Genomic DNA, 552,528 nt, shown 5'->3' with positions numbered 1-552,528 from the left:
CACAGAAATTAGGGCAGTAACCCCCCCTAAAATAACCTTGTGATCCCCCTGCAACTCCCTTTTGGGTCAGGACCCCCAATTTGAGAAATGCTGCTCCCCCACGCCTGTGAAATCTGTATAATATAGGGGAAAAGCACACACAAGACCAGATTTCATGGTCCGTGATGTGTTTTTCATAGCCGTGAATTTGATAGGGCCCTACCCATAATTCACAGAGAATCAAAATGCATGGGCCTTAGTGTTTCTGTCAGTCAACTACATGTGAGATTGAGGTTGTCCTTGATCAAGTCACCTTTAAAATAATATTCTTTGGTTATTCCTCTATCACTAGAGTGCACTGTACTTGAATAGTATTTACCATTGGTAAAATTCTTCTCCTATCCTGTTCCTGCCCTTGCTAACCTATATATTTTAAACAGGGGAAGAGTATTTCCTCTTAAATCCAGCTCAAAGACTACAGTAATCACAACATCTTAATTCCCCCACCCCACCTCCCATCCTATGTTTTCTCTTGTCTCTCATTAGGAGTCCCATGTTTTTAAACTCTTTTTTTTTCCCCTTAAGTTTTAAAAATTCTCCTCCCACCTTCTGCACTTGCTGCAGCCTGCCTACAATGTTCTCACATTGCACAGTTTGGTTTGGAAGTAGTAGGAGTAGAGGATCAGCTCCTAGGGCTATGATAAAGCTCTAGAGTTCCTTCTTCTATTATGGCACTTTTTGTCACAAGAGGGAGTATTATAGTCTTCTGTCAATGCATGTGCATAACTCATTAACATAAATTAGAGTTACATTTGTTCTCTGAGAGTGAAATTTATCCTAGTGCAGTAGCACACACACAAGGCACTCTGCAACTTTTAAACAATACTTCAGCGAGGAGCATATTATGAGGCCTCTGCAGTGGGATGAATTTTACCCTCAGAAGATATATCCCCAGAAATATGATTCAGATTCATTACAGTCATAGGACTTCATTGGATATTGGATAGGAAAAAGTCAATGCTTCCTAGTTTAAAAAAAAGTTGATGCTTGCAACTTATTTGCTTACATTCCTTTTTCCATTTTGTTTTATTCCCCTGTGGAGACTTTCCCACTGCAGTATGAAATGAAGCTTTGTGTCAATCAGTTAACTTCACATAGGATTACAAACTATTTCACATGATCATAAACTCTATTATTTTCATTTTGCCTGAACACTACCTGAGCTAAAACTCACCTTTACTAAAGCTCTTAGGCCCAGATCCTCTAAGATATTTAGGCACCTAACTCCCATTGATTTCAATGCCAGTTAGGTGCCTAAATACCGTTTGAGGATCTGGGCCTTAAACTTTCCTCATCCTCAACCTCCCTTAGGCACTTGTTTATTTCTTTAGCTGGAATGCATCATACAAAAATGCTCAAACTTGTTAGAAGATTTAGGAAATAGAATGAACCAGAAACTAACTGTAGTTCACTGGTCCACTCTTGAAGTTCATATTCAGGCACACTGAAGTCAAGGGGAATTTGACTGAGTAAGAACTGTGGATTTGGGTAGCAAAATAATGGGAATAATTTATTCCTCTGAGACGTGATTCTCCACTGCCTTGCACATCCTGAGTCATTTGCACCCGTGCAAAATGAGTAGTAAGTGTATGTAAAACAATATCACCTGTGTAAGTCAGGGGATCACTAATTTTACACCAATGTTACAATAGTGTAAATGGCTACACAAGGTGCAAAACTATATAAAATTAGGTCCAGGTTCATTTGCAAAAAAATTCAGAGCTGACTTTTTAGCTGAAGATGGCAATTCCTTACTCATCTAAAGATCTGTCACTGTGTATGGGCTTGTACATGCCTCATTTCTCCATACACCTGTTTTTATATTGATGGATACACTACATTGGCCCTCCTGTGTTTTGGTGCAAAAGCAGTATGCCAGTCCCAGTCCTGCAAGCCCTCTGCATTTGGAACTCAAATTACTTAAATGATGCATAGAGGCCTTCCAAGAGTGGGCTCCATGACCCCAATATTGTATGAAACTGAGAATCATAACACAGTGCCAAGCTTGTGATGTCCTGAAGATGCTTTAAAAGGATCAATAAGGATCTCTAGCTGAAGTGTACATAAATGGAATGGAAGGATGAACAGGACTGAATATTTTTAAACAACAGTTTTATGCTAAAATCTGGATGAAGATTTTTAACACTGCACATTAAGGCTTGTGTGAGATTACATTGTCAAATAATCACATTTGCATATTTCCAATATTTCATATCAATTTCCCATATTTATAAGCTCTAAAAAATTACAATATAGAAAATAAAAACAAAAGAATATATAATGTAAAAGGAAAGCAGAAAGAAAGAATGAAGCTACATTGAAAGAAAAAAATAAGACAATTTACATAATGCCTCTTAATTTAATTTAATATTTGAATGGTTGGTTGCCCTAGTGCACCATATTAAGGATTACTATTTATACTTTACTTGTGGCTAACATCCTCTTCTGGTCTTAGAATGCCTCGTACTCTTTTTTTATAGAACGACTAGGAAGTCTCTCAAACACCCAAGAAGGCAATACTATAATAATATAATTTTAATTGCACTTTCCCCCATTTTTTGGGGGTTGGTTTGGAAGCAATTAAAATACAGTATTGTTAAAATCATTCAGTGTATATCTTTGATCAGCTTATTGACTTCCACATGAATTATACTATATTTACATCAGAGCAAAATTTGTTTTTACATATGGATATATAGATATAGATATGTGTGTGTGTGTGTGTGTGTGTGTGTCTGTGTGCACGCATGTGTCATACACACACACACACACACACATCCAGAAGCCCTGATCCTGCAAACACCTATGAACATGCTTTACTTGACTTCAGCAGGACTATTCACAGTAATAAAGTTAAGCACATGATTAACAGTTTTAAGAATAAAGAAAAGGAGTACTTGTGGCACCTTAGAGACTAACAAATTTATTAGAGCATAAGCTTTCGTGAGCTACAGCTCACTTCATCAGATACATTCATCTAATGCATCTGATGAAGTGAGCTGTAGCTCACGAAAGCTTATGCTCTAATAAATTTGTTAGTCTCTAAGGTGCCACAAGTACTCCTTTTCTTTCTGCTGGGCTAGCTTATGCTCTAATAAATTTGTTAGTCTCTAAGGTGCCACAAGTACTCCTTTTCTTTTTGCAAATACAGACTAACACGGCTGCTACTCTGAAACCAGTTTTAAGAATGAGGACCATACACATTATATACTCACAATCTCATAACCAAATGCTCAAACAATGCACAAACATTTTCTCAAGTAATTTTTTACCATTCATAAAATGTGAATTTTAGATTAAGAATCTGTTTATATATATATATATATATATATATATATATATATATATATATATTCAGGCTCAGAGGTCTCTGCTTTTACTGAATGAAGTGAGACTTGTATCTACACATATTTCTATATCTACTGCCAGATTGAGTGTTTCCTACCAGACCCTTCTGGCATGATGAGATAAGCTAAAAAGTTCTGCCACCGTAATTATTTATTGAGAGATGGTGATGCATCCATTAATAGTTTAAATAATTTTGACTGGAACAATTAAAAAAAATCTAATTTTTCAAATTAAATTATTTTCTGGTGTGTTCTAAGCATGAGAAACTAATCGCCGAAATAATAATATTAGCTCACATGCAAATTAGTGGTGGACCTTGATTATTCAAGCCTTTTTGAGTGGATTTAGTATATGCTAAATGGTTGCAAATTTGGCCTGGCAAAGGTTAGTTAATCTTTTTTTTAAATAGGAGGGCCAAATGCTGATAGCTCACATAGGCCTCCTGGTGGACAATTAAATTTTTGGTTTTGATATTAGGAACAGAACAGGAAGTTGCCCCAAAACGTCTCTGATTTCTTCTCAATTCTGCATGAGTAGTGGATAGAAACAAACTATTAGCAATACTGTCTAACTATTTTTAAATATACTTTTGTGTCCTCTGATACCTCCCGTATGCTCTATTATGTACTGATGGCTTTCAATATGCATTTAATATGCTCTATTATGTACAGATGGCTTTCTCTGCATAGAAATTCCACCCAATTCCTTCAGTCGTTGCATGTTGTATAGCTATGTTTTTGTTATCCTTACATTTACATCACTTCAGTAAGAGTCCGTCATAACTACAAAACAGATAATATCTGTAATCTTTTAAAAATTTTAACATTTCAAACAAGTACCATTTTATTTAGGGACAATATAGTTGCCTTAGCATTCATATATACCCACACAGCAAATTCTGAATTTAGAGAGAGAAATGAATTTAGACTAGACTCACTAGACTCAGTTAATTTGACCATTTAAATGGTCAACTTATTTGGAAGAGGCTGTTTGTATATCTTTTTTTATCCTACCTTATTTTTTCACATGTGAAATATTTTGGATCAGTCATTATATACTGTGCCTACTTTTCTAGTGCGTAATTTGCTGTAATGGTACTAGATGGTGATTTATAAATTTATTTTTATATTGATATAAAACATGAAAACAGAATAATCTAAAGAACTGGTGAATCTTGTGTAAGTTACAAAGTATTGTATGTTACACTAGTGGATCTCAATCTTTCCAGACTGCTGTACCCCTTTCAGGAACCTGATTTGTCTTGCTTACCCCCAAATTTCACCTTACTTAAAATTTAAAAAACAACTTGCTTACAAAATCAGACATAAAAATACAAAAGTGTCACAGCACACTATTACTGAAAAATTGCTTACTTTCTAATTTTTCCTATATAATTATAAAATAAATCAATTGGAATATAAATATTGTTCTTACATTTCAGTGTATAGTATATAGAGCAGTATAAACAAGTACTTGTTTGAAATTTTAGTTTGTACTGACTTCATTAGTGCTTTTTCTGTAGTCTGTTGTAAAACTAACTAATATCTACAGGAGTTGATGTACCTCCTGAAAGACCTCTATATACCCCAGTGATACATGTACACCTGGTTGAGAGCCACTGGTTACACCATCATAATAGGTGGTAAGTCTCAGCTATGGGGTTGATTTGAGAATGGAATTTGCTGGACTTTTTCTGAGTTTGCTCCTACTTCTGTCTTCTTTGTAATTTAATACATACACAGATATCAGAAATGCTCAGAGTATTAAATGGGCACCTTTTTACTGTTAGAAATCAAGATGAATATCCTTTCAAATAAATTCTTCTAATTTGTTTGAATAAAACAACTGCCAAAATCAGTTTTCCTCAACTATATACTTTATTTTTATTTTGGCAAAAGAGTAATGCAATTATGAGGCTGTTTTTCAGAAACATTTCTTTAGGTCAATTAACTGTGGACATCATAAAAACGACCATACTGGATCAGACCAAAGGTCCATCTAGCCCAGTATCCTGTTTTCCGACAGTGGCCAATGCCAGGTGCCCCAGAGGGAATGAACAGAACAGATAATCATCAGGTGATTCATCCCTTGTTGCCCATTCCCAGCTTCTGGCAAACAAAGGCTAGGGACACCATCCCTGCCCATCCTCGCTAATAGTCATTGATAGACCTGTCCTCCATGAATTTATCTAGTTCTTTTTTGAACCCTGTTATACTCTTGGCCTTCACAACATCCTCTTGCAAGGAGTTTCACAGGTTGACTGTGCATTGTGTGAAAAAATACTTCCTTTTGTTTGTTTTAAACTTGCTGCCTATTCATTTCATTTGGTGGCCCCTAGTTCTTGTGTTATAAGAAGGAGTAAATAACTCTTCCTTATTTACTTTTTCCACACCAGTCATAATTTTATAGACCTCTATCATATCCCGTCTTAGTCGTCTCTTTTCCAAGTTGAAAAGTCCCAGTCTTTTTAATCTCTCCTCGTACAGCAGCTGTTCCATACCTCTAATCATTTTTGTTTCCCTTTTCTGAAACTTTTCCAATTCCAATATATCTTTTTTGAGATGGGGTGACCACATCTGCATGCATGCATTCAAGATGTGGGTATACCATGGATTTATATAGACGCAATATGATATTTTCTGTCTTATTATCTATCCCTTTCTTAATGATTCCCAACATTCTATTTGCTTTTTTGACTGCCGCTGCGCATTGAGTGGATGTTGTTCAGAGAACTATCCACAATGACTCCAAGATCTCTTTCTTGAGTAGTAACAGCTAATTTAGACCCCATCATTTTATATATATAGTAGGAATTATGTTTTCCAATGTGCATTACTTGGCATTTATCAACATTGAATTTCACCTGCCATTTTGTTGCCCAGTCAGCCAGTTTTCAGAGATCCTTTTGTAGCTCTTTGCAGTCTGTCTGGGAGTAGTTAACGATCTTGAGTAGTTATTATATCAGTACTATAACAGTTAATATTTAAATATCAAACTACCAGATGGCATGAAATTGTTCCCACAACTGTGGAGGCTTAAAAGAGGCTATTTTAAAAATCAGACCCACAATGTAAATTATCTTCTGGTTATACACCCTCTTGTCTAAACTGAATAGTGATTGTTTAAGAAGAACTGTTTATAATTACAGAGCATTATTCTCCAGATAGATGAGCCTGATCTAGTGTGTTCCAGTTTTATAGTTTAGCACTGTCTGTCTTCTGTGTAAATATGTGCATTGTTTTTTATAAATCTATAGCAGGAAGCCAGGCAGGAAGGACTAGGGGACATTCTAGGCAGAAGTTCTACTGTGAAGCAGATGGAAAAAGTAGATTTAGGGACAATACTATTTCCCTTATTCTAATAAAGCTCCTAAAGCAGCATCAGAAAGCTATTCTTTGTTAAAGTTTTATCTCCATATTAAAGAATTAATAGAAAGAAACATTAGCATTTTGTGTCTAGTAAGCAAATTTCACCTACATATCCAATTCTGGCAATAAATATCCCCTTTATAGATGTGGTTATAACAATTATCCTGCCTGCGTTGTGCTTGTCAGTTTAATTATTCATACATTGCTGTCTGTCAGTCCAATAATCACTTGAGCATGTGAAGAGTAGTATTTTAAGGACAGGGAGTTTACCTATTTTAGCTCTGCCTGTCAAGTTGTTATACTAGCTGAAGTCAGAATTTTTGCAGACTGTCTTTCCAATGCATTTGCCTCCCTGGGGCAGCTGCCAAGTCTTGCCAAACTTCTTTGCACAACAGACCACATTTTAGGATTGCTTGGCTGAGTGCAAAGGTTAGCTGTACTGGACTAAGTGGCTCCCTTATTACCACATAATCATCTTACTCTCAAATGAGAGCATTTCATTCATTTCATAAGCCGTAGGCTTTTCCCAGTCCAGCTTGAAAAAACTTTCTGGATGACCTGAGAGTGGCTGTTGTCAGTTTTGTCTTAGTTTTAGATTTAGTTAATGAGCAGTACAGGGTCGTGATCCTTAGGAATAAACAATTTAAAATAAACATATGTATATGCCCCCTTTGTTTTCTTCTCCCACTCCTGTTTTGGCCCAGATCTGCAAAAGGTATTTAAGCAATGAGAGTTAGACACTTAAATACCCTTGAGGATCTGTGCCTGAGGCCATGTTGTCCTCATACATGAAACAACGCGCTGTCACGCTTGTGTACTAGGACTATGTCTACACTAGCACTTGCTGCAGTATAACTTATGTTGCTCGGGGATGTGAAAAATCCACCCCCATGAGCAGGGGCGTTCCTAGGGGGGTGCATGGCCTGGGGCAAATTAGCCTGTATGGGGCCCTGCTTAACATTTGTTATACAGGTGAAATCTGGTTAGATTGAACTTCAAGGGCAGTGGCTGGCAGCAGGTTAAATATTGATAGCGCCCAGCTGTATAATTATGTTATATTATATTGTAGTTCTTTTTTATAATTATAATGTTCATATAATTTAAAAAAAACTCACCGATCACGATCAGTGTCACGCTGCTTACATTCTGAAATCCACCTTCCTGGACTTCCTTGCAGCAGACTCACTTCCCAGGTGCATATGGTCTCGTTACCCTCAGTGGATTTTTTAAAAATGTAATTACACATTCGCAACACGGAAAGCCCATGTCTCGGGAACTGGGTGGCTCTTGGAGGACCTCTATGTGCCCTGGTGCTGAGGGACCCCAAGACCCTCCAGCATGGCGGAGGGTCACTGAGATCTGTTTTCTCTGGGGGCTGGGAGGGGGAGGGGAGGCGGAAAAGCAGATGGTTGGAGGATCCCAGTCCCTGGTGGGTGGTACTGTGGGGAGGGGGACCTCAAGGCTGGAGAGCTGAAAGGCAAGCAGGACCCTGAGGTAGGGGGGTGATAAGGGCTGGCCCTAGCCTTGAGGTGGCATTGGAGGACCCCACCCAGTGCTGGGAGAGGGGAGAAAGGGCAGTGCAAGGGGGAGGTGTGGGACACCAGTGCTGGACGATGGGCGAGGGACGATGGAGACTACTGGCTGGCACTCACATGTCCTAGGGGGCCCCCTGTGCTGGTGGAGGGACCCACAAGAAAATGGAAGGGTCTATCCGAGGCAGAAGGGCGGGGTCAGCCTGCCCTGGCACTAGTGGTTGGGGGGTGCTAGGACGCTGTGGCAGCAGGCAACACCAGGAGTCAGCAGAGCGGGCTGGGGCCAGGTTGCTCGCTGCTGCTGCCAGAGACTGAGCCCGAGCCTGCAGGGCTGTGGGCAAGAAAAGGAAATAAACGCCCGGGCTGGTGAGTACAGGGCACAGGCCTGACCCCTGCTGCTGGCACCAGGCCCCTGCTAGCCCCCGGGCTGCCCTGCCCCGCCGAAGTGCAGGGGCCCCCCAAACCTATGGAGGGGAGGGCTCTGTCCATGAGTAATGTAAGTTACACCAACCTAAGCGCCAGCATGGACAGCACTATGTCAGCGGCAGAGCATCTCCTGCTAACATACCTACCGCCGCTCGCAGGGCTAGAGTAGCTAAGCTGACGAGAGAGTTCACTCCCATTGGCTTAGATCAGTTACATTTAGAGTTTGCTGCAGCTCTGCCGCTTTAAACTCTCTGGTATAGCTGTAGCCTATATCTTTACTTTGTTTAAGTTCCTTCTAAAGCAGCACTATTTTTCATTAGGACCACACACACTTTAACGGTTGAGGTTCCTGCCTGTGATTTGCTCTCTGAATCTTGTCTTACTTATCTGTAAGTTCTTCAAGGCAGAGAATGTCTTTCTGTTTGTTTTCTCTACAGTGCTGAGCACAAAGATAATGATCACTCACATATTTTATACAATTTTTCTATTCTCATTTCGTATACCCCTGTTTGTTAAGTTTTTATATATTAGAACTAAGAATAATAATTTTTACCTCTGCCAAAGCCTGCTTGAAAAAGGATTTGAGGAGAAAGGGAAGTAGCCCAATACATCCACCCTGTGACCCATTGTTTTAACAACAAAGAGGGATCAGGAAGACAGTCATTCTGATGGCAGTCTAAACAATTTTATTTTTCCTTTAAAAAGAGAAGGACCAAATCCCTGGTTGTTCACTTATATCCTCAAACAAACTCTGAATTCGGGAAAAGGAGTGAATTTAGCCCGACTGGACTCAGTTAATTGACTATTTATATGGTCATCTTATTTGGAAGGGACTTGTTACATACATGTTTATGGGTCTGCAGGAGACCATTACAAAGACATAAAATTAACAGTTTATACAATACTATAAAATACTTTGCTATGTACAAGAGGCTTGAGTCATGGCCATGACTTTGAATTTGCTGACGTTTGGGTGTTTAAAATTAAAGTCAGAATTTGCTATCATCACTATAAATTATATACAAAAACCTGGGATCATATTACATTCAGAAACATTTTGAGAAGTTTATGGCTTGTAAAATACGATTTTTCAAAGATACTTCACCACAGTGTTCAAAAACAAATTAAGAATATACTTTTCCAACAGAAAAGTGATCACAGATGAGAACCAACCTCAGTCCCAAAATGACAGCTAAGCTACTAAAACGTCCTGAATATAGATTCATAGATACTAAGGTCAGAAGGGACCATTCTGATCATCTAGTCCGACCTCCTGCACAGCGCAGGCCACAGAATGTCACCCACCCACTCCTATGAAAAACCACACCCATGTCTGAGTTATTGAAGTCCTTAAATCATGGTTCAAAACTTCAAGGAGCAGAGAAGCCTCCCTCCAGTCAACCATGCCCCATGCTACAGAGGAAGGCAAAAAAAACCTCCAGGGCCTCTCCAATTCCTTCCCGACCCCAAATATGGCAATCAGCTAAACCCTGAGCACATGGAGATGTTCTATAACTTTGCTGTGCTCTGTGTGAGAGAATATTATGTGTGACCCAAACACATAAATATAAACTTAGTATACACCATAGGCAAAATCCTGGCCCTTGTGAATTAAATGGCAAAACTCCTAGGACTTCAACAGGGCTGCAACTTCACCCAAAGTCAGCAGAGGAAGACAACATGATTGGGAGAGATTTATTTCTCTTTTTGATTTAAAGAAGGCCTAGCTCTGTAACAGGTGGACCCCTGAATGCCCTCCACCTCTCCCCTTTTTGAAACAAAACAATTACATAAAAACACTCAATGTGAATAGCAGGAATGAACCACTATTGATTTGTCATCACTGTATCAGGTATAAAACAATTTAAAAAAAACATATGAAATAAACCAAATAGAAATGATTTGCACTGCACTGTCTGTCACAGGGATGTGAATTTCAAAGGCAGGAGCCCAAGAAATGACAGCAAGTGCCTTCTAGTTGCACTTAATTGTCACAGGATGATGGAGGTCTTGGAAACAACTACATCCTAGCCTGGTTAATGCTGAATGTGAATTAATGGAAGTTAAACCTATAGGAGAGATGTACATTGGGATAAAGTTAGTATGTTACAGATAGATTTAAAAATATTGAGGGAGACGATCATCTCTAAAAGACAAAAAGTGTCCTAGAAATAAGGAATAGGCAAAGCCAAGGCAACAAGGCGCATTCCCTACACATAAAAGTGCTAAGGAAGTAACTATGGAACACCAGAGATGCCAACAGTAACAGCATCAGGTAGGAGCCTGCATATACAGAATATTATCATCTATCACCTATATTGCAGTAATGCCGAGCTGCCTTAACCAAGTCAGGGCCCATGTACAAATGTGCAGCAATATCCTGTCCCTTCCTCAAAGAACTTATTCTTTAGAATGTCAGTGGGATGCCAGAACTGAGCAGCAGCATCATGGGTGTGTTCTGCTGCAAGTCTCTCTGCTCGTAACAGTAGCACTTGATCTTGCTATCTGTTGTGCAGTGGCCTGATCCTCTAAATCAGTGGTTTTCAACCTGGTCTGTGGACCCCACTATGTCTAAGATTTCCAGAGGTCCACATCTCCACTTGACATTTTTTTTATAAGTCTCCAAATGAAAAAAGGTTGAAAACCACCGCTCTAAATTGTCCAGTAATGAAAATCCAACTTAGCCTGTTATATAAAATTGTTTTTCTATGTCAGCAAGAGTTAGAAAAATAAGACTGGATTAGTCAAAAAAAGGAGCCATCTATTGATACTACAAGGACAGCGTAAGGATCATAACTGGCAAACAAAGGGAGAATGGAATCAGAAATTAATGTGTTGCCAATTAGGACAAATTGGATGACAAAGCAACAAGGGTATGGGCTATTCCACCCATCATGCCCTTTTGGGTGGACTTTGAGAATTAAAATGGCAGTAGACGCCTGGGAAAAGGCAGGCAGATCTCCGTCCCACTCCAGAGACTGTATCCTTCATTGGGGACCCTCAGTCATCAGGACACCCAGATCTGCACACAAGTGATGAAACCCCATTATCGCTAATGGACCAGGAAGGAACCTAGTCTGATGGATGCAAGATCCTGCTGTCTTCCCTTCCCTCATGTTCCTTTCCATCCCCCTCTATGTTACTCATGTCCCCCCGCCTCGGTTTTTCACCTGATCCTGAGACCAACTGCATTGCACAGCACCAGTATGGTGGGATGAGACAGCTCATCCAGCTCTGCCCAGCCTGAGAACCACCAGTAAAGGAGAGGTACTTGACTAGACCATTAAGATGGGATCCCAGACCAGGGAAGTGAGCCTGGGTTCAGAGAAACAGCTGAGGTGGTTTATCTGACAGCTCAAAGCATCTATCTGTGACTGAGATCAATGAAAGCCATACTGTATTTCCCCTACTGTTTTGCTATCCTATTTTCTCCACTTTAGACTGTCTTGTAAAAAACAGGAAAAGTATGACCATGCAGAGTGGCCCACTTGAAACTCAACAAGACTAACCCTTTCTTCCCCACTAAAAAGGATTGCTTGACAGAATAAGAAACTAATAGTTATTCTCTGTCTGAAAAAGGACCTTTAATAGGTTTTAAGTGTTTTGCGTAACCACACAATTTCAATATGCTTTGTTTGGGTTTTTATTCTTTTTTCTCTTGTGTATCCAATAATTTTCCAAACATTTGTATTAATTTTCTAACGCGCTTGCCATGAAATGGTCAATGTTCCTGTACTCCAAACCCCAAATGATGTTTAACTCTTTAATGGTGTACAGTACCAGGATCATACCATCATCTTTGACTCTAGACCCATTTATTCCACTGAAATTAATACAACGTATCTCAGGCCTATTCCTGCTCGTCCACATTAGCTCCATCTTAGAAACAGGCTTAATAATATCCCAATGACTCTAGTGTAATAAAACTTCATTATACATAAAGGCAAAGAGTTTGATCTTGACTGCAAACAGTCCTATTTCTCCATACACCATCTTCACCCCACAAAGTCCTCACATAGAAAAAGGGTAATGAGGTAGTACACATGATACATAACAGTGATAGTATTAGCGAGGCTACTCTAATGGAACTATGAGAATGAATGTAGCCAAATGCTACCGGATAGATGCACTGTGCATGGATGGGATGTAGAAAGGAGAGAAAGAGCCAAGAATCACAGTTTGGATGTTTTGAAATTAGAAAAAAAATGGAGCTGTAAGAGATTAAGAAATCAGCCATGCTGTAAAATACTCCTGTTTGCAGCAGTGTAATATTTCCAAATGCCTACACTATTGCACATTTCCTAGCAACAGGTGCCTAGGAGGTAGAGGAGGAAACATCTGCCCTTAAACAAGTCATCATTAATATGGCATTCAATACCACAAATCTATTCCAGCCATAGGTCTCACCCTGCCAAGGCTCAAATGTACAAACAAAACCCAGAATGAGGTACACAACAATACATGAGCGAGCTGGAAATTATGTGGATTTAATTTCTTTATCATGTAAAAAGTACTCCTTAATCTCAGTTCAAGACACAATCTTCTGATGACCTATTACAGTGCTCCTAACGAAGGGGGTGAATTTCCATAACTTTAAGGACCAGGGATTTGGTGGAAAGACATGCCAAGGTTTGCATTTGACTTTCTATATTTAAACAGAACATACAAGATTAACAATTATTAGAATTGCATATAAAATGTCCCTTATTCATTCTATATAACTATTAATCCTTTAGGGAGATCCAGGTGCTCAGAAGAGATTTATGATGATAGCACAAGTACTTTTGGAGATTTCTTTCTCCCCCAAAATTTGGGCTGTATGTTAAAGCAGCTCTGAGTATCTTCTTGATGAGTGCTAGAATTGTGACATCAGAGGTAGCCGCCAATCATACAACTGACTAGTTTATATATATATATATATATATATATATATATATATATATATATATATATATAATATTCTACAAGTTAAAAGACTGCAATCATTGCCTTTTTAATTTACGTCGCTTTATGCTATTTGTAGCTATTGTACCTTCTGACATCAATCATAGGAGATGTCTTATTAGATGCAATGGAATTTTGTTACAGAACATAAAATATATAAAATACAGACACACCTATATACATGCACACATATATAAAGAGCTGAATAGATGCAAGAAAGATTTACAGGCATCACTGAGCAGCAGGGTTGACATTTATTACAGTATGTTCAAGAGGAAAAGCAGGAAGCAGTTTATTCAGGTATGTCCAAAATCACCTTAGAAGTAAAAATAAATGTCAAATGTGATAACACAGCAACTTGCTATGTGAGAGATTCTCCCCTTCCATGTAATTTTAATTCCTGAGGAGTTATAGCTTCAATGCATCTGACAATCTCAGCATTTTGGGATTTATTTATTTTTAAATCTCAACATTAGCTAAAAATCATTAACTGTGCATTGACAATCACAGCTCAGCAAGGCTTGTATTGTAAATGTTGCCAGAAGAGAGTGCACTTGTATCAAGGAATTTAATTGTCACCATGCCAATGTAAACTATACAACAATGATAATACTCATCACCTCTGACCTTTCTGGATTCTATTTTCAAGATTAATCCTGGAACACAGAGGACTGACACCCTGAGGTCCAAAATTCTATTTTTTCTAGGTTTACTACAGAACCTATACTCAATCCTGACCACAATTTTTTTACACACTTAATTCATTACAGAGGAGTTAAAACTGTATAATAAATTACAAGTGTAGAGATAGATTACTTACAATATACAGTCTGGAAAACAAAATCTTGAACACCAAACCAGTGGTTCGTTTAAAAATGAATACTTTGTGTTAACACCAGATTTCTTAAGAAGGTTCTTTAAGAGAGTTATAAGTCAAAACAGCCATTTGTTGAAAAAATATCCATGTTTCTCAAGTCTGAGTAGTTATGCTTTTAAAAGTTTAATGCAATTAATATGTTAATTCTTTACATTACAATTGATCTGCTATAGCCACATGCAGCATAATACTCTTTGCAGTAAACTAGTGAGTTTACTATTAGAATAGCTGATTAGGTACCTCACTTTACAAAGCCTGTTTCATACAAACCTGTCTCATATTGGTACAAATGTGTGATGTGTTTGATGTGTTTTGTCCCGTTTCAGTTATTAACTCCCATACACAATAGAGAAGGAAGCCGTACAAAGGAGAGAAAGCTGTCCAAACCCCGAGTGTTCAGTTCAAAATTTTCTGCCAAGAGTATAGCACTGAATTTCAGTAAGATATTACTGATTTGATATTAATTTGATTTTATCACTACTTCCATGTGGTGAGCACAGGTTTTCCTGAATCTCTTGCTCGATTTCCTTTTAGTCCAATGGATTGCCCAGAACGGCTTCTCAAATCACGATCAGCTCCATCACTTTGTGCCATCTCTTCATCATACCTAAAATATAATAATTTTTTCAGTGTCTCTGTCTCCTAATCACTGGACAGCAGAGATCATAAGAATGACCTTTCCTTACGTCTGTTTTGTTTAATATTTAGCATTCACATTTTTAAAGTATGGATCCTATTCTATAAACACTCACCCCACATGAATAGTTTGTTTTAAGATGCAACTCCTCACATAAGTTATTCATGTGGGTAAGTGTTCACAGGATTGAACCCTAGGACACTATAATAAAATGAGCCCTATTGTACTTCAGTAACTATTTATGAAAAACAGGCACATCATCATCAGAGTTTCTATTACAGCAGACACAAATAATTATAGAGCTTGTGAAACTATTTGAGGCATGTACTTCTGCATTTTTTTTCTCATCACTTCGATTAATAGACTTGTGCATAAATAGAAACATTAGCTTGCTGCTTATTCAGTCATGTCTCAATCCAGTGCATCAAACATAGAAACAACTACAACATCAGAAAAGCTGGATTGCGACATGAGTTAATAGAATTAAGCAAAAAGGGTGGGCTGATTAGATAGTCAAGATATAAGATTCAATCTGAACACAATCTATCAACATCAGAAGTACCCATCAATTTAATGTATTTTTGATAATATATATTTTGTGAAGCTTGCCACAGTGACAAGTATCTCTTTAAATGTACAAACTCAATATGGTCTGAGATAATCCCACTATCCATTGATTTAACAGTTGCTGGAGGCATCCAAAGGCAGAATTTGACTCTAAATATATAAATGTCAATAATCAAAATAGAAAGATACAGCTACTATATTTTTCAGTCAACAGGATTCCATCTGTACCTATTAAACTAATACTAAATGCAGATCATTAGTGTTCATAGCTATCACACAGCTAACATTAATTATAAAGGTATTCTCCAATCTTGCAAACACTTGTGTATGTGACTAAATTTACTCACATGCGTAAGTATTTGCAGAATTGGGGCCTTAGATAAAACAGATGGCATGAATTAGTGGGTCAGCTAACATACTGTACTACAGTACTATTAATTCCTGACCAAAGCTCAAACATTTAGCTTTTGAAACTGGTTTCAAATGGAATAGGGAATTTGATTACAAATTCAGCATCCCCCTAAATGCATAAGCCCATCTCATACATTAAAATAGGGATACTCTTTTTCTAACTTCCCCCGGCATCATACATTCATTATACCAGGTTAAAAATAATCTTGCAATTCTCTGTTTTAACATCCCATCAATGAATCACAACAGTTGGGTGACATCATTCCTATGAATTAAGAGAGTTTTAAAAATTTTCTTGGTACATATAATGCATTTAACTGTTACCCATGCCTTATACTTAGTCTAAAATACATACTATATATCTGTTAGATATATCTTTAAGAGTGAAATCCATTTCAAATTTCAAATTCATTCAAATTCCAATATACACCCTGAATAAATCAACGTTTTTGCAGGTGAAATGCAGGGGCTCACCAGGAAGGGGATATCTACCCACAACTAAGGCCCCAGGCAGGAGCGCAAACCCTTGGAAGATGCTATTCCAGCCCTAAACATGGTAAATAAGTGATACAGAGCACTTTATATTTTTCTTCCACACCTGGATGAATTTCATCACATCTACATAGTTCTAAATTAATCTTCTCTCTCAAGAAGGACATGTTCATATTTACGTAGGACATTGCTAAAACTTACAAAATCTCATAATTTCCAAGAGCTTCTTTTGGTGGAGATTTATTCCATTTACAGTCTGGAATTTCACCATTAGGCACAGCAACGTTAAGTGTGTCATTAATAAGATTATATTTGAGAATACGATCATTGGCTGTACTGGAGGTAAGAGAAGGGGAAGCATTGACCTATTAAAAACAAAGACATTTCATTTTCAGCAACTTCTTTTTGACTAAAATATGGTCACACAGACAGAATGTACAATGATAATGAATTCTACCCTATAAACTAATCATCAGCATTTCAACATAGAGCCTTTTCTTTGAACAAAACCATTGCAAGGAAACAGTGTATTTCCTACAGATTTTATTTTTGAAGTATCATTCATTCTCCTTAGGGTCTTTCCTGACCGTATTCTAATAGCTATAGATTTTTGTTGGAAGTTATGCTAATCAAGCAGCAGCTGGGGATTTATACCTTTAGTTCATACCAAATAAAGAAGAGGCAAGTTTCTCACTTGCTTTGCCCCTTCCTAGCAGTTGTTACATATGGGCCTGTGGGGCTCTTTATTTGGTGTATTGCTTTTTACCTGTATCCTTCCTCTGAACTCCCCATTTTCACACATTTATCTGGCTGGCAAAAAGGGTAAGTCATCTGACAGTTTTTTAAATGTATGCTTAAGATTATGTATAAAGATAAGATGTAGGGGAAAAGAATAGGGCAGTGATACATTAGACATGGGGTTTGGACAGGAGTTAACCATACCAGAGTTGTTTGTATAATTCGTACAATAAATGTATACAACCCTGCATTATTTCAGGCTTATTCTTCTAATATTTGTATCCCCTATTTTCTAGCTTTCCTACAATTTCAAGCTGTGTTATATATAGTATCTGAGTTTTAGCAGAGTTAGAGTTACACTGCACTGAGCCAGTGCCAATCTTCCAGCTACTGGTGCAGTAATAAGATTGCTGGCCTTCAGACAGCTCCTGGAGTCCAAGCACATCATGAATGCACCTGGATTTGATTTTTGCTCATGAGACCAGAACACAGGTTTCTCCTGAATTCTGATACCCTGCAACTTCCACAGCCCATTTTGTTGCCTGTTTTACTTTCCAACACCCTTCCCTAAACACCTTCATCTGGAAAAGGGAAAACTCAAGCTCAGGTTTGAAAGAGCAGATGTATACTGTGAAAGGAAACGGTGATGAGGGTTGTTTATAAAATGTACACAACTTTACCTCAATAAGCCATGGCTTAAGCTTGTCATCAATGATAATATCATATCCATAGCACTCAAAGCAGTGTTTATCATTGTTCATTACAGGCTGAAACAAGTTAAGAAAAAATGTATGCATATTAAAGAAGAAAGATTTACTAAGTAACTTGAAAGATTATACATTACTATATTTCTCTACTATTATTTTTCTAGGTATCATGTACAAATATAATACCAATTGTCTAAGGCAGTTTTCTTAGTACAAGTTTTCTGCTCTGACTTCCCTATACAACAACATTTTACTAATATATTTAGGACTTGTTTTTTTATAAAAATGTCATCTTCTCGAGCTGTTTCTGAGTATTATCATACTAATCAGTGTATTAACAGAACATATTCAACTACAGAGCTTTCATTCAGTTTCACCTGTGTATCTTACAGCATTTGGTGAGTATGAAGACAAGAGAGTGTTAAAGGCTTTCATGCCATACATGAAATTAGAAATACTTACATTTATAAAAATACAAATTTACCTAATCATTAACACTTTCACTTTCAAATTAAATATGACTTATCCAAAGACACTTGTTTATTATAGCATTGTAATAATGCAGCAAAGATGGAGTTCAACCCCAGTTACTGACTAGATCCTTATATTTAAAATACTTCATCTCTATATCATTATATCTATCTCAAGTCCACTATGGTCATGAAAACTAAAACAGACTAGGGACTGAGTAATGCTGGGATGGAAATTCTCAAGAAAATCACTCATTTTCCAGCATCAGCTAAGGTCTTAAAGTATGAATGCCAAGGCACCTCTTCTCCTGTGCACCACTCACCAGACCATTTAAAGCAGTGGTTCTCAACCCTGGGTACACATACCCCTGGGGGTACATAAACTCATCTTGATATTTGCCTAGTCTTACAACAGGCTACATAAAAAGCACTAGCAAAGTCAGTACAAGCTAAAATTTCATACAGACAATGACTGGTTTATACTGCTCTATATACTATACACTGAAATGCAAGTACAAAATTTATATTCCAATTGATTTATTTAATAATTATATGGTAAAAATGAGAAAGTAAGCAATTTTTCAGTAATAGTATGCAGCGACACTTTTGTATTTTTATGTCTGATTTTGTAAGCAAGTAGTTTTTAAGTGAGGTGAAATTTGGGGTACACAAGACAAATTGGATTCCTTAAAAGGGGTACAATAGTCTGGAAAAGTTGAGAACCACTGATTTAAAGAACCCTTTGTAACAAGTCAGTAGAGATGGTTTCCATAAATTAATATTGAAAGGTTTTCAGTCTTGCAGGGCATAGGAGAAGGAAGGAAAAGTATTTCTCCTGTTAAGTTTAGGAAATAGAAAGGAGCAATGAAGCTATCAGAACTCTTCCTTCTCTGTACATTATTTGTTTTCCTTCCGCTCTTCACATTGTTTCTCTTCTCTTTTACAATTCTGTTAATATTGGGATGAGCTGCCTTTTCTTCTAGCACAGGGGTGGTCAACCTGAGCCCGAGAAGGAGATAGAATTTACGAATGTATATTGCCAAAGAGCCACAGTAATACATCAGCAGCACCCCATCAGCTTCCCCCCCCCCCGCTCCAGCCCCCAGCAGCTCCCTCCCGCCTGCTGCAATCAGCTGTTTTGCATTGCAGGAGGCGGGGGCGGGGTGGGAAGCAATGAGCACATGGCAGACTCGGGGGAAGGGGAGGGGCCTGGAGCAGAGCAGGGGGTTGAGGACTGAGCATCCTTGGCACATTGGAAAGTTAATGTCTGTAGCTCCAGCCCCGGAGTCAGCACCTATGCAAGGAGCTGCATATTAACCTCTAAAGAGCCGCATGCTGCTCCGGAGCCACAGTTTGGCAACCCCTGTTCTAGCATCTAATTTGGCACTTTGGGAAACTGCCTTCTGTAAATGCCTGCTGTTACCCATATACTATAAAGCTCTGTCAAGCTATTCAGGAGGAAAGGAGAAACATGATGGTGCCACAGTTTTTTGGCATGAGTTTGGGATAACTATATTACTCACATACCAGAGAGCTGCAAATAAGTTACACAAATTCTCTAAACAAAATGGAAGAAAGAACCTTAACACCCTGGCATTTTGTTTGACAAATTGTCTTCCCAGGTTATATCCTCCTACGACAAATTTGTTACTACTGAAACATGTCATGGCTCTGGGCAGAGGTTAGGGTAATTCACAAGGGCAGTATAAAGTGACTTTAAATGAGAGTAAGAGTTTGTGATGGTTTCAGCACCCCAGATATTAATTTACTCATTTAAGATACACACAAACAGCTTGCCCACCCAATCAGGTTTCTCCAAGCACTCTCAGCTCTACAGGGACACTGAGAGGTGACACAGTTTCTAAAAAGAACAAAAAAGGAAGACAGTAGCACGAGAGCATCAGCATTCAAAACAATCCAGCAGTAGGAAATGAATTGCTTTAGGTTTTTTCTTTACTGTAAATTTGTTTTCATGTCTATTGAAAGCCTGCAGCCACGAGGGTAACACAGACAGCATTCTATTAACACTACTCACTGCAACGGCCTTCAGCGACTGCACAATTATCCAATGAATTTCATCAAACAGTTTATTAGTGACCTCCTTTCCACGAGTACTCTCTAGATACAAGCGCAAGTTACTCACTGTCCATTTGCCTCCATGGATATGATTGTAGTCATCCTATAGAGTCAAAGAGTTAATTCAGTCTCATGGAGTTTGCAATTATTCAGCAGTTGTATTCTCATCCACACAAACTGACACTTGTTTTTTACGCACAAGTTTATTTTTAAAACTATTTTTACTGTATGACATTTTGCAGGGTCTGTAAGGCCCCAATTTTTATTTTGTACTGCCTTCTGTGCAACACAGAACACATTTTAAATCACCTACATCTAATTACATAGCAAGTCACAAAAACAAGTGTTAAAACTTGTCTTGTGGTAATTACAATTACATAAGAACAACAATCAAACAGAAGTTGCATTTTGACAGTCTAAGGACACAGGAAATGCAGGTTAGGATTGGAATGACTGGGAGATCAGATTTTCAAGACTGAAAGGAAAGGGTTAGGTTTGGGGAGGGGGTTGTTTCACTGGAGAGGAAGACATGAAGAGTGGTTAATTTAACAACTGTTTCAGAGGAAACCTATGACCTTAATCTTGTGATAATTTGGGCACTCATAATAGTTTATACAAGAAGCAAGAATCTTGTTCTAGCATTTACCTATCTGATTGATTAAGATCACTTCCACAGCTACAGAGCTTTCATATAGCAGAAGAACAGATTTTGATTTGTCTGTGGGCGCTTCAGACGTGAAAAGGGTTACTTTTCACAGTCTTTGCTCATTCTTTTCAGGAAGGACCCAAAAGACGGCAAATCACGCTCAAGGACCCTTTTAGCAGTTTCCACAAAGTTCCACTACTCTTTGTGTTGCCTTCTTTATAAGTTGAAAGAAGTGTGTTTTAACCATTTCTGCTGGCCTTTCTTCTCCTAAGTAGACTTTACTACTATTATTCATTCCTCCCTCATTTCTAGGCTGGACTACTCTAATGTACACTACTGGGAGTAGAGCTAAACTTAAAAGTAATACAATCCAGCTCATAGGAAACATGGCCTACTTGCTAACTGGGACACATGTACCTATAACTTACACTCCAATCTCAATCTCATCAGTCTGTTCACTGCCAAGTGCAATGCAGGGTGTCAATTATGTATAAAGTTCTAAATTGCTTTGGACCCAGCTACCTCCAAGACCAATTCTCCTTGTCTCCCATCTTATCAGTTAGCTGGCTGGAATGTTTTTGAGAGCTAAGTTCTCAGATGACAAGGAATATTCAGTATGGGGGGGGAGCATTCATTGGTGAGTGACCTTATCTTTCAAATTTACTTCTGCTTATAGCCACTAAAGTCAGAATTTAACAATGTTTAATATTTGTATTATTATTACAGTACTGTCCAGAGGCCCTGGTCCGAATCTGAGCCCTGTTGTACTATGCACTATACAAATACAGTAGAAGAAAGACCTTGCCCTAAAGAGTTTACGATTTAAAATACTATATTTAATCTATTTTAAGACATTGTATCAAAAATGTAAAATACAAAACTATCAGGTACAATTTGATTAAGTATTTATTATTGATCGTTGGGGCAAGGATATGAGGTACAAAGCTGTCCATTTATCTATAGCCATATTTATGGCCACTTAAAAATGCTAGTGCTTAGGTACAGTTTTATAGACTTATCAATACATAGGCTTTTAACTGTTGCAATTTGAAACTGAAAATATCCACCTTATAGTGCTGCACTGAGCTCTATCTATTATCTCATGTGCTTTTGAAGTAATATGAATCAATTATATTTTGCAAATAAAATTCATAACAAATATTTAGCTCAGATGACTTAATGAGAAGGAGGGTGAAAAACAGAACAAAATACACAAGCACTTATATTCCATTTTTATGCCATTTAAAATAATCCAGTTTGCTATTAAATTAGCATTTTTAAAACTCAAACACTTACCCCATGTTTCTGAATGGCAACATTTGTGAGATGTACAAACATGTTATCTAATTCGCTTGTACTTGGTGTATATTTTACTGTGCAAAACCGGCAAAATCCAAGTTTATACCTTAAACAAAAAAGATATTTAATATGTTAAATGCAACTAGAGTTGAGGAAAACAGCATTGTAAAATACTAGATGCTTGGTAAATTTCTCTGTACAATGTGTGAAAAATCTTTTGCCTGAATTACATCTTTACTTTTTTTATTATTATTATTATTTTAAAAGCTAGAAATTAGTTTCATCTTACATGTAACACTTCAGTGGACGATACGTAGACACTAAAACATACAAGCGCAGGTCAAATTTCTTCCCACCAATCAGTAACGGATTGTTGATATAGAGAGAAATTACATAGGCTTCTTTAGAAGACTGAGATACAAACCTAGAAAAAGTACATATTGTATGTTTCAGAATGTACTGATTAAATGTTAAAATGTTTCCCTCCCTTAGAAGCAGTCTCTCAAAAGGTAATGAAGTTCTCACTTTACTAAAATCCTATATCACACTTCAATTAAGTTTTAATATTATGCTGGTTAATGTGCGCAGGGCACTTGGTTTCACTGTGTACAAAAACGTAGCTAAAACAAATGAGTGAGATTAGCTGTCCATTTAAGTTTTTTACATTTCACTGTTATGAGAAGAGAATTTAGGCTCTGACTCAGCAAACTATTTTATTTAGCAAAACCCTTAAATACAGACTTGAGTGCATCACTAATTGGGGCTTTTGCAATTATGTTTATCAGTAGTCAATACTGAGTATTTAAACCATCAAGCCACGTTAATGTCAATATCAGTTTGCCTCTTAAATTATCAGTATTTTTCAATAAGATCTGACTGTTATAAGTTCACTACTCCTCCTCTTGGAAGTGCGGTCACCAACATTTTTAAACCTGAGGGGAAAAAAGACAACTAAGAAAAAAAAGCACAAAGCAGTTCTTCAGGTTGCTTTTGTATTGGAAGGCTACTTGTCTCTCGGTTACTTTTTTAATCAGAATGGGCTAACAGAAAAGGTCAAACGATACAGATTTTTCTGTTGGTAGAGCAGCCACATTCCTTCTCTGTGTTGGGTGACAAAAACGAGTATCATGGTCCCTTTCCTCAAATTTCTTCCTCTTCTGACTTATTATGAGGATGCTTTATTCCTCCCTCTCACCTCAATTAAAGTCTTAGTTTTTATGGCTTCCGTATTCATGAGGCCCAGCTGTCAGCTTTGCTCTTTAACTCCCTAATAGGCCCCAGCTAATAGCTCCTCTCTCCAGGCCCCTTATTAAAGGCAGTCCATGCAGGCTGGGCTTTTCTACTCAGAACAGTGAAGAGATTTCATGGTTCAACTGAGGATGGGGTTGTACGATGTCACACAATCCTCCTCAGGCTGAAAATGAAGTCAGTTACTAGAAGTGAAAGACTTTCCTATAACTCACAATTCTTTAATGCTGTTAAGCAAAATCATTATTCCAGTCTGCCCATGCAATTTTATTCCTCACATAGCTGGGCATACTAACCCTGCACCTTCACAGAAAGCATATTTATATAGTGTAGCTCACTGAATTAGTGCTTGTGCCACCTGGCACCAAATGCAATAATTGGCACTAAGAGCTGTTTGAAGCAGGAAGTCATTAAATGAGAAATTGCAACTATAATGAAGTAACGCTAAGTGGTTTGGTGGACGGAAAGCGTTCTCCATTAGTGAATTGATATTAAGCATGCCAGTCTGTGATAGAATATTACAAAATACACAAAAATTGGGGGGGGGGGAGGAAGTTAAACTTACGAAGATGTTTTACTGTCTCGAGACCACTTTTTAATTTGAGAGAGTTTATTGATAAGAAATATCCCCTTCCCTTGAGCTTTCCCGCAAGGTTTCATAATCCAAGTGCTGGAAGGATTTTTTCTGAATTCTTCAACAAACAGGTTGTAATCAGCAGGGAGCATAAAGGTGACAGGCACAAAATCTAAATCAGCAAACAAAAAGCAAGATTTAGAACATTAGATCTAGCAAGGATATCAATGTATACAAGTAAAAATATCTTCGCTGGCTTTCCATTCTTCAGTACAGATTGACTCCTGTGTCCTTGTCTGATCTACCCCCTTTTGATATGAGAGAACATAAGAACCACAACATAAGAACACCCATACTGTGGAAGACCAATGGTCCATCTAACCCAGTGTCCTGTCTTCCGACTGTGGTCAGTGCCAGAACAGAACAGGGCGATTATTGAGTGATCCATCCCATTTGGTCCATTCCCAGCTTCTTGCAGTCAAAGGTTTAGGGAAACCCAGAGCATGGATTTGCCTCCCTGATCATCTTGGCCAAAAGCTATTGATGGACCTAACCTCTGAACGTATCTAATTTTTATTTTAACCCAGTTATAATTTTGGCCTTCACAACATCTTCTGGCAACAAGTTCCACAGATTGACTGTGCGTTGGGTGAAGTACATCCTTATGCTTGTTTTACATATGCTACCTATTAATTTCATGGATGACCCTGGTTTGTATTTTATCTGAAGGGGTAAATGCTTCCTTATGCAGATTCTCCGCATCATTCATGCTTTTATAGACCTCTATCATATTCCCATTTAGTCATTTCTTTTCTAAGATGAACAGTCCCAGTCTTTTAATCTCTGCTCGAAGCTATTCCATACCCAAGTCATTTTTGTTGCCCTTCTCTGTACTTTTTCCAATTCTAATATATCTTTTTTGAGATTGTGCAACCAGAACTGCATGCAGTTTTCAAGGTATGGGTGTACCATGGATTTAATTAGTGGCATTATAATATTTTAGGTCTTATTATCTATCACTTTCTCAATGGTTCCTAACATTGTTAGCCTTTTTGACTGCCACTGCATACTGATGTTTTCAGGGAACTATCCATGATGATTCCAAGATCTCTTTCTTAAGTGGTTAACAGCCAATTTAGACCCCAAAATTTTGTATGTATAGTTGGGATTATGTTTTCCTATCACTTATCAACGCTGAATTTCATCTGCCATTTTGTTTCCCAGTCAGCAGTTATTATGAGATCCCTTTGTAACTCTTCACAGTCAGCTTTGGACTTAACACAAACCTATTGAAGATAGTTATCTGCAGATGTTACCACCTCACTGATTACTCCCTTTTCTTGATCATTTATGAATAGCACTGGTTCCAGAATAGATCCTTGCAGGACCCCTCTCCACTGTGAGAAATGACCATTTATTCTTACCATTTGTTTCTTATCTTTTAACCAGTTACCAATCCGGGAGAGGACCTTCCCTCTTATTCCAGGACTACTTTTTTAGTTAAGAGCCTCTGGTATGGTACCTTGTCAAAGGCTTTCTTAATGTCCAAGTATACTATATAAACTGGATTACCCTTGTCCACATATTTGTTGACACTGTCAAAGAATTCTAATAGATTGTTGTGGCATGATTTCCCTTTACAAAAGCCATGTTGACTCTTTCCCAACATATTATGTCCATCTGTGTGTCTGATAATCCTGTTTTTCACTACAGTTTCAACAAATTTGCCTGATACTGAAGTGATGTTTACCAGCCTGTAACTGCCAGCACTGCCTTTTGGAGCCTTTTTAAAAAATTGGTCCTACATTATCTATCCTTCAGTCATCTGATACAGAGGCTGAGTTAAGCACTAGGTTACATACCACAGTTAGTAGTTCTACAATTTCATATTTTGAGTTCCTTCAGAACTCTTAGGTGAAAACCATCTGATCCTGGTGACTGCTATTTAATTTAGCAATTTGTTCCCAAACCTCCTCTATTGACACCTCAATCTGGGACAACTTGGAAAAAATGGAACTTGGTGAGTTCTAAAGTGAAAAATCTTGTAAAGGTTTTAAATATTTTGTCCCACAAATACGAGAAAGCTCTTTTAGTTATGAAATAGTTGGTAAAAAGTTCTAGAATCTCACAGCTAAGTCTCTGCATGAAACTGCAAACCTTTCCAACAGCCTCTTTCATCCTTATTCTTTTGATTCTCTAACAACACACCTCTTTCATCACATCAGGGCTGAGAATTTCTCTCTCTGCATTGAGAGGGTCAGTCCCACTCCGGAGGTTTAATATTTCACATTGGTTTATTTATAATATTTACTGTTTAGGCCTTAGGGTTGGCCCAAAGGCTTCTTTAAACAAAAACAAAAAAATTACATTTCCTAACTCCCACTGGAGTACTGCTTCTTCTTATGCTGGCTACCAATTGCCAGCCACCCTCTCTACCCACTCTGAGCCCAACTATGGGAACCAAGGCCCCCTCTCCCATATAAACACTAGATTTTCCCTTATAGGAAAAAACAGCTCTTTATCTAGAAGAAGCCTTTTCCCCTGGATAAACACAACCCTTCTGCAGCTTGAGTCTCATCCCTCTTCTCTTTTCACCATTAATGGAAGAGGTTTTTAAAGGCCGCAGACTGCCCTTAATTAGATTCAGTTGTCCATAATTAACCTGAGCTAATCTCTTCCACTTCATAGGGAAAAAGGCTTTAACTATTCTACAACTGATATACCTGCCTTCAACCACACTTCCAGAACTGTGAGGTCTAGTTCTGATTAAAAAGTGAGAAAATTCTTAACCTCAATAAAAGGGAAATAATGGCTTTTTGTGACAGTGATTCAGAGTAACTTTTAAAAGGGGCCACCCAAAGTATGTCAATTTAAAATAACATTCACTTTGTTATTAGCACCAATTTAGAAGCTTAAAACATGTGTCTGCAAATTGGATTAGTCTTCCTCCATATATCTGAGTAGTGGTATACAAGAGGGGCCTATGGTTCAGTACTCTGAGTTTTGGACAAGGAATCAGGAACGCCCAAGCATTAATCCCAATTATTAACTGCCTCTGAAGCCCTGAGCAAGTTACAGCCTCTTTGCCTCATTTTCTCTATTTGTAGAAGATTTATCCATTAACTTTCACGGCAATGTTTGAGAAGAGCTTTGAAAATGTAAGATACTATACAAAATACTAAGAATTGTGTGTGTTCTTTTTGTTAGTGTGGTGAGTGAGCCTGACATATTTTTTTTTTTTTTTTTTACTCACTTGTTCACACCAAGAACAATATCCTGACTAAGGCTACGTTTATGTCATGGAAGTCAGGAAACCATGACTTCCATGACATCTGTGATATTCTCTGCTTCAGCCCCAGAGACTGCAGGACTCTGGAGCTGGCAGCCAGCAGGACCGTGGCAGGGTTCTAGCAACAGGTGACAGCAGAGACACGGGGCTCCCTGCGAGGTTCCAGCAACAGGTGACAGACTCCTGAGGGGGCCTCATGGGGGGGGCCCTCAGGCAAGTAGCTGGGGGTGTCCCATTTTCTCTGAGAAATATGGTCATCCTGCAGCTCCAAGTCACTGTGGGCAGAGAAGGCCCCCCTGCAGCTTCCAGCTGCTGCAGGCAGAGAGGGAACCCCATAACTCCCAGCCACCTACAGTGCAGGGGAAACCATGGAGCCGCAGCAGCAAAAATCACAGACAGATCATGGGCTCCATGAATTTTTGTTTATTGTCCAGGACCTGCCCATGACTTTTACTAAAATAGCCATGACAAAATCTTAGCCTTAACCATGACCTACTGCCATCGAAATCTTCTGTGCAATTTTTTTTTGTTCTCTTCAGTGGCACAAAAAAAGTTTTTTTGGGGCTGCTATGTTTTTAGGGTTCAGAGTAGCAGGGGTTAACTAAATAAATTTAGTATACTTAATAAAATTATGCAAACATCAAAAGGCATTTAAAAACATCAGGGATTTCTTGTTTCATTTTGCAATTTTACCCACATACTAAATGTTAAATGGCCACCATTACTTGGCTCCTGACACCCCTCAAACACCAGCCATATCCCAGTCCTAAAAAAAATGCAAAGCTCCAACTGAATTACCTCCCATCTAGTGATTCAACAAACATCAAGTTTTAGATAGATCCACAAAAGCACCAGAGACCCATCCCAAACTCTGACATCATTAATCATCAACAAAATACAACATCACAGACACTGGGGTGGAGGATCAGCAGTGAAGCAGTAGAGGAGGAGAAAGTTATAGGATAAATGAACATATGATGGAGCCTTTTAACCAAGACACTGATTCAAAAATCCACCATCCAAGCCAGAGTCCTACATTTTACTCCTGGGGGGGAATTCTGCATCACTGTGGATGCACAGAATTCATGGCCCCCCCAGATTTCTTTGCTTCCCTGCAGAAAAATTACCTCTGACAGGGAAGCAAAGGGAAGCCGCAAGAGCAGTCATGCACCTCCTCCCCTGCAGTGCAGGCAGGTTGGTTTGGGCACCCAGAGCAGCTGGTAGAGACAAATCACCGGTGAGAGTGGGAGCTGGGAAGTTGTGTGTGTGAGAGAGACACTCTATCCCTCTCACTCACTACTGTGGCACACTTGGCATGGAGAGGCAGGGCTCTGGCGTGTTTCTGAAGAGGTAGGCATGGGGCAGGCTCTGTTCCTTCAGGCAGAGCAGAATGTAGCAGCCTGCCTGCTTAGTGAATTCCCCAGGTGTATAAAACAGGTGTAAAAAATGTTAAGGCTCCTTTACATTGCCACAGTGGTACAAAGGAGCCTTATTGTAAAGGACATTATGGTCTTATAAATGCTTATGGTGCTTTAGTGATTAGAACCGGTCTAAAATTTTTGGAATGAAACAATTTCCTATCAAAATGTGCTCCGTGAACTATTTGCTTCTGACATTTTCGGAGATGGTCAGTAAACAGTATAAATTGTGAGTTTGAGTCCCCAGCCCTCACTTGTTCTTCAGTAACACTGAGCATATGGCTTCATATATTTGTTGACTAATATCCAGAAGTAAAGGGGCAGTACTAACTACATTACTATTACACAAAGGGGGTTTAGTGATTTCCTCCAATGCTCCCTACTCCCATTCTCCATTTATTGTATTGTAGTTTAATTAAATTACCAAAAATAACCGAAACCACTTGATTATATTGCATTATTTTGACAAAAAAATTGCAGAATTTTAAAATATTGCACAGAATTTTTAATTTTTGGTGCAAAATTCCCCCAGGAGTATACATTTGTTATCATCTGATGGCTGTTTGAGGACACGGGAATGGGAACTCAGTTATTGGTTGCAGCCCTGCTACATCACTAGAACCACGACTATAAATGTACCGTTGGCAAGATACTAGCAAAGATGCCAAGGACTGAATGAGGACATTGAATTATGGCACTCTTAAAAATAGTCTTTAAAGAGCAGCACTAAGGCACTTTGACAGGTAATTTGGTGATGCTTGCAATTTCACTGCCCACACCAAACCTACTCTGCAGATAAAAAAAAATAATTTTTGTCTCCAAGACTTTCTGACATCTTTGAGCACTACATTTTCTGAAAGCATCATACTAAAGCTGTGACATGTAATTTATCTATCTTAGGCAAGAATCCCAAACAGATTCCAACAGCCAGTACTGCTTTTGTTTAAAGTGCATTCATCTGCAGTTTTATCCTATTACTATCACAAAATACACTTTTTTCACGTATAATCTATGTGTGGTCAATAACAAGAATGATGCTGGCAGTCAGAAATATATACCTAAATAAATATATTTTCCATTCTCATCTTTCTCTGCAAGAGGACTCCCTTCTTTTTCTAGTTCTTTTCTATATCTCTTGATATTTTTCACCATCAAGTCCTTCCTCGTCAGCTCGTAGTGGTTCGGGAAATGGTTGACGATTTGGTCATCAGAAAGTCGGTAACCAGTTTCCACACTGAAAACATTGCGGATGGTTTGTACGCTCATCCTGGAAGGTGAAACATATATCAGATGATTTCCTCCCAAGCAATAGCATTCAAAAGGACGACAATCAAGCTGTTGTCTCCTTTATTTTCTAATTCCACTTTAGTTAATGTACTGAATTTAGAAGATTAAAAGAAAAAAGGACTAAACATACCATAATGTTCAGGAATACTACTTTTAAGGGAATCTATGCCCTGTCTCTGTGTTTAACTTTTCTCTTTATTGGATGTATACTTAGGTTATGATTGAAACTTCAACACATCCTGAACCAATGTTAGTGAATCCAGATGAAACCCCACCAGACAAGACTGCAGGCCTACAGGCACTATGTACTCCTACATCAGTTCTGAAACCAGGGCAGCGACAGAAGGGAATCAACTTGTGCCCATCCTATCCTGGCACTATCGGTGACCAATCAGTCCTCAACAGGGCTTGGAAATACGCAATGCATGCTCACACACCATAGCAGCATCTCTCTGGATCTACTATCTTGCTCTTCAAAATCTCAACCTTCCTTTTCTATAAAAAAGAAAAGAAATCTAACCAATGGTTTGACGGAAACCTCAGAAATATGAATACAATTCAGACATATCTGCGAGTCTGCAAAGAGCCTGGAACAATAGTACTGGGAGGTGTGAACTGCACTATTCATTTCCGTAAGTTGTGGGTCCCACTTTGACATCCACATTGCTAACTATTTCATTCCTCACATAAGAAAGAAGAGGGAGGGTCACAGATTTGCACTTTTTACTGTGACTGACTATGACAGTCAAGGTCCAGATACTCCAAGGGGACAACAAGAGGCCTGAACTCCAAACAGGCAAATGAATCATCTGATTCTATACAATGCTGAGTAAGGTCTTTTATGAAAGTCTGTAATGTTCTAAACTTAATGGTCATTATGAGATCTATACACAGACTGTAACGACTGTAAGAATTCACATATACACAAAACTGTGCTTATGATTATAGTACCATCAGGCAGGGAGGGGCTGCCTCCCCAACCAGAAGAGACTAGCTCCAAGCACCTAATATTGTACAATCCAGGAAAAGGCAAAGGATGGGCCATTAGAGTTAGGCTATGTCTACACTGGCAACTGGACAAAACTTTTTTCTTTCAGGAGTGTTAAAACACACCCACCCCACCCCCCAGAAAGACAAAAGTTTTGCCGACGACAAGCACCAGGGTGAACAGCTCTTTATTGGCAGGAGCACTCTCCTGCTGACAACGCTGTTCGTTGGGGAGCGGGGGGGAGGGTTGTGGAAGTTTTTTGTCGGTAGGAGAGCCAACGAACAGCGGTTACACTGTGCGCTTTTTAGTGGCACAGCTGTAGCAGCACAATTTTGTCGCTAAAAGCTGTGAGGTGTAGACATAGCTTTAGTGAGAAAACACAGACATCCCAGCTAGAATTTTCCCACCCTGAATAACCAGAAGTCTCCACGACAAGAGAACAAAAGAAAAGAAAAGAAAAGAAAAGAAAAAGCCCTTTCAAATAGGAGGCTTGAAACTGAGGTCTCCATTCAGAAACTAAAAGACAGTCAATTGGCAGGTGCTGTCTGTGAAATCGTGGATCCTCTCTATGACATGGAGTACGCTGGGAAACTGTTCAGAGGCAATAGGCAACTTGTGTTAGAAAGTGAAGTTTATCTAATTTGAAAATGTAAAGCCTAAAGTTATAGCTTTATGTTTATTTTCTGTGTAACTTGAATGTGTTTGCTTCCCCCTTACAATTTCATCTTTGAATCTCTGATTTTTCTATTAAATAAACTTTTTGTTTATTTGTACCCCAAGCAGGTCTCTGGTGTGTAAACTGTGAGGAGTGTGTGTGCTAAAGCAAGCCGGTATCTGGGGGGCTGGTTTCACCCCTTTGGAGGTGATGAACCAAAGGGGAAAAGTCTGAGTGTCTGGTGATTAAGAACTCAGGATGGACGAATTTGAGGAGACTTGGAACCAGAAGGGTTGTTGGAGTCACCCTGCAATTAGGCTGGTGGAAGCCAAGGTGAGACCTTTATGCTTGAGGGTTGGCTACCAGTGTCAGAGCTCTGAGACACAGCAGCACAGCATTAAAGCACCGATAATCAGGGGCGAGGGATTCTTCCTAAAAGTGTGGCGGGGGGAGCATGAGGCATGGCCTGGGGGGCTGGCACCTGGGGGGCTGACAAGCTGCAGCTGGGACATGGTAAGAGCTGCCCGGACAGCCATAGGGAGATGTGGACCTTTGATCTGCCCTGGCAAGGAGCCTGGGGGGTGGGGACACAGGCTGGGGGCCGCTCTCAGAGGCCCTCTCCCCCCAGGCAGGTGGAAGGTCCGCAGCTCCCTGGGTTGCATGGGCCACTTTTACCTGGACCAGGCTCCAGCTCCCAGCCTGGCGGGGGGGGGGGGGGGGAGGCGGAGGCCTCATGTGTTAATGAGGGGCAGGGGGCCGGGCCCATGGCAAAAAGTGGCCCTCTGCAGTCATGGGGCAAAAAGGGGGGTTGGGGGATACAGATGGTTGTAATAAGAATCTGTAACCCACTAATCCCCCTTTTTGTCCCATGAAAGCAGAGGTGTTAATGGGCCACTCTACCTTAAATGGTCCCTTAGTATATGTGCTAACTACTTACGCTAAACAATCTGTTCCATCTTGCATTTAGCTGTGATGCTCAGAGTACCTTTTCCAGACCTGAAGAAGATCTCTGTGTGGCTCAAAAGTTTGTCTCTCTCACCAACAGAAGTTGGTCCAGTAAAACTAAAAGATATTACCTCACCTTGTCTCTCTAATATCTTGAGACTGACATAGCTAAAACTACACTGTGTTTCAGGTGGCAGCCTTTCAAAACAACACAAAAAACAAACAAACAAACAAACAAAACAAAACCCCATGAAACAATCCAAGAAAAAAAAAAACCACACCTACCTCCTAGGCCTCAATCCTGCCACTGGATTACTACAGACAGGCCCGTGCACCCATGCGGAGCCCTACTGAGTTCAATGGGGCCTGCACAGGTAGAAGGGTCTCCTCATGCAGATGTAACTGCAGGATCAAGGCCCTGCAGTGCTGCAGAAAACACTGGCAATTTAATGGAGGCATGCTTCCCTCTCAATGTTACAAGACATCAGTGAATATTAACAATAAATCATTAACACTGGTTTTAGTTATGGAAAAGTACATTTTAAAATGTGTCACAAATTGAAAATTGTGAGAATTCTTATATGTACTTACCAGTAAAAATTCCAGTCTTCATTTTCTGCCACCTGAATCCATCCTCTCTTTTCAAAGTTATTTATTAACACGGACTTTTCTATGTCAGTTACCCATTTCACTTTTCCTGCCATTATCCTAAAGAAAAATCAACTTGTAACGTTGTATAGTTTCAAGACTGTCTCTCTTTCATTTTGTACTTGATACATAAGAACGGCCATACTGGGTCAGACTAAAGGTCCATCAAGCCCAGTATCCTGTCCTCTGACAGTGGCCAACGGCAGGTGCCCCAAAGGGAATGAACAAACAGGTAATCATCAAGTGATCCATGCCCTGTCACCCAATCCCAGCTTCTGGCAAACAGAGGCTAGAGACACCATTCCTGTCCATCCTGGCTAATAGCCTTTGATGGACCTATCCTCCATTAATCTATCAAGCTCCCAATACAGACCAGATAAATCCAAATATGAAATGAAAGTGTATCCACAGGGTAATTTACCTTTAACTTTTTTAGAGGAGGAGGAAGTAAATTCATTCAGTATTTAAGAAAGATGATGGCTCCATTAGCACTAGAGACCGAAGTCCTATATGTATTCCCAGAACAGATATAGCATGGGCAGCAGTAGTTGCAACGCTCTTTTGTGCTGCCCTGACAGTGTTTCTCAAATCTCATCTAAGGGATTATATTTAGGAATGAGAACGTTATTCAAGTCTCTATGGCCTCTCCAAAACTGCTAACAAGAGTACTGATTAGCATCAACTGTGCTAGTGACTATCTGTCCACTGAACAGACCACCAACTTGCCTTTGTCTTGGATAATGTTTACAAAATAAAATTTAATGCATTGGAAATTTTATCACTCATAGTCAACACTTAAATGAAAATATGTCTTTTAAATGGCAGATATTTCATGGCCCACCTTACTCAGTAACTATGAAAACAACAATGTGAGACTATGTAAAGGATTTATGTTGGGAATCCTCTATCAGATATCCACAGTATACTGTAGGACAGAATTGTTTTTTATTTAATTTCAATATCCCCTTGTTGTTTTTCATATTATTGTTTCTTTATTTCATAGAACTGCTGGTTAGCAACTTGCTTCTGGGTACATTGACAAGCAACTCTCAAGAGAGTTAACAATATTAATCTCCCGAGTCAAGGTCTTCACAATGCTTATTGAAGAAGAGCCTTTAAAAACCACACCCTGATGAAATGGTCACTTCCTGTCATCTAGAGATCACTTCCTGTAACTCATTTCTCACATAGCTGCATAACACCCTTCCAATACACAAAAAAAAAAATCTAAGAGACATGTTACAATGAAGTCACTGAAGATCTCAGTGGGTGCAGGCATGTGGCAGAATAGAACTAATTGGAAGAGCATGGTTTAACTATTATGCAAATTAAACTGGTTAGTGGAGCCAAAGATGACCGGTCTTTGTCTTCAACAGGGTTAAGTTATGATATGCAAAACCCCAATGTTGCTATTCAATCCAAAAGTTACTTTTAAAATTGAACTCCAGAGGAGTTGCCTAGTTAGCTCGCCCCATAGCTATTTGAAAATAATGGAAAATTGCTGACTTGTAATAGGTTAAAAAACCTCCTGTAATTCTCCTCAGATCAAATGCTACTATTCTGACTGAGATAGACAAGAGTTCTCTCCTGGCTCTGCCAGGGACAACAGGCAAAGGACAAACTCCTGTCATCTGAGAGCCAGAAAAAAAAATGTAAAAAACATCTCACACAATGCTCTGCATCTATTCTGGTGTGTAAAATACAGATATCAAAAGGAGAATAACTTAATAAATGAATTGAAGTATATGATTTTCAAGTGAATCAGAAATTAAAACTTCAAACTCACATTTACTAGTGGACCCTCAATTATGCTTTTAATTTTCTACTGAAGATTAAAAAATAGTTCTGAACTGATACAAGGCAGACTTGTGTGAGAGAAAGAGTGATCTTGGGGTCAAGGCACACGGAATAGAACTCATACACATTAAGGTCAGAAAGGACCATTATGATCATCTAGTCTGACCTCCTGCATAATGCAGGCCACCGAATCTCACCCACCCTCCTATGTCCGAGCTACTGAAGTCCTCAAATCATGGTTTAAAGACTTCAAGGTGCAGAAAATCCTCCCGCAAGTGACCCGTGCCCCACCCTACAGAGGAAGGATGAATTCTGTGATTAATTCCCAGCTTTGCTACAGACTTCCTATGGGACCTTGGATAAATTACTTAATTTCTCTGTGGTTCAAGTTCAACCCTCACAGGAAGTATTATCTCCATTTTATATTTCTCCTATCTTTGTCTGTCTTGTCTATTCAGATTGTAAATTCTTCGGGGCAGGTGCCTCTTCTACTATCTTAGGTCCTGATACTGCAAAGGCTTTAAAGGGCTCATTTAGCTGAAGGGAAGCCTGTTTTTCACTGGCAGTAAATCTCACTGTATTATTAAAAGCGCAAGCATTCAGGGCTTCTCGCCCTTTTCTTCACTTTGAAGTAATCTATTAAAAACTAGAGGCACAATAAACTCATTTCTGAAAACCAAAATTAAATACAAAGGAAACTGGCTGCCACAGCATCTTTTCCGCAGGGCCATCTTTTTACTAAAATATTACAACACATCCTATATTTTCTTAATTAACGCATAGGAGATACTGGCCTAGCAAAACAGCTCTACACTACCATGCGGGAGAGAGAGGTTCAGTTAGTAGTTCTGGTATCTTGCTCCCAAGGAGGTCATGCACTCAGACGTGTAAGGAGGGTCTTCTAGAGATTTTTAAAACCGACTCCTCCAGTCTATTAAACCACAGCAGACTAGTTAGTCCCCTCCCCTGTTTAAACTCTGGAGATATAACCACCTTCCAGGGTAAAAGGTGAATTTCAAAGCTAGAGGAGAAATGAACTGTGTTTGTACCCTCCTTTATTGCTTCTATGTGGTGATTAAAGACTGCCACAAAGTTTCTTTTTCTACCTTTTTTTTAAAAATAATTAAAACACACACACCTACTCTATCTAGGTACTTAAACAGGCCCTCCTTACTGTAGCATCTGAGTTCTTCACAAATATAGGTGAATTTATCCTCACAACACAACGATGAGGATGGGAAATATTCCCACCAGGGCAACAGAGAGATTAGGTAACTTTTTGAAGGTGACAGAGGAAGTGTGTAGCAAAGTTAAGCACAGAATTTAACCCCCAGTGTCTAAACCATAAGACCATCCTTCGTCTCACTTAAGAACATTAAATCTTGATGTCCCTATTTTTAAAGGACTCAAGATCTAATGGGAGGTCAATATTACAAGAGACTCAAATTTAGCACTCAGGATACTTGGATGATTTGATTATCCCAGTAGGATGCATAATTAGACTGTTGAAAGCTTTGTATTTTTTATAATGTATTTACAAATAACGGCAAGCAAAAATATTTTTGTCAACAGGCTACAGTAACTCTGAAAAAGATTATAGGAAAGTAACAACATATATTCAACACTATAGGTAATACTTTAAGGCTACAATCTAGTATAAATTTAACCCAATATCTAACGCTCATTCTATAGGGATTTATATCCTATATGCCTCTCTCCCTCCTCCACTCCCCCCTCAGTGTGATTAGATCAGTGGTTACCAACTGGTAGATCGCAATTGACTGGTCAATCCTGGAGCCTCTGACAGTCGATCACGATTTCCAGATACTAAAAATCCAGCAGCACAGCGGGGCTAAGGCAGGCTCCCTGCCTGCCCTTGCCCCGCGCTGCTCCTGAACGTGGCCAGCACATCCCTGCGGCCCCGGGGGTCTCTGCAGGCACCGCCCCTGCAGTTCCCATTGGCCAGGAATGGGGAACAGCAGGAAATGGGAGCTGCGGGGGTGGTGCCTGCAAGGAGGGGCAGCACACGGAGGCCTCATGCCCTCCCCCAAGCGGATATGCTGGCCACTTCTGGGAACGGCGCAGGGCCGGAGCAGGCAGCGAGCCTGCCTTAGTCCCGCTGCTCACAGTAAGCGCTGCCCACCAGGAGCCCACACCCCAACCCCCTGCCCTGAGCCCCCTCCTGGAGCCAGCACCCAAAACCCCCTCCTGCACCCCAAACCCTTTCCTCAGCCCTGAGCCCCTTCCTGCACCCCAGCCCTGAGCCCCCCCACAGCCAGCACCCTGTACCCCATTCTGCACCCCAACACTCTGACCCAGCACTGAGCCCCCTCCCTGAGCCAGGACCCCAAACTCCCTCCTGTATCCCAAACCCTCTTCCTCAGCCCTGAGCCCCCTCCTGCACCCCAACCCCCTGTCCTAGTCCTGAGCCCTCTCCCGGAGCCAGCACCCCAAACTCCCTTCCTTAGCCCTGAGCCCCCCCACACCCCAACCCCCTGCCCCAGCCCTGAGCCCCCTCCCTGAGCCAGCACCCTGTACCCCCTTCTGCACCCCAACACTCTGCCCCAGCTCAGTCTCCTCCTGCACCCAAACTCCCTCCCAGAGCTTGCACCCCTCACCCCCTCCTGTATCCCAACCTCCTGCCCCAGGCTCAGCCCGGAGCCTCCTCCCACACTCCGAACCCCTCAGCCCCAGCCCAGAGCCCATACCCCCTCCCACATCCCTACCCCAACCCTGTGAAAGTGAGTGAGAGTGGGGGAGAGCGAGCGATGGAGGGAGACGGGGATGAATGAGCGGGGCAGACTCAATCCTGGGTTGCATTTACATTCAAAAGGTGATCTTGTGCGTAAGAGGGTTAGAGACCACTGGATTAGATGATCCAACAGGTTCTCTCCATCTTTGATGTTTAAGACTACAATTCTGAGTTTATACTCAAGCAACACCAATTAAAGTTAATATAAAAATCTCATGAAGTCAGTGGAAGCTTTGCCTGCATAAGAGAACTGCAGGCTCAGATTATCTGATACCGGGTATATTTTAAAAGTTCTTAAATATCAAATAAACAGGGGCTGAACAGTAAAAGTTGAACTGATACATAACAAATGAACTGATGAACAAAATGAACTGAAACATAACAAAATAAAAAAATAAGTAAGTTAACTGGAACTAGAGAGATCAGTAATCCAGAATGCATCCGATGAAGTGAGCTGTAGCTCATGAAAGCTTATGCTCAAATAAATTTGTTAGTCTCCAAGGTGCCACAAGTCCTCCTTTTCTTTTTTGCGAATACAGACTAACACGGCTGCTACTCTGAAACCAGAATGACTAGAAACACATCACATATAAAGTGATAAATATAAACTAGATAAATACAAACTCCATAGGCCCACTCCCACAAGTCCACCAAATGCATCCGATGAAGTGAGCTGTAGCTCACGAAAGCTTATGCTCTAATAAATTTGTTAGTCTCTAAGGTGCCACACAAGTCCTCCTTTTCTTTTTACTGAACATAGTGTTTGCTACCGAGAGTAGTCCCATTGTCACAATGGACTAAATAACGAATAAACCACCGACTAGGAACTCATGGTAGTACCAACTCACTTGCTAGTAAGCATTTACAGGGTCAGAGCCCCAAGGAGTACCAGCGTCAAGGCTATGCAGAATTAAATTCTGTGTACTTAAACCTGTATTAAAATACATAGCAGTACACCCATACAATTTTAAAAAAAATCAGGCCCAAGATACTCAAGCGAGTGGGCCCTTCAGCAGTGTCTATAGACAGACGTGTATTTCAATGTACATTTCTATCCAGGAGGCCATTTAAGATACCTCAGGAGTACAGGGTATAGAGTGGCTTGAGACACATCAGTACACAGTCAGCGTGACACGGGTTAGCACGATAGCAGCAGCGTAGATGAGCTGGGGCAGAAGCTTCCCCTTCTGGCACCCAGGGCTGGAGGGATTAGTATGCGGTGGGTTGGGGAAGGCTGAGCTGGGGGAGGCGGGTCCCCCCCCCACGTGGGCGGGGGCGGGTGTGTCGCGGCGTGAAGGGTTTTCGGGCACCGTCCCACTGCGCTGCTGCCTGGGGCGCGGGGCGTTGAACGGGAACCGCTGCCCGCCCCCGCCAGCCGCGATGGGGGGGGGGTCCCCCCCGCTGCAGGCCCCGCGGGGTCTCCGGCTCTCACCTGCCCGCGGGAGGGGGCCGTTCCCGCCGGGACTCCGGCTGAGGCTCCCCGGCGCCTCCTCACACCCCGCCAGCCGCTCCCATGGCCATGGCCGCGCCCGCCCGTCCCTCCAGTCCCGCCGGCTCCATGCGCCCCCGCCGCCGCCTGCGCTGCCGAGAGGGGCCGGCCGGGAGCCTCCCGCGGGGGGCGGGGGAAGCGGGAGCAGCCGCAGCGGGGCCGCCGCCCCTACCGCTTCCGGGGCCGCTCCCTGGTAACGGGGGACGCGGCCACCCCGCCGGGGGACACTTCCGGGGGAGGGGGGGCGGCGGCTAGAGACCCCATAACACAGACCCAGCCACCCCCAAGCACTGAGATCCCAGAGACCCCCCACAGCCACCCCCAAATTGCTGAGACCCCCCGAGCCCTGCCCCACAGCACCCCCAACCAGAGACCCCCATACCCGCACAGCCACCCGCAGAGACCCCCATGCCCCCACTGCCACCCCAATCACTAATATCCTAGAGACCCCCCGAGCCCTGCCCCACAGCACCCCCAACCAGAGACCCCCATACCCGCACAGCCACCCGCAGAGACTCCCATACCCACACTGCCACCCCCAATCACTAATATCCTAAAGACCCCCTGAGCCCTACCCCACAGCCACCCCCAACCAGAGATCCCAATACCTGCACAGCCACCACCCAAATTACTGAAACCCCAGACACTCCTTTGGCCCTCCCCACAGCCACCCCCAAATTACTGAGACCCCATAGATCGCTGCCCCGCTGAGACCCTCACACCTGAACAACCACACCCGAACCACTGAGATGACTCCCCCGCCTGCCCCCCACAACAGCTACCCTTGAACCAACGAGACTCCTGGACCTGCATAGTGACCCCTGAACCATAGAGACCCCAAAGACTCCTGCACCTCAGAGCCACCCACTGAGCCAGAGACCTCTGACATCCCAGCACTGCACAGCCACCCTTCTACACCACTAACACCCTCTGCACTGTGGAGCCCCCAGACCCATACATCCCTCACAGCCACCCACCCTATTTATTATTTATTATGGAAGCACACACAAGCCACAGTCATGGACAAGGACCCCATTGTGCTAAGCTCCATACAAATACAGAACAAAAAGACAGTCCTTGCCCCAAAGAGCTTACAATATAAGCATAAGTCATGACAACAGGTGGAGACAGACAGGCAAATGGGAGACCACAAGAAGACACTATCTGCCAGCATAATAGGCAGCAATCTCAGCACACCAGCTGCCTAATCTTGTCACATTTTTACAGGCATCAGAGCTAAGAAGAGTTTTAAGGACAGATTTGAAAGAGGAAAATGGGAGAACTCTTTCCAAGCGTGAGGGGCAGCATGTGAGAAAGAATGAAAGTATTTGCTTGTAAAATTAAAAAGCCAGTCACTGTATTACAGAGACCCCTTACAACCCTTACAGACACCTTGGCACTGTAGAGACCTCCTTCCTGCCCCCAGATATCCTCTGCAGTATATAAATCACTACTCACACACACTCTACACCCGCATCCCCAGACTTTTACAGCCCTTCCACCCCCCATGGAAAATAGCAGTATATAATAATGTAATTAAAGATTATATCACAATTACGGTTACAATTTTGTCATGGTCATTTTTAGTAAAAGTCAGAGACAGGTCATGGGCAATAAACAAAAATTCACGGAAGCCTGTGATGTAGCCTATAGGACTAGCCTGCTTGCTTGCCTATATATCTTTTCTTATGAGTTTAACCACTTGTTATATTTTAGGTTTATTATTTGTTATTATAATTAGAGTATTTTGGCTGTTTGTATTTGAGTATTTTAGCTTTAACGCAAGGAACCTACAGTCCACATCCTATATGCTGAGCTAGGGCAAATTAGCATACAGATGTTCGAGATAGGTGATGATGAGCTAGAGCATGCGGTATATATGTTTTGAACCTTTAACAGAGAAAAGTGGGCATGTTAAAGCAAGTTGGTAGGTAAGGTCACCCAAGTTCATGGCCTTTTTCAGATTTAACAGATACACTACAAAGAACATGGAAACAACCAGTTCGGACAGAAATAACAGAGGTGAGGATGAGCTAATGGTCACTAATAGTTATTAACAAATTTATTTGAGCATAAGCTTTCGTGAGCTACAGCTCACTTCATCGGATGCATTCGGTGGAAAATACAGTGGGGAGATTTATATACACACACAGAGAACATGAAACAATGGGTTTTATCATACACACTGTAAGGAGAGTGATCACTTAAGATGAGCCATCACCAGCAGGATAGGGGGCGGAGGAGGAAAACCTTTCATGGTGACAAGCAAGGTGGGCCATTTCCAGCAGTTAACAAGAACGTCTGAGGAACAGTGGGGGGTGGGGTGGGGTGGGGGGGAGAAATAACATGGGGAAATAGTTTTACTTTGTATAATGACTCATCCACTCTCAGTCTCTATTCAAGTCTAAGTTAATTGTATCCAGTTTGCAAATTAATTCCAGTTCAGCAGTCTCTCATTGGAGTCTGTTTTTGAAGTTTTTTTGTTGAAGGATAGCCACCCTCAGGTCTGTAATCGAGTGACCAGAGAGATTGAAGTGTTCTCCAACTGGCTTTTGAATGTTATAATTCTTGATGTCTGATTTGTGTCCATTTATTCTTTTGCTTAGAGACTATCTGGTTTAGTCAATGTATATGGCAGAGGGCATTGCCGGCACATAATGGCATATATCACATTGGTAGATGCGCAGGTGAATGAGCCTCTGATAGTGTGGCTGATGTGATTAGACCCTATGATGGTGTCCCCTGAATAGATATGTGGACACAGTTGGCAACGGGTTTTGTTGCAAGGATAGGTTCCTGAGTTAGTGGTTCTGTTGTGTGGTGTGTGGTTGCTGGTGAGTATTTGCTTCAGGTTAGGGGGCTGTCTGTAAGCAAGGACTGGCCTGTCTCCCAAGATCTGTGAGAGTGATGAGTCGTCCTTCAGGATAGGTTGTAGATCCTTGATGATGTGTTGGAGAGCTTTTAGTTGGGGGCTGAAGGTGATGGCTAGTGGCGTTCTGTTATTTTCTTTGTTGGGCCTGTCCTATAGTAGGTGACTTTTGGGTACTCTTCTGGCTCTGTCAATCTGTTTCTTCACTTCAGCAGGTGGGTACTGTAGTTGTAAGAATGCATGATAGAGATCTTGTAGGTGTTTGTCTCTGTCTGAGGGGTTGGAGCAAATGCGGTTATATTGTAGAGCTTGGCTGTAGACAATGGATCGTGTGGTGTGATCTGGATGAAAGCTAGAGGCATGTAGGTAGGAATAGCGGTCAGTAAGTTTCCGGTATAGGGTGGTGTTTATGTGACCATCGCTTATTAGCACCGGAGTGTCCAGGAAGTGGATCTCTTATGTGGACTGGTCCAGGCTGAGGTTGATGGTGGGATGGAAATTGTTGAAATCATGGTGGAATTCCTCAAGGGCTTCTTTTCCATGGGTCCAGATGATGAAGATGTCATCAATGTAGCGCAAGTAGAGTAGGGGCATTAGGGGACGAGAGCTGAGGAAGCGTTGTTCTAAGTCAGCCATAAAAATGTTGGCATACTGTGGGGCCATGCGGGTACCCGTCGCAGTGCCACTGATTTGAAGGTATACATTGTCCCCAAATGTGAAATAGTTATGGGTGAGGACAAAGTCACAAAGTTCAGCCACCAGGTTAGCTGTGACATTATTGGGGATAGTGTTCCTGATGGCTTGTAGTCCATCTTTGTGTGGAATGTTGGTGTAGAGGGCTTCTACATCCATAGTGGCTAGGATGGTGTTTTTAGGAAGATCACCGATGGATTGTAGTTTCCTCAGGAAGTCAGTGGTGTCTCGAAGATAGCTGGGAGTGCTGGTAACATAGGGTCTGAGGAGGGAGTCTACAGAGCTGGACAATCCTGCTGTCTGGGTTCCTCAGACGTTCTTGTTAACTGCTGGAAATGGCCCACCTTGCTTGTCACCATGAAAGGTTTTCCAAAGTAAAACTATTTCCCCATGTTATTTCTCCCCCCCCACCCCCCACTGTTCCTCAGATGTTCTTGTTAACTGCTGGAAATGGCCCACCTTGCTTGTCACCATGAAAGGTTTTCCTCCTCCCCCACCCCACTGGTGATGGCTCATCTTAAGTGATCACTCTCCTTATAGTGTGTATGATAAAACCCATTGTTTCATGTTCTCTGTGTGTGTATCTAAATCTCCCCACTGTATTTTCCACCGAATGCATCCGATGAAGTGAGCTGTAGCTCACGAAAGCTTATGCTCAAATAAATTTGTTAGTTTCTAAGGTGCCACAAGTACTCATTTTTTTCTCAGCGTGAGTTTCCTTGTCATACATCTCAAGGGTCCCTGTAAATTCAGTGTAGCCTGATTCTGGGACAAGAACCTTGTTATCTTCTGATCTGAGTAACTCGTGAGCTTATAACCCGTATTATCTAAATACTATTAGCCTCCCCAAAATCAGGCAATAGTGACCTGTCCCTGACTTTTATTAGAAATAACTGACACAAAATGGGGCTGATGGGGGATGAGAGCTAGAACCTTGCTGTGGGAGAGGAGAGGGTGGTCCAGCATCCGCTGCAGCTGCACCCTCTAGTGCCCACAGCGGCTTGGAGCTCTGGGGTGACTGCCACCTGTCGCAGCTCAGAGTTCCGGGGTTGGGGGCTGAGAGCTCCGGGGTTCCCCTGCTGCCTGCAGCGGCTGAGAGCTCTGGAGTCCCCCTGCCACCCACAGTGGCTCAGAGCTCCAGGGTCCCTGCACAGTGGCTGGCAGCTCCAGAGTCCTCCTGCCGCCTGCGGTGGCTTGGAGCTCTGGGCCGCCAGCCACCCAAGAGAGCTGTAGGGGCCCCTGCCGCCCAGGGCTGCTCAGAGCTACGGGCCCCCTGCTGTGGCCTGGAGCTGTGGGGACCTCTGGCACCTGCAGCAGCTTGGAGCTCCAGGGCTCCCACCAGCTCCAGCCCCATTTCCTAGGGTGACCAGATGTCCTGATTTTATAGGGACGGTCCTAATTTTTGGATCTTTTTCTTACATAGGCACCTACTACCGCCTACCCCCTGTCCCAATTTTTTACATTTGCTATCTAGTCACCCCACCGTTTCACCAAGGAAGGAGCAGAAAATGTTAGGGACGTCTCTGGAAGTCACAGAATCTTAATCACTGTGTATACACACATGGGGCCAAATTAAGGTTGCACAGGCAGCCTTAATGCTGGCACTTCCTAACTTTTGAGTATTTAACGTTGCACCTTTAATGGCAACTTCACAACTTTAATGTAGTCTTTTAAATGTAATTTCCTAGAGTTAAAAAAAAACAGAAAAAAAAATGAAATTCCATCATGTGGAACTATATGGACACTCACATGGTTCATCAACAGGGCTAGAACTTTCAGATCCACTGCACAGGCCTCTGCCTCTTGAGATAACAGAGTAACAGATAGCAGGTTATCATCTTTGGTGTGGGCTAGCACTAGAGAAGGACGGGATGTTTTGCCAGCGTATTTCACAGATATTTGCTGACAACAGAGGAATGGTGAGACTCAGGAATCCTGCGTTCTACTCCAGATACTGAGGGCAGTGACTAGCGGTTACAAACATTTGTGCCCCAGCCTCTCCACCTTGTCCTTGTTGCAGTCAACGACCTCATATAGACACTCTCCCAGGCCCCTCAGATTCACATCCTCATCCCACTCCCTGGCTTCCCCAAGCCCAGCTCCTAGTCCTCTGCACATTTAAGTCAGGCTGTTCATTTGCTCCTCCTCATTTTGTAGGCACCAGAAAGGAGTGGAGCACTGAAAGCATAGGAAAGACAGTCCTGTTTTTAGTTCCTGTGCCTGGAACCACACCTGTCCCTTATGGCTAGGAGGATCAATGGCAGAAAGTCCCACTGAGCCCCTGCAGACCTGGGTTGGAACATGCTCAGTACAGACAGAATCTTCAGAGATTTTAGCTGCCAAACTCAAAGAAGCTTCTACTAATCATGAGCAAACGGAGATTTTCAGAGGCTCATGATTTGGCCAAATGTGGGTACATTTTCATGGGAACAGCAACAATTACATCCCTGACACCAAAGCAACCCCAGCCAAATTTCAAGTCCCGGCTCCAAGGCATGAAGGCGCTAGAGCTTCTAAAAATAAAACAGTTTAAGAAAGATTTGAACATGAGCAAAATTATGCATGTTTTCCTTAACCTTGTTCTTAGTAATGGCTGAAGCATTTTTACTGAAATATTAAACAAATAATATCAGCTTGAGGCAGACACCCTGCATGGAAAATTTCAACCCACGTGGTCAAAGTTCAGCAAATTTAATGCAACTGAAAACATGGTTTTATACTGGAAAGAGGAAGACAAACTTTATTATAGGTGTTACTACTTGTGCCTCCTATAATATATAAATTAGATACTGCTTTGTATTATCTAGTATAGAATATTTTGCTACTTACATCCATTCTTTGACCATCTCAGAAACATATACTAATTTATATTGCTGTGTTATTCAGCAGTCTATTTCTTTGTTAAACACCTCTTTCTCCTTCTTCAAATTACTCTGGAAATAAGAAAAAGCTAGTTGCTAGAAAGTGAGAGGTTAAGTGGCCCAAGCCTGCTCCAGATGAATGTGATGGCAAAACTCTTATTGATTTTGGTGGAAGCAGGATTGGTCCCAGGGTTAGCAATTGGCACACTCAGGCATAATATAAAGAATAACACATAGACACTTGCTGACATGAATAGTCAGCTGTGCTATGAGGACCTTGAAAGAAAGATGCCAGAAGATAGGTGAGTCATGCAGTTAATAGATTAGCGGCATCAGTGCCAGCATATGGCAAGCAACAGCTATTTTAAGATTAGACACTATATAGTGGAACTCCTTGCAGAATGTCAGAGGAAGGTAAGGAATCTGACCTCCAGTGATAAGAAACTAAGTACATGTTTCGTAACAGACTGTAAAGGCCGGAAGAGTTATAGTGGAAATAAAGGGAGAAATAAATGATTAATAGTAATGGATTTAGACAACTGATCACATTTAAAAATAGAATAACCTGACCATAGGTGAAATAAGGTAAACTTTTGCAGTATGCTGGAATGAAACAGCTATCTAGATAACAGCTAAATCCATAAATCAATCTGAATATAATACTTATGTTTTGTATTCAGGTGATAAGGTCAGTTCCAGGGACGTAACTATGAAGCAATAATGGAATCTAATTATATGAATTCTTGGAAGAGACTAATAATACTCCACAGTTTTTTAGAATCTATGGGACTAAAGCCTACAAAGCCCTATATTTTCTTGCATATGTCATGTGCAGTGGAAATGACAGGATACAACAGTCATGGGCAGCGAGTATCAAAGGCCAGGGAAGGCTAAGCCTTCCGTGACTCACGCTGTGGTCCCACCCATGTTCTGCCTCCTCCTCTACCCTGAAGGTGGCGGGGGGCTCACTCACCTCCAACTGGCGGCCTGGAGCTTCAGCCTGTCAGTGGCCCAGGGTGGCAGTGGGGCCATCCCAGTACTGGGGCCAGCAGCTCGGCCCAGCACTGGGGGGGTGGGTTGGGGCTCCAGTGGGTGGGGACAGGGCCTCAGGTGGAAAAGGCAAGGCCAGTGGACTAGCCTCCCCGAAGAAGTTGGGGGAGAGGGGTCACCCACTGCCCATGACAACAGTAGCTCTAGCAAGGAGTGACAACAGTCATGGAGAGGACCTTCTTTAACTATGAAAAAATATCTACTGACACAAGTGATGAAAACTAAATGGACCTGAGGCTTTTTCCTGGCTCTACACAGTGGGGGGTCCAGAGCAGCTGCGCAGCAGGGATCCGGGGTCCAGAATCGGGGTCTGGGTTGCCACTGCCCTGCCACCGGCCCCTGCGGCCCACAATGATAAATAAGTTGAGAGCCACTGATATACATCATAGTTGCAATTTACCAATGCATTTATTCAACTTTTTATATTATATACTTTAATTTTTAAAATTATAGTTCAGAATATGGTGTAAGTAAGGCCAAACACAGCTTTACCAGGATGCTTATAATTATAAAAAAGTTCTATAGCAGGATCGATGCAATTCTGCAATCACTTATAGATATGTTTTGCTTTAAGCATGAATAGTCTCACTGGCTTGAATGGGACTACTTATATATTAAAAGTTAAGCATGTGTAAAAATGTTTGCTGGAATGAGGCCTTATGCAGTGCAAAACACAATCAAAATAAGGTTTAACTTATCAGACGATTAAGAGGAGTCTGCCTATAGAAAAAGCTCAAATAAGTTATTAACAAATTATAGTTTTAAAATAAATAAATAAAATCCCCTTTTAAAATACTTCTAAAGTACTTTGAACTTTCATAGCACTTTTTATCTGAAGATTGTACTTTGTAAACATTATATATCTCAGTCTCATAACACACTTAAGTGAGATTGAAGGTAAGTATCATACTCATTGTACAGCTGAGTTTCAGAGAAGTTAAGGCCTGATCCAAAGCTCCTTGAGTTCTTGAAGGCAATGGAAAGACCACTATCCTGTAAAAGATCCTTGGGGTCACGCACTAGGGGTAGGAAAGGAAGCATCTATTTTATATTTCTTGTTTTCTTTAACATTGAAAAAATGGTTTGTGTAATCTAAGGACAGCCTCACTTCATTTAGAATTCTGTATCTATGCCACTGTTTCGCTTTTTTATGTTGTTTACCTTCTGTGCCATAGAGATGATATCATACAATAAATAAAGGGCAAAGTCCTTTTACAAGCATGAATTGAACCAGGCTCCCTATTTGACAGGACAATAAGGCATGGAGCAGTAGTTTTGTTTTGCCTTTTTAATGTTTTTCCTCAAGTGAAACTGTTTACCCCCACTAACCTCAGTGAGAAAGGTGTGGGGAGGATATTCAGGGGTTGATAGCTGGAGTATAGCAAGTAGACTTCATCTTTCTTACACCCTCCAACAAGTAGGAGAAACATTTTAACTTTTTTACCATATACACAATAGAAGGGACTAGTTGTGGCCTTGTGTTTGGGACCCTGAATGCCTGAGTTCATCCTCTCTTTCCTGCTTAACCTGGAGGGGCAGGAAACTTGCCAACAAACTACCCATCTCCAGTGGACCATATGAAAGCGGATTGTCTCTTCCAGGCCTTCCTTTCTGTCAGTGCAACTGGAATAAGGAAGGAAACACACCACTAATACCCCTCACGGGTGAGCCTGTTACACATGAAGAAAATCACTGAGAAATGAAACCCATCAATCCATTCTCACTCTGGCAATGTGGGAGAAGGCTTATTTGGACCCCTAAAGCCAGTCCTGTAGTGACTAGCTAACACAGTGTTGAATATGACTTGTCCTTGTTTACACTGACTGCAAACTTTGGTCAGCATAAGCAGCAAAGAATCCTGTGGCACCTTATAGACTAACAGACGTATTGGAGCAAGAGCTTTTGTGGGTGAATACCCACATGCCTCCAACAAAGTGGGTATTCACCCACGAAAGCTCATGCTCTAATATGTTTATTAGTCTATAAGGTGCCACAGGACTCTTTGCCGCTTTTACAGATCCAGACTAACATGGCTACCCCTCTGAAGCTTTGATCAGCATGAGTGTTAAACTTGCTAGAGTCAAATTCTAATATAAAATTTTATAGCAAAAATAAGGCCTTTGAGTCTGTGTATTTATATACAAACACACATAATTTATGAATAATAGTAATCTTTATTACCTCAACAAATTCCACGACTTTTTTTCCACCATGAGAATCATCACCAAAGAAAATGTTAAAATATATATTCTCATGTTACTTTAATATTCCCTTCTCATGTATTCCTTGTTTCCTTATTCTAGCACAGCCTCAATCTATCACTAAGCCTTATTGATTTATTTCTGCTCTATTTCCAAAATCTTCTCTTTCCCACTACCACCATAAAAACCTTAGGAAAGTCCTTTCAGACTTTGACCTTAAAATATGACTTTCTTATCCTCTATGTGACCCATCCTCCCATACTCTCTAAGCTGTTCAGAATAAAGTTGGGAAAGTAATCAACATCTCCCGATGTTATGGCCTCCTAAAGATCAGTCAGAGACACTCTAAAATGTATCTCAATTACTTTTGCTTGACACCAGAGAAATTCTTCAGACTCCATTTTGTGCCCCTAGCTTTTATTTTGAATAAGCAAAAGTCACTCCACCATTAGAAGTTGCAGGTCAGATGATAAGGTCAGCAAATCATAGCTCTGAGGTAAACAACGGCAATGAGCATGTGCACAGTGTTTGCAATATTGGCATGTGTCCAAGAATGAGGCATTGTTGGCATGCATTCAATCTGATAAGTAGGGCCCTACCAAATACAGGGTCCATTTTGGTCAATTTCACTCTCATAGGATTTTAAAAATCATAAATGTCATGATTTCAGATATTTAAATCTGAAATTTCAGATGTTGTAATTATAGGGGTCCTGACCCCAAAAGTAGTTTTGGGGGGTGGGTAGCAAGGTTATTGTAGGGGGGTGGGGATTTGTGGTACTGCTACCCTTACTTCTGGGCTGCTGCTGATGGCAGCACCACTGCCTTCAGAGCTGGGCAGCCAGACAGCAGCAGCTGCTGGCCAGGAGCCCAGCTCTGAAGGTAAAGCCACTGCCAGCAGCTGCACAGATGTAAGGATGGCATGGTATGGTATTGCCACCTTTACGTCTGTGCTGCTGTCTGCAGAGCTGGACCCTCAGTCAGCAGCTGTTGCTATCTGGCCACCCAGCTCTGAAAGCGGCACAGAAGTGAGGGTGGCAACAATGTGACCCCCCTAAAATATCCTTGTGACCTCCCCCTGCAACTCCCTTTTGTGTCAGGACCCTCAGCTTGAGAAACACTGGTCTCCCCTATAAAATCTGTATAATATAGGGTAAAAGCACAAATAAGACCAGATTTCACGGGGGAGACCAGATTTCACTAGTCCGTGATGCATTTTCATGGCCATGAATTTGGTAGGGCCCTACTGATAAGAATGTTTGGCAGGGAACATGTGCAGAAAATCTCTGGTAAGACAATGAGCATGTGCAGTAAGGATCTGACAGCTGACAGGACAGTATAAAAGGCAAATGGTTAGGATGGCTGAGTGAGGAGTGGATGAAGAATTCAGAGAGAAGCTAAGCAGGTGAGAGCAGTTGAACTGGCAAGAGGCTTGAAGAGAGCTGACTGAGAAAGGTAGCTGCAACAACAGCACCACCAGAAAGCCAACAGGACAGAGTAAGCCTGCTAGAGTAATCATAGTTTCATATTAATATGTATGAGAATGTGTTAACTGTAATTTATATATAACACCAAGTACAATTTAAGAACAGCTGTCAGTGATCTGTTGTGGACTGGCCATCTGTAACAGAGTGCAATAACTTAGAATCACTTGGACTGTATGCAATTGCAGTTTGTATGCTCTTTAACTTTAGGGTGACCAAATAGCAAGTGTAAAAAAGAAAGGGGGGAAAAAAAATCAGGGCAGGGTGGGGGCTAATAGGTGCCTGTATGTGGGGGGGAGGGGAAACCCCAACATTGGGACTGTCCCTATAAAATTGGGACATCTGATCACCCTATTTAACTTGCAATAAGGGATGTGTTTTATTTAGGATTTTTAGATTTATTGTATTAGGGATTGTTAGTTACATTAATAAAAAGATACTTTGTTTTGGAAAGAATACTGCCTGTGTCAATCACTTATCAAAAGGCTGTATCTTTGTCTCCCAAGTTTTTCCTTAGCTACCCTGGAGATCCACACCTTAGATTAAGGGGGTGATAGGGAGGTTATTCTAGCGGCATGCTAAAGCCTGTTGGGGGGGTAACAAAACAGGTTTAAAAAGTAATCTTCCTTGAACGATCCTATGGAGTATGCATCCGATGAAGTGAGCTGTAGCTCACGAAAGCTTATGCTCTAATACATTTGTTGGTCTCTAAGGTGCCACACAAGTCCTCCTTTTCTTTATGGAGTATTGTGGAATCCTGTGAAGTGCTGAGCTCCCTCAACCACTTCTGAATTTAGCAAAAGTGCAGGACTGACAGCTGCAAGTATCCAATCCTTGGGCCATCAAAGCGCTCAAGCAGAGGCTTTACTGTAAACAAGCCGGTAGCGCCAGAGAAGTTAACCGCTCTACTCGCTCGCATGCTTTAAAATTAAGCACGTGTGTGTAAGTGTTTGGCTGGCTGGGGGGGGGGGCCTTAATGACTAGCCCTCTGGGGAAAACCAGGCTGCAGAGTCCCCTCATGTCAAGGTGCTACACTCCCACTTTTGTCGGCATCTTATTTAAAATAGGAAATCCGCTTGGAAAAGCTTCCTCCCCAGTCCCTGCTCCGCTCGTCCCTCCAGCCCCGCTCGGCTCTTCTCCGCTCAGGCATCGCTCCCGTTCGCCCTCCTGGCCTCCCAGTTCCTCATCCCTCCCCACCCGCCGAGCTCCTCGCAGCTCCGCACCCCTGGCCGCCCCTCCTCCGTGTCGCTATGGGAACACCTGGGGCAGGCTCCGTGCAAAGGGCAGCAGCTCCCGCCTGCAAGCCTGGCCGGGGGGGGGGCGGGAGCGGGAGCGGGGAGCGGTTCGCACGGCCCGGCGGCGGCTGGGCAGGCCGAGCATGGGCAGAAGCACCCAAGGCGCACGCTGGGGCCGGCCAGGCGGCTCGGCACGGTCACACCCCGGGGCGGGCCGGGGAGCCGTGGTTGGAGCGGCGGGAGCAGGGCGGGGCGGGAGAGGCGGCTGCAGGCGCAGCGCGGACAATAGGGGCCGTGCGGCCAGTGACGCTGCGGTGAGTAAAGTGCCCCCCTTAGCGGCGCGCGGGGCAGCCCCGGCCCTGGACGAGCCCGGGACAGGGGGGCTCGCGGGGCACTAAGGCTTGTGTGCGTCTCTCTCTCTGTGTGTGTGTCCGCAGGGCAGCGGCCGCTTCCACGCCGGCCGGCGACGGCAAGCGCGGCTAAGGTAGGGGCGGCGGCGGCGCACTTGTTGCGTTGGATGCTGAGGATTTCGCCTCCAAGGCGGCCGGGTGGGGCTCGGGTGCACGGAGGTGGCTGGGGAGGGGCCCCGGCCGTGCGGAGGGGCTGGCGGGCCCCCGGGGTGCGGCGAGGGAGGGGTTCAGCTGAGCGGGGTTCAGCCCCTGTTCGCGGCCCGCCGCGCCAAGCGTCTGCATCCAGGCGCTGAGAGGCGGAGGGGAGAGAGGCGCTGTAACTTGTGTGCAGAGACGAGCTCGCCCGCGGGGAGATTCCAGTCCTTTCCCCATTACTTGCTCGGAGGTCTTGCTGCTCCTCGTCCCCTGCGTCGCGTGTGCTTGTGCCGAGGTGCAGTGTGCACGCTGTAGCATTACAGGAGGCGATTTATGGTGGCGGTTTGTTTGTTTTGGTACAGTGAGAAAGGGACTAACTAGTTTTCATATACACTCATAAGCTTTCGTTTTGGTCGAACCCGGGTAGGGTTTGTTTAAAACAAAAAAACCAACCGAACTCATTCTTATTTTAGAGACACTAGAAACCACAAGGCGAAGTGTGTGTGTGGTTTTTTTTTTTTAATAAAAACATTGAAGGCAACAACAGAAAAAGCATATCACCTGCCATAAACAACTAAAAAGCGTTTAGAGCTTTGATTTTTAAAAGGAGGAAGTAGGTATGTTGACCCATATATAAGACACTATTGTTTCTCTGCTTTTAAGGATCATGTACATTTCAAAAACACTTCCTCTTGCACTAATTGAGAATCCAGTCCTGCATTTATTTAAATCAAGCGGTATTTTGCAGTTGACTGTAGTGGGTACAGAATCGGGTCTTCAGCATATGAAAAATAAATCTCTATAGGGTAAAAAAAAAAAAGTAGTGAATAACTCATTAGTTGTAACTTGAGTGGATCTACTAATTTTAAAAATGCAAAAAGGTATGGAATCCTTTTAGGTAATAAGTGTTTATTTTTAAGACCAATAGTGTATGGGGTGGAGGCCTAGATCTGATAGTGCTGTGTGGAAGGGGGGCCAGGCTGATGATTTTATTGGATTGTTTACAGCAGGGTTTTAAAAGGGACATGTAGTGTGTATTTTTTTTTTTTGAAGTGGGGGGGGGGGAGTTTCTTTGGTAGGGATAGTGGGTTTTTTTGTACTCTGCTACTATAGTCTAGATGTATTCTAAACAAATTAGTTGAGAATTTGTACTTTCTCTCTTATTAAACCAGGAAATACAATTAAAAGGGGCTTTGAAGGAAGACTAAAGTTTATAACTAAATTTGTAGGTGATACAGGTTGTCCCTAAAAATGTAAAAACATTATTCAATAGCTTTTTCCCTGCCTTCCTCCCCAATTTGTAGAAATGTTTACATATCCTGAGTGCTGAAGTTAGCGATGGCAAGGTTCTTGAGCTAGTGCTAAATTTATAAAATTGTATGGATTTATTAACTCTGTCCCTGTTATGAATACAACTAAAACAATTTTTTGAGTTAATCCAGGTGGTGACTTACTAAAGTCAGTGTAAAGAGTTCAGATAAAGTTTAGACCATATCAGAAAGTGCCATTACACAAATGTGGTGAAGACTGATAGCAGTCCTATTATAAACCAGATACACAGGAGTTTAAATTGAGACGTGACTATTAGCCTCAAGCTGAACTGTAATATTTTAGGTCTTATCAGAAACCCTCTTTCCTTTTAGAAAAACAAGACAAAAATGTTCATCTCCATTCCCTTCACACCACTGACATATGTACAAAAGTGCCATGGGTAATCTTGCATTAAAAGTTTGTGTTCCAAAAAAAAATTGACTCTATATATAACAAAAAATAAAAATTACTCAGCCTGTTAGTTGAAGGTGCTTTGTCCCTTTTTATATTAAAACACCAATTTAGATATAAGCATGATGACAAAGCAAAAATTTAAGAAGGTAGTCCACTGCAACTTGGTCAATTTGTTTCCCCAGAACTGCCCTTTAATTTTTTTTTGTACAAATAGTGTCAATGACAGTATCTAAAGGTGACAGAAAAGGCATAATTATGGTTTCAGTCCTGCAAACCCTGCTCACATTACATAGTAGCTCACTCCACTGGACAATGGGAGTGCTTGCAGAATAGGGTACTGCATAATGGGCTTGATCCTGCTCTGAATGAAATCAGTGGTAAAACTTACATTGGTTTCAGTGATACAGGATCAGACCTAAGGTGAATAAGGGTGGCAGAAATGGATCCACAGAATCACATTAAAATCCAACCCTTCCATGAATAAAGGCTGAAATATCGGGCTCTGTGTATTTACCCAAGGAATGTGAACAAATAATACGTTGTTTACCCTCATTTCCTCTTAAAAAAACAATTACAAAAAATGTTTGATAAAATGGGAGTGTCACATTAGTTGTGACAAACCCACAAAAGCGAGTGAGTTAAGGACACACTGTTATGCTCTTATTTTTCTTTCAAAAATGATTGTGACTAAAGGAGAGAACAGTAATCGTTTAAAAGTTTTGAATGATTCAGTTTCAAAAGTATTTTATAAAACAGTTTGCCTTTCATATGCTATTTCTAACACGTCCAGTCCAACTGAATAAAATGTTGTATTTTTGCCGTTTCAGTTACGGCTTACAACAATTGTGGAAGTGTTGCTTACAAGTCAATGGTAACATGACTTGACGTGGTTATGTGATGACTGTTTATTATACCATGCCTAACAAAAGTAAACACTGAAGTCTCTAAATCTATTTTTAAATACGTATGTAGCAAAATACACACTAAAAATGTTTCTACTCCATTTGCAATCTCCAGTACTTCAATGAGGAAAAAAGTCAATTATTCAAAGTTACAAAGGATTAAAGCCCTGATTCAAAAAGCATCCTTTATTTGAGGAAGGGAGCTTAAATACGTGCTTAAACACGTTTCTTTGGCTAAGTTAAGTGAAAAAGTTTACGATGTCTAAAGATGGACATGGCAACCAGCACAGTTAATATGAGGAACTCTAACACCAGATAAGATGAACAGCTGTGAATATTGTGTTTAAAACAAGGGGATACCGTAATGAAAGTCCTGACTACTTCTCTTCCTGTTTGGAAACTCAGGCTTCATTTACTTCAGTTAAGCGATCTCTGCTTGTTTGGTCTTTGGTTTAAGAACCATGTCTCGTGAGATGCTACACATGGTACTGATTTGAATACCATTAGAGAGATGCTTTGACTGGCAAAAATGTATCGCAAAGAGTTCCCCAGCAGTTACTACAACAAAAATCTATCTGTTCCTTTTAATGTGATGGTGATAAACTCAGAGCTTAGTTTGTTTAGCTTAACAGAGAGAAGGTTAAGGGGTATTTGATTAATCTACAAGAGGAACAAATATTTAATAATGGGCTCTTCAGGCTAGCAGAGAGAGGCATACATGATCCAATGGATGGAAGCTGAAGCTAGGCAAATTCAGACTAGAAATAAGGTCTACATTTTTGACAGTGAGAGCTATTAACCATTGCAACAACTTACCAAGGGTTGTGGTAGATTCTTCTTCACTGACGCTTTTTAAAATCAAGATTGGTTGGTTGTTTTTCTAAACGATCTGCTCTAGGAATTATTTTGAGGAAGTTCTATGGCTTACGGTATATGGGAGGGCAGACTAGATGGTCACAACGGTCCTTTCTGGCCTTGGAATCTATGACTGTTTTAAAAACAAACTTTAATGTGAAAGATACCACCACAATATAGCATAAGAAGGATTTCCAAGAACTAATAAACATCAATACAAGAGCATTGTGCAGTACATAAGACCCAAAAAGTGAAACTAAGACCTATTTTCATTGTGTGAACTAACGTGTAAAAAGTAAACAGCATAAATGGTGAATAAATTAAATGAGAATCTCAGTTTTAAAATCTATTTGTAAACAATTTTCTCATCATTTAAATCTAACAGCAGGAAGGGAGAATCCCACTGGATCCTATACAAGAAGACTGTCAAGGGGCTTGACTCTACAAGTTGCTGAAAGCTCCAGCTGCAATTAAATCAACGTGATTAGCTGCTTGGTTAAAGTGGGATTATTCATATATTTATATAGTTAATGGGACTACTCATTTGTTTAAAGTTAAGCACACATTTAGATGCTTTGCTGGAACCTTGTCAGCATGCTCAGCACCTTTAGGGTGAGTCTGATACTAGTAAAGGTCTGAATTCTTCAGCCCAATCAATAAAAGTGGACCCTGATGCTAGTGTCCAGCAAACAAATTCATTGTAGGCACTTAACATTTGACTGCAGGATCAGGTCCTCAAGTAGTCCAGGATAATATCTCAAATTGATTTGAAAAAATACAGATATTAGATTTTATAAGAAGCCCAGCTCTATTACATAACTGTAGTGAAAATGCAACATAACATTCACAAATATCCATCTATGAGGCAAATCTATTTCTTGCCAGTGTCATTTTTGAACTATTAGCACAAAACTAAAAACAAACACCAAAACAAAGTGTGTGTGTGTGTGTGTGTGTATGTGTATATATATAAAAATAAATTTTAGAAGGAATTTATACCCTAATAGAAGAAAATATGTTCTGCTGCTTTGTGGTCTACCAACCTATTACCAAAATACAGATGTTTTCATGCCTGCATTCTACAGCTTGCTTTAAGACAACTTTGAGGGGGTAGGTTTCAGAGTAGCAGCCGTGTTAGTCTGTATCTGCAAAAAGAAAAGGAGGACTTGTGGCACCTTAGAGACTAACAAATTTGAGCATTTTGTTAGTCTAAGATGCCACAAGTAGTCTTTTTTTTTTTTTTTTTTTTTTGAGGGAGTAGTAGTTTTTAAATCTTAAAGATTCTTTGCCTTTTGGGGGGGAAGTGGGGAAAACAAAAGTTGATTTCAAAAGTAACATACTAAAGCAAACTCTTTCTGGATGGAGATAAAGAATTATGCTAGTATTCTGAGAGCAAGTAGAACAAAGGAAATATGAAAAGATAGTGACATTTCTGTAATACATGGAATTGTCACAAAATGAAGGAAATGAATTTTTCCTAAAAAGAGGACTAAAATCCATCTTTGTAACATTTAGGAACAACCAAAAAAAAAAAGACAAATGGCAGTCTTGTCAGTGCAGGAATAGCCAATGGTTATTTGTGAGACATTTGGCAAAGTATCTTAGCTATTTCTAGGGTGGCCATAACTGTAGTATCTAAGTACAAAATCAGATAAATGAAATCCTGGCACGATTAAAGCCAGTGGGAGATTTGTCATTGACTGCAGTAGGGCCAGGGTTTCATCCTAAGGCCTCTTGCATGCTTTCAGCAGACATTGTCAACATACTTAAGACCTGCAGTTTAAAAAGCATCAGCCATTTAAAGTCTGCTGCATGGGATTTTCTTCCAGTATGCAGGTTATCAGTGTTACTTTAGGAGTGGGTTTGTCAATGTAATCAACCATTTGATTAATAAATTGAGGTAAAGGCATTTATATCAAATTTAGTTGTACAACTAATTTAATGCATCCGATGAAGTGAGCTGTAGCTCACGAAAGCTTATGCTCTAATAAATTTGTTAGTCTAAGGTGCCACAAGTACTCCTTTTCTTTTAACTAATTTAATGTAATGGAAATGAACGAATAAAGTAAATACAATGCATATATTATAGTCCTAGAAAGATGCGCCTTTAAGAACAAGTTGAGGCTGTGTTAAGAACGGTTTGCATTTAAGCTGTGGCCAGGATCACTGAAGTTAAATTGACAGACAAAATGGCAGGAAGTAAAGGATGAGCAGATTGCTGCATCTGACCTGTTAGGGAATTGAGAATTAATCCTGAAGCCTAACCAGAAAAGAATGAATACTGGTCATTTACCCCTGAGTTTTAAGCACTAATAGTACCTAGAGCTTCCTGAAACGTAATAACTTGGGATTTTACGAGTACTGTCCTACGGAGAGAAATACTAATGTACTACTTCTATCTCTTATGCTAATTAGCACTTAATCCTCTGCCATTCTACAAAAGAGGTGTCCTTGTAAAATGAATAGGATTTGTATTTGCAAAGGTGAGCATGAAGTCATGTTTTGGAATAGTAGGATATATAGTAGAGACATGTATGCAAGCAGCCAAGCCTTTATTTGTTTTCCATTTAAATTTCAGTTTGCATATGCAGCTGGTAGAATCTGAAACAGTTTGAGATATGCCTGGATACCTGAATGTAAAGGAGTAAGAGGTCCCATCCTGCAGTCCTTATTTACATGGGTAGGCACCTGGAAAAGAATTGAACTACACAAGTGAGTAAAAACTGCAGGATTGTGCTCCCAAGAGTGCAAATAGATCGGTCAGTCCTAGTATACTGTTTTCAGGGCATGTATGTTTCTTCCCCATATAACTGTCTCTAAAATGACTGCATGCTCATTATAGCATATCTTTAGTTTCACTTCGTTTTACCAAGACATGGCTCTATTAAAGACAACTTTTAAACTGTTTGGATTGAAATATCAGGGTTACTACCTTCTTAAAGGATATTACCACCAAATAATGTAGTCAAAGTAAAGAAGAGTTCAAATTAATTTCAGGTCCTAGGTTTGTCCCCAACTGCCCCTGCCACTACCACATTTTCCTATTTTTAAAAAGTGTTTTCCTGTCCCCTTTTGCTGAGTGGAAATAGCACAGAGATAACTGACTAAACACAAAGTGCTGTCGAATCTACAAAGGAAATATTTCCCCTCCTATTTCTTCTAACAATCTTAGATGTTGCCTATAACAATAGTAGGTCGAATATTTTAATCAGTGTGATTGTTTTGTTTATTTTTTAAAGTTGTGCCCCAGTAAAATTTAGAAGACAGTTCAGATACTCTCTCTGCCAAAGGTGCTATATCATCCAACCATAATTATGTTCATTCGGAGCCATTATACTTATCCTAGAATTAGGTATTAAGAATTTAAAAACAAAACAAAACTGGATTTAAGCCCTGATTCAGCAAAGCACATGTTTAACTTTAAACACATGAAGTTTAACATCCATGGTCCCATTAAAGTTAAGCATATGCTTTGCTGAATCAGGGCCATGCACAGGAGAATGACCTTTTTGGCATGTATGCTAGTTTGACCAGGTTATTGACCATATGGAGCTTCTACATCTCTCTCTCTCTCTCTCTCTCTCTGTGGAGCTGAAAAGGTTAGATAATGTTTAAAGAGATAGAGAAGTGTTAAGGTATTCACAACCTACCTACATTCTACAAGTCAAATTCAGTCTACCTCTTCCACATATATAGCTGGAAAAAAGGAGGGACAAGTGGAGCATCATAGTTATGTCAGTCGCTAGGCTCACCAGAGTCCAAATTCACACTCTGCAGGCTCTCCAGAGCAGTTTCTGGAGTGTTCTAGCAAAGGGAGATGCTCCCTTGCCCAGCTCTCTGTAGGGCTATAGTCGGGAAAGAAAACAGGCCAGAATAATGTTGCTTTTGCAGCATTAATATATATGCCATTTTGCATCCCGTTTTTACATCAATATAGGGCCTGATTTGGCCCAACATTTTCAAAACCAAAAACATTCTGTTAAACTTCTACTTTGACACTAACTGACCTATTTGTCGTGTATGTCGTCAGCATGTCAGTAGTCCTTGTAAGGCTGCCTCTGACAGGGCACTCCCAACACTATGGAATACTATTATAAATACCCCTTTTGTTAGATCTTCCTTGCTCTAACATTCAGACAAGTTGGTTGGTAAAAACAGCATACCAGGCTGCAGCTGAATTCTGAGCAGCATGACCATAATATATATATATATATATATATATATATATATATATATATATATATAAATTTTATGACAGTTTCTTTTTTAGCTTGTGGGAGGAAGGTATTATAACAGGTGTGAGGTAGCATATGTTGTGCTTTAGGCTTTTGCTATGGTATTGTATGGTTTGTTTACATGTCTGATTTCTGTGGTACATTGTCTTATTATAGGTCATTTTCAGAACTCGGTTTTCATCTCCTACAGATGTAGATATTTCCACTGTGTATCTCTGTGAATCTGAAACCAACCTCTTTCTATTCTAGAGATGGAAAAAAATTTTTTAGAGAAGTTTCCTCAATGCACTATTCAGTCCACAGACAGTTACTATAAAAATAGTGACGTGCAGTTTTAATATCAGAGTTTAATACCTGTATATTTCACTCCATATAATAATCCTTTATACCTCCACAGCACCTTTGTCAGAGAATCTAAGTGCTTTAAAAACATTAAAAAGACACTCATCTTAAATTTTCAAATGGAAGTGTGATATTTATCTTAGTATTGCAAGAAGCACCATACTTGAGAGAGAATATTTTCTAGTTTTACAATATGTTTACTTTGCACATTTGACAGCACTCTTTGGATTGTTAATCAATTTCACTATTTCCCTGTATAGTCAGTTAGTGCTGACTATTCCTGCACAGACTACTCATACAGCAACAGGGGGTAGAAACATTAAAGGTAACTGACAGGGTGATTTTAGAAACGGATATCATGTAAAACTACTTTTAACTTGACTGGTTAGGAAACTTATTTATTCTGTAAAATAGGATCAGATTTTAATAACTTATTTTCATTGAGTGATATCTTACTCCCTGAGTAGGCCCATTGAAATAAAGGAATAAGATACTGCTCTTCATGAATAAGGGTGGCAGAATCTAGCTTTAAGTGGTTTGTCCACCGTAATGCAACTCAGTAGCAGAGTCCGGGGGGGAGAGGGAGGGGGAGGGGGCAGAACCAAAGAATTCAGGACTGCTGACTGCCAGGGTCTACTTCTTACTGCCAAGCCATGCTGCCTCTTGGAAATTTGGATACATTTAAAGAAAAAGAAAAATTAGAATATGAATAGTTTGTCAAGTACAATGTAAATGATACAAATAAATTTAGCACAAGTAATTGCTATAACTGTACTCTAATTGTAGCCATGCATAATTGACCCATAAAATTCTTTATTTTATATAAAAGATGGTAATCGTATCAAGTTTTATTAACAGGAAGATTCTTTAGTTTTGTAGAGTCAAATACTATATTATCAGCTTTTCATTGGCAGCTTCCAGTTGTATTTATGGCCATTTATTTATGCAAGAATATGTATACAATAATTGTTAAATAGTTTACATTGTGGTAGTACCTATTAACTAAAAAGACATTTTCCAAATATTGAGGAAAGACATAGGCCATGTCCCAAAGAGCGTACAATCTAAAAAGCAATTGCGTATAAGCAATTCAAATGAATTTTCACATATTAGCATTATGTGAAATTCAAACACAAGTTAACATGATCAACAACATGACAGATCTTTGTCTCATTTAGTTCCGTAACTGAGTAGTCTGTGTATAGTTTTGGCCCACAGAGAGAGAGTGCCTAAAAGGACAAAGGAATTTGGCCTGGGGAAATTCATTTTCACTGCAGACCAACCAAAGGCATTAGTTATCAAACTACAGGTTTCAGAGTAGCAGCCGTGTTAGTCTGTAATCGCAAAAAGAAAAAGGAGGACTTGTGGCACCTTAGAGACTAACATTTATTTGAGCATAAGCTTTCGTGAGCTACAGCTCACTTCATCGGATGCATTTGATGGAAAAATACAGAGGGGAGATTTATATATATATATACAGAACATGAAACAATGGGTTTTATCATATACACTGTAAGGAGAGTGATCACTTAAGATGAGCCATCAGCAGCAGCAGGGAGGGAAAGAGGAAAACCTTTCATGGTGACAAGCAAGGTAGGCTATTTCCAGCAGTTAACAAGAACAACTGAGGAACAAAAAGAAAAGGAGTACTTGTGGCACCTTAGAGCCTAACTAATTTATTAGAGCATAAGCTTTCGTGAGCTACAGCTCACTTCATCGAATGCATTTGGTGGAAAAACAAACCAAATTTGTTTTTCCACCAAATGCATTCGATGAAGTGAGCTGTAGCTCACGAAAGCTTATGCTCTAATAAATTAGTTAGGCTCTAAGGTGCCACAAGTACTCCTTTTCTTTTTGCGAATACAGACTAACACGGCTGCTACTCTGAAAACTGAGGAACGGGGGGGGGGGTGGGAGGGAGAAATACCATGGGGAAATAGTTTTACTTTGTGTAATGACTCATCCATTCCCAGTCTCTATTCAAGCCTAAGTTAATTGTATCCAGTTTGCAAATTAATTCCAGTTCAGCAGTCTCTCATTAGAGTCTGTTTTTGAAGTTTTTTTGTTGAAGGATAGCCACCCTCAGGTCTGTAATCGAGTGACCAGAGAGATTGAAGTGTTCTCCAACTGGCTTTTGAATGTTATTCTTGATGTCTGATTTGTGTCCATTTATTCTTTTGCTTAGAGACTATCTGGTTTAGTCAATGTATATGGCAGAGGGCATTGCCGGCACATAATGGCATATATCACATTGGTAGATGCGCAGGTGAATGAGCCTCTGATAGTGTGGCTGATGTGATTAGACCCTATGATGGTGTCCCCTGAATAGATATGTGGGCAGAGTTGGCAACGGGCTTTGTTGCAAGGATAGGTTCCTGGGTTAGTGGTTCTGTTGTGTGGTTGCTGGTGAGTATTTGCTTCAGGTTGGGGGGGCTGTCTATAAGCAAGGACTGGCCTGTCTCCCAAGATCTGTGAGAGTGATGGGTCGTCCTTCAGGATAGGTTGTAGATCCTTGATGATGTGTTGGAGAGGTTTTAGTTGGGGGCTGAAGGTGATGGCTAGTGGCGTTCTGTTATTTTCTTTGTTGGGCCTGTCCTGTAGTAGGTGACTTCTGGGTACTCTTCTGGCTCTGTCAATCTGTTTCTTCACTTCAGCAGGTGGGTACTGTAGTTGTAGGAATGCATGATAGAGATCTTGTAGGTGTTTGTCTCTGTCTGAGGGGTTGGAGCAAATGCGGTTATATCGTAGAGCTTGGCTGTAGACAATGGATCGTGTGGTATGATCTGGATGAAAGCTAGAGGCATGTAGGTAGGAATAGTGGTCAGTAGGTTTCCGATATAGGGTGGTGTTTATGTGACCATCGCTTATTAGCACAGGAGTGTCCAGGAAGTGGATCTCTTATGTGGACTGGTCCAGACTGAGGTTGATGGTGGGATGGAAATTGTTGAAATCAGGGTGGAGTTCCTCAAGGGCTTCTTTTCCAGGGGTCCAGATGATGAAGATATCAATGTAGTGCAAGTAGAGTAGGGGCATTAGGGGACAAGAGCTGAGGAACTGTTCTAAGTCAGTCATAAAAATGTTGGTATACTGTGGGGCCATGCGGGTACCCATCACGGTGCCGCTGATTTGAAGGTATACATTGTCCCCAAATGTGAAATAATTATGGGTGAGGACAAAGTCAAAGTTCAGCCACCAGGTTAGCCGTGACATTATCAGGGATACTGTTCCTGATAGCTTGTAGTCCATCTTTATGTGGAATGTTGGTGTAGAGGACTTCTACATGCATAGTGGCTAGGATGGTGTATCAAACTAATACAAGATGAAGTAGTTAGGGATTTAAAGATAAGGGAGGGGACAAAAAACCGGGTAGTCCAAAACTATGCCATCCAAAAATGAATTATGTCCTAAAGTCAGCCAAGAAGTTCAACAGTCAGAACCCCAAGGACCAAAAGGAGAGCCATTGTAGCCACCTGTAACTACCAAGCAATGACCTAAGAGAGTGAGGTGGTTGCTCAAGTGTTTGCACACTTTCTTAAATTGTCTCGTTTTACAGCTTTGTCATCTTACTTTGTAATGGAAGCCAAGTAAAAAACCCACTAATGAACACTACAGTAGAAGCATTATATTTTACTGTAGGTTTCTTGATTTGCTGCTTAATAGATCTTCAGTGTTTTTGGTAATCTAGGTAAAGCTACTGAGAAGTACTAAGGGCTTGCTCCTGTCTTCTGAAATCCATGGAATTTTGCCATTTACTTTAATGAGAGCAGGACCACGTTCTACTGCAGGCCCTAATACTGCAAAGACTTAAACAGACCAGTAACTGTGCATACAAGTAGTCCTAGGGGATACGTCAACACTACAATTTAAAAGCCACCCATGGCTGGCCCATATGAGCTGACAGGCTGTGGGAATGTTTAACTGCAGTGTGGACAGTCAGGCTCGGTCTGGAGCCTAGGCTCTGGGACCACATGAGGTGGGAGGATCCCAGAGTTATAGCCCAAATCTGACCATCTACATTGCAATTAGACAGCCCTGTAGCCTGAGCCCCATGTGCCCGAGTCAGCTGACACAGGCCATCTGCTGGTGTTTAATTGCAGTATAGACATACCCCCGACTGCTCCTGTGCATAAAGTCACTCATATGCTTTAATCTTTGCAGTACTGAGACTCTACACTCTGATTCTGCAATGAGTTCTTTATAGCTTGGATTGCAGGATTGGAGCCTTAAATCCCAGTTCAGGAAGGTATTTAAACATGTGCCAAACTTTAAGCATGTATATAGTCCTATTAAAGTTGGGTGTGCATTTAGGTACCTTTCTGAATTGCAGCCTTAGTCAGTTGGAGTGATTTACATGTCTAGGCAGCTCCCTTTTAGTAGTGCTGCAAACATTACAGGACGGTATCTTGATGTATGTATAACTTCTTAGTAGTTTCACCTCTCATGTTCTTATTTCTAGAATATTCTGTTGCAATGAGCTGAAATAAAAAAGCAGTAAGATAAATTGCTTTCTTTAAAAATGTAAGCTACTGAACATACTGACCATTTTTTAAAAGGCTTAAACAAACCAATGGTTCCCTTAGTCTCTGCCTTGCAATGTAGAAATGCTCAAGTCTGAAAGAATAGCTAGCTATTTAAAACAGTATTTGTAACTAAAATGAACATATTGCACATTACAACACATTTGAACAGAATGTTAAGTCTATTCTTTACTTTCCTTTTTCAGAATAAAATATGTCTCAACCAAGAAGAATCCCCAGGCATTTTGTTCTCTCTCATGACCAGAATGGAGTAGCAGTACCAAATGAGGAAAGCCAGAATAGACTCTTAACAGTTCCAGACAACACAGAGCAAATGGAGTTTAATATCAGGTATCATATTGTACTAATTCTCCCCTCTCAGACCCACATACAAAATCCCCCTCTGAATAGGAATATTTTCTAAGCCAAACGATTACTCTGAAAACTCGTGAAACACAGAATAAACATGGTTGTAGTGACCTGTAGCACTTAACATTGATCACACAAGACTGTTCCGCACTAAAAGATTTCACCTTTCTATGCAGCACAAAGTTGCAGATGTGGCTGTTCATTAGAAGCCCAGCTGTTGTAACAAGCAGCTGAGGAAGCCATATTTTACAGAGTTCTCTAGCTACCTCTTGTGAGGAACTGCTTGGGGATAGAGACTTATACTTTGTTTCAGGGGGGTGTTAAGATGTCTTCCATGCTTATGAAAATTTCTATATGGTTTATTAGAATATTCTCTCTTCTCCAAAAAGCAATGGTTTACTGTTGACACAGGTGTTTAGTCTCAGTCTACCTGTTTTTCTGCCATTGATTTAAGCCTTCTTTTTGCCTTTGAAACCTCAATCCAAGTTTTACTGAGACTTTTTCCATAATTCTTCCAGTGCAACACCCTTCATAGATTAAATATACAGTAGATATTTACATACCCCAGCTAATGAATGTATACCTTTAGCAGAGGGATGTAAAACCATTTTACATATTTCCTGTCAAATTATCTTTTTAATGTCTATTCATGGATGTGCAGATGCTATTGGAGCATTAAGGGTAGCATAATTTATTTGCTAGACTACACTTGCTTTTCAGAAAACTTGTCAGTAACAGAATTTCTATCTGTGGACAGTTCTGCAAACACATTTTGTTCAGACAACACATCAAAATGCTGCACAAAATAAGTGCCTGTATTATATCTTGTTTTAAAGCTTACTGAGTTCTGATAGATCGACAAGGGAAATTAATTTGAGCCCACTGCCCACAAAGAGGTCTGCTACAGCCCCAGAAGTTGTCTCTGGAAGCTGACAGCAAGACCATCAGTCAACTTGAACTATCATGACTGGTAATAGGTCAAGAGGCAGCCTTTTTAAATGACAAAGGGTGGAACTTTCAGAACTACCTAAATGATTGAGGACTACAAGTTCCATAGACTTTCAATTGGACTTGGGCTCCTAAGTCATTTTTAGGCACTTTTGAAATTCCTACTCCAAATCCCAAACGATCATGCTTTGCACTTACATTACTTCTTACATAAAAGGTACTCAAGATGCTTTATAAACATGGATTAACAAGATACATATCCATGATTGTCTGTGTATCCAAGGACAGGAGCGATCATATGTATGCCTTTAGACCAAGATTTTTTAAAAATAGGAGCCTACTTGTAGGCACTCATCTCTATATTTAATGGGGCTGGCTGAAAGATTTCAAATGGAAATTTCTCCTGTTGGAAAATGGGGCTTCATAGACATCAAAATTTTTCCATGGCAAAAGTTGTTTAATTACCTGAAATTTTGACATGTCCAAATTAAAATTTTCTGAACTTTTTGTTCCAGATAAAGTTTAGCTATTCAACTTTTCATCCCTGTTCAGGAAATGTTGAAATATCGCAATTTCCCACAGGATAAAAAGTCTGTTTTTCAATCACCTTGGATAGTTCTACCTAAATAAGTGGCCAGATTCTCAAAACTGCTGAATACTTAGCTCAGAAAATCAGACCATTTATTTAGGCACCCAATTATGGATTTAGGAGCCCAGTTCTAGGTATCCATTTATTAAAAAAAAAAAAAAATCTTGGCGCTAAATTTTTAAGTGCTCTACTTGTATGCTTTGTTAGTGAAATAATTAAACAGGTTTGATAATCAGCACTGATATGTAGTGTTTAACATCTTCAGAGTGCTTTAATCATAATTTTATAACCATTTGTTTTCCTCTTTGACAAACTTGTGCTGAATACTTCTTACAGCTCTGCCACCCAAGTTGGCCATCAGCTGGCAGTCATTGGGGATGAATTTAACAGCACATATACTAGGAAGTTAGAGGACATGCTGTTTCATCTTGCACAGGGGTAAAACATGTTATTGGATATTTTCAGTGTTCAGATACTCATTAGTATTAGATTTTCATTAGCTAAATAGACTTGTCATACGGTACTTGATAAAGTCAGTGCACTGTAATGAATCACTTTTCTGTTGCATCAACAGATAAATGTACATCTTATTTACTAGTATTAATGTACATAGATTATCTAAAAAAGGATGTTGTTGTCTTGGATTGTTCTGCTTCTGGTATATTTCCAGGGGACTGGGTGGGGAGAGGGAGGATAAAGAGTGTAAGGGTGCCTAATGCAAGTTTTGTTTCCCTTAACTCAATCTGCCTGAATTCACAAGTTTAAAACAAATTTTTTTTTTTAAACTAGTATTTGAAATTGAGTACCACACTGGCTAGACTGTCTTTAGATACATCCTTGAGCAGGAAGAGATCTGTAAGCTGCACCACCCCAAGAAGCTTATGCCTCAGGCATCCCTCTGACACAATTCTGCCTCTTTTCCCCTCTTGTTCCATGGCGGGGAAGTAATTGACTGCAGCCCTTGAAAATATGTAGCGCACTTGCCCCTTCATGCTTGGGCAACCACTCAGCAGAGTAATTGTTAGATTGCTCAGCTATACGTTTTAGGGAGGAAGGATGGTCATGTGATTGAGGTGCTGGATTTTCTCTCCTTTGTGCCATTGCATGCTTCCTTGTGTGATCTTAAGCAAATCCCATTTTCTCTCATTTATAAAATGGAGACAGAAATACTCCCTTATGTGGGGCATAAATACATTAAGACCCAGGTGATTGGATCCTGTGGTGAAGGGGAACTAATAAGCAGATGGAAGAAGATACAAAGTACAACAAAACCAGTAACCTGGGAAGAGGGATAATAGAATTTACTATTTGTGTTAGGGACTTTCCACAGCAGAACATTGAGGGAAACCCATCCCCACCCTTTTACATATTATGGGCAGAACCTCAAGTTTAATTTGCAGAGGGTATTAGATAATACAAGTCTGGTCAGTGTGAGGGGGGAAAAAAAAAACAGCTTTTAATTCTATGTTCTGTTCACAGTTCTTCCTATTTTTTTAAAGAATGATGTGGTAGTTTAGATTTGTTTTAAAACAAATCATTCTTTGTCGTCCCCCCGTCCTCCCCGGTCATTTGTAAATTGAATCTCAATTAGCAGGATAACTCTCTTATCACACTCTTGTTTTGTGTGTTAGCAGGATGGCTGTGAATGTTTTAAAAATACTCCATATGCATGTTTGGAAAAGTATTATAAAAAGTTTCAGAAGTCTTTTGAACAATGGTTGGACTAAGAGAGTTGTTCCCTGTGGAAGCTGGGTAAGCTTTGTTTTATTTTTTTACCCTCCGAACTTTGTTTTGGGAAAGTGAGTAGTAACAAAAGCGGCAAGTGGAGTTTGACTTTGGATCCTGTCTCCTTTGCATGCCTAACTCACTGAGATGTCAGCAAGTTAAGCATGCAATGTGACTGTGTGATTGGGCCTATTTGTTTAGCCTGTGTTCTTTGCTCAGCCTTTTACTCTGAAAATCCCTTTGATATAGAAACATCTCTCTGTCTGTCTCTCTCTATATCCATCCAAGTACCTTTAAAGCACTGACTAAGTCCTGAGTTTGCAACTGGATCCATGTGGGCAGATCCTTGTGCCTGTCCAGAATCCCATTGACATCAGTAATGCTCTAGAGTTTGTCTGGATTTATTAGTTTGTATAAATAAGGGACTTCAGTGTAAAAGGGTGCAATTACTCCTATTCTAGATGAAAAGTTGAACTGTTTGTTATATTTGTCTAGTATCTTGTATCCTGAAGAATCCTCAAGTACCTTACAAATGACTGATAGTCAAAACTAAAACCCATGAGTCCAAATTCTCAGTCCCTTGCTCCAGCAGCTTGTCTGCTGTCTTACCTTAATATTAAACTTACTGTTGTGTGTGCAGGTTACCTTGTCTGTGCTACTCCTTGTGACTTTTAATTAAGCTTCTGTTTTTTCCCCCTCCCTACCATGAACAGATTTCTAGGCTTCCTCTTAAGTCCATGTGCCAGAAGTTGATGCCGGCAGCCCTGTTTGTCATCTTATTTTGGTGGACTGTCAGTTATGGATTGCAGAACTAATATAAAGAGCTGCAATAGGAGGTCATTGCTGGACATGGCCATTGTACTTAACACCCAGGAGGTGGCATTTAGTTTGTTTTTTAAAGTGTTGTTAATGAAATCCCTATTATATTTAAAACCTAGGCTAGTGCTGGGTCACTGCTGTTTCATACTTTTTTAAAGAAAAATGTTTAAAATAATATGGGGTTGTTGCTGGATAACTGCCTGAACTGCTAGTTTTGAAATGTGTAAGTCTAGGTGATTAAAGAGTCTGTTTCTGTCTCATTTATATGCAACATAAATTACCTATTACTTAAAGTTGTTGGGTGTTTTTTTTTTTTAAATGTGGTTTGGGGAAGGTAGAAGGACTGCGGGTCATCCTTTAACATTTACATTGTAAAACTTATAACCAAGATTAAAATCGTAAAGATTTTTAATTAAAATGAAAATTGTTGCTTGAAATATTTTTCCCGAGTCAACTATTTTACTTTTCAAAATGTGGAAAAGTATATATTGTTGTACAGTGGAAGACAGTCATATTATTAAGATAGTACAAAATGTCCTAAGGTCTCATAATTTGTCAGCTAAAACTAGTATGTAGAATTGACAGTTCATTAGAAAGATGAGCTAGGCTAAGGGTAAGCAACTAAATTATCAGAAGCTCTGCCTCTTCATCTTGGATCCAATCATTCCTTGGATAGTCTTTTCCCAGTGGGTCTGCAAGGATTCCCTGGTAGGACAGGAAGAGGAATTAAAAGTTTTATATAGTCCAGAGCCTATGATCTTGGAGTGAAATCCTGGGTTCTATAGAGGTCAGTGGGAAAACCTCTAACTGAGTTCAGTATGGCCAGGATTTTACCCTGCTGCGCCAAGGTCCCCAAAATAAAAAATCATGTAAAGAGATTATGAAGAATCAACTCCTGGGAATTTCTTTTGAAATGCATCCTATTTTTTTGGAAGCCACAACTGTTTTGTGAGTGCAATGTATACTAAAACCAATCCAGTTTAGCAATTTTATTTTTGTTTTCTCCTTCTTTGCAATCAGCGCACGGGTGCTATTAAGAAAATTTTACTGAAGTGAATAAAGAAAAGCATACTTACAGAATGGTGGCTGTTCAAGCTTTGATCAGTCATTTGTTACTGTGGTTCACTGAAATTCTAAAATATCTGTCTTTAAAGAGTTTACACAGCTGGTGCAGAATAGGAAATTCAATTTGTATCAGATTTCTAAGCATACCAACTCTTCTCAGTTTGAGTCCTGCTAATGCTGTAAATTGTCTAAATTGATCTGGGATCAGTGAAATTTTGGTCCATAACCACAAAGTATAGAACATTTTGTTCAGGAACTATTTGCTCTATCCTTGTCTTCAGTAAGAGGATTTTGCAGTAGATCACACAGAAAATATTTTGAAGTAAATACTCACTGGAAGATGGGGGGAGAGGGGATCCATATTGATTGTGTTGTTAGTACAGTCTATATTAGAGGAGTTCAGCCTGCAATTTGACACAGTCTTCCTGGTTGAATCATTTCAGCAATATAAAAAGAATTGCATTACTTCCTGCTCGCTCTGCACAACTTGCATGGTAGCTACTGTTTACACAGAAGCAGGGGTGTGTAGAGGGGAAACTTGTGTTTGTCTTTTTTGTGTGAAGACCGCACCTAGAGTGAATGAATTTATGGTTTTAAAACTATTGTATTACATGCGTTCTGCTGCAATCACATTAATGGAGCAGCAACAACAAGACAATTCTGTTGATTATCAAGTATGAACAATTAAAACTCACAGAAATAAGGAGAATATCTAATTAAACAGCCACAAGTGGCTGTGGTCGGCTTCCAAGAATTATGAGACTGGCTATTTTTAAGAAAAGCTTATTAGCAGCATTTTCAGGGAATTATAAACTCAAGTCATTTGGATCTTGAGTGCACCTTTTTGCATCCTGCTTGCCCTCTTCCCAGTGCTGAGGAACTACACTGGTTTTGATTCCTGTTGTGCTTTGTGTTAATGCAGGTGGAAGGATGGGAGTATACAACATTGGGAAGTGTCAATTTGGCATCACAGATTTAAGATTCTTACTTAAATATGAAAGTCTTCCATTATCCCTGTTTTCCTACCCAGCACAGAAAAATACTGACACACACACTCTTCCTTCCCTTGTTTGCTGTCTTCCAGTAAATATATGGAATGTGGGCATCCTCTTGCCTGCTTTATGTAGGCAGGCTTTTTGGAATATTTACAAAATGTGTCATGTCAGCCTAATTGATGGGGACAGAATTAAGAGTGCTGGTGCTGCTTGTTCTGTTTTTGGAAGTGCAGCAGTCAAAAACTTCTGAGATAGTTGTCTCAAGAGTGGTTTGCTATGGGCTTGACTGATTTTTTGGTCTGGTTTAAACCTACTTTACAGAAGATAGATATTAGACCAGAAAACAGTGCTTTTTCCTCCAGTTTCTGTTTCTCCCTAATTAAGCAGGAACTGCAAGAGTGCAACACGCTCAAGCTGAAGACTGCACTTCTGTTTTCTGTCTCAGATCAGGTTGTATATTCTGTTCTTGCTCTTTGCTTCTAGCATTGGGCACATTTGCTAAGGAAGAATTTTATGCTTCCCCTTGACAAGAGCATCATGTTCACATTTAAGCCTGGAGTATAAATGTACATAAACACTCATTATGATACAAACTAATATTAAAATTTGGCATTTCGGATTCCTGGAAAACTATTCAATAGAAGAAAAAAGTGATAGGACTTTAGGTGATACATCTAAAATGAGATTTGATACTATTTATGGTTTGGTTTAGAAGCACAAAAGTACTGTGCCATGTTCAGCTCTACCTATCCAGTCTGCTCTTATAAGCAGCCAGGGTGTTTGAAGCACACAAGAATTCTCTAGTAAGAAAAGAAACACCATGCACAGCCACAAACAAGACTACCATCCCAAATTTCCTCCATAACGGATGGCCTAGAACAAAGTGGAGGTGACATTTTTAACAATGATGCAGTCCACCTTTTGGAAGACATGTGGGTTTTTCAGGACTAGGCGAAATTATTTAAACTATGATTAGGAGAGGATAGTTTCACTGTAACAAACTACACTACAGTCATTTGTCTTTCAGCTGCAATACGAAGTGTTTGCTTTTAAAGTGCATTTATAGGTAGAGACTGGTGTCCTTCCCTCCCCCTCTCATTAGGAACATTCAGGTCACATATAATCTTATTTTAGAGGTGAAGACAACATGGAAACATCACAAAAGAGATGAGACATCGGGTAAAATTAGGTAGGACTCACTTTGTTAGATTGTAAAATATCTAACATTACATTTAGCATCAGAGACGTGCCTAGTATGGCATGCAAGTCAACCTTTAGAAAACACACATTTCCCCACTTCTTGACCTATTCTAGCAAATCTATTACCCCTTTAGTGATCCACTGCATGTTTTACTGAATGCTTACTGAAACCATTCGTATCTAAACATTGAATTGACAATCTACAATAGTAGAAGATAAAGTGAAGAGAGAGGCTTTGTCTGCTTTATTAGTTAATGTTTACACATGCCAAGAGTGGAATTTGTACTGAGGTCTAGGCAAAGACAGCAATTTCAGACCACAGAAACAACTTCTTAATTTACTCCAATAATCAGATTGTGGGCCTACTATTTTCAATTAATTTTGCCTTTCAGACATATTGTGCTCTTGGATTACCATTGGAATCTATTCTTTTAATCTGTATGATATTTTAATGAAGAGTTGCATAGAAATTTAATTTCTTTAACACTACTTTCTAAACTCTCTTCATATATATTTATCTAATTATAATAGACTTATTCACTGTGTGGACTCAGTTTTCTCCTATTACAAGGATGTTAAGGTTGAACCACTAAGAAACCAAATTCAAGAGAAGCTTAAATTAAGGCTGCACAGTTTTGCCTCTTTAATACAGCCTGTAGTTAAATGATCAGACTACTTCCCAATTAATACAGTGTATCCCTATACATTTTTCTACGACCTTAAAGTACATATTGTGTATGCAGAGTGAATAAGGCAAGAATTCATTCTCTGCACATTTTGCATGATGGCTGTAGACTTCCGCAACCAGTAACAGTTTATAGAATTGTATGTTATGTAATAAAATAAACTTGAAGATGAAGTCTTGCATATTGTACTCTTACATACTGAAGCTTTTTCCTTTATTACTTTATTACATTTTGTCTGCTTATTTTCTTTGTCTCTCTTCATAGATTGTAAACGTTTTGGAGCAGAGACTGTCTTCCTCTGCATTTGCCCAGAGCTTTAAACAATGGGTTTGCACTCTGGACTGGGATCTCTAAACATTACTGTATACTAGGACTGTTGATTTAATCAGTTAACTCATGCAATTATCTAAAAAATTGCAATTAAAAAAATTGTCATTAATCAGTTAAATAGAATACCAATTGAAATTTATTAAATTTTGGATATTTTTCTACATTTTCAAATATTAATTTCAGTTAGTGTACAGTGCTCATTAGTTATTAAAAGTATTTGCACTGTAAAAAACGAACAAAAGAAACAGTATTTCAGTTCATCCCATACAAGTACTGTAGTGCAATCTCTATCATGAAAGCGCAACTTACAAATGTAGATTGATTTTTTTTTTTTTGGTTACATAACTGCACTGAAAAAACAATTTAAAACTTTAGAGCCCACAAGTCCACTCAGTCCTACTTCTTGTTCAGCCAATTGCTGAGAGGAACAAGTTTGTTTACATTTATGGGAGATAATGCTGCTCGCTTTATATTTACAATGTTATCTGAAACTGAGAACAGATATTTGCATGGCACTTTTGTAGCTGGCATTTCAAGATATTTACATGCCAAACATTTGTATGCCCCTTCATGCTTTGGCCAGCATTCCAGATGACATGCTTCCATGCTGATGACACTCATTTAAAAAAAGTGTTAATTAAATTAGTGACTGAATTCCTTGAGGGAGAATTGTATGACTCCTACATTATTTACCCACATTCTGCCACATATTTCATGGTATAGCAGTATTGGATGATGACCCAGCATGTTGTTCGTTTTAAGAACACTTTCACTGCAGATTTGACAAAACACAAAGAAGTTACCAATGTGAAATTTCTAAAGATAGCTACAGCACTTGACCCAAGGTTTAAGAATCTGAAGTGCCTTCCAAAGTCTGATCAGGATGGGGTGTGGAGCATGCTTTTGGAAGTCTTAAAAAAGCAAAAAGGAGTACTTGTGGCACCTTAGAGACTAACAAATTTATTTGAGCATAAGCTTTCGTGAGCTACAGCTCACTTCATCGGATGCATCTGATGAAGTGAGCTGTAGCTCACGAAAGCTTATGCTCAAATAAATGTTAGTCTCTAAGGTGCCACAAGTACTCCTTCTTTTTGCGAATACAGACTAACATGGCTGCTACTATGAAACCTGTCATTACTTAAAAAAGCAACACTCTGATGCAGAAATTACAAACTTGAACCACCAAAAAAGAAAAATCAACCTTCTGGTGGTAGCATCTGAGTCAGATAATGAACATGTGTCAGTCCACACTGCTTTGGATCATTATCGAGCAGAACCCATCATCAGCATGGACTCATGTTCTCTGGAATGGTGGTTGAAGCATGAAGGGACTTATGAATCTTTAGTGCATCTGGCATGTAAATATCTTGCAACACAAGCTACAACAGTGCTAGGAGAAAGCCTGTTCTCACTTTCAGGTGACATTGTAAACAAGAAGCAGGCAACATTATCTCCCGTAAATTGTAACCAAATTTGTTTGTCTGAGCGATTGAATGAAGTAGGACTGAGTGGACTTGTAGGCTCTAAAGTTTTACATTGTTTTATTTCTGAATGCAGTTTTTTTGTACAATATTCTATATTCGTAAATTTAACTCATGATAAAGAAATTGCACTACCGTACTTGTATGTGAACTGAAAAATACTATTTTTACAGTGCAAATATTTATATGAAGTGAGTACTGTACAGTTTGTATTCTGTGTTGTAATTGAAATCAATATATTTGAAAATGTGGAAAACATCCAAAATATTTTATAAATAGTATACTATTATTGTTTATCATGGTTTAAAAAAAATCATGCTTAATTGCTTGACAGTCCTACTGTAGTAAGAGGCCCTGAAACATAAACCCTTGTATCAGAGTCCTGGTCTGAGGCCTAAAGCCTGAACCAAAGTACTTCCAGGCATTGCTAAGCAAAGCTGGACTGTGAGCCAGAGGCAGGCCCTAACTGCAGAACTTGGCAAGAAAAGGGCTCCTAGAAAGCACGCACTGATACAAGTAGTAATCAGAGGAACGTGTGCCAAGATGGCACCTGGACAGCCCGATATGAGGATACTTCATGGATATAACAAAGAACAGCCAGGTGCATCCCAAAGACAGGGTCAAAAGGACAGCATAATGGACAGATCTGTTTGTTTGAACCAACACGATCAAAGGAGGAGACAGCACCCTAATGAGGCAAGGGTCTATACCTCAATACGTCAGTAGGGATGAGTAATCTGTCCTGCAACTGTATAAAAGTAGGTGCGGGAGCACATATCTTTGTCCAGCCTAGGAGGCAGTGGAGTGTCCCGCCACTGACTGAGCTGTGTCCATTGCCAGGAGGCACATATTCGTATTAGGTCCTGTAGAGTCTATAGGAAACTATTACTGTGCTTCGTTTGACAATAAATCTGGCCGGGTGCCTTCGTACCTTACTAGAGTCTGTGATCTTTGGAGGTTCTCTCGGGGTCTGCTGTGTCAGCTGTCTGCACAGAGCTGGGGCAGCACACAGAGGGAACATGTACACAGCTGACTTATCATCGAACCAGAGCAGAGCACCTCACTGGTAACTACCGACAACACCTACTATATACAAATACATATAGCGGGCAGAGTAAAGTTGAAGGTTATCCAGGAACAGGTAACCACAGCAGCCCTCCAGGAATCAGTTGTTTGAATTTTTTTTAACTTTCAGAAACTTCAGTATCCAAAAGCCCTATACTAGAAGCACTTCCTGTGACAAGAAAAATGCCAGGACTTGCAGCAATCCAGCAGATAACTATCCAGGAACGTAATTGCTTTTAGGTCTCCTAAAGAGTAAGAGTTCTGAAGGGACAGAGCTGCTACAAAATTTTATCTAAGATCTCAGTCTTGATTTCTGACTAAATCTACTGAGTGCCTTGAATCCCCATTCTGTTTCAGGACCACAAAGAATATCAAGTACATTGTAGAGGATTCTTTGACTGTATTGGTTTCTGTGCAACTACTGAGAAGAAAATAAGTAATGGCATTTATTTTCCTAGGTTTTTTTTTTAAAAGGTCATCAATATCAATTTTTTGAGGGAGGGTTAAAACCCCAATCTGACCTTCCAATCAAATAAGTTGTGCTAGCAAAAAGCATGATTGAATGTGTTAGTAAAGTTTCAACTGTAGTGTACACTGGCCATCTCCTATATTTGTGCAAATCTGTGTCTTGTCTCCTATAGATGCACTACTTCCCCAGACAGAGGATCTCAGGTTAAACTATTTTAATTGCAGAACATCTGGTGGTACTGTCTGCTCTTTATGTAGGGAAAGATTTAGAATGGGAGGAAACTAGTCTCATCTCACAAATCTAGACTAGTAGCTCTGAAGAGTAGCTCCTTTTCTGCTGGTTGGTAAAAGAGAGGGACATTATCTGCCACTTCTGCTGTATAGTTTTTCCTATTTTACCATCATTACATTTGAGGTTATCAATGAGCCATTGTACCCATATATCAGTTTTCCAGCAACAAAGCAAAAAGGTTTGTACACCAGTGTACAAAGCCACTAATAAAACTGGAAATCTCAGAGTTTGTGAACAGTTCCCCCACTACATCTAACAAGATTGGAGGACATGTCTATGTCCATGTATTATAGTAATTCCTTTTTGTTTTATGAATAACATTTAAGATTGTAGTCTTCAGTGTGGATTAGAATTTTCATTTTGTAGCAGGAAGAGATTGTGTCTGAGGAGCTGAACCCGGGCCATTATAAACCACATGGCCTCCTTCTGGGTACCCTTATAGCCACAGGGCAGCCCTGCAAGTGCCCCACCACCACCTTGGTTTCCCGTGTGAGGTCCCAGCAACACCACACAAGCTTATCCTCTAGTCAGTTAAGTTTGTTAACAAATCATAGTGCAAGTAGCCCATAACAACCTTCTTAAAACATAGTCCATATAACCCCCAGTGCACAGTCCTTAAACCTCTGCTCTTTCCAGCAGGAACCCACAGAGTCCCTCTACCAGGAGATCATCCTCGCCATATTTCATCATATGCAGGCTACTTATCCAGCCTCTTCTATCCCTCTGCAAGCCACCTCAGTCCTTTCAGCTAGAGCACAACCCTGCTCTTCCTAGTTGGAACCCCCCAGAAACTTCTATCCTGGGAGAAGATCTTTACCAGGGAAGCATTCCTTTATTCCCTTTGGCCCTTTTGCTATTTCCATGCATCCAGCTCTCCAGTACTAGAGATATCAGTTTCCCGGCTGCTCCCCTGCCCTGTCAAGCTCTAGGTTATGGCCAGGAGGCAACTCCCACTGCCACTGCTACTGCTACTTCCACTTCCAACACTCTCCAGCCTAGCCTGGATGACACAAGCCAGCAAACCCCTTAGCTATTCTCTTTACCTTCAGCCTTTTCCCAGGACCCACTTCTGTCTGTAACAGCTGTCTTCTCCTGACTGACTGAATCAGGGTGCTTTGACACCCAACTGACCTTTTATACCCCCTGGGTTGCTGCACTACCCTCTTAATTGGCCCAACTGCGAGCACATGGACTGTAGCAGAGCACCGAGCCCAGTTTCATTTAAGGGGCCACCTACTCTTTTACAGCCTTCAACAATTGACTAATTCTACCCTGGGAGGCAATGGGGTTTCTATCAGGAGAGCAACTGACTTTTCATTACCCTCTGCCTAACAGCTAATAGAGTTGGAGCATGGAACAGCCCTCACGGAAGAGGAAAAAAAGTCTCGGACAGTTTTTAAGAGGAACAAGTTCTCTAAGCAAGTGAGCCAGTTCATCACAAGAAATACAAGATACCATGGAGCACTGCCTTTCCCCAAGTATGCTGACAAAAACCCAAGACCTCTCAAGAGTGGTGAGGGTGGGGATTATGTGTTCAGGCATTCATTGCTTTGCATAGCTCTGTAACTCTCCTGTGGTAGCTATGAGTAATTATACATGTGGTGAAAGAATTTCTGTGCAAACTCTGTTGCTTAGTTGACACATGTCCTGAAGAATTAAACTATAAAGCAGAGGATGCGGGGGGTGGGGGGGGTCAAGATTCTGGAGAAGGATCCATAAGTGACTTGGGACAGTTAGGAAGCCTCAGCAATGGTCTTGGGTTTCAGCACAGTTGCATGATAGACTCTCCCATCCAAAGAATGGGTTTCAGACAGGAAGCCTGCACCACGTGGGCCTCAGAGTCCAAGAGCCAAAAATAGCGACTGGATGTTATTCAGACCCAGCCAACTTAGATGCATGCGGGATCCAAAGTTTAGATCCAAATACAGCCTGGTAACCCTCTAGTACAGGGACTCAGCTAGGTTGTGATGAGAACTTCTGAAACACTATTTTTAAATTCTTGCATTTTGATGGACTCAGATTAGTCACTTCATCTGCCCATACCAGAATGGCCCTTGAAAAGCAAGATGTAGCTACAGGAAGTCAAAAGACTGATACCACCATCTTGCAGTCAGACCTGAGTACTGATTCAAATCTTCCTGTTCAGGGGCTTTTAGTAGTTCTGCCTTGGAAGAAGAGATGATGATGTCCTTAAACCTTTGCTGCAGCACTTGCCACCTTTGGTAACAAGTCTTTTTGTCCTTCAATAAGAAATAGAACTTTTTAGTCACTCCATTTGTTTGACTTCAATGGAGCATTTCTATTCTGCCTTTAATTACAAAGGCTTGCACAGCTTTTTTAATTGATAGAAATACTCACTTGTATGGAGCTCTGCATTTTTTTAAATAAAGCACCTCTAGATGTTTGGGCTGAATATCCAGAATGATGATTGTTTCAACAGTCTCAAATAGGTGCCATGGAAATAGCTTGGCTTCACCCTTCTCTTCTTCCCCCTAGTTCTGAGTCAAGGCTGTGTCATAAGAACCTCAGGGATAATTAACTAGATGAGAATTTGTTCCTTCTTCTCAGATTTTTTTTTAAACCTACGTTTTTTTCTGTGGGCAGTCTAGTACTGTCCGAGGAAGACAGACACCAACATCTTGTCTTTAATAATAAGCTTCAGAGTTGTATTTCCCTATGGCTATGAGGCTAGACTGAATGAGATGCAGCATCTAAACTCAAAATAATAATCTCTTCTGTTTTTGGATTACATTTAAAACTGCCAACAGATTTGTTGTTTGAGAGGACTGGATTCCACAGGGGAAGATTAATTCTTCGACAAAATATGCTTTATTTTAAGTGAATGCTTGTTTGAAGCTGGAGATTCATTAATACATTGAGCAACAAGAAAAGAACCTGTTTCATTTAAGGACCTAATTCATCAACCATTGGCTAGGAATGCTCCATAGAGAACCTTGGTAGGATCAGTGAGTGGCACTGCATAATCCAATATGCCTTAAGTACAACAATCATCCCATATAGTGGAATGCCGTGCAGGGCTAGAAGGAAAGTAGAGCCTGCCTCCTTAGTTATGGAGGCAAACAGCCACCACATAACTTCCATGGGCACCTCCACTAGTTGGCTGAGTATGTGGAAAGGGGGCCCAAGGCACCATTATTTCACCTAGTGTTCAGAGAGAGCCTAGCCCATATACAGTGTAAGCTTGCAGTCGTACTGATGGGCGCACAGGCTTCAGTGGGGCTGCTTCAGTTGTTTAACTTGAAAGGAAGGAACTTGCAGAAGAGGCCAGATGTTGTTTATGCTCCAGCAGCACCCAGTATGGCATAGAGGACCAATACGAACTGCTCAACCACTTAGCACACTCCAACCCACAAGTAGAATGGGAAGATAATTTTACTGTTGCTGTAGAGGGATCTAGCTCTCCTCCTGCACCTGAATTCCTCTCCTATTGCTGTGGAAAAAAACTCAAGATCCTCTATTCAGGGCTGTAGCAGGATGAAGCACAGAGAATATTTTCTAGCATTAACTTTCCAACACTCCTTGCGGCCCCTATTCTAAGCACAGGGTTAAGGAGAAGTTGCAAAGATTTAGTATAGCCATTTTTCTGCTTTCTTAAAAGAGGTTCAAAGGATCAACTTGGCCCAATAACTAACTAACTGGCTGAGCTGTATTATCTAAGAAAGTGCCACAGACAGGGAATTCAAGCCTACTATTTATACCTATCTGGTGGCAGAGCATTCTGGTAAAGCTTCTGAGAGGGGTGGCACTGGCTATAAGGTGAAAAAGGTCACATCTGCCTCTGGTAACTTAGGAAAGGAAACCCTCTACAATGATCTTGAAACACAGTGAGCACAGAGGAAGGAAAACACTTACTTGCACAGATGGTCTGTGTGTAATTACTACACGCATAGCATTAATTCATGGAGGAAGAGCTTTATAAATAATGTATTAATAATGCAACCTTAAGAAAACTGTATTTCTAATAATAATTTTCTAATTTAGCTGACTCATGGAAAAAATAAACTTTTCCTGTAGAAACAAAATTAAAAAGAAAAAAAAAAGCATTTCAGTTATTTTTCCCACTGATTAGATACCTTATAAAACAAAACATGGTAGTGACTGAAAGTTGTTATAATCCAATAGTTTATCTAAATGAATTCTTGATCCTAATAAACAGAAGTCCAAAAAAGAAAATAATATTAAAAAGGGCCTGATTCTGTAACTAGATCCAAGCAAAAAGACCTTTGCACATGGACACAACCCAACTGACTTCAACTTGACTCCACATGGGTAAAAGGGCCTGCATATGTGGATTTGCTTGCAGGACCAGGCCCAAATCTAATAGTGAACTGGCATCTTTGTTGGCTGTCTCTCAGAAATGACAGGTTGAATGGCCGAACCTTAGAAGTGATCCTTCCACATAAAGTCTGAAGCACGCTGGAGCTGTAATATGGGGAAGGAAACCTTGCATTGCAATTGTGTGTGCTGAGCTCTGCTGGGGATGAGAGGACTTTAGTCTTCAGGGTTGTCGTATCTGCCTTTCAGGAGTGATAAAAACACTTAAAATTAAGCGGGGGGGGGGGGGAATCATGTGGATTTTCCTTCAAAACTACATTTCCTCTGCTTCCTCATCTTCTGAAACATCAATATGTTTATACAGCTTCCAAGCCTTTAAATTGCAGTTTCTGAGGATTGCTCCTAGCTGCTTCCCAGGCCCCACTTCATATGTATAAGGAAACTCTACTCCTTGTTTTCTTTCATATATAGCATGCATAGTCTGTTCCCACTTAACAGGTGAAACAAGCTGCTTTACTAACAAACGCTGAATGTGTTTTGAATGCATATATTTTTTGCTGTCAACGTTCGAATACACACAGATGAATGGTTTCTGAATCTCAATGGATTTTAGAACTTCAGCCAAAGGCTCTGTTGCTGGTTCCATAAGTCTTGTGTGAAAAGCACCACTGACTGGAAGCATTTTTGTTCGCTTAAAATAATATTTTCGGGAATTCTCCTGCAAGAATTCCAAAGCCTATAAGAAAAAGAAAAAGCACTGATTAATATCACTTTGCTCTGAATTCTGTAAAGTAAATAATCTGATTTGTGTCTCTTTCAAAAACACATACTAAATTTATCTTCCCCCAGGGACCTAAATCATGCAGTTCAGAGAAAAGTACTACTTGACCACAACATACGATTGGACACGGACAGCAGAAACCAAACCATATACTTTGTTTTGACATGTTCACATTGGCCAAAGTTGTGCCAAAATTGTTCACCTTCCTACAGATCTATAGAATGGAAAACTATTATTAAAATGTATTTAGATGTTTATTTTGAAGTAATACCTGCAAATGTCCTGCAATGACTCTGCTATCTGGAAACAGGTAATTTGAAACTTCACACACAGGATTTTCTATACCCAATGATTTACAGTGTTCACGAGCTTCCAAGCAGGCAAAGTTGTAATTTGACTCACGTTGACCAATAACTGATAGCATCCCACTTGGGACAGCTTCTGAGGCCTTTTGCATAGCTTCAGCACGCACTTTCACTGCATACAAGGCTAGAGAGAGAACAAAAATTCTAAATAAGCATAAACCTTAGAAAAAAATGGTTAAGTTCATTAAAATATGTTGTATTGTAGACAATTAGCAACCTTTCAAAAAAGAACATTAATATAAATTGTGTATATCCCTCTTATATACACCTCTTTCCTTTACAGAAGTCCAACAGTGAATGCTTCACAATATTTGATTCAAAATAGTTACATATAATTTACATTTCTCAGTATTTAGAGTCAGTAATCACATGTTCTCCTAAAAATGTGTAGGTTACATTTCTGAATTTGCTGAAAGCAAGTTTAAGGCAAAAACTAAAACATTTAACATTATAGTACAAAATTTTAATTTTCACAAGTGATTAAAAATGTTATAAAAAAATTAAGAATATAATCCTCTTGTAATGTATTAAATTACAAGTTTCCTAGGCTGATAGTAAATTTAGTTTATTTATAACCAATTATAATTCTCATCAATAATAAATCTACGAAACTTTTTTTAGTGTCAATGTCTTAACAGTCTGTCACACAATGAAACAATTTCTGTATGCTACAATCCAAGTATCTAAACTAACTATTTAAGCTAGCTTTAAATGTAGGGACTGATTCTGTTCTCACAACTTCATTCCAACTGGGAAAAATGTTTCCTCCACATGCAACAAACTGCAGGATCAGGCTTAAAATATGTTTCTTTTATGACTATGTGTATATAATATGTAATGGTTTTTATTTAAATGTGAAATACTGTATTAAGTAGCTTAAGCAGAAACTGAATTTAGAAATGTATATTCAGAAGGAAAGGAGGTGAAGCAGCAAGGAAAAGTTGTCGTAGAGGGGTGTTTTGGAAGAGTCCTATGTGTGTGGAGGGGAAACCACTTTGAAATATGATTCCTAATATATTAGAAATATTCCTTTAAGTACCTTCTGTATAATCTAAGGCTCCAGCAAACACTAGGGCTGCAAACTCTCCAACACTGAACCCAGCGGCTGCAACACAGTTCTCAATGACCTGAAATAATAAACCAAAACAAATTAGACCATATCAAGATATCCTGAGAAAAAACAAAGCCCAAAATTTCAGAAGCAACCATGTCATTTTTGGATGCCCAACTTTGAACACCTTGGGCTGGTTTTCCAAGGTGCTAAGCACATACAGTTCCCACGGACTTCAACTGGAGCTGAGGTCACTCAGCATTAGTAAGAGGCACATCATGTTTTGAGTTGGACACTCAAAAAGAGAGACACCTAAAATGACGTGTCACTTCAGAAGATTTAGGCTTACACATGCAGGGCAAGCTCATGGTGACACGATGGACCTGGATGAATGTCTCACAGAGAGGTCCTCGTCAGTGCTGGATTTACATCTTCAGCTCCTCCCTCCCACTTCCCCGCTACAGCTGACCTTCGTGTTGCACACAGTTTGAGAGAAGTAAAAAGAAAAGAAGTACTACTGCATGCATCCGATGAAGTGAGCTGTAGCTAATGAAAGTTTATGCTCAAATAAATTTGTTAATCTCTAAGGTGCCACAAGTACTCCTTTTCTTTTTGCGGATACAGACTAACACAGCTGCTACTCTGAAACTTTAGAGAAGTAAGGTGCCATTAGAACTTTAGAAGGCAAGGCAAGGCAAGGTTAGCCTAGCCTAGACTTTTGGCAGGCCAAAAGTCTCCAGGAATCAGCCTCAATCTCCAAGAAGCTACTGAAACCAATCCGGGAGATTTAAATAGGCCACTAAAAGTCTGGCAGTGCAGTGGGGCTAAGGCATGCTCCCTACCTGCCCTGACTCCACATGGCTCCCAGAAGCGATAGGCACGTTGCTCTGGCTCCTAGGTGCAGGGGCAGCCAGGAGGTCTCTGCGCGCTGCCTAGGGCTGCCAGATGTCCGGTTTTTGACGGGAATGCCCAGTCAAAAAGGGACCCTGGTGACTCCTGTCAGCACCGCCAACTGGGCCGTTAAAAGTCCGAACAGTGGTACTGCAGGGCCAAGGCAGGCTACCTGTCCTGGCACTGCACTATGTCCCAGAAGTGGTCAGCAAGTCCAGCTCCTAGGTGGGGGAACCAGGAAGCTCTGTGTGCTGCCTCCGCCCCAAGCAATGGCTCTGCACTCCCACTGGCTGGGAACTGCGGCCAATGGGAGCTGGGGGAGGCAGTGCCTACAGGCGAGAGTGTCTCCTGGCCCCCTAGCCTAGGAGCCGGACTTGCTGGCTTCTTCCAGGGCGCAGCATGGAGCCAGGAGAGGCAGGGAGCCTGCCTCTGCCCCGCTGCCTGGGAGCCGCCGGAGGTAAGCCTGCACCCCAACCCTGAGCCCTGCTCCAACCCAGAGCCCTCTCCTGCACCCCAACCCCCTGCATCAACGCACACTCCCCTCCCACATTCCAAGTCCCTGACCACCCCCAGCCTGGAGCCCCCTCCTGTACCCCAAACTCCTCATCCGCAGCTCCCCCCCAGAGATCACACTCCCCAGCCGGAGCCCTGAACCTCTCCCGCATGCCAACTCCCAGCTTCAGCCAGGAGCCCCCTCCCGCACCCTGAACTGCTCATTTCTGGCCCCAACCCAGAGCCTGCACCCCCGTTAGAGCCCTCACCCCCTCCTGCACCCAAATCCGGTGAAAGTGAGTGAGGGTGGGGGAGAGCGAGCCACTGAGGAAGGGGGAACGTAGTGAGCAGGGGGCAGGACCTTGGGGAAGGGACAGGACCTTGGGGAAGGAGCGGGGCTAGGGTGTTTGGTTTTGTGTGATTAGAAAGTTAGTGTTCCGAGCTCCGACTCCGTAGCTCCCATTGGCCGGGAACCACAGCCAATGGGAGCTGCAAGGGCGGTGCCTGCAGGCAGAGGCAGTGCGCAGAGCCATATGCCAACCCTGAGCCTAGGAACTGGACATGCTGATCACTTCCGGGAGCCACCTGCGGTAAGCCCTGCCCGGCTGGAGCCTGAACCCCTCATCCCCTCCTGTACCCTCCCCACCCCAGCCCGGAGACCCCTCCTGCACCCAAACTCCCTCCCAGAGCAGCCTGATGAAAGTGAGGGAGGGAGGGGAGATAGAGTGAGCAGGGGCGGGGCCAGGGTGTTTGGGTTTGTGCGATTAGAGACCGTTGCAACCCTAAGCATCGCCGCCCCTACTAGGGTGACCGCAGGTAATAAGTGTGAGAAAGCGGGATGGGGGAGGGGATTAATTGGCACCTATATAAGGAAAAGCCCCCAATATCGGGACCGTCCCTATAAAATCAGGACATCTGGTCACCCTGCCCGAGGCATGATGTGCCTAACTGGAAATCTGGCCCTGGTCCACCCAACACGGGTGCACACCGTGGCGGTGGATGCCTCTGCCCCGAGAGCGCAGCGCGGGGCCGGACACCAGCGCGTCGAGCCCGCACCCGGCCGCGGGCCTGGGCACGCCACAGCCGAGGAGGGCGCCAGGCGCCCCCCGGCCACTCACACGGGGCTGCTGGTGGTTGAGCTTCTCGACGGCGGCCAGGGAGGCGACGAAGAGGGCCGGCTGGCAGTGCAGGGTGCGGTCCAGCTCGGCCGGCGGCCCCCGCAGGCAGAGCGAGAGCAGGTCGTAGCCCAGCACCTGCTCGGCCACCCGGAACATGTCCCTGACGTTGGGGTAGCGCAGGAGCCCCCGGCCCATCCCCACGAACTGGCTGCCCTGGCCGGGGAAGAGCAGCACCGTGCCCTCCTGGGGGGGCCGCCGCCGCCGCGCCGCCGCCGCCGCCGCCGCCTCGCCCCCCACCGAGCTCCGCAGCAGCTCGCTCAGGTTCCCGGCTCGGCCCCCGCCGGGCCACGAGCTGGCTCCGGGGAGGGCGGCGCGCGCTCGGCAGCCGCTCAGCCGCCGCCCCGCCGCGGCCCAGCTGCACATCGCGGGTCCCCCGAGGGAGGCGAAGCCCCGTCCGGCCCACACCGAAGCCCGCGTTGCTACGGCAACCGGACTCAGCCCGGCGCGGCGGCGGCGGCCCCACATGGAGCGCCTGGCGCGCGCCTGAGGCTGGCGGGAAAAGGCTTCCCCGCGCCGGGAAACAGGAGGCGAGAGAAAGGTTCCGCCCCACTAAAAAGTCCTCCCCCCCCCTCCAAGTACGCTCTACCCACCGGAGAGCCCCACCGCACACACCGGGAGCAGCCCCCCCCCCCCGTCAAGGGCCACCCGCACCCGCACCTCTCCATAACCACACCGGGGCCTGCCTTGCGCTCAGTCCCACCTCATCAGGCCCTTCCGTCCGACTTTTAGACCCCCACAACCAGTGCTTCGTGGGGGGAGGAGTCACAACTCCCGGATCAGGCAATAAAATAACATAGCAATGGCGCTGAGGGGTGCACTGCCTTAGCAAAGTCGTGCTCCCAAATTATTACAGTCCCCCTTTTCTTTTTTCAGGCCGCTTTTAAGCACTGTCTATAACACACCAAGGGCTACCCACGCACATAGAGCTGCCCACCCACTTCCTACACTAAGGGCTGGCCTTGACCTTCTTGCTCTTAAACTGTTCCTGTAAATTATTTATTGGAGCAACCTGTTTACCACCTAACTGCAGAACCTTTACAACATGATTTATTAAAATTCACACTCAGGCTTCAGGCCAGCTTGCAACACAGAGAGAGCCCTGTTGGAGGGGTTGCACAGTCTTGTTTTGGACAGAAACCACCACACCAGGCTTATACGGATTGAGATCACTGAGTGGCTCTCAGTACTGTTGACCACCAAGTGCCAATAGCATGCTATTAAGATGTCTAAGGAGTAAATGGGGCTGCACTTTTGTCTGGATCCACTTCTTCCTCTCAGATGGACAGAAAAATGGATTGTAACTGTGACCCTTAACTCAGCTTAATGTAACAGTTTAGGCAAATCTTTTAGTTGGGTTCTGTACCAAAGACATTTACAAATTGAAACAGGCCTACTAAGAGGTACATGGTTGCATACTCCATAACCTAAGGGTTCAAGTAAGCAGACAAACTAAACAGCAGAGAGATCAGCCGGAAAATGTTATTTTCAATGGGGGGCTGTTCTAATATATTTGATATTTTTTTTCCTGAGAAGAAAATGTAGCTGGAATTATATTCAAATAATTGATAGCCATTACTGAAAATGAAAGCTGAAGAGAGCTACTGTTTTGATCTTCATAATCCTCTGGGATAGTCCTATTGTTGATAGGAAATGCAAGGTAGTTTCTTTTTCTTTCCCAAGTATTTATTAAATAAGCCTTAGGTGTTGTGCCCTTAATATTGGAGGGATTGGATTAGTTTTTTATTGGTGAACTAGTGGTTTTCTTTTTTTATGTCTCCTAGGATACAGAGATGGAAGCAGGCAGGATCCCTTTCAGGTGGGCCAGCTAGTCTCTCTCAACTCCCTCTTCCCTTAATTGATAAATGGGGCTGTAGGGAAGGTATTGGATCTTGAGGGAGCAGGTATCATCCACTAGGTGCTGGAACACCACAAGTGTTATACCAGTAAAATAAAAACCATCATGATCTTATTAAAGGGGATAAGACAAAATGTCACATTTATTGTGAATACAAAAAGAATCATAGTAGGCAGTCAGTTATAGCAATAACATTTAATTCAGTTTCACATTCATTCACAGGTTCATACATACACACACAGGTTCTGCAGCTGCTTTATAGTTACCAGTCCTGAATGTAGCTTGAGTTTGTGGCTTGGGTTTGTAGCTTGTGGCGGCTAACTGGCCAGGAAAGCCAGGCACAAGGAAGAGCTGGGTCTCTGTTGGGAATGCACCGATGCCTTTCCATGTTAGCAGCAGAATGTCACTCTTCAAAGTCTTCCATCTGACCCATCCTTTTTGTAGGCTTTAGTCTGAATCCAGAGTCTATAGGTCTTGCTGTGTTACAACTGCCTCTGGGTCCGGTGTGATTGATCACCCTTCAATTGCAGACATGACTTTCAGCCTAGGATCTGGCTTTGATGTTTCTTCAATTGTACTTTTGGTCTTTTCTTTTGAGGGTGGACTTCTCTTACTTTGTCAGGGCTGTTGTCTACATCTTCAGCCGTTGGGTGTTTACACTTTATTTCATCAGGACAGGCTGGGGCTGGAGGTTGATTCCATCATCCATACGTACCTCATTCACACATCTAAACTAAACTAATAAGATTACAGCAGGGTTTTGCAAAAATGAAGGTTGCAGCAAGCTTTTACAAAATGAAGTGAGCATTTTAAAATGGAGTTTGGGACAAGTTAAAATGGAGTTTGAGTTACATCCGATGAAGTGAGCTGTAGCTCATGAAAGCTTATGCTCAAATACATTTGTTAGTCTCTAAGGTGCCACAAGTACTACTTTTCTTTTTGCGAATACAGACTAACACAGCTGCTACTCTGAAACCTGTCAATATGGACAAGTGTAAGGAATGGCAAACAGTGAACAGAAGTTACAATATAGACGCGTATAATGAATGACAAACAGTGAGCAGAAGTTACAATGTTGAAACAGTGTAAGTTTCAGCGATTTAAGCAGCAATTGGATTGAAAGTGAAACTCAATTAGCCAGTTATTGGGGTAACGGGTTTTACGAATGAATGTTGTGTCATTCATAAAACTTTGCTTATTAAGTTATATTAATAAAGCGACCTATTAAAAACAATTTCATTAATGAGTTCTACACAAGGAGATAAGTTGAGATTTACATGTGGGAGGGGGGGTTTGCACACACAAAAACACTTGTAACATTTCACAAATGTTATAAGTACCATTACAAGTACAGTAGATCCAAAAAAGTCTTCTACCCACTGCAGTCTGCACTGGTTCAGTTAGAACCATTTTTGTGCTACTCTAGACTGAAGTAAAGGTAGTGCACCGTGAGTTAAAGTGATCCTCCAAGTGCAGGTGCATGATACTACTGCCCACCCCTTAGTGACAGCTCAGTGCACTTGCTGTCTACACCTCCCAGACCATTTCCACACAGACTCAGCAGAAGTCCAGGTTGTTCTTGGCTGGTCTTGGCTCAGACTGGCGCCCTTCCCTTACATCGATAAAGACCCAGCAAATCCTATTAAAAGTAAAACGTGTATATTTTTATTATTTCGACTTTTTTAAAAACTTGGTTTTAAAAGACATTTTCTCCCCATTTTTTTAAACCACCAGGTCTCCTCCTTCTGAAATACAAAATGAAGAGAGGAGAGAACTAGGTCTGGAATAGTAGAAGAGCTACTGGTGCAATCTTCAGCCACAGCCGTCGCTGGAGGGAGTGCTGGGTGTGGACAAGCTGGACCCTTTTACCCTGGGTAGGGTGGAGCCCTCCAACTGTTTCAGAAGCAAAGGGGCTCAGTAACTTAGACCATCTAGCCTGGGAGCTAGGCGATCCTTTAGGGCAGGCCACTCCTATGAGCGCGCTGGAATTGCAAATACAGTAAACGCCTCTGCAAACTCCTCCGCCTCCTCCCGCAGCGGGGCGGACTTGAGGCAAACAACGACAACAAAAGCCTCACGGTGCATAATGGCTTCCCGCCGCCCCGCCCCGCCCCGCCCCGTGCGCGCTGGGGCCGGGCCGGGCCCGGCCGGGCCGCCCCCGCTTGTCCCGCGGCGGCAGCTCCGGCTGTTCCCGTGCGCGTGGCTGGGACGGGCCCGCTCAGGCCGCACCGCGGCTGGGGCCATAGAGCCGCGGCCGAGCTCTCCTCTGCCTCGCCGAAGCGCGGGCTGCGGCAGCGGGTGAGTCTCTCCCGGGGCGTGAGTTTGCGGCGGAGACTCTTCAGTCAGTGGCTCCGGATTACGGCGCGGGGAGGCGGCAAAGGCTCCTTTCGAAGGGAAGCCGCTCTCAGGCCGCCCACTGGCAGCAGGAGCAAGGGGAGGGTGGCACCTGCGCTCGTCGATCGGCCTGGCTGGAGGGAAATGGCACCTTCCCCCACACCTCGTGGCTTAGCCCCAGGCTGCCACCCAGCGCTGGGCATGGCAACACGGAGGCCGTCTTCGAGTGTCGCATATTGCAGCCAGCGTCGGGACGGCAGGGACAGCAGCCGCTTCTGATGTGCATTGCCTAGTAGTGATACAGCCGAGGCGTGGGATTCCTCGCCTCGGCCCAGTCACTGAACCCGTGGTTAGCTCATCGTAAAACACGGTCCTCTTGGCTGCTTCACAGCAGTGCTGGGAGGTGTATAAAGTACTTGGAGAGTCTCAGGTGAGATACACCATAGACGGCAAAGAGTCCAGTGGCACCTTATAGATTAACAGACGTATGGGAGCATAAGCTTTCCTGGGTAAATGCCCACTTCGTCGGATGCATAGATGGGGGGAGTTTAATTATTACTAGTGCTACTTTATTTGCTCCATGTCAGCATAGCTTGGTCATACAGGGTGAAAGAGAGAGAGCTGTTGTGATCCTATGCCAAATTGAACATTTACTGTGTGTTTTCTTATGGGAACTGGGGAGAGATCCTTACAATGTGTCTTGCCCTGCACTCATTCCACTGGCAGGCACACTGCTTAAATGCTGGGAGCAGTGCCCCTTTCAGGGAGGGGAAGGGTGTGTGTCCATGCTCTTACTCGCACACTATTCCCACAGTCCTCTTCATAAGGGGATTCTCTCTCCTGTTCTTTATCGATCCTACAGTATTGCCGTGCCTGTTATGTACATTTCATTTTCCTGGTTACTGAGTTACAGACCCCAGGTGGCTTCATTTCAGTGCTGGGTTAAATGATTCCGGATAGATACATAGTATAGTTTGAGGGACATGTTGATAATTATTAATACAAATGCTATAAAATACATGCTAATAATGTTCTTGTTGGATCAACAATTAATTTATAGGGGCTTGCTGTTATTTGAAGTATTACAGTTAAAATGTTCAGGAAAGTTTCCTTTTCTTTCTCTCTTCTTTATTTTTATATGAACACAACAAGAAAACAGTTGGGAAGGATCACTAGTTCTAGCCAGTGGATGGGAAATACTGCTTAGTAACCTTCCCTTATATAATACAGGCTTCCACTAGTGGAACTTGGATTGTAGCACCATGGTGGCAGAATATCTCCAGAAGGGGGGTTATAGCAGTGCATATGCCTGCTACTGTGGCACCAGGAGTTGGCCAGCAAAGCACAGAAAGCAGGTGGTGTCAAATAGGGAGAGGATGGGATCAAGGGAGCCAGGATATGCACTGATTCAGCCTTTGGTGCTAAAACCCACAGTAGTTTTAAGCTGCCCTACCACAGTAAACTTCTGGGGCAGTTTGGCTCCTGTGCCAGCAGCAATGAATCAAGCCCTAGCTAGTGGACTATTGCATGTGGTTAAACAAGAGTAATGGTGTTACTCCTCTTCCATGTCCCAGTTCCTATCTCATTTGGCTTCATGCGGGCCTTGAATTCCAGCCTCTCAAATCCAGAATTTAATATTGTCAATATCTGCTTTTCCAGGTAGGTCAAGATAGTTTGAGTATGATTTTAAACTAGTGAAGCTTTACTAGAGAGGAAATGCATTACTTAAATTGCTATATTTACTTCAAGCTTATTCTGCCTGTTACCTAAAGGGGAAAAAAAGAGGATGCTTGTTTTTGTTCTCTTGACTGATTATATGTCACGAAATGGAGTGAATTCATGAAAGGCTAAAGTGAAACACACTTTAGTAAAGTGAGCACCAAATGGAGATATTACAAGAAAAAGAAGTGAAAGTATGGAAACCTGCATTTGTGCTTGTGTAATCATTTGGCGTTGGTTTGGTGTTATGAAACATCGAACAGTGAATCATTTCATAGAGCAGTTTAATAAAAGGAATTGGGTCATTTAACTCAGTGGAGTGAAAATGAATTGGAATAGCAAGAAATGCTGCCAGATCATCTTTTCAGACCAAAGGGTCATCATTATGGGAAAATATTACTCTTCTCCCAGAACCCTCCTCCATGGAATCCCATAATGTGGAATCTCAGTCTTCCCCTTCATCTTATTCAACATCTAAGTGAAGTCATTGGAGGAGTCAGTGAGACAACATGGTAGGGTAGGGGTGGGCAAACTTTTTGGCCCAAGGGCCACATCAAGGTGCAAAACTGTATGGAGGGCAGGGTAGGGAAGGCTGCGCCTTCCCAAACAGCCTGGCTCCTGCCCCCTCCAGAACCCTGACCCATCCAACCCCTCCCCCCACTCCTTGTCCCCTGACCACCCCCTCCCCGCACTCCCACCCTTGGGACCCCACCCTCTATCTAACCCCTCCCTTCCCCTCCCCCCAGAACCTCCACCCCATCCAACCATTCCCTGTCCCCTGACTATCCTCGACATGGCTGTGGGGAGGGGGCTAGCCTCCCTGGCCGGGAAGGACGGTCCCGTGGGCTGGATGTGGCCTGCGGGCGGTAGTTTGCACACTTCTGGTATAGGGGAGCCCTAGGCCCCAGCTCTACGCTTGTTTTTTTGTGAAATATAAACAGCATCTTCTCCCTTCTTTCTCAATGCTGAGCTGAGATAAATTGGATGAAGAGCAACTGGCTAAAGCTGAACCCAAGCCCTACTGAGGCAATGCTGGTGGGAAAAGACATTTTTTGAATAACTTGCTTCTCCTATATATCCCCCATTATCAAGGGCATCTGCTCTCAGGTTGTTAAGTCAATCTGCAGCCTAGGGTTCCTTTGGACTCCTCACTGCTGTTGAATACCCAAATGTCCACAGCAGCAAGAGCTACCTATTTCTGCTTGTGGCTGCCCAAAAGATTATACTTCATCCAATCAGACAGAGTTCTGGTGATGGTGATTCACATATTAATGACTGCCAGGCCTGAATAGTACAGCTCAAATCTAGGAATGAAGTATGTCATGAAAGTGTACAGCTAGTACAAACTGTCACAGAAGTACATCTACTAAACCAGTGGTTCTCAGGGTTCTCTATAGGCTTGGGGTACACAGCAGTCTTTCAGGGGTATATCAACTCATCTAGATATTTGCCTAGTTTTACAACAGGCTACATAAAAAGCACTAGTAAAGTCAAGACGAACTACAATTTCATACAGACAATGACTTGTTTATAAATGCTCTATCTACTATACACTGAAATTTAAGTACAATATTTATCTTCCAGTTGATTTTATAATTAGACTGTAAAAATGAGAGTCAGTAAGTGGGATGTGACTTTCTTGTATTTTTGTGTCTGATTTTGTAGATTTTTAGTGAGGGGAAATTTGGAGGTACTCAAGACAAATCAGACTCCTGAAAGGGGTACTGGAGTCTGGAAAGGTTGAGTGCCTAGGCTTTACAGAATTTAAATTTATTGATATTGATGTTTAAGCTTTTTTCAATTTTTATTGATTTACATTTTGTTGTGCAAAATTATGGGTTTTCAAAATTTGTTTTTATTGATTGAAATGTTCACAGTTACAGAAAATTATGGGAAGGGGTCAGATGATTATTGAAAATGACAGATTCGAAAAGTTAAAGCATTGTAACAGTTAACACATTGTCAATATCACATGTCCAAATATATAAAGTAAATATCATTAAATCAAACTCTAAAGTTGTCAGACAGTATTTTTCTTTATCTATACATTTTGATAGATTTTTTTGTTGTTGGTTTGTGTGTGCACAGTGAAATCGATGTTTAGTATACTACCAATAAAAATCTAATCCTTCCAAACCTACACATCATATTGCACACATTTTGTCCTTACATAAATACCACCAACTTAAATTTACAGTGCTATTTCCTTCTATTGTTAGAGATAACATCTAAGGTTATTATAAGTGAAAGAAAACATTAATCTAGATTTGTTTTTTACTTTGTGCATTTTGACAACTCTCTTTGTTTAGTCAGTGTCATGGTTTCTTCTGAGGTATGACGCTGTAGTAGCCCCTCCATAATTAAAACAAACGGGATTCTCAGTACTAACCATCCACTCTTCCAGCAAACGCCCCAGAAAAAAAAAACAACACTCCCTCCTCACCCCTGAGATTTTGCATGTCACATCTCATTCCTTGGTAGAATTTCTGGTTCTGTTTTTGGGTGGTTGTTTTTTGGAGAGGGAGTGAACCAGAAAAGCAGTTATGAAATTGTGCTGTTGTAAAATATTCCCTGCTGTTGATGGTCTGAAACTAGTCCTAATATTTTTTTTTTCCTCCCTCCAACTCCTCACATCCACAAAATGGTGAGGCCTACAAACACCAAAACCATTTGTTTTGTTGGCCATGCTGCAAGAAGTGCATCTAAAGATGTTGTGATAAGGTATACATGCCCAGCACAAAGATAGATAAAGAAGGGGTTAGCAAGTAGCTCACTAAAACAGGGATTTAAAGAGGAGGCAACAAAAGTCATTCTCTTTTTCTCATCTCCCTGAGCTGGAAGGTAACTGGGTCAGGAAAACCCAGGCTAGGAAGAAAGAGGAAGTGGGAAACTGGCTCTTTTGCTTCCACAGAAAGGCTAGACAGTTTACAAAAGACTTTAAAGTTAAGAACCACAGGCACCAGCTTCTAATTTTCCCCGGAGGTGGTCAAACCTTGCTTAGCCCCAGGCCCCACCCCACTTCTTTCTGCCCCACCTCTTCCCTCCCCGTTCCTTCCAGCACCTCTTGCACCTTGCTGAACAGCTGTTCCAGGGTATGCAAGAGACACTGGGAGGGAGGGGGAGAAGTTGATAGACAGGGGCCACACGTGGGGAGGAAGTAGAGGAGCTTGGCTGCCAGTGGGTGCTAAGCACCCCCTAATTTTTTTCCATGGGTGCTCCAGCCTTGAGCACCCGCAGAGTTGGCACCTAGGTTAAGAACTATTTACTTTTCCTCTGGGCTGAAGCAAACCATCCCTTCCTTTGTGGTTTGATCCCTTTCTGCTGTCCTCCCCGCAGCCCTTACTCAGAGAGAAGGGGGAAAAGGCTGAAGAAAATCTTGAGTATGACTTCTCATGTATTAGGCCATAGGGGAGAAACACCCTGCCTTAAGTGGCAGAATGTTGTGTTTTGTTTCTTTTTCCTTATTTCTTCTGGTTCCTGTTGCGATGGCTGAGGTCACTCTAGTGCAGTTACCATGAGTACGCAAAAGAAATTTAATTATTTTAACATGTTTAAAGTATAAACTGACCTGCTGCAGTCTAAGGGTGTGCTGCTGCACCTGGCAGAGGTGGGGGGATGAGTGAGTGAGTAGGATACTGGGAGAAATGCTGAGGGGCAGAAGTGCTGGATGGGAAAAAATGGGGAGGGACATAGAATAAAAATGTGCGGTGGAAAGAGACCTTGAGAAGTCATCAAGTCCAGCCCCCTGCGCTGAGGCAGGACCAAGTAAACCTAGACCATCCCTGACCATCACATGCATTGTGTTCTTAAAAATCTCCAGTAATGGGGATTCCACAACCTTCTTCAGAAGCCTGTTCCCCTTATATTTAGTAAGTTTTTCCTTACATCTAATCCAAATCTCCCTTGCTGCAGATTAGCCCACTGCTTTTTGTTCTACCTTCAGTGGATATGGAGAACAATTGATCACAGTCCTCTTTAAAACAGCCCTTAACATATTTCAGGATTGTTTTTTTATCATGTCCCCACTCAGTCTTCTTTTCTTAAGACTAAATATGCAGGATTTTTTTAGCCTTTCCTCACAAGTCAGGTTTTCTAAACTTTCTATCATTTTTGTTGCTCTCCTTAGGCCTCTCTCTGATTTGTCCATATCTTTCCTAAAGTGTGGCATCCAGAATGGGACACAGTACACCAGCCAAGGCCTCACCAGTGCTGAGTAGAGCAGAACACATACCTCCTGTGCATTACAAACGATACTAGCCTTTTTCAGAACTGCACCACATTATTGATTCATATTCCATTTGTGATCTCCTATAACTCCCAGATTCTTTTCAGCAGTATTACCTCCTAGCCAGTTATTTCCTACTTTGTAGTTGTACATTTGAATTTCCCCTCCTAAGTGAAGTATTTTGCACTTGTCTATTGAATTTCATCTTATTGATTCCAGACCAATTCTCCAAGGTCATTTTGAATTCTAATCTTGTTCTCCAAAATGCTTGCAACCCCTCCCAGCTTGGTGTCATCAACAAATTTTATAATGGCTCTCCCCTCTAAGTCATTAAAGAAAATATTGATTAAAACCAGATCCAGGATTGACCATAGTGGGACCCCACTAGATATGTCCTCCCAGTTTGACAGTGAACAACTGATAACTACTCTTTGAGTACAGTCTTTTAACCAGTTGTGCACATGCCTTATAGTAATTTCATCTAGACTACATTTCCCTGCTTTGCTTATAAGATGTCATGTGGGATTTTGTTAAAAGCCTTACAAAAACAAGATATATTGCCTCTACTGCTTTTCCCCATCTACAAAGACAATACCCCCATCAAAGAAGGAAATTAGGTTGGTTTGGCATAATTTGTTCTTAACAAATCCATGCTGGCTATTCCTTATAACCTTATTATCCTTTAGGAGCTTACAAACTGATAGTAGTTGCTCAGGGTCCTCTTTGTTCCTCATTGTAAAGATAGGTACTATCCTTGCCCTTTTTCAGTCCTTTGGGACCCACCCATTGAGTTCTCAAAGATACTTGGCTAATGATTGCTTCAGCTAGTTCCTTAAGTACCCTAGAATGAATTTAGTCAGGCCTTGGTGACTTGAATACATCTAATTTATCTAAATATTCTTTAATCTGCTCTTTCCCTATTTTGGCTTGTATTCCTTCCCTCTTGTTGTTAATAGCAATTGTGTTTAGAATCTAAACCACCATTAATAATTTTAGTGAAGACCTGAAGCAAAATAGGCATTAACAAAACTTGGCTATTAACTGATATCAAAAAAGCTCTCTTTCCTCGCTAAGTAGCCAACCTATACTTGTCTATCTCTTGCTCCTAACGTATTTAAAGAACCGTTTCTTATTGCCTTTTCTGTCCCTTGCTAGGTGCAACTCATTTTGTTTCTTAGCCTTTCTGATTTTGTCCGTACCTGCTTGTGCTATTCTTTTGTGCTCCTCCTTAGCAATTTTCCCATGTTTTCACTTTTTGTAGGATTCCTTTTTGGGCTGGGATAGGGGATATGAAAGGGCAACATAGAGCCATGCTCCTGGTCTCAGAATGGGGAAGCTTTGGGAGAGGCTGGATAATGGTAGGGAATAGAAGATGAGGGATAAGGGCTATAGGGGACCAGGGATAGGCATGCAAGGGGAGATACAGGCAACCATGAGAGGCATTTCCCTCTAATGTCCTCTATTCCAAGGTGTACCTTTCCTCCCACCAAACTCCCCATATCTGCTTTAGACTGGCTAAAGTCTAAGGAAGGGACCCCTGTTTTGGTGATTCTCATAGGGTCCATTATAGCAGGCCTCTCCTTCTATTAACATAATACCATCCCAGGTTAAGCTTTTGACACTTATTCAAAACAGGATACGTCCCAAACAAAAAAAAAACCAACCAACCAACCAACAAAAATGTAGTATTGTTCAAGTTTAAGTGAATTCCCTTGAAACACTTTAACACCCACATATCATTTACAAAGTCCTACAACTACAAAATAATCCCCAAACATTAAGTCTAGAAAATGAATAGTTAAAAGATCCAGCCAGTTTTTCTCTACCATATAATCTTTCATCTGTCAATACCACCTCAATTAACTTACACCACCCACTGAGCCTTAGCTTTATCATCATCTAACATTTGCAAAGATATATAAAGATCAAAACAACAAATTTACTTGGAGGTTATAAAATCACTAACCCATTCTACAATATTATTTAGTAAAAAAGGTGACAAAACTTAGTTGCTACACCATAGTTAAAAGGTACATACTTTCCAGGTTTCGATACAAAGCTACAAACAGCAAATATCAGTCATTCAAATTATATTAATAAAAATACTTTATCCTACTCTGAGGTCAGATCAAATCTCTACAAGTATATTACTTTTAAAATATTTACTACACATTTAATAATTATACATCTTACTGCATATTTCCAGTACAGAACAAATAATGGGGTAAAAAGTTAAGAGTGGTTGGTATTATAGGGATTAAAAAGTTTTATATGGCAGTGTGGGAACTGGATTGATTCCTCTGTTTACTTCCAGCCTTTTGAATTTTTTTTTTTTTTAAAAAAAAGTAACATTCTAGGTGATGGATCGACTCCCTTGAAACACTTCCAGCCTTAACTTTTTATTTGTTCAACAACGTGATTTACTGGAGAATACTCACCCTGTTAGTCATTTCCCCGTTTGTGTGGGTCTTTCACACAGGAAGAAGGATGAGAAAAACATCATACAAAATAGGAAATGTGATTGTTTAACCACAAACTGGTCAGCAGACTTAAGAGCAGGTGGATTATTAGTTATTAGTATTTGTATTGTGAAGCCACCTAGGAGCCCTAGTCATGGACTAGAGCAAAGATGGGGTGTGTGGTAGGAGAACATAGAAGCCTAGAAGTGTAGGACTGGAAGAGACCTCAATAGGTCATCTAGTCCAGTCCCCTCCACTCAAATCAGGACTACATAATAACTAGATAATTCCTGACAGGTGGCTTCTTAAAAGCCTCCAATGATAGAGATTCCACAACCTCTCTAGGAAATTTTTTTCCAGTGCTTACACATCTCAGGTCTAAGCATCAGCTACTTCTTTATACTCTTATGTAACGGAAACTCCTACAACTGGAAAACTCATGTAAGGGATACACCTAAGAATAAGGTTTTCTGGAATCAGGACTTTTAATATTTTTCTCCTCTGATCACCACATTTGGATTTAATGCATTACTACTTTTTCTTATCCCCTCAGTCTTGTTGTGCATTTCTCCTCTCTTTCATCCGTGGTTAGTTATTTACCATTTTGTTTCCAGCTCTACTCTTTTTTGCAGGAACAGTGTCTCTGGGGATCCCGCCCTTCCCACTTCCCTCCTTTCACTCACTTGTTCTCATTTTAAAGGCCCACATGGAGCATTTATAGAGGGCTGGACATGGCTTCCTAAATCAATCAGTGCTGCTCTTTCACTCAGCCATTGATTTTCATTGGAGATTGGTACCAGTTGCTAATTCCCAGGGATTGAATATCTGAATTATAGTGCTCCCACATGTAGGGATGGTTGTGGTGTAGTTGACAGGGCCTGGAGCTGGGAGTTAAGACATTTAAATTCTAATCTTAATTCTGCAACTGACTTGGTGCGTGTCTTAGAGCAAGTCACAGTACTTCAGTATCCCCTCTGTAAAATAGGCAGGGCCATCCCTACGGGGGGTGCGGGGCCTGGTGACATAGGTGCCGAGTTTCTATCTGCCAGAGGGTGCTCCCCTTGGCTCTGCCCAGGTCCCGCCCCCACTCCTCCCCTTCCCCCAAGGCCCCACCTACACTCCACCTCTTCCCTGTGCAGTTCCGCCCCCTCCCCCAAGCGCACTGTGCCCTCCTCCTCTCCCCTCCCTCCCACCCCAGTTCCTCCAGCTGCTGCAAAACTGCTGAACAACAGTAGGTGCTGGGGGGGATGGGGAGGTGCTGATTGGCCGGCAGGAGGTGCTGGGGGAAAGTTGGTACAGGGGCTGTTCCTCACCCCCCCGCCCGCCTTCTCACAAAGCACAGGGCCCCCCAAAGCGCAGGGCCCAGGGTGGTTGCCCCGATTGGCTGTTCCCTAGGGACAGCTCTGAAAATAGGGATAAAGCAGCTTACTAACCCTTGCAAAAAGCTTTGAGTTCTGTTTGAAAAGTGCCATTTAATTACTAATTAGTATTATTAGCCCAAAGAGCAGGGCACCAAAAATCAATCAAATTATGTCCTGCCACTACTGCAGCGCTCCCTTCCTTCTCTCTCCTCCTCCTGTTTGTGCACATCTCTCCTCTTCCTGTTTTGTGGATATTTCCTGGTCTTGTGTCTTCCCTCATTTCCTGTTCTCCCCCATTCCACAGTGATCCCTGTATTGCTGCTCCTATACATATTGGGCCAGATTCTCCACTAACTTGTCCTTTGTGTACTCACTTACCTAGGGTGCAAAACATTACAGTTCTGATTTGATATCATTTTACATCCACTGTACAACTAACTACAAACAGCAGGGCAGTGGAGAATTGGGCCCCATGTTTCCTCAGCAATGACAATAAGAACAGCAGAGTGATAGGATCACAGTCATTTTCACCTTCTTAGTGGACTCTCTCCAAATTACTCTGTAAAACCAGCAGAGGTATGATCCTCTACAACTACTAGGAGCTCCTGTTCCCAGCAGAGCTTGTTGGTCCTGCAGATAGTCACTCCCCTGGGTCCCAGTAGAATTCGATAGTGAAAGTGAGTAGCACTGTGTCACTTTCACGTCACCAATACTCCTGAGAAGTAGTATGTGTTTCAACAGAGATACTTCTCCCACAGGGGTATTTAAAAAGAAATAATGCAGGAATGTGAGAACTTGCAATTCTTGTGCTGCATTTAAAACACGACCTGGTAAAAATAAGTTTTGAACTCTGCATATAGAATATATTAGGTAAGAGGCACGACAGCAATATTTGCAGCAACAAGCTACACAAGTTTTTAACTCTCTTCCCAGCTTTCCCTCCTCCATCAAAGACTTAATTGACACTGTCCAGCAGGATGTTTTCTTCTCCCCTCCTGTTGTGCAGACTTTGGCTCTGATTTCTTCCTTCTTTCCACCTCCAACCCTTCCACTCCCTTCTGTCTCTTATCCATTCCTGGGCATGCAAGCTCTCTCCACCTCCTCTTTTATCTTCAAAACATCCTCCCCCCTCTGGCTTCTCTCTCAGGCTAATGGCACATTCTTGTTTACCCACTCATGAAAAAATTTTCCTCTCAATCCCAGCTGCTTTTCCAATCTATCCTTCCCCCTCCCCATTGCATTTAAAATCCTTGTCTGTATGGCCTACAGCTATTGCCAGAGCTTTCCTTGATCCTCTCCAATCTGGCTTCTGCTCTCAATCATTCATATCATGTTAATCAAGGTCCCTAACAAATCAGAGACATTTCTTTGACTTGCCTCAAACAACTAATCACCCCCTGCACCTTTATTTTCTCTCCTTTTAGCACTTTCACAGTTCTTTTTCCTCTTACCTCACTGACCTTCAGTATCTTGTTATTCCTCTGTGTCCCCTCTTCCACTCTTTGTAGCCATTCTTCAGGATTAGTTTCTTATTTTGTGAGACAAGGTGGGTGAGCTAGTCTCTTTTAATGGACCAATTTCTGTGGTGAGAGAGATGAGCTTACACAGAGCTCCTCTTCAGGTCTGGGAAACATACTCAATGTCACAGCTAAATATAAAGTGGAATACGTTATTTAGCGTAAGTAGTAAACACAAAATTTCAAGGAACCATTCAAAGTGAAGCGTCCTGTTAATACCCCTCCAGTCATAGCGAGGAAAAAAAAAGGGGGGGGGGGAAGCTGCTGGAAGGGGGGTTGTTAGTGGGTTACAGATTGTTATAAAAAGCCATGAATTCAGTGTCTGCATTCAGTCCATGGTTATTAGCGTCTAGCAAAGTTGCAAATTTAAGCTCCCAGGCTCATCCTTTGAAGGTGTTGTATAGATTTCCTTTGAGAATGAGGTCTGAGACTCACGTCAGATATAGACAGGTTTCAGAGTAGCAGCCGTGTTAGTCTGTATTCGCAAAAAGAAAAGGAGTACTTGTGGCACCTTAGAGACTAACAAATTTATTAGAGCATAAGCTTTCGTGAGCTACAGCTCACTTCATCGGATGCATGTAGCTCACGAAAGCTTATGCTCTAATAAATTTGTTAGTCTCTAAGGTGCCAGATATAGAGCGATCGTTTTGTGAAAAGTGTTCACCCACAGGTGATAGGGTGTTTTTGACTTATTTTCTGGGCAAGTTCATTTGAGAGTGTAGTTGATTGTCTGGTTTCACCCGTATAGTTGTTCTGGGGCACTTAGTGCCCTGGATGAGGTACACCACACGTTGTGATAGGCACATGCACAACTCATGGATCTTGAAAGGCATGTTGTGGGAAAGGTTTCTGGCCAATGGGAGATGTAGAGCTGGCACTTGGGGTGGGGACAGCATGCGGAATCCCTGTGGTCACCCCTACGCCTAGGGGCCAGAGGGAGACACTGGCAGCATCCCAAGAGCCTTGTGGAGCTGGGTAGGCACTCTGCCTGCCCCACTGGGAGCAGCCAACCGGACTTTTAACAGCCAGAGCTGCCAGGGTCCCTTTTTGACTGGGCGTTCCGGTTGAAAACCAGATGCCTGGCAGACCTAGCTGCAGCCCGAGCTTGAATGTCTATACTGCAAATAAAACAGCCCCTTAGCCAGAGCCCTGTGAGCCTGAGGCAGCTGGTGCAGGCCAGCCAAAGGAGTTTAATAGTGCAGACATACCCTATTTAAGCTCGAAAACTTGTCTCTCTTACCAGTAGAAGTTGGTTGAATAAAACATATTACCTCACCCACCTTTCTCTCCAATATCCTGGGACCAACACAGCTACAACAACGGACTATATCTTACTCTACATCACAAAGCACTAGGCAAGATTATAGTCCTATGCAAATAATGAAAGTAAAGGGTTGCATGCACTTGGCTACTATACTTTCAAAAATCTGTCTTTTCTATTTTATCCTTTTTGGTATGTGTTTAATCCCTTATTTTGGCAACCTATATATGGATTGTATATAGCAGGTGGTTTATGGCCACAAAACTTGGGGCAGAGTGTTTCCAGCTTATTCATTTATTCTTAATGCTACCTTTGCTTTGTTAATGTAGCTAGGGCAACCAGTCGAACTTCACCCCCAATGCCTATACCCACTGTTGGTTGGAGGGCTTATATTGCTCCTAAGCCTTGTGCTGACCCTCTGCACGTGGGTGAATTTCACATACACATATTTTCATCCATGAATAAACTGAGAGATAATGCAGTTTGGCACTATGTAAATTGTACTTCTAAAATTTTTTTTTAAGGGTTCTGCATCTTGTCACCAAACCATCCATCTATGTAAAATGCTATGCCAAGAAAAACTAGTAGCATCACCAATGTACAAGCAATTGGGGTAAGAGGTGAATGACTGACATTCATCCAAATATGGGTTTGAGAGTCTTTTAGGCTGATCAGGCAAGGCACTAATGTCCAACAACTCCCATTGAGCTCAAAGGGAATTGTGGATGTTTAGCACCTGACAAGACTGAAGCCTTTTGACTGGAGAGATAAACATATAGGGGCAGATCCTCAGCTGGTGTCAATGTAACTAAAACAATTTACATTAGCTGAGGATCAGACCCAGAAAATTGGAGAGACTATTTAAGATGGATGTTTGTTTTTAAACCTGTAACCTCTGCTAAACAAGCTCAAGGAAGGGGATATGAATGAGTAAGGAAGCAGTGTATTGGGTGCAGTGATTGACGGAATAATTGATCAAGAAATCTTTGTTGTTAGAATCAAACAATGCATCAGATTAAAACTGCCTATAAAAGGAAAACTGAAAAGAATCCTTGGGGTGTCCCAGCTTGCCTGTGAGCCTGGAGTCTTTAAATTAACTTAAATGGGCTTTGGATCAGGCCCTAGAAGAGGAGTTAAGTAGTACAATAATTATTTCTTAAATAAGTCTGTTTAATCTGAAAGCATTTGGCCAGAGTTTTATTCTAAAAAAATCACTTTGCAAATAAACATTCAGGTGTTTGGGATTTGTTTCAGATTCAGCATCCATCTTGGAAATGGTACCGACGTGGGCCCCGGCTGTTGGTTTCACACTCTTGCCCCATACAGGAGGGTTTTTGGGAGGCATGATAACAAAGAGACACATCCCTATATGGTATGAATCTCTTGAGAAGCCACCCTGGTGTCCACCTAACTGGATGTTTGGCCCTGTCTGGGGAACTCTCTATACAGCAATGGGGTATGTCTTTTATATTGTGTATATACACTCACCTAGTCTGATGGTTGCTTAATGTACAGTAGCAAAGCTGGATTGTTAAAAAGAATCATACTGCATAACGTTAGTTAGCTATGTTATTGCATATATATGCTACATTAACTTACAAGAGCGACTTAATGTTGCTTCTGCAATGTTCAACAGGTAAGCATTTGCTTAGGAAACACTGCCCTTTATGTGTATGCACAAGGGAGGTGTATTAAATGCAGGAATTTTTGATTTGCTTCTGACAGCCCCAATAAGAGAAATAGAACTGTGAAGTAATGTGCTGCTTAATTGAAAGTTTTTTTAATCATCTTTTCCGCCCGTACATGTTTCCTCTTACATTTCTAGCTAAAATTAACTGTATTAGTAAATAAATGAGGGATTGATATTTGGATTGTTCCAGTAAAGAGTAAGTTTAATTTACTGGAATCTATAACCCTTGTCTTATAAAACACTAATAAAACCACTTGCTTTTAATCTGGGTCACATTATTTGGTATAATCTGCTGCCCTCTAACTGAATTAGTCTAAAATACTGATGACAGTTGAGGCTATTACTGTCAAATAAATGGGCAATGATGAAAGGGATGCAATGATGCAAGTGTGTTGGGCCAAATATCAGACCTACTGGTACTTTAAAACACCATCTCATTTTAAAAATAGCTAAACTATTTGTAAAGTAGATTTTTTTCTGGACTGTTTTGTGTGTTTTAGACAGGTATGATCTCCCTCACACAAACTGTCCTAGCAACAGCTCAGCAAGAGAAAGTGCTTTTCTCCCAGCCTCCTTAACTGATGTCACATGAGGGGAGGCCACAGTAGGCTATGAGAACTTGCACAATGACCAAGCTCCAAAGTGACTCTCAGCCCCCGCAATTTGTTTTACATCTTCTTTATGGAGGACTAGCCCTATGCCATGTTTAATGCATTTTTGTTCAGCCATAGTTGCATTATTGCGGATATCTGCAGAAAGTAATTTTTCTTTGAAGCCAAGTTGTCTCTTTCTCCACAAACCTACTACAATGCCCAACTCTTCTATAACTCAAATAGAACAGAAGAGATTTTCCTCAAATTTGCACTCTTTTTGCCTACTAAGTCTGGAAAGTTCAGCCCCAAATAGGAAAACTTTTTAGAAAATTAAGAGTAAGTTGTTATGATGGGATGCTACAGATTTCCTTAATTATAGTGCTCTCTATTGCAAAATATTGTAGTGAAGCAATATGCATAAAAACAAATGCTGAATCATGTCTCCTTGCCTTTGCCTTATCACTTAATTTCCAGTCACCTTCACTCCTTCCATTTTCTCTCCCTTTTGGTCTTTTACAGCTCAGTACATAGTGTCCTTCCCTTTCTCCCTCCCCAAGCAAACAGAAAGTATCTTTTTGTTATTCTGTTCCCTCCCATGGTTAATGTCCTAATCATACTTGTTCTTGATGACAAATCACAATGATCCTAATCCCAGGGGGAGTTAAGTGTTTCTTCTCAGAGCCTCAATCATGCTCAAAACCAGATCACTGTGTTCTCTATACATACCAGAGATTCCTCAGAGTGCCCAACAAATCCAGTTCCTCTATTTGCATTTAACACATACAAAAGCGTCTGGGGATTGTGTCATGCAATATTGATATTATCTAGCGAGCACTAGCACTCCCAAAGAGTTGTGTGACTACAGGGCTGGCCCTGAATTATACTTTACAAATTTGCTAGAAAACCTAGATCAAGAGCAGAAGCCAAAGTTATATCTGTGTACAAGTGCAATTGCTTATTAAACAACAACAGTTTCACAAATCATCTGGAAGCTGAATTGTGTCTAAGTGTTTCCTAGTGATGGAGAAATGTGAAGCCTTTTTATTTTTTTTAAAAGCATTTGTTTGACAGGTTAGTGATTAAATTGGCAGCATATCAAATTGTGCCCTTAGAAAAGCAACCTCCAACATGCAAGCTTGGGTTATTTACTTCCGCATAAAAAATAAACTTATTCATGCTACATGTGAGTGAATTTGAACTCTGGTAAAGTCATGTGGATGTCTTAGATTTTTAATTGTTTAGCTGCAGATACGCATCTATCTTGCTTAAAAACATGCTGGTAAATTTTTAAGAGTTCAATAATCATGCAGCAAAGCCTGCATATGGAGCTCCCCATTGCCCAGTTAGGTGCACAACTCAATTTGCATTCTTACCTATAATGTAGATTTCATCTCAGTATGAAACTACATTGAAACAGCTGGCAAATTACTACCACAAAGGAGCAGACTGTCTTTTGGAATACACACTCATCTGGCCCTGAAATCAAGTACCCACTAACTCTTTAAAGTAAACTACAAAACAAAAGTAAAAAAAGGAGTGGACTTCTGTGCTGAATGATCCAGCTAACCAGGTTGTGGGAGTAGGGTTGCCAACTTTCTAATGGCACAAAACCTAACACCCCTGCCCCACTCCACCCCTTCCCCGAGGCCCTTTTCCTGCTTGCTCCATCCCCCCTACCTTCACTCACTTTCACTAGGCTGGGGCAGGGGGGTCAGGTGCAGGAGCAGGGTGAGGGCTCTGGCTGGGGATGCACACTTTGGGGTGGGGCCAGGGATGAGGAGTTTGGGGTACAGGATGGGGCTCAGGGCTAAGGCAGGGTGTTGGAGTGGTGTGGGCTCCAGGAGGGACTTTGGGTGTGGGAGGGGAAGCGGGGTCCCGGCAGCCCTTACCATGGCTCCTAGAAAGCAGCCACCAGGTCCCTACAGCCCCTAGGCACATGGGAGGCTCAGCACGCTGCCCCTGCAGCTCTCATTGGTCGTGGTTCCCCAGTGCTGACCAGAGCTGCCAGGGTCCCTTTTCAACCGGGCATTCAGGTTGAAAACCGGACGCCTGGCAACCCTATGTGGGAGGCTTTCAGCACACAATAAGCTTGAGCTTCATATCCCCCACCCTTGAGTGATCCTGTCTTACCTTCAGTGAACTAAGAAGTTATCCCAGAATGCACCACCATGGCATTAAAAGGGCATGGATTGCAATGAGAATTCTGGTATGTTTGCAATTGCAAAACTGTATTCTGGAAGATCTTCTAGTAACCAGTACCAAGAGGCTTTCACTGACAGGAGAAAAGCTCCTCTCCCCTATTCTCTTCACTCTGACAACTCCTTTCTGAAATCAAATGTGGTTATGAAAATATCACTTCTATGCAGACACTACCCAAATTCACCACTGCTCTCTCTCCTCACTTTTTGTCTGTTTCAGCTTTAACTTCTGTTAACTCGTTTAAAAAAAAAATTAATACCTTAAACATGATAAGCAGTTCATTAAATAGAGGGAGGTGAAGTGACATTTAAATCCAACACTTCACTCTCCAGTTAGGAACCTACTCATTCAACTTGACCCCAGATTATCTCCCAGTTTTGAAAATTTGCAGATATAACTTCTGAAATAACAATCTTTGTACTCCACACAATGAACACTTAGTTACCAAAACTCTTATTAATGTATTCAGTTCATCTAGACTAATGCAATTGCTTTCTTTATAGTCTTCAGGTCTCATCTCAAACTTCTATTTGTCCAAAATGCAGTAGTTCATCTGCTCCCCTATATCCAAGAATGAAAGTAGCCACTGCAATTTTTTTTTTTTTTTTTTTTTACACTTCTTTTATTGGATGGTTCAGTACCATGTATTCTCTCATTTTGCCTGAATAGCTTAGGGGTGTGAAACCATGTATTGAAGGTTCCACAATAAATCAGCACTTCAATTTTGGATTCTAGCCCAAAACTATGACTTATGATAGTCCATCCTATTTTTAAAAGTCACTTGGCAGCCTAAGTCTCTTGCAAGTGAATGCACTTAGACTTTTAAGTGACTTTTGAAAATAAGATGGAGACTCCTAAGTCACAGACTTCTTTGAAAAATTTTCTTGCCTTACCTATGAAAGTCACCTAGTTTGCCAAAGTTTGTTTATAATTATCTATGTATTATATTGTATAATTTGCCAGAGTACTTGTATTGTCATGTTCATTTTATTCAGATATGGTTCTTACCTGGTATGGAAGGAGTTGGGAGGTTTCAATGAAGAGTCAATGGTTCCACTTGGGCTGTATGCAGGGCAGCTGGCATTAAATTGGGCATGGACTCCCATATTCTTTGGAGCTCACAAAATAGGATGGGTAAGTAATATTGACATTTAAAGTCATCATATCCTTACATCATCAATTACAAAGTACCGACTTCGGAATTTTTTATTCTGAAAATGAACTTTGGTACATATAGAAAGTAACAATTGGCTTAAGTAGCAGATTTTTTAAATTCCCTTATTACTCATATGAGATTATGCATAATTTAGCTGCAGTGTCATTACATTATTAGCTCTCAGCTGTGTGTTTTTCCAACCCTTTGTTAACAGAAGTTATAATTCATGTGACTAAAGTAAATACAGCTATGCCAAGGTAAAGTTCCTAGGGGTCCTTTAGACAAGTTCTTGTGAAAATTCATTTACTATGAGATGACTCGTAATTCAGTGTCAATTTTAGATAGTACTAATTATTCTCTGCTGTCCGGGGGTGGGGAAGCTAGTTTCTGACATAAACCACCCTATGAACTACTTAGCTGGTTCTTTTACTACACAGCTCTCTTAGATACTTACGTGACCCCATTACCATAGTAATGGAGTGCCTTGGAGCCTATCATATATATTTATCTGCACAGTGCCCCGGGAGGTCGGGAAGCACTATTCTCCCCATTTTACAGATGGGAACACTAACGTGTTTAAGGGGCCACACAAGAAATCTGCAGCACAGCCGGGATTTGAAGCAGTCTCCTAAATTGCAGGAGACCCACCCTCTCCCCCATCCCGGACATGCTGAAGTAAGAGAAATTCAAAAACCACAAACTGAATTTTTGGAGGTATTAATTTAGTATTACTGATAGGAATGCTATGAATTTAAAACATGACATTTCAGGCTGAGTGTTGCATTCATTTTAGCTCTTCGCATTTATTCTGTATTTGTATGAAAATGTCTCCAAAGTCAGCTCAGTCCTCTTAAGAGCAAATGATTCCTTTTCCAAACGCATCACCCCACTCTGCACAAATTCATGCCTCAGCAAGAGGCATTCTAATTTTTTTTTAAGCATGTACTTTCCACTGTGTTTCAGAACTCTTTATAAAAAAGTTTAGTCTGAATTTGTGCAAATATCGACATACTGTCTTGAACAAAAATGCAGCACGTAAAATGACACTAACCACCTTATTTTGTTTCAGGGGTTGGTCAATCTCCTGCTCACTAGTGGTGCAGCAACAGCAACAACTGTCATCTGGTACCATGTCAACAAGAGAGCAGCATATTTGATGTTCCCTTATTTAGCTTGGTTAACTTTGGCTTCTGTGCTCAATTACCGCGTCTGGAAGGACAATAAAGACAAGAAGCAATCTTAATACAGAACCTTCTGGTAGAAAATATTAAGGCGGAAGATTTTTTTATGCATTTCCTAAATAAAATTACAATCCTGTTTTACTATTGCTTGAAGTACTTACTGTATTAGACAGTTAAAAATAAGTCACGTCTAAATACAGTCAGTGATGTGACATTCAAATGCTGGCTTACTACACAATCCGAATGGAACGTGTGCATGAGTGAATTTAATAGCACAGTCAATGAAGTGGTTTAATCTGCACCCTCTCCTATTGCCCCTGCTCTTGATTACATATAAAAAAATAATTTAATGGATAGCATATTTAATTATTACTGGCAATTAATGTGAATTGGGGGCTGATTATGTCCAGAAATGAAAGTCCATTAATGACTTTCAGCCTCTTGTTCTTCACATTAATTTACTCAGTATGGGCATGATCGTTCAGCCTTATACCACTTGGCATAGTGCTTATTCCCGTCAGCTGTTGTACTGACTTCAGTGTCTTGTCTTCAAAGCACTGTGCCTAGAAAAGTTTACAATTAGGCCTTATATGGAGGAAGAATTCCCATACTTGTGCATATAAACTTCGAGAGCATAGTATAATTTGCAGCCTGGACCATTATAGTTGAGAGGTAGGGGAAGGTTTCAAATATATTAAACAATAAGTAACTTACTAGTCTTGCACCATATTTTTTTTTAAAAGGGCTAAAGCCAAAAGGATGCTGCAGCCTAGAAGAAAGCTGCCTCCCCTCTCCATTTCCTTGCCACTGCAACTAGTGTAATTTAGTTGGCTAAAAAAAAAAAAGACAACAGCAAATCCAAAGCACAGTCAGGAACTGATGACAACGCCCAAAGAGTATATCCAATGAGCACATGAAGGGGGAAGAAAGGGAAAAAAAAAAAAAAAAAATCACAGAAAGAGGAATTAGTGCCTTTAACTTGTTCTGCTTGGAACCGGGATGCTTCGCTAGCAGATTGCTAGTATTCTCATCTACTAGCAAAGCAAGCTGCCTCCCCTGGAGGGATGTCTGGCTGCTGGTGCCCCTAATCAAATATACAGGCATCTTATGACCATCTTGCTAAAATACTTACCTAAGTACCTGCTTATCTGTTCCTCCTTTAGCTGCTTGGAGACAGGTACAAGATGTTTCTGCCGCTTCAAGATTAGTGTTGCAGCCTTAGACCAGAAGGCACAGAGTTGTAAATGGCTGAACTAGAAACAGGAACTTTTTGTACACGGTACCTGGGACAGGAAGTTTTACCTTTCCTCTATTGCTAGCACATTACTACTTCTTTTACAACCATGCTTCCCAGTCCCCACTTACACTATTAGGATTTAAACCTTCCTCTTTTAAACCTGCCCCAGATCCTCGGCAATTTCCAGGAGTGACTAATTTTCACTTGCCTTGAAATTGCCTCTCTCCTTTACTGCCATGTTTCCTAGGTATATCAAGCAACTTTAAACTAAGCTTCTTAGAAATCTGAAATATTATGTGGTAGTGCTTGGCAGACAGTTCTTCAGATTGAACATTAGGAAGATCTGCTTTAAAAAAAAAGTTCTATGCATAATCAACCCTTTTCTACATGAAGATTGAAAGATAACGGGTTATATTGCTTGCTTCCTTGATATCAGGGCAAGGCTAGAAGCTATCTATGATTGCTGCAGATTAAGACTGTTTAAAATTGTATCTTTGTACACTTTGCTTAAAATCTGCAATTGATTAGTTTTTGTTACAATTTTATCAAAATAAAATTTATTACTACTTTTTAATGCTATAATACTTCAAGAAATAAATAGTGCATGTATACAATGTAAAACAGGGATCTCCAACACGTGGCCTGCGGGGTTATTTCCTGCAGCCCACCAAGCTCCCTGCACCCCCGGAGTTATTTCCTGTGGCCTGCCAGGCTCCCCTCCTCCCAGCACACCACATCCCCCCTTCTCTGCCTACCTGCAGGTGCTTCCTGCTGCCAAACAGCAGTTTGGCAGCACTTTCCAGGAGGGAGGGTGGAGAAAAGGTGGGGTAGGGGAGGGGCCTCATGGAAGGGGTGAAGTGGGGGCAATGATGTGACCCCCGGACCAATGTACTAGTCCTCATGTTGCCCTCATGGTGATTCGAGTTTGAGATCTGTGATGTAAAACATCCCTAAGGATTAGCGTAAGATGATGAAGTCTTAGAGTTTGTTAGAAGAGACCCTTATATCATCTAGGCTGAAGGCCATTAAATTTCACCCAGTTACCCCCATAGTGAGCCCAATAGCTTGTTTGAGAAAAGTGTAACTTGTGTTTAGCTAAAGCATAATGCTAATGTGAACTAACGGTTCCTCAGCACACACAAACAGTTTAATTTGGCCAGTACTACTTAGGAAGGGGTAAAATTCTGAACCATAACTCTTGATACAGACTTGCCAAAGATAAAAAGGATTCTTTGTTCTTCCATTGTTTACTCAAAATAAAACACTGTTCCAGGTCTTTTCAGACCTTTGGTAGTTGTAATGGCCCCTAACCCACCGCTCTGAAGTCCCAATTAGCTCTTTGTAGTGCAGTTCTTCATTAATTATTCATTTTGGTATCTGAGATCAAATCCTTAGATAGGCAAGACTCCCATTGACCTTAATGAGAATTTTGCCAGATGATATTCAATCTTAACTGCTGTGGCAAAGGAATGAATTGTTTGATATGTGACAGAGAAGCTACAGTTTCCATCTAATTTCAGCATTACCATACATGCTAAAGAGCTCGAAACTACTAGATTGGGATATATTCATAGACCTCATTCAACTTTAAAAAGACGACAGCTGCTCTGACTAGTTTTTGAGAAAGTATAGTGACCTTTAATTGAAAAAACTAACTCTAATATTGCTGCAATACTTTATTACAAACAGGCTTCATAAATGTTCGCTCATTGGAGTTACCAGATGCAACCCTAAAGTAAGATGCTTCACATCTATTTGTGGAATAAAGCATTTTAGTGCTTGGAAGACAATGGTATTCCACAGAGAGGAAGAGATGGTGTATGATCTCAGACATTCTGATACAGGAATTTATTATTCTAATGCAGACACAGAAAATGTGTACAACACTTCCTGCTATGCAAATAAGGTATACTAGGCTACCTAAGAAACAACAGCTGATTGCTCCAGTTACTATTATACTTTTCTGGGCTTTAATAAGACAATTAAGTCAACACAAGTTGATGATTAGAACTAAACAAGACAAGAAAACACAGATTACTGATTACAAGTACAGTATATGCCCATTCATCTGATAAAAGTTTTCCTTCATTACCATTTTAGGAAAATAGTCGCATAAACAGCTCATAGAACTGAAATATAAATATTGCTGTTAAGCATATCTGTAAAGGAAACAAGTAACCAAGTCGAGCCTTCTAGGCCTAAACAACATATGTCACATGACAATTATTTGTTTCATCCAGAAATAGGGTGCTGAAGACATCATTAAAAAAGGTAGGGTGGTATTTGCAGGCTCTGTCACAGTCAGGGTTGAAGTTCACCTCCAGGACCTGAGGCTGCATAATTCTTTTCCCTGAAAACAAAAGAAAATATTCCATTTTACTACCAGGTACACATGAGACGCTGGGAACCACCTCCCTTTGCTGTAGGGAGACCATAGAAAGAGCCTGAAGATGGTCAACTCCTACTACATACCCAGGGAGGGTTTTTTTTTTGAGGCCTACAGTATGAGGTAGTGAGACACCAAACCCATTCCCGGGGCAAATGCCATAATCTGAGGCCTTGTCCATATGAGAAAGGGGCACTGGTTTAACTAGATCAGAATTAGTGCATCTTTCTTATTTAACCACAACTTTGAGATACCCCTTCCATAAAAGACTGCTTCCCCCTTTATTTTTAGGCACCAAGCCTCCTTTGCTCTTTGTATTGCTCTATTGTTCTCTCTAGTTCACTTGCTACAGAAACAGAGCTGGGTTCCTCAGCTGCAGCACAAAAATCTCTCCCCTCCCACTTATAGATTCCAAAGTCAGAAGGGGACATTGTGATCAAGATTCTAGTCTGACCTTCTGTACAACACAGTCCCCAGAACCTCCCCACTTAGCCATCTACTTCCTCTCACCACTAAAATAAGGTCAGGAGGTTGAGTTTCCCTTTTGAATTTGAATAATGTTTGAAGAGTAAGAAAAATGCATTTTGTACAAATAAAGACAAAAAATGTAGATTCTCTTTCCTATCTGTATGATTATAGTGGAATTAAATCATAGGGTTTACAATAATTACTTTTAGTAGAGACTGCTCTCCTTGTATAGGTGTACCACCACCACTACAATAGGAAAGGGTGCTTGTCATTAGAATTAACCGATAGTTGTAAAGCATTATGCCCACCTATCTTCAAATGTTTACATCAGAATAGCAGAAACAACGGCAGACTAGAGCCAATAAAAAGAATTAGACAGATGCACGGCAGTAGCTCCACTATTATTACTACTAACAAGGAGACCAGATTCCACCCTCGCACACATACAACCTCAAAGACATCAAAACAATCTATTTAAGTATAAACACCATGGAGCCCGCCCTACTATTTTTTTTTTTTTAAAACAGCAAAAACTTTGAGCAAAAAAAACAAATTTAAAAAAGAGAGAATAAATTCAGGTCTCTCAAGGAACAGAAGCATCTTACCATCTCCGGTAGTATCCCACTTAAGCATCAGGTCAATGGCATATACTGCTCGCGACGATGGATAATCACAGATGCCAAGTGGTGCAGGTTTAGCTGAAGCAGCTTGGAATAATTCAGCAAATGCCTTAAAAATCTCTGCCTATTGCCAAAGAGAAGTCAGTTTCTGAATAAAATGCAAATAGTTGCAAGAATTCCATAAAAGTGATTTTTGTAGGTGAAAGTTTAATTTACGAGTTGTATCAAACTGTAAAATGTCATTACAAATGACAAGCCTGCAGACAACAAGAACCTTCAGCATTTCAGTAAAAGGGGTCAAGTTTCTTCAGGAATAATTTAATATTTGTTCCCTCACACCCACCCACATCCATGATTTTCAAAAATAGGGGCCTGAAATTAAGCTTCTAGATCTATATTTTATGTACCTAATAACTGGTCTGATTTTTTAAGTGCTGAGCACCCAGAATTTATCTCATTACTATATACTACAGAAAACCCTAAAAAAAAAAAGTATTATAATGCTGGAATGGAATCCATGTCTAGGTCAGTTTGTACAGCACTACACTTCTGAATCTACCTCAGCAGGTGGAGTGTAAATTAAAAAGGAAAGGAAAGTTGTTCTGTGAATACCATCAGTTACAGCTCAAAAGTTTTGGCATCCAGTTGAATCAATCCACTTTTCTCACCATTTTACAAACATACAAAGAAGATTCCAAATTTTAAAAAACTTGAATTTCCAGTCTGAACACAATGTGATGACATTTCTCAATACAATATGGAGACCAAATAAAAGGATGTCTCAGAGTTATGGCACATGGAGTTTTTAATATCCAAGCTGCATTAAAGTAAAATATACCTCCTGTAAACATAAAAAAACCGCATCTAATTCTTGGTACTTTTTCCAGAATACTCCGAGGGATACTTTGCCACTGTTTAAAAAAAGATTTTCCTTTGTGTAATTTTAAGGCTTATCCTACAACTACTCATATACCCTGAATAGCTTTACTTCCATGAGTAGTTCTAGTGAAATCAACTGAAAAACATGAGTAAGTGGCTGCAGGCTCAAGTGCTTAACCAACCACCTCTGTACTTCCTGGCTCCTGATAAATAGGAACACAAAATATTGACTAGTTACCTTTGCATTCAATTTCTTCTTTTGAGAGCCGCCCACCACCACAAAATAACCCCAGGTGACTGTTTCACAATCCACCCTCTATTCATTTTCATTTGTAGACTTATCACATTTGGAGCTTCTGCACAGCTCTATAGTTCAAACATATCTTGGCACTAGGGAACTGGCAATGTTAAAGCACTTTTGTGGTGACAGGACATTAAGGGGTCTCTGCCTTTTATATTAAGCTCTGATAACATGGAATTCTAAATTTACAAAGATTAAGAGTTAGCTTGGACAGCAACTGAAAGTTCAGCCTCAAAGGAAAAATTTTAGTTCAATATGTTTGGCTAAGGGTCTGAGTTATAAGAACAGAGACATTAGACTTTTAAACTATTCATTTGCCCTTTGTTCTCTTGTAGTAAAAAATCCAAAACGCATCCAAATGTAGGCTCTGTGCTAGCCAACCTTATAGTGGTAACCACCTCAAGAGCAGTAACCAGAAAGGTGTACTTGGTAAAAGCACTCATTTCCATCTGCTATGCCAGAGTGGCTAGCATGTGTTTCACATCCTTCGGAACAGCTTGCTTTGTACTACACTGCAAGAAGGACCTAAATTCTATAACAAGGTCCATGTTTTGTTAGAGTGCTGCAGATTACAAATTAAGCAGCAGCTTTATGTTTAAGAGACTAAATATGAAAATAAATACCAAAACCTCAATCAGTACAGTAGACTTTCTTATTTTGATATTATTTCCATATCTTGGAGAAGCAGTTTGGGGCTGAGGTCAGCAAAGTTTCTAAATAACATTGCTTAAAAGTTCAGCAGTGAAAAAAAGTTAATCGTGTTGCTATTTAAATTGTCATCTTTCAATATCAGCGTTAACCTACTGAAATGGAAGGACTGGTCCACATGTTAAGTAGTACTGTTTCAGGCTTCATGCAGATTCATGTGGATATATCATTGCAGCCACTGTCTATTTACAATCCAGGTTTTGCCAGCCTTCATAGTTGTGACAAATTAGTGTTTTAAATGAAAGCTTAGAATCTATGCACCATTCTGCAACTAGGGGTGAGTTCTCCAACAAGGTCTGCAACATTTTGGAAACATACAGCCTTCTGCTTCCACTCTCTGTCCATCAGTACCAATTTTGTTCCCAAGCACAATATATCATGACAACTTTTCATGGAGGAAAACTTAAAACCCTAATATAATAGTAACACAGATAACTGAGCATTTTGTATTTGCAGACTTTAAAATTCTGGGACTACTGGCTTTTGCTGCACTGAAGAGACATTTGCTCACTACTCACTAACCTGGTAAAAACACCTGAACCTTTGAAAAAACATTTTTGCCTAAAAGAAAAACGTAGTGAACATCTTATATGGATAAGAGGGATTGGTGACTTACTTGTACAGTTTTCCAGGAATATTCAGGATACTGCTTCTCAAACAGAGGAATAAATTCATCATAGTGAACCTAAAATAATTTAATGGCATTAGAGATTGGTTTGCTAGATTATTCCCACCAGAAGCTAGAATTTTTTTTTTTTTTTTTTTAAGGGCCGAAAAGGAAGGAGTAATGAGCTGCAGAAGCTATAGACACACATGGTACAAATCCAAATAAGGTCCTGGGGAATTTCACTGTCTAGAAAGTGCAAAAATGAGAACTATTTGTTCCAAGCTTTTCTACTAGACAGTCCTTTTTACTATGTGGTGAAAACACTACACTAAACCATCAGTTTGGGAGTGGTAAAATGTGCCTTTAAAAACTTTACATGGATTTGATTCGAGAGGCAAGATTTGTGCCATAATCTATGACTATTTGCTCTGGATCCACAATCTGGGAAAATAGCTGCATCAGAACAGATATAACCTGTCAAGTTTGTTTGGGTGGATATGCATCAGGGCATCTGGTGACAGTCACAGATAAAGGACCAGTATCTTGATTGACTGAAGACATTTGCTTTTTGTGCATCACTTGCTTACCTGTTTTAAGGTTACACCAGAAGCATAGTTCATGACAGTAAAATGCTTCTCATAGTCGTCTAAGTCATCAAGTGAAAATGCACTAACAAATAAAGGAAAGAGACACTTAATTACATAAGATCTTGGAAAAGCAAGGGATCACAATTTAACACTGCTAATTCCTTCACTCCTGGGGGGGGAAAAAAAAAAAAAAGGTTATTACCGATTTGAGAACCGTAGCCAAAAAACATCATAAGCATACAGCTTGAGTGGCTTTACGGATCGCAGAAGCACAACGTAACGAATGTCAAATTTAACCATCCCCACATCTTCCCGATGAAACAATACTGGACTCTCAATATACTTAGACACTACCTAAAACAAAAACAGAGATTGAACACAATTAAACCCTAAGGAATGAAGATGCACAGTAGGTGATGACAGAAACAAGTATCAGTGGGTTCGGACAGTCCAAGATATTCTACCAACACACATTAAGCCAAGCTTTCCTTTTTAAAAAGTTTCTCAATATAAGCAACGTAGCCTTTGTAGCCAAATAGCCTGAGTGCACTCTCTCTTATCAGGTCAGTGTACAGAACTAAAGTATACCCTCCTCATTCCATTGAAATCTTCTATTTAATTCTCTGCTTACATTATAAACCTTTTCATAAGATCCAATCCAACCCAACATTTGGTCCTCCTCAGATGACTGGACATCTTCTAATTGTCCAAGGATACTTTTCACCACCAAAAAAAATTCAGGCCCTCACTTGCAATGCAATTATATGGCCATACAAATGGCAGCATAATTGCTTTTACTCTGAAGTCACCTTTACTCCAACTTCTCAGTTCCCTCAGCCCCACGAGCTGGTGTTCATTTATCTAAGGCCGTGGTTCTCAAAGCCAGTCCGCCGCTTGTTCAGGGAAAGCTCCTGGCAGGCTGGGCCGGTTTGTTTACCTGCCGCGTCCACAGGTTCGGCTGATTGCGGCTCCCACTGGCCACGGTTTGCTGCTCCAGGCCAATGGGGGCTGCAGGAAGTGCGCGGGCCGAGGGATGTGCTGGCTGCTGCTTCCCGCAGCTCCCATTGTCCTGAAACGGCAAACCGCCGCCAGTGGGAGCCGCGATCGGCCGAACCTGTGGACGTGGCAGGTAAACAAACCGGCTAAGCCCGCCAGGGGCTTTCCCTGAACAAGTGGTGGACCGGCTTTGAGAACCACTGATCTAGGGGAAGAGGAGGTGTGACAGCTACCAATGGACAAAGCAAGCATGGACGGAGGGGAGATAGTGAGCCTTCAGGGTATGGGGAGAAGAACAAGGGCAGCTATCAAGGGATGCCATAAAAGTTAAGAATGTCCTGCAGCATATTAGACTGGATTCATAATATCTAGGTTATGTTGTTAGAAACACATTTTCCCTTTGTTTACAAGATGCTTGATAAGATACAAAACAAAAATGTTTTGACTCCTTAACTACACACTGCTTAGTTTTGGTTAACTGGTATAGAAACACCGCTCTAAGACTTTTGAAATAATGGCTAGTTTACAGAAAAACTAAACAGATTTTTTTTTAAGAAGTATTCTATTAAAAACAACCAAACAAGCCAAACAAAATAGTCTCACTTTATATATTATTAGCTTTCTTCTGAACTAAAGTGATGCTGTAATTCTTCATGCATTTTTAATTTGAGGTTGGAATTCCAAAAAAGGCACATAGTCCAAAACAGATATTCTATTAAGTCACGGGACATAAAGCTTGTGTGACAGTCTGATGTAAGACTGCATACTGTTGGCTTCCTAGAAAAAGCCATGTGATGTATCCATCATTGGTGGAAGAAGCATTTTGTGCATACGAACAGTCACAGACCAAGAGAAATGATCAACCTGAGGAAAGCAGCAATAACTTTCTTATATTTACAGCCAACAGAAGCTACATGAATGTGGGAATTCATCTTCTAGATTTCTTACTGAGTAGCATAAAAGGAGCCACACATTTAAGCATTCATTACTGTCAGAGAAAATTTTATTTCTGTCCTAAAGACAGAAATGGTCTACTACGAGCAAACAGAAAAATACTCTAACACCGCACAATGCTAAGAGATTTCAATATGAATTCATCAAGAGTTCACTCTTTTAATGTGCAAATGCTCAAACATATACCAGCTATTACAACCTCTTGAAGAAGGAAATTATTTTCCCTCTTGTTTATTCTTACAAAGAGCACCAAGTTAAAAAAACAACCACCTTGCTTCAAACCAAGTGGGAAGCCCACTTTCCTCTAACCTTCGGGCTGCTTTCCCTGTGTCTGATGATGTTGTGAAGATTGTTGGTGATGTGGGTGTCTAGGCTTCTGGCCAAGTTCCATGGTTTGCATATCCAATGATTGTCTTCTCCCCTACAATTAAAAAAAAAAAAAAATACAACTCAGTCAAGGCCACAGCACGTTAGTACACATTTATATCTTTAGATATTTTACTGACCAACCACATGCTGGTATTGACTGATGCATTACCAACCCAAATGTTCTTTTTCATGCAGCAGGGGAGGGTGCAAGAACCAAGGACACCCGGATCACAGCTGATACGAGCTAGGATTTTGGGGGCTCACTTTCTTTTTCAGCAAGGACCTACCATACTTCCACTGGTAAATCCCTTTTTCCTTCATACATACATTACTACATCATAAGTGCTTGTTTGTAGGTCAAAAGCCCATCCTGACCAGGTGATCACAAAGTTTGAGAACATTCTAGGGGGTGCTTTAAAACTTGTAAATTAGGTTCCTCACAGCCACCTCTGAGCCAACCAAGTTACATAACAGACAGCTATTCTTTTGGGGACTGAACACTGAATATAGTAACGTGAATCCCTTGCCCAAACGCACCTGTCAAGCTCAGGAGAGCATATCTTCTCCTCACTCTCTTTCCACTATCTAGATATCTGAAGAGGCTGGACTCTTCGAAAAGCTTTGGACCACGTAGGAGCGATATGCAGGTCTTTAGTCTGTTCATGCTACTGAGCAACAGCAAGGTGACCCCGGAGGTCCCGTCTTCCCCAATGAATTTGTGAAGACATGCAGAGAAGGTTCTCTAGCTAATCTGGAAGCCTGCCTATCGTTAAGTTTTAATACCAGTATGCAGTACTAGTTTTAGTGAAGGATCTGTGTTTTCACTGAAAGACTTGATTTTGAAATTCCCTCCCCAACACACACACACACACACACACACACACTCTGGCTTCATGATCACCTCTTGCACATACTTGGTGTTAACCAATGATCAGAATTCTACAGGCTAAGAACATGCATTTAAAATTTCCCCTTATGGTTAAGTCCATTCAGGAGGTAAAGAAACAGTATCTTGAGAAGAGAGGGAAGCAGCTAGATGGTTCCAGGATCATCTATCAATCACAACCCCCAGAACAATCAAGGAGCTAACTGGGAGACAAGATAGGGGTTATTTTGGAGAAAGAGCAAGACTAACTGCCCCCAGTCCCTCACTAAGGCTATGTCAACGCTTTATGGCAGCATGCCGAGTACAGGGACGTGTGCAGCTACACACTGCAGTGAAAGGCAGGTGTCCACATTTGTCACTGCAGTGTGTAGCTACATGACCCAGTGAAAGGTTCAAGTAGCCAGATCCTTTCCCCGCTGCTGGAGCCTTTCACTGTGGTGGGGAAAGGCTCTGCCAGCAGGACATTACCCTGCTAAAAATAGCAGTGCAGATGAGAGAAGTGCTGATTGGTGTGTAGAGAGCCCTGTGTACGGTATAAAACCTGGGGTTCAGGTGTGTAGGGCATTCTAATCTACTCTGTTTGCCTAAGGCATGCCTCATCATCTACATTGCTATTTTTACCCATGCCAATTGGACATGGTCTGTACTGTACACACTGCTGTAAGTGTAGACGTATCCTAAGAGACAAATTCCTTGTTACGGCCAGTTCTCCTGGATCTGGAGGAGATTGCTGTGACAGGAAGTGCTTCTGAGTAAGGTAACACAGAACGCCTAATGAAAATCTGAGTCCATTTTCTTTTAGCCTCTCTAAGGGAGTCCAAGGTTAATTCTAAATTTGACTTCCACTTGGAAATGTGTTTTAACCAAGAAAACTGGGCACAATCACTGCTCTAGTTTAAACTGCTTTAAATTGCCATTGGCTTACAGAGAAAGCTATCTGCTCACACAAAAAGCTGTGAGTCTTCGTACATTTGTTAAATTGAATTTTGACACTGACTTCAATATAGTCAATGATTCCACCCTATACATTTCACAGTATGTCACAATACATATTTTGAAGTAAAGCCCACACTTTTCAGATAAAATCCACTACAACGTAAGTGAAATGCAGCTAGTACAAATTAATGGCAGCAGAATAGCTGTTTAATCCAATTAACCCAAAACATGCACTTGCTGGTACTTGGAGAAAGTTGGTTAGGAAATTGCAAGACAAGCAACAGCAACATGGCCTACCTCCTCTCACATTGCTGAAAATAGCTGATAAACTGGGGTAATTCCGTGTGAAGGTTAAAAGTACGAGGCAGCCATTTTGGCCCCTCCGTCCCTCCAACTCGTCTAGATATGGATGCTAGACAATCCTTGACTGTCAGGAGATTCTCACATGGAAACTGATTCAACATCACATGGGGCCTCTCTTCACTTAGTTTCCTACAAGAGATAGAGGTCACTTAAAAAGACCACTCCATGGAACAGAGCTTTTCATATGGCAGCCAGACAATTTGTACTTGCAAGGAAATAGCTGTCACCTGTAATCTTTGAAGTGGGAAAAGTTGTAGAGGATGTCTGCTTCTCCCTCATCTTCGGTAAACTCAAAACGTGGGTGTTTCAAGTTGTTGAGGATTTGGGGAAGGTCTGTGTAGACCCTGGGATAAAGGAAAAGATATATACTTGCTTTGTCAATGTGAGAGCCGTTTCCCCTCTTGAAATCAAAACTAATGGCTATCTTAATAGAAAACATGCAACACAAAAGAACTATACTTGTTAATAGACTCAAAAACTTAAATTTTTTTTTTAAATTATGCAAACATACTTGATGGTAAACAGAAAGAGCTGAGCACCCTCAATTCTTATTCAGAGCATCAGGTCCTTATTTTCCACATGCAGAAAAGTCATATTCCAGTGTTTGCCTCATTGCAGCCCTGCTAAAGAGGAAGTGAACTTGATCTTATAGATTCAGAAGCAGCCCTACAGCATCAAGTAGGGTGGGACACAGCAAACCCTCAATGAAGGATGTTCACATTTAAAGCTATTTTAAAATATAGCAAAAAACAGTTACAAAGCAAACAAAAACTAAATGAGATATTTTGAGTGATACTTTAAGAGTTTCCAACAGAAAATCCCAGTTTAAGATTTGATAATTTAACAAGCGACCTTGCTATTTAGCAAGTCCAAATAACTCAGCAGCAATGCAATCTGGAGAGAATTTTATGGTGGCTTTGTGGCTTGGAAGTAAGACTAACAGTTCAAGATGTAGAGAAAAAAATATTGAAGAGAAGGAGGAGACAAACAAAATAGTCCAAAATTGCCTATGCAAACGTTTAGACAAATAGTGTCAACAACAGCTAATCACTTCCTCAGAGAACCATCACATTTCATCTCCTCCCCATTTCTACTGGTTCGTGATGCAGAGTCAGGCTATATAGGATTTTGTTCCACTTTTCTACTGCTATCTAATTAGAGGACACATCAAGGGATGCGTTTTTGCAACTGGACCCCTCATATATTCCATTACTGTTAAGGGGGAGAAAAATACATCCTTCAGAAGAGAAAAATATCAGATGTTTATACATTGCGGACAAGTTTTGTGCAACTCCAAGTGTAACATATTATACAAATTATGTTATAAAGTATTTGTACATAATGTTAATATTCAGTTTAAAAAGTTGTGTGAATTTAGTGCAGGTGAAAGGTATCAGCTTAACATCCCTGGTGAACTAAGTCATCTGTCTATAGGGCTGAAGTAGAGGAAATTTTACAAATACACCCATCCACCCACCCCCTTCCAGAAGCTTCAAACCCAATCTGGCAGATTCAGCTAGGGGTAACAGTAATAATACTCTCCCCATAGTCCTTACAGTTCTTAGCCTTTCCTCCAAGTCTGCCAATCAGTGCAAAGCATAGTGGCAAATTTAATGTGGAAGCTGGTACCAAGGCCCACCACACTCATTTCACATTATGGCCACCAAATATGCATTAGATGGGAACTGCTTCCTTACAGAGTTGGGCTGGATTCAGACTGATGGCTTAACGTTGAAAGGCTTGGTAGTACTTCAGCAATGCCACGACGCATCCAAATGCTACTTTTATATATACACATGGTATACAAAGAGCGATGTGACATTTACAGTCTAAGTCAGCATTGCCCAACCTTACTACAAAAAGGGCCACATAAACCTAAGCACAACCTTGTGTGGGCCAAACAGATTTAAAGTCACCTGTACTGATTTATATTTTAAATTCAGCTTGTTTTATACGTATTTAGATAGAGACCATTTATGTACAGTATTGTCTATTTACACACTTGTGTAAACTAAAATGATGTGAACATGACAGAATATTAATCAATTGGCCATTAGTGTTGAAGCAGGCCACAGGCCTTGTGAAATGCTCTGGTGGGACATGTGCGCTCTATGGGCTGCAGTTTGGGCACTCCTGACCTAAGTCAAGCTTTCGTAAGTTAGTAAGTGCCAGAATTGAGGTTGCCGGTGCAACCTCAGTTCAGCTGCCGTGTGCCTATCCATTGCAGAGTCTTTAATTACATGACCACAGTGTTTTCCCCCCACGTGGCTCATGAGCAAGGTTTGGACCCATGACAAGAACAGGGCCTTCAGTTCCACAGCAAAGACCTCCCTTCCTTGAACTACAGGAGTAAACGGTAGCAGTACTAGCTCATTATCCTTTATGTGAATAAGCCCCTAGAGCACAGTATGGAAACATTTTGCCAGTTTGTTACACAATTATTTGTGGAACAGTACTGGAACATTGGGCATCAAAATTCCTGGGTTCCATTTCCAGTTCTGTGAGAAGAGTGTGCTTTAGTGATTAGAGCAATGGATACAAGCAGCATAGCTAGGCACATAATTTGGTACATTCATTCTGAAAAGCAGCATGGTTGAGACTTGGGTCTGTCGTATTACATAGCTGTGGTCTAGTCACAGCTCTGCCTGAAATAAGGTAATACAGGTTGCACAAGGTTATCTGTAAGACAGGTCAATGATGGTTGCCTGCCTTGGGGTAGCAATATGAGGCCTTCATAAATAATTAGGGCTCAGATATATTAACATCAGACACTGGAAGAGCTAGGGCTAGAAACTTCATTTTATAAAGGAAGGTAGGAAGTAAGCCAGCCCTGTAGTACACATATTGGAAGGGGCAAACAAAGATCCCAATGACATAAGTGGAAGTCATTGGCTAGAGTATTTTCTGACGCCACTAGGGGAAGCTAGTACCTTCCTTTGCCCCTCCCACAGCTTGCACTCACCAGATTTAATTTAAATCTTACTTTACAAAATGGTGGGCCCATGACACTACCATCCACAGCCTCAGCATGGGCATGTGGCTAAATTCTAGCCTAACCAGCAGGAGGAACAGGCCCTAAAGCTGGGTGTATATCAGGTATGGTTTTTCTTCAAAATAAAATCCATCCTACAGCTGTAGAAGAGAACCAATGAATGGAAAAAATGGTTACCTACCTTTTCGTAACTGTTGTTCTTCGAGATGTGTTGCTCACGTGCATTCCATTTAGGTGTGTGTGCGCCCCCACATGCAGAGTCGGAGATATTTGCCTTAGTGGTATCCAGAGGGTCAGCTGTGGCGCCCCCTTGAGAGCTGCGCTCATGCATCGGTATATTAGGTGCCGCCAGCCCTACACCCTCCCAGTTCTTTCTCGCAGGAAACTCCAACAGAGGAGGTAGAAAGGGAGGTTATGGAATGGACATGAGCAACACATCTCTAAGAACAACAGTTACGAAAAGGTAGGTAACCATTTATTCTTCTTCGCGTGCTTGCTCATTCTAGGTGACTCACAAGGAGTAACTTCAGAGGCGGGCTCAGAGTTCACCATCTTGTGGCTTGCAGCACTGCTCTACTGAAGCCAACATCATCCTGGGCCTGCTGGGTAAGTGTGTAATGGGATGCAAATGTGTGGACAGATGACCAGGTGGCCGCCCTTCAGATGTCCTGGATAGGCACTTGGACTAGGAAAGTTGCTGAAGAGGCTTGTGCCCTGGTTGAATGGGTGGTAATGATCGCCCGAAGGGGCGCCTTTGCCTGATCGTAGCAGCGGCAAATACAGGGAGTGATTCAAGAAAAAATTCTTTGAGCAGATACTGGATGACCTTTCATCCTGTCGACCACTGCGACAAACAGTTGCGCCTACTTGCAGAATGGCTTAGTCCTTTCAATTTAGAAGGCTAGTGCCCTCCTCACATCTAGAGGATGCAACCTATGCTCCTTCTCTGACTTATGCAGATTTGGGAAGAAAAAAAAAAAAAAAAAAAAAAAAAAGGACAGGCAAGTAAATGTCCTGGCCCGTATGAAACTGTGAGACTACCCTGGACAGGAAAGCCGGGTGTAGCTGCAGCTGGACCTTGGCTTTGTAAAAGACCATAATGGGTGGTTTCAAGTTAAGCACCCTAATCTCAGAGACCCTGCGGGCAGATATTATTGCAACCAAGAATGGGAACTTCCAGGAAAGGAGAAGGAGAGAACAGGAAGCTAGAGGCTCTAACAGGGGGGGTCCCATGAGCTGTGACAGAACAGGTTTCAGGTCTGATGGAGGGACGGGGTCCCTGATAGGCGGATAGAGGTTCTCGAGGCCCTTGAGGAATCTGGCAGTCATGTCTTAGGCAAAAACTGACCTACTCTTGAGCAGCAGATAGAAGGCTGAGATAGTGCCTTAATAGATGAAAGGGACAGGCTGTGGAGTTTGATATGCAGAAGGTACTCCAGGATTAACTGCAGTGAGGCCCGCTCAGGCAGAATGCCTTTATCAGAGATCCAACAAGTGAACCATTTCCATTTGGCCAGGTAGGTCACTCTGGTAAGGACTTTCTGTTGCCCAGCAGGACCTGTTAGTTATTTAACCATACAGTAGCCAAGCCGTCAGGTGCAGCACCACCAGGTTTGGATGCAGAAGACTGCGGTGGTTTTGGGACGGCAGGTCTGGCCGGAGTAATAGCTGTAATGGAGCAGCCACAGAGGGTCCAGCAGCATGCTAAACCAGTGCTGGCATGGCCACACTGTCGGCATGAGAATCACATTTACCCTATCCTGCTTGATCTTCATGAGGGTTCTGAATTAACGGCACCGGAGGGAAGGCGTACATCAGAGCCCCTGACCACGGGAGCAGAAAAATGTCCTACAGGGAACCTCTGTCAATCCCAGAATCGAACAGAAAAGTAGCATTTCCTGTTCTGCCTGGATGCGAACAGGTCCATCTGGGGAGTCCCTCACCTCTGGAAGATGAGGCTGACCACTTCTGGATGAAGGGACCCCTCGTGGCGAGACGAGAAGGCCCTGCTAAGGCTATCTGCCAAACTGTTTCTGGCCCTGGGGTGGGGGTAGGGTGTGGTGTGGTGTCGTGCAGCTATGAGATGGATATCATGTTGTACACAGAAGTCCAAAAGCTTGAGGACTTCTTGGCAAAGGGCCGATGATCTGTCCCCGCCTTGCTTGTTGATATAGAACATAGCCGCTGTATTGTCCCTCCTGACCTGGACCACTGTGCTTTCTGTGTGAGGTAGGAAGGCTTGGCAGGTCAAGCGAACTGCTCTGAGCTCCCCGACGATGTGTAAGGAGCGATCGTGACTCAATCAATGACCTTGTGTGCTGAGATCGCCCAGGTGGGCTCCCCACTCCAGGTCCAAGGTATTGGAGACAAGGGTCACCGATGGGGATGGAGCAACGAAGGGAACTCCCTCCAACACCAATGCAGGATTCTGCCTACATGGTCAATGCTGTGTCTGTTGGGGATGTAGACCAATGCTAACCACACCTGCAGGGGCCTGAGATTGAGCCGCATGTGCTGGCCCATGTAAGTGCCGGCCACCAGGTGGCCCAGTTGCGGGCATGTATGAGCGGTGGTAAGAGGGTGGGCTTCCATGCACAAGATCAGGTCTGCCATGGCTCGGAACCAGGCCTCGGGGAGGAAGGCTCTGGCCTGAGTAGAGTCGAGGACCGTTCCAATTAACTCTATGCGCTGCACTGGAACTAAGGTTGACTCTCTCATTTATTAACAGCCCCAGGTTGCGACAGATGGAGCAAACCAGATCGAGATGCTGTTGCACCAGATCCCAGGACTGGCCCTTTATTAGCCAGTCATCGAGGTAAGGGTAAATTTGAACACCTCAAGTAAGTGGCCACTCGCGCTATGCACTTTGTGAACACTCTCGGGACTGACAGGAGACCGAAGGGCAGTGCTGTGAACTGGAAATGGTGCTGGCCCAACACAAGCTGGAGGAAATATCTGTGTCCCAGGAAAATGGAAATATGCATCCTTCAAGTCAAGGGAAGCGTATCAGTCTCCCAGATCCAGGGCGGGGATGATGGAGGCCAGGGAGATCATGCAAAACTTCAACTTGTTGAGGCGACTCAGGTCCTGAATGGGTCTAAAGCACTTTTTTACTTTCAAGATTAGGAAGTAGTGGGAGTAGAAGCCTTTCCCTTTCATGTCCTAAGGGACCTCCTCCACTGCCCCAAGGTGCAGGAAGTTCTCTGCCTCTTGAAGAAAAAGTTGCTCGTGAGAAGGGTCCCTGCAGAGGGACAGGGAAGGGGGATGGGAGAGAGGGTTGGCCACGAACTGCAAGGTGTAATCTGAAGATCTTATGTTGAGCATCCAACCATCCGAGGTCAGCCGTGACCAGGCCAACCGGAAGGGGTGCAGGTGGTTGAGGAAAGAGTAGGAGGGTGGATCCTGGGATGGTACTGGGGTGCCGTCCTCAAGCGCACCCTCAAAAATGCCTGGGTTTCTGGAAGGGCCAGGCTGAGCAGGCGAATGGGAAGACAACGGGTGTCTCCCATTAAACCCCTTGTCTCTATCCTCTTTCCTGTAGGTGCTCAGACAGGGAGTCCCCCAGGACCTACACTGGGGAAGCGGAGGAAGATGAAACAGCTTCTTACTCCTCAGCAGGCTAGGAAGGCCCAAGGAGTGGAGGGTGGCACGCGAGTCTTTAAGGCCGTAGAGCCTTGCAGCCATGAGCTCAGAGAAGAGCCCCACTCCCTCAACCAGGAGGTCCTGAATGCATCTCCTGGGATAATCCAGAGGACTGTAACCAAGAGCTGCGCCTCATGACCACCGCAGAGGCGACAACCCTGGCTGCTGAGTCCGTGGAACCCAAGGCCATCTGGAAGGCCCCTCTCGCACCACTGTGTCTTCCTCCTCTAAAGCGGCAAACTCCTGGGCTCGGTCATGTGGGAAGGTCTCCTCGCATTTGCTAAGGAGTCCCAGAGATTAAAATTGCATCTGCCTAAGAGGGCCTGGTGGTTAGACACCCAAAACTGCAGGTTGGCTGTTGAATAAATTTTTCTGCCGAACAAGTCCAGTTTCTTAGTGTCTTTGCTTTTCAGTGTGCCGCTAACTTGGCCCTGCCTGTCCCTTTCATTAACAGTGGACATGACCCATGACTCCACTGGAGGGTGCGTGTACAGATATTCAAATCCCTTTGCAGGGACGTAGTACTTATTTTCCACCTTTTTAGAAGAAGGCAGAATGGAAGAGGGTGTTTACAACAGCGATTGTCAATCTTAAGGACCCCTGGGTGGACGGGCAACACGACCTGGGCTGGGGTGATGGAGGATATAACATTAAAGAGGTTGGACTCCTTCACCAACTCCTCCATCTCCAAGTTCAATTTGGTAGCCACCCTTTAAAGGAGGGCCTGGTGCTCCTTGAAGTCAGTCATCGGGGGGAATGCCAATTTGGAGATGACAAAGCTGACTGTACCACCAGAGAAGGGGCAGGTTCCCCTTGCTCATCCGGGGATGGCTTCTTAGCTGTTGGAACCTGCTGCTCTGCCCACTGCATCTGTAGTGCCAGATGACCTGCTTGCTCTTTTGCCACCAGGGCTGCTTTGGGCAACAAGGACTCTAGAAGAAGCCAGGGTCCCTGGCCACTCTTAGGAGTCAGAGATGGATCCCAGGCTGGGCTAGGGGGTCATACCACAGTGGTACCCCTGTGAAGCTCTGGGGCAGGCATGTCCCCTGACAGAGGTCCTTTGCCTGAAGTCTGGTGCCGGGCACTCAAGGGGGGGCACCACAGCTGACCCTAGAGATACCGCTAAGGCAAAAATCTCCAATGACTGTGCATGTGGCCGCGCACACACCTAGAATGGAAATGACACAAGCAAACACGTGAAGAAGAAACTAGGGCTGTCAATTAATAGCAGTTAACTCACGTGATTAACTCACTACCAGATGCGCTAAAGATTCATATGCCCCTTCACGCTTGAACCACCATTCCAAAGGACATGAGTCCATGCTGATGATGGGTTCTGCTCAATAACGATTCAAAACAGGGTGGACTGACACCTGTTCATTTTCATCATCATCTGAGTCAGATGCTACCACCAAAAGGTTGATTTTTCTTTTTTGGTGGTTCAGGTTCTGTAGCTTCTGCAGAGTGTTGCTTTTCTAAGATTTTTGAAAGCCGGCTCCAGACCCTATCCGGATCAGATTTTGGAAGGCACTTCAGATTCTTAAACTTTAGGTTGAGTGCTGTAGCTATCTTTAGAAATCTCACATTGGTACCTTCTTTGCATTTTTATCAGATCTGCAGTGAAAGTGTTCTTAAAATGAACAGCATATGCTGGGTCATCTGACACTGCTATAACATGAAATATATGGCAGAATGCAGGTAAAACAGAGAAGGAGACATACATTTCTCCCCCAAGGAGTTCAGCAACAAATTTAATTATTTATTTTTATTTTTTTTAAAATGAGCCTCATCAGCATGAAAGCTTGTCCTCTGGAACCGTGGCTGAAGCATGAAGGGGCATACAAATGTTTAGCATATCTGACACGTAAATACGTTGTAATGCCAACTACAACAGTGCCATGCAAATACCTATTCCCACTTTCAAGTGACACTGTAAACAAGAAACGGGCAGCATTATCTTCTGCAAATGTAAACAAACGTGTTTCTCTGAAAGACTGGCTGAACAAGAGATGTAGGGCTGAGTGGACTTGTAAGCTCTTAAGTTTTACATTGTTTGTTTTTGGATTGAGGTTTTTTTGGAATTCTACATTTGTTAATTCAACTTTCATAATAAAGAGATTGCACTACAGTACTTGTATTAGTATTTTTCAATTCCCCTATTTCTTTTGTATTACAGTGCAAATATTTGTAATAAAAAATATAAAGTGAGCAGAATACTTTGTATTCTTTGTTGTAACTGAAATAAATATATTTTCAAATGTAGAAAACACCCAAAATATTTAAATAAATGGTATTCTGTTATCAACTGCACAATTATCATGCGATTAATCTTTGTAATCGCTTGACAGCTCTAATGGAAACCCATTTGGATCCTCCTCCTCCTCCATTCGGTGGCTAATACTGGGCCAAAAGACAAGGCATTTGGACTTCAAAAGTAAGGGGGAACAGGTGCCTGGCCCTTCCAAGTGACAGCTGATGCATTCAGTAAGTCTTCATTCCACGTCACTCCTAGACAACATTTTGCCAGGCTGGCTATTCTCCCCTACACTATTTTTTTTTTTTTTTTTTTTAAAGCATTTCCAATAAATCTTAATGGACTTCTGCTGCTAGCTGTGCATCAGACATCTGGTCTCCTCAGCAGAGGAGCTGCATGTACTTTTTGCTAATCATTAATTCAATTGACAAGTGGGTCATCTTCTCTCAGCACAGTATCATATTAATAAATCCATTTCCCATGAGCATTAATTCACATAGGAGATCTGCATAAGCTCCGCACTGTGCTGCATCACAGGGAAACGCAAGTACTGATCTACATATGGTTATTCTATACTTCTGGTTTAAAGAGTAAGCTCCCCCACCACATACACAATTTAAGAGGAGGATTAAAAAAAAATCCTCTAAGCACGAAAACTATATCCTTTAAAAAAAAAAAAAAAAAAAAAAAAAAAAAAAAAAAAAAAAAAAAAAACAACACCACAACAACTGTCCGGCTATCAAGGAACACTGTCAAGGTAGTTCTTAACACTGACCTACATTTACAGACACATAGAAGATATTGCCGTAAGGGATACTGCTAATCTAACGTTTATTTTAAAATCATTCTCGTCTCTTTCAGTGAGCACCAGGGCTACTGAACCAGCTGGGTGCTTTCACAAAGATGCTACTATTCATGAAAAAAACCCCTCTGCTTTGCCGGGGCTTAAGATTAAAAAAACACCAGGGACATTCATACCCCAGCACAATACAGTGTGTCCCCAGTTAGGGTTGGGCCAAAGGACATTCATACTACCAAGGAGTTGAAAGTTAGGCATCTAACAGTTCATACCCTCTACTCCATTACCCACAGACATATGCACCTTACAACTACCATACACTACAGACTACACAACAACCTCATCTTTAGCCTGTGTAGGGAGGACAGCTTTCCAGTATCTCCCTTCCCAAACATAAGTCAACATGGTTTTCCAGAACCATGCAGAAAGGACAGCAGGTGGAAGTCAGGGCCATTGTTGGATACACCACCACATTCACTCTTGCAGCTTTAACCTATCATTCTGGCAATGGCATGAGCTAAACCATAAGATTCATGAATATATTATCCAACCCAGGAATTACAAGTTGTTCTTAAAAGATGCATACAGCACCACAAAGTCCTGTACTACTGCTTTTCTTGTTCACTAAGCCACACAAAAGAATGGTCCACAGTGTGTTCAAGGTGACTTCTCCCTTTTGACGACAAAATTGATTTGCAGGAAGCCTACAAGAGTCAGCAAACTCAAATGAGTCTGTTTCTATTAGTTGCAAAGGAGACAATTCTGCACAAAGAGCAGGACCTTTTCACTCACTTCAAATGTGGAACAGATCAGGTTTTTAAGATACTGCAGCTCCACCCCACTCCCTAGAAGTCTGGGGACATGCAAAGAAATCGAAAGGCAAAACATTTAAGATTGAAAAGGAAACTTTTATAGGACAATACATAATTGAACTATAGAGCTCTCTGCCACAAGGTATCATTGAGGACAAGAATGTAACAGGATTTAAAAAAATTAGACATTTGTCTGATAAACAGTTTATATTACATCAGAGATAGACTTCCAGTACCTCCGGTATATTCTCTAGCTCTCTCACACCAGAAAGATTACAACCTCACAATTAATGGCATAACCAATTATTGTGGCTTGCAAGACACTTCCCAACGAGCAGGTTTTTTTTTTTTTTTTTTTTTTTTAAACAAAGGTCCACTAGGGGGTATCTAGCACCTCCCTCTGAAGCATCTGGAAATGGCCAGGGTTAGAAACAGGATACTAGACTAGACAGATCTCCATGACAGTCCTTTCTTCAAATTCAAATTGCATGCGAAGGAAGGCATTAGGATTTGCAGAACCTCTTACTAAAAATGCCCAATCTCATTTTGGAGCCTATGATACATGATAGAGTCTCTAACTGCAACTGTTTCCTACCAGCCCTACATTTTGATGATTCTAAGTTACATCTGACTGATTTAGAAGCTTTATCATTATACTTCAAAACCAATAAGGAAAGTAAGCAGCAGCATTCATTTGAGTTTTCTGAATGATTTCCTCATTACCACTACCAAAACATATCAAAGCCTGAATATTCACAACACAAATCAGGGGGTAGGGAATAAGATTGATTGCATATTATATATATATCACATCACATCACAGACCTTCATGGAGACAATTTAATTTGCCCAGTGTCAGTGTTTTGGTCCATATAATGTTGTTGTGCAAACAATGCTGGACCAAAACACTGTCTCCATGAAGGTCTGTGATGCCAAGAACGGGTCTGGAGTTGAGGGTGAATTGCTACAGCTCAAATCCGAAGAGACTGATCAAGACAAAAAAAGATTTCTTCTGATGACAGCTCTTTCAGCACTTTTGGAAGCTTTAAGGAGGACTGATAGCACTAAAGAGTAATGCTGGAAAAAGACCTTAAGACAAAGAGAAAAAGAACAGACCTAACACAAGGGTGTTTTATGTGCCAGAAATTTACGCAACAACATTGTTTCTGAAATTTGTAACTGTCTTGACAAGGAAGTAAAAAGCCAACATTAACCACCAATGAATAAAATTCTCTCTGTAGAAATAGTTTAAGCTATATAAAACAGTAATCACTAACCTCCCCTTTAGAAATATTTGTTAAGTGTTTCCTTTGTTCTACAGTTTTAGAATTTATTCTGTACATTCGTCATCTCCCCAGGCTCTGTGTCCTACCTCTACTTTGAGGCAAGGTGACGATTCATCTTTTAGAAATTCAGATTGGAAACAGATTTCAGGATCTGAACTTTACCCCTCCCTGTACAAAAGGAGCACAGAACGTAAAACTCCAAATTTGGGCTGTGCGTGTCCCTCTGCTTTTGCATGCCCACCCGATTTTCCTCACAGCAACAATCAGGGTTTACATGGATACAGAGCTGCCACTGCCTGCAGGCTCTCCAGCCCCGAGATAAACCCATTCCACAGTATATGAAAGCCACTGAGGTGGGGGGAAATGTCAATGGCTCAACAAGATATGGATTCTGATTCCTTCTTAGGCTCCCTTACCCTCAACAACATGAAGCAGAGCGCCCACATAGCAGTTCGCAGAGCGGAGAAAGTTCTCTCACATACACACCATGTAGCTGCCTGTCATGCCAACAGGCCTATCCCACCCATGAAATAAGCTGCATCCTACAATGGATTGAAATGTAGAACAACAGAGAGACTTTTCGCCTTTGATGGATTGTTATAAGTTATTTTAGATGTTATCTAATGTCAAGAAGAGACCACACCAAGGACTGTGTGTGGGGAAGATACAAGCACTGGTGATATTCCTTAAGAATGAGAAGTACCAAGGGGAGTACCAAGAATGTTTCAAGGCTTTGGATTCCTGCTGTGAATTGCATTTAACTAACGTTTACCTTGGGGAAAGAGAGGTGGTGTATGGAAGTTCTAGTAGGGAAAAGACAGCTGGTATACAGCGCAATGTTATTGTCGTCCATATCCTTGCTATACTTCATAGTCTGCCTCTCTAATTTTCACTTGCTGACATGCAGCAGCAATCCCACTGAGAAACAAACTCTTGCTTACCTCTGCAGGTTTTCCAACATGAGAATTCAACTGTGTCTGGACAACTGAACAACTGGGCGAAGCCCAACTTAAAAAATAGACTTCCTGTAATCATCTCTCCTCAGGGGAAAAAAAAAAAAAAAAAGCTAACTTATGGATCTGTATAGCAAAACCCCCCAAACAACAGGCTGGGCTTCTAACTGAAAAGATGACAATTCCCATCATTGTACTTTAGGTTAGTGCATCCCACTGTATGGCCCATAATTAATTAAGAGATATGCTTATATAACTTACTGAAAAGATCCTTTCATTCTATTGAGGTTGGGTGGCTGGTCTCAAATACTGAAATCATACAAGAAGTTTAATGGCAAATCTGTTGCAGAAGCACACGTTATACTGGAGTGGGGGCTATGGCTAAGAGCTATTCCCTCGAGCACTCAATGCCACCATACTTTTTGACCCTGTTCTAAAACCCTATTAAAACCACCTTTCAGAACCAGACCCTTCCTCCAGCCCTCCTTTGAAGGATTAGGGCCATTTCTGCCACTGTTGTACAGAAAGGCATATATCCCAAAGACAGCTGGAAAAGAGGGAGTGGGGGTGGGAATACCTGTATTCGCCCCAAAATTTTGTTGAAATAAAAAATTATATATATAAAAACTGACCAGCTTTAACGTGACACTTTTCAGTTGCCACTGCTACCAGAGATCAAAAATGGAATGTGCATGGTCTAATCCAATGAGACAGCATGGGGAAACTTTTACCACTGTTGCTGTACTTGCTCTGTGAATAGACTGAAGACTTAAAATTTTCCCCATGGACATTAAATTCACTAGTTAAAATAAAATGTAGAGATCCCCAGCACCAACATGTTGTGCTAAATTCCTTTCATCCTGAAGGTGGCATCTCTTCAAGAATCTAAAACTCAGAGTAAAAGTTATAAAGGTGGCACTATCCATTGCTCCTAGACAGATTCCAACCAAAGTCCTGCAGTCAGAATCCCAAGCATGGATCAAGCACATAGCTATATATGTCGTCACCTGTGCAGGGGTGCTGGAACAAATTTGTATAGTGGGGGTTCTGAGAGCCACTGAACCAAACTGTAAATCCTGTACATGATGGAAACCACTTCAAACCAGGGGGTGTGGTGGCAGCACCCCTAGCACCTATGCCAACCTTCCGGAAAGGCTAAGCCTCCTATTCAGGTTGTATACATTGCAACTGTCCTTGTCAGGAAGCATTTTAAAAGGCATTTTGTTTGTAGATACATACTTGAAAATTTTATTCTTGTCATAAACTGGTGGATTTGTAGCCACAGGTAGTTTCTCCTTGTTTTTGTTTAAAATAGCCTAAAAAAACAAAAGAAAAAAAACAAAACAAGTTTATGTTAAAAGAAAAGGAGGACTTGTGGCACCTTAGAGACTAACATTTATTTGAGCATAAGCTTTCGTGAGCTACAAAATAGAGTGAGCAAACTTCCATCAAACCTCACAATCTTAACATGTTAAAGGAACATGTACAGTAATCTAGGCCAAAATTGAATTATGTTTTTTTGTTAAAAAGTGCATGGAAACGGAGAAGCTGTGAAAAAGAAATAATTAAAAACAAACAAAAAGGCATTAATGCAAGAGGTAAAAAATTCAACAGGACGTAAAACAGTGCTTGGGTGTTTTATTAGTATTGGCATATAGAAGTTTCCCTGAAGCACAAACACTTCAGAGTTCATCCTTTCTCCTTTCTCCACTCCTACATTTTAAATAAATAAATAAATAAAAAAAATTAGCATCAGGTTAGATAGAAGTTTCCTTGCACACTTGGCCAATCACATTGTCTTTTAGCAAAAGATAAATTAGAGTCCTAAGGGAGTTTGAGAAATTGAATTTTTTTTTTTAAGAAGACAGCCAAGTTAAAGCTTAACTGCATAAATGATGCTTTAATGTACTGTAAACTGGGGAGGCAGCAAGAATATCAAAAGGCTGTGTTGACCTAACTCTGCTCCTATTAAAATAAATGGGAATTTTATCACTGACTTCAAAGGCATTTGTGGTAGGCTAACACTGAGTGCTTTGGAAAACCCCATCCATGATGTCATTAGCTTATTTGATTGTAAAATAAAAATTGCCACACTCCATTCATTGCAGCAACCTGCATCAAAGGAACTATGTGGGATATCTGAGATGAGAAGCAAAGGCTCTCTTATGCAACTGGAGCAGTTAAACCTATGAATTAGTTCCTTCGGATACAGTTACAGGAGCTCTTGAGAATGGAGATTATACACTGATGCTGTCCCCACATAGGACACTGCTGGGACAGGCAATCCAGTTCAGATACAGGATTCTAATCCTTAAAATTATTGTTGCTGGGGATTCAATTACTTATAATTAAAAGGTGCAAACAAAAAGCCTAAACAAGAACCCTACCCATCTATCTCCAAAACAGATTGGATTGCAGGAATATAAATTACTTCTTGTTTTCACTGCCCACTGAGAAAGAAGTCTGCACTTTAAATTGTAATCTTCTGTTCTTAAAATACTCCAAAATACTGTTACAGAAATCAAATTACTCAGTGTTAATAATATTCCAGTTTAAGTTATAGCTTTTTTGTTTACTTTGTTGTACTGTTAGTATTGGGCGAGAGTGAGATGATTAGCGATCCAGCAGCCACATTCTTCTGTGTTAGAAGCGTCAGAGACATGATGCTTCTACACAAAATATTAAAGCCTTTCAGATCAATGTAAGAGGAAGTTGGCCTTCTGATTCAAGGCAGAACAGATTACTATTGTAAATTTATGCAGCAGAATTTGAAGGAAACATCAGTTACATATTATAAGTAAAATATTTTCAAGTTGGAGAAACTGAGTGAAGTTAGTTGTAAAAATATTTTTTATGTAAAATATGAGTTGCAAATGTGCTCAGAGAGGTTTTCAGATATTTCGCACTCATCTCTAAATTTTTCTTGGCTGCATAAAATGGATGGTGTCCTATTTTGGTGTACAGGATGGCCATCAAGCACCCAGAGTTACTTTGCACTGGTATTTCATAAGTCTGAGGAAGTTCAGCAGCTAACTGATTGGTATGAAAATGCAACATGCACTCAGGCAGCTGGTGCTTCGGTCAACTATTCTTGTGACAACTCCTGTGGGTACCAGAATGAGACAGAAAAGAAAGAATAACTGGGACCTAAAGATCATCTCCCTTGTAAAGATGTACTGCATTGTCTCAGATAAAATGACAACCAGCTGCAAAAAAATGCTACTTCTCTAACTTAACCGAATAATTATAAAACAGAATTAAACTGTGCACAGAAATGGCTTATACTGGGCTCAAGGCACTTTTAGCTAAAAAAGCAAAATATTATCAAAATTAAAAGTGAAATGTTGCTCCTAGTCTCTAAACCAAGAAAATAAAGCCCTCCAAAAACAAATACTATCCCCTCATAAAAGTCTGACATATGTAATAAGAGACTGAATATTTTGGTATTTTCATTTGTTTGAGTGGAAACAGACTAATCTGGTGTCTGACTGGCTGCAGTCACTACAGTAACTGGGGTTAAACAGCTACCCCACCCCTCACCATGTGGCCCAAGAGTAGCAGACCACTGGGGGTATGGGAGGGGAGTCTTCAAAGACCCTGCCTGAATTTTGAAAGTTCTGAGCACTCAGCATGGATTTAAAAAAAAAAAAGGAAGGAATCAAACACCTATTTATTTTTTAATTAAAATTAGATTTTTAAAAGCTATTTAAAATTAGATGACATTGACAACCCAAGTTAAAGCCTAAATTATATCTATTTAAACCATTTAATTAAATTCAAAAAATAATATTAAGCAGTACATTTGCTGCCAAGTTTTAAAGAAAGTCAATACAGTGAACTGGTGGAAGTCACAGGCTAAGCACCTGGTACCAGAGTCTGATGAAGTGCTCAATCAGTTCTTGACAGCAGTAGCCTCTTCTGGAGGTGCACAGAGAATACTGTCTTAATTTCAGTTTTTTCTATTAATTCAGTTCAGTGATTAGCTCATTGAAAATTAAGATGCCAACTGGGAATTGCAAAAGCAGGACAACTTGTTTTCTTCTTCTTCCCATCTATGAATAAAAACTATGTGTAAGAGGATGAGATCTACTAGTTCAAAAATGATGACAGACACAGTGACCAGAAACAATCAGTTCAGGTCACTAGTTACCAATATTACTTCCTTTGTTTAATAAATTAGTTTTAAATGCAAAACATACTTTGATAAACTTTTTTTTCTTATCACAGAGATTACGTATCCCCCATATTTAAGATAGCTTTATTTATTGAAAAAAACCCACAAACCCAACACACACAAACACTGTTCTGTGCATTTTTAATTGATTTAGTATTTCCATCCAAACAAAACTTGAAAAAGTAAGATATTAATCTAGTAAAAAGATAAAACTACATCATTGCTTAAATAAACCTACATAGATGTAACATTTTCCTGGTTAGCAAAAAGCAGTACCAGATTTAGAGTAAAGATTATGTTTAGCTGCAAATTAACATTTTTAATTGTTATCCACCAATAAGATTCAGCTTCTGTTAAATGGGACAAGTTATTTTCTTAAAAGCAGTACAAATGCAAAACACGATTAAAATAAATTATTTCAATCAAAAGTTTCCTGACAGCTAATTTAAACCATGACTAAAATCAATCCACCCTATGAGCAATCAACAGTTTCCACGGATGCATAAAAGTCAGGCTCCTGTTTTGGAAAGCCTTGGCACATCTTTTGCAGCCCTATTGGCCAAAAGAGAAGACACCACACAACATTCACTTCATACCCTTAAAATATAACCGAGTTCTTTGTCACAGCACACAAGCTCAAAAGGGAAGTATTTGTGGGAAAGATAATTGAAAAGCAGTCATCTTGGAAATGTTGTTCCCGCTGTAGTATTTAATTGCTTTAGAATTGTAACATAATAATGAGGCTGGAAATAAGATTTTGTTCCTTGCATACAAAGATCAATCTTCCTGTATTATGGGATTGACCAAATATTCTGTAACAATAAATCCAATCCAATAGGGATGAACCCATTTAGCAATTGCTCCAACCACTGAATTAGCATGATGAATTCTATATAATTTGGGTTTATGGCATGTCAGAAGTCTTTGAACTAGACTACTTGGTGCCTCTGTTTGGATGCGAGATAGCAAAGGGAACTGCAATATGTGGCAAGTCACTAATGTTTTAGTTTTAGAACTGCTATACATTTTTATTTCTGGCTTCACTACATCTCCTTTGTCTTGTATAGAATTTAAATTTATATATGGCAATATTTTAGATTATGAAATCTTAATACTTCATATTGCAGTCAGGAATAGAAACAAAACCAAAGCAATTCCAGGTTTTAAGATATCATCCTAATAAAAGAGACCCTAAAGCAAAGACTCATTACAATTATACCTGGTAGTGATCTTCTGATGGCTCTGGGGTAGAATAGTTAACATCCAATACCTCAGTAGGCGCCCACGGCAACAATATACATTTCCGGATTAAGCGATCAGTTTCCCCATAGGCATAGTCACGAGTCACTTCCTCTACGGGGTGGGGGGGAGGGAAATGGGATATAATAATAATTGTAGGGTTGCTAGTCATTTTCCAACAACAACCTTCCCACACCACGTTCACGCAAATGACATAATTAAACCATAAATTTTATGACAACTGCAATGATTAAAAAATGTAGTTTGTTAAAACGTGTAATTTAAAATGTTACTTAGGCTGCTCCCTGTGTATACATTCTGATAGCGTTAGCTATATGTTCACATCTTAATTTTCCGACCCCCAGGAGCTCTGCCTCATTCAGTGCACAGGACAGATGAAGGGCACCAAATTAAGGCTACATGGGCAGTTTTAAATCTGTTTTTTCCTTACTTTGTGTGCTTTACTTTGCAGTTTAAATAATGTCCCTGTAATGTAGTTTGTGTAATTTTTGTATCCACTGCTGTCTAACGAAAGCACTTCAGTTGGACAATGAAGAGAAACTCTCCAATTCTTTGTTACAACAACCAACCAACCAACATTATTCCTGGGCAGACGAGGGCCTCCGCATCCTCTTTAATACAAGTCACGATGCAGTGAGAAGTAATATCTACCATATGGTTTTCCATTGAAAAGGTAGAGGTATTAGGTGTTTTAAAGTCACGCAGGATGTTGGGAGGGTGAGGATGGTTTAAGCTTATACCAGAATTGTGATGAGCTAGAATTGGTTTGGTATGTAAATTCGGCCGAGTTCCAAACTTTGTATAAAAACAGATAACTTACTTGATGTACAGACACTTACCACCAGTTTCAAGGTCCCTTAAAGGCCAGAGAACAGTGTAAGCCATTTGCTGAGGAACGTAAAACAAAGGTGCTGTTGCAAAGGTAGGCTCATCTGAATGCTGAATTCGGGATCCAAATTCATCCATAATATACCAGACAGGAACCTTCTCCTCTGCAGTCTGGGAGGGAGTGGGGAAGACAGACACCCCTTACACATCATGCTATTAAAAGAATGCCGCAAGACAGAAGGGGTTAGGGGCTGACGCTAAAGCCATATTACTGTGCTCTGTTTCAATTAACCAAGATTTAAATGATTTTCCAGTGAAGAATGAACTGATGATAGTATGAAAGTTGAGACAATTTTAGATTAGCAGAAAGTGTAGAATAGTAATAATAATACCTAGCTCTCAAATAGCGCCTTTCGTCAGTAGATCTTGAAGTGCTTTACAAAAGGAGGTCAGTATCATGACCCCCATTTTACAGATGGGGAAACTGAGGCACAGAGAGGTCAAATGACTTGCCCAAGGTCACTCAGCAGGCCAGTGGCCCAACCAAGAATAAAACCCAGATCTCCCGAGTTCCAGTCCACTGCTCTATCCTCTAGGCCACTCTGCATCCCAGAAGAGTATGTTTAAAAAAACAAAAAAACAAAAAACACAACACTTAAAGAAGCAAGTTATCCTAATATTCCCTTTCACAGCTTTGTTTGTCAGCATACTTCACCACAGTATCTATCTGAACACCTATGCACACTGTAGTTTACAAACAATGTATGATTACTGACTGCTAACAAACGCACTTAACGCAAGTTTACTTGCTTAACTGTATGTTGCCTTATTTTGTTATAATAGAGAGTTTATTCTCTTGTAAATTAAAGGAAATGTTTAAGAAAGGAAAAACAACCAACAGATTTCTCATTCTTCTAACTCCTTCTTTGCTGAATGCGCTTCCTTGTTACATGAAGCTTGTCATAGTTTAAGAGGGAAACCTTTATGGGTACCCCTTTGTTAAAAAGTTGGCAGCTTGTCACTGCTTTTTACAATTGCAAGGCACTTGCTCTCTCTCTTCTGAGCAGCAGTCCATTCTTAAATGGCTCAAAAAGGAGTGTTTTTATATTGGAGAGAGACATCTGTATTAATCATACCCATACATGGATAACTAAGTTCAGGATCCAGCAGAGCAGTTCAATATTCTTGATTAGAGAGGAGTCACTTACCCCTTGAGACAGCTGGTAGGTCTGGTTGTATTTCCACATTTCTTGCAACACCTGCTCAATAGCTCCCTCATCCGCGACCTCTCCATGAAAGTCTATTCCCATGAGGTTTGCCATTCTGTGAAGCAGACCAGGAACGTGCAACAGCTGCTGGCGTGCATGTTCAACACGGTATGTCCAGGCATGGTCGATAAGGAAAATGCTAAGGATAGAATTTTAGTAATGTTACAACAATAAGCTTCTTGTCTACACACATATAAAACAAGATGCATTTGTTGAGAAAGGCTGTACTTTCTGGCAGAAGACTCAACAGCCAAGTTATTTTTTCACCAAAATGAGTTTTTTTGCATCACTAGAAGTAGTATCTTCCTAGTAGGACCCTCGGCTGCATTAAGTGTATTACAGTAACTATGATTTCCATAAAAGGTATGGTTGAAAGTTCAAGTACAGAAAGAGAAACTCAGTTTACAATCCTGGCTCTCCTCTGAGGCCTCTAATACACCAACCTGCCTGCCCACTCTCCCCCAATCTATAAAATGGAGCCAGTAGTGCTCACCTTCCAATGAGCCTGTAAAGAGTAATTCATGTTTGAAGAAGGAAAGCGTTACATATTTAGGTTTGACAGGATTAGATTTTTATTGCTAAATGTCAATTTCACCATATATACACAAACCAACATAAAAAATTTCCATCTTAGAATAACTGAAATATACAGATAAGCAAAGAAAGAAAAATGCTGCTGAAGAACTTAGTTTGATTTAAAGATATTTATTTTGTATATGTTGACATGTGATACTGACAATCTGTGTTTTACCGGCTATAAATCTTCAACTTTGAGTCCCAGTGTCTAATGCTATTAGGTATTGGATGACCCCCTAGTGTCCGGAACATACCACAGTGTCCCATAACTGAAAATTTCAATCGCTAAAAATAGAAAAAAAATGCTTAAAAAAACTGATATTATCATTCAAAATTATTTTTAAAAAATTGAATTCTCTCAAGCCTATGCACACGACTGGAACACAATTTAATGTATTCGATTAACTGATTATGGAACTACTGGGTAAGAGCACGTTGCTCAAACAACCTCAGACACTACAGAAAGAGAAATGCAGGAGCACAACTCAATCCCACTTACTAGAAAATCTCAGTCTATTTTTATAAGCCGCTCAAGAGTCATGAGTGTCAAATTGTTGCTAGTGTTCAAGTGAATTAGGTGTCCATATCTCATTGATTGCTTTGAAAGTCTTGCTCTAACACCTCAGAAATGATGTGGCCTCACCTGACCATCAGTGCCCTCTTTTGGAATGCAGGAAGTTCATCACAAAGGGTTAGCAGAATAACTTGTTTTAAAATGGAAGATATTTACGTGCCTTTGGTTAGAATACTCTCTCACACTGATCTGGTTTGATTCCTTTCAGAGTTCTACTAAGTAAAGAGATTCTTGAGGAAAACAAACCAAACATTTAACTCTCATATATAATGCATATTATTGGCTTTATGTCTTATATTCCCTGAAAAAAACAAAAAGCTCTAGCTTTTAAATTAAAAGAAAAAAAGAGAGGTTAGAAGCGGTACTCCAATATCTCACCCTTGGAAATCTAGTTTCAAAACTCTGATTAGGTCACAAATGTGTGGATGTTCTGGACCTAATCCAGTCACACACAGTTCAACAAGTTGGTAGTTTACACTCAAGAGAAGCACAAGACTATAATAGCTGGGGGTTTGAAGATCAGAATTTAGATGTCTGAGTAGGTTTATAAATGTGATGGATTTTTAGTACCTTCCTTCATTATGCGTCTGCCTGCTTGAGCCAGTGCTAGATTTATACATACTAATTTTAGAGGACCAACAATGGCAGGTACTCCCCGACTCCAGGTTAGCGTCCCCACGTGGGTGCAGGATGGGGGCGAAGGTGCTCTCTGGCTACCGAGACAACGCTTAATTTGTGCCGGGGCTCACCTTTTTCCATACAAACCCTGCAGTGCTTAATTATCTACCTGCCCTGAATTGCGGGACTTCGTTTTAGATGTCTTCCTTGGGACAGCTGATTTTCTTTTGTTTAAAAACATTAAATCATCCAGAGTTTCTGGCTTAAGCGAAGTGCGATTCTCATTAATTGTGTGCCCAGGTATTGAAAAGGCTCTCTAGGAGGGTGCACTAGGTGCTGGGATAGAATGCACAAAACCATGCAACTCGACTGAGAAGGGGAAAGTTGTGCTTGTGTTGTCTCCACCAATCCAGCAGTTGCACATCTCCATTCTTTGTCAGCTTTTGGGGGGGGGGGGGGGGGAAATACACTTTGACACTTGCTCGTTGTCACTTCCACAATCGCTATCCAAATCCTCAAAACTCTGTATGTGATTATTTCGTTTCCTTTGGTGATGGCCTCTGTGTAGCTGATGAAAGCAGCATAAGATTAATTGCAGGAATATTTCTCTGCTATAATGAGACAAACTTCCTGTCTCTCCTCTTCAGTGAAACCTTTCATTCCCTTCATTTGTGGGTGCAGGAAAACCACTACTCTGTGCACGAGCTCCATTTCCATGAGACATTGCAAAGCTGGGTTTGAGTTGACAGACTGACTATCTACATCAGTGATAGAAAGATGGAGATGAGTTTTCGGCCTTTTGTACCAAATGGAGAGTGGGCTGTGATGACTGTTCTAGCATATCCAATGGTTCCTTGAAGGGCTGCAGGAACTCTATTAAGGTGCTTAAGGTCTTGTGGTCAATGCTATCAATGAGCTGAGAATCCCCCTTTTCTGTCAGAATTTCATATATGCTGTTCCACTGCGCCGCGATTGTCTTAAACATGAGTAGTTTGCTGTTCCATTGTGTTGCTATATCTCCTTTTGGAGACTTTTGCAGTGTGCTTTGAAGTGCAGATCTCCTGAAATAATGCGATTTCCACATGTGTGGATCAGTTCGGTTACTGCTTCATCTTTGTTGCTCAAGTACGGTATTTATAATGTGCACTGAGCAGCTAATTTACACATAGGTCTTGAGGGCTGCAACCATGTTCGCTCCCTGGGCCATAACAAAAAACCATCAGGTTGATACTGTTAATATAAAAAAAAATAAATCTTCCGAGTGCCCAAGAAACAGCAGATCTAATGTTCTCTGCAGTTTTTGGTTTCCCGCTCTCAAACCGAGTCACACAAAGCATCCGCTCCACCATGTTGTGACTGTATGTAACGAACAGTTACTCCCAAATATGCAACCTTTCTGCAATCATCCACGGATCAAGGGCAACCCCTCCACTCACCTTGCTAAGCATGTTTTTCAGCTCCGTGGAGATTTGTTTTCTTATGCCACAAGTGCAGCATGCAGGGCTAATGTTATGGAATGTGCACATGCATCCATTTGATCATATCTGGCACCCATGTTAATCAAACACTGAGAATATGCAAGGAAGCCCTTGTCACGGACTACCTCGAAAGGTCTTACGTCTGTTGCTACACACTTCAATAATTCCTGAGTCACACTTGTCTTCATGTCTCATGTGATAATGACACATTGCTTGGTAAATATCTTCAGCAAACTGGATCCTGATTCTGGTCTACATTTATGTTTAAATAATTTTGAAGTACTGGTTTAAAGTACAAATTTTTTTGCGTGACACATGCAACACATCCAGTCACAGTATCTCCCTTTTCATTAAAATGGCATCTGAATGTATTCCAAATTGGTGATTTGCCTCTCATTTCCCTTCAAACTCTATGCACCAGCACTTAATTTCTTTTCAATTTCTTTCTCCACTGGTTTTTCAAACACAGAGTGTGGAAACTTTTCTGATGGCAACTGGCAAGGAAGTGCAGAAGGGTGATGCAGTGACACTTTCAATTTGAGCTGATGAACTCACAACATGATTAAAAAAAAGAAAAAAGTGAACTTTCACCAGTATTAGCTCAATCTGAATAAATGGGGAACATAGGGTGCAAATTGCACGTTACAAGCCATAGAGTGCATGGTACAGAGTGCAGCATACAGGGTGAATTGTGTAAGATACAGAATACTATGGAGATAAAGTAGTATATATAGTACAGTAACTCCTCGCTTAATGTTGTAGTTATGTTCCTGAAAAATGTGACTAAGAGAAATGATGTTAAGCAAATCCAATTTCCCCATAAGACAATGTAAATAGGGAGGGTTAGGTTCCAGGGAAATTTTTTTCACCAGACAAAAGACTATATTTTATTACACACACACACACACACACACACACACACACACACACAGAACAAGTTTTAAACAAACAATTTAATACTGGTACACAGCGATTATCATTGTGAAGCTTGATTGAGGTGGTGAAGTCAGAGGGTGGGATACATCCTAGGGGACGGCTTACTGCTAAATGATGAACTAGCAATTGGCTGAGCCCTCAAGGGTTAAGCCATTGCTGTTATTAACCTGATATTAGCCCCCCATCCTTTCCCCTGTCCCCACTCACACACACAGCAAGCACGAGGCCCCCCAGGGAGCAGCTCCAAGGCAGAGAGCAGGAGCAGCACATGGCAGTGGGGGGGAAGGACAGCTGCACTGCCAGCAATTGGTAGCCTGCTGGATGGCTGCCACGCAGGGAACTTAGGGGAGTGGATAGAGGGCTGCTGGTCCACCCTGGTTCCAAGCCCCCACCAGCTAATTGCAATGGGCTGCTCTTCCTGCAAGCAGTGGACAAAGCAAGCAGCTGCCAAATGACATTATAAGGGAGCACTGCACAACTTTAAATGAGCATGTTCCCTCATTGATCAGTGTCAAATATAAAGGGAAGGGTAACCACCTTTCTGTATACAGTGTTATAAAATCCCTCCTGGCCAGAGGCAAAACCCTTTCACCTGTAAAGGGTTAAGAAGCTAAGAACCTCGCTGGCACCTGACCCAAAATGACCAATGAGAGGACAAGATACTTTCAAATCTGGAGGGGGGAGGGGGGAAACAAAGGGTCTGTCTGTGTGATGCTTTTGCCGGGAACAGATCAGGAAGGCAGCCTCACAACTCTTGTTAAGTTAGTAAGTAATCTAGCTAGAAATGTGTTTGATTTCCTTTTGTTTAATGGCCGGTAAAATAAACAGTGCTGGATGGAATGTATATTCCTGTTTTTGTAACTTAAGGTTTTGCCTAGAGGGTTTCTCTATGTTTTGAATCCGATTACCCTGGAAAGTATTTACCATCCTAGTTTTACCGAGGTGATTCTTTTACCTTTTCTTTAAATTAAACTTCTTTTTAAAGAACCAGATGGATCTTAAGAACAATGAAAAATCAAAGGGCTTGGGTCTATGTTCACCTGTACTAATTGGTGAGGATCATCATCAAACCTTTCCCCGGAAAGGGGGCATAGGCTTGGGAGGATATTTTGGGGGAAGACGTCTCCAAGTGGGCTCTTTCCCTGTTCTTTGTTTAAAACACTTGGTGGCGGCAGCATACGGTTCAAGGACAAAGCAAAGTTTGTACCCTGGGAAAGTTTTTAACCTAAAGCTGGTAAGAATAAGCTTAGGGGGTCTTTCATTCAGGTCCCCACATCTTTACCTGAGAGTTCAGAGTGCGGAAGGAACCTTAATGTTGTTACATTGCTGATTTGTCAACAGGGATGACTAAGTGAGGCGTTACTGTACAAAGGTGCCTCATGCAGTCATATAAGCTTTCTGTGCCTCTTGGTACTTATTCTGCTGTGCACCCCGTAAGCATCATTAAAAGGAGCCTATCCTGTCAACCTAAGGGTCAAGGGTCAGCTCTGGCTCAAATTATGCCTTCACAGATGCATAGGACAATTCGCCTAAGTGTGAGGACTAAATTTAGCCCTGAATCTCTTGTACTATGGAGATCTCTCACCAGTGGATTTCATTTCTCTTAGGAAGAAGTGGTGGAGTGGATGCTGCAATAAATGGTTTCAGAGTAGCAGCCGTGTTAGTCTGTATACGCAAAAAGAAAGAAAAAAAAAGTACTTGTGGCACCTTAGAGACTAACAAATTTGAGCATAAGCTTTTGTGAGCTACAGCTCACTTCATCGGATGCATGCAGTGGAAAAATACAGTGGGGAGATGATATATTACACACACACACACACACACACACACAACGAAACAAAGGGTGTTACCATACACATGGTAAAGACAGTGATCAAGTAAGGTGAGCTATTACCAGGAGGAGAGAAAAAAAACCTTTTGCAGTGATAATCAAGGCGGGCCATTTACAGCAGTTGACAAGAACATGCGAGAAACAGTGCGGGGGGGGGGGGGGGAGAGACAAACATGGGGAAATAGTTTTACTTTGTGTAATGACCCATCCACTCCCAGTCTTTATTCAAGCCTAAGTTAAATTGTATCCAGTTTGCAAATTAATTCCAATTCAGCAGTCTCCCGTTCGAGTCTGTTTTTGAAGTTTTTTTGTTGAAGGATAGCCACCCTCAGGTCTGTAATCGAGTGACCAGAGAGATTGAAGTGTTCTCCGACCGGTTTTTGAATGTTATAATTCTTGACGTCTGATTTGTGTCCATTTATTCTTTTATGTAGAGACTGTCCAGTTTAGCTAATGTACATGGCAGAGGGGCAGTGCTGGCACATGATGGCATACATCACATTGGTAGATGTGCAAGTGAACGAGCCTCCAATAGTGTGGGTGATGTGATTAGACCCTATGATGATGGCCCCTGAATAGATATGCGGACACAGTTGGCAACGGGCCTTGTTGCAAGGATAGGTCCCTGGGTTAGTGGTTCTGGTGTGTGGTTGTTGGTGAGTATTTGCTTCAGGTTGGGGAGCTGTCTGTAAGCAAGGACTGGCCTCTCTCCCAAGATCTGAGAGAGTGATGGGTCGTCTTTCAGGATACGTTATAGATCCTTGATGATGTGTTGGAGGTTTTAGTTAAGGGCTGAAAGCGATGGCCAGTGGTGTTCTGCTGTTTTCTCTGTTGGACCTGTCCTGTAGTAGGTGACTTCTGGGTATTCTTCTGGCTCTGTCAATCTGTTTCTTCACTTCAGCAGGTGGGTATTGTAGTTGTAAGAACTCTTAATAGAGATCTTGTAGGTGTTTGTCTCTGTCTGAGGGGTTGGAGCAAATGCTGTTGTGTATCGTAGAGCTTGGCTGTAGACAATGGATCAGGTGGTGTGGTCTGGATGAAAACTAGAGACATGTAGGTAGGCATAGCGGTCAGTAGATTTCTGGTATAGGGTGGTGTTTATGGGACCATCACTTATTAGCATCGTAGTGTCCAGGAAGTGGATCTCTTGTGTGGACTGGTCCAGGCTGAGGTTGATGGTGGGATGGAAATTCTTGAAATCAGGGTGGAATTCCTCAAGGGCTTCTTTTCCATGGGTCCAGATGATGAAGATGTCATCAATGTAGCGGAGGGGCATTAGGGGACGAGAGCCGAGGAAGCGTTGTTCTAAGTCAGCCATAAAAATGTTGGCATACTGTGGGGCCATGTGGGTACCCATCACAGTGCCACTGATTTGAAGGTATATATTGTCCCCAAATGTGAAATAGTTATGGGTGAGGACAAAGTCAAAGTTCAGCCACCAGGTTTGCTGTGACATTATTGGGGATACTGTTCCTGACGGCTTGTAGTCCATCTTTCTGTAGAATGTTGGTGTAGAGGGCTTCTACATCCATGGTGGCTAGGATGGTATTTTCTGCAAGATCACTGATGGACTGTAGTTTCCTCAGGAAGTCAGTGGTGTCTTGAAAATAGCTGGGAGTGCTGGTAGCGTAGGACCTGAGGAGGGAGTCTACATAGCCAGACAATCCTGCTGTCAGTATGCCAATGCCCGAGATGACGGGGCGTCCAGGATTTCCAGATTTATGGATCTTGGGTAGCAGATAGAATACCCCTGCTTGGGATTCTAGGGGTGTGTATGCAGATTTGTTCTTGTGCTTTTTCAGGGAGTTGCTTGAGCAGATGGTGTAGTTTCTTTTGGTAACCCTCAGTGGGATCAGAGGGTAATGACTTGTAGAATGTGGCGGAGAGCTGCCTAGTAGCCTCTTGTTCATATTGCAACCTATTCATGAGGACAACAGCACCTCCTTTGTCAGCCTTTTTGATTATGATGTCAGAGTTGTTTCTGAGGCTGTGGATGGCATTGTGTTCTGCCCGGATGAGGTTATGGGGCAAGTGATGCTGCTTTTTCACAATTTCAGCCCATGCACGTCGGCGGAAGCACTCTATGTAGAAGTCCAGTCTGCTGTTTCGACCTTCAGGAGGACTCCACCCAGAATCCTTCTTTTTGTAGTGTTGGTAGGAAGGTCTCTGTGGGTTAGTATGTTGTTTAGAGGTATGTTGGAAATATTCCTTGAGTCGGAAATGTCGAAAATAGGATTCTAGGTCACCACAGAACTGCATCATGTTTGTGGGGGTGGAGGGGCAGAAGGAGAGGCTCCGAGATAGGACAGAGACTCTTCTGTAGGGCTAAGAGTATAGCTGGATAGATTAACAATATTGCTGGGTGGGTTAAGGGAACCACTGTTGTGGCCCCTTGTGGCATGTCGTAGCTTAGTGTCCTTTTTCTTTTGTAGGAAAGAAAATAGTGTCTTGTAAATGGCTTGTCTAGTTTTTGTAAAGTCCAGCCATGAGAGAGTTTGCGTGGAGGGTTGATTTTTTTTTTTTTTAATGAGAGTATCCAGTTTTGAGAGCTCATTCTTAATCTTTCCCGTTTGCTGTATAGGATGGTGATCAGGTGGTTCCGCAGTTTTTGAGAGTGTGGGGCACAATCTTTTAGCATAGTCTGTGTGAAAAGAAAAGGAGTACTTGTGGCACCTTAGAGACTAACAAATTTATTAGAGCATAAGCTTTCGTGAGCTACAGTGATGAAGTGAGCTGTAGCTCACGAAAGCTTATGCTCTAATAAATTTGTTAGTCTCTAAGGTGCCACAAGTACTCCTTTTCTTTTTGCGAATACAGACTAACACGGCTGCTACTCTGAAACCATAGTCTGTGTGGTATGTAGATTGTAATGGATTTTTTACCTTCAATCCTTTTGGTAGGATGTCCATTTGTTGCATTTGGAAAGGAAAAAACGCATACAGATACAGACATCATCTTTATGAAGTTGATGGATTTCCACTCCATATGGCTAAATTCAGTGCCTTGCATAACGAATGACAGGTTTCAGAGTAGCAGCTATGTTAGTCTGTATCCGCAAAAAGACAAGTAATACTTGTGGCACCTTAGAGACTAACGAATTTATTTGAGCATAAGCTTCCGTGAGCTACAGCTCACTGCATCAGATGCATGCAGTGGAAAATACAGTGGGGAGATTTTATATACACAGAGAACATGAAACAATGGTGTTATCATACACACTAACAAGAGTAATCAGGTAAGGTGAGCTACAAACAAACAAACCAACCAACCACCACACCTTTTGTAGTGATCATCAAGGTGGGTCATTTCCAGCAGTTGACAAGAAGGTGTGAGGAACAGTAGGGGGAAAAAAATAAATATGGGGAAATAGTTTTACTTTGTGTAATGACACATCCACTCCCAGTCTTTATTCAATCTTAATTTGCAAACTGGACACCGTTAAATTAATTCCAATTCAGCAGTCTCTCATTGGAGTCTGTTTTTGAAGGTTTTTTGTTGAAGAATTACCATTTTAGGTACATCGAGTGATCAGAGAGATTGAATGGTTTTTGAATGTTATAATTCTTGACATCTGATTTGTGTCCATTTATTCTTGTACATAGAGAGACTGTCCAGTTTGACCTGCGCATCTACCAACGTGATATATGCCATCATGTGCCAGCAATGCCCCTCTGCCATGTACATTGGCCAAACTGGGCAGTCTCTACGTAAAAGAATGAATGGACACAAATCAGACGTCAAGAATTATAACATTCAAAAACCAGTTGGAGAACACTTCAATCTCTCTGGTCACTCGATCACAGACCTAAGAGTGGCTATCCTTCAACAAAAAAGCTTCAAAAACAGACTCCAGCGAGAGACTGCTGAACTGGAATTAATTTGCAAACTGGATACAATTAAGAAAAGGAGTACCCGTGGCACCTTAGAGACTAACAAATTTATTAGAGCGTAAGCTTTCGTGAGCTACAGCTCACTTCATCGGATGCATTTGGTGGAAAAAGCAGAGGAGAGATTTTTATATATATACACACACACACACACACACACACACACACACACAGAGAACATGAAACAATGGGTTTATCATACACACTGTAAGGAGAGTGATCACTTAAGATAAGCCATCACCAGCAGCAGGGGGGGAAAGGAGGAAAAACCTTTCATGGTGACAAGCAAGGTAGGCTAATTCCAGCAGTTAACAAGAATATCAGAGGAACAGTGGCGGGTGGGGTGGGAGGGAGAAATACCATGGGGAAATAGTTTTACTTTGTGTAATGACTCATCCATTCCCAGTCTCTATTCAAGCCCAAGTTAATTGTATCCAGTTTGCAAATTAATTCCAATTCAGCAGTCTCTCGTTGGAGTCTGTTTTTGAAGCTTTTTTGTTGAAGGATAGCTACTCTTAGGTCTGTGATCGAGTGACCAGAAAGATTGAAGTGTTCTCCAACTGGTTTTTGAATGTTATAATTCTTGACGTCTGATTTGTGTCCATTCATTCTTTTACATAGAGACTGTCCAGTTTGGCCAATGTACATGGCAGAGGGGCATTGCTGGCACATGATGGCATATATCACATTGGTAGATGTGCAGGTGAACGAGCCTCTGATAGTGTGGCTGATGTGATTAGGCCCTATGATGGTATCCCCTGAATAGATATGTGGACAGAGTTGGCAACGGGCTTTGTTGCAAGGATAGGTTCCTGGGTTAGTGGTTCTGTTGTGTGGTTGCTGGTGAGTATTTGCTTCAGACTGGGGGGCTGTCTGTAAGCAAGGACTGGTCTGTCTCCCAAGATCTGTGAGAGTAACTTAGGCTTGAATAGAGACTGGGAATGGACGAGTCATTACACAAAGTAAAACTATTTCCCCATGTTATTTCTACCCCCACCCCACCCACCACTGCTGGAAATAGTCTACCTTGCTTGTCACCATGAAAGGTTTTCCTCCCCCCCCCCCTTGCAGCTGGTGATGGCTCATCTTAAGTGATCACTCTCCTTACAGTGTGTATGATAAAACCCATTGTTTCATGTTCTCTGTGTGCGTATATAAATCTCCCCACTGTATTTTCCACCAAATGCATCCGATGAAGTGAGCTGTAGCTTACGAAAGCTTATGCTCAAATAAATTTGTTAGTCTCTAAGGTGCCACAAGTCCTCCTTTTCTTTCTGTAACTAATTATAGACAACTGTCTGCTATTCATAACAGACTAGAGACCACCAACTAGCTATCCAATAGTCTCTGCTCTCCAGTTTGTAAATACTGATTTCCGATCACGCCCTCCTGCATTCTAAAGAGAGACAACCGTGATCCTTACAACCTGCAACACCATGCTGGGAACACCCAGAGCTTTGGGCCACAGTGCTACCTCAGCAAGAGTGAGCTGTATGTCACCTCCCTGCCACACCAGTCTTCCTCACTAGAAAATTCCTCCGGACTCTACCAGTCTTAACCTTTCCTAGGTTCACAGTAACAGTCACTGAATTCCAGCCCCTGAGCTCCATAGAGATGTCTCTCTGCTGTGCATAGCCCCATCACTGCACATTCCAGAAGATATGAAGTTTGTTGCTCCTTTAAAGACTCAATACACTTCAGCTCATCAATTTAATTGGGGGTCGACAAACATTTATTTCAGTCACAGTACTGACTTAGTTTATATTAAAAGTTAGACAAGCTTATTAAACAAGAAGTCATAGGTTTCAGTGATACCAAATATAAGGAATTAAGACAGAAAGGGTTATAAAACAAGTACAAATACGTTTTCCAATAGCTAAGACCTACATTAATAAGTTACAGTCTTTGTTCGAGGTAGTTTCTTCACCACCTTCCTTTTCAAGCAACAGCTGACTAGCTCTTAGCCAGGATCCTCACACAGTCCAAGGTGCTGGCTTTCCTTGTCTCCTCGGGTGAAGGATAAAACTTAAGGATTTGTTCCCCTCTGCGTATAGTCCAGTAAACCTTTGAAATGCATCCCAAAATGAAGTTGCTTGTCCCTGCTGGGTGTGGGCACCATACTGTCTGGTGTAGACTTCATGCTGTCTCCCCAACCCCCCACTGATGATTTTTATAATGCAATGGTTTCTTTCTGCAATCTTTGATACAAATGAATAGCAAACCGAATTTGGCCACACCCTGGTGTGAGATATTAGAATTTCTCCAAAAAAAGGGAAGAGGTTATCTATCAACTCCTCCTGACATCCCTGGTTTAAACGTCTTTTGGTCAGACTTTAAAGCATAATATCCGTGACTATATATAATTCCACATATAGCATTCTTGCATACATTTCACAATGATATTACTGACTAGTGGGTTATTAAAGAATACCTCACAAAGCATATATTGTCCAGACATCATTGAAGTAGTGTGTAAGGTATGAATACATGGGTGACTAGGATCACACAATCAAATACCATTTGTGAGGCTCACTTTACACCAAGATGCCGACAGTTCATCTTTCTGAGACAATTAAATTTTTCAGTAAAGAGTAATTATGGAAAAGCAGTTAAACCAACAAGTTTCAGAACAAGTGACACATACCTCAATCACTCAGGAGTTAAGGTTATTCAAATAAGGAGATTTGGCATAAATCCTAAGACTAGAACCTACCTATTGGGATTTGCTGCTTGTAGCCCATTCTCATTTGTTACGATAACTTTGTAACAGAGTTCATTTCCGGGATTTGGTTTCTTTTTCATTTCGTCTTCAATTTCTTCATCATCATCTTCTTCCTCTTCCACCTCCTCTACTTGCATTATTCCAAAAAACTCACCAGCATCAAACACCTGAGAATGAAAGCACCATATAACCAGAAGCATTCAGTTGAAGTGGTAGCATTACAATCTATCCTGAAGTTACCTGACATACATAGTCCAACGTTTAGAGGTTCTCGCTAGTCAAGTTTGGCCTGTGATTTAATAAACATTTTGCGTTTGGAAAAGAAGTGGAAAGTCTATAGCACAACTTATTCTTTCCCATGATGGGAGGGGTTATTAAAAAGATTTCTTAGTTTACATTGGCCTGGTCTACACTACAAAGTCAAGTCAAGGTAAACAGCTTTGCATCAACCTAAGCGTGCATGCCTCCCACCGATGTAACTGCCCCATTACAGTAACACCATCTCTCCAAGCAACTTTGAGCCATGGTCTATATACTTGTGCTGCTCTGACCTCAGGATAGACACTCCATTACTTATGTCAACCCTAACAGCTCTCTAGCGCTGTCCCAGAATGCCAGGCGCTGAGTGTTCCAGTTACAGTTGTGAACTCCACTGCCCAAGGGTCATGGAAATCAGAAGGCTGCATTCCCCTTTAAAGACCCTTGCCTTTTCCCTGATTGTCCAACTTGGCGAGCACAACTAGCAAATCTCCATTGTTGTATGCAACTGCCCAGCTGATCGTGCCAGCTCCATGTTCCCAATGCACTCCAGCATGGAGAAGACAGGAGATATTGGACCTCCTGGGTCTGTGGGGAGAAGAGGCTGTGCAAACAGCTACCGACCAGCCATAGAAACATGGACATCTATGAGCAGATTGCACAGGGGAATGCAGGAGAAAAGGGTATGACAGGCATGAGCAGCAGTGCCACGTGAAAGCAAAGGAATTGCACCAGGCATATCAGAAGGTCAGGAAGGCCAACAGTCAATCTGATGCTGAGCTACAGACCAGCTGCTTTTACAAAGAGCTGTATGCCATATTTTGTGGAGACCCCACTACCATTCCACAGATCACTCCAGGAAGCCCAGGTCACAGGCCCCTTGTGTGAACAATGAGCACAAGGAGAAGGATGGGGGACATGCAACTGGGTGGTCCAGCTAGGTCATGAACCAGGATCTGTTTGAGACTCCACTGCAGTCTAGTCAAGCATGAGTGAGTCCAGTGCAGAGAAAGGAACCTCGGATAAGTGTGTAAATTTATATCCCCATTACAGTGATGGCAATCCCAATTTAACAGGACACAACTATCGACTTGCATTAATTTTCTCGTACCAGAAGAGGAAGTGATACAACAAAGAGGTAGCATAGTTATCAGCTTTTCATTCCCTGTAGAGATAGGCAAGGGGGGGGGGGACCACCCTGGGGAGCAGTTTGTTTATATCCCTTAAATCCTCCTGAGAGATCTTGATGAAATTTTCATGGATGTACACTGCAAACTTCCCCTGAAGGTTACTAGGCAGGGCTGCCTTATTTCTTCCTCCACAGCAGGACACTTTCTGTATGCGATAACTTCTGTCAGCGATAACTTCAGCAGGAACCATTGCAGTACAAAGGCTAGCAGCACATGGGCCCGGGTGGCTTTGGGATGTCAGCAGCAGCTGTACTCTCTTGTGCCTTTGTTTCCCCTCTGGAGAGGGACATCAGCTAAAAATCACCCCCACTGTGGAAAATGGTGCCAATATTCAGTGCTATTGCCCTATACTTATAGTTTCATGCATCTGAGAAATTCCCTCCTCATTTCCCTCACCCTGGGTGGGCTGTACTCACCATGGCAGGAGCTGTGAGTGGTGCCATACATAAGCACTCCAAAGCAGATATGTCAACGAGCATGTCTCGTTTAAAAACTTTGTGGGAGCCAAAGAAGGGAGTTCTGAATCTTAAGTTTTGCTTTCCATTGCATTCCACTGACAATGTTTTATCTGTGTGTTTTATCTGCAGCTGCTGCCATTGCGGCCTTGAGGGTCTTTCCCTTCACACCCATAGAACTCCTGAGCCAGACAAGGAGGAGAAAGAAGAGGCTTCAGGATGACATTTTCAATGAGATACTGCAAGACAGTGCAGCATCAGACTGTTAGCACAGGACCTGGAGGATGAACCTAACCTCCAGATAGCCTGGAGAAAGGCCCAGGGGTCCCAGCAGGAAAAGGAGAGGGAGATGCACCAGGACACAAATGGGCTTCAGCAGCAGCAAACATGGATGCTACAAACTCTTCTGGACCTACAGGTTCAACAGTCATGGTCTTGCCTCCCTTTGCAGTAAATGGTGAACTCCATTACATCACCTCCTTACACCTACCCTCAATATTCCACCTGGCTTCAGGGGTTGTATCCCTACCTCTGCCACTCCCACTCCAGCCCAGGGAACATTAAGGACCATCACAGCTTCACATACAGCAACCATGGCTCTCACAGGTCAGTGTATGTGTAAGTAAAATGGACATGAAAGTTCTTTCCCCTTGTTAAAGTCTGTTCCATTAAGGTTTTTTTTTTTTGCTTTTAAATTGCACAGATTTTTCTTTGTACTGGTTTTATTGCTGTGATGGTCTGTATCCATGTATTCAGCCCGTGCATACTATTATGATAATCTTTGTACAAACATGCCTGAGGCATCATTTGAAAACTCTTAACTCACTGGTAAATACTGTCCTGTTAAAAATGTGTGGGGCAACATTGCAAGTTATCAGATTCCACTGTATGGTGTTACTAAGACATATTCCGAGTCTGGGGAGTGGCCAAACCAATTCTTCAGAGACAAAAGACAAGCTGAAGCCTGAGCCAGGCATAAGCAGGTCAAATGGGCCAAACACATGCTTAAGTGGGTATTCCTTTTCTTGGCAGTGGACATGGATCCAAAAAAACAAACTAAATCTATATATTAAAAAGAAACAGCGTGATGTTCTCGTCCACACGGACATTTTATCTCTTGAACCTCAGCTGGAGATGCATCTCGAATAAGGGACAGAACTGTAAGAAGGGAGGGCAGACGCCCCAAATCACTCCTTCCTTTCTCTCTACCTACAGCATCCATGAGATCTGAAGAACAAAGGAAGCAGCATTGCACTGGGGGAGGGATCCTGACTGAAAGAAGTTCAACCAATAGAGCTGCTGAAACACATGGAGAGAGAGACTTGGCTTTGAATTTATTCTAGTTTGTTAAGTGAGGCATTAGTTGAGTTTTAATTTTTCATGTAACCAATTCTGACTTTTATGCCTCATTACTTGTATTCATTTAAAAAAATTTATCCTTTTGTACCTCAAACTTGTTTGATCTAAACCAATGTGTTTAAATTGAAGTGTTTGGGAAACTCCATCTGGAATAACAGGATTTGTGCATCTCATTTTCTATTAATAAAATAATGGACTTTATATGAGCTTGTGTTGTGCAGGATAGTTCTGGGCAGTACACGACGTACATTTCTGGGGAAAGTCTGGGACTGGGAATTGGCTGGTGTTGCTCTGCGGTGTAATTCGAGAGCAACTGGCTACAGCACTTGCACACTATAACTGGGAGTAACTTACATGCTGGAGGCTGTGTGTGCAGACCAGAAGTGGCAGCTCTCACAGCAAAGCAGTGTAAGAGGCACCCCGGGTTAGAGAGCTGAGGAGACATAGCTGTTCAACAGTCCAGACTGTACCTTGGGTATGCCAGTTACTGAATAAAATTATATTTTTTAAAATAAATACTTCTTTATTAGTTTTCAATATATACTGCAGAGTGCCTAGCAGTTCTGAAAAAACACTTGTTATAGTGTAACAACTCATGCAATCAGGAACAGTAAAATAATCATAAAAGTGTACAGCAAACACTGCAAAATTAATAGGTGCATGGACAGTGTTATATTCCCAGATATACACCAAGCACCACACAACTCTTAACAGGCCCCCAAGCAGCCAGGCCAGGTTGAGCACCGTATGCCACAATGCATTACTGTGGTTCACTGTTAAAGTTCTCTTTCAATGCCTCCCTGGTCCACGTAGTTGTAGTCCCTGTGTTGAGCTTTTCTAATAGCCTTTGTGTCAACCTGTTCAAACTCAGCAGATACCTGCTCCACCTCCGCCCTCCACACCAGCAGCAATTTTTCTGCCTTTGCTTCACGGATATTATGCAGGACACAGCAAGGGACTACAACCAGTGGAATGTTTTTTCCCCACTGAGATCTAATCTTGTGAGTAAATAAATGTCAGCATCCCTTCAATCTACCAAAAGCGTATTCAACTGTCATTCTGCACCTGCTGAGCAGGTAGCCGAATCTTTCCTTGGTGCTGTCGAGGTGGCCAGTGTATGGCTTCACGAGCCATGGGAAGGCTGGATCTCCCAGGATCACTACTGGCATTTCATCACCACCAATGGTAATCTGCTGGTTGGGAAAGAAAGCCCCGGCTTGTAGCTTTCTGAACAGTCCTGTGTTCTTAAAGAGGCGAGTGTCACCCACCTGCTCTTACCAGCCCACATTGATGTCAGTGAAGTGTCCCCAGTAATCCACCAATGGCTCCATAACCATAGAAAAGTAGCCCCTTCTGTTGATGTATTTTCTAGCAAGGTCGTCTGGTGCCAAAATAGAGATGTGTACCATCTATTGCCCACCACAGTTCAGAACCCCACTTCTGCAAATCCATCCACTCGGGCCTCCATATTGCGAGAATCACATCCCTAGACAGCGGGAGACTATTAATAGCCCTGCACAACTCCATGACAACAGCCCGCCCCAGTGAATTTTTCAACTTCAGAATGATTTCCCCACTGACTGGTAGCAATCTGGCATTGCAAGTTTCCATAGTGCTATTGCCACTCGCTTCTCCACTGTTAGTGCGCCTCTCATTTTGATGTCCCTGCACAGAAAGGTTGGGGTGATCTCAGCACACAGCTCCGGGAATGTGGCCTTGCACATCTGAAAGTTCTGAGCTACTGCTCGTCATCCCAAGCCTGGAGCACGATGCGATCCCTCCAGTCAGTGCTCATTTCTTGAGCCCAGAAGCGGCACTCCACCATCTGCAACTTCTCCATGAACACCACCAACCACCTTGAATTGGTTCTTACTGTGTTCCACGCTGATTTGGTTCTTCTTGGTTTAGCGAATACAGTAGGATTGTGCATCCTATGCTTGAAAAGCTTATGAGAATAGTGCAATGCCTTGCAGTCTCAATGCTTCTGTCAGAGATGGTGGCCAACGAGAAGGGCTGCATATGTTCATTGGATTTTTTTTTAAAAAAAGGTGCAAAAAGTTATGGAATATAAATGACAATATGGGATGGAGGCAGTAGCGTGCTTAGAAGTTGACCCCTGGCTCCCAGTCACGGCTGCGCTACTCGTTTGTCCCACCATGAATCGCCAAAACTTCCCAAAAAGACAGTGCATTGTACAATGGCAGGTTGGACATTGGGATATCTACCCATGGTGCACGGCACCGTGCACTGATGCAAGCACTCATGAGGATTATGCACAACACCGACAAAAGGAGCCAAGTGCACAGACACACAAGCAATACATTAACTGCTCTGGCTTTAAGCCAAAGTAACTTGCTTTGACCAAAGTTTTTAGCGTGGACATGGCCAGAGACCGGAAGTTTTTGTTCCACAGTCATTAGTAGTTCTGTCCCTTTGTTTATCCATGTCACAAAAAGTATTTTTAGAAGCTGAAAATACAGGGCCAGATTTACTTGTGGTTTAACTTCACTAAAGCCAACAGATTTAAATCTGGCAAGAACCTAGCCCTAAACTGTTTGGGTATAGGATACAAGACCAATCAATGCAATTTGCTCTCTAGGCTCGATTGCATTGATGCATATTAGGGGTCCTGATTTAGTCCAAGAGGAAATCTGTCTTTACAATCAGCTCTCAAGTGGTAAGAAACTTTTCAGCTTGGCTTCTTTTTACAAGTTATATTAAAGAAAAATGCATTGTACATTGTAGGCTAACTTGATGAAATGCACAAGTTTACTCACCCTTGGGCATTCAGAATGATTTCATGCAGTGCAGCTAGTTAATTTCTATGCACTTACCTCGATTACTATTGTCAGAGATTCTCTGGGGTTTGTTTTCAATCCTTCCTATCACAGCTGCAGGATCATGATCTAGAGTCTAGACTAATTAGATAGGTTACGAGAAGTCTTTTCTGAGATTCTAGCTGATGTGAACTTGTACATCTGTTGCATAACCATGAAATGTCTCATATATATCTGCTTTTATAGTTTCCAAGTCCAACATATACTTTTAAAAAAAAAAACATAAAAGATTTCAAATTGGACAGACACTTAGTACAAAAGCTGCTACTTCTCTAAGCCACTTAGGTCCACAATGTGACCAGACAGGATCAGGCAGATCATTAGTTCTCTCCACATTGTTTAAGAAGGCATTAGAATTACTTGCACAAAGCTAATCAGATTGAGGAAAAAAAAAAGTGGAAAAAACTGAAGAATTATTGGTTTAACATGTCAAGTCTGGAAACAAGACCAAGCCCCTAAAAGTCTCACTAATTCTAAGCACTAACAGCTTCCTACCTGGGGGAATTCACTTTAAGTAATGAGTACATGATATTTTCTCGGCACCTCACAAACCAGTGTTGCGTCAAGATAATTATTTTTATTAATCCTCCTAGCAGGAGAACTGTGGAAAATCAACTAAGCACCTGTGAAGCAAAACTAGTCAGGAACCATACTTCTACATTCTAGGGTAACCTGCTGTAGTATCAAGTTTACAGGAGAAGGAATAGTGGGTGGGCTGCTATGGAGGAAAGATGGGAAGACGAAGATGGAAAAATATCTAAGGGTTTTATAGCATAGCCCGTCACTGGAGTATCTGAACACCATCCATGCAAAAATCAATAGGAACAGCAAAGTCCCTAATGGATTTCATGGAGTCTCCAGCACTTTTGCTTTATGAGGTCAGAACTCTGCTTGGGGTAGGGTGTTAGTGATGTGTTGGCTAGAATTTACATACATACTATTGGAATAGAGTTTTTAAAGCAATATTACTGAAGTTATATTTTAATTAATTAGGAATATATTTGCTGTTACACATTCCAGTGGACACCAGGAACAGAGCGCTAGTAATTTCAGTTTCCCTTTAATGCAGATAATCATTGTTGGCGTTTGGATAGCGATGAAAAATACAGTTGTTTAGCAAGAGGTTATAACTTTGTTTGACAAGTATTAATAAAAAAGGAGGAGAAACCGCCAACTTTTTGTGTTTATGTATAGGCCAATATTTTGTAGTTCACTGTGTTACCTGGTAACTGAGAAGAGATTACATTTCACACTTAACTAAAGCTTTATTCCTCCTGCTGCAGTTTTCCTTAGACCAGCGTTTTCCTGATCTGCTCACTAGCTTACTCCTCAGCTCAATAAACTCACACAGTGTAAATTCGTTGTGAATTAAGAATGAAACCAGCTAACACCCAAAACAACTTTCTTTACGTATTTTTTAAAAATTACAAGATATTAAGATGCCTGGAAGTGAACAGTTAAGGGATCCATCCATTTCCCTGCTCTCATTACCACCATCACCTTAACTGCTTACCCAACCCACTCACAGTTAATTTTACATCTGCTTTTTGTTCTACAATTAATAGAAGCTGTTAATGTTCTATTTTGTTTCTTAAATATCAAAAAGGAAAATAACCCCAGGGTACATTAAGCAATATAAACATTTAGGTTCTTGCATAGTTGAGGCTCCATGTAACCGAAGTTCTGTGGCAATGGATGTTCCCACAGAAGCCAACCCTTGCACACCTTTGGCCACTGAAGTCCGCCACAAAAATCTAAGCTTTTTGCATTGAAAAAAGAAAAAAGTTCCTATCCCTCACAGACTTTAAGGCCAGCAGAGACCATCTTGATTACCTAGTCTGGCCTCCTGCATATCACAGGCCACAGAACTTGACCCACCTAATCCTGTAATAGATGCATAACCTCTGGCTGAGATGTGGAAGTCCTCAAATCATGATTCAAAGTTGCAGAGAATCCACCACTTACTCCAGTTAAAACCAGCAAATGACATGTGCCCCATGCTGCAGAGAACACAAGAACGGCCATACGAGGTCAGACCAATGGTCCATCTAGTCCAATATCCTGTCTTCCGATAGTGGCCAATGCCAGGAAGGCAAAAAAATAACAAAAATATCCCAGGGTCTCTGCCAATATGAGCTGGGGGAAAATTCCTTCCTGATCCCAAATATGGAGATCAGTTGGACATTGAGGATGTCAGCAAATTCCCACCACCCAAACACCTGGGAAAGAATTCACTGCAATAACTAAGAGCCCTTCCATGTAATGTCCCCTCTTTAGCCAACAGATATATTTGCTACTAGCAGTTGCAGATTGCCTACAATAGCATTTGGCCTATCTAATCATACCATCCTCCCCTCCATAAAACTTATCAAGCTCAGCCCTCGAACCAGTTAGGTTTTTTTGCCTTGACTATTCTTCTTGGAAGGCTGTTGCAGAACTTCACTCCTCGGACAGTTAGAAACCATCATCTAATTTCAAGCCTAAACTTGTTAATGGCCAGTTTATATCCAGGGTTCCCTCCCCCCTCTGAACTCTGATGTGGGGACCTGCATGAAAGACTCCCTAAGCTTATATTCTACCAGCTGAGGTTAAAAAACTTCCCCAAGGCACAAATTCCTTTCCTTGTTCTTGGATGGTATTGCTGTCACCACCAAATGATTTACACAAATTCAGGAAAGGATTACTTGGAGTCCCTATTCCCCCAAAATATCCCCCCAAACCCCTTCACTCCCTTTTCTGGGGAGGCTTGAGAATAATATATGAACCAATTGTCTTTAAAGTAAGTACAAATCAGACCCTTTATCTTTAGGACACTAAAATCAATCAAGTTCTTAAAAGAACTTTTTTTTTTTTTAAATAAAAAGTAAAAGAATCACACCTATGAAATTAGGATGGAAGGAAACTTTACAGAGTAATAAAATTTTTTTTAAAACACAGAAGACTCCCCTCTAAACTCAGTTTTATAGTTACAAAACACAAAAATAAAACTATCTTTTAGCATAGAAATAATTCACCAACTAAAACAAAAAATAATCTAATGCATTTGCTTGCCTTACTTACAATTTTTGTAATCTTAAATAAATCATTTCAGGCATGTTTAAAAAAAAAAAGTTGTTTCTGCCTGGTCTCTCTCTCTCCATCCGGAGAGGGAACAAAAACAAAAAAGCACAAACAAAACCTCCCCCCCACCCCCATTTAAATTATCTTCTTTCCTTATTGGTCCCTCTGGTCAGGTGCTAACCAGGTTATTTAAGCTTCTTAACCCCTTACAATAAAGCAATTCAGTACAGCTGCAAGGAGGGATTTTATGCTACCCTTATCTTTATGCTTATAACAGCCTTGACTACTCTCCTTGGAAAGCTGTTCTAGAACTTCACTCTTCGGATGGTTAGAAACCATCATCTAATTACAAGCCTAAACTTGTTAATGGCCAGTTTATATCCAGGGTTCCCTCCCCCCTCTGAACTCTGATGTGGGGACCTGCATGAAAGACTCCCTAAGCTTATATTCTACCAGCTGAGGTTAAAAAACTTCCCCAAGGCACAAATTCCTTTCCTTGTTCTTGGATGGTATTGCTGTCACCACCAAATGATTTACACAAATTCAGGAAAGGATTACTTGGAGTCCCTATTCCCCCAAAATATCCCCCCAAACCCCTTCACTCCCTTTTCTGGGGAGGCTTGAGAATAATATATGAACCAATTGTCTTTAAAGTAAGTACAAATCAGACCCTTTATCTTTAGGACACTAAAATCAATCAAGTTCTTAAAAGAACTTTTTTTTTTTTTTAAATAAAAAGTAAAAGAATCACACCTATGAAATTAGGATGGAAGGAAACTTTACAGAGTAATAAAATTTTTTTTAAAACACAGAAGACTCCCCTCTAAACTCAGTTTTATAGTTACAAAACACAAAAATAAAACTATCTTTTAGCATAGAAATAATTCACCAACTAAAACAAAAAATAATCTAATGCATTTGCTTGCCTTACTTACAATTTTTGTAATCTTAAATAAATCATTTCAGGCATGTTTAAAAAAAAAAAGTTGTTTCTGCCTGGTCTCTCTCTCTCCATCCGGAGAGGGAACAAAAACAAAAAAGCACAAACAAAACCTCCCCCCCACCCCCATTTAAATTATCTTCTTTCCTTATTGGTCCCTCTGGTCAGGTGCTAACCAGGTTATTTAAGCTTCTTAACCCCTTACAATAAAGCAATTCAGTACAGCTGCAAGGAGGGATTTTATGCTACCCTTATCTTTATGCTTATAACAGCCTTGACTACTCTCCTTGGAAAGCTGTTCTAGAACTTCACTCTTCGGATGGTTAGAAACCATCATCTAATTACAAGCCTAAACTTGCTGATGGCCAGTTTATATCCATTTGTTCTTGTGCCAGCATTGGCCCTCAACTTAAATAACTCCTCTCACTCCCAAGTGTTTATCTCTGATGTATTTATACAGAATAATCGCATCTCCCCATAGTCTTTGTTTGGTTAGGCTAAACAAGCCAAGCTTCTTAAGTCTCCTCTCATAAGGTAGGTTCTCAATTCCTCTGATCATCTTATTAGCCCTTCTTTGCACCTGTTCAGTCTGGATTCATCTTTCTTAAACGTGGGAGATCAGAGCTGAACACAGTATTCCAGATGAGGTCTGACCAGTGCCTTGTAACACAGAGCTAACACTTCTCCCTCTCTACTGGAATTACCTCACCTGAAGCATCCTAGGACTGTATTAGCCTTTTTTCCCCAAGGCTGCATCACACTGGCAGCTCATAGTCATCCTGTGGTCAACCAATATGCCCAGGTGTTTCTCCTTCACTGTTGCTTCCAACTAAGAAGTCCGCAGTTTATAGCAAAAATTCTTGTTGTTAGTCCCCAAGAACATGACTTGGCACTATTAGATTTCATTCCATTTCTATTACTCCAGTTTTCAAGGTCATCCAAATGCTTTTGTATGATATTCCAGTCCTCCTCCATTTTGGTAATACCTACCAACTTTATGTCCTCTGTAAATTTATTATCACAATCCCACTTTTTCATCCGCCATTAATAAAGATGTTAAATAAGATTGGCCCCAAGATGGATCCTGGAGGAACTCCACTAGTAACTTCCCTCCAGCCTGACTGTTCACCTTTCAGTATGACCCACTGTAGTCTCCACATTTGTGAAGATAGCCTTGAATATGGCTCAGAGATGTGTGAATTGCTCCCAAGTGAGGACAGCCATACTTGACTGGTTTACACTTTGTTCATATTTTCAAGGTAATCTGCATTCATGACAATTGGGTTTTTAACTTCAGAAAACTAAAGATGACACTTAAGCATTTAACTGAATATTACCTTGGCAGAAACATCTAGTTAACATACTTATCCCACAATTCCAACCTACTTCCTCACGTAAGCATGCCCCCTAACTGTCCTTTATCCAGCTGCCAAAGCTTCCAGTACCCCTGACAATTTCTATAATGTAGTTGTGCCACCAACCAACGCAGAAGTCTTCAGCCTACTGAAAATGCAGGAGCACTGTACAATACATTCAATAATATCTCAGTGACAAAGTCTGTTAGTACTGGCTGTATTGTTCTTTTTCCTACTTCATCATAGCCTCAATTTCTAGCTGAAATGAAACTACTGCAAAGATTCTGTTTGCCACAAATGAATGCCCCAAAATCTAGAGACCTTACCACAGAACTGAAGTTCAGCTTACTATAGAACACACAGGACTTCTTCACAGGGTAGCGGGTGGAGAGAACAGCAAAATGATTATAAATACAATTGGATTGCTCTGTCGGGGTTCATAGGCTTATGTAAGTCATGCAAGTCTGTACCGAACTATACGGTGTAACAACTATACATGTAATTTTTGCGAAGTACAAAAATACTGTGCATTACAATATACTAGAAATGGGATTTTATGATGTCCTAGTAATTTGTTACAGATGTATACAAGATGCAAATTTTAGGAGGGGAAAGGATGAAGTATTATATGGCAGGAGGGAGCTGGCAGACTCCCACATGGAGATGGGAAAATGGTTTATTTCCCAGAGACACTCTTATCTTTTTAGGGAATAACGTTTCGAAGTGTAGAATTTTTGTAATTAAGCGTGACATGATTTTTGGCTGTTGGCAGAGCCCACGGGAACACTTCTAAACTCTTTTTAAAGTTTTTTTTGTTTGGGAGATTTCAGGTTTTTTTAAACGAGAAAAAAACCAACAACTTAAGTCCAAATGACATGCGACTCACAGGAGAGGAAACCTGCTCCAAAACATCTTATGAAGACCATTAAAACAGAGCTCCTGCATGTTTCGGCACATCCAACAAAGGTAGGAATGTGTGCGTGTGCACACATGTTTGAGGGTTGTGTTGGGAAAGAGCTCTATTTGGGCGAGTTGTAGAGGTACTGACAGGGAGAGGGGAACTTTTATCTACATTAAAACACTCAAAATTCTATATTGCTAGAAAATTTTAGGCCTTGCTTAAGTTAACAGAGAAAAGATTCCTTCCACCCAACCAAACACAAGGGACTTTCCCCTGTTCCACTCCATGACTCGCTGGTTTTCTTTAACTTCTACCCCATGAAGACCCCACAATCCCTTTCAACCACCCTTCCCATGCCTGCCATTTCTCCTGCCTCTCCTACTCCTGCCTCTCTGAGAGCTCCCCATTTATGTAAGGAAACATAGCTCAGTGTCGCTCTTTTCCCTACATGTCTGTCCCAGTCCACCATCTCTTCACCAGAATTCCTTCTGAATTTCTAGCCCTCCCCCGATGACCCTTCGCTCTAGTTCAATGGGAGCAATAGCATCTTTAGCAGTAGATCCTGGTGTCAGCAGCAGGCCAATTTCTCTAGATACATTTATTAAAAAATAATGTTGAACATTGCTCTGTGTAAACACAAACAGAGTAACTTGGACCACAACCATGAACAAAAGGAACAGAGAAACAAGTACAGCATCCGGCTACCATATGGCAGCTCTCTGCACAAAGCATTTCTCTGCCCTGCCCTAATAGACAAGGAGTCAGGACCAGACATTCTTTAGCAAAACAAAACCAAAAAGCCACAGTCTGATTTTAACAGACGAGTCTGACAGTTTATGAGTTCCTCTTAGCTTCCTGACAAGGCAACCATTTAGCACTCAGAGCCTCTTCAGCAGTTAGTGTTTTAAAAACAAAACAAAAAACAAAACAAAACAAAAACACAAAACAAAACACACACACACACACACAGCCTCCTGTTTATATCCTTCCTCTAATAAACTCCTACTTAACTCAGTCCTCGGCCTTCCTATCTTGATGTGAGAGTATGTAAGTCCTATTCCAAGCTATTTTTATTATTCTTTCCACACTCTCTTACACACATGTATGCATTTTTGTACAGGAACAGTTTGCAATAGGGAGTGAATATGATAAAAGAATAGTAAGGCTGCAAAGTCAAGCACTCAAAAGTTAGGAGATGCCAGAATTAAGGCTGCCTTTGCAAACTTAATTCAGTCCCATTGTGCACATTTATTAGAATACAGTCTTTAATTACATGAGCACATACAATTTCCCCCCTCAAGACTATGTACTGAATGAGGCAGGGGTCTGGGAGGGTGGTGGGGAAGAGAGAGAGAGAGAGAGAGAGAGAGAATGGGATATAAAAACTGAATCATAATTAAGGCTATGTGACTGATATTTTTAGTAAAACTCATGGACAAGTCAGGGCAAAAAAATAAAGATTCACAGAAGCCATGACTTGTCCACGAGTTTTACTAAAATTATCCATGACAAAATGGGGATCTGTGGGTTCCCACACCGCCTGAAGCAGGCAGCTGTGCAGGGGCTACGACAGGGGTGGGCAAACTACAGCCCGCGAGCCACACCACGCAGCTCAGCCCGGCTCCAGTGCTCCAGCTAGGGTACTGGGTCGGGGCCACGCTGACACTCCTGCTTGACCTTTTGCTCTGTCCCCGTCCCAGTTCTCTCTCTTTCCCACTCCTGGCTCCTTGTCTCAGTTCCAATCTCCTAACCCAGCAATCCCAGTTCCTCCTCCAATCTGTCTCTCTCCTGACCCTCACCATCCCACTCTCCTTGTCCAGCCAATCCCTGTCTCCCCTTCCACTGCATCTCCTTGTCACCTCTCCTCCCCTATCCCACCCGCTGGTCCCCATCTTATCCAGTCAATCCTGGTCTCCCTTGTCCAATCTCAGTGTTGCCTCCCAGAATTCAATAAGGCCAACAACTGCCCCCATCCCCAAGTGCTCTTTCCCTCAAGCACTCCCACCCACAGCCTGCCCTCCTCCGCTTGCCCTCCCGACCACAGCTCCCAGCCTCTCCACCCAGCTCCCAGCCTCCTTGCCAAGCTAGTCTCTGTCTGTAACTCCCCAGGTTCCCCCCCCCAGCACTTCCAGACTCAGACTCCTTGTCTCAATCTACTCCTTTCACTCCTCAGGTGTGGCTTTTGTCCCCTCTGCATTAGTATCAGACAGACAGCTTCCTCCTCCATGCTGCCTGGGTCCCAGTAAGGGGGTCATCTAGAGCACAGGACAGACTCACTCCCTGCTCTCAGTTCTGGTATCCAGCCGCACCTCAAACCAGAGCAGCCACTACTGGGAAATTCCAGCTTCAGCCCTGTAGCCCTGGGCTGGAGGGAGCATGCTCAGATGGCACATGCAAAGGCAAGTCTGCACTAGGAGGTATGAGATGCTCAAGTGGGCCCAGTGGAGACAGAATCTTTAGAGATTTAGATGTTAAATTCTTACAAGTGGCTAATGAGCATGGGTGAAATGACATTTTGGGGCAGATTTTCCACAGGCACATCCCCATCATGAAGTCCCACCCCCCACGTCACGTCCCTGCTCCAAATCATGCTCCAATCATGGAAAAGTCACCTTTTTGTTGTTTTTAAACATGGGCCAAATAATAATAATAATAATAGTTCTTTGAAACAGCTGAACAGTTTTGACTAAAATGTTCCACAAAATTCAGCATGAGGCAGACACCGGCATAGAAAATTTCAGCCCAAACGTTTGAAGTTTGGCAAAATCATAAGCAATTTGAAACAGAGTCTTATAATGAGATCTGTATGGCAACTTTAACAGCAGCAGTGTTATCAGGCTTGCCTATAATATGATCACAATTTCCCCCACTAATTGCCCCTAAAACATGTAAATAAATTTCTCCCCAGCAAGGCCAACAAAACTTGCAAATGGGACTCCTAAGCATGTAGGTATGAAGTCAGTCATGTGCAAGTCGTTTCAGGACTGGGAGAGAATTTTGAGTTTTTAAGCCAACCCATTTTGGACACATGATAAAAACAAAAACAAAAAAATGACATTGTAAGGAAGTCATCAATAAGAAATTATTTAAATTGCATCATTTTAGAACCTCTTTTTTCTTTGTATTTTTTGAACTTCATAGGAATTTAGTACCCAAGAATAAGATGTGCAGATGAGCTATCAGGCACTAAATTATTTTGGGAGAAATTGTGTAAATGAACATGAGGTGGATCTCCCACCCCTCCCGGTTTGTTTTAAAAAGTCAAGTTAAGCATAAAGTTTAAGCTAGTTTCCGGTTGTAACTTTCAAGTGGCTACTGCCAGTCTATAGGAAGAAAACATGAAGGGGGAAAGTCCACTGGTGCAGTGCCAGTACAACATGTTCCCATAGTGGACAGTGTGTTCAGTATAGTACTCTAATCTCCAGAGCTAGAGCCAATTCAAAGGATGGCACTTACAGGCTGTCAAGAATCAGAGTAGCAGCCGTGTTAGTCTGCATTCACAAAAAAGAAAAGGCTGTCAAGAGAGATAGGCGGAGCTGTTCTTAATCAGAAAGCCAAGTGGGCAAATTTGGAAGTCAAATGGGTGGATAAAGAGGGTGTGTTTTTAAAAAACAAACAAACAAAAAGAAAATCCACACCAACCCATGATATATTAAGGTTACTGAAAACACCAATATTTAGATACAACAGATGACTGGTTTTTTAACGTCCCCTTTAGTTCCAAGTGCTGGGGGCTACGTGATATAGCAAGGCCCTCTCCCCAACATTCTTTAGATCTGACTTATTGCATAGCGCCACCCGTCAGCTTCCAAAACCCCTAAAGCCTTCTATCAATCATTGCACGAGGTTAGGGATATATTTCCTAGTTATAGCTTAATATTTTAGATTCACAAAACACAGCTGACAAAAAAATTCCACTCTCTCCTGTGCTAGGGAGCAATACATCAATTCACACCTTCTTTCAAAACTGCCAGGAAACCTCCTCTGCCCAGGGTCTACGTTTTAAGCTTTCCAAGGACGTTGTCTTTGGGTGTTTGTACAGTACCGAGCGCCTTGGGGCCACGATCCTTACTCGGGCCTCCACACACAACTGCAATGTAAACAGAGAAAAAAAAGACTGTTCTTTTGTTACGGGCTCAAGGAGCATTTGCTGCGTGGTTTAATATTTTCGGAGTTTTCCCTTTGTCACTGCCCTCCCCCCCCCCTCCCGTGGCCACTAAAAGCCAAAGCAGACGGAGGAAGGGAGCATAACTTCTGCTGCATTTCGCCTGCTGGAGAGGTTTAATGAGTATTTGTTCAGCATGTTAAAGATACCCAGACCTGCAGACGGGGATAATGCCAAATATCATCATCATTTTAATACACTTGTAGCAAGAGCCAGAGAAGAGCGCTCCACACACTTGCGGCTTCTCCCCTAGGATTTAAGGCCAGCCAGCCGCTGCTTTTCAAGCACCCACGCGAGCCAAGCTTCGTCGCCGAGCCAGCCTGAACGAGCGCGCGGCGATTCAAAGAAGCCGGGGAGACGTTCAGCGGGCGCCCCGGGAAACAAAGCTGGGAGAAAAGCCCTGCCAGCCAGGAGATCCGTTCGCCACAGGCCGGCAGGAAAGGACTGCCGCGGCCGTTCCCGGAGAACCCCCCCCCCCCCAAGCCGCGGCCTCCGCCATGCCCGACGCCCGCCCACCTCGTTCTCCAGCTTGTGCCGCAGGCGCTCCCAGTACAGCGGCGGCACCCCCGAGGCGCCCAGCGCCGCTCCGTGCAGGGCCACGAACGCCCGCGGCCCCTCGGGGCGCGAGCCCGCCATCTTGCCGCCGCCTCTGAGGCGTCTCTCTGCCGCAGGCCGCTAGCGCGACGGCAAAGCGGGCTGGGCGGGGACTCGCTTCAAAGGGGAAGGGCTCCCGCAGCCGCGCACGCGCGCGCGGGGAGCGGGGGGCGGGGCTGCAAATCACAGCGCGCGCGCAGTCCGGGCTCTTTGCGGCGGGGTTGCGCGCGCAGCGGCGGAGGGGAGAGCGGGGACACACCCGAGCGCCGCATTTCAACCACGCCGGCGCGGCGTGGGGTTGGGTTTTGGGGCGGCGGGTGTTTCGGGGTTTGGCTCGTTACGAAGATAGGGCGCCTGGTGCAATAGGCACACAGAGGCGACTGTCCAAGCATCAGGACGTGTTTGGGGCCAGGCGGTTGGGTCAGGGCAGATGTGCCACGGTGGCCAAGTTTAATACAGGACATGAATTCATTTCAACTCCGCTTACAGCCTCGTGCGTCGTGTTTTAGACACTTCTCCACAGTCCGCACGATGCCAGCCACTCCTTGATCACACGAGAGCAACTTTTTCAAAGTATTGTTTTCAATGGGTTTCCCAAAAAGGCCCCCCAAATCCTGCAATCAGCTCCATCTGGAATTCAGTGTAAGCCTAACTGTAACCGAAGTGAAACTGAGCAATCTGTTTGCATTGTCCAAACAGAGAGACACCAGCAATGGTATAAAACGAATTTGTTTTTAAAACGATCGTGGAAATACAGAATGTGCTTTTTTAATCTTCACCTCTCTCTTTATTGATGTCTCGCTCTACCAATGTGATAGGCAAATTATGTGCTTCTGCTGGCACTTTTTACAGGGAAGCAAATCCCAAAATGCATCCGATAAAGTGAGCTGTAGCTCACGAAAGCTTATGCTCAAATAAATTTGTTAGTCTCTAAGGTGCCATAAGTCCTCCTTTTCTTTTTCCAAAGTTTTCAGTTCCTAAGGTGAAATAATGGCTGCTAAATCTGTACATGTTCTGATTTAATATGGGACAGAGCTGCTTAAATCAGTTTTGCATGAGGCACCATAAACGTTGTGGATGGAATTGACCTAAAGTGAGAGTTATAAAGCTACAATCATGCCATGAGTCCATGCAACCCTGGCTGCTGTCACATAGGGTATGTCTACACTACAAAATTAGGTCAAATTTATAGAAGTCGGTTTTGTAGAAAGCATTTTTATACACTTGAGTGTGTGTGTCCCCACACAAATGCTCTAAGTGCATGTAGTCGGCGGACTGTGTCCACAGTACTGAGGCAACAGTCGACTTCCGGAGCTTTGCACTGAGGGTAGCTATCCCACATTTCCCGCAGTCTCCACCGCCCATTTGAATTCTGGGTAGAAATCCCAGTGCCTGATGGGGCGAAAACATTGTTACGGGTGGTTCCAGGTACATATCGTCAGGCCCCCGTTCCCTCCCTCCCTCCGTAAAAGCAAGGGCAGACAATCGTTTTGCACCTTTTTTCTTGAGTTACCTGTGCAGACGCCGTACCACAGCAAGCATGGAGCCCGCTCAGCTAACGGTCACCATATGTCTCCTGGGTGCTGGTGGACATGGTACTGCATTGCTAAACAGCAGCAGCCTTTTGGCAGCAGACAGTGCAGTATGACTGGTAGCCGTCGTCAACGTAGTCCTGGACACTCTTTTAACCAGGCGCCTGGGCAAACATGGGAGTGACTCAGCCAAGTCATTTCCCTTGTTTCGTCTCATGGTGATTGAATCCTACCGGCAGTGCACTGTCTTTTAATTTGCAGCCAGCGGAAGACGATGGCCAGTAGTCATACTGCACCGTCTTCTGCCGAGCACCCAGGAGGTGACGATGGCTAGCGGTTGTACTGCACAGTCTGCTGCCAGCATGATGTATAAAGATAGATGAAGTAGCTCAAAACAAGAAATAGACCAGACTTGTTTTGTATTCATTTTCTCCTCCCTCCCTCTGTGAAATCGATGGCCTGCTAAACCCAGTTTTGAGTTCTTTCCTTGAGGTTTTGAGTTCTATCCTTGAGGCGGCCATTCAGTTTCTCGCAAAGCCACCCCCTTTGCTGATTTTAATTCCCTGTAAGCCAACCCTGTAAGCCATGTCGTCAGTCGCCCCTCCCTCTGTCAGGGCAACAGCGGACAATCGTTCCGTGCCTTTTTTCTGTACAGATGCCACACCACAGCAAGCATGGAGCCCACTCAGATCACTTTGGCAATTAGGAGCACATTAAACACCACACGCATTATCCAGCAGTATATGCAACACCAGAACCTGGCAAAGCGAAACCGGGTGAGTAGGCGACATCAGCGCAGTGATGAGAGTGATGAGTATATGGACACAGACTTCTCTCAAAGCACGGGCCCTTCCCATGTGGGCATCATGATGCTAATGGGGCAGGCTCATGCGGTGAAACGCCGATTCTGGGCTCGGGAAACAAGCACAGACTGGTGGGACCGAATAGTGTTGCAAGTCTGGGACGATTCCCAGTGGCTGCAAAACTTTCGCATGCGTAAGGGCACTTTCATGGAACTTTGTGACTTGCTTTCCCCTGCCCTGAGGCGCAAGAATACCAAGATGAGAGCAGCCCTCACAGTTGAGAAGCGAATGGCAATAGCCCTGTGGAAACTTGCAACGCCAGACAGCTACCGGTCAGTCGGGAATCAATTTGGAGTGGGCAAATCTACTGTGGGGGCTGCTGTGATGCAAGTACTCAACGCAATCAAAGATCTGCTGATATCAAGGGTAGTGACCCTGGGAAATGTGCAGGTCATAGTGGATGCCTTTGCTGCAATGGGATTCCCTAACTGTGGTGGGGCCATAGATGGAACCCATATCCCTATCTTGGCACTGGAGCACCAAACCAGCGAGTACATAAACCACAAGGGGTACTTTTCAATAGTGCTGCAAGCACTGGTGGATCACAAGGGACGTTTCACCAACATCAACGTGGGATGGCCGGGAAAGGTACATGACTGTAGCAAAGCTTTTGACACGGTCTCCCACAGCATTCTTGTCAGCAAGTTAAGGAAGTATGGGCTGGATGAATGCACTATAAGGTGGGTAGAAAGCTGGCTAGATTGTCGGGCTCAACGGGTAGTGATCAATGGCTCCATGTCTAGTTGGCAGCCGGTGTCAAGTGGAGTGCCCCAGGGGTCGGTCCTGGGGCCCGTTTTGTTCAATATCTTCATAAATGATCTGGAGGATGGTGTGGATTGCACTCTCAGCAAATTTGCGGATGATACTAAACTGGGAGGAGTGGTAGATACGCTGGAGGGGAGGGATAGGATACAGAAGGACCTAGACAAATTGGAGGATTGGGCCAAAAGAAATCTAATGAGGTTCAATAAGGATAAGTGCAGGGTCCTGCACTTAGGATGGAAGAATCCAATGCACCGCTACAGACTAGGGACCGAATGGCTCGGCAGCAGTTCTGCGGAAAAGGACCTAGGGGTGACAGTGGACGAGAAGCTGGATATGAGTCAGCAGTGTGCCCTTGTTGCCAAGAAGGCCAATGGCATTTTGGGATGTATAAGTAGGGGCATAGCGAGCAGATCGAGGGACGTGATCGTTCCCCTCTATTCGACACTGGTGAGGCCTCATCTGGAGTACTGTGTCCAGTTTTGGGCCCCACACTACAAGAAGGATGTGGATAAATTGGAAAGAGTACAGCGAAGGGCAACAAAAATGATTAGGGGTCTAGAGCACATGACTTATGAGGAGAGGCTGAGGGAGCTGGGATTGTTTAGTCTGCAGAAGAGAAGAATGAGGGGGGATTTGATAGCTGCTTTCAACTACCTGAAAGGGGGTTTCAAAGAGGATGGCTCTAGACTGTTCTCAATGGTAGCAGATGACAGAACGAGGAGTAATGGTCTCAAGTTGCAATGGGGGAGGTTTAGATTGGATATTAGGAAAAACTTTTTCACTAAGAGGGTGGTGAAACACTGGAATGCGTTACCTAGGGAGGTGGTAGAATCTCCTTCCTTAGAGGTTTTTAAGGTCAGGCTTGACAAAGCCCTGGCTAGGATGATTTAACTGGGACTTGGTCCTGCTTTGAGCAGGGGGTTGGACTAGATGACCTTCTGGGGTCCCTTCCAACCCTGATATTCTATGATTCTATGATTCTATGACGCTCGCATCTTCAGGAACTCTGGTCTGTTTCAACAGTGGCAGCAAGGGACTTACTTCCCAGACCAGAAAATAACCATTGGGGATGTTGAAATGCCTATAGTTATCGTTGGGGACCCAGCCTACCCCTTAATGCCATGGCTCATGAAGCCATACATAGGCAGCCTGAAGAGTAGTCAGGAGCTGTTCAACTACAGGCTGAGCAAGTGCAGAATGGTGGTAGAATGTGCATTTGGACGTTTAAAAGCGTGCTGGCGCAGTTTACTGACTCGGTTAGACCTCAGCAAAACCAATATTCCCACTGTTATTACTGCTTGCTGTGCGCTCCACAATATCTGTGAGAGTAAGGGGGAGACGTTATGGTGGGGTGGGAGGTTGAGGCAAATCGCCTGACTGCTGGTTACGCACAGCGAGACACCAGGGCGGTTAGAAGAGCACAGGAGGGTGCGGTGCGCTTCAGAGAAGCTTTGAAAACCAGTTTCATGACTGGCCAGGCTACGGTGTGAAAGTTCTGTTTGTTTCTCCTTGATGAAATCCCTCGCCCCTTGGTTCACTCTACTTCCCTGTAAGCTAACCACCCTCCCCACCTCCCTTCGATCACCGCTTGCAGAGGCAATAAAGTCATTGTTGCTTCACATTCATGCATTCTTTATTAATTCATCACACAAATAGGGGGATAATTACCAAGGTAGCCCAGGAGGGGTGGTGGAGGAGGGAAGGACAAGGCCACACAGCACTTTAAAAGTTTAAAACTTATTGAATGCCAGCCTTCTGTTACTTGGGCAATCCTCTGGGGTGGAGTGGCTGGGTGGCCGGAGGCCCCCCCACCACTTTCTTGGGCGTCTGGGTGAGGAGGCTATGGAACTTGGGGAGGAGGGTGGTTGGTTACACAGGGGCTGTAGCGGCGGTCTGTGCTCCTGCTGCCTTTCCTGCACCTCAGTCATACTCTGGAGCATATTAGTTTGATCCTCCAGCAGCCTCAGCATTGCATCCTGCCTCCTCTCATCACTCTGCTGCCACCTTTCAGCTTCAGCCCTCTCTTCAGCCTGCCACTTACTCTCTTCAGCCCGCCACCTCTCCTCCCAGTCATTTTGTGCTTTCCTGCGCTCTGACATTGTCTGCCTCCATGCATTCGTCTGTGCTCTGTCAGTGTGGGAGGACAGCATGAGCTCAGAGAACATTTCATCGCGAGTGCGTTTTTTTCACCTTCTAATCTTCGCTAGCCTGTGGGAAGGAGAAGATCCTGTGATCCTTGAAACACATGCAGCTGCTGGAGAAAAAAAAGGGACCGTGGTATTTAAAAAGACATTTTTGTAGAACAATGGGTACACTCTCTTTCACGGTAAACCTTGCTGTTAACATTACATACATAGCACATGTGCTTTCGTTACAAGGTCGCATTTTGCCTCCCCCGCCCCCGCGTGGCTAACAGCGGGGAACATTTCTGTTCAGCCATAGGCAAACAGCCCAGCAGGAACGGGCACCTCTGAATGTCCCCTTAAGAAAAGCACCCTATTTCAACCAGGTGACCGTGAATGATATCACTCTCCTGAGGATAACACAGAGAGATAAAGAATGGATGTTGTTTGAATGCCAGCAAACGTACACTGCAATGCTTTGTTCCACAATGATTCCCAAGTACGTGCTACTGGCCTGGGGTGGTAAAGTGTCCTACCATGGTGGATGGAATAAGGCTGCCCTCCCCAGAAACCTTTTGCAAAGGCTTTGGGAGTACATTCAGGAGGGCCATGAATGCCAGGGTAAATTAATTATTAAACATGCTGGCTTTTAAACCTTTTGTAGTATTTTAAAAGGTACACTCACCAGAGGTCCCTTCTCCGCCTGGTGAGTCCGGGAGGCAACCTTGGGTGGGTTTGGGGGGGTACTGGCTACAGGTCCAGGGTGAGAAACAGTTCCTGGCTGTCAGGAAAACCGGTTTCTCTGCTTGTTTGCTGTGAGCTATCTACAGCCTCCTCATCATCGTCTTCCTCGTCCCCAAAACCTGCTTCCGTGTTGCCTCCATCTCCATTGAAGGAGTCAAACAACATGGCCGGGGTAGTGGTGGCTGAACCCCCTAAAATGGCATGCAGCTCATCATAGAAGGGCATGTTTGGGGCTCTGACCCGGAGCGGCTGTTCGCCTCTCTAGTTTTCTGGTAGGCTTGCCTCAGCTCCTTAAGTTTCACGCGGCACTGCTTTGGGTCCCTGTTATGGCCTCTGTCCTTCATGCCCTGGGAGATTTTCACAAATGTTTTGGCATTTTGAAAACTGGAACATAGTTCTGATAGCACGGATTCCTCTCCCCATACAGCGATCAGATCCCGTACCTCCCGTTCAGTCCATGCTGGAGCTCTTTTGCGATTCTGGGACTCCATCATGGTCACCTCTGCTGATGAGCTCTGCATGGTCACCTGCAGCTTGCCACACTGGCCAAACAGGGAAATTGAAATTCAAAAGTTCGCGGGCCTTTTCCTGTCTACCTGGTCAGTGCATCTGAGTTGAGAGTGCTGTCCAGAGCGGTCACAATGGAGCACTCTGGGATAGCTCCCGGAGGCCAATACCATCTAATTGCATCCACAGTACCCCAGATTTGACCCAGCAAAACCGATTTCAGCGCTAATCCCCTTGTCGGGGGTGGAGTAAGGAAATTGATTTTAAGAGCCCTTTAAGTCGAAAAAAAGGGCTTTGTCATGTGGATGGTGCAGGGTTACATCGATTTAACACTGCTAAATTCGACCTCAGCGCCTAGTGTAGACCAGGGCTAAGACTCTCTTCAGGCCAGAGCTGTCCACTTTTTTAGGCTCTTTTTGCTGCATGGGAGCTCTCCAGGAGTTGTGGATGCCTTGTATGGCTGCAATCTCCTCCCACTGTGGATTTTCCTTGGATAGAGTAAGCACCTATGTCTGCTCCAGCAGGTCAATATACAAGAGGAGATGGAGTCAGGATTGCCAACACTGAGTAGTAAAAATCATAAATCATGAATTTGCTTTAAAATCATGATTTTTCGAAAAAAAGTTTTTGTCTTCTGCCTTCTGTTTTTTGCGCTATTAAGAGCAAGCTACCCCCACCCCCAAAGTGTACACAAACATTTCAGATTCAAGATTCAACATTCAATATACATGAAAAATACAGGTTTCAGAGTAGCAGCCGTGTTAGTCTGTATTCGCAAAAAGAAAAGGAGTACTTGTGGCACCTTAGAGACTAACAAATTTATTAGAGCATAAGCTTTTGAAGTGAGCTGTAGCTCACGAAAGCTTATGCTCTAATAAATGAAAAATACAGGCCTCTCAGGTGGACGTTGGAGGGGACTTTACCTACCCTCTCCTAATCCCTGGGAAGGGGAGCTTCCATGCATCCTTCCTCATCCCCCTTCCCTATCATTATCCTGTCTCTCTCACTTTTCCACCCAGTCTCAATGACCCCCAACATTCTCCCTCCATGGTCACCCATTCTCTTGTCACCAGTCTACCATCTACATTCCCCACCCATTGTTGCTCTTTACATTATCCTTCCTGCTCTCCTCACGTTCCCCAGTATCCCTGTCAGTTTCTACCCTGCCTCCCCTCCCCATATTCCCTGGCACTCCCCCCGATCCTCTCTATATTCCTCTGTCTCCTCATAGTTTCCTGGCCAGCATCCTCCCCATAGAGTGGCAGCCTGGCTTTAGTCTTACAGAAACAATGGGAGATGGCAGCCATAGTTTGATGCAAGCACTAATGGCAATCCCATAAAGTATTGTGAGTTGCATGATAAATGCACAAGGGTTGACAACTCTGTGGATCTGGCCCTATACCTACCTACCTACAATAATAAAAAGGCAGTATGTCCAAAAGCTTAAGGTACCCCCAGCACCAGTTACAAAATCAAAAATAAACTTAAATAGTAGCTTACCGCTGATAGCCAACAGCACTGAGTCCTCTACAGAACTTAATACACAAAACTCCTCTACCCCCACATTGATGTAACCCCTCATTAAACCCCACCCTTGCAAATAGATGCACCTTGCAGCATGTTCTGAGAGTGAACAGATCCGGGTCATTTTTTTAGATCAGATGGAGGAGTTAGTTTCAGAGCTCACAGTGTATGCTGTACCACCAAGCCTCCTCTCAAATGAAGTGGGATCCAACTTGATCACCTCTGCTAATAGCAACTCTGGAGCGCTGTGGCACAGGGAGAGAGGTGGTCTCATAAGCAGGAAGGTTCTAGCAGGGCTTTATAGATCCAAACTAACACCATAAACTCAACCCAGAAACCAATAGGCAGCCAGTGCAGATGATGGGCTACAGATGTCATGTGCTGCTCACATAGAAGACCTGCTTAGTAGGCGGGCATCTGCTTACTGCTCTGTCGTATATCTCTGGATTGATTTATGGTGCATCCCTGTGTAGAGCACACTGTGGTAATGGTAATAAAGACATGGCTCATAGTAGCAAGGTCCATATCTGAAAGAAACAGTAACAATCTCTTGCCCAGGTGCAGATGGTTAAAAAAACATTCCTGGACGCTGCTGCTCTACAAGTATCCAGCTGCAGTTGAGGATCCAACACATTCCTCAGATTGGACACCTGAATGAAAATGATGGGCAAACACTCTTAATCAAAGGGGGATAGGTCATCCTTGCCATATCCTCTGGTTGTTTCCCTCCGCCTAGCACCATGAAGGCTTTATTATGAAGGCTATGGCTAAAAACAGCTGCAGATTTAAACAGTATGTGATGACTAAATATTTGTATTTCCAGCTTTGATTGCTCCTTGTTTTTGTGTCCTGGTGCATTGTTCTCGTTTCATCATAGATTCTTTTGCTACATATTGTGGGTTAAAAAATTATGGATGCTGTGATTAAAATGTGGAGGACTAATGCCAAAGTATCATGGTGACATTGCCTGCCTAGACACTGCATTGTGGTTGTGAAGTTTTTCGGATGAGCTTTTTGTCTTTTCTGTCTTTGCCATCGACTCAATACATACATAGATATATTCTCTCATAGTGCAAAACATTACTGAGTCATAGCACAATGAACAGTAAACATAACACAAGAGAATCTTTGGTTAGCAATTTTCCTCCACGTTTCGTGGTCTTCGACCTTGAGAAGCATGTCATATCACATCCTGTCCAGTCAGCTGCATTGTCAAACAACACTCACTGCAGGCGCTCCCGCTTCTGGCACCTGGCACCAATACGGCTCATCCACTCGCATGTCGTGCAAACTCAAGTTTTCTTTATCTGATCATCTTGATGATATCCAGTATCTCTCCAATTATATGCTGTAAATCCAGGTGATTTCCTCATGGCTAGTTGTGTGTGAGGTATAGATAACATGCAGCAATTACCTGTAGCACTCCAGTTTGATTGCAGAAAGCCTCTGAATATCCGAGTTTCCTTAGCATCCATGTCTTGCATGCATGTAGCAAGATGCTGAAGACAAGCAATTTCATTTTACACTGCATGGTAATGCCTTTGCTTCACCAGACCGAGCATCGCTAGAGCAGCAGTTGCAAGTCCAATTGTACGTCGAATCTCTAAATTATGTTAAGGGTCCCTTGCAGTCATAGTACCTAGCTATTTGATGTGCTCAAAGCACTCTTAATTCTTCCTCAGATTTTGATAGAAATAGCTTCACTTTTTCAATCAACTTAGATGTTACCATTGTCTTTGTTTTTTTGTGTGATATCTTTAGACTTAACTTTTCTGCTTCTACTGCTACTCTTTCTGGCAATTTTGGCACTTGTTATGATGATCCAATTAAATCAATATCACCTGCAAGGCACAAATAACTAATTTTTCATCCAACAGTGGATACATCCTCCTGTGGGTTTCCATCAGTGGGTTTTCAAATTTCTTCAATATCACAGTTGACAAGAGTCAGTGATAACATGCAGCCCTTCCATGATACCTATTTTGGGCCTAAACCCAGCTTGTACTTCAGTCTACCTGCCTAGATTTTAGGCTCAAATCTAGATGCCTACTGTATTGCAATTATACTTGAGGGTACCCGGTCAGATTGCTGGCTGACTGACCATTGTCTAAAAATAAAAGTAGAGATGGACCTGAATCCAAATGCTGATCCAAACTTCCTTGAACTTTGGGAAAGTTTGGGTCCAGTTCCAAACTCTGTGGATCATATACATCCTATTATTATTACCTGCATCACTGTAGCATTTAGAGGCACCACTGAGACTGGGGCCCCATTGTGCTGGATGCTGCACCTACACACAGTAAGAAACAGTCCCTGTCCTGAAGAATTTACAGTCTAGATAATACAAATGGTATGAGAAAAGAAATAGAATTTCATTTTACAGATGGGGAACTAAGGCACAGCAAGACTAAGTATCTTGCCCAAGTTGTATGCAGTGCAGTTTGTAGCCCCCTTGGTCCCAGGATATTAGAGAGACAAGGTGGGTGAGGTAATATATTTTATTGGACCATCTGCTGTTGGTGAGAGAGAGAAGGTTTTGAGCCATACAGTGTTCTTTTTCAGGTCTGGGAAAGGTACCCTTCTCGGGGAGGTGGATTAACTACGCTGGTGGGAGAAGCTTTCCTGTCGGCGTCGTAGTGTCTTTTCTAAAGCTCTACCACAGCACAGCTGCACTGTGCACTAAAGGTGCCCCACTGTAGCACTGCATGTGAAGACAAGCTCTAAAAGTTGGGAAAAATATAAACTTGCAAGTCTTGTATTAAAAATGTTATTTTGTTTTTTCAAAGACTAATTTATTTTGGGGCCAATTCTTTCTCACAGTAAAGGAGTAAATTACAAGAAGCATCAGCGAATTACCCATAATAAATTTGCAACTTTCCATGCAGCACCAACTTCTATCAGTCATGCACATAATATCTATACCATTCATAATTTGGTACAACATAAGTAAAATCAATGAAGCAGAATTTTGTCACATGATAAATTATTCCTGTTGTCAAAATGAACTGCTTGGTATTTATCTTTCAGCAGAAAACCATTCATTCTAGTATGTCCACTATCATGAGTCTGTGCTACATGAGATAAATTATTATAATGTTAAAAAAACCCAAACAAAACCCCCCACAACCTCCAGCAACTGTATTAATCTGTCTGCAAGCAGCTACTAGGTGACAAAGCTGATGCCTCTTAATAATAAATAATAATAATAATAATAATAATCTCTCAATTGATTTAACATCCATTCTTTCAGTCTAGAATAGTACACTACATATATCTGATGGTAGTTTACACCTTTTACAACATCTTTAAATGATCTGTTGATGTTCCTACAGATGCTCTGTTTTCCTATTTCCTTTTCAGTTTACCATCTACTCACCATCTGGGCTATCCATTGATGGGCAATTTGTGTTGGTTCACTAGATTGAAGCTGCATAATGATTATACATGTGACATATCAAAATCAACAACAGCACCATTGTTTCAGTATGTAAGAATGTTCTATGGAAATGACATTGGGCAAAATCATGTTGTTAGGAAAAATTTAACATGAACCAGTTATGTCACCCAATGCAGGAATGCTGGGAAGGTTCCTGACTGAAATAGGTAGGATGAAAGAATGCTTGTTAAGTGCAAGGAGTGAATTAAGAAGGAGACCTGCATTCCTGCATTATCGTACCAGATGTTCTGAGAATGAGAAGGAGACACACTGTCTCCACTCCCTGTTTCTGTTTCATGTATGTTCTTAACTCCTCGTCTCCGGCTTGACAACTGGATTGATAAGAAAGTTGGGGAGGCATAACGACTTGCAAAAGCTATATACAATAGGAGACAGGTATGCATGCATGATAAAAGACTTTTAACTAGCAAAGGGGGGGGGTTGGACTATTTCATGAATAATCTGTGATGCGACGGACCTGTCTATAAAAACCTATTAGTTTTGCCTAGGAGCTAGCTGGTTCTCTTGGGAGATGGGCTGCTCTTTATTGTTGTGTGCACTCTTCAATAAAGAACTTATACTTGGACCTTGCTGGTGTTGCCTGTCTCTCTCTGCAGTCAGACAACGAACCGCGCCATCTGCGGTTCGAGTCCCCGACAATGTTTTCCTCTGGAATAAAGATTGGAGGGGCTGGGGAACTCTAGCTTATGACTTTTGGCTTTTCTTCCAAATCATCATGTCGGGGCAGGAGTGGGATTCCCCTCCTGCTCACTCACCGCTCCATGGAACAGGCAGCAGGTGTGTCTGAAAGTCACAGGCCTCCTAAGATCTGGGGTGGATTCCACAGAGGGCCGCCACCTCCATCCCTAAGGAGCCATGCTCATCGACACTCTGCTTGTGTCTGGGCCAATTCATCAGCTGAGGGGAGTCTGAAAATGTAGTGTCGGAATCCACATGAGGTAAACCTGATAACGTCAGAATTACTTTATGCAAGGAAATTCTAAAGTTGTTGGAGGGGGTGATATATGGCTCTCCCTTGGCCATGACTCCCCCACATCTTCTAAAGTAACCAAAGACCCAAATATGAAAAGAGTAAACGTGGCATATTTGGAGCTGGTTTACCATGGAGAAAACATGGAGGGAACACCTGTCACTACGAGATCCCCCCTTGCAGGCTATCTGTAAGAAATAAGTCTGTTATGCTCAACACTAATGAACTCTGCCTGCTGCCTGCGAATCAGAAGCTCCTCATTGTTCACCAGTGCAGATTAGCCAAAGATATAAAAATGACATTATTAAAGACAGTTTTCTCACCTGATTGTTCTCTGCATCATGCCTGCGCCTGCAAAGTTTGCTCAGGCACAAGAGTGAGAGGAGTAGAGAGCACGTATTCCATTTCACGTTTATTATGAAAGTGATTCTAGCAAAAGTTTTATTACATGCTTCATTTGGAGCTTTGACATATTAAACAAAGCTATTGCTATACAGAGGCAAAGGGAAATGTAGAGTTAGATAAGATACATTTACAACAACATTTTCTACTACTGAATCTGTCAGTTTTGTTAAAATGTCGGTAAAGCTCAGACCACTGTATTTTATTTTCTAAGTATCAAACTTTGTACAGTTATTCACTATCGTTGCTCTAACTAACATGGTACAATTCATATGGAAATAGCTGTTTGTACATAATTTACATAGGTAATAAACCTTAGCCTCACCAGCAGCAGCTACAAGGATTTAGTTCAAATCATCACTCATGCCCAGTGAGCTATAAACAGCAAAACAGTTCATAAACCAGTATTATATTACCAGTAATTTCCCCCCCTGGTCTAGCCTAACAGAAGTTCCTGTTAAACATATAAAGGACATAGTTGACTTTAATCAGGCAAAATTCTCACTGATCTTAGTGGCAGTTTTGCCTGATTAAGGACTCCCAGATCAGGACCAATGCGTAGTTTTACCACTTCCACGGCAACCAAGTCACACAGATATACTGTACTTTTCCTGATCTCTGTACTATATTGGGCATAATGTTTTGAATCTCCTTTTTGTTTCTGGACTTTATTTTTTCCCCTTAATCAAGCTAACGCTTACTTTAACATACATGTTCTTTATGTTATAAAAATAGTAAGCACTTCAGAATGGTAATTGATAGTCACTGCTACACAACTAGCAGGCTATATTGCCCGAGAAAACCTTTGTTATGATCCCAGGCAGACTGCAGAAATAACAGGACTAACCATAGAAATGAATCTTGCAACTGACTAAATGCAACCCGGGCCCTGATGTAACTTTTTAATCATCACAGTTTAATAACCACTGCTGTCAATGCAAACTAGCAGTATTTCCAAGATATAAAATGCAGAAAAACATATTTACAAAATAATTTTAATTAAAAAAATGTTAAAAAGAAAAACAATAAAAATGCTCTAAAAAGACAAGATGTTTCTCATTCATTAAAATAAAATTTTGTTAAGCAGAGCTGTTTGTTGTTTTTCTGAATGTGGAAGATTAATTAGTGATGAGTAATTCAGCTGTATTTCTTAGAGTACACATTTCTGGGTATGCTGTGGAAGTATAAAGCTACAGTCACCGAATGAAAACAATGCAAGTGTTAAATTAAAGTTACTCCTTTACTACAGTCATTTAAAATACAATGCACTGAATATTCCTAAAATGCCATAGAATAGTACTTATAGTTATTGTCTTTAAAAGTAGAATCAGTGCCATACATAAGCAAAAGTTGAAACCCAACTGCAAAAGTTCATATGTATTTAAACTTGTTATCTCAGCTTTCTGAATACAGATGGTTTAAATTATTACATCGAAAGGTGCCACTGTACATTTTTATTGTTGTATATTACACATGAATTTTATAGATTAATAACTAATTGTAGAAACAGAATAAATAAATGAAATAGTAAACTGGAATTGTATATATTCAGATACTTAGATAACAATTCTTTGCCTTAAAGAGTTAATCTTCCTGTACATTTCTGTTCTAATGGAAAGTGTGATGATAGAGAGAGAGAGAGAGAGAGAGAGAGAGAGAGATTTCTTTTGCATCCAAGCCCAAAATTGAGGAATAAGGTCATATTATTTTACAGTAATTTCCCTTCTTCCAAAAACAATTCTAGTGGAAGACAAAAGTCTTTCATTTTTTTTCAAGTGCTCACAACACTCTCTCATCCTAGAAAACTATCTAAATAAGTATCAAAAGTCTCAATGTTCTGAGATTCTATAGAACTTTCCCAGTTACTGACATTCCCATCAAATGATAGTTTAAACTGTGAAAGAAACAGCAGTTAGACGAAACCATCACACTAATATGTGTAATTGTATTCATAGGTCCGGCTCTTTAGCTCCACTGAAGTCAATGGGAGCTTTGCCATTGACTTCAATGGGGTCAGGATTTCATCCCAGATTTTTTTTTAAAGAGCATTAAAAGTTAGTCAGAATCCAGACATCAGTAAAGTCAAAGACCAGTTGATGTAGCAGTTCTAGTAGACTATGAATCACAATGCTGCTTTCACTCTTAAAGATTATTTTGAAGGTAGCTATCCACAATAGTTAATCCTGGTTTATTTTTAAAAATGGTTGAAATAATAAATTCAAATATGCTGGGTAAATTAACAAGGGAGCCTTTCTAGTTTGGAAGTTTAATTTTGGATAATTTGCCCACATTGGCTCAAAATCTCTTCTTTGTAGTCCTACTTGTATGACATAGGACTGAAAAATCAATCGTGCTTATTAGAAGCCATCTAATAAATCAAACTGCAGACTCTCTGAAAACTCTGGGCCCAATTCTCCTCTTGCTTAAGCCAGTGTAAAACAGGAATAAATTCACTAAGTCAGTGAAGTTACTGTGGTGTAAAATTTGGTGTGAGAGAAGAATCAGGGCCAGTGCCTTTTTATAGGTTTCAGAGTAGCAGCCGTGTTAGTCTGTATTTGCAAAAAGAAAAGGAGTACTTGTGGCACCTTAGAGACTAACAAATTTATTTGAGCATAAGCTTTCGTGAACTACAGCATCCGATGAAGTGAGCTGTAGCTCAGGAAAGCTTATGCTCAAATAAATTTGTTAGTCTCTAAGGTGCCACAAGTACTCCTTTTCTTTTTGCCTTTTTATAGTTCCTCTCTTCAGTATTGTATCATTCTATATATTAAATTCAAAGATTTGCAGAACATTCTTTTGTAGCTCATAGAAATAGCTTTGATCCTGTTTAAATGTCAAGGTTTGGCAGATAGACCTATTTTCCAACAATTGTCTCACCAATGAGGGAAGATTAGCATCCACTGTGGCAGCTGGGATAAATGAACTAAATTACTGAAGAATTTCATCGATGCAGCATATGGCTCTCCCTCTTTCTAAGATTCAGTGTAAGAACAGGATGCTTTTCACTTAAAGCTCCTCAATTCTTTCTGCCAACCCACTTCAGTTGTTAAGGACTCACTAACAGCCTTTTGGATGTACAGTCTGTCAGCCCATGGAGAACAGACTTTTTAAGTCATGATTTTCCATGCCTAGAGAAGATATATGACAGAGTTAAATAAAAGTACATCATCTTCTGATAGCACAATCATTCCCATAGAAACAGAATTATTGGACATATGCAGCAGGCATAATGTCCAGATCTGGATTCAAAACTTCCTAAAGTTTGGGAAGTTCAAATACAGGGCTTTGCTTCAGACCTGTTAGAGGGTTTGGAACGAGAGGCATATTCCAGAGCCAGCTTCAGATTTAACACTTCCACAAAGTTTGCGGGTGTTCTCATGGTTTGGGCTCATCTCCAATAATTATACTATAGAGTGCTTTGACTTTACTCTCTGGGGCAAAACAAAACAAAACACAAAGATAAGGCAAAAAGAGAAAAAGTGTTTTAGAGATCGTTTGTGTACAACAGAGGGAGGAAAGTAGGGAAAGATGGTAGGATGAAAGAATATATCAAAAGTTAAAAATTCAGTCTTACTGAGTTAGCTCCTCAGCTGGTTTAAATTGTCATAACTCTATTGAAGGCAATACTCAGCTGAGGATCTGGCCAATTGAACTTAGTGCCCTGTTTCTGGCTGTGCTCAAATGAAACCCACATGCCTACTCCATAACAGTTATTAACAATTAGTAAATGTGATGATTTTGGCATTATTATCAAGCAACTTCTAATTATTGCAGTCTACAAGATCACAGAAAATATATTCAGTGTCGTTTTTGTGGGAGATGAAGAATATTTAGGGATGATTCATTACCATCTCTCTAAAACAATAAGTGCAGAATTTAGGGTAGGAGGAGAGATTTAAAAAATAAGTGCTACTGGTGTTCAGCTTTTAAACATAAGAACATTTTCAAATTGAACAAAAAAAAGGTCATTTATGGATATGGAATTAGGCCATCGCAAATTAATACAGTTTTCAATTGCCCTGTAGCAACATGCGAAGCCATAAATGGGAGATCATTTGTCGCACTAGATTTAGATGCAATATTCTCTATTTAGGTAAGACCTACCATTTTTTTCACACCTGCAACCTACAATTTTGAATCTCTTATTTTTTGATATCATGAAGGTGCCTCTCTCAAAAAGAGGGAAGCATTATTAATGTCCCTATTTCTCCCACGTGCTTTGAGTCTCCGACGTTTGATAGCTTATCTCCACCTACAAAACAAGCCATTTCTTGCTCTGCTACTGTTACTGAATGGTGACATGTTCTGACAAACTGCCATATCAGTCTGTGACTGCTGTTAATGAAAATACAAACATTCACAAATCAGAAGCCCAACTCACATTAATGTGGCACCGTATTCTATTTGATGAATGACAGTTTCTGCCAATATAAGTCACCAAACTGGTTTTTCAAAGCCCTCACACAGCTCTGAAATTCATACCATACTTTTGGATGGGGATTTTTAATAGCAATTTTTACTTTTATCATGTAAGTGAAATATTATATGTGTTTTTATGAAAACCAGCTTGTATTAACAACAAGAATCCAAAATCTGCTAAGACAATATTATCTATCACTTGATGCTAACTTTTTTCATTAGAAATTTGCACATCTACCTGGCACATTTCTAAGGGAAAACACAAACATCACATAAAATATATGATTTTCTACATTTACAGCACAAGAAACATTCAGTATGTCAGCTATATACTTGTAATGGCCAAATTGTCTCTTGGTTACAGCATAGTCAATGAGCCAAATTCTACCTTTATTACCTGGGAACAAATCAATGAGTGTTGCATCCATGTAATGGAGGGCATCCTCAGAGCTAGGTCTGGTCTATACTGGGGATTGCAGCAGTTAGTGGCCAGACACCAGAGTAGGTGCATCAGTATAAACCTCTAGTGTAGACAAGTTAAACTGCAATAAGCACCAGTGTAGCGTAGCCATTTTAAGCTGGCGTAAACTGCACTAGTGCAAATCATAGTTTAGCTTGCTTCTGCTAGTGGTTTCCACTACTGCAGCTATACTGTTGGCTGGCCACCAATGGCTGTGATCAGGGCAACTCCCTAGTGTAGACAAGCCTTTGTCCTGGCTTCATACTAGTGTAACTGAAAGCCCTAAAGGTGTTACTGCACTGAAAAGGGATTCCTGACCTGCAAGGGAAATTACCTTGTGCTGTGTTGCAAAAAAGATCATTTGCCCTGCAGGCCAGTAATACTTTACTGTGTTGTTGGGACCAATCCTGCGAGTTGCTGAATGAGAGTTTTAGGTGCCATATAGTCTGCATGAGACATTCAGTACTGCGTAGCATTAGATCCAGACTTATTTCCTTAAATTGAGAAATGCAGTTTGAAAGTTCAGAGAACAATGTGAAGCCTTCAGGAAATCATGGTGTTATTTCATTTCTTTAAATTGTGTGTCTTCTTTTGAGAATTTCAGTCAGTTTTCCAATATCTTTAAATTGGATTGTGGTAATCATGACCAATTCAGCCATTCTGGATAATCTCTGGAACACCTTTGCAATGTTCACATCACTCTGAAATACTAGGTTTCTTTCTAGTTGTCTTTGAGCATTCAGATTTATGCATGCATATTTGTGATCTACATAGCTTCTTGTATGATCCACTGCACTTTATTGTACAAACTATGTATAATTATAAGTATTTCTGCTAGCTCCCCCACCCCTACATTTAGCAAATGGTTTTCCATTCTACAAACGCACTAGGCCTAGCACGGATCATACATCCCTTGGGACACCCATCCTTGGACTCCTACTAGGCAATAGTGATCATTTAAAAAATTAAGTTCCCCACCCTTGAGGAAGAGATCTTATAAAAGTTAGCACAGTGACATTCAATTCTGAAAGGAGAATTTTCCTTAAAAAGGAGGAAGCTACTCAAAAAGACCCTTTAATTAAAAATGAAGAACTTAAAATCAGTCTGGAGACTATTTCAGCACACTATAACAGAACAAACAGGAAAGAAGGCAACTCCCCTCTCCCTCAAATGGCTAAATGGCCAGATTAAAAATGGGATTCAAACCAAACAGGTATCTTTCAGGAAATGGCAATCCAGCTCAGCTGTAGCCAGGAGAAAGGAACAGAGACTATTGCTGATAAAATGTAAATTGGAAATTAAGAAAGCCAAATGGGAGTTTGAAGAGTAATTAGCCAGACATAAAAATATATGCATATAAATTAGTGCAAAACATCTTTAAAGTATATATCAGAAGCACGAAGTCTTTGAGAGAATTCATAGGTCTTTTGGATTACCAGGGAGATAAGGGAGCAGCAGAAGAGCAAAGTTAAATGATGTATTTGCCACAGTCTTCACCACAAGAGATGTTGGGGTGATGCCTACTCTCCTTAGATAATAAAAATGAGGGACAAAGGGCAGGGTGGTGAACCTCCCTGGTAAATGAAACAAATCACCCCAGGTGGCACCCATCCAAGAGTTCTGAAGAAACTGAAAAATGAAGTGGCTATGGAGATAACAAAAATATACAATCTCTCATTGAAATCTACTGTTACGTCAGCGAACTGATGGAGATGACAGGATTCTTGCACCTTCTTGTTGCTGTCAGAAGATGGCCACTAATCTGACTTACTATGGCAATTTCTTATGTTCATATGAAGCTAATGGGTGTTTTAGATGTGAATCTGCTACTCAAGTAAGTGGGAGTTTTGGGGGCCCAAGGCATGCAGGATCCAGCTACTAGTGTATATTTAATTAATTTAAAATATTTAAAATGGATTGCAAAAATTATTTCTGTTTTTTCCCCTTTAGAAATTTGGCTTATACAAAAGAGGTATATTTCTGTAATGATTTAGAGATGCCAAATCTAATGTAAAAGTTAATCTTTTCTGAAGTCCTATTCATTGCTCCTTTCTCAGGAGAAATTCCCATTGATTTTGACAAAAGGAGTTCCTGAATAAGGAGGAAGAACAGGACCACTTGCTGAATGAGATATTGGAAAGTAGTTAGCAAAATAATGAATTTTCACATTAACTAAAATCTCTCATCCTTCCACCAAATAATTTATACTTGACAAGACTGTCTAAGTGAAAATTATTCTTTTCTTGTATCATAAAATTCAAAGACACTTCAGTTTGGGATAAATAGAAGTTACAAGCACTTGGAGAAGTTATTTAATCATCTAAGTGAAGTCACAAATAGATATGAGTAAATACTGTGCATGGGAGTAGAGATTTAAGCCTGAGTAATATTTACAGTAACTAAAGATAATATTACTAATGTACCCACAAATAGAAGTATATATTTATATATTTATATATTGTACTTAATTAGATGCTCTAATAAGGAAAAGAAAAACTGACTACTACTTTTTTTCTTTGTTTCTCATCCACTCTATTGTAAAAGTCTTCAAAGAGACCCAATGGCATATAAAATTCCATGACTGTATCTGCAGCAGGACAGGTAGTGGTAGACCTTTGAAGAAGGCTACAATAGGGCAGATAAAACAGATAGGGCATGGGATTCAATCTTGTATAATCCATAAAACAAAATTATACATCTATTTCCTTTTTTTCCCCCCTTTCTTTTTTTGGTTTATACTAGAACAAAGTCTCCACAAAACCACAAATGGGAAATAACAAAATTTAGATTTTTTTTGTTTTCTTCTAAAATTTCAAATATAAAGTTCAAGTGCAATTCAAAATCCAAATAGTATTTATGCTACATACTCCTTTCTATCACAAAACAGGTAGTTTGTTTAACCAGGTTGAACAGCTTTTTTTCTTTGCTTAGAAGAAAACTATTTTTGCTAGAAAATGAAAAGGCTTAGAAAATATATTTTCTAAAACAAACATTTTCAAATGAAACATGAAGAAACACTAGTGCAGACACAAATTTGGATCTTCAATTAGATGCACTCAAGGATCCACAAGTATTCTTCTTTGAAGTAAAAATCCCATTCAGAATATTGGCTTTTAACAATTATAAAACATTATAGTTATTCTTCAATATATAATTGAAAATAAAGACTGCCAAAAAATAACCTTCCAATTAGCAAATGTTTCTACTGTGGAGGAAAATACAATATTTGACAGGAAATAACACCAAATTGAATATCACTAGGAAGCTATTTGTATGGTCGTAGAAATCTGGAAACTTTTGATCGCAATAGCTTTATAAATGATCGTGGGAACATCTCCTTTGACTCTTGTGCTGTGTACTTGAAATAGTTTTGAGGATGTGCCAATACATCAAAGAGGGCTTTGATCAATTTCTTGTCCTAGGAGAGACAAAGTATATGTTAGGCACATATTTTGATTGTATTAGTTTTTGCACAACTTTTAAAATCAATGTTCACTATGATTTCCTTTGGCAAAAGCTACCATTAGGCAAAGCAGGTCCAGCATGGTCAAGTCCATGTTACTTGTTGCATATTATACCATAAACAGTTTACTAACTTCTCCATTTTAACATGTGTGATTAGTGCTTAAGGTAGGTGCCAGGTTGATGCATTCAAACATCTTGTTAACCACAAAATGGGTGCAATATGGGCAACAGTACTTCAGACTACCTCACACGGATCTTCCAGTATACTCAACCCCTTTCCACAAGGGCCTTCTGTCTGCATGTAAGAGGGCAGTTTGGTCTCCACATCCTATTCAGTCACAGAGTTCTCCAAGTACCTCATCCTTTAAGATGCTAATGCCCTGATTCAGTACAGTACTTAGGCATATGTCTAACCTTACATGTGAGACAGGGCCTGAGGGACCTCAAATCCCATTGACCAAATCCTTGGTGGACTGGGCTTCCAAAATGCCAGTTGTGATTGGTGGTTATTTTGTGATGTCTTCTGTAGGAATAAGACTGAACTCATCAACTCAACATCTCTTTTAGGCATACAACAATGAACATTGGTCACCAGAGACGTGGCATGATTTGAAGCAGTCCCCAACCCACTCTATATATTGTAATTTCTAAGTCAGTTTTGATCTTGCTCAGGATCTGATCCAACACTCATTGAAGTCAATAGAAATATTCCCAGAGACTTCAACAGGCATTGGATGAGGGCCCGAACACAAGTGTAAATGAGGAGTAATACCAATGCAGTTACACAGGAGTATGATGGGCCCTATATTATTACCCTCATGCAGGACTAATGGGGCACGCAAACTGCCACACAAGGCAGGAAGAGGTTAATGGGCTACCAAAGGCCCAATCAGCCCAAATAAAGACATTTGCAGCAGGAGACAGGCTTTCAGGGAGGAGCTTAAAAATAAGAGCCCTGCTCAGTTGGAAGAAGCAGACGCAGAGAGCAGACGTAGAGCTCTCACTATGGAAGAGGCGGCTAGCTAGGGCCAGGCACTGGGGAAGACTGGTGCCTAGCAGATGTCCCAGAGGAATGGGAAGAGTTTATGTTGCTTCATATTTGTTGTGACTTTGAGTTCCCTGCGAGGGTAGACCTGTAAGAGACCTAACTGGAAGGCTAACTCAGAAGGAGTTGGGGGCTGGATGGAGGAGAGGAAGACCAGCTGGGAAACTGAGGCTGAGTGGCCGCTGCACTATACAATACTGAGGATGCTGTGGTCAGAACATGCTATAGCATGTGTTGGAACATGCAGGCCAGTGATCGGCTGCTGGAGATAAGGGGAAATGGAAGCCTGTGAATATTGACTGACACCCCACCCGGTTTGGGTAATCAGGAAAGATGGAAAAGGTGATATGTCTGCTGGTGATGGTGCAGCAGCAGATAGCTGTGCTACAGTGGTAGTAGGAACAGCAGCAGCAGCACACCCAGTTGTCCTCCTGCAATTTGCTGGAGAGCCTGCAGAAACAGAAGGGGGCACACTTTGCCACTCAACGGTGGTGGCAGAGGCCCAATTATAGCAACAAGAGTGGTTGTGGAAGCAGCTAGGCCATGGAGTTCTGGGGACTTTGGCTTCTACTGAAAAGAGTAGCTCAGGCTGCCTGGTCCCTGGCTTGGTAAAGTTTGGGGCCAGAGGATGATCCGGAGCCTTTCCTCTGTACCCTTGAATGAGTGGCTGGCAAGAGTCTACTTGTGAAGATTCCATAGCACTATTTCTGATGGGTGAGGCGCAGGCAGCCTACTGAGTGGCAAGTGACGATCAGGTGGGCTCATATCCTATGGTGAAGGCTGTCATTTTGGATAGACTGGGACTGACTCCAGAGATGTACTGGCACCATTTCAAGGCTGAACCATTCCTGCATAGAGCATGCCCACAGGCTCAGAGGTTATGGCACTTTGCTGCCTCGTGGTTATGCCCAGATACCAATTCCATACAGAAAATCATGACAGCTGAAGGAGCCAAGTGGCCTGAATGGCCTGGCAGACTAGGAGTGGCTCATCAGGGGAGACCGGAAGAAAGGATACCCCAATCTGGGGAGTTTCAGGGAAGCTCTTGATGGGACAGAGTCCCAAGTAACTTGAAACGGGGATACACAGGTTCTAGCAGGGCTGCTCCAGTCAATCCTGCAATCTAGGGAGAGTGCTTCTGTCCTTCTGATGCAGCTAGGCTGGGCATATCAGGAGAGACTGCCTGAACACAGGTGTTGGAACTAGAGGTGCTGGGGGTGCTACTGCACTCCCTGGCTTGAAGAGATTTCCATCATATACAGGGTCTACAGTTTAGTTCAATGGCTCTCAGCATCCCCACTATACAAACTGTTCCAGCACCCATGTGCTTGATAGTGGAGTGTGATTACCTGGGCTGTTATTACAGCCAGGTTTGTGGCCTGGAATCCTTTCTGAATGACACTGGATCCCAGTCATATGTGATATCTGTTGGTCTGGGAAGAGCGTCAATGGAAGACCTCATGGACTCGGGTTACAGGCATACCATTGTCCAGGAAAATGGGATGTTGGCAAAGATGATGGATCAGCACCTCCCTGAAAACATCTCATGTGTACATGGCAAGAAGTAGGTCTACCTGTGCCAGAGGCTGAGCTGGGGATACAGGGCTACAGAGGTCTGCTATATATTGGGGTAATAAAGAACCTTGTGTGGCTGGTGATCTTGTGAAGAGAATGGCATGTTATCCCAGTTCTGATGTGCAGGAAAGTAGCACAAAAGCTGGCAGAGAGGTAAGGTGTCATGAACCCAGAGCAACAGCCTTTGTGAGTGAGCCAGCGTATTTTTTATTCCTGCTAATACACTTCTTCATTTCAGCAGGCAGCTGGCCTCTTTTCATGAAAACTATTATTATATGTCAGTCACATCATGGGAGTCTCCCATTTTATAGACCTTCCTAAGTCGTAGACTGCACTGGATCTTTCCTTACACCTTCAGCAATGCATTTGGTAGAAAGTGATAGTACACTGTCAGAGAGGACAAGTATACCTGTCCTTTGCAGGTAGGGATCTGGCCTACAAACAACAGTGGAGGATGTCATTCTGCTCTCTTGGCCCCACCAGGACTGTGAACAAATGCCCATTGTTGCCTTCTTACTGCAGTTACTTAATTGACACCATCAACTTAAAAATCAGACCTCTCGTCTAACATTGTGTGTTAACACCTCTTCGCAATTCAAGAGAGTCAAAAAAAAACAAAGGGTGAATTTTTGGCCTCATTGAAGTCAGTGGCAAATTTCCCATTGACCTAAATGAAGCCAGGATTTCACCCAGTGTTTTCCATTTCCTTTGTTTTGTACATTTGACATTTGCTTTGCCCAAATAGTCAGTCAGTTTATTTTGCCTGTTGACATTAAACACAGCAAGCTTTTTAATTTTCAGCCACTACCCTAGCTTTTTCCCTTCTGTAAGAACTCAAGGAAGGCCAAATCTGCAGGCTCCAAGAATGGTTTTGGAAAGTCCTGAATGTTGTGGAACTGGTCTGGGGGTGCTGTGTTTGCAGGAAAGGCAGGATGATGAGTGGTTGAGCTAGCAGAGAGGAACATTTTGGAAGGGGGACAGTGGAAGAGACTGGGGATGTAGCCGGGGAGTCCACACCAGTGGGTATTTTAGCAGATCTCACCTTCCAAAAAAAAAATCCAAGTTCAGAATCTGAGCGTGGACAGGCAAAACTGACATGCACAGGAACCAAAACCACCAATTTACAGCAGTGGTTAAAGGTCATAGTGTATTTGATTCAAATTGACCTCACCTGACCTCAGGAGCCTTAACTGGAAGGTGTCACCTGGCACAGTAAGGGTTACCAATTTTCTATTTGCAGAAGCCAAACAGTTTTGCCCCATTCCCTGCCCTGCCCCTTCCCAGAGGCCATACCCTGTCCCACCCCATCTGAGGCCCCACCCCTGCTCACTTCATGCTTATGCTATGGATATGGCACAACTGAGATATATTTTATGCAAGATGGGTCTTGTAAGGTATCATTGAAAAGGTTATAATTTACTGAATGTCATTAACCAATTTGTATGCATGTATCATTTCTGTATCTAAAGTTAGGAATATTGGCTATGTAACAATTACAACTGGATGTGTACTTAGGAAACACCCACCAGAGAACAGACCATCAGCATTGATTGGCCATTAGGAAGAAACAATAAGACCTTGAAGATACTAATCTCACTCCTTCCTGAGAAGCCTCCTGGGATGTTGCTTTGACACTACAAGGTCATGTGGTCATGTCACCTAGTATTAAACACCCCCATGGACATTGCTGGTACTTTTCCACTGGAAACAAAGGCTTCCCACCTTATGTAAATTCTATTTAAGGCTGGGGAATAAGGCAAACAGGACTCTTCTCCATTGCCTTCCTGCCCAAGAAGAAAGACAGCTGAAAATACCTGAAGAGACAAAGGAACTGAGCAGGCAAGGGCTGAGTCCAGACTAAGACAGGAGTCTAGTCTGTAAAGAGAAATAACTGGAACTTTAAGCTACAGAAACTCTGCAACTTGCCTAAAACAACATTTAAGCTGAGAAATTACTTTTTTAGGATCTTAAGCTTAGTATATCTGTTTTATTTTATTTACATGGTAATCTGCTTTGTTCTGTTTGCTATCCCTTATAATCACTTAAAATCTGCCTTTTATAGTTAATAACCTTGTTTTTATTTATTATTAAACCCAGTTTGTGCAATTTATAATGGGGGTCGGGGAGGGCAAGAAGTTGTGCATATCTGCCTCCACATTGAGGGAAGGGGCTAATTTGTAAGCTTACGTTGTATAGATTTCTCTACAGCACAAGACAATATTAGTTTGGCTGTACTTTCCAGAGGGAAGCTGCACTTGAGTGCTGGGCAATTTACTTCTCATAGAGAACTGTTTATAGACTCTGTGATTCTACAGCTGGTGCGATCCTACCTGTGTGTGTGTGTGTGCGCGCGCGCTGCAGAGGCCAGAGAGTCTAATTAAGCAAAACAGGGAGAGGGAGCCCAGGCTAGTGGAGTAGGCAGGCTCAGTGAAATATCAGTACATCAAGTGGCATCCCGGATGGGGGGGTCCAACCTGTCACACCCAACCCTGCTCTGAGGCTCTGCCCCCACTCACTCCATCCCCTCTCTGTCTGTCGCTTACTCTCCTCACCCTTGGGTGGGGGCTGGGGTGTAGGAGGGGGTGAGGGCTCCGGCTGGGGGTGCAGGCTCTGGGGTGGGGCCATGGATGAAGGGTTTGGGGTGAAGGAGGGGGCTCCGGGCTGGGGCCGAGGGGTTCAGAGTGTGGGAGGGGGCTCAGGGCTGGGGCATTGGAGGGGATACAGAGTGCAGGCTCTGGGAAGGAGTTTTGGGGGAGGGAGGGGGCTCAGGGCTCCAGGTGCAGGCTCTGGCTGGGGGTGTAGGGTCTGTGATGGGGCTGGGGATGAGGGGTTTGGGGTGTAGGAGGGGGCTCAGGGCTGGGGCAGAGAGTTGGGGTGCAGGAGGGGGTGTGGGCTCTGGGAGGGAGTTTGGGTGTGGAAGGGAGTTCAGGGCTGGGGCAGGGGGTTGGAGTGCAGGAGGGAGTTCGGAGTGCAGGCTTGGGATGGGAGCTTACCTCAGGTGGCTCCCGGAAGTGGCTGGCACATCCAGCTTGTAGGTGGAGGGATCAGGAGGCTCTGACACTGCCCTTGCCCACAGGTGCTGCCCCCGCAGCTCCCACTGGCTGCAGTTCCCGGCCAATGGGAGCTGTGGAACTGGCGCTCAGGCGGGGCAGCACACAAGCTCCCGTGGCCATCCTGAAGCTGGAGGGATGTGCTGGCTGCTTCCCAGGAGCTGTGTGGAGCCAGGGCAGGCAGGGACCCTGCCATAGCCCTGCTGTGCTGCCGAACAGACTTCTAATGGCCCGGTCAGGCGTGCTGACCGGAGCCACCAAGGTCCCTTTTTGACCGGGCATTCTGGTCGAAAACTGGACACCTGGGAACCCTAAGCACAGTCTGTGATCAAATGCACAAGATAGGGAGAATTTAACAGGAACAAAAACAAATCAATCAAAGTAGATGGACATGACACAAACCTAATTTACTGGTGTCTTTAAATTAGTCTTATTAATGTTTGAGAGGTGGCAGTTGTACATGTACAGCAACTGTTTTTAATAAAGCTTTTGTAATATTTGTTGCATTAAGTCATTGTAAGCAGGTTGTAATATACAAAGATACCTTCAGGGGAGATACAATCATAATAATTAACAAAATGCTTAGTAAAATGGAATTACAGCTTTTAACAGCTTCTAGCAATTTGCCTGGAGAACACAGGGCATGGTTTTGTTAAACATGTGACAGGGGTTTTTCACCACACCTGTAACAATAGTTTGGCCTTTGCATTTTCTTCCCTTTCTCTGGCATACCAATTCCTGTCACTCCAGGCCGTGCATTTACTCTGACAGGTTTTGGTTTTTAAAGCAGAAACACTGAGTTTTGTCTTTTGTTGCTTTGTTTGCTGTGGCTTCCAACCTTTCCTCTTCTACCTTTTAAAAAAACAAATTCACTTAGTAGTGTGTGATATGGATGAGTCTTTTTGAGACAAGATAATTGTTTGGATAGATCCTTTTTTTAACATGTATATAAATCTAGCTCCATGACTGATTTAAACAAGTGCCAGATTCACACTGAAGAGTGCTGTTCAAACAATACCTTTCCTTGACAGATTAACTCTTCTACTAATATATTAGCACATAACTGAGCAGCTCATTTAGGTCTTGATTCAGCAATGTACATAAGCACATGCTCAACTTTAAGCTTGGGAATAGTCCCATTAGAGTCAATGAGACTATTTGTGCTTAAAGTTAGTCACGTGCTTAAGTTCTTTGCTGAACTGGAGCCTTAAATAGGTGCTAAACTAGCAGGATGCAGCCAATTCAATCCAATCTGCTTCATGGGCATGGCAAGCCAGACAAGTGTTACCAAAGTGTATCCAATTGATTTAAAGCAACATGTGACACATCAGGTGAGCCTCAGACAGGAGTGGGATCAATCCTCTGGGGATGAAAAACAAATAGCTGGTGAAACCAGGCTTTCCACGGCTCACTGGTGATACATTGACAGACAAATGCCCTTTCACAGTTAGTTTCTGAATTAATCCCAAAGGGAGGATTATTGCACAGGGGAGAAAAAAAAAAAGACAGCATTTTTGGAAGGACTTTCCTTACATCCAGGATTCTTCCTGAAGCAGAAAGAATGGCATTATCCAGCCAAAACGATACATGATAGAAATTTTTCTAGCTTCCCCTAGGGAGAGTCTGGACATTAGTTTAGGTTAAATCAGACCGTCAGAACCCTCAGAGCATACACCTCATAGTTCCCTGAAAGATGAAGTAAATCATTCCAGCTGGGCCCTGCTGCACTTGCCTGATGGCCTATGTCCATGGCAAGCTCTGCCCGAAGGACCTGGTATTTAAAGCTGCAGAGCCTTCACAGTTCACGTGGGCTGGAGCTGCAGATATTCAGCACCTTGAAAGCCAGATCTGAAGTGTATACAAGCTATACGTTTGCCATGCTGAGGGAGACACTGTTAACCTCTCTCTGCTAGCGACTATATACAGTGCATGTGCCACATCACACTGTTTGATAAATCAATGTCTCTGCATCAGCCAGTCAGCAACACTAATGTTCAGTAAAGCACGCAGGAGTCAGGCTGGCTAGAGAGAAGGTTTAGCACTTTTACTAAGAGCATGAGCACTCAGCTAATTCTGAGTCTGACCAGGCTTCTGGCAATGCCTAGTTCACACAGGGGCTATATCCACACTACAAGCGAGGACTCGGAATTTGATTCTCAGCTTGCATCACATACTCTTGCTAGCTGGTTGAGAGCTAGTGTGAGTACAAATAGTGCAGCTGCAGTAGCACGGGCAGCGATGACGCAGCTTAGCTGTGCTGAGTACACATGGCAGCAGCAGCAGCATGGCTTAGCCATGTCCAGTACAAACCTGCCTGAGCCCTGTGGATACATGTTGAGTATGCACCCACAGGGTTCAGGCAAATTTGCACTTGGCATGGCTAAGTCATGCTGCTGCTGCTAGTGCTACCATGGTTATTTATACTCATGCTCATTCTTACCACAATAGTGCGAGTATGTGAAAATCACACCCCTAGCTCATGGTATAAACACAGCCTGGGTCTGTTGGAAAGCTTAATAAAAGTATTTGCACAGTCACCATCATAGTGACATAACATCAGTTCATTTGTATAGCCACTCCCCTACTAGTATCTTCATACAACCACCAATTCTAAACCCTGTGTAGCACTTCTGTCATGTCAGTAGGATGGACCCAAATCAAACCATGGGATCCAAACATCAGAACTAACCATTCACAATCTCCCAGGATTTTGAATTTGGGTTGGAATTTTGCAGCTTGGTCCCATTAACACTTGGGCTACATTCAGAAGCCAACTGCGCTGATTGACTAGTGTTATCCACAGAAGGTGCATGTGTGGGGAAGTTCTTTATGGAATATTCTGTTCCTTTGTTCCTGTTGGCAGTTTCATTCTTTTAGTTCAAGCACAAAAATTATACAGACATTAACAAGTCTTCATAAATTGCCTCCTCCTCACCTGTTAATTAGAGCGCTATTGCTAATCTGAATTCCAATATTTTTCATGGCTATGCATGTGGGGAAGGAAAAATATTGGTGCAGAATTTTGTTCTTAAATGATCACAGTTGGATTTAATAAAAATGCGGAAGCTGTGGAAGTGACAACTCTAATCCTGAACATGGTGACTGACAGACTTAGTGATGCCTGCCAGCTAGAGTTGGGACTCTTATTTTAGTGCTAACATAGTTTACGTATGTGTCAGGAAACTGAATAGTTGGCCTCGCTTAGCTAAAGGAATGTGGACATACTTTTAGAATTTCTTGATGATTTTCTGATGCATATAATCGTCCATCTCGAACAATATCTTCTATCAGCTGTTGGTAATCCTCTGAAAAATAAAGAGTAAAGGAGCTGGTAAGCAACAGTTTGTGATACCATCACAGAGGTTAGTTTCCAGACAACTGCTAACTAGCCAGAAAATATTTGAGAAGCAAATTTAGTTTTATACTCATTCAGTGTTTCCAGTACCACGGCAATTTAATATAATCAACTTAATACTTTGAGCTCTATACTGCCTTCCAACTGAGGTTCTTGCTTTTCTTTATAAATGTTAATTTAGCTTCACAGAACTGTTTATAAGGCAGGTAAATACTATTATCCACATTTTACAAATAAAGAAACTGTGGCACAGAGATAATAAGTGACTTGTCAAGGTTATATAGGAAGCCAGTGGCCCAGCCAGGAATGGGTTCCATATCTTCTGACTCCCAGTCCTGTGCCTCCAGATCATCTCTCCTTCTTGACCTTTAAATCACCTCCCCTACCCCCAACCTAATTCCAGACTGACTAACAATTCAGAAAATTGCATTAGTGTTTGGGAAAAGAGATGTGCTAACAAAGAAATTCCTCCATACTTTTAAAACAGTGGTGTAGCTAGGAGTAGAATTTGGATGGGTCCCGACTTTTGGATGGACAGGTAATGACAGACTGTGCTAGCTCAGCTTCTCCCTCGACGCCACACCCTCTTCCTAGCCCCAGTGCCCCCAGACACAGGGCTTCACCTGCTGAGCTGGGCACGCACATGGGGCGGCTCAGAAAATGGCAAGGCAGAGCTGCCAGAGCATAGCTTTCTAAAGGGTGGGCAAATAGTTCAGTCCTGGATTTCAGGTGTCCAAGTGACTCTCCAGGCTGCTGTGGCAGCATTATGCCCCTGCTCAGATTTGGGTGTGCCTGGATGCTACACCCATTTTAAAAGAAAATTTCCCCTTGAATATATGCTAAAAAGGCATCTTTGACATATTGCCAGATGAAGATCAAGACTTTGGTCAGTTTTTTGAGGGTTGCTGGTGATTTTCTTTATTGTATGTTACAAATGAGAGCTGTTTAGTTATTGGAGATTTCAGTTTCCATTGGAATTATTTGTCTATGCTGGCTTTGTTTTCAACAAAGTCATATTTTTAATTAATTTTTTCTTGGGCACCAATAGGTCTTCATAAATGGACTTTCTATAAACAAAGAGCTATTATCAACAGTATTCTCATCATCATTATGATAAACAATGATTAACAAAGAGTTTCACTGGCTTTAATGGTAGCAGGCTCAGACTCAAAGAGTTCTGTATATATCTTGTTGGAGTAAGAATAAGAAAAGGTAATAAATTACCAGTATAGACCTAAAAATAAAAAAAGGGAAAAACAAGGAAAAAGACCCAAAACTTTTGATGGTCAGCACTAGAATAATTCACTGAAAAAACAAAAAGTTCACATCAAGTTCTTTATCCTTCCCGTTTCCCCCCTCCAGTCAGTACAAGATAGATTCAGACACACAGGCTTCTAAATTCAGAAATAACACAGAGATGGAAAATGACTGCAGTCTTACCATCGTATGTCACATATGGGACTTGAAATCCTTTGCCACTGTTTCCCTCATTTGATTTGAACTGAATCCATAGCTTTCGTGATCTGGAGGTAAATGCTATTGGTCTCTCATAAGTCTGACATGTTTCATATGTGGTAATTGACGTAGGGGAGGCTAGAAAAATAAATAAATGAAAGACCTTTGTAACATAACCTTCCCTGGAGGTAGAGATGTCAACTTATAGCACACTCATTCATTCACTCATATTTTCCCTTTAAGAGAGGTGATTTTCTTGAGATGGAAGGCATGCCATCATTTTTTGCATATAAGGGGAAAGCTTCTCTCCAGAAGATTATGGGCAACTCTCCCTTTCTGTCCCAAGGTGGGGTTAGTAGGCAGATAGCAGGATACAACATGAAATTATTATGATTAGAGCTAATAAAAAAATGGAATTTCCACCCTGTGGGAAAGTCTGACATTTTGAAATTTATTTTTGTCCCAAATCTGGAAGAAAAGTTGAAATTTTGAAATCTTTTGTGCAACAGAAATTCCAAAATATTTTGCTTCAGAAACATCAAAGCAACCTTAACTAAACATTTTGTTTCAATATCAAAACACTGTGCTATCATGTTCAATATTTATGAAGTATTAAATATTAAAGCCAAAATGAAATGGAAAAATCAAAACAAAACACAAATGTCAAAATGAAAATACTCCATTTCGAGCATGAAGCATTTAGTAATTTTTCTATCAAAAATTTTGTCAACATTGACATGCTCCTACGGAACATTTTGATTTGAACACAACAGTTTTTGGTCAGAAAATGCTGTTTCATCAAAAAATTTCCAACTAGATCTAATTATTATTACTTATATGCCAAGCGGATAGGGACCGTTGTGCTAAACACTATCCAAACATATTAGAAAGGGGCAGTCCCTGCCCCAAAGAACTCATTCTTGAAGACAAGCTCATAAGACTCCCAACGTCAGCAGTTAGTCTGATGGCACCAGATTGGCCATCACATTAGAGCAAAACATTATCACACTGCAATGCAATTTCAAATTACAACTGTCACTTTGGGGAACTAGAAAGGACCCCACAAACACACTAGGAAGCAGTGAAAGTGCTTGAGATCCCAGAAATAACATGGCAGATGGCAACCCTAAAGTGAAGCCAATGTTTATAAAGTCGTCCTTTTTACCTAGTTTAAAAGTGACCTGTAGAATTCATATCCTCAGGGTAATATAGGAAATTACGTTACTGTTCTAAGTTTAAACAAAGAATTAGGTTTTATGGAGCTGACCCAACTCCTACTGAAGTTAGTGTTAACAGTCCCATTGACTTCAGAGGGATTTTAATCAGGCCCTAAATGAGTTCCTGGATAGAATCAAAGTTAATCTGGAGTTAAGACTGAGCACCTATCCATAATTTAAGGGAAACAATGTTATAGGGATATTGTAATTATCCCCCAAACAAGTTTTCAAAACCAAGAAATTCAGAGGCAAGGTGAAATGTGAGAGAAAGCCAAACATGCTAATGTACAGAAATGCACAGTGAAAGCTCCCAGCCGCCTTAACTGTGCCCTGTAGTGATGCTATACGATAATCACGCAATAAAGATTAGCATATAAAAGAGTTTAAAATCCTGGATTAGATTAAATTGATTTTAATTACATTCATTTTTTCTTTTTTTATGAAGTCACTACAGAGCAGAGTTAAGATTGTATTCAAAGAATAAGTGCTGTATTCAATAAAATGGTTTGAAGAACACAACTCAATTCAACTTTAACTAAGGAACCATGACCAGCACTTCCATAATAAAAATAGCATGTGAAGTTACATGAGCTAGAATAAACATTTGAAGAACTATTCTCATACTTCTGAGCATAAGAAGAAATTTCCTTTCGTATTTTAGTATTGCTGTTCCTGTAGGAGCATTATTGGCAGTGAAGGTTTTTCCCCTCAAGCACCCAGCACTGAATAGTGTTGGAAACAGGATGCAGGACTTGATGGACCATTGGGCTGGTTGTGACGAAGCGGGGGATTTTCTTGTTTTTTCAATGGTTTGCATGCAGAGTGTGTGGGACTCAGTTTCCCTGGGTGTTATCTGTTTAATGAGGTGGTGGGAGAGGAAGTTTGTTGTTACAGAGGACCAGCAGTGACCTTGCCTGGCAGTTGGGACCCTGGACAATGGATACCTCTGCGACTGGTGACCTGGTGACTGGGAGGCCCAGCTCAAAAGTCATAGTGGATTCAGGCCAGTGGGAGGACAATGGGCTGAGGAAAGAGGACCCCAGTGACCTGACTAGCTGGTTCCACCCAGTGGGGAAACAAAGCACGGATGAGAGGAGAGGAGGCCCAAGCAGCCTGTTTACCTGGGACAGAAGACAAAGGACAGAGGCGGGGCATACGAGAAGGTGATATTGGATACTCAGCTGGAAGGAGGGGGTTTCTGGATGCGGGAGAGAGAGCAGCCAGATGGAGGTCAGACCTAGATGTACTGTGTGAGGGAGGTTAGACCTGAGGCCCTGAGAGTTTCCTATGCTGTGTTCAGACACTCAATAAACCCCTCTGTTTTATGCTGGCTGAGAGTCACTCCAGTCTAGAAATCGGGGTGGCATTATTCCCTCTGGGAGTGGAGGCCACAGGAGTCAAGAGTGAGTGGACTCCTTGAGGGGGCCCATGATGAGAGACAGGTGTGCTGAAGGCTCAGAGAGGTGCAGTTCCAGGAGGCGGAGGGGCCTATGGCTTAACCCCTGAGAGAAAGTGGACCCCCGAGAAGGGCTGTCACACTGAAGGGGGTTCCTCCCAGGGACTGTACAGAGCCACGAGAGAACATGAGTCCTGAGTCCATGACACTGGTACATCAATTGTTTGGCTCTTATAGAATGATCTGGTTAATTATAACTGTGATGTTGCATTCTGTATGATTTTATAAAAATATGCTAATGAGTGTGAATATAATGTAACTGGAATTTGCTTCATGCAAAAAGTCTCTTGTAAGGTATGATTGAAAAGCTTATAATCTACTGATGGTAGTCATCCTATTTGTATAAATGTATCACTCTTGTATCTGAAACTAGAAATATGAAATATAACTCTGAGGTCCTATTGTAGTTATGCAAAGTGTGGGCCATTAATGGTGGTTTGGAATCTTGATGGCTCCCATTAACCAGGACAATTACCTGTAGATGGCTCTGTTTTATTTGGGGTGGGAGTCCAGAGGGACAAAGGATTCCTACCTTATGCAAAAGATATATAAGTAGGTGGAACAGAACAAAGGGGACGGCCATCATGAGAAATCCCCTAGCTACCACCTGAGCTGGAACAAAGGCTGTACCAGGGGAAAGGATTGTGTCCAGACTAGGAAGTCATTCAGTCTGTGAAAGAAACTTATTGATACATTTCTAAGGGTGAAACTTTATCTGTATTCAGTTTTATTACTGTATTAGACTTAGACTTGCGTGTTTTATTTTATTTTTCTTGGTAATGCACTTTGTTCTGTCTATTACTGCTTGGAACCACTTAAATTCTACTTTCTGTATTTAATAAAATCAATTTTTACTTATTAATACCTGGGGGCATGGGCAAACAGCTGTGCATATCTCTCTGTCAGTGTTATAGAGGGTGAACAAGTTATGAGTTTACCCTCTATAAACCGATTTATTTAGTGTTTGGATCCCATTGGGAGTTGAGCATCTGAGTGTTAAACGCAGGAACAGTTCTTAAATTGCTTTCAGCTAAGTCTGCAGCTTTGGGGCACGTGGTTCAGACCCTGGATCTGTGTTGGAGCAGACTGGCATGTCTGGCCCAGCAAGACAGGGTGCTGGAGTCTCAAGCTGGCAGGGAAAGCAGGGGCAGACACATAAGTTGGCAGTCCCAACGGGGTTTCTGTGATCCAACCTGTCACAATAACTTCATTCTCTTTAAAAAGAGCAGATAAGAACTCACTTTGTAGTAATCTGAGATACAGGAATGTAAATATAAATCCTTAAATATAAAAAGCTGTTGAAACTATTGTACTAATTAAAATAGACGGTTACTCAATATAGCTGATTTAAAATTCACATCTTTCACACATGGTGCCTCTTAGTGCTTTGTAGAGAGTTAATTAAAAGGTAAACAGAAACTGAAGGCTTAGGGAAAGATTTGAAGAGGGGAAGGCTAGATGACAGTAATCCATTTGTAGTCCCAACTTCAGATGTAGAGAAATTAACTTTGGATGCAGAGACCAAACCAACCCCCACTTTGCTATTTTCAATGAGGGCAATCAGCAATTAGTAGAGTGACTTTCCTCATGGAAGGAGCTTAAAGCACTTCTCAGTCTTTATATACACAAAAAATTTCACACATTACTGAAAAGCGGCATCTTCTGAGGCATCTATGTAACAACACACATCAATGCCATAGAACAATTTAGAACAGGAAGTGAAGAACTAAAACTAATATTATTATTACTTATTAGTTGTATTGCAGTAACACCTAGAGGTCATATTGTGCTAGGCACTGTACAAACATGTAAGAAACAGACAACCCTGGTCTAAGGCCAGGCCTACACTACAAACGTAAATCGGTATAACTACATCGCTCAGGATGTGAAAAATCCACACTCCATGAGCAACGTAGTTCTACCGCCTAACCCCTAGTGTAGACAGCGCTGTGTTGATGTGAGAGTTTCTCCCGTTGACATAGCTACCGCCTCTCGCTGAGGTGGATTAACTATGCTGACCTGAGAATCTCTCCCATCAGTGTAGTAGCACCTTCACTAAAGCACTACAGCGGTGCAGCTGCGCCATTGCAGTGCTGTACTTGTAGACAAGCCCAAAGTCTGAGATGAGAGACAATGTGCGGATGACACATGTAGGGGACACAAGAGGAGAATGAAATAATCAGTATATTAAGCAGCAATAATAGCAGAGAATTAAGGGTAGCAGAATTTAAATACTTTCAACATGAATTTAGTCAGAAGACTCTGTGGTTAACATCCCTGCCTTTGCCACTGGATCCTTAATGCTCACAAGAGGCAAACACTTGGGTTTTACATCTCATCCACGAGGAAACGGCTCAAGAAGCACAATGCTTCATGACATCATGCTGACTCAGCAATTCTATACGTGATGTCTTCCTGAAGCACCTAAGTATTGGATGGAAACGTCCACGCCAGTACTGACCAGGCTTGATGCTGCTTGTGATAAGTCTTACAAAATCACAGGGGAGGTGCCATGGCACTTATGTGTAGGCTAAATAGAAGTTCCAGGAAAACTTTAGGAAATGTAACAATATTCAGTTACATTAACAACGTCTTTCTTCATTACTGCACAGATAGAATACTTTGACTGGAAACTTATGAGAATTATTTTAGAGATGATTGGCCAGCTCCTCAGCTGGTGTGAATTCCACGGAGCTACACTAGTTTGCACTGCCTGAGGATCTGGTCAGACAAGACTCTGTTATGTGCCTTCTGATTCATCCGAGACACTTTTTGATGATAATTAACACATTGACTTTATTATTAAAGTATTCTGTTTTAGCACTAGCCACAACTTGCTGTTCCAGTTCACTGAAAAGCCCTTGTAATAATGTCGGACCGAGCCGGTGGAAAAATCATTTTTGGACTTTGTCCATTCCATATGGACATTCCACTCCGACTCTTTGAGGTAAATATTTAAATGGCTCATGACTAGCAACTTACCACTTTTTCTCATTACTAAAACATCACCACACTCATCTTCAATTGGAAGAAATATCTCAGGAACCACAATGAGTATTCGCCTCTTCGGGGGTGGATTTATATTCCAAATGCATTCAACATTAGCTGGGTAATCACCAGGGTAATTGGGAGACTCGATATAGCCTGTATAATCTCCAAGTTCCCCTCCACAATGCTGGTCTATGAAGAAACATACGTTAGCATTTGTGCTTTGAAATATCTCTAAGTCGTTTGAATCTGCCACAGACACATTCAAATGCTTCCTTGTGGCTTTAGACCTCTGTAAATTATGTAACTGGCATTTTCTTTGCATGGCAAGCCTTTGAAAGAATATTGACTGTTCTGAGTCAATTGATCACTGTTTTGCAAACCTAAATCTTAAACCTTGCCTACACATGAAAGTTGAACTGATTTCATAAAGTCATTGCAGACACTGATGTAGTTAAATAGGCACAGTCTCTTTGTGTGGATACTCAAAGTGGGTTAACAACACTTTGTATTAATTGAGCCCGTGTCTACATATAGATATTGCTCTGGCTGAATTTAAATGGTTTTTAAAACAGACTTAGTTGAACCAATGCAAAGCTCTGTGTACACACACTCATTTTAATTTAAGAGTGCCTCATTTTATTTTAACTTAAATCTATTTCTAGTCAATTTAAAATAAATTGACATGTCTGGATTACTGTGTTGCAAGCTAGTGCATTATAAATTCACAGCCTGGTTTGCTGTGTAACAACAACCTGTCTGGACAAGCCCTTGATGTATGACCTTAAGCAAATCACTTAACTTGGGTATGATGGGATAATGTGATTTTGGTAAGTAAGTGATCTTTAAATATTCAGGGTAAATAGGACTAATCCCCTGAGACGGGATATTAGATGGATGGGATCTGAGTTACCCAGGAAAGAATTTTCTGTAGTATCTGGCTGGTGAATCTTGCCCATATGCTCAGGGTTTAGCTGATTGCCATATTTGGGGTCGGGAAGGAATTTTCCTCCAGGGCAGATTGGAGAGGCCCTGGAGGTTTTTCGCCTTCCTCTGTAGCATGGGGCATGGGTGACTTGAGGGAGGCTTCTCTGCTCCTTGAAGTCTTTAAACCATGATTTGAGGACTTCAATAGCTCAGACATAGGTGAGGTTTTTCGTAGGAATGGGTGGGTGAGATTCTGTGGCCTGCGCTGTGCAGGAGGTCGGACTAGATGATCAGAATGGTCCCTTCTGACCTTCTATGTATCTATGAATCTATGAACTTCTCTGCATCAGTTTCATCAAGTGCTTACCTGCATTACAGAGGTGTCGTGTGGCTTACTTGTGGCTTACTTGATGTCTGCATAGTACTTCGAGGAAGTAAATGCTCAGGAATGATTCTTCAGGAATGATACTTCAGTTTCAGTAACTGCAACCCTGGAGCATGAACAATCTTCATTGAACAGGGACCACACAGCTTTTTATGTGAAGTTGGCTAAATTGAGTCAAATCACTGCTTTAGTTCAAATGGTACTATTTTTCATGTAGACAACCACTATCAAGTGATCAAGGAATTGACTTAAGCTAGATCAATATATGGCACTCTTTAAACTGATTTAAAAGTGTCTACACAAGGGGGCTGCATCAATTTAACTACATCAGTTTCTAAACTTGTTTGTGTAGACAGGCCTAACTCATTACAGATACTCTTTAACAGCAACAAAACAACACATAGTATGCACTGGACAGAGTCCAAAACATTGACATCTGCAGTTGCATGACCTCCTAAATATCTGTGGCATTAAATACATATCCAGGCAGAAGTTGTTCATCATAGTTCTTAGGGTTTTATTAACAAGACAACTCTGAGTTAACATGGCAGTAACTAGGAGGATGCTCAGTCAGAAGTGTGGCAATTATAATTCAGTGCACCTCTGAGTCAGTCACCTCCTGCGACTGAAACTTTGTTAAATGAAGATTGTTCATGCTCCAGGGTTGCAGTTACTGAAACTGAAATATCATTCCTGAAGAATCATTCCTGAGCATTTTACTTCTTCAAAGTACTATGCAGACATCAAGTAAGCCACAAGTAAGCCACACGACACCTCTATAAAGTAGGTAAACACTTGATGAAACTGATGCAGAGAAGTTAAGTGATATGCTTAAGGTTATACATCAAGGGCTTGTCCAGACAGGTTGTTATTACACAGCAAGCCAGGCTGTGGATCTATAGTGCACTAGCTTGCAACACAGTAACTTGCTGAGTAGATAAATCCTAAATGAGCATCAAAACTGGGATTATGTTTATGAGTCTTGGTTCCCAAAGTTTATATCACAGTGCCTTTTATTGCAAATGAAGGCTTTTCTCATACTTCTGGCAGCAGTCACTTGGCATATAGTTCTTTCAATGCTGGTAGAACCTCCAGATTCCAAGGTTTCCACTGTCACAGACTGACAATGTTCTGTAATATATTGAACAAACCTTATGGAATTAAGATAAACTTTATTGAGTTAAGTTAAACCGTCCTGAACTAGGGATAACACCTTTTGGATACATGTATTACAAATGCAATTGTGTATGTTTTATAGAATCATAGGGTTAGAAGGGACCTCAAGGGTCATCTAGTCTAAGATGCAGGATTTGTTGTATCTAAACCATCCAAGACAAATGGTTATCCAGCCTCCAGTGAAGGAGCTTCCACAACCTCCCTAGGCAATTTGTTCCATTTTCCTACTGTTCTTACAGTTGGGAAGTTTTTCCTAAGATTTAATCTAAATCTGCTGTGCTGTAGTTTGAACCCATTGTCTCTTGTCCTGCCGTCTGTGGCAAGAGAGAACAACTTTTCTCCATTTTTTAAATAGTCTATCATGTTCCCCCTCAATCTCCTTTTTTCCAAACTAAACATTCCCAGCTCCTTTAGCCTTTGCTTATATGTCTTCCATTCCATCCTTTTGATCATCTTTGCTCGCCTCTACAGCCTTTCTATATTATTGTGGCATTGCATGTACGTTCCCTTAAAGGGAGGGGGATGCTAATGTACTTCCTCCAATATCAACCCTTTCAAGTCACTGCCCATGGAGAGGTATGTATATATTAGCTCAGACTTGATTCTCCAGGGACCAACAAACAAAGAAAATACTTTTGAATAAAAGCCTGGAGTTTAACCTGCCTCAGGGCCTTCTTCCTGTTCCAGCAAACAGACAAGACCCCTGGTCCATGGAGAGTTCAGTCCTTAAGGGAAGATTGGAAGGACTAGGCCTACTGAGGCCTCAAAAGACTGGATACTTGTTCTATGCTGAAGCTCTGATGTAACCACAAGGAAACCACTAGGATGGGGGTATTGAAAGACTGCACCTGCCAGAGCCCATGTGAGAACTGGGATGAACTCTGGTAAACTTATTAGCATGCATATAGGTTCTTCCCTTTTTTTATATATAAATATGTTTTCTCTGTAATGCTTTTAACTTTAAGAATAAAGTAGGCTTGCTCAGAAAGAGCTGCATGGTAATTTATTTCTGTAACCATTGCTTATGCTTCTCTGAAGAGAAGGGAAGCAGGTGTCCAGGGCAACTGGTCTGTGCTGGGAATGAGACACTGTAGGCAAGGTAACTGTCCAGTTTGGATTGATATGGGTCTATGCCCAAGAGAGGCAGCAGCTGAGGAGCCAAAGGCTGGGAGTGGGTGCCTTTGCTGGATCACTGAGTGGAAATACAGCTGCAGTTGCCATGATCTGCACAAATCTATTCTACACCACATTCCTTAAAGGCAAGAGATTAACACAAAATGCCCTCAGACTAGAGCAGTTGCTGCAGTCTCAAGATCACTCATCTCCAGTCCAGTCCTGGCCAGATCAGCACTGTTGGCAGGAACTGTAAATTTTAGTGCCAAGTCATAAGAACATAAGAATGGCCATAGTGGGTCAGACCAAAGGACCATCTAGCCCAGTATCCAGTCTTCCAACAGTGGCCAATGCCAGGTGCCCCAGAGGGAATGAACAGAGCAGGTAATCATCAATCATCCCCTGTTCCCCATTCCCAGCTTCTGGCAAACAGAGGCTAGGGACACCATCCCTGCCCATTCTGGCTAATAGCCATTGACGGATCTATCCTCCATGAACTTATCTAGTTCTTTTTTTAATCCTGTTATAGTCTTGGCCTTCATAACATCCTCTGGCAAGGAGTTCCACAGGTTGACTGTGCGTTTTGTGAAACAATACTTCCTTTTGTTTGTTTTAAACCTGCTACCTATTCATTTCATTTGGTGGCCCCTAGTTCTTGTGTTATGAGAAGGAGTAAATAACACTTCCTTATTTACTTTCTCAACACCAGTTATGATTTTATAGACCTCTATCATACTCCCACCCCCACTTAGTCGTGTCTTTTCTAAGCAGAAAAGTCCCAGTTTTTTTAATCTCTCCTCATACGGCAGCTGTTCCCTACCCCTAGTCTGACAACGAATCTTCTCTAGGAGGTTGGGCAAATCACTAACCTGCTTTACCTTCTTTATCTGTGAAGTGTAATAATACTCACCTACCTCACAGCAAGTTCATAAGGGTGTGTTAAAGTTTTTATAGTACTTTGAATATGAAAAGTACTATGTATGTGCTAATTATTATGATGCGGGCCAAACTCGGTTCTTGGATGCATGCACAGGGCCCTACTGATGTCAGATGGAAATGTGCTGTCATTAGGTGACCGTTTTTTCATAATTAAGAAGTAGGATACCCTTGTGGTTACATTTTTTAGGGTCAGAAGATACTTACATTTTAGACAAAAGTCCACTTTTTGTTTTATACATGTACTGGTGTTCATATCACCAGCTTTTAACTCAACAGCAAGATGTGCCTGTTTCTTGGAATGGAGGATTTTTTCCACCAGAAATCTGGTGTTTTGAACAAACATTTTGTATTTATTAAAAAATAACAATAAAACATACAACCCAATATTCTGATCAATGAAATGAAAAACCGGGACATTTCGAGTGTCCCCATATGAAATATAGCGACTGTCAAAGTCAAACAGACATATGGTCTCTTTAGCTACCCAAGCTCAGAGTTTGCCTCTTTGGAGAAAAAGGAAAGGGGAAAAAAGCAACATTCAAAGTAATAGCCTGATCCTGAGATGTATTGAGCGTTTTAAATTCCTATTGCAGTCAGGCCCTAAGATCATAATCAGTAAATTACTTAAGCATGTCCCTAATGGGGCTACTCTCATATATTTAAAGTTGGGCATGTATGTAAGTATTTTGCTTAATAACTAGATGCTACATAAGGATCAGAAAGTGGATGGGGAAGAGAGATCAATGCAGGGAGCAAAATTAATCAGATCACTTTATTCTACAATAGTCATACTACTCCCAGATCCCGGCAAATATCTAATTTACTCTAACTACATTTGAAATGACCAAGGACATCAAAGACTACACATCATACAATCAGAGTGAAAGCTTATGACAGACATATAAACTAATGCTTAATTTAGAACAGTGGCTCTGAATCTTTCCAGACTATTGTACCCCTTTCAGAAGTCTGATTTGTCTTGTGTACCCCATGTTTCACTTCACTTAAAAACCATTTGCTTACAAAAATCAGACAAAAATACAAAAGTGTCAAAGCATACTACTGCTGAAAACTTGCTTACTTTCTCATTTTTACCATATAATTATAAAATAAATCAATTGGAATATAAATATTGTACTTACATTTCAGTGTATAGAGCAAGATGAACAAGTCATTGTTGATATGAAATTTTAGTTTGTACTGACTTCGCTAGTGCTTTTTATGTTGCCCGTTGCAAAACTAGGCAAATGTCTAGATGACTTGATGTACCCCCCAGGGGTAAGTGTTCTCCTGGTTGAGAGCCACTGGTTTAGAAGACGTATGTAATCTAACAATTACAGTGAAACTATCTTAAATGAACACATTAGGGAGCAGCAAAATCTGGTTGCCTAGAAGAAACTGTCTTTAACTAAAGGTCAAATAAAACTGTAGTGGACTCCTTGGGGATACTTTAAAGTGGTAATTTAAGATACGCGGTTGCCTATGGTAGGAGATTCTCAGTGCAGATTTCACTGTAGACAAAGATTATCTGGCACTTGCAAAATGCAACCAGTGACATGAGTTCATGAATGAGTGACTATCTAACAGTATTTCATAAATATTAATGATAGTAACTTAATTTTAAATTATTTTAGCTCTACAGCGACTCACAGGATGAGTCACTGCAAAACTTGCATGATCTGGAAAGTTTATGCAAACTCTATGTTGTTAAATTGTAATCTGTACCATTCCAAATGAAACTGATACAAAGATATTTTATATACATCCAGTGCTTCTTTTCCAGGATGTTTTTTCAGTGTTTTGATGTTGTTTTCTACCACTGTAAATATTCAGCATCAGTTCTGGTGGTAAGTAGAATTGTTTGCTAATGTTAAGCTGCAAAATTCTGGTCTAGCTCTGTATTCTGAACATCCAAAGTCTGGGTTATTCAGATCCAAAGTTTTCATTCAACCACATCCCTAACATACAGGAAAATATGAGGAACTTACTTTTACAGTGTGTAACATTAGTAGAGCCATCAAAATCTGTACTTGTATTCCCAGGACAGCTAATGCAGTAATTTTGACCAAATTCAGGCTGGTAGGTTCCAACAGGACATCTGATACATCTGTGTGTTGTGGAATTGTAGTAGTGGCCAGGAGAACAATGAACTGTACAATGGAAGGTACATTGTTTTTAGCAAGTAACAATTTTAACTGCAGTGGCATCTTCCCTCCTCTCTTTACATACTCTGTAATTTCCATACTCCAAAGTATTTATCAGACAGTTAAACAGAAAGAGTTTAATGCATTTTTCATTTACAATGGACCTTTGATTGGAATCGCGTTCCAAGAACTAAAGCTAAATTCTTACTAATCAAATAAAATATGCTACATTTATTGCCTTTAAACACAGTGATTTACAAATTGGTTGTTTATACCTGAGTTTATAACAAACAGGTTGCCAATTGCTGTCTGCAGCAACAACAAAAATGCCTTTTGGAATTACAGATGAGAGGTTTTAATTACCAGATGTTAGACAGTGCCATAGTATACAATTGAGCAAGCATATAGATATATAGTCAGAAACTCCTGCCTCACCATTGTGCCATTTACACAGAAGTTTGCAAACATGTACATGTAGTATATATATAATTTCTCTCTGTCATTTTCATACTCAGTGTTCAGTCTCATATCATCTGTATCATGCATAGTTTTTCAAATTCTTTAAAAAAAATAAAATAAGTAACCATTGAGGGTCAGATCCTCATCTGATAAAAAAATAAGTCTACCTCCAAGGAAATCAATGCAGCTAGGCTGATTTGCACTAGCTGAGGATCTGGCCCTGAATGTGCATGTCATGCATTCCAAAAAATACTATGTTGACTGCTGAGGACTCCGCAATGTCAGCAGATCATTTCTCGTTTGCATATTTTCTGACCTTTTAACTCAATAACACAGAGCTGTCTTTTTCTGAAGGTCTTCAAGTTCTTTAGCAATTAAAACTTTGAAGTGAAAGGAGAAATAGTAGAGAAATTACTAAGCAATGTATTTTACAAAATGGGAAAAGCTCTGAAATTTACCTTTTGTTTCACAGTCCTGAAATGAAACAGCACCTTCATATTTTGTCACCAGTCCACCGCCACATGGAAAGCAAAGGGTCCTCCCTGGTTCAGGCTGATATGTACCAAGAGCGCACACTCTACAAGGTTTAAAGCCATCTGAAGAGAAATAGCCAGGAGAACACTGCCCTAGAAATTGAACATGGTCAATTAGATTATTAAACCTACCTCTGTGTGCACAATATAAAAAAAATCAGCATTATTTAGCAATGCTTCCTAAAACTTTAAAAATATAACACTAAACCTACCAATTATATAAAATCAATTTGCTCAAAACAATGCCAGTTTCTATGCAGACTCTTTGTTTATCAACATTTCTGTTTGGTCTATAATTCATTAAGGTATCATTAGAACAGTATTTTGCACTGTTAAAGCACCTTTCATCTGAGAATTTCATAGTGCTTTATAAAAATTAATTAACCCTCACAATACCTCTGTGAGGTAGGCCAGAATTCTTATCTCCATTTGATAGATAGGGAAACGGAGGCAAATAGGAACATGGGACTTGCCAAACTGGATCAGACCTGATGTCCATCTCGACCAGCATCCTATCTCTGACAGTGGCCAGCACCATGATGCTTCAAAGGAAGGTGTAAGAAACCCCACATTAGGCATAAGTGAGCTAATCTGCATCCCGCATTAGATCTCATTCTGATCTCTAATAGTTAGCATTTGGCTAAAGCCCTGAAGCAGGAAGTTTAACATCCCTTTCACAAAAAGTTTATAACAATTCTGGATATTCTTGATACCCATATAAATGTCCAGTCCCTTTTTTAACCTTGTTACATTCTTGGCCCCAATGATTTCCTGGGGAATACAGTTTAATGACATGTTGTATGAGAAAGAATTTTGTTTTACTGATTTAGAATTCTCCATCTTTTAATTTAGTTGAATGTCCTCTTGTACTCGTGTTATGTTACAGAGAGAACAGAAGTTCCTCATCTACCTATATCTTCCTATATCACTCATTATTTTACATACATTTTATCATGTCCCTCATATTTGGCTTCTTTGTAAGGTAACCAATCCCAGTCTTTGCAATCTCTCTTCATATGAGAGTTTCCCCACGCTCTTGATCATTGTTGTTGCCCTTCTCCTTCAGCAACATCCTTTTTGAGATGCAGTGACCAATACTACAGACAGTATTAAAGTCGAGCCATTGATTTATATAAATTACAATATTCTTCAGCATCCTGTACCTTCTGCAAGCTATCATCTTGTTTGCTTTTTTTGATCACAACTGCAGATTGAATAAAGTCTTCAATGAGCTATCATGATGTGTACATATAAGGTGTATGAGTAGTTTCAATTTTTCCTCCAGGGTGCGTTACTTTGCATTTATCAACACTGAATTTCATTTGACATTGAATTGACCATTCATCTACCATGTTCAGATCTCTCTAGTTCCTCACATTCCTCTCCAGTCCTTGGCTAACCTTAATAATTTAATGTTATCTGCAAATTTTGCTACTTTAGACCATTAATAGATATATTAAACACAGGAGCTAGTGCAGAACCTTGAGGAACTAATCCCCATGATGAAAATTGATCTTTTAATCCTAGTCTTTTCTCCCAGCCAACTTTTGATCCAGGACAATATTTTGTGTCTCACTTTATGAATACTTAACTTCTTTAGTAACCTCTTGTGCAGGCCCTTACAACAGTCTAGTGGAAGGGTAAATAAATTATGTTAATCTTCTTTCCTTTATGCACTACTTTACTGACACGTTCAAAGAATTCTAAGAGGTTAGTGAGATACCCCATTGACTTCAATGGGACCAGGATTTCACTCTTAGAGTGTCTCCCCCAACCACTGGCTGAAATGCAGTTGTACAAGAGGATTATTGTGCCATCAATTTCTGAGAAACGTTGTGATACTGATAGCCTGATGACAATTTTGCTTTGCTTTTTATGATTTTGGGGCTAGATCCTCTGCTGATGTAAATTGGTATAGGTCCATTGGATTTAATGAGAAGAGGATCTGGCCCTTAGTGTGAAAATTCAGTACTTGTGAAACATGATGGAGTTACAGCCCAGGAGTCTTCCTTTTAGACACAGAAGAGCTACATTCTGAATACCAGCAGTGCCAGCTTTTTGACACAGCCACTAATACTGTGTCTCAAACCTGATCTGGAGACATGATCTATAGGCGTGAAAGAGCTATTCTGTCTCCATGCCAATTCAGTCCTTGGCTTCTTTGCTGAAATTGCCAGTAAAGTAGCTATATAATTAAATCTGTCATGATAAATCGACCACCAGCACACCTCCAAATCACATGGAATTACCATCTTTGTTAAGCAGTAGGCATTGGTGTTTAAATAAGGCTAAAATTAGTTTCCTGTGAAATGCCCCACCTAAATAGATTTCCTCATTAACTAGAGTGGATTGCATTTATGTGAACTGCGCTGTAATTTAACTTCAGAATCACTTGCTTTCTTGCAACTTTAACATAGCTTTATGGTACAATATTCACCCCAAACTTCTAGCATACTTTTTATGCCTATATTGTAAAGACTGGAAGTTGGGGATTTTAGCTCATGCTAATGAGTTACTACAGTAATGCTGTTGAAGCCATGTACAAAAGTACCATTGATTAGAGCTGGCCAGTATATTTTCAGAGAAACATGGTTTCATTGAAATATGCTGTTTCATCAAAGACAAATCATTTCTTGGACATGTATTGATTTTGACAAAGTTTTTGATGGGACTCTCCAGTCACTTCTAGAGAGAGGAGAGACAGGGAAAGAAGGGGGAACCTGACTTTTACAATCAGCTAACCTGTGGAACTCCTTACCAGAATGTTGTGAAGGCCAAGATTATAACAGGCGTGACAAAGCTCTGTCCTTGCCTCTGCGGGTCCCGCATTTCCTGACGGATTTCGCTAGCCTCAGAGGCTCACTGTGACCCTCCACATAACCCTTCTTTCTCTAGAGACAAGGTTCACAGTCTACTGAGCCAGCGAGGGAGATGAGGAGAAGTTATTCTTCCTTGCACAGTCTCTGTTGTCTACCAGTTGCAATGATTACTCAGGGGGCAAAGGTGTGTGGGGGGGAGCCCTCTACTCTGGGCTCCAGCCCAGGGACCCTAATAGTATCAGCTACGGTAGCTGACCTTTTAGAAACATGACATGTACAATTCCCTGCGCTACTTCCCCCACAGCAGCCCTCACTTCCTCAAGCTCCACTTCACCCTTACCTCAGGGCCTCCTTCCTTGTACCTGATATGGTGCGTACTACTCAGACTCTCCAACAGCACAACTTCTTCCCACAGCTCCTGACATGCACCCCCACCTGACTGACTGGGAGGCTTTTAACTAGTTTCAGCCAGCCCCTGATTGGCTTCAGGTGTCCCAATCAACCTAGCCTTCTCCCTGCCTTCTGGAGAGTTCGTAATTGGCCCCACGTGTCTTAATTGACCTGGAGCAGCTGCCATTTCACTTATCCTGGTACCAGGGATTTGTTTAGCCTGGAGCTAATATATCTATCTCCCACTACTCTTCCATAGCCATCTGGTCTTGCCCCATCACACAGGGTTCAAAAAAAAAACTAAAGTTCATGGAGGATAGGCCCATCAATGGCTATAAACCATCATGGATGGATGGTGTCCCTAGCCTCTGTTTGCCAGAAGCTGGGAATGGAAGACAGGAGATGTATTGCTTGATGATTACCTGTTCTGTTCATTCCTCCTAGGGCACTTGGCATTGGTCACTGTCGAAAGATAGGTACTGGGCTAGATGGACCTTTGATCTGACCCACTATGGCCGTTCTTATGTGCATTGTGCTCATCCGTAACAAAATAAAGTAGAGAAAATGGTTTACATTTGTCTTTGAAAATACTATAATATTTAAAGCTCTTTACAAACTTTAGCCAATTAAACTTCTTGACATCCTTTGAAAGAGGTGAATATTATTACTCCGTTTTACAGATGCGGGAATCTCAGTGACGGATGTTGTTACGTGCCAGAGATCAGAGAGAAGAACAAACAGGATTAGAACTCATCAGTTTTTCACGCAGAGTGCAGTGCACAGATCACTGCAGTGTGTCTTTCTCTGGGGTATGACTGCTGCTGATGACACAGAGAAGCCATAGGCTCAGACTTCACCCCCCAAAGGATTTCATCAGTATTATCATGCTGTGTACTTATCCCAGCCCAATGTAACCTATCCCTTTAGCTCATAATGTACCATGTCAATGGGCCCTGAGAAGGGAAGGTATCTCCAGAGTTGCATGCCTGGCCAGAAGCAAAGTGCTCTGCTTGGTCTGCTCATTTGCCTACTACTCCCAAAATGCAGCTCCAGCTCACTTCTACTTGTTAGCAATGCTCATGTGTGAACAACTGGAACAAACTGAAAGATTTTTTGGTATTACGTATAAGTGTATAGAGTTCTTTTCTGTTAGCTTTCCAAGGCAGAATTGTGGAAGGCTTTCCCCACTTTTAGCCTCCACACTTTGCTTGTTATTGGATCACACCTACTCCTTTTATAATCAAAGTAAACTCGCCTCCACATTCTGACACATTCCGTGCGCCTGCAATTCCCTGTCCGTCATTACTTGGGCAAGGTTCACAAGAAAGTTGACCTTCTGTGTCTTGGTATGTTCCTGGTGAGCAAGGAAGGCACTGATTATGTTCTCCACTATAATAGGTTCCCATACTGCAGGTAACTGAGGAAAGAAAAGCAGAATCTACTTAAGGACCTTCATTTTGATAATGTAGCTTTGCCTTCATATCAATCATTTATAGAAGATGGAACTCTTCGATTCACCCCACCATTACCAATGACACTTTGCAGATTTTGGGCCAATGGAACTAGGCCAATTTACAACAGCTGAAAAGATTCATCCTGTATTGTTTAAATCATTAAATGATATTTTACTGCATTTGAACATTTATCAGATATATGCTTCCAAAAGAGTTAACTCAGTTTTAAAAAATTATGTTGTATTTACAGCAAAATGCTCTTTCATAATGGATGGAGAAATAAGTGAATTTTTCATTCATAGTAGATACATGTAAGTGGTGATTTTATGGGAGTTGTAAATACAAGATCTACAGTCTGAGGACATGATTAGTTGACATAACGATGTCAAGGATTTCTCCAAAGGCAATGCATCCCATCTCATATTGTATACTTCCTGACAGTGACATGGTTTAACTGGCAACCATTCTAAACACATACATTAATCCACATTTTTCTGCTGAAAAAGGATATTTCCTTAAACATTTTATAGCATTAGGTTTATGGGGTAAAGCTTAAGGGTTGCTAGACTATAATAGCTAAAATTTTCAACCCAGCCTCTAAATTGCAGTATTAGGTATGAGTGAACCAGGTAATCAGACATCTATCAAATCCACATTTGCAAATTCTATTCTTTTTGAATGTAAACAACTGGCTGTGTAAAAGTTTCTGAAAAATGTATAGGTGGGTTTTGAAAATTTGACCCAAAGTAACTATAGTGGTGTGGTTAGCAGGAAAAAAAGTTGTATTATTGATGAATTAGGAACATAGTGCGGAGAACTAAAGTAAAAGGGTTAGCACCAGCTTCTGGCTAAAGTCTGACAACTTGGAAAACAGTTAAACCAGACTATCCTTGTTCCACATAGAATTAGACCAGGGTAACCTGTTTTTGATTTCTCTAGATTATCTAAGTATCTAACAAATTTACTATATGGCTTACTGTTGACCAGTTAATTTTAAGGGGTTTTTATTTTTGGGTGCTGTTGGTCAGAATGAAATTCCAATTTTTCTGGGACTTACCACATTTTCCATCCTGCAGCACTTGCCCTGTACTGCATGCTTCATGTCCTTCAGTAGCCTTAGCTGGCTTATGAGCCACTTCGTACTCTGTCCCAGAAAACTGAATGTAAAATTGCTGTTTGTTAATAGATTTTCTCAATGTTTTGATTGCAGTTTGCAGCTTCTGCTCCATCCTTTTCCGCACACAGTCAAGGTTACAGGTGTCTAAGTGGGAAATAAGAAGAAAACTAGAAGCAATTGAGATTCATGTTTAAGCAGAATTGCTTAGTAAAAAATTCTCAACCAGCAAAATTCTCTGGTACTTGGTCCACTTCTCTATATAAAGATATAAATGCTAGCATCAACTGGCTAACTGGCTGAGTTGGCTTTAGGCCATCTGAAAGGGACAGTCAAGCACTCTGTGCTCTGGCAAACTAAACTTCCCGATCCATAACTGCACATGGAGCTCTGATCTTGTCTCAAACCGAGCATAAAAAGCTTCAAGGTTGGTTCTATTGACTGTCTATAGACAGGGACATAGTAAACACATCACATCAACTGGCAGAGCTAAGCTAGCATCAAGAGTGAGCATACCCTGCACTGTTATGGGTTGTGGCAGTGACTATTGCTATGTGGATGCCTGGAGATATTAGTAATTGTCCTCCACAGTGTATTTCCAAGGGTTTTATCCAGTTCAGTTCTAAAAGACTCAGATAGTGGGGTCTCCATAACTCTATTTGGAAATGTTATTCCATAGTTTAACAACACTCTGGAATATGAAATATTTATGATAGCATAAATTTCTATTTGATTTTATATAATGATGAAAAGGAGTACTTGTGGCACCTTAGAAACTAACAAATTTATTTGAGCATAAGCTTTCGTGAGCTACAGCTCACTTCATCAGATGCATGCAGTGGAAAATACAGTGGGGAGATTTATATACATAGAGAACATGAAACAATGGGTGTTACCATATACACTGTCACAAGAGTGATCAGGTAAGGTGAGCTATTACCAGCAGGAGAGCGGGGAGGAAAAAACCTTTTGTCATGATAATCAAGGTGGGCCATTTCTAGCAGTTGACAAGAATGTGTGAGGAACAGTAGGGGCAGAAATAAACATGGGGAAATAGTTTTACTTTGTGTAATGACACATCCACTCCCAGATGTTAGACCCTAGGGAGCCCTAAACAATTCTTCCCCATCCTGAATCTTCTCCACAGGGCTGCCAAAATGTAGGTATGTTAAAATGCATGATAAAATATGTTTGATTTTCATACTGGAGTTCAGCAATCTATATTCTAGAAGATGTCTTTGTAGCTGATGGTGTGAGACATCTCCTAAAAGGAAGCAGCAATAAGCCAATACTGTATCAATGAATGTATCTCTTATTAGTAGAGATGAATCCAAATCAAATATGAGGATCTAAATACCGCTGAACTTTGTAGAAGTCTGGCTCCAGATCCAATCTTTGGGCCCATCTGCAGCTATTAGCTGAATTTCATACTGCATTCTAGTCATCCTGACAACAGAACTTCCACTGAAGTCAATGGAAGTTCTGAGTGGGGATGTGCTGTTCCATTATGGTTTGGGTAATGTGCTTTGTAGACGGGCCTGGTGAAACAGCAGCAGAGAGATAATGGCAATTGTTGACCACAGTGAGGCACTGCTATATGATTTCCCCACAGAACACCAGAAAAGATCTTCCACACACCTGAGACTTCCTCAGACTTCATCTCCACTTCGAATTCGGCAGTGATATGGGACACTTCTTTCGATGGTGACTTGCGGCCCCGACGTTTTTTCTTGGAGGAATCACACTTGAGGTTCACAAAGGTCACCTGGCAGTTGTCTGTACAAGGGAATTGACCTCCTTTGCATAACAGAAGTGACATGGAAGAGAAATCAAGTAGCAAGGTAGCAAGTGACAAGCTGGTGTGTGATATTTCAGCTGGGTTAACATTAATGCTCTGGCAGATTTTGTAACATTCCACATGCACTGTTAGACATACCCTTATTTGTGTAATTTTTGCTTTGTCTAAGTGAGGGCAGGAAAAGAAGCCCATACAGCACAGACATAGACTGGCAATGCTTAGCTGTGTGTTGATACTGTTTGTGTCTTTAATAATGATAATAAATATTTTCCACATATCTGTCTAAGGCTATGGAAGCTCTTTTCAAACATTAGTTAAAAGTCAATGTTGTTATGCTTAGTTTATTGATGATTAAATTAAGTCAGAGTGTTAACTTGCATAATGTCACATTACAAGAGAGGCAGAGCAAAGATCAAATTTAGAAGTATGGCTTCCCACTTGTGTTCTAGCCACTAGGCAACATTTATATTGTGATAACCATATGTTATGTTATTCAGGTAACTGAAGTAGCATAGCTTAGATCGATTTACCGCAGTAGTGTAGACAAGGCCTCAGTGCCACAGTAGCCTTTCCAGTGCTGTAGTGCATGACTCTACAACACCAAAGACACCAAAAGTATTTCATTTTGGGTATGGCTTTATATTATATAATCTTATTGTGTAATCATACAATTGGTAGCATTAATTCAAGTCAGATGAAATTAGAGATACAAGGCAAATAGCTAGCAAAGTGTAAAGCAAATACAGCCAAGAAAATACACTTACAATATGGGCTGAAAAAGAATTTCTGTGACTTTCAAAATGGTTTTGATAGCCAAACATTATAGAAAGAAAACAACCATCATGACAAAATAGCACTTTAAGCAATAGAATAATTACTTTACTGGTGCTTTGAAAATTAGAGAGAGGAGAATATTTACATTGTAGGTTAAGATAAATGATTAAATTAAATGTAAAACAATCTTCAAATTCTATTATAATATTCTATTGTTTTTATTTAGTGTTCATGTATGATTTTTTTTTAAATAAGGAAATTCCCAGACAAATCTATGTTAAAAGGGAATTAAGATTGAGAGTACATATCATTAATTTAGAGTAAAATACATTCCTGGGATGTTGCAATTATACCAAAACTAAGCATTGTAAACCCAGGAATTTCAGAATTAACATATTTGGACTTCTTTTAAATTTAACCGTATGGTATTGAAATATACAATTAGGGCACCCAAGCAACCTTAACTCTGCCCTGCAGTGACACCACAAGGAAAAAAGAAAAGAAAAAACCCTAACATATATTTAAAAATAATTTGCCATAATCTACTCAGGGAAATTTACAAAAAACTCAAACCAGAAGCCTGTAATTGATGTGCATGTAAAGTCCCAGGTCTATCTGTTGCAAAAACATTCCAGACTAGGACATCAATTGACAGGAGTGGAAGGCTATCTAGTTTGTGCAAGGCAAATGCCTGTTTTGACTTCACTTGACATCTCAAAGATATGCCTTGGTATATGTAATTAAAAATGGTTAGATTTTTTTTCACTTAAAACCTCTCTTTTCTGTTCAACTTTGAAAGGGATGCTCAGGATGAACCTTTTCTGTGTTCCTATTAACAGCCTAGATTATTAAAGTGGAAACAAATAGTTCTCACAATCTACTTTCCATTTCACTATTTATGTTGTTTATTTACTTTTTGTCCTTCACTCTATTTGGGCAATCAGCCTAGAATGGTCAATCTCACTTTTGTATTTAGTCAGCTTCTCTTTCTTGATCCTATACTCACAATCAGATAACAATCCCACTCTACTGAGGTTGCAGTTACTACATGGGAATGTTTAAATTATAAGAAAGAAAAACTTTAATTAGAGAATTCATGAAAATATTTATACTCAGATCAAGATTTGTAAAAATCAAATGCTCGGATTTCATTTCTGACTTTGCTAAAATTAGAAATTATGTTTAACTCACTCCCCTTTCTTGATCCTTTTTGTAATACCATAGCCTAACGTTCCAGTATAAGGGAAGCAAACTGAAGTCTGCCTGGTATATTAGATTTAGATTATAAGATTTCCTGCGTAGCTGCTGTCTCTTGTGTTTAGGTACAGCCCCCAGCACAATGAGACCCCAATCCTAGCATAATAAAATTAAATTAGTAATAATAATATGTCTTGCTATAATAAATTTTCTTTTAGAAATCTAATTCTAGGAAACAAAAACAAATTTAGCTGACATGGTGTAATTCCACTTCCCCTTGGCCAGTAGCTATCCATCTCATGGGAATTCTACCACTGACGATGCTAGAAACTTAGCAAGACCACCTGAATTCATGAGATTTCTGCTATTTGGGGCCAATACCTGGCAAAAACAATGAAGTTTTCAGCACTGTCAAATCTAAAACCTAGCCCAATTCAGTTTGAATCTGAAGCCTGGTCTGAACCTAACTAAGGTCCAAATCTGTAAACCATAACTTTCTCCATCTGCACAATAATCACAAGTTATCAAAACAAACTAAAAGAACCATTGGTGACTCTCTGCTCACGTGTTCTGAGAAATGACATACCTATAACAGCTTGCTTGCCAACGTCTTTAATCTTTTCTTTGCTGCGAGGCCGTAAATGGCACTTTGCATCTTTAATTTTAAAGCGAGCTTTCTGCTTGATTGGTGGGGCTAATGAATCTGTTGAAATAAAATTAAAAGTTATAATTCCTAATGTAGTCTTAAAAGGCCCTGACACCTATTTTTGAAATGAAGCTGTAGTTTTCTTGCAACATAAAGGAGAGACAGGACTCGATGAATCTATAACTCTCTATTTACCTTGTGTACATTCTATGTGCGACTCTTGCATTCATTTCCATAAAGTTACTTTTCCCACAAATAGGTAAGAATAGTCTCAGGCCCAACAGAGACTCATCAGCCAATGAGAGTTTGTTCAGTGAGTGTGATTACACCCTGCTATTCAGCGAGTGGGCAGAGATCTGAAGAAACTAACTGAATTGGTATTCTTCCTTGCAAGCTTGCCTGTGCAGTCTCTGGCTGAATTAGTTTCTTACTCAGAATAAAACCAATTGCTGAAATTTTTCTAACTCAACTCCTGACTCCCCAAATTACTGAGGATTTGATTCCGATCTCATTTACGCTAATGTAAAATTAATTAAATGGAGTTACACTGTTGGCAGTTTAAAACTATCCCTTGCCTATATGGCAAAAAGAACTGCCTTTAAGTAGGTTTCAGAGTAGCAGCCGTGTTAGTCTGTATCCGCAAAAAGAAAAGGAGTACTTGTGGCACCTTAGAGACTAACAAATTTATTTGAGCATAAGCTTTCGTAAGCTACAGCTCACTTCATCGGATGCATTCAGTGGAAAATACAGTGGGGAGATTTATATACATAGAGAACATGAAACAATGGGTGTTACCATACACACTGTAACCAGAGTGATCACTTAAAATGAGCTATTACCAGCAGGCAGGGGGGAGAGGGTGAGGGGGAAACCTTTTGTAGTGATAAACAAGGTGGGCCATTTCCAGAGTTGACAAGAACGTGTGAGGAACAGTGTGTGTGTGTGTGTGGGGGGGGGGAATAAACATGGGGAAATAGTTTTACTTTGTGTAATGACAAAGTGTATATAAATCTCCCCACTGTATTTTCCACTGCATGCATCCAATGAAGTGAGCTCAAATAAATTTGTTAGTCTCTAAGGTGCCACAAGTGCTCCTTTTCTTTTTGCCTTTAACTACTTTACTGCAGTCTATGGCTCGCAAGCTCTATTCTCCCTCTTACAATCAAAACATGTCTTGCAGCAGCAGCTGCTGATGTTAAGTTTGCAGGACTCTGCAAAAGTTGCTACACAACTCAGGATCGACTGGAAAATGTAACAGTTCCTTGCCTTTCTAGCAAAGATAACTGCCTTTGAACCACCTAATTGTAACTGAAAAACCTAGACCCAATCTCTCTCCTTCCTAGTCAGCACAGACTTCTTCTGATGAGAGCACTAACAGACAACACACTTCAAACCAACGCTAAGTCTCATGGATGCTCAGCAGTGCGCCACCCGCTTTTCCTGTAGCATCACTTGTGCAGCTTATTGGTTATCTACTTTAAATGTCCAATTTACATTTTAAAGGGATATCAGGCTTATCCACCTCCCCTCTGACAGCCAGCTCAGTTTTATTGCTCTGCTTATCCACACCCAACATCAACTAAGCTCATACCCCCACACCTCCCAATATGCATTATGTGTATATAAAATCTTTATTTATAAAACTGGAAAATACAACCAGAAAATTAATCAAGTCTCCATGCAAGGAAAATAGGCAGTGAAATATCTAGCGTCTTGAAAACTTAACATCAGCAGATGCTTATAGTTAGTTGTCCGATTCTTCCCATTCTAACGTCCTGTTTTCAATTGCTTATACCTTAACTGAACTTTAACCACTGGGGCTGAAATTTTCTATGTGGGATGTCTGCCTCAGGCTGGCTTATTTTGAAAAGTTTTAGCAAAAATGGTTCAGCTGTTGTGGAGAACAAGATTAGGGAAAATATATTATTTGCCCATGTTAAACAAAATTCTTACAACCATTTTGTTGAGAAGCTCTGGCACCTTCATGCTCTGAAGCTGGGTTTTAAAATTTAGTGCGAGGGTGGGGGGACACCCTGGTGCCAAGAGTGTGCCTTTTATTGCCCTTGTGAAACTTTGCCCAAATTTGGCCACCTTACTAAATGCAGTTTGCACATGCTCAGTTAGAGACATCTTAGAATTTGACAGCTACATTCTCAAAAATTCCATCCTCATGAACATGGTCCAGCCCCCTCAAAACTCCTATATGTCAACTGGACTGTGCATGTGCCATATCCCCCCAACTGATTGAACATATTCCTGCCCAGGATCACTGGAAACAATAGTATGTGATCACGTAGCTAAAGATGGGAATCCTAATGCATATTCATAAGGGGGCCTAAGGGCTTGCACAAACAACCTTAATTCTGGCATTACCTAACTTTTGAGTGCTCAACTTTCAACCCTAACATTCTTTTAAAATACTTTTTTGGATCTTAGTTATATATTATATATCTATCAATATCTAGATACATCAAAACTACATGTGCACACACACGAATTGTGTAGTACATACCTGCACAACTGGGAAGTGTTGTGTTGCGTTTCTGCTGGGCTTTGCCTTGCTGTACTGGAACTCCACAGCTCAGTGTGTAACTATTCTCTGAATCTGAACAGAAATGAAAAAGTGGATGCAGAGTGAGGCATATGCAAAAAATTCTGACACATTCCCCTCACTCTTCACTAATCAGCACTAATATGCAATTTTTGAATAATCATATCAATTATCTACTTTGTGTGTCTGATTAACATTTGAAAGGGTTGAATGGACACAGACTTGGGTTTGCCAAAGTCTACCTGTTTCCTATTGTTGACTACAAACTTTATGTTCTTCTATCACTGGAATTCCACAACTTATACACAAGGGGGGATGCTGCTAACCATGAATCATTTAAGGGCAATGATCAGCAAATACTTTATTGCGTTTGTACCTCACAGTCACTGGGCTTTGATAATCTCACTTAATTCATAAATACATTCCATGCTTTACTGAGTAATTCTAATTTCAGCATTTTGATGGAACTTTTAAAAGAAAAATATAAAACACGTAGGGCTTATTCACTGCATGGTCAAAACTGTGCATTTGTGTGTGCAAATTAGGTACAGAGTTTCACCTATCTCTGCTAGACTGATAATAAAACTAGAATCTCTGCACAGCCTTTAACAGTACCAAAAGCAAATACAAAAGGACCATATTCTATATAAATCTTTGAAGGGGAGAGAGAAGATATAGGAATAGTTAATATTAAATTAAAAAAAAAACGATGTAGAGAACAGGAATCTGTAGTAAGTGATACAGCAAAATATAAGCAAAAAAGATGAGGTAACTGGTAATGCATGTATAATTGAGACGCAGCCAGACTAGTTTTGTAACAGTTGATTCTAGCCTCATAGTTGATGTAGCAAATAACACAGTTAAGGATGGGTTTGTTGCCATGCAGTTTATTTTCAGTCTCAAGAGTTGTGGCAGAAGGCTTCCTAAACTAGATCTGATGGAGAATGTCCATTTGTTATATGTGTCTCAGGATAAAGTTAAGGTGAGGTAAGTGCTCTGTTCAGCTCATTCCATTGCTCTGCCAAGTCCCTCTGTGAGCAATGAAGTTCTTCACTGTTTGGCCCTGGAGTTTAAGTTGTTCATTATGACCTACAATACTCTAATGAGCCTGGACCTTGCCTGAGACCTCCTTTCTCTCCATGCATATTGCCACTGTTGTGCTGCTGGCAGGGTGTGTGCATGAGGGCCCCATTTCTTTGGAATTCACTCCCCATCCTTGTCCAACTACGCAACTAGGCTGACTTGAAAGATATAATGTACAGTCCATCTTTCGAAGCAGATATTTGGGGAGGGCTGAGGTGGTTCTAGTGCTCTTGTGAAGAGCTGGCTGGAATTTGCTGAAATTAATGATTTCATTTGTTCAAGTTTCCAGAATTTGCTGAATTGATACTTTAATTTAGTCAAGTTTCTCATTAGCATTGTATCCTAGATAATGCATTAGTCTTTAACAGCCTTTCACTATTTTTTAGTACTTCTTTTAGTGTTTTTTCAAATGTCATCTATATTTAATTATGTAGGGTTCAACCCTGCAATGAGAATTGGGGTGCTTAGCAAGTCACAGGATCAGGCCCTTAGAGTGGGCTGTAACAGTCTTTAATGAGCATTTGCACATGTAGTTTAATCGGCAAGTAATGTTTTCCCCCTTGTATTTGTTCACAATAAAAACTTAATGAAAGTGTTATGAATACAATAAAAAAAAAGAAAAAAGAAAACAAGGTCTCCTTATGTACAGAAGTAGATATGAAAATGTGACATTGTACCAACCTGGAACAAAAAGTGTATTGGAAGGGCATGACAAAAAGCAGCTCTCTATTCCGCCTGATTTACTACAGACGAGTTGAGCCTTAGGAGCTGGTTTGGCATTTGGGAGGCATTTCACCATCTCTGAGGAAGAAGAAATAAAAAAAATCAGCTTGTGCAGCCTGGCAGCCTTAACAGGCTGCTCCCTGACCACAGTGAACTACAGTATTACTAGCAGAGAAAGGCATGAGCAATAATTCATGCCCAAGCATCCCTAAGCTTTGTGTATGTTGTGGGGAGAATATCTGGCATCTGAACTTGGATCTGGACTTAAAGTTTGCGCCTGGCTCATATCTTTATAATAAGCTGAGCCCAAACTCTGCATCAGAAAATCCCCCAATACTGGAATGCTCCAAATCCAGATCTAGATTTTGAAGCTCGGGTGCACTACTAGTTATTAGAGCAATTCAGTGCAAAATCTAGTCACAGAAGTGGGCGGGTAATAGTATTCATATGAGATCCCTTGCCTTTCTGTCAGTAATATTACCCTATTCATGGTGTACCATGGCTCCCACTGCAACACCAAACAGGGGAGTCACTCTCACTAAAACTTGTTTATTGAAATTCTTGACAGAGTAGCGTTTCCCATCTCCAGCTCTCACTGACTATGCTCCCGGCACCTCTTTCTTTTTAATTCCAGCCCTCAACTTCCTCATCTTGGAATAGAAAACCTCCAAAGAGGGCTGAGATGCTTCAGGAAGTGCTAAGGGTGAGTCAAGCTTCCCTCTGAACCAATGTCCCAGCACAATGCTTTGAAGAGACACTGTGCTACAGAAGGGGACATATTTCAGATGACACCCAAATAGAAGTTCTGACCACTTCGTATCAGTGTAAGTACCTCTGGCACGTGTCTTTAGAGAACTGTAACTCTTGTGCTCTGGAAGCATGCCAATAAATTGTAATTCCTACCTAAATCCCCCCCCATCTCCACCAGTTTCTTTACAGGAGAAAGGCAAAGTCTTCTGTAGTGTTTAATTTAATAACTGCTAATTAAAGTTTCATTTGAATAAGGTATTCCTCATTTCCCGTCCTGAACTGTTATGCAATTTTACTGTGAGCCGTTGAACAATTTCTGGGATTCAGCGCAGAAGTGACTGCATGTCAGTAATAGATTAAGTGACCCTATTAAAGGATTTAAACTGAAATCCCTTGAGATGCAAGGAACTATTTTAAACATAAATCATTATTATAAATGTAAATTACGGTTATGTGCATTTCTCATCTGTAGCCACTAGGTGTCATCAGTATCCACGCCAATGTTATGATACCTAAACACTTTTCTTTTGCTCTCTTTTATAACCTATATTTTGTTTGATCTAAGGAGTTGAAGGGTTGTTCTGCCCTTCTTCAAGCAGATGGTAAAGTGGGTTTTCAAACTACATCAAGTTTTTGTATGGCTAATCTTGCTTAAAACCTACACAAAATCAGTGGGGACATATATGGGTATGTGTACACTGCCATCAGAGTGATGACTATGGCATGGGTTGGAATACCCATGCTAACATGGCAAAAATAGCAGTGAAGATACAGTAGCACAAACCCTGATGCAGGCTAGCAATGTGTGTACTCACAGGATCCCTGGTAGGATTGCACAGCTAGCTCTGAAGCCCATGCTGCTGCATCTTCACTACTATTTTTAACCGTGCTAGCTAGAATAAAGTTAGCACAGGTATATCAACTCATGCCGCAATCAATGTAACCCTATGTCTCTGAGGCCACTTTCTCCTGATTAGTTTCCTGACACACCTCATTAGACGGTTCTTGCTTTATAAGATCCCATTGGCTGAACCCTGCTTTCCTTCCTGCTGGTCTCCAACACCACAAATATACTGCTTTGTGTTCTTTGGCACTGTGGGCCTAGAAGTTCACCACATAACAGCGGTGATTGGGAGTTTTGAACTGCAGCATCAAAACCCAATGGAATGACAGCCATGCCAGTCTGGGATCCACCTGTGCTAGTCTGCCAGGTTCAAAACTAAGCAGGGTCCAGATAAAATAGACCAATTAAAATGGATTAGTTGAACAATCTTGGCTGGCTTGGATGAGTAAAATGGGAGCACGGGTTAGAGCAAGGGTACAGGGACAGAGTCCGGATATCTGCATTATATTGCTGGCTTCACTGATCTATTTTATAAATGTTTGTAAGTTCCTTCAATCTCTCTTGATTTCTGAATCTGGATAAGGGAATAATCATACTTATCTCCCCTCATAGGACTGTTCTGATCCTTAATTGAGTAAAGTTTGTAAAACACTGAGATCTCCAGACTGAGAAGATTATAGAATACAATCTGTTACTATTGAGCAAAAGAGGATTCTGTAGCTTGAATGTTCTTGAGTTACTTAGCATTCACTATCATTAGATCGTCTCATCCTCTGCCTCCTGATGCTCATATATTCTCAGGTTGTAACAGTAGTTTATAACATAGTTTTCACCACACTATGCTGGTAAAAAACAAGGAGATCAGCAGAAAGATTATGCTCATAGTAATCCTTGTTAGAAATATAGGGAAGAAATCTTTGTCCATCAAATAATGATGGACAACATCAGTCAAGAAGGATGTTTTATTTTCAGTCTTCCAACAAGGTATTACAAAGAATAAAGAAAAATTTATAACTATGAAAATACTCTTAACAGAGTCTTTTATTGTGGAACAATTTTTTTTCAATAAAATGAGGGAGAGTACAATACAATATGTTATTGGTGTAATTATATACTAGATCTCAAAAGATTATCATTCCTGTTGTTAGTTTATGGCTCACGTCTGAGGACTAGTTTGTACACTGGCACGGTGACAATCTAGATGATCTAGAAAGAATTTTCCATCTCTAATTCCTGTAACAATACTTAGCTTTTATATAGCATTTTTCTTCCATATATCAGAAAGAACCTTACAAAGAAAAGTGGGAAAACTGAGGCACAGAATGGTGCGGTGACTTGGCTGTGATCACAGAGAAAGCCAGGGGCAGAGTTGGAAACAGAAGACAATCCCCTCACTTCCAGCCCAGTGTTTTATCCACTTGACCAAACTGCCTTCCCTATATAGATGGGTAGATTCTATAAAGTAAACTTCCTTTTCTATTGTTCTATCTGGCTATCAATACATGCTTGGCAATTATATTAATTCCTTGCAGTTTTAAATCTAAACACAGGATTGGGTTAAATGATTTCTAAATTGTCAGCTCCATCATTTAAAAAAATATAATTCCTATGACACTGGCAGAAGGGGTTTCAGAGTAGCAGCCGTGTTAGTCTGTATTCGCAAAAAGAAAAGCAGTACTTGTGGCACCTTAGAGACTAGTAGTGAGCTAGTAGCTCACGAAAGCTTATGCTCTAATAAATTTGTTAGTCTCTAAGGTGCCACAAGTACTGCTTTTCTTTTTGGCAGAAGGGGGCAGACAATGTCTGTTTTGTATGATAGGGAAATATTGTGGAATGTCAACACGACTTCACTTTGTTATTCTTCAATGTTTTTATTAGCTATCCATCTCTGTGCCTTTTCCTTAGGCATTTCCTGTCTTACAAGGCAGTTGAGTAACTGTACTTGAAGCATGGTGGCATTTCATGCATCAGATATACTGAACTCATATTATGCTTTATTTTAGCCAAAAGGCCAAAGAGCAGTCATGCAGCTGGGAAGAATCTCTGTTTTCAGAGGTTTCTAGGCTGGCTTTAAAGATCCACTCTGGAATGGAAGTTGGAAGACGAGGTCTCAGTGCAGGAGTGATGTTTGGCCATAATCCTACAAACACGAATGCATGGGAGTAGTCTCGTAGGGAGATTACTCAGAGGAAGTTATACACATGCCTAAGTAGTTGTAGTTTGTGCCTTGGTGTGTGTATGTAAATTCTTCTCCTCACAAAGTCTGCTCTGTTATTTTAAATAATAAAAAGTATAACAAAACAAAACAGCCCCAAAGGCCAGACTAGTGTCTCTATGGCTTGCGGCCTCAGGCATTCATGGTCAACCTTTTTTTGGAGAGACTTCCCCTAGGGACAAGAGGAAGTTCAGACCATGTGTCCATTCCATCACTGACCTCTGTCAATTAATGCTTATTAGTGTTAGTGGTGGTTGCCATTTTTGTGATGTGGACATGTCCTTTAGAAACTGATAGGATATCATCAATTGATATCACACAGGCCACCACAAAGCCTTAAATAAAAACAACCTTTAGGGTTATAACGTGCTGCTGTTTTAAACACATGGCAGACCCTGTGGTCCTCACTAAGCCAGAACACTGACTGGAGTAAGTGGGTGTTTTGGCTGAATGAGGAGTGCAGGAGCAGGCCCAAATATAGCGATCAGAAGGTGCTCAGGTAAAAAGAGTTTTACCATTGTTAATGATAGGTTAACCTAACGACACACCCACCCACTTCAGAAATATGTAAATCAAATGAAAATACATTTAAGAGATAGTGCCAGAAGACTTTGTTCCAGCACAGCAGCTTCTGTTGTGTTTAAAATTAGACCCATAATGCTACAAAACACAAGAAAAAGCTGTGGATGTGGCTGTAATAGAAGTTTACCAGGGAGTACCTGACTACACACACTGAGTGTCACAGACTCCAATGTGGTCCATCAAAAGTAGGTTTCTATTTCTGACCTTTCCAAGTTATTGTACCCAAGTGGAAAACGGGAAAGACAATCACATGAAAGTAAAAGTTACTCATTTACCAACACAGTCCTTTTTATTCCAGTGTAGCTTCTTTCCAGGTGGACAGACGCACTCATAGCTCCCCATTGTATTAATGCACCCATAGTCGCAGCTACCGTTGTTGATGCTACATTCATCAACATCTGAAAATATATTTAAAGAGGTCAGTATAGTACTATACACTATGTAATACATACACATATATTGTGTACTAAACACATACTGCACATAAGCCCGTATATCTCTATTGTTCATGTCATATAGACGTGTATTCATATCATAATTATATATAAATATGTATAATGCAGACAGCAAAACATTTTAGTGCACAGAATATCTGAGTATCCTTATACAGACACACAGCCCCTAATCCTGCAAAGACTTATGCATGTGCTTAAATTTACTTAATATAACTGGTCACACTAAAATTCATGGAATTACTCACAATACATAAAGCAGATGTGTAACTCATTGCAGGATTGGAACCATAATGCATATTGTACGATACTGATAACTTCAAAGCAGTACATCTCTGTGAGATTTAATCATTTTGACTTATCAGAAAGATACATTATTCATAATGTAAGTTGTATAATATAGAGGAACAGAACATATGTTTTAAAAGATGGATTACGATTAAGGGAGAAAATACATATTTGATGGGAATGGGTATATTAAGCATAATTTGTTTAGTCTACTGCTCAGATGGTATTAATGAAAAGAAGGAGTCTTCTTATAGCCAGGCAAAGCAATTACCAAAAATGTGTCAACTGATATTCCAGTAAAAGGCTTTAAACTTTAGAAATATTTGTTCAGAATTAAGCATTACTTGTTTAATTTACTCAATCAGCGTTTATGTAAGATTTCATTTATATCCTGGAATAATACACAGTAAAAGTATTCAGTGCTGTTGCAGCCATTGCCTGTATGAACTTGAAAATAGACCCAGCTCTGAAATTAATTCACGGATCATAATGTATGGTTGTTCCTAGACAGAAAAGTAAGTTTGGTTTTGGCCAGTATAAACCCATTATTCTGCAGTCATAAGGTAGTTAACAGTATATTCAGTGCTGTGTTGCCAACTCTCATGATTTTATTGCAAGTCTTGTGCTATCTGGTGTTTTTCTTCAAGCCCCAGATGTTGGAATCAAGAGACGGTATGAAAATCTTAGCTTTCATTTTTTTTTTAAACTAAAGTTTCTAACCTCCATGGTTGTAAAGAAAAGTTGAGAAATCTGAAGCAACTACACCATAGAGGCTTAGAAAAAACAAACAAACAACCCTGTCTCAATGAAAAATCAGGAGATTTTTCTAAATTAATAATTGCATGATTTTGTAGGGCCTGACTCAAGATTTTTGAATGTTTGGGGTTGGCAATACTGAAAAGTGAAATGCCAGCTCCCTGGCTCCCTGCCTGTCTGGAAGGTTCTTGTCATTTTCACTTTTTGCCAGTAAAGCTGAGAAAAGCTTTCCTTGAGAGCTGTGGAGGCTGCACACCCTGACTCTCTGTTTCTTCCCAGCTTCAGGAACTGGAGGGGCAGAGAGCTCGGGAGTGATCTGACTCACCTGAGTGGCAGTGGCTCTCTGCCTTTCTGGCCCTGGAACTGGGGGAAAGGGTGGATGGGGAGTCTGGGCACCCCAGCTCCCTGCATCTCCAGACTGGAACAGGAAGGTTCACGTCAGTTTCACAAAGGAAATTTCACAAAGGAAATTGACAAGATCCTTTCAGGAGAGTAGCTGGGAAGTTGAAAAATTCTGTTTTGGTTCTTCTGAAGTGGAATTTCTCTCAAAACGCTTCCAATGAAAAATTTAATATTTTGGAATTTTGACCCAATTGGGGATGAACATTTTTCAAAAACATTATTTTTTTTTGTGGGAAGGGATTTTTATTTTCTGGCCAGCTCCAAAAAAGACACCTGGTTTCAAAGGTGCTGGATACTTGTAGCTTTTGTTGACTTCTATAGGCCTACTTGCATGAGTAACTACATATTGTGAGGAGGGTTTGCACAGTCAGGCAGTGTCAGACTAGGGGCTATGAAAAATATACAAAACTTTTAATACAGATGGCGTTTACTGTAACATATGTTTCTAGCAGAGCTCCAGTGAGAGCAATAAGGGTTGTGCATGCAGATGGAGGGCATGCTATGGCCCATAATGCGGTGTGACAAAGCTCTGTCCTTGCTGCTGTGGGTCCCGCATTTCCTGGCAGATTTTGCTAGCCTCAGAGGCTCACTGTGACCCTCCACGTAACCCTTCTCTCTCTAGAGACAAGGGTCACAGTTTACTGAGCCATTTTCATCATAAGCCAGCGAGGGAGGTGAGGAGAAGTTATCCTTCTTTGCACAGTCTCCCAGTCTCAGTGATTAATCGGAGGTAAGGGGGGGCAGGCCCACCCTCTACTCTGGGCTCCAGCCCAGGGACCCTAATAGTATCAGCTATGGTAGCTGATCTTTTAGAAACATGACATGTACAATTCCCTGGGCTACTTCCTCCACAGCAGCCACCACATGCTATGTGAGGAAAAATGACCACATGGCTATGATGCTGTCAGAACACGTTGTCAGATAATCTGCCAAACACCACTAGAAATTCATAGATTCATAGATACTAAGGTCAGAAGGGACCATTCTGATCATCTAGTCTGACCTCCTGCACAGCGCAGGCCACAGAACCTCACACACCCACTCCTATGAAATTCCATACCCTGATCCAAATTACCAGCAGTTATGAATTAGATGTAAGAGATAGGTGTGTTTCACTAAGCATGGGACTGGGAATGAGTACACCTGATTTCTAGTCCTGACTCAAGAAACCTTTAGCAAGTCACAGAAGCTATATGCCTCAGTTTCCCCATTTATAAAATGGGGATTCTACTAACTTTTCTAACTGGAAGAGGAGGATTAATTAGATAATGTACGTAAAATGCTTTGGACAATATTTTGAATGTGGACAACATTTTGTAAGTGCTATGCATTAATAGCGAGGGGCAAAGGGCCAGATTTAAATTAACCAACTAATTAAGAATACATTGAAGGTAGACTGCTATAAATGGGATGTTTTTATTTATTTAAAAACAACAGAACTATTATATGTAATGATGTAGGTAAGAATACCATCCCTCTCCTATACCTTTGTATGTTGTTTCTCATCGGAGGTCCTGATCCTGAAAATACATGCATGATTCCCATCACGGGTTAAAAAGAGTTAAAGGCCAGTGAGCCATATTTATTACATCTATGCTGCAATTAATTAGTTGCTTTTCAGAAAACACGGGCAGGAATAAGATAGGTCAGGTGACACTTGGGCCTTATAAAAGGCAGAGAGAGTTCACAGGGATGAGAAAGGCTCCTGGGAAGGGTCTAGAGCTAGGGTCTGCAGGAGACCAGAAGCTCAGGAAGACTCATTCGGAGGGAGCCAGTGCTCAATACTGGAGCAGGGGAGAAGGCTCCACAGTAATCCCAGAAAGGGGAGTGGGAATAGAATGGAGAAGATGGGCTGATCTGCAGGGACTTTGGATGTTACTTAGACTTTTTTGTTACACTGAACTAGATGCTTCTCAGCCGGAGGGCTGTGTCATCCACAAAGGCAAATGGTCTTCAGGGTCTGGCTAGGATGAGGACCCCTGCCAGAAGAAGCTCTGTGATAGAGGATACTGCAGGAGTGAACATAATTGCTTACAGCAACTTTCCCATTGTGGAAGCTATCTGCAGTGTTGTTATAGCCATGCTGGTCCCAGGATATTAGAGAGACAATGCATAGGTGTAGTTTGACTGCAATATTGCGGGGGGAAGGGGACAAAGTGCGCATGCACACGCACGCACACACATGTGTATGCTGAAGGCAGTTCCCTTGGCTCACTGGCGCTCTCCCCCCACCTGCAGTGGTAACTGGGCAGCTGGTGCTGAGGGGAACAGGCCGGCTTAACAGAGGAGCCCCAGCTGCAGAGTCACTGCTCTGGTGCTGCTGCAGCTACCTCCCTGCTGGGGCTGGGGATGTTGCTGCTGCCGAGGGGATGCCACATGCCGGGCTCCTGCTTCTCCCTGCCCATTCCCATATCCCCTTTTCTTTCCCATCCCATCCCCCTTCCTGTCCCCACTGTCCCGGGCCCCATCCCATCCCCTTCTCTATCCCACTGTCTCTACCCCTTTCCTCCAGCCCCTTCCCTACCTCCTATATGCCCCGCCACTGGCAGATACTCACATGTACAGGAAGCAGGCAGGCACTAGGACTCAGGAGGCAGCGTCCAGCTGCTGAGGCAGTGGCCCATAGCGCAGGGGAAAAGCTGGCCCATCCCTCTCCCCGCGAGCCAAAACATGCTGGGGCGGGGGGAGAGGTGCAGCGTGGGAATGATAGAGCCCCCATCCCAGGCAGGCCGAGCAGAACAAGGCCTGAAGGGCAGCTTGGCGCTCACAGAAATGGGGCAGGGGAAATGGCACATGACCCCATGTGACACCCCCTCACACACACCTCGCCTCTGTGTGTGGGGGCAATATCCCTCCACACCCCGCCAAACTAGGCCCAAAGAAGACAAGGTGGGTGAGGTAATATTTTTTACTGGACCAATTTCTGTTGTTAAAGAGACAAGCTTTCAAGCTACACAGAGAAGACTTGAAGAAGAGCTCTGTGTAAACTCAAAAGCTTGTCTCTTTCACCAACAGAAGCTGGTCCAATAAAAGATATCACCTCACCCACCTTGTCTCTTTCATGTGAAAGTTAGCCATGGGTGCAAATGGTTGCAGGGTCAGGGCTTTAGGCTGCAAGTTCTTCAGGGAGGGGACAATGTTTTCCTGTGTGCTTGCAACATGCGGCACACAATGGTGTCACAGTCCTGCACTGTGATCCAGGAGGGAGGACTGTTGTGTCCATGTGGAGGCTCATTAATGTTAATGAGGCTCCATGGAGATGCAGCAGTCAGCTTGCATGGATAACGATGGAGGATGATAGTCTAAATTGAGGCCTTTGGATGCTACGCCAACAGAAATGATGAATGGTCATTTTTCCAGTTACACTCTTCTCCCAGGAATATCTAGGCAGATTTGAGGCTCCATATTTTTGGTGTTACCTGGCTAGGTTTATTTAGCTTTAATCTGATGTCCACAGTCTTTGCAAGGCAAATATCCTTGGCTCAGTAGATGATTACACAAAACAAAAATAAATATGTTAAAATCAGTCTCCAAACCTCCACAGTGTGTCATGCCGTACAGGGTGTAGCCTTTGTGACAGAGACATTCGAAACTTCCTGGGTAGTTGATGCAGGTCTGGTCACAAGTCCTTTCAAATGAGCACTCATCTATATCTGAATTCAGAGCAAATATTTTTAAAAAGTCAGAATGCAGTTATTCCAGATATTCCAGTTATTCTCTCAGTCACAGCATCAACATAATTAATAAACTGCCTGAGACATTACAAAGTAAGATCTTAATCAATTATCAGCTTAGTTGTCCTACAGTTTTAGGAAAAGAGGATTCAAGGTACACGGAGGAAGGAAGGAAAGAACTTTGTAGAATAAAACAGTACGTCTGCAATATACATTCTTCCCACTAAGTGACACCATTTAACCTCTGATAGCATATCAAACCTCACAAACATGAGATGCATATTCAGATAGTCTCTTCTGTTTTTCATTTTATGAGAGTAATTAACAGCATTGCATGACATTTCTGCTCCATCACAGGGCACACAACAATCAATAAGGAGCAGTAGGCATGATTTTTTTTAAACAATGCTGAATTGAGCGAAATAAAGATACACTGAATAGAAAAAAGAAAAGGAGTACTTGTGGCACCTTAGAGACTAAGAAATTTATTAGAGCATAAGCTTTCGTGATGCATCCGATGAAGTGAGCTGTAGCTCACGAAAGCTTATGCTCTAATAAATTTCTTAGTCTCTAAGGTGCCACAAGTACTCCTTTTCTTTTTGTGAATACAGACTAACATGGCTGCTACTCTGAAACTGAATAGAAAGTACCACAGAAAAGATATTATGTTATAGACATTTTAAACAGCAACATATGCAGGATGGCAGCGATTTTTCAAGAGTGAATTTCAGAAGCATATCTATCACCTGGAGTCCTGATTTTTTCCCTAAAATCCGGTTTAGAGGAATGTTTTTTAAGTTAAAAGGTCAGTTTAATAAAATGTGCTTGTTTGAAGGTTTTAATTTAAATGAAAGAAAAATAGCATTCCTCCATTGTATTGAAATGTATAGGAATTGGGTGGTGTCCTTTTAAATAGTTTATGAGCCTGCTGGTAGTCCTCGCTGTGTTCTGTGTTTTAGAAACCAGTCAGAGCAGCAATGTACATATATGTCACTAGGCCTTGTATGTTGTGTCTATTTAGGAACCAGTAAACACCCAAGAATATTAGTGAGCTCAAAAACTGTTTATGAGGATACAACCCAATGCCTATGCACTACAAATATTTATATATTTTGATGTGTAATGGACAGTTCTAGGCCTGCTCTTGCTAACACTTATTCAAGGGCTTATACACAAGGCATGCAAATATGCCCATTGAAATTAAGCATTTATGTAAGTATTTACAGGGTCAGGGTTTTCATGACTGTTTATGACCAAGTTTCCAATGCTATGAACATTTATATTTCATGTGATATTTATATAACTCTTTCAATGTGTTGAACATATAGATGCAAAGATAATGCACAGAAAAATTAACTGAACAAAATAAAAAGTATCCATACAGGTAAATACATAATATAAAGTGAAATACACTTGAGACGTAAGAAGACCTGAAATCCTCATTTGTGTGTGTGTGTGTGTGTGTGACACTCTCCCCATAGGTTTCAGAGTAGCAGCCATGTTAGTCTGTAGCCGCAAAAAGAAAAGGAGGACTTGTGGCACCTTAGAGACAAACAAATTTATTTGAGCATAAGCTAAGTGAGCTGTAGCTCACAAAAGCTTATGCTCAAATAAATTTGTTAGTCTCTAGGGTGTCACAAGTCCTCCTACTCTCCCCATACAATCAAACCAAAAATGGTGATTTCAGGTTTTCCTTTTTCTCATGCATCCTTCATTTTTTGTTACGAGTTTTCTTTTTGTTTTTTTCCTTAAATGTGTTTGCTTCCTAAAATCGTTTTCTTGGGGTTATATTTGTAGCTTTGGGAATATTTAATGATTTGAATGTATTTTAAAAATGGCAAACTGTTTTCCCTAAATAAATAATACATTTATAAGTACATTTGGAAGCTACCACTACAGCTGAAGTTTAAAAGAATTAAAATTCAGAAGAAGCCAAATAATGCATTTTAGTTTCATTCATGTATGACAGTATCCAGGGTATGGTACCACTGGAAATTCACAAGGACCATTCATAGTTGGCCTCTGACTTACTTTGGAGATCTCTTTTTAAAGACAAAACCAAACCAAACAAAAACCCTTCATATTCCTTGATAATAGCCCAATCCTGCACCACTTTTGCCATTAACATAAATAACTGCAGGGTTAAGCCCTAAACTCTTTGACACTAACAGGGATTTATACCACTTCTTGACTCCGAAAGCAACAGTTTGCTTACAACAAAATTGCTCTCTTAGAATGGGTAAATGATTTCTATTGAATGAAATATCATATCTACTATAGGCTAATAGAGATGTTAACATTTTTATTATAACACAAATATATTTTAAAAAGGCAATTTACCCATTTAAATCCAGCACCCTGCCTCCTGCTATACTTCTAATAAATCCTGCCTTTCCTCTTTCTATAGCTGATTGGGGTTGGAAACCCTCTATGCAGACTTGTCCCTATTTTAAGAATAACCCCTTTGGTACTGTCTCCTCATTGCTTGACATGGTTGGATGTCCCCATGCTAGGCTATGCCCAAGGCTCTGAGTTTTCTGCAACCCCTTGACTACAGAATCACCAGTCGCCTGTGGAATTCAACACTGGCCATAGAAAACGGAAAATATTCACCACTTACTCTGCACTAAAGGAAGCTGTCTGCATGTTAAAGTTAGGATAGTAGAATCTTTTTTCAGCATCTCTTAAACTTTGATACCAGTGCTCTGCGGGGATATGACTGCTGACTCCCAGAAACCCTTTGATACCTTAGCATTGTTGGGCAAATCCATGTCCACTTTTTCTCTACAAGGGTGTGCTTAACCTGCTTTAACTCCAATAGGAATGAAACATGCACATCTCAACAGTGATTGAACGATACCCCTTAATGACGGCAGTGACGTCTAGTGGATCAAGTACTGGACTGGGACTTGGGTGACCTGGGTTCTATTTCCTGTTATGCCATGGGCCTGTTGGGTGACTGTGGGCAAGTCACACCATTTCTCTGTTTCTCAGTTCCCCATCTGTAAAATGGGGATAATTATACTGTCTCCTTTGTAAAATGCTTTGAGATCTAGTGCTACATAAGAGATATATTAGTTGCCAGCAACAGTCATTGAATTGAGCTGCCTCTGGGAAGAGGGCCCAGTTTCATTTAGTTTCATCAACAGAGCTCAAGCCTTGGCAAAATACCGACACAGGTTAGTATGCTGTAGGCAGTTGAGCTCTAATGGACATGGGACAATCAGTGCTCAACATTTTGACCAATGAAAATTTTTGTACCAGAGCAGGGGAAACTGAACAAACAGGCCAGGCAGTATGGGAGCAACTTTCTCTCCCCCACCGGAGGGAGAGATTACATGGTCCCTGCCCTCCCCTCTCAACCAACTCTAGGGGAGGGGCAGATAGTGGAGATGTCAGAGAAGTGGTCAATACTGTGAGCAAGGGAGAAAGTAAATTTATCCTCTAAAAATCATTTAAGCTTTATCTAGCTATAAAAAGCTGAGGACCACACTAGCAGCAGCATCACTGTGGGGCACTTTTGTTGAGATACATGCTGAATTTTATTTAAATCTGGACTCATTATTTATGGTTGCATCGCTTGCTAAAACATTGCAACACAGGGCGTGTGTGCTAGAGATGGGAAAACCAGCAGGGCCAGCATTTCAAAACTGGCTTTCTAAATTGCACTTTCACATGTGTGCAAGCCAAGTGGGAAGCTGCTTGCATGAGGGCACCACAACAACATGCAGTTATATGACTGGTGAGCACAATAGGAATTTGCTTAAGCAGCATCACTTGCCCCATAACCTCAGCCGTGCAGAACACAATGCCATCTCTTGCCCCATAACCTCAGCCATGCAGGGCACAATGCCATCCACAGCCTCAGAAATAACACTGACATCATAATCAAAAAGGCTGACAAAGGAGGTGCTGTCATCATCATGAATAGGTCGGAATATGAACAAGAGGCTGCTAGGCAGCTCTCCAACACCACTTTCTACAAGCCATTACCCTCTGATCCCACTGAGGGTTACCAAAAGAAACTACAGCATTTGCTCAAGAAACTCCCTGAAAAAACACAAGAACAAATCTGCACAGAAACACCCCTGAAACCCCGACCAGGGGTATTCTATCTGCTACCCAAGATCCATAAACCTGGAAATCCTGGATGCCCCATCATCTCAGGCATTGGCACCCTGACAGCAGGATTGTCTGGCTATGTAGACTCCCTCCTCAGGTAGGCCCTATGCTACCAGCACACCCAGCTATCTTCGAGACACCACTGACTTCCTGAGGAAACTACAATCCATCGGTGATCTTCCTGAAAACACCATCCTAGCCACTATGGATGTAGAAGCCCTCTACACCAACATTCCACACAAAGATGGACTACAAGCCATCAGCAACAGTATCCCCGATAATGTCACGGCAAACCTGGTGGCTGACCTTTGTGTCTTTGTCCTCATCCATAACTATTTCACATTTGGGGACAATGTATACCTTCAAATCAGCGGCACTGCTATGGGGACCCGCATGGCCCCACAGTATGCCAACATTTTTATGGCTGACTTAGAACAACGCTTCCTCAGCTCTCGTCCCCTAATGCCCCTACTCTACTTGTGCTACATTGATGAGATCTTCATCATCTGGACCCATGGAAAAGAAGCCCTTGAGGAACTCCACCCTGATTTCAACAATTTCCATCCCACCCTCAACCTCAGCCTGGACCAGTCCACACAAGAGATCCACTTCCTGGACACTATGGTGCTAATAAGCGATGGTCACATAAACTCCACCCTATACCAGAAACCTACTGACCGCTATGCCTATCTACATGCCTCCAGCTTTCATCCAGACCACACCACCTGATCCATTGTCTACAGCCAAGCTCTACGACATAACTGCATTTGCTCCAACGCCTCAGACAGAGACAAACACCTACAAGATCTCTATCAAGCATTCTTACAACTACAATACCCACCTGCTGAAGTGAAGAAAAAGATTGACAGAGCCAGAAGAGTATCCACAAGTTACCTGCTACAGGACAGGCCCAACAAAGAAAACAACAGAACGCCACTAGCCATCACCTTCAGCCCCCAACTAAAACCTCTCCAACGCATCATCAAGGATCTACAACCTATCCTGAAGGACGACCCATCACTCTCACAGATCTTGGGAGACAGGCCAGTCCTTGTTTACAGACAGCCCCCCAACCTGAAGCAAATACTCACCAGCAACCACACACCACACAACAGAACCACTAACCCAGGAACCTATCCTTGCAACAAAGCCCGTTGCCAACAGTGTCCACATTTCTATTCAGGGGACACCATCATAGGGTCTAATCACATAACACTATCAGAGGCTCGTTCACCTGCACATCTACCAATGTGATATATGCCATCATGTGCCAGCAATGCCCCTCTGCTATGTACATTGGCCAAACTTGACAGTCTCTATGTAAAAGAATAAATGGACACAAATCAGACATCAAGAATTATAACATTCAAAAACCAATCGGAAAACACTTCAATCTCCTTGGTCACTTGATTACAGACCTAAAAGTGGCAATTCTTCAACAAAAAACCTTCAAAAACAGACTCCAACGAGAGACTGCTGAATTGGAATTAATTTGCAAACTGGATACAATTAATTTAGGCTTGAATAAAGACTTGGAGTGGATGGGTCATTACACAAAGTAAAACTAGTTCCCCATGTTTATTGCCCCGCTGTTCCCCATGTTTATTGCCCTGCTGTTCCTCAGACGTTCTTGTCAACTGCTGGAAAAGGCCCACCTTGATTATCACTACAAAAGGTTTCCTCCTCCCCTCCCCCCCGCTCTCAGCTGGTAATAGCTCACCTTACCTGATCACTCTCATTACAGTTTGTATGGTTATCCCCATTGTTTCATGTTCTCTGTGTATATAAATCTCCCCACTTTATTTTCCACTGAATGCATCTGATGAAGTGAGCTGTAGCTCACAAAAGCTTGTACTCAAATAAATTTGTTAGTCTCTAAGATGCCACAAGTCCTCCTCTTCTTTTTGCGGATACAGACTAACATGGCTGCTACTCTGAAACCTTCACAGATACAATTTAGTCAGCCATTTGGGGGAATCTGACGCTTGAGCTTCTTGGTTCTTTTAGTGCCTTCCTTTTATTGGATTGTTGGGACATGCTATCCAGGGTGATAGGGCCTTTCCAGTCATCTCCAGAAGGCTTGCCACTGATTGCTTGCTAATGGTTTGTCTGAGGGTAGAGACGACCCAAGGATACTTTTACTTTATTCTCACACATCTGTATTAATCTCCTCTTTTATATTAGCAAGGAGATGGTTTAGTGTATCCCACCTGACTTTCACCTTGAGCCTGGGACATTAAATCCTGCTTGGTTTACAATATACAATGAATTTGGGCATCTTATCTTGCTCTCTTCTGTACAAAAAGCACTGCATGATTTGTCACAGTTTATATTGGGAGCCCAAGACTAAAATAGCAGTGGGGATGCAGGTTGAGACTAAGGTGCATCAGCATTTGATAGTACTTTGTGCATCTCTAACCAGTGCTAATAGTCTCTTATCTTCATGAACATTGAATTTCCCCATGTGAAGTAATGTCCTGCTGAACTTCGAGTGGATTGCACACAATTTCTGTAGGCACTGAGCGTAGCTCAGCAAACTTGGTGGTGAAAGTGAAATTCTGTTCCTTTATTTAGTATCATCTACCTTTATATTTGTTGCTTCCGACCTGATTTTCTAAACATGAAAGCTCCATTCCATAAATGCTTTGTATTTTATTTTTTAAAATATTGTTCCGGCTTTTGCCCTAGAGGGGCATTTTGATTATGTCATAGGCAGATTTACTAATACACTTTTATTTTAGACCAGCAAAATACTCACCGTCAGGCATTTATACCACACTCATGATCACTGTGGTATGCCTGAGTGCCTATTTTTAGGGAATTATAAGAGACAGCTTCATAGATTGGAGAGAGTTGGGAGAAGAGCCATAAGAATGATCAAAGGATTAGAAAACCTGCCTTATAGCTCAAAGAGCTCATGTTACGTAGCTTAACAAAGGGAAGGTTAAGGGGTGACTTGATTGCAGTCTATAAGTATCTACATGAGATACAAATATTTAATAATGGGCTCTTCAATCCAGCAGAGAAAAGTATATCATCATCCAATGGCTGGAAGTTGAAGCTAGACAAATTCAGATGGGAAATAAGGTGTAAATTTTTCAGTCAGAGTAATTAACCATTGGAACAACTTACAAGGATTGTGGTGGATTCTCCATCACTGACAATTTTAAAATGAAGATTGGATGTTTTTCTAAAAGATCTGCCCTAGGAATTATTTTTGGGAAATTCTGTGGCCTGTGTTATACAGGAGGTCAAACTGGATGATCACAATGGTCCATTCTGGTCTTGGAATCTATGAGCTGATTCTTTGAAACTAATCAGGACTATGGGAATAAATTCACCCCTGCTGACACAGGGCTGGTTCCCCACCACTGCCCTTGCTACAGGGCATATACCAACGAAGCCACATTGGTGGAGGTGATTCAGTGAATGTGCTGTTTAAATGTACTCCCTGGCCATGCAAGCTCTGGCTGAAGCCACACATTTTCTGGAGCTCTGTTAGCTGGCTGTGGGTCCCATAGTGAAGAGGGGGGCAGTGTGTAGTCTTGCAGTGCTGCAAGCCTCCCCGCCTCCAGTGAAAATGTCCATCACCAGGTGCCTGCACCATGGCTGGTCTAACCTCAGGCTAAGTGTAGTCCATGATCTCTAGCATTCCACACTTCAGCCCTTGAGGCAAGTATCCAAACCTTGTAACAGCTTTGCATTCCTTTCCTTTTGCCCATAAGGGATTCAATTCCTAAGTGGTTGTACAGTGGGTTTATACAGGAGCAGGATTTCACAAGTTTGTGTGGAAATCTGATTATTGCCAATAACAGGTATGTTTTATAATTATTTCTCTGGCCCTTTTATTTCAACTCAGACTTTGGGGTTTTTTAAATTGTTTTTGTAATTATCCTTGATTTTTGTAATGCTTACATGAATCAAAGGATTTTTTAAACGATCTTTATTTTCCTGAATTTAGTGCCTGTAAATAGGGACCAGGTTGACAGTACTGGAAAGTGAAGTCCTTCATTTATTGCCACAAAAAAGCCTTCCATTTATTGCCAGAAGAAGAGTTACTGCCTGGGCAGAAGTAGTTTCCTGGAGCTGCCTCATACAGCTGAGCCTCTGTGCTAACCTGAAGGAACCACTTCTAGGTGTGAGAGAGTACCTCATTTTCCATGGTCATCCAGTCCTTGGCCTTTCTGCTAAGGCTGTGGGTTTCCAATTACAGTAGCACTAATTGTGCTCGTGGTTTTTGTGATGTGGACACTTGCTCACTTGTGGACTGAGAGCACAGGGCACTGAGAACCCATCAGAGAGTAATGATTTTTGGCCAGCCCAGCACTAAGCTGGATTCATACCAGGTTCTTAGAAATGAAAGACTCCTTTCTGTATTGCACTACCAGTCCCTGAATTCAGTGTTCTGCAATCAATTAATCAGAACATATTCTGTTAAATGCAAAACAGGACATTTAAAATAGCATTGGGATTGAGAGACAAATTGATAAAAATCTAAACATTCAAAGATAAGGTTGAGAAACAACACTGGATTTTCAGATGATTTTGTGCACATGCAAATTGATGTGGAAACACCTGTAACTGCTTCTTAACTGCATTTACCTATGCAAAACTCATTTGGACAGAGACATATGTGTGATTTTGCTGAGTGTAGCTGGGGATGTGGTTGTAGAACGGAACCAATTTAGTGCCCAATCTACTCATACATTTAAAAGAAAATCTAAAAAAATATGGATTTATTTCTTTTATTTTCTTTCCTATTATTTTATTTTATAATACTGTATGCTGGAGGTTGGGTGAAACCTCACTGAAGCTAGTGGGTGTTACAGCTGCCCCTCATTCAGGATTAATTTAAAAAGCAATTAAGTTGCTTTATGGAATAGATAGCTGAAACAAGAGGAGCCACTGCCCAAAACTCAAGCAACGTGCAAGGCTGGAGCAGGAGTTGAGCCATGTGGTCTGAGGGGTTTTCCCTGGAATCTGAATGCAAATGAGGAGGTCTGGGTATTCTTTAATGGAGCTGAGAGAAAAGAAACATGACAAAAACACAGAGGAAGGCATCAAGGAAACCCCAGAGACAGCCAGAGATGCCTTTGTAGCATGACTCTGAGAAAAAGCTAAGAGAGAGAGCTTTTTGGTAGAGTGCTGGCTGGAAAGAGGCTTGGAATTGTGAGCTAAGAAACTGTTTCCTGTTGTTTGATGTCTACTGTGTTCAGGGAAACAAGGCTTTATGTATATTAATTGTAAATAAACAAGATTGCACCAAAGAAATACCTGACTCCATTATCAATTTCTCCTCTTAATGGAAACAACCCACAAAACCCTGAATACCAGCTATCTGCTCTGGGTTAAAAAAGGGGGTAAAAGTATTATAGTAGCATCTGGAGGCCCCAATCACAATCAGGTCTTGAGGGTGCTAGGTGCTGTACAAAGAAACTGTTCCTGCCCCAAAGAGCTTACACTCGATCTTCATCTTTGTGGTAAAGTTCTGCATGGATTGTGTGGCTGCTGTCTAAGAAGCTGTGGGGAACATATGAAATGAAAAATTCTCTGGGTTCTGACTGATGGATTAGCAGAGTTTGAATCCCAAACCTGAAGTGATGACACTGACATCATAATGTAACTATCATCATATTAGAACACATCTCAATGTAACAGAGTCATATCTCAGTACTATGTCACAATATGACATCATGATGATCCTGTCAGTGGCGTAGCTGGGGGGGAGGGGGCAGCGGCCACTCCCCCCTGAGCACAAGTGGCCCCTTGTCAATGTCTTGGCTTCTTTTAAATTTTCTCCTGTTGAGGGAACAGGGGGAGCGATCCAAAAAAAGGTGCCACCTGCTGCAGCGCTTTTACTCACCCGCAGCACTCCGGGTCTTGGACAGCACCTCAGCGGCGGGATCTTCACTTGCTCCAGGTCTTCGGCAGCACCTCGGCGGCGGGACCTTCAGTGCCGCCAAAGACACCCGGAGCGAGTGAGGGCCTGACGCCAGAGCACTGCTGGGTGAGTAAAAACGCCCCCTGTTCCCTCTACCTGGCTACGCAGCTGGATCCTGTCCTCCAAATGCAAATCCATGCAGTCTATATTTATTTTAGCTCTCTCAGACACCTGGTTTGATTTTTCCCCTGAACTATTCACACAGCCCTAATTCAGGCTCCGCCTACACTTGGAGCTGGGGTGTGATTCCCAATTTGAGTAGACATACTCACACTAGCTTTCATCAAGCTTGTGTGCTAAATATAGTAGCATAGCCACAGTACCATGGGCAGTGGCAACATGGGCTAGTCTTGCCAAGTACTTAGTCATGGGGTCCGGGTGGGTTTGTATTTGGGGAAGCTAGGCTGTGCCACTGATTGCTACTGTGGCTACACTATTATTTTTAGTGCACTAGCTCAAACAGAGCTAGCATGTATCTGCCTTCCATCACTGGGAAGCACCTTCCCAGCTGCAATATAGACATACCCAGAAAGTACCATACAATTAACTATGTGCTACAGAACACACAGTGTATTCGGATCAGCCAAAGCCAAAGCCAAAGCCAATCACAGCTGTCTGTGTTCTGATCACATTACTCATCACCTAATCCAGTGGATCCTTTGAGAAAAAGACACCTTCCCTTTCCTCATCCACTGCACAGTCTTGCCCTGACTCACAAACACTGAACTCCTTGAAAATAATCTGTCAATGCTTTTAAACTAAACCCTGCCCCTTTCTAGATATGCGTGTATTTAAAACAGTTACTTTGTTTTCCTTCTCCACCTCCCAGTTGCCATCTGGTAGCTGATGCTACACCCACTATGTTGTCCATTTCACAATCAATCAGAGACTACCTGAAATGGCTGCAAAAAGGACATTAGCCAGCCTACAAATCCCAGTCAGAGGGGCTGCTGGAGCAAATGGAAGCCTTACTTTAGGTCAGACTCCCCACTAAAGGATGGCTTGGATTCAGTGTCAGGAAACATATGACCTCACAGCAGACATATGACTGGGATCCTTATGATACCACACACTTTCTGACTCAACTTGACCTATCTCTGTCCACAACTCATCAGAGTATCCTCCGATAGGTCACTTAAGAGGGACAATGCAATAAGAGACCTAGCATGGCTGCGACTGGCAGAGGTCAGTTGACTTGGGCTTCCTGTCTATAGAATTGCAATGTAGATGGTTGGGCTCAGGCTAGAGCCTAGTCTCTGAGACCCCATGAGAGGGGAGGATCTCAGAGCCTAGGCCCTAGCCCAAACCTGAACATCTACAACTGGAGCTTTATAGCCCCATGAGCCCAAGTCAGTTGACCCAGGCTCTGAGACTTGGTGTCACAGGTTTTTTATCGGCATGTAGACATTCCCTACAAACCAACAAGATTACCTTTTGGTTTGACAAGGCCATTCTTTAATATAGAAGACCAGCACAGACCAAAAGAAACAGCTTATTGTTATAACTAACTGCTCATTATGTTTCAGAGTCTACAATAACAAAACCAACGAAGGATGGAGTGAAGGAAGAAGAGATAATACAGACTATTGGTAGATATAAAACCTCTTATTTTATTACTTTCCTGTTGAGTGGGTAAGAACTGGTGAAGGCTGGCATCCTCCTCCCGAAAAACCAAACCTTTAAATGTAATTCAAACACAACACTCCTGTGAGCTTTCTATTGCATGACTGACTTGCAAACAAGTCCACTCACTTGTTGCCGAGACTTAGCTGTTAATAATGTACTAATGATCTGCAGAAGAAAAATATCTGGCATTAATTACTATACCTTTTATTTGAACTTAAATGTATAAGTAGCTTAGTCACATCTTGCACTTCAAAAACCGGAGCGGGCAACTCTGTCCATTATGACTAACTTCAACTCAGAGTATTTATTTATTTAAGGATTTTATTGCTTTCAGTTAGCTAAGTGATTAGTGAAGACCAAATGCAAGGCACTAATCAAAGAATGAAAGACTTTTGAAGGAAATTGATTCCGCTTGCAAGGGGAAATGTGCCTTTTATTACAAATGATTAACTCGGTAAGAATTCAAAACCAGTGGTAAAACAAATAAATACATATAAATTGCAGAACAAACCTTCAAGCTCTACTGCAAGGAGACACAATAAATCATCGGAAACCTGTGACTAATTATATAAATGCCAAAAATTGAGACTGATGTGAAGAAGGGGAAGTTTCCTTTGCAGTTTCAGTGACAGATAGCAAAACAGGATAAAATTGCTATTTTTCAACTTCAAGAATAGGCATTCAGTAGCAGTTAAAGCTGGGTTATGGAGAATACTTGGTTACCATCAACTCAAATAAGTTTTAGATCTGCTGGATTATCCATTATTCAAATGTGTTGCTATGCACCAATTTATTGACAAAACTCACCATCCTTAGCTGGTGAGGCCAACTTCTTAGTTCCCGTTGTTCTGATGAAGCAGAGCAACTCCCATTCTGTTGTACAGCCCATTCTATTAACAGGGGATGCAATTGTGAGTGTGCTTTAGTGATAGCTTCACAGCTCCTACACTTGGATCCATGCAGTTACACCTTTGCGTCCATGCAGAACCCTGTGGAATCAACGGGACTCTGAACAGTCACATGAGTCTGCTCATATAGATCCAGTAGCAGGATCGGTGCCTTTATTTGGATCCCTGCTGTGTCTGTAAGGAATAATAGTATGAAAAATGCAGTGGAAATCTCCTGAGGAGTGTAGAGATAGTCTTTATCTTGTGGTTCCTTCTGGTTTTTGTAATTCATCAAAACTAGGGAATCTCACGGAAAAAACCCAACAACATAAGATTGATTCTAAGCTAATTGGCTGTCTTTTTATTGCTTTCTACATTTTCTTTGTTAATGTTCCCTTTTCCATCCAAGGACTCTCAAGCTACATAGCACAAACTCCCAATGAAAGCAGGCCGTGAGAAGGTGCATTATGCCATGGTGTCCTCCATTTAGTGAATGGTAGCACCAAGACACACTACACTTACTAAATGTCTTGTTCTGCCTTGTCTCCTATAATTTTATGTTCATTTTCCTTAATCCCTCAGGTCTCACTTAAAACTTCACTCCTGTCCTCCCTAAGAACACCAAACAGTGGATGATGAGTTGAGATGAGAAGCTGGATGGAGAGAGACCTCTGTCTTGATCCTAAAATGGAATAATTTAGCAAGGATAGGTCAAAGTCTATCACCAGACATAGGTGTGTCTTGATCCAGTGGCTACATCATTTCTCAGGACATCTTTGAAGAGTTTTACTATTAGGATTTCCATGTTTCTTCCTCTGCACTCCTGATAACGTAAGTAATGGAATGTGTTTGTTCTTGAGGTTGAAGGCTCATCAGCGGATCATCTCTCTTTCAGGCTTTGTTCAGTTACTGTGGTAGTGACCCCAAACTTTTGGGGGTGAGGCTGTATCTTCTTCTGTGCTTGTACAGAACCAAGTACACTGTTAACACTCTAATACGCTGATCAGCCAATGCTCTGATATGGGTGTAAGGACATTTCAGTGACCAATATCATTGTTGACTATGTACAATTCTAACTTGAGATGTCCATTTTGTCCCATGAGAATGAACTGAGCAGTTCAGATTCTTCTGAAAGAAAAATTGTAAATTATTGGCCTGCATAGGTCCAGTCATCAATTCTATGTGTGCCCAGGGCTGAGAGATGTCAAGCAACTCCTAATAGAGTGGGCTGACACCTGGATTTTGGTATTTCATAGATTGTTTAGATTTTAAGACCAGAGAGACCTTTATGATCATTTAGTCTGACCTTTAGCATAACATATGCTGTAGAATTTCACTTAATGATTTAGAATCTGATTCAAAAAAGCTTCCCTATCCATCAAAGGACTTGAGCAGATGCTTAAATGCTTTCCTGACTTGGAGCCAGTGTTTTACTTTTCTGAATCAGTTAATTTTTGAAGTTGTGCTTTCGTATAATCTTTGTTGAAGTGGAGGGTTTAGGTAACCAAGTTTGGTTAGGGTCAATATGATGAAAATTTAACTTAATAGTGTGCACTGTGTGTCCTGTCCACTCAGAAACCATCAGGTGTCCTCTGACATTTACTGCATATTATTTTGTTGGATCTGAGGTTGTTTCTGCACCTAGAAAAGTTGGTATTCCAAAGAAACAGTTCCCACGGATGGTTTTTCTGCCTCTTCTAAATCAAATCCCAACTGCAGTTAAATGCCAAAGACGGTACTCATAGTCTGGCTCTTTCATTGGTCACAGGAGCCATATTAGACAGATCTCTCTTTGATAGTATGATCCAATTGGACCTGTCTTCTCCTTATCAAAATCATCAACATCAGAGCAATAGTTTCCTAATGGGTACCTAGAAGCACCAGCAAAGAGAACAGCAATGGGAAATTCAAGAAACTTCTATTGGTGATAGTCCTTGACGTCAAATGGCAACTGCTGGTTTTCTTTATCTTTGTTATGAATCCTTATCAAAAGAGCAGTGGCTGTACCTTCCTGGGAGATATGCTTGGGATTTGAAAGCAAAGGGTTAAGAATCCTGGAACTTGGTGATAAAAATGTAGGTCCAAATCATTTGCTCTCTCTCCAGAATAAATACAAGTCTTTCCTTAGACTCTGTTCCAAGTGACTCTTGTGTGATCTCACATAACAGCAAGTTCATGTCCCCTTCTTTTCTTCAGCTTCTTTCCAAAATTGCCCACTTCACTTCTTTCTCCCACAGTGAGCCCACAAGCTCACCATCAGCCACAGGCTTCCCTCAGCACTTACTGCTCAGTTACAGACAGAAAAAGGGCTGTAAAATACCATCTTAGTGCGGTAAATATCTGCTCCCTATGTGTCTTCCTAAACATACGTAATGAGTTTACTGACCCACACACATTTTTCTTCCTGTCAGCACTGCACAGCCAATATTGCTATAGGTCGGCAAGCAGCATTCTGTTCTGCTTTACACATCATCCACCAAACGACCAGCTCATTTCTGAGTCATCGAAAACTTTGGGAGTCTGGGAGAACTTTCAAGTGAGTCCTGGGTACTGAGGAAGAATTTATATTTTCGATGGCAACCATGACATTTTGGCAGTTTCAACCAGGAAAACGTTGGTGGCTTAGCCGAGATCTGCATCATTTGAGGATATCAATCAGAGTTTTGCCTGAGTAAAGACTGCAGGATTTGACTTGCAGTGTTTAAATGAAATATGATATTACTATTATTATTACTGATAATGCTGTTTGGCAGAAAAAAGGTTTTTATTCTTTCCCCTGTAGCATTATGAAGAATCTGTTTTTATGATAGGTTAATTTGTTACTTTAAAAAATAACCATTTAAGAAACCCTGCAATCAAAGGATGAGAGCAGCAGATTATCTAGTAAACTGATTCGCTGAAAGGAAGTTCATTTGGTCTAATATTTTTAACAGACAGGAAGGCATAGCTACCTTCCATCTCTACACCTGAGCACATAACCCCAGCAATGTCCCCTCCTAGGAGAACCATGTGGGTAACAGCCCTCAATGGAATTTCTCAGAGGACCCTTTACAAAGCCCCCAGCGTCTTCCAGAGAGAGATTAAAGGAGAGATTTAAAAAAAGCAGTGACAGCTGCCAGCAATAGCAGAGGGTGAGGAGAGGGAACTAGCTGAGCTCCCCATACTCCTGCATGGCCAGGAATTGGGTTGTGTAACTCACCCTGCCTCCCAGCAGCATGAGGGGGTGGTGCCTTTACATCTCCAGCAGCCCTGATGATATCAGCAATTCGATCAGCCATCCTGTGGAATTGGAGAGTAACTGGGTAGAGAGTGATGTAATGGGGAGGCTCTGGTGACACCTTCACAGGTCCAGACCATACTTCATAACTGATCAAAGAACGTTCTGCTCTCTGGCACCTGTGTTCTCTCAGAGAGCAGCAGAGATAACAGGAGACCCCTCAGATCCTGGGGCCATACAGGGGAGAGGAGTTTATGGAGAGAGAGAGGGCCCATCATCTGAGGGACTTCTTGAGAAACTTTATTTTTTTAAAGGAAGGAATTAACAATCAGGTCAAAAGGCTGCTGAGAATGGTTCATATAGAAGGGGAAACAAAACAGATCAATAACTAGATAAAATAATATAAAGTTAATAAGTGAGGCCAGGGTCAAAGGTGTAAAGGGGGCCTGTGAGTAGGATGGTTGGTCTGATTGGGATTTTTTGAATGATGATTCCATTTTAAAAAAAAGTATCCAGCTCTGCCCAGTTAGCCTTATGTGCGATCTGATCTCAGTTGCTCTCATCCTTCCTTTCCCTCTTATTGTATGTTCTATGCTAGCCTATCATTAGCTTGTAAAGCCCCTCAAGGAGAGGGATCATGGTTTTCTCTATGTTTGTACAGTGCCTAGCATGATGGGGCCTTGATCTTGACGGATGCCTATGGGCACTACTGGAATCAAATAATAAATAATAATAATTAATAATACCGCATTGCTGCCTCTAACAATGCCGCTTATTATAGCTATCCACACATTTGAAGTCAATAGGAACTGAGGTGAGCTGAGCACCTTGCAGGATTGAGGTCTTCAGAGAAGAACTACACTATCAGTCCAGAATTGTATTGGAAAATCAGAGAAGGGCTAATATAGCTCACATAACTAGGCCAGAGTTAAAACAATACCTTCAAACAGACTGCATCAGACTGACTGTGAACCATCAGTCAGTGGAGCTTTACTCACATGCCCTGCAACTCCCAATCACATGCCTAAGGATCACATTAATTGTTTTACAGCTTTATGGTCAGATTGTCTTGGACTTGTGCTTTTGAAATACAGCATTATATATGGTACCAAAATAAGGACCAGCTTGAGCCAGTTAGTTTGCAAAGGTATTTTTGTGTGTGACCATTGGACACAATACATTAGAAGCAACACAAAAGATTTCAAGCGATGAGAAGCTACTGGAAGGGTTTGACCTACTGGGATAGTAACTGAAACAGAGGGAAGGGGGAAAAAAGGAAACAAGAGACAGAGAGAAAAAGAAAGAAGCAGTTTCTGTAGAAAAGAAGTCATAAAAATTGGAGACGGGGGTGGCAGGGAGGAGGCTGTATTAATGCTTAAACTGATTGTGGCCTTTTCAGTACATTATCCTTGCACTTGAGCTTTCCTGTTCTCTGCTTGTCTGAGTTAACTCTCACACCCTTCCCAGCCACTGCCTCCACTAGACGAGGCCTTTGTTACAGTCAGCCTCCTCTATTTATTAATCTATGGGACCCAGTAGGAGGCAATTGGCTCTGACTCCCATTACATTTATCCTCTGACCATTGTTTTGCTAGCACAGTCTAAAATGCAATTAGAGTCAAATGCTTTCCCAACATTTTTAAGAAAACAAAGTACTTTAATCAAAAACATTGCCAAGATTTTATGAGCAAACATGTATCCCTTTCCAAAATTAATCATTTTCCAAGGCGAAAGCAAGCTGAGTTATCTACTGCCATTATGGCAGTAAACTGTGCTACTACTTCAAGTGCTTGGAGAGAAGAAGCTATAGATCAAGAATGGAAGTGCATTAAAAGAAATTTAAGGCAGGTTTATTTGTTTCCCCACAAACATAAACATGGTATAGTAGTCTGCACTCTTCTCAAGCCACTATTTACACATCAATCCTATAAGAGCAACTTAACAGCCTAATGATACAAACACAGAAAGGCCTTTACCCTCTGTGTATTGAGCAAGCAATATCCCCTGTGTCCCAGGATACACTTGCTTTATAGACAGATTTCTAAAAGGAGGAAAAGGCTTTCTTTACAAAGCAGCCTTCTAATTACTGGAGCAGATCCTACCAGCTTTATGTGGAAGTAAATGGGATTCCTTGCAGAGTAGGTTCTACTCAACTTGAATGGGGGGAGGTGGGGACAGAATCAAGCCTAATGTAATTTAAAATAGCTGGAAGAGCAAATGCTACAACATAAGTAAATTTTCAACTGAAAACTAACAGGTAAAAATTCCCTTTGTCTACCATAGGCCAGATCCTGCATTCCTTGTTTGCCCGAAGCTCCTGCGGAAGTCAATGGCAGACTTAGGGTTGCCAACAGTTCTTTTTTACAAAGGATGTCCCTTACTTTTTCCTCTCTCTACAACAAGATTAATAAATAATACGAATACTACTACTAATAAATAATAATATCAGGAGGAGGAGTAAGGTGGGGGTGCTAAGAAGACAGTCCCTTATTTTTTAAATACAATATTGGCAGCCTTAGTGGCAGTGCACAAGAAATACAACATTAGGCCCCTTTTATTTTTTTCAGGGAACTGACAACACTTTTTTGCAAATCTGAGCTCCTTGGATGACTGAGGACACAGAATGATGGGCCACTTGCATGACCTATGAATGGATGGATATGCTGCTTTCTTGCTCAGTCTTGAAGGTGAACAAAAAGAGTTTGTTTGAAAAATATTTTAATTTTTTTTCTTGAGATCCTAAATTAGCAAGAGTCAAATCCTTCCCCCAAGCATACAAGCTGAGGATCAGACCATATGCAGGAGAGCAGGGGCTGAGAGATGAAGGAATCCTTCTGCCCCACAACACTGACTGGGGGTAAATAGATTTGTGAGGGGTGGATCCACTGGTCCAGTGCCTGTCTACTCTCCCATCCCATGACCCACCACCAAGGACCCCCAGTGCATCAGTCTCTTGGAAACTCCCAGATCTGTGCTGCAGGGTACAGGGTTGTGTACCCTCTGCATGGGCTGCCCAAATCCTCCCCCATCCTTTACAGTGGAACCACACCAGTACCAGTTTGACACATACACAGGGGATGGTGTGGGGGCAATATTTCCCCCCCTCTAGGATCTATGTGTAGTCTTTATGAACATTATGAATATGCTTAATCACTTTCTCCATCATTTGCTTCCCTGCTAAGAGCTGAGTCCAGCGTTCTTTGGTTTCCATCTAATCTAATCCATCCAAAATTCATCACCATAATATTTGAACATGTGGCAACAACTGATGACATTGCTAAGAGATGAAACCTGCATTCCTTGCTTTAATGATTTGGGATCTTAAAGAGCTTTTATTTGCATTCAAAACAAGCCAAACCAATTCACTCACCCTCAAAAGGTGTACTTATGGGAAAGCTGAAGTATTCTGAGCTCTTTGGAGCTGTCTTTTTACTGCAAGTCTGTACAATTCCTAGCACAATGGGGGCCTGCTCATTGACTGGATTGCATTATACATGTATAACAACAACAACATCACCATACTAAGGTGTACTAAATAACACAATCGCTCACCCTCTCTTTAAAACCTCAATGAATTGCAACTCCCAGCACCATTATTCTTTGTGGAAGAATACTATCACCTTGCTCAAACTATTCTAAGGCTGACTCATATCCTGCTAATTCATTAATACATAACACAACCACTGTACCCTCTAAGCTGTGCGTGTGTGTGCGCACACATGATCCTAAACCCCACGTACATGGCAAAACACCGTGCACACAAAAATTTGCACAGAAGAAATTTTTTGCGCACACGGCCTGTCAAAAATTAGAGGGGACATTGAACACAATTCTAGTCCACAACACAACCAGTGGTGCTGGAACATTTTTACAGTGGGGGTGCTGAAAGCCAGTGGTCCCCAAACTTTTTACCTCACACCCCTCTTTACCCCTGTCCGTCCCCCCACTCTCCCAGAGCTGGGGCCAGGAGCGGGGGCCATGGACGGGGTAAAGGATGATTTATATTAGTTAGAGATTGGCTAACACCCTGAAATGTGAGGTTTGATATCCCTTCCAAACTAGGGGTAACCTTATTGTGAAGCAGGAGTGCACGTGCTGCAGAGAGGAGGCTTGAAGGACAGGGGAATCTATTTATTTGTTTTCACCTTGAAGCAGAATCACTTTCTCCCAGCCACAGACAACTTGGGAGGTATCATCACTTGGCAAACCACTTATATTGAGTGCACTTACTGGAAATGTTTTCACTTGGTGCCTGGGCCATATATTGCTTGAGGGTCCAATCCTGCAACTCTTGATCTCAAGAGTAAGGACTAAGCATACGAGTTAGGCCCTGTATTGATGATATAAACAGACTGTTCAATCTGCAGGCGGCTCCACTGAGACATTTAAAAAAAACAACCTCACACTTGGAACAATCTGGTATATGCCAAAAGCAAAACATTTAGAAGCGTTTTTATGAGGCTCAGGAATAAAATCTCTCTTGGAAAGACAGCATCCAAATAAGGAGTGAGCTATAATTCGAGGCAGGGAAATCACTTCAATCCTTCTTTTCATTAGGTGGCAGAATTTTGACAAGGGATTCCCAAGAGCTGCTCCAGGACATTGCTGAGTCTGACTAGTGCATTTGGCACTTTCACAGCTGAGCCATCATAACTGTGTGCAGTCATTTCAGTGAAATATGCATATAATTAAACAAACTGGGCCACCCCCTTGGCTGGTGTACATTAGCCTAACTCTGGTCATTATGTTTTACACCAGCTGGGTGCACCAATGGCTAGATTAACGCACAGGCAAACTAGGCAAGTGCGTAGGGCCCAGATGTGTATGTGTGTGTGTGTGTGTGTGACAATGGAGGGCTGGCCAGACCAAACCTGAGCAGTTCTGCGACCCTGTGCACCCGGTTTCAATGCCACTTGCTCAAATTTAGCAGGTTTCTCCTGCCATCATAACAGAGGGAGTCTGGCACTAAACATGAGTGGCGATGCAACCTTGTGTCTTAAGCGGATTCTGTCCATGTACCTACTTAAAAGCGATCAGGCCATGGCCCAGGTGGGCCCCTCCTCCTGCCTCCCAGCTCCAAGACCTATGCAACAAAATCACTTTTTCTAGGCAGGACAGTGTGTCAGGGCAGTTATTGTTGTTATTCATATTAGAAGCTGGGGCCCAAAAGCTTATGTTTGCCTACGGCTCAGTAATGGGTTAATCTGGCCCTGGATGTACCAGTCAGTGCATTGTACAATCCACTCTATTCAAGCTGTAACACAAAATAATTACTGTGAGCTCCTTTTACTTTAATATCAGTATAACTCTGTTGATTTCAATGGACTTGTGCCTGATTTAATTGAGACGCAGACTCAAGCCCAGTATATTTTCTTCAATAGCTGAAGACCTGAAATGTGCAGCATTTCCTCATGAGTATAGCAAACAAACATGCAGGCTGGGGTAAATGTCAGACAGAGGGCGTGTAGGTGTTCCAGCTGCTAAGCCCAGTTTCCTAACCCTCTGTGGAATCCACACCTACTGTGGTATTCCCTTCCCTCTCAAGGGAACAGACTGAGTCTTGAAGGCATTCTTACACTCCTCTCCATAGGATGAAGTTCAAACCTGACCACTAGGATCACACTTCAAACAGGAGTTTGTATGGGTGGAGGTAAAAATCTATTTCAAATATTTTTTTAAAAAAACAAATAGTATGACTTTCCTCCGGTACCCCTGTGTTGCCCTCCTGTCCGGCCTCAAGGGACTATGCCAGAGTAATATTGCTTACCACATTTCCAGCTAAGAATGAAAGAGGAAGGCTGAGTAAAATTATTATTATTTTACGTTTGCTTGTTTTTAAGTTAGGAAAGAGCGTCAACATTTTTAATCAGAAACTGGTTCAAATGGTAACTTGGAAGTGATAATTTGCCTGCTCACATGCTGGTGGAATGACTAACTTGCTTTTTCACTCTGCGAGTCATCTGGCCCTTGCCTACACTAGAAAAATTTACCATGCTAAAAACTTATATTAACCTCCTAGAGCACTTTGTATCCACACACAAGTGTGCTCCAGACCATTTAAAATCTTGCATCTGAAAGTCAGATCAGTGCTTAGGCACTGAAATTCCTGTTTTATACAAATAAGTGAATAGATGACACAGCCTTATTGGGGATTTAGGTGTCCTATTAATGTGTCCTATCAATGTGCCATTAATCCATAGTGCTTTTGGATCCCAAACAATTATTGTGCTTGGAAACGGTACTATTTTTCTTTATCCTGGAATAAGAGGAAGGGTTGTGATGACAATTCTGCAATGGCATCCCTATGTGAAACATTTCTCTGTCAACATACTGAACCCAAACCCAGCACATATAGTTCCAATCATGTCAACCTCCCTGAAACCAAAACCACTGAGGTTAGAATTTAGCAATCAGGAAAGCTCAGCATCTGATTTATCTGAATTATTTTAGGATTGGGAGTGTGGATCTATGGTGCAATGGGTTAACACAGAAAGTTTGAAGGCCTAGGTTCAAATCTTATTTAAGAACAAAAGTGAAAATGGATTGGACTGGGCAGGAAGTGGGCTGGGAAAATTAATTCTAGTCCTTAATAGATGTCTGTCTATTACCACATCCCAAAACTATCACACAACTTGGCACAACTGCCATTCTGCTCCGATGCAGCCCAGGACAGAAATAACAAAGGGTCAGGCCAGGTTTGAGCTGCCCAGCAGGTCAGGATTGAAGTTTGATTGGAAGAGTTCCATAGGGAAACTTGTAAAGCATCTACGCACCATATGCCTGGCCCTGGCCAGCGCCTTTAGTCTCTCCATTTCAGGGGTGTAAATTCTCTTTCAAAAATCATGTTGAAGCCAGCACTTCCAGGAGGATGCACTTGAGCATCTCAGAGACAGAAATTCAGTAACAAATTAGGCTTAGGAGGGATTAAACCAGTGATTCTCAAACTTTTGTACCGGTGACCCCTTTCACATATCAAGCCTCTGAGTGCAACCTGCCCCCCCTTATAAATTAAGAACACTTTTTTTATATATTTAACACCATTATAAATGCTGGAGGCAAAGCAGGATTTGAGGTGGAGGCTGACTGCTCGCGACCCCCCACATAATAACCTCATGACCCCCTGAGGGGTCCTGACCCCCAGTTTGAGAACCCCTGGGTTAAACAAACCTCAGTTATATATCAAAATATACTGGTGGAGATGCCGGTGGTTTTAGTTACTTTCCTTTTTTCTAAGGAAAGAAAGAAAGAAATTAAAAAACAAAAATCAAAACAAACCCACCAGTCATACTGAGACCTGGAAGCCTTTGCTGGGCAGCTTTGAGGTGATAAAAAAATGGCAGAATGTGGCTTAGGACAGTTACATAGGAGAAGACGTCAGTATAATACGAAGATACTGGGCCAAATTCTGATGTTGGTTACCCTGGGGCTAAACTGGTATCATTGCAATTCTTCTGGGTAAATATCTGGTGTGACTCACAGCAGAATTTGAGACACTGTATTCTAATGACTAATTACAAAAGAAGAACAAATCATTACATTCTTTTAAAATCTTGTAAAAAGTAATAAACCAAAAATAATTAACAATCAGTGAGACAGGGAGTGCTGTTACCCTATGGGAATGAAGAGGTGGTCTTCTAGAAGCTCCTCTAGCTCTTAATGCCCCCTGCAAATGCAAAGGGTCCAGAGAGGCCTTCCCAGCATTCCCTGAGGTGAAGAGAAGAGGTGTCCAGGTGCCAGATAGGCCCTCTCCTTTTACAGAACTAGTCTGTATCAATTCATTTTTTTGGTGATATGTCCCCCGCCCAGGCTTCGTTATGGATAAAATTGTGCTAGTACAAGACCTTTGAACCACTTAAGTCCCACTTAAGCCCTGTTTTGCGGATGTAGGTGGAACATGAGTGGTGCATAAGCCTTGTGCTGCTCCTCTGCATAGCGGTGAATTTCATCCTATATGAGGGTTCTGTGGTATTTTTTTGGTAAATATTTATCTGACTAAGGTATTACACATTAATCAATGGATTTTCCCACTAAAGGCTTCTTTCCTGAATGTAACTTATGCTCTCTCCCCTTCCACTGCCCCCTCAGAATACTGGCAAATGTGCACATTGCCTTTCCTTGCAAAAGGCATTGCCTATAGCAGGAAAAGAAAATTGTTATTTATGATAGCATTTTGCACATTTTTCTGGGTGCTTAATGAAGCCTGAACTTCAGTGAAGCAAAGAGAGTGCTTATTGTTGAATTTTTTTCAAGATCACTGCACAACAAACAGAAACTGAATAAGTAATTCAGTTAACTGGCTTTAAACTCATATTGTCCAAGGATCAAGCTAATTAAGGCCATACTCGTAGGGATTCATGGTAGCTCCAAACAATCTGCTTGCTATTTTGTAGTCGTTGTGGTCTGAAAACGAATCCTGGTTGTTTTCTTGCTATTAATGATGACACTTTACAAATACATGATCTTCTAGTTATTATTTAATATTTCTGTTATGTCAAAGACCCTGATCAAGACTTGGACCTTTTGTGTTAGGTGCTATACAAATACATGCTAAGGCATGTTCCCTGAATTGAAGAATTTCCAATCTCTTAAATTCAAGAGCATTGTTAAAATAACTAGTAATTTATACATATGACTTCATTCTTAAAAAACAAAACAAAACAAAACAAAAAACCCAGACTCCTCCTGATTTAAGTTTGATCACTTAAAATAGGGACTCTGGGAAAGCAGCATCTCACTACAGGACTGTTTGTATCAGAACATGGGTTCTCAAGCCTGATGGCTGCAGAAGGAAAGGAAGAAAAAAAAATCTGTTTTAACATGGGGCTGCAGTATGGAAAAGGCTGAGAAGCACTGCCCTAGAAAAATCATCAGAGATATACACTGTGCGTTAACAGCAGGTTCATCCCACAACCAGGGCTGAAAATGGTTTGGCCACAAACAAATAAATGCAAACCATTTTCCACATCCATTACATGCTATATCATATGAGTTGCACCGTTTGCTAATGTTGAACTCAGCTGACCTAGTGATCAGCAGGTTTCAAAACATCTGACGCCAATGAATTTTCATTTCATGATGTTAACACACTGTAGGAGGAAATGAATGCAGTGTTGCTGTAGCCATGTTGGTCTCAGGATATTACAGAAACAAGATGGGTGAGGTAATATCTTTAATTGGACCAACTTCTGCTGGTGAGAGAGAGAGGTTTGAAGAGGAGCTTACACAGAGCTCTTCTTCAAGCTTTTCTCTCTCTCACCAAAAGAAGTTGGTCCAATAAAAGATATTACCTCACCCATTTTGTGTCTCTATAGTAGGAAAGGCAGTCTTATGGGTAAGGAATTAGGACTGAGACTCAGGCTACATCTACATGTCCCCATCCCCCAGGTCAGACTATGCGGGTGTGAATTGCAGCATGCCCCAATGTGCTGTGCTGTAATTTGCCCGTGTGGACACTGCTGAAACCTTTTGCGTGAGGCATTCAGATACTATGGTGGTGGGAGCGATATAAACAGACAGAAGCAGGTCAGTTAAAGATGAATCACATTAGGTTTCCCTAATATCTTAAAGCTGGCTTGGGAACCTATAATGAAAAGACTACAAAGAAATGGGGCAAAGTGAGGGAACCTCAGAGTTTCACATTAAGTGCCCTTGATGGAAAAATGTAAATTACTGACTGATGATAACAATGGAAATAGTAAGGAAAAGCAGCAGCAGCAACAGTTAATTTGCATTTTGCATCTGTTAGTCAAAAAAGTATTTGTAGCAAGATCTGTACGTCTGCAGGTTTTTCCCCTTCAGCCAGAGGTGGATGAAGGTTTCCTGGGGCCCTGGGACAGAGCAAGTGGGAGATCCCTCCCCACCACTCCTACCTGTGGCCCTGCCCACAACCCCACCCCTTTCCGTGCCTTTCCTGGGGCCTGCCCCTGTCCCACACAGGGTCCCCCCTCCATCCCACCCCACCACTGCAGCTTGCTCGTCTTGCTCCTTTCTGCCGCCCCCCTCCACGCTTCGGCTCCAAGACTGGAGAAGTTCTGTCCCCATGCCATGGCCCCGGGGCCACAGTGGGGAGTGAAAGCTCCACTAGTTGCAGGGTTGGAGCAGGGGTCTGGGTGCTGGGGCTTCCCTCCCCTGTGCTTCTGCGGGGAACCAGGGTTGGGGCACTGGGGCTTCTCCAGCACTACTTGCCTGGTGCTTCTGCTGGACTGGGGGATCAGGTGTGGGGGCATCCCCTGCAGCCCCATGGCTTTTGCCGGGGACGGGGTTGGGGGCTGCTGGGAGGAAGGGAGGCTTTCCCAATCTGTGGCTTTGGGTGGAATCAGGGGCCACTGGGGGGGCAGGTTTGGGGGCTTCCCCTGACCTGTCTGCCCAGCAGCTGGGGCTCTGGGCTTCCATCACCTGGTGGTGGATTTTTTCCAGGGCCCCCCCAATTGGCCAGGGATCCTGGGCACGGTCCCTATTAGCCCAATGGCTAATCCACCACTGTTTCTACTGGTACTTCTCTGTAACTAAGAAACTAATACTCATGGACACAATTAGAGCCTGATTCTGTAGCCCTTAGTATGGCAAAATTCCCATTCATTTCAATAAGCATTTTGTCTAAGGATTGCAGGATCACTACCTTAATCTGCAGATGAGCCTCTATAATAACCTTCCAAATTAAGGAGCCATCTAAACCAGATGCATTTAGAACAGGACTAAAAACAAAAAAGATACATTGATTCTGAGTAAAACATAGTGCAACAACCATTCCCTTCATTACTGATTCCCAATTCAACTCTTCAGATATACTAATTCGTAACTGAAATTATACTTTCTTTATAAAATGAGATCTTCAGATGGAAGGCAACATTGGACGCAAAATAAAAGTCACAACAGTAATCATAACAACCATTAAGTATAGGAAAAATGAATTTAAAAATTGTAAACAACATGAACAACAACATGCTCTTCCATAAATAGAAATTAAAGTTTCGTGATTCACACCGTGGAAAGGCCAAAGCACCCAAAAGAAGCTTCCATGAATGTCACAACAACACTTTTGAGGTTAGCCTTTCCCATCAATTACCAGAAAAACCAGAAAAATTTATAATGCAGCTGTCACCAACCTCAGATCACTTTTTTCTCCAGTGCCTACCGTTTAAAGCTATAACCATTTCCACTGACTAAATTTTCTCCACAGAGTACAAAACAAAATACAGGTGATTCACACTTCAGTGATTCCTTGATCTCTATTAGCTTCCCTTCATTCATCATCAGCAGTCATACTGATTGCATGAGTTCACCAATTATCTCTTGAAGCACCAGACAGGAGCTAAATAATCACAAATCACCCTCTTCCTTGAAGCAAGCATCACGCTGTTTTGTTGTAATCTGTCTTTAGGGCCTAAATACCTCAGGCATCAAACAGGAAAAAACTTGCTTCTCTCCCATTTAATACTATGATGAACCAAAATTTTTGTGATTGGAGCAACTTCTCTGTCCCAGGAATCCTTTGGACTTGTAGTGATATACCTGCTACACCAATAGATTAGGAGCAAATTGACATGTCCAGTCAAAGCACTGTCCAGAGGATACAAAGTGCCCCCCACCCCACCTTAGACCACTGGGAATGAAAAACGTTCATATTTTCAGGCCAGCACTCTACCTGATCACATGAGAGGAGAAGAATGGTTCAGATATCACTTTTCGAAGGGTAGCCAAAACTCGTGTCTTTACATTTTTTAAATTGATTTTAAAATATATTAAGTTTTGGCAAATTATACACAGATCAGCTGTAATATCTAGTACTAATCAATTCTTCTTAGTAACAGTAGATATATTTTTATTTTGTCAAATTCTAATATCAATTATGCAAACTAAGAGGCTAAAACTAATCCTAATCAATTTAATATTTTTTTATTAATTTAAATGTTTAACAGCACTTTAATCACATACATCAGACCAAAAGGGATGTGGACTGAAAAAGTTGTGAGCAAATAAAAGGAGGATTTTAAAATGGGGGAAAAAAACATCACCTCCTTAAATATAGTTTTGTTAATAGCATCTAAAATATAAATGTTCACTATCAACGCCCTCTTTCAGAAACCCAGGCACATGGATAAACCAAACGCAGGTGAACAAGTTCTGACTGTTGAAGTGATGCCTTCATTTTCCTGTCAGCACCCAAAATATCTCATCTTTATTTGTAGGAACATTTAAAACTCCATTGATAAATCTTTGAATCGTGACCATCAGCTTTATACAAATAAATCCAGTCCTTCTCTTCCTTTGCGCCAGAGCCTGCATAGCAGAAATATGAGGCTTGATTTCTCTCTCAAGTTTTACACAGGTGTAATTACATTGGCTTCAGTGGAGTGACATTCTCTTTAAACCAGGTGAGAGAAGATCCAGACTCATGGGTTTCAAGTATTACTATGAATTACTGTTTTCTATCATGGCTGTTAAATCTATTGCCTCCACCCCTAATTGTGTGATGAAGAGAGTCTTCCTTTTAAAAAATTGTTGTCCCTATTTTTAGTGGCTAATTCCACACCTGCCAAACTGTCCTTGTCTGACACAATCCTGCGGTGCTATTTCTGTCTGGTCACGTGGCACAAACTGTGCCAGTCTGTGCTTTGCCCAGCACTAGTTAACTTTGCTGTGACTCCCCTGTGTCTAACCACACAGTTAGGGTGAGGTAGGCTTTCCAGACAATGGCAGTACCAATGAGATGCAATGGAAAGTCTTTTGAAATTGCTTGTGTATCCTTAAAAACAGTTCTTCCTTCCTTTTGTTGATGAGTAATGGGGAAGTATTAGAAACCCCAAAATAATAATACTGTTTATATATATCCCATTACATCATTCCAAACACTATGCAAACATTCACTTAGTAACAGAGATGGGCGTCTCCTGAAAAACAATTTCCATGAATATTTCCTTACATTTTGAAATTGCCCTCCCTCTGGTCACGTACATTCACCTTTTCTATTCTGTCCTGGGAACATGTTAGCAGTCAAGTTTCATTTGCACAAATGTTTGCAGAAATTGAATTGTAATGCATGAGTTTGTTGGAAATGGGTATGTGCTCAACTAGTCGAGGAACAGAAACAATACCATGTGACTCATCTGACCAATGACAACGCATGCAGCAAATAATCAATATAAAATATATGAAGTGTTTGAATAGGTCAGAGTATGAACAAGAGGCTACTAGGCAGCTCTCCAACACCACTTTCTAAAAGCCATTACCCTCTGATCCCACTGAGAGTTACCAAAAGAAACTACAGCATTTGCTCAAGAAACTCCCTGAAAAAGCACAAGAACAAATCCGCACAGACACACCCCTGGAGCCAGGACCTGGGGTATTCTATCTGCTACCCAAGATCCATAAACCTGGAAATCCTGGACGCCCCATCATCTCAGGCATTGGCACCCTGACAGCAGGATTGTCTGGCTATGTAGACTCCCTCCTCAGGCCCTTCGTTACCAGCACTCCCAGCTATCTTCGAGACACCACCGATTTCCTGAGGAAACTACAGTCCATTGGTGATCTTCCTAAAAACACCATCCTAGCCACTATGGATGTAGAAGCCCTCTACACCAACATTCCACACAAAGATGGACTACAAGCCGTCAGGAACAGTATCCCCGATACTGTCACGGCTAACCTGGTGGCAGAACTTTGTGACTTTGTCCTGACCCATAACTATTTCACATTTGGTGACAATGTATACCTTCAAATCAGCGGCACTGCGATGGGTACCCGCATGGCCCCACAGTATGCCAACATTTTTATGGCTGACTTAGAACAACGCTTCCTCAGCTCTCGTTCCCTAATGCCCCTACTCTACTTGCGCTACATTGATGACATCTTCATCATCTGGACCCATGGAAAAGAAGCTCTTGAGGAATTCCACCATGATTTCAACAATTTCCATCCCACCATCAACCTCAGCCTGGACCAGTCCACATAAGAGATCCACTTCCTGGACACTACGGTGCTAATAAGCGATGGTCACATAAACACCACCCTATATCGGAAACCTACTGACCGCTATTCCTACCTACATGCCTCTAGCTTTCATCCAGATCATACCACTCGATCCATTGTCTACAGCCAAGCGCTACGATATAACCGCATTTGCTCCAACCCCTCAGACAGAGACAAACACCTACAAGATCTCTATCATGCATTCCTACAACTACAGTACCCACCTGCTGAAGTGAAGAAACAGATTGACAGAGCCAGAAGAGTACCCAGAAGTCACCTACTACAGGACAGGCCCAACAAAGAAAACAACAGAACGCCACTAGCCATCACCTTCAGCCCCCAACTAAAACCCCTCCAACGCATCATCAAGGATCTACAACCTATCCTGAAGGACGAGCCATCGCTCTCTCAGATCTTGGGAGACAGACCAGTCCTTGCTTACAGACAGCCCCCCAATCTGAAGCAAATACTCACCAGCAACCACACACCACACAACAGAACCACTAACCCAGGAACCTATCCTTGCAACAAAGCCCGTTGCCAACTCTGTCCACATATCTATTCAGGGGATACCATCATAGGGCCTAATCACATCAGCCACACTATCAGAGGCTCGTTCACCTGCGCATCTACCAATGTGATATATGCCATCATGTGCCAGCAATGCCCCTCTGCCATGTACATTGGCCAAACTGGACAGTCTCTACGTAAAAGAATGAATGGACACAAATCAGACGTCAAGAATTATAACATTCAAAAACCAGTTGGAGAACACTTCAATCTCTCTGGTCACTCGATCACAGACCTAAGAGTGGCTATACTTCAACAAAAAAGCTTCAAAAACAGACTCCAACGAGAGACTGCTGAATTGGAATTAATTTGCAAACTGGATACAATTAACTTAGGCTTGAATAGAGACTGGGAATGGATGAGTCATTACACAAAGTAAAACTATTTCCCCATGGTATTTCTCCCTCCCACCCCACCCCCCACTGTTCCTCTGATATTCTTGTTAACTGCTGGAATTAGCCTACCTGCTTGTCACCATGAAAGGTTTTCCTCCTTCCCCTCCCTGCTGTTGGTGATGGCTTATCTTAAGTGATCACTCTCCTTAGAGTGTGTATGATAAACCCATTGTTTCATGTTCTCTGTGTGTGTGTATATAAATCTCTCCTCTGTTTTTTCCACCAAATGCATCCGATGAAGTGAGCTGTAGCTCACGAAAGCTTATGCTGTAATAAATTTGTTAGTCTCTAAGGTGCCACAAGTACTCCTTTTCTTTTTGCGAATACAGACTAACACGGCTGCTACTCTGAAACCTTAAATTCTCACAATATCACTGTGAAGTATGTAAGTAAGTCTCATTATCCTGATTTTACAGATGGGGGATTAAGACAGAGGCCAGATTCTTATCTCAGTTCCAATACTATAAACCAATTGGCCTACTCTGGATTTAACCCAGTGTAACTGAGATAAATACCAGTCCCAGAAAGGTTATAGGAGTTGCCCAATGGCACACAGCAAATTAATGGAGAACTTGGATTAGAACTCAGGGTTCCCTAACCTGTGCTTATTCTACTACACCACACTGATGCTTATGCTTTAGTTAGACTTACTGCAATTGCATGCCATTCCTATTACTAGTGACATTAAAACCTAGACTGGACGTAGCACTAGAAATGACACTGTAAAAAAAACTCCTGTATCAGCCTCTAGAGAATAGTCACCTAATATGTCTTCGCTGGCTTAAAATTCTATGATTTGTGATTACAATCTGCAATGGAAATGATTTAAAAACAAACAGATTCATTCAAATTAAAGATTCACTTTATAAAAACAGAGTAAAAGAATATTACCTTGGCAGGTTCGTTCATCTGTTAGTAGTTTATAGCCCTTCTGGCAGCTGCATTCAAAGCTACCAACAGTGTTTCGGCAGAAATGGTCACAGCCACCATTGTTTACCAAGCACTCATCAATGTCTGTAAGGAACGAATGGGAAAAATTAGTTTACTTTCTAGAATAATGATAGGAATATGGGGGCTTGTCCAGTTCCAACTATACAGCTGTCTGATTAGAAATAATATGTATGCAGTGTTGTTGTAGCTGTGTGAGTCCCAGGATATTAGAGATACAAGGTGAGTGAGATAATATCTTTTCTTGGACCAACTTCTGTTGGTGAGAGAGAGACAAGCTTTTGAGTTATGCACACCTGAAGAAGTGCTCTGTGTAAGCTCCAGATCTTGTCTCTCTCACCAGCAGAAGTTGGTCCAATAAAAGATATTACTCACCCACCTTGTCTTTAGAAATAATATCACCAAAACATTCCCTCTTCCTACTCTTATTGGCAATGCTAACAGAGGTGAAGGATTGAATGGTCTTGGAGACTGAACTACTTCTGTCTCATAGAGGTGGTACCTTTAGATCAATCTGGCTGAGGTACTTTGGTGGAAATAGGCAGGGAAGCATACGCGTCCGCTGCCCAGACATACCTGCTCCTGTGGATACAGACAAGACTTCAGTCTCCATAGCTGTTGGTTTAGAACCTTTATTAGGTTTATTTATAACCTTTATTATAACTAAATTCACATGAAATATTTAAAAAATGATTAAAAATATGGGAGAGACAAGATGAGTGAAGTAATACCTTGTACTGGACAAACCTCCATTGATGGAAGGGACAAGTTTTTAGGTTTACACAGAGCTCTTACACAGAGTTGGTCCAATAAAAGGTATTACCTCACCCACCTTGTATCTCTAATATCCTGGGACCAACACAGCTACAACAACACTTAAGAAAATATGTTATTTTTGTCTCTGGTGTAAATACAGGGTCCACTGAATACCATTAGTCCCTATGTCTACCTTTCCTAATTCACTGTTAATGCAGGGCAGACTTTGAATTAGTGCATATTGTTGTTTGTCACATGCTTATATATGCAATATTCCCATTAACTCCATTTGGGAGTCGTGCATATATGAAGTGCAGGATCAAGTGTGTGTCACTTAAAATAATTACCAAAGTGTTGTGAAGGGCTCTGTCAGAACAGATCTGCTTCCTTTATCAAGCTAGAAGCTCCACTTCCCTGCCCCAACTTTTCTAAGAAAAGCTTTCTCCCTTTTCCATCCTGTTAAGCCTTGTATAACAGAACCATCATACTTCCCTGAACCTCCATTGCAATATTTGCCATGTTAACTGTCCTCTCCCAAATTAAGGACTCTGGGTTCAAAACTCATTTGAAAACAGCTAATTGTTAAAGGGAACCAAAGAGTGAACTATATATGCCTTTCTTTGAGATTTTATACAATAGGACAGGAGAGGTAATGTTACACACACACAGTGCAGCATATTCCTCTGTGAAGGAAACAAGACCTGACATGATCTTGGAGAGTGATTTTCCCAGTGATCCAGGAAGCCTCTTACCAGCAAATCTTGGAAACTTTTAGGAATATCAATTGGCCATTTAAAAAACAAATCCTGCTAAGAGCAAGTCTAGGTGTTAAAAGAATGATCACATCGAAATGGAAATCTGCCAAAGATATGAATAGGGTTGTTGAGTGAGCTGGTGCAGTTAAAAATAATTACTTTGATATATAGGGGAGAGAGGAAGATTTTGAGGTGATTATTTTTTTAAGAAATGCTTGATTAAATTATTATTAATACATGTAATAAGCAAACAAGTAAATAAATCTTTAAAAAAGACGTAATTACTGTGAGAATGTAGGGTGGTATTTGTAAGTAGTTATGCCTGTTACTGTGTAATATTTCTGGATATATTGAGCAACAAAATATGACAGCAGAAGAATAACTGAGTTAGAACTTAAACCTGGATCATGTACAGTATAATATAACTTTTAATCAGTGAGAGCCAGATTCTCTCACTCTTTCTCTTAGTAGTACCTTCCTCCAGATGTATTCCCACTGGAGACAACAGAGTGAGGAACTATTCAGTGTGAATAAGGGAGGCAGATGCTTGAACTGCATTTGCAGTTAGAAGAGTTTTCTCATTTGATACTTATATGACACATACAAAGGAGGAAGACATTGTGATCCAGTGGATTGATACTAAAAACTCTGGGCGTAAGGGTGAGCTTTACTGTGGGCTTGATTCTGAAACCCCATTATTAATGTGGAGTAGTACCTTACATTGCAAGTTGCCCTATTGATTTTAATGGGTCTATTCATAGAATGAGATACTACTCAATGGGAGTAATGGCAGAATCAATCCTTATGTGATTTTTGGAAGGCTAGTTGAATTCTTTGTGCATTGGCAACACACCTATAATACTAGTTAACAGAAGAAACCTTACTTGCATGTTACATGAAGCTGATCTTTCCAGGTTGAATCAATGTAAAAACCAACTGGAGTGAGTTCTTTGGCTATACATTTTCAAACTGAGTCCCTGAAGTCAGGTGTCTAAAACAGTAGCTTTAGGCTTCCAAATCTGAAAATGTTGGCTTTTAGCAAAGAGAAACCTTGGACTGAACTTCAGAATATCGTGGCCCTGAAGACTGGAAACAGATCCCATTTGATGTCAAATTGTGGCTAAAACAGTCCCATCTTAATAATAACAACAACAATACATCACAAGTCCTATTGATTTATTTTCTCTGCAAGTGCTTACAGTCTCATTAATGATTCTTTCCAATCCCATTCTGCACAGTTGAGATTGCTTTACAGATCTCGTGATGGAAGACCATCATGGTTCAAGACCAGGTGATCCCAATCATCAAGCTTTCCTAGGGTATATATAACTACAGATTATAAAAATCTCCAAGCGGAGTTAAAAATCTTAGCCAAAAAGGAATTCCTGATTATATGTTAACTATAACATGTCATGTTCTGTACACATAGTAGTTACCCATCATGAAGAAGGTATCTCTTACTCATGGTAAACACACTGATTTCTGAGCTTCTATATTGCCCTATACTCTGAGTGCATGCTCTCTGAATAGGAAATCACTGCTGAGTCTCAGACAACATGGTGGGGTAACTGTAGAGGAGGACTGACTTGTTAATGATGACCATTGTATTTCACCGTGTTTGATACCAAATTCTGGTAGCATTTAGCTTTCCTTTCAGGGTCTGTGAAGATGATATGGGATCTAACTAAAACTTTCCTGAACTCAGAGGGTCAGATCTTAAGCCGGTGTAATCAGTGTACTCCATTGAAATACAGCTTTTCAAATTTATACCAGCAGAGAATCTGGACCAGGATTTGGCTGAAACAGAGAGAGTCCAAAGAAGGAGAATCTCTCCCCTACCCCCCCACATGACTTTGGTACTTTTTAGGCCTTTTAGTTGAAATACTGTCTGTAGGGGTGAGTTTTTGTGCTGCTTTTCAAAACCAGGACCTTCAAAACACAATAGAGGTCAAAACTGTTAACTGCAAAAACATTCTAAAAAACATAAATAGTGCCATGTCTCTGCTTTCATTGTATTTCTTTCCATGGGCATAACGAGATTGACAAGGCATGTAAAAATTATTTCACTCTATGGAGGGTAGCGCATTGCTGCATTTCATTTGAAAGTGAACAGTATCCAACCATATCATGACTGGTTCATATAAATTGCACCAAGACTATATCCCCACTATTTTTCTTTCCACAGCTATAAATAACGCTTGTTATGAGGCATGTGAAAATAACAAATGGTCCCGCTTGTGTGAAAGGGTGAGGGCCTCATTTATCTTTAAACTGATTGGTGCCCAACCTCAGTGTGTCCAAGTGGCTGATGTGAATAGCACCACATCTCCAAAAAATGTCTATTCTTCACTGAATCTTCTATATTCACATAAATCATGGAAGGAAAAAACAATACCTGGTGGGAATTGATCACTAAATACCTGGCATTTAGGAAAATTCCTGCATTCATTACTTAGTCAAACAGCCCAGTTAATGGAGCTTTGCCTGAATGAGGACTATCAAACTGCCTTTGATTTTTGTGTGTACCATTTTCAGGTGGTAACAGAGATTACATTCAAGAGGTTTCAGTTCTCTCTCTATTTCTCTATCCACAGCTTTCTGTTCTGCAGTATCCCAAGGAATGTGAAAATGCAGAAATGGTACACTCTTCCACGGGGATGGGTACTTAAAGTGCCTTGAAAACTGAAGTGTTTGGAGATTGCTTTGCTCAGACAACCTGCCATTCATTTCAAATATGCAAGCTAAGGTGTGTGATGGGTTTAAAATGTATTAATAATGAAACCCTGAAGGCTCTTTTTTTATTGCAATAAGTCAGCATCATTAAGTGATCCTTTACTCATCCATGTGATAGACACACTGCAAACGCTGAAATATAGACACTGAGGAACATGCAGCAAGGTAGAAATGGAAAACACTCTACAGATAAAAACCACTAGGGCATTAGAATTTACCAGTCAAAGGAATATCAGGTCATATTTATTATTTTGTCGAAGGAGGTGTATAGGCAACAACTTCTGCACTCAAGCTTCTAAATTAAGTCCCATTAGCTCCCGAAGTGTCTCATTTTTTTCCTCTCAATAATTTTTATAAAATTAAAATAAAATACAATTTTAAAATGTGGTTAATACAAAGGTAGGAAAATAATCTTGAATGATATCATTATCCTTTCGGAGAAATAAATAACTATTAGATTTAGATACAGGCATAGATCAAAACTCCTGCATCCAAACAACCCAAACCATTCGAGGATTTTGGACCCAGAAGCAAATTTTACAAGCTGCCCCCTATTTCTGTCCTTGGGAACAAACCAAATCCCTGTTTCTTCTGAACACCCCTAAGGTGGGGAAAATTCAAGATTCAGACTCTGTAGTAAGGCCCATCTCAAACTACATTTTTAAGTTGCGGCTCAAATCCTGCAATTCTTCTGCTAGTGCAGAGCCTACACCCTTTTGGTGCCCCCTCCTGAAGTCAATTAATGAAGGTTCAAGGGTCTGCATATGTGATCCAAATGCAGGATCAGAGTCTTAATCTTTTGCGAATAGCCACAATTTTGGTGAATGAATCCAAGCACATTTTTTTAAATGCTCCTTTTTTGTAATCAGTTTGTAAAGCTCCATCTATTCTCTATAACCCTTACAAACTAATTTTAGATGAAAGGAGTGGGGAGAGGAAATATGATTCTGAAATGTAGAATTGCTTTATGCATAGGATTGTCCTCAATTGTCTTAGGAACTTAAACTGGGAGTCGGGTGGAAGGGACAGTTTTAAAAAAAGGAACAGACAACACAAATGTCTTGTGATAAGTTGCATGGCTTCAAATTGACCACAGGGAACTGCCAGTCATTTGTTGTTTTTCTTTTCATGTTTTGTGAAGATGAATGGAGATGACTGGTTCTGTGCCACTATGATCTGCTCAGCATAATTCATGTAGGTTTGCAAATGTTTTGAAGGTCCTGGTTTGGATCAGATTTGTGTGAGTGTGAGTGTGTGCGTGTGTGTGTTTACACTACCAAAAATTTGCCTTGCTATATGCAGAATAAATTAAAAAGTACAGGTTTTTTGGATATCATAGAATTTAAAACTTTACATAAGCTAGTTAGAGGGCACTGAAAGGGCAATCAATGTGCAATCATCACTTCTCTCTTAGACAGATACCTGACAACAATTTACAAAGCAAGCTTGTAAGCTGGAAGTGAGGCTCTTCATTTCAATGGCTGGACAAATATTTGAACTGCATGTGTCTGACTAACCCTTTACAGTTTTAAAATGCTATCACACCCAGAAAACAATGTACTCCAAGCTCAAGCTCAACTGGTTACAAAAGGTTCGCACCCCGTGTTACATTGATTAATGACAGATTATCAGGACTAATAAGGCCAATATTAGAATATCCATGATGGGACAGGAGAGGCAGAGAGATAGGAGGGGAAGTGACAGGAGGTACTGATACTCAGTCAGAGGGGGAGGGAACCAACCAGCTTCAGGCTGGAAAGGAGGGTTGCAGGGGTTCCTGTTGGATTCCGGGTTCATTCCAGCCCTTCATGAGACTCATAGACTTTAAGGTCAGAAGGGACCATCGTGATCATCTAGTGGACCTCTTGCACATTGCAGGCCACAGAACCTCGCCCACTCCTGAAATAGACCCCTAACCTTTGGCTGAGTTACTAAAGTCCTCAAATCATGGTTTAAGGACTTCAAGTTAGAGAGGATTCACCATTTACACTAGCTCCCTGCTCGTACGCCCTGCAGCATCTGCTCCAGCCCCTCTGGGTCGTGCTCTTGCCTCTCCTCCTCCCTGGGCCCTGTGACATCCACTCTCTCACCTCTCTCTCACCCCCTCAGCCCCCTGGTATGTATGAGTTTATATGGAGGTGGAGCCCCCACAATATTTCCATTGCAGGGGTGTTACCTCACACTTTCGCTGCCCCTGTCCTGGACAATTACATCTAATTTGTCCAGGGAGTGGACTATCTTCCTCATTCTTCCTAACAGTTTCTCTTTTTCCCCATGTCACTGTCATACCATCTCTCTGTGTCAGGCCACATCTACGCTGTAGTGGCATAGCTCCGATGCCATAGTTATATGCAATCCCATAGTGTAGATGCAGACTATAACCATGGAAGGGGTTTTTCCATCACCGTAGGGACTCCCCCTCCCTGTGTGACGGTAGCTAGGTCAACAGAAGCATTCTTCCATTGATCTAGCTGCAGCTATACCACGGCTATGGCAGTTAGGGATGTGGAGTTTTTTACACCCCTCAGTGCTGTAGCTATGTCGACCTAAGTTTTAAGTATAGACCATACCTTGCTCTCCTGCCTTTAAAAGTTGCCAATCATTTGAAAATCTTGTTACTACAATTGACATTGCTGATATAGATATTAGTCTTCCATACTTCCCAACATTCGAAGAGGCTAAAACGGGACAGGTCCTGCCGCCGTGGGGGGATGAGAGGCTTGTGTGTGTGTGTGTGTGTGTGGGGGGGTGTTGGGTGCTGCCCCTGGTGGTGGAGGGAGGTTGTGGAGGGGTAAGGTGCTGCCCCTGGATGGAGGGAAGACCATGGAAGGGGAGTTTCAGAGTGACCCCATCCACACTCACCCTGGAGTGGCAGCTCATGTGGCACCTGTCCAACAGGGTTGGCTGGGCTTGGCTCCCCACTCCAGGTGTTGCTGCCTGGTCCTGGTGCATGGAATTGCAGTGCTGCTCAGGTTTGGCCTGGCTCCCCTGACAGGATGGAAGGGTTTGTGGGTTAACGCAAGACAGTCCTATGAAACATGGGACTCTTGGGAGCTCTGGTCTGCTGATGTGTTCTCTCCTGAGTTGCTCCCACTGAGTGATGATAATGCTTAGCTCTTATATAGCATTTTTCATCAGTAGGCTTCCAAGTGCTTTAGAAAAGAGGCCAATAGCGTTATCCCATTTTACAGATTGGGAAACCGAGGCACAGAGAAGTGACGTGACTTACCCAAGGTCACCCAGCAGACTAGGAAATAGAACCCAGGGCTCCAATCTCAGGCACTATCCACTAGGCCACACTGCTTAGGCAGTACATCTGTCACTGGGGCAGAAGGCACAGGTGTGTACTGCACACTTATGTAAAATATACACCAATAAATAAAAATGCATGTAAAATATGACCAGAGTGGCCAATAGTCGCGGTATTAAAATTATATGGCAAATAATAGAACTATGTTTAATATATGCATCATCTGACAATATATCTGAAATATATTTAACACATAGGAATTAATTTAAACATATCAACAGCACTGTTCATATTCCATGGGCTATTTTAAATATCAGGAAAATTGGCTAGTTCTGTAATATTTCAAATAGTATATGTCCAGTACATTTTATTAGCTCTATAGGGCCAATTTCTGTCCTCAGCCCCAGTGTTGAAACCCCACTGGCTTTGATGGAGTTGCAATGGAATCTAAGTCTGAATTTAGGCGATGCTATTCCTGAAAAACTGCAGAACGGTTGTGGTCCAGTGGATTGCATAGAGTCAGGAGTTATAGTCCCAGTTTTGCTACTGACTTCTACTAAGAATTTGGGTAAGTCACTCAACGTCTCATTACCTGAATTACCCCATCTGTAAAATGGAATAATAATATTTGCCTCTTTAAGCTCAAGAGAGACACAGTGGTATATAAGGAAAAATATTGTATTTTTCCATATGGGTTTCATATGAATTTTACTGATATAATAACTAATGTTTTCCTCTTTCCCACCTCAGTCTTTATGCAATCTCATTAAGAGGAACAATCCTTTAACAAAACTGATTTCTTCCCCTTATTTATCAAAGAATATTACTTTTGAGTCCTACTCATTTGAAAGTTGATATTGCACAGTTTAATTTGGATGCAATTTTCTTCACTTCCTATCCCAAAGTACTAGTTGTTTAGGGTGGTTGAATGCTGTTCAGCAGCTGCTGTGTTTTACTTTGAGATGACTGCATTTTGGAGGTGGGTTAAGATCTATACGAGCATATTCTGCTTTCAGATACATGTATGCAAGTTCCACTGCTGCACATGTGAATGTAAATTCAGAATATAGCTCATGGCCTGTAAATTGTTTTACATCTCTCAGGAGGAAATAATACTTGAATGCTTATATAGTGCCTCACCCATCTGATGTTAGCAAAGGTCATCATGCTACAAACTTCAATGCATTAAAACTTCATAACATTCCTGTGAGCTGGGTAAGTATTGTTATGGTAATTTTTATAGATGGAAAAACCAAGATGGGAAGATGATGATGATAAGTGACTTGCCTAGCATCACACATGAAGTAAAAAACAGCCAGAAAAAGAAAGAGTCAAGCACATAACCCAGCTTCCTTGATTCCCTTAATTTCCTTCCTTTAACCACATCACTATCTTTTCCCTCCCAAGGAGCTAATTAAATATAATATATGATAATCACTAGCCACCAAGTAGTAACTTAAAGTTTTTAATTTAATTAGTTTTGTGGGTTTGGTTGTTCAGTAAGGCATTTCCTTAATTACTAAAATTAAAACTAGACCTGTCAGACAAGGATGGACCAAATAAAAGTTAAATCCCTCTCTCCTTGAAAACATGGTACCCACAAAGCACAGAGCATTGTGCAAATGTTCTCAGAGCATGGAAAGGTTGAGGCAGGTTTCAACAAATTTCTCTCATGTCACTTTCTCCCTTTTCTTCTGGAAATCTTTGCAATTTCCAGAAGAAACCTGTCTTCAAATACAGATGGTAATCTGTCACACATGGATTTAAGTGTCAGCTCTTTACCTTCAGGACATATCCACTCTGACATTATCCACCAATCAATCAATAAAAAAGCCTGCCAGGCTGCCAAGAGATCAATCACCTTGTAAAACAAACATTATGTACTATTATTTTCTTATTACAGTTAAATTCAATTTATAGAGCACAAAAAGCATCGGAAGTGGAAAACTTAGACATTGTCAACATAGTTTAGGCCCTGAATTCTAATTTTTTGAAGGGAGGGATTTACTAAGCCTAATATGAAAAGACAGGATTTTCATTATAAAATTTCATTGAAAACAGTTTATTTTTTTAATAACTTAAAAACATGTCAGTGCAGTGCTGTCAACTCAAATGACCGCACTGTTTTTGAGACCTGACAACCACAAAGTGAAATGGACTGGAAAGATAGCGAAATTAACCTAGAGAGGTTTAATGTCCAACTTGGACACGGTGAGTGAAATGCAAACAACAAAATGATTGGTATAAATATTGGAAAGTTCTAAATGTCTAAAATCTAAATGTTACTGATAACACTTGATAACATAAGAGAGGAGTGATGGGCCAGTGGTTAGGTACTAGTTCCCCCTCTGTAAAATGGGGCTAATTGTACTTCCCTACATTATAGTGGTGTTAGGATGGGTACATTAAGGACTGGGAGGTGCTCTGATGGAATAGTAAGTAGAGAGATAGACTTGTATGTCAATATTAAAAACATGGGGCTAATATTGCTAAGCTTACTATTTACTTCTCTGAGGTACTCACATGGCCCCCAATACCATATTATCTTAGTACCCCAGTCTTTAATGTATTTGCATTTCACAGATGGGGAACTGAAGCAGAGAGAAACTAAGTGACTTGTCTGAGGTCACACAGGCAGTCTGTAGCAGAGGAGGAATTGAACCTGGTTCTAAATTTGTGTCCTAACCATTGGTCCATCCTTTCTCTCATCTCTAGTAAGCAGGATTGCTCATGGTATGCACTAAGCACCATGCACGGTTATAGGCTCAGACCCTCAGTTTTTACTAAGGGCAAACTTGAGCAAAACTCCCACTTAAGTCCATGAGAGTTTTGCCTGGGTCAGAACTTAGTGAAAACAAATGGCAGATTTTGCAATTCGCTGCTCCTGCATGGGTCCCAGTGAAATTAATGGACCTCTGTCTAGGCACACCACAGAGCCTGCATGCATTGAATAGCAGAACTGAGGTCTGAGTAAGCACCTCAGGGTTTAACCCATTATTTTTTATCTAGACAGAGTCTCTTTAATTTGGGGTATTTTCACTTTTTCTTGAACTGCGATCTGCTGAAGAACGCTGTATATTTATTTTGAACAAATGTAGTTACAAAGCTCTGTCTGGAAAGGATGCTATGATTTTTGTCTGGTTTTGTTACACAAGTTTAAAACTAAAACTGAAGCTTTTCTGAAAAATAAAAAATACTTTGCACCATACTGCAGTTCTAGGGCCAAAATCTGCACTGACCTGCACCCCCTAGCAATCCCACTGCAACTTCCCCTTTACTATGATCATACTGACAATTGGGGCTGCAGTTTGTTTCCTGGCTACTCCTATTGAAGAGGAACAGTACAAAGCAGAAAACAACTCTACACCAGTTCAAATCACTCAGAGATTTTAATGAATCATAATCAATCAATCAATCAATCAATCAATCAATAAATGGATCAAGAAACAATTTCCCCCAAAGAACTTTCATAGCTCTTAGTTTAACCTTCAAGGTCCCAATCCTGTTTCTACTGAAGCCAGTTACTTCAGTGGGAACAGGATCCAGCCACATATAAAAAATAGCTGTTTTTATGGCAATAAAATAGAAGAATAAAACAATTACTTTTCAGTCTTGAATATCATTGACTCTGAATAGCTTGCTGCTTAACCAACCCCCAAACTGCAGAATTGTGGTTGTTGACCCTCAGCTCATTTTATATTGTTGGAGGAATGTGAAGTCTTTTTAACAACTGAAAGGCAAAATATGACCCTCTCAAGCAGTAATTTAAAGGATCTAGTATTTTCAAATGAGACGAACGCAAAGACAAATAACAACCTCAAGCTTCCTTAGAAGGGGAATATTGCCAGTTCATGACAACCAAAAACATACTACATATACTTGCTGTGTGATATGACTGAATAGTTGAAAGTAGGGTGACTAGACAGAAAGTATGAAAAATTAGGACAGGGGATGGGGGGTAATAGATGCCTATATAAGAAAAGGCCCCAAATATCGGGACTGTCCCTCTAAAATCGGGACATCTGGTCACCCTAGTTGAAAGTTACAAGTTAGATGACATCTGACCTGAATGTTCCATTGTTTATTGGAAGGTAATTTGGCACACTACATTTGTCTTTTATGATGACTCTATACCAGACAAATGGATGGAACATTTTCAATTAAAAAATAAAGGTCTGACCATCAAAAACAAAAGGAAGGGGCAATAGAATCCACACAAGCGTCTAGAACCTAGATCAGTTGATAGGGTCAGTGTTAAGCTTTTGGGATCCCCAGTGAGTTTATGCTCCCAGGTATTCCATTAGAGATTTTGCCAATATCAGCACTGTCAAAACTACTTTTCAACTCCATCCGTCCTTGCCCCTCCCATCCACTCTGCTCTCAAGTGCTGCACTTGGCCTACCTTTTCAGCTAACAAACATTTCCCTTTGTTTTCTGAATCCTGCCAGTTTATCATGTCGCCTCTGCTTGTTGAGCTTCCCACTTATGACAAACATCCACTTCAACAGCAGATGAAAACAATATCACCCACAATTTCATCTCCCTCTTAGAAAGTTTGGGCCAAATTCTGCTCTTGGTTACCCCAATGCAACACCACTGTCAGCAGAATTTGGCTCAGCCTGTTCCTGTCCAAATGCATGTCCAAATCCCTTGATCTGATAATTAGGATATCCCCCTGCAATTTAGCCACTTAGTTGTCTGCTCAGATTCAAGGACTATTCCCTATAAATTTAATCTCCACCTCAGTAACCTGACACCTTGTCCATATTTCTTCTTTTGCTAATATTAACGTGAACATTTTTTACCCTCTGACTTCTGTGGACTCCTTTTTATCCCACACTCTCTTCTACTTTCTACTACTGAAACTACCATGTAACTCCATTCTTCCCACATCTCACATCCAACTTGCCTATTTAGAAACGTTCTCAGTTTTTCTGTCCCTCTAGAACCCTCACTACAATGGATGAACTAGTGCTCTCAGAGCAAAAGACAAAATGATGGTGCACGAAAATCTTGTCTATCATACAGTCTGTAAATGCTATGTAGCCATCTGTAACACTTCCCTTCTATCCGCAAAAACAGGTATTGATTATTTTGTAATCTACAAAAGCACTGGTAATCATTGTTCATTCTTTCAACTCTATCAGATTCTTTCAACCAATTCCTTCTCTGTTCTTCCTATCACCCAGTGCAGAGAGGTTGCCATATTGGTCTACGCCAAAAATGCACCCATGTATAATCATGGCATCATGGCATCATGGCAGTCAACAACATTGCATTTACTACCATTGACTCTCCTCAAATCCCCAAATTTCCAATATCTTTGCCTCACCATATCTGACCTTACTAACATTATCTGCTTCTCAGAGAAAATCAAACAAACCTCCTTGCAGCCTTACCATCTCACCTCACCATGTCTCAAACTCTTTTGTCAGCCTGTCTCTATCAGACTTTACAGTGTGGTCATCATACCACTCCCCAAGAAACCCACCTTTACCCCCATCAGCACCTACCACCCCACATTCAGTTTCCCTTTCTCCTCAAAATATTGGAGAAAAACATTCTCTTATTCTCTCCCAACCACAGCATCTTTGATTCACTCAGATTGGTCTTCCAACCTCACAGGTGTCTTCAGGGTGGTTAGTGACTCCCAGGTGATCATAGCTCCCTTGCATAACATTGTCCACAAAATCCATGCAGCGTTTGACACTACTGACCCCACCATTCTCCTCAGTTGTCCTGCAGATGTCACCAGATCTCTCCTCACTTGGTTATAGTCCTAATTGCTTTTTGCCTCTAGAGGGCACTATGCCTTGGATGGTAAGGCCCAGACTGTCAAACATAGAAGCCTAAAGTTAGGTTTCTAGTCCATATTTAACTCTTAGATAAGTAACCTGAGTTTCTAGATCTACTTTTGAAAATTTTGGCCTCAACCACTTGGCCCCCAAGACTTTGCTCTGGTCTCAGCTCTGTACACTTCTCTAGATACCTCTTCCCACTTGGGCAACTAACAACTTGAACTTAACTACCACTTTTATACCAGAGTGACTCAATTTCTCATCTCCTTCACATCCTTAACTAACCCTGCCCTTCCCTTTGTCTTATACATGTAGTCGGGCTTTGTACCAAGACAAATACTTGGCAACTAAAATAATTTCAGCTGTATCCCCAGCTTATCAACAGCCTCCTTCAACCTGGACCTTCCTTTCAGATCCATAGACTTGGAGTACCCTTTGTAAGCAAGTGTTCCTTTTTATCTCACATTACTACACTCAGATGTTAATGCATATGTTAATATCTCAACACTCTTCTGAATCCCTCATATAAGTATTTGTCATGTAGCACCTTGATTATTACAAGTCTCTCTTCTATGTCTTGAAAAAAAATCACCTAACTTGTTTTTCCAGAACCTCATACTTATACTCAAACCCCCTAAAAGACTTTCATTCTCACCCTAAAAGACTTTTGTTTCCAATTCAGAGTTGTTCTCCTCATTCTCAAAGTCCTTCATGGCTACACCCAACCTATTTCCAATAGATGTTCTATTGTCTTAGAGTCTTATTTTACCCTTTTTCTGCCATTGCTTTGCCAGTTCTGATCACCAAGAACTCCTCTATTCTCTTCTGTCCTATTTTGGGGGTGGATCCTTGGTGGCAGCTGTAGAATCTATCCACAGAGTTTGCCAACTTCCTTTATCCTTCTTACTCAACTTAAAAATGCAACTCATTCTCTACATCATCTCTTCTACTTCTGACTACAAAGCTGTCACTCAGAGTGGCATGCTGTTCTCCAACTCCTTTAGTTACTTAACAGCACTGAAAATGGGCAGGAAGGATCTTTCATTGCATAACAGGTTTCTAGGGAAAGCATTTTGCTAAAATTTTATAGTCTAGCCATTATTAAATATATTGGTTGCCAATCCTGATAGTTTATATGGTACTTTATAAGTATGCTCTTTTTCTCCTGTAAGTGCTGGGCCAGTCATTCAAGTAGGCACCTTTTCATTACTATCCCTTTTCAAATTAGCCTCTTGTTAATTCATTTATTCAAACTCCGGTTTCTTTATGCTTCTGCACTCTGGATCCTTTTGAAGAATGAATTAGTGCTCTTCTAATGTGAATTTATAAAGCAAACCCATTCCTCTTTACACCCTCTGTTCCGTTGCATACAGTTCATGAGGTAAAACTGAATTTAAGATGGTGTTTTGCCATTAAAAAGAAAGAGGGTTTTGAGCCACAAAGTTTATATCTGGATTTCAAGCCCTGTCCACTCTCCCAAAATAGAAAGTTGTTCAAATCTGGATTTTGGTTCAGCCACAAAATAGCTGTTATAAGATGAAACCAGGCTCTTTAATACAGTTCCTTGTCAAACATGGACAGCTCCAAGATCTTTATGGTTTTGATTCTTGAATATAATAGTATAGATGTCAGTTGGCTCTCTTGTCAATTTTACAATGGGTTTTTTTTGCTAGTGTTTATACAGTTTACTATTCCATTTGCTTTATTTATTCATTGCTTTTGTATTTTTAAAACTTAGAAATGCAGTGGAACTAAATTAAAGTAAATTCGAGTGCTCTTTTCATTTGATCTCTTTCTCATTATCTTTAGGCACACAAATACACAGGGCTAGATGGTAGTTTGCACACAGCCTTGTGTAGAAGGTGTGATGGAATTGGAGCTGCTCTGTAATAATTTATGAAGACCTTATGTTGACCTGGCTATTAGGACATCTACCGTATGAAAATATTGGTTTAGTTTAATGGGGAAGTGGGAGCTGTAAGGAAAACAACATCCCCCTCACAAGTGTTTACCAAAGATTGGCTTATCTTGAGTCATTAAGAGACAATGTCCAAACTCTTAAGTTTGAAGATTCTACCTCCTGAATCCAGCCATTTGTCCACAGAGGAGTGTAATAGGAAAGTGACAGGTTCTTATAAACTTTTGTAACTATGACACGAGACACGTACCGCTTGTTGTACCTATATTACTGACCTCTTTCCCCTCTTGTATCATGCTGAGTGCTTCTTTCCTGGTCATCTCATTTCAGTTTCTTATTTCATTTACTGCTTATGTTCGTTTCCTCCTGTGTGATATTTTGCTCTTCTATCTCTACCTACTAACATTATCCCTTTTACATATCTCTCATTACGTATTGCATTAACTTCTTTCTGCCTTCCACTTTATTCCAGACCAATGTGCTTGGCTAATATAGTGATGGGCAGAGAATAAGACTAAACAGAACAGAAAAGAAACCTCTTCAGAGCCATCCCCTGCTACTTCCTCACTTTATCTCATTTCAAAATAATGATTTGAAAATCAATGTGAAAGATGCCTGGCTGCTCTTTCTGGAGAGTGAAGTGTCTTATTTATCCATACATCAGGTATATCAAAAACACAAATCCTGCCTTGCCCCATCCCTAGATCAGAGGATAATTTGTTCTCCATGTCTAATCAGGCTTGCATTCGTGATCAAGGCCCCCAAGGAGGGTGTAAAAGTGGTTACCACTATAGAAGACAGGTTTGTGATACAGACACTTGTTTGCTAGGAACTGGACTACTATCAATTCATTTCACAATGATCACCAAACAGCCATCAGGAATGGCTTAGGCCCTGATCCTGCAACAGTTACAAACTTGAAGCTTGTGAGTGGTCCTAATGATGTCTATGGAACTACGCATGTGAGTAAGTTTAGCAAATGAAAAAATGTTTGCAGAATTGAGGCTTTAAAGGTGAATGCCAAGATTTTCAAAAGCGACTAGGGAGTCTGAGTGCTTGAATTTTTGGGTGCTCAGTTTCAGATTCTTCAAAAGGCTCCTGATTTTCAGACGGTGCTGAGAACCTGCCTTATGAAAAACCTTTAAGCTGTCTCAAGTTGGGCACCCAAAAACGGAGGCACCACAAATCATCAGACAATTTTGAAAACCTTGGTCAAAGTACTCTATAGACGCAGGCCAGTTTCTCCATTCAGAGTCCCTGAAACAAGTAGCACACTTTATATGCAGACAATCCTGGAGGGGCTATGTAATTGTTCTAAATGCAAAATTGACCACACCATTCACCATTATACATTAGATCAGGTTAAGACAAAGGCTCAGTTTCCCCCATTCTACTCCAAAAATCAAGTTATTGGTACAGTGCGATATATAAGCAGAATTTTTCATAATTTGGTGGTATTTAATAGGATGCACATCATTCTATTCTTACTGAAGTGCTGTGGCAATAGAGGAAGGGTATGGTTCAGTATTAGCAGTAGGAATAGAACAGTAAGACTTTTATTAGCTGCATTAAGTATTTCATTATTAAAAGATATGCCAAGCAGGTAACTGACCATCTCAGGAAATATAATTATCAAGGGAAGCCAAGAGAAATGGAGAAAGGGAGAAAGTCACAAATTTGCAGTTGTGTCAGTTCTACCTAGCATTTGCTGCTAAACACATCATCTCTGTGCTTAGTCCTAATGTTCAGGCAGCTATTCATTATGCCTTTCAATTAATTTGAGGTCAGAATATTCTAGAAGACCTTTCCTTCAAATTGCATTACTAGCAAAGCCATTAGGGCTTCACCTCTTTCAGCTATGCCCTTTGACTGTTCCCGAGGTCCCTTTTTAAATGTCTTGGACCCACCACTGCTTGTAAGTCTGTGATTGACATTTAATAGCACCATGGTACTGCAACTAAAGTGGAAGAGGTGATCACCAGCTGTTTCTTTATTTCATTTGTGTTTACTCTTTCAAGCCATTTACTTTTATATGATTTCCCTTTGGGGAGTGCACCTTGAGAGCGCTGATGGCAGAAATCCTTTTTGTTCCCTATATATGGTGAGTTTGCAGGACAGAAAAAGCTACATTCTTTACCTAAATTGACATCTTAATAAGTGTCTGACAGTCTGATCCAACTTGCTACTTCCATTCAAAAGTCAACGGAAAAAAAGACTCTTTTTGTACCTGCCAAGACCTGAATTCAGAATTCTGTATCCCCCATACAATACTAACACCACGTAACAGAGCAGGGAGCAGCATTCCTTGCATGACTTTGGGTGTTACTGATATCATTAACTGTTATAGGAGATTCACAGAAATAACTCTCTGAACTCAAGTCTTACCAAGTAAGAAAGAGCCAAATCCTGTCAGGAGAAGTTTTGCCTGAGTAAGGATTTTAGGATGGGGTCCTCAATGAGGAGATCTGGTGACTTTGTACATGTGTTTCAAAGGCATTTAGCTGCCTAAATAGCTTTCAAAATCTGGCCCTATTTGCCACTTAAGTCCCATTTAATATACCACGATGCACACTTTAGTGGTGCATAATTTTAAGCAGGATCTGTGGATGGGAGTGTATTTTACTCTCTGTGAAATTATACTGGCATGGAGGGTCTTGGAAAACTAATTTAAAAGTTGGATGCTAGGGTAGTCCGGGAACAAGAACCTTAATTCAGCATGGGCAGGTACTTCTATTGGAAGAACTTGGATGTTCATCTAATCAGGGAATAGAAACAATTTGTCTAACCAATCGCATCCAAACCAATACAATTTATACAACCAATATCGGCACTCAAACAAGCAAATATCTGAAGTGCCAAATTAACAATTACACAGTAATCGAGGTCACTGGGAAACAGCAATTACAACTATTTCCGGTGGGCCTTTCTAAGAAAGGAGAGACTGTCTCAAAGTTTCAAATGATTTGATCTGGATTTGCAAGATGTCATTCTAGTATCTTTAGCCAGTTTGATCCAATATAGAAAAAATATATTTAATAATTTTGACTAATTAATAAACTTGAGGAAATCACAGCTGCTCACAGATATCCTGTGGCCAGACTAAGAAGCCAAACTGGCCAGAGAAAATATTCACTGTGAATTATTCACTTAGTTCTAGTAAGGTCTGAATGAAACAGAGGACGGCCTTCAAGATTTGGACCGTACCCTGGTACCAACTTAGTGTCAATTATTTTAGATTTATTTATTTTCAGAAAAGATTTCAGTTCAACTTTAAGCAAGACATGACAGCTTTTGCTTAATTTAATCTCAGAAGTACCTGTTGTTTATTCTTTAACAAAAGAAAAGCTGCCCTCACAGAAACAATTCAACCCTAAAAATTTAATTCATTTTCACATATTCACAACCAAACTGATTTCAAGTGCATTATACTATGGCAATATAATAGGTTTCAGAATAGCAGCCATGTTAGTCTGTATTCGCAAAAAAAAGAAAAGGAGTACTTGTGGCATCTTAGAGACTAACAATTTAAAACATTTTTTTTCCCACCAAATGCATCCGATGAAGTGAGCTGTAGCTCACGAAAGCTTATGCTCAAATAAATTTGTTAGTCTCTAAGGTGCCACAAGTACTCCTTTTCTTTTCTTTATACTATGGCTAGAGGCTTCAATGAAATCCTAACCCCGTCTTTGGGCCTTATCCATAGCCTAACTAAATCAATGCAAAGACCCCCATTTACTTCAGTAGGCTTTGGATCATGACCTTACACCCTGGACTGAAATCTTTTAATCGGTTTGTATATTCCCCTATTTTACTTTTAGTTTTGTCACAGAGTCAGCAGGATACAAAGTAGAGTTGGAGGGCAAAGAGAACAGTTTACAAACACATCTCCTGCTGATGCTCCCACTGCAGCACATTCAAGTATTTAAACACATTAGTGCCACATTTCTCTGCTGCATCTGAATGCAAAAAGATGGGGGCCTGTTTCAAGGAAGTAGAGAGCACATTACATTGCTGGGTAACCATGACAATGAGACAGCAGGATCAAGAAATGTTTGCATAAACAGCATCCAGTCACATAACCCCTGCATAACACCCCTCTAGTTAAACAATATGCCAGAAGGTTAAGAAGGGCTCTTCCTTAGCACAGCATAATAAATAAAATGCCCCATCTTTAGTGAGAGACTTGTGGAGGTATTTTATGTCTTTTAAATAAGCATCCATGAAATCACCTGCATCCTGCAAGAATCTATTTGTGAATAGGAATTAATGGTGGCAGATCATCAGCTGGTGTAAACTTGTCATAGCTCCATTGAAGTCAATGACAATTTTTACCAGTGGAGAATCTGCCCTCTGACTATCAGTCTGTCTATGAATTCAAGGTAGCAGGAAATCATTTACATGCTGTAATAAATGTAATTACTATTACAAAGTAAAAAGACTAAGGTGCCACAAGTACTCCTTTTCTTTTTGCGAATACAAACACGGCTGCTACTCTGAAACCTATTACAAAGTAGCTATAGAACGTCGTAGTTACTTGGCACTTTACAGAACATAGATGGGACATGGCCTCTGCTCCAAAACCCTTACAATCTATTTCTCTTAAGCTAGTTTAAAAAGCTTTATTCCCTGCCATGTTAGTCCAACAGCTCACAGTGCAGCAGTCTCTGGGTCATACTGTGTATTTAAGGCATTGTTCTGTATAGGCGGCAGTGAGGACTTGTACTAACCCAGCGGGAATTTCAGAGTGCACAATTCCTTTGTTAATTTTCTTGTGCCCAGCTGAAGCACACCAGTTGCCCATGCTATAGGACTGTACAGACTGCTTCATCCCTCATAGTGTCCAACCAGTGCAGAGTGGGCCTGAGGCCCATCCCCTTGTTCCAATTTATGTTCCCAGGGGCACAAAAGGGGGAAGTCTCTGTAATCCACCAAATGCAGTGACAGCAGTTACTCCTGGCCATTCTTCAGTGTATGAGTTAGTCAGAAAACCTCCTTCCCACCTTTTCTCCCTCCATCCACTCTGAACCTGCCCAAATACAATTGAGCCCTATATTTTCCCCACTGAGATGGTGGGACTTTACAAATCAATCTATTTTGACTTTTCTCTCTCTGCTCCCCAATAGCTTCTATTAAATGCGTCTCCTGTTTTGTCAGCTATGCATGTTATACCTAATGTGATTACAATACTAAACTGATTAATCTCTTTATATATGTCACTTGGGGAAGTTCTGTGGAAAGGGCATCCAGTGGGGAAAAGGCTCTCAGAAGCCAACAAATTGTAGAGCCAGGGACCAATTGGCTGTCAATACCTTACCACATGGGGGGCCAATAGCCAAGGAGAAAAGAGGTGGCAGGTACTAGGGTACAAGAAGAGTAGGCCACTGCATCACTTGATTCCCAGACCATCCTTTCTGTGGCCTCTGCTTTTGAATTTGGTAAGTTACCATGTTAAGCATTATGGGACGTGGTCTGGGATATTCACAGCATAATGGTCAATGAGATGCCACCAAGCACCCTGCATATAAGGCAGAACCAGCACCAAGCTGGGCTCTGGGTGACCCGATCAAAGTAGAAGGGGGACTGTGCATTACCAAAGCCCAGGAGAATCTGCTAACATGGTGAAATGGCACTAGTGGGGATACTGAAGGTATGGAGATTTCTTGGTCTGACAGGGATTCTGCACTAAGATGGGGAGGATACATGAGGTTTTTGTCTTAATAAAAGTGGTACTCAGAGCAATAGCAAAAGGAACCTTGAGAGGAGGTTGTGTAAGAGAGACCCAGATGAGAAGACACCTTGGTGGGAGCTGATATTTTTCAGAGGGAGAGTAAAATTTTGGTGAATCTGGGTCCTGACTACTCTCAGCATGGCCCTGGACTCACTCTCTATGCACCACAGACATCAGCATTATTCTTATTCCACAATGGGACTGCACAACGAATATTCGTAGGGGCATAAGATTGCGTAATAATAGAAGTCATGGATGGAAAAGATTTTTCATGCTATCCAGTCCTTCGCCCAGGCACCAATGCAGATCTTTTCTTACAGTAAATTATGTAATGTTGCATTCAGTCTAATTGTGTATATCCCATGTACCAGCGCTTTCACCACTTCTCTTGAGAGTATTCCACATTATTATGTATCTCCCACTTAGAAGTTATTCCTAATACAGTATTTGGTCTAAATTTTCCTTTTCTTTATTTCAGTCTTTACTTTTGGATTAACTCTGCAGAATTACTTGAAATAATTTGTCACCTTTCTTAGCTTCCACATCCAGCCACATGATTCTGAAGGCCCAAAACCCCCTCTGAGCTGTTGCTTAGCCAACCTATACACAGTTAGGCCTTGTAATTTTTTTTAATAAATCAGTCCTTCCAGCTCCAGATAATTTTTCTTGCTTTTCTCTGATCTTATTGTGGAATAAAAATCAATCAATCAACCAACCAATCTGCAGTTTACCCATCTTAAAAACAACAAAACATTACCTAATTCTTTAACACTCACCATTAAAAAAAAGCATGTTCATAAATCCAAAACAAAACAAAAAAACTCCACATAAGAGAAGGCGGAGTAGTGATGCAGAAATCCACCCACATCCCTATTAAGTCATGAAATATATGTTAAAAAGGAACGAGCTATTAGACTGGGAAACCTGCTCATAATGCATTCTTGTTGGCAATCTAAAAGGTTCACTATAGCAGAAAACCTAGCTAGTTTCTCCCTATTTTGTTTTAGAAATGCGATAAATATCAGATCGCACACTACACTGACAAGAGAACAGAATTTTCAGAGGACACAGGACCCACAATTCCAACTGATGTCAGTGGAAACTTGGATGTACAGTGCCTTGGAAAAATCAGTCCATCTCATTACTTGTATCTTATTTCTACTTAGAGCCAGGAGTACAAGTAGGGAGGTATGCTCCAGTACGCAGTACCGGAAAGAGATTTTTAGCTGGTACAGGGTACCGGAAAGACTTGGAGAGGCTAATTCTCTCTGCTGGAGGGTGGGGTGGAGCTTCACTCTGCTCCTTAAAGGAGCAGAACTTGGCTAGGGAGGGCATTCATTCTTTATATGGGTTTAATAGCACAATACATATGCTAACAAACTTAAACAAAGGCTTTGTTTAAGTTTGTTAGCATATGTATTGTGCTGTTAAGTTGGTGAGGAGTCCTCAAGAGGGGAGGGATGGAAGGTGTTTCAACAGTATTTTTGATTCCTGCTCCAGCCTCTGGACTATGAATATATACTGATGGGAACATTCTAACCAAGGACTGAGGACTTTAAGGTAATCTGGAGCCTTCATATTTCCTTGATCCTTTGCAGATGGATTTATGAGTTGGATATGGTACAAAGACTCTTCTAGCCTCATTGATTGCTGATTTCTCCCTTGCAATGGACAACGATCAGATGTTTACTGACTTTCTCATATGCGTCAGCGGCCTTTGATACCTGTGGTATAAGCAACATAGCCCTTGCTTGAGTAGTTTTATTCTTTTCTCTCCAAATGTCAAAGCCTGTTCCCATTGAACTCAATAGCAAAACTTCTTTTGATTTCAATGGGAACAGGATTTGGCCCCAAGAAATCAGAGAATGTGATTTTGATCAATTGCTTATCTGTCCAGAGACAGTTCTCGTGCACGTTCTGCCAGGCTGATTTTGATTGCCCCTCCTGTATGTCATGCTGAGGAAAATAATAAAACAATTTGTAGTTCTATCAAGATACACATGGCACACCCAGTTCTATGCCTCTTTTCCATCAAACCCAGATGGCGCAGCATCTTTGCTTTCCTAGTGCCTGGCAGAGAGCAATACTTAGGCCTTGTCTACATTTCCACTTTACAGTGCTGAAACTTTCTCGCTCAGGGGAGTGAAAAAACACCCCCCTGAGTGATGCAAGTTTCAGCACTGTAAAGTGATAGTATAGACAGTGCACCAACATTGGGAGCCGTGCTCCCAACGCTGGTAGCTACTCCCCTTGTGGGGGTGGGTTTTTTACAGCGCTGGCAGAGCTCTCTCCCAGTACTGGTGCTGTGACTATACAGCCATGTTAAAGCGCTGCCATGGCAGCTCTTTAACGTTGGTAGTGAAGACATATCCTTAGATAAAGGTAAGCTGGCAGAAGCTTAGTTTGGACATAAGGGAGGCACTGATGGTATGTTAAGGGAAAGTAGGATGATTGTCCTTCCTATCCTTCGTTCATTAAAGTAGTTTTCAGTTTGGGGTGCTGCTGGATCCTCAATGACACCTGGAAGTACAGGTGGCACCAGGGACCCAAAGCATCATTTTACAACTGCACCTGTTTAACATTTTAGATGGTAATGGGGGGTGTCGGAGGGGAAGGGGAGAGCGTGGGGGCCCCAGGCTGGGTAGGGAGAGGTCACTTGGAGAGTCACGTGCCCCCCATTGTGTCTCTCCTATGAGTGCAGTACTGTCAAGAAATGATTTCTATTTGCACCACTGCTTAGAGCTGCATTTGAATCTACTTCCTAACATTTTGTGAAAGAGCAGGAACAGGGCTCAGAATTCAAACCCCAATCCAGATCTGAATTCTATGATTTGGGTCCATTTCTGCTTTTATGATCAAACTGTGAAATATGAAGAGATATTTTCCATTTGTGAATAGAGTGCAGAACAGTTAGTGAAGTTTAAAATGGTTTGTTTGCTGACCTTTGTGAATATCATGCATGCACACACACACGCTTCCTAAAAATACTTACCTTTTTCTTTTATATGCATACTGGTGTCTTTTCTCTATTAAACATTTAATAGACACACATAATAATAAAAAAAACCAACCCCAAGACAACATTTCGGGACAAGGACATGGTTTTTTCATTATGTGAACATACAATGCCTGCACAATGAGGTCCTGATCTTTGATTGGGGCTTCTAGGCAATACAAAACATTTATAGATTTCATCATTTTTAAGGTGGGAAGGGACCATTAGATTACACAGTCTGATCTCAGCAATTAACTATAATAAATAAGAAGAATTGCACTGGATTTAAATAAGATACCAGTATTCTAAAGTTTCAAAAAAATTGTGCTTTAACAGGAAATCTGTTAAAGGACTATCTAGAGATGAACCAAATTTGGCTACTTCCAACTAGTGAAGAGTGAACCTCAAAGAGTTCACAGTTTGGGTGAATACTCAAAAGTTCAGATGCTTTTCTGAAGCCCACTCAAACTTATACAAACGACTTTAATCTCAGCAACTATATTCTACCATTAGAGATGCAAAAGCAGGCTGAAAACCTCATGAGAACATGCCTTCTTGTGCGATTTCTGGCACTGCTTCTTCCGGCTTAAGGCCGGAAATAGCACATGAAAATTCTCACTCTTGGGACTTCGGCCTCTCATGTTCCAAACCCAGATGCACTCTCTCTCTCGTCTCTCATATATTTTCCAAACATTTCAGAACCTTAAAGACTAATTCACATTTAGGGCTGGCTGGAAAACATCAATTTTGTTTAACGAAAAATTTTGGAGTATCAAAATTTGTTTTTGTTGTTCATTGGTACAAAAATGATACCTTTCAAAAAGTTTTACAACAAAAGAAAGACAAACCCATGAGAGAAACAGCTATAGACTAGACTAGCTAATGGCCTAGTAGTTAGGCCACTCACCTGGGATGTGGTAGAACCCAGATTCAAGTCCCTGCTCTCAATCAGGCAGAGCTCCAAACTACTAGGCTCTAAATCAGGCTCACTCCCTTCCCTCCTGTTGGAGCTGTTCCATTTTGTATAAATAGGTAAACATTCATTGGGCCAGAGAGAAGGAGACTGATTCTACAGCCAGGTGGTTAGGATGTGGGAGACCTAAGTGAGTGCCCCATCTACTGCTCTGTTGGCTATTCTGGGGTGGCCTCTTGTTTTCATTTGAACCAGAAATTCCTTTCTGGACTGTTGAAACTGGTAAGTTTCTGTGAAGTTTTAGTTTTGATGAATTGGCATATTCTGACAAAAAAAGTTTTTTTGATGAATTCCCAATCAGGTCTAATCACAGTTAACTCTAGGAATAGGAGAAAGTTGGAACGAGGCCCTGTAGTGGCTTGCTTATCCCTAGTTGACGCAATGGAGCACTGAGAAACCTTTCAAGATGGCTAGTTTGCTACTTACACCCCTACTTTGCTCTCTCAACAGATACTATTGTGTCTTTTCCTCCAATATTTGGAAATATCACCCTCTCAAAATAACGTTTCTATGAAAAACCTAATTTGTGGATGCTATGATGTTTGTTGTTGCTGGAGACACTGTCCCACTAGGGACAGCATATGATAATTGTGTGGTTCCTCCAGATGCTGTAAAAGGGTCTTATCATACATATGTACTTACTGCAGACTCATAGCATATTGAACTGCATGTTTAAGAAATAATTGGTCCAATCAACCCTCTTTGGAAAGAGCACTGAACTCAAGATGAGTCAAACAAAAAGAGGAAAGGAGAAAACTTGTGTGTGTGTGTATTTGAAAGACTTTCTTTCTTTGAGGGGGTGCATCATTCTTGTGACTCAGCCACTATACACCTCAATAGAAAGAATACTCAACCCCTGAAAATGCCAGAGGGGGAAAAAAAAATCAAATCAAAACATCCCATTGCTGCAGAAACTCAACAACTGAAAAATTTAGAGTAGCAGCTGTGTTAGTCTGTATTCGCAAAAAGAAAAGGAGTACTTGTGGCACCTTAGAGACTAACAAATTTATTAGAGCATAAGCTTTCGTGAGCTACAAGTGAGCTGTAGCTCACGAAAGCTTATGCTCTAATAAATTTGTTAGTCTCTAAGGTGCCACAAGTACTCCATTTCTTTTTGAAAAATTTAGTTCACCTTTTTTAAGGCTCTCTCTACTAGCAAGAGGATCCTGGAAGGCAGCAATGTCATTACCTCTGAAGGAGGCAGTTAGGACAGAGGAAATGTTCTCTTTCACATGCTGAAGCTATAAATCCTAGAATGCAGTTCTGATTTACTTGTGTATAGGGTTGCCTGTGGTTAACTACAAAAGCAGCCCAATTGGCTCATTTTAAAGGAGCTGATCCTGTGTCCACTTAAGTTAACGACAAAGCTCCCATTAACTTCACTGATGCAGAATCAAGCCCTAAATGTCTGCAATATACTACATTAGACAAACATTCAACCTGGTTAAATCAAAGGTAAAACATTTTTCTAAAGCTCCCAGAATGGTTAAAAATGACTTGATGGATCTTATTAACCATAAAAGTGAATTCCCAGTAGCTGTTTATTTAAAAAATAAAAAAAAAATCTGCAACACCATAAATAACACACATTCTCTTTCTTACATGTTCTCCCCATAAAAATACTGTGAAACAGTTCAGATCTCTGACCCTTGAGAATCAATTGGATATTTCATTTTGTTTATCATGCAAATTATAGAGTTGATTATATAAATATTATTTCAGTTTAGCCCAGTGGGACAACCTCAAATTGGAAGCCAGCTAAATTTAGAATTCATTTTATTTTACATGATGTAGTTTCAAGTAATAAACATTACGATCAAGTGTAGGTATATGTTACAGTATTAAAATATCTCCTTTTTCAGCACTCCGTGGAATCACTGTTACTGAACTTCTATGGCTCGAGCTATGCCGCCTGCAAAAATGAACATTTATTTTTATGTGGTTTGAACTGAAATGACTGATTTTTGATGTGTGCTCACCCTTAACTATTAACATTGTGTGCAATGGCAGTTTAAATGTTTGATTTTCCAATAAACATGCAAATGGACTGTTATTTCTGTAAACACTAACAGGATCATGCCCAAGCAGTGGGAGTTTTCAAGTTGGAGCAAGGGGAAACCACAGGTTTTATGTTTATTTTTGTGGGTATTACTATTTTAAGTAACATCAAGGTCTGGATTGGAGTTTTTCTGACATTCCTAGCTGCTTCTAAAAAAAAAATAATCTAAACAGCTACTTGGTGAGGTAGGTCAATTTATGCTAAATCACTGAATGACAACAAAATACTCTTTGTGACACCATTAGAGGTAGTGTCCTACTATATATCCATCACCAAGTGTCTGGTGGTTGAGTTCAAAAGAAATACGTATTGAAGTGGAAAAATGGCTTAGATAGGCCCTGATCTTGCAAAAACATATGCAACTCTACTCATGTGAGTAGTCCCATTGAGTGGGATTAAGCACATTTGTGTTTGGTGTATCAGGGATTAAAGCTGTAAACCCCTGTCTCCTTAACTAAAGAACAAATGTTGATAGAAATATCGGATGTTACTCCCCCTCCCCCCGTGTTTTAATTACACTCATTAAGCTCCAAATCTGAAGACCTTGCTATGATTCTATGAAATTAAACTCCCACTGGAGCAGTGAAAACTGAGTAAGGCCTACAGTATTTGGCCTTGTATAAATATATTGATATGATGTAATTTTGTCTTGTAATTGGCTAATTGTATTTGGCAGGAAGTGAGCAGTGAGACAGTCTGTTAATTTGCTTCTTAGTGTGGCACAATACTCTGAAGCTATCACTTAGCTTTGATTATTGATTCTAAATCCTTCTCCCTTATTTCTCCTTTGGAAGGGATAATGTATGATTGTTTGTGTGGGTAAATAGTTTCACCAAGGTTTTCAAGGAATTAGCAGTTCTGCGAGCCTCAATTGGTGGACACATTAAAGGGCCTGATTTTCAAAAAGTACCCACCCTCTAAAAATTGGGCTTCTTTTTTAGGGTTTCTCAAGTTGCCTCCCCAAAATAACTGGTAGTTTTGAAAATCTTGGTCTCGGTATCTAATTTCTTAAAATAAAAAAACCTCAAACAAACATAAAAATCATTAGAATGCATAATGCAAAATTACTCCTGAGGAAGGAGAAAACTAATAAATTCAAATGCAATTACTACACCAGTAATAGCCTTAATTCTGTGCATTGATTATATATCTGAATATTTATATCTAGTACTGATACTGCTGAAGGCAAATGATGCATTGCAAAGCAAACAGAAGCTGACCTTTGCATGTTTTCCCATCAGGCTGCAGGGTAAATCCAACTGGGCAACTGCAACGTACCCCTGTTGCCGTATCCTTGCAAGTACGATCACAGCCTCCATTATTGACAGCACATGTTTCTGCGGAATGAAAGAGAGAGCGAGAGAGTGGAACAAAACATTCTGGGGGCCATCCACTGTTCTGGGCAATATTAAAAAGTTATAAAAGCAATCTAAGTTGAAGCAAGCTAACTCAGGCAAAGCTCTTAAGATCATCCATGGCCCACATACTTGCTGAATTGGATAGCATTTTCACAAGCAATTATTTCTATCCAAAAAATTAAGTCTATATTGATTATATTTGGTCAGTCCTTTTGAAACATCTTAGACAATAGAATGAATTATTTAAATATGAAAAGGTCAGCTTCAGAAACAAAAGAATGCAATTGCCTTTTAAAACAGAACCAGGGACTGAGTCTGTTTCATATCAGTGGGTCTCTAGCCATGCCTTTTCAAGTTTCATTAAAAAGAGGTCTCATGGTCTAATGAACTTTAAAAAGCAATAGAAAGCAAGGCATAGTGCTGGACTTGGAATTGAGAATTTAAAATCCTTAGTTAAGAAAGAGTTAATGGAAAATGAACTACATACATCACTTTGACAAGAATCTACATGCCCAATCTGTTCTTACTGAACTACAAGCAAAAGGCATCTGGGTTTTGTCCACTTAAAGCTTTTTGCAAATTGAAAGGAGTTTGGAGTGGGTGGGAGGGCATAATTGAGGTCACTGAACCCATTCCAAGCTGTGTCATTGAAATTTCCCAGTGCTTGTAGTATGTAGAATGGTGGCTGGGCAAACACAGGCAAAAGAAAGCTACAATACTTTTTAGCTTTTACAATAGCCGGCAATGGCTATTAGGTACCGCTCCATGACAAAAAATCTTCAACTTCATCACACACACAGACAAAAAATGCCCGCAGCTATTATGTAAATAATGGCAGAGGGCATTTTTTAGTTTTATTTTTTGGTAATGAAGTTGAAGGATTTTTTGAATGGAGTGCTACCTATATATGTGTGTATACACACAAACCACAAGTATTATTGAAATAGATAAAAGGCAAGAGAAATGATAGTCTTTCCTATGATTCATAGAATACAGTGGATATAAGGATGCCAAATTTTATTGGTTAGTCTGAATGGTATATTTATTTGATAGGTATTTATGGCAGACAGAAGTAACCAACAACCATATGTAGCTGGCTACTCTGTCTGCAATTACTTTGAGACTGCAAGGGAAATATTTCACAGTCTTTTACCCAATTTATTTTTCAGTTTCTCCAGTTCAGTGCAGATGAAACTTAAAATAATAAGGTTGTCATTGTTTATCTCAGTCATCCTCATCCTGACCTTCCCCAGAGAGGCTTTGTCAAAGTGTACTCAGATTTACTGACTGACTTCTATTGCTACCTATTTGGAGTTTGTGTTACAACTGTACTTTGCAGACAGGGTCTGGCAACAGAAAAGTGGACATGCTCATGCTGAATCTCCTTAGTATATTATGTTGCTCAAAATAATTTACACAAAATATAAAGCACTTTATCTTTTAATTGACAAGCATTCAAAGCTGTTCTTCGGATGGAACCAGCTGCTGCTTCCTCTGGGAAGAACCTTCATTGACTCTCTGGAAGGCCATCACTGCTTCAGATCAGAAAAAAATCATTTAACTCCTTTTCATTGGCACAAACCTATATATCAGTTTTGGAACGTGCTACTGGCATTTATGTGCGTTATGAAACCAGAGACTAGGGGACAGGGAGGTATGCATTAATAGCATGGCACAGTTTATAAAATTACTGTATGTACATATATATAAATATACACACAAATATATATGTGTGTGTGTGTATGTGTATGTAATGTACCAACATTAATACTGCAATCTGTGGAAACATCTGTAATTGCTAGCAAGAGCACATTATGAACAGACCAATATATCTTTAACAGAAAACTTCCAACAGACGAGGCTGATTCTGTAATCTTTTATCCACAAGCGTAATTTTCACTCACAAGTAGTCAATAATTCAAAGGAACTTCTTGTATGAGTAAAGATTACTCATGAAAGTAAGGATTTGCAGGATCAGGACTTGCCTTGTTTAAGCCATGTAAGTTCCAATAATAATTTTCCTGTTTGGCTGGGGGAATTCTTTTATAGGTTTAAATATTGGTATTTTTATATATATTTCAGAGGGAGGAAATATCAAGTAACTTTAATTCTCAGGATGAGGGATAAAAATCAGGTCATTTAAAAAACATTTTCACCTAAGACCATTTCTTGGGAGCCTCAGCAGTTTAAAAAGTAGAATGATTTGTCAGGGCAAATAGTTAAGGTTAAAAAGCATGAAAAGGTGTTAAAGACATACGTTTGGCATGGCACTGCAGTGAGTTGTAAATCTTATGTTAGATTAACTATGGCATATGAAGAGCCCCTATTGCAGTTCATCAACAACAGATGAGCATTACTTAAGCAGCAATATTTCTGCTTTCTGGATGACATCCAGTGAAAATGAATAGACACAACAAACTTTTTTCCCCCTCTGGCATGGATGACTGGATCTATAGGGTAAGGGGCAGTCACTGAACAAGAGTTATTTCGATGTATAAATAGAAGGGATCATGCAAGCTTTTCTTATATTTACAGAGATTTAGTAAAAGGAAGCAAAAAGAACAATGCCCTTCAATGTCTCTTAAAGCAGAGCTGACTGTGCCTTTAATAAATAGCAAACTTTAATAGGATGAAGACTCAGGGTAAGAACAGAGAGACTGACAATACCTATAGTAACTGGGGTAATGGGAGCTGTAATGATGAGACTCCTTAAAAAAGATGGCAGGAGAAAAAAATTAGTTAAGGAGAATGTGAAAAGCAGGGTAGTGGTGTGCTGCATTATACGCTATATGGAATAGAAATGTGTAGGAATGCATATAACATTTAACAAACCTGACAGCACCAGCAACATACCTGTTCTGTTCCAAACACATTCACACTTTAGATCTGAAATCCAACTTCAGATCTAGATCCAAATAAGAGGCAGAACTAAAAACCCTGGATTCAAAGCCACCACATTTCTTAAGGGGTGTGTGTGTGGGGAGGTGGGTGACGGGGGGAGATGCAGAGGTATGAGACAGAGAGGATTAGGCTGGGGATTCCAAAATCTGGATCAGAATTTTACACCTTGAATCCTTCTAGAGTTTTGTATATTGGATGGCACTGATCATATCAGCCTTTAGTGTCTGTGCATGACAAGCTCAGCACAGTCATTATCTTCAATGTTTGCTAGGTTTCAAACTTGATTTGCTCATGTTATGCTGATGCATCTTCTGTTCTATTATGGGGGTGAGAGTGGGAGCCTCACACTCATTTTAATGAGAATGCAAAGGAAACACCAAAATCAAACAGTGTTTGGGTAGTCTGCCCCAGGAGAAAATATAATGCAAACAGTTAGAGCATTTCTCTTGGGGTGAAGGTAATACTTATTTAGTGAATGTGTAAGATTTTTCAGTGAATTTAAAGCTATGTCCTACATAAATCCTTTATTGCGTTCCCCAGGTAAAACCCAGATAGATCTAGTGCTCCAGGGAGAATAGCATACAGGGTAATATGAGGGTGTTTATGTATATAAAGTGCTATTGGGCAAATTGTGTGTTCCTTACTCAGGATAATCTTCTACTACTTAAGGAAAGGATCTCAGATATTGGCTCACTGGAATCCTTAGATAGAAGACACTCTAAAAATACAAATCATTATACATATTATATGTATAGCCCTATTAAAACATTGTTGTTAGTGGAATAGCAGCCTCACCTCCAGTTATGTTAATGAAGATACATGGGTCCTGCAAATCAAGATGTTGTTCTAAAAAGAACAAAGCTGATTTATGATATTGAAAGTTCCGTAGTAACCCATCAGCAGTCCTCAAGATATTATTTGAGGTGTCCCATGTGTATCAGATCAATTCTTTCAGTTTAATGAATGCCTTTTCAGTGGCTGAGAGATGCCTACTCTTTTAGGATTGAAAGAGAGGTCCCTTATGTCCAAAACCTGAAGCTCTTGAGCTAAAGGAGAATCTCCAGGATGTGGTGATAGAGTTGTGAAACTTTTAAAAGCAAAACCGACACCAGACAAGGCTCACTTGGGCTTTGGGTTTTGTTAAAAGCCTGAGTCTCTGAGCACATTCACCATGGTTTGGGAACCTTTCAGAGAATTTAGTTTTAAGTAAAGGCCTAAACCAAAACCTTTAAGTTCAGCCTCTTGGACCCTTAAATGTAACCCAACCTCGTATTCAAATTCAATATTTGAAAGTGGCTCCTTATTTTATGAGCCCATTCAAAGATCTGAATGTCTCAAAATTTTGTGTGTTCAAAACCTGGATCCAATTTTTGCTGCCAGATCTCTTCTCTAGAATCAAGGTAATTGAAACTGATTTTATGTTTTTTGTTGACAATCAAGCAAAAATTGGAATTTTTGGCTATTTACTTTGGCAGTTTGGGTCCATTTGAACTGAAACTCAGCAAAAAACTTAGGAACTGTGAACCCATATACAGCTAAATTGTGCAAGAAGGTACACATGTACTCTATAGAGACCAAAGCTTCCAAGTTTAATTTTATTTTCTATTACTTCCTTCTCATGAGTAGGGGAAAAGCTCCATCTAACATGTCAGTAGGTAACATGTTAAGTTTAAATAGCACACTTTAAGTCCACAGAGCATCCTATTCAACTTTCTATTCAAAGACTGTCAAGATAAAACTCAGATTTACAGTAGAAAGCACTAATTTTCCAGAGACTGGCGCATGGGAATGGAGACCTAGTTTCTTTCCCAGCTTTGCCACTGACTTGCTATGTGACTGTGGGAAAATCACTTGAAGTAGTGCTTATATGGAAACTTTCTGTGCCTCAGTTTCCCCTATATAAAATGGAAACATTACTTCCCATCATTGTGAAAGAGAGGTGAACTCAAGCCAACACAAAATGTTTTTATGTAATTATGAAAAATTAATGTAAACTGATGGTTTGGATTTAATATTTCTGCTGTGAACCCAGTTACTACATCCTCCTGCTTATATGTCCCCCACCTCAATCCAACAGCCAAGCCATTTGGAATACTGTACAGTTTAATACATATAAACTAAAAGATAATTTAAACAATATTTTTCAATGATCATATTAATTTTAAACAGATAAAAAGTTAACAAAGATCCAGTAAAATCAGGGAAAAAAGAATGAAGTAGAAAGGTAACAAAGGGATCATTGATGAGCTGCCTAAAAAATCCCAAACAAAATAAGCAATTCTGAAAAAAAAATTAGAAGTATGGGGAGAAGAATAGAGGCAGATTTCAAAGAGGAGTGAGCTCCACCATACACACAATAAAGGTGTGATCTCATACCTCCTACTAAAGGGCTGTATCAGAGGGTAGATAACAGTCAGGAAGAGCCTCATGGAGAAGGTGTTGAATATAGCCAAGACTTCTACTGTTCAGGTTTAAAAAAAACATTAGTGTGAGTTTACAGTCAATCTGCCATTGTATAGGTAGCCAGTGTAAATAATGCTGGGTAGATGTAACATACTCATGCTCTGCAGACTTGTAAAGTAGTGTGCTGCTGTATTTTGAACAAGATACAAGACACAGAGGAGTGTGGTGGGAAGCTGTGTAAGGAGTGAATGACTGTAATTGCATCTGGTGTCCAAGAGGGCATACTCTGCTGTTGTGAAGTCATCCGGGAGTATTATTTATGTAAGAATTTCACAAACTGAAAGTCTCCACTTTCTTAACATGACCAACCCCCAGCTCTCTACCAGTGCATGAATTCTCTTCAAGAGCAGGGAGTCAAAGCAAGAGTGAGCTTCCTCACACCAGCGACTTCTACACAGCAGCAAGACTTTTCTCTCCAGGATTTAAGACAAGAGAGCTCCGATACACCCACCCAATGCTATTATCCAAGCATTCCTTCAGAACAGAAGCTGAATATGCAGAGTCCAATGAGCAGGATCAGCCAGTATCATTTGCATACTGATCTGATGATATTGAACATGGTGTTTAGAAATTATCTCACAAAGAGGTCTCACATAAAATGAGCAACATGAAAGGAAAGAACAGATCTTTAAGGGATGTTGAATGTCAAATAACTTATTGCTGACACACAATTGTCTGTCACCACTGATTATCTTCAAAATATGGCTGGAAAGACTGGCACCCAGTTATAGATACAACAGCAATGTTTCATAATGGCTAGTGCAACAATCCAGGGCTCATATTAAAAAAACAAATGGCCAGTTAAAACTAAAACCAGAAAAGATCATGATCTTTATGAAGATAGTCTCAAATGAAAATGAAGGCTGGGGCCTACTCAGGATATCATATTCAAATAGTCTTGGAATTGAACAGCTGTTGCCTTCTTAGTCACTTTTCTCAAAAAGGGAATATTAGTGATTAGAGGACTTGCCAATAGTCATCCAATATGAAGTGGTGATACCTTGAAGAATGGAAAAACTTTTACATAGTTGAGGATGGTCAGCATCCGTTCTGGCAAACAGAGGCATCGCTAATAACTAATTATATCCCAGCTAAACTCCTTGGTTTAAGCACCCATGCTAAGGAAAGATCAGAACCACAGGGGATGGGCCTCACAGAATCTAAAAAAATCATGGACATCTTCATCAGAAACCAAGTCAATTGACAGCCAGGGGAGCCAAACCATTGGGAATTTGTGGCTCTACAATCAAAAGACCTTTACGCTTCCAAGCCCCAGTATAATATACAGTATTACGGAACAGAGTAGCTTCCCTTTAAAAGCCTACCTTTCAAAACATAAAGCACAAGAAATGGCATTTTCAAAGGTGCCTAAGGAAGTTAGGAACCCCACTTCCATTGTAAGTTAATGAGAGTTGAATGCCTAGCTCCCTTAGGCACTTTCAAAAATCTCATCCAGAGAGGATGAGTGACTTGCCAAAAATCATAGAGCAAGTGAGTGATTGAGCTAGGAATAGACCCCAGAAGACCCTTTCCACCCACTAGGACACACTTATTGTCCATCTAAATACCAAACAGGTTAGCAGGTTCATTTCTATAGACCACAAGACTTAACAAATTGGGCCAAGTTCATCCTTCTTATAGCTGAAATGAGTACATTTTGCATCACCATGGTACATGGTGTATACTAATTTGTACTGATTTTTCATATTTTTAGAGATGAGTCAGGAGTGAGATCCCACAGACAATCCAGAACAACTTGCTTTATCTGTGAGCTACCTAGACAAGTTCATCACTGGTGTAAATGCACTGAAGTCAGTGGAATTACATTAAGGATGAATTTGGACCCCTGACTTTGGAACATTGCAATATTCTGTGAAGAACAACCTATAGGTGGCTATGTTCAAGACATAGTCATCACAGATGCAGCCAATTTGTGCTGTCACTTTTCAGGGTATAATCCCATATTAAAAATGGATTGTGATAGTAATGAAGAGCAGCTAAAAGAAGCTGGAACAAAGAAGGGAATAGTTAAGGACTATGTCCAGTTGGGAATGGGACTGCTGTGAAACGGATTTGTTTTCATTAGTTCATTGCATCAGCTAAAAAGGAGATGAAGTAAATTAAAGGCTTTGAAAATACAGCAGAATTAACAGAAGAAAAACCTTCCCCACCCATTGACCCTTACAACTTCCGTTATGGAAAGAACTTTCAAGCTGGACGCCAACCATTCCATTCACATGTCTTTTTTTTTAAATACATCCAAATTTGCCTCCAAATAAACAGCTCTTAATACACTCAACATGGTCCCTATGTATATAAAAGCTGATGGTAGTGGTTGGTTGTTGCAATACACAGATATCATTAGTGATTTTGCATCACTGAGAGAGGGACTTTCATCACTGACAGTGTGTGTATCCCTCAAAGTCTTTCTGAGCCTGTGAAGAAATTTTAAGGAGCAGCACTGTATTATATATATATATACAAGACTAAAACTCTAATGGAAGAGGATTATCATTTTCCATTATGCTGATGAAAGGATGAGTCCCCAAAGCTCTTATTACAACTTTGTAAGTGGTTTCTTATAGTGAAAGGAGGGATCTCTGCAGCAATGTGTGTACATTACGGGAGTAATTCTGGGTATGTCTACATTTTTGCAAAGTGATACTTGAGGAGTGCTGAGTGCGATGTGATTGATTAGCTTTCTAAAGCCCTGCAACTGCTTTTGTTGTCTAAAGACATCACCTGAAACAAACAATATAAACCTCGTAAGACTGAGATCCTCATAATGCAAAAGATACAACAAATGCCATGTCAGCTATAATTGATGTCTGGTTTTTAGGGCCATAGCCTAATATATTGCTTGAAGGAGAGGAAAAATCAACCCTTATAGAAAAGGATGAATACCTGCAGGGTTTGTGTAGAAAATAAGTGGGTTATTATAGAAATTGTGAAAACAACACAATTTAATAGAGAATGTCATTTCCATAGAACTCTTGAACCAATGTTTAGAATTCTATAGCAGAGCAATATTTCTCAGTTAAATTCTGCACTGTAATTGGAAATATATATATATATTCATTCTATAGTTTTTTATAGTAGTTCCTATACAACTTTATTGAGAATCTGATTCTGCTCCCATTGAGATCAGTAGCAAATCAATAAATTTGGTGTAGACTCAGGCTCTTGATTTCTGTAGAACCCAGTAGGTTTCATCCTTATGACATGAGTCCAGCAGAGGTATTGGTAGGAACATGTGAGCTGGTGAGTATGGGAGGCAGCCTCCCTAGCCATTTCCTGTAGAGAAGACCTGACACTGCAGGAAAAAGGGGCAGACAACCACTTCAATGAAACCACCTGCTCCGGGTGCAAGAGGAGGGGAATGTGTAGCTCAACGGGATCTGCTGCCACAGGTAAGAACCACCCTTACTAAAAGGGTATAAATTGTTTTGAGGTTGGGTTCAGCCATCCCTAATTATAATATATACCAAAGACAGAAGGTCAATTCATTTACAGCCCATATAACTTTTCTTTCCAAAAGACAATTTGTTCCACGACTTTTTTTTTTAAAAAAGATTGTATGAAAGTCCCAAATGTAATAGGTTCCTGTGTGCCTTGTTGCTTTCCAAGGACACTGATCAGGGTTGTACCTCATTCTGAGGCAGAAAAGGAATGGAAGAGGAGAACTTCAGGGGATGGGGATTCCCTTAGAAGAAGAACTTTTCCTTAAATACTCCAAACCAATTTTGCGTGGTTAAACTGTATAGGCTTGGATGTGTGTGTGTGTGTATGTGTGTGTATGTACATACAGTGCAACATACTGAGTTTTGAACCAGAGCAGAGATCAGTGTAGCTGAGAGGGAGAGGAATAGTGGATCTAAGCCAGTTTTCCTCACCTACATCCTAAGGCTGGCCAAGAGCCACAATGACCTTAGTACAAGTTAGAGCAGCCTAAAAAGCAGCCTCTAACTTGAGCCAGCTTGTAATGGCCAAAAAGCCATGACCCCAACAGGATCCAGTAGTGCTGGAACAATTTCTGGGGCGCTGAAGGCAGAAACCAGGTATTTGGGTTGTTACTACTCCAAGCCAGGGTGTGCGGCAGCACCCCTAGTTTCAGCACCTATGACAGGATCACCAGAATGCAGTGCACTCTGGCGTTGCACCCAACACATATCCGACACCAGGAGAGCCAAAAGGAACTAACATAGAGCCAGTTTTATGCCAGTTTAAGGATTCCTTCATGGAGAAGAAATTCTCAGCTGCTCATTTAGAGCCACTTTAAGGTCCTTTAATGAGCACTGCACCACCAGTTACCATTGCATGGGCCAGTATCTTGCTAATAACGTCCTGAGCCCAATCCTGTCTCACACTAGAATTCGTACAAGACTTGTACAATACAGATGGCGGAGTACAACAATTTCTGGTCAGAGTGATAGTCTTAAATTCAGTTGTCTATCAGAGCAAAGGTTCACATGTACAACTTGTATACCAGTCCTAGTCATAGAAAAATGGGCATTCACTCTTAATCCAACTGTCTATACCTTAGTTTGTGTAATACACAGACCAACATTAGTGTGTTTGTGAGACAAATTATTCCCAAATGAGTGAAGATTAAAGCCACATCTGAAAGAAACTAAATGCTTGTGCAATTTATACAGAAGTACTAAAAGGCATTTTAAAATATGCAGAGAGCATTTGTTGTCATAATGCTGCCTCCCCCTTTCTTGCCATTTTTCTTTACTTTCTGCCTTGATTCTTAATATATTTATGTCAGACAGAGCTGACTTAACAGAAGCCAGTCAGCAGGCCTGCATTTGTGGGCAGAGAAAGTAATATGTGAATAGGTAACATTTGAAATGAGGAATTTGTTTTTTAGGTCTTAAAGTGGAACGTCAAGGGCTTGGAGGTTTTGTGTGTATGTACAGATGAACACACACACACATTTTATGAGGATATGAAAAATAACGAACAGAGTTTTTTGACACAATATGCACCAAATCCTCTCAAATGGGCTAATCTTAAGAATTCACAGTTAATCTGTGTTAACAAAGGGTTATCAAAGTAAAATTGTGTGGTACTAATGTAACTGTTGAGAAGAACTACAAGATGAAAACTAGAAATGGAATTTACATGATGTAGAAGGCTAATACTTGGAATCAAATAATAGTTAAGGTTAAAAGTGAGAAGAAGTCTGGTGGTTTTATCTTAATTCCTATTTATACTCTCATAAAGTTCAGCCAATGGACAGTCTCTCCACAGGAAAGAATGATAGTTGTAATGAACTGAGTTATACTGGCAGAATACCTACCTGTAGTGTGCCTTGCTCAGCCATTTGTCCCTCATTTTCAAGAGTACTAAAATTAATTCTCAAAATTACAGACAGAGGAAAAAGGCTGTCTCAAGCCTTCTTATCAAGGGGCAGAATACTAATTAAGACCAACACGTAATGTGAAATCAAAGTGGCTACAACTTTTAGTGACAACAAATACAAGTGGTGCACTTGTGAAGGGTGCTGGAAGAGATATAGTAAATCAGAGAGTTCCTTAAAATGTCCAGGCCAGTGGGCTTGTCAGATCTGAGGTTGACCGGCCTGTTCCCTGACTGATAGGTTGCAGGGCTGTTCAGAACCTGTGATCCCTGGCTTGGGCAGAACCTGTGACAGAGATACTTTCATCCTATATCCAACTATGTGGGCATCACTGATGGAAAGCCACCAGGTTATGCAGGCACTCCATATTCCTCCAGCATGTCTGCTGAACACAGTGAGGAAGGCTCCTTTGCTGAACATATGCCGCAATCTGGACACACCACTAGCAGCCTGCTGCTCCAGATGAGGCCAGATGAGGATTTGGGCATGGAAATGCTGGTAATGTCTGCCATTGTGCCACTTGTTTGCAGTGGGCGGTATTTATATTTTGTTAGGAATAGGAGAGTTCCATCTTTCCTATTATTAATACTCCAGAATTGTTCTTCTCATAACATATCCACCTACCAATCCAAAAACTGCTGGATATTGGCCGTGTCCAATAGAAATTATAAGCAAAAGTACATTGACTATGATCCTTTATGAGACAGGCAGATGCTCAGAACCCTAGAAGAAAGTTTTCCTATTTGGAATGAACCCTGATGAGATGGAAGAAAATAAGGGGATGGAGGAAACTCAAAGCAGGGACTACTGGCGAATAGTTATTTTATGAGATTAAATTCTGAAGATATATGAATTTTCTAGTAAGACCGAAACTATACTATTCTCATTCAAATCATCTTGTATCAATCCTGTAACAATCAGAAGAAGAATATGAGGGAGAGAACAATATTAACATGTAATCACATGATTGAACATGAGCAAGAAGAAGAAATTGGATGAATTACATACACGGGGAATGAAAAATGTTAGATGGGAAGGAGAACTTGCAGGATCAGGAGACCAATGGTTAAATTTGCACTGTTCCCTCCCTGACGCTCATCTTTTGATTGTTACTTCCCAGAAGTTTCAGGATTGGCAGAAGATTATTTGTATGAAAATGAGAGAAGGATCTAACTTCCACCATCTATTATTTGGTGAAATGTGGAGACACAACAACGCTACACCCTTGGAGATCTGCTCTTAGAAAGGCCTGTTTCTCTGCCTTGGGAGTTGCTACAGATCTAATGAAGCACATCTGAGACTCTGATGCAGATGTTTTATGAACATCAGAGGATTCCCTAGTGGCTGTTCTCGTTATCTGAAATAGTAACTTTAAGGAACCTTTTGACCTTTTCATTGTAACTGGTGAAGAGAGCTTCTTACCACTTCTTAAGGGTGAAGTCCTATTTAAATAGAACTTGAGGGGTCTGAACACAACTAGAGAATGTAGAATCATCTCCTTCTGACAGATGGATTGGGGCAGAAGATCATCTGACTTAATATAGAAAAGCAAATTGACATTTGGTACTAGTAACGATTCTGGAAAAGACTGGAGACCTACCCAAGAAGCAAAGGATTGGAGAAAAAGAGTCTTTACAGGAAATAGCACCCAATTCACTAACTCTATGAGTAAAAGTGGTGATAATAATGAAGGAGACTAACAGTTTTTCTATGCTACCCTGCAGTTTGGATGACAGTGGTGTGAACAGCAGTGTGAACCTAAGAGCTGCAGAATTACATTAGTGCAAACTAGGGATCTTTAATTTCATGCCCACATTGTCTAGATGGGAGCAGTTATAGTACAGCACTTTAGTCCGTGCTGCAATTCACACCCTCATAGTCCAAACTGCAGGGCAATGTAGACATACTCTAATTATCAGATAGTAAAGGAAAATGGACTGCAAAGAATTCAAGGAGAATTACATAGGTAAGAACTGAGTTGAGGTTCCTTGCGGCAATTAGTCTCAATGATGTATATCAAACATTTTTTGATTGAAGGAAAGAAGAAATATTAGAGTGTATAGCAGGGTTGTTTGGTCTTGTGAGACTGAGTGCTCCCAAGCCAAATAATTGCCATTTAAGAGTTGTAACTCAAGCCTTGTTTTAAATCATTCAATAAGAGGTATAGGACAGAGTTGAGGCACTACTGGCAGAAAGTGAGCCAGACATTTTGGTAGGCCTTCATTGCACCAGAAAATGAAGCATCTTAATGAAGAATCTTGGGCTACACTGGGGGGGGGGGAGGGGTCAACCTAAGATATGCAACTTCAGCTACGTGAATAGCGAAGCTGAAGTTGGCATATCTTAGGTCGACTTACCTGGCTATGAGGACGGCGGTGAGTAGACCGCTGCTGCTCCCCCATTGACTCTGCTTCTGCCTCTCGCAAGCTGGAGTTCCGGAGTCGATGTGGAGCGCATTCAGGGATGAATTTATCAAGTGATAAGACAAGACATGATAAATCGATCCCTGATAGATTGATCACTACCTGCTGATCTGGCGGGTAGTGAAGACCTGCCCTTAAGAGGAATAGTTGGAAATATGAAGCATTAGCCTGTCAATCTCCATGCTGCTAGGGACAGGAAAGTCAGGATCAGGGATCTGGTAGCAGAAGACTGATCAGCTGAGGCAGGATGCACAGTTCTGTGATATTCCTTTTGAGGCTAGTAAGGAACCTGCCAAATTTTCTGGGAGATAAACAGAAGATGTGGGCATTGGGGAGGGTGAACATATACTTAAGAGCACAGTCAAGGCAGAAAAGATTCACATTTCAAGATAAGGGCTCATAGTTTCTGGAACAATAAACATATTAGGTAAACAGACGTGAAATAGTATGATGGTCTCTTCGTAAGTGGATAGGATCGAGATGATTTCTAACACAGAGTGCGGAGCTCCTGGTGCCTCCCTAGTGATTTACAGAGACAGTTGGTGTCTGATTGTTGAATTCTGTCAGGATATCTGACATGAAGATCCAAGATATGAAGTGCTGAAGACCCTAGCCCACGGTCCTGAATTCAAGAAAGCTGATGCTTCATCAGGCTTCCCATGTGAACCAGAGGCCCTAGCATGATTGGTTTCCCATGTGTGCATCCCATACCCTGAGATTAGCCTCTATCATAATCCTTAGTACACTAGGATATGACATACTTTTGCCTTTTGAGGTTATTCATTATGAGTCACTAGTGGAGAGATCTTTGGACACCAAAGGGCTGAGGAACATGATAATCGGAGAACTCCTCCTGGTCATCCCAGACCAATACCAGGAACACCTGTAGAGTTCTGTTATGGAGCAGAGCCAATTGGATTGTGTCCACTAATGCAACCATTAACCCCAGGAGAGGAAGGGCTTCTGATTGAGAGATCCTGGCTCAGCAAACAATCTCAGACAACTCTGTAATGCCTCTTCTCCCCGATTCTAGTAATAACCCCATGCTTCTGCTCATAAAAAACCTGTGACACAGTTGAATGAGGTTTGGAATGTACACCAAGAAGTTCTTTTCTCAGTTTACAACAATACTATGGATTTGTAGTACACAGAAGTCTTGATGGAGATAAAGGATACAGGACACAGCAGGCCATTCACCTCATAAAATATTTGTTCTCCTCTTCCTGTTGGGTGGCCCTGGTCCAGGTGCGAGTGAAGAAACTGATCATGAACTGGATGAATAGGAGTGTGGAGATATGTCTCCTTTAAGTTCATAGAGCAGAGAAAGTCATTCAGTGAAACTTCCTGAATGATGAGGGAGGAGTCTCCATTCAGAACCTGGTAGTCCACACTGAGGGGACATAGGGGTGAAGGGGTGGGTGGGTAGATATAAAGGATAGTCAAACTCCCTTGGTCCTTTTAGACATTATGAAAAATTGTGGGGAAAACTCCTAGTGACAGGCTGAATTGCCCTGAAGATGAGTAGATTGCAGATTGTTTTAGAAGATCCTGTCTCTTGTCTGCCCTCCAAGGTATAGAGAAAAATATATGTAGCAAGGAAAGAGAATTCTATCAGATTCCCTCTTCATGATGTCTACCATTAGAGGGCGACATATAGTCATACTGTGTTTGTATGTATTACAGAAGAACCTAATCTATGTTGCTTCTGAAAGGTAGTGTAGCAAATGGATGAGACCTAATTCTATTATATTGGAGGCCAGGAGTCTATTCCCAGCTCTGCATGAAGTGATCTTGTGCAAGCTCTCAGTTATCTGTGAAATGGGTTAATGAAATTGCTCCAGGTAGCAGTATAAAGCCTGGGTTCACAATAAGGGTTGTGAAGGAAACAGAAATATTAACAGCAGTCAAGGGAAGAACTCGGACTAGAAATGGTGGTCTCTGGGCTTGCAGTTTAGTGCACTTTTCTCAAAACTACAGGGCACTGTGGGAAGATCTCCCCCACTTCCTTCCCTTAAATCACATGAAAGTTGGAGCTTTTCCTGTCTTCACAAGATTGCCTGCAGCAGGGGTCAAAATCACAATAATAAATTTGTGAGAATTAACAACACTGTGTACTTTCTATAAGGACAGTTTGAAATGTACCAAAAGAGACAATGGCACTGTAAGCTATTTGGAAAAGTCATTAACTTTGAAAATGCATTGGAATACTATCAAAGCCAATCAGAGGTTCCCTCTGTACCAGAAATTGGATCAGAAGCTGCTGCTGCCCTTTCAGATTTGATTTCAGTAGCTATTCAGTTCTAATTGACAACTTTCCTAAGGATTCTATAGTCCAGCCACTGCATGTATTTCCCATCTTGGCCAATATATGTTAATAGAGGAGTTATTGAATGTTTCTGACCACTTATATGACCAGTTGGATTGTTAACCCCTTGCCTCTGCCCACATACTACTAAATGTTAATGGGAGCCTGATATATTTAATAAGCATACTGGTAACCATAACTTTTTTTATTCTGTTTTTTTTTTTACTCTAGTCAACAGTGTAACCTTTTTTGGCCAATAATATGGATTGTTTTTCAGCTTTGATGATCGTGCTGGTCACTTCTGGACATCAGAAGGTCCAACAGCAATTAGAGTATGTGTGCTCTAATTTCCGAAAGGGCCTAAGGAAGCTATGCACACAATTCTTGTTTTCAGTGGTCATGGGTGCCTAACTCCCTCTTTGAAATCCCTGGCCAAATCATTAACTGTGCCCTTAGGATGCTGGATGATCTATACCAGTGGTTTTCATTCGGGGTCCACAGACTATGTCTAAAGAATCTGCGAAAGGCTGTCATTTCCATAGAACAGTGGTTTTCGACCAGTGGTCCATGGACCTCTGGGGGTCCATAGACTATGTTTAACATTTCCAAAGGTGTCCGCACCTCCATCTGAAATTTTTTAGGGGTCTGTAAATGAAACAAAGTTGAAAACCACTGATCTATACAATAACTTATGCAAATCTAAACTGGTTCATTATTCATTATTATACAATAAATTACACCTATGGATTGCCTGCTAGATCATTTCATTTCAAACTTTTACTACGCTGCAAACCTGTAGAAACTCCAATGGCAATAGGGGAGCAGATAACTGAGGGATTCAGTAATAGGATACAAAGTATTTTACCTACATATAACCATTCAATACCATTTTAGATTGATAATGGCAAAGCCATTACCATCTGATGGCTGTTTGTTGACCGATTTGAAATGAGTTGATGGCCTCAAATCTGGTCAAAGTGGACAGGTGTCAAAATAGCATCAACACCACTAATAACAATTGGAACAATTATCCTAGTTATCAAGGATTAAATTAGCATAGAAACTGAACAGTTCTCTTGTCCTCTAGAAATGGTCCTTCCAGATCAGGACTCAGGTTCACAGACAGTGCTGAACCTATGAAGTGCTCAGCACTTTTTAGGATTGGGCTGATAATTGCCAGGGAACTGACAGGAAGCTTGTATTGCCAGTTCATATGCTATACCTCTTCTATGGATAAATAAAGAACTCCAGGTTCAAAGACTGGCAATCTGGCACTTTTCACCTCTGTTAAATACACTTAAAATCTAGTGGGGCCATTTTGCATCATGTGAGACGGATGAAAACTGAAAATACAGTCTGACCAATTGACTGGATTTCTCCAAAGTAGCAGTGCAGTTCAGTAATCCATACTCTTCGATGACATTTGTTATGTGAAAAGGAATATGGCAGAGATCCAGCCACCACAACCTTAAAGAATAACTCAGCAGGAAAAGCAACCAGATTGTTGATTCTGTTCCCATACCATATACTCCTATGAAAACCAAAAATGCAAGCTCCTTTTTATTTGCAAAAAGAACACCATCATCAATGGTCATACGTATAATATGAACAAGAGAGTTTATTAGATGCCTAAGCAATTGATTAGTATCAGAAGCAGAAGAATTATCTTGATCGTTCTTCTTCCACTTTTTAGCTGATAACAACCCACAGAAACAAACCATGCACTAATCTTGAGAGAAGATCATATTAAAGCTCACTAATCACAATAGTTTTCAACGTATCAATGCTAAGGAAATAAATGAATTTCTAGCAATAATATATACATTTCACTCAAAAGTACTGCAAAAAACTTAACTAAGCAAATATAACACCATATATGAAAAAGAGCATCATTTTATATCATCATCCACTTATAAACTAAAGGCAGGTCTGACACATGAGATTTTATGTGAACCCTGGATCCACACATACATACACAAATCACACGTAAGAAGTAGTTTGCAAAAGGTCAGTAAAGTTAATGGCAAAAGTTTCTTTCAATGCAGAAGAAACTGAACATGAAAACTGCAGGGTTAGGGGAAAAAGTTTACAAATGAGAAATGAAATTGTATGATGGAAAACAAGAACTTAAAAAAGGTGACCTCATAAACATAGATGAAATAAACTAAAATAAATTAAAAAAAAAAGCAAACAAAAAAAAATAATCCATACACACACATACAGACAAAGTGAGAACACAACAAAGGAAGTGGAAGAAAAGTGTTACCCATAAGTAGCCGCCGTTTCACCCTCTTGTCCACATCAGCTACTGACGTGGCATTGTACTCAGAACTCTCAATTGCAGCCTCATCCTTCTCTAAAACACAAGTAAGGGACAAACATGGAGCAGTTGGTTAATCAAAAGCCCAATTTTCCACTGGCTAAGACAGTTTCTTGGCATGGCACAACCAAAGCCAAGAAGCAAGCCATGAAAGCACTAAATCCCAGTTAGAGAGTTAATTCCACTTAAAACCCCAGAAAAAAATTACAGGGTGCTTGGGTAGAAGGGGAAGGAAGAAGAGGAGGAGGAGGAATGATAAATGACAAAGTAATTAACCAGAAAACACACACAAAGCTTGTTTCCTACTAGAGAATGAGACAGCAAACAGGGACTGCCCCAGACAGATGTTAGTAATGGAAATTTAAATACAAGGGTTCTAGTTAAACAAACTATTAAAGACAAACTGTAAAGTGATTCAGGCTGATGGTGGGATCGGGATCTGAAAATGGCAGGCTGAGGACAAAGATGAGATAGACACACAGAGCTAAAAGAATCCGGTGATGGAAGGGCATGGGTGCAACATAGTCGTGTACATATTGACAGAGTGTTTAAAAACCAAACAATGCATGCAAATTTAAAAAAAAGGAAAAACCCCAAACCAAAAAACGACAACAAACCAAACAAACACAAAAAAGATCAATTTGGGCAGTGCTGGTTGCCTGCTTGTCTATGAAACACTACGAGCTAAACATTCAATGCTAGAAAAGATGTTGCAAGAACAGGGTTTAGTAATTTTATAAGCATGCAGTAAGCAAGATGATGTCAGCAAAAGTCATTTTGCAAATAATTTCTGATATCCTATAGGTAAGAGTTTCAATTCAGCATAACAAGGACTTTAGTTGAGTTATGCTTCATTAGAAATACATAGAAACAATCATTCACAAGGGAGGGAAGAGATGAGCAGTAAGTGAAATAAAAATAAAGGTTTCTTATACAGGAAAGCAATGGAGAAAGAAGCAGCTGGGTAAATAAAATGATTTATGCAGGGTGGGGGAGTTGCTTTATTAAAAAAGCCAAAACAAAATGCAAGTGGGGACTTTCACATGCAGCAAACGTTAAAAAAATAAATCAGGCAAACAAAGTCAAAATGTGTTAGACAAAGGGTCAAAAAGTATTTATCTGGCATTGCAGAAGTTTGCATTCTTGCAGTGATGCCCAGAATATATACACCACTGAAGACAGCAAACAGTGGAATAATGGAAATGAGGAGGAGGAGGAGAAGGCGGCGGCTGGCAGGTTTGATCTGTGGCAACACTACATGGTTGAGTTGTAACGAGAAGTTTTTAAACAAGTTCTAGATGGGATCAGGCTGCAATAGAGGCTTTTGTTTGAGATATTGTGGGTTTTTTATTGTTCTGTAAATAATTAATGAAAGTCAGTTATCAGACAAGACAGGCAATCAGGAACCATCACCAGAAAGCAGGAATAAAAATGTAAAAAATAAATAAAAATTAAAAAGTGTGTTCTAAAAGAAAGAACTACTCAGAGGGAGGAAAATCAACACAAGCAATATGTGATATGTGACTTACATCACAGGACCAAAGAATGTAACATGGAGTTGTGTTTGTTACATTACAAAAATGAAAAATAATAGTAATAAAAAAAGCCAGGGGAGTGCAGTGTATACATCCTTTTGAACATGATGGACAAATTTAAACATCAACCTGAGGAAATCAATGAACAGTGAACTCTTGGCAAATGGGAGCATCAAAAATTTATTTTATTTTCCTTAATAAAACCTGGTATTAGGGCCCTCAATCCTGCAAGCTCTCCCCACATGGAAGTCCCATAAACTTCAATAGGAGTTCCTTATGCAGAGGGACTGCAGAACTCAGACCAATATGTTAACAGAATGTACTGATAGAGAGATCCTAACAGTCCAGGAATAGGTAGTGTATACAGCAAGACATGGTAATTGTTGTACCTTGATAACTTTTCCTTTAGTGAAGGCTACAGCCCTGATCCGGTCATGAGATCTGTGCAATCGGACCCCTTTCCCTATGCTGAGCCCTATCTGAGGTCAATTCCATGAGCTGGCATAGGGGTTTGTCTGAACAGATCTCGCTGCCTATGGGCCTGGTCTCAAGCCCACTGAAGTAATCTGAAAGATTTCCATTGAATTCAGTGGGCTGGGGATCAGGACCTGTATGTTTTCAAATATGGAGAAGGGAGAGAGAAGATTAAGAACTTCCATCTAATTCTGAAAGTATTTAAGCTTATTTTCTATTTTTTGTATTACTTTATACATTTTTGAAACAAACTAATCAATAACAATGTGAAGATGATGAAAACCATTATGGATTTTTAGGTTCTGATTTTGAGAGTAAGAGTGTAAAAAAGGAACATAACTGCTGATTAACTTATTGCAAAAAGTTCCTTTTTGTACAAAAACAGATAATATTATGCAAACAATGTACTTTGTAATAATAAATATTTGCATGGCATCACCCAGGATGCTTCACTTCCTGCTAGGCCATTTTCCCATTGACAGTCACACTAGAAGCTTACTCACAATGAGTACTATTATTTTGCTATAAAACAAAAACAAAAAACCAGGAAAAAAAGCATATCATGGACATTAAATTATCCACAAATAGAATTTAAAAAATATTAGGATCAAATCCTACTCACCTTACTGATGTGAGTAGTCCCACTGAAATAAATGGACTGCTCATATGAGTAAAAAGGGGTAGAGTTGATCCTTGATCCATAGTTACCTTTTGTGCTTTTCAATTTTAAAAGTTATTAAATTTGATTTATAAAAACAGAATTAAAATGACAAAGCAATGACAATGGGATATTTCACAAACATTTACATAAAACAATCATAACTGTATGCTTTTAATCTCTTTGCAAAGTTTGACCCTAACTGTTATGACCAAAACCTACTATTGCACACTCTTCTCAACAATAGTTTTAATCTCCTAGCATCCACACACACATACCAACTCATTCTAGCATATTACTAGTAAAAAGTGTGCTTTAGAGAGGTACTTACCAATGCATGTTCGGCCATCTGAGTGCAGGGCATACTTCTGATGACAACCACACACAGGACCAGTATCTGTGTCATCACAGGTGTGTTGGCAGCCTCCATTTCCATAGTTACAGGTTACTAGTTATGCCCAAAATGTATGTGTATATATGAATACATAAATAAAATTACAATGAAACCAATTAGTTTTTGAGGGCCTTTTTAGAATACAGAAGATCAGTTATAAAGCAAGACATTAGACAACACAACATTTTTATTTATGGGTGTTTCCACTCTCCGTTCTTTGCCTGGTTTCCTTTTTCCCTAACTAACTCCTCCCTCACCCATGTAATTAAAAAAACCCAGAATGTTGCACTTTTTAAAATTCATTCTGTTTGGATTAGTTGTTTTAGCATGAATGACCAGCCAATTTCCTCTCCTCCTAAAACGCCATGGTTCATATCCATGATGTATATGGCACGAAGAAATGAACAGTCTACTAATACAGACATATTTTCCAGTCTATAGATAGCATTTTTCTTCTCCTGCTGGGCTTCACTCCATAATTGAAGGAAGCAGGGATCCAGACCGCAAGAGCAAAAATACATCAGTCTTGAAATCTATTCTTTCAAAAACTCTAATCCTCCCAGAATAGAAGAATGTTTAAAAATAAGACAGGAGACCCTTTTTCTTTTTTTAAAAGCCTTTTTCGGGGACTACAGTATATTGGCTTCAACTAGGAAGTAGCCTATGGAGATTTCACTATCACTTCAGTATATATTTACTAAAATTACTTCTAACAACAAAGAAATTTTCTGAGACAAAATTCTCAAGGTGGGCAGAATTTAGCAATTTTAAAGAATTTCTAATAAAGCAGATTTTGTCTCAGGAGGGAATTTCATTTTTAACTCATAGGACGCTGGCATTTCTTAAATAGTAATCAGGTTATAATGGGCCTGATTCTCCTCCTGTTTTACACCACGTGTAGCCACACACCTGTGCAAAGTGCACACAAAATGAAACAACTGTGATCTGACAGAGTTTTAAACACACTTTCCTGTCATTATACACAAGTCCAAATGTCTACACCAGGGTCAAGATGGAGAAGGATCAGACCCTTCGTGCATGCGTATATTGGAATATAGTTTTTGAAAAAAGGATTGGGAAATCAAATGTCTAATTATTTATTTATATATCATGAATAAGTAAATAATTTTGGCATGTCTAAATATTATGTCAGTTTAAATACTGAATTCTATTAATCAAAGGAAGCTCTCTGGCACAGATATTTATTTATTTCTAAGCCATCCTAGACTGGTTCTAGAACCACAGTATTCTCTGCCATGTTACATTTAAATATCACCAGGATTTCCCTTGTTAGACAGAGAATTTATAAAGTATCCAAGCCAATAATTAAGTAAAGCCAAGATTTTTTTTTTTAAAAGGAACTTAAAGTGAGGCTCTCAAACTCATACTAAAACACCTCTCATTTTCAAAAGTGCGGAGTGTCTTACAGGTATGATTCATCTCAATGATCTCACTTTACTAGCCTCTAAAAAATGGAATATATCTGAATTTTCTGGTGTGTAATCACCTGCAAGCAGGAAGAAAAACTTTGCTGTATTTAATTATCAGAGGGCTAAAACTAGAGATGGGGCTAAACTGAATATTTTAGGTCCAGATTTAAGACACGTAATCTCAACAGGAGCTCAACACTTTCGAAAATCAGGCAGGTGTCTTAATAGCCTGAAGTTAGGCTTCACGTATTTTTGAAATCTTGCTAGAAGACTCACAAAAAGAGGGCCTGATTCTCTTCATGTTCACCAGTTTTACACTAACTTCAGTGGAGTCACTCCTGACTCACACTGATGTGAGAAGAGAATCAAATCCAGAATGAGATAGATGCCTGAAATGGAGTCTTCCAATGTGCACATTAAAATGCATAACTGTGGAATTTGATTCTCATTCACTTATACTGTTTTACACCAGTGCAACTCCCTTCACTTTAATAGAGTTACTCCTGACCTACACTGGTGTAAGGAGAACAGACATGTTTCTACAAAAAGCTACTCTAGAATGATGCAGTTTAAAGTAATTCATGTAGGATTAAATGCCAATTTCCCTGCTTCTCTGCACAGTGAAGTCTCCATTCGCCAGACAATATCGCATTCTGCAAAATCATAAAAATGGTTACACTGACACTCTCACTATGTGGGTGGCACAAAATAAAAGTTGGGGTGAGACTTTCAAAAGAGTTGTCTCAGCGTTGGCTTAATTGTCCTTCCAATTGAGTCAACTGTTGTTTAATCATTGTCGCCAGTGTGGGAGCAGAGTTAGGCGAGCACTGAGCACTTTTGAAAATTCAACCCTAGTATTTTTTTTTAAAAAGAATTATTATTAAATCAACTCCAGGCAAAATAAGATCTAATTCTGGAACAATTTACTGGGTTGTGGACACTGAGCCAAACTCTACTGTCAGTTATACCAGTGTAAATCCATGGTAACATATTTGAGGTCAGTGGAGTTGTTCCAGATTTATTCCAGTGGAATTTAAAAGGTAAGAAGGATGGTTTAGAGGGTAGACCACTTGGGAAGTCACTAAATTTACCCCGTGCCTCAGTTTCCCAACTGTAAAATGGAAATAATACTTCTGTACCTAGTAGGGTTATTGGGAAGATAAAAATCCATTAATGATTTCAAGATGCTCAGATATTATTGTTGATGAAGGCTATATAACTACATAGATAGAAGAATTTGGCCTAGTGATTTCACAGAGGGAATTTTGGACTGATGTTTTTTGTGTCTTTTCCTATATCTGCAAAATAAGCCATGCTGTACAGTGAAAAGTATTTCTGATAATTTATTATCCACCTATGTTAGTCTTTAAAGGGGAAACTTGTCAAGGTTGGTCCACAAAAAAATTGACTTTCGGTACCTTAAATAATAAACTTATTCACTATCTCTTGCTGAAAATGTTATGGTGATGGTGGCTGAGGAACCCAGGGCTGCAACAGGAAATTATTTAATTTAGCAAACTAGTAGTATGTTCTAGATTTAACTAGAGATTGGCCTGAAACAAAAAATCCTGGATTTGAATACTCAGATTTTTGAGGGACTTGAAATCTGATCCAGATTCCTATTTTTAGCTTCTCCCTATCTCTTCAGCAACTTGAACCAAAACTCCAAAGCTGGACCACTATGAACTTTGGGGTGTGAAATCCAGTTCTGCATATATATAAATTGAGGCCCATCTCTAGTTTTAACCCTCTAATAACAAAAGGTTGGAGAGTTTTCTTTCTTCATTGAATGGGCAAAATCCTGGCTCCATTCAAGTCAATGGCAAAACTCTGATTGTCTTTATGGGGCCATGATATTACCTCCAAAATCCAGATCTTCCCCTTTTTTATAGAAAAGTATTATAGTGAGCTGCCTAAGAAATCCAAACCCGCTTCCTACAAAGAGATTTCTTGTAAACTTCACTATATGGCTACACAAAAGAATAAATTAGAGTTCAGAATGTATGGAATTAAAAATGCACAAAAAACTAAGTCAAATGTTTTGACCTACCAACCTTGACAGTGCCCTTTTAACAAATGTAAATCACAGTAGCATACTATACATTACATTATTATGATAAAACAAGTGGTTGCAAATTAGTGTCTAATGTTTTTCATTAAAGGAAAAGATAAACATTTGTTAGACTTTATGGGCCAGACAGTCTTATCTCCATAAAGCTGGTGTAAAACTAGAATAACCCTACTGAAGTCACCTTGATAGACATGTGTGAATACCAAGGACCTCGAAGAGAGATCAAAGTATCTGGCTATATCCCATAAGAACTACGTCACTGTACTAAAACCAGATCATATGCATAGGGTTAGCTGCCACCATTAGAAATAATTGGCCAAATCCTTCCCTGGCTTCTCAATCTATGGAGAACATACATTTTGTGTAATGCATTCTCTGCCACAGGGTTCTCAACAGCAAAGAGCAGCATTTCACAGCCAAGGCCAGGGCAAAGCACTGACAAGTGTCTTTGCTGCTTCTCTGAGCAGGGGCAATATGCATATCCACCATGTGTCTACTAGCACTTCCTGTAGATGGCAGCATATGGGCTAGTCGGCTTCCTAATTCATGCCCCCCTTGTGCATCAGAAGAGAATATAATCGAACCCTTAGAGTTTAAAAATGTGATCTTAAAGTTGTAATGCTAATGAGTCATTATTAGAAGTAATGAGCCAGATCCTCAGTTGCGTTGTGACAGCTTTGTGTCACCACTTTCCCAGCCCAAAGCTATCCTAAACCTGGCTTACCTGCTCCTGGAAGCATCATCCCAGTGTAGGGGGGATCTTTGGGGGATATAGGTACCATAGCTGAGCTTATCCTATGCTCCCTCTCTTACTGTCGGCTCAGGGCATGTTGCTGGGGGGAAAGGGGTATAGCCAGTGTGTCCCTATGCCCCAGTGATCTCTAGCTACCATTAACAGCACCTTAGGGCCACTGGCAGCTGGTGCAACTTCGAGGAGCCATATGGCTCCTCTAAATTGTGCTGGGGGATGGGGGCGAATCAGGCCCATTCAGATTAGCTGAGGATCAGGAGAGCACAAAGGTGACTGAAAGCGAATGGTCACTTTTTCACCTCCATCCTGAGCTACACTAAGCGATCCTCAGACACAGTTTCGCGCGTGGGCCAACATTTTAAATTAATATGAAGAATGATGGCTGCCTCAGAAACGTCATTTACAATCATGAAAATGAGGAAGAATAGCTCGGAAAATGAGCAACAGATAAAGGCCAGATTAAATTAGACATTAAATACAATAGGGATTTCAAATATATAGTTATATTCCATAGGAAAAAGCTACATTAAAATAACATTATTAAGGTTGCAAGTTCAAACACCAAGGCCTTGTCTATACTACAAAACTGAATTGACCTAAGTTAGGTTGACATACAGCTACTACAGCAATTACTGCAGTGGTTCATGTCCACAGTACACCCCCTCTGTTTATTGTGCAGGTCCTCACCAGGAGCACTTCCAACAACTTAACCATGTGGGGCATTGACAACTGGAAAAACCCTCCCCCCAGAGGCTGACAGCCAACAGGTTATGTAAGTAATGCAGTGTCTACACAGGTTTCACACTATGTTGCCCTAACTTCATCGATCTAAGTGCTACGCCTCTTGCAGAGGTGGAGTAATTAGGTCAGTATTCACGTACACTGCGTACGTATACACGTACACTGCTGGGAGCAAAGTTGTAGTGTAAATGCTTACAGAGGTTGGTCATGTAAGCTGCCTTACATTGATCTAACTCTAGTGTAGACCAAGCTTTAGAATTCAGCTTGCTTCTGCAACCTTAATTCTGCCTGGTAACTGTATGCCCCGCAACCTTCATTTTGTTCTCTTTTGTGATACCCTTCCCTGGGGACAAGGAGCTTCTGGAAGAAAAAGAACAGTCTTATGGAGGAAATAGTATCTGATTCTATACAAAGATTGTACCATAATACACACATGAGGTGAGGGTAAGGGGATGCAGAATCAAATATATGTGACCAACACCAATTCTGGCATTTCCTAACTTTTTTGAGTGCTTGCTTCTGCAACCTTAATAACATTATTTTAATGTTTAATACATATGTGTGATGAATATCTAAACCAGATCTGATTTGTACACATTTCTGAGCTCTCTCAAGCTACTCAGAATCGAACTGAGAGTGACCTCAAAAATGTATGTTATAAGGATAGTTTAAAGCTTAACACTCTAAAGTGGTTTTAGAATTTAAGCTATTTTAAGGAGTTAGCCAGCTTACCCTCTTATGCCACATTAACATCTTTGAGTGCCTCATTACCCAGATTTATATTTAGAACCTGATCAGATTTTGAACCTAGTATTTAGTATCCAACAATTTAAAAAATATTAGGATCATTACATCCCTATCTATTACCAAATGTGGCTGAAGTGTACGTCATTGCCAAGATACCATGTAATTTTCAATAAGCTGAATCTACATTTTGTAACCTGGGTGCTGGGGGTTTCTGTAACAGCTGTTGCAGCACATTGGCAATTTGTGGCAGCTTCAGATAAACTAAAAAAAAAAGAGTTTTATATTGAATACAATGTGCAATGAATAAAGCTAGGAGTACAGCATGGCTTGTTTTATTAATATTGATATTAAATTTATTTTATTCTGCCCCAAATTTTCAACGTTCTGCAGATTTTTGTATTGACAGTACCTAACTGCACCACAACACTCTCAGGGGAAGCTGGAGGGTCCTGGAAGGCCTGGGATAGAATTTTGATTTGTAGAGTAAACATATTGGGGTAGCATGTTTGAAAGTACTTATGCACTGGCCTAAGTCTGCTCCCAATGAAATCGCTAAAGGCGAGTACAGGTAAAGTGGTCTATATAGTTAACGTTGCCCAACACTTTTCATTATAGGACTGTGACCCAGGAACCTGTTGGTGCCAACTGGCAGATGGCACAGAGAGTGCATAAAGTTTTATAGGGGGTCCCTGGGGTCAGATATATGCATATAATTCACTAAAGGATGACATGGCATGTCTTTACTGAGAGCCAGTAGCCCACTGGTCATCATAATCATTGCCACATGTATGTGCAGATAATATTTAAGGAGTTATGTGCCTGTACTGCAAATTATGTTCTTAAAGTAGGTAACCAGGAGGTGACATGTCTCAGATAGGTTCTTTTCAAGCAAGAGGTAACAGATACTCATCTCTCTGTCTGGTCATTTGGGTATTGGGCATTGTATGTCTCACAATGGATGCTTGTTTGCATACTGACCCAAATGGTAATCAAGAGATTGCAAAACCTTCCAGAAAGGAAATTTACAGGAAGAAATAAACAACAGGTGCGGACCTTGTTTACAAACAAAGGCAATGGATTGTTGGGGTATATCTAGAGGTGAAGAGGTACATCCTGGATCCTTCGCAGAGGAGACAAACTAACGAACAGTCTGAAGGGGAAAAGAGGATGAATGGATTGTGCTCAATAGAGCACATTTCTCTCCAGACCTTGGAAATGAACCCAAGATTCCTGAATCTCAACATTCCTCTGATGTCAGCAAATATCTGTGAAACTCACTGGCAAAGTGTGTGTCTGATGCCACTCTGGTGGTGATCCTAACAGAGGATGACCACCTACTACTGTTATCAGTTACTCCTTTAGTTCAAATGGCAGAGGTCTGTGTGGTGGATCTAAAGCAGAGGCAAACTTTTTGGCCTGAGGGCCACATCGGGTTTCCAGAATTGTCTGGAGGGCCGGTTAGGGGAGGCCGTGTCTCCACAAACAGCCAGGTGTGGCCTGGCCCCTGCCTCCTATCTGACCCCCCTGCTTCTTGCCCCCTTATGGCTCCTCCGGGACTCCTACCCTATCTACCACCCCCTGCTCCCTGAGCACCCCCAGACTCCCCACCCCTGACTGCCCCTTGCTGCCCCATCCAACCCCCCCCCCCATTCCTGACTTGCTCCCTGGAACCCCTGCCCCATCCAACCACCCTGTTCCCTGGCCTCTGATCGCCCCGGCCCCTATCCATACCCCCTCCCCCGACCACCCCCCCAACGCCCCTGCTCTCTATCCAACATCCCTTGCTCCCTGCCCCATTAGCATGCTGCCTGGAACACCGGTGGCTGGTGGCACTACAGCTGCGCTGCCCAGAGCACTGGGTCAGGCCTTGGCTCTGCAACTGCGCTATCTGGCCACGCAGAGCGTTGTGCTGGTAGTGCGGTGCACTGAGGTTGCGGGGGAGGGGGAACAGCAGAGGAGGGGCTGGGGACTAGCCTCCTGGGCCAGGAGCTCAGAGGCTGGACAGAAGGGTCCTGCGGGCTGTAATTTGCCCACCTCTGATCTAAAGGGTCAACCTGCTGATGACCTGTACAGTGGCAAGTATGATTCCACATGATGGATTTTTTGTTCTTTCAGTCACCATTTTTTAAAACCTAGGGAGTTACCTTTTTAAAAACCTACACTGAATGTGTGTTTAGATTGCAAAGTCAAACATTCAGAAATTAGGAAATGCCAATTTTAAGGTTGCTCGTGTAACTTAAATTGAGCCTCTTGTGTCTATCTATTATGATGTTTTAATTACATAATCACATACTTCTTTTCCCACAGGACCCTCCCTCTTTCTGTGCACAGGCAGGATCCACTCAGGTGATGAATCCAGGTTGTGCAGTGATGGCTGTGGTTTGTAGAACTCCTGCCTCGTTTTTTGCAGAAGCTGTTAAGTGTGTAATGAGTAGGCAGGGGACTGCAGAAAGAGAAAGGAAGGTCTCACGACTAAGGAAGTTGATGCCACGCTGAAGAACTGGATTCTATCCCTGCCTCTGCAACAGAGTTCCTGTATGATGTTTGGCAAGTCACTACCAAACTTTTCACAGATGGTCACTACTTATGTGTTCCTAATTTTCTAGGTGCCCAACTTGAGAAACATGAGGCTGAGCACTTACAGATACAAATTAAGTAATTGGGAACTGTACTTGGAACATATTAAGTGCTACAAAATACCAAGTATTCTGAATCCAGGCCCTGCATGTCTCAAATTAGGCATGCAAAACTGGTGGACACTTTTGACATTATTCTCTGTGTCTCAGATTCCCATCTGTAAAACAGAGCTATAATATCACTTTACCTCACAGAGGTGTGGTGGAGATAAATTCATTAATGTTTGTGAAGCACTCAGATATCACAATGATAAATGACACAGAAAAGCCCATTAAGAAATGAATAATTCTGTCTTCAGAGCAGGGTTTGTATAATGTGCAGGTCCACATATTGAACTGTGAGGATAAAACAAAATACTCAGTGAGCACCAACCATCTTGTGCACTGAATGAGGCAGGAGTTCTGTGGAAAAAAAAATCTCTTTGATGATGTAATTAAAAACTGTATCATAATGCATACACACAAGGGGCTAAATTAGGGTGGCATGGGCATTTCCTAAATTTTGAATGCTTGACTTCTCAACCTTTACATTCCTTTAATATAATTTGCATATATATACACACAACTTGACTTGAAGCAGATTTAGGCTAATATAGATTGCTTGCAAAAATGCCATCCAATATGCTTATCCAATTCACCCAGTGTGGGGGAAATCACCTCTTGTTCTACTGCCTCTGTGCCATCCACTCCCAGTTAGCCCTAATATTAAAGTGGAGGTCAGCGGTAAGGAGGGATGTGGCATGGTTCTGGTAATCCCTGATCAGCATAAATGGCCTTTAGAGGACTAATGCATGCCAGAATTCTTTAGAGCAACCCCAAGGATGCTCTAATCTATGATGGTGCCAGAGCTAATGTAGGATGACCAAGGTGCAAATCTCTCTTTTGCAGCTCCTTGACTCAGCTGCACTTAGTGCTGAAAAAGGTGCAGCTCAGGATTCAGCCAATTCATTCAAATGATTGCAATGATGAAACTGTTACAAATATTAACATTTAAATCCTTATTACATTTCAGTATTGGACCTTCATAGATATAAATGAGCCAGCTCATTCCTCTCAGAGTTACTGTTTCAGGTTGTCTCACTACTCATACAGATATCACTGTATTAGTTTGTGCTCAGTTCATACTCAGAAGGGCTAGAAGTAAAAAAAAATTGTAGGATTCTGAGCACATATCTGCAGCAAATGGGGAAGAGGATTCTGCAACAAATTCTGTGGCTGTTGAAGACTCAGGGCCCCTGGTTAGGGATCTAAAAATTTCACTATAACTCAAACTACATTTTGAACTTTGCAGGGCACTGAATAAATTCAGGTCTTTTGTTCATCTGAATTGTGATGTGCCTAGTAATATGGAACTGGCAGAGACCCCAATTCTCCTATCACCATCTTCCACCAATGAAGGCTCAAATATTTCCACTAGGAACATACAGATATGTGAAACAGGTAATACAAGCATAATTATTAAGTAAAGTTAATCTCCATTCTTAAATTCTGATTGCACACAGTCAGCTAACAAAATGTTCACTTTTAATACACATTTAAATCTCTACTAGAACACTAATTTTTTTTTTACTGTGTGCTCTTATTTTTCCTTAAAATATTGATAAGATATGCATTAATCTGTGGCACTTCTCACTGACATTCAAAGATAATCTTTTTCTTTACACTCAGAAAAATATCGCTTATCACATTTAACTAAGGGAGGTCGCATGAAGAAAGAGGTTAAGGTGGGGCAAAGATCATGGCAAAAATATCATCCTTAAGGGGAAACCAGATGGTTCTTTTTGGCATTTTATTCCATAAAGCATTAAAGAAATGTAACAGCAATTCTTTCTCCCTCGATCCCTTCCAAAACTTCTAGTTAGGGAGGCAAGTTAAGGTATTAGTGCCTAATTGAAGGCCAACTAGAGTCAATAGAAAGACTTCCATTGACTTCAGCAGGCTGTGGATAAGGCTCTTACAGAAGGATCAATTGTCTTACCCTGTATGGAAAATCCTATGCTCCCAATTGCACTGGGTGACAGGCTTGTGTTCCATCATCTAAAATATGGTACTCAAGAATGTCATGTATGATATGGCCATGTGCCTTCCTAGTAATGCCAAAGGCAATAGTCCATGTCAATGCAACCAATATTACTGAAAACCTGTCTGTCTTTTAAATATGAAAAGTAGGTGCACTTCATTTTATGGCTCTAATACCTCAATGCCACTTCAAGAGAACATGACTGTTTTGTAAGATAGAATCCTAATGATATGCATTCATTTAAAGTGGATGTTTTTGCTTTTTAAATACAGTTTGGATTAAGTGCCTCTTCCCCTGCCCATCCCCTTCCCCTGCCCTTTTCCCTCAAAAACAAAACATCTTCTCCCACCTTCCCATTTCCTCTGTTCAAGATGAGAAATAGTGCTGAACTGTAAATTTCAAAGTTGGATCTGAATTGAGCCAGTATTTATTCAGGGGGAGTTCAGGTTGAAGGTTTGATATTAGACCAATCTCTTTTGAGGATGTACTCATAAAAAATTTTCACCCTCCCCCAAATAAGCACTTCACAAAAAGAACACACTTTCAGACTCCATCAAGACCATTAATCACCTCTGGCCAAAGCCTAGCTGATTTCTTTATCTCTGGAAAATAATAGCAATGTGGAAAAATAAGACATGTTGGGGCATTTGATATTTAGTCTCCATCTACCTACATTTGCAGTCCTTCTGGTTTTTGGCAAGCTCAAAGCCAGGCCTACATTCACAGGCAACCCCACCTTTGGGCGTCTCCCGGCAGATATGTGCACACCCGTGATCTTTGTTCATACAGTTCATACCCTCTGTAAAGAGAGAAAGAGAGAGAGAGAGAGAGAGAGAGAGAGAGAGAAAACACAAGTACTGAAAAAAATCCCATTGCAGATTAACTCTAATCAATTTCACAGGTCCATTGTTCCATTGTCAGCGTAATTTTTATCTTCCATCTGGAGAGCGTCCCATTAGGCAACTGAATGCTATAGCAATAAGGGTTTAAAATCAACATATGAGCACCATAAATTACAAAACAAGCATCCACTGGGATCCATTACACCTACACTTCAGACTTATACATCACATTAATGTGGTTATTTTTGTGACTATATAATTTAAAGTTTTTAGTGACAGATTACATGAGTAGGTAAAGAAGCTGCATGGAATTTAAAAAGAAATTAGAATTATCAGAGCCCACTGGAAATTGCATCTTTGCAGCCATATGTATTTTGAACATTTAATAGAATGTAGTGAGTATTGAAACACTTAATTTTTGTTCCTTTCCAAGTTTATCAGATTAAAGGATCTACTTTTCAAGAATCTTTCATATACTGTAAAAGCTCAAAGAAAAGAGAATACAGTTTTGCAATAAAATGGAGAGGCTGTGAAATTTACACCACAGACTGAAGTTGTGTGTGTTTACACCTATATAAATTCATGTACACCATAGAAGGCCTAGAAGGGGAAGACCTAGTAGTATAGCTCCTTTGGGATGGAGGCAGGGTACCAGGGACCAGAGCCAGTGGAGAGGCATAAGAGGTGCTGCAGGACCCTGTACTTCTTGTGGATTCCTGGGGCCAGATCCTAATTTTTCACCACATGATGGGGATTGCAAACCCTGCTTCCCAATGGAAGAATGCAGAGGAAATTTAGAAAGGTCAATCCCATGGAGTTTCCTGGTTCAAAGGTGGTTATCTGAACTGAATGACTAAACCCACTGCCTTACTTTTTACCCCCCCCCCCAAAAATTATAATTAGAGGCCCAGATTATTGGGTTTTTTGTCTGTCAAGGTTTCTGAAATTCTCAGAGAGCTATTTTTCAAGTAGTGAATCCACTAAGGATTATATTTATGCATTTTATATTTAGTTTTATGCATGGATATTTCTCTCTCTCTTTTTTTTTAATACTATAAATCTCCTTTCATTCTCTTTCTTTGCCAGAAATGTAGTCATTCTCCAGCAAGCCCACTATTTCATTCTCTCTCTGTGTATAATATATAATGGCATACCAACCATCCTCTGATGCTTAAGAGCCAGGGGACAGTATGGATCAGCTCTCTTTTTATCATCCTAAGGGCCAAGCATGGGATTTTCAAAAGTCCCTATAGATGATTTAGACTTTCAACAGGACTTGTGCTTCTAAGGGCTTATCTTCACTTTGCAGTTACCTCGAGTCCCATCCACACACCAATATCCTTAACCTGCGTGTGCTGATGCTTTTAAATCAAGGTGACCGGTGTTTCAGGGGGCACCAGCTAAACCTAAAGTGGGCACAACTTGTCAGCTGCTCCCACAATCACTCTAGTGTGGATCTAAGCTACCATCATTCAAGTGCTGCTAGTCCTCCAATGCTTTCCCATAATTCCCCTCCACAAGTCCAGAAAGGACAGACAAGTTCTCCCATGTCCTTTAAAGCCACAAATGTTGTCACCTTAATGATTCTAAAACCTTGCTAAAATACAAAATAACTTTTAGTGGAACATGCATACCCCTGGAGAGTATAATATGTGTTGTATTGTACTGTAATTACATATAGTCACATGCAAACAGAAAGTGAATAAATCATCACGAAGGAATGGTTGTTTTTTTTAATGAAAAGATATAAAAAAAACCTGGGAATGGCCTTGATGAAGTGTTTGAGGCAATTTAAAATCTCTTTCCCCCACACTTCCCCAACAAAGGATTTCAGACACAATGTGTTTGACAAACTGCATTCCTACACACTATCCTCTGGTCAGAAAAGGATCTAGGAAAGATAACACATGCCTGATTGAATCACTTTGCTAAGGAAATTAGACAGATTACAGTACATATTTAATAGCACAGAAGCCTAATGAAGCAAGTGATTATCAGTATTTTCTCTAAGCTACTTAATATCCGCCATTGTTAAAAATCACGTTGGGAAGAGCTGAATTGTATATTGCTGGGAATGTATAGGAAAATCTAAGATTAGGATTAATTGCAATTTGTGAACAAAGTGAGATTCAAGGGAGAATTTTATCCAAGTATTAGTGTATATTACAAGAGCATTCAAGGTATTATATTCACTGCATACCAGTGGTTTGTGAACCACTGGAGATATATGAAGCATTTGCTGGGTTTTTGCCGAGTTGACTGTTCACACGGTGCTGGCTCTTTTAGTTTACGTAGCTAAATCATATTGAACAAAGCTAAAAATAAACTAATTTTAGGAAAGTATTTAGTGTATCAGTTAGTTGCCACTGGGATGTGTGATTGCAAATAGCAGGGGAGATTGTCCGGGCAATTGATTCATGAGTTACTCTCTTCACTAAGATTTGGTCCAAGCTATAGAAAAGGTTTGAACTAAAAATATATTAATCACTTTCAAAATATTATGTTTCCATGCAGAAAGTGAATGATATGTGCCATCAACAGGAGATAAGTTGGTCCATATGGCCATCTCTCTATTACGTTGAGATCCCCACCACAGGAACTATATTTTTGTGTTGGATTTAAAGTTTAGCAGCCACCTGACCTGCAGATTTTATTTATATTTAAGGGCCAGATTGGGAGAGGTTCTGGCTCACTGCACAAGGACATGGAAGAAGCCTCCCGCACCTTAGAGAGCTCCTAAAGGGCTTTTGGGAGCAGACACATTGTTTGCTCTAACTTCCCTTGACAACCAGAGAACAGGTTGCCCAAAATAGGAAGAGGAGGAGGAGCAGCGGCGAGAAGGTGAGGCCTTGATTCCAGCCACTCCTCTGCACTGGCCTGTATGAATCCTAATGGATGGAGTGGATTGCTCCTCCCCCCACACAAAGAGCAGCAGTGGCAGAAATCATGCTGAGCTGCTCTGCACCACCTCCTACATCAAGCTGTAGAACAGCTGCCACAATCTAGCCCTAAGACTTTAGTTTAAGGGACAGAAAGAAACAGCAAAATAGTCATTAAGGAGCAAATCATGATCCTAATGAAGTCAAACGGGAGTTTGCCATTGAATTTAACAAGGCCAAGATTTTATCCCTAATCATCGTAGGCCAAACTGAAGTTAGTGGAAGTGCACTAGCATAAATGAGATCACAGTATGGTCTGATATGTTGCTCCTTCCTACCACTGAAAAATATATTGTAGAAACCTGGAAGGAATAGAGATAGGAAATACCAAGTTAATCCTTCTAGTCCATTTTCCAGCCAATGCAGGATTATACCTACAGTAGTTTTTCTCTAGTGTTTTGTCCAGTCCAGTTTTAAATATCAAAAACAACCAATGGAGCTTTCACTGCTTCCCAACACATTTGCAGGCTTTGTGCCTTTTCCTTGCTTGTATGCAACTTCTCCACTCTGGTTTTGATCATGAAGAGCTGCTTCTTGCTGCTTTTGTTGATTTTTGCAGTGATTTGTGTGTACCAGCTTCCAGAATTTATGAGATCACAGGTCAACTGAAAGGTCACAGTTCACAAGTCAAGTGAAAGACTAAATGCAGATGAAAGAGAATAGTCTGCACACCAAAAGGGCTTCACTTTTTTCTCCTAACACTAAAATGTCCCAGTACTGGAAGGTTCTAGACTTTTCCCTGTCACCTGTAAAATAAAACAATACCTTATTTTCATGTGTGTGTCTTTATTCAATATAAAGCTATTAAATAACTCTACCTGCTGTCTGCCTAAAAAATGTATTACATGGTCATTATTTTTCCTGTAAAAGAAACAAACACCTTTTAGTACAGTGATATACTGCATTAATAAGTAAAATCAACTACATGTGCCCTTCTTCTGAAATTTACATACATAAGGTAAATTCAGAAAAGTAACAAGACACGACCATGACCGATGATGGCTTCTACAAATTTCAACAAGAATTTCAGGGCAAATGTGCTGGTCGTAACGAGAACAGTATCTTCCAATCAACATCTCTGATTCTAGGAAGTTCCAATACTCCAGATAAGTATGTACTTAGCGGACTGGAACATAAATGTGGAGCCTGCGATTTTTGGCAATGTTGATGGGTAGCAGAAGAGTGCTTTTGGTGGATAAAAATATTATAATTTAATTTTAAATGTATCTGTTATTAATATTTTAATCCTGACCTGAGACATCATCACTACCGCACTTCTAGATTTTCCCTGACTTTCAATCATGTCCCTTTGTTTCTATACAGTGGTAGAGGTTGTGATATGAGCTAAAACCTACACAGACACTACCATACTCATTTATGTCTCTGAGATAGAAAAGATTTGGATTTGGGCCTAGAAGTGAGAGGCTAGTGCAGAGGTGGGCAAATTACAGCCCATGGCACTGTCCTAACTGGCCCTTGAACTCCTGGCCGGGGAGGCTAGCCCCCGGCCCCTCCCCTGCTGTCCCCCCTTCCCGGCAGCCATGCCGCCATGTGGGCAGCGCTCTGGCCTGCCGCTCCTGTTGGACAGTGCAGTGGCATGGCTGGCTCTGGCATGGTAAGGGGGCGGGGAGCGGGTTGGATAAGGGGCAGGGGATCCCGAGGGGCAGTCAGGGGACAGGGAGCAGGGGGAATAGGATGGGGTTGGAGTCCCTTGGGGGTTGTTGGGGCGGGGTGTGGATAGGAGTTGTGGCTGTCAGGGGTCAAGGAGCGGGGGAGGGGGATTGGATGGGTTGGGGATTCTGAGACAGGGGTGAAGTGGGAGGGGGTGCATAGGGGGCAGGGGCCAGGCTGTTTGGGGAGGCACAGCCTTTCCTACCCGGCCCTCCATACAGTTGCGCAACCTCCACATGGCCCTCGGGCCAAAAAGTTTGCCCACCCCGGGCTAATGTGTTAATCCACACTGCCATTTAGGGTATGTCTACACAACAATTCAACATCTGTGGCTGGTCCAGGTCAGCTGGGATCACAGGGCTCTGGGTTCGGGGCTGTAAAATTGTTGTGCCGATGTTCGGGCTCAGCTGGAGCCTGAGTTCTGGGACCCCATAAGGAGGGAGGGTCCCAGAGCCTGGGCCAGCCCAAGCCCAAACATCTATCTGATCCTACTGACCAGGGCCAGCTGCGGCCCACACTACAGATCTCTTATTCCTCTGTAGATGCACCCTTAGTTATCACAGATCTCTTAACAGCACTATTGCACAAAATGTAAGGTTGATACAATGACCTTTCCATTGTACTACCCCACAAAAATATTATTGGGTCACTGGCCTTGAAAATGATTAAACCACTCACTGTGACACTCATGTACTGGTCAACTTTTATTTTCATTCACACTCCCTCTTCTTCTTCCTTGCCAGTTCCCTACTATGGTCAATGACTTATTTAGCCTCCTTCCAAAACTTGTGATTGCACACCAGGATGTCAGGCAGATTGGTCTCTCTGAGGTCCCCTGGTGTAACAAGGTCTTTGGTCTCTCCCTTGTGATCTTCCATCCACAATGAGTGCAAGAGAATCCTACCAGTATAGCTCTTTGGATATGCCTGCGTGAATGTTGCCTTCCTGTCATCACCTTATTAAAAAAAGAAAAGGAGTACTTGTGGCACCTTAGAGACTAACAAATTTATTAGAGCATAAGCTTTCGTGAGCTACAGCTCACTTCATCGGATGCATTTGGTGGAAAAAACAGAGGAGAGATTTATATACACACACACAGAGAACATGAAACAATGGGTTTATCATACACACTGTAAGGAGAGTGATCACTTAAGATAAGCCACACCAGCAGCGGGGGGGGGGGGAAGGAGGAAAACCTTTCATGGTGGCAAGCAAGGTAGGCTAATCCCAGCAGTTAACAAGAATATCAGAGGAACAGTGGGGGGTGGGGTGGGAGGGAGAAATACCATGGGGAAATAGTTTTACTTTGTGTAATGACTCATCCATTCCCAGTCTCTATTCAAGCCTAAGTTAATTGTATCCAGTTTGCAAATTAATTCCAATTCAGCAGTCTCTCGTTGGAGTCTGTTTTTGAAGCTTTTTTGTGAAGTATAGCCACTCTTAGGTCTGTGATCGAGTGACCAGAGAGATTGAGTGTTCTCCAACTGGTTTTTGAATGTTATAATTCTTGACGTCTGATTTGTGTCCATCATTCTTTTACATAGAGACTGTCCAGTTTGGCCAATGTACATGGCAGAGGGGCATTGCTGGCACATGATGGCATATATCACATTGGTAGATGCGCAGGTGAATGAGCCTCTGATAGTGTGGCTGATGTGATTAGGCCCTATGATAGTATCCCCTGAATAGATATGTGGACAGAGTTGGCAACGGGCTTTGTTGCAAGGATAGGTTCCTGGGTTAGTGGTTCTGTTGTGTGGTGTGTGGTTGCTGGTGAGTATTTGCTTCAGATTGGGGGGCTGTCTGTAAGCAAGGACTGGTCTGTCTCCCAAGATCTGTGAGAGTGATGGGTCATCCTTCAGGATAGGTTGTAGATCCTTGATGATGCGTTGGAGAGGTTTTAGTTGGGGGCTGAAGGTGATGGCTAGTGGCGTTCTGTTGTTTTCTTTGTTGGGCCTGTCCTGTAGTAGGTGACTTCTGGGTATTCTTCTGGCTCTGTCAATCTGTTTCTTCACTTCAGCAGGTGGGTATTGTAGTTGTAGGAATGCATGATAGAGATCTTGTAGGTGTTTGTCTCTGTCTGAGGGGTTGGAGCAAATGCGGTTATATCGTAGCGCTTGGCTGTAGACAATGGATCGAGTGGTATGATCTGGATGAAAGCTAGAGGCATGTAGGTAGGAATAGCGGTCAGTAGGTTTCCGATATAGGGTGGTGTTTATGTGACCATCGCTTATTAGCACCGTAGTGTCCAGGAAGTGGATCTCTTGTGTGGACTGGTCCAGGCTGAGGTTGATGGTGTGATGGAAATTGTTGAAATCATGGTGGAATTCCTCAAGAGCTTCTTTTCCATGGGTCCAGATGATGAAGATGTCACCTTATTAAAAGGAGTTCTGCAATGGTTTCACTTCATATTTCATCCTGTATATTCTCAGTTGTCTGTCTGCTAACTCCATGGTTTCACCCACTCAAGTTATTTTTTGTATGCTGCTTTTACTTATTCCTAGATAAATCATTCCCATTCAAACACTGACAACTGCATTTGAAAATTCTGCCATAAGAAAGACTGCACAGAATATTGAATATAATGCAATATCCTGTTCCATGGTAAAGTAGACTATCAGGGCCAATGGGCTTGCATGGAACTGTTGGAACTGAATAATCTGAGCCTCTCTCTCTTTTTATCTAACTTTGGTACTAAGAAAGACAAAAAACTCAGTCATGCATTATATTAAAGTTACATCCATAAATAGCTGTTACAAACAAGTTACATACATGAGTAGTATGTGTTATACGAGATTATAAGCACATCAGTACAAGATCTTGAAGACGGGGATAAAACAGGATTATAAGCAATCACTGGACCGTTGGACTTTATAACAATCTATAGCAGTTGACTAACCATGTATTAAAATAACTATTAATAATTTATTACCCATTAGAAGCTACTTATAAATGTATCCTTAATATAAAGTATAACCAAAACCATCATGGCACTAATGCTGGGTGACATTTTATTTTGTTTTATTTATTTTTTTTGCTACTTGTTTCCCAGTTATGCCATTTCATGTTGGTAACTACCTCAGTCTGGAAAGGGAATCCATGTGTGGCTGGCTTTGAAACTGTTACTAATGATAATTAGTAGGTTTGGAAGATTGCTGAAAAAATAGTTACCCAGTTTTGGCTTTCTGGTTAGGATCAAGTATTTTGTATTGGTTTAATACCGGATACTTCATGGCCCTGATAGCAACTAGGGGCTAGATCCTCACTAGGCACCTGAAGCCAAGTTTTAGGCACCACTGCAATCCACAAAATCCCTGCTCAGCTGACACTGAAGCTATAGGTGCCTAAACTCACTAACTCACCCAAAGTTTTGCTGTAAAATTTCCCTAGGTGCCTAAGTTCCTGCCTCTGGGTATGCACACCATTGCCTCAGGCCAGTGTCCTGCCTACACCTCAGCTTTCACATCAGCTGAAGACAAGCGCTTCTCTGTTTATCTTGGCTGTGGGGCCTGATATGGTATGGTGCTGAGAACATGCCTAACTTGACACAAAATGGCCAGGTGGACTGGGGGCCTCCCTTATAACCTTTAGCTCAGTGGTTAAAGCACTCAGCCAGGATGTGGGAGACCCCAGTTCAATTTCCTGCTTTGCCTGATGAGAAGGGATCTTCAACTGTTCAAGTGAATGCTGTAGCCACTGGACTCTGGGATATTCTGATGTGGATCCCCCTGAATCTTTCCTGTTGAAGCCATTCCACTTTAATTAAATAGCAATTGGGCCAGAGACTGAGTGAGAATCATGCTATAGTCCAGTGGTGGGGCACTCACCTGAGAGGACAGAAACTCCTCTTTTCAAATTCATTTTTCATATCAGGCAGCAGGGGACATTGAACTGGATCTCATCCTGGATGAGGAACCCTAATCACTGGGCTAAAGGAGATAAGGGAGGAAGCCTCCTCCATTTTGTGTGGGTAAGCAGGCACCTAAGCCGTTCTCACAAGGAACAGCTTAAGCACCTAAGCTGCCTGATTCTAGGAGATGGGGTTCCGGCTGTGAATTGCTAGCAGAAACAGGCGCCTCCCTGCAACCCAGATTTAGACATCAAACTTCACAGGGGGGTGGGGTTTAGGACACACACCTCTTGTCAGCATCTCTGATTGGCTAATTTAAGCAGTGAGCTGCCCTAGTGAACTGGCTTTTGTGGATCTCATTCTCAGGCACTTGTCTCTTTCCATTCATTGTGTAGATAGCCTTAGTGCCTAACTCAGGCTTTTGTGGATCCCAGTGATTTTCAAGGTACCTAAAAGTTAGATGTCCCTTTGTGTATCCAGACCTAGATCTTTCTTTCACCTATTACCTCTGTGACCTATTAGGGTTTTACTCTTATATTCCTAAATATTAGATGCTGTTCAAAACAAAAACATTTCTAAAAAGCTTGTCGTTCCTGGTTAGTTTTTCAATGAGGAATACCAGAAGAAGGGTGGGTAGGGGGAAGGTCTACACATATCATGAACACCGTGAAAGAATTCAGTAAAGTTCCTGGGGTTCCTGGAGTTGGGGGAACAAATCAAATCAAACCAGGAACACTGACTAGTGAGTATTTTTCAAGAAAGCTTGTCATGCACTCCTACCTCATCTATGGAAAATATACTTACATGAGCAGAACAAGTAATTGAATACACAAAATACACAGCTGCAGGTCCAAAATGATTAATGGAATATGGATCTGTTTATCCATGTTGTGAATTTAATTGCTTTTTGGGGGCACCCAACTGACCATCCACACCTCCATGCACCTGTTTGACATACTCAACTCAAGCACCTATTATTGAAAATTTGTCCTTAATATTTTCAACCTGAAAATGATGCCCTGAAACAAAACCAACAACTAACCAAACAACAAAATGTCAAAAGACCTATGGTGAAATCCTGTCCCTACTGAAGTCGATGGCAAAACTCTCATAGATTTTGATGGGGCCTGCATTTCATCCCTAATATTTGAGCCATGTAATTTGTTCAGCTCTCCTGGACCCTTCCTTCTCATTTATAAGGGCTTGATTCTGACTGGTGAAGAGCATCTGCAAATCCCATTGTGATCAATGGGATACTTGGGTATGCTCATCACAAACCAGGATCAGGCCCTGTGTGAAGAAACAAAGGAACACATGGTTTGTTTGTTGGGCAGAAAAGAACAAAGGAGGAATCTAGTTGATTACGCAGGGCCAGCTGACTTCCATTTGATGATCATGACATGATGGCAATACATCAGGCATAATACAGCCATTTATGAACAGATAAATAGAACTAAATGAGAAATGTTGTGTCAATATACTAAGAACTATTTAACTATTTCATGCTCTAATATTTTCTTGCATTGTTAGTCAAATCAGTGGGTTCTTTTTTCCTTCAAGATTCTCTGAATAAGTTGACTGGTTCCATCTAAAGCTTTTAAAAAAGCTCTAGTTGGTTCAGTCAATATATCTACTCAGTGTATGTCTACACTACCTGCTGAATCGGCGGGCAGCTATCGATCCAGTGGGGATCGATTTATCGCGTCTAGTCTAGATGCAATAAATCGACCCCCGTGCACTCTCCTGGTGACTCATGTACTCCAGCTCCACGAGAGGCGCAGGCGGAGTTGATGGGTGAGCAGCAGCAGTTGACTCACCGCGGTGAAGACACCACGGCAAGTCGATCTAAGTACGTCGACTTCAGCTATGTTTTTCACGTAGCTGAAGTTGTGTAACTTAGATCGATCCCCCCTGCAGTGTAGACCAGGGCTCAGTTGCAAGGTTTAAAAAAATTGTAGAGCAAATGGACTTAAGGTAATACAATCCATCACTACAAAGTAGTATAAATCCTGGACATCATACAGGAAAAAAATGGCTTGCACATTACAAAACAAACACGTACAAGTTTGTTTAGCAATTACATGTTTAGAAATAAAACATGCTTAGGGCTATCTTCTTCAGCAGACAAGATTGTGGTCTTATGCTTGACAGGATGCTCCTGATCTGAGTGGCAGCCAGAAAAACTACATCTATCAGCAAGCCATGAAGACAAGTTCTGTCTCAAGATTTAAAAATAGGCATGTGTCAAAAAAATACAACTTCATCTTGTCAGCACAAAAGGCAAAGATTTGCAATTCTGCAAAGGTACTGTAGCTTGCGGGGGGAGGGTAAAATAAAATGCAATTTTAAGGAGCTTAGAATGATAAGAGTGACTGAGCAAATCCCATTCCGCAGAAAAACAGGTAGGGAAAGGAAATAGATTCATATCCTCCCACATAAATGAAGGCAACCCCCTTGGGAATCAAGGCCACAGGTTAGCAATGTCTGACTGCACAGGTTCCAATTCAAGCCAATTCAGTAGTGACAATGTTATCACCAGGTGATGGCTGTTGGCAATCTCAGACCAGTTCTCACACCACAATACTGTTAGGAGTTGGTGCCAGCTGACACCCTTATCAGTAGTCTTAGTAGAGAGATCTAGTACTGAATTACCCTCTCACACATAGATGTAGTCCATCCAGAGGCAAATTTATCACGGTAATGCAGGGAAGCTAGGACTGCTGCTGCCAACACTATACCTATTCTGTGAATAAAGAGCTGAGTCTCTGGAGCTGCCTATTTGGCACCTTCCAGGAGCACAAGGCTCACATAAAGAGATTTAAAATAAAATATGAAAACAAATCCCAGAATGGCTGACTGGCTTACGCTACTCTTGTTTAATCTTTAGATTGCAACTTGCTAACCACTCCTTACATGTGATAGCAAGGAGACAAAATGTTTCGCAGGTTATGCACTGTGGGGATTCATTGCTATGTTACTCCATACAAAGGAGGGCTGTAAAGAGAAGAGGCCCAGGATGGGAGAGAAGAAGGGCTGTAGGAGAGGTCTGGGGGAGGAATCCAGTTTCTATGTTTGAAAATTTCCCACCCAACTCCTTCCTGGTGCGCTGGAGGAGCTGAAGCATCAATGCCTTGGAATATGGTCATGTGGCTCCTACAGTCCCGTTGTCTTGGCTTCTCAGTACCCAAAGCCACAGCACCGTTGAGAGCCATTTGAACTCCAATTGCTGGGTGACGCACAGTATTCACAACAAGGCCAAAGGTGCCTCAGGATGAGTACCAAAATCAGGGGTTACTTTTGAAAATTTTATCCTTTGGGTCTAATATCTCAGGCATCTTTGGAAATAGAAAGAGGAGTATCTCTTATTAGGGACCTGGGAACCCTGCCTGCTCTCTCTTTTTCAAAGGTCTTCTGTACTTATTTCTTATCCTGGAAGACTGTGACATATCAGACATAGAGGGGTTTGGAAAATAGCTTTTTTCCTCCACTAGGGAAAATTTTACCATTCCATCAAAAAATCATCTCCACCCCCTAAAATGAATCATTTTTAGTTTTCCAGTGAAAAAAATGAATTATTTTTTAAAGAAAGTAGACAGTGGCCACAAACATTTTCATTTAGTTGAAACCCCAATTTTCTGTTAAAAAAAAAAGTTTGAAAGGAGAAATTTCAACCAGCCCTAATAAAACTTTAAATCATGACAATCTGATTTGTTTAACAAAAAAGGGGTGGGAGATTTTTTTTTTTTTTTTTTTAAAAGAAGAGAATTCTGTGTTATAATTTCCCTCTCCCTCTGAGGCCTGTACAGCTGGAGTCATGAGACTAAGGCAGCCTTGCTTTGCAGGCAGAGAAATGTGAAAAATAATTCCAATAAAATATTTTAAACCTCAAATATTTCTGGAATAGTTTTTCTGTAAGATAGGTTACACACCCAAAATACATGATACTGCGGTGTGGTATAAATGTTTTAACAGCACTTGCTTGGGATGACCTCCATAATTTATCCCGAACTCACGCCAGTAAAACTTTTATGCCACCTGTCAAAATCATGTACAAATATATAGTGTGTCTGTGCATAATCAGCACCTTTGAAAACAGGGCTACTTAGTTAGGATCCTTACTCTCAGTCTTGCTTATTTGAATAAGCTGTGAGGCAAATATTTTTTGCAATACAACAGGTTAAAGCAGATTTCTTATTTTAGTTCTTGTTTAGCTTTAACTAACACCAGTTATCACAAATGGAGCCACAAGGGACAGATGTGGATTGGGTGTGTGCATTTCTTTGTAAATTATTAATGGAGGAGCTATCTTAGCAACATCTGTGTTGCACCGAGAACATATTCATAATGCATGTCTACTTCGGTAGACAAGAAAACTTCTCCCAGGGTTTTGACTTGTAGATATTCCCTACTAAGGCGTTACATGACCCAAGTCAAACAAACAGTCTCCTTTGACTGTTCAACCCTGTTCCTCAAAAAACTGACTTTAGTGATGTTGTTTCTATGAGATTATTTTTTTATAATGAACAAATACCAAAAGACATTTCTAAGTACTTTGTGTTGATGGCTAGTGAAAGTTTAATAGATGCCATAGATTTTTTCAAAGTTTCCTTTTACATAAACAGCATGAAAAGACATGCCACAAGACACATACATCCTAAGACTAAATTATAGAGACTGTAGATAAGTAACTTACAAATGTGGTGTTGCTTTAGAAAACACCAAGGCTATCCATTGTCCCATGGGTAATGTAGAGCAGAGGCCAAATCGAACCAACTTCTTCCCCCACAAACTCCAGGGGCTGAAATGGGACCAAGATCTAAGCTTAAACTAGCCTTTGGCCTTGTTTTTTGCAAAACAAACCCGACTGCTCAGCTCAAGAAAACCAGCCTTAATTTTGCCTAATTTACAAACCCATGCATGGGCAGCCAGTATTTGGCTAGTGATGGGGATTGGGAGGACAATTCAGTGGCAAGAAAGGAAGGAAGTTGTCCCTTTTAGAAATCTTTTTTGGTCAATAGGTCATCTGTCTCAACCAAAACAAGTGTCACTTTAGCTTTGGTAGCTGAGATACTTCATGGCTTTACAAAGAAGCAAAGCAACTAGTGTCCCCCAAATAAGACTTCTTTTTTCTCATGCTCCATTTTGTATCTGCAGTGCCACTCATTTTAATCTAAAAAGAAAAGGAGTACTTGTGGCACCTTAGAGACTAACAAATTTATTTGAGCGTAAGCTTTCATGAGCTATCGCTCACGAAAGCTTACGCTCAAATAAATTTGTTAGTCTCTAAGGTGCCACAAGTACTCCTTTTCTTTTTGCGAATACAGACTAACACGGCTGCTACTAAGAAACCTGTCATTTTAATCTGCTTTAGTAATGCCAGATATTTTTGGCGATGGGGAAGAAGAATCGCTTCCTCACCAGGGAAGCAAGAAGTAAACAGACTGAATTTGGAACATTGGACAAAATATACCCCTTTAGAGAAGGCCAGCACAAGGATGAATTTCACTCCTTGGGTTCAAGGTTCATGTGAATGATAGCAAGGGCAGAGGCATTACACTCTCCAAAGAGACTAAGTCTAGATCCGGTGGGAACATGGCCTGTCCCTCATTCTTTCCCTGTTGATTGACTGACAGCAGGGGGGATGGGGGGAGAGGAGAGAGGGGGAAGGGCATGTAGGTCCATTGAGAGAAATTTGGGGGCCTAGTACATCATGTTTGCTGGAGCCCCGCTCCCTCTCACTTTTAATACCAGTTACAGACTTTTTTTTTGCGGGGGGGGGGGAGGAGGAGGGCAGCTCAGGATCCTGGTACAATCGTCTCCCTTTCCCTTCCTCTCATCAGCCTGCATGCCGCATCTTTTAAATTTGCATCTCTCCAACACTGCCTCGACATCATTCTGCCTCTTTCAAGATTTTGGAAGCAGAATGCCCCTAGCAAATGTCACTCAGGCAATGTCCCTTTAGCCCCCCACATCTTCCCTCAGCCACAAGAAACCTTCCAACACTGGTATTTATCACTATGGGGAATTGGTGTACATAGCTCTAATATGGGGATGTGCAACCGACCAAAGTATCCCTTACAAATGCAGCAGTTGAAAACTCTTCAAGAACGTTTAAAGGTAGGACCCAAGTGTCTTCCTCTCCCCATACAGAACAGCATAAGGCTGGGTCAGATCCTCAGCTACAGTCAAAGAACACACAGCACAAGTTGTGAATGCATATGCACACACAGGGGCTGCCTTTCCTTTTTCTGCATAGGTGCTCCACCCCTGCTCTGTCTCAAGGTCCTGCTCCCACTTCCCCACTTCTCCCAAGGCCCTGCGCTCACTCCGCCTCTTCCCACTCCTGTTCCTGTTCCACCCTCTCCCCCAAGCGCACCCTGACCTCACTCCGCCTCTTTCTGCCCCCACTCTGCCCCCCCCCAGCACTGCCCGCTGCCAAACAGCTGATTGGCGGGGCCTGCTGAACAACTGTTTGGCGGGTAACTGGTGGGTGCTGAGCACCCATTTTTTTTCCCCCATGGGTGCTCCGGGGCTGGAGCACCCATAGAGTTGGCACCTATGTGTGCATGTACAAAAGTGGCGTAAAGCTCATCTTTGTACTCTCCAAATCCTGAGCTGCTGTGTGTGGAGGCTGGTCCCGCAGGATAGTCTGCTCTAATTTATGCTGCTGCTAACGGTCCAAAGGGCCAAACCATTGGCTAGAGATTGTCACCTTGCCTCTAGCCACACCCTCCCACAGAAGGAGGGAGAACCACCATCACAGCCTCTACACTGGCTCTGCATGACCAGAGGATTCTCCTACAATGGGATGATCCTCCCAGGCCACATATTCTGGTTCTATGGCCAGATCCTGCTGACAGTGCATTGCAACGTGTCTGAACCTTCATGGATAATCTGTCTGTTTGTAGCTAATCCTCCCGCCTGCAATTTTTTTTTAAAAAAATATGTCCTTAGCCATTTCATCAATGTTACAGGGTTTCATTTGTTTTATTTAGAGATGGGTCAAACAAATGAATTCAGCTCACCATCAGATTCAGTTTTTGGGCCAGGTTCAAAGCTCAGGTTTCCAGCTGAATCTAAGGTAGGATCCACATGCAGTGATGCCAAAATCCAGAATTTAAATTTATTTTTGCAAAAAAATTAAATTAATATCAATATCTTGACTGTTGAAAATCTCATGAAATCAGCTGTTCTAACATGATTTCCACCATCATGAATTGTATTCAGAAAATAGGTCCCTTCCTATTTTGGATATAACCTGGAACCAAAATGGATCACATTTTGGATCCAGTGAGTTAACTCCCAATTTCCCCAGAATTCAGGGATAAGAAAATGTATTGGATAACAGATTTCAGGCCCATCTCTAGTTTCAATGCTTTACTTTGTTCCTTTAAAGAAATACACCATTTGATGAGTTTTGGAAAAATAAAATAACTCAGCTCAGCACTATGAAATCACAACTGAGCCAAGGGTGAATACAGTGATATTGTGCAAAAGTAGCTTACTATATATAGTGGGATGTCAACACATGAAGAGAGTCGAATGCTGCATATGAAGGGTAAGCACTTTTGCAAACTGCTATAATTGGGGCCATTAGATTTGCAGTCTAAATTTATTAAGCTGTACAGTACTGGTGTGGGCAAATGCTAAATTAACCAGAGCTAACTATTTCAGTAATTTCAGAGGATTTGGCCCTTCTCCACTCTCCTCTGCCCCTTGATTGATTATTTAGAGGGTTCTGGTGGTAGAGCTCATAAATTTTCAAAATTCTTTCAAGTTGTTTTTGTTCTTCTGATCAAAGAAATGTTTATGTACCCTTCCCATACTGTGTCTCTTTAAACCATTGGCTTTTTCAAAGTAGTTTTTCTTTAGCACCATAATGTGATGTACACAGAGAGGTAAATGATGTTGGAATCCTTTCTACCCAAAACCAGTGTGTAAATCTTCAGAAAAGCAAAGTTCATGGGTGCATTTAAAAGGGGCACAATCTGTTTGTGCTTAAAAGAAAGTCCCCCTTTTTTGTGTCCAGAATAACAATGCCAGAATGTGTTATTCTAAAGAACTGTTGCCATGGTGATGCCATCAATAACAATTTTCTGTATCCTTGTCCTTTAAACACATAAGGAACGCAACAAGCATTGGTAAATGTGAAAAAAGAACAATTACCTTTTCTCTCTCAAAAGCAGAGGAGAGCTTTTTTTCACCTCATCAATAGAAAATTATGTAGAAAGGAATAATAAAGACTGTTACAAGAAGCACCAAGAAGCTTATTAGTGACAAAGACTTTTTTCTTTTCATGAATAATTACAGCTCTTCAAGAAGAAATCAGCCCAGGCTAAGGACCCTTTGCAAGCTTTAGATGGTAAAACAAACATTTAACTATACAAGGATTTCACTTTCATGTACCTTTCCAAGGAAAAAACAAGTAAAACTCCAGAGTGCCAATGGGAGAGAGAAAACTCAGAGAAACATCTGCTGCAATTAGATTTTAAAAACCCTGCACTTTAGAGTAAAAGACTCATATCAAAGCAGTTGTGCTTGTGACAGGATCAATAAAAGGTCCAAGCCAGCAGGTACAACTTGTCTGTGGTGGGAAATTCCTGCTATTTAAATGATATGATAATAGCAAACCATTCTTATTTTGTACCGTGGTACTAATAAAAATGGGATTCCAACTGAAGTAATGCTACTAAATAGCTGTAAAATAATAATACCCATAGAGTTATGTATTTGATTTCATTCAAATTAAAATTTCAAAGATCATAGCAACATGGTAGGTTGTACAGAATTGAGTCATAATTATTAAAAGCGGTTCTTGCTTAAGTAAACACCCTTTTATTGAGGCTACATGAAGCTGCAGACAGCTTTTGAAACATACTCGTGCTAGCTCTCACCTGAGCTACTGTGCAAGAAATACTAGTGCAGTCATGGGGGCACGGGCAGTGGCAGCACGAGCTAGCCGTCCTGAATACATACCCACAGGGTTCAGGCAGGTTTGTACTACAGGCAGCTAGCCAGTGCTGCCACTCCCTGTGCTACTGTGGCTACATTACTCTTTTGGGGTGTTAGCTCAGGTGAGAGCTAGAATGAGTATGTCTCCGTGAACTGGGAATTACACCTGTAGCTTGACACAGTTTATGATGTGGGCAGGGGGTAAAGAGGGAGTAGGGAAGATCCGTGGCTTTCTTCTCCCTATAATGGGCCTGGGAGGCAGGAGGAGGGAAGAGAACATGAGCAGGTAAAAGACGATGGGGAGCAACAGGATTTGTGGTGGAAAGCTAGACAGAGATTGAGGTCTAGAACAGGAGCTCCAAGGATCAAACTCAAAGAGGCTCCAAAATTCCTATACCAGCCCTAGGGACTGCTAAAAGGCAACATACTCAGATATAAATTGTAAAGTAGGTGATTTCTCTGGTTTGAAAATAACAAATATAACAGAGAGTTAAGTCCTTTGAAAGACACAACACTTTCAGACTTTCTGGGAAAGTTTACAAATGACAGATACCAGTACAGCCTCATTTCCAGATGGACTATAGCAAGTCCAGTTCAGTAGGGAACCAGACATTGTCACAAGGCCAGAGTTCTGATCCCAACTCTGCCACTGGCTCATTATGTCATTTGATCTCTCATTGCCTTGGTTTCCCCATCCCTAAAATGGGGATAATAATGCTTTTGTACAGCTCCTTGAGGTCTATGGATGGAAAGGGCAGTGTAATTCCTAAGTAAATAGTACTTACACAACATTTCTAGATACAGAGGACCAAATTCTGTCCTCATAAGCAATGGCTCCACTGAAGGCAATGAGATTTCACTAACTGTAGCTGAATTTAGGCCAGAGAATTTAGCATTCACAAATGTTAGTACTAGACTGGTTCTGTTTGCTGGGAAAAAGCTTCTGCCCGCTATCTATATTGTTACATATTTAAGCTTTTTTAAGAAAATTGTGTGAAAAAGCCTTAACTAAACAGCTAGAATCAGTAAAACTTGTAACAGCTGAGACACTGTTAATCAAATTTTCCAGAAGTTAAAATTAGTTAAATCTTCTTTTGTGCATATGGACATTACCCTTCATACCTGAAATCGTAGGAAAAGAAGAGAAGAAAACCTCTTGGAAGGAAACTTAAACATTCTCTCCCCTTCTGGTTTGCCCGGTACTTGTCAAGGAAAAAATATTACCATCCACATCTTGTAATTTCATAGCCAGACCAAAGAGGCCAAAAGTTGAACTGCAGTTCCCAGCTTATATGAACCCTTATAGCAACCCACTGTATGAATGTCAGCATAATGAACCGGTGTGGCTGATGAATTAGTAAGAGGCACACAAATGGCTAAGATACTTTTAAAGGCCACTGGATGATTAGAAATTAAGAACACATAATTTATGTATTAAGTATTCCAAGTACACAAATATTTTGTTAAGCAACAGTTTCTTAGCTGTTTCAGACACTTTCAGTCTGCCTGGTAGGGAGGGCTGTGTTAATCACAACTGCATGCAGATCACTTCCTTGTGTGTTGTGTGCATTTTGTATTATTTAAAGTCTGATCTTCCTCCTATAGGAGAAAGTTTGTGTGTAGACCATGGCGTAGACTTAATCAAGAGCCATTAACTTAATCAAGAGCAGGCAGGAGACCTTTTTAAAATAATCTGTCTGGATTTTTCTTCTGAGAAAAAACTCTTTAAAAATAAATAGTTTTAGAACACATTCAGTCAGGTAATGTGCTCCGGGATGCTTGCTGTGTTGTCAGTAGAAGGCCACAAAGATTTAAATTTGTGAGTCGTTCCATTGACTTCAAAGGAACTACTGAGGTATGTAAAGTTTAAAAATTGCATAAGTCTTTGTAAGATTGGAACCTACATTACTGGGATAGGTCTTTTATAAATGAATTAAAAACTGCATTGACATTCTTTCTTTAAAGAATGGATTCAGAGGATGATAGCAATAGAAGACTCTAGACGGCAGGTCTGTTGTGCGTACACTGATGGGCAACAAGCCAGGCGCGGATCAGCAGTAATGCTCTACAAGCGTCACAGAGAGGCCTGACCCAAATCTTGGTCCCAATGCCTTGATGACTTTGGGGCCTCCTTTGCGTGCCTCCTGCGGGAAGCTGCATAACCTCCTACTCATTGAGGGCAAATCCAGATCTGAATTTTGCTTATTCTTATTATTTGCTTATATCCTTATTTTTTGCTCTAATATATACCACAAGCATAATTTTTCCTCTGTTCTGCACATTTTAAAAGGAGTCCTTATATAATGAAACACACAGGGGAAAAAAGAGTTTCTTTATACAAAAAGAAATGCACTTGGTCTGCAGTTTTGTGTTCTGTGTTCAACAAAAATATTTTTGTTTTAATGGGGTATCTTTCCCCATAACCACCCAGATTTTCCTCCGATTCCACCCTGCAGTGAAGTCATATTCCTGTGCTTATGTTATTGGCAAGTAAATAATTTGGATGTCACAAACATATCTGACAACCAGAGAAAAGCTATAGTGCTTTTCATACCTCCTAGAATCACAAAGGATGGAGGTTGGGGAGGAGAGTGGGAATAGTATGGTAAGGGCTAGATGCTTGCTGTCTGTGCTTTCATGAGTATTTGTGGTGAGGGTGCTGCTCACTAGCAGCTCTTATTAAAGCTTTTCTTGTAACTTGAGCTCTCCTACTACTGGCCTGCTTGCTGATGCACATCTTCATCACACTAAGATATGCCTTCCCTGAGGTCTTCAGCACTAGTCTCCCTATCTTGTGCTTGGGGAAACTCTGGCTGTGACATAATGACTGCTTCTTAGTTAGGAGCATTGGTGATGGAGGCCCCTTGCACCCATTCCTTCAGAGCATCAATGGTGATGCCACCATCATTTGGCCATTCAATTGTAAGTTATATGAATGCTTAGGCCAAAGTGGGTATCTATTTTATTTAACGCTAGACATCTAGGGCCTGATCCAACTGTCAGTGAAGTCAATGGAAAAGCTCCAGCTGACTTAAATGGATCTTTAAATGTCACAAATACAGAAAACCCATGGTGTTCCTCAAGTCTAGAGTTCCCTTGGTGAATGACTACATGAGCCACAATGTTTTCTAAGGACTGTAAGACTGAGTGGTTGGAAAGCAAAGAACGTTCAACTGAAATCAGAATGAAATAATGCAATTTTAATTGTCCAAAGTTTGTTTATATAAATTGTCCAAAGTTTGTTCAAATTATGTTTATTATATATATATATATAAAACAAAACCCAAGCTCTGTCATCAATACAGTGATACCCAAATGAATTCCCAGATGAAAGTAATCAGGTTAGGAGCTGGTATATTTTTAGGTATAAAAATCTTCTTGTTCAAGGTGCTTTTGAAATCATGTCAACATATAAAGATATAAAGTACACCTTGGCCATTTCACAGGATGTCACCATGTCTTTCACCTACTTTTAATTTTCAGTTGCCTTCTTCCTTGCCTCTAACATCCATATGACCCCCTTCCGTAAAAACCACCATAGCAGTTGAATGTGAAAGCTATGTCCAGAATAGATTATCAGAGTTCTACAGTATTCTTCACTAAAACACACTGGACACAGTTCATTCTCAAATCGTTACGGATAATTTACCCAAAACCAGTCTCCCTGAATTATGAGATTATTCTGCTTTATCAGCAATTTTTCAAATACAAATCCTAAAATAAACAAACATCAGCCAAACCCTCACCTTTCTTTATATCTCCAGAATTCTAAAATATAGGCTGCTCCATTTGATTGTTCACAATGATATTGTCTGAAGGCAAAAAAGGAAAGTTGGTGATACCATTGTAAATTTCCCAATCAGGAGTATCCACTAACATAGTCTAAACACTAATGGCATTTCACAGAATAAATATTACTTTCAATATGTCAGTGGAGAGGTATTCTGAAGATAACTGTATGAGAGAGAATTTGCCTTTGTATTGATTTGGAACCAGTGAGGTCTCCGTAGTGGCAAAAGTAATAACACCTCAAAAAAGGAAGCTCTGCATGTTCCTGAAAGCTCAGTTACATCCCTGGCTGTTAATTACAGATTCAACTGCTTTTGTGGCTTCTAATAACTGTTCATCATCATCACCACCACTCTGAGGAGCATCCTTGAAGGGGTGTATTCCCCTTCCATTTATATCATAAAATGGCATTATCATTCTCAAAAGATATAATTAAAAAGTTATTACTGGTTTATTTTTTGCCAGAGTCTACACACAAATGAATAAGCATTTATTAAAGCTCTACCATTATCACCACTCTTGTTAAGGCTGAGTAGACTTTTTATAACATGTCTCCATGAAGAAACTGGCAGGATCCTGGGCAGAGAAGGGAAATGTAAAGGTGTACCAGGGCTGCAGATTGTTTGGACAGAGAGAGAAATGAGAAAGATGCGGGCAGGAATCAACTGTAAAGAAGAGGGTGAAACTGAAGTGGAAACCATGGAATCAATGGAGGGGAATGAGGCTGGTGATGGAAAGAAGAGACAGAGGTCCAGAGTAGTTAGTGTTGCACTGTACATTTTAGAAGGAGTGAGTGATAATGCAGGGGAAAGAATATAGAAGCAGGAGCTCAGAGAAGAATTTTAAGGCCATGATTACAGTATGGGCACTATAGCAGCATAGCTATGGTACTGTAACTATGCCACTGTAACCCCATTGTGTAGACTCAAGCTACAGTTACAGAAGGGGCTTTTCCATCACTGTAGGAACTCCATCTCCCTGAGCAATAGTAGTTAGGTTGACAGAAGCAATTTTCGGTCCACCTAGCTGCACCTACACCGGAGGTTAGGTTGGCATAGCTATGGCGGTCAGAGGTGTGGATTTTTCACACCCCTGAGTGTCGTAGATATGTTAACCTAAATTTTAAGTGTAGACCAGGCCTACGATTAAAAGATCAGAAAGAAAGCAGTACTTGGTAAAGATCAGGTCAAGTGAGTGACTGAGACAGTTGCATGAGGGAAATGGAGCAAAGATGAAGGACAAGTGAAGACATATAGTGCTGAGGAGATAATTGGGTTAAACTCCTATGTGATGACCCACTATGACAGCAAGAGATAGGGAACAGAGGAAAAATGGACAGTCAGCCATCAAAGTCAAGGAAGGAGAATGACAAAGACTCATCAAATTACAACTATGCAGGCGAAGAGGGAGGAGAAGAAATGGATGGAATGGACTTCAGAGGAGGTAGTGATGTGGAGAGGCAGGGAGAGGGGCTGAATGAACACAACCTTCAGACAATTTATAAAGGAGTGCATCTGATATTTTGTTCAAAAATTCTAAGTCTCTCTATTATGTTAGGATTACTTGAATGTCCCTGGAGATCCTGATTTCAGAACAAATGTATTTTTCAGCAACTTCAATTGCATTTTCTGGAAAGACTTGATTTCACCAACTATAATCTTTCGAAACACATAACTTTATAACCAAGCTGCTTGCGCAGTGACATCAGACCAGGGAAATGTTATTAACATTTCTCTGTCACTGGCATAAGTGCCATCATTACTGATATTCAGTAATACAATGAGACTGGAAACTCTGTATCTTCAGGGGCAGAGGATATACTAGACAGTAACAAACTGTGGCACCAACAATAGTTTCAGGCTTCAGTTACTACATGGGATGTACTCCTTAGCATTTTTAGGGTGCCTATGAAATGAGATTTTGTGTAATAAAAAAGCATGTTTCTTGTTGCACCAGAAAGAAGTAGTATTTGGGTTATTATGGTCAGAAAAGAAAACAAAAAACAAAAACACAGCATGCCACCAAATTGTGGATTTGAAATTTTGCCATTAGGGTTTGGATTATACATCACTTTAATAGCTGTTTCATGTTGTTTCAATGTATCACTGATGCAGTTATTTTGCTTCAATCATAGAAACAGTAAAGCAGACAAAGATCATGAGTTTAACATTGCCTTTAAATGTTTAACTCCAATATTACGCTAATCCACATTCTTAAAAATTATAGGATACCATAATCTGAATTATGATCAACATATGCACAAACTCCAGCTACTACAATTGGCCAGCCAAAATACAAAACACAATGCTTATTTTTGGATGTGCATGTTTACTGAATTGGAACTGCTACCCTTACTTTGTGTTCTGAACGTGTTCTGCCAAGGAAATGAAGACTATAGGCCAAGTGTTGGGTGCCAGGAAGCAAAATTGGAACAGTCTCTCTCCTCTCCCCGCAAGAGACTCTACAGAAAGCCTTTCCCCTCTTTTTCTATGCCTAAAATCCTTTTGTGCAGCTGCTTTTATACCCTTCTCTGAATCAACTGAGACACACAATTTATGGGTCTGGGCATATCTGTTAACATGGATTTGTGTTACCACAGTTGTGTTACACGACATTTAGCCTCCACCATTAGTGAACCATTTTCTGTTATTTGCACTGCTGCTGCTCTGGTGCTATCCACTTCATGTCTTAAACTTCACAGTCTGAGCAAAAGGATAAAGATCCTCTTTTCCATTTACTATTGTGAAAGCCCATTGGCAGCCTCTTGACATTTTTTCTCCAAGATGTTAATTGCCAGATTTCATAACTAGTCAACAAGTTGCAATGTTACTTAAGACACTGGTGCTTGTTGTCTGGATCTTTTACATTGTATACTCTTTTTTTTTAGAATGGCTTCTTTGCAATAAAAAAGTCAAAAGTTTAAAAATAAAAAGGAATCAACCTGTTGATAACTAAAACTTCTTATAAACAAATGGTAATTAAATGGATTTGCATTGATTTATTTTGTTTTTTTAAGATGACATGCAATACCAACAACTTGGCCTTTTTTATTGGAACATTGAGTAATGGGGATTGATAGAAGTTTACAAAAAATCAAAATTCTTTAAAGGAAGTGTATGCTGTTGCAATATCATTCAGATCTAGAAATTACAATATAACTGGAATAATTACCAGCAATTTTTGATCCAATGTACAGGATCAACATCTCTTACTGTTAATTTTTTCCTATTGAATTAGTGCTCAGAATAGGGCCTCCATTGTTCAAGGCAATAGGCAAACACACACATTTAGGAAGACATAGTTCCTGCACTGAATAAGTTATAAACGGGGGATATCAAAAATCAATTGAAACTGACAAATTATAAAGCAAGTCAGTCAGCAATCAGTTAATAAACTATTTCAATTGACAGTCAATAGAGAAACAATCTGCAGCCAAGTGACTGAGGGAAGCAAGGTGCTAATAGGAAATCAGAATATTTACTGGGAGGAGATCTGGTGGCAGTTCTGGAAAACTGACGGCCATCAGCTGCCAAACTGATGAAGATTACATAGGTAGGCCTCCCTTCCTGCTGTAGTGCTGCGGATCATTGTCAGCCAGTCGTTAAGAGAGGAGGAAGGGGAACAAGGCAGCATTCAGCAGAGGCTGTAGAGGTTTTGGTGGGGAGAAAGTGGGGGTTGCATATTTCCTGGGGAAACATACTTTCTACTAGAAGCTGTATGCCTCCTACTCAGAGAAGAGAAGCATCACAAACTGCCCATTGTACTGCTTCAAAGTTCATACTGAAAGTCTATCCTCTGCGAGCATTCCAGACTCTCAGAAAATCCCTTAACTTGGTAATGGTCTCTCTTGGTTAGGACTGAAGTGAATGGTCCAAATGCCATAGCAAAATACTTCCTCAAACATAGGATGAGTCAGTAAAGTCCAAAGGATGGGATTTTCAAAAGAGTCTAAGTAATTTAGGAGGACAAGTGTTATTGGCTTTCCATAGGACTTGTCCTCCTAAGTTACTTGGGTCTTCTGAAAATCCTACCCCAAATCTATTAAGAATCCTATCCAATACCATTGAAATCAATGGAAAAAAATCACACTGAATTTGAGAGATGTTGGGTTGGACCCTAAGAATCTGACTTCTTCTATGTGAAGAAAGAGACTATATATAATCATTTAAGTTTAGAATAGTTACATAAAAAGGCATCACCCCATATAAAGATAGTGTAACTTGTTAAGTAGAGGGAAGCAAACATCTTACTACCCTCACCTCCCTGCTCTTCGAACTCTGCTCCAAGTTGTTCAGTTGTTTGGCCTTTTGCTGGAATATTCTGGGCTTGGATCTTGTTGTATCAATAACCTGTCAAAAATGTAATTCCCCTCTCTTTCATATATTGGAAACGTAGGAATAGGGGAAGAAAAGAAATAAAAGTGTGTGAATATAGTGGGAGAAACCATTTCTGTAAGAAGGACTGATCTTAACATGTCAGCAACATGTCTTTCAGATAGGAAAAGATTTACTAAGAGGCATTACTAAGAGGACTGAATAGCTAGTTGTGTTATAGATGGGAAAGGCCCACTGTTGTGGTACATGTTGACAAAAGCAAAAAAAAAATTAAGGATGATTTCAAAAAGACTTTACCAAGAAAATGAAAAGACAACTACAAAGGCCTGGGTTGCAGCACTAGGCCCAAGCACATAAGCTCAGAGGTTTGAATGAGTGGTTAACTATTTGGAAATATACCCAGCCCAGAGCAGCAGGAGTTCTTCAAGTTATTGTGTGAATTAGGTAGTCATTATACACAGCTGTGAAACTGCCCATTTACATGTACAAATGGGTTTCCTAACAATTCTGGATTCTACTTTTGGAAAGCTGTCTTTAAATGTCTAATTTACAAAAAAAAAAAAACCTTGTGATAAACAATAATGGCTTTTTTAAAAATACAATCAAAGAAAGTAGAGGAGAGATCTTACAGTATTAGGTCTTTCTAATTGAACTACCTGCCGGTGCAGGATTATTCTTACAGTGTATTTGCTAGTATTTTGTTCAGTCTAGTTTTAAATGTTAAGCAACAGGGTTTCTATCATTTTTGCCTAGGAGACTATTACACAGTCTAGCCACTCTCACAGTCAGGAACTATTTCCTGATATTCAGCATTCATTTTCCATCAATCCATTTTATTCTATTAGTTCTAGTTATGCCCTTGTGTCTTCTTAAAAATGTCCTCTCACTCACTGGTGTCCTCTCCTTTCAGACCCATATGATCAATTGTTATATCCCCCTTATTTCTCTTTAGGCCTTCAGTTTGTGTGCTTTAGGCTGTGCAAATCCCATGCAGCATTTGAACTTTTTCCTTTTGCTGTATGCAACGTCTCCAGCTAGTCATCAGCTTCTAGCTACTTTTGTTGATTTTTGCTGCAATTTGTGTCTAGGACTTTCCAGAATTTATGAGATCTCAGGTGAAGTGAAAGGCTAAATTAAGACAAGAATGAGTTGTTTGCACACAAAGAAGCCCCTGCACCAAAAGATTCTTGACTTTCTGTTCTCACATGGTAAACAGAAAAGCAATAAGATGATGCAAACTAAATACATCTGTGTGCTCACAGCCTAAGAAATGTTATTACATAGTTTGTAAAAGAAAGCAATATATTAAGTTCAAACAAAATGATACTCTGGATTTATATAACTCGCTATAACGGGTGTTATTGAAAACCTCAACATGTACTATGAGGCAGGGATTGTAATAAAATGTTATTGCTTAATCTATATGGAGGGTGAATGTTGAGGTTTTTAAAGATGATTCACTGCACACGTAGCCTTTGTAAGTGTCAAAGAAGGTGACATCTGACCTATTCATCAACGGAGAGAATTTTTTTTTACTTTTATATAAACCAACTTTGCCATTCTAGCTGCAGCTTAAAATCCAAACAGCTAAGCAGTTTCTCACTGTCTCATGAAGGGGTCAAAAGCATCTCTGAAAATATGGCATAATCCAGTACTGGATTTTATTTTATAAGAGTATGGAAAAACTAATGTGCATTATTATAGCCATGAAGTGACATGAAGAATCATAGAGTGTCAGAGACAAAGAGGAAGAACCAGAAAATAATGTGCCTGAAATAACCAGGCTTTTTTTTTTTTTTTTAAACCATTATCCAGGTTGCCTATTGATAACCATGCCTGTTCACCACATTTTCAAAATATTCTGGAACAAGTTTGAAGAAGTTCAGATAGCACTGCCAGTAAAATGAGACCCTTTAAATGAGGACACTTAAACACTGCTTCTCACAGCAAAAAAATGGTTTAGCGATTTCTGGGAAAGAAACAGCAACCATTTTGTTTGAGCAAAAAGTAAAGCCATTTTTTTGGTGGATTATGGCAGTCATTTTGAAGACGCAATATTTTTTTTAAAGAGAGAAAGTGAAGAACATTAACATTGCATCAAAGTAGACCACAGATTATAGAGCTAGAAGGGACCATTGTGATAATCTAACTTGACTTCTTCTATAACACAGATCATAATAATTAATTCAGAGAAGTTCTAGTTGAACTAGAGTACATCTGTTAGAAAATCATCCTACTTGATTTAAAAATTGGCAGTGATGGAGAATCCACCATTGCCCTTGGTAACATCCTTCTTGAATGGTGGACATTAGAACTGGACATAATATTTCAGTAGTGATTGCACCAATGCCATACACAGAGGTAACATAACCTTCCTACTCCATATTCCCATTTATGCCTCAAAGGATTGCATTAGCCCTTTTTGCCACAGCACCACACTGTGAGTTCAAGATAAATTGATTATTTACCACGACCCCCAAATCTTTTTCAGAAATGCTACTTCCTAGGGTAGAGTCTTCCATCCTGTAAGTATGGCCTGTGGTCTTTGTTCTTAGATAGACAACTTCATATCTGGTCGTATTGAAACACATATTGTTTGATTGTGTCCTGCTTACAAAGTCATCTAGATTGCTCTGTATCAATGACCTATGCTCTTAATTATTTGCCCTCCCCCACAATCTTTATCAATAATGACTATGTTTTCTTCCAGGTCATTGATAAAAATGTTAAATGCACAGGCCCAAAAACTGATCCCTGCAAGAGCCTACTATAAACATGCCCACTTGATGACGATTCCTTGTTTACAATTTATATTTTGAGACCTATCATCCAGTTTTCAATCCATTTAATGTGTGCCATGTTAATGCTGTATTGTTCATGGCCCCACCATACTTTCATTTTATACTTCCATTTCCCTTTCCTGACAGACCTTCCCTCCGCTAAATTCCACCCTGGCATCACTATTAGTTATATTATGCATGGGCTGAGTCTGACCCTCCATCTTCAACTCAGTCTAAGCTAACACCAAAGCAAACACGCTGCATTAAAAAAAACCCAACCCTTCCACCTTTGGGGTGCACACAGACCAATGGGCAGCTTTTCTCCACATTAGTAATGTCTTGGGGGAAAGTTTTTAATAGTGATTGAAGCAAAATGTGTAAATGAGGTTTGTAGTGATAGAGGCACTATTTTATGGAGATAGCATATGTGGATGATACAATGAAAGCGAAGAGGTATAGGTGAAACTATCAAATAGGACAGGTTTGCGGATCCAAAGGGCTAGTCCCTGTACAGTTCAATACTTGTCCATAGCTGCAAGGCAGTGGAGTCAACAGAGTAATGTGAAGAACCTGCTTGTGAAATGAAATAGAAAAAAATAGGTCCTCTTCTCTTCCTTTAGGACCCAATCCTGCATGGGAATTTTGGGGTGGGCAAAGGATGTTTGGGAGTAGCACTGCGGGATGCACTGGGACACATTCATAGAAGACTGAGTGAATGGCATAACTCCTAGGGGAAAACCCTGACATGAACGACTGGTAACACTTTACATTACAGGGAACAAATATACTAAGTACATTTTACTTATGTGGTAACTACACCAATTTTACTTGGTAATTATCATAGGGCTACATAATAATTACATGTCCCTGCAGCTTACTTGGTAATTAATCTTAGTTGGTCCAAAAGTATTTACCATATATCTGCACTGTGGTTTAAAAGATTAAATAACCATGTATTCTCATGGTACTTATTATGTCTAAACCCTGCTATTACGTGGTGCTATACTTACCATGAATCATTATCAATATGGTCAACACGGATGTTAGTGCTGAGCAATAAAACCCTATATAGTTTGAGCCTGACTTCTTAGAACTGGACAAATTTTTTTTAAAAGCCTTAAGTTTGAATTTTTAAATGAAGTTTTATTAACTTTATATTTCCTCTTTACATTTCCTTGCAAAGAATATTCTAGCAAAAAATGTACAGGCAGAAGCATTGGCTGAAACAACAAATTTTAGGTGAGCATTACAAATTATTTGCACCAAGCAAAATTTTGAATTTGTAATAGGGAGTATTCACACCACAACCCTGATTTTCAGTTATGCTACTGTAATCAGGCAAACAGAAATAGATGAGATGACCTATATGTGCATTCAAAATATAATTTTGAACATCAAAAAAATCACAGCAGACTGCTAATAAACGTGCTACAGACTAAATAGCATTCAGAGAATGTGCTTAGCTGAGAGATGGGTCTAGTGTACTAGATTGGAGGTCAGGAGAACTGGCTATGCCATGGACCTGTTGCATTGTCCTAGGGCAAGTCACTTAACCTCTCTGTGCCTCTGCTTCTCCTTTCACCTTTTGTCTACCTCGTCTATTTAGACTAAGATCTTTGGGGCAGGGACAGTTTCTCACTATGTGTTCATAAAGCATCTAGCATAATCAGTTGGGGTCTCTCGGCACTACTGTCATATTAATAAAATAATAAGGCTTTTAATATTATTTAAATAATTTTAACAAAACAATATAATAAAATTGTGATCTGCTCATGGACAATTTGTGGACAGAAAGGGAGGTGAATTCAGTCAAATAATTTATTTTTTATAAATTCTAAATTCATCTCTATAGCCCTTTGAGAGAATATCACTCTTCCTCTGTAGCACTGCAGATCAAATGTAATACTTTAACTATTTATTTATTAATTATTATTATTTGTATTACAGAAGTGCATCGAAGTTTCATCCAAAATCAGAGCCCCATTGTGCTGGGGTTTTACATGTATATTTTGGAGGCCCTGCCAAAGAGATTGCTAGACATGATTGATATTTTCCATTCAAAATTTTTTTCCAATGAAAAATGGTATCTGTAAAAAATACAAAATTTTAATTTTAAAAAATTCTAATTTTTCTACAAAACATCCCCAAAACTGAAAAACTTTTTTTCTCCCCATTTTTTGCCCTTTTTTCCCATGGTTTTGAATGGCAAAACAGAAAAGACATTAAAGGGAGAGGGAAAGAGCAAAATACCCTCCCCAAAACTGAAAATAAAAGCACACTTTTTTGAAATTAAAAAATTGGAAAATTTAAAAAAAATCACAAAAAATGGGGCGTCAACATTTTCCTCAAAACACACTTATTTTTTTGACCAACTCTAAAGCTAAATGATTTTGCTAACCATCACTAGAATTGAATATCTGAGTGTTGGTGGCAGGAGACTGAGTGAAGGGACTTCAAGTCTGGAATCCGTGCCCATATCATTTTCTTCTCAGGACTTCAGGACATGATATACATCTCATCTGTTCCATCAGGCTTTTGCCTGCTGGGGGGCAAGGCGAGCTGAGGGAAGATATCAAGCTCTTTGGGAGTGAGAATCCATTTGACTTTGAGACCATTAGAGAGCTGTTTACTTCTTGTATATGCATTTAGAGCTAGTTGGATAAGCACATTTTTATAATTTGAAAATTAACAAAGGCCTAGTTCCATGCAGAATGCACAGTACTTGTGCCTTACAATGAAACTTTTATTGAAATATTCCCACTGTGGCCTGTTAGAACTGGAGAACTAACTGATTTGTCTGATGCACAGGCAGCAGCTCTAAGATCATTCAATGGCAAATGACAAAGGATTGCACAATGTTATGTAAAAAAGAAAAGGAGGACTTGTGTGGCACCTTAGAGACTAACACATTTATTTGAGCATAAGCTTTCGTGAGCTACACGGATGAAGTGAGCTGTAGCTCACGAAAGCTTATGCTCAAATAAATGTGTTAGTCTCTAAGGTGCCACAAGTACTCCTTTTCTTTTTTGCGAATACAGACTAACACTGCTGCTACTCTGAAACAATGTTATGTTTTTTATTTAGAGGTGGGCCAGCACTTGAACTTTTGGTAGGAAAGAAAGCGTTCACATTTAAGTTACCAGGTTCAAATGCACTGTTATAGTCTTGAGCTAGGATTTTCAGATGATTTAATATCCCAGTCTCAGTTCTGGGTAGGATTCAGAACCAGTTTCAAATGTGTTTTATTGAATGGATTGGTTCACATGCAACTGAAATAGAGACTTTGAGAGACTTGTGCTCCTGTTGGCAGGAATCTTGCATATGAGATTTCAGTACCATTAAACCCAAACCTGAACCTAAAATGGACCAGACCACCACCACTTCAGCCCATGCCTAGTTATATTTATGATAATTTGACAGCCATCCATTCCACAAAAAACTGCCTTAAAAACTGATTGTTCCCGCCTATTCCCACTCTTTTTTAAGTGGATCTACAGTGAATCCCTAAATGTTTAACCTTCCTCATTTTCACCAAGGCCTTGTAACAGGCTGACATGGTTTGCCTGAAAGATCCCACCCTCTTAGCAGGTATTGATTGTATCTGGGAAAGAGTTAAGATGGTTCTGCTCACTCAGTGAGGCAGGTGACTTGTTACCACACCTAGATAAAAAGGGAGGTGGGAGCGGCTCTGTGGGGAGAGAGGATCTAGTGTTGTGTAGTCTTGAGGGAATGAATCAAATGGAGCAGCCAACCTGGGGCGGTTGGAGCTAATCTTTGTATTAGTTTATTTTTTGTTAATAAAAATCAAACTTCTCAAAAGAGAGTAAGCAGTATACACAGTGTGTAGACTAGGTTTGTAAAGCAGGAAGGGAAGGAGTTTGCTCAAAGATTAAATTTCCAATCCTACTATCTCAGTATAGGGCTAAGGAGACTGGCCCTTGGATGCAGTGCTACTATGGTATCCTCCAAATGGAGTTTGTAAAACAAATTTACTCAGCCCTGCAAGTGATTTTGGCTCCAATTAAATTTTTTTAAAAACAACTTCAATATCATGCTGCCACAGGCAACACCTATTGTTTCCCATATTTGTCCCTGGCTAATTTCAAAAGCATTTGGATGAAGTAAGTTTGGAGCCTTGTCAACTGTTAAAATAGTTGGGGTTCTTTTTTCAAATATTAGGATTTTCCAAAAAGACTTCCTCTGACTATTTGTTTAGATTTAAATATATATAAAAATGCTCTAATGTAGCATATTTTGTCAGTAGATCTCCAAACGCTTCATGATCTTTATTGCATTGAGTTTCAGGTTACCCCTGTGAAGTCGGCCAAGGCTATCATCCCCACTTCATGGATGGGGAATTGATGCACCAAGAGGCTAAATGACTTGCCAAGTTCACATAGGAAGTTATGGCAGAGCAGAGAATTGAACCTGACTATTGCAAGTGATAGATTAAAGCCCTAACCACTTGACCATCCACACCCAAACCCACACTCACTCACCCTTCTCAAGTTGTATTCCCAGCCCAGATACAAAGCACGCTCTTGTAGCTCTCCCAGTTTACCAAACCCCCTTTATCTTCTGGCTTTGGGTATATCTTGATACTGTCAGAGGGACAGGGTTGTGCTGTATAATTGCCTTTCATTTTTAACTGTACTCATCACAATTAAGAACTATATATTGTCCTCTGTAAAATAAATACATATTTGAAAATGAACTTTTAACATTTATATGATTAGTGTGTCAGCTATTTGTTATATAATTGCTGCTGAGTTCATGTCAATGCAAATCATTATATTATATTTGCTGCTTTAACAATATGGTTTATGAAAAATACATGACTAATTACTAAAACAAAACCCATTAAAATATTTTTATCAAGGAGGTATATTAGTAAGCATCATTATAATAGCAACACATTTGCAATGTGCTGTGATGTCAAATACTTGGGAAAAATTCTGGTACCACTGAAGTTAACGGCAAAACTTCCACTAACTTCACTGGAGTCAGGAGTTTGCTCCTGGCTTTTTTTAAACTATCCCTGTCTTGTGCCTATAGGGGTTGAAAAGTTTTTTCACCATCTATGCTGTAATCATTAGGATTGCCAGTTCTCTGGTGCTTTATACAAAAACTGTACTCTTAGGGCACTATCTCAGCCACACAACAATTCTGGGGGATTAGGCAGATTCCTGTTGACATTTTCTGAGGTACCTTGCATGATCAACAACAAGACTAGAGACAAGCTCCGACTCCACTCCTGTCATCCTCTACTCCTATTGTTCCTCCCTCCTTCTCTCACCCCTATACTCTACCAACAGAATAATAATTTCCTGCCAAAGGTATACTTTTAGCAGGGGCAATTTGTGTTAGACTATGGTCCATGACCAACCTTGTACTGAACACTGACCACAAAGATTGCAGGTCTCTACGTGTGATGCTTGAGCTTCATCTCAATGGAAAGTCACTCGTATCAAGCTGGAACATTGCATGCTGACATTTATGTTCTTTGTGAACCACACTTCTTAACGTAGAACAACTATGGCTATAGTCTGCTCCAGTTTTTGCAGGTTAGGGAATGGTCCTCAGGCTCCTGGAAAGTTGCCAGTGCAGCTGTCTGTTGGATAGAGTTCAAGTGCCTCTTATTTATAGCTAAACTCTTCTTGTGGGTGATATATGCTGGTTTAGAAGAGAGTCCCAAGTGTGAAAGGAAGTTATTTGCATCTGATCATCCTATCTTAAAATGGTACTCACACTTTCCAGAACCCTACCACTGTGAATATGCTGCACTGCATATTAATGTCCTTTGCTTATGAACAGGAAATAGGAGAGTATGCTTGTGATGTTGCACTCCATATGCTTTATGGAAATATGCTTTTGAATATGACATAACTGGAATATGCTTTATGCTAAATACCCCTTGTAAGGTGGTATTAGAAAGCTTGTAATATATTGAGTATGTTCATCCTATTTGTTTGCATGTACTATTTCTATGTCTGAAGTTGGAGAATAAGACAAACATGTATTACTAATGTAAACATACTAAGTGGAAACCATTAAGGGTGCTTCAGAATCAATGAACTGTAAATGGCTCTGTTTACTTGAAAACCTTCCTGTGTAGGTGAGGGCCAGCCCAGGAAGAATGGAGGATGGGGTCTCACAGAACATATGACCATGTCACATGATGCTGGAATCCATCTTAAATCCGGTATTTCTTCATTTAGAAGGAGGGGTGGGGACCCAGAGAGACAAGATTCCCGCCTTGTGCCAAAGCTATAAAATGGCATGAAGCAGAACAAAGGAGGCCAGTCATGAGAAAACCCCTAGTCACCACCTAAGATGGCTGCTGGAACTAACAAGGACTGTACCGGGGAAAGGATTGGTCCCAGACCAGGAAGGAGTCTAGTCTGTGAAAGAAGCTTATTGGAATATCTCTGAGGGTGAGATATTACCTGTAATCAGTTTCTTAATGTAGAAACATTGTGTGTTTTTGCTTTATTTTGCTTGGTAACTTACTTTGTTCTGTTTCAGAGTAGCAGCCGGGTTAGTCTGTATTCGCAAAAAGAGAAGGAGTACTTGTGGCACATTAGAGACTAACAAATTTATTAGAGCATAAGCTTTCGTGAGCTACAGCTCACTTCATCAGATGCATTTTTTCCACCAAATGCATCCGATGAAGTGAGCTGTAGCTCACGAAAGCTTATGCTCTAATAAATTTGTTAGTCTCTAATGTGCCACAAGTACTCCTTTTCTTTTTACTTTGTTCTGTCTGTTATTACTTGGATCCACTTAATAATATCACTTTTGTTTATTAGTAAACCCAGAGTAAGTGGTTAGTATCTGGGGGAGCAAGCAGCTGTGCATCTCTCTCGATCAGTGTTATAGAGGGTGCACAATTTATGAGTTTACCCTGTCTAAGCTTTATACAGAGTAAAATGGATTTATTTGGGGTTTGGATCCCACTGGGAGCTGGGTGCCGGAGGCAGGTGACCTGCTAAGCTGTTTTCAATTAAGTCTGCAACTTTGGGGTGTGGACCGGAACCTGGATCTGTGTTCCAGCAGGCTCAACAAGAGAGGGTTCTGGAGTCCCAAGCTGGCAGGGAAAATGGGCTAAGAGGTAATCTCAGCACATTAGGTGACAGTCCCAAGGGGATCTCTGTGACCGTACCTGTCACAATGCTATTTTGAGGGTTTCTTTCTTTCCTCTGTACATATGTAGGTCATCTATGTTTTATCTATTTATTTGGAGGATTTTTCCCCTCCACTTTTCCATTGTTAATGAATTTACTGCAAGTAACACATAGAGGAGCAATTAAAAACGTGTGTGTATTTGACAGTTAAGTTTTGGCCACTTAACGTAGAATGTAGAAATGGTGTTATCCAAAATCATCTCTATTGTTCATGTGGTGGGGTAATAAAAAATAATTGACACTATTTTATTGTTCATTGGTTGCTGGGTATCAAGCAATGTACAGAATTGGCTCAGTGGGAAACATTTTCTTTATGACCACATAAATCTTTTTAATTAAAATCAGAGTTATTTATGCCTAGGACTACCTGTGCTTGCACCAGACCTGGTGGGCGAGCAGAAACCCCTGCCAAGACCACAGACTAACCCAGATCTCCAGGGATTCCTAGCCAACCATAAGGAGTGGCTTAAGAAAGCAGTTTTTTGAAGTTAGGTTACGAGTCCCTATGGGCCTCCTAGCTTATTTTAAAAGGGAAAAATCCCTGCTACCTCTTACCATATACCAACATTCATAGAGCAAGAGGAAATACCTGCAGAAATATTCAGAAACTTATCTTTTTGATATCCCCACTGTGATCCATATTCTTCTGTAGCTTGTGCATGCTACCGTGCATCCATTAAAAAAGTAATCTCTGGATTCTGTCATAAAAGAATATTGTTCTAGTAACGTAATACAATAGGAGACATTGAAAAGGTAATATTTAGAAAATTCTGAGCAAATATTTGTGCTAATGAAGGTTAAGGATTCGGCAGTCCTGGAAACTGTAGCTCTCTATTTATCCACAGTCTAATTTCAATGCAGGCAGCTGGAGTGGAAGCTTCCCTACACTGACCTAAAGAGACCCTCACTAGGAACAAGAAATAATTCATTCTTTATACGAGCTTGGCCCTGGACCTTTTTCAAGCAAAGACTGCCAATTCTACTGAATTCATACACAGTGGTTTTATAATATAGACTATGGTCAATGGGGATCTGATCTGAGACCACCTAAGTCATTGCATTAAGAAAACACGTTGTTGTTGAACTAGCGTATTGGGAGTGAAAGGCCAGAGCAGTTATCCACTTCAGTCTATTTCTGCATTTGAAAGGTGGTTGCAAAAGGAAGGGAAAGAGTTTTCAAGCAAGCTGAGTCACACTTAGAAGTCTCACAAATGGCACAATAAAAATTAAGGGGAAGGTCAGGGAGATTTAGAAAATATTTTGGCCCTTAACCTACATGAATGATCAGTCCTTTGAATACCAATATTGCCAGTTTATTATGCTAAATGAACTGTCTCATGTTATATACGAGTCCTAGGCTCATAGGGACTGATGCAACAGCCATTAAAGTAAATCCAAATAGCCTCATTGACTTCAGTGGGAAATGAATTGGGCCCATGATGAGCACATGCTATTCATATAGGCCAAGATTTTCAAAAGTGATTCTAGCTTCAATTTTTGGGTGCCCTACTTCAGGTTCCTTTAAAGGGGCCTTATTTTCAGAAGGCAGGTGCCCAGTACTTTCTGAAAATACCAGGCACCTGCCTTCTGAAAACAATGCCTCTTTATAGTGCCTGAGGTTGGATACCCAAAAATGGAGGCCCTCAAAATCATTAGTCATTTTTCAAAAGTTTAGCCAAATAATTGCTACTGTTTGGGGTCTGATCTTGCCCTTATTCAAGTCAGTGACAAAACTCCCATTCAGCAAGAGAAAGCCCTTTGAGACAATCACTTCCGACACTATATTTTCTCTAGCCCTTAGAAACACCTCTTAATTTATTCTCTCCAAGATGTGAGCTGAAGGTCCATTGCTCACAAGGTTCAGGAAGCTACTTGCATTGCTTAAATCTCTGGCACACTCATTTCTATAAACATTGACTGTTGAAAAACATTGGACCTTAATACAGTTTTCTTCTACAAAGCTGGATCCTGCTCAGTTTAAAAGCCAGTGGCAATTTTGCCATTGACTTCAATGGAGCAGTAACTGGACTCATAGTATGGTTGGATTCACAAGGAATTAGAAAGCATTAGAAAAAAAAGAGGCATTTATGGGAATTCTAAGATTTTTCTTTTGAGTTTGTAAAAGTGTGTATTTTTCCCTTATTAGAAATTTACTTTTTCATTGAAATACTACCCACTAATCAAATTTAAGCCACTCTTCGCTACTTAAATCTCAGAGGCAGACAACTGTACAATGGGCAAGATAACTCACAAGAGACAATGGGAAACCACATAATAGAAGCAACAATTAAAAAATACTAGAAAACTAAATAAAATAAAATTAGTTACTATGGGACTAATCCTGCACCATTAAAGTTAATAAAAGGTTTGCTACTCATTTCCAGGGGTGCAATATCAAGCCCTGTTACAACCTATCACCATATAATGATTTAACTCAATACAATTTTTCATTTATTTTATTTGTTACAACCGAAGCATAGAGTTTGTCTAGGATTTCAAAAAAGAAAGAATGAAAGAAAAAACTGATATATAGCAACTATTTTGGATTGTTCCTATGATATCCTACTGCACAGCCAACCAAGTGCATTATGGGGGCATTTCACCTTGTCCTGATGCACTTGATGTAGGCCATTCCAGGATGCAAGGTAGAACAGTAAATAGAGCATGAGTCTGCCCATTTATGGCAATTCTTTCCTATGCATCTATTCTCAGTAATACCCAATCCTGCAAACACATGTGAAACACACAGAAACAGTCACACTAATTTTGATTTCTGTGGGACTATTCCTATGAGTAAAGTTAAGCATATGTATAAAAGTGTATCAAGATCAGAGCTTAAATCCCCAAGTCATTTAAAATAACTTCTAGTTAATTCTAGAATACACCCAAATTGTAAGGGAAAACATTGTAGGGTTTTTCCTCTGCATTTCTTCTTACTTCAGCCCAGATATCCTCATGTGTTTAACAAGTTCTACCATTTGGATTCCCCCGCCCTCCTCACCCTGTATCAATACAAGGTTGAAAGCTTTGCTATTCAATAATCTAACTGCTTCCTTCTGTCCCACCCCACTCATGAATCCATTTAATAATTTTAGAGAGCAACAGAGCATGAGTGTATAAAATATAAATAAGTGAGGATGACTTTTTGAGGATGATAGTATGATGGAGATAGAAATACCAAAATGTCAGACATGGAAATATTAGACAGGGACAACACAAGGGAGCTTTAACCAAGAATTAACAACAGTCAAGGAATAGACTGGAAAGAACCAAAACAAATATCAGCATAGTTAGCACTAATGAGGCAGAAACAGTTGCTACACCTTTAAGAAATGAAGGGGAAAAAATTGACCTTCCTGTATTACTTCAAGGTATGTACTACAAAAATAATCATTTTTAAAAGTAAGTCACCCTGAAGAAGCAGAACTCTGTAAATTATTAACTAGCCTATTTGAAGAGAAGGAAATATGTTCAAAGACTTTTCCAGTTATACTCAATATTTACTTTGAGACATATTTGATGCTGTGTCTAAAGAGACTCTGTTTTTCACTCCTTTTGGAAATAGCAAGTCTGCCTCTGGTATCATTATTGTGTGTGTGGAATTAACTTATTACTTCATCATGAGCAGAAAATCTATCATCCACCACAAGCTGATTCTCTAACTCTCAAGCAGGCAAACTCCCATTGCTTGCATAGGACTGCCTTATGTGCTTCAACGTTCATCTAAACAATTTCAGATTCATCATTAACACAAAGCTGAGATCAAAACTGAAAAGAAGGTATCCTTCATTTATTGTAATACAGCTGATTGTCTTCACTGGATGTTTTTAGTTTGCTATCACAGAGAAGTACAAGAAACACTAGCACATGTGGAAAGTTAAAACTGTAGGGATTATCTCTTGAAGCATCCCAGTCATGAGCCATCATGGGATGTAGACCTGAGGTTGAAAAGGATCCTAAAGGGAGCGGGAAAGAATCCCCTAATTATCCTTCATGTGGGAACAAATGATACGGCTAGATTCTCACTGGAAAGTATTAAGGGAGACTATGCTAGGCTGGGGAAGACGCTTAAGGAAATTGAGGCTCAGGTGATCTTTAGCGGGATCCTTCCTGTTCCTAGAGAAGGGCAACAAAGGTGTGACAAGATTATGACTGTCAACAGATGGCTTAGGCAGTGGTGCTATAAGGAGGGCTTTGGGATGTATGGCCACTGGGAGGCATTCACGGACAGAGGACAGTTCTCTCGGGATGGACTTCATCTGAGTAGGGAAGGAAATAGACTTCTAGGATGGAAGCTGGCACAACTGATAGAGAGCTTTAAACTAGGAATTTGGGGGAGATGGTTGGGAGATGTCCAGGAAATCTCTACGCCAGATTTTAGCATTGAGAGGGAAGAAGACGAAGTAAGAAAGGATAAAGCCATGGGTAGGAGAATGTATATAAGGAACGAGGGCGGTGTGGATACTAGTCTAATAGGTTATACTGGCTGTAGAATGACTGTGCCTAATAGGGTACAAAATGTGAGCGAGGCCAAACAGCAAAAATTAAGATGTTTGTACACCAATGCGAGGAGCCTAGGTAACAAAATGGAGGAACTAGAGCTACTGGTGCAGGAAGTTAAACCAGATATTATAGAGATAACAGAAACATGGTGGAATAGTAGTCATGACTGGACTACAGTTATTGAAGGGTATGTGCTCTTTAGGAAAGACAGAATCAAAGGTAAAGGGGGTGGAGTAGCATTGTAGATCAATGATGAGGTAGAATGTAAAGAAATAAGAAGCGATGCAATGGATAAGACAGAGTCCGTCTGGGCAAAAATTACACTGGGGAAGGTAACTAGTAAAGCCTCTCCTACGATAGTGCTTGGGGTGTGCTATAGACCTCCGGGATCTAATTTGGATATGGATAGAGCCCTTTTTAATGTCTTTAATAAAGTAAATACTAATGGAAACTGCATGATCATGGGAGACTTTAACTTCCCAGATATAGACTGGAGGACCAGTGCTAGTAATAATAATAGGGCTCAGATTTTCCTAGATGCAATAGCTGATGGATTCCTTCATCAAGTAGTTGCTGAACCGACTAGAGGGGATGCCATTTTAGATTTAATTTTGGTGAGTAGCGAGGACCTCATAGAAGAAATGGTTGTAGGGGACAATCTTGGCTCAAGTGATCATGAGCTAATGCAGTTCAAACTAAATGGAAGGATTAACAAAAATAAATCTGCAACTAGGGTTTTTGATTTCAAAAGGGCTGACTTTCAAAAATTAAGGAAATAAGTTAGGGAAGTGGATTGGACTGAAGAACTTATGGATCAAAAGGTAGAGGAGGCCTCGGATTACTTTAAATCAAAACTGCAGAAGCTATCGGAAGCCTGTATCCCAAGAAAAGGGAAAAAATTCATAGGAAGGAGTTGTAGACCAAGCTGGATGAGTAAGCATCTTACAGAGGTGATTAAGAAGAAGCAAAAAGCATACAGGGAGTGGAAGATGGGAGGGATCAGCAAGGAAAGCTACCTAATTGAGGTCAGAACATGTAGGGATAAAGTGAGACGGGCTAAAAGTCGATTAGAGTTGGACCTTGCTAAGGGAATTAAAACCAATAGTAAAAGGTTCTATAGCCATATAAATAAGAAGAAAACTAAGAAAGAAGAAGTGGGGCCGCTTAACACTGAGGATGGAGTGGAGGTTAAAGATAATCTAGGCATGGCCCAATATCTAAACAAATACTTTGCCTCAGTCTTTAATAAGGCTAAAGAGGATCTTGGGGATAATGGTAGCATGACAAATGGGAATGAGGATATAGAGGTAGATATTACCATATCTGAGGTAGAAGCAAAACTGAAACAGCTTAATGGGAAAAAGAAAAGGAGTACCGGTGGCACCTTAGAGACTAACAAATTTATTAGAGCATAAGCTTTCGTGAGCTACAGCTCACTTACGAAAGCTTATGCTCTAATAAATTTGTTAGTCTCTAAGGTGCCACCGGTACTCCTTTTCTTTTTGTGAATACAGACTAACACGGCTGCTACTCTGAAGCTTAATGGGACTAAATCGGGGGGCCCAGATAATCTTCACCCAAGAATATTAAAGGAACTGGCACCTGAAATTGCAAGCCCATTAGCAAGAATTTTTAATGAATCTGTAAACTCAGGAGTAGTACCGAATGATTGGAGAATTGCTAATATAGTTCCTATTTTTAAGAAAGGAAAAAAAAGTGATCCGGGTAACTACAGGCCCGTTAGTTTGACATCTGTAGTATGCAAGGTCCTGGAAAAAATTTTGAAGGAGAAATTAGTTAAGGACATTGAAATCAATGGTAAATGGGACAAAATACAACATGGTTTTACAAAAGGTAGATCGTGCCAAACCAACCTAATCTCCTTTTTTGAAAAAGTAACAGATTTTTTAGATAAAGGAAATGCAGTGGATCTAATTTACCTAGATTTCAGCAAGGCATTTGATACCATGACACATGGGGAATTATTAGTTAAATTGGAGAAGATGGGGATCAATATGAACATCAAAAGGTGGATAAGGAATTGGTTAAAGGGGAGACTGCAACGGGTCCTACTGAAAGGCGAACTGTCAGGTTGGAGGGAGGTTACCAGTGGAGTTCCTCAGGGATCGGTTTTGGGACCAATCTTATTTAATCTTTTTGTTACTGACCTTGGCACAAAAAGTGGGAGTGTGCTAATAAAGTTTGCAGATGATACAAAGCTGGGAGGTATTGCCAATACGGAGGAGGATCAGGATATTATACAGGAGGATCTGGATTACCTTGTAAACTAGAGTAATAGTAATAGGATGAAATTTAATAGTGAGAAGTGTAAGGTTATGCATTTAGGGATTAATAACAAGAATTTTAGTTATAAGTTGGGGACGCATCAATTAGAAGTAACAGAATAGGAGAAGGACCTTGGAGTATTGGTTGATCATAGGATGACTATGAGCTGCCAATGTGATATGGCTGTGAAAAAAGCTAATGCGGTTTTGGGATGCATCAGGAGAGGCATTTCCAGTAGGGATAAGGAGGTTTTAGTACTGTTATACAAGGCACTAGTGAGACCTCACCTAGAATACTGTGTGCAGTTCCGGTTTCCCATGTTTAAAAAGGATGAATTCAAACTGGAGCAGGTACAGAGAAGGGCTACTAGGATGATCCGAGGAATGGAAAACTTGTCTTATGAAAGGAGACTTAAGGAGCTTGGCTTGTTTAGCCTAACTAAAAGAAGGTTGAGGGGAGATATGATTGCTCTCTATAAATATATCAGAGGGATAAATACAGGAGAGGGAGAAGAATTATTTAAGCTCAGCACCAATGTGGACACAAGAACAAATGGGTATAAACTGGCCACCAGGAAGTTTAGACTTGAAATCAGACGAAGGTTTTTAACCATCAGAGGAGTGAAGTTTTGGAATAGCCTTCCAAGGGAAGCAGTGGGGGCAAAAGATCTATCTGGTTTTAAGATTCTACTTGATAAGTTTATGGAGGAGATGGTATGATGGGATAATGGGATTTTGGTAAGTAATTGATCTTTAAATATTCAGGGTAAATAGGCCAAATCCCCTGAGATGGGATATTAGATGGATGGGATCTGAGTTACTATAAAAAATTCTTTCCTGGGTATCTGGCTGGTGAATCTTGCCCATATGCTCAGGGTTTAGCTGATTGCCATATTTGGGGTCGGGAAGGAATTTTCCTCCAGGGCCTCTCCAATCTGCCCTGGAGGTTTTTCGCCTTCCTCTGTAGCATGGGGCATGGTTGACTTGAGGGAGGCTTCTCTGCTCCTTGAAGTCTTTGAACCATGATTTAAGGACTTCAATAGCTCAGACATAGGTGAGGTTTTTCGTAGGAGTGGGTAGGTGAGATTCTGTGGCCTGCGCTGTGCAGGAGGTCGGACTAGATGATCAGAATGGTCCCTTCTGACCTTGGTATCTATGAATCTATGAGCCTAACACAAACTAGGAGAAAAAGCCTAAATTCATCAACACAGTGGACCACGTTATACTCACCTTTTCTTATCCTTATCATCCAAGCACATAGTGTGCGACTGTGAGCACAAGGCAGTAGCACTCCAATGCAAGCATGAGCGGAGGCTACACGTGCGTACTTGTAAGCTTAAGCACTCCATGTATTCCTTGGCAATCAGTGGAAAAAGGTCATTAGTCCCCTGCATGGGACTCACTCACACTCAACAGTGCAGAGTAAGTAGCATGTGGGTGAAGACTGGGCACGTCTTAAGAGGCATGTGCTCACAATACTTATTATGCACATGAAGCACTTGCTATGTGCTCCCCTCTTTGGCCTTACTCCTGCTTATTGACAGAAGTTATTTGGTGGCCAAGCAACAGCTTGTTTGCTTCCCCTTTACTTCCATCAGCTGCTTTGCACTTCTGAAAACAAGGCCACTTATGTAGGTGCCCAAATATGGACTTGGGAGCTTACCTTTAGGCACCCACATTCAAAAGCCTTGGCCAGTGTTATTTAAGTGGTTAATTGCATAACTAGGATATTTCATTATTTTAAAATTTATCTCAACATCATTCTCTTTTTATTAGATAACATGGGGGTTGGTCTGGTATTTACTTTAGCATTTAAGAGTCAAATTCTGCTTTCAGACAGAGGTGTAACACCCACTGAGGTGAATACTACTCGCATATGCTTTATGCCTATGCAATGTATTATTACAGTCCTGTACTGTCTCATAAATCAGGAATAGCTGTTGGGTTAAATCCTTCCCTTTGTTGCCTGGGTGCTTGAAAAATGGGATGGAAGGGAACAAATAGAGCCCCTTGAGTTCCCTTTCAAGGAACAAGGCTGGCTCTCTCCACAGCTCTGAAGAGTGCACGAGGGGAGAGGGATAGCTAAGGTACTGGTTAACAACAACATGCCTGCGGGTGCTCAGTCTGCAGTAAAGCCAAAGCGTCCAGTTCCTAGCTGTCTAGTGCATATTCCATTATTAGAAGCAATTGCTAGCCAGGACCACATGCTGCTTCTCTAAACAGGAGCAGCACAGCAAGTTCCTCTGGTCCACCATGAGGAATCTTGCCTTTACAATCAATTTCTGTAACACAGGACACAGTGATTACCATCCTTGCTTCCTGCTGCTTTATCAGCCAGTTCTGGTTTTATAGCCTAGCCACTTTACATCATTAGCATTGACAAGCCATTGAAATCAGTTGCAGTTGCAAACATGATTCCAAGAGCAGAACTGGATCCTACATGTTTCATTTAATTTTGAAAATGCATTTCTGTTTAATATTTTGCTTTCAGCTCTCATAAGTGAATTCTCCTGAAGTATCAAAGTTCTGGAGAATCTCTTTTCCCCAAACCTCCCTAAAGACCCAGGAGGAAAAATCATCTTGTGGTTAAGACTGTAGGATAGGGGTCAGGAGGCCTGTGTTCTGTCCCTGGCTATCCCAGAGATTTTTTGGCTGTTTCAGTTCCTTATCTCTGAAAGAGGGATACTACTTCCTTTGTCTCTCGTGTATTTAGATTGCAAGTTCCTTAGGACAGGCACAGTTTTTATGCATGTACAACACCTAGCATAATGGGGCTCCAATAGAACCTCTAGTGCAACTGTAATAGAAATTAATTATAATTCTCCCACCTGTAGTACCACTAAGGCAGCTTTAAATGTATTTGTCTGGCCACAGTACCTGCTGCAAAGTCAGTGCATTGCAATAGAGATTTCAGCCCCTTGTACTCTAGTTAGGCCAGCAAAGAACCCTTTTAAGCTGTCTTTGTGGTATAAACAGAAAATAGCATCACCTTGTTCAGTGCCAGCTCCTTTACTGAAATATTCATCACCTATGTGATAGTTATGTGTCTTTCCGAAGTGCAAAATACACAGGCTTTTCAAATGGAGACTCTCTATGTTCCATGTTCAAAGCTACATGAAGCAGCATGGATTATTAGCTTGCATAGATAAAACTGTAATAGATTTTAAAGACACTGCATATTTTTGGTATAATTACGTATAAACCTTTAAAAAAAGAGTTAAGTACACCACAGTTATGAACACCATTAAATTTAGCAGTGTTAATTATAAATCCAGATCTGATCTTTAATTTTGCAAACAGCCCATAACTTTATAGTGGATTTAAACAAAAGGAGGATCTAAGACACCTCTACCCCGATATAACACGAATTCAGATATAATGCAGTAAAGCAGCCCTCTGGGGGGCGGGGATGCGCGCTCCGGTGGATCAGTGCGTAGGCATGTCTGGCTCTGACATGCTGCTCTGAGTGGTGTGTTAAGGGTGCTGGACTGGGGTTTGGATAAGGGGCAGAGGGTCTCGGGAGGTGGTCAAGAGAGAGGGAGCGGGGGCGGAGTTGGATGGTTTGGAGGCGGAGTGGTCAGGGGACAGGGGCGTTGAATAGGGCGTGGGAGTCCTGGGGGGCCTGTCAGGGGGCAGGGGTGTGGATGGGGTCGTGGCACTCAGGGAACAAGGAGCGGGGGGGTTGGGTAGGTGGTTGGGTCCTGGGGGTGATTAGGGACGATGGGGTCTCTGGAGGGGACGGTCAGGGGACAAGGAGCGGGGGTGGGGTTGGATGGGTCGGGGGTTCTGAGGGGTCAGTCAGGGGGCGGGAAGTGACTATTAATAACGGAAATGCTTGAGGCCAAAGCAAGTTCCATATAACGCAGTTTCACCTATAATGCGGTAAGATTTTACCCAGTTTTATTGGGGGAGAGGTGTACATTGTGAAGTATTGTAAATAATTTTTAAAACACATTACCCGATGGTAGTGCAAATGAATGAACACATTATATTTGTCATTTTAAAAATTGTGTTTGTTTACTTACAACAGAGCTCCTCATAAACGGTGCCACTTGCAAGAGTTCCTCTCTAGGTAGCTTGTGTGCTGCTACACGAAATATCTGCAGAGATGAGCTGATATGATTTGAATTGATACATTTTTAAATAAGCTAAGCATACGACCACATAGCCACTCTTGAAAATGCAGCTGGGAAGCAAACTTTATGTGAAGGACTTCAGAACACAGGGCTTAGCTCAAGTAAGACATTCAACTATGTCTTACTTTGCCACTGTGTCCCCATAAACAAGCTGGGCTTATCTTGATAGTGTCAATATCAGCTTGTCACTTGCCTAGCTCCTGATCTCTGCTAGCTGTTCTGCTTCCTTCAGTGGTGCAATAGGTAAGGATATAGCATCTAACCAGTCACTAAATTGAGATTGAAGCATCACTTTCAGATGTACTGCACCTTTTGGGAAGGGGCACTATTAGGGAGGCAGTATTTCAGATACAGGAAGGCAGAAGGGCATTAAACCTGCAGGTAGCTGCCATTCTAGCATTTGCACATCTCAAGAAAAATGTGATGACGATGATGATTTGCCTAACATACAAAAATGTGCTGTGTACCTCAGAAAACACAAGGTGACAGACCCTGCTGAAAGAGTTTACAATCCAAGGGTGAAATCCTGGTCCTACTGAAGTCAATTGGAATTTTGCAATCAGGATTTTACTCTGAAGCTTAGACAAAGCTCAACTAGGAAGACAGTAACAATAAAAAGGGTGGGGACAGACTAAGATGGGAGTGGGGGGAAATCACAGGAAGAAATGTAGTGATTTTTCTTGGCTAAGTATTCTTAACATTTCAGGCGGGTTTTTTTTAAATGCATGCTTTAACTGAATAATACCAAAACAAAACATGCCCATTGTTCCTTGAACCATGGCTAATATCTATAGACATTTAAGAGCTTCAGATCATGTTTTGGGGATGTGCTTAGTTCAAATGAATAATTTTTGTCTTTCAGATAAACTATTTTTAATAATACAAAATTTTACTCTGGGTATTACTCTGTAGAGGCAGACTTCTGCTCTCACTGAAGTCAATGGCAAAAATCTCATTAATTTTATTGGGAGCAGAATTTAACCCAATGACTGAACAAGCAAACAGAATACAATTTAAACAGTCCATTTTACACTTTGAGTGTGAGGACACAGTTTTAAACGTAAATCAATTTCCAATACTAATGGCAGGTAAGTAATGGAGTTCAGATCCAGAATAAGCTCTGAATCAAAACTTTCTCAATGTTCAAAGGTGTTCAGATGTGGTGTCCTGGTTCTCAAAGAGAGAAACTCAAAGTTTAGGTCAGGATCAGAATTTTTCCAAAGACAAGAAGAGTCTGGTTGGATCTGGTGTTCCATTTTGGGTTCATAATTAATTTATACATTACTGGAACTTTGGTGTTTGTAAATATCCCAAACTAGTAAAGACCATGCAACAGTGGGCAAAACAATTAGTATGAAAATTAAAACTGTGCCGTTTATTTTCAAAAATGTTTTTTTGATTTACTTAAAAATCTAAACTTTGCTCCTCCTTCCTCTTTTCACTTCTCTTCTCCCCCACTGGCTTGCAGACTTCTCCAGTGTTCTATGGAGAAATTTACACATTCCCTTAAATAAAAACAGTTTACTGAACTGAAATTGGCAAGGAATTCATTTGTATGTATTTATTTTTACTTTAAAGATTAGTAAGTAGTACCTAGAACCAGGGACAACAACTTTTTTTTTATTAATAATTAAATTAAATTAGTAGTTCCCATACAATGCATTTTTTCTTTCCATTGTATTTTTTCCTTTCATATGTTCATTTATCCAATCTAAAAATTCCTAAAAACTACATTTGTGACAGGAAAAGGGAAAACTTGAAATGAGTAAAAATCTTAAGACTTCACATGGTTTTTGTGTTTATTTATTTATTTTACATCATCCTACTCAGTGACCATTTAAAAAACTCATGTTTCTTTCAGTCCTCCCGTCTTGCTGGATATGACGTTCAGTGTTAGAGTTAAGAAGTATTAGAGAGATGCATCATCTCCAACTAATCTGACAAATACAGTACATTTATATTTCAACTCCTAAAAAGACAATGACTAGCTTCACACAGGACCATACAAATACCATTTTAACTGAAATCTCTCCATCTCTCCTACTTTTAAGATCTGAAAGGTACCAAGCTATGAATTTCCATGAGAACTTTGCAAAACAGTGTTTTGTTAGTGCCCTTCTGTCAGTCTTTGTCTTTCTCTCTCCTCCTTTCACTCTTATCCATTCTTGTTCTTTAAAGTGATACATAGTAGCAATTTAATATCATCTGAAGGAAGCAATATTCTTGAAGTGCGCATATGAATTGGAGACATTTCAGCTCAGTCTAGATCTGGTATGGCTGTTTTTCAAACCACACATTTATTAAACTTTCTATCTGCAATTGCGTCTGCCTTCAGAAAGAAAACAGAAGAGCTCCATTTGTACAATAATAAAATGTCAATTTATACTTGAAGAAAACAAATGATCCAATGCAGAGTTACAACGAGTAATCTGAAAACTAATTTCTGATTTTCGGATTCATTGATGAACAGTCCCTCATGGAGGGTTCGTATTTTATTATTGTATTACAGCTGTCAATCAAAAAGGTGCCTTATCCCATTCCTAGTTTGACATTTTGAAGATGAACAAAGAGCCAAACTGGGATAGCAAAGTGGATGGGCTGAGGCAGGAGGTGAAATTAAATACCAAGATTTGTGAATCTGACCCATGCCCTTCCTGGCTTGTGGAAAAGTCATGAACAACTGGTGCCGCTCCTCACCAAAATAGCCAATGTATCATTCAGAGAAGGAATCTCCTCTTCCTCTTTCAAACATACAGTAGTCTGACCAACACAGAAGAAACCCACCCTGGAAACACTGGATCTAGCCAACTACTTCCCAAGGTCAAACCTCCCATTTCTGATCAAACCCACAGAAAACCTAGCCAAAGGCCAACTACCATCTCATCTAATTGCAGCTAGTATTCTAGGCTTGGCACAATCTGGACTCAGCCAAGGACGTGGAACTGAGACTGCTTTAGTGGCCATGATGGATGATTTCCTCCTGTCAACGAATAGAGGGCAGACAAGACAACCCTTGTCATCCTTCTGGATCTCTCTGCAAACCTGCCCTCTGCTCTCTGGCTTTCTATAGATTTTAAAATCACTTTCAAAGTCTTGGTCCTTATCTTGAAGGAACTCCATGGTCTGGACCCAGGATATCTAAAAGAGCAACTAAAGCCACAGGAAGACGACCAGGGTCGACAACTCCATTCCTTTGGCACAATGGAATTCTCAACAATAAGAGTAAAGCTTGCCTGCGTGGGAGACAGAGCTTTCTTTAGGGTTGGTCAGAGACTGTGGCATGAACTCCCCCGCGAACTAAGGACTACTACAAACCTCACCTCCATCCACTCCAAGTGCAAGGTGCATTTCTTTGACCTTGCCTTCTCTAATATAAGCACATAGCAGGGTGTGCTTATATATAGTTATATATAAACCCTATCAAAACAAGACACTCCACTGCACATGTGTTTCTTGGAGAGGATGAGAGAACAAACAATATATGAAAGATGTTAGTCACTTCTGGAAGGCACTCTATACTATAGTGATGAGTAAAGTATAAGAACCTATCCAGAATAAAATAGGTACTAAAATGGTTTAATGAACTTGGCTTTTACTTCTGGGAGATACGGCTTCTCATCCTGGGTCAAGTTCCAGAATGAGGTCTTTCCTCCAGTTCGTGATGCTGGGGAATACCATTCACGTTACAAAAACACTACAGACATTTTACCATGATTGACAGTCTGTGCTCAGAAGACGCTTCAGGACTGTAACAACAGGGATATTGTTACAGCTTAGAACTGAGTAGCTTTGGAAGCTCTCCAGTGTGGAGGTGCTTAGCCTCTTCACAGATAAGATCTTCAAGATCTGCCTCTTCACAGTACTTTTCCCTTATTGCCCCCATACTAACCCAAACATAGGATTCAGATGATCAAAGCAAATCAGTACAACTTTTGATGGCATATAGACTACGAATTGGGAGATGGAGGGATGAAGCCTAGACAAAAGAACAATCGAGGAAAGCTAAAAGTATCACATGATCACTCACTATTGGACACTATTAGACCCTCACTCTTGGCTTATACTCATGAGTCAGTAGCAGAACACTGGTTCTGATTGAAAGAGAACAGGAAAGAAAGTGAAACTAAATTAGTAAAAGCAAAGAGACACCACAGGAGGGTGCTGCATACAGTAACTGTACAGCTCACAGCAAGAACAATTGAGAATAACCCGATTCTATGCTCTCTGCGGAGCTTTAATGCAGAAAGTAGAAATTTTCCTTCATAGCATCACAGAGCAAAATGATCTACAGGAAAGCAGAGCCATGCCAATCAAAAAGGAGAAAGATTCACTAGTGTTGCTGTGAGTGAGGGGAGGAGCAAGGTACTGATGACACTATCAAACTAGACGCTGTTGAGAATGCAACAAGGTTTCAGAATTAGCTCAACAACTGATTGATTCTAAAAAGAGTTTACTATATAAGCATCACTGCCGAATGCTCTGTGACAGTGGGTCACTTTCCTTTATCCCAGAGGTTGTGCTTTGCATACTTTGTGTGTGTATAGTCTGTAGAGGACCATGGGATTCTTTGGAATAAAGTACCCCCCCAACACACATACCCTTAATGTGTATAGATATATTTTATATACAGACACACTTGTGAGTAGACTGCAAGACGCACAGCAGTTACTGTATATGGTATAATGCAAATACTGTTACCTCCATTTTCTTAGGCTGTTTTGAACAATTAATATTTTAAAAATATTTTTCAACCACTGATCCCCCAGACCTTTCACTAACAGAGTCAGATCATGTTCCTATGCAGAAACAGATAGGGAGGGGCTAGGAAACTCTGCAAGAAGAATCTTATAGGATTTCTCCAACTTCTCCACGACCTGTTGTCCCCCATAGAATAAACCAGGGCTTGGCACACAAACCCATGGACCTCAGGATCCCTGCCAGGGATGCTTTCAAGCAAAGATCCTAAGGAAACAATCCTTGAATTTCTTCTTTCTGACCATCACCTTATTCCCTTTAACATCTCCCCTGCCCATTCTTCCAGCCATTTTCAGATCCCTAAACCATCAACATTTGGCTTCTCTGTCAGGAGCAGGGGGCTCGGAGCTTCACTCTCCATAGTTCCCTCTTTGACTCCTTTAACTCCATTCTCTCCTTTACCTTGCATTTCTCTGCTCCACTGCCCTCTTTTCCACTGACCACAGGCCTTGTGAATTTCTTCCACTTCATCCTTGCCTCCTTCAGTAATGCCATCTTTTTCAAACAACAACACTACTGCTCCTTCCTTATCGACTCCCATATCTACAAATTAATACCTATTTGCCACCTTCACCTTCTTATGTCCCTCTCCTCTTTCCTTGTCCCTGTGTGTCAAGGAACTTGAGAATTTCAAGGAATTCAATTATCCCCCAGCCTCTTATAGTATAGCATCCTCCTTTACATATCACCAACTCTGAGGTTTCTTGGGTACTCTCCCTTGTAGTCCTTCCCATTTATCCATCTGATCCCACTCCCTCCTACATGTTTTCCCCCATTGGTCCTCATGGCTCTCTCAATATCTCCCTATTATCTAGCTCCTTTCTTTTGTATGTGCATGTCCTGTCCTCAATATTACTGTTACGGTTTATTACGTTTCCAGTAGTATCCATAGCCTGCTCTGCAAAAGAAGGCACAGCCTTCAGACATAGAAGACAGGCAGAGAGCTTATGTCTACACTGAAACCACAGGGGACAACTGCAGCTCAAGTAGACATATCTGAACTAACTGTAATCTAGCTAGCTCGGATCCTGGAGCAGTGAAGCTATGGCAGTATGTGCTGTACAAGTCCTCCCAGAGAAATGGAGGGTAGGGATAAAAGGTTCCAAGCAGCAAGCCTGGTGATGACTGGCCATATCCTGATAATACAAAGTTTTAATGACATAACAGTCTTTACTTTCTCATATAAGAAGCATAGACATAAAAAATGCCTGAGTTACACCTGTCTCTACTACAACCATCCCATCTAACTTCCACTCTTCACTTCTATGTATCTTATTCAAGCTTTTTACAATTGCGGCACTAGTTTCCCCTCGTCCAATCCTTCCTGAATCTACTGCACTGAAATGGCACCCACCCAGGTTTCAAATGACCTCTTCCTGAAAATCCCAAGGTCTTCACTCTGTCCTCAATCTTACAACTTTCTACAGCCTTTGACACCATTTATCACCCTATTCTCCTTGGCTTACCCTGGAGTTTTGGGGCTCTGCCGCTGGTCTTTCTCCTATGTATCCAACTTTTCTTTCAGCATCTGCTTCTCCTCCTCTCTCTACACAGGTATCTCTGGGAGCCCCACAGGGATATGTTACCTACCCTTTTCTTTTCCCTCTACACTTTATCCCTGGGTGACCCTATCTACTGATATGGCTTTGGGGCTCTTCTCTATACCAGTGACTCTCACATAAACATCCACAGTCCTGCCCTGCTCCCTTCCATCCAGCCCCTCTTACCCCTGTTTCCTCTTAGATCACCTGCTGCCAGCTAAGGCTTAAATATGGCTGAAGTTGAGCTACTTATATTCTCCTTAAACCCCCTTATCCTTCTTTTGTCCATTGCTGTTGGTAAAATGAGCCTTCACCTTCAGTATTTAAAGTAGATTAAAATAAGCAGGGGAGATAACAAGTTTTGTCTTTATGTTGATGCTGTTTTCTTACATCATGTGGTTACAGGATGCACTGATGGGTAGAGAATGGGAAAAAAGAAAAAAATGGTATTCAAATGGTATTCAAGTCCCAAAGCAGGACCACACCCAGCCATGCGAGAGAGAGTATGTGCATGTGAGCACACAGACAGGTACTATGTACTCATGCTTACAGTTCCAAGAGCAGTTTTAGCACCTAAAAACAACAATAATCCTCCCCTCTAAATTTTCATAGACATGTCAGATGGTCTAGGTATACTTGGTCCTGCCACGGGGCAGGGGGCTAGGCTAAATGACCTCTAGAGTACCCTTTCAGCCCTACATTTCTTTGATTCTATAATTTTTTCCCAGTGAATTATGGGAAAAAATGTCTGTCCTTCAGGGCACATGGAAGAATTGTGGGAAGGCACTGGAGGACTGTCAGCACTTGAATGGTTTAGCCTGTGTCCTCACGCCAGTTGGAACATTCCTGACAAAATGAAATGTTGTTGAAATATGCTGTTTTGCTGAAGCCAAAATATTTCTCAGAGATGTACTGGTTTTGACAATGTTTTTGTAGCCTGGTAATTAGGGCACTGGCCTGGGATGTGACAGATCCAGATTTAGAGTGATCTGGGATAAAAACTCCCATCTGATTTAGGCACAACAGGGATTTGATCCTAAGTCTCTCACATCCTAGGTCAGTGACCTAGCCGCCAGGATGGACACTGACACAGCTACAACCGAAAACAGAATTGTGTCAAAATGTCTGTTTTAGTGAAAACATTTGAAAGATTTCATTTTTGTTCCAATAAGGAACAAAATCAAATTTCAAAACCCAGAAAGCTGTCATGAAATGAACTTGTTGAGTACCAATCGCTCTGGGGTAAGTGACTGGTCTCTTCGGACTGGAAGCAACCTAAATGTGATGTGATCTTTGGTGTAAGAGACCATTTATCGCTAAGTCCAGTTTGTCTGGGTGGCAAGATAGTCTCCTTAGCGTCTCCAGTCTATCTCTGACTCCATGGTAAGACTGCTATAATGATCCAGGAGTTTACATTTGGTACGGGTTTGGTGAAATCTAATTAGAGAACACACCATCAGTTTGCGGTGTCGGCCCCGTTTTCTGACGCTCTGCCATGAGATAGGCACTCACAGTTGTGAGCCACTCCAGACAATATGAAACCCTCAACAGAGGTCATTACAATCTGCCTGTATATATTCTCTTTGCAGTTTCAGCTGGATATAGTACTCTTTCCTTCTCAATGGTACATGGTGCTGCTGTGCATAGCTAAACCATTGTTCTATTTGATCTCAAGAGGTCATTGCATTTCAGTGGTGGAGGAAAAGATTCCTGTGCATAGTTCACATATAAAAGTTTATTAAGGGCCTGATCCTAAGAGTTGCCGAGCTGCTTCAATGCCTACTGGAAGTAAATGTGAGTTGCAGCACCACTTAGGATAGGCTCAAGAATATAAAGAGCTCTGGGATCCTTCAGGATGAAAGGTGCTATATAAAAATGTAAGATAATTATTGCAGAGGCACCAAAACGAGCAGACAAGATCACTGACTTTTAAAATACTTACTGTTCTACCAGTCTGTGTAGGAATTCTAAGTTAATGTGTCTAAGCGTGGGAGACAGCACCAAGATGCGAGAAGGAAAAAGACTTGGCAGTCCAGAAAATTATGTCAACAATGTGGGACGGATCCAGCAACAGTGCACTCCAGAGGCCTGGGAATCCAGGTACTAACCTCTTTGACAGAACAAAGCCTTGGTTTGAGAAAGCCACCAAATTTAAACAGCAAGTGTTGATAAAGATTAAAAGGGGAAACATTTTAAAAAGAGGACTAGAAATAATTTAGTGAAAGTAGAACTCAGACACTTGCTGCCTCATGAGCAGCATGGCCAAGTCCCTGTGCTCCTGTGGATTGAAAGTTCAACCATAAAGGAGACAATTTTCCAGGGAGTTCTCATCTGTTTTCAATGCTACAGCAAGGAATTATGCAACAGATAACCATGAGTTCTGTAAGAAAAGGGCCCAGTATTTCTCATGATGAGAAGTTAAACTATATTGAATGTCTCACCCCTCCCACCTTTTTGGTCATCTGGCATCTAAATCCAAATTCTAACATTGCCTAATATGAGACATGATGCAATGTATCCACAAACTGTCATCTTAACATATCAGTGTCCAGGCTGGGAAGGGAGCATGGAGACGGTGGCCACCAGAAACATTTTTTCACTGAAGGAAAGATTATCAAAAGGCTATTTCAAGGGAATGATAGAGTTAAAGTCACTAACCAAGAGGGCAATTGTCAATTTCACCATAAAGAAACTATGCTATTTGTCATCCTGATCATGCATTCTATACAAATGCTGGAAATATTAAACACCTAGAAAAGAGGAAAGAGAATGCTCTATTCTGGTATGTATGTTAATTCATTACTGCACTATGGCTCCAGTCAAGGAAAACACTTAAGCACTTGCTTAACTTTAAGCCTTTGGGTAGTCCCAATGACAAAGGCCTGAAAGGTTGGCTGTGCATTAAAGTAAAACACAGTGTGGCTACAAGACTCTCCCGTCTTCAAAAAACCCCTTCAGAAATCAAAAAATAAAATGTTATTGACTCCCTTCAGAATTTCTCTCTGCAATTTGCAATCTCTGCAGATTACTTAAATACAAAGGTTTTCTTTTTCTTTTACAGTGAAAGAAGCTACAGCCCTTTGAAGATTCAATATGTTATTCAGTTTTCTTGTGAGAAAGAATTTGCATAAAATGCCAGCTTGAGGCAGGTAAGAAGCCTAACGCACACAAATCAAATTTCAGGGCTCAAGTCAGAGCGATAATGATAACGTTTGGTGGGAGCATAGCGAGTGATTTATAGTAATCTAAAAGGCCTTTTGAAGGCAGGGTTGGGGGAGCAGTGAAAGGTGCTGCAGAAAAAGACAGATGCAGAGAGGAGAAATCAAACATTTTGCCATGTGCCAGAAGTTGCCTGTTATCAAGAACTATCCAGACAGCATGGCAAGCAAAAATATTTCAGCGGGTATCAGACTTCCAAAATCATCATTATTAGAGCAAGCAAGTTAATGAGACGTGCATTTTTAAGGCAGTTATATTTTAGCTTTAAAATATTTGGGTATTTACCATCATCAAAATAACCCTCTTGCCTCTGTTCCCCTCATGCCTTGCCCCCCTCTCCCCCACACACAGAGCCTTCAGGTGCTGAAGTCTTCCTATGAGACATCAAATTCCACCTTACCCCTCCCACAAAGGGTTGATTTTTTAGGGGCACCCCATACCATGTCTCAGGTGGAAGCATCTTTATCAGGAAATCCCAGATTATTAATCATTTAGGACCAAATTCTAGCACTCTTACTCACACTGAGTACCACCTTAATCTGCAAGTAGTTCCTTAGAAATCGATGAGACTACTTGCCAAGTACTACACTGTGTGAGTAAGAGAGAAGAATCTGCTCTCTTATAACACTGTAAAATTGCATGGAACATTATACTCATAGTAAGAAACGTCCCCTGTACAATCTTGACTAAATCACTGTACAACCCTAATGTTCTTGTTCTTTCTCTATGTATTGAGATTTACTCGATGCTGGGTAGATGAGGAAGATCTGGTTATTTAGACTACAAACCCAACTTCTTTTGGTGCCAGAATTTTTTTAAATGACTATCTCAGCACCTGCTTACTTCTGTGGCACCCTGCATATTTATTTTTATACTAGAATAGCTATCATTAGTGGTGTTTTACTCATGGGATTGCACTGCAAGTATAAGTTTCAGTAAGGAGTTGTTTTATAACCTAATTATCATATATCAGTTTTTTGTTGGCATCTTTTGGCCTCTCTCTCACACTCTTTCTATTGTAGAGCACCAAAAGACACCTTTGTCCTACAGATTACTACGAAGGATCACAAGGATCATAGCCCTCAACAGAGATTTGCTACTGTGGTCCACATATTAACTGCTTTCAACATCTATAATTCTTCATGACCATGACTGAATCTGGTATTTCCTTAAAATATCAGCTTCTATTTCAGCATAGAATTACCAGAGATGCTACCTTTCCCCTGCCATTAGAAAACTAGGTGACAAAAGGCAATGGTTATAATTGTCCCAGGAAGTTACATGGCTTTTCAATAGTGATGTTCTCACCTTTATTCTTTCTTCCTCTTAACCTCTTATCTTTATAGTCTTGCTAAATTGTGGTTACATTCAAGTTTATTCCCCTCTCCAAAATTCTCACCATGCTTGTTTAAAACTTAAATGGTTTGTAGTCTGGCTCTTTTCCAACTGGGACTTTTTGACAAAGATGAGAGATGGCCTAGTGGTTACAACACTGGAATAGGAATCAGGAGATTTGAGTTCAGTTTTTAGCCCTGTCACAAACTTCCTGTGAGACTCAGGAAAGTCACTTAGGTCCAGATCCTCAAAGGCATCGATGGGTGTTAGGCATCTAAATATCTTTGAGGATTTGGGCCTTAATCTCTCTGTTTCACTTCTTCATCTGTAAAATGGAGATAATATTTCCTTTCTCCCACTTTTTGTCAGTCTTGTCTATTTAGAATATAAGCTCTTCAGGTCAGGGACTGTCTCATACAGTGTGTTTATACAGCACCTAGCATAATGGGGCCTGATCTTGGCTAGGACCTCTAGGTGCTATAATACAAATAATACAAATAAATAATAATTTTAATTGCATTTAGTTTAGACTCTGTTGTTGTATTAGCTTTTGACAGATGTTCTTAGTCTCTTACGGGCCTGTCCAACTCCCATAAAGATCAATGGGAGTATACAGATTTTAATGGGAGTTTGATTGGGCCTTAAATCATGTCTCCACTTCAGCCAGAACACTACAGTGTGGGAAATTAGGGGAAGCATTCTGAAGACCTGGGTTCAAGTTCTCATGCTTTATCAAAGCAATCTTATTTCCTAGGTGCCGAAAAAAATAAGTGAGTGCTTAGCACCCACCGGCATCCAACTCCCTTCTCCCCATAGAGTCTCCTGTCCTCTGGTGATCCCGCCAATCAACTCCTCTTCCTTTCTCCCAGCGCCTTCTGCCCACTATGATCAGCTGTGTCGCAGCATACAGGAGGTGCTGGGGGGATGGATGGGGGAGCAGGGATGCGGCGTGCTCAGGGGAGGGGGCAGGAAGTATTGGGGCAGGGGTGGGTTGGGGGCGGTTGCTTGAGGGAAAGGGGGAGGGCCGGGAACTGAGCGGGTGGTTGAGTACCTCCAGGGACTGGAGGAAGCCGGTGCCAGTGTCTTATTTCGTCTTAACACCCACTTATGCACTTAACAATTGACATTCTGTGCTCACAAAACAGATAAAGGTGAAAGCACAGGATGAATGAGGATGAAGATGCACTGGCAGAACTGCACAGGGAAGATTGCACAGACCTGCATGTGGTAGACCTGGCTCACAGTAGTCCCTCACTTTCATGAGCTCTGCATAAAGAAATAAAGGGAAAAAAAGCCATGCAACATAGCAAAAACTTAGAGTGCAGTAATCATCAGAACAGTCACATGCACAAAGCCTGATTACTACACATACCATGTCTAATACTTGACTATTTACCCAGTTTATTAGCCTCATTTACAGAGGTACTGAAGTCAACTGGGAGCTGGGACGCTCAGAAAATAAGACCATAAGTTTTTACCATTGTCAATAATGTGCAATCAATATTGCTGTGGAAGGATGATGCTGGAAAAAGGGAAACAATGTTGTTCTTGATATGTAACTCTGCCTCAGTCATGTAACATTAACAAAATCACCAGTTCAACTCTGATTCTGGAGTGTACTGTTGGCAACATATGGGATGTTGCACAAAGAAAGAAAGAAAGAAAATCATACTGCATGTTTTTTTCTGACATCAGGTTATGGTGGCAAGTGGGAAAATCTTGTAAATATCATCTGGAAGTCACTGGGGAGAATAGATTTGGAAGACTAAGATGTCATTTTAATAGAGCCATTTTTCAGATCATAATCACTCTTGTGACTTTGACATGCCATGACTGATATAGCTCAGCACAAGAGTATCCCAATCCAATGAGTCATACCAGAAACTAGAATAAAATGATGTCTTTATAGGTGTTTTTATAGAAAATGAAGAAACAAAGCAAGTCTAGCTACACTTGAAAAGATTCTAATCATGTGATATAAAAATAAATCTTAAGCCCTTACATCCAGAATGGAAAAATATCTCTAAGTCTTTAAAATTATATTTTAAAAGAATCATTAACAAAAGAATACCACATACAGTCACAACTTACACAACTCACAGTCAGCTTTGGGGTGTCTCAAAGCTAGATTAAAAACTGGACCCGCAGTATGGAGAATATGAAAGCTTCTTTGATCGCTTGATATCAGAGAGAACACTTAACAGATTCTGTCACACTGTGGGTATGGACTTGTCTACATTTCATCTGGGAACAGGCTCCCCAGCTCGGGATTCACAGACTTGTGCAGGTGGGGTTTGCACTAGCATTCTAAAAATAGCTGTGTAGACATTGTGGCTAGGGCTGGAGCACAGGCTCTAAGCCTGGGGAGTTGGGGGGTGGGCTTCAGAGTCCAAACTCCAGCCCCAGTGTCTACATAGCTATTTTTAGAGCATTAGTGTGAGCTCTACTAGCACGAGTCTGTGGACCCAGGCTGAGAGGGTCACTCTCAGATGCAGTGTAGACATACCCTAAAGAGAGCAGCAAACAAAGAAAATACAAAGTTTCCTGCTCCCACTAACGCTCTGCTTTACTGTCTCTCTTTTTTTAATCTATGTACTCGGAATATCTATTGTTAGTCTTTTATTTTATTGCTGCAGTTTGTGTTCTGCTCTGTTTCAGGGTTTTTCCATATAGCATTCCATTGAGTTCCTGAAGTCCTCTAGACAACTATTCAACTTCTTTAAGACATAGTTAACTATCAATTTTCAGCTATCTTCTTTTGTGAACTCTTGTAAGATTCCATGGAGCAAGGTATCTCAGCTGAGAGTAGCTGAAAATGAATTGTATCTTAGCCAAATGCCAAAAAGATATGCTGATATCTAGGTACCAAACCTTTTCTGAAGTATTTATGGGTAAACAAATTATTCAGCGTAAAAGACAGAGACCTAGATTAGCTAGGAAAGTATTTGCTCCCCAAATCCTGTTCTCAGGCAGTTGATTACAGGATTCTTTAATGATATGTTTTCAAAACACCAATTACAGCAGCATAATCAAGTGTCCATTAGAGAAGCATTTAGGCCAAATTATAGCTCTTCCTGTGGAAGATGAGTGGAGGGCTCTGGAAGCATTATGTCTGGGGAATCCAGGAGCAGGTACCTGTCTCACTCATAAGAACAGGGGTAGTCAGTGTCACTTCCTGTTCAGCTTGAAAGTTTGTCATTAAGTAAAGTTGACTGCAAAATGGAGGGTTTTTCCTGACAATTTTTTTGACTTTTTGGAAAACAAATGAAAACCAACCAACCAACCCACCCCTGCCTCTTGTGACATTTTGGCCAAAAATTGAACTAGTTTGATTTGGAAATGCTTCCATTCTCCACAGGCCCATCTCCCTGGTTGGACTATGTATCCCACGATGCATCACCTCCCCTCTTCAAGACGGGAGACTATGAGGCATAATATGAATCACATGGCCGTGATACATCGTGGGAGATGAAATCTGGCTGAGGAGCCCAGCTCAGAGAAGAGAAAGGGAACATGAGGCAATCAAACTACAACTCCCATGAGGCACAACGGTGGTATAGCCAAATCAAAATACTTCAGTGTTTTGGTGTTCAATTGCTTGACTAAAAATAAAAAATATTGTACAAAGCAAATAATTTTAATGAAAAAATTTATGTAGTCAAAAACCCAATTTTCCCTTGGAAAAAAGTTGTAATGGAAATTTTTTGACCCGACTTTCATTCAGTGGCATGGCTGTGCACTTCATCCCACACAGACATGTCACTTCAGGGTCTGTGCACACTGAAAGCAATACTGGCTGGCCTCCCCTCCTACAATCTTAGGGCCTAATTCTGCAATGTGTTGAGATCCCTCAACTCCCAATAATTTCAATGTGAGTTAAGGTTGCTCAACATCTCCAGAAATCGTTAATCATTTGGAAGGACTGAACCCACAGTAAACAAGCAGACAAATTTGGAGCGGGAGAAAGGAAGAGAAAGGTGTGGGAATAGGGCTCTTTGCACCATCACCCCTCCAGCTAGGGTGAGTGATACGCCCTGGAAGTGCTAGTGAAGGAGTTGAGAGCACATATAGTGTTCTCATACATCCTCTCATTTGAGGGCAAGGCCCAAGTAGGGAGAGAGAGAACCTGGAGATGAATGCACAGCTGGTGTCAATGGGAGGGCTTTGGCTTCCTTAACCATGGGATGCTGTTCCGTAAAGGAGGGCTGCTGGGAAGAGATGGGGTCCACCTGGCCAAGAAGGGGAAGAGCATTTTTGTGCACCAATTCACCAACCTAGTGTAATATGGCAGTAGGTGCACTGACTCACCAACCAAAAATAATAAGGCAATAGGAGGGCTATAAACTACATTCAAAGGGGGCAAGTACTAAAACCACATAGGTAAGCATAAAAAACCTTAACAGAAAGCTAGATGTTCAGAGGGACATGGAAAATTACAAAAGGGTCATAGGAGCAACAAGAGTGAAATCAGTGGGGAAATCTGCTCAACATCTTAGATGTATACACACAAATGCAAGGAGTATGGGAATAAACCAGAAGACCTGGAAGAATTAGTACATAAACTAAAATATGACTTAATTGACATAACAGACTTGCTGGGGTAAATCTCATGACTACAATATTGGTACAGAGGGGTATAGCTTGTTCAGGAAGGACAAGCAGGGAAAAAAAGGGTGGAGGTGTTGCATTATACATCAACAATATATATACTTGTTCTGAAGTCCAGATGGAGGTGAGAGGCAGACCAGTTGAAAGTATCTCAGTAAGTACAAACGGGGGAAAAGATGGGGTGATGTAGTTGTAGGGTTCTATGATAGATCACCAAACAGGAAAAGGAGGAGACATGTCTAAAACAAAACATAAGACCGGATAGTAATGGGGGACTTTAACTACCCAGACATCTATTGGAAAAGTAATATGGCAAAACACAAAATGTCCAGTAAGTTCTTGAAATGTATTAGAGACAACTTTTTGTTTCTGGAAGTGGAGGAAATAACCAGAGGGACAGCCATTTCCAACTTGATTCTGACTAACAAGGAATAATTGGTTGCACATCTGAAGGTGGAAGGCAGCTTGAGTGAAAGTGATCATGAAATGCTAGGCTGCATGATGCTAAAGAAAGGAAGGAGTGAGAGCAGCAGCAGAATAAGGACAATGGACTTCAAAAAGCAAACTTTAACAAACTCAGAGAACTGGTAGTTCAGATCCAATGGGAAGAAAATGTAAAGGAAAAGGGAGTTCAGGAGACCTGGCAGTTTCTCCAGGAGACAATATTAAAGGCACAATTGCAAACTATCCCAAAGCAAAGAAAAGATAGGAAGAATAATAAGAGGCTAATATGGCTGCATCAAGAGGCACTTTACGGACCTGAAAATCAAAAAGAAATCCTACAAAGATTGAAAACGTGGACAAACTGCTAATGATGAGTACAAAAGAATAGTACAGGCATATAGAGAACAACCAGAAAGGCTTAGGCACAAAATGAGTTACATCTAGAAACGAACATAAAAGGAAACAAGAAGAAGTTCTTCAATTACATTAAGAGCAAGAGAAAGATAAAGGGAAATATAGGTCTGCTACTTAGTGGGATAGGAGAACTAATAACTGATGACATCAGGAAAGGTGAGATGTTTAATGCCTATTTTGCTTCAGTATAAATACTCAATACAATTAATATTAACACGGGGGAAGGAATACAAGCCAAAATAGGGACAGAATACGTTAAAGAACATTAGGTAAGTTAGATGTATTCAAATAGTCAGGGCTTGATGAAATTTATTCTAGGGCAGTAGTTCTTAACCTTTACTGCAGCCTGTACCCCTTTGGTTCTCAAAATATGTTCTCACACCCCTTATCAAAAATCATTGAAGTGGGTCAGTTCTTTAAACCTAGATATATTTTTTGTTTTTAAATTACAGTAATCATTCAAAATGTATAATGTTAATAAATACATACGTTCGATGAAACAAAAGTAGTTGTACTTACGTGCCTGTGCTTAATTTGTGTTTTCGATGTTTTACCTTCTAAAAAAATCTGGCACATCTTGCACCCCCAGAAAGGGCATCTCGCACCCCCAGGAAGTGCGTGCATCCAGGGTTGGCTCTAGGTTTTTTGCCAACCCAAGCAAAAAATTTGCCGCCCCAAGCTCTGGGAGTGCAACTGGCCAAACAAACAAACAAAAAAAAAAGGTGGCCGTGCTTGCTTTGCTGGTGCCTAGAGCCAGTCATTGTTCTAGTGTATTAGCTTCTTCAGCACTGCTATCCATTATTTTTGAGAACTCATGGAAGACACGTGAGGTCCCAGAGGAATCAGGGAATTATATATAGATGAATCAGCCAAACTTTGATACTATTAAATGTTTTCATTAATGACTTGGATTATGGAGTGGAGAGTATGAATATAAAATTTATGGATGATGCCAAGCTGGGAGAGGTTCCAAGCACTTTAGAGGACAGGATTAGAATTCAGAATGACTGAAAAATTACAGGATTGGTCTGAAATCAACAAGATGAAATTCTAGTATGTTCTACAGTTAGGATGGAAAAATCAAATGCATATCTGCAAAATGGGGAATAAGTGTGTAAGTGATAGTACTGCAGAAAAGGATCTGAGGGCTACAGTAGATCACAAACAAAATATGAATTAACAATGGGATTCAAAAAAGGCTAATATCCTTCAGGAATCTATTAACCTGAGTCTCAGACGTAAGACATAAGAAGCAATTGTTCCACTGTACTCAGCACTGATAAGGCATCAGCTGGAGTTCTGTGATCAATTCTGATGCCACACTTTAGGGAAGATGTGGACAAACTGGAGAGAGTACAGAAATTCTATTTTGTGGAAGAGTTCAAATTCTGGTTTTGCTCCAATTAGGAACAAACCCTCCAAAACTAACATTCTCTATAAAATTTTTAAAAAGAGGTTGATTAAAATGTTTCATTTTGATTTTGACATTTTATTTTATGTTAAAATCTAATACAAAAATTTAAGAAATTGAAATGAAATGAAAAGTAGATTTGACAGGAAAAATCAAAATGTTTCATTCTAATGTCAACATGAGACTTTCAACATTGTTAGGACTTCTTTTTTCCCCTCAAACTAAATTTCAGCAAAATTGACATGATTTCACAAAGCTTTTTGATTTAGACGGAACTATGTTCTCTGAATGAAAATTTGTCAAAGTTTTTCTGACCAGCTCCAATTCTCAGCTCTGCCACAGACTTCCTGTATGACCATGGGCAAGACAATTAACATTTCTCTCTCTAATTTACATGATCTATAAAATGGGAGATAATAGTGCCTATCTTATAGATGTATTACGACATTTAGGTGGAATTTGTAAGGTACTTTGATGTCATCGGATGAAAGTTGGTATCAGAAGTGCAAATAATTAGCAGAATAGTACTTTGATAGGCAGATCTTCTTTACCTTTTGTCAAGAATGCACATTGTAGAATAAATTTGTACTGCTACCTCTCCCAACTTTGTACTTGTAACATTCCATATAAATGTCAGTTGAAAAAAATGATTCTTATTACATAAAATACTAATATGGTAACACTGATTATGTGAACATTTGACAAAAATTTTCTCTTTGGAAAAGAGGAGAAGTATGTTTTCTTGGTCTTGACTTGTTTAATACTTTAGTTTGATGTGGATTGGGGATTGCAGCTATAGCATTATCCCCAGTCCATATTACCTGTTGGGGGAAAAACTACCAAGACTTGTAAATCGCCATTGTAACTTGATGCTTGCAGCACATTGTACTAGGTTATATTGGGTTACATTGCTTCTCCTATGATTTAATCAGATATAAATGCACTGGAAAGCTTATAAAGGGGCTATTGTATATCATGGAGAGGGGAAAGGGTGTTTTCCCTAGGTAGATGTGTTATGTTGGAGCGGTGGAGGAAACATATTTTCGACAACTACCTATGGGTAAATGAGTGTTGTTGTAGCCATGTTCTTCCCAGGATATTAAAGATACAAGGAGGGTGAGGTAATCTCTTATCTGACCATTTTCTGTTGGTGAGAGAGACAAACTTTTGAGCTTACACAGAGCTCTTCTTCAGGTCACGTTGTCTCTCTATGAATAAACGAGTCTTTTGAAGCTGTACAATCAGAAGTAGCAAGGGCACATGTTATTGACTACATCAGCTTATTCTTGTTAGTGAGGGTGAAATTAGTTTAGAAAAGAATTAACCTGGACTTTTGACCAGAAATCAGCCATTATAGGAAACTTCTCTCCATTATTTTTCATGTGTGCCCATGTATTTCTGGATTCCAGACAGAAGCAAAAAAGCTGAAATTCCATAAGAGGGGCTTTTCTCTCTGCATTTCTTGCCTAAGCAACAGATTAGTACTGGAATCTCCCAAAAAAGCCAATTCCCTTGAGACCGAGTCCAATTTTTGAGCAAGCAGGAAAGGATAAGACATCTTTACTGCCCAGAAAACTTTAAGATGAATAAGATAACAGAGTGTGCAATTTTTCAGGCTAATGCTCATCGCTAGGATGGATGGATGATGGCCTGAAAAGAGACACTGTTATTCATAGCCGCCAACTTACCTAGTTGCTGGGGGGTGCTCGACCCCCACTCTGCCCCAGCCCTCACTCCACTCCTTCCTCCAAGCCGCCACCCCTCCCACCTCTTCCAGTCCCTGTTGTGCCCCCCGGCTCTAGCTCTGACCAGACTCCAGTCCCTGGTTCACGACTCCTGCTCCAACCACTAGACCTGACCACCACTGCTCTGATCACCTATGACCTGGTCCATGAAACTGCAATGGTCAGTAGAGAAGAGGAATGTAGCCTGTGCATTCGTCTGTGGCTAATTCAGCTACCTAGTGAAAAATTTAGGGAAAGAAAAACTTGCAAGGGCCACAGAGAATGCTCTAGATGATTTCAACAAGAATTGAAGGAGCTGAATGTCTTTCAGGTGGTGTTCAGAGCATCACGGGATTGGGCCTGAATAGTATTTCCCATCAATTTATCCCTCCATCCATTTGAGATACACACCACGATTTATAAACACATACAGTATATTTAATACTGTTCTCATTTTGTTATGGTTTGCATATGAATGTGAATTTCTTCCAGGGTATTTTGGCTTTGTACGTCCCCAGATCTTTCTCACCTGAAGTTTCAGTCTGTTGCATTTTAAAAACATTCCAGTTCTTTTATTTATTATAATGTTGCTGTATTCTGAGCAGACAGTATGAACAAAATACTGGTACACTTCCAGTATTATTGAATGATTGAGTGTGTAGGCCTCCTTTGCATATTTTCTTTTTTAAAAGGTACTGTTTTCCAGTGTGTTTCCTCAATCGTGCATACAACTTTTGATTCTCATCAGTGCTGCTAGTCAGTCAAGAGCTGAGCTACAAACCGTTCATTGCATTCTGTGTCACACAGGTGTGGAGACATTTTTTATTTGACTTACAAATTCCCTTCTCTTCCTGGCGAGCAGTCTGCTTGTCATGCTGTGGCTTGGTGTTTTAAACACCTGCTCTTTCCATTACACACTTCTTGGTATCTCCAGCTTTGTGATTTCTGACAGACTCTTTCCTGTCAGTTCTACCCTGGCAAAATGAACTTGCCTATTGCAACCACAAGAGGTAACTACTGTACTTATAAATTACTTCAGGTTTTGGTTCACTGAGAGAGGAGAAATGTATATTCTACTCTTCCTTTTAGATTTTATTTAATCTTGCAATCATAGGACTGGAAGGGACCGCAAGAGGTCATCTAATCCAGTCCCCTGTAGTTATGGCAGGACTAAGTATTATCTAGACCATCCCTTACAGATGTTTGTCTAACCTGATCTTAAAAATCTCCAATGATGGAGATTCCACAACCTCCCTAGGCAATTTATTCCAGTGGTTAACCCCCCTCACAGTTAGGAAGATTTTCCTAATGTCCAATCTGAGCCACCTTTGCTGCAATTTAAGCCCATTGCTTCTTGTCCTACCCTCAGAGGTTAAGAACAACAATTTTTCTCCCTCCTCCTGGTAACAAACTTGTATGTACTTGAAAACTGTTATGTCCCCTCTCAGTTTTCTCTTCTCCAAACTAAACAAACCCAGTTTTTTCAGTCTTCCTCACAGGTCATGTTTTCTAGACCTTTAATAATTTTTGTTGTTCTTTTCTGGATTTTCTCCAGTTTGTCCACATCTTTCCTGAAATGCGGGGCCCAAAACTGGACACAATACTCCAGTTGAGGCATAATCAATGGAGAGTAGAGCGGAAGATTCACTTCTCATGTCTTGCTTACCACACTCCTATTAATACATCCCAGAATGATGTTTGCTTTTTTTTTTTCCGCAATAGTATTACACTGTTGATTTATATTTAGCTTGTGGTCCACTATGACCCTCAGATCCCTTTCCACAGTACTCCTTCCTAGGCAGTCATTTCCCATTTTGTATGTGTGCAACCGATCGTTCCTTTCTAAGTGCATTTTTCCTTATTGAATTTCATCCAAATTTACTTCAGACCATTTCTCCAGATCATTTTGAACTTTAACCCTATCCTCCGTAGCACTTGCAACCCCTCCCACCTTGGTATCATCTGCAAACTTTATAAGGGTACTTTCTATGCCATTATCTAAATCATTGATGAAGATATTGAACAGAACTGGACCCGGAACTGATCCCTGTTAGACTGCATTTGATATGCCCTTCCAGCATCACTGTGAACCACTGATGATTACTCTCTGGGAACGGTTTTTCAACCAGTTATGCACCCACCTTATAGCAGCTCCATCTAGGTTGTATTTCCCTAGTTTGTTTATGAGAAGGTCATGTGAGACAATATCAAAAGCCTTACTAAAGTCAAGATATACCATGTCTACTGCTCCCACCCCAGCCACAAGGCTTGTTATTCTGCCAAAGAAAGCAATTAGTTTGGTTTGACATGATTTTTTCTTGACAAATCCATGCTGCTTGTTACTTGTCACTTTATCTTCTAAGGACTTGTCTTCACTACCAAGCTAAATCAGCGCCAATGTAATCGATGCAGCAACCACGATTTAGTGCATCTGGTGAAGACCCATTACCTCAACAGGAAAGCGCTCACTTGTACACATAATTACTCCACCTCAATGAGAGGCGGAAGCTATGTCAGTGGGAGAGCTTCTTCCACCAACACAGTAGAGTATAGACACTGCTTTGAGTCGATGTAAGTTACATCGCTCATGGAGGTGGTTTTTTCACTTTGAGCATTGTAACTTACATTAACTTAAGCAGTAGTGTAGACAAGACAAGTTTGCAAACTGATTGTTTAATTATTTTCTCCCTTATCTTTCCAGGTACGTACTGAAGTTAAGATGACTGGTCTGTAATTCTCCAAGTTGTTCTTATTTCCATTTTTATAGATAGGCACTATGTTTATCTTTTTCCAGTCTTCTGGAATCACTCCTCTCTTGCATGACTTTTCAAAGATAATTGCTAATGGCTCAGATATCTTCTCAGTCAGCTTCTTGAATATTCCAGGATGTATTTCATCAGGCCCTGCTGACTTGAAGACATCTAACCTGTCTAAGTAATTTTTAACTTGTTATTTCCTTATCTTAGCCTCTGATCCTACCTCATTTTCACTGGCATTCACAATGTTACATGTGCAATCACTACTAACCTTTCTGATAAAAACTGAAAAAAAAAAGATCATTTAGCACTTCTGCCATTTCCACATTTTCTGTTATTGTTCCTCCCTCTTACCCCACATTGAGTCTTGTTCAAGTATCCATCTGCCTTGATTACTGTTCCAGTCAATCACGGAATATATGTAAGTTAGACTTTTGGCATGTTGACTTCTTGCCAGCTGAGGGTTGCAGGCAGTATATTTAACATCCCCTTTAACCTCATTGAAAAAAAGTTTTTGTAATTCTCAGAAGGCCCCTAAAATTCTGGAGTGCTTTGCAAGCCAGCTTCTATCGAGTGTCCTAGACTTCAATCAGAGATTTTGGTGTATCTAGGCCTATAGCTGTTTCTGAATTCTGGAAGATTTGATTTTTCAGTTGCAGTGAACTCACAGCCATTGAGTTTAGCTCACTCTTCAGTATCTTAGGACAAATACCATTGCCAGAAACAAAACAAAGATATGGTGTTGGTAATTCAATATTGGTACTCTTTTTTTCCCCGAGTCAGTACTAAACCAAAGCTCTGGAAAAGCGTTAGGGGGCACTCTCTGGTCTTTCAGAAGACGTGAAATGTCAGACGAAAATACAGCCTTAGAGAGCTCATAGCATTTTTCATGACAGATGGAATGAGAGAGGTACCTGAGTACTTAACACTGGCTCTGCTACCAACTCCCTCTGATGCTTTGGCAAGTCAATTTGGGCTTTCATAAAAACAGACTAAGTTTCTAGCCATCATGGTTGTGAAGGAAAGCCTGAAAACATCAATTTAGTATAAACTAAAAGGCTCAAAATCCAGAAGATAAATAAAAAGAAACTCAATGATTTTTAAGCAAATTTTGCGATTTTCTTTAAGTCTTATCTAAACAAGTAGGGTTGGCAATATGGTGCAAGGCACTACATTACTTTAACAACTACTACTTTTTTTATATGTACCCTACATTTACATGTTCCTTGCCTCAGAGTTCATAGCTGGAGACAAACAAAACAAACACTAGACAAGTCAGAGACAACAATTCAGGGAAGAGAAATGTGCAAAATTATAAAATAAGGTGCAGCTTAATAAGTTCCAAATGGCAACACTGTTTTCTGTCTGTTGGTGTTTTATTTTTACCGAAGTACTTAAAGGGTTAAAATCAATCCCCTACAACTGGCCAGTGTTTGCTTTTTTATTTAAAAATCACCCTATTAAAGTGGTACATGTTAGTGCAGAGACTATTGAGTGTTCTGCCCTCTCACTAATTATAGAAACAAAGGATTAAAAAATGCTATGTTTATAGACTACTCTTTATGAATAAGGTGCCTGATGAGTAATTTATTTGTTGGACTCGAGCACTGCACTGAGAAGTCAAGTGGGGGATACTCTCACGCTCATACAGCAGATGAGAAACCTTACAATCCAAACAGTAGTGACTCTGACAGGGTATGCACATTTCTACCAAAGCACAATGAGAATTAAAATATTAACGTTACTCTTTGTTCCTGTATCCTCCCTCATCAATGCAGTTACAGATAAGCAGTCATATTACTTTATTTACTCAAGAACTACAGTGCAAATGAAGAGAGGGGTTATTATTATTATTATTATTTCTACACTTAGGAACCTTTTCCTAAACCATAACAAAATATTACCTGAGACAATGATGTTTTAATAGACAAAGTATCTGTTATCCAAACATATTCGAGTAGAGGTATTGATTTCATTAAATGATGGCTCACATACTTTCTCTGTTAACAATAGTATTTTAGGATTTCAATTTTAAATTTACAATAGGACAGTCTATTGTTACAGAAGCTGTTCCACGGCACAGGGCACCTGCTCTTAGAATGGTGTGGTCTGGTACATCCAAATAATTTAACAGATTGTACATGTCCAAAGAGCTTTTAAAATTGAGATGAGACTCTTTGATGTTCCAAAGTTATGGCGACGTGGCAACACACTTATTATTCAGTTATCCTTACAAAATAATATTAAATACTAATACATTATTTGTGTTTCTATGAAGCCATTCACAGGTGGCTCTCAAACTGATGATATCTCACAAAGACCTTATGCAGTATAATAGTTTGCACATGGTTAAACTATGCTAAAGAGAGGGTAAGAACTTGCCCAAGGTCACACAGTTTCAGCAACAGAGCTGGGAACAGAACATACAAGTCCAACTTGCAGTCCACACCTGCTCTAACCACAGGGTGGCACTTCTTCCCTAGGGCCCAGGCTTTCCCCTATCTTGCCACTGCAGAATCCTGTTGGAGCTATGAATATAAATAAATCCAAGGTTTGGGTGGAAAAGAAGAAAAACTGAAGTATAATTTTCTTCTCCTCCGACAATAACGAAGCCAGCAGTTTGAAGAAGTAAGTGAACTTTTAAGATCATGTCTGTCCGTACCACAACTGACATCACGCATCAATCCATCACTTTCTATCAGATCATTCCTAGGCTAGCGCTGCAAAATTAATAAGATTCAACTGAACCCGATATTCCTATGGGATAAAGGGAAGTGGACAAGCAACTCCTCATGAAATGGCTTTCAAGTGGTCTAAAAAACCATGGCAGCCTCCATTTAAAAGTCTTTTACACAATTTGACCAACCCCCTATAATTTTCTGTGTTTTATAGCCCAGTTCCTCTCCATCTGCTTCCTCCCCACCCCTTAAATCCACCTTCCCCAATTATTCCTGCCTTTTTAGTTTGCTTGACGCTGCCAGAATAGATAGGGCTTTGGTAATGAATAATTAGCTGATATAATACCATAAGCATAAATATGTCTTGGATAGAGAATCAAGAGTTAAGTTTTTAGATGACATCTCTTTACATGTGGAATTTGTTGGCTAATTTAAAGAAAAATACATAAAACCATGAAAGCCAAATCTGTATCTGAACAGAAACAACTGATGTTTCCTTTTGGAACATTAAAGAGACAAACTGTAAGGTGGCATGCCTATGATTAAATATTCAATATGTTTTTGTGAGACATTCAAAGGCGGTGACATTTAAGGCTTCCCTTATCACTTAAGCTGCACTGCAGGAGACCTAAGTAGTCCAAGTCTTTAGCAGATTTAGAGTATGTTTAGATTGCAATCTAACATGTAACTGCAGCAAGTGTAGACATACCCAAGTTATTTTTTGAGCTAGCTAGATCAAAGCTAGCAATAACAGTGAAGCCATAGCTAAACAGGAAGCAGCATGGTGGTCGCCTCTTGAGTACACACCCAGGTCCCAGGTGAGCTCATACAGCCCATGTTGCTGTGGCTTCACTGCAGTTACGTGAGCTAGATATATCAAAGCTAGCTCAGGTATGTCTACACATGCTGCAGTCACATATCCAGTTGCAGCGTGAACATACCCATAGACACATAATTAAGCTCTGTCTAAGGGCTTAAATATATGGCCCTGCAGTATGAACTAGATGGGTGTGAATTGTAGAGAACGCTAACATGCTATACCAATTGCCCCAGGAAGACCCTGCTGGCATGAACTAAAAGGTACCTAGTTTGTATTAATGTCATCTAGTTTGATATAGTGTAGATGGTGCCTAAAATACTAATCTTCCCAGGATTTCTGAAGTGCATGCTACTTAAGGGGTTAAACATACGTTAGGCTAGCAGGTAGCTAATTTTGGTTTCTATTAAAGCCACCAGTTTTTTCTCTTATATAATTTACTAGTCACCACAGCCTACCAATGCAACTAAGATGCACAATATTTATATGAAAAACCACAAATTTATTTTATGTTCTGTTAAGTTTTGTCCCTCACCATAAGATACTCTTCTTGTTCCTTCTCTTTTCCTTTTACGTAATAAAGTGTCGAAACCTGGCTTAGCTGCAGGGAAATGAAGTAAATTTTAAGCTTAAATAAATGAATCACATTGTACTGGGCATAGCCTCTTCCCAAAAGATATGTGAGGATAATCCATTGGTCAGCAATGGAGAAAGTAAAATAAAACAAACATTGCAAAATGATTGTCCCGACTTGAACATCAGCCTAATCCCTTCAGTATAAAATTAATACTGCTCTGAGGATAATTTAAGTTGATCTCTCCTGCCCATAAGAAATAATGAGAAAACTTCTGGAAATCATGGAAACATGCCATCCCGTATAATGGAAGAGGATATTAAACCCCCCTGTTGTGGCTTTTAACCATAGCCCAATGGAAGTGGTAAGTGAAGACACAATGCTCCTAGAGATGTTGAGATGAAGGCAGGCACCATATCTCTTTGAATGTTGGGGGAAGTGTATGTGGCAGCAGGCATTCATAAATTCTTAAGTGAGATGTTGCACGCGCTCTCCACTCCCTGATGACTAATGCAGAAGGGAAAGGGGGCACAGCTCTACCCCTCCTTATCACTTTGGAGAGTGTAATGCTGCTGCAATCCAATCCATTCTCTCTGTGGCAACCTACATGGACCTTGGAATGAGGAGCATAGGTTGCAAGAAGGAAAAGTTTGGAGGAGACACCAGCCCAGGGGTGCCAGAACAATTTGTTATAGTGGGTGTGCTGATGATGGCAACCATGCATTTGATGTTTTTTATTATTACGTCAAGCCAGGGGGTGCGGCAGCACCTGCAACACCTTTAGTTCCAGCACCACTGCACCAGCCAGCATTTGCCACAGCCCTCCAATGATTTTATTGTATCAGCACTTGGTCACATTTCTCCAGTCTAATATTGCTGCTTATCAGTGTTCCAGGCTTACAGTGCAGCTGGCTCCACAGTCCTGCTGGAATTGAATTGGTTGTTGATCAAATAGAATAGTTGCAAATATGGCAATTGAATTTCTCTCAGCCTACTTCAGAAGTGCACGTATGCTGAGAATTTTGGGATATTCAAAAATCACACTGCAGACACTGTCCTCTTCTCTGGAAGTCACTATGTCCTCAATCACTGCATGTCCTGCTGCTTTATATTTCTGCAGCATTGTGACAAAGTGGTTTCATTTCCCACACTCCTTGCACCTTTGTCCTTAGGCAAGGCATTTTCTTTCTGCTTTTCATATTGCTTTCCACAGAATATACACTAGACCATGATATCTGCATTCTCAGTCTGTCTCCGTTCTGCTTCCTGGGTTCCATTAGCTTGAGTCTGTGTACTTGTTCTGCTATAGTGACTGTCATTGTGTTGATCTTTTCTCTGTTCACCAAGGGTCGCCTTGCTATTTGGAGGCATTTCTCTAGGGTTACATCTTTTTCTCTCCACAGACTCTCCTATAAGCTGAAACCACATGTCCCAGAAAAGATCCCATCTTTAATTAAGGAATCTTTAATGTTTCCAAAGCTGCATGTGGATGTCAGAGTTCTCAGCTTTATAACTATTCCCTCTTCTGCTTCTTTGTTTTGGGTACATCACAAAAAAATCCCACAGACACATACACAAACCCCGCCCCCAGTCTTGCGCTGTCTACAGTCTCGTTCTGTCTGGGATCATAGTACTCATCAAACACCTTTATCAGCTGTTCAAATGCTTCCAGCATTATTTATGGCAACAAACTCACTCCTTGTCCTTCTCCCCCCCAAATGAGAAATTTAAAAAACGTTACCTTCATTTTCGCATCTTTATCCCCCAATGTCAGCTCTGTATACAGACTCAGTTCTTGTTTCCATGCTTGTGCAGGGCTTTTTGTCTGGAAATCCAGTTTTCCCAGTGGTCTGAGTCCCTCCATGCTGCTTGTTTGCTCTGTTTCTAGCTGCTGCTTTATTTTCTTGTTAATCACACGCTCTTCCTTGCTGTGAGTCTTACTAACAGTATTGCCAACCTCAAATGATCAAAGATCATGAGTCACACCCCCAAAAGTCATGAAACTGCCCCCCACATCATGAGATTTTTTTTAAAAAGTGTTATATTGAGTTGTTTGGCTGGTCTTTTGAGTTTTGAACTCACCATCCAACCCCATGCAGGTGTGCAACGATTTGTGTTGCCCAGGATCCCAAATTTATTAAGGTGATTTTGAACCCTGCTTCAGGAGCTCTCAGCCCCACATCTGCCTGTCCCCCTCAATTCCACCCCACATCAGTTCAGCCCCCACCCCCATGTCTGCTCCTCCTGCAGCTCGTCAGACACCTTTCCTGGGTCTTGGGAGGGAGGGTGCTGCAGAGGGATTATTTTCTCCCCCTTTCAATAAAGGGGAGGCAGCTCCAGAGATTATTCACCTCCTTCTCCTTCCCAGGCCAAGTGTTGCAGCGAGAGAGAGGGGAAGTGCTGTTGCTCACATGAGGAGAAGGGAGAAGAGGGAGTGGAGCTATCCTGAGCTGCTGGGCATTTTCTGCTTCCTCCTCCCTCTCCTCTGAGAATGATGTCAGCTGCTGGGAGGTAGGGGGAAGAATTCTGCCCGTTTCCTGTAGCAGCTTTGATTGGCTGCTCTTCACCAGGAGGTGGAACTGGTGGGAAAAGCGGCCAATCAGAGGGAGGTTTCCCTAGGCAGAGCTGAATTTTGAGAGAGAGCTGGAGTTTCTCACATCACCCCAAGACTGGCTCTTATCCTGGCCAAACTTGTATGACTTGCAAAGAAATCCTAGGAGTTGTCAACACTGCCTTAGACTTACCACTGCTATCATGTTTTATGTACCACATATTGGCTAACAACATGAGAAGACTCCATCTTCTGAAACTAAACTGGCTCTTTACTAAGAGAGCTATTTACAGAAGTGCTGCAACCATAGTGAGCATTCCAGCCATGTGCGCACAGACTGACTTTCTGGTGCCTCTTCCAAACTCTTCCCTCCTGCAACCTTTGCTCTCCCCTCCAAATTCCATGTGGATTTCTAAGGCTCTGAATGCCAAATCACTTAAGCATGCATGTAACTTTAAACCACATGAGCCATACTGACACAACTGAGGTCAGCAGCGACTCTCAAGCTGGACTCCCATTAATATAAATGAAAGAAGGCTGCAGGCTGGGAAATCTCTGAGGGCTCAAGAGCTTTGGAGTATATTCTCCCACATCTGAAATAGTCCAAATCCAATGCCTTTCAGGGCACATTGCACAGCTTCTCTTTTTCACCAGACATTTGAAAATGGTGGGAGGAAATGTCAGAGCATGAAATTATTTGAGTGGGGAATGAGCTTTGTTGTGGATTATCTTTAAAGTGTGGCACATACGATGTACTTTTAATTGATATCAAAGGTGCCTGAAATGTATGGATAGGCACCCATTTTAACATTTTTACATAGAAGTCAATGGGAGTAATTGTGTTTAAAATTTACATCCATGCTGAAGTGTTTGGACCGTTGTCCTTGGGTTGTGACTGGAGCCTGGGTGTGGGAAGGGTTGAAAGATCCTTGTGCCCTTCTCCCACTAACCCATGTGCACCCATGTAAGTGTAGACACATTCTAGCACTAAAGAGGTCTCTAGTTAAATACTTTATATAAAAACTTCAGGAAAAAACAGAAGAAATATTCTTTTATCAAACACCCACAAGTGATACAGACGGAAAACAAACTATATTCCTAAGGTAACAGCTTATATATTTAATGGAAAGAATCTGATATTTCTCACCAAGCCTGGTTACTGTTTGCACTTCAGCCAGCTTGGACAATGAAAACAGATCACTCAGTATCATTTCCTGGTTCTAATATGCTAGCCCAACGTGTTTGTGTTTGGGTTCACAGTGCTACAGAATAAAGTTTACTTTTTAAAAAAAACTGACACTATTTTTGAAAAGTCATAGAGCATTCGTGTCATGATACATTTTGTAACTGCCTCCTCCCCTCTTATTTCAGACCCAAAATAATTTGATTGTGTTGCTTTAATTAAATCTTATTTCACACATTCTTTATAAACAAGCTAGCACAAACACACTCACCCCACACATTTTTATTATGGGTATACCTCAGTCACCCTTTAAATCAGCTTCCCCAGTCCTCCTGCAAACTAAGAATCGTCCTCACCATAAAAACTCACCATTTCCCTCAATAAATCTACTTCATATAAAAATCTTTTGCCTTCAGAATCTCATTTTTCATTTGTTTCATTAGCTTCCATCTCGGATATCTAAATTCCCTTTTATTACAGCTGGGAATTTTTATAATGTGCAAATTGAAATAATGACTGTATTGCAGCACTCTGCAAATGGTTTTCATTAAGCTTCCAGCTACTATTCCTTGCTCTGTTGGATATCTTTGTGTCAGGGTTACTTTATGCTGGACAGAAATTTGAACAATTTATATTGAACAGAACGACTAAAAACCTACTAGATAACTTTTAAAATACATCGGCTGATGGACCTTAATTGCAGGTTCTCCTCAAAATCAAAGTGCTTTGGTTGCTTTAAACTTGACAATCATTTTAAAATACAGAGAAACTGAATAATTTTCTGAATTGTACATATTTTTCAAGTCAAAATTATTATTTATCTCTGCAATTCTAAATTTACAAGCACACTGTGAGAAACATATTTAGAGTTTTAAGAAAGTTCCTCCTGTTTGACTATAAGATTTTGGTTTTCTGTTAATATAGTGACCAAATTCACATCCTACACTTAGTAGGAACCTCTGGTTAATTACAGTGACTTAAAATAATTCAGACACTTTTTGTATGGTAGTGGAAATTTAGAGTGGTCATTTTGTTGACCAGACTCATTTTGCTGCTTTGAGACTAACCATCACCTCTTTTTAACTGAGTTTACTAGAATATATTCCCACTACTCTTAGGGTCACCTGAAGTCTGAACGATCACATTAAGAATCCATTTAATTGCAAAGATTTATAGTTGTGTTGCTCTCTTTTTCCCTTTTGCACCCAAGCTTATCTTCTGTGTCTGACATTTACAGGAAAAAGAGAGGAGATTGCTCCAACCAAAATCATCACTAGATTATGACCACAGCTGTATGGAAAATCCTTGATTTTACAGATACTGGCAATCGGCAACCAAAAACTCAAGCAAATTCAGTGGGCTTCTGGCAAAAGAAGAATGTGTATAATTTCCCAGATAAATTAGCCATTTGTTTCAATGTAAGTTTTGGTACCACAATGTCTAGGGTGGAGGGTTGCCATTTTAAATGACTTCTCTGTTCTAATGGCCAGTAGTTTTACATTCCAGATATTACTATTTCATATCAAAATTTTTTCTCCGTGTCTTACTAATGAATCTGCTGCCAGTTTAGACGGCTGCATAATGAATCAGTCAAGATCCTACCAAAAAAACCCACCAACCCATCAACAGACATATCTCACAGAAATCTATGGATACAATACACTATCCAACTTCTATGGCACAATGATTTCCAGAGATCTGAGGAGAGAATTATAAAGAACATAGTTTCTGAATATTTTATCAACATGGTTACTCCACTGAACATGTCTCCAAGACTGAGCACTTACCATTGGAGCGGTGAATACAGGTGTGCTGGTTATCACTCAGGAAAAAGCCCTCCTTGCATTGACACTCATAGCTGCCCATTGTGTTCACACAAATCTGTTGGCATCCTCCATTGTTATCCAGACACTCATCAACGTCTAGGAGAAAAAAATGAGAATGTAATATCTACACACAGACTGCATGTTTAAAATAGGCACTCTGTAAATTAATCTAATGCAATTTAAATGGGCACTATTACAGTTAATCCAAATTAATCCATTTAATTCTTTTTCTCACATCACATTTTTAAAGTTAACATTAAAAGAACTATGGGGTGGGGAGGGGGGATCCAGCTTAAGCCACGATGCATTCTGAGTTGCAAATTGATTTCCAAAGCACAATGAATGTTAACGTTCTAAAGAGCTGTGACCCCATCTGCCAAAAGTAGTGTTGTGCTCTGTCATTCCCTATCCACTTGGAAAGACATACTTCGGGCCTACAGTAATTTCTATCAGGGTAGCAGGCAAGCACAAAGGGCATTATTGGGTGAAAAGAGTCTTTATAGAGTTCTGGTCTTGAACAGAACAGCATGCTTCAATTACTGAAGTCATAACCGCCTACTTTGTCCGTTTGTTTAATATTGTTTAATGAAAGGAAGGCTTCTTAAATCTAAATGTTCCATGTCTGTATTGTCATTTTAATAGGCAAATATATAAACCCACAAAGGCAGCGTTAGCTACTGGCTGTTTTGAAGGTCCCTTCTCTTCTCCTCTGAGCCCCCTCCCCCACCCCCTCCCCCCATCACCTCCCTTTGGCATTAAGATTGTTATACTGTTCTGTTTAACAGAGACATATATTTTACTATTAGGAGAACACTGACACTAAACGATATACTCAGTGTATCTGACCTGTATTCAACCTTGCAAGCACTCTCATCTTTTGCTCATAAAAGATTGCAGAATATCCCTGTTAACTTTTTGGAAAATAGAATCTCTGCCACCCAAGAAACTCACAAGTTGTTCCTTTTGTGAGGCATTGCAAACAAACAACCAGTTATTTCACAGGAAGTGCCAACATTTCAGAAAGGGACAAAAACTATAAATGCCTCAGCAGGGTTGGCATAGCTACTGCAGTAATTATTTCTTCAGGGAAGCCAATGGTATAAGAAATTACCAGATATGTTGCTTAGACAGGTACACTGCATCCAGGAGATTTGAAATGCTAGAGAAACCTGAATGGTAAATAATGCTGCAATGCAGGGCTGGTTCAGCCATCCCTGCTGTGCCTGATGACCTAAGACCATGGGGATCCACCTATGCAAGTGTGATGTTTACTGCACAAGCTCCAGCACTATACAGGATGGTAAATGCAGGAACAGAGCACTGTAATGAGGATAACTCAAGCTCTAGAGAGTAAGAATGTCTCCTCCTTTATCGTGGACCAGCATGGGAACATGCAGCAAGTTTTCCCCCCTCCCTTTTACCAGGAAACTGTGAGGCACTATTCTCCTAACACCGCCTACCCCTCACCATTCTCAGCATGTTATCACTTCCTCTTGTCCCTTTGGGAGACTGAACTTCTTTAGCAGACACATCAGAGCCATTTGAGGAGCACATGAGGAGAGACCATCTGAGCCACTGGAGCTGGGAGGGGAAGGTGCAGTCACACGACTTTGCAAGAGACTGCATGTGCGAGTGAATAGGCCTTGTGGCAATAGTAATGTTAATATTGATACAAATAGCCCTAATTCAGTCTATAGAGTTTGGATTAAATTTCTTCAAAATTATGTATTGTATTGTAGACTTGTTAGTTTAATGCCAACTGGAGAAAAAAATCTCACTTGATCCATAGACAAAAACAAAATTTTGCTGCAAAGTGAGATGTTTTCCAAATGTTGCTGTCAATATTTTCACAAAACAACTTGAATTACCTTTCCTTTCTCATGAATAATTTGAAACAAATGCAATATTTTAACAACATGTTTTTCTGCTCTTGACAGTAAAATCTGACAATTTACCTCTTCTGTAATGAGACTGCCTCATTTACCACCAACCCCTACCCTTTGTATCTTAGAGTTAATGTTAACACAGTTCAGATTCTGAAAACAACTGGAGAAATTTCTAATAGCAAAATGTTTTTCAGTTACTTGCACCAAAATGATTAAAAAACAAAGACAAAGGAGATGATTTGAGTGAAAGGGAGCAACTTGGCTCTAGAACACGCTTACTTCCATACCGTAGGAACCCGCCCCCTGCCCCCTCTCTGAGGGTGCAATTGCCTCGTACACGGTATAGCATTGGTTTCTCTCTCTATTTAGGCTCTCCTTCTCTTGAACCTTTGCCCTAAACTCAAATCAAACTCATTTTAATATCCCAGACTGCGTGTCAGATTAGATAGCTAACTAGATGTAGATATAGATGTACATATAACTTTGCTTCGATATCTTGTACTATACATTATCACTTACTGCCGATTGTTCTAGAGACCATAAACTCTCATGTTAGGGCTTGCAACTAGGGGTGGGAGGGAAGGAGGCTGTACCCACTTTTCCTTTATGGCTAAATGAGGTCCCAAGCTTATTTTCTGTTATCAGGGTCAGCATTTGGCAAAGGTTGAAAAACCCCTGATCTCAGCAGACTGGCTCCACTCCCTGCTGCTGGATTGTTTCTTATTCACTGTGTGAGGAATCATTCTCACATGAGCTGATCTCAGGCACCCCATCACAAGCACCCGCTCCAATCCTCCCCACTCCATTGGGAGAGCAGGGAAGATGCCAAGCAGGAAATGAGGGGGCAGAGGAAGGGGGTAGTGGTTTTAGGGTACATGTATTAGGCTACAGTCCCAAATGACTACTGCTCTAGACCTCTCTACCATAGGCACTACTCTTGAAGGCCTCCAGGAGTATAATCCACAAATGGTCACAAAGTTATGGCTAGAACAGTGGGTAATGCAATGTCCAGAGTGGCACTGTGTAGGCAGTCACTCTAGCTATATGGCAATGGCCAAAGGCAGATTGAGTACCATGCTCTAGACAGGCTCTGCAAAGTGAAGCAGCACATGCAGGGGGTAAGGGATAGCTTTGGGAGGGAAGGGGAGGAGGGAGAACCAGACAGGGAAGAAGTGCGGCAAACTCCAGGAAAATTTGAAAGAGAGAGAGAGAAAATTTACGTAAATATGCTAATATATTAAATTCTATAAAAATGTATGCACAACTTCATTTCCTAAACCCAGTGGTGAGCTGGAGCCGGTTCGCACCGGTTTGCTAGAACCGGTTGTTAAATTTAGAAGCCCTTTTAGAACTGATTGTTCCGCGAGGGACAACCGGTTCTAAAAGGGCTTCTAAATTTAACCTGCCAAAAGTGGTGCCTTAGGCACCGACTCCATGGGTGCTCCACCCCTGGAGCACCCAACGGGAAAATTTGGTGGGGGCAGAGCTCCCACTGGCAGCTCCCTGGCCCCAGCTCACCTCCCCTCCCCTCCGCCTCCTCCCCTGAACGCACTGCCCCGCTCTGCTTCTCCGCCCCCTCAGGCTTCCCGCGAATCAGCTGTTCGTGCAGGAAGCTGGGGCAGGCTGAGAAGCGGGTGGCGGCTTCACACTCAGGCTCAGGGAGACGGAGGTGAGCTGGGGCAGGAGGGCCGCCGCACCGCAGCAGGTAACCTGGGGGGGGCACGCCCCAGCTCACCTCCGCCACCCTCGGCCTGAGCGGAAAGCCGCCGCCTGCTTCTCAGCCCTCCTGGGCTTCCCACCGAACAGCTGATTCGTGGGAAGCCACGGGGGCGGGGGCGGAGAAGCAGAGCGGGGCAGTGGGTTCAGTGGAGGTGGCGGAGTGGAGGTGAGGTGAAGTGAGCTGGGGCCGAGCGCGGGGTGGGGAAGCTGCCAGTGGGTGCTCTGCACCCACCAAATTTTCCTCATGGGTGCTCCAGCTCCAGAACACCCAGGGAGTTGGTGCCTAAGGCGCCACTTTTGATGTGATCAGTTGGGGGAGCGGCCTCTCCCCCTGCTCCCCCCAGCTACACTACCCCGCCTCTAGGAGCCAGAGGGACCTGCCAGATGCTTCCTGGGAGCTGCCCCAGGTAAGCACCACCGGGACTCCCCACCTCGCCCCCGGCAGGTGCCTCTGGCTCTTAGGGGTGGGCACCCACTATGGGTGGCCCACGAGACTCTCCTGCCCGGTTCTGGGAGAAGTCAGGGGACGGGGAGGGGGGTGGATGGGGTAGGGGTCCTGGGGTGGGGTGTCAAAGAATGCGGGGGGGGGTTGGATGGGGCAGGAGACCCGGGGGGCAGGGGTGGGCACCGACCCCCTCGTGGGGTGAGGAGGGAACCCGTTAAGATTTTGGCAGCTCATCACTGCCTAAACCCATCAGATATCTAGACCTATAGGTAGCAGGCATGGAGTCACATTTAATAACCTGTTTAGCTTGGACCAGGGGTTCTCACTGTGGGTTGGGTCCCCTGAGGGAGTCGCAAGGTTATTACATGGGGGGTTGCGAGCTGTCAGCCTCCACCCCAAACCCCGCTTTCCCTCCAGCATTTATAATGGTGTTAAATATATTTAAAAGTGTTTTTAATTTATAAGGGGGTTGTACTCAGAGGCTTGCTGTGTGAAAGGGGTCACCAGTACAAAAGTTTGAGAACCACTGGATTAGACCTTGTGCATTGTTTGGATTGTGGGTTAAGGTGGAGGAGCGTGTGTGCGCATGCGCGTGCATGGTCATTACAGCTGATGGAGTATTTTTTAGTAAAACCAACAAACATGTTTCTGGCTTTTCAATTAATGCATCTGCTAAACCTTTCAAAGCATCCCACCTGTACTGTAACCGTGGCTAATTCAGAGTAGTTACCACATGAAGATGGCACACCTGTTTCAGCTAGTGTCCCCATGGGCCTCGTTTTGAAAAATAATTCTGATCAACCATACTTTTTCAACACACTCCAGGAAAAAAGCCAACAATCAAAGGATACCTCTAATGTCAATCCCATCTGAGACCAAAACCACAAGCTTGCAGTGGAAAGAAATGGAAACAAACTAGGCAGACTGATTGTCAAGAGATGTACATCCACTCCCACCCCATTCTTTTTCCTGGAGAATCTCTTCTCTTCCTTAAGAGCATAAGAACGGCCATACTGGGTCAGACCAAAGGTCCATCAAGCCCAGTATCCTGTCTTCCGACAGTGGTCAATGGCAGGTGCCCCAAAGGGAATGACAGATGAACAGGTTATCATCAAGTGATCCATGCCCTGTCACCTAATCCTAGCTTCTGGCAAAGAGAGACTAGGGACACCATTCCTGCCCATCCTGGCTAATAGCCATTGATGGACCTATCTTCCATGAATCTACCTAGCTCCCTTTTGAACCCCGTTATAGTATTGGCCTTTACAACAGCCTCTGGCAAGGAGTTCCAGAGGTTGACAGTATGTTGCATGAAAAAATACTTTCTTGTGTTTGTTTTAAACCTGCTATCTATTAATTTCATGTGATGGCCCCTTGTTCTTGTATTATGAGAAGGAGTAAATAACACTTCCTTATTTACTTTCTCTATACCACACATAATTTTATAGACCTCTATCACATCCCCCCTTAGTTGCCTCTTTTCCAAGCTGAAAAGTCCCAGTCTTAGTAATCTCTCCTCATGCAGAAGCTGTTCTATACCCCTAATCATTTTTGTTGCCCTTTTCTGAACCTTTTCCAATTCCAATATATCTTTTTTGAGATGGGATGACCACATCTGCACACATTATTCAAGGTGGGGGCATACCATGGATTTATATAGAGGCAATATGATATTTTCTGTCTTATTATCTATCCCTTTCTTGATGGTTCCCAACACTCTGTTCGCTTTTTTGACTGCTGCTGCACATTAAGTGGATGATTTCAGAGAACTATCCACAATGACTCCAAGATCTCTTTCTTGAGTGGTACCAGCTAATTTAGACCCCCTCATTGTATATGTACAGTTAGGATTATGTTTTCCAATGTGCATTACTTTGCATTTATCAATATTAAATTTCATCTGCCATTTTATTGCCCAGTCACCCAGTTTTGTGAGATCCTTCTTTCTGAGTTTCTGCCTTATGACAACATTATCATAAATGTTTAAGTGACACAGGAGTCAAAGTCTCATTTTCAAAAGCGAGTAAGTCCCATTGACTTTCAGTGAGAGTTAAGTTCCTAAGTCACTGAAGAACTTTTGAAAATTTTACTCAAACTTTTTCTTGAAAACTTTTGGAAGATGTCTCTCAGAATGCTGCTTTTGCCACTGTAGCACTGTGTGGCAGAGAGATGGATTGCTGGTAGCAGTAGTGCAGGACTTCAAGATAGTTTAGCAAAACAACACCAATTCTGGGGGAGAGGGGCACCTTTTGGCTTATAAGAGAAATGGGTAGAAAAGTTTGGGCCTTAAAGTCAGTATGTTCTGAACCTCTTTAGTCAGAAGTTGGTCTGTAAATCTCATGAGAAAAGACTTTCCTGAGGTGGAAATACTGCGTATAGCCAGTGATGAGCTGCCAAAATCTTAACGGGTTCCCTACTCACCCCACGAGGGGGTCGTTGCCCACCTCCGCCCCCCCAGGACTCCTGCCGCATCCAACCCCTCCGCATTCCTTGATCCCCCCCATCCCCTGTCTCCTGACTGCCCCCAGAACTGGGCAGGAGGGTCTTGTGGGCCACTGTAGTGGGTGCTCTGCAGAACAACCAGTTCTAAAAGGCTTCTAAATTTAACAACCGGTTCTAGCGAACCGGTGTGAACCGGCTCCAGCTCACCACTGGTGCTATCCTCTTTCCACCTCCCTGTTCCACTCCTCAAGAGCGCACCAATGTTGTTGTGCAGTAGGCATCCTGAAAGATCTGATTTCGAAATGACATTGGAGGTACGAAGATCAAATGTGGAAGTGGCTGTGGGAGTTGAGCAAATGGCATTAGGTTAGATGTCTTAGACAGTAGCTCTTGCTGAAATGTTCATACAACAGGTGAGAAGTTTGTAAAGGTAAGAGAACGATGGATCACACCAGCTGATGTGGTTATGAAAGAGCAAGAGGTTTGTAAGTAAAATAATTGCTAGCCACATTTATTGGACCATCTTTACAAAACGGAAAGGTAGGTATTAGGAGCATGAATGAATGAGAAAGGGACATATCTGATTGTGGATGTGCAATAAGCATATCTTCAGGATGAGAGGGAATAGATCTCGTAGAGCATTAAGCATTTAAGAGCATGGTCAAAATTTTCAAGCATATGTACATAAAGCTAGACACCTGAAAAATCTGGCCTCTGGATTACAAAAGGGAATGTGACAAAAGTGGAAAAGAAACATTGCATTAAAAGGAGAATGAAAACAGATGAGCTCAGCATTTAGACACCACGGTGATAGAAACTTTACACAAAGCATAGATCAGATCAACAGATAACATGCACTTTGGAAGGTGGGAAAAAAAAGCTACAGCTGTGAATGCTTATTAAAATATAACTTTAAAAACAGAAAGAGTGAAAATTGCCATATCCTGCAAAAGCCAAACCAGTTTTGCAGAAAAAGGGAGAAATAAGAAACACTGATAATTGCATCAGCTGGCAACTCATTAGTAATCTGGTTATTCCATCTTTCATGGATCCTTCTAATTAGGAATAATTATTCTCAACATCAATTTACCTGCAATGGCTCTATGTGGGAACCTGTTTTTCCATTTCTTGTATTCATTTCTTTTAATGCTTTTTCTCTTCTTTTGGTGTGTGGAGGCAATTAGATTTAGCTGAAAAGTTTGTCTACATAACACAAATCCTTTAGAAAAGAAAAAATGCATTTACCCCTTCAAGGGTTTCTTTTATCTTAAAAGTGAAAACACATCTCTAAGATGGAGAATAAATTGCACAAATGTATCAATTAACTGTATAGAGTGTATGTTCTTTGGAGCTATCTTTTTATTATGAAGGTGTACAGCCGCTAGCTTCATGGGAGCTTGATCACATGATGTGTAAAACAGCATCCCAGCTCCTGTAAATGGTGTCATTTATTGAGCTTTAATCATTGGTCTGCTCCACAGTCACTGATGTAATGTAACTGGGTTTTCATTTGCTCTCACACTCTTTGATGGAAGCACTTGAATGTGGGAGCTTAAAATTTGCTTTCTGGGACTGTTTGTACAAATACATTTGGATTTCTCAAATTTCCATAGAAACTGAAACACAGTAAGGCACAAGTGTGGCTGAAGCAGATGCCTTTGAAAAGCAATAACTTGAGGGAAGTTTTTAGTGGTATTTATCTAGTTCTAGTAATAAATCATCATCTCTATTCTAATCAACAAAAAACATCACTTTTGGAGACTATAAATGCAGCCAGACTGTCTGCTCAGCATCCAAGGCTAAGATAACAAACCAGTTTTCCTGAATCGTTCCCAACCTGCTGTGCTAATATTTGGGTTATTCATTATGATATTTTGTCCTTAAACTGGAATTCCAAGAAAACAATACAATGAAAAAAAAGTTTATATTCCCCACCCTGATTAAAAAAAAAAATCAATCAAATATCTTTCCACTCTCCGCAAATGGAGCTGAAGCCTGTGTTCTGTCATAACAAGGAATAATTTCATTCCCTTCTATGATGTCTGCCCATTTACTGAACAGAAATAAACTGCCTCAATGCTATTATGCCAACAGAGCACATAGGTCAAGTCTGATGACGTAATTTGTTTATTTCTTTCTCATAAACAATCAGGCACCACAATTTGCCCTTTTAAGACATCAAAACACTTTTCACAGCTTTTAGCATTTCCAAATTAAACACTAGAGCTCACTAAAATGACATTTTACTTGAAGCCTCTATACTCTTGTTAATCATCTCTCCTTTTTACACACACACACACGCACGCGCACGCGCGTCCCTTGATAACACTGACTGAACAGAACACAATTCCCCAACAGCTTTTCAAAATAAGTTAACCTACTCTTCTTGCAAAATATTTTAACATTTACTTGAATGGATGTATTTGACACTGCTCCTTTCTACCCATGATGTCCTTTACTACTATTTAGTAAAGCTAATAGCCTCAAACCTGGGTGCCCTTAAATTTAGGTTCCGAAATCCATATTAGACGCCCACACATATCTAAATAAAGATAGCATATGCCTGCAGTTCCCTTTGATTTCTATGGGATCTGGTGATACTCAGCGCTTTTGAAAATGAGACTGCTTCTGTTCAGATGCCTAAGCATGGATTTAGGAGCCTAAAGTTTGAAAATATTGGCCAAACAGTAATCATTGGACTAAATTATACCAGTTAGGTGCAGCAATATGCTGGGTATGGAATCAGACCAACGCATGGAAAGCTTGAGGAGGGATCACGTGAGCTGCCCAGTCTTCATGTCAGGTCATCTTTTGTGATGGTCTTGCCTCCTTGCTATGTCTTTTCGGGCAACTGTTACCTTACACATACACAGAAAGCAGTTCCTATACTTCCCCATAGCTTCTGATTGCTTACACCTTTCTTACATCTGCCCCTAACGCTCACCCATGCCAGGATCATGAATAATATGGTTATGTATGTTTTCTCTACTGCTGATGTCACAATATTGTATCCATCTATATTCTGTACTTATCTGTCATATCAGGCTTATATTTGACATCAATATGACTTCATTTTGAACAATTTTAAACACAAATCTAAAGGCTTTGATAACAAATCTCTCTGACCCAGATTCCCTAACTATAAATTGGGCATAACAATACTTTGTGCAATCTTATTTAAAATATTAAAAAATAAATACATAACTAGAAACAGCACCCTCCCCAATTTATCATTTTTGGGTGGGTATTGACATGGTGCTCAGAGATCTGGAAGGTCCAGTGGTTACCACACCAGATGTTCAGCCTCTTGCTTCCCTGACCTGGTGGCAGAGATTCCCGGTTCCTGGCCTTAGGCCAGGAATCTTCTGGCCTTCACTTGCATTTCAGCTTCAGCCCTTAAAGAGGTGTAAGAGGGAGACCTGGGCCCTCCCTCTCCACTGGGTCCCAGCCCAGGGCCCTGTGTGAAACACTGGCAGGGTCCTCCTCACAGAAAGTTTAAGTCCAAAGCCCTGGGCTACTTCCTATGTCCTTTGGGAGTGACCCTTTTAGTTCAAAAGGCTTGCAGTGGCTCTGCAGGAGTGGTGCCCCCTTGTGGACCTTTTGTGCCATATTGCCCCAGCCTCAGGTCCCTCTGGGAGGGGATGGATGTAAGGCTGGAAGGGGCGTAAATACACAATGCCCTTACAGTCAAATAATAAAATTCACTCACTTCTGGGTCATCCCCAGACCCCTCACGTGTGTCTCTCTCTCTCAGTCAGGGACGCAGTGCTGCTCATCCTGCAGCTCTTCTGGCTGTCAGGGTTGTAGTGAAGCTCCCCTCACATAGAGAGGCAAAGCTACCTCCCACCTCTTTGCCAGCCAGCCCTTAACTGAGCCAGTCTCTGTCCTGGCATTGTCTGCAGGTATGGGGGAAGGGGCAGCGTTAGCCGAGCCCAGAGGCTTCTGCTCCTGTGTGGTTGCTCTGCTCCATCACAGTGGGGTTTTCAAAAAACCTAATGTTATTAGTGCTCAGCTCCCAATTCTGCTGTCAGGGTTCTAGTGCCAAAATAGTCAGGACAGGGCTTAAAAAAGGGATTGTCCCAGCCAAAATGGGACATATTGTCACCCTAGTTAGGGTGAATTGAATTAAACTGAATTGGAATTGAATTGAAACGTTTTGCTTCAGGTCAGTCTGACAATAATCTGTGTTTGCTTGAATGGTCACAAAGCCTCATGGAAGACATAGTTTAGGTGCAAAGTGCCCATTTTCCTTTATGGGCCAGATGGGGGCCTGTTCCATCGAAGAGAATGTGGAGGTAAGGTACCCGAACTACCATTCCCATGAGGCACCATGGCAGCTCAGGAAACACAGATTAATGGCAAACCAATCTAATTTTTATTCAGTTCAATCAAGTAAAGTGGAATATTTCTATCTGTGAATTTTGAAAAAGGTTGATTTCAATCAGAATTTTTTGGAAAAATTTCTGCAAAAAAATGTTTATTTCTACTTTTGACCTCATTCAGGATGTTGTGGAAAACGAGTCACACCATCTGTTTGGTTCAAACAGTCCGTTTGGTTCAAACAGCACGGAGGGAGAGGGAGACAGAGAAGGTCACACGCAGGTGCCACCCTGGTCTCTCTGCCCTGCCCCATAATACCAGTCTTATATAAATCCAAATCCAAGCCAAATGATACATTTCCTTATTAGTTATTTTTCACCACTCAAGCATTATTAATAAAGCCTTATAAGGAGATAATGAAAAGACAGTTTCATAATTAGCACTGTGCTGATGCAGCTTGTTATTATCAAGATCTGTGGTTTGCTGTGGCAGCATTTTGACTAGGGACTTTTGCAGGGTGGAGGGTGCATATAATGGACACATAGGGACTCTTCCGGAAGCCCTTTGGTTCTTTTCTAGTTAGAGATTGGCCTAGTTCATTATCTGGGTCAAGTGCCACAGCCCAGCATATGCAAATGCTTTTAGCTTAAGCCAAGTCTTACAGGATACTGGCCTGTAGACCTCTTGCATTACAGCTCTTGCATATGTTGCATATAGTGCATAGATTGTGCCGCAGAATGGGAAGGGGTCAGGTCAACAGTAATTTCCCCCACAAGGATTAAAACAAGTTTCAAAATACCTGTCCATTGGGGGAAAATTCTGGAATTCCAATTTTGAACCAGTTCTAGTTATCATATTGGCAAAATCCAGTAGCAATGTCCAATATACCATGGAAAGAGTTTTGAATGTGGAAAAACATTTTTTCGTGACAGAGGTGGAAAAGTGAGTTGCCAGCACAAGATAGTGGAAAGAACCTGCTTATGGATTTCTTCAATTTACAAACTGTTAAGAGATTTTATTCCAAATAATTTGACTATTTAAGATGGTCTGAAAAATGTGTTTGACTGCTTCCTTAATTTACATGTGTGTAAGATTTAGACACTGTAAATATTAAACAAATTATTTATTTCACGTTTCAACAGAAGGATGGTATACTGGAGATCCAGAGGGCAAGTATGTGCTTTTTAGCAAGTAGGAAAAAGGTATTGACCATTCCCACAGATGAAGCAGCAGCATTGGTAATGCCAAGCTGGAAGAGTGATGATGTTAATTGATATTGGGTTAAGCTGAATTCAGAGCAGAGATTCTTAATAACTGGGCAATCCCAGATGCATTGAAAGAATGTGGCTTTTGATGAAAGACATTTGGGACAGCATGGAAACCATTCCAACCAGGTTTTGTTAGATATATAAGGAGCACTAGATTATACTTTAATGGATTATATGCTCCCCTTCATATCTGCAAGGGAAAGGGAGCAAAAAACCCAGACAATATCCTTGCTGGGAAGTGAGAGTGAATGAATGGGGAATGCTGTCTCCATAATAAACTGCCTTGTTCCTGCCAACTTCACAAGCTCCACACCTGGGCAAGTGGTAGCCTGAGGACCCATTTTCTCATTCTGTTCAGGGACAATGCTGCATCCCAACAAAGCAAAGTTACAAAGTCCATATTTCTAAAACACACAGGAGGCCAGATCCTCAGCCAGTGTAAACTGTCATAGGTACAGTGGAACTATATCGATTTATGCCAGCTGAGGATCTAGTCCAGAATTTCCTGCCGCCTACATATGAACCTGCATAAGAGATTATTCAGGCTACAGGTTGTGACTTAAAAATAAAATCAAGACCTTTCAGGATAAAAGATACTACCTATGTGTTAAATTTTTTTTTTAAAATGTAAAATGAAACTTCACTTTAATTGTGCCCTCCGTTACACAGATGCATGCTGCTAGAAATCTTGTTAGAACTCCAATTATGTAGCTTTTCCAGCTATCAAGAACTCAGAAAACATTTAATTCAAAAATGCTTCCATAGGTATAAAACATTTAGACACTAATTATGGGTGTGTTGCATTACAAACTAAATGAACAAGTTTAGCTACCTGTAGTTCTTTCAAAGAGCAGTTGGTGTTGCTATAGTTGATATAATTGAGGGTGTTGTTATCCACTCAGCAGCTAAAAGACACTACAGTAGCATCTGCATCATCCCCTCATGGAAACTGCTAATGAATTTAATAGGGATGAAACCAATATGCTTATATAGAAATTGCTCTAAAACATTTATAGAATTTAACAGATTTATATCCCTCCTATCGGTATTTTAAATCCCATTTGATGAAATTCTACAGCAGGAATATAATTCTTTATTTAATTTTGTAGGTTTAAAAAAAAACTAATTAAAGCTAAGCATTTTCTATTATTATTGAAGGAATTTTTCACAAGTGATTGATTGAAAGATAACAGATTTCAACCCGATAAAATATATTTTTTAAACCAAAACACATAATTAACCTGCAGAACTCATTGCCATGAGATACCACTGAGTCCAACAGTTTAGTAGATTTTAAACAATGGATTATGTGGATCATGAAAACATCCACAGTTACATAAGACAGGATAAAATATTTATAGGGGACATAAACCACACGGTTCATGCATAAGCCAACCTCTAATTGGCAGTGGTTAAGAAGAAACACTCCATGGGCAGGTTATTGCAGTATGGGCTTTCTTATATCTTCCTCTGAAACATTTGATATTTGTTGTTTTCTGAGACGGAATACTAGACTACATGAATCATTGTTCTGATCTGGTATTGGCAAATACTATGTTCTTATGTCTGATTGGCCACAGCCAGTTGCTGCCACATCACTCCTTGAAGTACCGTCATGAAGATATCAGAGTAGTGATTTGGTGCGTACATGTTAACTCCAACTTGAGAACTAAAGCTGTGTGAAATTACAGTTGCCATTCACTGGAAACTTCTTACTTTTGGTTCATGTAGACTTGAACCCCTTCAGTTTTTCATTTGAAGTTTTGATTTCAAACTCACTTAAACTGAAACTCAGGCCAGCCCCCCAGCGTTCATGTGATTTCACATCACAGGAATAAGCTTTACATGCTTTCAACATGCAATCATAAATAAACTTGTGAGACTGGGCCTACAGTCACTCAAAATATTTCACTGAAATCAACGGGAGACTTTCCAGTAATTTAAAACCTTTGCACTTTATCAAAATCTTCCAACTGAGAATCTCAAAGCTTTTCACAAACATAAATTAAGACTTGACACTCAAAGGTAAGTATCACACGCATTTAACACAGAAGAAAATTGAATCAGAGAAGATAATGCCCTGACCTTGCAAGGGGTTGCAGGCACAAGAACATGCTGGATTGGGACCAGAGCGCTTAGCCTCTTGCAGGATCGAATGCTAAATGACTTGTGCCCTCAGTCACAAAGCAAGCCCCTGGTACAAAGAATTCAGATTATTCAACTTCCTAACCTGTTCTCAAAGCAAGAGGCCATGTCTTATTCCATAAATCAGTAATGGGATGTATGGCTCAATGTTGCCTGTCATATTAACACTTTTTATTGCATCGCTGCCTAGTTTCAGAAGCAGTTTCTCACTTACCTCTTCACCATAAATGAGACACAGAGTTAAACAAAGGAAGTTTTGCAATGCTTCTAAAGAGCATTAAAAAAAGAGTTGAAATTCCCAGTTGGGTCTAAATATAGCAGCACGTAAATTTTATCATAGTGAATTTGAAGACTTTTTTCTTAATATAGAGCCGAAATGCTATACACAGTGTCATTAGTTTTCTTTTCTAGTATTTGTCTAAAAATGTTTTATAGGTACTTTTATATTGCACTAAGTAAATAATAGAAAAGATCAGTCCATATTTATACCATTTCAACCTTGAAAGATTGTACATTTTTTCTTTTGTAAATAATAATGCTTGTGATGACAGTACATTAGGAATACTTACAAAAATCAATTTAAACACAATTTTTGCAGTATCACAGACTTTTTTAAAAATCCAGACATATTCAAATAATTTGGTTATTTTATTTTTAAACCTGCTTTAACACTGAAGAAAAACAGATGTAGAAGCCTTATTATATTGTTTTTAAATGTATACCATAGAGTCCTGGAGTTTTGGAAAGGCATCCCTATTCCCATATCTGCAAAGGGTTATCATATGCTCCCTCAGTTCTCGTCTATATAATAAGAGTCCAGGAATGTGTGTGTGTCACCAGGGCCGGCTCTAGGTTTTTTTTGCCGCTCCAAGCAAAAAATTTGCTGCCCCAGCAGCAAATTTGAGCGCAACTGCTCAAGCCAAAAAAAAAAAAAAAAGAATGGCCAGAATGCCGCCCCAAGCACGTGCTTGCTTTGCTGGTGCCTAGAGCTGGTCCTGTGTGTCACTCTGAAGACTATTATGTCTGTAGCATCAGTGTGAAAATATTGAAAACAACTACTAGCACGGTTGAGAGCTCTTTTTGTTCAGAATTTCACCAGATTCAATCATGACTGAGATTCCTGATTTGTTACCGTCCAATCTCAACCCTTTTGAGTTTAAGAATTATACCCGTGCAATGTACAGATTCAGTAAGGCACGTATCTATGTCACAACAAGACCATTGTGATATCAAAGGCAACTCAACCAGTCACGAGCCTTACTTTACAGCTTATTTACATGCAATAATTTCCTGGGTTGTATGAGGGAGACTGCACAGATGGTAGATTACTTGGTCCAATTGCCTTACCTATGTACTCAACTGCCACCCACACAAATCAACACAAAACTCCCAGCACAACTCCCCTAGAAACAAATCAAGACAACCACTCACACAACAACATGAACAGCATAGGCCAGAGGTTGTCAAACTTTTTTTGCTGGGACCCCCTTTGAAAATATTTCAGGCTGTCATGACCCCCTCCCCCCCGACAAAAAGTGACGATCTCCCCATACCATGCCACACTTACTTCTCACTGCTACTGGGGGTGGCACTACCTGCAGAGCTGGGCACTCAGCCAGCAACCGCTGTTCTCCAGCCATCCGGCTCTGAAAGGCTCAGATTGTCAGCCCCGCGCATTGCTAACAGCCAGAGCCCCGGCATATGCAGGGGCTGACAGCTCATGACCCCTCTGTAATAATCTCACAATCCCCAGTTTGAGAACCCCTGGTTTAGGATATCACCAGGTCCAGTCATCAGTAGCCCTGGAAGAACCAGATGGAATGATGGTGTCCAAGATTCTGTGGCAGTTGGTATGTGACAGTTGATCAGAGGCAACAGGTACATGGGGTAACAAACAGGTGGTTGTGCCTCCAGCCGGGGGCAGCTTTGTGCAAAAACTTTGGGGATCATGTACAAACAGCAATGTTGCTCGCTATAACACAGCACAAGGAAACCAGAGCCCCCATTTTCAGTTTTTTTTACATACATGACTTTATGAATTACACTTATGTGACAGCATGGGATTTCAGTTACTAGTTTATTTACAGTTATGTATATTCAGTTTCTTTCCAGATTTTCCATATGTATCAATTTCTGCAGCCCCTTAATCATTTCTTTTTGTTCTCCTCCAAAGTCCTTCCAATTTTTTGAACCATCATTTTGATACTGTCAAGTCCAGAAGTTCATTTATTTCTTTTTAGATCTTACCCGTAGTCTTCCAAATGCCATATTAAAACGTATTATCATAATTTTGTCAATATGTTTGTTTTGGTATCATTAAGCTAGAGAATTCTTCCCTTTTAGGATAATGTTATATCATGTAATTGGATAGGTTTCCGCTGTGTAATGCATAGTGAGATACTGCCATTTCTTTGCATAGAAAGGGTCTGATCCAAAGCCCATTTAATCAGTGGAAAGAACCCAACTGACTTCTGTAGGGTTTGGATTAAGCCCAAAGAGTTTTAGGTCCTGATCTTACAATATGATCCAGTCCTTTAAATCTGCACATAGTCCTAGTGAAGTCAGTGGGACTCTACATGGGTGCACGAGTCCACTCTGTGCATCAAATTGCAAGAACAGGGCCCTAGAAAGAGTAATAGAAACCAAGATTCTGGCCTGGGACCTGCTTAACAAGGGTATTGATCATTATATTTTACTTTTAGTGCTCATCCATTTTAGGACTTGACTAAACGGAGAGTTAGTGATGGCAAGCTGGCGTGTAAATCTATAGTGCTCTAACTGCCATGTGGATCCTACCACCACACTATGCCATGTTGATCCTACTACCACACACTAGATCCTACTACCACACACTAGATGTTCTGCAGTGTGCTTTGATCTACTGCAATTTGAACTACAGAACTTTTGAAGTTAGTGAGTGTGGGCATCCTAGTTCACTGTAGATGATGCCCCAGCTTGCTGTGCACTAACTCTTTGTTTAGACAAGCCCTTAGAATTTTGCTGCCATGCAGCTTCTGGGTTTTTTATTTATGATAGGCTGAGATTATGCCTTCCTAGTTGTCATTTACCAAGATTTACTCTATAATTTTTATTATTTCCTCATGCCTACAACATTTACAATTGAGCTGACCCAAATTCATTCTCGTTTTGGTATTTTTTATGGATGAAAAATAAAAGCAAGCAAATAATAAATTAACATGCAAAGAAAGATCTGTCATGATTGATCAAAAAAAAATCCACAAGGCCAGATTAATCTTGTGTGCGCTCTGGTGACTGGACTGTGGCCCCGCCTCCTGCTCCGCTCCACACTTAGCAAGATCTTTCTTTGCACAGTAGTTTGGGGTGCCCAAATGTTTAAGAGGTGCTCAGAAGGAAAGCTTTCATGTAAAGGCTCATAGGGACTGTCATAAGAAGCAATGTCTTATGGCAACACCTCAGGACTCATAACCTATCTTCAATGAGCAATGATCCACTAATTTCAGTGTCTTTGGATCACGCCCCTTAGAATCAGAATTTCTAGCTTTTTCTATGTGAAACACTGGACAATAATCTAGGGAAAAGTGTTCTCTAACTTGGGCTTCCAAGCTTGCTACACCTAGCTCCCAAATTTTTAAAGGTGCTGAGCACTTTCAGCTCCAACTGCTGTCCATGGGATTGCAGCTCTGAAAAGTCAGGCTCCGGGTGGGCAAGTTGGGCACCCAAACACTCAGTGATCCAAAAATTTGAGCTCTCTAACTTGTCTGTGTCTCAGTTTCCCATATGGTATGCAAAAATGGAGATAATAGTTCACAACATAGGCTCTGATGCCGTGGGTGCTCCAGGGCTCAAGCATTGATCAAAAAAAAAATCCACAAGGCCAGATTAATCTTTTGTGTGCTCTGGTGACTGGACTGTGGCCCCGTCTTCTGCTCCGCTCCACACTTAGCCTCTTCCCCCTGAGACCCACCTGCCAGTTGGTCTTGAGTCCCTGCCCCTGCTTGACCTCTTCCCCATGAGGCCCTGCCCATGCTCCCGTGGGGGAGCGGACTGAGAGGCGCACCCACTGGCAAAAACAAAAGTCATAGAATATCAGGGTTGGAAGGGACCTCAGGAGGTCATCTAGTCCAACCCCCTACTCAAAGCAAGACCAATCCCCAACTAAATCATCCCAGCCAGGGCTGCGTCAAGCCTGACCTTAAAAACTTCTAAGGAAGGAGATTCTAAAGTCAGCACCTGTGGTTCCCACCCACGGGCTAATGGAGCGTGCCTTTAAGCGAGACATTGTTCATAAGCCATAGATCTTTAGCCATGACAATTTCTTTGGACTTATGGGAAGGTCTTATGCCCCGGAGTGGGCAAACTATGGCCTGCTGGCCACATCCAGCCCACCTGCCATTTTAATCTGGCCTTCGAGCTCCCACTGGGGAGTGGGGTCTGGGGCTTGCCCCGCTCCAGTGCTCCAGCCAGGGAGAGGGGTTGGGAGCCACTCTGCACGGCTCCCAGAAGCAGCAGCATGTCCCCCTTCTGGCTCCTACACATAGAGGCAGCCAGGGGCCTCCACTCTGTATGCTGCTCCCAAGCGCCATCCCTGCAGCTCCCATTGGCCGGGAACCGCACCCATTGGGAGCTGCAGGGGCTGTGCCTGAGGATGGGGCAGTGCACAGAGCCGCTTGGCCCTGCCTCTGCGTAGGAGCCAGAGAAGGGACATGACACTGCTCCCGGAAGCTGCTTGAGGTAAGCACTGCCCTGAGCCTGCACCCCTAAGTCACCCGCTGTGCCCCAATCCCCTGCCCAGACCTGATCCCCCTCTCACCCTCCAAACCCCTCAGTCCCAGCCCAGAACACCTTCCTGCACCCCAACCCCCACCATCCCCACCCCAGCCCCTGCACGTGTAGCTGGAGCCCCAACCCCCTGCCCCAGCTTTGATCCCCTTCCTGCCCTCCAAACCCCTTGGTCCCAGCCCAGAGCACGCTCCTACACCCCAAACCCCTCATCCTCAGCCCCACCCCAGAGACCACATCCCCAGCCAGAGCCCTCACCCCTCTGCCTCAATCTGGGGCCCCCTCCTGCACCCTGAACTCCTCATTTCTGGCCATACCCTACAGCCCACACCCCCAGCCAGAACCCTCACCCGCTCCTGCACCCTGATCCCAATTTCATGAGCATTCATGGCCCGCCATACAAATTTCCATATCCAGATGTGGCCCTTGGACCAAAAAGTTTGCCCACCCCTGTCTTATGCCCTTTGGCCAGAATCATGCTAATCAAGCCTGAGGTACTCAAAATGCCTCTCTTCAACTTGTTTCGTGAACTAGTACTTCTATTAATAGGGGCACAAACTGTTAACAGATGAAATGTGCCTGGACTACGTAGGCCTCAGTCCTAGCAGGGCCATGGTCTGATCACTTTTTGGCCTAGGTCAAACCTGAGAGGCACTGTGTCTCTGTTTGCCAGATTGCAATGCAACTCACTCTAATTTGGAGGGGGGTAGGTTTATGGAATAGGGGTTCAAGCTGCTGGTGGGGGAGGGGTCACCTACGAGGGAAAGAGGAGAGTCAGAGGTGTGGGTGGGCAAATATATACTCCACCACTTCAAGCGGCACTTTGCAGTCCCTACTGCACTTTGCAGTCCCTACACAAAATAAAGTTTTCCAGACAAGTCAAAGACCTAATGTCTCTGAGAATTTGAATGAAGGGACTCCTGGAACTTTCTATGGTTACCACATGGCCAATATTAAGAAGCCAATAAGGGAAAAAGACCCTAAAACTTAAAACCAGCCATGAGGCCAAGGGGAGGCAGGAAGGGGAGCAATATCAAAATTAATCCTATAATTATAGCATTACATGAACAGGGAGCTTTGAGGCTTAATTCATTAGTATTTGTACAGCACATAGAGATCCATGGATGGAAGATGTAATATAGGGGTTCTCAAACTGCGGGTCGTGATCTCTCAGGGGGTTACAAGGTTATTGCATGGGGGGGGCGCAAGTTGTCAGCCTCCACCCCAACACCTCCAACATTTATAATTGTGTTAAAAATATTAAGAAGTGTTTTTAATTTATAAGGAGGGTCACACTCAGAGGTTTGCTGTGTGAAAGGAGTCCCCAGTACAAAAGTTTGAGAACCATAGGTATAGTACATGCGGATGACTATTGTTCATTATTAAATTCAGGAAGAGTTATGAAAATAAAGCCATTTAATTTTGTGCATCTGAATACTAAAGGCTCCGGCGTCTTAGATGCGTTAGTCACTAGTCACCTTCGATTCAGATTTTTGCCTCAAATGAATTATTACAATGAGTAATAGTTTTAAAATGATATAACACTATTCAAAGTAAAATTAATTCTCTTAACAAGTAAGAAGCTAAAAATAATTTTGTAAAACATGATATGACTAGGAACTGCTACTTCTAATGTTAGGTTTTGAAAACAGGGCTCAAAAGGTGCCTGTAAAATAAACATACATTCACCTGTTTCCATGCATAGAAACTTTCCATTTGTGTATGCAAATCCGTTACTTGTGCTCTTTACTTCAATCTACAATGTGGATTTTTGCTGGTGCACCCACTGCAACTCATTTTGAAAGTCTGGCCTCCTCCTAGACCTCAAACAACTGCCAAGCCCTGAAATCCGTACTCATGCCAAATGCTCGCTGTAAAAGAGTAAGGGCTTTAGTCAATAAAAGTGTGTGGTTTTGTATGTGTTTTAATAAAAATGAAGAGTTATGAAAACAAAGCCATTGGGTTTCTACATCCCTCCTCTGACTGCCAAGAGGTTTCAATCAGATTAGCAACGATGAAAATCTTTAAGAGAATTTATAACTGATAATATCATTAAAGGCATAGCTGGTGTATTAGAGGGTGACAGTACCAAATAGTCTGATCCCTACCAGTCACCTAGGTTTAGCAAAGTAGGGGGAGGGCAGCTAGAGGACGACTAAATGAATGGCCAATCATTCCGTTTCTCTTTAAAATATTTGTGTTTATGAAATGTACGAAGCTTTCCAAAAGCTGTTTAGTTTCACATTTAAAACGTTCAATGTTTTAACAGGAAAAAAATCTATTTGAACTGTTGGGTAATATAAAGAAAAATAAACATCAGTAATAGAAGCATTCATTTGGAGTTCATGTGAGCAACATATTGCATGCAGCTGTCTGAAGAGAAAAGAAAAAATAAAGCTGAATCAAAAGTAAGGCACTGCTCTCTTTAACCATGCCAGTGATTATGCAATCTTAAATCAATTAGTGTTACAATTTGTCGACATTTCGCATCTGGGAGTATATGAAATGATTTCTTATATATTTGACACTCCCCTCCTGCTTTACGTTCAGAGACAGATTCAGCCAACCCCATCCCCAGTTTACACCTTCATCCCAACACTGTGGGAGGGGCATCAGGTAGGTTTTTGTTTCTAACTGAATTTAAAAGAAATCAAACTAAATAGTAACATTTGATAGACATGCCTGGTCTGTTAAATATGTGTATATGAAGATTTCATTCAATTTAATAAAATCACTAGAAATTACATGTGTTGTAATGATGGTCACTCTGTAATATGGTAACACCCTGTTAAACAGAAAGATCTGATGACTATTTTCTGGTATAGCTAACTCTTGCAGTGATTGGTTTGTTTCTGATATTTACATGGCAAGAATTTGTAAACTTGTTAAAATAAACAGTTTAAAAAATCAAATGATCCTTGACAGGAAAGGGAGGGCACTGAAGAGCTCAATGTGAAAAGTGCTGCCATTTTAAAGTTTTATATAAATTATCCAATTGAAATTGCAGATCATCATCATCTGAGTTGGAATCAGACCAGCACATTGGGGCTAGCATCCCAACTTTTATGAAATGGGCCATTAGTTCCTAAAAGATCACAAGAAGTTAGGTTCTTGGTTTTTATGTCCTGCCCTGAAATGCATTTACACAGAGAGAAAAAGACACACATGACTTCTTTTGCTGGCCTGTTTCCAACCCAGGTAATAACATTCTGCAATGTCAATTCACTTCCTGTCCCAAAGTGTTGTGCAGCACGACTGTGTATTGTTAAAGATGGCTGCAGTGCAATAGGGGTGGAAGTAACCCCTGTAAAACCACAAATCCCTTATTCATGTCCAAAGGTTGCTTTGAGATTTAATTAAAGATTACAAAACATTCAAATGAAAGATGCTTTAGGAGTACTATTTTTAAAACAACAACAACAGGGTCATCAAGTTCACGCTGTTTACACATCAATTTCACACTTAGGTTCAAATCCTCAAAGGTGATCAAAGGATATCCTGTGTGGAGATCAGGAGGTCACTTAATCTTTGTGTGCCTCAGTTCCCTATATATTAAAATGTAGAAAATACTTCCTTTCTTCACAGGGATGTCATGAGTATAAATCCATTAAGTGTTTGCGAAGTGCTTGGATAGTATAGCAAAGAACACCATACAGAAGATTATAACTTAAATAAATGTATAAATTAACATATTAAAATAAAAATTATTGTCTATATTATCTTGTGTCTTGTTTGGTAGTGGTGGTGAACAACTGTATGACACCTATTTAAGAAGGCTTATTGCCTCCAGACGTTATAAAGAAAATACTACTCTGTGAAATATAAACTAATCTTAACATGTTAAGGTGAATGCAATCTGAAAAACAGGAAGTGTTTTTGTAATAAAGCAACACTAACTCCTGTTAAAAAGGGAATGTTACAGATGATAGCTGGGGGTAGGGGCGGAGTCAAAAGAGCTATGAATATGTTTATTGAGCTATGCAAAGGGCAAAATTAATTCCCGATACAATTCTGTTTTTACACCAGGAATACATTTGACTCATGATAATTTCCCCAAATGTGGATTCAGTTTAGTTAGTACAAATCAAAGACAGTAATTTCAATTTTTTTTGGGTGGGGGGGAGGGACTGATAATGATATGTTCATAATTCTGCCTCCAGGAGAAGAACAATGCAATTTGGAGGTTTTTAAATGCAACAATCAATCCAAATAATGTTTTCCTCCTCCATGTATAACCTTTATACATTGTTTTCTTTCCTTATTTTTTTCATATTCAGATTAGCGATTGGGAAACAGAAGACTTGTTACAGAGAAACATCATCTTATCTGTGAGCCACTCTGGCCAAGAAATCTTGCAAAAACAAGGCTCTCTCAGATTCCAGTTTCAAATAGACAAGGCATTCTCCTCCACTTTCTATTCTGAAAGCTTTGGTGAATAGCTTTGGAATAGTTAGCTAATGGTAGCAATGAGAATTGCCCTTACCAAAGTTTTTAGTCATTTTCCTGGCTCAATCTCAGGTTTATACCCCATTCTTATCCTCCTTGAACTCTGCTGCTTTTAACAATGTTCATCACATCTTCCTGCTAGGCTATTGTAACTGTCCTCCTCCTGGCGCTTCTCCTCTCTCTGATCATTCCTAGTGCATCTGAATAGGTAGGCCCTCCTTCTCTATTCTCCATGGTGGTCCCTTTGATCCTCTCCTCTCACTTTATTCCCTTTCTTTAGCTACACACATCCAGTCACACAATTTCAACCATCATCTTTATGATGGCGATTGTCAAATCTGCCTTTTTACTCCTGACTCCTCTTCCTCCATCCGTCCTGCATCTCAGCCCAAGATCTCCTCCCGTGTATCTTGTTGTCAGTTTAACATGGCCAAAACTGAACACCTGAACTTTTCTCTAAAATAGTCTCAGCTTACTATATTCTCTACAGCACCTTTTTTCTCACTGAAGCCCAAAGCCTAGAAGTCATCTCTGACCCCACAGAAAAAAGCGGAATCCATGTTTAGTGAAGATGAAACAGAGCTGAGTATCATCCATACAATGGTGGAAATGCTTCAACCCAGTACCTCTCTCAGTCTCTCCCAGCAGCCTCAAATTCATGTGGAGCAGGATACATGACCAGACTAAGTAAGCAGTGCCCTCAGGGCTGGCCCACAACATTTTGGCACCTGAGGCGGGGAGTTCAAATGACGCTCCATACCCCCTCGCTTGGGCCAAAACTTTGAAAGGTCTCAATTCCGCCTTCTTCATTTTCTACTCCTCTCATGGTACTGTTCTGCTACCTAGCCCAATAAAGGAGAACTAACAACTTAAAATGCCTTGTTCAAAAATGTTAAGTAACACTTAACTTTCAAACACCTGAACAGCAAATGTAACTTTTCTTGTCTGCATAGTAAACAATGGCATTTTTATCTGTTTGAATAATCAAAGTGGTGTTTTCCATGCCTTCTTAGTTGCAAAGATTTGAACTGCTTCCTGAACGTCCACAGTCTAGGCCAGCTCATGCTCTATTGAGACGGTTGCAAGGCTGACCAGCCTCTCCCGTGTCATTGTGGAGCGTAGATGTGTTTTTATTAACTTCAGCTTGGAGAAGTTGCGTTCTCCACTGGCAAATGTTACAGGAAGCGTTAGAAGTATGTGCAGAGCAACAAAAACATTTGGAAAGAGGGTGGTCATCTTATTTGTGCACATATATTCCAGAACAGCCTTTGGAGTTGATCCTGCTGAAATGCACCTTGAAAGGGCTTTCAGTTCATCACATAAATCACTTGCATCAATATCACGCATGTCATCATGTGTCAACACTGTCTCTAGAGCCCTGCATTGCTGGTGTAGGTCTTCTTCAGGTATTGTGAGGAATTTTGGAATATCATACAACATCCCAAATATACAGCTGTGCTCCTTGAGCTGCATTAAACGTTCTTCAACTGACTGTATTGCACAATCTAGCACCTGGTTAAAGAATTCAACTTTGAATTGTTGTTTGGGGTCTCTTATGGGATTATCCTGTGCCTTGTAATCAAAATGGTCTTCTTCTTTGGTGACTCTTGTATTCTTGAATGGGTGGGAAAACAACTTCAGTGTGAAGTTTCTCTGCCAACTTCTGTGCACTCTTCAGAACTTTTTGCCAGTAAAGAGACTCTGATGCAATCTTCTCTTGAAGCTGATCATCTATGATGGCCTTTAACCTTAGTCTCATCTCAAGCTCTTTCCACCTATGGAATGCTCACTGGTGATTTGCTGCCTTCCAATGGCATGCCAGATTTCTAGCCAGATTTTTCCAGTCCTTTGTTCCTGTAGAACCCAGTGTGGCTGGAACATTAGACTGGAAGAGTTTGCAACAAAAACAGTATGCAGCATTCTAGGTTTTTGAGTACATAAGCCATGGCCTCTCCACTTTGTCACCATTGGGGATTTCACACCAGTCATGTATTGGATGGAAACTTCTAAGTTCTTTGTTTTTGGGGATCATGAAGTTTTTCACTTGCTGTGGCGCACAGAAGTACAAGGAAGTCTCAATTAAAGGGGACAAATAAGCAGCCTGGTAGCAGGCCCTGAGTGAGAGAAGATATCGATGTCTTAAGGGCCTAACTGGCTACTACTACTTCAGTTGACTGCCTGTTCTCCTTCAGTGGGTTCAGGGAAGCAGCAGGAAACAGGATGCTCCCTGAGAAGCTGGTGTTAATCAGGCCAGGCTCCTGAGGGTGCTAGAGAGGTACATAAGAGGCTCCTCCTCCTCTCTCTCCCTGCAGCTCCTGCTGCTTTCTGTTATTCCCTCTCACCTTTTCTCCTGCCTGCCTGTTATGTCTTTTGTGCCCTCCTTCCTCCAGCACAGCACTCCACCATCTCTGTGCATCTAGAGCAGAGAGAATACATATCCTCCAGCAGCAGACTCAATTTTCTATACTCTGGGTCCAAGTGGCTCCCCCTCCTCCCTCCCCACCCTCCCCAGTCTGGCACCTGAGGCGGCCACCTCAGTTCGCCTCATGGTAAGGCCAGCCCTGAGTGGCCTAAGGTTGAGGGTCCCTGAGGAGATAGGGAAATTTCTTATCATCGCTATCTGGAATTTCTCAGATGCAAGATCTGGACTACAGTATTACCACCACATCCAGCCCCAGCAGTCAACAAACCTCATTGTCAGTGCCATGAAAGATTGGTATGAGATATAAAATCAGCACAGACATCTTCCTAGAAGACCATTACTAGGAGCAGACCATACTTTTTTCCTCCCATTCATACAACATTCCAGTGAGGTAGGTGGATAAATATAATTAACCCAATTTTTTAGATTGGAAACCACAGAGCAAAACAGTGAAAGAGCCAGGATTAGACTGAAAAGCAAGAAACTCCCTCTTTCTCTCTCCCCTGCTAGATTCAAGTCATTCTTGATTTATCATCCTGGATGCTACTCAGAACTCACAGACATGATAGAAAGTAACAACAAATTCCAAAGTCTCTACAACAGCAGCAACATAGAAATACAAACCTCCCCACACCCATGTTGCACCTTAGTCTGAAATGGAAGAAGCCTTACAGCACCAGTGCTTTAGCCACCTCCCCCCATGCTTAAATCATTGAAATCCTGGAAAGAGCTCATGCAAAGATAGAGATGTCTAGGCACCAGTCTGATGGTATATAACTGTTTTATCCACAGATCTACCAGCAGAGTGATCCATTATACAATACAATTCCCCAAAGAAATCAGCAAATCTTCTAAGCAAAATATAGCAATAAATTAAGTGCTAAATTCTACCCATACAGGCCCATCATCTTTCAGAATATGATTCTAGGGACCTAATTTAGCAAAGCATTTAAGTCTATCCCTTCAGCAAAACAATTAATCTGGTGCTTGACTGTAAGTCCCACTGCTGATAATGGGCATTAAGAACATCTCTAGTTGCTTTGCTGAACTGGGCCTGAGATCATATTCTGAATAAATAGTTTTTAAGGGATAAATCCCACTCATTGAAGCTCATGCTGACATCTCCTATCGATGTTACTGGAGCACTCTGCATATTAAAAAACAGAATTTAATCTTAAAATGTATATCTACTATGGGATGATTTATATCTATTATGGCTATTAGGCATCAGTCAAAAGGATGATCAGTTATTTCGGGGCCTTGGCTAGAGGAAAAAGAACAACTGAAAGTGACAGTATGGTTAAAACTATGAAGGACATGAAATAAAATTAATCAATAAATCAATGGGGGAAATAAAACTGAAAATAACATCTGGACAAGTGAGCTAATTGCTTTTAAGAAAAAAGAGCAGTACTTCATATATGGAAGCAGAAAGCATATTTCGTTACTGGTTTCAAATTAAGACTAAAGAAATCTGATTGCAAGAGCCTAAACATTAGCCTTGTATCCACTGAACAGAATTTAGAATAATATTCAAAAAGAACTACTGCTACTTCAAGTGATTTCAATACTAAAAGCAGTTATTTTTAGCAAGACAAGGATCTCATCATAGTTTGAATTCCCCATGGTGTCATTTCACATTATATTTGAGAAATTCCTCAATAAAAGTGTCAAATAGAGAGCGAGTTGAACTCCCCAGAGGACAGATTTGGATATTTTCCAGTATAAATTTGTAGCCAAGAAATCTCATCCAAAAAAAAAAAAGTTCACTTCATTAGAAAGAAAGAGAAGATGTTTAAATACGAAGACAGAAGAAAACACTTAACCCATCAACCTTATCTTGTCTAATTAATTAAGAAAACTCCATCTTTGGCTGCATCTGAAGAAGATTGTAATCATTTTTCTCCCCTGACTATACTGCAAAGACATGCAGTGGAAGCTTAGAAAGGAATGTGAACCTTGACAAGTAGGGATGGTTCAAAATTTTGCAGGGCCCTGTATGAAACAAGAGATGTGCGGGTTATGATATAGCTTTCTTCTCAACTGTGACTGGATTATATCCTCTGGTCAGTGGAGTTCTAGAGAAGTCAAGTGTAATCCCAAGAGTGCTACACAGTCACATATGTAGCTTAGGGCATCACTGTCGATAAGTCTCATTAAAAATTTAAGAGCAAATGAACTACAACAGGGTGACCTCTGCCTTATATCCAAGCATATAACTTCTAGTTATGTCAATGAAACTCTTATGGAAGGGTCCTATTGAATTAAATAGAGAAAGAAGAGGCCATGTTTAAACCAACCTATGGAACTTTATAGTAGCAATATAACTCTATTAAATTCTATAGGATGGTTTACTAATTCTATAGAACTGAAATCATTGCATGTTGAATTCTATAGGATTTAGAATCCTGTTTAGTTTCTATAGAGCCTTATTTATTTCATCCTGATCAAGCACTATATGGCTTTTCCGGAAGAGACATGGATATATGTATAAAAGACATGATATAGTCCCAAACTGGCTATCCTTTGGCTTTGAGATTTGCTGGAAATACCACTTGTACATAAAGCTGAAAAAATATAAGCAAAACAGTTCATTCACTGGTGAGAAACTATTATGTACAATTTTAATGAAACATTACTGGTTTTTCCTGTTATCCACAAAAACAAGAGGTGGTTTTTGAAAGGAAGGGATGTATGTGTGGAGGAAAAGGGACATACACAACTCTTATTTATTCCAGGGTTGAATTTCTCCATTAGAAAAGAAAGGAAAAATCCCTTTTTCTTTGGCAGCAAATAGCCAAAGTTAGCTCAGGCCAAAATTTCCAAAAAGTGATGGAAACCTCAGTTTCACTTATGCAAATGTGTTTGTTGTAGCTCAGTTTGTCTGGAATTTAAGCGCTCAGAAACTCAGCTACTAATATTAAGGCAGCCAACAATGTCACTCAATAGTTAAAGCATGCACACTCATCTCAGTTTACGGGAAGTTATGCATAACCTACCCTGTATATAAAAAGACAATAATGTTCCCCTTTTGATGACTGATGTCCAGTTTCTAAAGGACACAGGCACTTCCCAAAAAGTGTTATCCATGACATGTCATCCATAGGTTAAAGTATGATCCCACGGCATGGCAAGGGTCTTGCACTGCTACTGTCTGGACTGAAGACTTCCGTCTTGAGGGCTCACTATTGGGCACATTTCAACGTCTGTAAATTTGTTTAAAATTTTAAAAGGTGGAAAGGGGAGACTGTTCCCCTAATTTCCTTTTCATTGTGAAAATATAAGATCAGTTATTTTATTGCCACACACCAGCAATCATCCACCAACCAAAATTTTTCAGTATGTATTCCGAGGAACATATCCTCTCCTAGCTATGTGGCCCCAAAGGGATGAAGACTTAATCTTAATCCAGTGTCCTAAATATCTATCCTGAGGAGCCCAGCCCACATAGTATTATCCCCTCTCCTCCATAGTTCACTGAATCTCCTCTGTGCAGTTAGCTTTGCAGAGGCTTTTGATTGGGATGAAGAGTGCCAGTTCACAAAGTGGAGCATGATCGAGGGAACAGCAACTGAACATGACAAATCTGCAGGAGACTCTTGGTAAATCTTAGGTCAATACTTGAATAATATGTTGGGGAGGACCATGCTCTCTTATAGGAGGCGTGAAGCTACTCTAGGAAACTCCATGAGTTTCAATACAGTGTTCTATATTATTGTGGGTCATGCCCTCCAAAACATGTGGCTGACTTAAAGTCAATTGAGAAAACCACCAGAAATTTGAACATCTGCACAGTCAACAGAGTTCCGTTCTGTGCTCTGAAGACCCTCCAGATGGGGGTTTTGGCTCAGGCAAGGGAGAGCCATGAGCACAGGGCAAGATAATAGTAACTGTATGGATTGATGGAGATCTTCAGATAAACCCCACAGATCTAATGAACGTGTGTTTATCAGTTCATGCCCCTTGTCTTCTGTTTGTTAGCACACCATGCCCAGCCCCCACCATCGAGAAGATCATTCAGAAATTGAGCTGAAAATAAAACTGGTCGAATACTGCAAAACAAACAAAACAAAACAAAAATCAATAATCACATACACATTTCCACACACATTCATTTGAATGCAATTGATTGTGCTATTTGAACATGGTTTGTGCCCTATTTTATTAGATATTCATGAACATTAATATGAATAGTTTTTTAAAATAAATGACTGTTCTTTATAGACAAAACACCCACGTTCTCATATAATTAATAATTTGACCATCTCTATTTGAAACATATTAATCCAGGAGGGCATGATCTGGCCCAGAAAGCTTTAACCTAAATTTACTGACAGACTTTTAGAATACTGTGAGGAATGGAGGGAAAGTCTAGCACTATATTTATACATTAGTCTGTTTAGAGCCTTTTAAATTTCTGTTTGTTCAGATGGGTTGTACATCCAGCCTATTAACAGCTTTTTGACTTGAGCGTCCAAATTTAGTCTGTCATAAAAACAAACATCACTCCAGTGTGAAAATGAACAATGTGGGAAATATATGTGCTGCAATATTAAGGAACACCTGCCCAAAAATTCTAGGTGTTCCACAGCCTCACAGAGTGCTGAGTGACACTACTGGACAATACTATTTGTTATTCATTACCTGATCTCCCAATTTTCACTAGGTAAACAGAGTTTTCAGTTTTAACCAGGCTAAAATGTCAGCTGTACCAGTCAGTGCCTACTACCTACCATACGATTTTACACATACTACCCCATAAAGATGTTTGGTCTGTGTCAAAACACTGGTCACTGGAATTTGTGCCTGGGATTTTTGAACAGCTCAGTCTATTGCAGATTGTACATGTATGTGCACATGTACTTGTACATGCACAACTGAATGGAAGGCAGGAAGCATGGACACTAGGATTTAGCACAAAGACCTATCATGAAGATAGGGATGGGGGACTTGCAGTAGGAGTTATAAATGTATGTAATGGCACTAAATGTTATATGTACATGTCTTTAATTTACAGAATGTAGGAATATACATCTTCATTCCCAAACCTGTTTGAAAATCAGAAATGGGTATGAACCAAAATCTTGGATCCAAACACCCCTGAACCTTGGCGTGTTTGAAATCCAGATCTGAACCTACATGCACATCTGGCAGCTTATGCCCATCTCCAATTTAAACACTGGTAACATAGTTATAATTGTACCATTGCACTGTTCTACACCCCAGGAATCCTGTACTCTCACCAGATTTGTAGCTTTGACAGTCAAGAACTGGATTAGTTCCTGGACAAGTGTCTACCAGTAATAGTACTGCTTAATTATTATTAATTCTTCTAGTCCCCTAAGAGTTTCATTTTTTTAAATCACATGAAAGGCCAGTCATGTGGTCCTGCTAATGTACACCACATACTAATACCCTGCTACTGCATTGAAAACAATGAGCCAGACTTTAAATCATATGACAATGGGTTGCCTAGTGCTCAAATGGTAGGAGTTGGAGGCAACAGAGAGAGTTCTCTAAAAAAAGGGACGGAAATGAAGACAGGTAACTTTTCTGAAGAAAAAAATAACATTCAGCGTAAGTGTGTGGCAGTGGCTTTTTGAATATATATATTAGGGATGGACAAATTAGATTTGAATGGATTGAGGGCTAGGAGAAGCAAAGCTTGTCATTCTCAGGCTCAACGAACATATTAAGGGCTTATTCCAAAGCCCATTGGACTCAATGGAAAGATTCCAGCCTATTTCAGTGGGATTTGGATCAGGTCTTAACTTATAATATATGCCTCACTACAGAACTCAGAGAGAAAATATGGCTTGCTAATCACAACTTAATAGGTAAAATGCACAAACTGAGTCACTCATCTTCATCACAATAATTACTTACCAAGACAGTTGTGACCGTCATGGGCCAACATGAACCCATCATAGCACGTACACCTGTAGTTGCCTGGAATGTTGATGCACTCATGGACACAACCCCCATTGTAGAAGTCATTTTCACACTCGTCAATGTCTAAAATACAGGGGGGAAAAGGCAATTTTCATTAAAAGATAACCAAGAATTCTGTTTAACATGGACTATGGGTGTCAGCATACAGAAATATTCCCCCTGCTAAATATGTAACATTGAATATACATATATGAATATTATATCATACATTTATGTTACATCTTTTACCCAACAGAGATCTCATAGTGCATTATGTAAGGGATTAGCTAGGACTGAATTTCAGCCATCTTGTGGGTACAACGTAGCAGCCATTCTGTTTAATGAGAACACTTTTTAGGAGGGACTTGAGGAATAACTATATTCCCTCAGAAACTGAACAGCACAGGGATGAATTTAGGTGGGCAAGCTGGAATTTGCCCAGCAAGGACACTTTATGAATCATCCATACATAGTACACTACCACACAGTACTATTTTATGGCATTAATTCAGTATTAAGTGCCCTATCTACCAAAACTGGGGTTGAGGTTCCATGTGAACTGAACCGCCATTTTGAAGTGCTCTGTTATTTTCAATTTATAGTAAGAAGGAGGGATGGTCCTGGGGTCAAAACACTGTACTGGGACTCAGGGGATGTGGGTTCCATTCCTGGCTCTGCCACAGACTTCCTGCATGACCGTGGGCAAGTCATTTAATCTCTGTGCCTCAGTTCCCCTTCTCTAAATTGGGTATAATAGTACTTCCTTTCCCCCATCCTTTGTCTTGTATATTTTGAGTCTAAGTTATTTGGATAGGATCTTTCTGTTACTGTATGCATGCACGCTACTTAGGTCTGATTCTAGGTTTTATTTATTTGTATTACATTATTAATAAAGCTAATGTGGTTCCATAGACAGCTAAACTAGAAAAATTAACAGAGAGAACAGATCTTTTTTGCCTTCTTCTCTCAAGGAGTTCAAGTGACACTATTCAGTTCTACCAACAGGTTAGGGGACTATTTCACTTCCATGTACAAGAAGAACTATATAAAATTAGTACTGGAGCCATAAATTCTACCCATTTTGAAGATAGGGAGTGTCTTTTTCAGGGACTCACTGTTATTCCATGGAATTCACCATGCTGGATGATAGAAATTTATATCTCCAGAACTGTAGGTAAAACACCAAGGGAGAAAGACCGGTGAATTTAAATCATTTTCTGAAAACTTGAACAAAGGCAGCAAAGTATAGAGATCAGGCTCATTTTGGTCTCTGACTATGCTTTGAGAAACGCCAACAGATCAGTAATGAGAGTCATCATCATTATAACCACTCCATCCTGTGTCCCCAAATAGCCGGTTGATGCACTTGGAATAAACAGTGCCCAGGAAGTTTATTCATAAACAAAAGTCCTAAGCAACTGCAGTGCCCAAGTAGGGTATTAAATGTGATTAGATAGAGCATTGATTCTTTAGTGAGTGGAATATACCAGGAACTCAAACTAGGAGCATGGTCAGTTATATTAATCCTATATATTTTTCATTTTATCTACTGTAGTAGTCAAAGTGCTCCCTGTATACAGTTTACTTTACCTTCTCTTAGCTCAAGTCTTATTCCACCTATAAGGCCAAAATGTGGCTTTTTTCTCTGATAACTGTACAGTTAGTCCAATCTGTTGATTCTGGAATTTCAGCCATCCTTAGCTTGTCAGGCTTTGGCAACATTGTGACCCCTTTCCAGATGAACCCAACACCACAAAGCAAAACAAGTGAAACAGAGATATGTTTTAATCCAGTGGTTCTCAACCTTTCCAGACTACTGTACCCCTTTCAGGAGTCTGATTTGTCTTGCATACGTGAAGTTTCACCTCACTTAAAAAATACTGGCTTACAAAATCGGACATAAAAATACAAAAAAGTGTCACAGCACACTATTACTGAAAAATTGCTTACATTCTCATTTTTACAGTATATTCCAAATCAAATTTATTTCATAATTATATGGTACTTACATTTCAGTGATACTTGAGCCTGTTTTTCACTTGTGAGCCTTATCTGAAGCCCAAGCTCTACTGCCCAGGGCTGAAGAATGTAACTTAGCTTCATGGGGCCCCCTGTGGCATGAGGCCCCAGGCAATTGCTCTGTTTGCCACCCCCAAATGCCAACTCTGCAATTGTGAACCCCCTAAACCTGTCCCACAACCTTCCTGGGGGTAGCAACCCCCAAGTTGAGAAACACCGATATAGATGAGTTGAATATCCCCTGGAAGACCTCTGTATATCCGAGGGGTACGCATACAACTTCAATCCATCCATAAATTGTTGAGCTAGATGCAGGAATTACTGGATAACCTACATAGCCTCTTTTATACAGGAGATCAGATTAAATGATCATAACAGACCTTCTGGGCTTAAGATCTATGGATCTAAGAACAAACATTTTGCTTGGTTTTATGTCAAGACAAAAAAAAAAATCTCACTGGCACCTGAGGGAAGGTTTGAGGGGTTGCACCAAAAAAAACAAAAAAAAAACCAAAAAAAAACCACCACTGGTCTAAGCTATCTCAAGAAACTTGAGAACTCATGCAAACTTTTCAACAAAATTTGCACTTTGAATGAACCACGCAAGTTTTGGGTGGGATTGGCTTTCTTAACAAAAAGATTTGTGCAGCCCATTTTTAAATGCATATATGCCCCTATGACAGAGGCATTGATAGGTTTTGTGTTGCAAGTAAAATGCTAGCCACATTAGAGAGCAAAACCAGTAACACTGCTTCAATGCAAAGACATCGTCGTCATATTAAGGGCCGGTATTGCAGGTTTAGCGATAAGTATATTGCTAGCGACCAGTGATGTTGCATAGGAGATAACTGAACAAAAATGGCTGGCTGATGTGAATTTGTGGGCTCCTCTGTTGGAATCTACATTACATTAGTTTCAGAGTGGTAGCCGTGTTAGTTTGTATCAGTAAAAACAATGAGGAGTCCTTGTGGCACCTTGTTTATTCTGAAGTAACACTATTGATTTCAGTGGAATTATACCAGCATAACTGAGAGAAGAAGCTAGCCCATCATTTTCATATTGTAGCTATTACTCTCCAACCATTGACCTTACACGACACCACCTCAGGGAAGCACAAAGCTACTGAGCTCCAACGTCCGATTATCCAAAACCTACATGAGAACCTCTTTGGTCAAAGAAGTCAGGCTGGAAATCTCATTTGAATAGACTTGCTCGATTTCCACTGCTTCCTCATTTTGGCCAGAGTAGAAATACCAGGAAAAAAACAAAAAGAAAAGGAGTACTTGTGGCACCTTAGAGACTAACAAATTTATTAGAGCATAAGCTTTCGTGAGCTACAGCTCACTTCATCGAAATGCATCCGATGAAGTGAGCTGTAGCTCACGAAAGCTTATGCTCTAATAAATTTGTTAGTCTCTAAGGTGCCACAAGTACTCCTTTTCTTTTTGCGAATACAGACTAACACGGCTGCTACTAAGGAAAAAAACAGCTTTTCTTTTTGTTTTTCAAGTCCCTGCCCTGGTTAAAGCCATGAAGCACAGACACACAAAAAAGGAAACAAAACCAAAGGCAAAACCCCAAGTGATGGGAAATTTTCTGAATCTCAATGAAGGCCTAAGGACTACATTGTCATTGCACTGAACTTCATTCTAGCTAGCTAGCCAGGTATAAGCAAGTGGCTTTCCCACCATGCTTTTTGCATAGTTGACACTCTGGAGCTGATCCAAATGCTCCCGCTTCCTCCTTCCCCCCACCCCCACTGGAATTTGCCTTTATCATTAACTTAAATAAGGGTTCAGGGATGATCTGTCCACAATGCTAATACTAATATAGGAGAAACATTTCATGATGACATTCAGATTTGGAGTCTACTGATTTTTGGTATTGTCAAAACAGTAGTGAACTGAAATCAATATTTAGTAAAATCAAATTAAGAAACCAGACTAAAAAGATATCTGAAGTTATTATGCAAACTATGGGTATTTTAGGAGCTGAGACTTTATCCTAAAAGTAAAATAGCCCATTTTGTCCCTTATGCTGAAATACCACCTCTAAAATAATTTTGATATCCACATGCTTCAGTTCAAAAACTTGAAGTATACCCTTGGTATTTGGGAAAGTTCCAGAATTCTGGACATCACTGTATATATTGTGTTAATTTATCAAAATGGGCAAATATGAATTACTAACCTCTGATGAAATGGAAGCTATTCTTAAAAGTTTGTGTTAGCAAGGTTGACTATAATTCAACTCAGAGGTGGAATCTGTAGCTTTGACTATGCTAGGGAAATAGTTAGAAAGTTTCCCATTGTTGCTAAAACGAGTTCAGCTACAAAGAGACTCAACCATTGAGAGCCCAAACAGACAAAAAACAGAGCAAATCCAGTTGATGCTGTCACCAGGTTTAACTTGACATGGTATTAAATATGGCACTATCCACAGGAGTCTAGTGTAACACTTTCAAAAGTACCTAAGGGTAAGTCTACACTGCAACATAAACCCAGGCTCAGACTCGGGCTTGAGTCCAACCCCCCCCTTTCTGTCTATACACAAATCTCTCAGACTTGTGCTTGGACCCAGGGTCCTAGCACCCTGTGAGAGTGGGAGGTTCAAGCCTGAGTCAAGCCAGGACCTGGGGTTTAAGCCCTATTGCTTTACAGTGTAGATGCAGCACCCCCTCACTTAGGTCCTGGAAGTTCATCAAAAAGTATCCCACAACCCCATGGGCCAACTTCCTTTGTCCTCTCTATCCCAAGAATTGCCAAATGACTCCAGGGAAATGGAAGCAACCTCCCTTGTTGTAGTGCAGCAGCTCGTGAATCAGCAGTTAGCCTTTCCATTTTATTCTGACCACTAAGCTGCAAACACACTTTTGGAGAACATGGTGTGTTTGCAATGGACACTGACCAGAAGTAGTCCTTTGCAAAGTGCGCTGCTTCATGGTCACAGGAGCACAGCCAAATTTTGTTTAATCTCTGGTGTGAGGCCAGAATTAAAACAGTGGATTTTAGTAAGAGTACCAGGAATGATCATGCATACCAGTGAACAGTCTTACAGAGTTGGAAATTTACTGGACCCAGTGATCAGTTGAGGGAGTGGATTAAGTGGCTCAAGACCAAATACTGGAAAACCAGGGACCAGAACCACATCTTGGGCAACTCGCTGATATTGTGCCCATTTTATAAGGAGTTTGACTTGGTGCTGGGTACTGCACCAAGCATGGAGTCAACAGCAGCGCACAACGACTTAGTCAGCTGGGGCGGTGACCCATTTGCCCCAGAATTCAGCATGGGGACTGATGGGAACCAGCAGCAGGCACCAAGAGCACTCACTGAAGTGGAGAGCTTTGCTGCAGAAGCAGCTGGAGGACATTCTGGGCCATACTTGGAAGCGCCCTGGAGCCTGGTAGGTTTCTGGCTCCATTTTAATATTTCTGTGATCCCACACTGGGCTATGTGAGACAATAACCCTCTGTGCCTTGTCCTGTTCCAGGCCTTTCGACCTCCACTGGCAGAAGCTCTTCCACAGCTCAACCACACTGCAGCAGAAGCCTGGGCCAATGTTCCTTCCCAGGCCATTCCAAGGAGAAGGGTTGCCATGGGAAACTTGTGGTTGAAGTTCTGGAAAGGGCCAACAAGCTGGTCCAGTACCAAAGGCAAAGGGACTTATGAGTAGAGGAAAGGCATGGCGAGAAGGAAGCCTTGGGCTGGCTGCTTGAGGACAGGGATTCAGCAGGGGAACTGGCACTTGCTTCACAGTTCTTGGAACAGGAACGGCAGCTAAGGGAAGAGGACAGAGGGCAGCAGAAAACTGTGTGGGCAGCTGCTACCACCAATGACTGCAAATGTACTAACTTCTGCTGCACCCATACATGCCCTGAGTACCCTCTGCGGTATCTTGTGATGCAGTTCAGAAACAGCTTGGACAACTCCATAGCTGGGTGGCCCATGCAATCAGGGCCTATGAGGGGCTGGGCAGGGCCACTGAACCCCATGCAATCCTCCATTTTGACCCCCTCCACTGTGGATGCCTCCACCCCATCCCACGGTGCCAAGTGCACAGCAAACATGGAAGGAAGAGAAAAGAGTACAGGGGGTCAGGGGACATGAAACACTAAAGGATTTCTGTCTTGTACACGGTTTCACTGTTTGCCTCGTTCATGTGCTTTTCTAAGGGTTTGTTGTTACTGGTATGTTGGTATGGTTCTGGCAGCTGGTCTACCTGGCAATGGGTGAATATTGTACTTTTCTAATACATGTTTATACATAAAGCTTTTTATTTTAATCAAAAAAGTTTATTGCTATCACTGCACCAAATAACACAATGTGTGTATTTCACACAATAAAGGTAAACATGATCAGGGACAGCTAGTAATTAGTATGCAAACACCATTCCTCAATACAGTTAGCTACATTAATCCATACTTTCATCAATTCCTTATATCAATCCGTACTGTCATCCAACCACCCCTCCCCGCATTTGATAAATGGTCAGGTCTTTCATAAATACATTGCATGGCAATCAACTCCCCCCTCAAGAAGTCAACCCCTCCTCCTCCACAATCACATTCATAAAGGTACTATTCTCCCTCTTCCATTGGGTCATGCTAGTCCATTGTGTGGGAGCACAAAGCATCCCTGACTTCTGTTGCCCAGTTGCATCCACCTCCAGCTGTGGTAGGTGCACTTTCTGATGAAGCGTACCAGTTCGGCAATCCCTCATAGGTCCATTCAGGGGGAAATGGCTTACTTCTGGCTTCACAAAGATTGTGAAGAGCACAGCAAGCCCTAGTAATGCGCACAGCATTGATGACACTGGAATCCAAATGGGTTTGTAGACCTCTCCAATGCAGGGGTGCTGGAACAAGTTTTATAGTGGAGGTGCTTAGAGCCATCGAATCAGACTGTAAACCCTGTATATGATGGAAACCACTTCAAGCCAGGGGGTGCTGCAGCATTCCCTGCACCCGTAGTGCTAGTACCAATGCTCCAATGGAATTTCAATCTGCCAAATGCACATTCAGCAACCATTCAACACCTGCTGAGAGTGTAATTAAACCTTTGCCAGGGCCTCTGATATCAAGGTATGGTTCCATAAGCCAAGGCAAAAGGAGGAGTGCGAAGTCCCCCCAGAATAATGGGGAGGACAGTAACTCCATTCATGACAATGTCATTTGATGGAAATAGTATCCCAGCCTCTCTCTGAAAGTAGACTCCCACTCTGTGGAAAAACTCTGGCATCAAGAACTTTTCCAGTACAGTCCATGCTGACATTCGTAAATCTGCCTCTGTGGTCCCCAAGGGCCTGCATAACAGTGGGGAAGTGCTCTTTGTGGTTTATGTATCCATGTGCTCATTGAGGATGGCAAAACTATAGACATAAGTCCCATCAATAGCACCCCCATAGTTAGGGAATACCATTCTCTCAAAGCCAGCAATTACTTCAAGAATATCAGTTATGCTGGCCACATTGGGGTAAACCACACACCTTATTGCCTCAGAAACCTCTGCCACCACTTTATCCACAATCAACTTTCCAACACCAAACTGTTTGTCAATGGACTTGTAGCAGTCTGGGGTGGTCAGCTTCCAGATGGTTATGGCAACCTGCTTCTAGACTGGCAAGGCTGCCTTCATATGTGCGTCTTTACATTGTAGGGTTGGGATAAGCCGCCCACCAAGCTCCTGAAATTTCTTCATGAGAAAGTTCTGGATCCCCTGCTGGTCACCTCAGGTCTGCAGGATGATGTGGTCCCACTAGTCTGCTCCAGAAGCACCGGGCGGCAAATTTATAATAGCAGCCAGAGCCTGCTTTCCCCAGCGCCGGTTCGCGGCCTCATTCCTGGCCCCGCCCCAACTCCACCCCTTCTCTGCCCCCTCCCTGCCCCTATTGGTCCCCTTCCCCAAATCCCTGCCCCGGGCCTGCTTCCTCTCCTGAGCACGCCACTTTCCCCCTCTTTTGCAAACCTGCTTTGCGCACAAGCACTGGCAGGGAGTGGGGAGAAGCAGAACCCGGCGGCGTGCTCAGGAGAGGAGGCGGAGGTGGAGCGAAGCAGAGCTGAGCTGAGGCGGGGAGTTGCTGGTGGGGGCGGCAATTATGTCAGGGCCTGGGGTGGCAAAATCATTAATCCACCACTGGTTGGCAGGCTGTTCAAAATTCCTCTAGCGTGCAGGGCGAATATTCAAGTTTTCCTACACTGCATCATGATCAAAGGGCTAGAGTAGCAATATTTCTGGAGAATGCTAGGAAGTCTGGCATATGGTTGATTGGATTCAAGTCTGTGTACTGCAGTGTGGACGTCACAGCAATGGGTTTGAACTCAAGTTAGAAAATTCTTAACCCGTGATTGATAATCAGCGTAAATGTTCAAGCTCTGGGTTCTTTAACACAGGGTCCGCTGACTAGAGGCCCACTAACTCTGGGCTTACACTGCAGTGAAGACATACTCTGAATGACTTAGAAGCCTAAATTCCATTTTTAAAAGTGACTTTGGCACTTAGGAGCCTAAATCTCATTGAAAGTGCCTAAGTCACTTTTGAAAATTGGATTTAGGCTCTTAAGTCACTTGGAATGCTTTTGAAAATGTTATCCCTTGTCCATATATGGGCTCCCTGTGCTACCCTGATGATAGCAATAACTCTCAGTAACCTTTGGGAAATTTGTATTAGAAAGTGTGTAATCAAGGCTAAGGAGAGCTCTAAAGAACATTCTAAGACTGACATACTCAGCTAAGAACAGTGGGAGAACTTTTACAAAGGACTCTAAGAATTAATACAAGTGTCTCCTCTGAAGAAAGAGAATCTCCAGGGCTCTTTTTTCCTCCAACACCACCACTAAAACACATCCATCCCTCTTCAACCCCAATACCAAAACTGTTACTAACACCACAGCCATCTTCTGCCTTTATTATTGTAAACTTTTCCTCTCTGATCACACTTCTCCTCTAGTTTAATAGGAATGTCCTGCTGAAGTCACCCGCCTCTTCCAATGCTCCATCCAGGTTGCTCACTTCTGAAAATCATGTAAAATGAAATCAAATAAAAGCAAAACACACCCAAGAGAGAGAAACGAGCACAAAGCTAGTTCCTGGAGTGTCTCTCCCTAATTGTCTTTATAACCTAACCATGATGCTATACCACAACATCTCTGCTCCTGCATGTAAGAACCCCCTTATTTCCTCAGTTACCCATCCTTTCCTGGTATATGCAGCCCAGAACATTAAAGACAAGCACATTCAATTGTATGGTTTTATTTGCACTCCCCAAGTTATGCACACAAATGACCAATGTACATACACACAGAGACAGTTATGCATCGAACTGGCCATGTTCAGATCCAAAAACACTCAGTGTCAGGTATTTTTTGCACATAAAATAGGCACATACAAAAGTAAGTGTTTGCAATTACAGTGACTAAGACTGAAAATCCGGCTCTGACTATAAGATACCTTTTCCTGTGCTACCAAACTGGAAAGGGACAACCAGAACCCTACGGTAGAGGGGAAAAAAAATCAGATTCACTTTGCTAATGTGTTCATGAGAGATATTTTTAGCTCTTAAAGCAGTTTAAATCTGGATTTTATTTGAGGCAAAAACACCATTTATACCCTTGATGAAAATCCAGTTACAAAAGGTACAGGGAAAGCTTTAAATCAATATCTATAGCATTGACAATACCCAACCAAAGTCATGTATACGAGATCATATACCCTGCAAGCCAGTAATATAAAAGGATCAATACAAAGTGAAGGCACTGTACTAAAAGGAAATAAACTATCCTAATTCATGACTACATATAATCCACAGAAAACAACCTTCATGGGTGAGATAGCACCTCTGTGAAAGAGATGAAACAAAAGTGGAGTGAGTGATTGTACTATGAAGACAACATTTCATAGAGTCTATGTTGCTACAACCGTACTGCACTTGTAAAATTATGACTTAAATCCACATTGCAGCTACTGCCTGCCACAGATGTCAATTTTCAAATTTATGCAAATATATCACCAGTGTCTCAGCTTACTTTGACAGTCTGTCTGTCTCTGAAGTTACTCTTGGATGATCCATGAGAGCCTCTGTTCATTTTAAAATTGTAAAGGAAAAGATCAATAGAAAAACCTGCAGTGGTAAAAAGGAGCTAGTACTAGGCTGGATCTGCTGACAAGTATGTGCATTGGTTCAGCTATAAGTTTGGATCAGTTAAATAGCTAAGAGGAAGGATGCCCACAGCAGGTTGACAAAGCCACTATGATCTAGAATTCTCAACAGAACTAGCTCTCGTATAAGTACATGTAGACTTGACTGAGCAAAGTTAAAAATACCACAAGAACAGATTTTTCTCTCCTAGTATTTCAATAATTCTGCCTCCAGTTCCAGTGGAAACTAAAAGGCACAGTGATACACAGTAGTTAACAAAAAAGTTTTACAATTTAGAATCTCAAAAAAAAGGCTAAGGTAATCAGAGTTTTGAGTAAATGTCAATTCCTGTTTTATTTAATTAGGTTCACTCTGTTGTAATTGAGATGTTTATTGAGCACTGACAACACGCTCAATATTGTATGGACAGAGAAAGACATGGACCTTACCCCAAGGATCTTACACAATCCAACTCCAACAGACTCCATCCCTATTTTTTATCATACTGGTTGACATTCACTAAGCACTTAAATCTCCAAAGACTATCAGGATGCATCTAATGAAATGTACTCTACTGGGTGTATAAGCATAACAGCAGTTCATACAGGGCCTGATCCAAGCCCACTGAAACCAGTGGAAGTCTTTGCATTGACTTCTGTGGGTTTTTGGGTCAGACCCAGTCTTATTGTAATTAATACACAACAGAAAGGACCGCTTGCCTTTGAAAGCCTTAGAGCCAAATTCAATTTATTGCACTCTGCAGATTTCTGTAGACTGCTGCAAATGGAACATATGGCTTGACTTTTATCCTGACAACTATCAAAGGGTACAGATCCCAATATCCACATGCTGTCTGTGGCTGAACAGTAAACAGTGCATTATCCTGCCCATTTTACATGTGAGGAAACAGACACAGAGATTAAATAAATGTGCAACGAGCCAGTAGCAAAGCCAAAAACAGAAACTCAGGCTAAGTCCCAGTCCTAGGTCATAACTGTAAGACCAGCCTTCTTCTCTAGTATGGCTGGGTTACAATGTCTTTAACTGCAAGCGTTATACAAATCAAAAAACTGTATGGATGGATGGATAGATTTACTTTTCTTGATCAGACTGTTAAATGTGTTGGATAACCTGTTGTGACGATTTGAGACAACCACTTGAACATTTGTACTTCTCATATAAAGTTACACTTTCCTGGAACTAGAAAGCCAATTCTGGATTGAACAGCTGGAACAAAAAAGTTTATGACTGATAACATCGGACACATTGGTCAAATTTTCCAGAAGCGCAAATTTGGCTGGAAACTCACAACCAGAGCAAGATCCCGAAAAGGATACAAATCTAAATGGGAGTTTAGCTTCAGTTAAGGTTGCAGAATTTGGTGCTGTTCCATGGACGTTATCTCAAGTCATTCGAGATTTGCTGATGAATTGCAAGATTTGGCCTAACCAGAGAAATGAAAAATCAAAGATAAGAATATGTTACAAATTCCACTGATCCCAAAGATCTATCGAAATTTTTGCACTTCAGCCAGTGGACTTTCAGAGAGCAGAGTATTTCCTGTCATGTTCTGAGCCTCAGTATTTATTAATGTATTAAGAGATTCGAGATTCACTCAGATTTTTTTTTCCCAAACAAAACCATTCCAAAGTGAGGTTAATGTTAAGGATGGGTTGATACCTTACTTTGAATGGAAAGAAACATTACAGTTTTTTTAATTAGATTTGGTTCCTTCCCTCAACCTAAAGAAATAAGATTTCCCCCCCTATTTTTGCCTCATAACTGTTAATGTTTCTTTTGACTGCTGTGGCCTTTGAAATACTATGAACTAATGAATCAGCAAAAAACATAGTGTGCGTTTTTATTGCTTTCCAGTTATGTCATCTTCAAGATGCTTGTGTCCAAGAAAACTGTAAAGTTTGTTAGCCATTTGGACTGTTCTGAGAGCCAAGGTACAGGGTGACCAGGATGGAGTAGGGTGGTCCACAAAAGGAAAGCCTGATGTTTCTCTGTGAGGCCAGAGGAAAGGTGCAACAGGTATTATGGTATCTCTAGCATCAGATTGCTTTGATAAAAGCCCATAAAAACCCTCCTGCTAGCGATAGCCTCGCTCCACCCTTTTTCTATTGGTGTGTCTAGAGAGAAACAAAAATAATCTAGTTGCTACAGCTTTCTCTAAAATAGGTCACAAAGCCCTATTTTCCAATATTCAAATGGCAATGAAATGAAAGTGCCGCACCAATGTAACGGGTCCGATTTGTATACAAATTGTGGTGTTGTAGGGTTTTTTAGTAAACCAGTTCATGTGGTCCCTGGAAAACATGAAACACTTTGTGTTGGTTTTATTAGCTTCCTTTTTTTTTCTTTTTTTTTTTTTTGCAATAATTTGGTGCTATGTTTTATACTCTTGCAGGGCACTTGTAAAAAAATAAATAAATAAAAGAACTAAACACAAACCAAACTATGGAAGAGTATGCCAAGCTGGTTAAATAAAACAAAAGCACAATCAATGCATTTCTGTCATTACTAAAGAAGTTCTAAAATTAAAGTTGTTATTGTATCTTTCCTACAAGTATTTCTGATGCATTTGGAAAGCATTTGAAATAGCTGATGATTTACCTCTTGCTGAAAATATTTTCTACTTGTGAAAGCACTGTGTAATGTCTTTGCTCTTCTCCAAAAAATATTGTCTCTAGTTGTTATCTTGTGAGTCATGAATTTTAAGAAAGCTAAAAGGCATCTATTTAAAGACTCATTCTTAAAGAGATCTCTTCCATAGGAGAAATAACAATAGTATTAAAACCTGAGTCTTACCCGAATAACTCGTGATCATAGCAAGTGTGAAGCAAGTTACTTAAAGACATATGGGAAAAAGATGCCTCTTTTAGAACTGCCAGACCAAGGAGCCCATGAAGCTTGTGGGTTTGCTTCAGTAGGAAAAGGAGATGGTTAGCAAACATGTTAGTTTGTGTGTTTTAGATAATACTTAGTCATGTCATGAGTGCAGGGGACCGGACTAGATGACTTCTCAAGGTCCCTTCCAGTCCTATGATCCTATGTCTTAAACACCACTTAACACCTAACAGAGACAAAAAGAGTCATGTTTAAAAATGTGTTAGCTGGTCATGGTGAACGCTCAGGTGCATGAATGTTTGGCTACTATAGGGAAAGGCTTTTCCAAAACTAACACTTTTTAAATGGGAGGTTTTCACAGAGAACAAGCATAAATACAGCTTTTATGTAGTAATTACAGGTTTAATTATTTATTGTTTGTTCGGTGCTTTATTGTCATATTCATCTGTCAGTGAGAAAACATGCTCCCCTTTAACGCCACAGCCATTTCTGCCCTTGGTTTCTCCCAAATCCCTATTCACTTTCTCCATTTCTCTTCCCTATCCCTGTCTTTGGACATCTCCTTTCTTCTTTCCCCTGCATTGCCTTCCCTGTAGGAACTCCCAATTTGCACCGCAATGGAGTCATTTTCACTCCTTTCCCCCATTTCATCTGCTAAAATGATCAGCAAATAAATATTAGTTTGCAATGTTGTTGTAGTCATATTGGTCCCAGAATATGAAGAGACATGGTAGGTGATGGAATATCTTTTACTAAGCCAACTTCTGTTGGTGGAATGTACAAGCTTTCCGGCTTCACAAAGCTCTTTTCAGGGCAAGATTAATCAATTAAATAATTAATGTTAATACTGAAGTATCATCATTAGGCTGTAGAGATGACACTCCAATCAGATTAGTGGGAGACAAGCTACTGTATTCCTCCAGTAGCTCAGCTGGTTGAGCAGTAGACTATGGTTTCAATTTATATAGCAATCCATAGGTTTCAGGTTCAATTTCAGCTTGAAGGAACTACTTGCTTTTTTCCCCCATGGATGATAGAATAGGTCCCAGAAGACCGGAGATGGGCTAATGTAGTACCCATCTTTCAAAAGGGGGGAAAAGGAGGAGCTGGGGAACTATAGACAAGTCAGCCTGACTTCAATACCTAGGAAGCTAATAGAGCAAAGTATAAAAACATTCAATTTGTGAAGACTTGAAGGGTGAAGAGGCACTCATAGAAGCCAGCATGGATTTACTAAGAAAAAAATCATGCCAAACCACCTTGATTTCCTTCTTTGACAGGGTAACTGGTTTGGTGGATAGGGGGAAAGTGGGGGGCATAATATACCCCATTTTCAGCAAGGCTTTTGACACAGTCCCACATGACATTCTGTTAAGTAAGCTGGAGGAACGTGGGCTCAGTGGAACTACCATTAAGTGGATACATAATTGGTTAAACAACCACAAACAAAGAGTAACTATTAATAGAATGATGTCAGATTGGAGGGAGATCTTAAGTGGTGTTCCACAGGGATCTGTTCTGGGCTCGATGTTGTTTAACAACTTTATTAATGACCTGGGTGATCAAATTTGCAGATGACACAAAGCTGGGGAGGGGAGGAGTTGCCAACACTTTGGAGGATAGAATTAAAATTCAGAGGGATCTTGATTAAATGGAGAACTGGGCTACAAACAACATAATGAAATTCAACAAAGAAAAGGCAAGGTGCTACACTTAGGGAAGAAAAATAAAATGCACAAATGCAGAATGGGGGACAATTGGTTTGGCAGCAGCACTGCTGAGAAGGATCTGGGAGTGTAGTGGATTACAACCTCAACATGAGTCAGCAATGTGATGCTGTTGCAAGAAAAGCAAATGCAATTTTAGGTTGCATTAATAGAAGCATAGCATGCAAGTTACAGAAGATGATAGTATCGCTCCACTCAGTGCTGGCTGGGCCTCAGCTGGAGCACTGTGTCCAATTTTGGTCACCAATGTATAGAAAAGATGTGGAGAAACTGGAAAGAATCCATAGACGAATGACAAAGATGATCAAAGGGATGGAATGCAAGCCATATGAGCAAAAACTGAAGCAACTGGATAAATTTAGTTTGGAAAAGAGGAAATTAAGGGGGGACATGATAGTCTTCAAATACTTGAAAGGCTGCCATAAAAAAAGATGGAGAAAAGTTGTTCTTTCTTGCCACAGAGGGCAGGACAGGAGGCAATGAGTTCAAAGTACAGCATAGCAGATTTAGATTAAACCTCAGGAAAAACTTCCTAAGTGTAAAAACAATATGACAATGGAATAGACTGCTTAGGAAGGTTGTGGAAGCTCCTTCACTGGAGGAGTTCAAAAGGAGGCTGGGTAGCCATGTGTCTTGGATGGTTTAGAAACAACAAATCCTGTATCTTGGCAGGGGTTTAGACTAGATGGTCCTTGTAGTCCCTTCTAACCTTATGATTCTAAGAGAGTTTACCCCTCTGAGTCATTGGTTCAAGCTGTTTGCAGACCCAGGCAAACATTATTGCCTCTGTTTATATTTGGTTCATGTTTGGCAAGTTCTTTCTGAAGCCATGAAAGTGAAGATGCTGCATAATCTCAACATCACCTGCGGGCCACAGAAATCCCCTCTGTGGGCTGCAGGTTTGACACTCCTGGAATAAATGTGAGGTGAGGTCAAATAAATGAAATCCACCATCATTAAGACTTGGTAAATTCCAGAGTTGAGTGCTTGATTGCTCACGGCCTTATTGTGGCACTAATAGTAGGGTTTATTTGGCATTCTTTGTCTAGAATGCCCATTTATTTTCTAAAAAGACCATTGCAACTAAAAAAAAACCACATAAAAAGTATAGTTCTCTCCTCAGAGGGTGCATATAACTGTCATTAGTGATAATGAGTATTGTGTATGAGTAGAGAAGTGACGAGTCACCAGTGCGCCGTCTCGGGCTGGTTGTCTCAGGAATTAGCTCTTCCAGCCCAGAGCACCCTCTGCAGCCCTGTGTCTCACCTGCCGCTGGCCCCCGTGTCCCTCCTGGACCCTGGTGCCCCTCTACATCAGGGTTCTGCCCCCAGCAGTAACCCACAATCTGGGTGTCCCCACCCAGGGGAGCCCCCAACCCTCTATCCCCACCTTGCCTCAGTGGCTACTGCCAGTCACCATCTAGCCCCTGCTCACTGGGGCAGACTGCAATCTGTAAACCTCTCATCATCGGCAAGGAGGGGTTGAACCAGCTGCCTCTGCCTATTCCCAGGCTACCCCTCTGTAGCCCCAGTACCTTTCCTGGCCTTTAGCAAGGCCTGCAGCCTGGGGGTTTTCCAGGATGAAGCTCCCCAGCTCCTCTGGCCTTCCCCCAGCCCTGCCCCACTCCAGATACCCTTTTCTCCCAGGCAGCCAGACCTTCTCTCTCAAAAGCTAGAGAGTGTGTCTTTTTGAGCTCCTGGCTTACAGCCCTTTTATAGGGCCAGCTATGGCCTGATTGGGGCATGGCCCCAGCTGTGGCTGCATTCCAATCAGCCTAGCCTATTGGCTCCCCGGGCTGTTTTAACCCCTTAAGGGAGAGAGCAGGTGACCACCCCGCTTCAGTATGTGTGACGGCCACTGTCTTAGCCATCAGTGTGGGGACTGAACAGAGGCGCTCCAACGCTAAAAACTAGAGCAGGTTGGGAAGTTTTTTTTATTAAATGTTTTTCATTGGAAAATGTTCATCTATCAAAATGGTTTCTCAGGTCCAGGATGGAATTTCTGGTTAAATCAAGAGAGAGAGAGAGATCCTGAATAGCCAATAACTTAGAACTTAGGGCATTCACCTGGGATGAGACAGACTCGGGTTCCATTCCCTGTTCCGTCTGATTCAGAGTGGCTCTTGTGTCTCTCTCACACTCTGTTTTTTGGTGAAAATTTTCAAAGTCTAGTTTTCATGCCAATGACAAGCAAAATGTCAGAAATTCAAAATTTTTCACACAAAAATTTTTCTGGCCAGCCCTACTAAAAGCATGAATCTCTTTAGCATGAGCTAAAGAGCCAAGCTCACAAGCTGGGAAGCAGTTACACACCCACATCCTGTGTGAATGTGGCACAGAAAGGGACACAATACACACTGGCCAGTGAGTTACACATGTGCATTGAGGGGCAAATATAATGCAACATCAGACACATGCATAAAAATGGATGTATACAATTTCATCTGAACTGTTTGCTATATTCTAGGTCTCTTCGGTGTTCATAGCCAACTTTTCTAGTTCTGCATAAGACATCTTGAACCCCTAATTGGGATTTGTTCATGGTTTGACATTTTTCCTAATTGATATTTAAACAGATTGGCTACAAGTTCTTTGAACTGCAAATGAGATATCAAAATAAAGATGGATACCTGCAGAGCACATAACAGTTTTAGAGTCTGTCTTTATTTAGTAGCTGCAGCACCTGACAAGCTCAAGCAGAGAGACTTCCTGTTCACAGGTCATTATGGATGTGAAACATGACATCTGACAGTACTTCTCCCATCACTGCTAAATCACAACCACTTCCACCACAATTCCCTCTTTTAATTTAAGGGAAAATGTTTGATTCCATGTCTAATCCAGGAAATGCTTGGAAGACTAATGGGAGCATATTTTGGTGCTTCTTAATTCCCCATGTGATGTGTATGAATCCTGGCAACTGGGGCTTTAGTAAATCACAGCTGAAAGAATAATCTCACATATTCAAACTCAGCAAATAAACATAAAAGATTTGGGGTCACCTTCTCACCATCTTAAAAAGATGATGCATAAGATTATGCAACCAGATAACTAATATATGTATAGCTCACTAACTGTATTAACCTAGAGTTGCATGGAATTCCTGATAATGGAATTCGGACATACAAAACATGTCACTCAAACCTCTGTCCATTTTAAAAAGAATAAAAAAAAGTCATGGATTTTTTTCTAAAATTAAAGCCCATTTTACCAGCATTGTTTGTTGAACACTAATCTACCATTTTTGGCCTTTGGGTGCAAGCACATAAAGTTGCAGTTTCTTCTGGATTCCTATAATAAGAACCAGTGGCTGATCACATACTAAAATGAGTAACTGCTATGTACAGTGTATTTCCTGCTTCAGTCTCTGGCAGATTAGTACTACTTAAATTTCCTGCAGACCCACCCAAGGCCATGAGTGGTACATTATGCCCTACGTTATTGGTTAATTACACGGAACACATGAATGCTATTTGTACTGGTAGCATGACAAAATCTTTCTGCAATAACAACTCATTTAATAGTGTGTTGGGGGACAATGAAGTTGTGTTCCCCACTAGTACCAGGCCCAGTTGCCACGTGACCCAGGAAACAAAAGCTTTGGGTCATCTGTGGCATTCCAATCTTGGCAAATTAATGGTTCACACAGCTGCCCGTCATCATTACCATATGCTAAACAAAATGCTGTCTCACTAGTTCAACGCTGCAAAAGTCTTAATTTATTCAGCTAGAATCAGCCTATAGTCAATATAGGTCTGGAAGCTTTAATAAGGAAACCCTTCCATATTGGGCATGCAAAGCAGAGACAAGCAATATGCTTCTGGCTGTATTGAAATGACCAGATATTTTAGCTAATTCCGAACACTCAGGACAATAATAGATCTATTAAATTGCACTTAACTGGGATAGGATTCTGTAAATGAACATGCAAATGAGCAAAGCATGCATTTATTTCTGAATTATTGTACCACCATTATTGCCACAGCTAGCTTTTAAATTAGAGAAAAGTTTACTAATACCTCACCTTACCTGATCACTCTTGTTACAGTCTGTATGGTAACACCCATTATTTCATGTTCTCTGTGTATATAAAATCTCGCCACTGTATTTTCCACTGCATGCATCCAATGAAGTGAGCTGTAGCTCATGAAAGCTTATGCTCAAATAAATTTGTTAGTCTCTAAGGTGCCACAAGTACTTCTGTTCTTTTTGCGGATACAGACGAACACGGCTGCTACTCTGAAATCAGACTAGGTGGGCAACTATAGACAGTCAACCATTTTAACATTTAAAATGTTGTATTGAAGAAGTGTATGTAAGTATTACTGTACATAAGGACATAATTAGTCACCCTCAGGGATGGAAAACTGAAGTTCCAATGTTTGTGGTCATTAAAGATCTCAGGGTAGTTTTGGCAAGACTTGGAGGTCAAGCCTGATAAAGTGACCAAATTCCAATTTGGGTAATTTTATATTCTACTTATTAAATCTCCTGGTATTTTCTACTGGATAAAGGTATTATTTCCTTTCTGTCCTAAACCATGCTGTTGTGTTGGTGAGCACTGCTTAAAACAGCTAGTGTGTGCCAGCCCAGAGGTGGACGTATTTCAGTGGCAGATAAAGTGATATCGGTATATAATTGATCTTGATGTGGCCCAATTTTCAAAAAGGTGCTAAACACTCCTATTAACATCAGGGGAGCTGGATGTGCTCAGCACCTTTTGGAAAAAAATTGAAAAGTGAAATTTTGGGATGAATGATACTATGCATATTTAAGAAAGTTATCTTCATTAATGGCCTGATCTATTTACTTCAAAGAGAGTTGAGAAAATTAACTTCAATGGAAATTGGTTCAGCTTGTATGAGCCATATGAGCAAAACTTTAAAATCTGGAGATGTGCTCAGAAATATGTGAGGGTACCCACAAAATGCTGCATTGTGTGTGCAATGTGGCAATTTTTTAACATTTGCAAGTTACTTTAGTTTGGGTTTTTTGAAGATGTTGTAAATTAGGAACCTTTCAATATCAGGTCAATAGATATAGGCATGCAAAAATGCTAAGCCACATATTTAATTGCTTGCTATGCAAGAGCTAAGTATTATCAAGGTCCCATTTATTCTGTGATCATGGAATTTATGGTAGAATTCACCCCTTTCTTCAGAAGGGTATGATCAGAGGAGAGCTTGTATTTGTAATTAGGGAAAATTTCACTTGATATCCTGTATGATTCAATTTGTTTCTTATTTAGGACTGAATATTAAGAATTAAAGGAACAAAAGAATTCCTACAGCTCAGATACAGTATTCAGACAACATTGTGCATCTGAAATGACATGCCAGTATTTGCACTCCTAATTTACCGCATTCCACCACCACCCCATTTCAAATGTGGATGGACTTACATAAGCATTATGATTTAATCATGCAGAGAGTTATTCATAGTTCTCTTGTTTAGATTGCTTACCATGGAATGCTTTTTACTAGCAATTTTAATTTACTATGTATAGATAAGCAAAATGCAATAATCTGTATTTTGTCTAAAAGCCTGATTTACTTATTTAAAAAACAAACAAAAGCTCTTTTAAAAAAAAGGCTAGCTGCATGTTCAGTTACCTGTTTGCACATATAATTACCCTGTTTTCGTGCATGGTTTGTGGATGCTCAGACCATGTGTGAGTATTCAGAGTTGGACACCATTATAAGTAGACTTATATCCCAGTTTTGAGTTAAACTCCATGGTCCCAATCCAGCATGTTTAAGCAGAAAAGAAGCCAGTCAGAACGACATAATGGCATGCAACTGTTGTGCTCTGCTCCTTATTCTTCAAAACCTATGGGGTAAAATCCTGGCTCCATTAAAGTCATTAACAAAACTCTTACTGACTTCAATAGGACAGGATTTCACTCAGGAAATTCAGACTATGCAGATTTCTGGGATTGGATTTGGTATGAGCAGGTGTAGTCAGCATATGCTAGTACCTCTGAACTCTGACCTTACTGCTGACGTTTTATGGAGCTATGTACATGGCCAAAGACAGCTAGGATTCAGGCTCACAACAACACTAACTTTACAATGTTAATGGTGCACCAATTTTAGGGATGGGGAAACATTGCACAACTCATGCCATCATAGATTGGTCAGTGAGAATATAAAAGTGAAGATAGCACTTGCTGTCATATAGGTATCAATTACAAAAACATTACTGGGACACAATGGATAAAATTTTGAAAAGTGCCGAAGAGACTTAGGAGTCTAAGTACCACTTTCAAAAATAATTTAAGTACAGAGGAGCCCAACTCCCATTGGAAGTCACTTTTGAAAATGTAACTTACATGCTTTTGAAAATTTTATCCATTTAATTTCAGCATCAAGATTCTCAAAATGCTTAGGGATTTTTGGTGCCTGTCCGGAGTCTCCTTAAAGTGCTGAACTCCCACCCTAAGAAGGTCAGGCTGCTTTAAGGTGTTCAGTGTTGGGCACCCAAAAGCACTAACCACTTTTGCAAATCTTGGCCAACACAGCACAGGAAGAGATGACAACCAGCAACAGAATAACAATTGCTGATGAGGGGTAGGGTTACAAGGTTACTCGTTTTCACATTTTAAGGATTCTCTTAGTTCACTATACATATACAAACATTCATTCTCTTTTATTACATTTGCACAGGAGTGTGGGCAATGAGGTATTTAGAAGCAGTTGGTTTTATAGGACATTTCTATAGGGAAATGTGCTCTGTATCACTTCTGCATGCAACTATATTCCTTTTCCACCTCAAATTCTAACAAAATTTTGGTATTGAAAAGCATATACATCAGTATAAGAGGTGGGTCAAAACCAGAACACTTTATATTTGAACCTATATTTAGAACACCTTGACCTTGTCTATCTATAATGGATACAATTTAACAACCGTTACATGTCCACTACTCATGGACCCTAACAAACAAGCTAGACATTAAACAGCGAGTTATAAGAAAGCTTAAAATGTGTTCCAAAGATTTAATAACTGAGCTGATGGGCATAGATGCTGACTTCCCCGCTTTCCCCTGGGTGCTCAACCCCCGCTTTGCCCCTGGCCCCACCCCCACCCCATTCCACCCCTTCCCACCCCTGCTCTGCCCCCATTCCAATCCCTTCCCCAAAGTCCCCACCCCAACTCCGCCCCCTCCCTGACCCTATTCCAACTCCTTCCCCAAATCCCCACCCTTGTCCCACCTCTTCCCCGCCTCCTCCCCTGAGTGTGCAACGTTTCTGCTCCTCTCCCTCCACCACAGCATGCTAATGCCGCCAAACAGCTGTTTGGAGGCAGCTGGGCGGGAAACACTGGGAGGTAGGCGGAGGAGCGGGGATGCGGAGGAAGAAGAGGAGGTGGGGTAGGGGATGAGGGGAGCGTGGCTGCTAATTTTTCCACTTGGATGCTCCAGCCCTGGAGCACCCACAGTGTCGGCGCCTATGCTGATGGGACTCCTATTCAAGAAGTTTTGCACATCAGCGTGACAAAAATAAATGACTTTCAGTAGATACTTAAAAGCAAAACGTCCGTCTATTAGGCTCAGCGCAAAAGGGAGTGGATCTGCACTTAGTTTACGCAAGCAGATTACTCACAGCTGGTATAATGAGAAGTAATGCAAATTAAGATTGAGATACCACCACTTTGTCTAGTAACATTAATGAACACAATGTGTCATGAAAAAAAAATCTCTGATATCCAGCAAAAAAGCCACAAAGCTCTGTCCTTTCCTCCGTGGGTCCTGCGTTTCCTGGCGGATTTTGCTAGCCTCAGAGGCTCACTGTGACCCTCCACGTAACCCTTCTCTCTCTAGAGACAAGGGTCACAATCTACTGAGCCATTTTCATCAAAAACCAGTGTGGGAGGTGAAGAGAAGTTATCCTTCCTTACACAATCTCTGTTGTCTCCCAGTCTCAGTGATTAATCATGGGTAAAGGTGGGGAGAGCCCGGGCCCACCCTCTACTCTGGGCTCCAGCCCAGGGACCCTAATAGTATCTGCTATGGAGATGACTTTTTAGAAAACATGACATGTACAATTCCCTGGGCTACTTCACCCTTACCTCAGGGCCTCCTTCCTTGTACCCGATATGGTGCGTACTACTCAGCCTCTCCAACAGCGCAACTTCTTCCCACAGCTCCTGACATGCACCCCCACCTGACTGACTGGGAGGCTTTTAACTAGTTTCAGCCAGCTCCTGATTGGCTTCAGGTGTCCCAATCAACCTAGCCTTCTCCCTGCCTTCTGGAAAGTTCTTAATTGGCCCCAAGTGTCTTAATTGACCTGGAGCAGCTGCCATTTCACTTATCCTGGTACCAGGGATTTGTTTAGCCTGGAGCTAATATCTATCTCCCACTACTCTTCCATAGCCATCTGGCCTTGCCCCGTCACATAATAAAATGTGTTAAGATGAGGACTTGAGTAAAGCAAACTGTTTTCCATGATGTATTTGTACAGTGCCCAGAACAAGAGGGCCCTTATTCATGACTGGGTCTCTACCTGCTACCCCAATATAAATAATAAATAAGAATATAATCAAAAGATCGGGGCATATTTCCCATAATGATAATACTGCAACGTAATGATCCCTTTATATAGCTAGATCAAAAGCACAACTAAAGAATGAGGGAGCTTTTCCATTTATTTCAACAGGCTTTGGCTCTGGCCCTTACAGTATATATAAATTTAGGCCCTGATCTCACAAGTAACAGATAGGTCCCTGTGCCTGCATGGGTTCCACTGACGTCAACAGGAGTCTGCACACAATTGGGGCCTTAGTTCTCTGATGTCACAGATTTTAATGGGAGTTTTGTCAGGGTAAGGAGTGCAGAATGAAGTCCATAAGCCTATATACAGTTTGATGTTAAACTAAATGGATTAATGAGTATTATTAGAACTTGTAATTATATACTCAGTAATCCATTGAATTTAAGTGACTGACAAGCACTCACTTGGGGATATAAAAATGCAGGAAGCTAATATTTATATTAATTCACATGTTAATTTCGTGATTTGTGACTCCAGAAGAGTTCAAAAACAAAGAGCACCAATATTCCTTTAAATTACTGCAGAAAAAGTATTTCCCACTCCCCTGAAAAACAAACTGACAGCCAAGAAGTGAAACAAAACCAAGTCAAGACATTGTTTTAAATTAAGTGCAATATATCTACAGAAATGGGTAACCATGTTCAGTCTAAACAACTATTATCAAAAGGGCTTCAGTTTTTTAAACAAACCATTTAAGAGAGGCTTACTGTTTTCAGCTGAGGCTGTTTCTGATTACAAAGGAGAGCTTTTAATTAAGATTTAGTAAGGCCTAATTCATGATATAATTTGGTTCCTTTAGTTATTAAACGTCTATTAAAAGCAAGCAATTAAGGTTAAATGGGTTGAAGCACTTAAAGTGCTCTCCCCTGCCTTAAATAATATAATAGAAAAGAAGAACATATCAATGACTAATTGAGACCAGCGGACGTATGTTTCCATCAAGTTTTATACATCCCTGTTGCTCAGAAGCTCATAAAGAAAAATCCATTGGTAAACTAGGTCTTCAGTGGTAAATAATATTGTCCCATATTTGAAGTGTTGTAGTCTATAGTACATGAATTTAAGAGCAAAATATAAAACACAAGTTTTATAATGTTATAAATACAGTATAAGACTTGCTTTCATTATGGGTTTTGTCCTTTAATTTTATATGGTTCAGTAAAGGACAGAGTTGGTAAAAATAAAATGCTTTATAAACATATCAAAAGGGGGAAATAGTTCCCAAACAATCAAGTGTAGTTAATCTGGTTCTATTTGACTCAACCGTTGCTTGTGTGGGTGTGCATGTGCACACGACTAGTTAATGTAGAAACATATGAAGTCTGGGTTCTGGCTTTTATTACTGATACAACACTCCACCTTTTCCAGATTGCTCATAACTTTGTCAAGTAATTCATCTGGGGTTGAAATTGTCCATGCTTGGTCTCAGCTTTGAAGTTAATTTCTTTTGGAAATTTTGAGGAAAACTGGGTCAGCCAGTTTTTGAGGTCTACATCTATAAACAGAAGACGCACGCTTTCTGCACACTTTCCAGTCAGGGATTTGTAGGGTAACCACACATCCCGATTTTATAGGGACAGTCCCAATTTTTCTCACATAGGCACTTATTACCCCCCACCTCCTGTCCCGATTTTTGACACTTGCTATCTGGTCAGCCTAGAGATTTGGGACACATTATTTAAAATACTGAAAGTTGGGCCCCAATCCTGCAATCTGACCCACACAGATGAACTCCCATGCTTGTTTGGAGACCCAGAGACTTCAGTGGGACTCTGTGCAGGCATAAATGTCTTGCCTGCACAGATCAGATTGCAGGACTGAGACAGGTTGTTAATGAGATCTAAGGAATAAGCTATGCACAAATAAAATCAGTTCAGTAGTTTTGACGTTATGAACATTAACATTGTTCCTTGTATGCACAGAAGCATTATGGAGACATGTTAATGCCTTCAGATTTAGGGCTGAGGCAGCTTCCCATTATAAAGACTATGACATCTCCTACCCTCATTCCTCCGATCACAGTAACACTCATGCCAGAGTTGCCTAAACATTTCCGTAAAGCCTAATCACAAAATTGATTTGGGAGAATAGGAAGGAAAGAACTTTCACTTCTTGAAAGTGGTTTTAAATTTCTTCTTTTGGGGCTCAGAATTCCAATATGGCTCAATCTAGAAAATCAATTTTTGCTTTATTCTGGTGGTCATGGTAAGGACTGCTGCCTTTGGCTAGTTTTGAGGGATGGTGAAAATTATGGATTTACTGGTGTCAGTTTGTTACTTGTATGGTAGCAATTCCATGGGATTCGTAAGGCCAACATATCCGCTTTCTCAGGAGTTTAGCAAATCCAAAAGAGCTTGATGCAGGCTTCCTAAACTGTTAAAACATGCTATAGGAACATAGTAACTTCTCTGATGTGAGCGAATATGCCACGTTACCCTAACTATTTCCAATTTATATTATCTAACAAAGTATTTCTACTGTTATAAAGAGACCATAATAAAGAGAAATAGGGGAACCAAGTTAAAATTTTGGCCTTAACTCTGCTTTTTCTGACTTTAAAAAGCCTTATATCTCAGCCCTAATGTTTCATTAATAAAGGTTTTGTGCATGGAATTTTACATAGACAAAACTTGATCCCACGGCCCTTCTGTTTGGGGAAAGCACAATGAAATCATTTGGAGAACTGCATACAAAAGCCTTCATACCAGTTGCAAATAAAAATTGTATCTATTCGTTGCTACCATCAGCTTTCAGGTGTTTTAAATATTTTTACATGTGTATTCTCCATTTGGACTCCATGTCATAACACACAAAGGATTTTATGGATTTAGCTGACTCTGTTGCTACAGACAGATGCTTCTGTAATGGAATTCTATTTTCCCCATTAAAAAAAGGAAATAAAAGAAATTAAAGCACAAACAAAAGGATGATCTGAACTGTCATGGGTATGTGAGATGCAAAATCACTTTTATAAAGAGCTATAAATGATTCCCTATATAAAGACGTGTGGAAAACATGTCTTTGTGACATGGATGAATTCCAGAATGTAGTTCTCATGTACTTGATCTGTTTATCACCAAGATTTACACAATTATAGTTTTAAAAAAAATTGTTAAACTGTACTAAAGATGAATGCCTATGACACAAACTTCATATCTTCTGACCTGTCACTATCCATTACCCAAAATATTTACATTCTGAAAGGAGGTGGGACAGAATAGTAATTTTGATTTACTGTTTTGAAGTTGACTATGTACTGAAGTTGATTATGCTCAATCCAGTCATGGCTTCACTCTAATTCTCAGTTGTGTTCCCTCAGGAAATTAAAGCTAATATAGGTTTTTTTCATAAGTAAGATTCCCCCAATCTATTCACATGTGAGATGTTCATCAGCTTAGGGGGAAAAGGGATTTGGTACACTCATAACTTAAAGTACTCAAAGTTGGACCCCAATCCTGGAATCTGATCCATACAGATGAACTCCCATGCTTATATGGAGACTCTGACTTCAGTGGCACTCATTGCTGGGTAGGAGATAAATGGTTTTACCTTTCCACTGTCATGTATTCAAGAAGAAATATCCTTTTGTATTCCACATCTCTGGTGTCCTTCAAATCAAGGCTGAAAACTTTAAACGGGGGGGGGGGGGGTGTGCACGCGCCTTTGCCATTTTTCTCTGGACATACGCTACATTAGAGGGATTTTTGCCTTGTTTCTCTCTGTTTAATTTACATTTCAGTTAGACATCCAGAAGCCTTTGGGCATGGATTACTCCACTCTCAGGGAAGCTATAGCATCCTACTTTCTGTGCAGGAGGAGAAGAAGAAGAATCGGGGTCTGTGAAAAGTTGGTCATGGGTGAAGGGAAGAGGAAAGTGCATTTATTGCAGGTGCATGAATCACTCCATATCCTCTAATAACTGTAATGAACCTGCTGGCTCATTACTGGGATACTATATTACTCTCTAATGCAACATCCAGCTCATAGAGGTCTCTATAATCCCTCCAAGATAGGGAGCAGAGCTACCACCAGAGGTCACAGGAAGGCAGAGGGCACATGGGTGCTGGAGCAATAGGCTGGAGGCAGCAGCCTGAAATCTGATTGCAAAGAGAGGACCAAGCAGATTGGCAGCTGTGATGAAAGGCTGCAAAACAGCCTGTTTCTGGCAAGGGGGCAAGCAGTAGCTATGACAGGTGAATGTTTGGGAGTGATTTGCAAAGTGGGGTTCCACATGGACAGGCCCAAACAAGACAGATGAAAGGACTGGGCTCTTGCTGGCAGACCTACAGGTCATTGAACAATTGCCTTCAGGAGAAGGCTGCTGTGGTTGAGTATTTCTGTCAGTAGACTAGAGGAGCCCTACCTTCATAGAACCATACAGCTGGAAGGACCTTCTGAGGTAATCTAGTCCAAGGGTTCTCAAACTTCATTGCACTGCAACCCCCTTCTGACAACAAAAGTTACTAAATGACCACAGAAGGGGGGACCAAAGCCTGAGCCCTGCCATCCTGGGCAGGGGATTGGGGGGGAGGGGGCAAAGCCAAAGCTCAAGGGCTTCAGCCCCAGGCCGGGGGGGGGCGCATAATCTGAGCCCCAAAGCCTGAGCCCCACCACCCAAGGAGGCTTGGGCTTTGGCCCTGGGCTCCAGCAAGTTTAACACCAGCCCTGGTGACCCCATTAAAATGGGGTCACAACCCACTTTGCAGTCCCGACTCACAGTTTGAGAACCGCTGATTTAGTCCATCCCCTGCACTGAGGTAGTACCTATAAACCTAGACATCCCTGACAGGTGTTCATCCAACCTGTTCTTAAAAACTTTGAGAGTCAGGGATTCTACAACCTCCCTAGGAAGTATATTTCAGATCTTAATTACTTTTACAACTAAAAAGCTTTTCCTAATATCTAACCTAAATCTCCTTTGCTGTAGATTAAACCCATTACTTCTCATCCTACCTTCAGAGGACATGGAAAACAACAGACCATCATCTTCTTTATAACACCCCTTAACATATTTGAAGACTGACAGCAGGTCCACCCTCAATCTTTTTTAATCAAGACTAAAAATACCCAGGTTTTTTTAGCTTTTCCTCATAGGTCATGTTTTCTAAACCTTTTATTATTTTTGTTGGTCTCCTCTGAACTCTCTCCAATTTGTCCACATCTTCCTTAAAGTATGGTTTCCAAAAACTGGACGCAATATGTCAGCTGAGTTCTCCCTACTGCCAGGTAGAGGGGAAAAATTACCTTCTGTGTCCATGCCTTAAATACAACACTCCTGTTAATGCAGCCCAGAATATTAGCCTTTTTGCACCTGCATCATGTTGCTTCATATTCAATTTGTGACCAATATAACCCCCAGATCTTTTTCAGCAGTACTATCACCTAGCCAGTTATTCCCCATCTTGTATTTGTGCACTTGATTTTTCCTTCTTATTTGCAGTAATTGGTACTTGTCTTCATTGAATTTCATCTTATTTTGAGTTCAATTCTTCAATTTATCAAGGTCCTTTTGATTTCTAATCCTATCCTCCAAAATGCTTGTAGCCCCTCCTAGCTTGATGGCATACTCTCCATTCTATTATCCAAGTCATTAATGAAAATACTGAACAGTGTAGTACTGGACCCAAGACAGACCCCTGTGGGATCCCATGTCCTCAGAGTTTGACAACGAACCATTAATAATTACTCTTTAAGTACAGTTTTTCCAACCATTTCTTCATCCTTTATAGTAATTTCATCTAGATTAAACACATAAAGAAGGTTTCAGAGTAGCAGCCGTGTTAGTCTGTATTCGCAAAAAGAAAAGGAGTACTTGTGGCACCTTAGAGACTAACAAATTTATTTGAGCATAAGCTTTCGTGAGCTACAGCTCACTTCATCGGATGCATTTGGTGGAAAAAACAGAGAAGAGATTTATATACACACACAGAGAACATGAAACAATGGGTTTATCATACACACTGTAAGGAGAATGATCACTTAAGATAAGCCATCACCAGCAGCAGGGGGGGGAAGAAGGAAAACCTTTCATGGTGACAAGCAAGGTAGGCTAATTCCAGCAGTTAACAAGAATATCAGAGGAACAGTGGGGGGTGGGGGGGGGGGGAAAGAGAATACCATGCGGAAATAGTTTTACTTTGTGTAATGACTCATCCATTCCCAGTCTCTATTCAAGCCTAAGTTAATTGTATCCAGTTTGCAAATTAATTCCAATTCCGCAGTCTCTCGTTGGAGTCTGTTTTTGAAGCTTTTTTGTTGAAGGATAGCCACTCTTAGGTCTGTGATCGAGTGACCAGAGAGATTGAAGTGTTCTCCAACTGGTTTTTGAATGTTATAATTCTTGACGTCTGATTTGTGTCCATTCATTCTTTTACGTAGAGACTGTCCAGTTTGGCCAATGTACATGGCAGAGGGGCATTGCTGGCACATGGCATATATCACATTGGTAGATGCGCAGGTGAACGAGCCTCTGATAGTGTGGCTGATGTGATTAGGCCCTATGATGGTATCCCCTGAATAGATGTGTGGACAGAGTTGGCAACGGGCTTTGTTGCAAGGATAGGTTCCTGGGTTAGTGGTCCTGTTGTGTGGTGTGTGGTTGCTGGTGAGTATTTGCTTCAGATTGGGGGGCTGTCTGTAAGCAAGGACTGGCCTGTCTCCCAAGATCTGTGAGAGTGATGGCTCGTCCTTCAGGATAGGTTGTAGATCCTTGATGATGCACTGGAGAGGTTTTAGTTGGGGGCTGAAGGTGATGGCTAGTGGCATTCTGTTATTTTCTTCGTTGGGCCTGTCCTGTAGTAGGTGACTTCTGGGTACTCTTCTGGCTCTGTCAATCTGTTTCTTCACTTCAGCAAGTGGGTATTGTAGTTGTAGGAATGCATGATAGAGATCTTGTAGGTGTTTGTCTCTGTCTGAGGGGTTGGAGCAAATGCGGTTATATCGTAGCGCTTGGCTGTAGACAATGGATCGAGTGGTATGATCTGGATGAAAGCTAGAGGCATGTAGGTAGGAATAGTGGTCAGTAGGTTTCCGATATAGGGTGGTGTTTATGTGACCATCGCTTATTAGCACCGTAGTGTCCAGGAAGTGGATCTCTTATGTGGACTGGTCCAGGCTGAGGTTGATGGTGGGATGGAAATTGTTGAAATCAGGGTGGAATTCCTCAAGAGCTTCTTTTCCATGGGTCCAGATGATGAAGATGTCATCAATGTAGCGCAAGTAGAGTAGGGGCATTAGGGGACGAGAGCTGAGGAAGCGTTGTTCTAAGTCAGCCATAAAAATGTTGGCATACTGTGGGGCCATGCGGGTACCCATCGCAGTGCCGCTGATTTGAAGGTATACATTGTCACCAGATGTGAAATAGTTATGGGTCAGGACAAAGTCACAAAGTTCAGCCACCAGGTTAGCCGTGACAGTATTGGGGATACTGTTCCTGACGGCTTGTAGTCCATCTTTGTGTGGAATGTTGGTATAGAGGGCTTCTACATCCATAGTGGCTAGGATGGTGTTTTTAGGAAGATCACCAATGGACTGTAGTTTCCTCAGGAAGTCAGTGATGTCTCGAAGATAGCTGGGAGTGCTGGTAACGAAGAGCCTGAGGAGGGCGTCTACATAGCCAGACAATCCTGCTCTCAGGGTGCCAATGCCTGAGATGATGGGGCGTCCAGGATTTCCAGGTTTATGGATCTTGGGTAGCAGATAGAATACCCCAGGTTGGGGTTCTAGGGATGTGTCTGTGCAGATTTGTTCTTGTGCTTTTTCAGGGAGTTTCTTGAGCAAATGCTGTAGTTTCTTTTGGTAACTCTCAGTGGGATCAGAGGGTAATGGCTTGTAGAAAGTGGTGTTGGAGAGCTGCCTAGTAGCCTCTTGTTCATACTCCGACCTATTCATGATGACGACAGCACCTCCTTTGTCAGCCTTTTTGATTACGATGTCAGAGTTGTTTCTGAGGCTGTGGATGGCACTGTGTTCTGCATGGCTGAGGTTATGGGGTAAGCGATGCTCCTTTTCCACAATTTCAGCTCGTGCATGTCGGCGGAAGCAGTCTATGTAGAAATCCAGGCTGCTGTTTCGACCTTCAGGAGGAGTCCACCCAGAATCCTTCTTTTTGTAGTGTTGGCAGGAAGGTCTCTGGGGTTAATATGTTGGTCAGAGGTGTGTTGGAAATATTCCTTGAGTCAGAGACGTCGAAAATAGGATTCTAGGTCACCACAGAACTGTATCATGTTCGTGGGGGTGGAGGGGCAAAAGGAGAGGCCCCGAGATAGGACAGATTCTTCTGCTGGGCTAAGAGTATAGTTGGATAGATTAACAATATTGCTGGGTGGGTTACGGGAACCATTGTTGTGGCCCCTTGTGGCATATAGTAGTTTAGATAGCTTAGTGTCCTTTTTCTTTTGTATAGTGTGTGTTGTAAATGGCTTGTCTAGTTTTTGTAAAGTCCAGCCACGAGGAAGTTTGTGTGGAAGGTTGGTTCTTTATGAGAGTATCCAGTTTTGAGAGCTCATTCTTAATCTTTCCCTGTTTGCTGTAGAGGATGTTGATCAGGTGGTTCCGCAGTTTCTTTGAGAGTGTGTGGCACAAGCTGTCAGCATAGTCTGTGTGGTATGTAGATTGTATGCAAATAGATCTAGAGTACAATTCTACCCCCACAAAGGAAAATATTGCCAACATCTGCTGAGATATGAAGTTAGATATAAATCCTCAGCCCCCACCTGCACAAAATTGCAGTAAATTATCACCTACTTCAGCAAAGCACTTATGTACCCGCTCAACTTTAAGCACTGAATTATTCCATTGATGTCAACAAGACTATTCACAGGTTCATAATTGAATCTAAGCTCCAACTACCAGATCATCAAATTAGAAATGAAGTACTCCAGTGCTATATCCTTCTGATAAGAACAAGTGGGGGACCATGTATATCATGTAATAGTTCTGTATAATAGGTTTTTCAATAACACTACTTACAATGAATAATAAATTACTAGGCTCTCACCATTTCAAATTGTATTGGCAGAGGCAGTGAATGAAAATAAATTAAGCCCAATTTTCACGTCAGCACCAAACACAAAGTTTGTTTGTCTAATAAATTGAATGCAGGAATCAAAGCAATCCAAGGTCATTTTGTGTATTTAATAATATCTCTGATATTGCCATCAGAGGTTGTGCAATAATGCAATGTCAATATATATGAGAACTTGGTCATGAATCTGATGTTATTCACAGTAGCAGATCGCATTGACTTCAGTGGAACTATTCCATTGTTTAGTGCTAAACATGTTTAAGCGTCTGCATGATCAGGGCCTTACCTTATCTTACCCCCCACCAAAATAACCACACACCTCAGAGAGAAAAGCTTTCATCTTTTGCAACTTCCTCTGATGGAGGAGACACTACAGTAGTAAAATATCAAGATGATATCCCCAATTCAGTAAAGCACTTAAAAGGACCTAAGCTTACATGTTAAGCACACATTTAAGTGCTTTTCTGAATCAAGGCATCTGAACAAAATAGCAATACAAAATACCATGGGGATGTATTCCTCCTGCTAGGAGTACTAGAAGTCCTAAGCATATAGGAAACCCTCACAACCTAAATACAGGAAGGGTGGTAGCACAATGACATTTGACATAATGACATTTACCATTATAAGATCTATAACTTTGCCAAACATTAACTATTTGGGTTGTACTTTTGCATGCCAGGTGTCTGCCACATGCTAACAATATCTGCAAAATTTCAGACAGATTAGTTCAGCCATTTCCGAGAATTAGACTAGGAGAAATGATTTTGCTTGCCCCTAATAAAAAATTCTGGTGACCATTTCTTTAAATAGTGCTAGTGTCCCCAGGCTTCGAAGCAGAGACTTGAAATTTGGCCGGGGACTGGCTTGTGTGTCTTTGTCCCTTTTGCCATTCCCATGAAAATCTGTCCCAATTTAGCCAAATAATAAACCTTTGGATAATCTCAGTTTGTGCAAGCTAAATAGAGACTTTAGATTTTCACAGATAAACATCTCCATATATTCCATTCTCAATGAACATGCTTTAGCTTTTCACAGCTTCTGGTGCAGACCAGTCTGTGCATGCACCATTCCCTCATAGCTTGTACACACTAGTGCTTACCTCACCATAATTTAGGTCACTCAGGGGTGTGGAAAAACCACCCCGAGTTACATAAATTACACCGACCTAAGCACAGGTGTGGACAGTGCTATATCAGCAGGAGATGCTCTCCCACTGCTATAGCTACTGCTGCTTGGAGAGGTGGAGTAATTATGCCATTGGGGAACTCTCTCCTGTTGGCATAGAGCGTCTACACTAGCAGCTACATTGGTACAGCTGTGCCACTATATCCATTCTAGTATGGACTAGCCCTCAGGATAACTAAGAACATTCCCTCTAGCTGAGGGCTATGGAACAAAGCAAGATTTTCCCTGTAGTTCCTGCTCCAGGCTGGGGTGGGACTGCCAGCAAAACTGAGAGCAGGGAAACTGGCTCTCCTGTGCTCTCAGTGACCCTCTTGCTGATGCTCAGGCCACACTATGGAAGCTGCCCAATTTAAATGCAGAGGGGATGAGAGCCAGCCTGGAGGGAAAGAAAGGAGTAGAATGGGAGAAGGAGTACAGTCAGATTAGGACTAGCGTGAGGAGGGACACTGTGACTTGGATCTGGGGTGATGGAAAGAAGGTTGGGATTGGGATGAGGACCCAGGGTTGGGGAAGAGACAGGAGTGGGACAGAGTCACAGTGGAGGAGATAGGGCAGAAGCACAAAGGGTCTGACACCATTAGAGCACTCTGCCCCCCAGAGCCTGGAATGGACCTGAAGATTCCTAACTTTCACCATTCCTTTTCTGTGAGCAAATATCTGTGAAAGCCCCTGGCAAAATGCATCTCTCATCCATCTCTAATGCTGGTCTTCAGATGATGACAATCTATTTATTTCTTTCAGTTACTCTGTTAGCTCAAGGTGTGGGGGATAAAAATGTTTCAACCCTGTTGTTGATCCATGTGGGTATCAATATGATGCCACATGATGAAATTTCTATATTTTTTCCAGTTTCTTTTTTAAAAAGCTAGGAAATTACACACACGCAAGCTAGAAGAACATTATAAAGGATGCAAAACAAAGCATTCAAAAAGAAAGTCACCTGTGCACGTTCTCTAAGGTTCTCTGATTTTTTAAGACCTTTTACATGTGAAAATTAATTTCCATCTTCGATTTAACAGAGTTTCCAGTCCTTTTATATTGATAAAGTCTTCAAAATTAACATCTACGGCTGAAAGTGTAGATATTTCCACTCACAGCTTATTCACAAACATAGCCACTGAAGCCAGTCTTCAGGTTCACCAAAGCCCACAGCTAGAGGTCCCCAATCTGGGGAGATTCTCTGAAAGATCTGCATCTGGGAATTATATGCATCTCTAACTGCTGTCTGTAATGCTAGGACCCCCACAAGCTCCCTCCTAATCTCAAGATGACAGCTTACACTGACCTGAAAATGTGGACTATGACCATGAAAATACAACCACCCAACTGCAGGCAGCCATCAAAGGATCAGACCCTGGAAGCATGCGCACACACCCACTCAATACCATCAATCCCCTAACAGCAGGTGGGAAAAGAGAAGGCCATCTGGGGAGCAGGGAACGAAGGAACCTTGCCTCCCACTCACCCTGAAGAGCGGCAGTAGCAGCCTCCCATGCACGGAGGAAACATGGGGCCAGATAAAAGAGAATCTCCTTTTTTTCGGGTAGGAAAGAGGAAAGGATACCATAGTACCGGCTTCTGTCCTCACCAGTTGAGAGTAAGAAAAGATCTCAAATGGAAGAGAAGATACAAGAAGGATTTAGGCGGGGATCCAGAGAAGACAGAACAGAATACAAGGAAGACAGATGAAAACGTAAAGAGGGAGAAAAAGAACGGGAAATAAGATTATGTAACATGAGAGAGAGCAAGGTGTGGGCTAGGGGACAGTTAGGCAGACGAATACTAGAGCCAATATGAAAGGGAAGGAATGCAAGGAAAGGATATGTTGCTTTGTGGAAAGAGATGGAGAAGAGGAGGGAAAGAAAACTAAACAGAAAGGAGCAATACAGAAAAATGTTGCTAAGATAGACACAATGTATTAGATGTATAAGAAGTGGAACAACAACAAAAAGACAAGACACACAACAACATTTAGGTTAATGAATTTTACTTATTCTCCCTGCAAACATCTCACACTGCATCTTTGTACATTTGGGGAAAGGGATAGCTTTCTTCTGAATACTTATTTTACATCATCCTAGCTGGCTCAGTAATTGGAGGCAGTGACCAGTTATCTGTATTTATATGTGAATAAATTTCTAGTGTATACATACAACTATCTGGCAGATGGGGAGCTTAACAGCTATTTAGAGAAGTGTCCTTGGAAAAATATTTTTCCATGTTGACAAATAGCTGTAGGGTTGTTGATAAATGAGGCACATTCCCAATCCTGGTATTTGTTTAGAGTATAGTAGAGTATGACAAAATTCGTATTCAAGAAGAATAGTTTTGAAAAAAATGTTAGGAGAAAATACTTTGTTCAAAGTAAAAAGGGGAGAATTCCAAACTAGGGCAATGGGGAAGCTGTTCATGGTAGCTCCCATCTGGTAGACCACAGTGGTGCTCCGACATGTAGGAAGAATGGGTTGCGGGCTGGAAAGAGAACCTGAAAATAAATAGAAGGGAGGCACACCCCTTCTACTGCATATACTGTGAACAGTCAGAATAGCTCACTCCAGAAGAGTAAATTGAAGGTTCAAATGAACCCTGCACAAGAAGGAAAGCCCTGCTCAAAGAATTAAAGGAGCAGCAGGAGAAAAGTTACCATAAGTAGCTGTTTCAGTTGAACTGCAGTGAAGTTCTATTAAGATTCGCAAAAGACTATTTCTGTGCTTAAAGAAAAGGAGGACTTGTGGCACCTTAGAGACTAACAAATTTATTTGAGCATAGGCTTTCGTGAGCTACAGCTCACTTCATCTGATGCTTCTATGTTCCTTCCAACCTCCAGTAATCTCATGAAAGTCCCATGAGATTCATCCCATAGAAAATCTGGGAAGTAGACACTTGTAGAAGTCGGTGCAAGGTAGAAAAAAATTGCAGAGCAACAGGAAACCTTACTGTTAGATACTGAGAGACACCTTTTTTTTTTAAGCTTAAAACAAGAGATTACATGCAGTTCTCAAATCAACAGGGACTAGAAGGAGGAAGAAACCAGAATTATTGTACTCAAATCAGATGGGCAGCTGATCACTCAGGGCTACATTCTCACACACTTACTAATATTGAGTAGTACTTTGGAAGTAGCTCTCATTTAAAATCAATGGAGCTGCTCACAGAATAAGGCAATGCTCAATGTGAATAATGATGGGAGAATTTAATACTTGGAGGAAAAAGCACCATGAAGTTGGGAAATGATGGAATATCCCTTCTTCTGTGCATAACTGGCCCGCTGCAAATCTATTTGACCAAAATAGACAACAATTATGTCTGATATAGGGGATCCAGTCTGGCAAGAGAGCCACAATTCTAGGGTGATGCCAAAATTAGACACACGCTATTAATGACTTATTTGACAACTCTAAAAGAAGTGGTATACAGTACCATATCAGAAGACCTGTAACTGTAAAACTACAAGTACAGCAACTTCAGTACCCTAGTGTTCCCTAAGGCGCTCAAGATTAATGTACAACCAGATCAGAAAGGATCAGATCAGTTATTATAGCTTCAAACACCAAACTGAGACCAGATTATGAAAGGGTATAGAGACTAAGAAAGCCATAATAAAGGCTATAAATTTAGGACTGAAACTGCATATTTACAGGGAAAATACATCCTCGGTCTTATCTGCAGCAGATTTTCAAGACACAGTACGTAGAAAAAGGATGGAGACAATTTTTAATAACGTTTGACCAGAGCTGTTCAGCAACCCAGAGAAACCCTTTTGGATTGTTTAATTTGCTGGAAGGAGCTGCTGTCTCAGCATATTATGTCTGCATCTGACCAAGCCAAGTATTACCTACAGCAAATGTTTACAGGCAATAACGACAAGGCTATGCAGTGATAATACTGAGGCTGAAATGAGGCAATATTTGGAAGGTCCCAGAGGATGAACCTTGCTTGAGCATATGAGCCTTATCTATTGTAATGAGATGGATCAACAACCAAAGGGGATTCTCTGGGGCAGAGCGTTTTCAGCAGATTGAAGCAGCCAGCCAGAGTAATCCCAAGGCAGGCAGAAAACACAAAGCATAAACAGGCAAGAAGGATTGCCTAATATTTCAGAATCTAGAGAACAGCAGCAGCGTTACCACATCAGGTGATGTCATTGGTAAAGATGGTCCAGTACCAAGGATCTGCTGAGACTGGATTGATGGAACAACCTTGGGAAAGGTTTTCCTGGGAAAAGACGGCATCATCACTCTATTCAAGAGGGTCCCAGAAGTCATTGCAATGATCCTTCCTTCTGTGGCAGTGAAACACACTATACAGAATGAGGTATCAAAACAGGAGTTGGGAAATGAGAACTCTGAGTGGATTTCTGGATTGCCATTGGATTGACCAGTGCAGCAGCAGCTGTCTAGTACTGTATGGATGATATACAGACCTATTTTTAGATGGCATCCTGATGTAGAGCAAGGGTTTTAAGCAGTACATGGAAAATATTTTTAAAAAATGCTTGAGAGATTGCAAGACTAGGGGGTAAAATTAAAAATGGTCAGCATGACCACCTCAAAAAAGAGAAATCTGGTAGCTGGGAAGGTTAATTTCAAGAGAAGGGTATGGAGCTGACACTTGAGATATGGCCACCACCATTCAAACTCTGAACACAAGAGATCAGAAATATTCCATGACATACAAAAAGCTAACAGATTTCCTGAGATACTATTAAGGGTTCATTAGATACTTCTCCAGTTGCTAAATCCTTACTGGGACCATTTTTAAAAGGACCTAATGAACAGAGGAACAAGAAACTTTCTACTTGCTTCCTGCCCAGAAAGCCACCAGGAGGCGTTGGAAATGCAGATGAACAGTTTTTCTACCCCATTTGTGACTCAGTCAGAATTCAGCCAAACATTAATTTTAATCATTGTGTTGGTTAAAGGGCTAGGGATGTTATTGTATCAGCAGTATGAGGATAAATTGCACATAATAGCCTCTGGGTCACAAACATTGATCCAGGTAGCGTGACAAAGCTCTGTCCTTGCCTCCATGGGTCCCGCGTTTCCTGGCGGATTTTGCTACCTTCAGAGGTTCACTGTGACCCTCCACGTAACCCTTCTCTCTCTCTAAAGACAAGGGTCACAATCTACTGAGCCATTTTCATCAAAAACCAGTGTGGGAGGTGAGGAGAAGTTATCCTTCCTTGCACAGTCTCAGTGATTAATCAGGGGGCAAAGGTGGGGGGGGGAGCCTGGGCCCACCCTCTACTCCAGACTCCAGCCCAGGGACCCTAATAGTATCAGCTATGGTAGCTGACACTTTAGAAACATGACATGTACAATTCCCTAGGCTACTTCCTCCACAGCAGCCCTCACTTCCTCAAGCTCCACTTCACCCTTACCTCAGGGCCTCCTTCCTTGTGCCTGATATGGTGTGTACTACTCACCCTCTCCAACAGCGCAACTTCTTCCCACAACTCCTGACATGCACACCCACCTGACTAACTGGGAGGCTTTTAACTAGTTTCAGCCAGCCCCTGGTTGGCTTCAGGTGTCCCAATCAACCTAGCCTTCTCCCTGCCTTGTGGAAAGTTCTTAATTGGCCCCAGGTGTCTTAATTGACCTGGAACAGCTTCCATTTCACTTATCCTGGTACCAGGGATTTGTTTAGCCTGGAAGTAATATCTATATCTCCCACTACTTTTCTATAGCCACCTGGCCTTGCCCCGTCACAGTAGGAATTGAACTGCCACGTGCATTCCAGGAAATCAGAATTCCTCGCTTTGAAGCGGATTCTTATTGAACAGTTCAGGCTCTAGCTGTACTGTGCTCCACACTTGTCTGCCTATATTGAAAGGCAATGACCATGACAAAATTAAATGCCTCACGCTACTGATGGGTATCAGATTAAAAGATTTCAATTTCATCGTAAGTCTGGGAAAACTTAACATCGATGCAGGTTCTCTCTCTATATATGGATAGCCTATACTTAGGGTTAGTACAATGGCCATGGATGACCAGTAGACAATCCCATCTTGAGGAGAAAATATACCAGATCCTTATTCCTGATACATCCAGACAGCCATGGGAGATGATCCTCTCCCCCTGAGACCCTTCTTTCAGCCAAGAGGTGCTCAAAGTAACAGAGTAAGAAACCCTACAGAACCCTAAATCCTCACTGAGATGAGTAACTGAGTGGAAAGGCAGAAAGCAAGCACTTATTGGACACAAATGGCAGCCGACTCCAGCTGTGAGACTCTTGATCCAAGAATGAGTCTGATTTAAGATTGAGGAAGAATTCAAACCTCCTCCTCCCCCCAAAAAACAAACAAAACATCCATGTTGTGCTACCAGAACTTTTTGCGTGAGATTAAGGTCCATCTTGGGAGTGAATGTGTGTGCTCTTTGAGGCAGGAACTGTCTCATGCACCTGTTTGTACAATGCATAGTACAATGGAGCACCAATGTTGGTTGGGGCCTCAAGGTTTCTACTGTGACATGATAAATAAAATTTCATTCAGCACAAGAGCTATTCTATTAGCCACAAATGAAGAACTAGAATATATTAGCAATGTGTCAGTTATTTAATGGGGAAAAATTCAGAAAAAGCCCCCTCTTGCAGAATATTACCACCACTATCCTCTGCTAGCTCATCTGCACTGACATTTATACATTAGAAAGGAGGACTACAAGTACATTGTAGTGTATAATAAATCACACTCAGGTCTTCCAACAACCAATCAGGTACAACAGCTGACTGACTGACTATTCAGAGTTTTTTTTGTTATTTCCCTTGGCAGTATGAAGCCACTGTAGCACAGCATGGTTGGTTTGCAGGTGGAAATGCCGCCCCCAAACGTATGGGTGTAGCTCTTCCAGAGCGTACACAATGGAGTAACATTCCTTTTCAGTGATTGACCAGAGGCTTTCCCTCTCAGACAGTTTTTTGCTGAGAAACATGAAAGGATGGAATTCTTGATCCGGTCCTTCCTGCATTAAAACTGCTTCCACTCCATGCTCAGATGCATCTGTGGTTACTAGGAAAGGTTTGTCAAAGTCTGGGGCCCTTAGCACAGGGTCAGACATGAGTGTCGCTTTAAGCTGATTAAAGATCTTCTGACACTCTTCAGTACACTGAACTGTATTTGGCTGTTTCTTTTTGGTTAGGTCTGTCAGTGGAGCGGTGATTTGGCTGTAGTGTGGTACAAATCACCTGTAATATCCGGCCAAGCCTAAGAAGGATTGGACCTGTTTCTTTGACTTTGGAACAGGCCACTTTTGATTAGCATTTACTTTGGCCTGTAAGAGATCGATAGTTCTTTGACCCACCTGGTGTCCAAGATAAGTCACTCTGTTTAGGCCTATTTGACACTTCTTAGGCTTAACAGTTAGTCCTGCCTCCCTTATGCACTCGAAGACTTTTTGCAGATGCTCCAGGTGTTCTGCCCATGAATCAGAAAAGATGGCCACATCATCAAGGTAGGTGACTCTAGATTCTCCCAATCTTGCTAGGAGACTATCTACAAGTTTTCGGAAAGTGTCAGGTTCATTTCACAGCCTGAAAGGGAGCACATTAAATTCATACAGCCCTACATGGGTGATGGCATTGGCAGATTCATCCAGCGGTACTTGCCAGTACCCCTTGGTTAAGTCTAAGGTAGAGATGAACTGGGCACGTCCCAGTTTCTCCAATAGCTCATCTGTGTGTGGCATTGGATAGTTGTCTGGGAGAGTTAAAGCATTTAGCTTATGGTAGTCCACGCAAAAGCATATAGTTTGGGAACTATAACCACTGGAGATGCCCATGCACTATTAGAGGGGTGTATTACACCTATCGGTAGCATGTCTCCTGTTCTATAGCAGTTTTGGCTTGAGGAGACAGCCGGTAAGGTTGGGCTCTAATTGGGCGAGCATTACCTGTGTCAATGGAGTGGTATGCCGTTTGGTCCATCCTGGGGTGGCTGAGAACATCGGTGTGAAGCTAGCGCACAGCTCCTTGATCTGCTGTTGCTGCATACATGGGAGGGTCATTGAGAGGTTCACCTCTTCCACTCCACCGTCACTGTTTCCTTCATAATAGACACCCTCAGGCCACTCATCATCATCTCCTCCCTGGGCTGTAAACTGACAAACCTTTAATTCTCTAGAATAAAAGGGCTTTAGAGAATTAACATGATACACTTTAGGCTTTAGGGTTAAGGTGGAGGATGCTATGAGATAGTTAACTGCTCCCAGGCGCTCTTGGACGTAAATGGCTCTTCCCATGATGCTTCCATCTTATGGGCCTGGGGAGCCTTAAAGACCATTACCTGGTCCCCTACTTTGAAGGGATGCTCTCTGGCATGTTTATCATACCAGACCTTTTGCTCTTCCTGAGCATCTGTTAGGTTTTCTCTAGCAAGGGCTAAAGAGTCTTGGAGGGTGTTTTGTAGGTTGTTTACAAAGTCCAGAATGTTAGTTCCTGGAGAACACAAACCTCTCCCATTGCTGCTTCACCAACTGTAATGGCTCCTTAACCTCATGGCCACACACAAGTTCAAATGGTGAAAATCCTAAACTGGGATGTGGTACAGCTCTGTAGGCAAAGAGCAACTGCTGCAACATTAGGTCCCAATCATTGGAGTGCTCATTTACGAATTTACGTATCACGGCCCCCAAAGTCTCATTAAACTTCTCCACCAGGAATTTGTTTGATGGTGGTAAGGGGTGGCAACCAAGTGGTTCACCCCATGAGCTTCCCAAAGGTTTTTCATGGTTCCTGCCAGGAAATTAGTTCCCGAATCTGTAAGGATGTCGGAGAGCCAACCTACCCTGGCAAAAATGTCTACTAGTGCCTGGCACACACTTTTAGTCCTAGTGTTGCTTAGAGCTACTGCTTCCAGCCATCAGGTGGCAAAATCCATGAAAGTCAGTATATACCACTTTCCTCTAGGTGTCTTTTTTGGAAAAGGACCCAGAATATCCACAGCTACTTGCTGAAATGGAACCTCCATGATGGGGAGTGGCTGGAGAGGGGCTTTGACCTGGTCTTGGGGTTTTCCCACTCTTTGGCATACCTCACAATACCAGACATAGGTAGAAATGTCCTTGCCTATTCCTTCCTAGTGGAAGGACTTCCCCAAACGGTCTTTGGTCCTGTTCACCCCAGCAGGCCACTAGGATGATCGTGGGCTAAGCTCAAGAGCTTTACCCAGAACTTAGTTGGAACTACCAACTGTCTTTGAGGATGCCAGTCTTCCTGGTGCCCACCCAAAAGAGTTTCCTTGTATAAAAGTCCTCTTTCTACAACAAACCGGATCGATTAGGAGAGCTGAGAGGTGGTGAGTTGTTCCGTGCTGCCATCCAAGCTCCCTGGAGGCTTTCATCTGCTTCTTGCTCGGCCTGGAACTGTTCCCTTGATGCTGGAGACATCAGTTCCTCACTGGATTGTGGACTTGGGCTTGGTCCCTCTGGAAGTGATGCAGGTGATGGGGGTTTTTCTGTTGACTGTGAACTGCTCTCCACTGGTGCACTATGTTGTGTTTCAGGCTCCGGTTGTGCCTCTTGTGCAGGTTTAGCTGCTGCTGTCAGTGCAAGCTTGGGGGTGCCCTCTGGTGTTGGAGTTGCCGACGGGGTTGCAAGCTCTGGATTCAGGGCTGGCAATGGTTCTGGTGCTGGTTGCTCCACCACTTCTGGTTCTGGGACTGGATCTGGCTGGGTCTCTGCAACTGGATCCACTACTGCTGTCGCAGACGTTGGCATGGGGTCCAATTCCACCACCTCAGTCTGGGTCTCTGGTAACACAGACTGGATCCTTGTAGAAGGCTCAGGAACAGAGCTACATGTGAAGGCTTGCTTAGCCTGGCTGTGGGTGACCATTCCCACCCACTTGGCTGGCCAAGTCTTCCCCCAGCAGCATGGGAATGGGATAATCGTCATAGACTGCAAAAGTCCACATTCCTGACCAGTGGACAGGCAACTTGGCTGTAGGCAAATCAAAAGAGTTTGATTTGAAGGGTTGAATCATCACTTGGGCCTCTGGGTTGATGAATTTGGGGTCCACTAGGGATTGGTGGATAGCTGACACTTGTACTCCAGTGTCCCTCTGTACGATAACCTTCTTCCCGCCCACACTCACAGTTTCGCTTTGCTCTGAGGATATCTGGGCGGCATCTGGGCCTGAGGACCTTTGGTGTGACCCCGGTGCCATGAACTGCAATCTGTTGGGGTTCTTGGGCAGTTGGCCTTTACATACCCCAGCTCATTACATTTAAAACATCGCCCGGCTAACTGGTCACTGGGGTGAGGTGGGTTGCTGGAGAATGGTGTGGTGGGACGATAAGGTGTCTGGGATTTTCCTTGGGGTGTAGTTGGGGCCTTGGGCTGCCCCTGGTGGTAGAGTGTGGTCTCGGGGTGTCCCTTCTGGTATCCACCCAAACTGTGACCAGGATTGTTCCTCTCTGCTACCTCCACTCATTTTGTTCCAATTTGTCCCACCTTTCTGACAGTCTGGGACTACTCGTATTGATCAGCATAAGAAGCAAGACTTTCTGATGAGTCCATTTTCTTATCCCATAAACACGGTTTTACATCATCATTGGTCATAGTCAGGAACTGCTCCTGGACACCCAAATCACACATTCCTTCAAAGCTAGTTACACCCCTTCCTTTGACCCATTTATCTAACAGATCCTTCATCTGGTTTACATAGGCCACATTACTTAGTCCAGCCCCTCTCTTGAGGGCTCTACATTTCACTCTGTAAGTTTCAGGTGTAATTTGAAATTGCTTCAAAATCAAATCCTTGAATTTACCATAGACAGAAGCATCCTCAATAGGCGTCTTTTTGAATATGTCCAAAGCTCTTTCAGTCAATTTTTCTATCTATGTGGTCATCTTGTGATCTTCAGAAATTGCATGGAAGGTGCACAGTCTCTCAAGGGTGATGAAATATTCAGCAATATCACTGGATTCATCATACTGTGGACATAGTCATTCCCATTTGTGGATTTTTGGGGAGGTGGCTGCTGAAGAGTTTTGTCCTTTTAACTTTATCACCTCCAGTTCATGCTTCCTCTTTCCCTCTCCTCCTGAACATGCTGGCTCTCTTTTTCCTTCTCCTCCCTAGCAACTTTTTCGCTGGCCACTTGTGCATCAATCTCAATCTGTTAATTCCAGTTATCTTTCATATTTCTTCTTTCTTCAGCTTCCAATTTGGCTAAATCTAGTTTCTTTTGGACATCACTTTCCATCATCCTAGCCTCCCTCCACTTAGCCTAGCCTAACCTGAGAGCTAGAAAGAAAAAAAAAATGTAGCTTATGAATTCCCTTGCTGTAGCTTAACTACTCTGCCCTGAGGCAGAGAAGAAACAAACAAACAAAAAAAAATCCTCCCTGACTTCAAGCAGTCAAAAGGAAAAAATATTTTCTTTTTAAAATCTTAAGGTCTGTGCTTCTTGTTCAAAATGATCCCACCGCGTCGCCACCATGTCAGGGTTCCCTCCCCACTCTGAACTCTATGGTCAAGATGTGGGGACCCACATGAAAGACCACCTAAGCTTATTTCTACCATCTTAGGTTAAAAACTTCCCCAAGGCACAAATTCTTCCTTGTCCTTGGATGAGTACTGCTGCTACCACCAAGTGAGTTAGACAAAGTTCCAGGAAAAGGACCACTTGGAGCTCCTGTTTCCCAAAAATATTCCCCCAAGCCCCTTCACCCCCTTTCCTGGGAAGGCTTGAGAATAATCTACCAACCAGATAGGTAAACAAGGTGCGCCCAGACCAGACCCTTGGGTTTTTAGGACACTAAAACCCAAATCAGATTCTTAAAAAACAGAACTTTATTATCAGGGAAAAAAAAGTAGAAGCACCACCTCTGTAAAATCAGGATGGAAGGTAATTTTACAGGGTAATAAGACTTAAAACACAGAGGATTTCCCCCTAGGCAAAACTTCAAAGTTACAGAAAACAGGGATAAACCTCCCTCTTAGCACAGGGAAAAGTCACAGGCTAAAACAAAAGATAATCTAACGCATTCCCTGCTATTACTTACTATTTCTGTAATATTAGATGTATCATTTCAGTAGGAGCTGGATTACTTGCTTGGTCTCTTTCTGTCTTGGAGAGACCACACATAGAGCACAAAACAAAGCCTTTCCCCGCCTGCCCCAGATTTGAAAGCATCTTTCCCATTGGTCCTTCTGGTCAGGTGCCAACTAGGTTAATTGAACTGATTAAGCCTTTACAGGTAAGGGGATTCTGTACCTCTGGTCAAGAGGGATTTTATTTTACTGCATACATAAAGGTTGTTACCCTTCCCTTTATATTTATCTCACACACACACACACACACAGGATATATGTTTAATGCCATTTTAAAATGTTGAAAGTCACATTTCTATAAAGAAAGGGAGTGGCTTTGGACCACGGAAGAATAAGGCCATAGTTCTGGTACTTGTGAGTATTAACATAAAATTCAATATTTGGACCCTAGAAGTATATTTTAAACACCTTAAACTGGATAGTTTGTTCAAAAGGGATGCAAAATTGCAGGCTGGACCAGGGCATAGGAACTGCTTTTTGTGTCTTCTGTCTTCATATCTAGTAGAGCAGCAGGAGCACGGGTGGGAGCAGAAATGTCGAACTAGGGAGAACAAAAGACGGTGAGAAACAGAGGGATTGGGGGACCTTTCCCCTTTATTGGGAAAACTTGGACAGTCAGAGAAGCCCAGTCCAACCGATGTTCATGGAAAATCAAAGTTTAGAGGAGCTCTGTACAGACAAGAGATCCCTACCCAGAGAAATTAAGGATCAGCAGGAAAAGTTACTGTTTCAGTCTAATTGCTAAAAGGTCACTTCAGGTTCTCAAGAGAGTGTTTCTGCACCTGTAAATTTCTTCCAACCCTTTTGTTTATAGAGTAGCAACAGATTCCAGCACAAGAAACTGGGCTCCACTTTTCCTACAGCAGAAGAGACAAGTATTAACGTTAAGATCCTACCTTTTTATTTTAAAATGACTAACTAGATTTTAAGAAGTAAATAAATGCCATGGCCAGATTTGTGAGTTTGTATTTTTTGTGTAGGCAATGTGGGTGTCAGACCAATTGTATAAATACATAAATCAAGTATGTTTTCACTACCTCCCCTGTCCCCAAAAATGTCATTTCCATTGACTCAAAAAAATATCTCAGGCAGGCCCTAGGAAAAAAATGTTACCATGTACAGTGGAACCCATTTACAGTATATTCAACAATTTTAGTGAACTCTGTTTATGATTTATAAATCTTGATCTGTTTCAGTTCATTACAGTGCGTGAGCTGCAGTTCCAGTTATGGGGAACCCCAGCTTATTTTGTAAAATTTGGTTCAGTGGCAAAAGCAACTTCACTATCAGAGGGTTGCCCTGTGGTGGTGTTTTTTTTTTTTTTGTAAGGAAGTTAAGCAACATATATGATAGTTCTCACTGGCATTTGTAACAGACACTTAGTGAGACAATGTTATCTTTCAAAATGACCTCTTGTTTTCAGAGAAATTTCAGTAGATCGAAAACCATTTGGAAGAACTTTGATATAAAGAGACAGAATAATTAATTGTTCCAGTTCTGGCTTTGACACTGTAGATATTATTATTTGTCATATTTCATTGGGAGAATTATCTTTGTTATCACAGACATAACAGCATGTATCTTACAAAATAGCTTTCAGGAGTTTGGCTACTGGAAGTATTTGTCTTGTAGTAATGTATTACATAACAATCAATACTGTTGCTCTGTTTTTCTCTATGGTTTTTGTAAGTTTGACCTGAAGATGCAAAATTAATTTATTCTTGCCAAGTAACAGACGGGGAGGTAGATCTTAGCTCTGCCACTGAGTTGCTGTGTGACCTTATCTTAACCTCCCTCTACCTAAGTATACTTATCTATAAAAAAAGCATAAATGATGTTCACCCACCTTATCAGGGTCCTGTGGAACTTTATTAATGAATGATTGTAAAGTGATTTGAGAGGAGTTATATGAGTATTATAAAATAAACCTCCAAATATTTTAAGAATTGGTAAGTTTGAGGAGGGAAACATTTGAAATACGTCAAATTGTCTCCCTACCCCAAACAAAATTTTCTATCAGACAAGAACTTAAGACGGATATAAAACTGCTGCAATGTTCTTACCATAACAATCCACATAACATTAGTAGAAACTAAGGTTATAGATCATATACCAGGGATTATGTACTGTGTTACATTTTAGCGAGTTTACATTAATTTACCTGAATTAACCAACAACTTAACATCCATGCAGAACATGTCCAAGTTTGCCTTGCCTACTTTACTTATCAAGTTTGACAGATGCTAAATACCATCAAATACTAGAATTTAAAATTAGCCATACAAATTCCATTTTGTACACAATTCTGCGGCGAAGTCTGTACTTTACTACTGACAGAGCTATCTTTTTTAAATGAGCCAAGGTAAGTCAGGCAAAGAAAAATATATGTATTTAATAAGTATGGATATCAGCCAGGTCAACCATTAAACACAGATCAACATCTAAAATATGAGTAGTTAATGCTTAGAGAAATGTTTGATGTAGAAAGCCAGTACAGCAACAAGGATCAGTGCTAAGGACATCACATCTTTTGTAGCAATAGCCTTAATTAGGATTTCCTCTAAGTGTAGAGTTCATTGTCTGGAAAATAAGAATGGGGGAGGAAAATGGAGCTGGATAAATATTCTCTCGATCTGTTTGCAAGAAAAAAAACCTCTGGCTTCCAACAAACAGCAGTTCAGAGACACTACAGCACCGAGAGGTGGACAGTAGGAATTTATTTTGGTCAATTTAAACCCAAGACAGAAAAATATGACAACCACAAAAATGCTTTATGAGGGCACTTGAACAAACATTTTGGAAGTCCAGTGAAAATAATATGTCGTTTCAAATTTTTGTGGACTTCAGCAAAGTCATTTTTAGGTCTTTAATCTTTTTAATAATTTAACAGTATAATAGTATACTGCACTAAACAATTTGAAAAAGTTGCAGACTGCTCTAGAAACACACACAGATTTGGAAGGAAATTTATAACACTGCTAAACATCTACAAGTGAAAAAAACAAAAGAAACCCCTGCATCCTGCAGTGACTATAATATTCATTCTTGCCAACAAAATAATGATCTCTCTGGTGAAGGACAAAAGACAAGATGGACTATGTAACATTTGAAATATTAATTTATATAATGCCTATCAAAATACCCTAGACACTTAGAATGGATTGACTTAAAGACGAAAGTAAAGCCACAATTAAAGTCAGTATAAATACAATAAACCCAATGGCATGCCAAAGGCCCCTTGAAATAAAAAATGGGCTTTAAAAATGGCTAATTCTATAGCTTTGTACAGATCAAGTAGGGAAGGTGTTCCACAGACTCAGAGATACACGCAGTCACTTTATATACACATCACTTTAAGAGCCCCTCAAAGCTTTTGGTTTTTTGTTCAGTTACAGTCCTTGTCCTATGGAAATCAAGGGCAGAATTTCCACTGACTTCAGTGGGGGCTGGGTCAGGCTCTTGGTGAGGTTCCAGAAACTCAGGAAGGTTTATAGTCTCTTGATAACATCAGTAAATCAAATATAGGATGAGCTGGACAACTGGGTTTCCTACCCAAACTGTAATCATTGTAATTCAAAAGGGAGAGAGAGAATTTGTCACTTACACAAGAACAAGAGGACACTCAATGAAAATGAAAGGTAGCAAATTCAAAACCAATAAGAGAAAATATTTTTGTCATATGATACACAATGTGCTCTGGAACTCATTATCCCAAGATATCATTGAGCCCAAAAAGCTTATGAGCATGAAATAAAAAGCCACCTACATTGATAACAAGATCATGCAGAGCTATAATTGCAAATATGTAAAAAAGAGCTTTGGAAGATGTATAAACCTGGACTCTTCAAGGTTTATGCCAATGTCTAACTATTGGGGGATTAGGGGAGGTTGGAGAAACAGGTTAGCCCATGACTGCCTACAGTTTTCTACATCTTCCTCTGAAACATCTGGTACCGGTCACTGCCAGCAATGGGACACTGGAGTACACGGGCCAATGGTTCAGTACAGCATCTTATGTTACTATCCGTCTTTAACCGTGGGGAATTTTAAAGAGAAATAACAACTAGCTCATAAACTGTCTCTCCCATCACTGATTTGTGTGATATGAGAATTAGAAAGAAAGGGCTAGAGATCTATTCCCCCCGTAACCACACTCTGCAGTTCAGAGTCACTGCTTAGTACCAGCCAAAACTGTTTGGAGCTTTCCAGGCTCAGATCCCTCTCTACTAGGGTTATGATCACGTGATTTGAATAGGACCTTTTTAAACAAACACCCTCGTGCGCTTCTTGGAACATTTTTGTTTAAAACCGGATTGGCTTTAATAGAAGACGATTCTCCCTGGTTTTATTTTTTAAAGCGGACTGTAGGACACTATGTTGTTGAAGCAGAACAATTAGCAGAAGCAGCAGGGGATGCTTGCCAATAAACACCAAGATTTGAGGTTAAGCAGCTGTAAATCTACATTAATCGTTTGAGGAATTCAACTGTTTACAGAGCAAACAAATAGGAGGCAGGGGGGTGGGGGAAGAAAGAGGAGCTATCCTTACCTTCACATTGTTTCCCTTCTCCTTTATAACCTGGTTTACAGATGCATTTGTAGGATTTAGGTGTATTTTGACATATTGCATCAATGTGGCAATCGTCTGTCCCTTCGGCACATTCATCAGCATCTGTAATCACAGAATGAACACATGAGAGATATAAGAAGAGATCTCAGTGTGAGAGATCAGAAACCCCTTTATATGGACACTCCAACTGAAGAAGCTGTTTAGTCGACTGCCTTCTAAGTTTCACTATGAACAGAGGGGTTTATTTTATTTGGTTATTGTTGCTGCTGTTGTTCTTTTTTACTTGTTTAAAAATATCCCAACCTTTAATTCTCTAAAGCTAGTTTTATTCCTCCACAAAGTTTAAAGGCTCAAAAATCCTTCACATGCATTAGGAATAAAATTATTTGCATGTGTTAGAAGTTTTGTATCTACACAGTCTATAGTGTAGATCTACACTGGAAAAATGTACACTAATTTCAACCAACTCTATTAGTCTGTCTAATCATCTAATAAGAGATTAGAGTGACCGGGAAAAGTAAATTTGGATATCACCAGAAAACATCTCTTAATTTAGAAAGACAGATGCCAGTTTAAACAAACTACCTTAACAGGGCAATGAGAAAAATATTTGAAGAGTCAAACTACATTAATCCTTTTTATTAAAACAAAAAACAAAAACACATCCAACAATGAATGGGAGAGCATAGGGAACTCCAGAAATTTGTGGGGAGAAGAGTACCTGCAGTAAATGTATACATACCCCAAAACTCATTTAAAACAAACTGCATGTTCAACCTCTCTGAACGTTCTCCTTTCAGAGTCTTTAATGATGTGTAGACTTTTAAAACAAAGATACAAGATTGCTTTTTTAAAAAAAGCACCCCCCATGATGAGCACTAGTTTTCTCCTTAGATTTTTTAAAGGGGGGGGGGGAGAATGGGTTGAGAAGAAGGGAATGTTAATGAAGTGAACATATAAAGACAAGCTAACCCTTTTCACTGACGTTCTGCAGGTGTACATGGGAAAATTTAAAATCCAGTGACAACTACACACACTTCCTTCTTTCTCCATCTACTGTAATTGAATGCATGAAGTGACTGCCAGAGAAGAGGCAATGAAGTTGCCAAGGGGGAGGGAAATGACTGACGCTTTGGAAGAATGTCAGTTTCTGTGGGAGATGGGCCCTCCAAAGCCTCAGCGCTAACGGAGGAAAGTGGCCACGGGCTATTGATTGCTGTCTTAATGTCAATAAAGAAAATCTCCCTTAGTGGGAATACACTTCAAATGGATTTCCTCACAATTTAATGCAGTAGGCACATCTGGGGCTCCCTAGCTAGACACACTCACACACACACATAGAGGGAGCCCTCTGATCAGGAGTAATATTTTATGATCTGGGGAACAGTTAAAGCACGATAAGTGAAGCTAGGATTTATGCTTATAAAGTAACGGGAGTAGGATGGGGGGGGGGGGGGAAGAGGAAAGAAGGAATCCAGGGACATCCATGTGCAGTTTGTTTCATGCCAATTAGATTAACAGATCCTCAGAAAAGGTGCAGTAAAGTGAAAACAGTTGTATTGAAATCCTAATGCTAATTGTTTCAGAAATGCTCACTCAGCCATCTCCAGTGATGAAACAAGGATCCTTCAAAGTCACCGGGGAGAAGGAGGGGCTATTTGGAGGAAGGCGAATAATCAGATATTGCACACATCAGAGAACTTTGCAAAGAGGGGGAATAAAGGACAGAATTGCTTTCAGGATGCACCTTCGCTTTCCTTTAAGAATCTGAACCAGCCAAACAACAAGGAATCTGGATTTTTTTTTTAAAGGAATAGGAAGAAAAAAGTTTTTTCCCCACTCGAAAGCAGAGTACTGTGTCTCCTTGAGAAACGCAGGGCTTCTGTAATCGGGTTCCTTCTTTCTTTTCCTTTCGTTTATTTTAGCTGCAGAGCCAGTTCAGATCTAGCTGTGATTTACGTGAATTCGCTTGGGGAGGGGGGCTGAGGGTATTTTGCTGAGATCAGGCACAGATTCAGTCAAGCACAGAAAGAAGAGAAGATTTTTTTAAAACGCCTTGGTTCATATTTTTGACTCATTAAATTGGCACCCATCTCCAGTCAAGATCAGCAGAAGTGACAGCTGGGCTCTTTATAATGCCGTCAAAAATTTAAACTGCATTGAGCCAAGGGGGACATTTCGCAGCAACCAGAAGATGCCTGGGAGTCAGGCGTGAATGCCAATGAGTCAAACGAAAAAGGCAAAACCAAATATGAGCTTTTCCCCGCTACTAATTTCACGTTGTCTTTCCTGGGCTACAACAATTTGTACACGAGAGGCGTGCATTTTGCTTCATCAATCCCCTTACATTTTGGGAGAAGCGGTTTAAAAAAAACAAACTCCCTCAAGTTTGATTTAAAAAAAGAAAACTTCGAGAGCTGTATGCAGCTTTACCAACAAACCAGATAAACCCCCACTGGTTTACAGCATTTCTGTGCAGAGATTTTACAACGTAGCGAAGTTAATATTTCATGGGGGGGCAATTTAAAAGGTATAAGACAAGTGGAGGATAATATCAGGTCTTTAGGTTAACGGAAAGACACGGGAAACTTTAAAATATACAATACCTAACCTTTTCCTTGCACAGAACCTAGATTTATTTGCACCAGTTATCTATTTTCATAAGCACTTATGGGAAGTAACTTTAAAAAAAAATACCTTCCGAAAACGTCTCTTTGCATATAAGAGCATCAAACACAGAGGAGAACTCGTCCCCACAGCAGCTTTGAAAGCCCTTCGCAATATTAGCAGCAAAATCAAAAGAGGTCTACTCCTCCCTCCTTCCCCACACCTTTATAGAAATAAGAGGGGAGGGAGAAGAAATACAGTCCCTTCCTCAGCAATTGCTTTCCACAAGCCGCGTGTAAAGAACGAGGAGTAGGCGAAAGATCTCTCTTACCTGGGACCCCATTGCCTCCCGCAAACCTGCCAGTGTAGAAGAGAGCGAAAACCAAGCAAAAGTGCCACGAAAAACAAACAGTGCCCATGATAACGATATGATTCACTGCACTTGGTGTGTTTCTTTGATAAGAGACGCGCTCGGGACTGGCAGAGGGGAGCCGGAGAGCCTGACGCGCTGACAGCACCCCGCTGATTCGCAGAGGGACCCGGAGGGTGGGCGGGACGGACGGGGAGGGATTGCCAATCCCGCCACGGGCTCCGGCGAGAGGGGAGGGGGAGGTGGAAAGGCAGAAGCGGGGAGGGGCCGCGAATTGAACTCTTCACAGAGCCTTTTAGGAGAGATTGGTATTCCTCGCCCCCCTCCCACCCCCTTTCCCCAGCCCGTCGCTCTATTCCCCCACTTGTCCTTGCTACCTTGTCCCCGTTCCCACAGGTAAGAAGCACACAGGATAGGGCTGGGGGGTGACTGGTTTCATTGCCACGAGTCATTTTTCAATACTAAACACGGGGGACACTCAGTGGAAAGTTTCCTCCCCCCTTAAATATTCAAGGAGCTAATCTGACTTTCATCTGGGCTTTTCTTGGTGAAATAACACCCCCCCCTTCTCTCTCTTCCCCCCCCCCCTCCCCGCCCTTTCGTGCTGGAGAAAGCTTCCCACATCACATCTGCTACAAGAGTCTCAAGTACGTCGAAAGTCCTTAAGGAGCCTTAAATGTTCTTGTGGCCACTCAGCCTCTGCCCCCTCGGAGGGTTTCAGTGATTGCCTGCATTGCAAAGAAATGGCTCCTCTCAAAGTAAAGGCAGGAGGCTTTGAAGACAGACAGTCCAGCAAACCCAACAGCAGATCTCCTTGACAACCAATATGAGGGATCCCCCCCCCCCCTTCCTGGTCTCACACTAAAAGAAAACTTTTTTTTTGTCCCCTTTGCCTTCCCCAGCCTCATCTAACTCTTAGTGTTGTCTTTTCCACTTGCCTCGGGTCATTACCGGCCACTAGATTTCCATAACATTTTAACAGAATTCTAGGGCTTTAGTACAGACAGACAGAATAGCGAGGAACACGATCTCGATTTGTTTGACCATCCCAACACAACGGCGAGAGTTTTCTTACCACTGTTGTTTTACAAACTAAGTCCAAACTTCAGTGATTCAGAAACTATGGATTCATGCAGCTCTGTTGCACAGAGGGAAACTGTCACTTGTCTGTTAATGCAGGTAACAAATATAGCTCCTATCTCAAGTCCCCTAAAGGTTGGAAACTCGGAGTCTGCATTTTATATTCTACTCTCTTGACGATTTCCATCTCCCCCCACCCAAAAAAATCGATGTAGCTGGATACATTTTGTTTAGATCATATCAGTTTCACCCTCTCTTCTGCTCCAAACGCTTTTGCTCCAAACGCAAACATTGAAAGCAGCTTTCTTTCGAAAAGGGTAATCTGGCAAATGTAAATTTTGAACCACACATATTATTTTTTAAGAAGATATATCTTGTTCAAGCTGATTATAAATCAATGTTTTTTACAGATACCTCCCCAGTGAAATACTGGCTACTGTAGACTTGTTTTTCACCATTTGAAATCAAAGTAGAATGCCTTTTAGGTAGAAATAAAATTGACTTTTCACTATTTTCAGAATAATAAAAACCCTTTTGCTAATCTATTATCAAGTTCTTTCCCATTATATGTATTTGTTTTTAGCACCATATATTTGCTCATAAGAGTAACATCAATATTTTAAAGCCTTATGATGGAAATAAAGAAAAATCTGTCCCTGTCACTTTGTGCATTGTATGAAGTAATGAAATGAAGAATCATTTCTTTCTACTCAAACTAGCTTTTTCTTATAGAAAATGATTGTCTGTCAAACTGCTAATCATTAGTTCAAGAGGCCACCGCATAAAGTTGTTTGATTTCTGAACCTTTACACAGCTTGTTACCTGCTTGATGGGTTGGTTGGTTTTATTTTTGTTATTACAATCCCTTATTTTTGTGTGAATAGGTTTTGAGATGCACTTGTGAGTTCTTTGCTGAAGTTTTCCCATGGGTACATTGAGCGTTTCTTCTATGCAGGTCCCAAGAGAGACTACCTCATACCTTAGAGCTCCACCTAGTGAATTTTTTGCATGCTGTAGTAGAAGTATTTAAATCTCATTAATAAATAGCTGAATTACTACTGTTTAGTAGATTGCTACCATCACACTCTAAACCTGCTGGAAAATACTCTTATTTTCCAAGAGATTGCCATAAGAATTTTGCCTGATGAATAAATAAAGGACTGACTAGGTTATCTAGAATGTTAAACCCTTTCCTTTATGAATATTCTAGACTGCTGCTTTCTGAAATTGTCATGCTGGATTTCCTTTCTCTTCCTCTTTCATTTTCAATCATTTTCATTAGATTACATTTAATTGGGACAGAAAGGCAAATAACATTTGCTCCCCAGTAAAGGAAATGACTAGAAATATCCGAGAATGAGACTACATCAACTTTTAAAGTCTTTAATATAGTTGTGGAAAAGTTTGTTAAATCAGCAGAATAATTGTATTTGACTACTCTGGTAATTACTTTTTCTAGTACACAAAAATATTTTATCTTAAATCCATGCTAATTTGTCACTGGGATTACTTTTTCAGTCTCTCTCTCTCTGGCTCAGGTGCTTCACAAACAATATTTCATGCAATTTAAATAATCTGCACTACTTTTCTAGAATTGACCATACAGCATTAATGAAATATAATCACAATGATCCCACTATATCCCTCATGGAATACATACAGGGTGGAATGAATGTCAGAGCTGAGAATCCCTCCTGGAAGATGCCCTACCGCCAAGGCCTTCTCCTTTAAACTGAATTGCTGATTGCACCTGTGGAATCACTTGAGGAAAGGTGTTTGTACAGAGCCTAGCACAAAGGGGACCTGAGCCTTCACTGAGGTTCTTAGCCACTATCATAATATAAATAATAATGTGATCTATCAGTTAACCAGGGCTAAATCAACACTGGGTCTTCATATCAGGTGTTCTCTAACTTGCTTTGCATATTGTGGACCACATCTTAATAATGAGGATCTCATGAACACCCTCCCCACCCCCCCGCCAAACCCTTCCTGTCTTGATCACACAGCATACCCCTCTGCCTGTTCACAATCATATAACATCCATGTTGCTTATATGGAAAATTAATATTAGGAATAATGTACTTAAGCTTGTTCTAATGTGATATAGCATGAGGAAACTAGGAGGAACAGCAAGCCGCTTGTGACCAGCCAGCTGTCTGCTTGCAGACCACCAGCAAGTGCTACAGATACCAATGGAGGCACACAAATCCACTGCTTTGCACACCACCTGAAAACTTTCTGGTAGCCAGTCCAATTGTTGGCCCAGTGTCAATACACTCCACAAAATCTAAACTCCTTCACTTAAAAACTATCTAAAGTTTTGCAGGCCTTTTTCATAGGAAAAAAAAGATGCTTGTTATTTGACTTGTCTCTTTTTAAAAACTTCAACCCAACGTCATGAACATTCACTCTGAAACAGGCTCTTCTAGCAAGGCCAGGGTCGTGAATAGAAGGACAATTTACAAATAATAGACATAGACTCATAGACTTTAAGGTCAGAAGGGACCATATCTTTTCCAAGATACAACCTATAGATGTTCACCATTCCAGAAACACTTTTGGAGGGCAGACCATAGCATTTATGGTATCATCAACTCTTCCACTGTTGATGGCTGACATTTACAGAGAAAATTTTAAAAACCAGTCTCATGCAGCATAAGGTGGTCTTGTGGCTAGGGCACTGAACTGGGAGTCAGTAGACCTGGCATCTGTTCCCAGCTCTTCCCCTACCTATTGTATGAATGTGGGCAAGTCACTTCCCATCTCTGTATTTCAGTTTCCTCTCCCACCCTGTGTCTACTTTATCTGTTTAGATTGTAAAGCTCTTTATGGCAGAGACTGACTTTCACTATAGGAATGTACAGAGCCTAGCACAAAGGGCCCTAATCTCAGTTATATCCTCTAGCACTATTGCAATATAAATAATAAATCCTCTCATCCCACTCTGTGGTGTGGGGGGCTCTAAATGAAATCGGCATGACCCTACTGGGCAGGATAGGGGAGAGAGGCAAATTCCCGGAGTTTGCACAGAGGATGTGTGTACTGCACTTTGATGCAAAGAGGATTTTTCTGCGAAGGGATTGGCACAGTAAATCCGCAGCAGAACATTCTGTCGTCCATCTCTCTCATCACACAGGGCACACTAGTCATGGGGAATGACTGCAGTGAGGTATGTGGATTTGCACCATCGCAGCTTTGAGGAGAATGATTTCTTCCTCCAAAGCCACCAGATGTCCCCTGCACACAGCCTGCATTCTCACAGAGACAAGGATTTGGCCCTTTTGAAAGTAACTTCCCACATCTGCACTATCACTGAAGATGTATGTCCAAATATGCTTTCTCCCTCACCACCACCACTGTCTCCTGTTTGAGAACTTGATCCAAAGCCTCCTAAACTCAGTGAGTTTTGCCATTTATTTCAGCAGGTTTTAGTTCAGGCCTTTCATTTTCAGGGACGCCGTTTATGACATTGGGTACTTTGGGGGGAATTCTGTGCTACTGTGCATATACAGAATTCATGTCTCCCTGCAGATTTATTTGCTTCCCTGCAGAAAAATGACTTTCTGACAGGGAAGCAAAGGGAAGTCACAAGAACAATCATGTGACCTTCACCAGCAGTATGTTTCGGATTCCCAGGGCAGCCATCAGAGAGATAAATCACTGTGGGGCAAGGAGTAAGCTAGAGAAGACCTGGCTGGTGGCTCCTACTCTTGCGCTGGGCTCAGCTGCTAGTCCCCTCTGGGCTGGGGAGGACAGGACTTCCTCTTCCCCTGCACAGCATCCACAGCCAGGTCAGACCCACCCCCAGATTTCTCTCCCAGCTGCAGGAAACTCTGCAAACTCTTTCCCCCCTCCCTGCCGCTTCCTGCGCCCATCACTCCTTCACTGCAGGGGGAGGGATCCCTGTACAGGGAGCTGCTCCCCCATCTGCCCAACCCATGTGCATCCAGACCCCCTCATACCCAGACCCTTCCATGCACTCAGAACCCCTCAATAAGCCCACTCCCCCTGCACCTGGACCACCCCGATGAGCCACCTGCACCCAGATTCCCACCCCATCGAGCTCCAACCAGCTGCATCTGGATCCCCACCCCACTGAGCCCCACTCCCCCAGCATCTGGACCTCCCACTGAGGCCCCCACACCCAGACCCCCCGCTGAGCTCTATCCCCTACACACCCAGACCCCTGCTGAGCCCCAACCACCTTCACCTGGACCCCCCTGCAGAGTACCATTACTGTTGCACTCAGAATCCCCGAACAAGGTTCTGTGCATCCAGATCTCCCCCCGTACCCAGATCCCTCACTGAGCAGCCCGCATCCAGATTGCCCCAGAGAGAACCCTGTTAACCCACACCTGGATCCCCCCACACTAAGCCCTTCCACACTTGGATCCTGCCTTGCTGAGCCTGCCTGCCCTCACCTAGTGCACTTAGCACAGAGGGGTAGGGCCCTGGATTGTTCTGGGGCAGGCCTGGTCCTTGCACTGTGTCAGGGTTGGGTGCAGCCTCAATGCTGAGTCCATGTCCAGATGGGAGCTGCACAGTGATCTCCCACCTCTGTGCAGCCAGTGGCCTGTGCTCCCCACGGCCATGGTGGAGCCTCTACATTTATTTGACAAATAAAATTTGCAGAATTTTGCAGAATTTTAAAATATTCTGTGCAAAATTTTAATTTTTTTGGCACAGAATTCCCTCAGGAGTAATCAGGGTTTGTGGTAGAAATGAAGGCGATCTCACATCTGCAGTAATCTGACCTCATGCTGCAGAATCAAGCAGGAGAAAAAGACTGGAAAAGAGAAAACCTTTATCATAAAAATAAACAAGGGCCGGATGGAGTTTGACATGGCTCTGACTCTCTTGGCAAAAGCGAGGAATTTTAGGGGAGTTCAGAACAAGGCATGGCTTTTGTAATCCACTGCCCAAGACTCTATCAGACATTTTTACAAGCTTGGCTGCAGTGTCCAGCGTAACATAATGGAATATTAGAGAGTGATCTGGGTTTTTCCAGTAGTTTAATTTAACAACTTGTAAATTATTTTTATTTCCTAATAAAGGATACTCTGCTCATAATAGTATGACTGACTTTTTGCCACTCCTTTCCCTATAGATTGTACCTTCAGTTATTTGTTTACCCTGAGTCTTCCTATTTCATTAAAAACAACTACTCTTGATGACAATATGGAATATTTTGCACTTCTAAGGTGCTTGGGTTGGGGAGCATACTTGAGACCTTTGAAGCTAGAGCTTACAGACAGATCAGCATCACGAACTCCAGGCCAGGTTATTGCTTTCCAAGAAAATACATTGTTTAACACATGCCAGCAGTTACCAGACAGTGGTATCTGATAGACCTCAGATGATGAGGTTGAGATGGTGAGATTACATTATGTGACAGAGAGGAGGACACTGCCAGACACGCAGCGGGAAGATGCAGGGGAGATTGGCAGACAAGAAAATATCCTGAAGAGTAGACAGTTCACAGAGGCAAAGTTGAATGGGATGCTGAAATGAATCAGGATCCAGTGGAGCTGTCTGAGGCTGGGAGTGAGGTGGCTATGCTTCTTGCAAGAAGGTGTCCAGTGGCATTCTGCAAAGGGTCTGTTTCTGGAGAGTTGAGGGCATGAGGAGTCAAGAGAGAATGCATTACAGTAAGTCAAGGCAATAGAAAATTAAGGCATGGATGAAGATTTTATCAGAGATGGTGGCAAAGCAGTGGAGTGGTGACAGAATGTACAAACCTGGGAGATGTGGGAGGAGAATGTTCTAGGCCAATGAAAGAAGAGAGCGTGTTGAAGAGAGCGTGTTTTTCAGGCAGCTCCCTTTGGCCAAGAGAAGTAGTTCTATTTTTCCAACATTTAGCTGAAGGAAGTTGAGATGAAGCTAAGTTTGCTTGGTCAAAACTGACAAAGAGGAGTTATTACAGATATTAAAAGAAATGGCAGAAAATCCTGTCCTCAGTTAAAATTAGATAAATCCATCTGAACTCAATTAGAGGCAATGTAATAACATTAAACTGATGTGGGATCAGGATTTGGACCCACATCTCTTTATACCTTTAACAAGTCCTTCCTTGACCAAGGTAACTTATATTCTGTGGCAGTGTGAGCTCTGATTGCTAACATGGTATAGGTGTTTTTAACATTGTGTTCCTATAGAGAGCAACTCAGTTATTCTGTAGTAAGGATAAGTTATTATGAATACTGGGTGTATCATTTATGTAAAGATGAGTCACAGTATTGATGTTTTTATGTATTGTCCTTGTTGTTTTCCACCATAGCTCATGCTTAGGTCTACAATCTTTCTAGATCAATGAGTTTCAAAACGTTCAGAGAGAACCGAATGTGTGGGGAGGGGGTTTTATAAATCTATTTGAGTTAATTATAGGTATGAAGGTAAATTAAGTTTTTATAGTTGAGATAGTTTGGCATTTGCGAGCACCTTGTGTATTCCTCTGTATAGTCGGTAATTTCCCTATTTGTGTGGGTCTTTTGCAAAGTAACAAGGGTGAGGAAAATGTTTTTAAAAATAGGAAAATGATTGCAAACCCCACAAAGGGCCAAGCACAGGACCTGAAACTAGGAATAGACTTAAGTACACGCAGAAATGTCTGGCTGTATGAAACCTTCCACGTATAAGACAGATTTTTAAATGTTAAAATGCTAAGTAAGTAATATACATACATGTTAAACTGAATGGTGCTCCCTTTCTTACCCTTATCCACCAAGATCTGCTGTCACTTTTTTGTTGTGTTATTGAACTAATTTATGCCTTGATCCTCCAAAAACATAAGTATGTTTATAATGTGTATTGAGTGAAGTCAATGGGATTACGTATGTGAGTAGAGCTTGCACGTATTTATGTGTTTGCAGGGATTTTCATCTCTACTGCCCCACTAATCACTTCCTTGGCTTTGTGATGACCTATTTCTCTCATCTTCCTTGGTCCAGCCCTCTGGCTAAGTCACCTTTTAAGTTCTATTTCCTTCCGAGGTAATAAGAGTCTAACTAAAAATCCAAATAAACATCAAAATTCATGGTTCTTCAGCCTCCCTTGGGCTATGCTGAAGTTCCCTGCTCTTAATCCCTGCTCCCAGGTCCTGCAGAGTTCTGATAGCAGGTTTTCCCCACTGCCTCTCTTCCTCTTCCCCCATGCCTGAAAATGCAGCAGCTTCATCCAGGGATGGCCCTACTTCAGCCTACCTTTACCAGACCCTTCCCAGAGAGAATGGGACCCCCTTTCTCTGTTCTCTTGGGTCTCCTCCTTTGAGGTCTCCTCTCTCCCAAGTCCTCTCTGACCTGCTTACAGCTGAGATCACTAGTTAAGTTCAAGCCACGAGATCTAGGTCAGCTGGGTGATAACTGCTACATCATTGTCAAGGCTGATTTAGACTCCTCTTAACAGACCAGCCACACCCCTTAAAGATACAGGCCCAACGGCTTCTACTGTAAAGACTACAAGGTTAATCTGATGAGAATGAAACAAGACCCTGACTGAGCAGCACTACTGGACAATTGATTGTTGTTAGAGATAGAGATGACTAAGAGGGAAAGGGAGACATAAAAGGGTCAAGAACTCAGAGTCAGAGTTTAAGACCAGAAGGCACCACCGATCATCTAATCTGACCTCTTGTATATCACAGGCCACCAACACCACCCAGCATCTACACGCTAAACCCAACAATTGAAAATTAGACCAAAGTATTACAGCCCACAGGAGACTAAACTATTATGTGCCACAGGCAAAGAATAGGGGGGAACAAGATATACCAATGCCTGAGGCCTGTGCAATGGGCCCAGATGATCCTGGCAAGTGACCTGCACCCTCGCTGTAGAAGAAGGTGACGCCCCCCCGCAAGGTCACTGCCAATTTGACCTGGGGGAAAATTCCTTCCTGACCCCACAAATGACAATCAGTTAGACCCTGAGCATGTGAACAAGAAGCAGCCAGCCAAGCACATGAGGGAATTCTCAATATCACCTTAGAGCACCAGCCCACCCTTGCCTGTGTCCGATCTCTACTCATGACCATCCTTGACATTTTGGAGGAAGAAAAAAAAAACTAAAAACAAACCAACCAACCAAACCAAACCCCCAACAAAAATATATTGGGGGGAAAAATCACTTCTTGATCCCTGTAGATGACTGGTTGAAGTTCTGAGCATGAGCCATTAGGAACATAGCACATGAGCCAGAAGGGACCCCTAGAGCTGCTCAGTCCTGCCCTCCACCATAACAAGCAATGTCATCATACAATTGCACTCATAAATTGGTTCAGCTCTCTCTTAAAACTAATTAAGTTGTTTGCCCCCCACAACTCCTATTGGGAGACTGTTCCTGAACTTCATTCCTGTGTTGGCTAGAAACCTTCTAATTTCCAGCCTAAATTCATGCACAGTCAGTTTATACACATTTGTTCTTGTGCCAACATTGTCCATTAGCTTAAATAGCTCTTAACTCTCTGTGGTATTTACCCTGATGTACTTACAGAAAAAAATCTTTTCCTCTTTTGGCCTTCATTTTTCAAGGCTAAACAAGGTGAGCTCTTTTAATTTACTTTCATAAGGTTGGCTCTCTATTCCCCGATCATCTTAGTAGCTCTTTTCTGCACCTGTTCCAGTTTGAATTCATCTTTCTTGAACATGGGTGACCAGAATTGTACACAGTATTCCAAATGAGGTCTGACCAGTGGCTTGTATAATGGCAATAACACTTTCCTATCTGTACTGGAAATACTTTGCCTAATGCATCCTAGGGTTGCAACAGCCTTTTTCATGGCTGTATCGCATTGGTGGCTCACAATCATCCTGCGGTTGACCAATGCACCCAGGTCTTTCTTCTCCTCTATCACTTTCATGTGATGAGCCCTCAGTTTATAGCAAAAATTCTTGTTATTAGACACTAAAACTGAACCAATAAAGGACAGTGGTTGGATTTTCTATTGCCCAGGAGCTTGTGTAATCATTTACCCCTGTGTAAAGAGGATTTATAATGCTGCCAACCACAACAGTAGTTTTACACCCACTTTCCATAAATATAAGTGAAAAGACAAGGTATAAGGCAACAGAGAATGGGGCTGCTATAAAGTGGAAGAGTGTAGAGCAGGGAAAAGAAGGACTCTACATGGGACATGGAATTGCTCTGGAGGAAAAGAACTATTCTGGTTGTATAATATGGTCTTTAAAAGCTTTTGGTTATTGTAGATCAGAGTGAGAAGCATTTGAAGCCACCAAGAGCTATTTTTCAACAAGGTGGATTGAGCAAGTTCCTTTAAAAAGGGAAAATCTAATTTCTAAGCCTCAGAATGTTTATAGTGAGCATTAAGCACACTGTTGTGAGCTCTACACAATACTATGTGCTTTTGCTAGTTTAAAAGGGAAGTTAGAGATCGATACAATTTCCACTGATTATATTTTCTTCAGCTGTATGAGATGATCTTGAATCTCTTATCCAGTGTTGTGAGTAAAAAGAAAAGGAGTACTTGTGGCACCTTAGAGACTAACAAATTTATTAGAGCATAAGATTTCGTGAGCTACAGCTCACTGCTCACGAAAGCTTATGCTCTAATAAATTTGTTAGTCTCTAAGGTGCCACAAGTACTCCTTTTCTTTTTGCGAATACAGACTAACACGGCTGCTACTCTGAAACCAGTGTTGTGAGTGGTACAGTTATTATAGAGTTTTAATAGAAGATGGTACAAATGAAACATAGTACCCATAAAAGTAAAGCTTACAGCAATAGGAAAATATGCCCATCAGTTTTGTTTTGGAAAATGAAATAAAAATTCACTGGAGTTAAATCCAACCTGTCTTTAATGTGAACATCTAATTTAAGACACTCTTCAAATACAAATTATATCCCCATTATTGGGCAGGAGACCCTCCCAACCCAAGTCTTTGCTCAGGCTTGAATTTCCTCGGGGCTCCTTCACATGGTCCCAGTCAGTTCCCAGAATCTCAAGCCTTGACCTTAGGTTTCCATAACCCCTCCGCAGACAGCTCTTCAAAACAAGACCCCCACAGATCTTTGCCCCATGTGTCAGGTTTTCCCTGAGTCCTTTTCCTAAGTTCCAGAGGTCGTCTTCTTGGTGTAGCAGTAGTTCCAGTCAGTCAAGTCACTCCCTCAGCTATATGGGGTCACACCTCTTCCTGGCAGTCGCCAGCCCACACACCAGCTTCTTTCCCAGCCCCTCTCAGGCTCCTTTTCTATACTCTGCCACAAGGAATCTACCAGCCACAGCCCTCCCAGCAAAGCAAATAGCCACACCACTACATCATCCTCTTTCTGAAAGGTTACCACTTTTAGATTCCAGGTGTCTATCAGTCGCAAACCTGCTTCCAGTTGCATGCTCTCAGAATCCTTGTCATTGAAGAGGCCAAGACCCATAACTGACAAGCTTTGCCCTTAAAAGCACAGCTTGCTCCATTACACCATCCTATAGGTTTTGTTTTTTAAAACCTGCCTGCAGAGTTCTATAGTAGTGATCATTCTCTTCTAAATTCTATCAGGTACTTTGAAGAACCTGTAGAAAAGCTGCCATTTTCTATTAAATGCTGTAGGACTTTTTCATGAGGCTACTACTGGTCCATGAAAGGGCTGCTGGCATTACTGCACCAAACTGCGTGTCTTATAGCTGAAGCTCAGACAAACTCCATTATGAACAGGTAGCTACAGATTCAGATGCTGTGATATGGAAAAGTGAGCATCTTAGTGATATCAGCTTGGATAAAGTGAAAAGTCCTCAGGAGCCCTTGAAGCAAAGGAGGGAAAATGGGCAAAATCCTGCTCACATTATTATTAATTATTAGTTATTTGTATTACCATAGTGCCTAGGAGCCCCAGTCATGGTACAAACACAGAACAAAAAGACAATCCCTGTTCCAAAGAGTTTACAATTGAAGTATAAGACAAAAGGCAACAGACAGACCATGAGGCAATATTGTTTATTTAGACAAGACAGTCACAGGGTGGGAGAAAGTGTAGAACCCACAAGCAGAATGAACAAAGTGATGGCGACAAATGTCATGTTAGGACCATAATTATTTTTTTGCAGGTTGGGGTTACTTCAGAGGAGATCAACTAAGTGAAAAGAAAAGAAAAGGGAAGGGAGGAAGGGGAGTTGAGAAGAGGGTAAGAGGGGCAGGTATGGAGTGAAGTTGAGATGAAGAGACTGTGAGGGAGGGGGAGGGTTGGACCAAACAGCCAATCACCAGAGGTCAGAGAAGTTTGTGCAGTTATGACTGGAATGTCCAAAGGTGAAAACAGTGCTTGCTTGGGCTGCTTGTGTTCCTTCAGGTTGGAGTCTCTGGCTGGTTGCTCGCTGAAGTTCTCCCTCAGGGTCACATGGCAGGGATTGGGGTAGGACAGGAGAGGCATGACCTGGATCCTAGGTTCCCCAAGTGTGTGTGAGTGGGGTGTCTTCCCTGCACTGTTATAGGTCCAATGGGGTCCTAAGGGGAGGAACAGCCCCAGCTGCACCCCATTTTCCCCATTCTCCCCCCCCAGTGTAGCAGTCTCTGTTTTGGCTGCTTTTGTTCCTACTAGCTTTAGTCATGTAGATTATCCTATTCAAATTAATGGGACTATCCATGTGAGCAAAATGGGCAGGAATTGGTTTAATGATTAATATTTTCCATTTCATGCTACACTAAACATACATTAATGATATGGACTCTGTCTCATTGTACCCTAATAGCAAATGTGCAGTTGGTGTTGACAGAAGGGCTGTGATTTCCTTGACCATGGGATGCTGTTCCAGGAAGGAGGACTGTTGGTAAAAGATGGAGTCCAACTGACCAAGAAGAGGAAGAGCATCTTGGGACATCAACCTAGTGAGGAGGGCTTTAAACTAGGTTCAAAGGGGAAAAGTGACAAAAGACCACATATAAGTATAAAATAAATTGACCATGACACAGGGCTGGAAAATTACAATAGGGTCACAGGAGCAATGAGAGGGAAAACAGTGGAGGAAATCTGCTCAATATCTGAGGTATCTATACACAAATGCAAGGAGTATGGGGAATAAACCTGAAGAACTGGATGTCTTAGTACACAAGCTAAATTATGACTTACTTAGCATCACAGAAATTGGATGGGATACATCTCATGACTATAATATTAGTATAGATGGGTATATCTTATTCAGGAGAGCCAATCAGGGAAAAAAGGGCGGTGGTGTTCCATTGTATATCAAGAATGTATACACTTGTTCTGAGGTCCAGAAGGAGGTAAGAGCTAGACCAATTGAAAGTCTCTGGGTAAATATAAAAGGAGAAAAAATAGGGGTAACATCATGCTAGGGTTCTACTATAGTCCACCAAATCAGGAAAAGGAGGTGGATAAGGCATTTCTAGAACAAACAACAGAAATAGACAAAACACAAGCCCTGGCAGTAATGGGGTCTTTAATTACCCAGACATCTGCTGGAAAAATAATATGGCAAAACACAAAATGCCCAATAAGTTCTCAGAATGTGTTGGGGACAACTTCTTGTTTTAGAAGGTAGAGGAAGTAACCAGGGGGACAGCCATTTCAGACTTGATTCTGACTAACAAGTAATTGGTTACAAATCTGAAGGTGGAAGGCAGCTTGAGTGGAAGTGATCATGAAATGATAAGCTTAATGATAAAGAAAGGAAGGAGTGAGAGGAACAGAATAAGGACAATGGACTATAAAAAAGTAGACTTTAATAAATGCAGAGAACTGGTAGGTAAGATTCCACTGGAAGAAATCAAAGGGAAAAGGAGTTCAGGAGAGTTGGCAGATTCACAAAGAGACAATAATATAAGCACAACAGCAAACTATCCCTTGGGAAAGACAGGAAGATTAAAGAGGCCAGTATGGCTCCATCAGGTGCTCTTTAATGGCCTGAAAATCAAAAAGAAATATTACAAAAAGTGGACAAATTGCTAAGGAGTACAAAATAATAGTGCAAGCCTGTAGAGACAAAATCAGAAAGGCTAAGGCACAAAAGATTTATACCTAGCAAAGAATATAAAAAGGCAATTAGAAGAGGTTATATAAATACATTAAAAGCAAGAGAAAGAAAATAAAATGTAGGTACACCACTTAGCAGGGAAGGAGAGCTAATAACAGACGATACCAAGAGAGTTCAGGTGTTTAATTCCTATTTTACTTCTCTCTTCACTAAAAAATATTAATTGTGACCAGATACTTAACACAATTAATATTAACAAGTGAGAAGGAAAACAAGTCACAATAGGGAAAGAATGAGTTAAAGAATATTTAGATGAATTCAACTTGGCGAGACCTGACTAAATTCACCCTAAGGTTCTTAAGGAACTAACTGAAGCAACTTTGAAACCATTAGCTATTATCTCTGAGCAGTACTGGAGGATGGATGAGGTCCCAGAGTACGGAATAAGGGCAAATTTACTTTATATCTTTAAAAAGGGGAACAAAGAAGACTTAGGGAATTACAGACCAGCAGGGCTGTCCCTAGGGGGGTGTGGGGCCCAGGACAACCCCCGCATCTGTCCCAGACCCCGCCCTCACTCTACCCCACCCCTTCCCCCAAGCCACCGCCCAGCCTCTTCAAACCCCTGCTCCACTCCCACTCCGCCCCTTTCCCCAAGCCCCTGCTCCCACCCCACCTCTTCCTGCCCCTGCTCTGCCCCATCCCCATCCCCACTCCACCCCCTCCCCCAAGCCCCCACTCCTGCCCCTGATCCACCTCCACTTCACCCCTTCCCCCCAATCCCGCACCCCACCTCCTCCCGCCCCTGCTTTGCCCCCTCCCCACCCCTTCCCCCAAACCCCAGCCCCATCTTTTCCCACTCCTGCTCCACTCTCTCCCCGCCCCCATTCCTCCTCTTTCTGGCTTCCGCCTCCTCCCCCCGAGCAATGCCAGTAACTGGCGGAGTAGAGCGGGGTGGGCTGGGGCTGGGTTGCTTGACGCTGTTGGCGCCAGGCCCCCCGGTAATCCCCGCAGGCTGCCCTGGACCCCGTGTCCCCCTGAAGCATGGGGCCCTCAAAAGCATGGGACCTGGGGGGCAGTTGACCCGGTCTGCTCTGCAGACCAGTCAGCCTAACTTTGATACCTTGAAAGATACTGTAATAAATTATTAAACAATTAACTTTAAGCACCTAGAGGAATATAGATTGATAAATAATAGCCAATATAGATTTGTCAAGAACAAATCATGTCAAACCAACCTAATTTCCTTCTTTGGCAGGGTTACTGGCCTACTAAATAGCGGGAAAAAAAGTAGATGTGATATATCTTGATTTTAATAAGGCATCTGACACAGTCCCACGTGACAGTCTCATAAGCAAACTAGGGAAATGTAGTCTAGATGAAATTACTATAAAGTGGATGCACAACTGGTTGAAAAACCATGCTCAAAAAGCAGTTATAAATAGTTCACTTTCAACCTGTGAGGATGTATCTTGTGGGATCCCACAGTGGTCTGTTCTCCGTCTGGTATTATTCAATATTTTCATTAATGACTTGGATAATATGGAAAGTATATTTATAAGTGGAAAGTATATTTATAAGATTTACGCCATATTTCCAACTATGACACCAAGCTGGGAAGGATTACAAGTACTTTGGAGGATAGGATTAGAATTCAAAAGGACCTTGATAAATTGGAGAATTGGTCTAAATCAGGGATCTCAAACTCAAATCACCACGAGGGTCACATGATGACTAGTACATTGGCCAGAGGACCCCATCACTGACACCTTTTAATATAAAGGTACAAAAGCTGCCCCCGCACTGCCCTTGGCCCCACACTCCACCCCTTCCATGAGGCTCCGCCCCTTCACCACCCCAATTCCAACCCGTTCCCCAAAGTCCCCAACTCCACCCCCTCCCTGCCCCTATTCCAACCCCTTCCTCAAGTCCCCGCCTCTTTTCCACCTCCTCCCCTGAGCACGCAGCTCCCTGCTCCTTCCCCCTCCCTCCTAGAAAGTGCTAAGCGCCACCAAACAGCTGTTTGGCAGTGGGAAGCGCCTGGAGGTAGGCAAAGGAGTGGGTACGCAGCATGCTGAGGGTTGGGGCAGTGGGTGAGGGGAGCTTGGCGACCGCAGGAAATAATTCCAGGGGGGCGGGGGGAGCTTGGCGAGCCACAGGAAATAACCCCACGGGCTGCGTGATTGAGACCTCAGTCTAAAATCAACAGGATAAAATTAATTAAAGACAAGAGCAAAGTACTGGACTTCAGAAGAAAAAGTCAAATGCACAGCTACAAAATGGGGAAAAATTATTTAGGAAGTAGTACTGCAGAAAAGGATATGGGGGTTGTAGTGGGTCACAAATTGAATATGAGCCAACAATGTGATGCAGCTGCAAAAAAAAAAAAGCAAGCTAATATTATTCTGGTATGTATTAACCAAAGTGTCACATGTAAGACACAAGAGGTAATTGTCCCACTCTACTCAGCACTGGTGAGGCCTTAGCTAGAGTATTATGTCCAATTCTGGATGACACACTTCAGGAAAGATGTGGATGAATTGGAGAAAGTTCAGAGGAGAACTACAAAAATGATAAAAGGTTTAGAAAACCTGACTTATAAGGAAAAGGTTAAAAGAACTGGGCATGTTTAGTCTTAAAAAAAGATGACTGAGGGGGAATCTGATAACAGTCTTGAAATATGTTAAGGGCTGTTATAAAGAGGACTGTGATCAATTGTTCTCCATATCCACTGAAGGCAGGACAAATAGTACTCAGCTTAATCTACAGCAAAAGAGATTTAGATTAGATATTAGGAAAAGCCTGTAATCCCCATCTTTGGAGGTTTTTAAGAACAATTTATACAAACACCACTCACGGATGGGGTAGGTAGTCTTGGCCCTGCCTCAGCATGGGGGGATAGATTAGATGGCCTCTCAAGGTCCCTTCCATTTGTAAAGTTCTATTAGCATAAGATTTGTATAGTGTTAGGGCTTGATTTTGTTAATATACGTATTATACTATATTATATTATTGAAGATTGTTGACCTATGAAAGTGGGTAGAGAAAACTTATTCACAGAAGTGTGTTCAGACCAAGCTTCATGCATCAGGAAAACAGCAGACTAGATCTCCTTTTAAAATATGGTAAGTAAAGCCTACCTTGGCAGCCCTGAAAATCCGCCACTGCCAAATTCTGACCATACTTGAATTACTTATCTAAAGATCAGTTAAAATAAATTTTAATATATGCCAAAGGCATAATTATAGTATAGATTCACAAGGGCAACATGGGTCCCATCCAACTTCTATTCAAGACAATGGAAAGAATCCCATTGATTTCAGAGAGCTTGGATCAGGCCTTAAGTGAAAAATCAGATTTGTAGAAAGATAAGCACCAGAACTGCAGATGGTAACTGTAGTTCATTGGGGGGAGTAGCTCCTCCCCCTCCGGGTGTGTGGGCGGCCAATCCGCCCCGCTACGTCTCCGGGGGTCGCCTGACGTGGGGAATAAGCGGGGCGACGGGAGACATGAGCTTGAGCCTGTGGTAAGGGCTGAACAATAAACACAGTTACGGAGCCCCAGCCCCTGGTCGGGGCGGGGCAGCAAAGAGTCTCACATTCAGGCCTGTACTCAGGCTGGGCAGCAAAGAGTCGGGCCTCCTAGCTCTGGCGGAGGGCTGACAAGAGCAGGCTTCTTGCCTAAGAGAGGGGGAGACTGCCACCCCCACCTCCCGGGGGGACGCCGGCCCACCCACTCCACTGCATCCCGGCCCAGTGCCCTAGCAGTGGCGGAGTGGTCTGCCACGGCATCAGCGGGGATCCTGACCGTAACACGCTGACTCGCTTCCTGCCAGCGTTGCAGCCAGACCGGGATTGGCTACCCTGAGCCACTTCCCAACTCCCGCTCAGGGTGTACCTGGCTCTGTAGAGGGTCGTCCTGGTTGTCAGGGAAGAAGGCCTCTGTCAGGGCTTGCAGCTTCTCTGTGTCTGTAAATGGCCCTGGCGGTCCTGGCCAGTCCTCAGCTCCCTCGGGGTCTGCAGCAGCTTCACAGCTCGGGAGCTCACAGGAGGTGCCTGGCTCCTCTGGCGGCTGCCTCCCAACTGAGTTCTCCGGCCTGCCTTTTGTACTTCCGGTCCTGCCCACTGACTTCCGGCGGGAGGGTTGAGTGTGGCGTGGCTCTGCCACTAGGGTTCAATGAGGGACTCCTCCCACTCCAGGTCTGTGGGCAGCCAATCCCACCCCACTACAACACACACATGGATTTTCTGGATGTTCAGACTCTGCCTTGAACTTTGAGTTTATCTCTCATTGGCATATGAGAGAGAAACCCATGGTCACCCCATCACATTCTCTTCTGATGAAACATGGCAACGCAGGAGCTCCCTGCCTCAGTTTTCAAAGTGTGGCAGCCTGTTTGGAGCAGAGTAGCCAATGCCATGAGCTCAGCAACAGTCTTCAAATATTAACAAACTCAGAATTTGTCTAAAGAAAAGGAGTACTTGTGGCACCTTAGAGACTAACAAATTTATTAGAGCATAAGCTTTCGTGAGCTACAGCTCACTTCATCGGATGCATTTGGTGGAAAAAACAGAGGAGAGATTTATATACACACACACAGAGAACATGAAACAATGGGTTTATCATACACACTGTAAGGAGAGTGATCACTTAAGATAAGCCATCACCAACAGCAGGGGGGGGAAGGAGGAAAACCTTTCATGGTGACAAGCAGGTAGGCTAATTCCAGCAGTTAACAAGAATATCAGAGGAACAGTGGGGGGTGGGGTGGGAGGGAGAAATACCATGGGGAAATAGTTTTACTTTGTGTAATGACTCATCCATTCCCAGTCTCTATTCAAGCCTAAGTTAATTGTATCCAGTTTGCAAATTAATTCCAATTCAGCAGTCTCTCGTTGGAGTCTGTTTTTGAAGCTTTTTTGTTGAAGGATAGCCACTCTTAGGTCTGTGATCGAGTGACCAGAGAGATTGAAGTGTTCTCCAACTGGTTTTTGAATGTTATAATTCTTGACGTCTGATTTGTGTCCATTCATTCTTTTACGTAGAGACTGTCCAGTTTGGCCAATGTACATGGCAGAGGGGCATTGCTGGCACATGATGGCATATATCACATTGGTAGATGCGCAGGTGAACGAGCCTCTGATAGTGTGGCTGATGTGATTAGGCCCTATGATGGTATCCCCTGAATAGATATGTGGACAGAGTTGGCAACGGGCTTTGTTGCAAGGATAGGTTCCTGGGTTAGTGGTTCTGTTGTGTGGTGTGTGGTTGCTGGTGAGTATTTGCTTCAGATTGGGGGGCTGTCTGTAAGCAAGGACTGGTCTGTCTCCCAAGATCTGAGAGAGCGATGGCTCGTCCTTCAGGATAGGTTGTAGATCCTTGATGATGCGTTGGAGAGGTTTTAGTTGGGGGCTGAAGGTGATGGCTAGTGGCGTTCTGTTGTTTTCTTTGTTGGGCCTGTCCTGTAGTAGGTGACTTCTGGGTACTCTTCTGGCTCTGTCAATCTGTTTCTTCACTTCAGCAGGTGGGTATTGTAGTTGTAGGAATGCATGATAGAGATCTTGTAGGTGTTTGTCTCTGTCTGAGGGGTTGGAGCAAATGCGGTTATATCGTAGCGCTTGGCTGTAGACAATGGATCGAGTGGTATGATCTGGATGAAAGCTAGAGGCATGTAGGTAGGAATAGCGGTCAGTAGGTTTCCGATATAGGGTGGTGTTTATGTGACCATCGCTTATTAGCACCGTAGTGTCCAGGAAGTGGATCTCTTGTGTGGACTGGTCCAGGCTGAGGTTGATGGTGGGATGGAAATTGTTGAAATCATGGTGGAATTCCTCAAGAGCTTCTTTTCTATGGGTCCAGATGATGAAGATGTCATCAATGTAGCGCAAGTAGAGTAGGGGCATTAGGGGACGAGAGCTGAGGAAGCGTTGTTCTAAGTCAGCCATAAAAATGTTGGCATACTGTGGGGCCATGCGGGTACCCATCGCAGTGCCGCTGATTTGAAGGTATACATTGTCACCAAATGTGAAATAGTTATGGGTCAGGACAAAGTCACAAAGTTCTGCCACCAGGTTAGCCGTGACAGTATCGGGGATACTGTTCCTGACGGCTTGTAGTCCATCTTTGTGTGGAATGTTGGTGTAGAGGGCTTCTACATCCATAGTGGCTAGGATGGTGTTTTTAGGAAGATCACCAATGGACTGTAGTTTCCTCAGGAAATCGGTGGTGTCTCGAAGATAGCTGGGAGTGCTGGTAACGAAGGGCCTGAGGAGGGAGTCTACATAGCCAGACAATCCTGCTGTCAGGGTGCCAATGCCTGAGATGATAGGGCGTCCAGGATTTCCAGGTTTATGGATCTTGGGTAGCAGATAGAATACCCCAGGTCGGGGCTCCAGGGGTGTGTCTGTGCGGATTTGTTCTTGTGCTTTTTCAGGGAGTTTCTTGAGCAAATGCTGTAGTTTCTTTTGGTAACTCTCAGTGGGATCAGAGGGTAATGGCTTGTAGAAAGTGGTGTTGGAGAGCTGCCTAGTAGCCTCTTGTTCATACTCCGACCTATTCATGATGACGACAGCACCTCCTTTGTCAGCCTTTGCTACTCTGAAACATCAGAATTTGTCTGTCTGCTCCCTTAAATTACTACACATAAAACACAACTGCTAGTCACTGTGGTTTAAGCCAAGGCTTAGTCTGAGTTAGTCTGAGGCACTGCTCTCCTACCCCAGCCTCACCTAACACTTCCCCTGAGTGGCTGCTGGCAACCCTTCTTAACTAGCCAGCTGGCTCCAAATTGGTTGATGTCTCCTTCCTGGCCTTTCTATGCCTCTGGTGGACTAAGTTTTGTTGGTGGCCCAGCCTGAACAGGTTTTCCTTAGGCCTCCCTCAGAAAAAGCCAGATAGACCCTTTCACTCACATCTTTCTGTGAAGCAGATAGAAATTGGTCAATGTTGCCTTTAGCGCACACACCTAAATATGTGCCAATTTTACACAATACATGGTGATATCCCACCCTCCATGCACATCTCTCTCAGTTTAGTCTTAGACGACAAACATGAATGTTCATATAGAACCCAGATTTTTCACTACTTTGCACTCTCTGTATAGTAAACAGGCTTGGTCCACAATAGATTTAAGTTGATATAAAGATTTGGATCATGCTCTCAAACGTGTAATAAAAGTGTAAAACACGGTCAAATCCATATGGTAATATTTTGTTTTGTTTTCTTTATAAATGATTATTCAGGGCACAGGCTAAGAGAGTGTTAGGCCCATAGTATTGGCTTGGAAATCTTGCTCTTGCCTATTCTAGTACCATATTCAATACAGTTTAGATCTGTGAGGACACATTGCCAATATGTTCACATTGTTAATATGGCTATGACAGAGGTTCACAAACTGTGTGGCGCACCCCCTAGTGGAGTGCAGAGGAACATTCAGGGTGGCACAGCCAGCCTGGGCCAGCCAGCACAGAGGGTAGGCAGGGAGTGCCACCCAGCTCTGCCCCACCCCCAGCTTTGCTCCAGCCTCGACCCCAGCTGCAGCCCCAGCTCCCAGTCCCACGCCTGGCCCCATCCCAATCCCCGGCATGGCTCCGCACCTGGCCAGAGGCCTGGCTGCTGACCCCATTGTGGCCTGGCTGCAGTTCTTCTCCCACCCCTTCCCGCAGCCTTGGCCCTTGGCCACGGCTCTGTCCCTGGTCCCGCTTCTGGCCCCAGACCCACCCCCAGCTGCAGTCTCAGCCACAACTCCCTTACCCCTATCTGCATTCCATCCCCCTCGAAGCCGTGGCCCAGCTCCTGGCCCTGGCTCTGGGGAGGAGGGGGCAGGGACGTGCAAACGGGGTAAGGAGGGCATGACCCTCAAAAGTTTGGGAACGGCTGGTCAATGAGCAAGCAACTAGTGTGCTGTGACCCCTGCTTCTCAGGCTGATCACAATCGTCTCCCCGTTACCTTGTGCTCCTGCCATCAGCCTGTCATATCCACCAGTTGTCACTTGTAAACCTAGAATGTATATGCTCTTTTGGGTGGGGTACTGGAACAATTTGTATAGTGGAGGTGCTGAGAGCCATTTGACCAAACTGTAAACCCTGTATATAATGGAAACCACTTGAAGCCAGGGGGTGCAGCAGTACCTCTAGTTCCAGCACCTGTGCTTTTGGGCAGGAAGTATCTTTTTGCTATGTTTGTACAGTGCCTAGCACAATAGAACTCTGCCTTCTAGGTACAAACACTACATAAATAATAAATAATAATAATAATAATCCAGACGGGGAACTGACATGGTGTTGCTAAATACTGGTTTACACAGAAGACTATGATGACTTCAGAGGGTCCATCGCTTGTAACTTTTACAACTATTTCTGGATAGATAGAGAAAAGAAGGGGACAAGATGTAAATAAAATCAGTTTTTAAAAACGATGGCAATTGCATGTATGCTGAAGTGACAAAGACTGACTCAGTCAAAGAGAAAAATAAAAATTGAACCTTCATCTTTAACTTGCAGCAGCTTAGTTTTTAAACTTACATTGTGTTTACTTTACAGTCGTAGTAATGGTAATAATGGTTTGCAGTTGTAGTCAGCCTGGGCATCTTCAGCTCCCGTTTTAACATCAGTGCAATTTGTGGGTGCCCATACTTTGGAAATCAGAATACTGTAGCTTCTTCTACCCAGTGATTAAAATTAATGAATTAGGCTCCATTACAGTGAATATGGATTATTGTTCCCATTTAAAGACAGTGAAAGTGACGTGCCGAGAAATTGCATGATTTCCCAATGTCACACAGGAAGTCTCTGATACAGCTGGAAACAGAACCCAGGGCCAATATTTCCAGTGATTTTGGATGCCTTCATGAAACACCATAAATGGGCATAACTCAGAGTGAGCGCTCAAAGCATGGTTGAAAAACAGACCCTTCTGAAATGTCTCCAGTTGGACACCCAGAATCACTAGTCACCTTTGGAAATCTTGGTCCAGATTTTCCGATTTCCAGTCCCACATGGGTGATATTGCCAAACATGTGTGCTCTACTGCCAAGCACAATGGGAGCTAATTAAAGGCAGTGTTTCAGTCCCAACCACCAGAAATCTAAAAATGCATCCTTAATGTTCTTTCAACACTGTTTTGTTTTTTAATCTGATCAGATGACCTTAAATACATTATTTTTCAGGCAAGGAGTTTGGATAAATCCTGTGTTTGAAGAACAGTTATGCTCCAAGAAATCCTTTTGCTCAATGTACAGTATTACAACAGTTTCTATAAATATAAATTTGTTTTACAGACAAAGACAGACATTACAGTCTGTTCTAGTTTACACTGAAATTAAGCCAGCCAATTTCTCATGCCAGCAATACAATAATCAGGATGATAGTATTATTTCAGTTTGTGAAAGCCAAACTCCAATGTGCTACAACTTAGAACCAAGCATTATATAAAATTGAGCAAAAGACAAATAATGCTAAAGGAAATGAATACTAATAAAAATGCAATGTTTACATTTCTTTCTTGGGTTCATATATAAGCTGGGCGTAAATAAGAAATTGTATGTTTAACTATAGTTTCTTTCCTTTTTTTTATTACTTCAGAAATGGGACTTTGCAGACAAAGATATTGTGGGAAAGAACATTTCTGATGCAAGGATGCAGATTGTAGAGAGGGGGAAGGAAAATGGGGCTCTGACCAATTAAAAGTTTTAGGAAAGAAAGGAGAATCAATTAAAAATGCCAGAGGGAAGGGACTGCTTGTTGGGGTGGGGGGCGGGACGTGTTGTGGAGAAGAGGTTTTGACAAATCTGAACTACAGGGAATAACCATGTTCTACAAGGCCTGGAGTGGAAGATGAAAATAAGTTGTATTAATATCAACATAGTCTTGGGAAAATAGGAAAACTGATGCAGCATGGATGATACTGAACTAAGCTTTCAGTAGGCTGAATAAACAAGCAAGATTAATGAGTTAGTGTTTGTAGAGCACTTTGAAGATGAAAAGCACTGTATAAAGTGCTATGTGTTATTATTAAGATACCCAAGGCAGCCGCCCTTCAAACTGAGCTGCTGGATTATTAGTCCTATTGATATAGAACTACAATATTTTTAACAAACAGCAAACCCAGTAGTCTCTCAATGTGATGCAGTCCCTGAAAATGCAATATTTACAAAAGAAATATATAGGAACTTTTTTCCAGACTTTTTTATTTTGGTATGTTTCTAGACTGAGATAGTGATCAAAGAGACAAAAATGACATTGTCAAATGTATCCTTTGACTGTAACTGTAATTTAAAGGCATACTTCCATCCCCCCCCCCACAGATTCCAGGCCAGTTATTTATTTGGCTCTCTCCTCTCCCCCATAAGAACAGATTTTTGAAGTCGGCCAACGAAACATGTTTTATTTAAGGACTATATTCCTAGAGCAATGGATTCTTTGGAGACCTAAGGGCTGCAGAGCACTTCATTAGTTCCACATAATGAAAGAATGGTGCAATTGAAGGAGGTCTCTAAGGGAGAATGGCGTGAAAATTAGAGACCCGTCTGCTCACTTGCAAATAAAAAAAAATTGTGGATTTGCTAAATAAAGCACACCGTCTCCATTCAACCCACTGAGAAAGGGTCCCCACTCAATCCTCTTACCATTGACAATATAATAAGACCGGAGGGACGTTTTTGAAGTAGATCTGCACATTCCACATTTGGATTGAGGGGCAATGGACTGTTTAAATTGCTATTTACATTTCCAGCTGTTTTACCAGTGATTTGCCCAACTTAATAGCTCTTTAAGCTTTTAAACAAGAAAATAGCTATTCTCACGATTCAAAGACGAAACCATGGTTATTTCAGACTGCCTCTATTGTAAAAGGCTTAGACCCCTCCGTCTTTATAGATGCCCCTCTCTTTATAGTACTTCCCTTTTCCATCCCTTCCTAGTTTCTAAATCTTCTTCCACTTTTTTAGGGTTTTTTTTTAAACATTATATATTTTTAGCAACATAAGGAGTCCTTAGTGATACTGCTGATTCAAGGAAAGTCCGTACAGGCAGCCACCAAGTTCCCAAGAGAGGCCCAAGTTAGCCAGAAAATTAGATTTGAGTGTATAATCTTCTGCTAGTTATTGGAGACTTTAGCCTGCATTAAACAAATGCTCTATAACTATTGAGAAATGTAGATTCATTTACTCACATATCTCTGGGGATGGATAAAACTTAGTAGTGTGTGGAGGCAACTGTTTTCTGCTTCTTTTTTAGGGGGGTGGCGGTGATGGAGGTTGGCAGATAAAACCAAAACCAACATGAAAGGTTAAAAAAAAGGGGTGGGAGGAGTTGATTTCGTAGTGGATTTATAAAACGCTGTAATTATTCAGTTATAATTTGCTGCCTTAACCTAATGCCAATAAACTGTTAATTCATGGACCAAAACATCCTCAAACTTTGCATTGTTCAAAGCTTTAGATTTTTCCTTTTATTAACTCTAAATGTCTCCTATCTTGACAGAACTTTGCAACACTTTATTTAGATAGTAGGACAAACAACCACATTTAAACCTTGCAAAAAGCGTTAGCAGCAGTTCTTATTGAAACTTTCAAAGCCCATACTTTTCACTTAAGCTCTTAAGGTACACTGACTGGAAAATGAAAAGGAGTACTTGTGGCACCTTAGAGACTAACAGATTTATTAGAGCATAAGCTTTCGTGAGCTACTGCTCACTTCATCGGATGCATTTGGTAGAAAAAACAGAGGGGAGATTGATATACACACACAGAGAACATGAAACAATGGGTTTATCATACACACTGTACGAGAGTGATCACTTAAGATAAGCCATCACCAGCAGTGGGGGGGGGGAAAGGAGGAAAACCTTTCATGGTGACAAGCAGGTAGGCTATTTCCAGCAGTTAACAAGAATATCTGAGGAACAGTGGGGGGTGGGGGGGGGGGAGAAATAACATGGGGAAATAGTTTTACTTTGTGTAATGACTCATCCATTCCCAGTCTCTATTCAAGCCTAAGTTAATTGTATCCACTTTGCAAATTAATTCCAATTCAGCAGTCTCTCGTTGGAGTCTGTTTTTGAAGGTTTTTTGTTGAAGGATAGCCATTCTTAGGTCTGTAATCGAGTGACCAGAGAGATTGAAGTGTTCTCCAACTGGTTTTTGAATGTTATAATTCTTGACGTCTGATTTGTGTCCATTCATTCTTTTACATAGAGACTGTCCAGTTTGGCCAATGTACATGGCAGAGGGGAATTGCTGGCACATGATGGCATATATCACATTGGTAGATGCCGCATGGCCCCACAGTATGCCAACATTTTTATGGCTGACTTAGAAAAACGCTTCCTCAGCTCTCGTCTCCTAATGCCCCTACTCTAATTGCGCTACATTGATGACATCTTCATCATCTTGACCCATGGAAAAGAAGCTCTTGAGGAATTCCACCAGGATTTCAACAATTTCCATCCCACCATCAACCTCGGCCTGGACTAGTCCACACAAGAGATCCACTTCCTGTACACTACGGTGCTAATAAGCGATGGTCACATAAACACCACCCTATATCGGAAACCTACTGACCATTATTCCTACCTACATGCCTCTAGCTTTCATCCAGATCACACCACACGATCCATTGTCTACAGCCAAGCTCTACGATATAACCGCATTTGCTCCAACCCCTCAGACAGAGACAAACACCTACAAGATCTCTATCATGCATTCCTACAACTACAATACCCACCTACTGAAGTGAAGAAACAGATTGACAGAGCCAGAAGAGTACCCAGAAGTCACCTATTACAGGACAGGCCCAACAAAGAAAATAACAGAACGCCACTAGCCATCACCTTCAGCCTCCAACTAAAACCTCTCCAACGCATCATCAAGGATCTACAACCTATCCTGAAGGACGACCCATCACTCTCACAGATCTTGGGAGACAGGCCAGTCCTTGCTTACTGACAACCCCCCAATCTGAAGCAAATACTCACCAGCAACCACACACCACAGAACAGAACCACCAACCCAGGAACCTATCCTTGCAACAAAGCCCGTTGCCAACTCTGTCCACATATCTATTCAGGGGACACCATCATAGGGCCTAATCACATCAGCCATACTATCAGAGGCTCATTCACCTGCGCATCTACCAATGTGATATATGCCATCATGTGCCAGCAGTGCTCCTCTGCCATGTACATTGGTCAAACTGGACAGTCTCTACGTAAAAGAATGAATGGACACAAATCAGACGTCAAGAATTATAACATTCAAAAACCAGTTGGAGAACACTTCAATCTCTCTGGTCACTCGATTACAGACCTAAGAGTGGCTATCCTTCAACAAAAAACCTTCAAAAACAGACTCCAATGAGAGACTGCTGAATTGGAATTAATTTGCAAAGTGGATACAATTAACTTAGGCTTGAATAGAGACTGGGAATGGATGAGTCATTACACAAAGTAAAACTATTTCCCCATGTTATTTCTCCCCCCCACCCCCCCACCCCCCACTGTTCCTCAGATATTCTTGTTAACTGCTGGAAATAGCCTACCTTGCTTGTCACCATGAAAGGTTTTCCTCCTTTCCCCCCCCCCACTGCTGGTGATGGCTTATCTTAAGTGATCACTCTCCTTACAGTGTGTATGATAAACTCATTATTTCATGTTCTCTGTGTGTGTATATCAATCTCCCCTCTGTTTTTTCCACCAAATGCATCCGATGAAGTGAGCTGTAGCTCACGAAAGCTTATGCTCTAATAAATTTGTGTCTCTAAGGTGCCACAAGTCCTCCTTTTCTTTTTGCGAATACAGACTAACACGGCTGCTACTCTGAATCCTGACTGGAAAATGTCAACTATATTACAGGTCCAAATTTTAACCTATGTTCAGAACTATTGGGAAAAGAATTGCAAATAGGCATGATGTTAAATATCTTTTTTTTAAAGTACAACTTCACTTTAGACAGTTAACATTACCTCCCCATGAAACTGACAGATTATTTTTTGTACAGCTTGCAAAACACATTTTGTATTCCTGTTACTATCATTTTAGCTGCTGACAGATAATCACTCATGATGTAGATGTACAAAGATGGTTTGCATGATGGGACCCTACGTGCATTAAGACCACTGTCATTGTGTAAAAACAGCCATGGAACTGGAATATCATCTCCATTCAGAATAGAAGATAAAAATCAACGGGCCTGATTCACTAAGGTGCTGTATTGTTTGGAAGGGAATTCCAATGGTTTCAAACTGGAGTTTATGCAGGGATGAATCTGACACAGTGTTTTCCCCTAAATGGAAAAGGACAAAATTTACTGAGAACAAATTCAACATTCTAAGAAAATTAGAAGGAACTAGTAAAAAAAAAATCTGCAAAAAAGTCAAAATTTTGACCACTCTACAAGCTGATTGAAAAATAACAAAACATTTTTGCAAAAACTGTTGAAAATTCTCAGCCAGCTTTGCTGTTAATCTTAAAAGTAAACTAGTTATTTAATCATACTAGAGTATGACTATTTCATTGAGAAAATATTTAGTTTGACAAGTTTGTTGATTCATAAATTAATGGATTCCAAGGATAGAAAGGGGCACTGTGATCATCTAGTCTGACTTTCTTCGTAACACAAGCCATAGAACTTCCACAAAATAATTCCCAGAACAAATCTTTAGAAAAACATCTAATTTTGATTTAAAATTGCCAGTGATGGAGAATCCACCACATCCCTAGCAAATTGTTCCAATGATTAATTTAAAACTTTAAACCTTATTTGCAGTGTGAATATGTCTAGCTTCAACTTCCAGCCATTGGATTGTGTTATTCTTTTGTCTGCTAGACTGAAGAGCCAATTATCAAATATCTGTTCCCCATCTAGGTACTTTATGAATTGTGATCAAGTCATTTCTTAACCTTCTCTTTGTTGAGCTACATAGGTTAAGCTCCTTGAGTCGATCACTACAAAGCATATTATCTAATTCTTTAATCATTCTCCTGACTCTTCGCTGAACCCTCTTGGATTTATCAACATCCTTCTTGAATTGTGGACACTAAACCTAGACATTATTCCAGCTGCCATCACATCAGTTCTAAATTCAGAGGTAAAAAAATCTCTTTACTTGTACTTGAGATTCCCCTACTTATGCATCCAAGGATTGCATTATCCTTTTGGCCACAGCATGATGCTGGGACCTCATGTTCATCTGATTGATTACTCACTACAACCTCAACTCTTTTTCAGAGTCACTGCGTCCCAGGATAGAGTCCCCCATACCGTATGGCCTACATTTTTTTGTTCCTTAATGTATATATGTATATGTAAACATATGGTTTGCTTGCACCCAGCTTACAATACAATCCAGATCGCTCTGTTTCAGTAACATGTCCTCTTCATTATTTAACACTCCTCCAGTTTTTGTGTCATTTGCAAACTAGATCGGTGATGATTTTATGTTTTCTTCCAGTCATTGATAAAAATTTGAATAGCATAGGGCCAAAAACTAATCCTTGCAGGATTCCCACTACAAACACACTCACTCACTGATTATTCCCCATTTACAATTACATTTTGAGACCTATCAGTTAGCCAGTTTTGAATTCATTTAATGTGCATCATGTTAATTTTATATAGGTCTATTTTTTAATCAAATTCAAAATGTCAAGATTAAGGTTACTGGTGAAAATATACATCTGTCTGCTTGAATAAAAGACATCTGTTGGCTTGAAAAAATTTTTCCTAAAAATAACATCAAAATACTTAGGAATGGCTTGAAAAAAGTTCAAGGCACTTTATAGGAGACACTTAGCGTCTCTCAGTAATCATTCCATAAAGAAGATGCAACTTTCTACCCAATGCGTCTGCATTTTAGTGGGGTATAAAATTGTCCCATATTCTGCAGAGACAACATAGAGCAATAGTTGGAGTGGAAGACTATGAGTCGGATCTTGTTCACATCTCTTCAGTTGAGTTGCTCTGTGTATTTAAGTAAGTCAATTAACCTCTTTGAGCCTTAGTTTCTCCATATATAAAATGTGGGATAAGACCCATCTTTTTAAAGTGCTTAGAGATTTTTGGTTTAAAAGCACCACCATGTATGAATGCAAAGAATTAACAGATAGACAGGTACAAACCAAAGGCTGCACAGGGTGATAACACTTACCCTGTTATGGTGTAAGGCATGTCTAATATAAGCAAATTTCTTCTGGCATAGGGCAGAATCCACACATCAAGGCTCTGATCCAGTAAACACTTACGTGCATAATTAATTTTACTATGAGTAACCCCATTGAAATCAGCAGGACTCCTCAGAGTAGTAAAGGTAAGCACAAGTATGTTTTCTGGATCAGAGCCCAACCCAGTACCCTGTGCTGAAGGTCTCCTCTGCTGGAGATACATACTTACAGTAAACCATACTGACGAGCATGTAATATGGATGGCAGCCTTTGTGCTAGCTGGACTGTGAAACAGCCACGATTCTTCTGCAAACCACATCTACTTTAATAGTTGCATGTTCCCTGGGGTGGTAGGCTGCCATAACCACCAGTTCCCTCTACTGTATCCTGGCTAAATGCTTTTTGGCAAACCTCATGCTGGGCTTGAGCCTGCTCCATTAAAATAAATGGGAGTTTTTCCACTGACTTCAGTGGGAGCAAGATCAATCCCGTCCTACACTGCAGCTTGCATGAACATTTGTTACCACTTTCATCCTTTGTTCTTTTTGAGTACTTGTAGCAAGTAGCCCACTGTTTATTGTTTTCAAAGGACTTGCATTGCATGCACAATGGCTCCTGTAGCTGTGTATTTTTCTACATCCTTTGTTGTTATTTGGAAAAATGAGTTGGCACCAGCCAGCTGAAAATTAGGCCTTACAAGCATGTGTCCAAGGTGTGGCTTCACACACAGTTTGGATGACTGCACAGCACAGAGATTCTGAAAAAGGGCTTCAGAGTGCTAGCTAAGCTGTCTTGCCCTCTTTAGCACTGCCTCTTCCACCCCCTCATTCCAGTCTCTATAGGCCTGAGAACCAGTGAAGCACCACTCTGCTCGTTTGTGCTCCATTGTCTTTTAGCACTTCTGTTACTTATAATACTATTAACAGTTCTGCTAGCCATACTAAACCACTGAACTATTATATTTGCTCTGGTGGGATCCAGCAGATGCCAGACCCTCATATCCTAGATACCAGAGTTCTGCAAGAGAAAATATTAGGGGTTTTATAAATTACACAGAAAACACACAGATGTACGCACTGTAGACAAGTGAAAATGAAAAAACGCCACAATCAAAACTACAATTTGCACTGCATGTCTCTAAGGCCCACTCAACTTTCCCCATCCCTCCTGTGAACCTGGTACCATTGCCACATGGGGAATGGCTTGACTGCAGGGAGGCACCTGCTTCTTATGGATCTTGGCCCTCATTGGACCCATCTCTAGATTCTAGAACAAGGCACCAGAGAGGAGGGAAGAAAAAGAATCAGCTGTAATTATGGCCTGAATTCACACTGTGGTACACAACTACTAGAAAAAGAACAACATATTAATAAATATTGTAACAGTTAAAAACAAGGTGCTCACCACTTGGAGCACTTCCCCCACACAACATGGTAGAGATCATCATAGCACATGTCTGGCCTCTAGGCCCAGAGGTAGTCAAGGCAATGATGGCGAGTAGCCACCATGGTCATCTGGCATTGTTAGGGCATAGCCTCTCTGCAGGTCCAGCATCTCTCAGTCCCCTCAGACATGTACTCAGCAAAGCAGAATCAATAACTGGAAAATACTATTTGGACTAACATAGAAGTGTAGCAGGTGCACCTGCTATGCTGCTATTAAAATGCCTGTTCTCCCTATTGATTCTTTTATATAATCGCCTTAGGCCAATTTTCAAGAACTCTGTGTCATTTAGGCTCCACATGTCCAGCTGTGTAGCCCTATCCCCACCAGTCACACTAACACATCCTAATGGTTCATTAGCATGTGCTGATGCACTTAAAATATGGCAAGTGCTCCTATAAGCATGCAAATAAATCCTATAAGCATGCAAAATATGCCAGGCAAAAGGCACGTGAATGCAGCTGGCTGGCTGACTCCAGTGGTTTCCCCTCATGGTTTTCTGTACATCTTCTTCATTCACTTCAAACCATACAGGTATAGTCTTGCTGTTCCCATTCCCACATATCCCCCCATGCCCTGCTATCCACTGCATGTTTTGAACTGAAATGGAAAGCCCTGAAGGTAGTGGAGGGCTGATTGGAGACTGCCTGCATCTTTGCCCGCTGCTTTGCACATCACTGAATCACTTGTCTAAGTCACTCTAAATACACACCTTGCAAACTGGAAAATAGATGTGGCATATCAGCTTCTGAAGGCAGGCCCATCACAACGCAGCCTCTTTGCATTCACCCATTCTTCAGCATGCCCACTCTGTACAGTCCTTTTGGACGCCCTATATTCACCAATCTGCTGCTTACACCTGAAAATATTAGCACATACAGAAACGGTCACCAATGCAAACTTTTGAAAATCTTTTTTTAGTTTTTTAGAATCCTTTGTGATGGAAGATGCTAGCTAAACAAAGGTGCTGGGAAGATTAATACTGTTCATACTGTTATGGTGGGAGTCACCAGATGGCACTATTACATAGAGTTTTGCAAGTTATTCTTTTTAGTATATAAGCCCTTTGAAGAAATGCTGTATTCTAAGTGTCATGCTGTACTTTTGTTTGGGAGTAGCTCTAGCAAGCAGCAAGGGAGTTTGCTCTCTGCTTTAGCCTCTCTAACTAGAGTAAATATTTGAGGCAGAATTGCTCCCTGGAATCAGGCATTAGTGTTTTAGCTGACATTCCTTTGGCTGTTTGTGACCACCTCTGTTCAAGGACTGGTATAAACAGTATAAAATAAACAAGTAGCAGTAAGAATAAACCTATACTTTGCGTCACATATTTCTCCTTCAATGGGAGGTCAACCTGCAAGACCCCAATATCTGCTACTACTCAGCAAAGGGCAACAATATATTATAGCTCCTTTACTTCCAAACAAAATAATAATTTGTCTTCTTTGTAGAAAACAAATAGGCCAGAATCCCAGCTGATATTAACTGGCATTGTACCTCTGAAGTCTGATTTATGGCAACTGAGGATCTGTCCCTACCAATAGAATACTTAATTAAACAAGCAGTCTGGGCACCTGCAGCCAAGCAATTATGCAATAAAGAACAAAACTTTTAATTACGATCTTATTGGAATCAATAAGTCAATAAATAGTCTTCACTTGATTTAGGTGCTAAATAAGCACAGCTGAGGCAAAATTCTCCATTTCCCTATAACTTTTAGCATCTCCTTTCCCCTCCTTATGTCAGAATTTAATGAAGAAGCTCTGAAGCATGGTGCCATTATATTGTTGTCACACACACTGATAATGCTGCTAGGGTTATGAGTCTGCCAGGTTTCTCTGATAAAACCTGCTCTCAAGGTTTTATATCACACATATTTCAAACTGCAGCTAGCTATATTGTTTTTACAAGAAGCTGCCAGCCCCAGTGTGAATTTTTGTCAAAATTAAATTAAAAATGGATTTGATTAATTCAACCAGTCAATTTTTCAGGGTTTCTGAAACTATTTTTTGTAACTTCTTACATAAAAAGACAGTTTTGAAGAACACAATTTCACAGCAAGTTTTTAAAGAAGACTAATTGCTAATTTTTAAGGGGGGGAAGCAGGGCCAGTGGGCTTTCTGTGGTAGGTGACCTTTATGATTACCGAGTCTGACTTCCTGAATAACACAGGCCTTAGAAAAATAATAATTAACTTTTAAAGCCCCCTAACTTCTAGACTGAATTGGCACATATCTTTTTGAAAGTTATTTGATCTCATTGATGGGAGCATTTTGAAATATGTCACAGGAAAGCATTGTGACCCAGTGGTTGGAATGGGAGAGAGGAAGTTAGGACTTCAGGAAGCTTATTCCTGATTCTGCCACTAATGTATTGTGTGATCTTGGGCAAATCACTTCACTTATTGTTTTCTCCATTATTCCATCTTCTACAAAGAGGAAAATAATATTTAAATACCTCACAGAGGAGTTGTGAGGCTTAATAAATTAAGTGTTCTAGGAATGCTTAGAAGTCCTCAGATGAAAGATGTTGTATTGTAAAAGTTAAAATTTGATACTACATATTCAAATCTGAAAAACAATTCCTTTTCAGAATGTATTCTCTCTCTGAATCAATGCCATGTAATCACCAATCGTAACTGTGTAGTAAATCTAGTGTAATAAACTGTGCAATAAATCATGTTACTTGAAGTACCATTTCTCCTGCTCTCTTCTCTTGACTATTTTAAAATGCGGTGGTGTAAAACTTGGTTTGCTTCTTTTCTTTTGGCTTGTAACATTTCATCTAACAAAAAGGTGTGGTTCATTAGAGCCATATTCCGTACTGATTTCAATTACAGTACTCACAGAGTAAAGTATACATACTCATTAACTATATAAGAGTGGCAGAATTTAGTTACCTAGAGCAATTGCTACCTATTTAAAAAAAGTTAAGTATCTTTGAAATTAATGGGACATTTTGTACCCTAGATTCTACTAAGAACTTGGCCACAGCAAGCCTTGGTAATAATGCTTTGTATTGACAGAAAGGTGTGCCTATCAACTCCATAAACCTTACTACATAAACTTCCGTTGGAAATGTTTGTGCCAGTGGTGTTTTTAAATTGATTTTTACAATTAAACACCAACTGTGTTCCATAATACTTAATATTGCTACATGTTGTTTAGGGAGCTTGGAAAATAACTCTCTATAATATAACGGGACAGATCCTCAGTTGGTGTTGTGACAGAACAGGATATGTCTGTATCAGATTATGAATTGCATTTTGTACTAGCTATTGAACACAAGGCTAACTGTGCCCCAGTGCAGCCTATTGTGCTGCATTCCAGAGAGTTGCCCAGACCAGGCATTTGCCACCTCACTGAAGCACTGTCACAGAGAAACCATCAAGACTGTAATCTGGGGCCATCCACTTTGTCTTCCACCCACTGGCCAACTACATTTTTTTTACACAGGGGCTTGCAGGTGCTATATGCATGACTCAGGAGGAAGGACTGCGGTCAGTATAGAATTTTCTGCACTTTCTAAAGAATTTCTGATCCAGGTTAAAGCATAGATCTTTATTATTACTATTTTATATAGGTGTAGGGCCTGATCCTCAGCAGGGGTAAATCAGCATAGCTCTATTGACTAGAGCAATGCTCGGTTACATACATCTGTTATAACTTGGCCCAACACCCCTCTGTACAGTCACCAGTCTGTTGTGATTGGACCAATTCCTGGGTCCCACATGTTTCCAACCCCACTGGGTTGGGTTGGGTTGAGAATTGGAGTGTCCCAGTGGAGCACATGGCAAAGAAACAGGGAGGGGTCCTTGGAAGGGGCCAACCATTGTCACACATTGGGAGGACATGCAGGAGAGAAAGAGCTGAAGAAATTCTGCCCAGCCTGGAATGCTTCTGAATCACAGGCTCACAGGAAGGGTGAGCTCAGATGAAGGGAGAGTGCATCTCACAACTTCGATGTTTTTTTAAAAAAAAACAGTACGTCTTGAGTGCTTTAAGAGTACAGTTTCTGTGGTTATGAGACTTATTTGCTGAGCCTGTGTTCCTTGCAATATGTTGTCTCAGAATACATTAAACTAGAAGCCCAGAATGCCCACAGCCTAGGTGGAACTCTGAGGGAGCATGTGTAAATGACTGGGGGGCTCAGGACATCTGAGACACTGGTTTCAGGGGCTAAGACAGCTAGACAGCAATATCCCATGTCTCAAGGAAGGGCATCAGACAAAAGGTCAGAGCCCTAAGGTCCCAGAGCCAGAATCAGTGATTAGACTCTGACTCTACCCAACCGAGACCCAGTGGGGTTAGAAGCATGTGGGACCCAGCTACAGGGTCCAATGAAAACAGACTAGTAACTATACAGAGAGCTCCTGGGCCAGGTTATAACACATGTATGTAATCTAGCATTGCTCTAGTCCAGTGGATCCCAAACTTGATCCGCCACTTGTGCAGAGAAAGCCCTTGCCGGGCTAGGCCGGTTTGTTTACCAATCAGGTTCAGCATCCGCAGGTTCAGCCGATCGCAGCTCCCAGTGGCCACGGTTCACTGCTCCAGGCCAATGGGAGCTGCCAGAAACGGCGGCCAGTACGTCTCTTGGCCACGCCAGCAGCTCCCATTGGCCTGGAGCAGCGAACCGGGGCCACTGGGCGCCGCGATCAGCTGAACCTGCTGACGCGGCAGGTAAATAAACCGGCCCGGCAGTCCTCATTCTTTATCACTTTGCTACAGCACTTACAACAATTCTACTTGATTCCACCCAGTAATTTCAGGGAGAATTCAAAGCCACCAGCTGGAGTTGTTACAGTAAAAACAAGGAGAAATGCCACTAAAGGGCTCTCTCTCTTTTCCTCTGTAGGTGCAAAATGTTTTGTATTCAGAGAATGTCTCTTTTCTGGAAAGGGGTGAATGCAATTTTTTTTTGCAACCAGCTGGTACTGATGAATCTTGGCACATTTTAGAGCATGCTACAAAGCAGTTTCATGCAGTTGGGGCTGGCTGATTATTTTCCATTGAAATATTTTTCCCCTCCAACAGAAAATTGGGTTTTCAACAAAATAATGTTGTGGAAACTGTTTGCTTCAAAATTTTTCAGTTTTTCATCAACCCCAGCCCCCAATGAATTTTTTTGAACAAAATGAGAAACTGTTGAGGTGTTCAATAGTTTTGAGGTTTTTCAATATAAAAACCAACATTCTACAGGGGGCAGGGTCAGGACGACATTTCTGACCAGCTCTACATATGGCCTTGAAGCATGTTTGCTCTTGCACATATATCCTTTGCACTGGTGCATTTGTATCAGCAGGGCAACAATGCCACATTTCAGACATAATTTATTAAGGATTTTTGGAAACCTAAATTGTTTGATACAGTCAACAGTCTCCTTATCAGAAAGGGATAGAAGACGAGCCATTAACAAAAAAATAGAGAAAACTGAATAATCTTAGGAGAAAGGAACTATCCAGAAGAGACTGTGCTGTGACATAATCTGTCATAATGCCACCAAATCCCTTCTATTCTGCGCTTCTCCAGTCTGATCACTGTGTTTGAATGTTGTGTGGTCTTTCCCCTGCACTCTTTGCCAGCCTTGTCTAGTGAGACTTCAAACTCTTCAAGGCAGGGACTACTCATGAATGTTTGTATGAGGCCTAGCACAACTGGTCCCAATCCTGATTGGGACATCTAGGTGCAACTGTAAAATCACTATCAGAGGGGTAGCCATGTTAGTCTGTATCCACAAAAACAATGAGGAGTCCAGTGCACCTTAAAGATTAACAGATTTATTTGGGCATAAGCTTTCATCAGTAAAAAATCCACTTCTTCAGATGCATGGAGTGAAATTTACAGATACAGGAATAGGTATAGATTCATAGACACTAAGGTCAGAAGGGACCATAATGATCATCTAGTCTGACCTCCTTCACAATGCAGGCCACAGAATCTCACCCACCCACTCCTGCGAAAAACCTCTCACCTATGTCTGAGCTATTGAAGTCCTCAAATCATGGTTTAAAGACTTCAAGGAGCAGAGAATCCTCCAGGAAGTGATCCGTGACCCATGCTACAGAGGAAGGCGAAAAACCTCCAGGGCCTCTTCCAAACTGCCCTATTTATCTCTCTGAAATATTTATAGAGAGCAATCATATCTCCCCTCAACCTTCTTTTAGTTAGGCTAAACAAGCCAAGCTCCTTGAGTCTCCTTTCATAAGACAAGCTTTCCATTCCTCAGATCATCCTAGTAGCCCTCCTCTGTACCTGTTCCAGTGTGAATTCATCCTTCTTAAACATGGGAGACCAGAACTGCACACAGTACTCCAGGTGAGGTCTCACCAGTGCCTTGTATAACAGTACTAAAACCTCCTTATCTCTACTGGAAATACCTCTCCTGATGCATCCCAAGACCGCATTAGCTTTTTTCACAGCCATATCACATTGGCGGCTCATAGTCATCCTCTGATCAACCAATACTCCAAGGTCCTTCTCCTCCTCCGTTACTTCTAATTGATGCGTCCCCAGCTTATAGCTAAAATTCTTGTTATTAATCCCTAAATGCATAACCTTACACTTCTCACTATTAAATATCATCGTATTACTATTACTCCAGTTTACAAGGTCATCCAGATCCTCCTGTATGATATCCTGGTCCTTCTCTAAATTGGCAATACCTCCCGGCTTTGTATCATCTGCAAACTTTATTAGCATACTCCCACTTTTTGTGCGGAGGTCAGTAATAAAAAGATTAAATAAGATTGGTCCCAAAACCGATCCTTGAGGAACTCCACTGGTAACCTCCCTCCAGCCTTACAGTTCACCTTTCAGTAGGACCCGTTGTAGTCTCCCGTTTAACCAATTCCTTATCCACCTTTCAATTTTCATATAGATCCCCATCTTTTCCAATTTAACTAATAATTCCCCATGTGGCCCAGTATCAAACGCCTTATTGAAATCTAGGTAAATTAGATCCACTGCGTTTCTTTTGTCTAAAAAATCTGTTACTTTCTCAAAGAAGGAGATCAGGTTGGTTTGGCACGATCTACCTTTTGTAAAACCATGTTGTATTTTGTCCCATTTACCATTGACCTCAATGTCCTTAACTACTTCCTCCTTCAAAAATTTTTCCAAGACCTTGCATACTACAGATGTCAAACTAACTGGCCTGTAGTTACCCGGATCACTTTTTTTTCCCTTTCTTAAAAATAGGAACTATATTAGCAATTCTCCAATCATTCGGTACTACTCCTGAGTTTACAGATTCATTAAAAATTCTTGCTAATGGGCTTGCAATTTCAGGTGCCAATTCCTTTAATATTCTTGGATGGAGATTATCTGGGCCCCCCGATTTAGTCCCATTAAGCTGATTGAGTTTTGCTTCTACCTCAGATATGGTAATATCTACCTCCATATCCTCATTCCCATTTGTCATGCTAGCATTATCCCTAAGATCCTCTTTAGCCTTATTAAAGACTGAGGCAAAGTATTTGTTTAGATATTGGGCCATGCCTAGATTATCTTTAACCTCCACTCCATCCTCAGTGTTTAGCGGACCCACTTCTTCTTTCTTAGTTTTCTTCTTATTTATATGGCTGTAGAACCTTTTACTATTGGTTTTAATTCCCTTTGCAAGGTCCAACTCTACTCGACTTTTAACCTGTCTCACTTTATCCCTATGTTCTGACCTCAGTAAGGTAGCTTTCCTTGCTGATCCCTCCCATCTTCCACTCCCTGTATGCTTTCTGCTTTTTCTTAATCACTTCTCTGAGATGCTTGCTCATCCAGCTTGGTCTACAACTCCTGCCCATGAATTTTTTCCCCTTTCTTGGGATGCAGGCTTCCGATAGCTTCTGCAGCTTTGATTTAAAGTAATCCCAGACCTCCTCTACCTTTAGATCCATAAGTTCTTCAGTCCAATCCACTTCCCTAACTAATTTCCTTAATTTTTGAAAGTCAGCCCTTTTGAAATCAAAAACCTAGTTGCAGATTTATTTTTGTTAATCCTTCCATTCAGTTTGAACTGAATTAGCTCATGATGACTTGAACCAAGATTATCCCCTACAACCATTTCTTTTATGAGGTCCTCACTACTCACCAAAACCAAACCTAAAATGGCATCCCCTCTAGTCAGTTCAGCAACTACTTGATGAAGGAATCCTTCAGCTATCGCATCTAGGAAAATCTGAGCCCTATTGTTATTGCTTGCACTTGTCCTCCAGTCTATATCTGGGAAGTTAAAGTCTCCCATGATCACGCAGTTTCCATTAATATTTACTTCATTAAAAACATTAAAAAGGGCTCTATCCATATCCAAATTAGATCCCGGCGGTCTATAGTGCACCGCAAGCATTATCCCAGGGGAGGCTCTAATAGTTTTCTTGCCCAATGTAATTTTTGTCCAGATGGACTCTGTCTTATCCATTCCATCGCTTCTTATTTCTTTACATTCTAACTCATCATTGATATACAATGCTACTCCACCACCTTTACCTTTATTTCTGTCTTTCCTAAACAGCACATACCCTTCAATACCTGTAGTCCAGTCATGACTACTATTCCACCATGTTTCTGTTATCCCTATAATATCTGGTTTCACTTCCTGCACCAGTAGCTCTAGTTCCTCCATTTTGTTACCTAGGCTCCTCGCATTGGTGTACAAACATCTTAATTTTTGCTGTTTGGCCTCGCTCACATTCTGTACCCTATTAGGCACGGTCATTCTACAGTCAGTATAACCTATTAGAATGGTATCCACACTGCCCTTCCTCCTTATATACATTCTCCTACCCACGGCTGTATCCTTTCTTACTTCTTTACTGGCACATGAGAGGAGGGAGTTACCTTACTAGTGGAGAACCAGTGTTGGCAAGACCAATTCAGTCAGGGTAGATGTGGTCCACTCCCAATAGTTGATGAGGAGGTGTCAATACCAAAAGAGGGAAAATTGCTTTTGTAGTGAAGCAGTCACTCCCAATCCCTATTCAAACCCAAATTAATGGTGTTAGGTTTGCAAATGAATTATAGCTCTGCAGTTTCTCTTCCTTAAGTCTGTTTTTGAAGGTTTTTTGTTGAAGGATGGCTACTTTTAAATCTGTTATTGAATGTCCAGGGAGATTGAAGTGTTCTCCTTCTGGCTTTTGTATGTTGTCTGATTTGTGTCCATTTATTCTTTTATGTAGAGACTGTCTGGTTTGGCCAATGTACATGGCAGAGGGGCATTGCTGGCACATGATGGCATATATCACATTAGTAGATATGCAGGTGAATGAGCCTCTGATGGTGTGGCTGATGTGGTTGGGTCCTATGATGATGTCGCTAGAGTAGATATGGGGACAGAGTAGACAACGGGCTTTGTTACAGGGATTGGTTCCTGGGTTAGTGTTTCTGTGGTGTGGTGTGTAGTTGCTGGTGAGTATTTGCTTCAGGTTGGAGGGTTATCTGTAAGCAAGGACTGGCCTGTCTCCCCAGGTCTGTGAGAGTAAGGGATCAGTTTCCAGGATAGGTTGTAGATCACTGATGATGTGCTGGAGAAGTTTTAGCTAGGGCTGTACATGATGGCTTGTGTTATTCTGTTATTTTCCTTGTTGGGCCTGTCCTGAAGTAGGTAACTTCTGGGTAACCTGTCTCGCTCTGTCAATCTGTTTCCTCACTTCCCCAGGTGGGTATTGTAATTTTAAGAATGCTTGATAGAGATCTTGTAGGTGCTTGTTTCTGACTGGGGGATTGGAGCAAATGCAATTGTATCTTAGGACTTGGCTGCAGACAATTGATCATGTGATGTGTCCTAGATAGAAGCTGGAGGCATGTAGGTAAGTATAGAGGTCAGTATAAGTAATGTTAAGGTCTTGTTCATATTGTTTCAACTAATCCTAGTACCAGCTTTTTAAAAATATGCTGGTTGCAAGCATATAGTTTCATGTATAATAGGGAAAGAGCATTAAGCTTTTTATATTAGCAATGGACCCAAGCCAAAAAACAGATCTTAGTACAGCTGAACTATTGGGAAGTTTAGTTTCAGATTTGAATTTTGAAGCTGGCTCCTATTTCTGTAATGGACTAACACCTTCAGACTTTGGAGAAGTTCTGGTCAGTATCTGGATCCTGCAGCTCAAGACTCATCTCACATTTCTATTAAGCCATTTTACATCTATGGTTTTGAGACAAAAAGTTCAGTCAGACAGAACACGTCTCTTGCAATAAAATGTACTGAATGTATTCATCCTATTGCAAATGTAGCTTTCTTTTACTGGCACCAGAGTTTGGGCAAGTTTCAAGCAAGCTGTAATTAGGCAATGGTATGATTCCAATTGGGATTTTCCTGAATTAACTGGATCCTTTCCTTGATGCTTTCAAGTATGCCTGGAATCTCTTGCTACTCCAAGTGTTGCCTAAACCAGATTATTCAAGATGGCCCATTTTCCATAAACCCAATTTATATTTGCATCTTCAACCCATTGCTTATTATAAATTGCATGGCAGGTTATTTCAGAAGGGTCATGTTCTATGCTACCCTAGATGCTGCCAAAGGATCCAAACCATTTGCAGTTCCAGCTCAGCCTTTATTTGCATGACAGGCCAACTGTCTGACAGACACAAAATATTCACTGGTTTCTAGGGATGGCTGCCTTATTTCTTCCTCTGTGGTTGGACACTTTCCCATACCATTCCATGATGAGTTCGGCTGGCACCATTGCAGTAAACAAGCTAGAGACATACAGGGCCCACGTGGCTTCAGGATGCCAGCACCAGATGTGCTCTCTGTGCCTTTGTTACCTTCAGTGCCAATATTCAGTGCCATTGCCCTATATATGTACCCTTGGAATAGAGACTGAAATTTTATTGTTTCCATACAACAAACAATCTTAATGCCCTCCTCCTCCCCCACCCTGCTGCGCCTGGCAGGCCATATTCACCATGGGTGAGATTGGAGATCGGTGCTATACAGAGGCACTCCAAAGCTGAAGTGTTAATAAGCATGGCTTATTTAAAACTTTATGGAAATAAGGGAAGGGAGTTCTGAAACTTATCCTTCACTTTCCGTTGTGGCTCTAAAGTCAATGATACATCTGTCTGTTTTGTCTGTAGCAGTGTTGCAGTGTTGAGGGGTGCCTCTCCACACCCGCAGAACACTGGACGCAGATGAAGAGGAGAAAGAAGAGGACTAGGGAGGATATGTTTAGTGAGATCCTGCAAAACCAGTGCTGCATCAGACCACAAACAAAGGACCTGGGGCGTTGACATGGCAGACAGGATGGAGAGGGACAGAGAGGACAGGAGAAAGTGAAGAGAGAAGTGCACCAGAACATAGTGGGCACACCAGGACAGCCAGCACACACAAATGCTACAGATTCTACTTGACCTACAGGTCTGGCAATCACCAGACTTGCCACCCTTTGCAGTCCCTGGAAGACTCAATAGTGGCTGTTCCCTCTACTCCTCAACGTCTTACAAGGCAACATAAATCACATCCCTACCACAACCACTCCACTCTGGAAAACAGTTAGGACAATCACAACTGCACAAACACCGACTGTGCCTCTCACAGGTCAGTGTATGCATAGCCAAAATGAACTGCATTTGTGCATTAAATGGACAGAAATGTTAGCTGCCTTTCTAATTTTGAAGTTTCCTTTAGTTAATTTATGTTAGACATTTGTATTGCATTGTTCTTTTTAATTTTTCCCTGTTTTATTCCACTCAATAAAATTCTATTTTTTTAAAATAAAGACATCTTTATTAGTTCTCTCCATATACTGCAGAAAGGCATAGTGGTACTCAAAGCACTCAGCACTTGTAAGTGTACAGCACTACAGAACTTAAAGGTTCAACAAAATACCCAGTCATACGTGTAAATGTACAACAAGCACCACATAAGTCATAGGTTCTGACACACACTATAGTAATTATAATTGTAGCGCATAATTCATATGTTCATTAAAAGACCGTGTTATATTTCTCAATGTATACTGAGCAATACACAATTTCTAACAGCTCGCAAAACCCTACGGGCCAGAGCACAGTCAAGCACAGCACAATAATATGACTGATCATTAGAGTGCTCTTTCAGAGATTCCCAGAGCCACAGAGCTACATACTGAGCTCTTGTAATGGCCCTTGTGTCTAGCTATTCAAAATCAGCAGACAGCTGCTGCCCTCTCTCCCCCCACCCTTTGCTTCACAGATATCATGCAGGACACAGCAGACAGCTATAACCATTGGGATACTTTTCTCACTGAGATCCAATCTTGTGAGTAAACACCGCTAATCTACAACCTTGTGATTAAACACCACCACCATCCCTTCAGTCTACCGAAAGCACATTTGACGGTCATTCTGCACCTGCTGAGCTGGTAGTTGAATCTTTCCTTGGTGCTGTCAAGTTGGCCAGTGTATGGCTTCATGAGCCAGGGGAGCAAGGGCTATAGGCTGGGCCCCAAGGATCACTACTGGCTCTTCAATCTCACCAGTGATAATCTGCCAGTTGGAAAAGAATGTCCCTGCTTACAGCTTTCTGAACAGTCCTGTGTTCTTAAAGATGTGAGCATTGTGAACCTTCCCCTACCAGCCCACACTGATATTGGTGAAACATCCCTCATGATCCAGGTAGCCTATAAACCAAAGAAAACAGGCAAGAGTTCTTTGGGGGGCTTTTTCTTAAGCATCTCATAGATTGTAATTACATTCACTAAGATTGAGTGTAGTTGGGCATCAGATCTTAAATAACATAAGAATGATCATTTCTCAAATGGTGGTCTCCCATTTACAGCCATATCAGCAGGCATTAAAACTTTAAAAACTTTGACCATGGCTAAGCTTACAACAATATCTTCCGGTAGAGTTAAGAACTAGAACATAATAGAATATACAAGCCAAGTTCTTCCCACAGTGACACCTTTGCAGTTACCATGCTGCTTTCAGCGAAGCTGTGGAGATGTCAAAGGTGGCAGAATTTGGTCCAGTAAGTTGAATTTGGTAAAAAATTCTGATGGGTGACTTCCATGCAGTCCTCCTATGCATTGTAAATTGCCAAATCAGGGCCTTATTTACTACCTCATTTTAATATATACACCAAGCTAGAGGCCCTGATTATGCTGCTGTTGATTTCAGTGGCAAAATTCTTATTGACTTGAGAGCCTGAGGCGCCCAGACTCCTGAATCAGGCTACGTCAGAGTCTTACACTTAGTCTCTTGTAACATACAGAAGATTTGTAACATCTTATCCAACCCCCTTCTTCCATCCATTTCCAGTTTTAAAAATGTGCAAGAAAACTTCAGTGACTAAATTCACTACACAGAGCAATTGGACTTAAGAGCTTTGTAAGTGTCTTTGAAAATCAAGAGATCCTGTTTTCACCCGATAAATCACACACTTATGTTTTCATATATTGGAGCTGCTTCTTTGCATCTTTCTGAAAATGGACTGACTTTAAATTGGGTTTGATAGTCTGACCACATTTATCTCCAAAAGAAAAAGGGATCTGTGGAAACATTTAGTAAGCAAGTAAATGTAACAGTTAATAACTCATTTCATATGTTCTTAAACTTTTTCCGCCCCCCACACTTTCTCTCCTAAAGAGAGAGAAGCATGAAAAGAAGAATTAGAAGGGATTTCATTGCTTCTCTTTTTTTTATTCTGTCTAATAATATGAGAAAGGGTCGTTTGATTAAATTAATGGCAGCTAAATGAGGACACATAAAAGAAAATTTACACTCAGTGGAGTTCATTGTCATGAAAGGGTCACAGAGTCAAATATTGGAGCTTGAAGGCCTGGATAATTTTATGATCACTGATATCATTATAGTTATACAACTTAGGGCAGGTCTACACTAGAAGCAGTACACCGGCGCAGCTCTATGCCGACTAGAGAACGCTCTGCCATCAGCATAATTACTCCACCTCTGCACGAGGCAGAAGCTCTCCTGCCAACATAGTGCCTGTGTGGACAGTGCTTAGGTCGCTGTAACTTGTGTTGCTCCACTTGGAGCACTTCCCCCACACAACATGGTAGAGATCATCATAGCACATGTCTGGCCTCTAGGCCCAGAGATAGTCAAGGCAATGATGGCGAGCAGCCACCATGGTCATCTGGCATTGTTAGGGCATAGCCTCTCTGCAGGTCCAGCATCTCTCAGTCCCCTCAGACATGTACTCAGCAAAGTAGGGGGGGAGGGGGTATGTCTTTTTCACATCCCTTCGCGATGCAAGTTAGATCAACTTAAGTGGTAGTGTAAACCTGCACTATATCATCTAAAACGAAACACTGTGATTTCTAATTTCCAATCAAATGTATATTTCTTTAAAATTCTGCTCTTATGTAACTTGTAAATCATCTGGGTGACAGCTCACTAGGAAATATGAGTCTAATGTTGAGCTTTCTTTTAGCAGGGGAGAAAAGGGGAGCAGGGGGAAGAGCTTTTTTCAGAACTAAACAATTTTAAAATCTCTTATCCAAACAATGACAGGTTTCAGAGTAGCAGCCGTGTTAGTCTGTATTCGCAAAAAGAAAAGGAGTACCCGTGGTACCTTAGAGACTAACAAATTTATTAGAGCATAAGCTTTCGTGAGCTACAGCATCCGATGAAGTGAGCTGTAGCTCACGAAAGCTTATGCTCTAATAAATTTGTTAGTCTCTAAGGTGCCACGAGTACTCCTTTTCTTTTATCCAAACAATATACATGCTATAAATTTTTAGCAAGCAAGCGAACTGAAGTATGCTGCTGCCTCCTTGTGGAATTCTGTAAATGTCCATCTGGAATTTCCTCTATACCCAGAATTGAAATGCATCAGCATGTTCCAGACAAACTCTATTTAAAAATAATCACATCTTCTGTTCAATTAAAAATAGGAACAATGCACCACAACAGACAAGCTGCTGTGTAATAGACACAAACTTAGATGCATTAGCAATCAGCAGGAAAAAAAAATCTGTTAAGCTCCAATCCTAAGCCCACGTGCTATCAATTGTGATATCAGAACCTAAATTTCAGAGCATCCCCCCATGACCAGGGAGGATTTACTAATCTTCATCATTGCTGGAATAAAACTAATTCATATGTAGTTATAATCCATCAAAATTGCAAAAGTATTCTTTTTATGGAGCTAATGGGTTGCACTAAACAAATTCACAGTTCCAAAATAATTTCCAGAGAACTTGCCATATAAACAGGACTTTAAGAAAAAGTTTTTTCTCTCAAATCAAATAGTACTGTCTTTTTGTAGATTACTAATAACAAAACATTTAAGTCGGTCAATCAGGACATGCTGCAATGTCTAAGGCTGAAGTGGACTTAAAATATTACTAGAGAAAGTACCGCTCCACTCCCTGCAACACATTATTTAACTGTATTACTAAGGATGGGTTCATTTTTCATACCCGTGGCCTCCAATGGAAGCTTGAACTGATTCCACAGTGGTGAAGAATTATAAAATATTCTTGTTGTTTATGTGACTATTCAGCTCCCCATTAAGAATTACACACTACCAGCCTCTCCATTTTCAGGACAATATGCTGATTAGTGCTTTATAAATACCAAAGGGACACATCACAGCCTTCTAAATCCATATTCCCCATGCCTCGGTCTCCACCACTCTGCAAGGAATGGGAGGCTTGACTGCATGTATGACACCATTTCGTCCCCATTCAACTGGGGTCTACACTGAGGAATAGGGTGGAGTCTAGGTGAGCAAGGGACAGGAGTATATCACCAGTTCTCTGGTCTCACAAACATACCCAGGAAAAATAATACAATCTCAGGCAGTCTCACCTTTCCTGTGGAGCTCGCCCAGCAATCCCTATATGCAGGTCAGTCCATAATAATACAGACCCAGTGAAGCTATGCTGCCTGGAAACTGGGGTTGGGCTAGGAGTGTGTGACAGAAAATGCCCATGTTCTCACCCTACACACTATTGTAATATTTTTTGTACGAAAATATTTGAAAACTCATAATTTGCTGGTCAGTATTGTCCTGATAAAATGTGTGTGGCAACATTGTATGTGAAGTTATAAGATTTCCCGGTATGATGTTATTAACACATGTTCCAAATCCCACAGCTCTGCCCAAACAGAAGTCAGCAAATAGGTCTGTCCTAGACAAAGGAATGTGTGCTTGCCTTAATTTGCATTTAAGCAGTAAACAGCATCATCAAGCTGGGAGGGATACAAAGAAAGCTCAAACAGGTGAGAAAAAGCCAGCAGGGAACATCCTTCCAGACAGACACAATGTCTCCTATAGCCCAGCTGTAAATATTTTTCAAACGGGAACTGAAAATGGAAAAAGGAGGGACAAACACCCCAAAGTACTCCCCCATTTTCCTGCCTATCATATTAATTGTACCTGAAGAGATAAAGGAAGCATTTGTTGGACTCTGGGGGACCGGTCCAGACCTACACAGTTTGGCCAGTAAGACTGCTTAAAGCATGTGATGAGAAACTTTGCTTGAATCTAATATAGTCTGTTAAGTTATCTTTATTTTCCTTGTAATCATTTATGACCTTTATGCCTCATTATTGGTACTTATTTAAAATCTCTCTCTTTGTAATTAATAAACTTGTTTTTACTGTTTTATCTAATCCAGTGTGTTTAAACTGAAATGTCTAAATATCTATTGGAGATAAGACGATGTCATATTATTCCCTTTAAGGAATAATGGACTTAAAATATTTGTACTGTCTACGAGAGGGCTGGCGGTACAGGATATATATTTCTGGGGGAAATCTGGCACTGAAGGTACGTTGGGGTCATCCTGCAGAATAACCCAGGCTGGTGAGAGCCAGAGCATAACTCAAGTGTGGCTGGCAGCTGCAGTCAGACACTCTGAGTGTGGCTTGCATGATGGAAGGCTGTTTGTGAGTGGCCCAGGTGCGAGCTACTTCAGCAAGGCACTTAGGTTGTAGGGCAGAGGTGACATCGCTACTTATTAGTCTGGATTGTACCCTGTTATGTCACAGGGTATCCACCACAGGCAAAAGTCAGTGCAGGGCAAAGGGCCTCTACAGAGAGGATCTGACCTTCCACAGATCGCTCTGATGTACCAGGTTTGGGAGCAGGCCCCAAAGCCATTATTACAGGCAGTGGAACTTCCACCCCCAAGCTGATGTTGAAGAATTTCCATAAGGAATTCCTTATGGAGATTTCCACAGAGCTCCCACAAGAGCGCACAATCTGGCCCATAGATAAACAGCACAGGTGAACCAACATAAGGTAATGCCACTAAGCATAACCAAGAAACCCCAACAAAATCTGATACCAAGTTAAGTTCTTCCCTTCTTTACAGATGGAAAAGCATTAAAAGGGCAATGACCCAAAGCTTTGGAGTACGACCTTCATGGGCTAACTGCACCTCCATTCCAGAGGTCATCCAGGAGAGGCTGTATACTGCTTCACACTGCCAGAGAGAGAAACAAATGAGTATGAGATACGTTTCATTCTGGATAACTTCAGGAGTAAAACAAAGAAAAGAGGATCTAACAGTATAAGAAAAAAATCCTGAGAAGGGACAAGTCCCAAATATTTCTTATGAAAGAAAAGCCACCCAGGTTTGTGAAGTCCTCAGATACCTTTCCCCAAATAAAGTTTAAAAAACCCCAATTGGTAGGAGTACAACACAGAGTAGCACAAAACATAGAAGTAACCCATCCTCCAGAAGCATCTTCCTTTGTAAATACTTGGCCCCCTATTGTGTCACTGGAATAAGAGCATCAACAGCCAGAGATGACTACATCCACTAAAAGTCAGTAGCACAGGGTTGTTTTTTTTATAGAAACTATTTTCCAGCATATCTTTCTGGGATGGCCTTTTAGACGTTGCAGAGGCAAACAGATGAAGCCTTAAAGTCGCCATTTTGTAACTGTCTGATTGCCACAAATTCCTTTGTTTCAGCTGGTAAATATTACCTCCTGTTATGCTCCCTTTACCTCCCCTAGTTTTCTCTTTCCTATGTATGGGAAGATGGACCATTCTCCTAATGCTTTAGTCTCTTATCTACAAGTCTGTAATTAGAGTCACTTCCACCCAATAATACAGAAATTTCACTACCTATAAACCAACCTCACCATGGATCACCTCTTCAAAAAAAAAAACAACTGAAAAATTATGTATAAACAGCTGGGTACAGAATGTATATAAGATGGGTGTATTTTAGGGCAGCAACTTAGTAGAAAACACTCCCAAATCACTAATGGATTGTATCACACCATTTGGAGACCACTGTGTATGTAGAGCCATTCTTTTCTAGTCCATTTTAATGGGTGTGCTCATGGTGATGTACCTATTGGAGCTGGTTGGATTTTTTTTCCCCACGTAAAGCTTTGATGAAAACATAATTTCATTTTCATCAGTCTTTTGCAGAAATTTTTGACTTTTAATTGAAAAACGTTTCAGTTCTTCATCGACCTAGTGCTGTCAACACAGTGACTTAGGTTGGCTAAACTACAACGCTCAGGATATGGATTTTTTTATATCCAAGCGATGTAGTTAAACCGACATAATTTTCTTAGGGTAGACCAGACCTTGGTTATTTGAGGGCAGAGACTCCCAATGGTGGGGAATGATAGAGAAGTTCTCTAAAGCACTTCCCTCCTCAAGTTACAATCACTTCTTTCTTGCCTAGGTTTACAGTAGCTCATCTTCATTCAGGGCCTAACGGAGTAAGCTGGTAGATGGTGCTGCTTATGTTTGACATCATGAGACGAGATGTAGAGCCAGGTGTCCTCTGCATACTGTTGGCTTTCCTGTCTGCTGTTGTACTGTCTGGGCTTCACACAGATGTTGAACATAATGGGAAAGAGGACTTAAGACTGGTCAGTCCTTGCAGATGAGGGTTTTAAAGGTGGAACAACACTTAACAATAATAATTCTCTGAGTTTGGTCTGGTTCTATTCAGCAAGCACTTGAGCATGAGCTTACGTCCACTGATGGACAGCTGAACTGGTGCTTCTGAGAAAGGACTTGAACTATTTATAGGCATTTCTATTCATCCCTGCAGTCTGTTGGATACAAAACAAGAGTATTTTGTGATCAGCAGTGCAAATACCAGAGAGATCCCTCAAGACAAGTTTGGTGGAGGTCAGCCACCAGAGCAACAATGTCTCTGTACCATGCCTTGTCCTGAAGCGATGGTTGCCACCTCTGAAGTACAAAAAAATAGAATATCCGGGATGACCCTGAGCCCATAAAACTGGAAAGCTGGCATTCTCAGGGCTAGATTAGCCCAGGGGCTTTAGGGGCTGCAGCCCAGGGGCTTGGGCTAAGGGGGACCCCGGCGCAGCAGGGTTCAGGCAGGCTGCCTGCATGCCATGGCCCCACGCTGCTCCCAGAAGTGGATCGCTGTTGGCATGTCTCTGCAGCTGCTGGCAGGGCATGGGGAAGGTGGCTCTGCATGCTGCCCGCAGCTCCCATTGGCCGGTTCCTAGCGAATGGGAGCTGCGGTGGTGGCACTTGAGGGCACGGGCAGCACATGGAGACATGCTGTCCCCCTCCCCGCAGGGGTGTACAGAGACGTGCCAGTAGTCAGCCACTTCTGAGAGCAGCATGAGGTTATGGCAGGCAGCCTGCCTGAGCCCTGCTGTGCTGCTGTCCGGGAGCCGCCTGTGGTAAACGCCTCCTGGCCGGAGATTCCACCTCACACCCCCTCCTGTACCCCAACCCGCTGCCTCAGGTCAGAACCCCCCCTGCAGCAAACTTCCTCCCAGAGCCCACATCCCTCACTCTCTCCTGCACCCCAACACTCTGCCCAAGCTTGGAGCCCCTTCCTGCACCCAAACTCCCTCCCAGAAAGAAACTAATATAACAGCTGTTCTCAGGAAAGTAGTACGGTATTTTGAATTAACTTAATTATATTCTACATGTTTTAAGACTGAAATGTAACCACAGAATAGCTTTATGTTAATTAAAAGGCACGTTTAGTACAGGGTTAATAGCCTCGATGCCATGATTGTGATCATTTTGTTTTAAATTAGGAAAAATACTTGTATACAGGGGCCCCACAAAATCTAATTGCCTTGGGCCTACAGGAGAGTTAATCCGGCCCTGGGCATTGTATACTGAGAACGCTTATAGATTTCTTGGACAACTATCTCAATCAAGGGTTGATCCTGGGAAAATCTGGACAGGTGGCAACCTTGTCTGAAACCCCGTTGAGAGGGATCCAGGAGGTGTTAGAGAGACTCTTTTGATAGCTTCTTGATTGGGTTGCTTAGAAAAGCAAGGTTAGACATTAGGCAATAGTCTGCTAGGTTTCTGAAGTTAAGTTTCTTTAATAGTGGTTGTACTATTACATGTTTTAGGCATTGACAAGCTCTATAAGTAGAAATGCCATGCACTTTACTCAATGGGCAGGGGAACTTGGGCCCGCAGTGAAAGGGAGCAGTCTCAGGACCAAGAGAGGGAGACACTTGCTGAGGGACACCAGGTAGCTGCTCCCCCCAGGAGTCTCTGGCACACATTGGGGGAGAGATGCTGATTGGCCAGCATTTCCCAGCTTCTGGGATTTAACCTGGAATGGGGGCCTTCAGCTCCATTCCAGCAGCCCCACGCTACCCACCTGAACTAGGAATGGGAATCTGGCCTCACAGATGCTGTGGATCTAGCCAATTGCCCATTTGGGGGTCAGGAAGGAATATTTTCCTCCTATGGGCCAATCAGCAGTGGATCAGGGAGTTTTTCACCTTCCTTGCTGCACCTTCAAGCCACAGCGGGTTAAATAGGAATGTGCTTAGTACCTAACTGAGGTACTGGGGTGGAGTTGTTCATTTGTTGCAACTTGTGGCTGGTTTCCAGGGGGGTAAAAAAGATAACATGAACTGTTCCTAAAGGAAAAAGACCTGGGATTTTGGTGACGGGCCTTGGACTCATAGGTGAGACCTTTTGGGCTTTGAGGACTGAAGTCCCCCACCCAGGTGTACCTTTGTCCCCCTCATGGGGTAGGCAGGGAGGGGAGGATATTAGGACTCTGAGATAAATGAATCCTGGGTGGTAGGCTGAGGAGAGCTATGGGTTATCTGGTAAGGCTTCTGTCTTCACTTTGCGATTGTGTCCATGTGAATTCTTAGTGTTCTCTGTTTTTCTTACCCCCAAGGAAAAGCTGGGACCAGAGACGCAGGTAGTAGCTTTAAACGCTGGTGTTTCTGAGATTATTTCTTGTGTAAATGGTCCATATTCTTGGAAGGAGGGCATTTTGTTTTGAGCCCTCTGTGTTTCCCATGATGTCATCCTGGACGCAGGCAACCTACTTTGTGAAATTATAGTTTCTTGTACCAAGAGTTGCCTCCTTCATAGCAGTGACATAGGATTTTTAGGAACTCCCTGTGGAAATTTAAAGAAGGAATAGCAGAGATTTTGAAGAAATTCTGGCAATTCCCTCTATCATCCAACTTCCTTCTGGCAAGAGTCTGAATCATTACAACATGAATTGAAGACTATTTCATCGTGCACACGTGGACTAATCTCAGCTTTTTATGAAACCATTAGACCTACATATAGGTATAATATATTCCAGGTAATCAATACATTCACCAAAATCCAAACAGTTAAAGACTCCTTGAAAGAGTGACATTTCCTATCTGTCAATGAGTGAGCAAAAAAGCAAGCAGAGAGTCTACTTCTGTTTACATGGATCAAAAATTAAATTGCTTAATTTAAAGTTAATATAGTCAAGAATTATGCTAATTGAGGGAACAGGTCGGCTGAAGGGGGGAACGGAGTTATCTGAGGCAGCCAGCTGAAGAAGAGAGAAGACAGACATTTGCACAGAAGCCTTTAAAAGGTATAATGATGTTCAGTTCTCCCCTTTCCTCTCCTCTAGCCTAAGGGAAGCTAAATGGCTCAGTTTCCTTCTTCAGCTAGCTGTGCAGTAAACTTTGGAAGACATCTGGCCAAGATTTCTGGTTAATCAGAGTTCAGATAATCTTAGTTCTATTGAACCTCAAAGACAGTTGTGGTAAATGGAGGATTAGAACCAGAGCTGTGCAACATGACACAAAACCATGAGAAACTTGCTGCGCGCTAGATCCTGTTACAAGCTCGAATGTGAGCCTAGGCTTACTGAAAAGTCTGTGACCCTCTCAAAGTGAAGCCTGACAGAGACTTAGGGGTTTTGCAACAAAACTGTGAGTAACCTTGCAGTTCTCACTTAGTTACACTTCGAGCTTTCTGGATCTGTCTGAACCTGAAACTTGTAGTGAAATTTGGAAGGAGAAAATGGGAGTGGCGGGAAAACTGTGTAAACTGAAACTGAAGAAAATGTTTGCAGAAATGCTGGCAAAGCTGAACAGCTGAGTTTTGTATGCCTCTGATTAGAATCGTATTTTCCCTCTTTGGCAGAATTCAGGGCTCCCAAAAAGTGTGCATGTATTCCAGCCAACTGAAATGAAAGCGTGGCTATAGTCCTCCTATCTGCATACTGATCAGAATGCTCCTGGACATAAAAATCCACAAAGAGAGATAATATATAGACAGCTCTCCCCTCCATGCCCAGACCAAGGTATCTTAATGAAATGGCTTCCATTACCCAACTGCACTTGCTGCTGTACAGTTTAGCTTGCAATATTTATTTTGCTTTCAACAGTAAAAAGAGGTTCTTATCCAGACAATTTAGGTTCTTCTGACAAATACCTTTTTTGCAGTTACTGTATTTTAAGTAACAGCAATATTATGCCATAAAATACTAAATAACCAGGCTGCACAAAAATAAACCCCACTTCCTCTAAATATCACCTCCAATTATATTTGCTTCATCAGGAACCCCAAGATGATATTTTTTGCAGTTTCCTGAAGATAAACAGATTTGAGGTCTTGGCGGAAGCACATTCTGAAGGGACACCCACACAGAATGACCTGCCAGTAGCCCCCTTTTATTTATGCTGGGTGGAATTCACCTCAATTGCCCTGCTGTTCTTAACTGTGCCGGTATAGCAAAGAGAGAGTGGCAGCCTCTTGGGTAGGAATGCAAGAGCCACCTTTCACAGCAAGCCATAGGTGTGACTAGTTGAATACAACTCTCAAGTGCTTATGTTGATTATTGCAAACTACTTTAATGTAACAAATATCTGGGGGTGTGATCTGTTAAAGGCTGATCCTGCATACTTTACTTGGAAAAGTTCTCGCTGATGTGAACATCTAACCTGAGGGTGGATTCCAGGATCAAGCCCAGGAATCTTAACTAGGCCTATATGCAGACTGCAGAACCTGTCACTAGGTGGTGCAACTTTCCACAACACACACAGCAGATCTAGCAGACAGCCTTATTTTAACAACAGGGGACTGCTAGGCCAACTTCAACAGTACAAAGATGTCACATAAAGACATTGTGTGGCTTCTAACAGCCTTTCTTGCAAATGTATCATATCCATCAGCTAATATAAATATATGCTAATTTTAATTCATTCTAGGTACTATAAAGTACATTTAGGGTATACACATTAAAACGTATATGCAGGAGACCAAAGAATACAATCCTGAATGTGTAATGTCAATAAATGCATTATTACTGTTTGCCTACAGGTTTAAGAAGCCTTTCATGGCATTAGTTATATTTGTTTATCATTAAAAACAACCAGTATGTTTAGCCTACCTGAAGATTTTTCACTTCAATCGTTTTGTAACAAATAAAGGACCTATACACATATGAGTAAAGGCTGCAGGGTTTTATCTAATGTAGATTAAATGAGAAAGATTCATTTCTAAATTTATCCATATTTCTTTCAGTTATGTATTATTTGTTATTTCATAGTACCCCAAAGTGTGCTAGGTGCTTCACAGATAATAGTATTTTTAAAATGTCTTGATATTCAAGCATCCCAGAAATGATAGCTTCAGCTCCGAAGTGGCAATTTGAATTCAATCTGTCTTTTCCTTCTGCATTAAAGTAGCTAAATACAGCTACTGTCATTGTTTTGGAATAGGAAGAGGAAGATAAAAAGATAATTATGCTTTTTAGTTTTAATTTTGTGTGTTATTTTAATTTATGTTGACTAAAAGAAAAAATGAAGACACTGCACAAACAATGTATAAATCTGCCTAGAAT

At 41.3% G+C, this 552,528-nt stretch overlaps 5 protein-coding genes and 2 long non-coding RNA genes across 28 annotated transcripts; 2 read left to right on the top strand and 5 right to left on the bottom strand.

Annotated features, from left to right (window-relative positions):
- Positions 1-13,892: 13,892 nt before the first annotated feature.
- Positions 13,893-49,773, bottom strand: TTLL1 (tubulin tyrosine ligase like 1). 8 transcript variants are annotated; one of them, XM_043515823.1, is made up of 11 exons: positions 49,698-49,773; positions 48,689-48,763; positions 33,573-33,689; positions 30,165-30,373; positions 24,391-24,571; positions 22,867-23,001; positions 22,575-22,683; positions 20,700-20,735; positions 18,060-18,146; positions 16,843-17,006; positions 13,893-15,141 (listed from the first exon to the last, which is right to left on the bottom strand). In XM_043515823.1, the coding sequence occupies exons 2-11, from the start codon at positions 48,715-48,717 to the stop codon at positions 15,012-15,014; spliced, it is 1,197 nt and encodes a 398-aa protein (XP_043371758.1). In that variant the 5' UTR covers positions 48,718-48,763; positions 49,698-49,773; the 3' UTR covers positions 13,893-15,011. The 8 variants fall into 8 exon arrangements, with proteins under 8 accessions (XP_043371758.1, XP_043371738.1, XP_043371742.1 ...); XM_043515803.1 differs by having other exon boundaries at positions 20,592-20,735; positions 49,698-49,771; XM_043515807.1 differs by having other exon boundaries at positions 20,592-20,735; positions 48,689-48,751; positions 49,698-49,754.
- Positions 49,774-77,261: 27,488 nt separating this feature from the next.
- MCAT (malonyl-CoA-acyl carrier protein transacylase) lies at positions 77,262-86,775 on the bottom strand. Its single transcript, XM_038416851.2, has 4 exons — positions 86,207-86,775; positions 83,694-83,781; positions 82,561-82,778; positions 77,262-82,244 (listed from the first exon to the last, which is right to left on the bottom strand). Exons 1-4 carry the CDS (start codon positions 86,729-86,731, stop codon positions 81,822-81,824), a joined length of 1,254 nt encoding a protein of 417 aa, XP_038272779.1. The 5' UTR covers positions 86,732-86,775; the 3' UTR covers positions 77,262-81,821.
- On the top strand, positions 86,131-111,604 carry TSPO (translocator protein). 5 transcript variants are annotated; one of them, XM_043515749.1, is made up of 6 exons: positions 86,131-86,154; positions 90,370-90,419; positions 104,252-104,453; positions 108,475-108,613; positions 109,705-109,896; positions 110,557-111,604. In XM_043515749.1, exons 3-5 carry the CDS (start codon positions 104,272-104,274, stop codon positions 109,876-109,878), a joined length of 495 nt encoding a protein of 164 aa, XP_043371684.1. In that variant the 5' UTR covers positions 86,131-86,154; positions 90,370-90,419; positions 104,252-104,271; the 3' UTR covers positions 109,879-109,896; positions 110,557-111,604. The 5 variants fall into 5 exon arrangements, with proteins under 5 accessions (XP_043371684.1, XP_043371678.1, XP_038272789.1 ...); XM_043515743.1 differs by having other exon boundaries at positions 109,705-111,604; XM_038416861.2 differs by lacking the exon at positions 86,131-86,154 and having other exon boundaries at positions 90,279-90,419; positions 109,705-111,604.
- On the bottom strand, positions 109,422-172,324 carry TTLL12 (tubulin tyrosine ligase like 12). 4 transcript variants are annotated; one of them, XM_043515727.1, is made up of 15 exons: positions 172,040-172,210; positions 154,995-155,170; positions 142,322-142,520; positions 141,125-141,284; positions 140,245-140,378; positions 136,091-136,167; positions 122,341-122,457; positions 122,048-122,242; positions 119,869-119,980; positions 117,812-117,963; positions 117,610-117,691; positions 117,032-117,100; positions 114,513-114,651; positions 113,263-113,403; positions 109,422-109,842 (listed from the first exon to the last, which is right to left on the bottom strand). In XM_043515727.1, the coding sequence occupies exons 1-15, from the start codon at positions 172,157-172,159 to the stop codon at positions 109,832-109,834; spliced, it is 1,884 nt and encodes a 627-aa protein (XP_043371662.1). In that variant the 5' UTR covers positions 172,160-172,210; the 3' UTR covers positions 109,422-109,831. The 4 variants fall into 4 exon arrangements, with proteins under 4 accessions (XP_043371662.1, XP_038272758.1, XP_038272767.1 ...); XM_038416830.2 differs by lacking the exon at positions 109,422-109,842 and having other exon boundaries at positions 112,669-113,403; positions 172,040-172,324; XM_038416839.2 differs by lacking the exons at positions 109,422-109,842; positions 172,040-172,210 and adding an exon at positions 171,314-171,448 and having other exon boundaries at positions 112,669-113,403.
- LOC122460507 lies at positions 149,053-154,797 on the bottom strand. Its single transcript, XR_006281855.1, has 3 exons — positions 154,787-154,797; positions 153,978-153,982; positions 149,053-149,320 (listed from the first exon to the last, which is right to left on the bottom strand). It is a non-coding gene; the product is annotated as an uncharacterized LOC122460507 (long non-coding RNA).
- Positions 172,325-184,998: 12,674 nt separating the features above from the next.
- On the top strand, positions 184,999-191,796 carry LOC122460502. The gene is made up of 2 exons (XR_006281837.1): positions 184,999-187,528; positions 187,740-191,796. It is a non-coding gene; the product is annotated as an uncharacterized LOC122460502 (long non-coding RNA).
- Positions 191,797-192,597: 801 nt separating this feature from the next.
- Positions 192,598-497,118, bottom strand: SCUBE1 (signal peptide, CUB domain and EGF like domain containing 1). Of its 8 annotated transcripts, none has more exons than XM_038386054.2 (23): positions 496,865-497,118; positions 493,906-494,028; positions 443,752-443,880; positions 411,973-412,107; positions 333,584-333,709; positions 322,452-322,568; positions 319,400-319,489; positions 301,539-301,655; positions 273,297-273,419; positions 241,540-241,656; positions 236,381-236,503; positions 231,673-231,792; positions 229,870-229,962; positions 227,298-227,414; positions 224,581-224,739; positions 222,886-223,089; positions 221,630-221,791; positions 217,091-217,258; positions 216,018-216,179; positions 209,484-209,681; positions 203,814-203,966; positions 202,244-202,323; positions 192,598-193,301 (listed from the first exon to the last, which is right to left on the bottom strand). In XM_038386054.2, exons 1-23 carry the CDS (start codon positions 496,950-496,952, stop codon positions 193,149-193,151), a joined length of 3,057 nt encoding a protein of 1,018 aa, XP_038241982.1. In that variant the 5' UTR covers positions 496,953-497,118; the 3' UTR covers positions 192,598-193,148. The 8 variants fall into 8 exon arrangements, with proteins under 8 accessions (XP_038241982.1, XP_043371622.1, XP_043371627.1 ...); XM_043515687.1 differs by having other exon boundaries at positions 224,581-224,718; XM_043515692.1 differs by having other exon boundaries at positions 333,647-333,709.
- Positions 497,119-552,528: the final 55,410 nt, after the last annotated feature.

The sequence above is a fragment of the Dermochelys coriacea genome, chromosome 1, assembly GCF_009764565.3.
Source record: "Dermochelys coriacea isolate rDerCor1 chromosome 1, rDerCor1.pri.v4, whole genome shotgun sequence".
NCBI lineage: Eukaryota > Metazoa > Chordata > Testudines > Dermochelyidae > Dermochelys > Dermochelys coriacea.
The sequence above is the reverse complement of the archived record's forward strand: the minus strand, read 5'-3'. Positions and strand labels throughout refer to the sequence as shown.

Bases quoted from the DNA above. Each gene is read 5' to 3' on its own strand.
- MCAT (XM_038416851.2), bottom strand. From the start codon at position 86,731: ATGTGGGGCCGCCGCCGCCGCGCCGGGCTGAGTCCGGTTGCCGTAGCA. The intron at 83,782-86,206 runs GTGAGTGGCCGG...TTATTATTTCAG, and splicing joins TCAACCACCAGCAGCCCCGT to GTCATTGAGAACTGTGTTGC. The intron at 82,779-83,693 runs GTACTTAAAGGA...TTCTCTCTCTAG, and splicing joins AGCCTTAGATTATACAGAAG to CCTTGTATGCAGTGAAAGTG.
- SCUBE1 (XM_038386054.2), bottom strand. From the start codon at position 496,952: ATGGGCACTGTTTGTTTTTCGTGGCACTTTTGCTTGGTTTTCGCTCTC. The intron at 241,657-273,296 runs GTAATATTCTTT...CTCTGAATTCAG, and splicing joins AGATGAACGAACCTGCCAAG to ATATAGATGAGTGCTCATTT. The intron at 193,302-202,243 runs GTATGTCCACAT...TGTCTCTCCTAG, and splicing joins ATCATCAAGAAATTCTAAAA to GACAAGAAATTGATCAAAGC.
- TTLL12 (XM_038416830.2), bottom strand. From the start codon at position 172,159: ATGGCGGGCTCGCGCCCCGAGGGGCCGCGGGCGTTCGTGGCCCTGCAC. The intron at 141,285-142,321 runs GTAAGTGACTCC...ACTCCCTCCCAG, and splicing joins CCTACCAGCTGTCTCAAGGG to ACTGCAGAGGAGAAGGTTCC. The intron at 119,981-122,047 runs GTAGGCCATGTT...TTTTAATTGTAG, and splicing joins TTTCAGCAATGTGAGAGGAG to GGGAGAAGACAATCATTGGA.
- TTLL1 (XM_043515803.1), bottom strand. From the start codon at position 48,717: ATGGTCCACTGGAGATGGGTAGTTTGTTG. The intron at 33,690-48,688 runs GCAAGTTTCCTG...ATTTTTCTTTAG, and splicing joins TGGAGATGGGTAGTTTGTTG to GATAATGGCAGGAAAAGTGA. The intron at 20,736-22,574 runs GTAAGTGTTTGA...TTGACTCTATAG, and splicing joins TTGCCATTCAGAAACATGGG to GATGACTACAATCATATCCA.
- TSPO (XM_043515749.1), top strand. From the start codon at position 104,272: ATGGTACCGACGTGGGCCCCGGCTGTTGGTTTCACACTCTTGCCCCAT. The intron at 104,454-108,474 runs GTATGTCTTTTA...CATTTTATTCAG, and splicing joins ACTCTCTATACAGCAATGGG to ATATGGTTCTTACCTGGTAT. The intron at 108,614-109,704 runs GTAAGTAATATT...ATTTTGTTTCAG, and splicing joins GAGCTCACAAAATAGGATGG to GGGTTGGTCAATCTCCTGCT.